This window comes from Drosophila nasuta, chromosome 2R (assembly GCF_023558535.2).
Source record: "Drosophila nasuta strain 15112-1781.00 chromosome 2R, ASM2355853v1, whole genome shotgun sequence".
In the NCBI taxonomy this organism is placed as follows: Eukaryota; Metazoa; Arthropoda; class Insecta; order Diptera; family Drosophilidae; genus Drosophila; species Drosophila nasuta.
In genome coordinates this window covers 30872124-31428314 of record NC_083456.1, presented here as the reverse complement: position 1 = coordinate 31428314, position 556191 = coordinate 30872124, and the positions used below count along the sequence as shown (strand labels likewise).

Here is a 556191-nt window from a genome sequence, read left to right as displayed (position 1 = left end):
TTTGCTTATTAGCCCGAATTGATTGCAATAACAAATAATAATGGCCGAAAACAAAAACCCGAAAAAAAAATACAGAAAAAAACTTACTCAGATTTGCAGCTCGTTTAATCCCATGTTCGATGTGTATCAATTTAAGCTGCCGCTGATTAGCATTACCGTTATGAAACCAGCTAGAAAAACCATTTGAACTCCTGAATTAGCTCAGATCGCGAGCTGCAAGCTGCAAAAAAACAAAATAGAAAGAGAAACCAAAATGACTGCATGAGAAACTATTAAATATGCACTCCCGTGTAATTTGTTGTGCAACACGAAATTCAACAAGAATGCGGTAAGCGAAAGTGCACGACTACGAAATACCCTGTACAAATTGCTCAAATATTTCAATTTATTTTTTAAACTTGCATTGTTTTTAGCCAGAACTTTCCCAATGTCGCTTGCAAAACAAGTTTAATTTGGGATTTTAGATCAACGTGATAATTCAATTTGGAAATTTTATTTTTATAATTGTACAAATGTGTAGTGAATATTTGTTTATTTTATATTTAGTTATATAGAGAGAATCAAAACAAATAAATCACTAGGATATTTATATTCATTTTGTAAATATTTTATATTTGTATTGTAATAGTTTGTTTTTGAATTTTAAATCGATAGGATAAATAAATTTGAAATCTTAAATTGACAATTAATATTTGTTTTTTTTATTTTACTTTATAGTATTTACATTGACTTGTATGTAAATCAATCGAATGATGAGTAAAACACTTAAAAAAAAGGTTTTACTTTTACTAATGTTATTGAGTAAATCACTTTGTTTTTTTACTTTAACCAATGTAACATATCACTATTTTTCACATTTCCAGTAAGTTGTTGAATTTTAAATCGAAGCGATAATTAATTTTGAAAACTTAATTGAATTGCCAGTATATTATTTATATAAAGATTTAAATCAATCGGATTATAAGTATTTATATAAAATCTTCAATCAACCGAATGATAAACTTAACTCAATTTCAAACAACTCCACTTCGTTCTCAATGCTTACAGGGTATGCAACAATTGCAAGTGAGCTGGAGATGGAATTACTCGCAAAGCGCAATTCATCAATCAATCATTGTAAATAGTTAAAAGTTCCCTTTTTAATAACTCAAGCATCGATAGTCTTTATTGCTTAATTATTCAGATATTAATGCAGTTATTATTACCATCATCAACATCATTTAGCCAATTTAAAAGGGGAAATGCTCAACGACTTTTCCGCCTTTTTGTTTTTATACGAATTTTTCATTGATTACAACAACTGCAATATCGATGGAATAATTTTTTGACGGAATTTGAAACGAAAATAATTTGCAAGCTGGTGAGAAGTTGTCTAACTTCCTCAGTTTACAGAACCAATTAGAGTGCGGATGAGTTTTCGTTTCGTTTCGATTCGTTTTTGAAATTATGTCATCGTCATGCCAGGAACCCCAAAAATAACACTCCACAAGTGGGAAGCAAATGTTAACGTAACGGACACTATTTAATATTATAACCGAGTTGTCAAGGTCGTCATCGTAGAGTCAGCGAAATCATTTCAGGTTAGCTTGCGAAATGCATCCATCCCATATCCAATCCTGCCTCCGTCTTCATCGGACATCGCTTTGCTCTTTCAGCTGTCCATCTATCTCTCTGTCTTTCTGTCTGTCCTGGTCATAACCAGTCGTGCAACTTGTTTCTTTGTTATTGCCGTTGATCAGGTTCCCAAAAAAAATTGCATGCAGATTGCGGCACAAACTTCGTTGCTACTGCAACAACAACAGCAACGACTTCTGCTGCTGCTGCTGCTGCTGCTGCTGGGCTTTTGGAGTGGATGATATGCAGTTTTAGGGTCGCGATGCAAACTCAGACTCAGCGAACTCAACTTGCTAACCTTGGCAACTGCATGCGGACTGCACAAGTCTGTCCGTCTTGAGAGAGTGTCTGTCCTGTCCTTTTTGTTATGTGTTTTTTTTCTTGGTGGCATCATTTTGATTTCTTTTTCGGTTTTTGGCCAACTGATCGACTGGCTAAGTGAACTGGCCTTGCACTTACACAAGCTCACACTTACACTCACACTTACATACGCTCAGCTGGCTTTTAATTGATTTCATTTAAATGTACTGCAATTACATGTGAGTGCCCAGACCATACAGCGATTTAGGGACTACCCGGAAAGCACAAATACAACCACGCAAGCGTCTTTTTCACACTACAACAACACATTTACATACTCGTGCACACTCACACACACACATACACATATACACCTGCTGCGACACACGTACGCGCAAACTAACCGCAGATCTTGTATACGGCGCTGCCAACTTAGCTAGTTTTCCGCTATAACTGCGGGGAAAAGTTACATTTAGCGGCTTGAGGAGTAAAACATAGCTAAAACGGTGGAGAATTACATTTTTTGCAGTGAATTTTGTCGGATATTATAAAATGATAGTAAATAACGGCATTTTTACTTTTATTATATCCGCTACCAATAGGGTAGAAGGGTATTATAACTTTTGTAAAAATATTGCAAATTACTGCACTTTTAACTTGTATAATTGATTTGTTTAGTAAATGTATTATTTACTTAAATACATAAACGTAAAAAGTTAGCAAATTAATAATTTTTAACTATATTCATATATATTTTTTAACTTTCTGTTTTTGTTTTGTTTTTTGAATTATATTGTTTTCTTTTTTTTAATTAATAAGGAAATGAAACACTACTAGAAAGAACTTGCATTAAAGTTAATAATTTATCAAAATTTAACAAAATGTATGCCCTAAACATTTACAATGTACTCGCAACATTAGAAAACGTCAACATCTTACATTAAAAATATCATTTGTTGTATCACTTTTCATTGCATTTAAAATAATTCTAATGGACAATGGCAAAACAAAATTATATGACTTGTAAAAGCTAATTTGTTATTCGCAGTAGAATTTAGAATGCCAGTATAACCCACTGTTTTTATCTATTATCATAGATAGGACAAGCACCTTTTAAATATTGGTATAAATTAAAGCTACAAATGATTTTTCTAAAATTACATGTGTTCAAAATAATAATAGCATGGAAATGTCAGGAACTTGAAAAGCACTTTAATATATTAAATAATAATATAAATCTATGGTTCCGAAGTTACAAATGGTTTGTCGAAATTGTTTGTAGCTTGATTATGGTAAATAATTTTCCAAAAATAATTCTAGCTTTTAAGCGTGCTTTTCTAGCCACAGTAGTTGGCAGCACTGGGGCTATCTTGTCTATGTCTGCGTGACTCTGTGTGTTGACGCTGAATTTCCTTTACGACGAGTATAACTTCAAGCCAATTGCCCGCTTTGAGCTCAGTCGCTGCTGAGTATTCAACTGATTCAAATCGTATTCAATTTTTTAAAAGCAGCCAACAAACAACGAAAATAACAAACTTTAAAAGTGAGTTGCACAAAATAATCGTGTTAATTATTTGAGAAAATAAATAGCTCGCCAAACGCTGAATTCTTTATTTGCGAAACGTGCGCTAATCAGGCGTTAAACACACACAACGATCCTTAAACAAAGCAGACGCATAACGTCTGATGATTATTGTGAACCAACTGCCATTGTGAACAAATAGTTGTGCCCACTGTGTGTAAGACTTGTGACCTACCTCAGCAATGCATAGAATGCATTGTTTAAACTGTAATTAACAACGGTTGGCAAAAACAAATTGAAATAGAAGCAAATAAACTTAGTGTAAAGCGTGAAAATAAAGCAGGCGCTAATCAGAGACGCTAAGCAAGTTGTCCTTATGGCTGTGACAAAAGCTGAATGCTATGAACTGCAAGTCAAGTTCAAATTCGGTCAAACAAACAATCAAAACTCTTAATCAATTGTGAACGCTGCTTGTGGCATTTAATAATTAACAAATTCGACCAACTAAAATTGAAAACAACAAAAAAATCAACAAAACTGTGCAAATGTCTCAATTTGCGTGTGTAACTCTCTGAAACTTTGTGTATTACGTGAAAATCCATTTTGCATTGTTGAACTGACCCAAACGTCGCAACGCGTGAGAAGCTTGTTGTCCATCATGCCTCAAAGGGGGATACCCGCTTCTGTTCCCCTTTCCCCTCCCTCTTTTCATGTGTACGTGTGTGCTGATTGTTTGGGGCAAAACTGTTCAGAAGGCAGCAGCTAGCACTAAAAATAATGGCAAATATTGTGCTGCAGCTGATGCAAGTCTTTTGTTTAGCAAGGAAACTGTTTGCCATTTGATATTTGATATTTAATATTTGATAATTTTGTTGGTATTCAACCTTTGCCATTTGGCATAGTATTTCATCAAAAAAAAGCAGAAAAACACGCCCACAACTTAAATATTGGCAATCATTTATCTGTCTATATAAAAAAAAAGGGGCCTGGCCCACGGGGCGTATGAATTACTCGTACGCTAGCATACAACTCGCTTGGCTTAGCTCTTGGTATTAGGCCTCTTATTTGTGTGTTTAATTATGGCCGCGATTAGTTAAATATCACAACTAAATAAATGGACACCCGGTCGTATACATAATGCACACTTACATATAATTAATAGCTTGCACTTATTGCTCTCAAAAGGGGTTTATGGCCATGTTTAATGATCATCATCACCGCAGTATGTTGCAAGTGTGTTGCACCAAGTGAGAGAGAACTTTATTACACACGATAAGACAAAAAAATAATGAATCCAACTTTCCTAAGCATAACCATATTTCCATTGAAATGTTGTCGGGGTTAAAGCGCTAACTCAAAACAAATAAAGTGCGAGTCATTTGCTCGGCGCTTGCGGCTCGAACAAAAATGGGTTAAGTTATGCACATAAACTGTGGCTGGGAAACAAAAAAAAAGTGTAAACACAGCAGCAGACTGAGCAGCCACAGCAACAACCACCGCAATCCCTTCACGCCAATTACGCCTAAAGTTGTTTTGTAAATCGCACTGACATTGAAATAGAATATTTTCGCGCCGGACTAGGTTAAGCAAACAAATTGTCACAACCAACAAGTGGGCTTGATTTGCAATAAACATTTTAGCATTATTTTTTTTTTTTACACACCTGATCTCAATTTCATTTACAGCCATGGAGCTATTGAAAAGCGACGCCGATGCCGACATCGATGCTGGCATCTCTGAAATTGCCAACTATTATGCCGGAAAAACAATACTCATCACGGGCGCCACGGGCTTCATGGGCAAAGTGCTCGTCGAGAAGCTGTTGCGCAGCTGTGCTGACCTTAACGCCATCTACCTCTTGATTCGCACCAAGAAAGGCGTCGAGCCAAGTGTCCGCAAGGAGCAGTACTTTAAATGTGTCGTAAGTTTCGTTCTCTGATTCATCACTTCAGCAATTTTAATTGATCGGAATGGATCAGTTGGAAATGCTTGAAATGCCAGCAAAATGTCACAGCTGTCATGTCTTGTGTGATACGTGAAAGTGCATATTTAACAGCTACACAGAGAGAAAAAAAGTCAGCGAAAGAGTTGCAAATCGTAAAAGAAAAGAGCTGACAAGAATCTTGATGAAACTTCATTATTCCGATTTATTAAGATATGAAACTCAAATACCATTAAAATACTAAATAGAAGAATCAGTTTGTAAAAAATACTGAGTCTAAGAATGTTGAAAAGAGCTGCCAAGAATCTTGATTAAAGTTCACTACTCCGGTTTAAGATATAAAACTGAAATACCGTTAAAATACTAATTAGAAGATTTCTCAATTTATAAAAAATACTGAGTCTAAGAATGTTGATTGGAATATTCTTTTTCTAATATTATCAAGAAAAAAGAATACTCTACTATAAGATACCCGCTACCTTTTTTGAATAAGCAAAACTGTGCGGTATTAAGCTTAAAATATACCAAATATATACCACAAAAAATGCTATAATATATGGAGAAGGGTATTTTCGGTATATTGAATAGTACTATTTTTGAAATATACCACCGCCAACTATTCTAAATAAAAGCGAAACAGTGCGGTATCAATATTAAAACATACCTTAAAAATATATCAAAGGCAATATTTGGTATATTGAATAGAACTACAATCAAAATAAATCATAGTGTACAAAATATACCAGATTGGCAGCCAAAAATACTAAGACTCGTAATTAGTAGGCGTTCCCATAGCGGTATTAATATTAAGATATACCAAATATATACCACAAAAATGCAATAATATATAGAGAAGGGTACATTCGGTATATTGAATAGTACTACTTTTTATCTATTCGAAATAAAAGTAAACAGTGCGGTATCAATATTAAAACATACCTCAAAAATACTAAATATATATCAAAGGCAATCAAAATATACCATAGTGTTCAAAATATACTAGATTGTCAGACAAAAATACTAAGACTCCTAATTAGTAAGTGTTCCCATAGCATAGCATTCAAAGCTCGGCAATAAGTCGACATAATCAGAAAATTTTCAAACAGAAATTCATTCTTTAAAATTATTTTGAAATGAATTGAAATATCGATTAATTAAATATTACATAATGAGAAAGAAATTTACTGACACCAAGAATAAGGATTAAAATTAGAAACCTTCATTTTATATTGCTTATATGTGAAACATTCAAAATATATTAAATAATATTTCAAATATTATACTTTAAATACGAATGATGTAAAATGAAGATTATCATTTTGAAGGAATGTTAATTATAATCAAGTCATTTCCGCAAGCTCTATTTTTAGCCAAACATTTTTCTCTCTGTGTATCTTAGTATACACATCTGTTACATCTCTTACCATTCATTGACTTTATCACGAATGAGTAATTTTCATTTCATTAATTTTACGAGTATTTCCCGTTTCGCTATTTCACAATGGGAATCCAAGATTGCCATTTATGTGCAGTATTAATATGGCTTAACATATAATTATAATTAGCTTGCTTAATAAATAGTAATCACAGATAAAACTTTATTCTAAGAACCATGACGAGACTTTAAGTTCCGCCCAAAAACCAACTTCAAGCACAATAAAACATAACCTCAACTTAAATGCATTTCATGTGTTTGAACTTGGGGTAAAGTGAAGACAAGTTATGAGTGCAATATTTGTAACACTTTAACCGCCGGAACTAACGCGTCAACTACCACGAAAAAAATGACCAAAAAATTAACGCAGCGTAAAATAATAATCAAATAAAGTACGCCATAAAAAAGCCCTAAAACACAGAAAACTTGCATGGAGCATTTATAAGTCAAGGTAATCATTATTGTAGTCGACGACGACGACGACGGTGAAAAAACCAAAAAATCCAAAATTACAATGACTATTTATTTTTGTCATAGCGAGACCGACATGGTCCATTAGAGGCGATTCTAAGACCCAAGTCCAACTGCAATTCTGATGTCTCACTTCGAGTGTAGTCATAATTAATCACCCAGAATTTTAACTGTTAAACATTGCAGATTTTCAGCAAATTATTGGAGAAGAACCCGGAGATACTGCAGAAGGTGCGCGTCATAAAGGGCGATGTGCTTGAGCCGAACCTTGGCCTGAACGACAATGACATCAACACACTCGCCTCCAATGTGCAGATCGTCTTCCACTGCGCCGCCAATGTGCGCTTTGATCAGCCGCTGCGTCCCATGGTTAACATGAATGTCGTTGGCACTCTCAAAGTGCTCCAGCTAGCAGAGAAGATGACCCATCTGCAGGCCTTGGTGCATGTCTCAACTTCATATTGTCAGTGCAACGAGCGTGTGCTTGAGGAACGCGCCTATCCAGCGCCACAAAATCCATTTACCATCATTGAAATGGTGGAAACAATGGACGATGCTGCTCTGGCGGAAATTACACCCAAGTAAGAGAGAAACAAGTAAAATAATAAAGGCAAAGCAGTCCGGTATTATTCCTATAATATACCAAATTAATGTATGACAAAAATACTAAAATATACCAAATGCTATATTTGACATATTGATATAGGAAAAATATACCATAGAATAGAAAATATACCAGATTGTCAGCCAAAGCAATTAAACCCCAAAATCCATTCTATAAACTTGAAACCAAAGCAAGATAATTCGAAATTGAACTGAGCTTATGTTAAATCAAGATCTAAAGTTTAGAAAAATTCTAAATTATTAGAATAAAAATGAGATACCCGCTACTTATTTTCAATAAAACTTTACTCTAATAAATTATACCAAAGGCTATATTTGGTATGTCGATATAGTACAAAGATCAAAAGTTTAGAAAAATTCTAAATTAGAATAAAAATGTAGAGATGAGATACCCGCTACTTATTTTCAATAAAACTGTACTCTATTAAAATATACTACAGGCTAAATTTGGTATATCGATATAGTACTATATTTTAAATATACCAAAAATCAAAAGTTTAGTAAAATTCTAAATTATAAGAATAAAAATGAGATACCCGCTACTTATTTTCAATAAAACTGTACTCTATTAAAATATATTACAGGCTAAATTTGGTATATCGATATAGTACTATATTTTAAATATACCAAAAATCAAAAGTTTAGTAAAATTCTAAATTATAAGAATAAAAATGAGATACCCGCTATTTATTTTCAATAAAACTTTACTCTACTAAAATATACCAAAGGCTATATTTGCTATGTCGATATAGTACTTCATTTTAAATATACCACAGAATACAAAATATATCAAATTATCAACCAAAGCAACTAAGACTCGATTATACTTTAAAAGGTCAGAGATGTCTCCTTCTGCCTGTTACATTCGTTTCCTAAAGGCACAAAGTTGTAATACTCTTCTAGTAGAATTAACATTCTCCATTTAAGAAAATAGTATTCTTAATTAGAATAATGAAAAACTTTCAAACCTCAAATCAATACCAAAATTCTAGAATTTCAAAATCTTAAAAATGCACCTAAACTTCAACTCCAATACACTTAAGAGTTTCGTTGCGATTTGCAGATTGCTTAATGGCTTGCCCAACACGTACGCTTACAGCAAGGCGCTGTCAGAAGATCTAATTTGCAGATACAACAAAAAGCTGCCAATAATCATCACAAGGCCTTCCATAGGTAAGTAGTTTAACTGGTTAAGCTACATGCAACAACATGCTAATGTCTTTATTCCTTTGGTTCTGCAGTGACGGCTGCCATCCACGAGCCGCTGCCTGGCTGGATTGAGGGCGTGAATGGACCCACTGGCCTCATGATTGGCGCTGCACGTGGCGTCATCCGTTCGATGCATTGCAACCCGGATTATGCATCCACGGTGATTCCCGTTGACAAGGCCATCAATGGCATGATACTCTGTGGCTATGAGCGGGGCAAGGCCAGCGAAAAGTTAAAGTCTTCCGAACAGAATCAGGTGGAGTTTTGCAATCTGTGCATCTCCAGCAAGGCGCTGATGTCTTGGGGCGAGAGCATTGAGACGGGTCGCAAGTTCTTCTATGAGACGCCGCTTAGCTTTGCGCTCTGGTATCCCGGGGGCTCAATTAAGCGCAATTATTATCATCATCTGTTTTGCGTCATCTTCTTTCACTATCTGCCCGCTTACTTTATTGACTTCTGGCTGCTGCTCTTCGGTCGCAAGCCCTTGTAAGTAAAACATACCATGCGTATAACAGTTCGGTATAACGGTTTACTTTGCTTTGCAGCTTGGTAAATGTGCAGCGTAAAATATCAACTGGCCTGAAATTGCTGCAGTATTACACAACAAAAGACTGGGACTTTAGGAACGAACGTTTTCAGGAGCTTAGCAGCACACTAAATGCCAAGGATGAAGAACTGTTCGACACCTCGGTTAGCCAGGTCAACTGGGATCTGTACATCAGTAATTATATACGTGGCATGCGCACCTACATTCTGGGCGAAAGCGACGATACTTTGCCCCACGCTAAAGTTGTACTGAGGCGTCTCTATATTCTGGATTGGGTCAGCAAAATTCTGTTCTACTCTCTAACGTTTTGGTTCTTGTGGACCCATTTGGATGGATTTGTGGAGAGGAGCGATGCATTCATACGCTCGTCACTACATATTATCTACCACGAGCAGAACAGCACAATACATACTTAATTTTATTTGTTAACTTACCAATAAACACTTTTTAATTCTTTATTTTTAACACACGCGCGCGTTTTTTTTCTTATTGGCTACAAATGGCGGTTATTTCTGTACAAAGTTACAAGTAGTTCAACACTGCTAAGTTATCGATAGCCCATTTGCAAGTACTTTGAAGCTATAGTGCGAGCTGGTATAAAAATACTGAAGAGTAGTAGAATAACATCGATGTTTGCTTATCGATTTTAGCATCAAAGTTTCTCCACCTCTAGTAGCGTTTATTTCGTGCGTGCATTTTTTGCAAATTGCAATAAAAAAACACCTTTTTCTTCTGCTTAAAAATGAAAATGGACGTAGATAACAAACCTGGCGATGCTGGTGTTGAGCTAACCGAAGCGGAAAACGAACTCTACGATCGACAGATTCGACTTTGGGGCCTCGAGTCACAGAAACGGTAAGTTCACAGGTTGCCGGCATTAGCAGCAAGAAGAAGAAGAAGCAGTACTCCTGCAAATACTTTTTTTCTAGACTTCGCACAGCAAACATATTAATTTCGGGGCTGAATGGACTCGGTGCCGAGATTACCAAGAACATAATTTTGTCGGGCGTTAATCTGGTGAAATTGCATGACGATCAACTGGTCAGCGAGGCAGACTTTTGCTCACAATTTCTGGCACCGCGCGAATCCTTGGGCAGCAATCGTGCCGAGGCTTCGTTGACACGAGCTCGCGCTCTCAATCCGATGGTGGATATATCTGCCGACACGGAGCCGCTGAAGGCGAAGACCGCGGACTTCTTTCGCCAGTTCGATGTGGTGGTCATCAATGGACAAAGCAACGAGGAATTGTTGCGCATCGATGGAATTTGTCGTGAATTGGGCGTTCGATTCTATGCCACCGATGTGTGGGGCATGTTTGGCTTCTACTTTGCCAGTCTGCAAAAGCATTCCTATGTGGAGTAAGTAATTGAATCCCTAGTTTAACTATTATGTTAATTGTTCAACTACTTTTTAGGGACACCTTCAAATATAAACTCATTTCGAAGCCAAACGAGAAGCAAAAGTTTGAAACTGTTGCGACGCCAGTACAACGTGAAGTCGAATATCCCGGTTACTCCTCGTGGATCGATTTTGATTTGAATGCTGCCACTTATCAGCGCAAATTGAAGAAGGATGGTCCTGGCATCATTTTGCTGCGTGTGCTGCAATCATTCCGCAGTCAGCATAACCGGGATCCCAGCTACAAGACCAGAGATGCAGACATTGAATTGCTGCAGAAGATTCGTGATGAACTGGCCCCCAACTCAGCGCTCTCCACCGATGCACTTGGTTTGCTCTTTGCACAGATTTCACCAGCTGCCGCTGTTGTTGGTGGCGTTGTGGCCCAAGAAGTGATCAAGGTAGTGACCAAAATGGAGGCGCCTCATCGTAATCTGTTCCTATTCAATCCGGAAACATGCATGGGATATGTTGAGTCAGTTGGCGTTAATTAAAATCTCGTAACCACATCAAAATAAATTAAAACTCTTCATCATTCATAACGACTGCCAGTCTTTAAATACTAAATATGCTTGGTTTTAATACAAAACGCACATTCGCAAATAGAAATTAAGAATGGGGGGAAAACTTATAATCAATTTGTGAGAATCTCCGCCGCACGATTCTCCATCAGCTTCTCCATGTTTGTGATGGCACCCATCCAAGTGTCCAGCGTGCTTGCCATGCCAGCGATTTGTGGACGATTCAGCACACGAGGTTGCACCCAGGACATGTTCACCACACCCGCCACTTGATCGATTTCGCCACGCACCAAATCGAGAGCCAACGCTTTCATGATGAGAAATTCGACTTCCTTGGCTGGCAATTTGGTCTCGCTGGCAATGTCGGCAAAGGAAATGGCACGTTCGATGACCGAGCGCTTGAATGTCATCTCCATGAGGCAGAGCAAAGATATCTTCTGGCGCAGCTTGACCTCCTGAGCAGCAAGATCGGGTATTTTGGACCAAATCTTCTTCATGTCATTGAATCTGCAAGGGGAATATCAAAGTTATTTCACAGCTCGCTTATTAGTACACAACTTTGAAGCAAAGATGTTCCTCCAGCCTGTTACAATCATTTGCTTCTTATGATTTCCTTCTACCCTCTAAAAACTGTCATAAACTGCACTCACTTGTTGATGTCACCCGTGTTGAACGCCTTCAGCAACTCCACCAGCCATTCGTTCTCTGTGTTTTGCAGCGACTCCAAAATGGGATGTGCCAACAGCTCGCCAATGTTGTAGACGCCGTCGCCCAGCAGGGCAGCAAGGCCCAAGAAGAATGCTTGCTGTGCCCACTGGTCTCTCGGATAATCATCGAGCGAACAGCCCAGGAACTGGAGTCCACAGCGATAGTATTCACTGTGCTTGCCCACACGACGATAGTACTGCGATGCCAGCATGTAGTACTTGCCATGGACAGGCGTCACATTGCCCGCCTCCTCGAGGACGTCGCGCAACTCTTCGATGATTTTCTTGGTGGCATTCAGATCGTTGAGATTGCTGAGATACAAGTTGCCCTGCATCACTTGCAGATACCAAACGGCTTCATCGCAGGTTTTCACTTTGTCCTTGAACTTTTCAAGGAAATCAATGGATTCCTTTTTGTCGCTGATGTTGTCGACGACTACCTCGAGTATTTGAATCAATCCATAGGGATTTATTCTGCAAGAATTAAACACTATTATTGTGTTTAACTATTGTGATTGCTGCGAACTTACTTTGTTTCGAAGGTGGAGATGAAATTCTGATACAACTGCAGTAAGGCTGTCTCATCCTGCAGCGATTCATGGCGCACAAAGACCACCAGCTTAATGGTCAACTCATTCCACAATCTAAAATTGAAATAAAGTTATAAAGTTGATTAAATTTAATGCGTTCTAGCTTGGTAACAAAAAGACAACAATAAAATGTTGTTGAACTATAAAATAATGTGTTTAGTTCAATTAAGAAACGGCATTTTAATAGCAGAACTGCGTATTAAGGGAAATAACTCCAAAACCAAATAAATCAGCACGGAATGTTTATCAAAACACGCGAAAAGCGTTCTTCTTACTTTTCATTGTACAGCTCTTCAATGAGTGTCCATTCGGCAGCGAGATCTTTGTTTGTGGTTTTCTTCTGTGCAGCCAGATAAGCTGTAACTGTCGCTTGGGGGTTCGACATTGTTTCTTTATTTGTAGCTTTACAATTTCCGGTTAATTTCAATTTAAAATTTGTATAAAAACACAACTTTTACGAAGACGACTCGGTGAAAAGTTGCAAATCACAATTAGAGATGGAGATTAGAGGTGTCAAAACATCGATAGGAAATCTATAGCGCCGTTAGGATATACCAGTATACAGATCAAGATCTGGTCACACTATATTTGGTACATTGGCATATTAAACCCAAATTTTGTTATGTGTATTATTGCAAATTGTAATTCAATAGATTTATTTGCGCAAATCTAGAATATTTTTGTTAACTCAATTAAATTTGGTATTTAATAACTGTTAACTTCATTCAAAATAACATGTTCAGCCAAGACACAAACCGACTGCTATACAGCAATCTGGCAGCGCTTCTCTTAACATTAATTCGTTATTTCGTCAGATTTATCTGCTATTAAATGTTTACAATCTTACAGTTGCGTTGTTATTGCATAGAAAATGCAATTTTTACAAACAGACCCTATAGTTAAAATTGAAATATATTGGAAATAGTTCATGCCTTGCTGACTTGGCTAACTGTTAATAACAGTGCTGCAAATGTTATGTCAACTGCTGTTATGCGCGATGTTAAAGGCAATCAGCTGTTTACGCGCAGCGTTTTGAGTTCAGTTCAACGAAAACAGCTGAGTGTGAAAGTCGTCGTTCACGGCACAAAATATACACGATTGGCATTTGCAACAAAATTTTTTGTATAAACGTGAACAAAAAGGATATAAACGCGTCAGATAGTTAATAAACGGCCAAACCGCAAGTTCTTCAATCGCTCCAGCTAGTGCTCAGACCGTGTAAATAGTAAATGAACAATCAGCCAAAGTGCGTGTAGCAACAAAAACCAATAAACCAAAAAAAGAAGAAAAGGAAAGAAAAGAAAGAGAGCCCGCATCGCAACACACAATAAAAAAAGTAACACTTTTGATAGTTTAAACAAAATAGAAAACGAAATCGAAAACGCGTATGCACAATGACCAGTGTGATTATTATATAAATTGTTATACATTTTGTTGGCCAATTATGTTGTGGCCAAAAAATAAACAAAACCAACAAGAATAAGCGCAAAGTTGTTGTGTGCTTCATTAAATGCAAGAATAACTTCATAACTCAAGTGAAAACAAGTTAGTTTTGTGAGTGAGTTTTGTGTGTTGCCAACGGGGAATAAATTATCACCACACTATTAACGCACGCGGCTTTATAAATTTGCATTTATTAAGTTAACAATTGACAAAAGCGACGCGACAAACGACAGCTGAAGAGATCGCAACTGTTCTCGGCGACTGTTCTTGGTGACAGTTTTTGAACATTGCAAAAGCGAGGTTAGTTCTATTTATGTTATTTTGCGGTTGCCTATTGGAGTAAAATTGATCCAATTGGAACAACATATGCTAGTTTCCCAATTGGGCAAAGTTTACATTTTTATTAAATACTCATCATTACTATTGTCATTTTAGTGGGTGTTTTGGTTAGTTATGCAATTTAATGAAAGCAATCAACTAAAATAATTGCTTGCTCGCCTCTTATCACAAAGTTCTTCTGCTCGCTGCGGGCTACGCAACATGTGCAACGCATGTTCCACAAACAACTTTCTCTCTCTCTTCTTCTTGAGTGGCCCTTCATTTTTTTTTTTACTTGTGTCTGATTTTTGCTATTGTAAATGCAGCAGAGCAGTTCAATTCCGCCTTGCATCTCGCTCTCACGCACTCGAAGCACTCGAAACGCGTCGAACATATTTTTTTTTTCATTTTCAATGGCAAGCGCATTTTCATTGTGCCGATAAACAAAAAATGAGGACACAGAAGGTGCCTGAGATTGGGTTTGGAATTGGGATTGGAAATGTGTGCCTTCGGCTTTTGCCGCCTGCGTTGTCCTGGGCACTTGTATCCTGTTGCGCTGTTAACTTTTTCCCCATTTCCTGCAACTGTCGAACATCGAACGTTGCGTCGAAAGTCGTGCCTCTCTCTTCTCTTCTCTTTCTCTCCTCTTTCACATCAATGTCAGGCCAGTTGATTTCCTTGGTGCCACTAAATGAAATGAGCGACATCTGGCACAGACAGCGTCTCGCTGCTGCACCACGTTCATTCAGCTTACAGTTATGTCTAGAGCGGCAATTTAAAAAATTCAAGAAAAACCAACTACGAGAGTTTAACATGCAGCATGCTGTGCTACAAGCATACCCTGCACTTCGGTATAATAATAATTTGGCCTGTTTTTCTGAAGTTTGTGTTTTCATTTGAAATTCCTAAATTGAATTTTACATTTGCATTGTATTCAAAGATTATTTTACTGTTACTTTTGATGCTATAATTTAAAATGATACATTTTTTCATATTCCCTATATTTTATTTCAATATTTCAACATCCTTTTAATTTACTTTTAAATGGTTGGAAAAAAGAAGTATGCATAAAAAAGATTTATTAGTTCAGAAGAGATTCAGTACTTTTGTTGGTTATTGTTTTTGACTTATTTTATAAAATAGTACTGAAAATTATTTATTTAAATGTAAATGTTAATTATTCTACAAAATAATATAATAACTAAAAGAAGGGAGTGAAAAGATTCAGGACTTTGTTAGTTATGGTTTTTGATTTATTTTACGAAATTGTACTAAAGAGATTCAGAACTTTGTTAGTTTTTGTTTACGACTTAAATTTATAGCAATCGTTTAACTTTGCTTGATTCTAAAGTTTAACAATTTGTCTTTGTGCAAAAGAGATCATAAGGATCAACAACTTAAAATGCAAAATTTCTAGTTGCATATCTCTCATATGAAACTTTTACTGCATATAATATTTGATGAAGCTACTTAAGTGTCTAGACTTAAGCTAGTTAACTTAAATGTTAAGATAATGCAATTTTTAAGCTATAACTTTCATACTTTGAACACAAAAGATTGTAAAATGAAATTATTCCCTTCTATTAACTGTTGACCTTGCTTTTTACTCTCGAAGTCACAATTGAGGGTCAAATTGCAATCACGCGCATTGCTTTCTTTTTCGATGTCGACATGCCCGACTGCGTGCAGTGCAATGCAGGGTATCTACGAGTACAACAAAAACAAAAGCATTCCCAAAATGCAACTTGCATTGCAGTCAGACGATCTGTCTTTCCGTCTCTCTGTCTCTTCTCGTTGTCTCGTTGTCCGCGTCTCACTGTCTCGCTTGCTATTAAAAGCAAAAGTGAAAAATGCCACACAGCCGCAGGCAGCATTTGTGGCATTAACTCCAGCAACAACAGCAGCAGCAACAACAACAACGAACAGCAATAGCAACACTTCATATCAAGTGCGTTGTCGCTTCCTACTCGCCGCTGGGTGCGTTATGTGGCCAACAACCAACTGTATATACACAATACTTATGCATGCCTGTTTGTCTGTGTTGCATGTGTATGTGTATGTGTATGTGTGATTCAATTAAAAGCCAATCCAGTCCAAGTTGCCGCATTGCTGAAGAGAGCTGAGCCCAGGCCTCGTTTCGCTTTCGATGCTCTCGCTTCGTAAGTTGAAAATATTGCGAAAGAGTTTTTTTTTTTTTGTAGAGTTAGCCAAAGTCAAGCTGCACGCCCCACACATACATACATACACAGAGTCTCACACTCTTCAATACACGTACAGCCTACATATTTACATTGATTCGAATTCCATTGGCGGCGATTTCATAATCGCTTGCGCTGCGCTGCGCTGCCCGCGTTTGCTGCTTCCCCCAGTTTAAGTTAATTTTTGTTGTTGTTGCTGGCGCTTCTTCTTCGACTTTTATTGCATGGCATTTCTTGTCCGTTGCCTGTTGTTGTAGTGCTTAGTTTTGATTTTTTTCGGGCTTGAGCAACAACAACCACAAAAAGTTGTTTCAATGTTGGTAAACTTTCTCTTCACCACCTGCCAACAACAACCACAACAACAGCAGCAGCAGCAACAACAACAAGCAAGCAAAGCTCTGTGTTAAACTCGCGCGCGACTTGCGCGCGTTTTTTACTCGCACGCAAGCAGAGAGTGGCTCTGCAAGTGTGAGTGCGTGTGTGTGTGTGCAGCCATTTGTCATGTTGGTGTGTTTGATATGCGCGCTATGCTAGCAACAGCTACGCTGTTGATGATTGCGCGATTAGCAAATGTCGCGTATTCAAAACGCGTGCGCGCGAATTTCAACTTGAGCTACAATTTCATAATGATAATAATCAATAACATCATCATCGCCATGACATTTTTTTGTGTTATTACTGTAAATTCCGCAGGCAGCAGTTAAGTGCTGAACACAACCAACAAAAAAAAAGCAAAAATGTGTCATCGATACAAAACTTTGCAAATAGTATTTGAAATTGATCGACAAGAGTGTGTGAAAACATCGAATTTATTGCATCACTAATAAGTTGTAGCATACATATGTGCTAATTGGCGGTCGGACAGAGGCGGCAACTCTTGTGATATCGATAGACGGATTCGATCACCTTTCGAGCTCCGATACATCCAAGGCGAAGGCCAGGCCACAATAGCAAACAAAGAAGTACTGCCTGGCTGGGTGCACACATACACACATACATACATACATACATGTGTTCACACGCTTATGGCCATAAAAATAGCGCAATTAAATTGATGTTCGATCAAATCAGCTCAATGGCAAACAACAGCACACAGGAGGGGAACACTTAAATTGACTTTGTAATGCAAATATGAATACACACACTAACACACACCTGCTACACACACACAAGCACATACACAGCTGCTGCCATAAACATATTAAAGTTTATGGTTATTAGACCCGCATCAGCAGCCACAACGACTATGTTGACTCTCTTGGCTTATGCAAATCTTTGATTAAAGATAAGCACCGGGTTCGCTTTAAAGAGGTTGCACATCCCAAAAAAAAGAAAAACCTGTCGAATGTGTTTTCATGTTCAGGGTTCATCAAGTGCCAGCCAGCCAGTTAGCCATCCAAGCTAGCCAAGTTGTCTGTTGTCTTTGACTCAAACTGCTTTATACGCCACTTGCAATTGGCACTCCAAATTGCTGTTGACCGTCATGCATGCTGATGACTTGTTAATAGGTGTAAACGCTTAGGTAAGGCTGCGACTACCAAATGGACTTAGGCACGAACGCAAAACGCAACATTCCGCGCCCAAAAATCAACAACAACAACAACAGCAACAACGAATATGAAATGCAACTGAAAACGAGCGCAATTCGATTATCGTATATATTGGTGTACAGCAAATGGCATAATCAAGTTTCCAACTCAAGTGGCCAACTCTCCCTTCCCTGCGTCTTCTCTCCTGCTCTCTCTCTCCACCTCTTCTTTTAGCTCACGTACGCACCATATGAGCAGCCATGGTTCGCTGGTCTCTGCCACGCACGCACAGCGGATGCAATTGCAACGGACCACTGAGGAGCAGCCCCACCACCCTCCTCCGCCTCTTCGGCCATTTAGTCTAGTGTCTAGTGACTGCCAAGTTGTCTATGTCACATGAGTTTGCCGCATGTTTTATTGCCCCGCTGTTGCTGCCACCGCGTCGCGTCGCGTCGTCGTTTCATGTTGTTATTTGCATGGGCCAAACAGCAGACGACAGCGCTGTCAACGTCAGCGTTGCACGGTGGTGCAATATATTGAGGCTACGAATTTAAATATGCATACAATATTCTATTGTTTTTGTTATTTTGTTTTTGATTTTGGCTTCACTTTAAATTTCCATTTGCGCAAGCTATATATAATAAATATCTTCGTTTAATGTTTTAAATATATTAATTTATGTAAATTATTTATTTTCATTAAGAACATATTTTATCTACTAGTTACACCACTGTGCTTACTGCTGCTGCTTCTTCTTTTGTTGGCATGATGCACGTGTGTTAACGCACAGAGAGAAAGACAAATATTGAACTAATACTGACAATGAGTGGAAGAAGAAGCACTAAAAGAAATGGCTGCTGCTACCGAGATTGCAGAGCGAGAGCGAGAGCACTGCTTTACTCTTACTCTTCCTATTACTCTCTCTTTCCGTCTCCTTTTCACTCGCATCTAATGCAAGGCATGCATAATTCTATTAAGCAACTACACACGTTCTTCTTTGCATGGGAATGTATGTGTATGCTAGCCATGCGTGTGTGTGTGTGTGTGTTTGATTGTTTGTCTGTCTGTTTGTTTGGCTAGCTCTCAACGAGCGGCCTTTTACCAAAAGGTCTCGCAAATATTGCACAAACGCATAATGTTTGAACTACACTCGATGTTGGGCTTAGTAGTTGTAGTTGCTGCTGTTGTTTTAATTGTTATTGTGGTTGTTGTTCATGTTGTGGTTGCTGTTGCTGCTGTTGTTGTTGTGGTTGGTCTAGAGGCGCAGACAACATCAACATGGTGTTTATAAACAAACTCGTCGTCGTCGTCGTCGTTGTTGTCGATGCATTGAGCTGACCCTCACACTGGCTTTATAATCAAACTTCAAAGCCAAACAATTATTGTTGTTGGGCCTTGCCAATATTATGGCCAATATATTGGATATATTGTGTGTGTGTGTGTTTGGTGTTGAGCCTGGCGTGCACGTGCCACAAATTATTTAGCAAATTTTATGAAATTCCCTTGACTTTGATTTCATTAATTTCCTAATGAGCAGCATTTTCCGGCAAGCGGATATTGCACACAAGCAGATAAGGCTGTTATAATATTACGTATACGTACGGATGTACAAGCCACTTGGGGGTTGCCAAAGAAGTTGAAGGAGTAAACAAGGCAACGTTATTGATATACATTGATGGGTAATATATGGCATTAGTCTAGAAATTATTAATGATTATTCGTAATCAAAAGCATTTTATTGGAGCTTATTCTTGATTATTAATAATAGATTTATATTAATGGATTTACATTTTTTATAAATATATATTTATACTAAAATAGTTTTAGATTAATGACAACACTTCTTTTCAATGAATTTAATGTGCTTTCATTACATCATTTTGTTCATTAGAAAATGTCGAATTGATGGATCTGTGTATATTCTTATTCGGAAAACCGAATTGTTGCTCGTATATATTAAAAAGTCTAGTTGATTCCTAGAAAGTTGCGCGTCGAGTAATCACTTTGCTCGATTTATAGACAACTGATGACTCATCTCATCTGCGATTCTTCGTATTGCATGCGCTGTTTTTGTTTTCATCCCATCATTATACATATATGAATGTGTATTATGTATTATAATGTTTTTCCACCTATTCGCACTCTCGAATTTGTTTATGCTCAATTGGATGGGGAGCAGCTGGCACGACATAATCCTGGCAACTTTTCAACTAACCCACACATGGAATCAATTTTGCGTTAAAAGTGGCAAAAGTGATTGCTAAGGACACGAATTGGGGCGGTAGAGGTAGCGGTAGAGGTGGGAATGGTTAGCCTTTAATCCAGACGCAACCATGCAGCCGTGTAATATGAATGTGATTGGAAATTGAAATTGCATCCGGCAAACATCAGAGACTTGATGGCGTTGTCGACAACATCAATGGGTTTTTTTTGTGGTGCCCAATACCCTGGAGTGTAGCTAGGAGAGGTATGCCAGACTGAGTGTAGGAGCTATCAATAATTAAAAAAATTAAATAAAATTGAAAATTGTTTTATAATTTCAAAAATACTACCGTGATTTAGTATTTAGTACATTTAAAATGTTAAATGGAGAATAACAGCGATAGCCTCTGTAAAGTAACAGAAGTATTTCTTTTTTATGTTAACCAACACTGTGAAGAAATGTTATCGAAAGATCGATTTAGGAAAAGGCAACGTAAGAAGACGAAGTTTGGAAAGCTCTCTCTCTCTCTCTCGCTCGTTTATATTTATGTACTTAGTATAAAAGCAAAAGAGGAGTTTGTGCATTCTTCTTGGATAGGATTCCTATAGAAAACTTTTGTTATTCCAAATATTCCTGTGCAAGCTTTCTTCACTGTATTTCATTGGTTGCCATTATTTGTACATATTAATGACCGAACGCATAAACAAATTATGTGTTTTTAGTGGCCACAAATCAATGCACAAATATATTGCACTTAATTTTTAGTTGGCAGTTTGTCTCGCTGTCTCTCAGTTGTGTGCACCCATAAAATAGCATTTTATAACCTTTGGGCACATGGGCATAATTGTAGGGTATCTGATAGTATGTTATTATTAATGGCGCCGCTTTTTGTTGCGCTTTTTAACGGGGAAATTAAAATTCAAATTTAGAGAACTGAAGCCGGAGACAGACAGGCAACGAGCCGAACACTAACTCGACCACTTTGCGATGACAACAACAACGACAGAGACAACAACAACGATGATGATGATAATGATGATTGCGATGATAGAGGGGCAATGATGATGATAATGACGTGATGTTATGATGACGCTTCATAACGATGAGTGTGTGTGTGTTTAGGGGGGTGTGTGACTAGAAGGATGTCGAAATTGTTTGCGCATTTGAGTTTTTTGGGCTGTGATGCGAAAGAGAGAGAAGGAGAGGGGGCGAGCGATGTAACCGAGCATGAAGGCAGCTTTGGCTTAAAACTTTACTCAGCGTGATTGCGAATCGCGGCACCAGAAAATGGCCCCAAAACCCGCATCGCAATGGAACGCATTGCATTGCATGCTGGCTGAAATCCCAAGGCGTGCCTTGGATCACTTGGCCACGCGTGCCAGCCAGTTAGCCAGTTAACGTGGCTTAGACCTTGGCAAAGCGCATTTCAATTATGGTTTAGTTAATTGCTATTGCTGTTTTAACAAAGACTTTGGATATTTATTTTGTTGGTATCTCTAGTATCTAGTATCTATGTGCAGTCAGTGTTAATGGCCAATTAAGCCGCATTGCCAGCCAATTAACAACAACCTGACCTGTTCAAGCACAACACACAACTAAATGAAACAAGCAAACACTCCACGGAAGCGCCACTTGAATCTCTTTATGCATATAAATGCGAGTGCTCTCCAAGTACTAAAGATGTGCTTGCCATATTTATATTTATTTATGCTACGTAGGCAACTATCTTACAACACTGCCAACCAACACTGCTAGCAATTACAATCCCCCGTTCAAAGGCATGCCAACTCGCACTTAAAGGCATGCCAACTCGCACTTATAGGCATGCCAACGCGTGCACTTTAATACTCCAATATTGGCACAATGTATCGGCGGCTTTCTTGATGCGCAATTCGATCGCAGATTAGTTGAAGTACAAGTAAATTTAAACTATGGAATGAGGTAGTTATATTTTAGCATTATTGAGATCTTCTGATTGTTCAAATATTTTTAAATTCCTTTGATTTCGATAAATTTTAAAAATACAATTTCTCATATTAAATAGAATCTTGAAATTTGAGTTACTTTCAGTTATTTAAATTAGATTCCATTTGCATTTTTTGTTTTCGATAAATTAAAAACATAATTTTTAAAATGATCATCTTAAATATTAAAATTAAATTTTAAAATTTCAGTTCTTTAAATAAGATTTCAAATACGTTTAAATTTATTTTCCCTCAGTTTAAAAAGTAAAATTGAATGATATCATCTTAAATCTTAAAGATCTTCAAATTTGAGTTTCAAATACTACTAAATTCCTTTAATAATATCATCATTAATATGATCTTCAAATTTGAGTTACTTTCGTTTATTTAAATTAGATTTTAAATACGTTTCAAATTCTTTGATTTCCCTTAATTCGAAAAGTAAAATTGAATAATATCATCTTAAATAGAATCTTCTTCTTAAATTAGTTTCAAATACTACCTAATTCCTTTAATAATATAATCTTTAATGTGATCTTCAAATTTGAATTACTTTCGCTATTTAAATTAGATTAAAATATTTTTAAGTTCCTTAGTTTTCGATAAATTTTAAAAAGGAACTTTAATAATATCATCTTAAATAGGATCTCCGAATTTGAGTTACTTTCAGTTATTTAAATTAGATTTTAAATACGTTTAAATTTCTTCATTTTCACTTAATTAGAAAATTAAAATTGAATAATATCATCTTTAATATGATCATTAAATTTGAGTTACATTTGGTTATTTAAATTAGATTAAAATACTTTAAAGTTCCTTAGTTTTCGATAAATTCTAAAAATGAACTTTAATAATATCATCTTAAATAGGATCTACACTTGATTTGAGTTACTTTTAGTTATTTAAATAAGCTTCCAATATATTTGCATTCCTTTGTTTTCGATAAATGGGAAACAAAAACTTTCCTATCACTTAATTGCGTCCTTGAAGTAAAACATAATTTTTAGAAATTTAAGTTTCATTGAACTCGCTTTCTGTTATCAAAAACAGTGCCAGAATATATTTGAATTTTGTTATTAAATTTCTTTGTTTTTGCTTAATAAAGAATCTATAATTTGCTAGCAGTTAATTCAAACATTTCATTAATAAAATGTCCGTAATTGTATATCACATCTTGACTGCGCTCATAAATAATCTCATTGAAATAATGCGACACGTGAAACTACAAAAATTAAACCAGTCTTGCAGATTGCTGAATTTTAAAATTTATAAATCTGAAATAAATTTTGGTTTGAAACGCGGCTAATTCTTTAGAAATTTGGCAACATGTTTTACCCATAAAAAAGACACAGAGAAACTGTTGAAGATGCTCGGGAATTGAATGAAACCGAAATGCTAAACGATCGATCCGCGATCGCTTCACACACACGATCACCAAAGATCGTTATTTCGATCGTTTTGTGACCCATTTTGTTGGTGTTTTTTGGCAAAAAGGGCAAAGCGTTGAGCGACACTGACGAAAAACTTTCTATTTCATTGCGATTGGTTCCGGTTTTAGTTTTTTTTTGTATTTGTTGGTTAACTTGGAAATGAAGACGATCTGAATCTGAACAAATCAAACAGAAAACATAAAAACCCAAAACTGAAAACCAAATCAATAAATGGTCAACGCTTTTGGGTCAATGTCAGAGCGATTGCTTTGGTCCACTCAACATCAAGTTGACGACAATGATGTTGTTGATGATGTTCATGATGATGATGTGATATCTTCATCGCCCATTAACACGGCCTTTACAACAATTTGAATACCCCACAACCAAACACGAGGCACACGTGGACTCAACCAGCATCATCATCTTAATTTTATTTTCGGGTGGCTCTTTTACAACTTGAATGTATTTTAATTGGAAATTTCAAGACTTGTTTAACTTCAATATCAAAAAACGACGCCTCAATCTTTTGATGTGTTGTGGGGGCTTTGATTTTGGTCTTGAGCTCTTTTTTTTTCCTTTTTTATTTTGTTTTTTGTTTTGTTTGACTTTACAGTTTTGTGTGCGGCGCTCAAAGTTTTTCCTGGCGTGCCACGCTTTGGCTTTGATTGCATACAAATTAGCGTTATTCGCATTTTTGGTAGAAAGTAAAACTGTTTTTTTTATTTTTGTATTTCTTTTTTTTCGTTATATTGAATTTATTTATTTGCCCGCTCTTGTTGGCGTTGCCGTTGTCATTTAGCGACAACTTTTACTTTTTTCAGTAACTTGTAAATTACACAGTCCCAAAAAAAATCCAAAACAAAACAAGAGCAAAAGAGATCGTCTAGCTAATACCCTAGGCAGATATTCTCAGTCACAGTTTGATCAAGATTTTAGTAGTATAGAAAGTTGAGATTGTAAAATGTATTATTTAAATCTTTAATAGTTCTCCAAAAACTTTCTTCACTCTCCAGTAAGCAAACCCTCTACACATGTCTTTTACAGGGTATTCGTAATGAGTTTCTTTCAGTTATTAAGTAGTTTTTTTGTGCTCTGCTCGTATCACGGACTCGTTTAATGTCTAGCTTAATCTTCTTTACAATCATGTTTAATGCATCCCGCACTGAACCAGTTACTGAGTGGAACCATAAATCCAATAGACTCTTTTATTTATCTAGTTAAGGGGAAAGCTGCCAACAACTGTAGAAGAAGCGACAGCAATTGGCAATTTTTGGGCTAATCTATAGCAGCGAGTACCTGTTCTCTAATTCACATTTCATCACGTATACGCAGAGTGTGGCATTGACATTGTTTATTATCTAACTCCATATGTTGTAGTTGTTCCATAGAAAAGTAGAACACAAGCTGTTGAATATAGCACAACTTTCCCACTATCGAAATATAGAATTTGATTCTCATGCACATCCAGATTGCAACATGAAATTCTCCCCCCAAATGAGACTTCCATCAATCTGCCATCAATCAGCAATGTGGCGCCAAATCGAAACCAATTATTATTGATTCTACATGCAGTTGGTCTGTATCAAAAAATAAATAAATACGTACGTCTGTCTGTTGCCTTATCAGGCGACCACACGAAATAGATATGCGACGATGTGTGTGAGGAATTATAAAAACAACATTGAAGCACACGACTTTTTCGTTTCCATGACTAATACCACGACTTCGAACCTTGTTCTAGCTGTAAAAATTATGGAAAAAACAGATGATATACTCTAATTATATTAATTTATAAAGCAAACAAATACTATATATATTCAATATAAATAAATGACGTATTAAAATCCCCTTCACTGCATTTTGTAGAAGAATACTGAAGTTATATAAAACCTTATCGATGTTAAGAATTTTGCACATAATAAAAACTATTGTTCAATGAAATTGCTTGTTTCCACGCAAAGCAAACAAATTTTGATAATTTGTATGGGAATTTACAGGCAGTGATCATTTTATTGTATTGTAAATGAGTTATTAAAATATTTGTCATAAAATATTTCCTTTCCCCTCTTACATTTTTAATTGCATTTGCTTTTTTGTTTCCCTCTCCATGTTTCAGTCTAATGCCCTTTTCACTGTTCCGTTTCCTAGTGTTTAAAATTTTTATGTTTTGCGTTCCACTTTAACTCATTTAACTGTTCCTTTTCACTGTTTCAGTCTAATGCCCTTTTCAGTTTCTTTTATATTTTTAAGTGTTTTACATTTATTTGTTTTGCGTTCCATTTTCACTGTCCCAATCGATTGCTCATTTAACTGTTTCTTCTCACTGTTTCAATATAATACATTTTCATTGTTCCGTTTGTATTTCATAGGTAAATTTATTTGTTTTGCGTTCCATTTTCACTGTCCCAGTCGGTTGCTCATTTAACTGTTCCTTCTCACTGCTTCAGTCTAATGCCCTTTTTAACTGTTCCGCTTCCTAGTGTCTTAAATTTATATATTTTGCATTCCATTTTCACTGTGTCAATTTTATGGCCATTTAACTGTTTCTTCTCACTGTTTCAATATAATGCATTTTTCATTGTTCCGTTTGTATTTCATAGAATAATTTATTTGTTTTACGTTCCTTTTTCACTGTCCCAATCGATTGCTTATTTAACTGTTCTTTCTCACTGTTTCAGTCTAATGCCCTTTTCACTGTTACGTTTAAAGTCTCTCTTTTGCGTTCCATTTTCACTGTCCCAATCGATTGCTCATTTAACTGCTCCATTTACTCTGTATCCTTCCCTTTTCTATTCAGCCTATTTCAAAGTTCATTAGCCTCTGTTTCCTCATTGTACTTAGGTAGATAGATAGACTCCTTTCCCTTTCCCATTTCGTTCCAGCATCTATTTTCCCTCCCCTCTCCGCGCTTTGTCGCTAAATACGTTAAAGGAAATTTGCATTTTTATGGAAACGCAGAAATTATGCGCATGATTGGTTCAATTAATGCGCGTACATGATGTTCGCCACGCCCACTCAATACGCCCACTTGGCGCCTCACTTTGTCCACGCCATGTTATAAATTAATTGTGCATGCTTTGGAATTAATATGTGGGGCGCGTGTTTTTTTCTTGGCACAATATTTTCTTTCCTACAAGTACAACACGAATTGTTTTAATTTTCCAGCACTTGCTTAGCGAATTTGTTTATAATGTACCATAAACAGATGGAAACAACTTTTCGGACGTCTTGAGGCAATGAATGTGCAAAAATTTCGTATCGAATCAAATCAAAACAATAACAAATCATCTCGCATGTGTTAATTGCTTGAAATTATTTGCTTTGACCTTTGGACGCTAAACTAAATATGGCCTTAAACACAAATTTTTTCGCTGACGAAAAATGAATTTTGCACGAACTGCAGGTGAACTATTTTTAAAGATTACAGATTACGTTAATCAAGTGGAAATTGCACAACGAAAAGCCAGTTTTCCTCCAAAAAATACACAAAATACGCAGTTAAACAAAAATATACAACAACAAAAAATTCTTCGTTCCGTTGCAATTAACAGTCGAATGTTAATTGTCTTAGTTGATCAAAACAGCATGAAGCCAAATAAAATTGGGGAAAATTTCGCGGAAAGCCAGAAATTATAATGAACATAAATCTCATTTGGGGAATGAGCTGTCATCAATGTTGTTGATGAGTCAGTCAGCTGAAGCTTTAGCTGTCTGTTGCCTTCCTGGTAGCATGACAATTGCAACGCTTGCCACTTGTTGGGCATATTAATGAGTAGCTGCCACAGCTACTGTTGCTGTTGCTGTTGTCAAAGGGAAAGCGTTTATTTCGCAGAATTTTAAAGAGACCAATATTCGGTTCGTTCGCTTCGTTCGTTTGTTTGTCTCCCCCATGGGAGGCAGAGCAGCCTTGTACATCTGTTAGCCCCCATTCAAGCGGCATAACAATGCCAGCAATTGGTCTTGCCTCCTGCTCTCGTTCTGTGGTCGGTTTATACCCTCGATGCATTTCAAATGGCCAACACGGGGTGTAATAGTTGTGTGGCAATGTTTGAGATGGGATCTAGGCATCTACGACACTCTAATGAACGCTAACGTTCTTTTCACTTAATGGTCACTATGTATTTAGTAGGGAAATTCACTTAGCGGCGTCCTGAACTCGCTTAAGGGTCACTAAAACAAAGAAAATAATGGGAAAGTTTAATAAATTTGCTAAAGTACTAGGCATTTACGACACTGTAATGAACACCAACGTTCTTTTCACTTAAGGGCCACTACATAAAAGTACGAAAATTCACTTAGCAGCATGCTCTAGACGCTTAACAGCCACAATAACAAATTTAAATAATGAAAAAGTTTAGAAAATGCAATAAGATGCTGTTGTTTCTGCTTCTCATCTCATGTTTTAGCGGTCCCAGTTGTGGCCGTTAAGTGAGATATGGCTGTATACATATTCAGACCCTATATTGATTTACCGTCATGCTTCAGTCTGTCGATTCAATTAATATAAATCAAAGAATGCTATTGGCATACGACATCAAACAATTAAGATAAATCAAAACAATAAAAATGTGGGAAATGCACATTTTATTATTGAATTGTACATTTTAAATTATAAACTATATAAATTGATAAAAGTAATCGAAATGTGGGAAATGCACAATTTAATTTAGAGTTCTACATTTTAAAACGAATTGATAACATACTAAAAATGTGGGAAATGCACAGTCTATTAAAGTAAATCATAAATTTTTGAAGAAGTTGCTAAAAAGATATCAATCTAATCAAGCATTCGTTGTGGGGAAAAAAATCCCACTAAAAGAAAACCCAATCACAGAGAAGACCTCAAATTTCGATTGCTCGCTTTTGAACTATAAAACTTGCATTCACAGGGTAACTCATAGTCTATCACATTCAAGTGTTTCACTGCTCTGCTTTTGGCCTGCTTGCGGCGCTTTGTTTCTGCTGCTCTTTAGTTCTTTTTTTCTTCTTCTTTTTTTTTTGACCGGCCTTTGTTTACGCCTGCTGCCATCACGGTCTCGCCTGCTGAAGTTCTCCCTGCTCGCCGCTCTTCTCTCTATCTCTCTCTTTTGCCCATTCACCCACTTGGGGGGCTGCTTGGTGGTAAGGTTGAGGTCGAGCGCAACATCCGTTTGGCGAGTACTTTTCAAATGTAAACCAGAAGCAACAAAAAACAACATGCAAAACAATGCGAAACACACACAGTTTTGATGTTCTGCTTCTTTCTTCTTCCATCTGCCATCGCTAAGTTTAAACATTTCGCCATTAAATAGTTGATGTTGTTTTCCTTTAGTTCCAGCGGCGCCTTATACTATATAAAATGTGTGTAATGCGAGCGTAAACAAAACCAAAATAAAAATTCGAAATGAAAATAGGAAAAACTATATTCGTAATTTTGTATGTTGATTTGCATTTTCCCTTTCCCTTTCTCTTTCCGCGTGCCGTCGGCAATTTGTAGCTTGTCAATGCTTTAATACTCTAAACTTGATGATCTTTTAAGAGCAACAATAATAACGAAACAGCAGAAACAACAATAGCAATCGCATTTGCAACAATAGACAGAACAGCAAGTAGCAAATGAAAATATTATTGTTGGTTTTTCCTCATGCAATTTTCCAGTATTTTGCAGCTCTTAATTATGTGCAGGAAATGGAAATTAGTAGACGCTTTTTTATTATTCTTTTTATTGAATGCGGATTGTACTTGGCATCTAGCTTAATGTTGTAATAGAAAAATGAGATCATAGGTTCAAGATACTCAATAAAAAATTTTTAGGTTTATTGATGAGTGATCATTTTGCATCAATGAATTCGCTTTCTCATTAAAAACACATTTCCAATTCAGATTTCATTTCTATCTATATTAAGCTTTCATTTCCTTTGCTCATTTAGTATTCATTGCAGTGCTTAGTGAACTCCCTTATTAAATCACTCTGATCGAATGCAATTCATTAATATTTTAGTAGAACAAATTGATGATGATGAATTGCCATGCGAAGTTTACAAAACTTTTAAGCAAATAACTTTACATGAAGTCAACTCTTTAAAATGCTGTGTGTTCAGAGACGGGAAATGAACTGATGAATGACTTTGGAATACAAAGCGTCAAAGATTCCAATCGTCAGTTGTGTGACAGTATGTAAATATTTGATCTGTGTGACGCTAAGTACATATAACATATAAGACCCAGCCAGTTTGTATAATATATGCATTGCGAATTCTCTTGAAAGTGTTTATTACTTCAACAAAAGTCCCCCAGAAATAACCAAAAAAACAAGTAAGAAAGTTACAGTCGAGTGTGCTCGACTGTGAGATACCCGCTACCCATTTTTAATAAGGGCAAAATATTGCGGTATTATTTTCCAAATATACCGAAAATACTAAAAAAAATACTAAAAATATACCGAATGGTATGTTTGGTATATCGATACTGCACACCATTCAAAATATACCATAGACGGCACAATGTACCAGATTGTCGGCCAAAGCAACTTAGAGCCCTAGTAGATAGGCGTTTTTGCCCATACAAAAGTATTTCTTTAATAACTTCCACAATTTTTATCTGATCGCAACCAAATTTTCAGGAATCATAACTACTATAATAATTATTGTATATACCAAAATTCGCAACTCTAGCTTTAAATTTACGCTTGTTATTCGATTTTTTTGATTTGCGGGGGCGGAAGTGGGCGTGGCAAAAATTTGAAACAAACTTGATCTGCGTGCAAACATAACAAATGCTGTCGAAAAAAAATTATAACTCTATCTCTTATAGTCTCTGAGATCTAGGTGTTCATACGGACAGACGGACAGACGGACAGACGGACAGACACACAGACGGACAGACGGACAGACGGACATGGCTATATCGTCTCGGCTGTTGACGCTGATCAAGAATATATATACTTTATAGGGTCGGAGATGCCTCCTTCTACCAGTTACATACATTTCCTGCCGGCACAAAGTTATAATACCCTTCTACCCTATGGGTAGCGGGTATAAAAAATCGAAGGGCAAAGTATGGAATACGAATTAGATAATCGAAGGTAATAGAATTAATGCGACCTTAACAATCTGAAAACTGAATTCATCTTGAAATTCCACACTTTATATTAAAAGTTTTGCCTATTATTACATTGTGTAATATTTTAAAGTTTGTTTAAACTTTGCCTCATCGCAATCGAAACTAATTGCAATTGTGTTTTTGTGAAAAATCGAATAGCAAGTGATCTATTACAGTCCATTCATTGGAACTCATCGGGATTCAAGTGTATTTCACACTGTTTATACTTAATTTTCTCATGTGAGTTTCATAAAATATAGTATGCCAATGTTTTTGGGATTCTTTTGTTTCGATGCAAATGGATTTCATTTTTAACAAATTATATTTCTAGCTAGGCACTTAAATATTTCAGTTTTACATTGTGTGCTCACTGACAATGGTTTGAATACAAAAAAAAATATGTATTTCCAGATTTACTTGGGATACTCCCAATATAGATTCTATGTGAACATAACTTGTTCACGTCAATATTATCGTGATCTTGATCTACTCTTTCATCCCTGGCCTTTTTCAGGGGCCCCTCGGTGTGTGCTTGACTTCGTTGCCATAATAAAAATGTGTATATTGAATCCCGAAAAGTTTCGAGCGGCAGTAACGGGGGCAATTACAATGAATTTCATTTTAGCCACAGCAAATAAAAAAAAAAAGAGCAACGTTTACAGTGTCAGTTCAAAATGGGGATCGTTGTTTATCCAGAGCACTTTTTTACGATCGATACAGACGCTCTGCTGCCCCTCGCCGCGACACCCTTCCCTCTTCCTTCCTCGTGCAACCCCAAAATTCGTAAACTCTTCTACTCTATGAAAATAATGTAGACTGGCCATGATTGTTGTGAATAGGCAAAGCAATGTGTAACGCTTGAAAAGTAAAGATTTCTGTGCTTCTTTTACTTGAATAGCCATATTTTATTCTAAGTTTAACTCCACTTTAAGTCTTAAGAGCTATTCGTTTATAGTACCTCACTTAAGGGCCTCAATTGGGACGAAAAGTATATGCCGATTAGTGAATAAAATATAAGAAATGAAATTTACCTCATTATTTCTATATTTTCTTTACTTTCACTTCAAACTTTTGTCTTAATAAGCAAAGCAATGTGGTGAGCTTGAGAAGTAAAGATTTTTATTCATCTTTTACTTTAATAGCATATTCTTTTTGTAATATTTTATTCGAAATTTAACTCCAATTTAACTTAAGAGCTATGCGTTTATAATACCTCACATAAGGGCCTCAATTGGGATGAAAAGTATATGCCGCTAAGCGAAAAAAAACTAGAGGAAACTTATGTATATCATTACTTTTGCAGTTTCTATATAACATATTCACACTTTTGTCTTAAGAAGAAAAGTTTGCTATACTTTTACATTATTAACAACCTTTGATTCTAAGTTTAACTCAATTTTAAGTCTTAAGAGCTGTGCGTTAACAATACCTCACTTAAGGGCCTCAACTGAGATGCAAAAAAATATAGAAAAGAAGCTAGATAAAGCAACCCACATTATTTTTTTCTGAAGTTTTCTATGGTTTTGCATTAAAGATTATTCCTGTATGCGACCGTTAAGACACAGTAAAGTGTGGCCGTTAAGCGACGCTGCCCTTAAGCGAGAGAAAGCGTATTCAATCTTCTGGTATCTTAAAAGATAATTACAGAGTGGCGTTGAATTTATATTTATTACATATGTGCATACGCTGGTGCATAAACAATGCTCACAGGATGGCTCGACCCCACAGCTGGCTGTTATGGCCAAAGGCTTCAGGTTACAACAGAAAGCCGAAACATGGCTCGTTGTTCCTCGAGTGCTCTGCTCTGCTTGAAGTGCAGCACCAAACATATTTATATACGTACGCATATATTTTATGAGACGGGGCGATAAGCAACGGCACTTGGAGCAGCACATAACTCAAACTCAGACAGAGCAACAGATGCCGATGTCGATGTCGATGCCGATGCCGGGGCAGATGCCACCAATTGCAATTGCAAGTCTCAGACGATGATGCAGTCAGAGTTGCAGTTGCAGTTGAAAACTCAGACACACATTTCAATATACATATTTATGGCGCCTGGCCAAAGAGAGAGAGAAGGATGGATTCGTGTATGCGGAGCACGTTGCTAGACGACGATCGTTCAGCCAGATTCCAACTGCCAAGTGCGAAGTGCCAAGCAATGGCATCGCCTGGCTTAATTAAGCCGGGGACAGCAGCAAAGCAAACTGAGAGCTTAAGGCAGGCGTAGGCATGCGGATGTACTGCGAGTAGGCGCACATCTCTCAGCCTCTGTCTCTGCCTCTGCGTTTTGGCTGGCTTATGGCCATCAATCAGTGGGCAGGGCAACAGGAAAGCCAACTGGGGAATTGGGGAAGTCAGAGGAGACGCACAATGATTGCCCAAGGACGCGATCAAATCCGCTTAGTGTAATAACAAGCAGAGCAAGTTACAGCCGTTGCCCTCCTGCTTTTGCTACCCTCGCTCAAGTGGGGTATATAGGTTCATTTGGCAAAACTGTTAACTGCGGTGTCTCGCGTGGGTAGCAACAGCTTGCACAAAGTGTCTTCGGCAGGGTATTTAAATGAATGGCAATAACAATTATATGCGTGTGCATAATGGCCAAGCTATTAACTGCCGTTGGTAACAAAGCTGCTGCTGCGTATCAACGCTTTGGAACAGCTGAACTTAATATGCAAGCTGTTTTAAAATAAATTTAATAATTTAATTTCGTATCTTGGCACGTCATTGTAATCCATTTAAATATTTCTCAGGCTTTTATCCTTAATGGCCGCACTTAATAAAAACGCATTCAATTTACACTTTCAAACAAGCTAACGACATTATAATCGATAGCAACATCAGTGTTGTAACAGGCAGCTTTAGAGCGTGAGGCTAGATCATTTGTATTTCGTTAGAACTCTATCGATTATCGATTGTCACAGCTTACAGCAGGCGCGCCATTTTGAGTCAAATGTCAAAGCTGCTGCTGTGAAAATAGAGAACAAACTACTGCAGGGTATCTAATTGTCGAACAGATACAGTTGTCAGGCATCTTCTAACCATATTCTGGGCTTTGTTTTGCGTCTTTTATATTTGCTGTTGTTGTTGTTCTTGCCATCAATCGGCTTTTGGGGTCGCTCGTTATCGTCGCCTCCCCACGTCTGAAATGTGTCAACGGCAATCGATAAACTTTGTTATTTTAGTTGTTAATTTTGCTGCTGCTGATGCTGCCTTTGAGCGGCGTTAATGCCCAACGATTATGTTAAGCGTGTGGCAAGTTGACCTGCCTCCTGTAAAGAATATATGTATATTTATTGTAATTGGAAATCAACAAAACTGACGTCGATTTTATGTTCTCTCCTCCTTTCGGTTTAGCTAGCTGCCAGCCATAGTTGCATTTGGTAAAGAGCTCTGGACGAGCAGATTGCGTGGAGCTGCGGCAGCCAAGATGATTGGACGTCTGTTTCGTGCCCATGGCGAATTCTGCGCCTCACATCCCTGGGAGGTCATTGTCGCCCTGCTCACCATCACCGCCTGCATGCTAACCGTCGACAAGACCAGCACACTGGACGCAGCGGCGGCCACCGCAACAACAACAGCAACAGTCTCAGCCACAGCAACAGCTGGGGTGCCCAATGGGCCAGCTGCGCCGCCCATTATGGCCCCGCCATCGGCCACATCGAGTCGCCATAGACCCTGCCATGGCTGGAGTCAATCCTGTGATGGTCTCGAGGCGGAATACAATGCCGCCGATGTGATCCTTATGACGATAGTGCGCTGCACGGCGGTGCTCTATTGTTACTATCAATTCTGCAGTCTGCATCGCCTGGGCTCGAAATATGTGCTAGGTAAGTTTCCCACTCGCTTTCTGGAGAGGATTACGTCATGCGTGGAGTGGAGTGGAGTACAGAGTAGAGAAGACGCGTGTGTTGATTCAATTGATTAGCTGCGTGCGATGAAGAATATGCTTTGTTTACCTGCTGGCCAGCGCAAATCCAAAACTCTATCTATGGTCAATGCTGTGTCCGCCATGTGCTCCATTGTTTGGCCAGTCGCTAGCTCGTTGGCATTTCTCACAGCCTCTCTAAACGATATGACCTCTGTTGCTAATTGGACTTGGTAGCAACAACTATCTCGACTCGCTTTCAATTATCAATTCAATCTTTATCTCTCTCTCTCTCTCTCTCTTCCTTTTTTTTTGTAGGCATTGCCGGTCTCTTTACAGTCTTCTCCAGCTTCATATTCACCACAGCTATCATCAAGTTTCTGGGCAGCGACATCTCGGATCTCAAGTGAGTTATACTGTCAAGCAGCCAACAATTCACACTTTCAGTTAATTGGCATCAGATTTTCCAATCAGCCGTCACATTTTTTTCTAAATTTATTCGCCTTTACACACCTTCAACTATTTCCAGCCCTACCTTAATGTGACTTCTGCAACAAAGCTAATTATTAAACATACAATATATATTTAGCCGGACGTTAAAACAAATATTTAACTGGAAGCCGCACATTATTCTTTACATAATTAAATTCCTTATCTCCAAGAATGTATTATTATCTTTGACAATTCTTTGACCTCGTCGACTGACTGATTATCAAAATAATCAATGGACAGGCCAAATATTAAGAGCTGCATAGTGCAATAAGAAAGGGATTCTTCAAAGTTCCTACTCTATTAAATTCGCTATGCAGAGGAAGTGCAGTTTTGTTGTAGCTCTTAGCTTTTGTGTGCACACTCAATCAAATCTTTGTAGAGTGGAATTCTATTGTAGCACTTAGCTTTTCTTTGAGCACAATTGGGCAATAATTTGAAATTTAATGGCGGAAGAGATTGTTATTATAGATAATACAGTAAAGCATCGATAAGGGGGGGGAAAATACATAAATATAAAATAATTAAATTAATGCAAATTTAAAAACATTTGTTATTTTAACCTACTTTCTTCTTTTGGCAGAGATGCGCTCTTCTTTCTGCTGCTGGTCATCGATCTGTCCAATTCTGGCCGCCTCGCTCAACTGGCGCTCTCAGGCAGCAGCCAAGCGGAGGTCACACAGAACATAGCTCGTGGCTTGGGAGCTGCTTGGACCAGCCATTTCGCTGGACACCATTGTGGAGGCGTTGCTGGTGGGCGTGGGCACATTGTCAGGTGTGCAGCGCCTTGAGGTGCTCTGCATGTTTGCCGTGCTCTCGGTGCTGGTCAATTATGTGGTCTTTATGACCTTCTATCCCGCCTGTTTGTCATTGATCTTTGATCTGTCACGCAATGGCGTCGATATGTCTGTAGTGCGTGAACGTGCCAAGGGATCGTTGCTGCTCAAATCGCTGACCGAGGAGGAGCAGAAAGCGAATCCAGTGCTGCAGCGTGTTAAGCTGATCATGACCACAGGTCTGATGATTGTGCACATCTATAGTCGGGTTGTGTTCACCAGCAGCGATTACGATGCGGTGGATAAAACTTTGTCGCCCACGCTGAATCTCAATGTGAACAACAATCGCACCGAGTCGGGCGAAATCACCGACATCATCATCAAGTAGGTTGACTATTAATGCGAAGCGACACCAAGTGGCTTTCTTTAACACTTGCTTTCTCTTCCAGATGGCTGACAATGAGCGCTGATCACATTGTCATCTCCATTGTGCTGATTGCGTTGGTGGTCAAATTCATCTGCTTCGATCAACGCGATCCGCTGCAGGATCAACTTCGTCAAGCCACCCTGGCCAAGGCCTCGCAGACCACACCGCAACCCGAGGAGGAGAAGGAACAGCCACAGCCACAACAGTTGGCCATCAAGGCGCCACCTCGCTTGCCGCTTTTCAGCATCGAGGAGCAGCAGGTGAGCAACGTGGCAACACAGACAGATGGTCAGGCGATCGTGCGACAACGCGTCGAGCTGCCCAAGCGTCCGCCACGTCCACTCCAGGAATGCCTGCAACTGCTGAATGCCACCGATGAAACGGATCATGTATTGACTGGTCCTCAGGCATTAACTGACGAGGAAATCGTGGCCATTGTCAACGCTGGCGGCACTCATTGTCCGCTGTACAAGATCGAGTCGGTGCTAGATGATCCCGAGCGTGGCATTCGCCTGCGTCGTCAGATCATTGCCTCACGTGCCAAGGTGCGTTTAGGTTCGTTGGAGTCGCTGCCTTATCAGCACTTTGACTACCGCAAGGTGATGAACGCCTGCTGCGAGAATGTCCTCGGCTATGTGCCCATTCCTGTGGGTTATGCTGGTCCGTTGCTGCTGGACGGAGTCAGCTACTATGTCCCGATGGCCACCACTGAAGGTGCGCTGGTGGCATCCACCAATCGCGGATGCAAAGCGTTGTCGGTTCGAGGTGTGCGCTCTGTTGTCGAGGATGTGGGCATGACGCGGGCGCCATGTGTGCGCTTCCCCAGCGTGGCACGCGCCTCCGAGGCCAAGCTGTGGATCGAACACGAGACAAACTACAAGCTCATCAAGGAGGAGTTTGATTCCACATCTCGTTTCGGACGCCTCAAGGATTGTCACATTGCCATGGACGGACCACAGTTGTACATTCGCTTTGTGGCACTCACTGGCGATGCCATGGGCATGAACATGGTGTCCAAGGGTGCGGAGATGGCGCTGCGATGCATCAAGCGACAGTTTCCCGACATGCAAATCATTTCGCTGAGCGGCAACTTTTGCTGCGACAAGAAACCCGCTGCCATCAATTGGATCAAGGGACGTGGCAAGCGTGTGGTCACCGAATGCACCATTCCAGCGGCCACGTTGCGCAGCGTACTCAAAACGGATGCCAAGACTCTTGTGGAGTGCAATAAACTGAAGAATATGGGCGGAAGTGCAATGGCCGGAAGCATTGGTGGAAATAATGCGCATGCTGCGAATATGGTGACAGCTGTGTTTTTGGCCACCGGACAGGATCCCGCACAGAATGTCACATCGAGCAATTGCTCGACGGCCATGGAGTGCTGGACAGAGAACAGCGAAGATTTGTACATGACCTGCACGATGCCCTCGCTGGAGGTGGGCACCGTTGGAGGCGGCACTGGGCTGCCGGGTCAAGGTGCCTGCCTCGATATGCTGGGCGTCCGAGGCGCCCATGCAAGCAATCCCGGCGACAATGCCAAGAAGCTGGCGCAAATCGTCTGCGCCACAGTCATGGCTGGCGAACTGAGCCTGATGGCTGCGCTGGTCAACAGCGATCTAGTCAAGAGTCACATGCGTCACAATCGGTGAGTGGCGATTGCTATTTAATTTGGTTATTTTCCAAGCTAATTCGTATCCTTCTTTAGGTCTTCCATTGCGGTGAGCAGCGTCAATAATCCGCTCAACGTGAGCGTCTCCAGTTGCAGCACAATCAGCTAAAACCTGTGGACGGGACAAATCACCATTCACCTCCTCTGTATATAGGCTTAGGTTGCGCTTTAAATTCTAATGTGTTCAATGCTTAATTTGTAATTGTAATAGAGAGAAGAGAGCCGAGAGTAACCAGTAACTGTAATTATTATAATTTGTAATTAATCCACTTGGCCACTTGGCAGCAGCCTTTGTAATTGTTGTTATCAACTTAGTAGTTCTTTCTCTAGCCTGGGATTTTCATTGTTGTTAGCAATTTCCACAAAATACTAGTTAAATACGTTTATAAGCAAATGATGATCGATGACGATGACGATGATGATAATGATGATGATGAGCCTATTTTTTCTACAAAAACATATTTCTAGTGCAAGCGACGAAACTTGTAAAAAGTATTCCTTAAGCGAATTAGTTATAGTGATTAAAGTATATATACTTAGTTATATATAAAATGTTTAATAGCCACAGACAATTATTTAGATTGCGGGAACACAAAGCACAAAAACTGGAAACAGAAACACGAATCGTATGTAATTTGTAATTTGTTAAATGTAATTCGAAATTGAAATTTAGATGGAAAGAAAGAAATTAATAATGTTGTCTGCGCCTGGGACTTACGAAATGGGAACTTCATTTATACATTTTACTTTAATCATAATTATTAATAAATTATTATAATTAATTTATAATAATCCACAATGCGTTTTATTTTAATTAGTAGATGCTTTACTTGTGTTTGTGTGTGTGGTTTTCTTTTTCCATATTTCAAACAAAAAATTAATAATAATATGAAAGGAAGAAACGAAACAATATCGCCCGCCATTAAAAAAAACTAATCTTAAGCACGATCCTCCTCCTCGTCCTCAATGGATGCCGAGGCATGTTGTTCCTTGGGCTGCTGTGCCTCGGCCTCGGCATTGCTATCGGCAGTTGCATCATCATCGGGAGTTGCCACCACCACAACGTCCACGCTACTGTCCGCTTGCATCAGCGCCTTTTTGGGGCTCGGCTCAATGCTGTCCGCCTCGGCAAGGGCAGCAACGTTAGTCGTGCCACCAGCAGCAGCAGCAATTGGTATTGACTCAACAATTCCATCGCCATCCTCATCGTCATCGTTGGTTGTCGACTCGGGCTGCACGCTGACCGCACACGACTCCGAGGAAATGCCGTTCTTAGTCTCCACCACGGCGCACTCTTCGGGATGCGTTAGCTTGCGCTTGGCAATGCGCTCGCTCAGTGCCTTGTGCACCTGGGCAATGTCCGCGGGGCGGCCCATGGCCAAGAAGATCTTTACCGTGCCCGTGTTGTCCATGGCCGTCAGACGCAGCGACTTCTGGCTGGCGCGCTCCGCCACCATGGCAGCCCAGACTTTCGTGTTCAGCAGCAAGCGCAGATTGCCCGAGGTGCGGAAGACAACGCGCGAGCAATCCTGCTCGTCCTTGGCATCGTTGAGACGCAGACTGCCGCGTCCGCGCTCCTCCCAGTTGCTGTTAACAAAAGCAAACAGCTTGCAGCTGACGTCGGCAATATTGAGTTCGTTTTCCTCGCCGGTGAATGTTTCGACCTCTTCGTATTTGCGTTTCTGGGCGCGACTCTCTTCGTATTCACGTGCCACATCATTGAGACTCTTGGCTTCTGAAGTCTCCTTATTGTTGTCTGTCGATTGGGCAGCCCGCTGTATGACGCTGGAGAACAGCAGCTGCGATGAGGTCGCTTCCGTTGAGTCCGAGACAGCAGCTTCGGCATTCGCCTCTGTGCTCACATTCTCCTGCAAAACAATATGCCCAGTTATTACGCCCAAATCTATTTGCCATCTTTTGCCAGCCCACTCACCCCAACAACACGTTCGTGCACATTCTGTCCAAAGATGAAACCACTTGTTTGCATTCGCGGCAAATTGGTCTTGGCTGCGGCAAATATGTTGGTGGCGCGATGCTCGATACCATTGTTGCGCAGCATTGTCAGCGGATCCGGCCGCTCATCAATCTCATCGTCCTCCTTATCGGACTTCTCTGTGGACTCCACCACAGCGGCGGACGCATCATCTTCCTCCTCCCGCTGTTCCCGCAAAAACGGATTGCCCACAATGCCACCGCCGGCGCCGGTGACTTCGTCAGTCTTCTGGCTGCTACTGCCGGCGTCAGCGGCAGCGGCTAATGTCGAGGAGCTATTGTTGTTGTTATTGTTCGTATTGATTGTAGTGTTATTGGAATTAGAATTGGAATTACTGCTTGCATTATTGCTATGCACTACTGAGCCTAATACAGACGAATCACCCAAAACGGCGGGCCGCAGCACAGCGCCGCCCAAACGTGAGGCCTTCAAGGTAAAGCCACCTCTGAAGCAGTTGGCTTCAACCGACGCTTCTGCCAAAAAAAAAAATACAAGAACAAAAATTGTATGTAAGTCGATGTGTGTATTTGGCTCGAGCTTCGATTTAACGTGTGGTGTGTGATGGGCAGTGCCCAATTACAGACATCGATTGAATGTTTCCATTAAATTGTGAACTTACCATTATTTTCCGACATGGCAATGTTAATTTATGTTGGCAATTTATTATAAGTTGGGCAAATTTTTTTTACAAGAAAAAAGCGTTCCCTTCAAGCTACGACAGTGTTGCGAAGCGATGCACTATCGTTATCGACCTTACCGTTTTGCCTCACACTTAGCAATGTGACCAGCACCTAAGTAATTTTTGGTTTAAGTAACTGCAAGTTACTAATAGCCTCTTTCCACCGCACGGTTTTCTTTGGTTTTCTTTGGTTTTTTCCCGTTCAGGCCGAATGTTACGTTCGCCCCATGTAAAAACCCATAAGAAAAAAACGTCGGTTTTTCTACGTTCGCGAGCTACGTAGAAATAGCGAACGCACTTTTTGGGTAATTATCGATATTTTGATCGATATGACAACGAAAAAGAGCTCACCACTAAGAAAACAGCTGACATTAAAGTGCGCCAAGGTATGAAAATAGAAAAATTAAAATTTTATTTTGCTTTTAAAGCAAATTTTGTATATTTTAGATGAGCCAAAAAACTCGAAAGCCGTCAATATCGTGGAGTGGCATCCACGAGGCTATGTTGTTCGAGTTATGGGAGGATATATGTAGTGCCTTTTTTGGCCAATCCACAAGGCTCCACAAGGGTGCAAACTCCTCCCTATTAATTCGAAAATTATCTTCAAAAAATGATTCGTTGTTTCCAGGAACATCGCGCTCCCAAAAACACCCATGCTGTTGCTAAAAAGTAAATGTATTTATGTAAATATTACATTGCTGCCAGCAAATCTACTTATGTACATAGCCCCAAACTGATGGCGATTTCTTTACTATTGGCAATGGCCTATACTCTATACTCCGCTAATTTTCCCTCCACTTCGTCAAAATCCTCATAAAAATCCTGCAATTTAATAAAATTTTCCATTTTAAAATGCGCGTGCTGTTTTTTGAATTGTTCGCCAACTCGTGTTTACATTTGAACAGCTGACATTTCAGAGCGGCCATATTGAGAATTTTACCGTTGCCCATATTTCTCGTTTCGTGCAGATGGAAACCCCGAAACGGGACTTTAAAAAACGTAGAAAAACTGAGTGAGGTGGAAAGAGGCTATATGAGTCTTTAAGTATTGCATTGCATCTATTTATGCTCTTGAATTTTCATTGTATATGCAATTAAAAAACCTGGGCAAACTAAAAACTGTTAATAAAAAGGTATAATAAAGTGTAACCAGCTAGTAATTGAACAAGTGCTAGGCTTGGTACATTTGTGAACGTTAACTAGTATATTTTTAAATGCAACCAGCGGTCACTCTGCTAAGCATTAGCTGGAAGAAACACGAAAAATTTACAAGTCATCGGCAAAAAAACAGAGTCAAAATAAAGCGATCCAGCTAAAAATTTATATTGATCAATAAGTTTATATCGCAAACAAAGTAAATAGAAATGGCACAAACGCTCGAGGACAAATCGATATGGGAGGATGGCGAGGAGTCGCTAGGCGAAGAAGTGCTGCGTATGTCCACGGATGAGATTGTGAGCAGGACTCGCTTGATGGATAACGAAATCAAAATAATGAAAAGCGAAGTGATGCGCATTACACACGAGATTCAGGCTCAGAATGAGAAGATCAAAGACAATACGGAAAAGATTAAGGTAACTTGCAAACTAAAGGAATACATAGAAATGTTGATAACCCATCTTCTGGTTTTAGGTTAACAAAACGTTGCCATATCTGGTGTCCAATGTCATTGAGCTGCTGGATGTGGATCCACAAGAGGAGGAGGATGATGGCTCTGTCACTGTGCTGGACAATCAACGCAAGGGCAAGTGTGCGGTGATCAAAACATCGACGCGTCAAGCGTATTTCTTGCCAGTCATTGGCCTGGTTGATGCTGAGAAACTCAAACCCGGCGATTTGGTTGGCGTGAACAAAGACTCTTATCTGATTCTGGAAACCCTGCCGGCTGAGTATGATGCCCGTGTGAAGGCCATGGAAGTGGATGAGCGTCCCACAGAGCAGTATTCCGATATTGGTGGTCTGGACAAGCAGATTCAAGAGCTGATCGAAGCTGTTGTGCTGCCCATGACACACAAGGAGAAGTTCAAGAACTTGGGCATTCATCCACCAAAGGGTATGTAGTAAAATGCATCTCATTAAATACCGATACTGAAATTTCTCTTTACTTCTAGGTGTTCTGCTCTATGGTCCCCCTGGAACAGGCAAGACGCTGCTTGCTCGCGCTTGTGCCGCACAAACCAAGTCCACTTTCCTCAAGCTGGCCGGTCCACAGCTGGTGCAGATGTTCATTGGTGACGGCGCCAAGCTGGTGCGAGATGCCTTCGCTTTGGCCAAGGAGAAGGCTCCCGCCATCATCTTCATCGATGAACTGGACGCCATTGGCACCAAGCGTTTCGATTCCGAGAAAGCCGGTGATCGTGAGGTACAGCGTACTATGTTGGAGCTGCTGAATCAATTGGATGGCTTCAGTTCGACGGCTGACATTAAAGTTATTGCTGCCACGAATCGTGTGGATATTCTGGACCCTGCTCTGTTGCGTTCGGGTCGTCTGGATCGTAAGATCGAGTTCCCACATCCCAACGAGGAGGCGCGTGCACGCATTATGCAAATTCACTCGAGAAAAATGAATGTTAGCAACGATGTGAACTTTGAGGAGTTGTCGCGATCTACTGACGATTTCAATGGAGCTCAGTGCAAGGCAGTTTGTGTGGAAGCTGGTATGATTGCTCTGCGTCGTTCGGCCACATCAGTGACACACGAGGACTTCATGGACGCCATCATGGAGGTGCAGTCCAAGAAGAAAGCTAATCTTAACTACTATGCTTAGGCCTAAACAAAAAAGGAAATTTACTTGTAAAACTGAATACACAAATACAATATTAAACAACAATCTTCGTGGTAGATTTAAAGATTACAGGCTGCATTTATGGTTAGGAATCGCACAATCTTATATATCGCATGGATGAGCAGTTATTGTTTTTTTGTTTTTATCAGTACAACACACATATATTTTGTTTTGAGTAAGATATATCTGATTTTTTAAATATCTAAAAATTCCATTCAGAAATCATAAAAAATTGATGATAAATATTTACATGGTCACTAATTAAGCTAGGGATGATTAACCAATTTTGCATTTAAGACTAATCAGTGGGATCAAGTGTATTGCTGCTGCTGCTCGTTCCTGCTGCTGCTGCCGCCGCCGAAGAGCTGCCCGTGTTGCTTGTGGATGTGGCAGCAGTTGCAGCTGCCGCGGAAGTTGAGGCAGTTGCTGTTCCTGTTGCTGCTGTCGATGCTGCATTGATGTTGGCAGCAGCTACAGATGCTATGTCATTGGCAGGAGCAGCAGCTGCAGCTGGAGCTGCCTGTGGCGCCTGCTGTTGCTGAACTGGCTGCTCGGGCTGTTGAAAGGGTCGCCTGGTGTACATGATTATGCCCAGCAGCAGAGTTAATATGGTGATCATGTATAAATCCCAATTGGCAGCAATATTCTCATCCATATAGAAGATGAAGCGATAAGGTGACTGCAAAGCAAAATATGATTATTAAATAAGAGTTTGCAATAAATACAACAACAATTTCGCACCTCCTTAATTGACTCAATCTTGGCGAGCATCTGCAGCTTGAAGAGCGCAAGAGCCACAGGCACCTTGGCATCCGAATTGGTTTCGGCAGCCAAATCGTATAATCTCTTCGCCAAATGCCAATCCTTCTTCATGCCCAAGCCTTGCTCATGCATGTAGCCCAAATTGAACATAGCCTGTGCATTATATTGCTGCTCCGAAGCTTTCCTATTAATGAATATGGATTATAAAAGACATACGAATTGATGTCATATATAAACGCACCTGTAAAGTGCCGCAGCTGTCTCGAAATCGGTCTTGGTACCCCAGCCATAGTAGTAGTAATCGCCCAGCTTGACTTGGGCAGCAGAATAACCTTGGCCTGCCGCACGTTTCCAGTAGTAGAAGGCACGTATTAAATCCTCGTGGCGATCGTTGAACACATGCACCTCCTCGCGATCGAGAAGGAACGCAGCATTGCTCTGAGCCACCTCGTAACCAGCCTCAGCCATTAGGGAATAGTGCATGAATGCCTCATCAATGCGATTATGCTTGTAGTCGCTGTAGGCGTGCATTAGACTGCTGCTCCAGCGACCACGCTCCGCCACATTCTTAAAGAACTGCAAGAGTAAAACGTGTTAAAAACACCAAATTGAATTGGATTACAAATATGAATGAACCTCAACAGCAGCTGGACAGGAACGCAGCATGCCCATGCCATAGGCATGCATAATTCCCAGATTGTAATAAGCCAAAACATGGCCAGATTGTGTTGCCAAATTGAAGTACTTCAACGCCAGTTTGTAGTCGGTCTTGACGCCATTGCCAGCTGCAATTGGTAAGGAATAATTAAAAAAAATTATAACTGGCAATTGGTTGAGAGCAACTTACTGAAATACATGGTGCCCAGCTGCAGTTGGCCATCGACCCAGCCTTGATCGGCAGCTTGTGTGAAATAGGACAGTGCCTTGATTGAATCCTTGGGCACACCCAAACCTTTTAGATACATGAGTCCCAAACCGCTCTGTCCCACCGGATCACCCATTTCGGATGCCTTCGAAAAGTACTGCAAGGAATAGCAATAAATTAATTGATGGTATTTCAATAATTCATTTTTGTGAACTCACTTTAAATGCCGTTTCGTTGTCCGCCTTGATTTGCTCACTGCCCTCCAGATAGAGCTTGCCCAAGAAGGCAAAGCCAATGGCATTGCCCGCGTTGGCAGCCAGTGTAAAGTACTCCAGCGCCTTTTGATGATCCTGTTGAGTGGCCTTGCCGCCCTGATAATACAGCTGTCCCAAACCAACCTGAGACTGCACATCGCCTTTGTCGGCAAGCAGCTGATAGTAATCAATGATTTCGGTCTCATGGCTGCCGGGATTCTCCAGCTCATCCAGCAAACGAACGCGATGCAGCATTGGCCCATTGGCAAAGGTGACTTTGGAGGCTACTTTGCGTGCCACACGTTTGTAATGCAGCAAAGCCTTCTCGCAGTTGATGGGCACATTGATGCCAAACAAATAGCGATATCCCATGGCCATCTGGGCCAGCGTATTGTCACCCAGCGCGGCCAGCGTATAATGAATCAATGCCAGCGGTTGGCTGACATTCTTGCCGCCCACGCCCACCGAATACAAAAAGCCCAGACCAGCATGTGCCTCGGGTACACCTTCCAGGGCCAGGCTCTCGAACTCGTCAGCGGCATGGTGGAAATCGAATGACATCCAGTGGCCCAGAACCATGCCCCAAGCGAGTTCAGCGCGTGCCTTAAGATGATTGAAGGCGGCGGCTTTCTTTAGCAAAGTGAGTGCCACACGTTGATCCGTACGTGGTTTGCCCAAGATCTCCATTGCATTATCGTAGAGGCTCTGGGCTGCAAAGAGCAAACAGCAATTGTTATAATGAATCTATTGTAAATGCGATTTTCTTACCTTCAATCTGCTCAGGCGTCGGCTCCGCATCGTTGGGCGCAAGTTTAGCTTCGATTGCCTCGATTTGTGCTTTGAGCTTCTCCTGCTTTAGGATGTTGTCGTTGTGCAGACGCTCAAAGAAAGCCGCTGGCATCACTTTGGTGCGTGCCTCGAACTCCGTCTCCTTAAGCTTGGCTGCCTTCCGTTCATTGCTGCCAGGCGTCGTCGCAGCCTCTACTTGAGGTGTCTTTGCCTCCTTGTCCGCTGTGGTTATCTCCTCAGCTGCCTGGGGCGCCTGGGGATTCGTCGTCGACTCGCGTTCAGCTTCAGCGGATGACGCTGTTGCTGCTGTCACGCTGGCGCTTTCAGTTGGTATTGTTGGACCCTGGAGTTCTGCACGCAGCATTGGACTTTGCTGTGCCACAAGCAGCAGCAAAATGCAGAACAAGCTTAGCAGCCTCATCGTTGGCAACTCTTGTCGCTGTGCCCGCAAAGACCAAATAGGTAAAGAAAGAAGTATGTGCTTAGTAGAGGGTATACTAACAATTTTGTTGGTCTCTTCTGAGCTCTGACGTGTTGTGTTATTTACTTTTTCTTTTGTGCACACACTGTTTTGCTTTTCAACCGATTTTGCTTCAGTGCTTTGGGACGCGCTTTATTATCGCTGGCGCATTTTATACCAGTTTGTTTGCTGGACTTTATTGAATGGTTGTCGAAGTTTTTAACTTTAATTTTCACACGTAAGATGTAAAGAACCTTTTATATTTGTTGCAACAATAATTGTAGGCCAGTGTTGCAAAGCACGCGCACATATGGGGGCAGTGATGAGCGCTTACAGGTGAACGGTCGCTGTCACTGTGACTGTTATAAGCCCAACTGTCAAATTCATATTTAAATTGACTTTACAGTAAAATACTACAATTTGTTTACTATTTTCAGCAACAAATGGGTAATTCTCTGGTAAATGTCGCGTGCGACCCATATTAAAATGATTAAAATATAAGTACATTATATATTTATGGCACTAAGCTTTTTTGTGTGCCGGTTTGCTCATCTCCAACTAATATGCCAGTGTTGTATAGCATCTAGGCAAACTAAGTTTTTACAAGTGTTTCTGTTGTTGGGCCATTTCATAATGCAAATACCTGATGATAACCGACGCAAGCAGCAGCTGAATGCGTAAAATTAAAGTGATAATTTGTGAATACACTAATTAATATACGAGGCAGCATTGTTCAACAGTGACTCATTGTTCTTTTTTCAACCAACAACAAGGCAAAAACCTTAAATACGGCATGGAAATGAGTGTAAGTTACGACTGCGAATGCAGCCAACAGCAAGCTCAACCATTTTTTTGAAACCAGTTCAAAGCCGCGCTTCAAGCGACTCAGTCCAACAGTCTTCAGTCAGTCACGCATTCAATAACGCATGCTCAGCAGCAGCTGCCCAACAAAGCTGCGGTGAAAGTTTACAGCTGTTGTTACACAGAGACAGAGACTAGGCTTCAAACTGTAGATTAAATAACATCCTACATCTATCCCTTTTCATCTCCCTATTCTCAAACTGCTCTCTGTTAAAGGCGACTATGTTAGCACGCGTCTCCTTCTATCCCACATTGCTGTACAATGTGCTTATGGAAAAAGCCACCTCAAGGAATTGGTACGATCGCATTGATGAAAATGTCATACTTGGAGCGCTGCCCTTTCGCAGCCAAGCCAATGACGTAAGTAAATCAAATTACAGTTAGAATTATTTATATTTAAAAATGGATTATCATTTATCAGTTGATTGCTAAGGAAAACATGAAAGCTGTCGTCTCAATGAACGAAGATTATGAGCTAACAGCGTTTTCCAACGACTCGCCCAAGTGGAAAGCGCTGGGCATTGAATTTCTGCAATTAGCCACCACAGACATCTTTGAGTCGCCCAATCAGGAGAAGCTTTATCGAGGCGTCGAGTTCATCAATCGCTTTCTGCCGCTGTCAAAACGCATATCGGGCCTAAAGAACACTGCACAACAACATCCTGAAAACATTGGCACGGTTTATGTGCATTGCAAAGCGGGCAGAACACGCAGTGCCACCTTGGTGGGCTGTTATCTGATGATGGTAAGTTAACAGCTAATGTAACTAGAAAGTTATTTGCATAAGTATGATGTATTTTTAGAAAAACGGTTGGACCCCAGATCAAGCTGTGGATCATATGCGTCAATGTCGGTCGCATATTTTACTGCACACCAAGCAATGGGATGCTCTCAGAATATTTTATGCTAATAACGTGGAGGCAAAGTCATGACCCGTCATCGTAGATTATAATAGCAATATTTAAATGTTTTATTACTCTACATGTGTAGTAACAAAAGGGTGCCAGTTTCTGGTTTTGCTACCGTTGCCAAAACTTATAATTAGTGCTGTTTTTTGAATACAAATACTTTTTAAAAAACCACAATCGTTTCGTTACATATATACCTTTTATTTATCTATTATTAAGCAAATCGTCCGAATCCACAATAAATAACGAAACGTGAATTTGTTGATGATCGTCATGGGCTTTTTAAGCCTTTTCGGCATCCTTGCCCTTAATGGCCCAGAAGCGTTTAATACCATTCGCCAGACCAACGTCGTTCTTGATGAAGTAAAACAGACCTCCCAACGTTGCCACCGAAATGATGATGAGAGCAATGTGCGCAACCTTTGGCAGAATGTTACCAACGACAGCGGGACGCATATAATCGACAACCATGGCCTCAACACCCCTGCAAGCAAAGAAATTTATCTAATCACAAATGTGGGATTAATTGACTTAAGAAAGCTTACCAATGGGTGTGGATCACGACGGAGATGGCCAGTAGAGCGTCCAGCACCTGCGAGGGAGCGAGGAAAGCGGCTGGAATAACAGCCAGCAGTCCAGCGGAAACAACGCGCTCAATAGTCCACAGGCTGGTGTGATTGGAGCCAGCTGAAGCCATCTTGGGAGCACTTACAGCAATGCCGCGCACAGCAATTGGCTGCAAATGAATACGGATTATCGATTAGTTAGCAGGACGAGGAATTCAATAAAATAGCCTTACTTACTGCAACTTTCTGGGTAAGAGCCAGGGGCTTGGTCAAAGCCTGGCGCTGTACATTGGCCACAATGGTGGAGTAAGCCTTCAGTGGCGTGAGGCGCGCTGTTGACTTGATCATGTTTGCAGCTGTTGCGGCGAAGATTGTTATATAATAAATAATTAAGGCGGCGCTCAGCAAATATCTCAATTCTGTGTATTTTTACTATACGTACCATTGCTGCGAGCAGCGCCGCGCAGTACGAGTGTGGACAACATTGCAATTGTAATTTTATTAAATTAAAAATTTGGGAGCAAAATTAAAAAATACACTTGTTATGTTTGGCTGTGAACTGAGACCATTCGATTTAAAGGAACTTACAACACTGAATTCATGACCGACTGCTATTAATCGAAATTTATCGCTGCAGTCAAATATCGGAGTTATCGGTTCGTTTAAGTTTATTATCGCAATTTAAATTGGTTGCATTTATTTTATGCAATATTGATATTAATTGAAACATTTTGATTTTGAAGTTGATGATGCCTCTCCATTGAAACACATATTTTATAGTTTATTTATATATTTAGCTGCATAAATCGTTTGTACAAAACATTTGAGATTCGTTTGTGGACGGAATGTAAAAGTAGTATGGAATTCATAGAGATGTAAATATTCTCTCAACTTATAAAATAAACACTTTTTTCTTATGCTTGCAAATTTGTGTAAAAATTTCGAACTAACCTGCATTCTAAAAAGGCACATAATTACTTTAGAAAGACACTATAGACGGGACAGGACGACTTAACTTAAAATACACTTAGTAAACGACTAATTGCCGAACGAGCACAAACGCCATTCCAATGGCCAGGACTGACATATTAATAGCCGATGCCAACTGCTCAGCTCCAGCTTTGTAGAAATCCCAGTCGAATACTATGTTTGAAGCATCCGAATTTTTCCATGGATTCAAACCGTCATCGAAATACATGGGACAATCGTCACGCTCACGTTCGTACTCCACAGCATCAATGGCGACTGCAGCACCTTCTGAATGATTCCACGAAGTGACGTCCTGGTTCAGCTTGCAAAAAGCTCCCACAGCTTGGGACATGAGCACTCGATTCAAGTCGGCACGTTGATAGACCCAGCAACGATATTTGGACAGCGGATCTAGATCATCGTAGGTGATCAAATACGATTTCAAATTCTCCTTCCAGAAGCCAATGCACTTCATGCGATAATCGGGATCACTGTAGATATCAACAGGACGACCCAAATGATCCACAGAGAGGCAATAGTTCTCATCGACAGCGAGTTCCTTTTGATCCGTATCGCAAACGGACAAATCAGAAATGTTTTGCTTGCAGTGAATGTCAGGACGTGGACTCAACGTGACACCGCCAAGGATCCTAAAAGAATTGGGCAATTAATAGATATTTTCTAATACAAAATTGCACGTTGTTACCTTGTTTTGAATGGATGTTCACCGCGTTGCGTAAAATTGAACTTGCCAGCGACTGGACAACGCACAGGCACAGGAGTTTTGGCTAAGAACAAATCATATTTCCATGCCTCTGCATTCGGGAATTGCACCCAAGAGCATACAGTACTAAAATCATCCTTAATGACAGCCAAACCCTTGCGGTAGCGTATGATATTATGATGACGGGGCATAAAGTCAAAGCACACATAATCCTTCTGGCAACCATCGACAGTTAGACGTGCCATCATCACACGATTGCCACGACGTTCACGGCACACATAAATGGTCTTGCGATAACGTGCCTTATCTGGATAATAGGTTTCATTGATGTGTGTTTCACTGATGGATACATCGGCATCGATGTTCGCCGTGTTGACCCAATCGCCGGAGAAGTTCTGTGGCAATGTACAGCCGGGTTCCACAAATTCAGCTTTAACTGGTGTGAGCTTTAAACGTTCTGGCGAGGCTTCTGGTGTCTTCAGAGTATTACACTCGGCAGTGATGGAAACGCCCACATAGAGATCGTCGTCACGATTCTTGAGGAAGCAACGATATTTCTCATCCTTACGTGATTCCTTAGTATTGGCCACAGCGAAATAATGGTTCTTGCCCACGAACCAATCACCAAGGCAGCTGAACTCCACGGTGCCGGTAAAGGTCCCCTCCATGCCCTCGCACTTTTGATAAGTGATGTTGAACTTTTGATTCTGTATCAGAAACTGTGTGCCCGCCGTTTGGCAAGACTTGATACGTGCATCTGGCTTGTTACACACGCCCGTGAAACGAAAACGATTCTACAAATGACATTTTGTTAATTAATTAAAGTTAATTAAGAAAAGAGCATGTTAACTTGCTTGGTAAGTGAAATGCCAAACACCTTCCAACGAGGAGCGACAGTTGATGGGCACATAGTTCTCATTGAACAGCGTAATCAACTGTTGATCGTCCTTGATGCCCTTGCACACATTCTCCACAGTCGGTTCCTTGCCAGGCGCCAAACCCACGCAAGGACCTTCAAACTTCTCGAAGATATTCAGCGTGCGTATAATTGTGCGCACACAGTGATAACAGTTGGCCGAGTGCTCCTTGAATACAAAGGAGTATTCGTCGCCGCGATGTCTCTCATAGTGGATGCAATAACCACGCCTCGACATTGAGTTGGCATCGATCACTGTTTGTGTGGGCAAGCCAACTTCCCACGAGAACCAAGATCCTTGCAATATTTTGGGTATAAGGCAGTTCTTTTGCTCAATCTGATTGTACTGCGCCAGCACTAAAATTAATATATAAATATTGCACAAATTAATCAAAGTATCATTTCCCAATGAATCACATTGTAAGCCTCGCTTTGGGTGTGGCTTGCTCCCAAAAAACCACAATGCTAACCTGCATTAAGTAGGCCTAGCAGGCAGATTATTCGCAAATGTGCGTGCATTTTATAATTCTTTTAATTGAACAACAAAATTAAAACATTCTAATTCAATACAACTATTAAACTATTTGCAATTAACACACAAATTGAGCCAATCAACACGCAATAAACAAAAATTCACTAAGCTGCTTTATTTTTAGGGTGTGCCCAGAGCAGCATTCGTCGAAAAGACATACGCTTTGGGCCAAGTTAGCGCGATATACCAAGCTACGACAACCTGAAGAATTACCGACTGGTCACACTTCAACAGTATTTCCAAGACACTTGTAAAAAGCGCGTCTTTTCAAACGACTTCTCAAGGCTGTCGTAGTTTATTAATTTTTATTATAGGTTTTAATGTTTTGCGTTTCACTGATGGGTCGTCGTTAATGATTGCCGTGTTCACCCATTCACGTAGTCGCAGGCTATCTGCAGCCCGGTTTAACAGGTGTAAGTTGCCAACGTTCTGGTGAAGTTTGGGGTGTCCTCAACACATTACACTCGGGGGTAACGGAAGCGCCCACATAGAGGTCATCATCACGATTCTTAAGGAAGCAACGATATTTCTCAGTCTTGCGCGATTCTTTGGGGTTGACCGCAGCAAAATAATGTTTTTCGCCCACAAACCAGTCGCCCAGGCAGTTAAATTCGAAAGTGTCGCTAAAGGTGCCCTCGATGCCCTCGCACTGCTGATAAGTGATGTTGAACTTTTGATTTGGCGTGCCTCCAGTTTGGCAAGAGTTGATACGCGCATCCGGTTTATCGCACACACCGGTGAAGCGAAAGCGATTCTACGAATAGAATTCGAAGAATTAAATAATGCTAATTTCTTAGAAGAGTACAAAACTTGCTTGGTGAGTGAAATGCCAGATTCCGTCCAGGGAGGAACGACAATCGGTGGGAACATAGTTCTCATTGAACAGCGTAATCAACCGTTGATCATCCTTGGTAACCTTGCACACGTTTTCCACGGTGGGTTCCTCGCCAGGCGCCAAACTCACACATTCACTTTCTAACTTCTCGAATACATTCGGTGTGCGCATAAAAGTACGCACACACTTAAAGCATTTGGCAGTTAGTTCCTTAAATACGAAGGAGTATTCATCGTCGTGATGTTGCTCAAAGTTGATGCAGTCGTCGTGATGTTGCTTAACGTTGATATAGTCGCCATGCCTCGACAACGAGGTTGCATCGATTACTGTTTGTAAGGGCAAACCAATTTCCCATGAGAACCAGGATCTTTGCAGATTCTTGGGTATAAGGCAGTTCCGTTGCTCAATCGTTGCCAGCACTAAAATTAATATTTAAAGATTGGCCCACTTAATTTATTTGTATATATTAAACTGGTTTATTTGGCAGTTATATATAGAATTATTAGCACATTCAAAGTCTCGCTTTGGGATTGGTCAGTTCCCAAGAAACACATTGCTAACCTGTGCTATAAAGGCCTAGCAGGCAGATTATTAGCAAGTTCATTTTAAATACAACCATTCTAATTCAGCACTATAGTTTAACTAAACATAGTGTAAATGATCGACACCACATTAAACAAAACATTTGCCGTTTTTTCGGGTGTGCCCAGCGCAACATTTAGCCAGTAGATATACCAAAACTGCCAACTAGGCAATTCATTACTATTTTCAAGCACTGTTCGAAGGCGCAAATTTACAACACTGCCTAGGTGTCGATTTTCAACGATCGATTAGTTTTAATATTGGCGGTTAAAATTCAAAATTAAATATCTGTGCCAATTGAAATTCCACTGCAGCGTACAGTTCTGCAGAAATATTCTTGCGATTTTAATTATGCTGTAATAAAAACTGTCTGGCTGATTACAGAATAATACCACTTGGCAACAATCACTCCAGACATTCTAATGTAAACATCGATTCAGCCAGACTGTGGCTATCAACAAAAACAATGACGAGTTAACGACCCCAAACGCCCCCGCCTTTTCATGAGTAACACTCCAAACAGATCTGATTAAAATGTACTTTAAACTTTTTCGTCACATATATTTTCGATTGTGCGACAAATTTAGAAGAGGGAATATAATCATTGTAATAAAAAATCATAAAAAAATAAATAAACCTCTTGAGACCCAATCTAAGATATTAGGTAGATTTGCGCGGCTAAATGATTCACATCAAACTAGGAGAGTCCCTCCCAGATTAATGGGTATTTGGCTGATGGAATTCTATACGAATAATTGCACTTTGGAGCTTATTCAACTTTCAGCAAATGGCATGTTGTTGATAACGTGTATAGTGTCTGCCTGCTAGGTGCACACTTTTGAGTCCGTTCCTTATCATCAAAGGTCAAGCAGTGTGCATGACGAGATCGAGACCGATCCCAATGTTCTTCCACAGCTCACAGCAATTTCGGCGTAGTCTCAATTCGAAGCCCGCTTAAAAGGGACGTGCGCGCTCTCTTCCCAGCTACAAACGTACAATTCTTTCAATCAGTTTCAATTACAATTAAACATCATACACAATGGGTTAGTTTGCTTAGTTTATGCGTTGCTCAACATTTATTAATTCCAACGCCTTTCAATGCAGCTGCAACCATTAACAGTGGGCTGCACCTGGAGGCCATCGATCGCATCACATCCATCCCGTTGGTGGAGACGAGTGTCAAGCGTGTCGAGAATATCTACGACAAAGTGAAGCACAACAATCGCTTGTTCAGCTGGTACTTTGAAACAGCCGAGGCGACCATTTCAGCTGCCTACGAAACAGTTCAGCCGGCTGTCAAGCTCTTCGAGCTGCCGCTGAAACGACTGGACAATGTGATGTGCAAGAGTCTGGACATCTTGGAGCAACGCATTCCCCTGGTTTATTTACCACCCGAAATGGTAAGTGACGAGAAAAGTTGTCAGCAAGCAAGGCGAAACATTTTTGTATGCTTAAAGATGTATTGGAATACCAAGGAATATATGTCGGATCATCTGGTGCGTCCCGTGCTGAAGCGTGCCGACTCTGTGAAGCAAATTGGCAACGCAGTGCTGGAGAATCCTCTCACCACCTATGCGGCAAGTCGCCTTGATGGCGCCTTTACGGCGGGCGACAAATTCGTGGACAAATACCTGTCCACAGATCAGGATCAGACAGATGGTGAGTGACTTGAGTTCTTGAGCTATTAATACACGCTGTCGTCAGCCCCTCCAGAGTGCTGAGGTTATCACGCAGACTCTCTTCAATTTTTTTTTTTTGCGCCTAATCATTCTCAGGGGTGATAAGAGACGTCTTTTTCTCTTTTTTTTTTCTGAATTGAGACTAATAAGTCGAAATGTATTGCAGCCCCTCATGAGGATGATAACGAGCCAACGGGCGCAACGGCGGAGGAGAAGGGCGCCATTAAAGCAATTCATCACGGTCAACGCTTCTCCCGCAAACTGAAGCGACGACTGACACAAAGAACTCTCCTCGAGGCGCGCGCTCTGAAGAAGCAAAGCAAGGAAGCCATCCATGTGCTCATCTATGCTGCTGAACTGGTACGAAAGAAAGAAGACTCATTATCCTTGTCTAGAAATTGACTATACTTACTCCTCTCATAGATTGCCACAGATCCCAAGCAAGCCATGCAGAAGGCCAAGGAGCTGTGGGGCTATCTGAGTGCAGATGAGCCCGAGAATCAGGCGCGACCTGTGACACTGGAGCAGCTGATTGTGCTCCTTACCCGCGAGTCTGCTCGTCGTGTTGTCCACCTGGTCAACTACAGCGCTAACGTGGCGTCCAACATACCCAAGTGAGTGTTTAGAAGTCTACATAACTATGTTCTCTTTTACCAATTATATTAAATATAAATCATTTTCCGTACAGAAACTTGGCCCACACTACCACCGAGGTTGTTCATCACATCGTCTACATAAATAATCGCATTATTACCATCACTCGCCTGGATAAGGTCAAGAACATATCCAAGGAGGAAGCAGAATCTCTATTCAAACGCATGATTGCCTTCTATGGTGATCTGCAAGGACTAACAAATGGTTATCTGGTAAGAAAATGTAGTTAATTCACTTGGGGTTCCTCTGATTTCCCTTTCTCTTACAGGAACGCGTTGCCAGTTTTCTTTCCGGACGCATTGAGGCGGAGAAGGTGACGGGCAGCGATGGCAGCAGCACTGTTAATCGTTCCTCGAGAAGACGACCGGAGACAAATAACTTTTCGCCCTCGCATAACAATATAAATGGCGTCTATTGAGAAATCGAGTTTTTTATTGCTTACGTATTTTTGTTTCTAATCATAGAATTTTACTTTTGCTTGCATTTACGTACTAACTAAATGTTCACATTTATCAACAACATTTACTCTATTCACTTAAATAAATGCTCCTTATAGTATTTTAATTCCTCGATGCTCTCTTTAATATCATCAAGACTACGATGCACAAGTTTCTTCTTTGGCGCCGCTTTAACCACATCGGGAGCCCAGCGATTACCCAACTCCTTTATTGTCGATACATCGATAATTCGGTAGTGCAAATATTCATCAACATTGGGGAAATATTTGCGTAAGAAAAGACGATCCATGTACACAGAATTTCCCGCCAGCGGGCATTTTCGTTCAGGTATATTTTCCTTGAGGTATTTCAGGATAACATTCTCTGCTAGATCCGGTGTAATTTCTGAATTTTTACATCTGTCCACTAAGCCAGATTCGTTATGATGTTTAATGCACCATTCGTTCATGTTTTCATAAACGTGTGCAGCATGTCTTATGGCAAAGCATGGACCCTCTGACTTAACATTAAGCTGTTTATCGGTTATAATACAAGCGACCTCCAAGATTTGATCTTTGTCTATATCCAAGCCAGTCATTTCCAGATCCACCCACACAATATCAGATGGATCGTTTTTCGAGTTGCTGCTGCACGTGCTCATTGCTTTCGTTTGTGGGGAACTGTACAACGCTGAACAACGTGAACTCTGAGCTCTAACAACACTTCTTAATAAGTAACACACACGATTTAATTCAGAAAGCATTGAAATTTTGGTTTAGAAACCACAACTTCGCGTTTATCAGTTTGCAGAACAGCTGAACCAAGGGCTCCAACGATATATACGTTAAGGGCACTATCGATATATTTGATTTTTAAACATCGATTTTTTAAATCGAATATATTGTTTTTTTGTCAGACAGCTAATATAACAATTTTCAATTATTTTTCACTGAAAATTTATACTTTCATTAGCTTTTTTTTAAATACATTTTGTTGTATGTTTGTTTAATTATTAATTATAGAACCAAAGCAAATACTAAGCAGTTTTTTGCACTAGCCAACACTAAAAGTGGCTGATTTCCCAATACTGGCAGCATTTTGTGCATTTTTAACAAAAACGAAACGAAAATTGTGGAAAAATAGTGTAAAAGTAACTGAAACAACAACAAAAAATGTCAACATCGACGTTGAGAGATCAGCCCGGCACTTCGAAAGAATCATTCGAGGATTTCTACTCCGAAGTAAGTGTACAGAGAGAGATGGATGGCAACAACACACAACGCCAATGGCAACGACGTCTGCGGCAAAGGCCATTCCACCAAAAAAAAAAAAACACAAAAAAATGCAATTTGATTATACAGAAATAAATATAACGATTTTGTGACTATTTTCGCAGGTGAAAGAAATTGAAAAACGCGATTCAGTACTAACTCCTACTCAACAAATTGATCGTTTACTTCGTCCAGGTTCCACATACTTCAATCTGAATCCCTTCGAGGTGCTCCAGATTGAGCCAGAGGTCGAGGTCGCCGACATTAAGAAACGGTATCGCACACTGTCCATACTGGTGCATCCCGACAAGAATCATGATAACCAGGAGCGTGCCCAAATGGCATTCGATATTGTGGCGCGGGCGTGGAAAATCTTGGAGAACGACCTCACACGCAAAAAGTGCCTGGAAGTCTACGAGGAGGCCAAGGGACGCACAGATCACATGGTGGTGCACGCAAATTTCAACTCTCAGGATGAAATGCTAATCTCTTTTCTTCATTTTAGATAGCGGAAAAGCGTAAAAAGCTCAAAAAGGAGGGTAGATCCTTTGAGCCCATACCCGAAGATGATCCCGTCAAATATAAGCATGCCATCTATGTGATGGTCATGAAACTGTTTGCGGACATGGAACGACGCCGGCAAAAGCTCGATCAGCGGGACCAAGAAGAGCGCAAGCGAAAGCGCGAAACAGAAATCGAGGAGGAGGAACGTGTCAAGGCGGATCGCGAATGGCAGCAGAACTTTGAGGAATCTCGTCAGAGTCGCGTGAACAGCTGGCATGACTTTCAATCGGGCGCTGGCAAATCGAAAAAGACTAAAAAACAGAAGCACATGACGGGCATGATGGTGCCGCCCAAGTTTAAGCCCGAATCGCGATGAAAACCGATGAATAATTGGCCGCCAGTCTCGTTGTTTTTACACACATACTATATATTTTTACATTTTTATAAGTATCCTTTGGATTTTTTGTAATTGACACGATGCATCATTTGTAGTTCTAAGCCGAAAAATGTGTTTCTCTTTTACAATTTCTTATTCTTTGCTGTTTACAGTTCTGTGTACAAACTGGCGGTGAAAACAATGTCACGCTTAATGGCCTCGGAGGCCTCCTCCATCTTCGATTGCAGGCCAGGATTGCCGATACGTATGGCTGCCGTTTTGACGTCGCGAAGCGTTTCATCCAGCTGCTGAATGCAACGCACAATGATGCCCTCTTGCACTTCCGTCAACTTCATGATCTCTGCAAATGGCTGTGGAATAGAATTTGAATTAAGAGCCGCAAACTACATTCAATAGTGTATAGCAATATACCTTATTCTTGGCCCACTCGTAGACCACTTCGAGCAGTCCAAAGTTGAGATTATTCTCGGCCTGGATGCCAGCTTGACAACGTTGCTCGGCGGCCAATATCGTGTCGTTGATCTGCTCAAAAGCGGCAACGCATTCCTTAAGTGCTGGCGGTATCACAGGCTGACCCTTGATCTTCGCCTGGAACACGAGGCCAGACAGAAGTGCCGCAATCTCTGCTGGTCCCAGATCGTTGAACATGTTGCAGAAGATGAGCTCGGTTATCATCAACTCATTCTGTCCCATCTCGCAAGCAACTTTGCCCTTGAGCGTCACCTCGTTCAGCTCATCGATGTAGTTCAGCGAGCGCAGCACTTGCAACTTATTACAATAGTCCGGATAGAGCGTCAAGTTCTTTGCGGAATTTTTGAAGCGCAGCTCCTCAATGTTGATCTCCAGCACTCGTCGCTCGTAGACCTTGTCAAACTCCTGCTCGAAGCCAGCGATATTCGTATGCGGCAGCACTTCGTCCACTTGCCGCTTGAGGTGATCCACATAGTTGATCATGGCCAGTTCGGTGTCTGCATTCACATTGATCTCCTTGGACAGGTTGATGTACTTGATGCACTCCGGATTCGCAATGTACGCCTCGTTCAGCTGCTGCAACTCGGTCACGGCTTTAACAACTGTGGCACCTGGTGGCGCATCCTTGAAGCGTTCCAGCTGCCGTTGCTCCCAGTTGCGAATGATGACATCGGCGTCTACTTTGATGTTGCTCTTCGTGATGCTCACTATATCGATGGCCTTGATGTCGAGCACCGCATGGCCGCCAATGCCTTCTGGATGGAAGAATTTGTTTTGCGCCGTCAGCGAGAGTATTTTATAGTAGAGTTCGCCATGATTAATCATAGCATCAGTCGCATCCTTCGTTTTGAATTGATGATCCAGCACCAACACCTTGTAGACGGTGTCCTTGCCGAGCACTGCCTTCACATTGAGCAGCAACGCCAGCTTGTTATAGTGCTTGCCATGGGTGACAACAATGATGCGACCCACCTTCAGTTCCTTCTGGATCTTGGCCTGCGTCACAATGAATTTCTGCAAGCAAGCATGTTAGATTAACATTAGGATTCTCGACTTCCTCCTGAACTACTCACCATGATTCGCTGCTTCTCTTGCCAATACTCCACAGACTTATCGTAGAAGAAGACTAGCTTGTCCAGATGCGCACCCAAGGCAGGCAACATGGCAAACTTATCCTCGGCCAGGCGGAGCAGCTTCTGCTGTGCAGGCTGCTGCAACTTCTGTTTGAATTCTTTGAAGCTAAACTGCATGATGTCCTCCACCTTGATGCTCTCAATGCGTAAGCAAGTGAGAATCACCGCATAACGCAAGATGAACTGCGACTGCAGCTTCTCGGGCAAGCCCAAGATCATGGGACGCAGCTCCATCGAAGGCGGCACGCTCGTCTTGCACATGAGGATCACAGTGCCGTTCTCATCGTGGCCACGTCGTCCAGCGCGTCCAGCCATCTGAATGTATTCACCCGGCTTTAGATTGCGCATCTCGGAGCCATCGAATTTCTTGTGCGAATCAAAGATCACAGTGCGAGCGGGCATATTGACGCCCATGGCAAAGGTTTCGGTGGCAAAGAGCAGCTTGACGAGACCATTCTGGAACAGCATCTCCACAATCTCCTTGAGAATGGGCAAAATGCCGCTGTGATGCACGCCAATGCCACGCTCCAAGGCATCTTTTAAGGCCAGCACTTGGGGAATGGTGCGATCCGGCGGCTTCAACTTCGCCAAACACTGCAGGAAGAACTTCTGCACCGCACCCTTCTCCTTAGCAGTATTTAAATCCACCGATTTCAGGGCAACCACATTCTGATCGCAACGATTGCGCGACAAAGTGAAAGCCACCACGGGCATCTTGTTGTTGCGCTTGAGGAAGTCAATCAGTCCCGTCCAGATGTATTGCTCCTGCTTGCTGTTGATGTAGTTCGAGGGTCCGCCCCCTGACTTACTGCTCATTTCCTTCTTGCGCTCCACGGCCTTTTCGTAGTTGCCCTGAAGATATCTGCCCTGTGCATCCACCAGCAGAAACATGTCATCTCTGCTCTTTCCACCCGCTCCCGTGTAGAGATAATGCATCAAAGGAACGGGACGCTTCAACGTGCTAATCACATAGACTTTGCGCTTCTTGGTGCTGCCCACCCAATCAGCCAGTTCCATGGTATTGGGCACAGTGGCGCTGAGCATAATAATGTTGACATGGTCCGGCAGCAGTATGATAATCTCCTCCCAGACATGTCCACGCTCGGGATTATTGATGTAATGCACCTCATCGAAGATCACATACTCCAGATCGCGCGTAATATCGCTGCCACAATACAGCATGGAACGCAAGATCTCTGTGGTCATGATCAAGCACGAAGCTGTCGGTTCGATCTGCAGATCACCGGTGATCAAGCCCACATCCTTGAAGGTTTTACGAAAGTCGCGATACTTTTGATTGGACAGCGCCTTAATGGGTGACGTGTAAATGGTGCGTGTGAGATCCCGTTTGGACATGGCGATGGCATACTCGGCAACGACAGTTTTGCCCGCTGAAGTATGCGCGGCCACAAAGACATATTGACGCTGTTCCAGCTTGAGAATCGCCTGCTGCTGAAACACATCGAGCTCGAATGGGAATTCTATGGCTGGACAAGGAATTTGTTGCTTGAAATCATTGATGGGCTGACTCATGTCAATCATCTCGGCCCAGTCGCTGCTAAAGCTCTTGGTGGTCGTCGATATATTGAGCACTGGCTGCAAATCCGCTTTCATTATTTCATCGTCGACGTCTTTGAATTCCGCCGGAAACTGCAAATCACGCTGAGGTACGCTGCTGGGACTCTTGGGCGTGCTTTCAGCATTGCGTGTCAGTTCCAGCCATTGCTGCACATCGGCATCTTGCTGCAGATTCTCTAGAAGATCCACATTAACCGAAGACGGCGCTGCAACTTCCTCGGGTTTCTTTTTCTGCTGTGCAAAGTCATGACCACTGGTGAAGCCCGGTGGCACTGTCAACAGCTTGTCGTCCAGCTCAAAGCTGTCTACATCCAGTTGTGCCAGCTCTGCAGTCTGCTGATCCACATCATTATTGACGGCATCAAAGCCGCCCGGCCAAAAGGGATAATTCATGTGAGAGCCGCGAGTCACTTCTTCAAGTAAACCTGGTTCGCGGTGCATGGACATCGAATTGAAGGCATTAGCGCCCACATCATCAACATCGATCTCCACAAACTCGAGTATTTCGCCGGTGACAAAATCGCGACGTGGAATTAGTTTTGTGCTTCCCGGACATTTTGGAATGTGCAACAGGCGCATTTCGTTGAATTTACGCGGCAGCACATCGGGCAGCGGGTCGTGAATGCTTATGTCGGGATTAAGAATATAATCGCGCAGCTTTTCATGATTATCCTGGCCGCGAATACTCTTCATTATAGCATCGAATATGCGGCTTCCAATTGTTTAATATTTTTATTTATACACAAATTAGAGGTGGCGAAGCATCGATGGCACGCTATCGAGAAATCGATTTACTTCGGCAATCATCGATAGCACTTATGGACTAGTATATTTACAAACGCGAGAGCATTCAAACACCATGTTATTTCCATAGTTTACAAAAAAAACGCTAACCATATATTGAACCTTACATTAAACTTTCGTTGAAACTTGCAATTTTTACCTCGAAGTAATTTTTTATCGTTTACCGTCTCATTGTGCTGGTGGTATTTTTATTCCAATGCTTTCTAAGCTATACAGTTTGAGGTATACCATGATCGAAAGAGCGGAGAGCAATAAATGTTTTGACAGTGTGCGCGCGTGTGTGAGTTTGTATCTCACATTAATACGGCAACCTGTTGCTCTCAGGCACACTGAGCATGCATGTGTCGAAAAGAGAGCGGCAATTGCCTTGTTGGTATTAGTGGATTTCGTATAAGCTCAAATAAATGGCAACAGCTGAGAGCGCCGATGAGAATATCAGGAAGAGAGCGCTGTAGATACTTTTGTGGTATTAGTGAGTTGCAATACTAATACAATATAATATATTTGGCGCTTGCAATTTGAAAAATATGCACAAAATATAATATTGCATTTATAATTCAAGTAAAATATTCGATACTTAAGCTGGACACCCTGTAAATGCTATTTTACAGTTCCCAGACTTGCCTTTGTCTACGCGTGGCCTTTCCCTCTACTCCGAACCTGCTGCGATTTCGAACTGTGCTTATCTTCACAGAGCTAATAAATACTGTTGCCTTCGTTTGCATGTATTTGTATGCTGTATAAAGCCTGTTGTTGTTGACAAGCAACTTTTGTGAGTGGAAAATTACTGACAAACTCACTAATGAACTGTTGAGGCCGTTGACTACAAAAATATCACAGACTGTACTTGATTCCGTTCAATAGTACACTTTAGATAGAATAATAAGTTCAAATTTTTTGTACTATTCAGTCTCCAAATTACTCCATCCACATTTTCCATAACTGCTCCCGGTGCCAGCTGCTAGGCGTCTGAATTTCAGTTGCCAAAGTTAAACGTAGGGAGCCGATTACATTCGTATAGCCACACATATGTGTCGCTGAGAGAGCCAATTGCAATGGTATTGAACATTTGCCTGAAACCCACAAATACATGTAGAACACACATCGCTCTCTTTCCATATGATCCGCGCTCTCGCGTGTCCGTGTGTCGCAGCTGAGCGTAGACTTCACGCACACCACGAAACGCAACGCTGCTCTCCTCAAACATTATAGTATATACAAAATGTGTGTAAGCTCACTAACACAACGACAACAGGAGTTGCTCTCTTAGCCACTCGGTTCTCTGTTTATGTTTTGTTTTTTGCGAAGCGCAGAAATGCTTTCAACAGCTGTTCATGCACTTGCAGTGTAACTTGTAACGCAGAATAAAGTGCATGGATATTTGATAACAAAGCAGCATTTTTTATTTGGCACATGCAATTCATTATTAATATAAATATGATGTACAATTACTTTCTGCGGAAGACTTCAACCTTCAGAGGATGACAGTTTTCATCGGGCACCTCAGCACCCACAGGAATGGAGACATCGCCTTGGGGACAAGCGCTGAGAGCCACCAGTAAATTCATGTCGGCAATAAATTCAATAAAATCCCCCTTGCGAGCCGGACTTGGTTTGCAGAAGTATTGCTGCGTCTCCTTGGTGAAGCCGGTGCACATGAAGATGTTCCACACATCGTGGACATCCTGCTCCGTCAAGCCTCGCTCCTCGACCACAGCTTTGACCAGCGAACTGTGACAACTGCCGACACGATCCTTACCGGTGATCAGTTTGTAAGTATAATCATCACAGCGAGTGCCGATAACATCGTGCAGAGCACCGCCATCTTCATCGATACCATACTTCGCCAAGGTATCGAACACAAAAGTGGCCATGGGGCGAAGATAGGGAAGACAGCTCCACAGTCTATCGTAGACTTTCAGATGGGCCGCATGCAATTGACGCGTTTTACCCGAATAGAAGCGCTCCTGAGTATTCTTCAGATTCCAGAAATTCACGTCGCCCACCTGCGATCCTTCGTGTACCGTTATGCGACACAGATCGCCCTCCTGCATGGTCCAGGTGCGTGCCTCTCGCTTTGGCACCACCAAAGTTTCGATAACATCGCCTGTCAGAGCATGGAAACGCTTGTCCTAGAGTACAAAAATATATTAAGAGATCACTTCGTAACGCAGTTAAGCTAGCTCACATCATAGAGTTCCTTGGAGACAAGAGCCGCAGCTGGTTTATCGTAGCAGATGATGGGTTCGTGCTTCTCAAAGACACGGGGCTTGTCGCCACGACCGCACCAGGAAGTTGGAGTTGAGTTGGCCATATCGGATACACCCTTTGTATATTTGACTTGATGTTAATTAGAAAATCTATAAGCGTAATATTTTGTTACACAAACTCGAGAAATGTTCAAATGCGTTGTATTCGCAATGAAAGTCACTCGACGACTGATCGCTGGGTGCAGCAAACACTTCGCATATCAACTCATCCAGCAACAGGTGTGTCTCCAATGAAATCGATTTCTAGTGTTATCGATATCGCTTAAGTGCTAAAGCTTTAAGCGCGCTTGCAGCATTTCAAATTCAAATTCGAGCTTTCGATATTTAAACAAATTGCAATTATACTTTATAGGGTCGGAGATGCCTCCTTCTACCTGTTACATACATTTCCTGTCGGCACAAAGTTATAATACCCTTCTACCCTATGGGTAGCGGGTATAAAAATCACACACAGTGATACTGTTCACTTCGGCAAATGCCATGTAAAAATGTACATATGTATGTATGCGTTTGCGTTACCTTCGCTTGTGAAATTCTTGATAATAATTAATATCTATTACACAGGAAAGAGTAGGAAACAAATAATAATTCAACGCTATGGATTCATCTATCCCTATAAGCACAAGCCTGAATCTACACCAATTACTAGGCCTTGTACATCAATTACCCACCTATGAAGGCCCACCTGACAATCTTGACAGATTTATAAGTAGAGTAGAACAGCTACTATTGTTAGCCGGATCAGTGGACAAAGCAACATACGGACAGTACTTGCTTGGAACTGTACGTGACAAAATTAAAGGCAGAGCAGACGAAGCACTGAGTGTCTGCGATGTACTCCTCAGTTGGGATGACATCAAATCAAACCTCAAGCGACTATACTCCAGCACATAGACAGAAGAAATGCTTGTTAGAGAGCTACATAATCTTCCGGATGGACTCAGTATGGGAAGATTATATTTCACAGCCACGAGAATAAGAAGTGAATTGATGTCACTTACCAGAGAAGCAGACCCTAGTGGACACTCCCTCGCGTCCAAACGTGACCAATATGACAGATTCTGCCTAAATACATTCCTAGTTGGATTAAAGGACCCACTTAGGTCAGCCATTAGAAACCAAAGGCCAGAGACGATCGAGAAAGCGTACGAGTACGGACAGCTTGAACTAAACTTTTTTAGAAGTCTGAGTAAATATCCTAGAAACCATAACACCGACAAACAATACATTAAGAACACAACACAAAAATTGTAAAATTCAAAATATCGTCGGAGTTCGTGGCATACACCAACAACACGTCACCGAGCCATCCTTCTCCGATCCGGCCATTTCCCCCCTATGGTTAACTGTATGGCCTTCTCTTCGGACTGAGGGGGGGAGGAGTTAACATGCCCCTCTCTCCGGCCACATGGAATAATTATTATTCATTTATGCCGATCCGGTAACTCCAAGCCTACTCTATGCAACTCCAAGCCTACTCTATGCAACTCTGACGATAATACACTCATACATAGATTCTGACATACACACATATATGTACATGCCTTTTGTAATAAATTGTCAGTCTGATTCTGCTCTTCAAATAGGACTGTCGTTTTATTTGTGAGTATTTCTAACATATTACAGAATTCTGTAATAATATTTCTGTTTTTAATATTTGTGTACAAAGAAACATTTAACTCATATATATTTTAAATGTTTTCTTCGCTTCCAGTCAGCGCATATACCGTAGTTTGAGAACGCATCAACATGGCAGGTGAGTTTTGCTAAAAGTTGTGTAATAAAATAAAAAATTTTGCAAGCTGCGCAAGTGTACCGCGATTATTATTCTATTATTAATTATTATTATTATTAATTTTGCATAGCAGAGAATAATGAGTCATCGCGTCAGGGAGAGGCAGAGCCGCTATCGCCACCGGATGCACCGGATCAAAAGTCAATATTCCTAAAAGAACTAAATCGAATTATTCAATCGCGCATTAGCCAAACGCTGGAGTACAACACTGATCAGCAGCAGCAGCCTGAAAACATATTTTTAGTCGCGCTAACTGGAAGCGAAGAAAAAATTGAAAAAGCGGTGCATGAGTTAGAAAAGACACAAATATACACAAATTTTAAACACAACTACCACACAATCCAATTGTCAGTTTAAAAATAAAAAAAAATAATAAAATAAAAAAAACATGTTTAGATTTTGTTTTGAAATTCAATTTATTTAGGGATTGCGCTTTTGATGCACATGTGCTATAACCAATCGAATCGATTTCAAATTCAAATTCGAGCTTTCGATGTTTAAACAAATTGCAATTTTATTTTTTTTGTTCAAGAATAAGATATACATATACATATTTATAAAGTTGTGTTGAGCATATAGAGAGTAAACAAATTAACAATAAATCATCTCAAAATATTTGCATGTTGTTGTCTTTGTAACAAAGCTTTTCCTTATTTTACAGTTGTTGTGGGTCTTAATTATACAATATTGTTTTTTGTTTTGTTTCGCGTTTTGTGGGAGAAGTCCTAACAGTTACACATACATGAATAAATCTAAATTAAATTCTGCCTAAGCTACACATTGTGAATTAATTATCTCCCGGTCTTCAAGGTTGTCTTACATATTTAATAATTCGTGTTTTTTTTAAATTTCTATCATCGATCGGCGGTTCGCAGAGTCCGCCCCCTCCGTGAACGGCGACTGACCCTCAATCTTGTTCATCAGCTCATCGAGCAGACTGTTCAGCTCTTTGGTGGAGTACTCCTGTGGCATTGGCAGACGTTCCAATGCCATTTTCAATACGGCACACGGCTCCAGTTCGGGACAAACAATACAGATGCCATGCACCAGGCAACTGAGGCTCTTCGATATCTCGCTCTGGCACAAACGATGCTTGGAGGTGGGGCAAGGCAAGAGGCTGATGCGGGAACAGATCTCGCTGAGCTGGGGCTTCAAGTTCTCCCAGCGAGCGTGAATATCTTCGATGCTGCTCACATTGTGGATCTGTTTAAACTTGGCGCTAATGTGGATAAAGTCGAGGAAGATCTGTCCCTGGTTTGTCCAGTTTGGCACCTTCACTTCATGCCTGTCGTCCTGCTCGAACTGGCTAAGCAGATTGTACAAATACTCCAATTTGTCTGCAAAGAAAGTTCACATTATTAAATACACGCACTCAATTTGTTTAAACTAGCAAACTCACTGTTGATTATTGCATCGGGGGCAATGTGCTGGAAGATGATTTCATGAGCCAGCACCCAGTGCTTGGCCTTGAGCAGATATTTTGCCTGCAAATGATGCAGTTGCATGGCGCCCGCCTTCAGAGCCTTGGCATAATCCACCCAGCTCTCCGGCACACCCAATTGTTCGATAATAAATTGTTCCTCTTCGTTGAGAGCAACATCTGAGGAGACGGTCACATGACGCTGCAGCGTAGACTGCACAGCACGTTCACGCTGATTGCGCTCCTTGATGTGCAGCTGCACAAAGATGGCCCATTGCCACAAGCCTTCGTTCTCCAGCTGGCTGGCAAAGTCCACATTCAACTGCGCCGTGCTCAAAGGACTGCAATGGCGGTAGCCAAGAGCTTCCAGCGTTTGCAGCAGTAGCCAGCTAAAAGGGAAGAGTTTACTTATTAATTATTCAAACAAGCATGAAAGATACAGTCGAGTGTGATCGACTTTGAGATACCCATTTTGAATAAAAGAAAAATAGCGCCGTATTAATTTTAAAATATACCAAATGATATACCACAGAAATACTAAAAATATACCCAAGACTTTATTTGATATAATGATATAGTATTAATTTTAAAATATACCAAATGAATATAGCACAAAAATACTAAAACATATCACTGTGGTATATTGGCATGGTATTAATTTTAAAATATACTGAATGAATATAACACAAAGATATTAAAAATATACCAATGGCTATATTAGGTATAGTATACACCAAAAGCTATATATTTGGTATACTGATATAGTATTAATTTTATAATATACTATATGAATATTCAGAGAATACTAAAAAATAGACCGAAGGCTATATTTGGTATATTGATTTAGTACTATATTCAAGAAGGGGTATAAAAAGAGGAATTTACCTGAGACGAAAGTCCATGGGATCTGTGGTGTGTGTAATGGGATTCAGCGTTTGTTCCAGCGAATGGACGCGTTGCGAATACAGCTGCAGCAGATGATAACGCAAATCGTAGACGGGTTGCGTTCTAGTCGTCGGTTGTTGCGTTGTCTCCTTGTAGCTGGGATGAGGTGGCTCTGCGTAGCATTCTTCCGCCTGGAAGGCTTTATCGTACTCGAGCAGGGCATCGGTAATGGACGAAGTGGGTTGTGTAAAGTACCAGAGTTGCAGGGCAAGGACGGTCAGCCAGTTGATATCTTCCAGCAGATTGATGGCACCTTGGGAGGACTGCATCATCGGCACGCCAGCGGCCAGCATGAACATCTTGAGTCGCTCCAGCGTTATGTACTTATCGGACTTGCTCTGCTGCCAGGCGAAAAGCTGTTCCTCCAACAGCATGCGCACCACAGGCCCCGAGCTGAGTTGTGACAAGATCAGCGCAAGATTCGCATCGTCATAGTTGAAGGCCAATTCGCAGGCTTCGGTAACGCGATGACAGCTAAGCAGATCGAGCATGTGTGATAGATAGCTGTTGCTGCTGACCTTCTTCGAGAGCAGATCCTTGCTGATCAGCGTGTTCTCCAGCCACTCGGAGAGCAGATTGCGACGACACATCACAGCATAGTGCGAGCTGTTGTCCTGACCATTCAGCTCCTCGTGTTCTCCCCACAGCGCAAAGAGCAGCGACCAAACGGACACCGCATAAGCTGCCACGGAGCTGCTGCTGCTCAGTTTGATGGCCTCGCTGAGATGCTTGGCAATCAGTTGAGTGCCGCCATCCGATTGCAGCAAAGGACATTCGCTGCCCTCCACTTGCTGCATATTGCAACCATGCAGCTGGACTTCGAGATGCGGCACAATGCTCTCCACGAATCCTTCGTACATGTTCACAGTGTTGAACTGCATCAACTGCAGCAGTTGAGGCGAATAATCATTGGCAGCACGTGGCTCCAAGATCAACGCAGCTGGATTAGCTTTGTCGCCAGCTGAAAACGAAAAAAGTTAATTCATTCTCTTTCCGGGAAGTTCGTTAACTTACCTTCGCGTATGCTGCGCAGATTGTTGAATGTGTTGGGCACCATTATCATATTCTGAGGACCAAAATTCAGTTTAAAGCCGCGTCCCTTGTAGAAGCCCAAATCGGCAATCCAATGATCAAAGTGACCCAAGGCGATGGAACGCTTCAGCGGCACTGCAGAGGCAAACACTTTGATGGGCGCCACACGAGGTTTGATGATGAAATTAAAGGGTTTCAGGCCACCCAAAACTTGCTTTTCAGCTGGCAAAACGCTCTCGGCTGCTATCGATGCGGCCTTGAATAAGATTAGATTTAGATTTGACTACAAATTTAAGTACTTCATAGCTTACTTCTTCGGATTGCAATTCGCGTATGATGCTGGTCACTGAGGCCGAAGAGGAGCCACCCAGGTTGGGCGACTGTCGTCCGTATTCACCGGACGTTACTGAAGCGCCCGAATCCTTCCACAACTGTGCGTCCTGGCTGAACAAGTTCGAGGGACGCGCCAAAGATGGCTGCTTGAAGTTCAGGCCACAATCTGTGCAAAGCAATTGAATTCAATAAAGAACATAAAGAACAGAAGAATTTAACACTATTTCTTTTCAAACGAAAATTTGATATCTCTATATTCTTATTATTTGTCCCGATTGATCAAATCGTAGATTAAAATATTAAAGTTGCGATATTTCTCCATAAAGTTGGAGCACAAATCATATCATACAATCTAACCAATGCTTATTGAGGACACAAATCCGTAACAGCTCGCAAAAACACTTTCATATTATTTGTTCGGTTTCTAACTAAAATTTACTGTCTATACGAATGTACAATTTTAGTTAAACAAGCAATACAATATTAGATGTTAAAAACATTTATAATGAACCACATAAAAGTCGTTTCCATATTATAAGTAATCAATAATAATAATTCATTATATATAGAACTCATTAACACATTTTCTATTTAAACGGACATATGATAAATATATATTTTTATGATTTGCTTTGACTAATTTAACTACGATCAATGCCCAGCTCAAAATATTTCAATTAGGATACAAACCATAGCATGCAATTTAACCTTTGCTTATCAAAGACACAAACCCGTAACAACTCGCTAAATTACTTTATTATTTCTTTTCTTTCTAACTGCAATTTACTGTTTATAATAACACCAATTTATTTAAGGAAGCAATACAATAAACCACAAAAAAGAAGTCAATACCAACATAAAAATATTGACCATATAAAGGTATTTTCCATTTCAATAACAATAATAATAAAAAGTCGGTCAAAGGAGCAGCCATTGCTTTGACTACTCACCCATCTCGTCGTCGCTGCCTTCATCCTCCACGAAGAGCGATGACTTCATGAGCTGCAGCTTATGCGGCTTGTTGCCTACCACTTCCTGGGCCAAAGCAGCTGTGGGACTTGTCACATTTTGTTGTGGACGCGGTGCATCAAACATGGAGAAATCGGTGCCGGAACCCATTTGAAAGAACTCTGCAAAAAAGAGCGATCAAGGAAGAAAGATTATTTGGTTTTCTAGTTACTTATCGTGCACCAACTTACGTGTCTTGTCCATTAACAGAAACTCGGAGGAGGTGTCCATGGGTCGAAAGCCGCTGGCCACTCCCAAAGCTAGAGCCTTGGCCTCCATGCTGCGTGCCATTTCCTCGGCACTTTTCTGCGGTGGACGTAGCATTTTGGCCTTCTTGGGATCGGTGGGCACTTCAGTCACTTCCAAGTCTTCTTCATCGCTGTCGTTCAAGCCATACTTGGAGAAGTGCTTGACGCGGAAGACCCAGCTGCCAGTCTCTGGGCGATACTCGATGAAGCGCGTCGAGTTCTTCTCGCAGACGCGACGCAACTTGGCCTCGAAATCAACTTCAAGCAGACGCTGCGGATCCTTGATGGCCTCGTGCTTGGTCTTGTCCACCGGCCACACCTGATCCAAGGTGACCTGCGCCTCACGATTCAAGCCCTGACCAATGGGCGGCTTGTTATCATCGTCCGGATAAATGATGATCTCCTTGTTGCGAAAGTGCACTAAAAGCATAAAAGAAAGTTGAGAGTAGAGAACATTAATAGGATAACATTAGCTGCTTACCAATCTCGTCTAGATTCAAGCCTGCTACGTCCAGCTCCTTGCCAAAGTACACATTGCCGTATCCTTCGCGGCCCACCGTGAAACTGGGCACCACACAGGAGCCATCCTCGGCCAGATACGACTTGAGATCATCCAGAGCTGGAATCACGTAGTAACCGACACGGGTAAGGACAATGCCCGTGGGATGCGGCTCAGCGTCCTCATCCGCAACTGGCGGCTCAGTGTCCGAGGTCTGACGACGATCCTCCTCCTGAGTGCGCATGGAGAGCGTGCTATCATTGCCCGGCTCCGTGATGAAGGTATCGCGACGTGCCACAATGCTGGCGGTGCTCTGATCCTCAAAAGGATTCTCTGGTATGGTGGAAACGGACAAACGAGCAGTATTGGGCGACGACTTGAACGTTTCCAGTGGCTTGCGCGGCACCAGCTCATTGAGCGTGCTGTTCAACGGCGCCTGATCCACCAGCTGTGACTGCATCATATTATGCTGACGCACCTTGGCCAGATTGTTGGGATGCAGCCACGACTCACGTCGACTGCTGTCCATACTCCCGGTGGCGGCTCCGACGACCGGAGCGCCAATAGCTGGCGAAGAGTTGGCGCTGCCACCAAGACCCGGTTCGCTGGCGATGGCGCCATTAAAGGATTCGCGTTGCGAGCGTGTGCCGGCAACCAGCAGCTGGCCAGGATTATTGCTACCGCTGTCCAGGCGACTCGGAGTGCCACTCGAATCACCCGTTGGTGTTCCAGTTAAGCCTACCGTTGTCTTAGCCTTCGGTTTGATGACCAAACGTTTGGCATTTGGCTTCAGATTGAAGCCCTCGACGCTGGCATCGAATTCCTCCAAGCCATCGAACATGGACTTGTGATTCTTGGCACTGCTGCCCAGCGCCTTGACACGCATGCCCATGGGACTCTCCTTGCTGCCGCCAACCTTGAACTGATTGCTGTTCATGTCCAGCACTGCCTGTTGTGCCGCTGGATTCGTTGCTCGCATGGCATCCACATCATCACTGCGCTTCAGATCCTTAAAGATGGGCGTGTCGCCGTACGGTGACGTCACCTTGGACAAGATCTGCTGGTGTATGGGCACTACAACCGAGCCCAGCTGTGTTGGTGCCGCTCCCAATCCTCCAACCATGCCGGACAGCGCATTGTTGCCGCCTCCAAGCGTGCCAAATCCGCCGCCGAGCGTGCTGCCAAAGGTGCCGCCTGTAGTTGTGTTGCCAAAGAGTCCGCCACCCGTTCCAGGAGCAGTGCCACCCACTTGTCCCAGCGTTGTGCCGCCACCAAACAAACTGCCGCCTGGTTTGGCGGTATTATTGAACAGCGAGTTGCCTGCATTGAAGTTCAGCGGCGCCGCTGTGCTTGTGCCAAAGCCGCCAAAGGCCGAGGTGGCGGGCTTGTTCAGATTGGAGTTGAAGAGTCCGCCGCCTGTGGCGCCGGCATTTGTGTTGCTCAGCGTAAAGCTGCCGAAGCCCGTGTTCGTTGAGGAGCTGGCACCGAAAGCAGGCGCCGCAAAGCTTGTCGCTGGCTTGGCACCAAAGATGCCGCCACCCGCTTGACTGGTGGCCGTGGCACCGAAGCCACCAAAAGCCGTGGGAGCTGCGGAGACAGCGGCGCCCAAACCAAAGGCGGGTTTATTGGGATCGGTGGCATTTGTGTTGCCAAACAGCGAAGTCTGTTGAGCAGGCGCTCCAGCAGTCGATCCAAAGCCACCAAATCCCGTGTTTGTTTGTCCGAAAGCGGGAGCTGCGCTGGTGGCTGCCGCCTGACCAAACATGCTGCCAGCTGGCTGGCCAAAGCCAACGGGTTTGGCACCGAATGGATTCGAGGCATCCGTTGTCGTGGCACCAAACGCTGTGGTTGTGGCTGCCCCAAATGGCTTCTGCATGAAGTTATTCTGCTGAGCGGGAGCACCAAAGGCTCCAGTTGCCGCCGGCTGTCCAAAGGCCGAGGTGCCAAACAGACTCTTGTTCTCGGTGGCCGCCTGGCCAAAGAGACTCGTGGTCGGCTGTTGCTGGGCTGTCGAGCCAAAGAGTCCGCCAGCTGCTGGCTGAGCTGCTGTCGCAGGGCTGCCGAAGCCAAAGGCACCTGGAGCACTGCCCGCTTGTGGTCCTTTGCGCGAGCTCAAGTAATCCTCCACGCGCAATTCCTCGAGGGATTTCAACTCGTATTCCTTCATGGCCGTGATGCAGTGTTGCTTCGTATTCACGTTGTTCGGTTGGCCACCTTTCATCAAAGTATCTGTGCCAATTGTGGGCTGATACTTGGCCAACGAAGTGCCTGCGTTAACGCCTCCAACTCCGGCGCCAACTGTCACATTCTGAGGTTGACCAAAAGCTGATGCAGCTCCGCTGCCAAATACGTTTGTTGTTGTGGGCGCCGCTTGACCAAAGCCCCCAAATCCCGTGTTGCTGGTTGCCGTCGCCTGTTGGCCAAAGAGCGAAGTTGTCGGTTGTGCTGCTGTCGATTGGGCAAAGCTGCTCATGCCCAGCGTCGTCGGCTTGGCGGCTCCAAAGGCGCTGGGCGCCGTTTGGCCAAAGAGCGAAGTGTTTGCTGTTGTCTGCGTGGCTCCAAAAATGTTCGAAGTCTGCTGCGGTTGTGAAAATGCTGCAAAGAGAGTTTATTTAGTTATTTGGAAGGAAACTGTAAACAAATATTCATATGAAAAATTTCAAAATAAGCGTTTTCTCACTTATTTCTTTTGTGGATTGCAATTTTGCAATTTTTAAAATTTAGAAATTATATTTTTTTAAAATAATTTTTCTCTCAGTTATCTCTTTTGTGGATTGCAATTTTAAAAATTATATTTTTTGAAAATAATTTTTAAATAAAAAATTAATCAAAAAAAAATTCAATTAAATTAAGTTTTCTTTTTTAAAAACTTTAAAATTTACATTTTTGTTTCGATCTTATTATGGTCATTTAGAGTTATTTAATTATATGAATAGCAACTGGAACGTATAAATTTTATATTTAACAAATTTAAAAGTAATTCGCGGATTTCGTTTGCAAGTATTTTTTTAAAGAAATAATTATCAGATTAAAATTTTTAAAATAAAACAAAGCGAACGCCCTTAGCCGGACATTTTTTTCTATGCCAGTCAGTTTTCACAATAAAGTTGCCTTTATGTTGACTGTTCGGTCAAGCGAGTTTTCACTGTAAACAGAGTTGTTCGTTTCTAACCTCCAAATGTGCTGGGCGCCGTTGTTGTGCCACCAAAGGCATTGGTTGTTGTGGCGCTGCCAAAGAGACCACCAGTTGGCTGGGCCGGCGTCGCCGTGCTGCCAAACATCGAGGGCTGCGCCGGTTGGGCCCCAAAGGCGGGCGTTCCACCGAATGCTGGCGTCGCTGGCTTTCCAAAGGCCGCCTGGCCAAATGGAGTTGCGGCTGGCGTGTTGCTGAATGTGCCGAATCCTGAGGTGGCGGCTCCTGTGCCGAATGTTGGCTTAGTACCACCAAACATTGTTGTGCCTTTGATTTGTTGTTATTGCTGTACACGAACAAAACATAAACTAATCGAAAAAAACGGTGTTCAACAAATTCCTTTGGCGTCGCAAATTTCGCAACAAAAGAGAATTTCACCAAAGCGTGCAACGAACGACACGCTAGTTGCGTACTGCGCCGTGGGCGTGGCCGGGTGAGTTATCCGTTTATCAATAATAACACTTATATCACTTGAAAATTATTTATATTGTTGTGGTCGTGTGCACGGTTCTTGCAATTTTGCATCAGCAATAAAAACGCAAGCACAGAAATGGCGCGCCGCAATTTTTTTCACGATGTCTGGCCGCAGCAAAACAGTGTGGCCGGTCAAAACGAATGTGGTTTATGGAGCCCTGGTAATGCACATGAAAACCGTACGAGGGTTTTGTAAATAATAAAAGTAGTATATTTGGTTGTATTTTTGTCAGTCGTCCGTTGTTTGTGTGCATTCCTCCGCTTGTCGCAGCTGGTCACACTCCGTTGGTACAGAAGCCGAGCAACAGTTGAAACGAATGCTTCGCTGCGCGCGCGACGTTCATTCCGCTTAATTAATTAATTGTGAACGAAAGAAACAGCGAAGTGGAAATATGCCCGCTCGAGTGTATGCGTGTGTGCGTGCGGGAGCGTAAGCAGAGATTATAATTATGATGGTGCGCGGCCAACTCCCAAAATGAGAACAAATTAACGACAGCAGCAAAGTGCAAATAACAACAACAACAAGAGAGCAATTATAAATTGTGCAATAAATTATGTTTATTAATTGCAAGTCAGAAGAGGAGAATGCAAATGTTGTCGGCAATTGAAAATTCAACTACGTGTTGCTTGAAATTCGTAAATCGTTTTTAGTATTGTTTTTGTTTTCAATTTCGCGCAACGAGTTCGTTGCGTTTTCTTTTTTATTTCTTTTCGCGCAAACGAAAGTGTATAGAAGTATATGCATGTGTGTGTGTGATTAATAGTGTGTTAGTGTTAGTGGTAAAAGTTAAAAGCAACAACAGTAACAACAACCATTCAAGATGACTGTGTGGAGCGATTGCAATGCTAAGCAGTCATTTGGCATTGGTGAGTTTCTCAATTTAGCAAAAGTTAATTTAAAATCAAAGCGAAAAGCTCAAAACAAATACAAATTCAATGATACGCTGTGGAATGCTTAGCGTGAAACTTGTAAATTATTAGTTAAACAAACATTAGACTAAAAATGTTTAAACAAAGTGCTTAAATTTACTGCCTGCTGCCTTTTCCTAGAAAATCACAACAAGTACTACACGCTGTGTGGGTGCGCTGCGTGTTTCTTTCTCACTTCCAAAAAATATCTTAACAAAAGACAGCAACCAACAACAACAACTGCTGATCTGTTGCGCTCTCTTTGCTCTCTATATTCTTACCTTGCTCTCTCGCACTTGAGACTGCTTTGCTTACATTTTGTGTGACTTTGGATCTCGGTATCTGGTTCCCCTGCTGCGTTGCTACGGTAACTTTTTGTTGTTGTTGTCGACTGCATCTTTTCTCCCTTGCACTCTCTAGCCGGCCATGTGGTCGCTATGTCAACAAACAGCTTCTTTTTTCTCTCCTTTTCCTGCACAATGAACGAGCTGTCTGCACGTTAATTTCGTTTTGCTTTCAATCTCATCCTGTTTTACACACAGCCTCTTTCTCTTTTCAACGCAGCCACAAATTATGCGATCTCACAGCCCTCGCCTGTAACCTGTTTTCTATCGTCGCCCTCGTCGTGCTCACTTACACTCGCCTACATAAGTAAATGCATATCCGAGCGAGAACATCTATTTTCCATTGCATTATTCCAGTCTATTCATATTGACAATGACCATGAAATGTTGTTCGACCGATCCCCTCCTCGCTACGTGTGAATTTTTTTATTGTCGGCACTTTTGTTTGTTGACCTTTCCACACACAACAGCAATGAATTGTCGTTAGATAGTACACCTGAAATGTGTGTAGCAGGTATGGAAATGTCAATGGGATGGGTAGTCTACTAGTGAGTATTACACCCATCACACTGTCGCAATTCCCTTCCATTCAATGGAAGTTTCATTTGCAATTGCCTTTGGTTTTCCACTCGCAATATTTGCTCTTTATATTTACACGTGTCTGCGCCCTCTCGATGGATGGATGGGGGGGCATGGTCCGCTGATTTTGGCTGTCGGCGCTGGCCATAAACTTAATCAAATTCTGCGGCTTTTTTTGTTGTACGTAATATTAAAACGATATCAAATTAGATTGCAGGCGACATTGAGTTTAGTTTCATTTGTCGCACTTGTAATGAGAAACCTCCACAGACAAAGGAGATGATACACACATAAACATGTGTGTGTGTGTGTGTGTGTGTGTGTTCAAGAGTATATAGTTGTCTCTTTTAAGTTTAAGGCTGTTTGCCCAACTGATCCTCGCTGCATTTGTTAGCCGTGAAATTCTACTTTTTGGCTTATCAACTCTAGTTTGTTGTTGTCTTATCGCTAGTTTGGTCTTCATAAATACCCTATAAGTAAAAGTTTACATATAAGAGGGTATTATAATTATTGTCTTTTATACACTTGCTGTTGAGTTTAAAGTAATTACGCTGATAGGGAGTATTTCTTAGTCGGCCACTTACAGTAGCTGCAATAGTTTCTTTGATTATATTTAATTTTGACGCCTGCCTGAGTCTTTTAGCTATTTAAACGCTAAGCAAATACATGTATGTAGATGTGTATATGTATGTGTGTACAATAACTACGACTACTACAGCAACAACAACAATGCAAACGCATTTCGAAATGCGATAAAAATGCGATTCGCTGTCCCACTTTTCGAGTAAATAATAGAAAAATTTCTTAAGCTTTTGTTTGTTTGTTGTTTTTATTTGTCACTTTTGATGCTTTGAAAGGGATCAATTTGAATGCAAAAATGGTGGGGGAAGGCAGATCGCACATTGCTTAGCATATGGCCCCTTGCAGTGCGTAGCGGGAGCACTCACACACAAGCATACACACACACCCGCGCTCGTGCTGTTTCTGTGGCTCACTCATACACTCGTTTTTCGTTTGTCTATTTTGTGAGGATGATTTGTTGTCGTCTTCGTCTAGCTGACAGGCGTTTGCCTTGCTACTCCACTGTACATTGGCTTCAGTTGAGTGTCTGCTGCTTCACCTGCAGTAGTCGACCCCCTCCTTCCCCTGCCCACTCAACTCCCTGCCCACTGTTGCTCCTGTTTACACTTGACTCACCGCTTCTGGCACTACTTTCTTTGCAGTCAGTGCAAGTGAGAGAGAGTCATAGTGAAACTGCTGGCTGTAGAAGCGGGAAAGCCAGTCATGCATTCTACTTCTAAATTTGAATAGCAACTGCAGCAACAACAACTACAACAACAAAAGCAAACGTAAAACTTAATGAGGCTGTGCATTGAAAAACACAGCCAGAGGAGTTGCCTGAAGGCGAGAGCGGAGTCGGAACGAGTTGAATTGAATTGATGAGTGGCTCTGACTCCGACGAGTTTTGTGGTTTTCTCAATTTAATTAAAATTTTCTTGCTCGTTAATTTTCGTGGTGCATGAAATGCCTCTTTATTTGCATAATTTCAAATGCTTTTCATTTCCCAACCACTACTACTACTCTTGCTCACAGTAACACACATACATACATTCGTTTTGTGTATTGCATGTATTTACAGATTTAGCACTTGACCAAATATCAAGTGACATCTTCTGTTTCTCCTGCTCTTATTCTCGTTCTTGCAGAGCAGCTGCAATTGGTACAACAGCTTTGTCTCCCTCTCCCCTGGAACTCCCCCAGGCTAAACTACTTCACAACCACTTCCATTTAGTTCAGCAGCCAACTTCCCCCCATTTGACGGAGGGCAGCTGTAACGCACTCTCAATCTCGATCCCAATCTCCGCTTTCCATTTTGCAATCCAAATTGAAATTCAATCGTTGCCGTTGTCGATTGCCAATGTCAAAAGATTGTCTCGACTTGTTGTAATCTTGGAAGGGTAAAAAGCAAAAAAGGTCGTTGCTTGAAATTGCTTCTAATTAAGCATAAATTGCGTTGTTGTTGCGCTGTGGCGAATTGAGTCTAAGTAGAAAGTAACGGAGCATCGCTTGTGGGGGCGGCCATTGTATTGGTATTGGTATCGGCATCGTAATCGACAGGGTGACTCATGCGGCGACCATGGCGGTTGGAACCGGTTTCTATTTACGGCCTCTTCTAGTATTACGTAGCCCTGGGTTAAAGGTGCTAGATGAATCAGGAGCACACGCATCCATTGACTCACTTGAACATAATATATTTCGGAATTATTTTTGGATAATTTTAAAAGTATGTTTATAGCGGTCGCTATCCTTGCTCCGCATCTATGAACATTAATTTTTTTGTGCCTCTTTCAAATAGGTCAAGTTTTGGTTTACATTCTCTACGTACTTTTTATGGTTCGCTCCATAATAACAAAAACTTTGTCGCCAACAGTTCCTTTGCTTTTTAGTTGGGTTTGGTTGTTTTGAGTTTATTTTTCGAGTAATTCTTCTAGTGGGTTTTACGAGTGCGGCGCCATTAACTGTAACTGTCAACTGGCCATAAAATCTTATCTACAAATAGGGTTCAGTCTTTTGTCTCTAGGTAAGACAGCGGCCACAAAATATTATGTTTGTTTAATAACTTTTGCAAATAAAAAGCGCGCCCCAAGAGAGTGAGATAGCGAGAGAAAGAGAGAGGGAGAGGGATACTTATAGTATGTGTATAAATAAGGCATTAGCCAGGCTGCCGAGCTGCGTCTTAACTGTTCAGCCACATTATAATTGACCCTCAAACTTAGCTCACATATGTGTCTCCACATATGCGTGTGTGTGTGTGTGTGTATGAGAGCTGTACTTATGTGTGAGTATTTTTAAGCTATAGATACAGATAGCTTAGCTCACAGCTTAGAACAAAACCGGGCGCTGTAGCAACAAAAGCGTTTTGGAGAACACGCTAACTTAATGCGCCATCGCGAGAACAACAACAACAACAAAAGAACAAACAACAACGACATAGACAACAATAGAATTAGTGATGAGAATCAGGCACAGTGAGGCTGAAAACTTGTGCTACGCTTAACAGAAATATAATTATAGAACTTGATGCAAAAATATGCTATTAATCAAGAAATTCCCAGCCATTTAAATTCATTTATAATTAAATTAGTAATAATTGTTAATTTCAGAAATTAATTTTAATGGAATTATAGTTTGTCATTTTACTATTCAACAGGTTAAATGATTCTGGATTCCTTAAATATTTATTTGCTACTTTAACCTAGTTTTGTTTCAATACCAGCTATTTCAGCACTGTTAATTTATAGAACTATTGCATAAATTCAATTGAATTTTATTTATATAGACTGATTAGTTAGTTCGATCCATTCACAATGCTGAGTGCATTCAGAACTGTTCGACTTTGAAGCAGACGTCATCATTCACACAACATTCACAGCTTGCGTGTGTCGAGCACTTACCTGCATAAGTATTCACGTGTATTCGTTTGCATTGTTGTTGTTTGTATTCATTTGTATTCGTTTGTATTCATATGCAAGCTTAGTTCGTCAAGCCGCGTGCTATTCAAACCTGAAATTCGAAATGAGACGTCGTTGCTTTCGTTCGGTTCGTCCAGTCACGATCATCTTTATATATATATATGTTTATGGATATATATGTACATATGTATATGACTGAGTGTGACAAGATGACGAAGCGTCGTAGTTTTTGCTTGTTGGCAATTTGTTGTTATTTTTATTGCATTGCATTTATTATGCTTGTTTTGTTGTGTTTTGTTTTTTCTCTTTTTTTTTGTTGTGTTATTCAAGTTGAGCCTCATTTGCACTTGCACTTGCACTTTGCTCACACACACACACACACACACACACAAGTAACTACAGAGAGAAAAATTATGATATCTAATCAAGCTGAAGCAATTATAGCTTAAGTACTTTTGGTACTCAATATTTCAAGTGCAGACTTTTTATGGAATTCTAGAAACAATAAAATTTAAAATTTACCATTTTAAGTAATATATTTCTTAAACTTATAAATGTAACTTCATTATTTGCTAAAGCCGATTTAAAAATATAAAAATACAATTTTAAATTTAGTTGAATTTTGCTTCAAAGTATTTTTATGGAATTCTTGAAACAATAAAATTGAATTTTACTTTTTTAAACCATCCTAAGTAATCTTAGGATTATAAATGTAACTTCATTTTTAGCTGATGTCGATTATTTATATTTCACTTTCGTTTTTAATACACAAAAACGATTTTACATTTTGTTGGAATTTTGCTTTAAATTTTTTTTATGGAATTCTTGAAAAAAATAAAATTAAAATTTACCATTTAAATCATATATAATTATATTGTCCGTAGTCTACTTTCATTTTTAAATAAATAAATTAGAAAAATAATTTTAAATTAGTTTGGAATTATGCTTTAAAGTTTTCTTTATTAAATTCTCAAAAAAATAAAAATTATATATCACTATAATTGACGAATATCCGATTATTATCGATTATTCATAGTCTACTTTTATTTCAAATAAAAAATTTAAAAATGTTTAAAAACTTAGCTTCAAAGTTTTTTCTCTCAGTGTAGCGCACTGTAGCCAAGCACACATTATACACGTGCTTGCTGCTCCAACTGGCGAAGAAGGTGGCAACATCCATTCAGCTGCATCCGCTGCTGCTGCCCCAACGGGAGTCGTCACCACTCCTCCGCAATTTGTCTCGTTAACTGTTGACTGTGGCCAGCCTCAGTGTGTTTGTGTGTGTTGGCCATAAAGTTGGCTTGGCTACCTGACTTACCTGTGCTCTACCCTTTCTTCGTTCTCGTTCCCGTTCCCGTTCTCGTTCTTTCCCATACCACTGAGCCGTGACTTGGCCTGCTCCCTTGCGCTTATTTATAGCCCAGGCTCTTGCATTTCATTATTCACGTTTGTTTCCGTTAGCCGACAAATTCCATTAAGGCTATTCCGATTGGAAGGTCTAGGCGAAGTTCTCCGCTTGTTGCACTATCGTAACTTGAAAAGGAAATGAGTTCAATTTAATGACCTTTTGATTGCCAAATATCCCTCAGCGCAAGGTGTGTTCTCCCCCCTCCCCTACCCTCACTCTCTCTCTCTCTGCCCCTCCCACCAATCGTTGACTGATTGGCAGCAACACAGAGTCAACAGAGTTGACATCGTCATCGCCAGCGACATGAATCATTCTCCATTTCCCAGTAATTACTTATGTATTGAAGTCTTTTTATATGTATACGTTTGCATAAGAACTTATGTATTTACTGGGCTGGCAATGCATTGCAATAAATAACTGGAAAGAGAGAACAGCAAGCAGAGAAAGTCGTCGATAAAGTAAATGTCGAGTGTCGAGACTGGAAACTCGATTGATAACGCCTCCTCTTAACTTTTCATACTTTTTTGCAATCGTGTCTCGCATCTATGCTGGGTATGAACATTAAAATATATGAAATATTTTTCATTTTATATTGATGATATTTTTCATTTTACATACAATCGTCTTTTATTTACAATATGCAATTAACAGAAATAGCAGTTTTCCAATGAGCCCTGGTAATATATATAATATCTTTTAAGTTTGTTGGATTTATATGTTTATCTTCTGACAAATTTATGGGAATATTCTTAAGCAATTCTGCTATTTCAATGATTCAAAAGTTCATACTAATTAACTTCATATAACTCATCATAAGAACTTCGAGTTGGGAGAGAAATATATTTATCTTTTGACAAATTAGTGGGTTTTTTCTTATGCAATTCTGTTATTTAAAATATACATTTATCTTTTGACAATTTCATGGGGGGTTTTTAAAGCAATTCAGTTATGAAAAAGTTTTAGAAGTTCAGATAAACTAAAAGCTTGCAAAAGTGTTTCAAACATTAAACTTTAGTTTGATTGAAAGAGAAATATATTTATCTTTTTACAATGTTATTTAAAAGAGTCAGAAGTTCATACTAATTAACTTCACATAACTCAACATAATAGCTTGCAAAAGTGTTTCAAAGTGCGTTTAATAAATTTTTTTTTATTTAAATAGCTTTGATTTCGTATTATTGGCTTACCCACAATCGTCATTAAATTCTGCAAATTTCTTTTGCGATTATTTTTGCGGTTGTCCATGGACTTTCCCTTTCCATATTAACACATAGTTATTGCACTTTTATTAGCTCTGTTTCTAGGAAGTCTATAATTAATTTGTTGTTTTGTTTCCTCTCCGCTCCACTCTCGAAGCCATCAATTTCCTCGTAGTTATAATGCATTCCATAAATGTTGCATGTCTATAGTAATCTCATTCAATGAGTTTCGATGTGCTCGAGTGCTTCGTTTTTGTGTTGTGTTTGTTATACCCGGTAGCGTCAAGTGGAAGGGGTATAAAATATTAGTGACCGCATATGAACACAAATAAATTATTTAAGAAACACTTTTATATTGCGTCAAACTGATTCATCTATTGCGTCGCTGTTGTTTACGTATTTCTAAAGTTTATTATATTTTAATTCATACATTTATTTTATAAGCAAGTACTATGATGAACAGGTTATAGATAGAGTTAAGAGTAATTGAAAACTAATCATTAACAGTAGAGGTGGAGAACTATCGATAGTCTGCGCCATCGATAGGGATTGATAGTTTCCATAAACTATCAACTATCGACGATAGCAAGGAAAATCTATCGTCGGTAGCTGGCGATAGTGCAGTAAAAGAAAGTAATTTAATTGGTTTTTTAAAATAATCCATATTTTTTTTTAGCATAAGAGTATGAAATTGGTTTTCCAATCTTTATCTAAAAATAATAAATAATTATTATTTAAATTATAGGAATTTTTATTTTTTTAGGTTTACCTTAACTGCTATTTATATATTTATTTCAACCAATAATTTTGTACGCCTATTTGAAATGATTTGTCCTGCTTTGCTGAAGACCCTCTCCGACTCTACGGAGGATGCGGGTATACAAAGAAATTTGAAACCATATCGACCACTATCGACGATAGCGATTGTCCACTATCGAGAGTGCGCGTCGCTATCGAGAGCGTGTCGATAGTGGCCAACCATCGATAGTCCCGATAGTTCCATCGATAGTTCTCCACCTCTAATTAACAGGTAGCTGATAGTCGAATTCTTTTTAGACTGAAGCTTTCTAACTCGTTGTTGTTGTTGGTTTACAATTGACCCACTCGGAGCGGACTTAACTTTCCATGCAATTGGGCAGATCCAGAAAATCTCACACAAACTGCGAGAAAAATAAATAAATAATACCTTTTGCAAATTGCTGCTACTCATTGTGTCGTTGTCGTTGCTGTTGTTGGTTGCTGTTGTTGGTTGCTGTTGTTGTTGTTGTGCTGTGGAGGTCGTTCTCGCTGGATGTTGTTATGCTTGCACATCGCACAACGGTCATTGGACCGGGACGGTGGCAAGTGACGCCGCCATCACCACAGCCACAGCAACAGCCACAACCACCCGGGGCGTGCCACGCGAAGGCAGCGGCTCCTCTTTATTATTGTCGTCGTCGTCGTTGTTGCTGTTGCGTCTGCTTTTGGCGTCGCCTGCAGCTGTGTGCCACAATTGTATATACACCAAACACACACATACACGCAGAGACAACTTATATTTACTATAGTTGTGTTTGTGGCTTTCATTATCGGGCGAGGAAGTGACGACGATGTCGCCAGCGGCTGCAACTCAAGCGTCTGTTATGTGTTCAAGCTTTGTGACAATCCTCGTCGAGAGACGCCACAAACACTATCTACTTCTCTCTGTCGCATTTCCATTTCCATTTCTCGACTTGACGCGATCGAAATGCGTCATTTACATAGCTAGAACCTTATCGGAACTGAGTCTCGCACTATAGGAAGTGAGCGGTTAGATAAATCTCACGTAGTGCACTGCAAGAAAAATGACAATCTTAGCAACTAAGAAAGCTACGGTCGAGTGTACTCGAGAACCCGCAAAACAGTTCGGTATTCATTTAAAAATATACTAAATTAATATACCACAAAGATAATAAAAATATACTGAATTTTAAATATAGTATATTGATGATAACCGCTACACATATGTATGGTAGAAGGGTATTATTATTTAGTTGGTTGCTTTGACTGACAATCTGGTATATTTTGCATATACCATAAAGCGCAAAATATACCAACCAATTTAGTTAGTTGCTTTGGCTGACAATTTGGTAGATTTTGCTCTCTATAATATATTTTGAATGTAGTAAAAATAAAGTGCCAAATATACCGGCTAACTTAGATAGTTGCTGTGGCTCACAATCAGCGCAAAATATACCATCTAAATTAGTTGACAATATTGTATATTTTGCACTCAACTAACTTAGTTGCTTTGGCTGGCAATCTGGTATATTTGGCATAATTTTAATGCAGTGAATGAAGCAAAATTTAGCATAAAGTGCAAAATATACCAACTTTGCTTTGGTTGACTATATATTTTGCATTCATGTGCATGGTATATTTTGAATATAGTGAAAATATACCGCAGAGGGCAAAATATGCCAACTATCTTAGTTTCTTTGGTTGGTATATTTTGCACTCTGTGGTATATTTTGAATGTATTAGCAGGTACAAAAAGTAAAGAGATGCCCTTTAAGAGTTTTTTAACTTAATACATTTTAAAGAACTAAATGGCAGTGATGCTTTTTTATTTATTTTCAAAAAGATCAATAATTTAATTTCAACTTTTGCGATGCTGTTTAAAGTTTTTTATTCGCATAGCATGCGCAGTATTTTATTTGCTCGTTTTTTTCACTCTGTGCCCCCAAACATCATCATTAGTCATATCTGCGCCAATGCCAAATGCTTTAATCCCCATCCGCTAGCTGCCACCAGAGAGTATCATCAGTATATGTAGACAACCCTAGTTTCCGATGTGGTTTTCGCTCACTAATTGATAACCCTCACCCCAAAAAAAAACAAAATGTTAGATGAGCTAGATTCACCTAGCTTGCGGATTTTGCACTAACTCAGCTCGGCTCAGTTTCGTTTCATTGCTGAGCCGCGGCAGGTGATGCAAATAAATCTCATTTACATTTAGATTCACTTTATTTTGATTTAATATTTAATCGAGCATTTCCTTCCTCTCTACTTTTTACAGCCAAATGCAATTTTGATCAGGACACGAAGCCACATCGCCTCAACTTGGATGTCGGCGACGCTCTCATCATACTCAAAGAGACCACACATTGGTACTACGGCTACAAACAAAAGTGAGTATACCGACCGATTAATTATGCAAATCACTTTTTAATCTCCCCATCTTATCTACGATTTTCATTTTGGCTTTCACTCGAACGTAGTCTCTCTTTTTTCCTATGAAATATTCCCACTCGAGAGAGTCATCAAAAAGAAACACTGCAAATAATTAGAAATTTAGTCAAATAATACACGATATGCAGATTAAAGACAATCACATTGACGCCCACACACCTGCGACAATCAAGTTGATTAAGCTCTCAGACAGAAAACTAATGGGACGGAAATAAATGAGAATATCTTAGAGAAGATGGACCATAAAATACTCTGGGAAATTGAAAGAAAGTATTTATGGGTAATTCTCTGTACAAAAAACATTTTTTATTTTGAATATAGCTATTGATTAGCACTTTAATAAGAACTAAGAATGATGTTGCAAATGTTTTTCTGGTTTAAGATGATTGCAAAAATGATCGAATTCGTATGAAAACTTAAAAAATGATCGAATTTATCGTAAAACAGAATAAGTTTCTAAAAGAAATCTTAGAGCTATAAGAATAGTCTTTACTTACTTTTAAAACAGTTTCAGTTTATGGTTCTTTTCTCTATAAATAGTGTCAACAGAGAATTACCCATATTTACTTTTTAATAAAGGTTTGGGAATTAACATTTTCACTTTGTTTAGAATCGTAAGCTTATAGTATTCTATTCTTCTATATTATATTCTATTCTATTCTATATATTCTAAAAATGACTATATTATACAGTTTTCTTCGGAATTTTTAGATTACTAAGTTTACTTAGTCGAAGGAAATCAGTATCTATTTTTGTAGGGTTTAAAAAGTAAACTCTTTAAGAAAGAAATTTCACTTTTGACAGTTGTAGTTATCCGCTTTGCACTCCCACTTCTACAGGGTATTTGCGTGGGCTGATAAAGATCGCATCTACTTTCCATTTCTGCACACATTCTTCCACTTCCACTTTGGCACTTTTGTATACATGATTTTTCTCAGTTGAAACTCACTTTTCAACAAGAACTGCAGACAACGGAAATGCTCTAGAATTGAGTTCAGTTGAGATGCATAAATCAGGTAACCAGCTGTTGGCCACGTTGTTATTTGTTATTGTTTACACGATCGCACAGCTTGTTAGAATCTGTGCCATGTTTCCCAATACTTAACATGCAATCTGTAGTTAACCCTTTCCCTCATTTTCATCATCTCTCTGCAGATGCGGCCATGTGGCCGGAAAATAGAAGAGAATAAATGGTATCTCGATATGGTGGCAGACTGACCCTTTTGCTTTTTGGAGAGGGGTTTACTTAAAATTTATCTATCGATGTTTGTGTCTTGAAGGCGCGCCTCTTATCTTTTTGCCCGAGCATAACAACAACGCGATTCACAGATACAGTAGCCACAATGCAGCGTAGAACGTTGAACAAACAACAATCGTATCGCGATTGGCTAACTGACCTTTTCTTCACCACTTGCTGACCCATAGAACATGTTGAAAATAAATAAATAAAAAGAAAGAGTCAAGATTAGATCAAGTTCGAGTAAGAGTTCGAGACGATTGTTTGCTGCCCATTTGCTAATGCTGGGGCACACTGTAGTTTATACATTCAACAATTTATTGCTGCTGGCGATAAAAATGTGAGTGTGATGATGAGTAGAATACTATAAAGAGTGTGTGTGTGAGAGTGTGAGGCATTTAAAAAGAAATTCAATGCGTCGTGATAACCTTTCGTATTTGCTTTTGTTTCGGCCTCCCATTTTGTTTATTTATTGAAAAGAATATCAATTTTAATTGCGCATTTTCTCACGATTTTCCAACGATAAGCAACTCCAATTCCTTGGCTTGTTTGTTCTTCATCTAATTCGATGTGATTCGAATCAATTTCGGATATTGAAGGTCAGTTGGGAGTCGCCTTCTACCTGCCCCAAGTTCATTGGAATTATTTGTCACTTTAGAGAGATTGATCTTCAGGGATGGATGGGGAGGAAAAGGAGGAGTTAACTGTCTACTGATTGATAGTTCTTGAATAATGAATGAATGCGTCTCTATGCGACAACTACTCAACTTGTGTTGGTTGATTGTTGCCTCGCAGTCAATTAATGCGGCCACCCCGCATGTCAAGTTTTGAATTGAGCCAAATTAAAGCATTCCATTTCATTTGCGAGTGTCACACTTTGCGCGCACTTCCTCAGCGCCCTCCCTCTCTGCCTCTCCCTCTGACCCCTCTTTATCTTCTTCCCTACAAGCATTGCCTCAACCCCAGTTCCAGAGCAGGCCCTGCCCCAACCACAGCACGCAGCTCCAGCGACGAGTTGAGTTGAGTCGAGGGTTGGGTTGAGTAATTCATCAGCGGCGACGATGAATTGTGTCACGCTGCAGTTATAAGCATATATCGTGCATAACTCATATATAAAACTACATAGATATGTCACCATATGTTAAGTGCGAGGGCTGCTCTTGAAGTTGTAGAGCATTAAAAAGAGATTTTAGATTTCTTTCTTTATTCTACTAGCTGAATAATGTCAGATATTTTCCTAATATTTAATATTTCAAATATTATAGTAATATAATATTTCATTAAAATAGTTATGTTTTGTGGTAATATTCCAATTTTAGCGAAATGATAAAACGTTTTCTATGAACAATTTGAGTAATTTATAATTTCTCTTTTTCTTTAATGTTTAAAGTGTAACCTTAGATATTCAAAATGTAATAGTAATATTTATTAGTAATATTCCAATTTTAATACAATAATGAAATATTTTCTATGATTAAATTGAATTTTTAATGATTAATTAGTTTAGAGGTTCTCTCTGATGATTTGTTCTTCAATGATTAAGGTGTACCCTTAGATATTCAAAGTTTAGTAGTATTATTTTGTTGTAAAATTAAAATTTTTATATAATGACAAATCATTTTCTAGCAATAAATTGAATATTTAATAATTAATAAGATTAGAGATTCTCTATGATAATTCCTTCTTCGATCATTAAATTTAAACCTCTGAAATAAAAATGAAAGATTGTGTTTATTTTTAAAAAGTAAAACTATGTTCTAAAGGTATTACTTTTGAATAATGCGGATTATCTACTTAAGAAAATAAAATATATTGTTTATTTAGAGGTTCTGTCTGATAATTCTTTCTTCAATGATAAAGTAAAACCTTTTGTACAAAGATGAAAGATTTTGTTGATATTTGAAAAGTAAAACTAGGCTATTTACGTAATACTTTTGAATAATATGGATTATCTGCTTAAAAAATAAAATAAAGTTGTAAAGAAAGATACTCTAAATGATGGCATTTGCTTAATTTATTCTTTCCTTACCCAACTTGCTTTCCTTGTCATTCCTTTAACATACTTTCCTTTGTTAAACCCTTCGAACTGCCCTCGTTTCTATATCCACAATTATCAAAGTATGTCTTTTTGTTGGTTTTGCCAGCATTTGTGCCATATGCAGGCCACATTTTAATATGCTTATGTGTGTGTTTGGTTGGATGTCTTTTTATTTATTTATTGTTGTCTCGTTGCGTTTCCGTTTTGCAGGGCGAAGGAAACACGCGGCATCTTTCCCAAGAGCTATGTGCATCTGTGTGAATACAGCATTGTGAATGGGGAGTATTGCATACAGCGAACCGATATCGTCGAGGAGATCACAAAAGTGATGCTCGAGTGGGGCGGCATTGCCAAAAATTACTTTCTGGTAAGCACACATCTTGAAACTTAAATACACAACCAAACTAATTTTATGTTTTTTGCAGAGCACAAATCCAAACTTTCAGAAGATACGACGCAAAATGAATGAGCTGAGCATCAATCGAACAGCGTTGATCTCGGGAAATCTTCCGCTCGACGAGATGCGCAAGGTGAAGCTGCAGGCGACGGCACAAATTGACACCGGCAATCGGTTGCTCGGTCTCGATATGGTTGTGAGGGACGAGAGTGGCGATATATTAGACACAAATGCCATCTGCACTACTGAGCTGTATGAGAATCACATGAATGCAGTGCAGCGCATTGAGAAGGCAAATGTAAGCGGGGAATAATCAAATTATGTTAAATTACTTTTCGATTAATCGATTTATATCTCGAACAGCGTCTTTCAAGTGATCGCGACTCGCTGCGTGGCCACAACAAATACTCGCACAACATTCTGCTGCATGTTAATGCGTTTGTGTGCAAGTTCCAGGAGGATTCGGACCTGCTCTTCACGCTCTTCGATGGCGAGACACACAAACCCATTAGCGAGAACTATGTGGTGAAATGGTCACGCACAGGAATCGCTCGTGATGTTGATCAGTTCGATAATATTCGCGTGCTGTTCACCGATCTCAGTCGCAGTGATCTGAGCATCTCGAAGATGTATCTGGTGTGCTATGCCATACGCATTGGCACCATGGAAGTGAAGGATTCAACAGACTCGAAGCGCACCAGCATGAGTATTGCCAACAGTGTGCTGACAGCTGCCAGTCGCAAGCATTCTCAGTTGTCTGTGAATTCGAATGGCTCCTCAAGCAGTACTGGAGAGTACATAATGCGACGTCCTTTTGGGGTGGCCTGCAAGGATCTGACGCCCATCATCAGCAAGCCGGAGGACTTTCGCGGCAACCTCGACTTGCCGTTCATTATGTGCGAAAAGGACACTTTGGATGGCACGTTGCGCAAGTTGATTGCCAACAAGGATATTGGCAAGATTGAATCAAAGATGGCAGTCACCTTTGAGGTGCTGCGTGGCGATATCAAACAGATCAAGGAAGACTTTCCACGGCTGGTCCACACCAATGTGCCCGTGGCACGCAAGATGGGCTTCCCCGAAGTCATCTTGCCGGGCGATGTGCGCAACGATCTCTATTTGACCATTTGCAGCGGCGAGTTTGCACGCATTGCCAAGACATCGGAGAAGAATGTCGAGGTCACAGTCTGCGTGGCCAACGAGCAGGGTCAACTGGTGCCTGGCGTGATGAGCATTGGAGCCGGACATCCGCCCATCGATGAGTACAAATCGGTGGTTTACTATCACGACGACAAGCCCAAGTGGCAGGAGACGTTCAAGATTCATGTGCCCATCGAGGAGTTCAAGCAATGCCATCTGCGCTTCACGCTCAAGCATCGCAGCAGCAACGAGCAAAAGGATCGCTCCGAGAAGCCTTTTGGTCTCGCCTATGTGCGTCTTATGCAATCGAATGGCACAACAATACCCCAGGGACAGCATGTGCTCGCTGTTTATAAGATTGATCACAAGAAATACGACAAAACCGTGGCCAATTGCTACATGGAACTGCCGGCGACAACAGCTGAGCTGCAAGGCACCAAACCATCGGTTGGTGGATTGAGCTTGCTGCCCAAGGATCAGCTGAGCATCTGCGTCAATTTGTGCAGCACAAAGCTGACACAGAGCGGTAAGCATGATCACTTAATATGCTTTGTGTATGATTTATTTATGAGGTTATCTCTTTTCTAGTGAGTCTGCTGGGTTTGCTGCATTGGTCGGCGCACAAGGAGCGGCTGGAGCAGTCTCTGAATGCCTTGTCGGATGTGCCCGGCGAGGAGGTGGTCAAATTTCTGCAGGACATACTCGATGCTCTGTTCAACATACTCGTGGAGAATGAGGAGCCCGAGAAGTACGATCAGCTGGTCTTCATGAGCATCATTCATCTGATTGAAACGGTGTCCGATCTAAAGTATCAACACTTTCTCACCGTGCTCGATGTCTACATCAACGAAAGCTTCTCCGCCACATTAGCTTACACGTAAGTTGTGCTTAAGGATTAGAAGTTGTCAACCATTGCTAATTTATGTATTATACAGCAAACTTATGGATGTGCTGATGCGAAATATACGCGATGCCATTACGCCGTGCGAAAAGTCAGCCGATGGCATTGAACTAGAGGAAAGTCCCGCTGTGCGTCGTCTCTACAAGACAACACGCTATTTGCACTACGTGATGAAGTTTGTCATCCGATCTCGAGTGTTATATGCGGCCATGAATTGCAATGCGGATTACGTGGACTTTGCTACGCGTTTGCAGGAGCTGCTCAAAATGTTCGTCGATATGATTGGATGTCCCAGCAATCTGCTAAAGTCCGAAGGTGCCTTGCTCAAGAATCTGCACACTGTGGCCACTGATTTGATGGAGGTGTTCGATGAAGTGCATCTCAGGTGCGTTTCCATTTTGATTTCTAAATTAAACTTCTATTCATAGACAATTTGTACCTTCAGCATTTCGATTGTGGAGATACTGGAAAAGTTCCCGAAACGTCGTCTGACGCAATCAAAGATGGGCTGCATCAAGGACTTTGTGGAGACGAAGCTGTTCAGCTCACCCAAATGCCGTGCCATATTGTTGCCGGTATTCTGCAAGCACATCAAGGATCATCTTCAGAGCAACGATGAGGTATGTGAAAGTTCAGTTAATTACACTTTGCTTGTGCCACTAATAATTGATTCATTGGCAATTGCATTCTGTTTATAATCTTAAATTGCATCGTTTCAATTCTGTGTTTAATGATACAAACTCGAATCAAGTCTTGTGGAATGCACCAAACAAGACAGCAAAATTAAAACATAACTCCGACACATGTTCAAGCTTAAAAGTAACTAATTCTCAATACAACACAGCGAACTCTAAAAATAAATCAAAACAAATTTTAACATTCAAAATCACCAATTATACTTACATAATTACCAAACGCTTTAAATATGAAAAGCGCTTTCCATTTTGACCATTGCGACATCAACTTGGCATGTGAAGTGTCTTAATTTTGCTCAGTTTCCAGAAGATCGAAGAGAGCCGCAAACTCATCGACAACTATCGATAGTATTTTCATAACTATCGCCTGCGTTGCTTCGATAGTTTGCAACTCTTCGATCAAGATTTATTTTATGTATTTTGTAGTTCTTGCGAGAAACTTTTAGTTAGTCTTAAGCATGCTGCGTCTGCGTATTAGAGACTTTATTTTTTTTTTGGAAAACACTGCAACTAATTGGAATGCATTTATTATTGTTTATTTGTCTTGTGTCTGTAATTTGTTGTTTTACTTTAAATTGTCAATGTCCTAGACTTAAGCACTCTGTACACCACACACACACACATAATTTATGTTATCTAGTTTAAGAGTATACAAGTACTACATAGTACGCTATATATGTATGTATATCTATGTGTTTTGTTAGACTGTTTAGTTAGCGATCGATTGATCCTCATCGTCGATAAGTGTTTATATAGTACGTCTGGGTTTGCCGTTAGTTAGTTGAGCGTGTTGATTTAGTATGTATACAAACTGTCTGTAATCAATGTTTATATCGCAATTGCATAAATTGGCAATTCATCGAAAGCACACATTCAAGCACATCAAAAAGCTCATTAAAGCTCACACTCCAATCTCAATCAATCCTCCACCCACTCACCCCAATGTATCTGACCAACTGGTGTTCTAGTTTGTCATACAAAATATGCATACATATCTCTCTCAATCAAGTAAATAAGCACTACGCACACAATCTCAAAACAACACCCACACAACAGGCACAGTATATAATGCGAATGTATATGTATGTACACCTGGAACGTCCACCTCTCTCTCTCTCTTACTCTATTTCTATCTCTCTTTCTGTCACACCTCATTTGTCTGTAATAAGTACATACTTCTTAATACGTACTGGTTGAATTCTCATGATCGAACTAAATGTTATCCCAATGTTTTTCCAACTATAAAACCCACCGTGGGGCCCACACACGCTATCATAATTGTGTTATATACTACTATATGAATAGGGCGACTCGAAAACCGATATCTGGCAGCAAGAAAAGAATCTTTCGAAAGCCGCCAAAGTGCTCGGACAAGAAAAATCCTACCTGCACACACGTGAAACAACCGCCAACAAAAAGGTAAAACAAAACAAAACGAAATCGATCTCGATCTCGATAGAACTTTTACACCAATCAATCAATCACAGATCAATCAGGCCTATGTAACGCACGTCCAAAGCGAAGCAGTTTACTTTAATTATTTATAGTTTTTATAAGCTTAAGTTATGTTTTTTTTATTTGCCATTTTGCACTTGCCGGTGATTTGTGCACTTTTAACGCTCAAAATGGCTTTTAATTTTTAAGCTTTGCTGCGTCAATTGCGATCAATTCACAGAGCTGTAGAAAGCTGACAGCTAGAGCATATAATTCCTAACTTACTGAGGAAAGCTGACTGCTACAGCTCACAAGCCACAACTTGTTGTAAGCAAGCTGTCTGCTACGTCACACAAGACGTAACTTGTTGTTAAGCTCACTGCTACGTCACACAAGACGCAGCTTGCTGTTGCTAAGCTGACTGCTATAGCCCACAAAATCCAACTTGCTGTTGGCCTACAACAAGCTGACTGCTACAGCACTCTAAACTGATCGCAATTGGCAGGCGCCAAATTTGTTAATGTTACTTGCGTAGCCTCCTTGCCATGTTCAATGTGTTTTTGCCCCGATTTGCAAACGTTTTTTGTGTTATTTCAACTAATTTAAACTTTAATTTAATCAATTTAATTATTGTTAGCTACTAGGTTGCCAGCAGACACCTGAAAGGATAATAAATTAATGCTAGCATAAATATTTTGCCCGCTCTACAATGCGAACTTCACTAATTTGCTTTCATTTTGCTGCTAGATTGCCGAGTGCATCAACATTATGAACAACATCCTCAAGCTGCTCTATCGCTCCGATGTGGGACCCACGCACAACGATGTGCGAGACATTATGATCATCCTGTTGCGGCAGGTGATGAAGGCGGCTCATGCTCTAGATCGGGATACAGGCGTCGTGGGTCAGTTTATAGCCATCATGCTGGGCATATTGCAGCGCATGGATGCCCAGCACTACAAATACTTCGTCAACGATCTGCATCAGCAGGGCGAGCTCAAGGACTTTATTATCGAAATCCTCCTGGTGTTTGAGGAGCTCGTTTCACCGCATCAGAAGGCTGTGTTTCCACGCGACTGGATGGACATGATCATGCATCAGAATACCGTTATACTGGGTGCACTGCAGCAGCTGAGCATGGTGATCACTGACTACTTCCTCTGTCCGGTGTTTGACAAGCAGATCTGGTCGAATTTCTTCCAGTGCTCGATTGCTTTCCTGGTTCAATCTCCACTGCAGTTGAACGACTTCAATGACAACAAGCGGCAGATAGTGTTTGCCCGTTATCGGGATATACGCAAGGATACCGCTAAGGAGATACGCAAGATGTGGTTCCAGCTGGGCAAGCATAAGCCCAAGTTTGTGCCACAACTGGTGGAGCCCATACTGGAGATGAGCATGATACCCGAAACGGAGTTAAGGCGTGAGACGATTCCCATCTTCTTTGACATGATGCAGTGCGAGTATTACAGCTCCCGGCTGGAGCTGGAGAGCTATGGCGACACCAAGCACAATAACGCCCATCACAAGGGCAACTTTAGCGAGTTCAAGACGGCCATGATCGAGAAGCTTGACATACTCATTGGAGCAGGTAAGTTAAGCCAGCAGTTGCTTCCTTAAAACCTTTGCTAATTTGTTGCCACTATTTTTAGGCAAAGGAGATCAGGAGTACAAGGAGTTGTTCCAGAAGATCATGCTGGAGTATTGCGCCGCTCACAACACGCTCAATGTAGATGGCACCAGCTTTGTGGCCATGGTGACGAAGCTGATGGACAAACTGCTCGAGTATCGCTGCATCATTCAGGACGAGAGCAAGGAGAATCGCATGGCTTGCACCTTCTCGCTGCTGCAGTTCTACTCCGAGGTGGATCTCAAGGAGATGTACATACGCTACGTCTACAAACTATGCGCTCTGCACATGGAATTCGAGAACTACACCGAGGCAGCATTCACGCTCAAGCTACACACAGAATTGTTGCGCTGGAATGATACGGAATTGTCACCGCAGTTGCGCAGTTATCGTCACAGCAACTGTCGCACGCATCGGGAGCTGAAGGAGGCGCTCTACTTTGAGATCATGGACTACTTTGACAAGGGCAAGCAATGGGAATGTGCCATCGATATGTGCAAGGTGCTCGCCCAGCAGTATGAAGAAGAGATCTATGACTACATTAAGCTGGCAGAGTTGTTGAAGCGCATGGCGCAATTCTTTGAAAAGATCCTCAAGGAGTTGCGACACACTTCCGAGTACTTTAGAGTCTGTTTCTATGGCTGCGGATTTCCACGCCTGCTGCAGAACAAAGTCTACATTTTCCGTGGCAAGGAATACGAGCGTCTCAGCGACTTTTGCTCCCGCATGCTGGTGCAGCATCCGCAGGCGGAGCTCATGCAAACGCTGGAGGCACCAGGCGAGGATATAACGCATGGCGATGGACAGTTCATACAGGTCAACAAGGTGGAGCCCATCATGGATGCCGCGTTCTCCAAGTTCAACGAGAAGATCATCTCGAACGAGATCGTCAAGTATTTCACTTCGAACAATGTGCAAAAGTTTCAATTCTCGCGTCCATTCCGCGACAGCACTGGCGGCGGTGGCATGGATGATGTGAGAAATCTCTGGCTGGAGCGCACGGAGCTCATCACACAGTTCCCACTGCCGGGCATCTTACGCTGGTTCCCCGTTGTGGATGCGCACACTTTCAAGATATCGCCACTGGAGCATGCTGTGGAGATCATGAAGGAGACCAACAAGGACATTCGACAGCTGGTCATATTGCATCAAAGCGACGAGAGTCTGACCATTAATCAGCTGACCATGAAACTTAATGGCATTGTCGATCCCGCTGTTATGGGCGGCTTTGCGAAGTATGAGGAAGCTTTTCTCACCGAGGAGTATGTAGAGCAGCATCCCGATGACAAGGAACTAGTTGAGGAGCTCAAGGAATTGATTGCTTTGCAAATACCACTGCTCAAAATTGGTAAGTTCTAGTTTTAAAATAAATTTCGCACAATCTCCTAATTCTATTTCTTGTCGTCATCTTTAGCAATTCGCCTGCATCGACAGAAAGCGCCTGATAGCTTGAAGGCACTGCACGATCATCTGGAAGGCTGCTTTGCGGACATGCAACAGCACGTGGAGTCACGCTACGGTCGCAAGACTTGCGACTTGAAGATTGAACGAGATTCGGTGATCATGCGACGCACAAACTCCTTTTTTGCCGGCGCTCTTCGACAGCGGCAATAATCGATTGTCGGAGACCAGCATGGGATCCTCCGAGTAAGCTACGATTTGGTTTACTTTATGTACTCTATTTACTAACTCTTTTTTGCCATTGCAGCAGCGGTCTGTCGAAGTCCACGTTTCTACCGCGACCGCCTACAAACTCCATCAAGTCCACGCTGGCGAGCTTAAGCTTTAATACCAAGTGAGTTGGCATTTACTTTTGATTCTTCCTTTCGTCTTCAAGTAACAAAACTCTCTTCCTTTTTGCTACTTGCTCTTTTTTTAGTTTAAGATTTTAATTTGTTAATCGATTATTATTTCTTATGGTTTATTTTTTTACTTTATTTTTAATTTATTGCTTTATTTACTTTTGCTCTTGCGCAGCACCAAAGGCACCAAGCACAAGGACAAAACTCCCGCTAAGCGACGTTCCATGAAGCAGGTAAAACCAATAGCTAACTCTTCAATTGATCTTCAGCTAAATTATATTTGATATTTTCAGCCTCGCGATGCCTTGAGTTTGCCTGTGACTAACAGCCAATGGTACACGCCGCCTTTGACCACCATCACCTCGACTCCAGAGAAGGAAATTAATACCTCCATCAATTCGCTGGCCAGTGCTTCGAACACCTCATTGAGTGGACCTAAAACACCAGATCCGCGTGTGCTAACCGAGGAGGTAGGATTGATATATCAAACGTTGCTGAGCTTCCTTTAATACTCAAATTTTACAGCTGACACCCAAGCGGCCGCTGCGTTCGGAAAAGGAAAAAGAACGCCGCTTATCGAGGCCAGCAAGCATTGCCACGCCCACGGCCAGCATCAAGACATTTGCGGACACACGCTCCCTCTCCGAGAGCAGCAATCGCAACTCAGTTGGTAAGTGGAAAGGGGAGTAAGCTTTTATATTCACTTATTAATACAAATATTTCGTCACTCTAGAAACCACCGATTCTACTTCAGAGGAGGACATTCGACCACCGCCTTTGCCTGCTAAGACACGCGACTCGACGGACTTTAGCAGCCTATCGCATAGTTTGGACTGGAATCCAAGTAACTACACAATGTTGAATGTGCTGAGCAGCAATACGAGCACGACCAGCAGCAGCATCAGCACCACAACGCTGACAAAGACCAGTATTACAAACACCACGTACGAGTATTTGGAGGCCACGAACTTTAGCGTGCAGACACCAGATGCCAACAAACCGCGTCCGCCAACGCCGCCGCCGAAGCCATCGCGGCACAGCAAACACATTCCATGAGCGAAGGACGAAAAGGAACAGCAGGAGCAGCTGCTGCTGCCATATAAATGAAACAGAAACGAAACAAAACTTAATTGTTGTCGAGTGCCAAATATTCCCTGTTACTACATATATAGCACTAATCAAAGTGAGATATCATGCACAACAAACACAATCAAACAAAACACACACACACACAACATTTGCCTCACATGACCGACTACCAAATAGATAAACGGCATCAGTGTCTTAACAAATCAAAAAACGATCGCAATAGATGTGTAAGCGCTAACGAAAAGAAAAGCTGACAAAATCTAAGTAAATCTTAAATGTTTATTCAAATTGTGTTACAATGTTTAAATAAGTTGAAATGATATTATGTTGAACATGTCGTCATTTTCGTTTTAGTTCGTAAACAATAATAATAATAATAATTATAATACTAATTCTATATACATTTATTATATGTAAATCAATTCGATATACTCTTATACGCACTCTTATACGTCTTGTCTTCCGCAAGTCTCTTTGTATTATGCAATTTATTAACTATTAAGTACGTTTCTTATGCAAACAAGTGCCACAATTTACAACAAAACAAAAAAACAAGAAATGTTTAAGCACAAATTCGAAAGTCAATTACAATACGCAACAAAAACAATCTTAAAAATTAGCCAAATTTTTAATGAAATGATCGAGAAAAACTATATTTACACACACACAAATTTTTGTACTAACATTTACGACAATTAGCCATAAAAGTTTAGCATTAATTGAAAGTACATTTAAACGTTGAACAAATAATCTTTTACATTTTGTTATACATTTGTATGTGCATATACATAAATCGTATGTATATTTTGTCTAAGCAACCTTTATGTAATTACGTAATTTGCGATCTGTGTATCGGCCAAAGATTAAGCAATAATAAAGTACAATTAAGCCCAATAAATATATGAGTTAATCCTTTAATAGTTGGAGAATCCTTTGGAAAGTTTGCGACACACTCAAATAAATATTTTGAACCGATTTTTCATGTCCAAGAAATTCAAAATTAGTCTTCAAAATTTGCAGTCTCTGGCACAAGAAAATTTGTAAAAAAACACAAAATCCTTGATAACTTGGAAACTAACAGCGCGATTTTAATGTCCTTTGGCAATAAGATAGACATTGTCTAACAGAGTTATTGGCCACTAGATTCGTCAGGATACGACAGGATATAGCCGAGATATAGCACATTTTTCAAAAACAAAAAAGTCCTTGTAACTTCGTTACTGAAAGGATATGAGTCCTTTTGGTTGTAGATTCTGATAAAGGGTTATAAAAAGTAACTGTATGCAAAAGGACATCCTGATATTTCTTCAATCTTGCGAGTTACACCGTTTTTTGTGATTTTGATCAAATTTTCCATTTTACCCTGCAATTTTTTTACCCAAAATTTTTATAAAATTCTGAAAATCTTTAAATGAGAATTGATTGAAATAATGATTTCAATAACTGAATTTCATTCCTTTTTGTCATTCTGTCAAAGAATAACCATAAATTTATAAAAAAATAACACACCTTTGGTTTATTTGGTTATATAATTTTTATTGCATTTGCTTTCGTTGGGATTTGATTGCGAAAGAAGCCTAATAAATTAGTAAATGAACACATTGATTAATAATTATTCATAGTAAACATCGAAGCAGTAGTAAATATTATACCAAAAGAGAATTTCTTTCAGTTTCTAAGGCACACACAAAATGCACAAATATTACGTAGAAATATATAAAAGTGGGGCGTGGATGGCGGCGGAACGTATAAATAAATAATACATATACTAGTTAGTATAATTAAGTGTAAATAGTGATGTGAAATGCATGGAATGCTGTCGTTGTAGATTTGAGACCAAAGTAGAAGAAGAGACAAAGAGCAGAGAGATCGCATTTTGTAGACTAACGCGTTGTGTTTAGATCAACGCATATCTTGGAGTTGCGATTCTGCTTCTGGCTAATCTCCAACACCTGGAACATCTCCTTGAGAGCCTCGCTCGTGTTCGTCCTGCGTCGATTGCGACGCAACGTAACGCGTCCCGATTTGAACTCTCGCACTATAGCGTCAAGACCTGCAAAGGGAGAGAAAGTGAATTAAAATCGAAGTTTGAGATATAAATAAGAGAACTAAAGAGCGCACTAAACTAACACAGCATGCGGTTAGTCTGGTAGAGAGAACCTTGGCCCAACAACATAAGCGGAAGGAAGTGAGGAAGATGAGGCGAGACGTACCTGGCTTTAAAAGCTGCCTGCTGACTTAATCAAGTAAGCTGAAAGGATTTAAAATTGTGCCGAATGTTTTTGTGTTTCTGGGCGGGGAATGTGACAAATGTATATAAATCACAGAACAGCAAAGGAATGAGGGGGATAGGAAAGGGGAAGGGGGTGGGTGGGTGCTAAGCCCACGCATTGAACAACTGTCAGCGGCAACAAATGAAGTTTGCTGACGTTGCGTATACGACGTGTTGTTGCTAAAGTCAATGGAAATGTACGGTTTCTGGGCTGTGTATAAGAAAAGTGGCGCAATAAAACACGGAAATATAAAACGCACAAATAATAATAATAAGCCATAGCACAACGACAACAATGTGGCCTGGAATGCGGCACAAGAGCTGATGCTCGGGTTTTGTTGTTGTTTTTTGTTGTGCTCAGTGCTCTCGCTACTCGTAAAAATAATAAATGGCATCTTGCTCTGCTTGCCTTCATCGAATTTGATACGAAGCTGGAGTCGGAGTGGGAAGTTGTTGCTGTAGCTGGAGTTGGGTAACCTAAGCTGTGCCCAGAGTAAGCTGTGAGTGAAACATGTAAACGCCAAACGCCTGTCGCTCTTCTCAGTCTCAGCCTTGAGAGCTTGCGCCTGTTTAAAGCCGAAGCTGTCGCAGCATAGCTGTTGCTGCTGCTTCTGTTGCCAAGGCGCTGGCCTCGGCCCAGGAAGCCAACTAATAGCCAGCTCTGAGCTAGCTCTAACTTAAATCAATTCAAGTTTTTCGAGCACAAAACACAACACACAACAAAACACACACGTGTGTGTTTCGAGTACAGTCATGCATGCTTATTGTGGCACCACCGGAAATGCCGTGCGGAAATGCTGTGCCTTTTTCAAAGTCAATTAATTTACACTGACGGAAATTGCTCTAAATGCGACAGGTCTAGCATTAAGCGAGATAAGAGGCAGAGAGAGAGAGAGAGAGAGAGAGAGAGAGAGAGAGAGAGAGTGAAAAGCAGATGCTGTGTGGTCAGAACAAAAGACAAGTGGCTAACGCTGAGCACCAGCAGTAAAATCGCCATGGCAATTATGCCTGTACAGTATACACGCACACAACTACAGGTTGGCTTCACCAGCCTGCGACAACAATATTTTGCCAGACAAGTGAGAAAGCTTTAAGCAAAAGTTCTCGACTGTTAAGACACCTGCTAGACACTTTGAAAGAAACTACGTATATAAAAAATTAACTAATGAAACCCTATCTAGAATTCACAAAGAGTGACTGAATATTAATATTAAGAAACTAATAAATGGGATTAACAAATATGTGGAGTGGCTACATAATTATATTAATATTGTGAACCTAATAAATAACATAAACAAAAATTAAGAGTAACTGCAGTACCTTTAAAAAAATAAGTATATGTCTTGGTAAACTATTTTAACTATTGTTTTAAAAAAAGTTTTCGCATTTCCCTTTTCTTGTTTTGAGCTTTTATTAAAGAACACAATCAATATGAAGTGTGATTATTTAGCTTGAAGGCTTTAATCGCTCTGACTCAGCAATAAGGAATTGTATTGGTAATTTTAATAAAATAATAATAATAAATGTGAATAAAATAACTTAAAAAAAATAATTGTTAATTTTTGAAAGCCATTTTACTACAGTGAATGTAAGTTCCACTTAAGTCTCTTATTTTAACTTTAAAAGCAAAATCGGCTGCCTAGAAACATTTTAAAATAAAATTGAGATGCGTTGCACTTACAAAAGTGTGCTCACAAAGTTTAAGGACTATAGCATACTTAGTCGCCGATATTCAGACGTTTATATGCATGGACAGACAGACAGACGGATGAACAAATAAGTTCAAAACACAAGTTCACAAGCCAGTAGCAAAAGGCCACAATTTGAAAACCTTATACTGACCAAACTAAGAGAAGTATTCAAATTATTTAAACGCAAGCTTTTGGTTCAATATTTGTATGTAGACTGACATTAATATGGAATATAAATATATATATGACATCTAGTCGCATATACCCTTTACTACCTGTAACCTGCACACACAAAAGACATCAATTTATAATACCCTTCTACCTTTTTAATCAAGGGTATACAAATTTATACGGTTGAGGCTCGCTTCATTTGTTTTTGGGCCGAATACGACGACGCCACACTCACACAGACACACGCGCACACACACACAAACAGTTTGACGAGTGCCAGGACACGAGTGGCAGAGCAACGGCTGCTGCTGCTGCTGTTGTGGCTGCTGTTAGCTGTAAAGTTGCTGCTCACTTGGCTGCCAAGCTCAAACGCTTCAAGAGCTTCAAGTGAGACGCGCGCGCGTTTTGTCCACCGTGCAGTGGCAATCGGCAATCGGCTCGCAATTTACGTAAATGAAATATACGAAAATATATATATATAGATAGATACGATATATAGTTATATATCAAGAGTTAATAGCTCGTGTTGTGATGGGCACACAATAAGCGCCTTGATTGATTTCAATGTACGCTCGTTACGCATACGCCGCGTTGTCTGTCAGCGCGCCAAAAAGTAGACAACAGTGAAAGCGGAAACGGATGTGCTTAGTGAGAGCCGTCGAGAGAGCCTCGCTATAATTGAGTGAATCGTGTGTGTGTGTGTGTGAGAGCTGTCGCTCGTTATTGTTGTGCACTGTGTGTGTGTGTGTGTGTCAATGCCATGTGAGCATTGTTGTTATTGTTCAGCAAATGTCTTATTAAAGTCATCAGTCAACTTTAACTCTTGGATTGTGTCTGCTGCTCGGCAATAAATAAGTATGTATGCTTTGACTACAAGTAAAATTTAATCATTTATTACGGGTCGATAGCTGATATTTATAAATACATATTTGCTAAAAGTATTTTCAATATATGCTGCAAAGCATAGCTATATTCTTGCACACACACACACACACTCACACACACATGCATTTGCGTTGCCTGCATTTGCACATTTCTGTCAACACAGATGCGACAGCTACAACAAGCTGGCATTATGTCTGCTGTGCGTGTGTGTGTGTGTTTGTGTTGAGTGTGCTTGTCTGTGTTTGTATGCTACAACCAGTTGATTTCATTTCCATGCAGGTGAGTGTGTGTGCGTGTATGTTTATGTTGTCGTTGTGGCAACGCAGTCACACACACACAAGCAGCACTCGCTGCCAGTTGCCACAGCCACAGTAAACAGTGGCTAAGGCAGACCAAAGCAGGTCAAATATTGGCCGAAGTCAAGGCACATAATGTATGCTCTCTCTTGATTGTTTTAATTGCAAAATTAGCTAATTATTAACGTAGTTAATGGCTATTGCCATGTGAATAATATATCGGTATATACGATAGATCGCTAGCGGATGGGATATCGATGACGTGAACACGGGAGTTGTGGAGAATTCACGAAAGTGAACAGACGTGCATGAAGCACTGAAATGTTGAATTGAATTTTTTACAAGTTTAAAATAAAGACACTCGGAATTGAACCTCAAACTAGTAAATTGCAGTTTGCAGTGTTAGGTAGACAACGCTTGCTGCTTATTAATGCATTGAAAATCAATTTATATAATTTGCACATTTATTGAGCTTTGCTCTAATTTTGGTATATACTAAATGATATACATATGTAATGTTGGTTAAATAGATAAGCTATGATTATTTAATATACAGATATTTGATAATAATATACTGCTTCCTTCTGACGAATGTTTTCGTTGCAATTGACGACAACTTCTGCTTCTGTTCAACTTCTTCCAACTGATGCTCTACTTCCAAGTTGGAAGTTCCAACAACTAACGACTGCTGATTTCGATAGCCCAGTGTCAATCGACTTGCTGATGCTAACCGATGCCGATAGATAGATATATCGACTAACCACCACTTTTGTAACATGCATTCTATTATGCTTTAATTCTGCACAACTCACTCTGCACTTATGCTCTCACTTTAATTATTAAATTTGTGTTTTTACCAACTTAAATAGCTGCCTTAATTCATTTTAAGTTTTGATCAACTAAAGTTAACACTGTTAACTTGACAGCCAAGTTTTGTATGCTGCTTGACTTCGACTCAAGTTGGCATTGATGGGATTCTTTCTTCACTCACACTCAGCACCAGCCAATCAACGTGCTGAACTCTCAAATCCAAATCAATATCCCGGACAATTGTTTTAAGCGGAAATTAAACGCCAGCGATGTCCCACAAGTGCAGCTGGCAATAACAATAAAAACAACAACACACCCACTTAGTCACCTACACACACACACACACACACACACAGAGTCACCTACATAATAAATTATGGCGGTTTCACATTGATTGCAGCATCTATTAAAGCAAAAAGAAATTCAGCTTTCACGCTCCTTTCCTCTTCTACTCGCTGTTGCTGCTGCTCTCAGGCGTAAAGCCGACGCTAATTAGATTTTTACTGGCAGACTCCCAACTCACACATACATATACACTTTACAAGAATGAATGTGTACGTGTGTGTGTTTACCTGGTTACAGCAGTCGCAGGTAGTTGAAGCGTGCCGTTCAAAAAGCTCGTCGCAAACTTAATTAAGAAGTTGCCGCTGTTGCAACAATGCCACCCACTTTTGCCACACCAAGTGGCATGGTCAACATGCAACACACACACACACACATACAGACACGGCAACAACAATCAGAGCAGCTGCATAAAATCAATTATAATCAGGAGAGCAGAGCAGAGCACTTGAGTTGGGTTTGGGTTGCGATGTTGCGTTGACATCAACGTGGCCAATTGCCAATTGCCAGCTGCCAATTGACAGCAACAAGTTGTAGCAGGAGTTGGCAAAAGGGGCAGGAGAGCAGGAGAAGCACCTCAACTTGACACATTGGCAACCACACGCAGCTGCGTCGACGCTTGTCAATGGGATTTGTAAGGATCTAGTTGATGCATAACGCTCACAATTGGCAACGCGAATTGATGCCTTTGATATTGTCTCACGTTTGCTTTCTAAACTGTGTCTAAATGAGTGAGGAGTTGTGCTGCTTTAATACGCTTTTAATGTGCCTCTCTTAGCGGCCTCAATGTGTAGCAGGAAAAATAGGTCACTAAGCGAAACAACTTTAAGTGAAGTTTGTTGTATTTGCTATGCTTTTTCTTTGGTGCTTAATTTTTGGGTGTGACTGTGAAGCAAAGAATAGATGCTGTTAAGTGCAAGTTTAAACTACAATCAGTGTGACCGTTAAATTGAAGTGAGTGGCCGTTAAACGAGATGTTGACATTTATGGAATTTCGGTTGAGTAATTACAGAACTTGATGAGCCTTTTTTGTTTGCTGCATGAGTATATACATATATAAACAGGTTTCGAAAGTGAAGTTTTATTAAGTACTTGATACTATGTATATTAAAATTGTTGAAGCTATTCAAGGAATACTTTTGTATGGGATGAAAGTCCTACTAACTACGCTTCTTAGTTGCTTTGGCTGACAATTTGGTATATTTGGTATATTGTAGTATATGCTATGGTATATTTTGAATGTAGTACTATAAAGTGAGTGGCCGCTAAACGAGATATTGTTTGATGAATGCGTATGTTCATATTTAAACAGATTTCGAAAGTAAAGTTCTATATAAGATTAAGTACTTGATACTTTATAGATATAAATTGCTGAAGCTATTCAAGAAATACTTTTGTATGGGATAAAAGTCCTACTAACTACGCCTCTTAGTTGCTTTAGCTGACAATCTGGTATATTTTAGAATTCTATGATATATTTTGAATGTAGTATTATATCAATATACCAAAGACTATAGTTTAGTATTTTGTGGTATATTAATTTGGTATATTTTAAGAATAATACCGTACCGTAGTGGTTTCGTTAAAAATGGGTAGCTTTCTTACTTGTTTTATGTTGTTTGTTTTTTTAGTTACATTATTCATCCAACTAAAAACTATGCAGCAGTTAAACTTAAATTGTATGGTGAAATATTCAGGGAATGTGCGCTGTTCAATATGTGCACAATAAAACTGAGCTAGCTGCCATTGAGAGGCCCTAATAGAGCCCAGCTCGATGTTGGACTTCATCAAGCGCAGCAGCTGGATGAACACAAGTTGTGTGATGTTCATCCTGCATGTGGCATAGTTTAAATACAGCCAAAGAGCATCTATGCTTTATTTTTATGGCATTCACTGTGCAGCTGTGCAACATAGTTCAAGGATCAAAAAGGAAGGTCTCTCATAGTTCAGCGAGAGTTCGTTGGCCAAGTTTTTGCTGGGAGAAACTTGAAATATGCAGTGCAACTTGATGAAATTGCAGTCTTGTTACATAGCTGAAATTGCCAATATAAGGCAGTCAATACACACACACACATACACACAGATAGAGGGAGATTGCGCATACGATACGTAAAATGCTTGCGAAGGCAAAAAGTAGTGAAAGTGCTTGGAACACATTGCGTGTCCATTTTGTAGCTGACATTGAGGGGAATTTGACAGCTGTCGAAAGAACTTGGAACTGGGCCATTGGAGCTTAGCTTAATGACATACCTGTTGCTGCCTCCGCTTGTACCTGTTGCTTCACGTTATCAATAATCTTATCGCCGCCTCTATGCAAACTATGCCCCGCAATGTGCTGGCTAAAGCTGCCAGCCGCACCGCAATCCTCTCCAGCCACAGCCACAGCCTTTGCTACGTACAGCACTTTGTTGGGCATTGGTGGCGGCGGAGGAGGAGGCGGTGGCGGGGGTGCTGGAGCGGGGGCTTTGATTGTGCTCTCCACTTGCTGGTAGCGCGCCAATTGCTCCTCGGCGAGATCGGCGCGGGCGAGCGCCTGCTGCAGCTGCTCCTCGAGTATCTCCAACTTAAGTTGTAATTGTTTTAGTTCATCGTTAGTAGATTTTGCAATAGCCGCATCCATAAGACTTTGCTACGAGAGTGGGAAGGCAACGGGATATTTTTTTGAGGGGGGACAAGAGCGAGGGTAACGAAAATTAGTAGAACAATCATTAAAAGCAACATAGTGAGAGAAAGAGAAAGCAATTAAGAGAGAGACAGAGAAGGGAAGCAAGCAAGCAAGCGAGCGAGCGACTGAAGCGAGTTTCGCTTACGTTTTTAGAGTTGAGTTTTGTTTTTTGAGTAGTTTTTTTTGGAAACAGGAATCGGACCCATTCCATGCATTACATTATTATGGTAGACTAAAGAGTAAAGTAAAGTGTGTGTTGTTGTGTGTGCCCCGCTTCGCTTTGACATTCAAACTCAATTGCTTTTGAATATGCTCGAGAACGGTTTGAAAATGTTAAACACGCTGCGTGTTTGCTTTTAAGTGTGGGTAAATAGATAAAGATAGTTGTAGTTGATAAAGTTTAAAAGTATTTCACCAACACCAAGACAACCGAATGTCAGACTCTGATGTCTTACCATTTCCACAATGCGTTCGTTGTGCTCTCGCGCCTGTTGTTGCACCTGTTCCTTGATCTCCTCGAAGTCCGCCTCCGTTTGCAGCGTGGTGGGCGAAGGAGTCGCTATCTGGCTGTCCGGAGGCTGTCCATCGGGCAGATCCTTGGCCTTGGCAGTGAGCTCATCGTTGCGCTGCTTCAGCTTGATCAAAGCGGCTTCCATTCTGTAAAATATGAAAGCATTTTAATAAGTATCTCTAAATACAGCTGTGCACATTGAAATAGCAGTGCGACATAAACAAAAGTACATATATAGAGTTGAATTACTTAAAAATAAGTACATTAAGACTTTATAACTAAATTTAGTCTCACAAGTTTTAAGCACATAGGTCGTAAGCACTGCTATTTCAAAGATCACTTCTTTAAATGTATAGCACTCACTTCTGACTGGTCTCCACGCTCTCCTTCATGTTCTCAGTGAGCAGCTTGGCCACCTTTGTTAGATTGCCATTTTCCGTGCGCAGCGTTTCGTTCTCCTCTTCGACAAGATGTTGCTATCATAAAGAAATAAAAGTTTAACTAAAGTTTCTGGCAATTTAAGTTCTCTGCTTACATGCTCCACTAATTCAGCTATCTTCTCGTTGGCTTCATAGAGCTGCAAATCAACGCCATTCGTGGCCTGCTTCAAAGCCAGAAACTCTGCCACAAGACGTTCGACTAAGGTATTGGTAATATGCACACCTGGACTGCTGTCCACATCTATCAGGCTGTCCAGATCATCGCCAAGTGTCACTTCGCCGCTGTCAGCGCTGCCATGCTGCAGAATCTTGAGCAGATTGCGACGCAGCTCCACAGAGCCAAGCAGCGTGTTGTTGCCCGCTGAGTTATCCTGCTGCTTCTCACGCATGTGCTCCAGCTCGCTGGTGAGACTAAAAGTAGGAAATTGATTTAAATACTGTTATTTTTAATCTTCAAATGCTACGCTCACTTGTGTATTTGATCCGCCTTCATTTTGTGCAGCTTGTCGAGCGCATTCCTTTCATTGAGTGTCTTGTTGAACTTGATCGTCAACTCCTTCATCTCTGATTCGAATTTGAGCTGTTGCTGCTGCAACAATTCAAGCTGAGTGCAAAGCTTCTCGTGCTGCGCTTGCTGCTCTTCTTGAGTGGTTTTGTCTGTTAAGAAAGTAAGGAAGTGTTAAGAACAAGTAAGAAACCTTTAATGTGCTCGCAAAAATACAAAAATAGACCAATGGATATATTTGGCATATTGATAAAGTACATTTTAAATATACCATAGACCCATTTTGTAATGGGAACAAAACAGTACGGTATTATACTGAAATAACATACCGTAAAAACAATAACGCTATATCAAATGCTATATTTGTTATATTGGTACAGTACTGCAATCAAAATACTGGATTGTCATCCAAAACAACAAAGACCCTTTGTAACTAAGCGTTTTCACCCATACAAAAGGATTTCATTAATAACTTCTAAAATTTCTATCAGATCGCAATCAAATTTTCAGGAATCATAGAGACTATACTTATTATTGTATACGAGTATATCATAACCTCTAGATTAAAAATTACGCTTGTTAATCGATTTTAAATGATTTGCGAAGGCAAAAATTTGAAACAAACTTGTTCTACATCTACACATAACAAGTGCTGTCGAAGAAAAAATTATATCTCTATCTTTTATAGTCTCTGAGATCTAGGTATTCATGCAGACAGACGGACAGACAGACATACGGATACGGCTATATAGTATAGGCTGTTGATGCTGATCACGAGTACATATACTTTATGGGTTCGGGACCGTCTTCTTCTATCTGTTGCATAAATTTCCTGGAGGCACGCAGGTTTAATAGCCTTCTACCCTATGGGTAGGGGGTATAAAAATCATTTAGTTAAACTGACTCTACTTACGCGATTCAATCTCCAGCTTGAGCGCCTTGTTTTCCTCCTTTAGAGCAATGTTGTCCTCGAGCAGCGTGAACATATCGTGCTCTGGATCCTGCTCATTATAGTCCGGTTCACGCACTCGACTTCGACTGCGTGTCTTCGCTTCTTGAGTGCGAAACTTGGCCACCGGAATGCGTCCACGTCGTTCCATCTTAGCTCAAGTTTGTGCTCTAGATTGGGGGAGAAAAGACTTGAAATTAATCTTGTTTCTTTGTTAACTTAAACGTGCTTACGGTTGGTGTGAAAAAACCTTCTTAAGCTACGGAGAATTTAAAATGCTGCCATCACCATGAGAGAGAGTTGCTTGTGATTGATTTGTGAGTGTGAATATGAATATGCTGTGAGTGTGAATGAATGAATTGTTCGAGTTGTAAGCATGCGCTCCTTTGGCCGTCCCCACATTGAAACGCCTTGGGAATTTATTTGTTTTTGTTTGGTTTTTTTTTTGTTTTTTGTTTTTTTTTGCTTCTTTTGTTTTCCACTTTATTTTGTATTTAATTTTAATTTAATTGTTTGCTGTTTATAATTCTTTGTGTATTGAAGTTTTATTAACGCTTTTAATTTATTATTACTTTTAATTTATATTTTTTCCTCCTTGTTTTGCTGCTTTTGCTTCCTTGCTAAAAATGCTCACAGTTCAATTAATTTTTTTTTTTTGGGTTTTTTATACGTTTTTTTTTTTGTTGCAAAAATGTATCCGAGAATTTGGCTAAACATTTGAAATGCTTGCAAAGAATTCGAATCAGAATCAGAGCTCAGCTTGGCTTTAGACTATTCGCTTTTTGTTTTTTTTTTTTTTTTAGTGCCAGAAGCGCTTTCACAATTTCTTAACTAATATTTTTCTTTTTTGTTTACAAACTTTATATATTTTACTTGTTTTTTAATTGCATTATAATGTAATCTTATTTTTTTTTTGCTATTTGCCGCAAACTCTTTTGTATTCATATAATTTGTTTTTCACTTTTAGTGTTTAAATAAAAAAATAACTAAACAAAAAAAATAATTTTTTTATATAGAGCTGTGAAAATCTTTTACTATTTAAATATTAATTTTTGAAATTAATTTGTTTTCTTTTCATTTTCATTTTTTGTATTTCTTTTTTGTTTTTGTAATAATTCTTATAAAAATAACTAATTCAAGGCGGCTTAGAGCTCTTGGTTTTTGCTTTTCATGTTTATTTTTGTTGTTGTTATGATTTTCGTTTTTTTTTGTTTGTTTGTTTGTTTTTGTTTGCTGTGAATACATAAATATAGTTTTCGATTTGGTTTAAATGTCTAAATTAAAGTTGTTGTATTTTTTCCTTTCTTTTTACAGCTAGATTTTAAATGGTATCTTTGGATTATTTGTATTTATGTCATGCAATTGTATACTAAATAGATATATATGTCTTTTCTCGCTATAATTTACATTGTTTATACGAATATAAACTATCATTATTATTGTTTATGTTATTATATTATTATTAATATTATACTGGTTTACATTTATTATATGCTGCTTGTTTGATTTCATTCATTCAAACTGAGTCTAAGCCTCGAAATGTTCAAATAGCAATCGATTCTTTTCTATTCTTTTTACTTTTGTCTAAGGAAATAAGTTTTGTTTTTAGCTTTGGGTTTTTTGAGCCTTTTGCATAGAAATCACAAATGAAATTTCATAATAATTAATTAGTTAGTTATAATCATAAGAGTAAGATTAACAAAAAGTAAATGTGAAACAAAAATCAAATTATTCTTTGTACTGAAAGGTAAAAAAAAGCGAAACGAAAACAAAATAATAAAAACAGATTCGTCTAAAGGAAACACATTGTGAAATTGTGAAATACTGTAGTTTTCCGATCAAATAAAGTAAAGTTAATAGATCCTATATAATAATGCTATATATATATTATATATACCCTGCCTTAAAGTTAAACTTTTGTTATCGAGATTCTGTTTTTTTTTTTGTCGATTTTCCTTTTAAATATTTGTGTTTTTTTTTTGCCTGGCAATTGTTGCCTTTATAATTGTTTTATTGCAGATTCATTATAATGGATGTTGCTGTTTTCTGCCGAGTTTGGAGTAGCGTTTGTTTCTGTGTGTATGTGATTGAGGGGGAGTGATTGTGATGTGTTTGCTACTCCGTTGTGTGTGTATACGACCGCGCGTGGTCTGAGAATGGATCAAAATGTCGAACAGGTATACATGTATATATACATCCTATATAGATCGACGACGACATACACACACATATATATACACATATATACGTGTGTTGAGATTGAGCTTGAGATTTTTGCTTCGTTGTTGAGATGTTGTTTCTGTTTCTTTGCTGTTTGCCTGTAACTGTTGTGGGTGTTGCTTTTTTTTCCATTTTCCTTTTTTTCTTGATGATGCTGTTGATGCCTCTTCCATGAAATTTTTGTTGTGGGAGGCGGCTTTTTTACATTTCCTCGATTAACGCGCGCAGTTTGGTCATCAGCGGTCGACTCCAGTTCGCTGGCTTCTCGATCTCCCGCTTGATCCACTTGTCGAACGAGTCCCTTGAGATCACCTCACAGTCATAGAGAACGCCAAGTGCACTGCAGATGGCCTCGCCAGCGGCCAGCTCGTCCTCGATCTCGACCAGATGATGCTCTCGCAGCGACTCGACCGTCTCATCGATGCAGGCCACTTCGTGTGCCTCCTGGGCATCGATGCACAGCCTGAGCAGGGGCGTGCACTGCATCCGGAATGTCTCCACATTCAGTTGCAATTGCGGCGTCACGCCACCTTTGTTGTTATTATTGTTATTGTTGTTAGTTAAAGCGAAATCACAGCAGAGGAATTTGGTAAGTTGTCGCACAAAATTGGCATTAATATGCACATTCGTGTTAATGTAATCGATGGCCGTGTCACTGGACAAGCTCAGCAGATAGCTAATCCTTTCCACATGCTCGCCCGGAGTGCGCGTCACCTTCGAGCGTTGCTGCAGTCCCGCAGCTGTTCCCGTGCCATTTGGCTCGAGGAACTGAAAGCTATTCGCCTGCAAGAAGTCCCGGAATTTGCGTGCATCGCTCCAAAACATCTGGCCACGATCCAGCTGGTTATCCACATGCCAGAGCTTGTGTGCGTAGCCGGCACCAAACTCTTGCACAAAGTAGCTGACAAAGGAGCGCACAAAGAACAGCGTGCACTTTGAATCGTCCAGCCAGCGACGCTGCCACACATCCTTCAGCTCCAAGTGACCGTCGTGCATGATGGGACCGAGAAACTCAAAGACATACGTCCAGCCATTGGGCACATCAACGAGCAGATCAGGAAAGCCTTCCCCGAAGCGATTGTAGGCTTGGTTAAAGGTGGCCATATCGAGTGCCTGCTGATCCATCAAATAGCCAAAGGCATTGGCGCAAGCGAGACGCTGCTGTCGCTTCACTGTTCCCCGGTGCACATAGTCCATCAGCACATAGAGTATGACAGCCTCGGCTTCGGGTTGCTTGGCCACCAAACTGCGCCAAATGCTTAGCACTTCATTCTGCCAACCGCGAGTGCTGACCACTTCATCGACCAGCTTGGTAATCACCTCCTGACACTGCTTATCATCAAAGCTCACTTCACTGGGACTATTCTCGGCATTGTTGTTGTTTGTGCTGCTGTTTGACCGACTGAGAATGGGCGTGGCAACAGCTGGCGGTGTTTGTGACTGCTGCTGATACGGCGGATACGAGAAAGTGTTTGTCGAGCTTGCCGATGGCATGCGCTTCAGCAGACTGGGCTGCGTTGTGACTGCTGCTGCACTCACCGGACGATTGCCAACGTTACGCCATTGGTAATGGGAGGAGTTGCCCAGCTTGGCGGTGACATCATCGTTGTTGCTGCTGCTGAAGCGCAGTTTGGTTGGATCAATACTCAGCGATTGATTCTCCTGCTGATGTGACTTGTTCAGCTTCTGCAGGAAATAGTTCCCACCGCCATCGTGGCCGTGATGATGATGCTGCTGCTTCTGTTGCTGCTGTTGGTACTGATAGCCGCCCTGTTGCTGCTGATGTCCGCCACGTTGCTGCTGCTGCTGTTGTGCCTTTGGCTCGTCGAGCTGTTTGTGTCGCTGTTGCTGCTGCTGACGACTGCCGCCAGTTGTGTGTGTGGCGCCTGCAGGCTGATCCCAGTTGCGTGCACGCAAGTCCAACACATCTTGCATCATGAAACGTACGCGACTGCTGATCTTGATGTTCTGCTGATGCTGGCGATACGAGCTGTTGTTGCCCCGCGAACGCTGAACAATGTCCTGGATGCGACGAAAGATCTTCTCGATGCGTCCACCCGATTGATACTGCTCCGATGAGCCAGCTTCCAGCAGATGTCCCACTGTGGTCAGCAGCTTGCACATGTACTCCAACTTCTCCTCACAGCCATGTTCGAGCAGCGATTCAACGCAGTGTAATACTCGATCGCTGGTCAGCGATTGTAGCTTAAACAGTTCGCCAATGAAACGCACTGTGCCCCAGGCACGACGTCGAAACTGATACTCCAAGTCCTCCATTTCAGCACGCAGCTCTGCCTTCTTGGTGGCATCAGAGCAGGCATTAATGCGATCCTGTGTCGGTTGCAACTTCTTTGCCTTGGCATTGGCATCATTCACATTCGACTCGAACTCGTGCTGAATGCGTGTAATCAACGAGCTGGTGAAGAGCGACTTGTTCTCCGCCTTGATTTCGTGGAACAGCACTTTGCAGAAGCGCGCATATGTGGGCGCAAAGTTGGGTTCGCTGATTGTTTTCTCGAAGATCAGCAGCATTACCTAGTAAAGAAATAGTTAGCATAATACAAAGGGAAGTATTAAATAGTTATCTTACATTTGTCATCTTGCTTTGCGTGTCCATCTTGATGCTGGACATCTCCTTGAGCAGCACCTCAAAGTTGTCGGGCGTCAGTTTGTTAAGAATGCCGCGCACTTTCTTCAGCACCGCCTCCAATTCGTTCTCCTTGTCCGCTTCTGTGGCAGCAGCAGCTGTTGGTGCACTGAACATCGACATGCGACGCAACGTCTCCGGTTGCCAGGCATTCTCGCACTCGGACAACTTAATTTCCTCCTTGAGCGACAACTGCACACGAATTATGTCCATGTAGCGTTGATTCGACTGTCCTCCCATGCCTCCGCCGCCACTGGCGCTGTTGCCACTCGCGTTGCCGCCGCCCATCGACTGATAGTTATCGTGATGCTTCTTGTTCAATCCATGGCCACCATGACCGCGTCCTCGCTTGCCCGACATGTAATCCATGGCATCGTGTGTGTGCTGTTGATACTGCTGTCCATGCTGATTGTGGCCATGATGATGCTGTTGCTGCTGCTGCGATTGGCGCGACACAAACAGCTGCGCAATGCAGTCGCCCTTTTGGCAGGGCACCAACGGCGGCTTGCGGGAATCGCTGAGCTTGGACAGCTCACGCAGCTGCTCAATGTTGTAGCGTATAAACTTGGGCGTGGCAGCAGTTGCGCTCTTGGCTGCCACTTTGCTGACCTTCGGTTGAGTGACCTTTTCCTGCTTCTCTGCCTGATGCACTGGCGAACTCTTCTTCGAGCTAATGTTGCTGTTGGGCAACTCTGTCACCGAATGCCGCTTGGGTGCACAGTCCACATTATCCACAGACTTGGGCGCTTCGGCTGGGGGCTGCGAACTGGACCAAGTCGAGCTGCAGATGAAGCTCGAGTGATGCGTGGGCACCTCTTCGCTAAAGTCGCCAAACTTGAGCTCATCCACATTGTGTTCTTCGGTCTGACTTGACTCTTTCTCTATGCACTTTTCACTGGTGTTTGAGGAATCCTCCTCGCAGACGGAACTGCTGCTGTTGAGGAATTCCAGCTGAGGTTCCACTAGACTGGGTTGTTCATCGTCGCAGCTCTTTAGCAAAAACTTGGCCACAATCTCCTCGTTAGCCAGATGCTTTTTCTCTTCCTTGCTATCAACTGCAAAAGATATGAAATGTTTAATTTATAGCTACAAGTATGATTCGTTATTCTCACTTACAATTTAGCTCTGTATCGTGTGGCTGCTGCTGTTCCTTGGGTTGTTGCTTGTCTCTTAGGCTAAAACTTAAGCTAGAGTTATTACTAGTTGCACTAAGCTTATCAGTCGTCGTGGGCATCGCAATTGCGACGCCACTTGTCGTTTTAGTTGTTGTCACAAATATGAGACTGGTCTCGGCGCCACTTGTTGCAGCTGCTCCTGTTGTTGCAGTGTTGCTGCTGCCCTTGGCATTCGTTTTGGCATTCATGTTGCTGCTGCTGCTGGCTGTCAAAGTGCTGCTGCTGCTCCCACTAGCTGTGGACATTGAAGACGCTGTTGTTGTCGGCGGTCCAGTTGTTTTTTGCTTCTTTTTCTCCAGCTCCTTGCGTTTCTGCGCCTTGCGCTGATTCTTCTTGCTCAATGTGTTGGTCGCCCCTGCAGCCATATCTGTTGCTGCAACTGCTGATGGCGTGGCAGCTGCTCCAGCCTTAATGCCCCCAATTGTTGCTCTCATTTGAGGCTGCAGCCTGGGCTGATGTGTGGGCGTCGATGCTGTCGACGAAGAAGAAGTCGAAGGCTGCTGTGAGTGTGATTGCAGCTGATGTTGCTGCTGTTGTTGTTGTTGCTGCTGTGTCTGCTTCTGAACAATTGGCTTCTGCTGCTGTTGCTGCTTTTGTCCCTTTGAGGGACTCACTGGACACAGCTCTGCTGTGCTCGATTTCGCAGACTGTTGCTGCTGCTGGTGATGCATTGTTGCTCTTTGAATGTCGCCCAATATTCCGACGCCAGCGACTGCCTCAGCAACAGCCGTTGCTATCGACGTTGGCGTTGCGGTGCCTGCAAAGAGTTTAAGCCGATTAAAATCCCATTGTTCTTCGGCATGCTAATTACTTACTTTGCTTGTTGGCCGACTTGGGACGCTGTTGCATTTTGCTCTTCTGAGACTCCTGGAAATGCGCTGCTGGCTTCATCGAGTTGCCTGCTGCATTCTCATTGTAATAATTGTCCATGCTGCCGCCTCCCGACGACTCTGGAGTGTGCTCCGATGTATTATCCACTGCAATGCAATTGAAAATTGGTAAATTGACATTGTTAGAAACGATACGAGTGCTCTTCAAAACTAAGCTGATTTATTAGATTTTAATTAAACGTTTGATTTGCATATGCTTCAAAGTGCAGCTTATTCCTCTCTTCCTTAAGCACTACTTTAAATACACAATATGGTTTGATTGCCTTAATGAAAGAACTTTGGTTTTTGAACTAGCTTTAATTTACAATTTTACCATTTGGGTGTTTTGATAAACCCGATCTTATTGCACTATCAAATGTCGTAAAGTATATCTTGGAGAACTACAGACTTTTAGCAAATTACTTAATATTTATAATATAATATATTTTCGACTTTAATTAAACTTGTCAACTACATTTAAAATACATTTCTTTGAAAATTCAGATTTTTCCTCTCTTCGTTAAGCACTACTTAAATATATGTTTTGGTTTGAGTCTACCATTACCATTTGGTAGTTTTGATAAACCCTGATCCTATTGCACTATGAAATATCGTAAGCTTGCCTGCTACGTTGAATTGCATTTGTTTAAAAGTGCAGCTAATGCTTTGGTTTGAATCTAAGCTTAATGAAATAAAAGATTGGTTTTTGATATAAGCTATGATTTGAGGATTAGCTTAATGAAATTGGGATTTGAACTAGCTTTAATTTAAAATTTTATCATTTGGGAGTGTTGATAAATCCTATCTTATTGCACTATCAAATGCAATATATGCTATGATTTAAATCTAAACTTAATGAAATAAAAGTTTGGTGTTTGAAACCGTTCTTATAGCATTATCAAATGTCGTAAATTATATCTTGGAGATTTACAGACCTCTAACTCTTACCAGCAAATAATTTAGTACATATAAATTATTATTAACTTAATATATATCATCACCTAATTCAATAACCTATTATAATCCTTCAACTATGCTCTCAATTCATTCGAATTCCAATTCCTTCTTTCTTTTCAACTTATTGATCCCTACTGCTTCATAGAGAAAGACTTAAAACATTCAAGACTACTTGAACATTAAAACATTCTTGGACCCACTTAGACTCTATTTCACTCTTGTCTAAAACTAAGGCAAACTCACCGTCATTGAACTGCAGAAAGCTGAGGTGCTCATCGGGATTGCCAGAGTTGGCGAGTATGTCCTTGACTATAACGCTGACCTTGTCCTCGTCCGTCAAAGGCAGCGTCGTAGAAGCCGCCGCTTGACCGCTGAACACGATCGCAGACTTGCTGGCCACCTCGGTTTGCATTTGATGGTCCACCTTGATGGCAACCTCCTGGCTTGATTTGTGACCGATGCTGGCATCACTGCCAGTGCTGGATGAGGTGAGCGTGCAGTTGGAATCCTTTTTGTTAAACACCGATGATTTGGGATCCATGATATCCTCCTGCGTCACCGGATGTATGATCGGTATGGCATGACGACGCTCCTTCACCTTATCAGCAACGCCGCCGCCGCCGCCAGCCAACAGCTGCTGGCCCGTGTTCAGCGAGGTGGACGAAAAGCTGCTCGTCACACCCGGCACGGCACCCACGCCCACTCCAACGCCCACAGCGGTGGCGCTGCTGCTCTGCAAATGCGGTGCATACGTGTGCAATCCTGTTGGTCCGCCCCCGGTTGGCGCTGCCATCAACTGAGGAGCCGCAGTTAGATTCGGCGGCGGTCCAAGCGGACAATAAGCGGGCGGCAGATGGAATGCAGCTCCGCCATTGATGGCATTATTCCGGGTATTCAAGATGGGCGTCACCGCAGCCGCCGCCGCATTGTTGACCAGCTGGGGACGCGGCGGGGGCGCTGCTGCGCCATAGGGAGCAAAGTAACTGGGCTGCTGTGGCGGCGTCGAGCGTTGTCCGCCCCGCATGCTGCCGCGCTGTGAACCGCTGTTGGGATTGCTGCCGCTGACGTTGGCATTGCCATTGTTGGCACTGAGCTGTGCTGCTGTTGGCGGCAACGTTCCGTGATAGTAGGTTATAGTGGGCTGTGCCCCGCCTCCTGGCTGCTGCCCGGCGGCCAGCTGTTGCTTTTGCGGTGGCGGCGCTGCCGCATAGAAGCCCGCTGCTGGGGCAGCTGCAGCGCCGTTGGCGGGAAAGCCCATTGAGGGGGCGCCAATCAATTGGCCGGGATGATTAAAGGGCAGAAATGCGGCCGTCATGAACGTGGTGCTCCCCTGGCCGCCATTCGCCCCAGCTCCGGGTGCAATCAGTCCAGCTGATGGCGTAAAGTGCGGCGGCAACGTCGAGTTGCTGAGCGCGCGCACCAAATTCGTGTTGCTCGTGGCGGGCGTAAGCACCCCGTTGGCATGTGCATGGGCATGTGGTCCATGGGGACCGTGGGGAGGCGGCGCAGCATGATGGTGATGGGCATGGGCGTGGCCATGGGGTCCAGCGTGTCCCAGCGTTGCGTTGCTGGCGGCGCCACTCAATTGAAGAGCGGCGCCGCCGTTGCTGCCATTGCTGCTGCTCGACGATGAATGCTGCTGCTGCTGTTGCTGCTGGGCGTGGCTAGCGTAGGCGGCCGGCAATTGCGGTGGCGGCTGAGTCGCGTAGAAGATGATCGGTTGTTGCTGCAGATGATGTTGCTGCTGCAACTGCTGTTGTTGCTGCTGCTGTTGCTGTTGTGCTTGCTGCTGCTGTGTCGAGTGGTGATGGTGATGGATACCAGCGAGAGTGTTAAGAGCCGAAACCGAGCTCGGCTGCGGCACAATCACAGCCTGCGGCTGCTGCTGCTGATCCTGTTGCTGCTGCTGTAGCAGCGAGATGCGCGACTGTTGCTGCTGCTGCTGGGGGGATTGCACCTGCGACTGTTGCTGCTGTTGAGGGTTCTGCTGCTGCTGCTGTTGGTGATGGTGGTGGGGTGGATGCGAGTGCTGGTGCTGGGTCTGGTGGTTGTTCTGCTGCTGGTGTGTTGACTGTGGCCTGTTTCCCTTCCCACCCCCTCCCGTTGGCATGAACATAGGAGGACCTTCGTTGGATCTAAGCACACGCCACCCACACACACACACACGTACACATTAAATAACAAACACACACACACACATAGACAGAGTGTGTGTGTGAGCGAGACAAAAGGGCAGGAAAGGAATAACGGGAAAAGGAAGAGGAGGAGAGGGGAACGTGGAGAGCGGCCAAGCGGTGTCGGCGGAGAACAGAACGAAATGTACAAAAATATTGTATTTGTTAGTAAGATGAAAATGGAAAATGAAACGCATTAAGATATTCAAAGCCAATGGCGCCCATGGAAGAATGCGGTGAATGATCGTGCAAAAATAACCAAAACGAAAAATAAAATAAAAAATCAATAAATAAAAGAGGCATGCAAATTAACTTTGAAGATAACTACTGGTAAAGCAACTAAAAAATAATTAATACTTAAGGCTTGCGCAAATTCCAAGTTGTAAAAAAAGTGCATGCCAATGAATTCCAATCAGAGTCGCAAGAGAGAGTGCCGAAGAGAGGGAGAGCAAATGACTCTTGGTCAGCTGTTGTTGTTAATTGAGTTCATAAATTGGCATGATGTCACGTATGGGGCGTGTGAAACAGCACACACACACACATGCAAGGGCAACTGTTGAGGAAGCTCACTTATCGCTCACTTTTATCATTGGTGAATGAGTGAAACAGAAGATGGAAATAGAGCGCTGTGCAGTCAGTTGATGACACACAACAACAGGTGGCGCTCTTAGTCAGCCATAGTCACAAAGCAAACAATGTTGTTTGTGTGGGAGAAGCTGCTGCTGCTGCCTTTGGTTGGGATCTGGCATCTTCTTTATGAGATGTGGGCAAAGAGTAACTGGCACAAGTGGCCATTGAGATGTAAAACCTGTTCTGCAGTTGAAACTACAGTTAGTGCAACAATTTCACTGGTTGCGTGTCTACAAGAAAAGAAAACCGAAACTTAGCAACTCGCTTAAAAAAAAGGGGAATTTTCGCACTTGCGGTTGTTTGTAAACAAAAACCAGTTGGCAGCGCCGTCGTCACCGTTCTGTATGGGTGAAACGGCGACTCAATGGAGATTCTGATTGGAATCGACGAAGAAGAATCGAGTGTGGGAAAGCGAAAGGAGCAATAAATAATAAGCAATGTATAAATTATAAACAATATTCTATGGCATTAATAATGCTGAGTAAGGTCCATTGGCTCCACTTACCGCTTCCTGCGCTTTTCCAGTTCCCTTCGCACACGCCCACAAGCTAGCGTTGTTTATTTTGACGCTGCGCTGCTTCCTCTTACTCTTGATGCCGTTTCTGCTCTCTCGCTCTCCCTCGCTAAATCTCCAGTTGGCGCACCGTTGTTGTAGTTGTTCTTTTTTCTGCTTTAACTTTTGCACCGACGCCCCACGAAGAGGGCACAAAACAAAGCGACGCGCGTTTGTTTTTCTTGCGTGTTTCTTCTTCTTCTTGGAAGAGACTTTGAGAATGAATTCTTTCTTTCTTTGCCCCTTTTTTTAGTCAGACTTGGAATTTGTTTGTCGCCCGCGAATGCAAACTCGAATGATAATTTATCTTTTTGCTTGGTTAATGTTCTTTTGTTCAATTATTTTAAAAATTTATGCGCTTTTTTTCGTGTCACAGCGCTTTTTAGTTGATTGAATTATAAATTTGTCGCATTATTAATTAACGAATATTGCCGAGACTTCGACATTTACGTAGACGAAAGAAGACGAACACACGTACACACATACACATACGCTCAAAAATATTATTGGAAATGTAAGTACTGCTAAAATTTCACGGTAATTTTCTCTACAATTAAAAGAAAAAGATAAACGTTTTTGTTTTAATTTTGCATGTACAATTTGGTTGGTCAATTCAAGGAATTGCTAAGCACAGCTTGCTATTGTTCCTGCCCGTTTTTTCTATTTTCAATTTGTTTTATTTGATTTTTTTTTGTCGCCGAGGCGTTGCTTGTTGTTTTTGTTGTCGTTGCCGTTGTGTCGCCTGTCTTTGTCTGTCTGCCTGTCTGTCGTCTGGCGGTGGTCGCTCGGTCTCTTTTACTTACACTCTTCTTCTTCTCGCCGCCCAAAAGCTGCGCTGCACTGCTCACACACAAGCACAACAAGCACACATATTACAAAATTAAGAAACGAAAAATGGAGTTCCACGTGGGGAACACGCTTTTTAATTAACTCGCGTTCACTTTTACATTAGTTCATGTTTTTGTCTTTGTTTTGCCGTTGTTTCTACAATCTCTAGATTTATCTATTACAAATAATTTTGTAAATTAAAAAAGTCACAGAAAAAGGAAAACACGTCCGCTCTCGTTGAGTTTTGTTTGCTCTTTCCGAAAGCTGTTTTAGTTGCCGAGTGTGGCTGTGTTACCGTTTGCCAAAATTTCGCTTTATGGCCGTGGTATATCCCAGTCAGGCAGGAAACCTGAAAACCACCAACTGGGCACACTCCAAATGCATTGCGCAGTATATGTTAATTGCGTGTAAAAGGCGCGTGAATTCAAACAGTTACACAAAGTTCGTGTAGCCACGTGTATTTGGTAAGAAAGCAGTACGAAGCTCGCAAAATACCGAAATCTACTATTTGTGTATTTCAGTGCTTTAATACTAAAATTCCGTTTATAATAAATGATTACAGTCGGCGTGTGTTAGCACTGCCAGCAGACTGTTATGTTTGAGAGTTTTACAGAACTGGGCATGATATGAAATAAAAAGCTGATCGTTATGTCACTCAGTTTGATTATTGTTCACTTACAACCGATAGATGTCGTTTATTACAGTTTGAAATTCACTTGTAGTGCCAATAATTACAGATACAGATCAATTTATTTATAACTTTAATAAATATGCAGTCACAATACTGAAAAGGTCAATCTTTTCAAGTTGCATTCTTTCTTCGCTTGATATGCATATGCCGGCATGTAAAAGTCGACCTCCTACATAGTAAATGGTGTTGCATTTGTGTTTGTATTTCCTGCTAGTGCATGCGCAATAGCAACACCCACTTCCATTACTGGCACCCTGTATGGCCATGGTGGCGCTGGAAAGGTGCTTGCAGCATTTACGCGCCCAATTCTCGGGGTCGTAGTAAAATTTGTTTTCTCCTTATTTTGCCGGATATGCTGTCAGAGACGCCATTGCTGCGGCTCGGCCCCCATTTTGTATGTGCTATGTATGTGTGTGTGTGTATGTGTGTGTTTTCCTCCGGTCTCTGCTGTCACAAGGCTCTTGTTGTTGTTGTTGCTGTGGCTGCGCATTTGTAGCTCTTGCTTGTTGAAGGTTTTTATCAGTTGAATTACATTGCTGGTCGACTTTGCCGACTTTGCTCCGCTGTTATCGGTTGCCCAGAAGTTCCTGCGCTCTATTACTGGACTGCTTTTCATTTATTTTAAATGAGTTTGCTTCTTACCAAAGAAACTGACACAGTCAATTTCATGCAGGTCTCAGTCTAAAAGGATTTATTTGTGGCCAAGTAAAAAGCTGTGACCACAAATGCAAATGTTTAAAGTTGAGAAGGTAACCCACAGGAACACTAACCACACACAAGCATAAGCACACATGATTAGCCAGGCAGGAGAATTTATTTTGTTGTGTTTTTGTTTTATGGCTGTCCTTGTCATTTAAATTCAACGGTCGCAACGTGGCGCCATCTATTAACAATGATAGCCAGTTGGTATTTAGTGTGTGACCAAATGCTACTGTTATATTTAACTGTTGCAATTGTAACTGATTTTCGCTTTATTTTCAGAATATAATCAATGAAATTGGCTACGTTTGATACTGAGCTAAGCAAATTGAAGCAGAAATGAAACAGCAGCTCATAACAATTCGAATGAACGCTGCAGTTTGGATACGCGCCAAGTAAATACCATGCCCAGGAAACACCTCAAAAAATACCGCACTTGGAGGTAAACATACCACCGCATCGACGTTTCCTATTGGAATTTTGCGCGCTCAGTTCAGTCTGAGGCCGAAGCTTGTTCCTGACGCGCGTATCGCGAGCCTCGCTGGCGTTCGTTGACGACGCATTTTTCATTCGTTTCATTTTTCCACATAATTTTGGCGTTGAAAAAAATCTGCAAATACAAGTGTACAACAACAGCGATAACAACAAAAATTCAAATTTAGTTACAATTTTACATTAAAAAACTTACGTTGATTTATTAAAAGTGTAATTTAAAGTGTGCAAGGATAATAATAATCAAATAAGTGCGAGCGTTTTAAACGAATATTTGAAATGGGCATAGCCCAAAAACTTTTTGTTTTCATTTTTATATAATTTACATACATAACTAAAAGTAAATACCATACAAATCAAACCGAATCAAACGACAATAAAGTGAAATTGTGCAATAATTAGAAGATTTCTGTAAGAAATTAGTAAGCGTATACAACAAGAAAACCAAAATCAATTAAAATCCATGTAGATAGTAAATAAATTAACAACAAATAATAAACTTATACAACCGACGAGAAAAAAAAACGGTAAAACTCTACGCCATTTTGTAGAGTAACTTGCAAACATAGCTACAACTACAACTACAACAAAATCGGAGTACACACACCTACACACATTCATTCGCATTTACACAGACGGGCAGCACCAATACCAATAAAGCGCGTAAATGTGTATGTGTGTATTACATATATAGAGAGGGGCAGCCCATTACGATGTGAGAAGACCTTGAATTAGAAAGGAAAACAATCAAATCATTTGCCGCCAAATTGTGGAGAGCAGCTCAACTAGAAGAAGCAGAGAGAAGACAGAAGACACCCACCAAGAAAGCACTTCACAAAATTTGAATCAAATACAGCATCCCACCTGAAATTCGTCCCCTGCTCCCCCTTCTCGGCACCTGTCAAACAACAAGAACACCCACACATACATACATACATATGCGAGTGTTTAGGTCAGCGAAAACAACAACAACAACATCAACGACAAAGAAAGCGCCAATTTTTGGCATGGAAACGCCTTCGGTGTGGAGAAAAACGCGTCGTCAGGAACAAAAAGAAGCTACAACAACAATAACAACAGCAACGACAACAACAACAACTGCAGCCATGAGGATGACAACAACAACAACGGCACCAGGATTAATCATTACATGGTCACAATATGTTGTTGTTGTTGCTGTTGCAGCGCTACTAAATAGCCTCGTCTGTCAAGGTGAGTAGCAAACGACTGGAGAGTGTCATGTTAGTATATTTGTATGTGTGTGTGCGTGTATGTGTGTGTATCAATGAAAGGGCAGATGAACTAAAAAGCTGCGTGTAGAGATAAGATCAACTGTGTAGACAAGTCACTGTAACCTTCCAGGCGCTGCTTCTGCTTTCGTTCTCTTTCTCTTTCTCACTTTCGTCATCATTTAACCGTTTCATTCGAACAACATGAGTGGGAAGCAATTAAATTCTCTTAGTTCCTTTTCTCTTTTCCTTTTTGCTATTTGTGAAATTAATAAGCATTTCAGTTGGAATTGGAATGAAATTGGAACGAAAATGTAATAGTAAGGAAATTATAAGTTTGAATTTTTTGGAAGAGAAGTATTCTGAAGAAATAACCTTAATATTTTTTAAATAATAATTGACGATGAAAAATAAGAATTATCTTAATATGAGGGATTTTATTTTGTAAATAATATTAATCTTTCATTTTTAAACTTTAGAACTCTAAACACTTTCTGGCTATAAAAAATCAATAGAATTATCATTATATTTAGCAATTAATTGCTTTTGTTAGACGCAGAACAAAATTTGCTTAATTCATTTATCATTTTGACAATCAGAGCTTATACTTGAGTAATTCCCAATAATTTAGATATGTCTGCGAATGATGTGAAGTAAGACGCAATATTCAAAAAAACAATTATCAATAGCTCCCACTTAACCGATTGAAGTTGCTTTTTGGCAAGGTCTTAGCCACTTCAATGTTGCCAACTTCGCTCAATTGAAGCCTGCCCACAACGAGCTCTATAATGTGATGAGCATCAAATGTCGATTTTGTAGTCTTAATAAATGCCTCCTTCACAAAAGTGATGCGTCACTTATTTTTATAGTTTTTGAAATATGAATAACACCTTCTCATAAGGGTGCTTAGAGCTGCACTATTAATATATCGCAACTCATCCGACAACTCAAAATAGATATGATAAACAGCGAAGGTATTCCTTCATCAGATGTCGAATGTTTTAAACGAAACTTGTTTTAAGCAAACGACAAATTTTAATAATTGATTGTCATTAGAATTTGTGTATTTTTAACGATTTAATTGCGAGTTTTGCAACAATGTCAGCTTAACGTTACCAAATGACAGATCACAACTTTAATTTGTTAGTTTCATTTCACTTATTTTAAGCATCTAATTATCACAATTCATTTAGAAAGTCGAATCTCAAATGAATTCTTGATTATTTCAATGCATGACGAGCAGATAAATATCTATTTTTTATAGTTTATAGCTTATAGTTATTTCGCCTTCTCTTCAGTGCAAATAGATTATTTTAATTATGGCGAACATAAAGCTGTTGATGTTAGTGCGCAAAAAAAAGACGCCGCTAATTGTTTAAACAATTCACATGCTGAGCGCGGTAAAAGCTATTTACAATTGCTTGTAATTTACTTTAATGCGAGGAGCTCATGAAGCAGATCTATGACATATTGCATGCTCAGTGATTTGAGCCTCATAATTGCCGTTAAGTGGTACGACAATCATCAGAATTTTACCAACTAATATACGTGTATTGAGGTCTCTCGGCTTTGATTTCCATTTTATGAGCGTCTATGTGAAATTTCGTATCAAAGAATAGCTATTGTTTTGCATAATCATATAATACATGCATAAATCTGGCCTCTGGTGTTGCTGCTTAATTACCATAATTAGAGTTGGCCAACAAACCAGCCGGACAATGAAAACTTATGTTTTGGTTCAATGAACCTTTTCCACCGACGCGTTAGTCACGCAATTGGTCAGCAGCACAAAAAAAAAACAACAAAGGGGAAAGACAAAACAAATTACAATAAAAAAACTAAGATATTCACACGGGCTTTTGAATTTTATTAGTTCATTAGTTTTTTTTTAGCCGCTTATAATGGAAAAAGTAAACACGCTGTTCTGGTTTACACTTTCGTCTCCGTTCAGTTAAAAGTGTGAACGGCATAAATATTGGAACGAATATTCGTGTTCTATTATTGATTGTTTTGGAGTTGAAGTTGCAATAAAGTTGTGAATTCAACTGCAATAAAGTAAAGAATTCAATTTTAAAGTAACATTCATATTAGTTCATTATTTATGAAGCCGCTTATTATGAAAGAAGTAAACAATCTATTTACATGTTCATCTCAATTCAGAAAAAGTGTGCAGGGCTATATAATAATGAATTCTTTTATCAATTGTTTAGATGTTGAATTGGTAAAACAGTTATGAGAAGAATTCCATTTTAAAGCTTGCTTCATATTAGTTCATTAGTTTTGTAGCCGTTTACACTTTGGTTTGTCTGGTTTACACTTTCGTCTCAATTCAGGTAAAGTGTGCACGGCATAAATATGTGAAGAACGAATTTATAATATTCGTGTTCTATTATTAATTGTTTAGAAGTTGAAGTTGCAATAAAGTTGTGAGAAGAATTAAATTTTAAAGCTATATTCATATTAGTTCATTATTTTTGTTCATTATTTTCTTATAAAGAAAGAAGTTAACAATCTATTTACATTTTACAGAAAAAAGTGTGCAGGGCTATAAAATAACGAATTGATTATATTCGAATTATATTATCAATTGTTTATATGTTTAATTGGTAAAACAGATATGAGAAGAATTCCATTTTAAAGCTTGCTTCATATTAGTTCATTAGTTTTGTAGCCGTTTACACTTTGGTTTGTCTAGTTTACACTTTCGTCTCACTTTAGCTAAGGTGTGCACGGCATAAATATGTGAAGAATGAGTTTATAATATTCGTGTTATATTATTAATTGTTTAGATGTTGAAATAGCAATAAAGTTGTTAGAAGAATTTTAAAGCTACCATCATATTAGTCTATTAGTTTTCTTTAAAGTCTCTTATAAAGAAAGAAGTAAACTTTCGTCTCAAATCAACCAAAAGCGTGCACGGCATAAATATTGGAGAACGAATTTATAATATCCGTGTTCTATTATTAATTGTTTAGATGTTGAAAAAGCAATAAAGTCGTGCGAAGAATTCTATTTTAAAGCTACCTTTACTTCAAGCATTTTGTAATATTTTTAAAAGGTTTTGCTTAATGAGGCGCATTTAAAGCATCAGAATATTAAGTTGATGTGCCTCTTGATTGCCATTCTTTCGGCAATATATCAAAACTTGCGTTTGGAGGCTGTCGCAAATATTTATGTGCATGAATTACTCATCGCATTATGCAAAACACTGCGATAAGACATTAGAGAGGCCAATGAACCGCAAACAAAACTAAATCATTCATATCGCAAAAAGCACTTTTCGACTTTGCTTGGAACTGAAATACAGAAGAAGAAAAAGAAATAAGAAAAAAAAGTGCGAGTACTGCCAAAAAAGCGAATGGTGTAATGTGGAAACCGGTTGACAAGACTCTGGCTATGTTTCTTGTCTCTTGTCATACTTGGCTTACAGTTCCCACATACTCGCAGAGTCTCGACTCTCGGCTGTCGACTTGGCCCAAAAGTTACACATCAAGAGGTGGCTGAAACTGCGGCTGGTTTGCTTGGCTTGTGTTGAGCGGAGCAAACAGAAGTGACTCGGCAGCTGGGTCACTCGGCCTCGGCCCACACCGCCAGTTACGTAACATGAGAAAAGCAAAAGCAAAAGCAAAATATACAAAAGTACTAAAAAAATTCAAATGAAAATGCACAAGCGCAGTCGCTGTCGCTGTCGTTGAACTCAATTGCAAACGCCAAACACCAAACGTTAAACGCCAAATGCCAGGCAGTCTCCTCTCGCGTCTTGGCGGCTAATTAACATGGCCCAAATATGAGCAACGACGTCAGTTGTGGAAAGTGTCTATGTGGTTAAGCACAAAAGTGTGCGTTACGTATGCTGAATGCGGTGGCCCAGCTTAGTACATCACCGCAATCAACAATCCGCAGCTGTCCACATAACCAGCATACATATAACCACAGAATGCGTGCCGTGAATATTGAATATGGAAACGCACTAAACAAGTTTGCCACTTGGCCAGTCACTTTTTCCGTCTGTCCGTCTGTTTTTGTGATGTGTTATGTGGCTATAGACACATTATGAGTGCAAATCATTTGACTTTAAGATACAATATTAATGTTGCAACAGCATGATATTGCTGCATTTTCTGATGGGAATGTTCATAGACAGAAAAGTTGCAGCTCGATTAGAGAGGCCAAAATAAGCTATTTTAGTAGGTGCAGTAGCAAAGGAAATATTACAGGGGAAATCATATCCAATAATATACAACAAAAAACTAAAAGATACAGAAAACTACTATTATATTCAAAATATACCATAGAGTTCAATATACGTGACTATGATAATATGCATAATAATTTTCTAAGAATTGCGTTATCTCTTAACAATCAACACTTTTGTTTCTAAAAGATGGAAAAGCGAAAAAAAAAAGTAAAAATATACCAAAACACATTTATACATTCAAAATATACCATAAAGTTGAAAGTGTGTGATTTTATTAATTGTTTTCGAAGTATTTTATCTCTTAACAATTAACACTTTTGATTCTTAAAGATAGAAAAGAAAATATCAGAAGGAAACAATTTTTATTAAATGTAAAAATATACCAAAGATACTAAAATGTACCGAAAACTATATTTGGTATACATTGATGATATACAATAAAGATTAAAATAGGGAATAATGAAAATAATACCAAAATATACCGAAAACTGGTATATGCCAAATATTCTATAAAGTTAAAAATATGCGATTATAATAATATGCATTTTAATAATAATTTTCAAGGAATTGTCTTATCTCTTAAAGCTTTTAATAGACTGCATACATTTAGGCTGGGCGTTAAAAACGACTTGAAATAGAATAAACAAACATAAAAAAAGTCGTCGCAACGCTAAAATGATTTGCAAACTTTTTGCTATTCAAAGAATTGACGTATTCTTTGAATAGCCAAAAGTAAATAATAAGTTTACTTCACTTATTAGTACTGCAAGGTGAAGATTATTACATTTAACTTTACAATTGTCAGTTTAATAATAGCTAAAGTCTGCATTTATAAAAGCCAAGCTGATCGGCTTAAAATGACTTGAAATTTGTTTTGTTAAATGCTAAATGAAGTGGAATCGAAATGAGCTGCTTTAATGTGCGTGTTGAAATGGAAGCCATTTTGAGGTCATATCCATAATGATGTCCTTGGGCATCAAGACAAAACCTAATCCCAAATTGAATGTCAATTAGCTGTGTAGTCTAGATTGAAGCCAATTAAGTTACGACTCTTGGTTTTATGAACTGAATTGTCTGCAGTTGTGGCTTGTCTTTATCCCCTCTTGAATTGTCATTTGACAATCGCATTGATTGTGATTTGGCGATCGTGTGTAACTGAATAACTGAATAATTGAATAGCTGACAAGTTGATAAGTTGGCGAAGCTGAAAAGCTGACAAGCTTATCGCTGAGCTGCAGCTCGAAGAGCGTGTTAACAAACGATGCCCATAAAAACTAAACGAATAAAACTTCAATTTTCGTGAGTTTCCGGCAACTGTAATCTAATTCGCACCAGCATTTTGGAGAGGGGGAAAGAGGAGAGGGAAGGGGAGATATCACTTTTCACGTGTGTAGTTCTAATGCCGCGCAGATTGTCGAGCAATTTGCAGAGATTAAATTAGCTGAAGCGTGCGCTGCCAAGCCAAGAAGCATTCCCAGTCGTTTTAGTCCTCATCCTCTTCATTTGTTGTTGTTGTTGTAGTTGTTACAATTGTTATTCCTGTTGTTGTTGTTAGCCGTTAAGGCTCCATGCCAGTGGCTGTGGTTGCATATGAAACCACCACCAGCAACAGCAACAGCAAAAGCGAGGCCGAGTCGAGGCCATGTGCGAGTGTGAGAGAGAAAGCAATGTCTGCGCGACTTTTGTGTGGGTGTTAATGCGCCACGCCCCTGCCCTCATCTCCCCAGAGCCACGGCTCAGCTGCGTCTCCCCTTCCCCTCCTCAACTTGCGGCAAATGTTTCGTTCTCTCTCGCTCTCTCTGATGATGCCGCGCAAAATTTCTAATCTCTACGAATTGTACAGCTTTCCCAGAATCCCCAGCTGCTACTGCAGCGGCTTCACTTCTCACTCGACTCCTCACTTCGCTTCCTTCTTCCCTCCCCCTCTAGCCCATCGCAGCACATTGAAACTTTGTGTACATATTTGAGTTTCATTTCGTTTGTGGTTTGGTTTTCGGCAACATGAAGTCATAAAATTGAAATAAATATATAAATGCGAGTTGCGAGATGTGAGAAATGGAAGCTGCGAGCTCCCTGCCTGCTCCCTGCTCCTTGCTGCCTGCTGTGTCCTGAGCTTCCTGCTGAGCGGTAACGCCCTCGTCTTTGGCACAAAGGGGGGCGGGCAAAGCGAAGCGTGTCGCTTACAAATCTCGCACGAGTGTTGCCTTTATCCTGCACAAGATACGCAACAATCCTCAACCTGTCAATTCAATAATCCCACTAATTATGTGTAGCAGCTTGAGCTGAATCAAAATGGCGAAGAAATGATTAGAAAAAGTTTGAAAAACAAAATTCTAGATCATTGTTTCTTTTCATCATATCAAAGTGTTAAACCATAGATTAGAAAAAGGTGAATAAACAGAGCGAAGTTTCTAGAGCATCATTTGCATTGTTTCTTTTCATCATATCACAGAGTTAATGTACAAGTAACATTCTAATACTCTCATAAAAATGATCCTCTGATCCTATCTCCCCTTTTTCCCTACTTTTGCCTTTTTAATTCTTCGACGAACATGTAAATGAAATCGTTCATATCGGTAACTTTTACTTGGGTTAAACTCAGGTAGAACAATTTGTGTACTTAAAACAATGTTGCCTAATCTAAGGAGCCCATTTTTCAATCAATTCTCAATGTAATTCTCAAGCAGTTATAGACGTTCGAGATTGTAAACCCTGATGCTGAGCTGAGGAAAGCATACTTACCTGGCGTAGAGGTTAACCGTGATCACGAAGGCGGTTCCTCCGGAGTGAGGCTTGGCCATTGCACCTCGGCTGAGTTGACCTCTGCGATTATTCCTAATGTGAATAACTCGTGCGTGTAATTTTTGGTAGCCGGGAATGGCGTTCGCGCCGTCCCGACCTAATTAATCAATTACAAGAAATTATCAAAGAAATATTACTGTATATCACAAGGGTATATATTATTTCACCTTATTTCTCTATGAAATATTTGAAAATGTATACAGCATCCGTATTCTCTCTAGTTTAGTAAAAAATAAGGTGGAATTGGAAGAAGCCAAGCCTTCACCTGAATTGCATTCCTTTCCCAAACAAGTTGCATACAACTCGGTTAAATCAGTTTTCTTTGGGTGTTGTAAATTCATTACTGAGATTGGTTTAGCGCCTGAGGCAACAACTGATCGATCTTACTAATTGAAGAATAACATTATTATAAAGAGGTATTATTTTGCCTAAAAGTTTGATTACTCCACTGTATTAGACCTTTGACTTTTCCGCTTTGTATTTATAAATTTAGGATTAAATAATTTAATAGTTAATGTTCTATATTCAATATATGTATATTTCATGTATGTATTAAAAATGCTGTAGTATAACAATTATTGGACTATTTTGCAGTTTTAGATCCTTAATACGTTAGTATCGTGTTATTCTGCTGCATCTAAAGACTTCCCTCAAAAAAGACAACGTAACAATTTAATTCAAGAATTTTCACAAGTTACTTCTGGGAAAAGTTGTGTCGCAACTAAAAAGAAATCGAACAGCGGACAAGGACTGTAAATTATTGTTGCTTGCAGCGCAGGAAATAGTAATTTAAATAAATGTTTGAATGGGGCGGGAAGAGGAAGAAGGAAGAGTACGAGTATTTCTCAATAGGCTTCCCTTAGATAAGAGTCTGAGTAGGAGGAGCATTTAAGCCATCGATCATTGACACCGTAAGGATGGGAGTCTCAATCCCAGCGAACTGAACGAATATCCAATCCATTCCATTTGGCGCCATTCATTAGCCGCATTTTCTTTTGGCTTGTTGCTCTGCTGTTCGTTTGCTCGGGAACAACCTACTTTTCCGCGTTTTCTTATTTATTTATCATCATTTATTAGAAGAGAAAACGGGACAAGTCTTAAAGTCCCCCTGTGCTGAGTTGAGAAAAGAAAAGGCGTCCGAAAATTGTCGCTGTCAGATTACGGTGCAATATTGCTTCCAGTTGCCATATCCTGCTGCCTTTCCGCCTAAATTCACGCCGTTCTCGACCCGCGCGCCAGGGCAAAGAGGCGGACAAAGCAGAGGTGGGGAGGTGGGAGGTGGGAGAAGTGAGTCTCACCCCCTTGTTGGCTTTGACACAAGCAACAATTTACTCGGTTTCAGGTTAAAGTCATATCGTTAGCATTAACGCTTTTTGATTTTTATTGAGTCAGCTAAATTTTATTCGATTTGCCATCCATACACATACACACAGCAATAGAAGGACACCAGCAACATCCCCGCCAACAAGAGCACAAAGGGGGAGGACAGGAGATATAGAGACAACAACATTCCTGGGGGAGGAATATTTTCAGGCTCTTTAATGATGCTCGCCTGGCTGGCTGGCTGGGCGACCAACCAATGAACCCGCCAGGCTTGTCAGGCATTTGGGCTGCGGCCAAGGTTCCACGAGGGTTGCTAAACATTGGGTGGCAACAGGGGGGAAGGGAGGGCAACCTGCTTTCCGGGAGTCTATTTGGGAAGTAAATGAAAATTTGATTTGGAATTTCGTGCGTTGTACATGCGGAACGACGACGACGATGAGGATGTTGATGACGACGTCAAAGTCGAAGATGGGCATGTGATAAAATAAATTACGGCCAGATTAGTGCGAATTTAATTATCATTTGTTCCTTTGATGTAGCGCTGGGGCAAATAAATAGAATAAATATGGAGATTATAAGACTGTCGTGCAGCACGACATTTATAACATCGTTATTCCTGCTCCCTGTCTAACTAATTGCAATTGCTACCTGAATGAGAATTGGAGGAAAGTGTAGCCTACTTTCTAGGGTTTTTATCTAGCTTCGTCATACAATTCTCAATCAGTTTTAGCACTAGGAATATGGAAACCCTGAGGCTGAGCTGAGGAAAGCATACTTACCTGGCGTAGAGGTTAACCGTGATCACGAAGGCGGTTCCTCCGGAGTGAGGCTTGGCCATTGCACCTCGGCTGAGTTGACCTCTGCGATTATTCCTAATGTGAATAACTCGTGCGTGTAATTTTTGGTAGCCGGGAATGGCGTTCGCGCCGTCCCGACATAATCTAATACATCTTAAAACTGATATCTATAGGATTGGGAGTCCTGCAATCTGGACAATTGCTTCATCCCTAAACTGCTGACATTGTGGCTCCCCAAGACGAAACTGCAAATCCGCTTAGGTTTTTTTTTTGGGGGGAAGTCCACGCAGCGTGTGTTGCCTGTGGTTACGGCTTTTCAGAAGAGGTTGCTTTGGTTACGCTTGTCTCGCATTCTGCCTTCAATTTTGTTGATGCGTTTTGCAACTGAGGGAGGAGGATGAGCGGGGGCAACCCTTTCCTATTCGGCTAAAAACTGATGATGCGCTGCGACAAACAACCCCTTTGATAGCCATGGTTACCAGTTAATTTATAGAGCTTATGTTGTCTGCAAATGGTCCAGGATCTGTCTGCATCCTCGCGACTTAAATGTGATTAGTCTAGAGAGTTTTTATAGTCTCCCCTTAAAGTTGCTCGTCTACCTTTTAAATTCCAATTGAAATGTGGGTCACATTTCTTCGCTCTCTCAATCAATTTCTTTTTTCCTTCAACTGTCAGCGCACCTTATCGGTTTTTTTTTTATAGAAATCTTATCACTTTCAATGGCAAACTCAGTCGGAGAGCACTCCCATTCAGTCATTCAGTCAGCCAGAAAGATACACATGGCCAATGGACTATTATTTGCTGCTCTTCACAGCACTGTCAATGCCCATCTCCGCTGCGCGAACATTATTAACAACAACACAACGACGACGACGACAACGTTGACAGCCTTAGGCTCGGACTGAGGCACACTTCAATCTAGCCTAGGATTGGGTATCACAAGGGGTTCTTAGCTCTTCTTCTCTCTGGTCGTCTCTCTCGGTAACGTGCTCGTCATCACATTGTATAAATATCCTCGAGCACGTATATTTGATGGAGACACGTGCTGCATATTTGCGGGGCCGGTCCAAATCTTTAGAGATTAATGCACGCATTAGTAGATTTAATGCATATTACGTTGAGCGCACGTCCTTCTCGTCCTTGTTGCTCTGCACATCACCATTCTCGCTGTTGTCGTTGTCGCTGTTGTTGTTGTCCTGTTGCCATTGCTGTTTGTATTGGTTGCTATTGCCTTGGCTGCCAACATCATCATCATCATCATCATTGTCATCAACCATTGTCGTCGTCGATACAATTGAGACATTCTGGGGAATACCCTGGCATCATTTGTTCAGTCATCGCTCTCCCTTTCCCTTGAACGCCTTCATCACTTTCGAGTAGCATTGAATGCGACACAGCACGTTGAAACTACATTCAACTAACAACTGAGCAAGTGTAAAGAAAACGAATAAGGGTTACTCTATGTTTTAATTTTATTTTAAATTCTATACTTTGGGAATTACTTAAATCAATTTTTGATTAATACTTTTATTTATATGATAAAGCACTTTTGGGTGTGGTATATTGAGAAGGTTGCAATAGAAAAAAAGTATTAAACTATGCGGTGTTATTCTTAAAATATACCAAGAAAATATACCGAAAATAACTAAAATATACCAAAAGCTATTTTTGGTGTATTGATAAACTTAAATATATTAAATTCTATATTAGTATATCAATATACTACCTCATTCAAAATATACCATAGACAGCAAAATATACCAAATTGTCTACTAAACATGTCGCTTTGGATGTCAATGCTGAAATAGAATAAAAGTATAAAACTGTGCGGTATTATTCTTAAAATATACTAAGTAAATATACCGACAATAACTAAAATATACCAAAAGCTATATTTCGTATATCGACAAACTCAAATACTATATATTAAATGCTATATTAGTATACCTTATTCAAAATATACCATAGACAACAAAATATACCAAATTGTCTACTAAACATGTCGCCTTAGATGTCAATGCTGATGAAGAATATACTTTATATGGTCGAATTTGTATGACTTTAGATATATGATAACAAATTTTTGAAGTTTAGCTTGAGCAAAATATAATCAATTTCCACAGCTGAGGTTAAATTTTATAAAGAAAAACTTGGCATCCACAAATCAAGTGCTACATTTCACAATCAATCCTTTACCTTAGTTTATTTTCACCATTTTCTTCACTGTATAATCGGTGGGCAGCTTAGATTATAGCTTTGGGCTTTTGGGTACAATCAGAAAATAAAGCGATACATGCAATTTCAGTATTTACAATGGGAATGTTTAAACATTTTGGCATGCAACTCAACTCCAATGCTCACTCTGATATATTCATGTGTACAATTTCGCTCCCTTGAAGCTGGCGTAGCATTGAATTTCAATAAATTTCATGGTTTTCAATCAATTTCATGGCAACGTGGCACAGCGGGGTGGCAGCAACATAAACTCCCCAAGGAGTTGTCAAGAGTATTGCAAACAGAGCCGCGTCCATCAACATCATCTTCATCATCAACATGAATCCCATTCCCCAGTCGAGAGGAGAGTCTCATCGCTATGCCACAGAATGCGAGTATGATAACCATTCGAGTTAAGAAGAACTACTTCTTTATTGCAGAGCATAGAGAAAGGACGAAGAGGAGCAACTGTTGTGTGTAAGAAACTTTTTTGCAACTTGCAACGTGCAGCGTGCTACGTGCACTTTTTGTAAGTGTGTGTGTGTGTGGCAAGGCAAAGTAAAGTTTTTGGGAAAAGCGGATTAATTTGTAAAGCAGCTGACGCCCCTTTGTTTTTAGAGATTGCCAGCCAGAGTCTTAGGATTATGAATGCGATGCAGTCCTTTGACTGCAACTGAGTGGAATCTCCATCTGTATCTGTATCTCTATCTTTAGCTGAAAATGTAGCTCTGTCTGTAGTTGTAGCTAAAGAATAGATACGGCTACAGCATCTAGCTACATTTCAATCTGTATCTCCATCTTCATTTTCATCAGTAGCTTACAAAGTTGCCTGGCAAAGTTTTACTCCCACTTTTTCCTCATTCAAACTAATCATACTAATTCAAGCTCTTCTCTCTCTTTATTCTCTTGTCACTTCACAGCTGCTGGACGAGCTCCACCGGAGCCCTACTATGGCCGCTACATTGGACAGTTTACGAACTTTGCGCATGGCATTAAGGTAAGGCAATTGCAAGGATTCTCAACTATTCAACGTTCAACGTTCATTCACACATTTAAATTCACAGGGCTCCATCTATGCGGTCGATGAGTCCACGCTGTTTGTGAAATCCTTTGCCTACGATGGCACAGCACCGGATGCCTATTTCTGGGTGGGCAAAACGCCGCGGCCATCGCCCGAGGGTTACATTATACCCTATCCGGAGGAATACAACGGACCGTGAGTACCACAAATCACAAAGTATTATTAATGTATTGCGAATTTCAATACCCGATAGCTAAGGAAGAGAAGGGTATTATAATTTGCTGCTAATATGTATCAGAAAGCATTTTAGACTACATAAAGTATTCATATTCTTAAACAACTTGAACAAATAAGAAGTTAAAGGCAAGTCTGTCCGACTATGAGAATTAGTATCTCAGGTATTTCTGCTATCGGTATGGCATCTTAATCTAGCTTTATATTTGGACAAGAAAGATGTAAAAAGACATAAAAGTCTTTAATAATTCGATTCGATGCAAGCACAAACAATCAAGTTAATCGATAAACCATTTCTTATATCGAATATCTGCTTCCTAATTTAAGTGTACAGCCTGAAACTTATCAGCCTTCTCTTTTTTGACACAATTTTTTAGGAGGTTGTTCTCAAAACAATACTTTAAAGTAAAATATCGTTTCGTTACAATAAGATTTCATAAGCATTTAGTTATAAGAGTCTGTCAAACACTTTTTCCACTCACTTTATCCTCTAAAATATATACCGGGTATTTCACAGTCGATGACACTTTCGTTAGCAGCTTTCTTACTTGTTGAAATTCTGTTTCGGCTGCGTTTTGGGTTTCGGTTTTTGGTTTTTCGGCGCTTCGGTTTTTGCCGGCTGCTCAAGCGCAACGGAGCCATTTCCTAACACTCACTTTGTGTCTGTGTGTGTGTGTGTAAGCGAGTGTGTGCGGGAGTCTGTGTGTGTGTGTGTGTGTGTGCGTGCCACATGTATCCTTGCAGATTTTACGTTACGCACGGTTGACAATGAAACCACTTTTAAAAATTAAAAAACATTTTTCATCTTGGGCTGCCATTTGCGAGGCGTCGCCTTCGTTCCGTTTAATGCTGTATTGTTGTTGTTGTTGTTGTGGTTACTGCTGTTGTTGTTGTTGCTGTTGTTGGTGTTGTCGCTTCGTTGGCTGCTAATGCGAAAAACTCATTTATTTCTTTACGTTAGATCTGCGGTCATATGTGTCTGTATACTTATGTCTGTATGTTTTGCAGCAAGCCCACAACAACAGGAAACAATGAAAGCCACAAGCATAAGGCACAACCACAACTGCATGCCACAGAGGCAACACACACACACATACATACATATATGTGTATTTACTTGAAGTCCTCGCACAAGGTTAAGCCACAATACTGTGTATAATAGTATTTTATTTACTCCTACCTTCTTTTTGCTCCTGTTCGCTGTTCACATTTCCCGCTTTTTGCCCGCTATTTTCTTCGTGCTTTTCTTCGGCCACTTGAACACACACTAAGCCGCAGCTAAGCTGCATTTGCCGCTCAATGTTGCACGTTGCACGTTGCACCTAACACACACAATTTGACGTCATTTGGCTGCTTAGACAGCTCGCATTCTTTCTTTCATTCCTCTTCCCTCAACAATTTAGCATTGCGTATTCCGCATTAGGCATTAGCCATTGCATTGCATATTTCATTATCATTTTCATTTAAGTGCGTTAAGCTCGTGGCAAGGTTAAGGTAAAGTGCCTTCTCGCCTCTTCAGCTCAGCTCAGCTTGCCACTTGTCATTGGCATTTAGTCATGCCCCTGAAAAAATAAGAAAAACATCGCATGCTCACATCGCATCGCATCGCATTTATTTAAAATAGCCAAGATTTTGTGGCAACACACACACACACACACACACACACATATGTGAGCACACTCGACGTTTTCTCTTTTTTTCAATACAAAAATGTCACGTTTTTCGAGCAGAGCATAAAAAAAAGCGCAAAACAAACAACAAATCGACGTGTGCTCGCAATTTGCATATGGAAATCCTATGGAAATCTTTTCTGTCCTTTCTCCCTTTCGTTTTCGATAAGCAATAACATCTTGTATGTGACTTATCTGATGGCAAAGCATCACATGGCACTCAATTTTAACTTTCTTTGGAATAAAACTTTCTTTTTATAGAATACCTGGCATCTATGTGATGTTCATGTTCTACATATTCAATATTTATTTTATAACATTTTTGGCAAATTAACTTTATTCTTTGGAATAAAACTTTTTATAGAATACCTGGAATCAATAAGATATTCAGGTACTACATGTTCTATATTTATTTTTAACAAATTTTCACAAATTTACAGTCAATTTTTGTATTCTTTGGAATGAAACTTTTTATAGACTACCTGGAATTTATGAGATATTGATGTTCTACATATTCAATATTTATTTCATACAATTTTTGCGAAATTTACTTAGGCAATTTTTGTAGTCAATTATGTTACAAAAACATAAAATCAAACACATCATCAAAACTTTCTGAAAGAGAATAGAATAGAAGAGAAGGAGTATTAATTCTTAGATCACAAATTGTTCTTGCTATTAAATATATATTTTTACAGTTTAGGAATAAGTATAAGAAGTAAGGAAGGATTAAGGAATTAGAATATTCTTTAAAGAATTAGAATCTTGTTTATCCTACTGAGAACTGTAAACAAATATTTAATAGCAAGAAATTAAATTACTATATATTCCTTATTTTAGAATGCAAAAGTTTCATATTGGAAACACAAACGAAATTATTGATTTCAGATTGTTTCCAAAAATAACTCAACAAATCTTGTTTGTACTATGCAATTTTTCTTCCTTTCAATGTACTTTAAATTACCAACTCAGATTATCTAAGCATTGCCTCAATAAGGTGCTGAGTATAAATTCTTGAATCAAAACTTAAAATTGAGAACAATTTTAGAAATTCGATAAACAAAAATCTCATTCTACTATGAAAGAGTTTCCCATTTAAACTGAGGCACAAAATCTGAAATCTTATACGAAATTCTGATATTTAGATAATCATTTCTTTATTTGTTTTAAATAGAAGAGTTTAAATAGAAGAGAAGAGTTCAAGATAATCATTTCTTTATTTGTTTTAAATAGAAGAGTTTAGATTTCGTGTTAAAAAGGTTCAAATATTGAGTTCTTAATTTTAATTTTTAATTATTTAATTATTTATTTATTGTGTAGCTAAAAACTTAGCATCATAGCTTTATCTCTAACAAGGGATTAATGTTCGTACCTCATTATTTCTGTTCTCACATCATAAAGGCATATATTATTGAAAAAATATTGATATGTGAAAATTTGCTTTCAGCAAAACTTTGTAGCAACAGCTTTTGAAAATGTTTTCTCCCCTTTTGGCTTTGGTTTTGTTTCGCGTTCATTGCGTGGTTACTCGCTTGAAAAGTCGTGTTATTGTTGTTGTTGTTGTTGTTGTTGCTGCTATATGACGTGTATATGCCCATCAAGGCAACTCAAAAGAAAACTCCCTCGCTTCCCTTCTCTGTCTTCCAGTTTGCCTTTCGCTTACCCGGAACCATACTCAGATCCAACTTCATATTGTAATCGACTTTAATGCGTTTCATTGTTGATGCCACGTGCCGAGCTTTATTAGTTCAATGTATAACACTGGCATGCCTCATCCTTGTATCCTCTCCTCTCTGTGGATGTGTGTGTGTGTGTGAGTGGGGTAGAAGCCGGAACGAACAGCGTCGCGGTAGCGATTGCACGCTTTTACGCTTTCAGACACACACATTACCCCTGCCCCAGTCTGCCGTTACATGCCACATGCACCTTCTTCACAATGTGGCAGGGGCAGGTGCGTTGTCTGGGTGGAACGCAAATGATTGCTGTATTATATGAGAGTGTGTGTGTGTGTGGCGCCTATGCTAAGTGCCCAACTATAGCATACATTTGGGCGCATTTATTGTGCCTAATGATTTCGATAGTAATATTTATTTTTGTTTTATGCTGGATTATAGATTATCGAAGCCAGCTCTGTCTGTGACTTTAGTATATAGTTGAGTTAGATAAATGCAGGTGATTGTGACTAATGATTTCGATAGAAATATTTATATTTTCCGTCTGTCCGTCTGTCCGTCCGTCCGTATGAAGCACTGGATCTCGAGACTATACGAGATAGAGCTATAATTTTTTTTCGACAGCATTTGTTATGTTTGCACGCATATCAAGTTTGTTTCAAATTTTTGCCACGCCCACTTCCGCCCCCGCAAATCAAAAAAATCGAATAACAAGCGTAATTTTAAAGCTAGAGTTGCTGGATTATAGATTATCGAAGCCAGCTCTGTCTGCAAGTTTAGTATATAGTTGAGTTAGATAAATGCAGGTGATTGTGCCTAATAATTGCGATAGAAATATTTATTTGTATACCCGCTACCCATAGGGTAGAAGGGTATTATAACTTTGTGCCGGCAGCAAATGTATGTAACAGGTAGAAGGAGGCATCTCCGACCCTATAAAGTATATATATTCTTGATCAGCGTCAAAAGCCGAGACGATCTAGCCATGTCCGTCTGTCCGTCCGTCCGTATGAAACCCTGGATCTCAGAGACTATAAGAGATAGAGCTATAATTTTTTTTCGACAACATTTGTTATGTTTGCACGCAGATCAAGTTTGTTTCAAATTTTTGCCACGCCCACTTCCGCCCCCGTAAATCAAAAGAATCGAATGACAAGCGTAATTTTAAAGCTAGAGTTGCTGGATTATAGATTATCGAAGCCAGCTCTGTCTGGGAATTTAGTATATAGTTGTGTTAGATAAATGCAGGTGATTGTCGCTTGATGTTGCACTCTTGCTTTGGCTTTTGCCTAATGGCAGCTGACAGCGTTGACTTCATCATCACTGGGGCTTCGACGTTGTCTTGGTCTTGAGCGGCTGCCAATCAGCTTTAATTATATAACCCAAGCTGCTGCTGCTGCTCACTTCTTTTTATGTTCACGCTCGCTTTGTTCCACTGTCAGTGTGTGATGGTGTGTGTGTTTGTATGTGTCACAATGGATGCATCGAGCATAAGTAATTAAATTAGAATTTTTTGTGTCGTTGTTGTTGTTGTGTTGAGCGGGAAGCCGGGACGCTGTGCTGATTAACGCCCCGTTGCCATGACGAGGACGAAGATGGGGGAGGGAGGATGGGGGACACTCGCCCGTTGGCTGTTGCTCATTTGCATTTCCAACAAAACTTGCACAATGAATGCAGCACACTCCTTGCCTCCCCCCTCTGTACTTCTTTTGACAGTAACCCCCTCTTTGGTTCACCCCCTTGGCTGATACTGATTTATGCTGATCTCATTAAAATGTGTTGCATGCAAAGTGGCAAAACGAAGTTTTTAGTTTTGTGCCCATTGTCAAGTTGTAAACGAGGCGAGAGGCAAGAGTCGAGTCGAGTCTAGAGTTGAGTTGAGCCTGCCACCCATTGGTGCCCCAGTCATGCCCCATCATTCATTGTGTTAATGTTAATCAACGTTGACAACGCAGCCGCAACACGCAAAAATGCTTTTTGCCGTTTGCCAACTCTCTGCCTGCCTGATGAGCGACTTTAATGCCTTTAACTTAATTAAGCCGCACAAAAAAGTTGTTCAGCAAAACGGCGCAAAAGGGGACACAAGAGAGAGACACACAGCTACACAGATGCCTCAAGTAGTTGCGCCTGTTGCTGTCACTTTTTCGGTATCTACCACTTACTCAAACTCAAACTCAAACTCAAACTGTGAATCTCACTTTGGTTCGCAGCCTGCAACCGAAATAAAAAGCCATACAACTGCTTGCTGCAATGAGCTTCGCGCTGCCTCGCATAAAAGATGAATCCCATTGATGATTAAAGTTTATATAACAATAGTGCTTAAATATGCTCGAAAGATTTTTGTATGAAATTTCTTGTTGTTAGCAAAAGCTTTTCTGCATTTTTTAGTTATACTCGTATAACTTCAAAGAAAGTGTCTAACTCTTTCTCTTCGAACACTAATTTTAATAAATTGCTAAATATTATTTTCTTATATAAAAGCCTGAAATTTGATGGTTATTATAAATAATCTAGAATATTATAATTATGATTATATTAACTGATTCTTTGATTATTGAACTTATTTTTGAAATGCACTTCAAAGGAGTTGTTAATACCTTCTTTTTAGTGTTGCATTCACAAAGTTGATGCTCCTATGAAATAAGGCAGAACAATATATTTGAATAGTAGGTTGTAATTTCGGGTTCTTTTATTAAATAATATAAGTAGTCCAAGTTAATACTTGGCTTTACAATCCGAAATTCTGTACCAACATTATGTAAATTGTGATATATGTACTTATGGTATATTTTCAAAGTAGTACTAAATCAATATGCCAAATACAGTATTGGGTATTTTTTTGCGGTTTAATTTAAAATTAATGCCGCACTGTTAAAATATATCTATGGTATATTTTGAATGCCGCACTATATAAATATACCAAACTTAACTTTTGGTATATTTTCAGTATTATTGAGGTTTATTAATTTGATACATATATTTAAAAATAAAGTCTTTTGTGTATTTTTAGTATTTTTGTGGTATGTGTATTCAGTATATTTTAAAATGAATACCGCACTGTTTTTTCTTTTATTCACAATAGGTAGCAGGTCTTTTGTCACTTGTTTGCGTATAAGAAAGGAATCATACAATAAGAAAACTTCTATATAGAAAGTTACTTGCTAGAATTTTGTCTGTTTTGTAATTTAAATTGTGGAGTTACGGTTTTAGAGCTTTCCTCTATTTTAAATTTATTTAAGTTGTTTAGCAATCAAGTATATTTTGTATATTATGGTATATTTTCTTTAATGTAATGGTATATATTATTCTGGTTTATTAATTTGGTATATTTAAGGAGTAATACTGTACTGTTAATTGTGGTCTGCAGTCTCTTCTATGCATTAAGAATATACCTTTTATTGTCAGCTCTCCATCTCTTCAATTTTTAAGGGTATTTTGTAGTCAAGCTTTAGTCATAGTCGCTCATCTCCTGAGTTATGCCTCAAACATTAGCAGCTATGCGCCCCCCTTTGAAATGACATATTTTATATTTTCATATAAATTTAATTGAGTGGTCGTTGCCCGGGACTCAGCTGGCGCTTGTTGTTGCTGCTGCTGCTGTGTCTGGTTGCTGCTTGTGACGTAGATGGCCAGAGCATTAAACATTCATAATAAATTTAGAAAATTTGTTGTGAATGAGTGCTGAGTACTCGTACAGTCATTCAGCAAAGTCGGAAGTTCGCTTAATTCATATTTCGGGGGTGATTGAGCTTTGCTTTTGCTGCTGACTCGCTCATCGCTGTTTGCTGTTTGCTGTTGACTGTTTGTCTACTGACTTGGCTCCGTTTTTATTGCCAGTCGCAATTGTTGTGCGTTTTTCGTTTTATGCAAAGCTGGCAAAAAAATGCCAAGTTGCGAAATGCCAGAGAGAGAGAGAGAGAGATGAGTTGATGCAACAAGTTGTTGATGCTTTTTGTCAGATATTTTGCGGAAATTGCGGATGGCTGGCAGCCCAAGTCAATAACTGATTGACACACTGAACTGTCGGCTGCTGGTTTTTGTGGCCAATAGACAAAATAAACAAGGCAGGACACTCCCCACTTTGGCCAGCAAAACTCTCGCAAAAGTAAAGCAAAGATGAAACTGAAGTGGGGAGGTGGAAAAATCGATAAATGCTTATGGATTTGTTTGCTGAGTGCATCAATGAATCTGAATCTCTGAATTGTAACAGTATCTGAATCTATGTATCTGTATCTGTATCTCGTGCCCGCACATCGAGGGCGGCTCAGCAAATCAAATAAAGCACAATACATACACACATATTTGCGTTGGCAAAACACAAGACACAAGGCTGAGCGTAAACATCAGTAGCAAGGACTTCAATCTGAAGATGTCCTCCTGACAGCCAGACGAAATGAGAATGAATGTGAATGTGTATCTGAGGGATACGCACTTGCTTTGCGCTGTTGACACAGCACCATTCAATTTGTTTTGGGCTCATTAAAGGTCAGAGCTGAACCTCCTGACAACCTCGGACAACGCGCTCAACAACGCTGTCAACGTCATCTCGAGGGTGTAAATTAAGTGCTTAGCCGTGTCTAATGTCTGCAGTCGCCTCGACACTTGTTACACCACAAACTCGACCAACTGACAACCCTACTAACTGACTAACTGACTGAGTGACTGGCACACATGCTTAACCCCCAAACAAGGAAGAGACTGATTACTTCTATACTCGAGACTTCATCATAATTTTCATCATCATGCCACGAACCCCTTGAGATTTCCCTTAACTCTACTCTCCTCGCTTTTATTATGATTATTGCCAATATTCTGATGAAGCTTTTTGCCTTGCTCTAACTTTAAGGTATTCCAACGTGGAATGCAAATTAAGACTGTGATACGCTTTTGTGCTGGAAAAACAGCAGCTGCAGTAAATGCAACAAAGTTAAGTAATTGAAATTGGATAGAATTGGCAAGGAAAAACTCACATAATTGAAAATAATATTCTCACATTTTGTCAGGCTTTTGAGTTAGTCTTAGTTTTCTCTTGAACCAACACAAAAAATAGATATTTAAAGCACTTTGCTTTGAAGCGATATTAATCACATTTTGTAGTCCAGATTTGAGCATTAAAGGTAAAGTTGAAAATTGAAATATGTCGAACAAGACTTATAGCTTTGATTTATATAACAATACTCATATTTGAGTGAAGGTTTTAGAGCTTTACTTTTTTGTAGATAAAGAAAATGATTTAACATGTTTGATAATCTAGTATATTTTAAATGCAATGGTGTAACATATCCATATAGCATACACAGCCTTGGTATATTTCAGAATTGTTCTGTTATATTAATTATATAGATATATTATATAAGATATATTAAATATCTATGAAGTAATACTTTATTCATAAAGACTAAAATATGTGAAACTTTAATGTAGCTTTAATTTTCTATAAAAATAATAATACTTGAGCCAAGGTTTTAGAATTGTTCTTTTTTTGTAGGTAAAGAAATGCACTTCCATGTTTGACAATCTAGTATATTTTGTCCTCAATAGTATATTTTGAATGTAATGGTATATCGGCATACTACATTTCTTAGAGCTTTACTTTTTTTTAAGGTAAAGAAGTTTGTTTGACTTCAGACAATCTAGCATATTTTGTATATTTGGAATACCATATATACCCTTGGTATATTTCAGTATTTCTTTGGTATATCTATTAAGTAATACTCTATTGATAAAGACTGAAATATGTGGATGAAGAGTGTAGCTTTAATTTTCTATAAAAATAATATAATAATATTTGAACCAAGGTTTTAGAGTTGATATTTTTTGGTAGGAAAAGGAATTTATTTAATTGTTTGACAATCTAGTATATTTTGTACTCTATGGTAATTATTGAATGTACTAGTATATCGGTATACTATATTTCAGTGAAGGTTTTAGAGCTTTACTTTTTTTTTGACTACAGACAATCTAGTATATTTTGCACTCTATGGTATATAGATATACCATATATAGCCTTGGTATATTTCAGTATTGTTCTGGTATATTCATTTGGTATATTTATGGAGTAATACTGTACTGTTTTGATTTGATTGACGCAACTGCAGCTTTCTTTCCTATTTAAACAAACATAAAATTGGGTGGAAGACAATAATGAATAATAATAATTTGCATTGAGGGAACAATTTTTAAAATCGAATGTTAGTAAATTCGTGTATAGTAACTAGTTATTGTTTCCCTTTGAATTTCCAAAATAATCACAATAGTTAATGAATATTTACTTATGTCCTGCATATGAAATATTTTTGGCTTCACCGAAATTAATTAATTATATCAACGTTGCACACAGCTATGCAGTTGGTGATAATATGCTTTTGATGCCTTTGCAAAGGACGAAGCATAATTAATTTTAATAATTGTATTCAGTGGCTTTCACAGGGCAAAAACCCACAAGTATGTTAGCTTACACACACTAGAAATACTCTGAGATACATCAGCACAAACATTAGACGTTGCACATCTGAATGTGTGGCATGCCACGTCATAAATCTTCATCAGTTTTTTGCTTAGAAAAAGTGCCAAAATGTGGATGTGTTGCAAGTGTTAATTGGCTCCGAGGATTCAGTTCAGTTCAGTTCAGTTCATGGACAGCCTTGGAGTTAATGGATGCGACAAGAATGGAGGAAGGCAAGGAAGTAAGCAGAGAGGGATTGAGGAAGAAGAAGATTGAGGATTGAGGCAACAAAGTGCATTATCCAGTTGTTGACATTGTTGCATTTTCTGCTTGGTTTCGCTTTAATTTTAATGACACTCTGCAACTACAAGCACTCGTCAATATTGACTGTGCAAATTGGAGGCGTGCCCTGTGCCCTAGTGTCATCTGTGTCCTCTTTGTCCACAGTGTCCTCAGTGTCCAGTGCCCTGCTGACCAGTGTATGGTTGAAAGTCGAGCCTTGGGGCCAAAAGGACTGCATTTTATCACAATCGAGCGGAGCGACAGAGAGAGAGAGACACACAAAGGCAGCGAGGCTTTTAATAAGCGCACATTACACTCAATAGACATAGATACATGTGACTAGCAGAGATTGAACTACAGTGGTAATTGACTAAGTTGAAAAGAGCAACTGAAGAGTTTAATGAAAGTAATTTAAATTTATTTCGGATACTTTCAAAATTCATTACTACTACTACACAAACTTTTCAATTTCCTGTAATGGATATAGAATAATGATAATATATTTACATATAAGGATGGCATAATAGTGACAATATAAATAATTTACGATTTAAAGGGGTAAATTTAGAAAAGAAACAACAATTAAAGATATAAAGAAATCTTCCTTAGTCTTATGAAAAATTTAGATATATTGGAGATCAAATTATAATATTTGACTGTTTTAGTATATTTAGTAGAACAAATAAATATTATTTAAAATAGTTTGTTCTAGATTTTAAAAATATATATATGTTATTCAATTGAAAAGATTGAATTTTCACCAGCCATTACAAGGTTTTAAAGAAGAAGGAAGTAAAGGGTAAAAATAAATCCCGTTCAACGCGTCGCATTTAGGGAAATATTATTTTGAGTAGTAGTATATTTGGTAGATCAAAAAAGTATATTTGTTAACATTTAATTTGCTAAAAAAAGTACAAAGTAAACAAACAATAGTCTTTCCAAAGCCTTCAATTTATTGAGTTTTGGGAAATATTATATTGACTTCTTCGATTTACCGATATAGAAATCCGCCTTTGGTCTAGTTTATAGTTATAGTATATTCGGTAGAACAAATAAGTATTTTTTTTTACATTTAATTTGCTAAAAGGGTAAACATACAATAGTATTTCCAAATGCATGTATTTCAATGCATTGATTTTAGGAATATATTATATTGACTTTATCGATTAACCGAAACAGAAATGCTCATTTGGTCTACTTTATGGTAATACTAAATTATCAACTCTTTTAGTATATTCGGTAGAACAAATAAGTATTTTTGTTAACATTTAACATGCTTACATTATAATTGAACTAAAAGAAGTAAAGAGTAGATGACGAATTGTAAGAAGATTGCAACATTCAAGCGTTTCAAAAAATTCTTTTGTGGCCAGTTTAAGATGCTGCACTGTATTTACTTGGTTGTCAGAGTTTCAAGGCTTTCATTACAATGGACGCAGTGAAAGGCACAAACACACAGAGTTTACTCTCCACCCAATTCAAGCCAACTCATCTTATTGTATCTTATCTGAACGAACGAAAGAACGCATCTTATCGTTGTCTGTTTCTTCTAGTTACTCTTCTCACAGTTCTTTATCTTTTTTCTCTGTTTCTTTTTTTTTGCACGCCTCCCGCAGCGATCCGCCCATATTGCAGGCACACAACAATACGGACATCATACTGCGTTTACCCATGGGCAAAAGGATTAAGGACATTCGATGGCTGTCCGTGTGGTGCAGACGCTTTACGGTAAGTCGTTTTTCCTGCTTTTTCTTTCTCTTCTCCCCTGAAACAGTTTTTCCTTTTAACGGCACGCGCCATTCAAACAGATTTGTGTGTGAAGACCCCAAAAAGCGTTTTGTAATTACATTTTTGTAATTTAAATGCAGCCAAAAGTTGCAAGCATTGATTTTACTTTTTTCGCCCCCTCTTCTCCCCTCTCTTAGATGTGGGTCATTTTAGCAAAGTTTGTTTTCATTAGAAGCTTTCCTACTATTTTTTCTATTTTTGAGAGAGAAGGAGAGAGAGAGATTTAATTACATTTCTGCATAGCGACTGAAGAATGAAAACCGAAAAAAAATACACTCAGACTCAGCCTGACCGCACCCCATTTCAGGGGCACTCCCTACCCCCCCTCTCCCCCTTGAGCGGTGGGGATACATACACAAATTATGCTCGCTTGCAACTCCGAAGTTGCGGCTGAGAATATTACTTTTGTTTAACTTCGGCAAATAAAAATGCATTTAAAATGAAATGAAATAAAAAGCAAAGAAAATAAATGCAAATTTTATCAAAACTCCTTGATGAAGCATGAGAGGGCGGAGAGAGGGGGACACAAAGAGGGAGGTGCGTTGTGCCAGAAAGGGGAGCTAAAGATGGCCGCCATAGTAAAATAAATTACAGCAGACATTTTTGATTAACTCAAGTGGTTGCATATACACACACAAACACACATACACAGGCACACCTACACATGCAAATACATAAACACAAACACACACCTACACAGCCAAAGGATACAGGGTGTCGAGCTGTTACATTTGTAAAATACACGCAAACTCTGAGCTACATTTGTATGAGTGTGTGTGTGAGTGTGTCTGTGAGTGTGTGTGTGTGTGTTACGCTCGCTCTCTGTTTCTCCGCTTCCATTGACTGACAGCCAAAAAAGTTCTTGGGGGCTGACACACACACAGACACACACACACTAACACACTGACTACGTTTGGGGGTATGTTTATATGTATGTGTATGTGTGTGTATGTGTATGTGTGTTTGTTGTTTTGTGGAGTTCTGCGCGCGCATGCCCATTTTTTGGGGGAGCTCCACAAACCCATAAACATGCATGCATGTACATAACGTATACGTATACTACTATGTGTGTGTGTGTGTGTGTGTGTGTGTGCTTTACTTGTAGTGGTAGCCAACGCTATGTACCCAAATCTTTTAGTATACAACAACAAAATTGTTGGTTTATTGTCGAGCAAATATATGTGCATACATGTCTCAAATATAAATGCGATTTCCATGCGACAAACACACAAATTGTTAATAACAATTTGCATACCAAGAAAGTAATTCATTTGCTTAGAATGCTGCTCTTTTAACACCAAATCCCTTAGATCTGTACGGATTTACATTTACTAATTCGCTATTAAAGAGCAAAGATGTAGATTATAGAGCCCTTAAGTATATTAACAGAAAATGCATATTCAGAAATAAGTAACTACTTTTTTCGGGTCTGCGAATCTTCTTATATGATACTTTGAATCTAAAACATTAAATAGTAATAAATTTAATAAATGTGAAATATAAATATACTATACTATATAGTATATAGTATATACTATATCTAAGTATATTTATTTGCATTCTATGCATTCTTTTAAATAAGTATCTACTATTTTTAGGTCTGCGAATCTTTTTATATGAGCTTTGAATCTCAAGTATACCATAGCATAGTAATTAACTAAATGCCTTTGTTCCTTTGATGAAAATGTGAAATGCAATTAAATTTTTGTCTGTCGAAAATCAAATATAGAAAAAAATATTAGCAAAGCTTCTAATGAAAGAAAACTTTGCTAAAATGACACACATTTTTGTTACTTATAATTCAATACTCTTAATTGTAATAAAGAGTAATTCTATGTTTCACATTTTAGGTTGATTTTGGCGAAGTTTTCATTCCACCTAACTTAGATGTGCCCAAGCCTAGAGTATTGCCAGAATTCAGACGTCTGGCTCATGGATTGCGCTCTAGCAATATCAGCGTATTGGATGCTAAAACATTCTACATGTAAGCTTACAATATAGATAATAAAAGCAATGCAGATTAATGTAATATTAACTTAATTTTCTTACAGACCAAATCTGCACTATGATGGCGCTGGACCTGATGCTTACTTTTGGGTTGGCAATGGCAGCGAACCCAATATTATGGGTATAAAGGTGAGTAAAAGAAATTTAAATGTTGTGAAACATAACTAGTATAAAAATATAAGACTTATTTTGAGTCTCCATTCCATTCGGTTTATTGTTAAGAAATATCGTGTCTAAGCTTACACTTCTAAAATGTAAATTATAGGCATTAAAATACTATTATTTACAAGTATATTTAATTTGATACTCAATTAGAATTTTCGCCTTAAACTAATCAATTTTCCCTCTCATTTCTAGGTGCCGAATGAGATTGGTTCGCTGGAGCCGCTGCGTGGCTATCAGGGCGAAGATATTGAGATACAATTGCCCGGCGCTTTGACAGTTTACGATATTGATTGGCTGGCTGTTTGGTGTGTGGAATATAGACACAACTTTGGACACGTTTTCATACCCAAGGACTTGGATGTGCCGCCAGCATTGGGTCAGACCAAAATAACGGTGAGTCGAGACACAAGTCTTCAATCAACATACTATTCGTAACACATACATGACACACACACACACACACCTGTATTTAACCATAACTCATGATTCCCGCATAACAACTCTCATTATTGTATATCTCTTTAACTAACTTATGCGCGCCGCATTAGCCTTCATGGTGGTATACACCCGTAAGTACTAGCCCTAGTTTCATGCATGCTGCCACAACATTCTCTCACAATCCTCACTCTTATACTCGCTTCTTTTTGCATTTCAGACAACAACTACACCGCGTCCTGTTTATTCCAATTGCCGCGAGATTCTGCCCAACAAGCTGCAAGTCAAATGGGAGCTTCAAGGCGAATATTTGCAGATCGAACTCTTTGGTCGCATCAACGAGGATCAGTACATGGCCTTTGGTCTCTCTGGCGCCAATGGACGACCCCAAATGGCGCAGTCCGACGTTGTGGTCGCCTTCTACGATACAACTGCCCGCGTCTTCCGGGCGGAAGATTACTTCATCTCGGATTTGTCGCAATGCGATGGACAGCGCGGAGTTTGTCCCGATGATCGAATTGGAGCACGCAATGATGTGATTGTGGGTACGTATCTAGCAAATGTTTTACTACTCTTCGACGAGTCTTATACTACTCGTATACAAGTCGTATACTACTCTTATACCATAGATAATACAGGTTTACACTTGTAAACAATTTCTATATATACTTTATAGCCCTTCCTTCCGCCTCTCTCTTATACTACTCTTATACAAGTCTTATACCACTCTTATACAAATCTTATACCACTCCTATACAAGGCTTATACTACTCTTATACCGTAGATAATACAGTTTTATATTTGTCGTATACTCTTATACTTATCTTATACTCCTCTTTTTTACTTACAGTGAGCGGCGATCGTAAAAAACGGCGTCACCAGCATCCGCTACAAGCGTCTGCTGCAAACCAACGAAGCCATCTACGATATGCCCATTCCCATCGATCGTGAAGTCTCCATTATCGCCGCTGTGGGACCACTCAATGCCCGCAAAGAGGCCAACGCACACTCGCACACAGCCAGCGATCACAATCCCGACGACATTCGCATCAACTTCTCAAAGCGCGTAAGTTGAAAATGAATGATTATTTCTTCAGAGTCGATTAAACTAATCTGATTTATTTTACAGAACGATCACAGCTGCAAGAATTCGTTATACGATGTAAAGGACGAGAGCGGACCAAAGGCTTGGCCAACGCGTACACTTGTGGGAGAGCGCAAGTTCCGTGCTAGCATTGGACCCACGGGTGGCAAGCGAGGCTACACGGCCATCACAGGAGTGCCCTCATGGGGCATTGCCTGGTACATCAACGATCTGCTGATACCTGAGATCACAGTGGAGCGTGGACTGACCTATGAGTTTTTCATCGAAGGCGGCAACGATCCCGCACAGCCAGCGAGGTAAGTTACTACTAAGAAATAAAAGAGAGGTTATAGAATCAAGAATATAAACTTGAAGCTCAAATTGTGAAATCACAATATAATGAATGTGTCTTTTAGATATCATCCCTTGTACATCACGGACTCTCCGGAGGGAGGCTTGGGTCAAAAGACAGGCCTAGAGGCGCGTAAGCAAACAGCATTTGCGGGAGTGGAATACGATGAGGATGGAAATGCCATACCCACAGGTGGTAAGTACTTCCCTCTGAAGCCCAGAAAGAACTTTGAATTGAGACAACTCTCTCTTCCTTCTCAGTGGGACGCTATTGCGAATGGGAGCATCGCACTGTGGATCGTTCAGCGGAGATCGCCACGTTCGAGGAGTACAAGGGCACATTGGTCTTCAAGTGCGAGGATGGAGAGCCGGGCTACATGAACTGGACGGTGCCAAATGATGCGCCCGATGTGCTGTATTATCAGGTAAGTCAAAGCATTTATACCGAAGAAAACTTTTCACTTATGCCGAAAACACTCTCGCAGTGCTTCACTCACAACAATCTGGGATGGAAGATCAATGTTGTGGACGCGGGCGCAAGTGGTGCAACCAATACTCTACAGTTAAGCCACAATTCGCTGCTGTTCTGCATAGTTTCGACAGTTGTTAGCCTGGTTGTAAGAAGCCCTCGACTTGCCTGATAGTCTGTTGGCCGTTAAATTGCCGTTTAGACGTGTTCCAAGATCTCCCAGCGACACTAGACACTAGACACGACTCGACACATATCCTAACTCCCCAAGAAACCCATATTGCAAATCTTTTTTAACGAATTTATAATAATTTCACTGGCATCTGCGACGCCTGGGAGATCTTTGGTCAGCACTAGAATACATATTAAACACTACAACCAGGCTAATATCATCTGAAAGACATATCTTCATAATAATTTGTAAGGTGTAAAACTGTTGAAACTATGGCGTGGATAGGAAATTGGTCTTTGTATATTTACGTAAAGGGAATTCTACTTTTTTACATACGAAAAAACAGAAAAAGAAAAGGCGAAAGTAAAAACGGAAAACAGAAAACTTACTTATACATTTACATCTACATTTACACAGTAAACTTGTAATTTTTCTAGAGACAACTACTACTTACATATATGTTATATATATATATCCATATAACGATATGTGTATATATATATATAGTGAGATGAACGGTTCTATGTAAAGTGAAAGCCGACAATAAATAAAACGCGACACAATGACAATAATTGAAAAGTGCGCAAGAATTTTTGCTTGTAAGATAAGAATGAAAATAAATAAGCTAAGCGAATGCCACAAAAATGACAATAAAAGGCAAACGAAAAGATGAAGCGAAAGTTAAGAAATTAATTGAATGGAAAACCAATACAATAATTTTACACATTTTAAATGTACTACAAAACTAAAAACAAAAGAAAAAAGTATAAAAAACATATAGAAGTTATTTATTGCTACTGACTACTGTGGTGCTTCTTGAGAATGTTACAGAGACGATAATAATAATAATAATAATAATGACAATACTTAATACTTGTAACAATAATAATATTTAATGCTAAAAAGAAGGCCAAACCTTTTGAATATGCATATGGAATAAGGAGGCGACGATTTATTGTGAGGAATGATTCCACTTTTTGTTATCAAATGTTTTTTCTTGTAACTTTTGAAATCTATTTGCATGATTGGTGTGTTTTTTTATAAATAAATGTATACATCTATTTTGTTCTTTAAACGTTTATAATAACACAAACAAGAATAAGAACAACAACATGAACAATACAACTTTGCGACAGAGAAATGAGAAATGTATCCAAGAGATGCAACTATTAACTAGATTGATATTGAACGATAAGATATGTATGTACTCTATACTTATATACCTTTTGGTAGTTTGGTAATTTGGGCAAGGGTTTGATACATCAACAAATACATATAAAATATTAATATTAATATTATTACTTACCTACTTATAAATACATGTACATAATGCTAAATCTAAACGAGAGACAATACATTTCAAAGCATAATTAATTTTTCTAGTTCTTGAAGAATAACAAATAACACAACAACACAATAATTACTTAAGCCTATACATTATAGAACGTCATCGATTTGTTGTTAAGTTTCTGTTACATCAATACTACATACAATCTTATAAAACTAGAATTTATTTAAAACAATTTGCACGCAGAGCAGAACAGACAAATGGACAAATGTCAGGCGATGTAGCGCCAAGTTGAGAGTTCTTAGACAATTTTGATAATAACATTTGACATACAAGTATAGATATATATATACAGAGGTATAGGCTTACGACCTGGAACTCCAACGAGTTGGCAAGGACTAATGACAGATACATATACATTACATATTTCTATATACATAGATATCAGATGGGAAAAGATTTTGCAGCTAAGCGCACAAGAGTCCAACACAACAACCAACCAAACAAACAAACAAACAAAATGAGGCAAAACTCAAAAATCGAATAACAAATTTAATATATTTCAATTAATCAACATGAATAATAATCTAACATACACACACACCTACACAAATTGATATATATATCTTTATATATACGAAATTTTCATGTCGATTATCACATAATGTACTTAAGTAAAATTAGATAGCAAACATTTTTCTGCAAACATAAAACAAATGATCGAATAACAAAAATGAACAAAGAACGAACTTTCATTATCTCCAATTAATAACAAATAATACAATTTAAGTATATTGCATGAAGAGAACTAATCCATTTTAATAAAAAGTTAATATGCCTCAGACGTATTATATCGTATGTAAATCCAGATCAAGATCGAGACAAGACAACTTGCTTCAGATACTCGTAAGTGGTACTCGTAGAAACATTGATGTCAATACAAAACAAAAAAAAAAAAAATCAAAAAAAAAAAAAAATCAGCAGCTTCAACAAAGTCGAAAAAGAGCAACAAATATTCTAGAAATAAACTCGAAAACAACAACAAACAACAAATGATGCATTGATTAACAGACCCCGGACTTGCCTTACCTTGCATTGTTATTGGGTGTTTTAATTTAGATTTGAATATCAATTGAAATTTTTGGGGCCGTTGACAACCGCAGACAAGTGATAAGTGATAAGGGAACAAACGCATCGCTGCAACAGAGCAACAGATGTTCAAATGATGAAAGCACCTGAGATACGCTCAGGTCTCAGGTGACATTGAGGGTCAACCTTAATACCTCAGCTATCAGACAGATTTGGGTTAACGTCAGCGCACATCGAAACGCCATTTCTTTTTGGGGTGGTATATAAGCAGGTGTCTGGCATCCGAAAAAGCAACAGTCTTTAGGCATTGGATTCCAGTTGAGCATCCAATCCGGAGCAGTTGTAGTAGCAGGAGTTGTCATCGCAGTTGTAGTTGCAGCATCTTCAACATGAAACTCGCCATCGTTTTGTTGGCCTGTGTGAGCCTGGTCGCCGCGGCCAATTTCCACAAGGCGCACGAGGTCAAGATCGCCGATAAGGACTTTTTGTACAAGCAAAAGTTCCTGTTCGAGATTGTGTACAGAGTTGAGGATCCCCTGATGTTCGAGGAGCACATTGCCGAGGGCAAGACATTCCACTTCGAAGAGTCCTACTACACCGTAAGTATATTCAAATTAACTTGAAGGATTGCTTCAAGCTCTCCTCTCTCTCTTTGCAGCACTATGACATCTACATGAAGAAGTTCTTCGAGGCTTACAAGATGCACTCGCTGCTGCCCAAGGGTGAATTCTTTGGTCAGCTGGTCAAGTCGCATGCCAAGCAGGCTCGCGGTCTCTTCAACTTCTTCTACTACGCCAAGGACTTCGAGACCTTCAAGCACAACGTTGCCTGGGCTCGCATGCACGTCAACGAGGGCATGTTCGTCTATGCTCTGACTCTGGCTGTCATCCACCGCGAGGACTTCCACGGCCTGATGCTGCCCGCCATCTACGAAATCTTCCCACAGTTCTTCTTCAACAGCAAGTTTGTCTATGAGGCCGAGAAATTCGACTACGAGATGTGGACCAAGATGAACATGTACGAGAAGGAGTACATGGATGTCTTCTTCAAGGGACACCACTACGACAACATGTACCACAGCGATGACTACATGTACATGAAGGACTGGAAGATGTGGCAGTGGTGGAAACTTATGGGTCTCGGCGAGCACTGGTACGGCGAGCACAAGTTCATTCTGCGCGAGAACATCTACGAATTCAACCAGGACACCAAATGGCACCAGATCATGAAGGACCTTAAGGTTTGGTGGATGCCCGTCGACTACACTCGTGACCTCGATATCTACAACGAGGAGTCCAAACTGTCCTACTTCACCGAGGATTTGGGCTGGAACGCATACTGGTACTACCTGAACATGGACTACGCCTTTTTCCTGGATGGCAACACCTTCGGCCTGAAGAACGATCGTCGCGGCGAACTCTGGTTGTACACTGTTCACCAGCTGCTCTCTCGCTACTACATGGAGCGTCTGTCGCACGGCTATGGCATGATTCCTGAGTTCAGCTGGTACCACCAGATCGAGATGGGCTACGATCCTCAGTTGATCTACTACAACGGCATTGGCTACAGCTACCGCAAGAACTACTACGAACTGGAGACCTACGGCAACTTCGAGATGCTCCACAAGATCACCGGCTTCATGAAGCGCATCCACAACATTGTCGACATGGGCTACTACAAGACCGCCGATGGTCACATGATCGATCTCCGCAAACCCGAGTCCGTTGAGTTCATTGGCAACATGATGCAGGGTAACATTGATGCCATGGACAAGATGTTCTACCAATTCTGGTACATGTTCGCTCACATGTACTTCGCCGACGCCGACTTCCACCAGATGGAAGTGTACCCCAACGTGATGCTCAACTTCGAGACTATGATGCGCGATCCTATGTACTACATGTTCTACAAGTCGATCGTCCAGGTCTACTTCAAGTTCATGCACTACCTGCCCAAGTACACCAAGGAGGAACTGATGATGCCCGGCGTTGCCCTCAAGCATGTGGAAGTCAGCGACTTGGTCACCTACTTCGATCTGGTTGACTTTGATGCCACCAATCTGCTCAACGACAAGATGGTCTTCCACGAGGGCAAATTCGTCTGGGACAAGTCTCTGTACGCTCGCCAGATGCGCCTCAACCACAAGCCATTCTCTTACACCTACACCGTGGAATCCGACAAGGCCGAGAAGGTTGTTGTGCGCGCCTTCATTGGACCCAAGTTCGATGAGTTCGGTCGCGTCATGTCTCTGCACGAGAACCGCATGAACTTCATGGAAGTGGATGAGTTCTACTTCGAATTGAAGGCCGGCAGCAATGTGTTCACCCGCAAATCCAACGACTTCTACTGGACCGTCAAGGATCGCACCAGCTACAGCGAACTGTACTACTACGTCATGATGGCCTTCGATGGCAAATACGATTTCCCTCTGGACATGAGCGAGGCCCACTGCGGCTTCCCCGATCGCCTAGTCTTGCCCATGGGCTGGAAGAAGGGTATGCCCATGCAGATGTTCTTCATGGTGATGCCATATGTTGCTCCTGCCACTCACGAGCAGTTCTCCACCTTTGACTATACCTACTCTTGCGGCATTGGCTCCGGCGCCCGCTACATCGATGATATGCCATTCGGCTATCCCTTCGACCGCGAGATCGATGAGTACGAATTCTACGTGCCCAACATGTACTTCAAGGATGTTGAGATCTACCACATTGACACCATGGAGCCCTACTACAACTACAAGGGATACTCCAACTACGGCCACTTTGACTACACCTTCTTCCATGATTACTACACCAAGTACTTCAAGATGTAAGGCGGCCATGCGAACTCCATTGATGATGTGAACGTGTTATAGTTAGCTTATAAGTTGAGCAAAAAGTGAAATAAACTTTCGAAAAGCATAATAGAATCTCGTTTTTAATTAATTATTTTTATATAATTGACTATTTATATATAATTAAACATTAGCAAGGAACACGTAAATCTACCAGCAAAAAAACGTTGAGCAGTTACAATTTAAATTGAATTTATGCCAGACAAGCAAAACCAAAGAAATCGTTGCATACTTTCGGGCTCACGAGTAACTGCGAAGAAAATATTTTTTTGTTGCATACATCTAACATCATATTTTTAGTTTCAACGCTTACAATTCTCAAATGGTTCTAGCTACCAACAAATGGAAACCCAGCTGCTGAGCTGGGAAAAGCATACTTACCTGGCGTAGAGGTTAACCGTGATCACGAAGGCGGTTCCTCCGGAGTGAGGCTTGGCCATTGCACCTCGGCTGAGTTGACCTCTGCGATTATTCCTAATGTGAATAACTCGTGCGTGTAATTTTTGGTAGCCGGGAATGGCGTTCGCGCCGTCCCGACCTTAATCAATAAATTTGAAAACAAGTAAAAATAGTATTTACTGAGTATACCAATGTTAACATTGTAGCTAGCTGTTAAGTTTATCAGAGCAGTCAGTTAACATACCAGCGTCTCGATATTTTTGTTATCGATATCAAGCAATCCACGTTTTGCAACACTATAAGCACAGCTGTTTTATCGAAAGCGTTAAGCATTGGCGCGGGAATTTAAATAATTTTCCAAATCTATGATTATTGTGGAATTATGAGTCCATTCCGCATCCAATCCGTCCTAAAATTGTAAAAGGAAAGATTTCCATATAGCCCCTCAATCTAAAATGTTTGAATCTCCCGAAATAAGTGCAAATGGAGTAGAATTGATGGCGGTTTTTATGCAATGCGCGCTTTTAATCAAAATATACTCGCGTGTATGTATATTCGTATGTGTATCGCTAAAGAATTTTATTTTACAATTTATAGTTTATTTACTTTTGTTTTTGCAATGTTTGTAATTGTTAACATCATATCGCGTCGCAACATTTTTATGAACACATAGTGTGTGTTTTCTTTTTTCTCGCATACAAAATAATAATACAAATAAAGTTATGATTTAATGTAATAATAGTAATTAACATAATAATAATAATAATAATGCATAATGCGTACAGGCAGAAATTGAATCCATACAAATCGTATGCTCTAAAGGCTGAGACAATTAGTAGTGGCAAATATCCACATATTACTTTATAATTTTGTATAAATGCTTTTTAGCGCATTCACATATTATTATTTATTCAAATCTCCACAATGTTTTAAACTGTACATAATATTGTTAAGAACTCTTGTTTGTTTTTGTTTTGCTTTTTTTCAATTTATGTGGAATTTGAAATGTATAAATTTAAATACGATGTTGTTTTTGTTATTATTATGTAAGCTCTAGATTTGGTGAGAAATACATTAATGTTGGTTGTTGTATGTTTGTTTATTTGAAAACATAATTGATCTTGGTGTTGCAGAAACGGGTTGTTAATATTAAAATTAGGTTTCAATCTTATATTTTTACAGAATTACATATACACGGTTTTATTTTTTTTTTTTTGAGGGCAATGAATGCCTTTTCAATCGGATTGTTCGTCGATTCATCGAAATTGTTATGCAATCTTAGTGTTTGCTTCGTTTTGTATTTTCTTTTGCTCGTTGGAAATAATTTATACAACAGACAAATATAGGAAACAAAATAACATCAAATAATGTATGTATGTTGTGGGGAGGGGGGGTTCAACATGCAATTTAGATGTATGTTGGTTTAATTGTTGCACGTCATCGATATTGTAAATGATTGCGTTTAAATAATTATTATTAAACATTTGTAATGTGTAGCAATTACAATTACAGCAATTAACTTTTACAAAATACATATGTTTGTATACAGTACTTGTGTATTGTAATTCACTTTAATTATAAATAATAATATATGTATGTTGGTTGTTGTGTTTCCATTGCGAACACACAGACAATACATGGTGTATAATAATTAATTAATTATAATAAATAAAGCCTAGTTTTAATGCCCGCTTCAAACTTCGGACATTGTTCAATTACTACAAATACATATCTACTAGAAAGATGTGCACACACATCTGCACATGCACATACACATACACATGTTACATATACAATAGTACTTTAATCTAAATTATCCTGGAAAATTAATTTAATGTAGCCAGTCGCGCCATCCAGAGGCGTCGCACAGAATGGACAAACGGCCTGAAAGCCATTGGTTCCGTGCGGTATTTCCACATTTGCCCAGTACCTGCAAATTATTTCAGAGAATGGATATTAGCATGGAATGGATTCGAAATGGTTATTAAAAGTGCTGTGTTGCTTACTTGACAGTTTTCTCAGTCGCCATGTGACCACATGGATTGAATGCAAACGTGGGTGCGCCCACATCCACATAGAAGGCCGGTTCCAGGCCCATGCACAAGGTAACAACGGGCCCCAGTTCTAGGCACATGGGACAACGGCGTGCACCTGTGTTCTCATCCTGACCCCAGTCATGATGTCCTGCGTATTAAAGTGTTTAATTTGTTTAGACAACTTTAACAATTGAATTGTTGAACTCACCTTGCACATGGCCGCAGTTTAAGTACACATAAGGCTGATTCACCTGATCACTGATGTTCACTTTGCGTGGTATAACCAATGTATTGAGACCCACCGGGCACTGTGGACGACCAGCGTTAATGGCATCGATAAGCTTCTCCAAATCGTGTTTGGTCTGCAAAGACAATGAAGTTAATATTATTATTAAGGAATAGATTACGAATAAATGTATAACCTAGTATAAATTTTTAAGACTGACTTGAGTTAGTGATAAAAGTATATCATTTTTAAGAGCTATCAACTTATATGTTCAAGGTCCGTTGGTAAATTATTGTTATTTAAATGTTTCTATTAGCTTGTTTGAAGAAATCAAGAATGCTCGACATGATGGAGTAGGATTTAGAGTAAAGATTGATTTCAAAAGAAGAAAGTTAAAGATGGATAGTCTAATAGTATATGGATTTGATATGTGTCTAATATTATATGTTGGAGGATTATTGGGGTGTTGTTTTGACGGATTGGAGGATGTGTGTTGTCAGACTAAGTCCGAGTCTAAGCCTTAAGTATTTAATTTGATGACTTCTTGGGATATCGGAATGATCAGTTGTTGGCACTTGGTTTTCTGCTTTCTATATTCTTATCTCCGTGTCTAATTCTTAAGTATTTAATTTTATGACTTCTTGGGATTTCGGTATGGTCTATACTCTTTACACAGTTGTTGGGACTTGGTGTTACAAAGTAGTTTGTTGAGTCAGCTTTTGATATTCTTATCTCCACTGCTTACCGGTGAATGTTGCAGCCCCTCAGCTGAGCGCCAGAGCAGTGTGGCGCCACAGAGATCAATGAGTGTGCCGTCCTGCAAGATGTTGCATTCATCATAGATCTGTAAAGCATCAAAACAGTTTAGTCACATTCTCATTTACAAATTCCTCCTCTGATACTTACGGGTTGCCCCTTTTGTTGTGCCGAACGCGATTCACGCAAGCTGAAAACGTCGCCGCCAACGGAGCATTCACGCCAGAGTCCGCACTTGGCATTGCCGCCACAGAATGAACCTTTGGGATGCATGATTAACACACCGTTTGTGGTTAGACCATCAATTTCCACATTGTCCTGCCATTTGGTGGCCTTTTCCTGCAATCCCACAATACAAATACCAAAATTAGTTGAATGGAAACATTATCAAGCATTGTTACTTTTTTTTTTAGCACTTACACCCAAGAATATGTTTCTGCTTGAATCGAAGCCAGCGGCAAAGATTTTCGCCTTGGCGGGTTCACATCTGTTAACCAAAATGCGGCAGGCGAAGCGTGAAATCGTGCTCTGCATCACCTTGGCATCCTTCTTATCACCGGGCAGCGTGTCCATTACAACAAAATCTATTGGCGATTCTGACGAGCGTCCCACCTGTGTAAAAATACACGATAATTATGTGATTAGTTGTGGAGTCCTCATCAATTGACCTAGAAATCTTTCTATATATATGGTATATGCGAGCAATCCATCATTCTTGTTCGACTATTGAACTAAATGGCAAATCATGTTGTTGTTATTGTTGTATTGGCTATTGGTATTTCCACTTCAGTCCAATGAGGAAGTGCAAATGGCATTCTGAAGTGTTGCCAGGCCTAGCAGAAGCGGTAATCAATATAAATAATGAATGTCAATAGCTTCGCCTTGTGGGCCAATGTCAAAGAGGATAACAAAGTATCTGAAAATCGTCGATGAGTAACACGCATTCGACCTTTTGGCCAAGAAAAAAGGGTATTATGCCCAACTGGGATGTGGCAAATGAGGCTAACAAATCAATCGAGCTCAGTCTGCGATACAGACACAAAAAACCAACAGATGACTTAATCACACGAAGGCCGAAAAACAGCAGCAGTGAATCTGATTGAAATATAAATTACATGACAGATATTTATACTTTGATATCACATATTTACGGGCAGAATAAATAGTATTGCTTGCTATAAAGGAGACATTTATTAAATTATTTATGTCTGATAAAGCTAATCGGTCATATATTATAAAGCAAATTCGGAAGCATGTTGCCAAGCAAGTGAACTGTCATTTAAGTATGTATAACAGTTATATTACAGATATCTGCTGCATATCAAATATATACTGCCATAAAAAACCTAAACTCTTAATTGTAAGTAGAGCATGCTTAACAGCTATATTACATATGATATTAACGCCCCTTTTAGCTGAGTTTATAACAGATATTTACAACCACAAAATATAGTATTGTTGATATAATTTATTTAATTGTTAATTGCTAATATTACTAATCAGAGATTCGTAAATTGGCTTGGGCTTAAGTGTTGTAAAGCAAATGTAGTCTAACTATTACTTAAGTTAACTATTAGTTAAGCATGTTATATTACAGATATCACAGCTTATTTCAAGTGATATGATTTAAAAAATTTACAGTCATAATAAATATTGTAGTATTTATTTATTGCTGAATATTTGTATAATAGAAAATTATGTATTGTAAAGCAAATCTAGTCTAACTATCACTTAAGTTAACTTTCAGTTAGGTATGTATAACAGATATATTACAGATATCAGCGTCTATTTCAGCTGAACAAGTCTATATCAGATATTTACTGTCATAATAAAAATATAATTTTTGCTCTAGAAGACACAATTACTATTCAATATATATTTTGATATTGCTAATAGAATGTATAACTTAACAAATCTGGTCTATCTATCATCTCTCAAATGTAGAGCATTTATAAAAACAATATTTGCTGCCTGAATAAATTTTATATTATGTACGCAATTCATGTATTTTTAGATATAGCAAATATAATAATTGTATAATACAGAGATTAATGTATTGTGAAGCGAGTTTAGTCAAACTATTACTGAAGTTAACTGCCAGTTAATCATTTATATCAGTTATATTACAGATATCAACTAAATGTATATCATATATTTACTAAAAATAGTATTGTTGCTGTAGAAGACACACTTAGTATTTAATTTATGGCTGATTTTGGTAATTGAATATAAGGCAAATCTGGTCTAACTATCACTTAAAAGTGAAGCAAAAAACAATATTCCAGATATTTTCTGTAAGAATAAATATTAAAGGGTATACATAATCTATATACATTTCTGATATAGCAAATCTAATAATTCTTGTATAATGCAGAAATTTATGAATCGTAACGCGATTCGAATATACCTATCACTTAAGTTAACTATCAGTTAACCATATAAGCATGCCTATTTCACATATTTACCACCATAATAAATAGTATTATTTAATGAAGGAATTAATTGCATATTTCAGATTGATGTATTATAAACATGATTGTTAACTGATCGTTTAATAACTGTTTTTAGAAAACTTTTCGACTCTTTCTTATCTATATTTCACTCATACGAATATACTTCAGATTTATGCCTTATAAACATGATTATTTACTGATCGTTTAATAACTGTTTTTAGAAATCTCTTCGACTGTTTCTTCTCTATATTTCGATCGTCACTCATACGAATATACTTCAGATTTATGCATTATAAACATGATTGTTTACTGATCGCATAATAACAGTATTTAGAAATCTCTTCGACTATTTCTCCCCTGCATATATTTCGAACTTCACTCACCTGAAACATATCCGTTTCCGTGTCCTCTTTGTACTCGACAATGACGGCCTGATTGCGTGAGAGCGTATACGATATCGAGTGCTGGTTGGCATCCAGTATGGCCTTGGATGTCTGTGGTGATTGTACGATGTAATGTTTGGAGCGCTTTACGCCGCTCGGCTCTGTTCGCTTGTGGAGCACAAATTTGGAGCGTCGACGACCGCGATCGCCCTGGGGCAAGTAGCCATTGTAGCTGCAACATGGAAACACACACACACAAATTGTACTTTATGAGTTGAACGTTCTACGGTTGATTTATGATAACCCAGCAACAACAACAAATTGGGGGCAAACATCATACACATATTACACAACAAACTCCAGAGCAACAGTCATGACTGTACGTCGTTGTTTTTTGGTTTTGTTCGAAATTTATTTCATACTCTTATATGGGTCAAGTTCTGTGTACAACTGCAATTAACAATGCCACGCCCACAGCCCACCACAGCCCATAACCCAACTCGTCTCGAAGAGAACGAGATAATTAGTTACAATAACTTAAAAGCATTTGCGCATCTCATTTCTGTTTTTTTTTTCGGGCATATTGTCGAGTCAATACGTTAATTGCCCGCAGATAGCATCTTTCATCCAGAGTCGAGTCAAAGCCATATGTCGACTCATTAATGCGAATATACTCGTATGTGTTCGTGAATACCCTGTATATTTATCTTGTCAAATGGATTGCTATAAAAGATCGCTTAATAACATGCGCAGCTGTCGATCCCGTGGGTCTATCTCTGCGATTAGGGAAACGACACGCACAACACTAATCAAAGGGTTTGCAGACACAACGCGGGTGGCTCGAAAAGTTGCCAAGGGAGATGCGTTGATTGATTAAAGGGCTTTTTATTCATTATGAAATTAAGAACAATTTATAGACATAAGTGCAGGAATTAGTTGAGTTATTACCGCAGCTTGTAATAAATTCATTCTTGACATTTTAATTGAATTCTGGTAAAGTGAAATTAAGAGTAAATATATTGGAATTTAATGCCTTCCATTTGTTCTTTTCTTCTATAGTTTAGCATATATTTCAGTTAAGGATTTCGTCTATGTTTATTTAAAAAAAAAGAAATTAAAGATTTATTTTTAATATTTTCTTGTACTATTTGCAATTCTAAGACTTTTCTTTTATATCCATCTCTATCTTAAATTTTTATTCAAGATTTCGTTGTCGTTTGTATTAAAAAGTAAATGAAGTATCTGTTTAGAAATATTTTGAATTTTGAATGAATTTATTTTATATTTGTATCTTGAGCAAGTAAATGTATCGATTTTAGCTAGACATATAATTTAATTCAACATTCGATATCGATATATATCGAATTTTAAGTCTACTCCTTTTCTTTTTTAGTTCAATCATATTTCTAAAACTTTCCTCTTATATTATTATCCTCAACATGTAAATATTTCTATTTCAGTTAAACACATATTTGAATTCAAGTTTTCAATACCGTTTGGTGTAAAAAGTGATGTAAATAAAGAATAAAGTATATTATTTCCTTTTATATATTTATTTTAAATTTCAAAGCTTCTGCTTTTATATTACTATCTAAAACATGTAAATGTTTCAGTTTCATTTATTTAAATTATGAATTCGTCTGTTGTTAGCTTTAAAAATAATAAAATTAAATGACATTTTATTATTCATGCTACATCAACTTTATGAACAGCCCATCAAATACATATCAATGTGTTAAGGGACACAACAGAGCTTTGTTTCTACCTAAGATTTGACAATTTAATGGGCCAGCCAGCCCACACATAAAATATCAATAATAATGTGTACAATTTTACGAACTGGCATCTCCCAAATGTTCTTATGAATCCAACACACACAGACACACATATATATCATAACATAAACACACATAGATACTTTTGTAAGTACCAGTTGAGATACAATAAAAACATCTATTGAAACAATTTCATTGGAATAGATGGTTTTCGCTTCCAAAGGGAATAAATAAACAAATGCTGTCATAATATTAACTTCTGGGAAAACCAAAATGAAACAAAAGTAACAAAATGTGTGTCGATAAAAGACAGAAAAAAATAGAAATAGAAGCTAAACACGAATTGTTTGTGTGGTGGACATTTTCGGTCTGTAATTATTGTGACTTTAATGCTTTTGATATATTAATGAGCGCATTTAAGAAGTTGTAAATGATATTTAACGCATTAGCAAAGAGCTGAACACAAAAAAACACACAAACAATAAAAGGAATTGTTGTTAATTTCACGACGAGCACAATTAAGATTTCGTGGCGGCAACAATACAGGTTTTCGTATCCATCAGATACAAATGCAAACAAAAGATACAATGTGCAGCCAAATAAGCCATTAAAGTGGGCGGCAAAAACTCTGGTTGTGGCCTGTTGATTGTCCAAATCTTTTTCTCTCTCCACGCAGTTGAAAAATTGATTTGCTGACACATTTGAAGCATTTTGCCAGCAATTAAAAAGTGTTAAGAGATAACAACAACATTTACAGAACGCTTCAGCTAATGAGAAAATGACTCAAACTCACTCAGCCCACCAACTCATAACCGAAGTTAGAGCTAGAACTGGGTTTGGGGCACTTGAGGCACGCCACATGAGTCACAGACCGGCGCGCCGTGGTAATCAGCGCAATGTCAAGCGTTTTGGCCAGACGCAGACAGAGAGCCAGAGATAGATAGACCGCCATCAAGATTTACAGCTGCCGGCCAAAATCATCAATCTTGGGCTCACTCGCTGGCTCGCTCTTTGGCTACAGCGTGAATCTAATTTATGTGGCAGACTCCAATTCCGAACTCGAACTCAACTGACCGACTGAAGTTGCAACACGCAACATGAGGCAGCGGCTGTTTAGTGTTTTAAACCTTTTGTTGTCTAGCTCTCTCGAGCATATTCTTAGGTTACACAGGTCAGGTAACAGCTTGACGTCACGCCATCTCGGCACCGTGGTGCGAGCTTAGTCGAAAATCTCAGCTAGTCATCTATAAATCTTTGTAGCTGAGTCAGCTCTGACAAAGATTTTCGAAGCTTCGTTAACTGCAAACAAAGTGCAAACTATTTTTAATCAGACAGCTTCTTGGCCTTGACTTAAATAAACTTTTGTTGAAAACACATTTTTTCGTTTCAGATATTTTAAGCTTAGATATAGAAAGTTAATTGAACTTTTCTTGTTTTAAGTTCTGATTTGAAATTTTAAATGTGAATGAAAGAATTGAACTGATTACTAAAAGTTTGGTCAGATGAAAATTGTAGAAGTTATTAAATAATTAATTCAGTTCTGATTTAAAAGCTTTCACTTGAATTAGTAAAATGTAAACTGAAAATTTACTGAACTGATACCTCAGATAAAAATTGTAAAATTTTTTTAAGAAATAATGTTCTTAGTTGCTTTGTTTGACAATATGCTACTGTACTCTACCATATACTATATCGATTATACCAAATATAGTATGCGGTATTTTCTAAAATAGTTTCTTGGTATATTTATTAGGTATATTTTTGCAATTTTCAGAATTTAAATATGCAAATATACCAATCATTAGTATTCAGAATTTTTAGCATTTTCTAGGTATGTTAATTTTGTATAATTTCAGCATTTTTTTTAAAAAGATTTAAGTATATGAATATACCAATTAAAGTCTTTGGGATATATTTTAGTATTTTTTGGTATATTAATTTGGTGTATTTTTACCATTTATTGAAAGACTTATTATTTCTTCAATTTCTAATTAACAATTTTCTTTTTATTTAGCTATTAATTTAAAAACCTATCAAATGCAAATTAATGCAGCATCCTTATAACTTTTAAGTAAACTATTCTAAATTTAAATTTTAATTTCGAAAAAATTCTTTCCTATTTTCGAAATCGATTTTCCTATTCATTATCCTTCTAACTTTTAAGTAAACTATTCTAAATTTAAATTTTAGTTTCGAAAAAATTCTTTCCTATTTTCGAAATCGATTTCCCTATTCATTTGGTCCCACTGTGCGTTGCCCTTGTGTATGGATCAACGAGTAAATGAATTGAATGGCTGTTGGTTTCGGGTGTGGCAGGGGCAACAACGTTATGTGTCTGCTTGCATTCAGGTTGCAACTGTGTGTGGTGTTTTTTCGATTTTGTTTTTGTGTTTTACAGTTCGACATTCGACCATAAAATGGGAATTATGAAATGGGAATGTGCTTGAACTTGAAAGGGAAGTAGATAGGGAATGAAAAGTCCCTTTTGTGACTTACCCAAGTATAACCAATTCTCCATATCGCAAACGGGGTTTATCGTGGCCATCGCCACCGTCTTCAGCCAGTATGGGGGATTCTGTGCCGTCGGTGCTGCAAAAAGCAAAAACAAAGAGAAAGAAATTGTTAAATTTAAATAAACTGCAAGTTTCAACTGTTATGCAATGGAAAATGTGCTTAGCGGTTATCTTCAGGCATTTATGACGCAATTCGCGCAACAGAAAAATAATACAATAAACTCAACTTCTTTACGTACATATATTTTTACTGCTATTCTTTCGTTTTGCATTTTGCATTTGCCAACAAACAGTGAATGAAAATGCCAAAGAAATTGCTCATTTTCAGGCATTTTTCCTTCCTTTTGCTTGTTTGTTTCGCCTTTTTTTTCTCTTTCTCTGTGTGGTGGGCGCACATTCTAGAATTTCAAATGAGGAAATGCAAAAGGCAAAGTCAGTCGACTCCTAGTTGTCTGGCAATGTGCAAACTGCATTACAATTCCAGTTTTCAGTTCTCGGTTCTCAGCTTTTGCTTTTGCCATGTAAATTCGACACTGACTTTCTGCCTGAGATGAACTCATAGAAATGCATTCACTGTGGAGTCGAGTCGAGTCGAGTTGAGTTGCATTAACCAAACTAAACTAGGCAATGGCCTTGTAATGCGCAATCGATCGATGAACGGACTAAGGATAACATTTCTGTGCTGTGTGGCATCTCATTACACTTTGCATCTAAAAAGTTCCTTCGCTCGTTTGCTTCGAGTTAGTTTTCTGCTTTTTTTTTTGGGGCACGTCATAAACTTATTTACAGCAATCTAATAAAACAGCACGGCGCCGGTTGACGCCCACACATAAACAGTGGGGCCAAAACCTCCGCTTCCCCCTCCGCGCTGCATTCGCTTGGCCAGCGGGTAAATGGATTTTATAATATACTCTCAGAGGGGACTGACTCGACTCGACTGTTTGTGTGTGGCACGAGCTGCTTTGGGGTTGCATTGATTTTTGCTCGTTGCATTTAAACTTGCTCCCCTTTTCAGACAGCCAAAGCGAGAGAGAGAGAGAGAGAGAGAGCGTGCTAGCAAAAGAGTGAGAGAGAAGCACTTGAAATTGTGCAGCGCAGACAGAAATGCCGTGCGCACCAAAGGGGGAGGAGTGGGGCACAGTCTGGTGGCGCGTGCAAGGTAAATACTCGTTGGAATGTTGCATGCAACGCCGTCTGTCGCGCTGTCGCTAGGCATCAAATTAGCGCTGCAGCCTTGTTTAGGATACAGATACAGCCACAGAGACACAGACAAGCCCATCTCCATCCATCCAACCAAAACCAACCATCCATCCATCTCTGTCTGCGGATCAACTGGGGCTGAAGACTCAGTCAGTTGACAACACGTTGCAGGCCATAAATCAAATGGAAAATGTCATCAACAACGCTTTACAGCGCGATGTTAAATTACTGTTAGTTAACAGTTGTTACTTTGCATGAAATTGAAATTAGCGCCTTGCTTAGGAAACATACAGAGACATAGAAAAGCCCATCTCCATCCATCTCAGTCAGTTGACAACACGTTGCAGGCCATAAATCAAATGTCATCAACGTCGCTTAACATCGCACTGTTAAGTTTCTGTTAGTCAACAGCTGTTGCTTTGCCCGAAATGCAATTGGGCACACGATTTGCATCTGATTGTCTTACATGGCGGCACATGCAACAATGCCGCAAGAGTGTCGTCAGCTTAAGCATTACACAATCACGACAAGCCCTAAGACGTCTTTATTTCCGCCCTTTAAGCAATAGAGTTAAATGGATGTATTCACATCACACATCGAAGCATGTGAGTGACAGCATATGAAGCTATTCAACTTATTGTTCTATGCACTTGAATAAGCTCGCAACTATTGCATGTTCATCTCTTTTTTTGTAAGCCAAACAATAGAGACAGAGACAATAACCAAGGTAACTACTATAAAAGCAACTTTTCAGCTCGAAACAAATTAGATAAATAAATATTAAAAGAATTATTAGCCATCAATTGGCTGGCGCAGCAATTCTTTTATACTCATTTTTTATACAATTGCCACTCACATATGAGCTGCTGTTTATTTATTTGTTTTGCCGTTCTATTAGGACATCAGTTACAATAATGGGGCCAAGCCCGGCCCTGGAAACCTTGAGGCCGTTGGCTCTTGGCTGTTGCTGTTGCCCGCAGCGCTTAATTAAAAAGCAAGTTATAAACAATGCAGCTAGAAGTAAAGTAGGTTAAATTGATTAAGCTTGCATTATTTCTAATTGTGCGGCCGCATTCTGAAGAGAGCTGCGAGAGAGATGTTTGCTATCTTGTTGTCGTAGATACACTTAATTAAATTAAAATACAGAAATCTCATCTCGCAAGGCAACAAAAGAACAAGTAAATATTTGGACAACAGTAGAGAATAGAAAAAATAAACCCACATTGTGTCGAAGCGATATAAATCTCAATTATTTCAACTTAAAATAAATTCGAGAAAAAAGGGCAGCCATTCATTTGCGTTCCTCATGCAATCATTCAGTCAGTCAGTCAGTCAGCTGTGCTTATCGATTTTCAAAGCCAGCCAAAGAACTAAATACACACACAGAACTATACCGAAGGGGGGAGCAAGAGAAAATCTATGCATGTGTGTGTGTGTGTGTATCTGTGTGTTTGTTTAGTGTAAGCATTTGCATACAGTTCGATTTCGAAACTAAGCCAACAATATTGCGATATCGTGTTGCCAGCCACTGACTAAAAGTAAACTAAAGTTATAGATAGTCCGACAGTCGACGAATGTATCCATGAGATACGACGCCGGCTCACTGTTAGATAGCAGCGACGCGTCGCCTTCACCTATACCCGAACACACACACACACACACTCACTCGATAGACAAATGTGTGTATCTGTATTTTTCGCTGTATCTGTATCTTGTAGTTGTATCTGTGGCTGCTTAGCTGCCAGCGTCATTTAGGGGAAATCAATTTTTAACCACGTCTGTTTGTATCTGTGTGTCTCCCTCTCTGTGTGTGTGTGTGTGTAGTTGTGTGTGAAAGGCGTAAACATGTATATTATACATTACCTTAACACACTGCTGCGAACCCATTGCCTGACAACCTGCTCTCCACATCGATTTTTTCCTTTTGTTTGCCGCATTTTCATGCATGCAACTCGCTCGCCGACAATCGCATTACAATAAATTCTTGGCTGGCAAAAAAGGCTTTGACCATTGCATGTTTCTGTTTCTCTTAGCTGTTGGCAGGCAAGTGCAGTAGGGCGCAGCGTAAATGTCAGGAACAGGGCGTGACATATAAAAATCAGGCCAGATTGCATTATAACTCGACTCGCGATCTCCCTTTGTGTTTTATGCAAATTGATTTGATTATTAGCCTCCTCAAATAGCGAGCGAGGAAGGTAAATGTATTAGTTGACTGTAATTGCCTGACGAAACGCATTTAGCTAATTTTATGCAGTTTGTCGAGTCCGCAACTTAAAGGTCAGTTTAAAAGACGCAAGAAAGATTTATACAATACCAACTCATCAGAGCATTTTACACTCACACAATAGCCAACAAACATTTGTCAGTATTAGTGAGCTTTGAAAAGCTCTGACAACATCTTACGATTAAAGCTCTGGCATTTCCTCAAACTTATTGTTCCATTTTGTAATAGATGAATGTTGATTATTTATATTTTGTTAAGCCAGCTATAAAATACAATTTATTTAATATTTCTCTTGCAGCAATTCAGAGCTTAAGTAGTTAAAAACATTTTCCATTTTTCTCTTTATGTATAATGAGAAGTATTATAATGTTGTGACTGGTATGTTTTGATTGTAGTATTATATCGATATACCAAATATACCATTAACCATATTTAGTATTTTGTAATAAATTTATTTGGTATATTTTAACTATAATTCCGCACTGTATTATATCGACATACCAAATATACCATTTCACTACATTTCCTTGGTATATTTTAAGAATCATTTCAGACTGCACAATACCGATATACCAAATATAGTATTCGGTATATTTCAGTATATTTGTTTGGTATATTTTAAGAATAATTCCGCATTCTATTATATCGGTATATCAAATATAACATTCAATATCTTCAAGTATGTTTAGTATATTTATTTGGTATATTAAAGAACAATTCCGCAGTGTATAATATCGATATACCAAAATACCATTCGGTATATGATTGTATTTTGTTCAGTATATTCCCTTAGATTCCGGACTGCACTAAATCAATATATTAAATATAGCATTCGGTATATTTCAATATATTTTTTTGGTATATTTTAAGAATAATTTCGCATTGTATTAATTTGGTATACCAAATATAACATTCAATACCTTTAAGTATTTTTAGTATTTTGATATATTTCAAAAAACAATTCCACACTGTATAAGATCAATATACCAAAAATACCATTCAAAATGGAATGTTAGTCTTTTTCACTCGTATTCTAAGAATTTTTCCGCTTTTGTTTTGCTTCTATTTAAAAATTGGTAGCGCTTATCTCACATGCGAATATTCTCCACTGTAGTTTTCTTACTTGTTTTAAGTTCAATTGATTACCAAACCATTGCAAGAAGTGTCGCTTGCTTCAAGGCAGACACCAAAGTTAATGAACTATTTAAGCGAGTTATAGCTATGGCCAGGTATCCATATCTATATATATGTAGGTATTAGTTCAGCGTGTGCATACATGCATTAAGCGTGTTTGCTTAGGTAGCTGAAACTCGAGCTGATTGCGATTGTGTCTGCTGAATAACTGAAATATGCAACCTGCAAGTTGTTCGCCTGTCAACGGCAATGGGCAACGAAAACAACAACAACAGCAACAGCAAAAGTGCAAATGAAAGATTAAAAAATAAACAAGGGGGAAACAATAGCTGAGAGACTGAGGACAACACTGGAGACAGACTGGAGGACAGACGACACTTTTTGCGCAGGTGATGCACTGCCATCATCATTGTCTGTTCCTATGTTTTATATCTCTATCCCTCTCTCTCTTTCACTTTACTTCCATCTCATTCTTGGCAGGTGTTTCGTTACCATATTTTATGGCCAAATTTGTGGCTATGCTGGATGGCACTTCAGAGTCTTTCGCTTCATTCATATGCCAAAGCTGTAGCAGCTGTATCTCTGCATTTGTATCTGTATCTGTATCTGTGTGTATCTGTATCTATGTATTTGCATGTGTATCTGTATCTACAAGTTTGACTGAGTTTTATGTGGCGGCTTTTTGCCACAGCTGTTTGCATTTCAAGAATGAAATTCTCAACTGAAAGACGAACGTCGAAACTCGTTTTGCCAGCGAAATTCGAGCATAAAGCATGGAGCGTAAACAACAAATTGCAGAGCATAAAGTATGCGCAGCTGAAAGCTGACAAACTGAATATAAAGCCGAATGTCTAGAACAGATTTCAGATACCAAGATACAGTCTGAAGCTGAGTTAGTTTGTCAGTCAGTCAGTCAGCTGTTGTTCGCACGCCCCTTTGGCAGCTGCCACGCCCCTTTGCCCTTAGCTGGCAGCTTGTTAGCAGCGTCTCACTAATTATGCAAATCTGCCGCATGTCAATTTCTAAACAACTTTTCTTCCACAATATTTGTTTTATAGTAAGTTCAACTTTATTTCTGTTTTTTTTTTTGTTTTCGTTACATAAGCCGCAACTTTGCCTTCAACTTTTTTTTCTCAGTGTTTCTTCTTGTTGTTTTTTTTTCTTTTCATATTTTGCATAACATTTGTTTATCTTAAACAAGCAACAAGCAATAACAACAACAACAGCAATGACAATGACTAGCGACTGTGTTTTTTAGCCGGGTTTGCTGCTTATTCAGAAGTTGTTTGGTTTCGAGTTTGGTTTTCGTTTTTGGTTCCGTTTGCATTACATTGTTTTCTTTTGGGCCATGCAGCAGCACGTTTTGAACTATTTTCTCCCGTTTTTTGGGCAAACAAATTTGCAAGCAACACTCCCTCGCACTCTCTGCTCGAGGTGACAACAGCAGCAACAACATTTAAGCCCGGCTAAAACTATAACAATGGCAACAAGAGCAGCCAGCCAGCCACCCGAGCATGACTAGCTCAAGCTGAACTCAGCTGAACTCAGCTGAACAGAGCTGAGCTGAGGGCTGCTCTTGTGCACGCCTTGGCAACAGCTTCAATGGGGAATACCCTAACAGCTGGAGCAGCATTTTAGAAACACCAACAACGCATCCAACTTTCCAACTTAAAAGTTTCCACTCGCTGCTAAGAAAATACGAAATTGCGTACTTGCAAAATTAGTTTTCTTTGTTTGTTTTACTATCTCTTCCTCAGCATTTGCCATAACAAACGCAACTACTATCTTTATCATGTATCTTTAAATCAATATATGTTTCTAACATTAAGATATGTATCTTTATCGATTTCTCTATGATTAATAAATAACTTTCATTATATATTTTAATTTCTATTTCAATCAGCAGTGAATCTTGAAACCCTTTCTTAAGATTTGTCTTACTAAACTTAATTCTTATTTTGGAATGTATGTATCTTTAAATCAATATCTGTATCTAACATTAAGATATACTTGATATATTGATCTCTATTTCTAACTACATTCACTCTTAAATATTTCCTGAATAGATCTTAAACTAAACTTCATTATTATGTTGCATTGCATCTTTAAATTATTGACATCTTTTTACTTTTTTGTATTAATAAATAAATAAATTTTATTTTATATGATAATCTCTATTTCAATCTGCACTTATTCTTGAATATCTTTATCTATTTGTGTCATTATCATTTTAACATAACATTTAAGATATGTGTCTATTCTTTTTTCTTTAATAAACTACTTTTTTATATTATAATCTCTCTTTCTGTACAGTTGTCATACTAATCTGATCTTGGCGGGTATCTTTAAATCAGTACTTGTATTTATACATTTCTGGCATGTATCTTTATTGACATCTCCATCCTTTTTCATATATATATAAATTTCTTTTATTTTATATAACAATCTCTATATAAGTCTGCATTTAGTCTTGAAACTCCTCTTCAACATTTGTCATACTAAACTTCATTAATATTTTAACATGCATCTTTAAATCAGTATCTGTATCTGTACTCATCAAATACGTAACTTTAAATCATTATCAATATCTCTACATCTAAGCTAAATCGATCGACAAACTATTCTCATTTCTCTCCTACATTTATTAATCTCTATCAACTTTCATTACCAGACTACTCACATTTTAATTTGAATCTCAATTTCAGTCAGCATTTACTCTTGTATCTTCATCTCTGTCGTTGGCACTTCAAATATATATCTCTATTGATATGCCATCAATACGTTTTGTAGCATTATTTCTTAATCTGTGTGTATCGCAATTAATCTTCATTATCTTCAAACTTCCATTTCCTGCTCATTTCACACTCGTGAATTGTTTCTTTTATTTCACTTTAGACAACCAGTTTTAGGTTTCAAGAGTATCTCATCTTCTACTTTTCGTTTTGCCATTTATTTTTATTTTTGTTTTCCTTGTGCTTACCTAGATTTCTGCGCTACACTTTGTTTTGTGTCTGTCCTTGTGTTGTGTGCTGTGTTGTGCCTGACAATTTTCCCCCATTTTGGGGCATCTAAAAATAAAGCCACAAAGCGCCAATCGAATGGAGCCGAGAGCGAAAAAAGAAAAACACAGCGCACATTTACAGTGCTTATGCTTTTGGTAGTTTAGTTTCGCTTTTCATTTTCATTTTGCTGTTTTGTGGAGTACACGTATTGCCATTTTCATTGCACAGTTTTCCTCCCCCCTCTTCAATTGTGTCTCGACGACTGACTCGACGCTTATTTGGGCCAATGACTGTAACAATTTTCTTTTGCCTTAATCCGGAAGAGAGAATCGAACTTTAAATGCTCGAAACAAACGAACGCGACTGCAGTTTATCAGCCATGAAATCATGAATATGCTAATTTCATATTTTATGACCAAACGTCGCAGTTTTAATAAACAAAGGCCAAGTCGAGGTCTGGAACTGGAACCGGGATGTGGATGGAGATGGGGTTCATGTTCGGGTTGAGCGATAGAACAATATACTCGAGCGATGCGATTCGCTGCGTGATTACGAAATTAATGACGAGCTTAGGCAATGGCTTCTAATTGCAAAAAATGTGAATGACAATGTTATGCTCGGTACTTGTAGAAACTACAATTAATTTGCAAAAAAAAAGGTGATTAACTTGCAAAGGGCGTGATATAAAAAAGAGGCTTGGTTGAAGTTTCATGACTTTCATGGAATGCGTTAAAGACGCTCTTCTCTCTCTCTCTTTCAATTGCAATAATTGCTGTGCCTTTGAATCGAAGCGTTTATTTCATTAATTAACATATGCTGTCATCTAATGGACATGAGCCACGATATAATACTATGAAAATCGATGGCATTTTAATTAACGCACACACAGCACAGATAAGACACTCGAACATAAACACAACCCCATACAGAAATATCTCGTACTCTAGTCTGACATTTGCTTTTGGCCGCTGTTTAACGTCATACTTAATACAAAGTTCATAGAAGATAAAAATATATATATAAAGTTGTCGACAAGCACATTTTTTAATTTTTGGTATTTCTCATTGAATAAAACATGTAACAATTCATTATTTCACTTGGCTGCGATTTCGAATTATTTAAACAGTATTAAGAAATCGATTAGTTAACAATGTGTTAAAACAAAAAAAAGAAGGAGGTCGTTTTGCTTCGTTTGCTGAATGAATGAATGAGTGGGGCAAAACGAGTGCGTTTGGCATTTCATTAAATATATTGTATGGTATATTTATTACGTGATGACATAGCTAAGAGAATTGTAAAATACTATATATGCAAACTTGTTTAAGACGTATCTTTTATAATTGCATAACAAATTATAGACATTTCAATTGATTTAATATACTGCAAAGTAAGAAGCAACGTGAAATGAGGGAGAAGATTCATAAGTGCGATTGTAATTTAATAAAATATACATATATTATATATAAAATATATGCAAGTCATTCTTCAGACTGTTTGTAAATAAACCTAGTAAGATAAAACTATAAATATACCAAATGGAGATATCAAAATATACTAGTTTTCGGTATATTTTTGTATTTTTCAGTATCTTATTATTATTATTATTATAAAAGTATATTCTAAAAATATACCAAATTAAGATACCAAAATATTCTAGTTTTCGGTATATTTTTGTATTTTGCAGTATCTTGTTTTAGTATATTTTTAGACTATAGTTTTATCTTGCTGGATTTCTTTTTATATGGGTATCTCGACATTTTATAACATTAAAGATATACCAAAAATACAAAATATACCAAATACCAAATATACCAAGCAACTTAGACCCGATTGCAGTAGACGTAAGATACATAAGTGCACTAGTATTTAGCAAGCCATAGGAATTTTTTTAGAGAAAGTTATTTTCAAATATTTCTATACTTTTTGTTTTAAAATGTTTATTTAATCTTTTCTATATCTTAATCGGTTGACTACACAGCAAAGAAATATTAAATAGATAAATGAAGGAGCAAACTCATAATAGCCGTTAAGGGCTTTGGCACTTGAAAGCAAATCAGTTTCTTTAACGATTGTTAAGTCACAGCCCGCAGCAATGTTAATACATAATAAAGTATTATTTCAATAGGGCATTTTCAGTTGAAATATTGTTAAATAAATGGTAGCAGGTTGTTAAACTCATTATTCTCCCATCACAGTGCCCAAAATAGCAACGAAACAAACCTCACACAACAAAAAAAAAAACACATAAAAGAAACAAAGCAAACAAAGTGTAGTAAAAAACAAGCGAGAGAGAAAAACAAAATAAAATGGAAACCACTTTGCGCTCTGTTTGGACTCGTGGGTCATTTGGGAATTATTTCATGTGGGTGTCACTGGGAGTACCCTCAACACACTTCTTCTTCTTCGTTGCCACATTTTGTGGGTGTCGCCAGTTACCATCGGCAAAGGCACTTAATTATTTACCCTTGTTCCCCTGTTTAATGAGTGAACGGAAATTGAAACTTTTAGTTTTTTTCCATACTTGTTTTTAAATAAACATTTAAGCAAAGAAGATGACATAATTATAAGAGACAACAGCAATTATTGTGTGCAGCATGCTGCAAAGTTGCAAGTTGTAGAAAATTGTCATGTCAGACGCGTGACTAAAATGATTATGATATAATGGCGAAGAAGAAAGCAAAAGCAGAAACGAATGTTATAACAATAAATGTTGGACAGGTTTGATGATAAGTTTGCGGAACCCGCAGCTCAGGCGGAGTATGACAAGAATCCAGATAGTAATCGCAATTAATTTATGAATTCAAAATATATACTATACAAATGTTTATAAACTTTTGTGGTCGAAAGTGCGTGTGTACTTTATCAAAGCGCGTTTGACATTATCAACTGTGGCAGCCAGCTTGACGATCAACGATCGACGAGGCGTAAAAAGTTCTCCCCCCCCGAAATTTGACCTACTTAGGACTTTAAAGAAAGTGAGGGAGAAATGTATATTGCCTCGCCTCGCCTTGCCTTGTCTCATAGATCAATCAGAAGACCTTTTTACTTTTATCGATTGTCTTTGAGTTCACGCTTCTATTTTTGGGGACTGCACTTTTGTAGAATGCGCTCTCTCTCTATTTTTGGCTATGCTGGAAGATTTATTATAGCTTGCATGCCACAGTCAGTCAGTCATTCAGTCAATCTCACAGTCCGACAGTCAGCCATGTTTACACACTTTAATTGCTCGACGTGGAGGCAAAAGCCACGGCAACAACATGGCACGACAGGAAATGCTCTGGCGAGCACAAAATTGGTTATTTTCGTGAGTGTATGAGTGTGTTTCAGTGTGTGTGTGAGAGAGCACACGCCCACCCGCCTTGGCTGCTTGACTGCTGGTCGCTGTTGCTGTGCTGTGTAGCTGTTGGCCATGGCCATAATCAAGCCAATTTAATAATATGTTACGCTGCACACAATTTCACCTGCAAACCCCAAAAGCAAGACAACTCGACTTCGAGTTGAAGTCCAAACCGAAGTCGAAGCCGGAGTTGAGCCTGCCAGCGATGAATATTCCTGCCTGCCTCCTCAAAAGCTCCTCAAAAGGAGCAGCCACTGAACTCCAGCGGGAACAACGCAGAGCTCAGACCGTTGATCTGGCTGGCCAAAATTGCGATTTGATTAAAAATTATGCTCGTATGTATGCGCAGCGCATGCGTGCCAATAAACCCAAGAGAACGAGAGAGAGAATTCTAGAAAGAGAGGGCAAGCCGAGCTGGGGGACAATAACATTTGGCACAAAGCTAAATAAAATCAAGTAAGAAACCTACAGTGGAGTGAGCTCGACTACGAGATACCCGCTACCCATTTCGAATAAAAGTAGTAGTATTCATTTAAAAATATACAAAATTAATATATTACAAAAATACTAGAATATACCAAAGACTATAGTTACATTACATTATTATACATTGATACATTAATATGTTCAAAATATACCACATTGTCAGCCAAATCTACTCAGGCCTGTGGTATATAGATATAGTAATATATTGAAAATATACCATATAGTATAAAATATACCATATTGTCAGCCAAATCAACTCAGACCTGTGGTATATAGGTGTTTCTTCCCATACAAAACATTTTCTTAAACAACTTCTACAATTTTTATTTGAACAGAACTAAATTCTCGGGAATCATAAATACTGTAGTTATTATTGTAGGTTCCAAAATTCAAAGCTCTACCTTTAAAACAGTGCTTGTTATTCGAATTTTGTGCATTTCCATGGGCGGACGTGGGCGTGGCAAAAATTTTAAACAAACTTGAGATGCGTGTAAACATAAGAAGTGTTGTTAAAAACTATTATTTCCCTATCTCTTATAGTCTCTGAGATCTAGGAGTTCAAACAGATGGACGAACAGACAGACAGACATGTCTATATCGTCTCGACTGTTGACGCTGATCTAGAATATAAATACTTTATAGCGTTGGAGATACATTTCCTGCCGGCACAAAGTTATAATACCCTTCTAACCTATAGGTAGCGGGTATAAATACGCTCGACTTGGCGTACGTGACATTCGAGGGGGCTGGCTGGACATCAACTGGAAAGACAGCTTTCAGAATATGCGCATTAGATGATGGTGGCGAGGAAGCCTTTTGAATTCGCAACAACTTGACAGCAACACAACTCGCCATGCGCCATGAAAGGGCAACGAAATAACAAACAACTTCTTAGTGAATTCTCTTTAATAAATAATGCTGCCACATTTAGTTTACTGAAAAAGCAATTATCAATTGATTGTGAGAACAGCAAACGTAGTTTTCAGATTTGGACTTACAGTGAGAATACTTTAAAGCGGCTTAAGTAACCATTAAGCAAGAGCTTGGGAAAATTCGAGTTTTAGAGATTTAGCTTCAAAATTAATCTGAACTACTTTTTGATCATAAATCATTTAAAGAATGAACCACGCATCTTAAGTTAGTAATATATTCTATATGTAGCATCCAACTCTAATAAATTTTGTGATCGTTTAGACAATTTAAACTGGTTTCTTTTGTCAGGGAAATATCTTTTATATTGCACAGCATAATTTGTGCAAAAATTAAATTTATGCAGCAGCAATTCTTTAGTAATTTATGCATTTATTTATTTACATTTTATTGAACCAAATTTAGTTAACAATCAACAGTCAAAATCTTTTCTGCTACTGATAATTAGTTTGATAAATATATCACTTTTCAGCTGAATAGCGCTTCATTTAAATAGAAAGCAGTTAAGGGCAACTTTTTCAGCATTTGAAGTTATCTATATCTATTTTGATTGCTTCAAACTCATAAAATGCCTTTCTAAGAATATTTTAAAATATGCTTTTTCCCCATTTTTCTGTGTTATTTTTCATCATTTGCAGCGTTGTTGGCAAATTTGAAAGCTCGAGCTGATGCAGCTGAGTTTTGCAGTCGAGGCACACTTGACTGCAACATTTCAACTCTTTATTGTTGTTGTTGTCGATGATGATGATGTTGTTGTTGTTGGTGCTTTCGTTAGCGTAGCAATTTTGCACGTAATTCGTCACGTAGCAAAATGTTGTTGTTGCTGATTATGCATTGAAAATTGCAGCCGGCAATCTGCATAGCCAGAAAGACAGAGAGTAGAGGAGGACACAAGGAGGCAGCCGGCTAGCTAGTCAGCCAACCAGCTAAAAGTCGAAGCCAAAGCCGAAGCGTTCCTCACTCAAGCATGCCTCTCCAAGCCGCAGTTCCTCCGACTGAACCTGAACCCAAAAGCGATGCCAGCTGCTTTGATGGCTCTCTAGCTGTGGCTTTGGCTCCAGCTGTTGCTGTTGCTGTGTTGCTGTGTTGCTGATGCTGATTACGCCCGCGGGCGAGCGAAAGCCATAAATATGCATAAAGGAAAACAAAAACAACAACAAAATATGAAATACATTTCAGCAACAAAACAACAAACAACGAGACAGCCAGCAACAACATTCGTGCGCCAATTAATGCCAAATTGAAATAAAGCCATAAAACATGGACATGCCTCGCCGCCACTCTCCACTCACCACTCTCCAAAGTCTCCATTCTCCATTCACCACACTCTCCACACCCAAACCCAACCCATTGCGATCCCTTGGAGACCCGCATTTCATACTAAATCTTTCTCTGGTTCATTGACATTTAATACGAGTGTAACTGTGACATTTACCCAAAAATCACAGTTACCAACCAATGCTCGTACTTGTGTTCGCATTGTAATTGCAGATTGATTCCAACATGTCAATCAAAATTTCAGTTGCAGCCAGGCATACAAATACCAAAGTTCAGCTGCCAAGGGTCAGTCATGCTCTGACCCACAATCTTTTTAATAGGCCGCAGCAAAAGTGGCCGAGTCGAATGGGAAGTCAAGAGATTGCCTGACAATTTCAGTGTATTTAAGATCCCAAGATATGTGAAATTATACTGAACTACATTTAAGAGAGAAGTATTATAATCAGAATAACTTATTAGAATAGGAAAATAAAATTGTTAAATAAATGTGTTTTACAAACACACAATTTGAATGGGAGCCAAGGCGGTATTTGGTATATAAATATACCGAAATTTTGTGTGTATAATAGAATATATAAATTTCAATAGGAGCAAAGGCGATAAAGATATACCAAATAAATATATAGAAAAACATGATTATACCGAATGTTGTATTTGGTACATAAATATACCAAATGTATGTATTCGGTATACAAATATACCAAATGTTTGTATTTGGTGTATAAATATACCAAATGTTTGTGTTTGGTATATAAATATACCGAAAGTGATATTATCGTTGAGAAATACCAAATAAATATATATAAAACATAAATATACCGTATCTTGTATCTAGCGAAAGCGGTCTTGTCGTTAAAATATCAAATAAATATTCAGAAAATAGATAAATATACTAAATAATACATTTGGTAGTACATAAATATACCACAAACTGTAAAAATACTATATAGTTTACCGAGTAGACCAGCAAAGAACTTAAGAACCGCATATTAAAGATGTTGTAGACAAAAAAGCATTGCTCAAAAATTCAATTTTATATTACAGCCTCAATTTCTAATTAAAAGCAGCCTAATTTACAAATGGCAGTAAATTATTTGTGGGTATGCAATAAAGTCATTTGATTAAGTTCATTTCGCATTAAACATTAAGCCAAAAGCAATAACGCTTTTAAGAACTGTAGCAACCAATGGCTCCAAAGGAATTTTCCTAGGCCAACAGCAACAACAACTTAGCAGTCGTTGCCAGGCCAACTGTGCCGATTATGTCACTGAGCTGCACGGGTTACAACAAACCCGTCTCCAAGCACACACAGTCCATAAAACCCTGTCCGCCTCTCCTTTATCCCTCTCTCTGCTGCATATTATTATCATTACGTGTTTTGTGGCATTTGTGTTGCCCCCTCTTAGCACTCTCCCTCTCTCTCTTTCATTCCCTCTGCAAAGCTTTTTGACTGACATGGGTTGAGTTTTTGGGGCCAGGTTGGAGGAGGTCGTCGATGGGCAGCCAGAAGAAGTGTGGAGCGGTGCGGTGGGTCGCAATTTGCTAAAGCATTTCCCAGTCAAGTCAAGGAAAAAGAAGAACGCGACAAGTGACATGTGAGAAATTATTTGTAAAACTGTCAAAGTGACGTTCCTAAATCCGTAAAGTGTCCCAAAAATAGTAATCCCTCCGCCCCCTCGTTTACCCCTCAAAATGCAAATGTCAAAAGTTGGGGCAGGCTCATAAATTTAATTGTTGCGAAATGCTATGGATACTTTGAAGTGGCGCCCCCTAGCGACCTCCACATTGTTGTTTGTATTGTTTGTTTCAATTTTGCTAATGCAAGAAATGTTTTTACATTTTGAAAGCGCTTCAGTTCCGTTCTAGTTTCTTCATCCATCCCTTTTGGCTGACGAAATGCCAAGAAATTGTCGATGCGATTACGTTGAGTGAGTGAGCCAAAGGTTATCGCCAAGTGTGTTGTAAGTTGTGTTGTTGTATTTAGGGTGGGTCCGAATGTGGGGCTTAGTTAACGGCACCGTTAAAAACCCATCAGTACAAAATTTACCATGCGCACTTTCAATTTCATTTCGAGTTTCAGTCGAATTTGGAACGGATATTGACGCAAAAAACCAAAACAAACTCATGGAAGTACTAAAAACGTGTACTTGGAGTACTTGAAAATACATAAAAAACTTTTCTTTAGATTTCCGCCAACGAAATATTGCATTATAAAGCGTGTTTCCGTTCCTCAAAACATTCTTATCGTTTGGGAATTGCCAAAAAGAAATTCCGATAAGAATCGTCAACTTCCTCAGGCAATAAATATGGCAACTATTTGAGCATTACAATAATGAAATGGATTTATCCATAAGCAGCTTATGATTATCATCAATAATGCATAATTAGTGAGCTTGAATGACAGCTTGTTATTAAACCTGCGGCGAATATAAGGCTACAGGTAACATTATCTGATGGCAATGAATCACAAATAGTAAATAGTTATGAATAAAGATACTCTAGTTGTGAATAAAGATACTTTGAGTAAAGATTTTCTACTCTAACAGAATTATGAGGCAATAATATATTTTATTCTGAAATTAGAACTTTAATTAGTTAAACATTCTTTAGTTAAGTTTCGAGTAGTTCTAAGTTTAGAATCTCAACTGCATCGACACAACGATTTCCCTTTATTTTATAGAAGCCCCATAAAATTATATGGGAACTCATCAACACGAAAGCAACGATAGCTTATTCTACGAACTGCAAGTCATAAATACGCGCTATCGAATCGAATCGGAATTCTTCGACACAAAAAAACAATGAGTAAGTTATGTTTATTTTCGTAGGTTACACTCCTCGAAGCACTTATCAAATCAAAAGTCAATAGCACAAATCAAATTAACTGTCGATGACAACACACACAGTTGAAGAGATACAGATACAGATACAAATGTATCTCTGGCAACAACTACTACTACTAATCATAATCGTTGCCTGCGCCCGTATCTCGGATATTTGTTCAATGAATTTCTCAAATCGCCAAAGCGTGCAGATAATTCATATTTAATTGCGGTAGAGCGCCGCCTCTTGAAAAGCGATCCACACACATGGGGTCTCTGTAATGGAAATGCAAATGTAAAAGCTGCGAGGCTCCCCATATGGTCAGGCGACGGCATCCATGACAAGTAGCCAAGTATCCAAGTGTAGTTGGCAACGTAACCGCAAACCAAGTTGACAAGTGCAGTGCACACAGCAAGCAGAGAAAGAGACTCAAACTCAAACTGAGACTGCGACTGAGCAGCCACCTTGATGTAGACATGGATTTATGGATACGAGCTGCACAGCTTGGAGCTTCGAGCTGCTTGATGCCCATGTCAACAACACTCTGGCGACGCAGTTGTTGACGTCGTCAATAATCAGACGCTGAACTCATAGATGCAGACAACAGTCGCAGTGCAGTCTCAAGGCGACAGCGACAACAACAGCAACAACAACAACAATAAACAGAGCGACAAGTTGCATTTTCTTTTCATTACTTTTGTATACCCGGTAGGCAAAGTTGGAAAAGAGTATGACAACTTAATGGCAAGCTCCATCTCAGAGAACAGCAAATATTATGAAAATAACTTTATACTATACTTTATTTTGTTCTCAACTGACAAGTGACATATATCTGACTGTAAAGAATTGTATCTCAAAGATAGTAGCAAGCATAATAATAAGAATTCTTAGTTAGTTGAATATACATAACTGACTGTAAAGAATTGTATCTCAAAGATACAAATATTACATTATAATAACATTATACATTATAATAACAATCGTTAGATAGTTGTATTTATAACTGACTGTAAAGAATTGTATCTCAAAGATAGTATCAAACTTTATAATAACAATCGTTGGTTAGTTGTTTATATACAAACATTAAAATAGCAGTGTTCATACCACACTCCACTCCACTGATTTCTTAGTTGCTTCATATTTGGCTTTTGTAATGAATTGTATGAATGAATCTCACAGATAGTAGCAAACATTAAAATAGCAGTCTTCATACCACACTTAACTTTGTTCCCTAATAAGTATCTCACAGTCTAACATACTCCACTTTACTGTCATGATTGACTTTTGCCTATTGTATCTCACAGATTAAAAATTAAACAGATTAAACATTAAAATAGCAGTCTTCATACAGCACTTTACTTTGTTCCCAACTCACTTCTCAGCTAATAAGTATCTCACAGTCTAGCACACTCCATTTTACTGCTTTCTTAGTTGCTTCATGTTTGGCTTTTGCCTATTGTATCTCACAGATAGTCGCAAACATTAAAATAGCAGTCTTCATACCATACTTCACTTTGTTAACTTCTCAGCTAACAAGTATCTCACAGTCTAGCATTCTCCACTCCACTGCTTTCTTAGTTGCTTCATGTTTGACTTTTGCCTATTGCGTTGAGCTTTTCATTTTCGCATTGTTTGCAGTTTGCGCTGTGTGGCGGCAATTGCCATAATCAGTGCAAAAGCCAAAGACAAAGGCCAAGCGACGATTACGGCGGCGTCACTTTCAACCAAACAGCGCATGCAACTATGTATCTGTATCTGTGTGTGTGTGTGTGTGTGTGTATCTATGTGTGTGCGAGCTTGTATCTCAGTGTGAGAGTGGGAGCTTGGCACACCTGAAAGCTGGTCAGCGACATTGCCTCATCGAGAAACCAGTTTCTTTTACACCTATGACGCATATGAACTGCTCTGAAGTTGAAGTTGAATCTAAAGCTGAAGCTGGACTTCACGCTGGCCTTATAGTTTTTCTTTCCTCTCTCTCTTTGTGCTTTTCCTTTTTGCTTTTCTTTTTACTATGATTTAATCGCGCTACACACAAAAGACCAATAAAAAATTTACTGCTCTGCTGATGCTGATCTTGTGTTCGAGACGCTGCTTTAATCATTGCTACTTAAGAAGAGGCTTCAACTCGACTCGAATCATGTCGAATCGAGAGTGTTTTTAGCTTCTTTTTCTTTCACTGAACTTCATGTTTTTAATGCAGAAGTTGAAGGGCACATTTTACTATACTATAATAATATAATACCTTATTTTATTTACTTAATTTGTAATGTTTATTTCCTTTTAAGCAGAAGAGCACATTTTCTTTCACAGATCTATTCTCCCAATAATATTATAATACCTTTCTTATTCACTTAATTTGTCATATATATTTCCTATATTATACCTTCCTATACTAGATAACAGTTCAAGCAGCCTTCATAGGTATTTAGACTAAGTAAACACTCAGATAATGCATTCTTTGAATAATATTTGCATCTCTTATCGAGCTATTTGCATTTGCATTCTTCTAGACTTTGCCTACGGATTCGGATGCAAGTGTTAAGGTCTGCAATTATAAATAAAACTGGAAAAATAAACACTAGATAAATAATTGTCAGAGGAAGGAAGAAATTAACATGCCTCAACAGTTGAATAACTGGAAGAGAGTTTGCAATCTATTTGATTATTTGATTCATCATACAACGACAATTGTGATGACTGTACAGTGAACACATGAGCAATGTTTGCAATGTTTATTATCCACTGTCTGCACAATTTTTTATAATCATTTTTATGGGTGCAGTGTATTAAAATTAATGACGTTCACTTTGCGATCGGCTTGTGCAAACTGCTTTTTTCCTTTTTCGTTTTTTTATAATTTGTTAAATACATATGAGCAACTTTTACCCATACAAATTGTTGCTATTGTTGTTGATTATTAATTGGAATAATTAGGTTTCGGAGCAAACACTTTTTGTTTCATTGTTTCGCTTTACATAAAAAGCTTTTTCATGTTTTCATCGCTGATCTGCCTCAACAATTTGTTAGTTAATTGCCGTAATTTGATGGTGTGTTTGCATTAAATCGACAATGCATCATAATCGTTATCCAACGGCACGATGAAAATGCTAAAAAGCAATTCGCACATGCGTCACCACCACAGCGAAGGCCAAAGCACAAAAATACACAGGTGCACTTAATCGATAGACACAAGTGCACATCTCTAATAAGTAGAGACGAGGCGAGGTCACTTAGTCAGCGCAATTAATCGATAAACGCAAGTGCACATCTCTAGTTAGTTCAAGGTTAGTTAGTCAGTGCAATTAATCGATAGACATAAGTGCACATTTCTAAAAAGAAGTACAGTTGAGGTAGTGAAATTAATAGATAAATGCAAATGCTCATCTCTAAAAAGTACAGTCTAGACGAGGTCAGTTAATCAGTGCCATTAATCGATAAGTACATCTCCAACAAGTTGTGATGAAGTGAGTTAATCAATTAATCGATAGACGATTAATCTCTAACAAGTACACAAGAGGACACTTAGTCAGTTGAATTAATCGATTAACGTTAATGCACTTCTACAGTTAATACAAGGTTAGTTAAATATTAAACGATAGACCGCACATCTCTGGCAAGAAGTACAGTTGTGGCGAGATCACTTAGTCAGTGCAGTTTATCGATAAAAGCACGTGTACATCTTTAAAAAGTTCAGTTGAGGAGATCGATAGACGCACGTGCACATCTCTAAGAAAAAGTACAGTTTGCGGCGAGGTCACTTCTATTAATCGATAGATCTAACAAGTTGAAGCGTAATTAATCGATAGACGCAAGTGCAGATCTCTATTAAAAAGTACAGTTTCGGCGAGGTTAGCTACAACTCGCTAAACAATCGCATTTATCATCTAGCCTGCGCATTGTTTTCCATTCTGCTAATCCGTTGATCCGAAATATGCTCAACCCAGATTAAGATAATACTCCAAAAGAGAGAGAGAAAGGGAGATAATGAGAAGAAAGACATCTTTGTTTTGAGTGTACGACGGGTTCAAAGTCACGACAGCACATAGTTTTCGCCCATTCGCTTTATCAGCTTCGAAATATTATTGCTTCTCCGCTCTGTTCATATAGATTACAATTGCAGTGACAATTTGCAGCTATATCAAATAAAGTACACAAAGATATCTTTTATTTACCATGCTCAACACTGAGTAATCAATAGTTGGGATTGAAATGAATTATTTGAAAACTTTACAACTTTTTCTGCAGTTTCGATCGCTTTCTGGTTTGTCTGTCGACTGCAGCAAACAGTGCAACGCATTCCGGCAGCAAAGCGGCGCCCTTAAAGATTAACATTCCAATGGAAATGGTGTCATATCTAAATACCATCGATAGGCAAGAGTGAAAATGATGAAAGTACGAGTATGAACACATGGACACAAAGTGTAACTCTGCTAACATTTACATGCCAGCAGAAATTTAATGTTGATAAGGTATTCCATTTGGAATATTACTTTTGGCATTAATAATAAAAAGAGAAGCGAAAGAGAGAGAGAGGGAGAGATTCTATTTCTATATCATTCTTCGTACGTTCCCCACAGCAATCTACTATTTGCATGCAACTACAATAAATAATAGCAACAGACTCGCATATACAATATATCTTTATGTGTGCTCTCCAGCTCTTTACAAAATCTGGCTCCCTTTTGGGATGATGAGTTGAGTATGGGAGTGGAGCAAGAGGGGGGAAAGGGGGAGCCAACCAAAGCTGCACAAACTGCGCAACATATTGGCAAAAATGTGGGTCAACAGCAAAACCACAACAATAACGCTCAATGAACGCCACAACAATAGTTATCAAGTACAAGTGTGTGTGTGTGGTTATACATATATATGTGTGTGTGTGTGTACCTACGAGTTTGTGTCTGGCTCTGGCTGCAGTTACAAATCAAACCCCCGAAGCGCAGAGACAGAGCGACAGAGAGATAGAAGCAGAAGCAGACTAAAAACCCACCCAAAATACCAAAGGCGCGCCTTTGTTGTTCATCGTCGTCGTCAACTTTGTTTGCAATTCGAAAATTGCGCGAAAAGTAACGCGCACAACTCTCACACACACACACATAGTAAACTCACACTCACACACACACACAAATGCAATTACGCACTAACTAACGTGGAAATTATGCAAGTAAACAGATTAATTGGGTCACTAAATGGGCGCACACACTGAAGCGAGCATGAGCAGACAGGCAAAATACATGTCAAATATGTACATGCCCGTATTTAGTATTAAATATGTATATATATAGTATGTAGAAAGATATACCAGGCTAAGCTAAGGGATGGCTAAAGCTAACACTGTTAGAAACTCATCAACGAACCAAACCAAAAACACAACTTTGCTGGCTTTCCGTGGGTGGATGGCAAAACATCCGGCTTTATATTCATACATATTTTTATGCTAATTAAACTACACACGCTTTGGCATGTTTTGGTATTTAAATGAAATACTAAATCCCCAACTGCAAGCAACATAATGAATGGGCTCTAGATAAGCGAAAACAAACGAACTACATTAGTTGTTGTGCTTTAGAACTCTCGGCTTTCTAATCAAAGCACTTAACTACAAATAAATGAATGAAGTTTAAATATAAAGTGCTCGACTGTTAGATACCTTGTGAGTGTCAAAATTAAATACTGAATTTCAAATTTAAGAATATCTATCTTTTTTAAAAATGTATGATATATATGGAAATTGAGTTCTAAATTTCAAAATTTAGAATATTTGCCCTATAAAGTGAAATAGTGAATGACATGAATGGAAATTTAATTTTTACATCATTTTAGTATAATTTATATATTTTCAGGTATTTGTAAATAGTTTTTTTTTTGAATACTGAATTTCAAAATAGAATATTTATCTTTCTTAAAAATGCATGATAAGTAGAAATTTAATTCTTAATATGAAAAATTTCGAATATTTGTCCTATCTAAAAATGAATTTTATAAATCGAAATTTAATTCCAAATTTGAAAATTTCGAATATTTGATCTATATAAAAGGTTAGGTTGTATAATTCTTATATTATTTTAGTCAAATATATTCATTTTCACGTGTTTGTAAATAGTTTTTTTCTCTCAAAGTCGTAAATTTATGCTCCTTACATTCTTTTGTTGTGTTTAATGTTCTTTTTAGTTTATAAACCATCATTATACTTTTTTTTAAGAGTCGTTTATTTGTATTCCTCACATTGTTTTCCTTAGTTTATTTTGTTTAAGTAAAAAAGAATAAAGTGACCTTTGTAATATTTTCTTGTTTAAATCATGTTTATGTTGTAAAATCTTCTTTATATTATATATTATTGAAGTAAATGATTCTAATTCAAGGTATTCAAAGAAAACTGTCTAAATTTAGATTACATTTTACCTACACTTTAAGAAAAGTTGTATTAGTTAAGAAATAGTTGAATCTTCCACTAAAAGAACTGAAAAGTTTTACCTTCCACTTAAAAAAAAGCCGGTTGATCAATCTTGACAGAACACTTAATTGTTGTACTAAAATAAAAGTGCTAATGCTTCCGTAATTTGCATAAATGATGTGCAATTTATTAACCCCACAATAATTCTCATTCTGTCTGCGCAACAGCTAAAAGCTTTTTGAAGATTTCACATGGCAAAATAGTTGCTTGCTGTTGGCAGCATAAATTGGGCCAGTTAACTGTACAAAAAAAAAAAAACCAAAAAGCCGGCTAACAGCAAAGTGTACAAGGCCAATTTGAGTGATGTGTGCGAGGTGTTCCAAGTGCTGCTTTTTTTACCCCACACATTGTCGGTACAAAGTGCAAACTTCCAACCAGCCCACAATGTTGCCAAAAATGAAAACGTATTTAACATATGTATGAACAATAACTATGTAAGCAGCGAGTGTCGCTCTATTGTGGGCTAGGAATTTCCACACATTTTGGTGCTTTGTCATCTCATTGTGTGGGAAATTAATTGTTTAAAATAAGACATTGAGCGAATGCCATATAATTATTTCAAGTGAGTACACAAAAAAAAAAATAATAGCAAAGACAAACCCAAGAGTCCAAAAGCATCTTCATTGTGTGGGTTGTGGCGGAACTTACCTGCAAAAAAAATAAAAGAGAAGAGAAATGGAATGGTTAGCAAAACTTATATAGTATATATTGAATCTTTTATGGCAATAACAAGTTAAGTGCAACGACCCAAGAGCACAGACAGACAGACAGACAGACAGCGACAGACATCCTGCAACTTGAGCTCTTTAACTTTCCTGCGGGCGCTTTTCTGTTTTTCTCTTTTTATACCCGGAACCCATAGGGTAGAAGGGTATTTTAACTTTGTGCCGACAGGAAATGTATGTAACAAGTAGAAGGAGGCATCTCCGACCCTATAAAGTATATACATTATTGATCAGCGTCAACAGCCGAGACGATCTAGCCATGTCCGTCTGTGTGTCTGTATGTCTGTCTGTCTGTCCGTCCGTCCGTATGAACACCTAGATCTCAGAGACTATAAGAGATAGAGCTATATTTTTCTTCGACAGCATTTGTTATGTTTGCACGCAGATCAAGTTTGTTTCAAATTTTTTGCCACGCCCACTTCCGCCCCCGCAAATCAATAAAATCGAATAACAAGCGTAATTTTAAAGCTAGAGTTACGAATTTTAGTATATACAATAATAACTATAGTAGTTATGATTCCTGAAAATTTGGTTGCGATTAAAATTGTGGAAGTTATTAAAAAAATTGTTTTGTATGGGCAAAAACGCCTACTTACTAGGGGTCTTAGTTGATTTGGCCGACAATCTGGTATATTTTAGTATTCTATAGTATATTTTGAATGTAGTACTATTTCGATATAACAAATACACCATTTGGTATATTTTTAGTATATTTGTATTTTTGGTTTATTTTGATAAAATACCGCAATATTTTACTTTTATTCAAAATGGGTAGCGAGTATCTCACAGTCGAGTACACTCGACTGTAGCTTTCTTACTTGTTTTCTCTTTTCTTATTCTTGTTGTTGCCCGCATCGAAGATGCCAGCACAAAGGATCTTTGGAGCTGGCAGGTTTGTTGCCTTGCACAAGTGGCCACAAGACGCTTGGACTCTCTGTCTTTCTCTGTCTCTTGTAATGTAACCGGAAACGCTGGCAACAAAAGTTCAAAGTTCTTAAAGGACACGAAGCGCAGCTGTGTTCTCTTCTGTTGTGCATTTAAAGAGCAAACGCACCACGCGAATTAAGGTCAAATCATGCACAAAGACTGAGAGCAAAGACCAGCTCTAAGCATTCCTGCTCCCCACTTTCCTCCTCTCTTCACCCTCCTCTAAAGCTCAGACTGACGCGTCGGCTGGTTTTTGTTGCCAGTAGTTCGTCAAGCTCTGAGGATGAGATGTGTGCTAGATGTGTGAGGTTTGAGGGGTTCCGCATATTAATGACAACGACATGACATAAAACTTTTTGTTGCCTTTCTTTTTCGTGTTGTTGTTGTTGGCACTTCTTTTTTTTTTTTTTGTTGCAGTTTTCTGCTGCACAGGATGTGTGCAAGTTTTTCATTGCAGCTGCAACTCAGCGACGCTCATATCCTGCACACAGTCTGTATCCTGCATCAAGTTTTTTGCTGCTGCTTTTTTTATTTTGTATTTTTTATTTTTGCGCGTTCTCTTTCCTAAGGGAATACACTCGCATTTACAAGTTAGTACATGGGAATGCGGCAGCAGCAAGTGTGTATCTATGTGGCAGCTTTCAACAAACCAGAATCAAGCGTCACACTATTTTGGTTCTTAGGAATCTCAACTTAATGCGAGAGCAATCAACGATGAAGCTTAGCAAACATAACATTTGTAGTTTTGATAACATAAATAGCAATTGCAGCTGTAGTAAACGTAATTTTTAACAGCAGTTTGAACAATAACAGTAACAGTAAAAGGAAATGAAACAGCATTCCATTCAAAGTGAGATCACATTCTGTTTAGTTAACAATGAGAATTCATTTACGAAGCTAAACAGCAAGCATAACATTAGAAGTCTAAACAACATGAACTATAGTTTACAGTAACAGTAACATTTGTATTAACAGTAGCTAGAACAATAACAGTAACAGTAACAGCAATAGAATATAATTAATAACAACAACGTGGGCTGTTCAGTTTCTTATGAGAGGATTTAAAGATACAAAAGTAAGCTTTAAAGCTCATATAAGATTATTAATCTGAATAACATGAACTGTAGTTACATTAACAGTAACAGTTGCTTTAACATTAACAGTTAAAATAAAATTAACTGAAACAGCATTTCATTAATTCCAAGATCACAAACTATTTAGTTCGCAATGAGAGAGAATTCATATAGCCAAGCTTAACAGAAGTCTGAATAACATAGGCTGTAGTTATATTACAAGCATTACATCAAGCATTACAATAACAGTAACAGTAACTTTAACTGTAACTGAATATCATTAAACATAACATCACGAACATTTCAGCTACTAAAGAGGAAGCTTAGCAGACAAAGTAACATGATCTAAACTTTCATAAACATTAAATGTTATTGTTATTTTTATGTTATTCAACATTAACAGTAACATTAACATTAACAGTAACATTAACATTAAATTTAACTGTATAAGATTAACATTAATATGTATAACGATCTTCCAGTTGATAATATGAGAGGATTGAACATGAGATTAAAGGACTGAAAGACCTGATCTGTAGTTACAGGAGTAGAAAATATACTTTTTAATGTTACGTTGAGATTAACATTACCTTCAATAACATTAACAGTAATATGAACATTAATCACATTAACAACATGATCTGCTAAGTAACTAAGAACTGTTTGTTAATCACATTCATTAATTGATATGGAAAATAGAATTTACTTTCCGTACAATCAAAATCAATCAGCCAAAAGCGTCTTTCTCTTCTCATTTAAACGTAAGCTTAGCAAAAGGTTGACAAACTTTGGCAACTAAAGTGGCAAACTAATCAATTGCTTTGCAGCAAAATGACGAATAAAAATTCTCTATGTGTAATCCCAATCATCTCTCGTTTGCTATCTTTTATTTCTCTAGCACTCAAAGTGAATTTATTGCTTAAGCTTAAATCAAGTTAGTGCAAGTTGAAACTAGAATTGGATTCGAACTCAAGTAAGTGTCTGATTTTCACATACATTTTTAATGCGCTCATCATGATGTTGCTTGGGTGGAGATAAGAGACTTAAAGCTTTGATTTTAACAAGCCAATCGGTCTGCAATCGTTAAATGAATTTTTCATTCACTTTTTCACTTTCGTTTTTCACACATTCCCCTTTACGAGTCCAATGCAAATTTGTCGTAAATTGTTGTAAATTGCTGTAAAATGGCTTAACCAAAAAATAATACAAAGAGCTGACCAGAAAACTTTCACTTTACAACTCGAAGAAAAGGCACAACAATCAGCTCCTTAAGTGGGTCAAAATGCTGCAGCTTGAAAATCTTTTTTTTGGCTTATCGCAAAACGCTTGATGAGGTTGATTCGTTTTTTTTTTTCCTTTTGCATTTGAGTTTGAGTTTGAATTTTTGGGTCTGCGCTCGAGTTCGAGTTCAAATGGCAATGCACGCAAAGGCGAAATTGCTTTTCAACTGCCACAAAGAGGAAGAGAGAGAGAGAGAGGAAGGGAAAAGAGGAGACTGCGGTTGAGATGTGCGCTGGCTGATAAAAGATGCGCTGCGTGAACTTTGAACCCATCGCCAGCTCGGTCAGCAGCAAATATTACAGTTACACGCACACAGGCCAATTTGACAATGAACTTTGACATCAAAGTTTGCATCGCCAATAGCCGAGAGAGAGGGAAAGAGAGAGAGACTCTTTTAATCTCCAGACGAGTGAAATGTTGTTGACTTATTTCGACTGTTGACGCTTCTATAAACACACAGAGAGAGCTCTTATCACAGACACACACACACACACAATCACACACGACGTGTGTAATTAGGGTCCGCGTGCAAAGCAGCCTCAAAACCAGGTCACGTGTACATGTTTTAACTTGAATGATTCTATTCACATTTTTGTATTTTAGTTGCATTTGTTTTTTTCCCTACTGCTGCTGCTGCTCTTATCAGCTTTTGAGGCTCATTCTGTCTGCCACGCAAAAAAAAGTTAAAATGTTAAAGGCAACAACATGAAGCTCTGCTGCCTGTCAGCTTTTCTCTCAAAACAAATGCGAAATGTTAAGGCTGCGACGAACTAAGCTAGAGCTAAGCACTTCAGATAGTGGCGAAGAGGGAAGCAACAAGAGCAGAGAGAGAGAGAGAGAGCAAGATACAGGGCTTAACTTGAATGCAAAAGCCTATTCAATAAGGTGAGCAACTGTCAAGCTACAGTCAAACATGGCTAAGTGCAACTATTACTGAGATATGAATGCACAAATATTAGAAAAATGAGAGACATAAAAAAGTGTCATATAAAATATATGAGTAAATTTAAAAATTGATTCTAGAAATTCGATTTTAGTAAAAGAAAATAATAATACATACTATTTATTTTATACATTTACATTTATTGAAACTATCTTTATCTATTAATGTATTGACATTCTAAATTTATATATATAAGAACTAGAATTCATAAAATTTTAATAAATTCGAAAGGCATTTCCTTTCCAGTTAACCTTTTAAAGCAATGACGCCTTTCCACCACATTTTATGTCACCTACATCGAATTTATGCAAATACACAGATACAACATTTTTACACGCATAGATACATTTGTATCTACAAGTTGGCATGTAGTTGTGAGTTTGTTTTGCTCCCACGCTTTGACAACAGCAACAACTGACGGAGACAAAACAACTTCATGAATCATGAACATGAATAATAACGGTTAATTATGCGCACTTGTATGTGTGAGTGTGAGTGTAAGTGTGTGTGTTCGTGTGTAGAGGCTTTTCATAAATAAATTTGCACTTAACAAATGGACAGAATGTTGCTAAGCGCAACAGGCTAACAACATGCAATGATGACTGGAGAGATGGGGAGATTGAGAGAGAGAGACAGAGATAGAGATAGAGAGAGGGAGAGATGTTGTGGAGATTGGCTGCCAGGCAACAAGGAAGTCATAAAACAAAGCAATGCTCAATGAAAGAGAGGCGGAGACAGAGCAACAGCCACAGCAGCAGCAGCAGTCAGACAACAACGGAATTAAATTTTAATTTTAATCGCCAAACTGAACGAAAAGAACAAACAGCAGCAGCAGAGAGCGAGCGAGAGAGCAATAGCCTATCCATTGACTACGCAGACACTAACCAACACAAGTGCACAAGGAAGACATGCATATGCATGCATACATACATATGTATGTATGTACATAATGGATAATGGCGTGCAGACAAATAAATTTTTGAAGCAGCCAACTGCATGCACACACACACACACACACACACACACATACACAGTCTGCATGTGTATTGAAAAATTTAATAAACACAAAATAACGCAAGCAGGCAGCAAGATCTGCAGCAGCAGCAACAACAACGCCAGAAACAATGCGGGCATATGCAAGCAAGCACACACATGCACACCAATACATAGGCAGACATGCAAGGCTGGAGATTTGTAAGGCCATGGGAGGCGATCGTACAGCAGCACTAACAGCAACCAGAACAACAACCAGGCGAACAGGTCGGCATCAGGTAAACAGCAACAACAACAGGAAGTGAGATCAACCGAGAGAAAGAGTGAGAGAGAGAGCGAGCAAGAACCGCAACGATAAGACAGCGCCTGATAAATATCGATAAATAAGCAGCAGGCAGGAAACTCAAAACTAAAAAACAAAAGGCGAACAAACCAGGTAAAAGAAAGAATCGATGCCGATGTGAGTAGTTGATGCTGCCTGTGTGGTGGTTTTTTTTTTTTTTTAGGGCTGAGTGGGGGCGCGACAACCGAAAAATGCAACAACAACAACTCTAACAAGAAGAACCTGCCGAGAACAACGCGACAAAAAGTAATGGATGAAAAAATATTGTTAGAGAGCGCCGCTAACCGTCTAAAATTACAACAAGCATGATGAGTCCATGTTAGACAAAGACCAGAGCATCTACATACATATGTGTGTATGAATGCATGCATGTGTATTTGTGCATAAGGGTACAAAGAAAGCAAGGGAGAGAGAGAAAGAGCGAGAGTGCAATGCATGCAGTTGCCTAGCGTGCTCATTCTCATTCCCCACGCTGTTCTTGTTGTTGTTGTTGCTGCTGTTATTTTGGAGTGTTCAGAACACAGATGAAAAAGCATAAAATCGTGTTGAAAATCAAATTGCAGACAAAAACAGACATGGAGTTCGCGTTGTTGTTGTCGTTGTTGTTGTGACGTCAAGGCGCATGCGTTGAGCTGTTGCCGCGTTGGCTTTTCTTCGTTTTGTTGTTGTTGTGTTTTTACATTTTGATTTTTCGGAAAAACGCACACAACAAAATTTATGCGACGCTGCTTGTCGCCAGCATTCCTCTTGTGGTTGTTGTTGTTGTTGCTTCTGTGTCTGTTGGATCTCTGTTTGTTCTGCTTGTTGGTGGTGGCTGCAAGCGAGAGGGGTGTGTTTTGGTCTTGTTGCTGTTGCTTTTGCCGTTGCTTTGCTGTTGGGGGTTGTTGTTGGTGGAGCTCTAAATATGCCTGCAAAGTCATTCTGACAAAAGTGAAATACAGACTGCGATTGCGACGTAGTTAAAAAAAAATAAACGAAAAACAAGAAACAAGAAAAAAACAACCCCACCATGCTCCCCTGCCAACAACAATTAACAATAATAAATTGCGCTATAACTCTGTTTATTTGATGCTTTCTCTTTTCCATATCAGTCAGCCACAGTCAAGAGGAAGAGGTTCAATAGCCCTCCAAATAAATTCTAAAAATAATCGCATACGAGTCGTCGTATAAAATATATGTCTACGACGGATATGCGCATGGTCGCTAATTTCTTGGCAATACAAATGGGTTAATGAACTGCACTCAGCCAGCGTTGCTTGCTTGATAAGGAAATGCATTCTGCTTATCAATATCATTGTTTTAATTCTGTTTTGTAATTGTGATTTTCCCCATCATATGATATTATATTATTCAATATTGTGATCCTTTTGAAATTATAATGAAATCTTGAGAACTTACCGTTTGACCATTTTGTTGGTTACCCCAGAGTTGTTTTCCTGCTGCGTTCCAATATCAACGGATTTATTATAATCCAGTTTTGAGGTAAAGATTTTGATCCGACGGAAATCAATTTTGGCGATGTTTGCTTTAACCTTTTGTTTTAAAATTTTGATTTAAATTAGTATAAATTTATTTGTATTTTTAATATTATTTGATTTATGGTAGTTGTTGTCGTTGTTGTTGTTTTGAAATGCAACTATAATTCATTAATAAAAATCTTTTTTTATTATTGTAATAGCAATTACTTTGCGATAGTGATTGACGATAGTCGATGCGATAGTTGCATTCCAATTTGAAATTGAAATTCTTTTTCAGGGGCTGCCACAGCGGGAGTCCAATTGGAAAAGAAGACAACAAAGTAAGAACGCAAAAACAAAGCCCAAAGGCAAAGAGAAAAAAACAAGACGAGATAGGAGCACCCTAAAATTTATAACAATACAAAATGTACTTGTAAACAATAAAAAGAAAAAAATAGAAAGAACCAAAACACTTTTGCACATGTGAGCGTATTTTTATTGTTTATATTTTGCGTTTTATATGAGTTAATCATGCAGTTTCGGCCACTTCAAACAACAATAACAATAACAACGTCGTTTTCGTTTTGCGTTTTCGGCACTCGACCTAAGTATCTATGCATGTGTGTGTGTGTGTGTTTTTATTGCTTGCATGTATTTGTAGCTATTTTTCTGCAACACTTCAAGGGCTTTGCAACAACAACAACAACTACGGTAACAGCAACTTGGCCACTTTATTGATTCACTGTTATTCGCTTCGGTCAAGAAATCAACACACACAAATTTAACACGCGCCGTTTCAAGATGAATGCACTTTTTTTTTTTGTATTCGTATTTGTATTTGACGCGTTTCGTTTGCCTTTTCCTTTTTCCGTTTTCTTCTCTCTTTGCGCTCAGTCAGACCAACCAACCAACTAATAATTCCACACACAAACACCTACATACACACATGCACACACAAACAACTTGCATGTATGTAAATGAAATATATGTATGTATGCGTGTGTGTATGCGGATACACCTACAAGCCAAGAGCAAGTGGATTTTTTACTTCATGATCACACTGCGTATTTTTACCTTTTGGAAAACAATTTATTTGTTGTATTTTCTTTTAGCAACTTTGATTGCAACTCTTTGAGATATTTTCATATGGTTTCTACACCCTTTTTCACTTGTCGCCGCAGTTAAGCATTTGCTGCATCTCGCGAGTGTGCACTTAATATGCATTCGTATTCGCGCCTGACTCCGCTACGATTTCTTTTATTAGCACGTACAAATTCAATTTAATAACAACACACAATAATCAAAACTCTGCGATTCGACCGACCGATTCAATTAAAGCAAACTTGCCGTTTCAAAAAATATCTAGAACTGCTCCAAGCCGCGGTCCCCGTGCGAACGCGACGCACTGTTCAGCGTGACTGCCAGTCTGATTTTACAATGTACTATTTAACGTCAGAAAATATACCAATTCCACAATCACTCGCTCGATTGCATATTAGTAGAAATTGCGGAAGATATTCAGAAATTCCTCGAAAATGTCAAGATCTTTTGAATTAAGGTTTGTGTGATTACGTCTTCTACTAAACTTTAAAGTTATTTTTTTTAATATTTCCAAAATTTTCAACCAAATAACATAACATAAGGAATAATATTTATAATGGTCTCGCCTTTGACTTCTCTCAATTAATAAGAGCTTAATATCTTTAATATACGTCACTTTAATAAATATTAACTTTTCTTTTATATTTATTTATTTGTAAATTATGAAGTATTTATTCTTATCGATTTACAACATAATGTATATCGATTTTGTATGTTAAATTAACAAAGACTATCGATTACTTATCGATAATAATTAAACAGCTGTATAAACAACAACCATTTATCTTTTAAATTTTATTTTTAGCAGTTTTGATTCAATCAATGTATTCAGACAAAATGTATAGAAAAATACAATTTTAAAAATACCTCTAAAACGGTAGTATTCTTGTCGGGTTGGAAATATGCCCCCAGTTGAGCCCTGTTTTACAATATTTGCAGTGTTCCCAGTTACTTCTTTTAAGTTGAGGCCTCTATTTACCTTGATTACTAGCTGATAAATCTGTAATCCAACTATAATTTACAAAATTAAAGCCATTTTTGATTTAACAGTTTAGTGCTTCAATATGCTGTTCATTTTTAATTAATATCAGCCGAATTAAACCTTATCAACTACAAACTTAAAAAGTAGAATGTGTTGCAATGTTGTTGCTTGTTGGTGGTTTCTCCATTTGTCAGTTAAAATCGCCGCTTTTGCCATCACACGCCACAATCTTAACCTTGTCTACTTTGACAAACTCGTGAACTTCTCTAAACTCCACATCGTTTAACATCAGGGTCCAGACATTGTCGCAGAATCGATAGGTATTCAATCTGGATGCTTTAAATGTAACTCGGGCCTTGACACGTTGATTTAGAGCGTTGTTAATACTCTTATCGAACTGCAGCAGAACCTTGAATGCCAATGCGGGCGTAATTTGTCCATACTGTAAATGTATAATTAAAGTTACAAGTCGAAATGAATGATGAAATATGTTAAGTGGTAAAAACGGAAATGCACGCAACATAACGATCAAAAGAAATTGACTTTGCAACTAAATGAAATGCACTGCATTTAACAAATATTTACTGTGCACACACACATTTACTAAATTATTGTCAGATGTGCAACAATTAAATTCAGAGTTGAGTGTGACTTGAATTCTTTGCAACGCAGCTGCATTTGTGTTCTTCCTTTGCAAACTCACCTGAATCAGCTCGTCGAGACTTTCCTGCAGCGTGTTGCCCAGTGTGGTATTGCGATATAGTTGATAGGACATCTTATTTACTTACTGCGATTGCTTATACAAAGAATAACTACAAAATATGTTATTTATTTCTTGTGCTGCCAAAAATAATGTAGAGCTCAAGCAGAGTGACCGCACATTTTGCTTCTTCAAATACCAGGAATTAGAGGTGAGCAATTGCACTATCGATTAATCGAGTGTTTTTGAAATCGTGAAGCAAACATTATTGTCGCTAAATATTAAATTATTATTGAGAAGATTTATACTTTTAGATGAGTTTGGATCTTTATTTCTTCAAGATAGATCATTATTTGTGTTGTAGCACAAGCAAAAACTTACTACCCTGTATGCATATGATTTTGAGTGGTGTAGCATTCAGCTTGCTGGAGAAAAGCAGTTGACGAGCAAAAGTTGGCTGCTATATCGTCATAATATGGGGCGGTGCTTATCCTGTTTGCTACCCTTAACGGACATTAAAAAGCGGAAATGGACCAAGGGGATGAAAATGACGCAGCCAATGAACGCAACGCTGGTTTTTTGAGTAGTTGCGGCGCCTCACACTTTTTTATTACTCACAATTTTAAGCGCCTTGTTGAATTTAATGTGCCACAAAATTCTTAAAAATCCTTGCTTGGTCAAGGCACGCAGCTGGTCAGCTTCGGCGTCGGAAGTAAATGCCAAGTTCAGTCGCTCAACGATTATTGAAGTGATTAGTTCAAAACGCTTATCATACACTTAACGGATATTAATTGAAATGCTGCAACAAAATCCATCACCGCCACATCATGTGGACGATGTTAACAACAAATCTCCAACTCCAACACAAACTGTAATCGTGACTCCACAACGTCCTTCGTCTCCACGTCAATTCTTCGAACGCCTTTACGGTCATCTCGAGACGCGGACGCACAAGAGTGAAAACGGTGACATCGATGTGGGCACTCACATCGAAACGCCTTATCAGAGCGACGGAGGCAGTGCATCCTCGCCGGATATATCGATCAGTGACGAACGTGTCTCCATAATCAATTGTCCGACTTACGACTTGCATGGTCCTCCGCCGGATTATAGCACATATAGAGCCATATCCAGTGGACCTTCGCCGCCGGCTCTACAATTTCCGGCTTTTCCCGCTGATCCCCACATCACAGCTGGCTTCTCGGCATTTTGTGAGTATTTTTATTTAAATAAATCGGAGATATGTTTAATTTTTTATTAAAAACTAAACTCAGTTAAATATATTTACATACATAAAGTTTTACAACTTTTTTAAAAGTTTCTTAATTAAAACCTACGAACATTTTCAAAATTTATTGTTACAATTAATAAGTAATTACAATCAACAAGATTGACTTTAAAATATACAAACAAAATTTGTACATAAATTTCTGAAAATACAATAACAAACTAAGCTAAAGTTTTAGAAATTCTCTTTTAATGAAATTCATTAAGTAAAACAGTTTAAAAAATGAGTCAAAATTCAAAACCCGAATCCTAATGAGGTTTAGAAAAGTTCCTCTCAATTTAATTACATAAATTTAATAGAATAGGTCAAGATACTCAATTAAATGTTTAGATAGATGAAACATAATTTAAATTCCAATTTTTGGATCATTAATTTCAATTTAAGACCTGAGTTCCATAATAACTGGGAATTTTGAGCTTTAGTTCAAACTATTTAGGTGTTTCCTTGGGTTGTTCTTTGGCAGCAGTTGCTTTTTGTTCCCGAAGCCGTTTCATGTTCTGCAGTTCCACCATTAGAAACATTTTCAAGTTGGGATCTTGGATCTTAGACAGAACAATTTCACGTGCACGCTCATCATTATCGCCCAATAATTTCGACAGAGTTTCAGCGTATTCGATCCAAACGCAATTGGCACAGCCCGACATACAACATGTCGTGGGTTCGGGAGGAATCTAAGTAAGGGAAATTCCTGAAATTGTAGTCAGCAAAGCTATATATAAACTTACCACTATATCTGAACCCTTGTCTGCCAGCTGTCTGAGCGGAAAAACTGATCCAAGGCGACCCAAAAGAAGGCATCGCGCCGATCTGAAGCACAGAGGAGCAGGCATTGGGCTTAGATCTGAAATTATAAGCAATCAATAAGCAATTAACTAAAGTGCAGAGGAAGTGTCAACAGTTTCACACGTCGTCGTGCAGGTGCAAAAGATTGTAGAGCTAATAAATTAAGGAAAAAAAAAAAAAATATAGTTCCGCAGGAACTCGAAAAAAGCGCTGCCCAAAAAAAAAAGATTGTATTGAATATCATTGCAGAAAAAAAAGAGAATGAAAAACTTAAGCGAAGCAAAAGAAAAAGAAAAAAAAGATTGAAAGCCAGCGAAAGTAGAGGGAGTTGAGAAAAAATAAGAAATTAAAAAAATATTAAAATGCATTGAGCTGTAAAAACTCGCATTTACCTTGCGGTATTCTCGCTTAAAGGTCGTCAAGGGTTCGGTTTGGTTCGGTTCGGGAAATGCACAGTGTGTAAAAAGCGAGTGAGAGAGAGAGAGCTGCACAGTGGTAATGAAAAAAATGAGAACATTGTAATTGAGCTGGCACAGGAAACCTAAAAAAACACTTGCATCCAGTCTCAGTCCAGAGTTCCAAAAGGACACTTGTCATATCGAGTTTCACACGTGATTTAAAAAAACCAAAGCAGCAAAAAAATGTTGTACTTGTGCTTGTATGTGTGTGTGTAAGCCAAAGCGGAGCTTAGGGAAGTTGTGAGTTAGTCAGGCAAAGGGTAATCAGGCGCAAACCAGAGATTAGCCCGCCTCTCGCACCCACAACAAAGATTTGTCCGACTGCAAAACTTTACACAGTTCCAAGGGATTGTCGTTGGTGGTGAGGGGAGAGAGGGAGACCGGAGAAAAACAACAATTAGGCGGTAATCAGCGTAAGGGAAACAGACAATGAGTGGGCGTGGCTGAAGCATAATGTTCGCTTCGCTGACAATTGACGTCACAATCAAATCCAAACAACATAAAAAACAACAATACAATAAAACGGTACAACGACTTATGAATACACTAATAGAAAAGAAGCAAAGAAATAGTCAAAGGTTATAGAATATTTAGATATAATAGATAATTTTTTTCGATTAATTCTTTTAATTGCATTCTATCTAAAGATAATAAGTATATGCTATAATTCAATAGATAGTAGACTACGAATTTTAAAATTAGGAATTAAAGCATATTTTTTTTTACTTGAAAGTTTTCCTCCCTTTAAAGTAAATCAATCCCATTGGTCGGGTGGTAACTTAAAACACAAAAAAAAAAGTAAATCAATTGTATAATTTAACCAATCTAAATACAGTAGAATCCGGTTATAGGGACTTTCAAGGGACCGTCGTTATATCCGGAATACCCACAAACCAAAAGTTGAAAAATAAAATTTTGTTTATTTATGGTTTTTTTTTTATTATTATTACTATTTAAATTTATTGCAATTTTAGAAGAGTATTGATAGGTAAACAAGTTTGTGCTTAACTATTAACTGTCCTATATTATCAATAATCTGTTCTTAATTTACTTTATAAAACCTATCTAAGTTTAACTTATTATTATGTAATTTTTTTTGTTTTTAGTTATACCTCAATTAAAGCAAAAACATTAGATTATTATTATTTTAAAGTTATATTAAAGCTAATTTCCTATTTTATTTAACTATCCACATTCCTACAACTCCAATTGATTCTTCCTAATAAAACATTCATGTTGTAAAACCTTTTTAAGTTTAACTTATTAATTTGTAATTTTCTTTTCTTTTGAGTTATCGCTAGTTATAGAAACATCTTTTGTTTATCAGATTTTAAAGTTATATTAAATTTAATTTTCTCTTTTATTTAACTATCCACCTTCCTACAACTTCAATAGATTGTTTCTAATAAAACATTCTTGTTGTAAACCCAATTTAATCAGTTGCTAGCATTACCAAGCATCATTAAGGATTTGGCAAATGATGTTGAAAATAGTAAAATGGAATATAAGCTCTATTCAAGTTTAATGGCAAAAGCAGCGGACTCCGCTAACAGTGTATAATTATGATGACTGTTGTGAGCACAACAATAACAATGGGAGGATAGCAGACAGCTGTTGGCATTGTCGAAAGTTTCCCGGCTCAGATTGAGCTGTGAAACGGGAACGAGAAGGATGCGAGAGCATGTGCGATGGAGAGATAGATACAAGGAAGGGGGAAGGGAGAGGAAGGTGCTGAGCCGGATGCTAATGGACAGTCGAAGAACACGTGTAAAATGCAGTTTAATGTGCGCTACAAACGCGATCAGAATAAACGCTTAGAAGGGAGAGAGAGGAAAATGTGAGGGGGTGTTAGCCTGGTTAATTATTTGTTTAACTTGCGCACACGCAACGTTATAACAATATTTGTAGAGCAGGGGTTGTGTCTCAATTTGATGGTTTGTTAATGCAAGATTAATTTCGCTTCAACATCTCTTTTGTCAAGGATTAATCTCTATTTTTTGAGAAATGTAATCATTACAAGTTCCGGTTTACAAATTATGTAGGACGTTTATATTTTCATTTATCATATGATTGTTTAAGTAGAAAAACATAATTAAAAATAAATGATTTTTTGTGATAGATAGATAGATAGAAAAAAGTGATTTCTTATTGAATGTTTTCATGATTAATAATGACTCATTTTAAGTAATGGAATTATATATACAATAATTATATGCGAAAAATTTGAACTAAAATTATTATTTATGATAAAGTTATATGTTTCTCAAATATTGTTACATGAGAAAAAAAGTTCTGTGTTTGCAAGAATCTTAATCTTAAAAATGTTTACTTTGTGATCTTTTATAAAAGAATCTCAATCTCCAGAATCTTTGCTTTCTGATCTTTTTTACAAGAATCTTAATCTTAAGAATCTTAGCTTTCTGATCCTTTTTACAAGAATCTTAATCTTAAGAATCTTTGTTTTATGATGTTTTTGTTACAGGAATCTTAATCTTAAGAATCGTTGCTTTCTGATCTTTTCTTATAATAATCTAAAATATTTTCGAATGGTAAAAATAATTATTATTATGTTTCTTTGATTTTTTTTATGGAACACAAATAATAATTGTCTAAAGTTTCCCAAATTATTTGAAATCAATAATTCTAGCTGAAGAAAACTTATAAAACGATAACTAAGGAATATTATTAATTTTAGTGTAATTAATTCCGTTCCAAATGTATTCTATTCTATCTTCGATTATTCCCTTTTCTAGTGGCTCGTCGCAGACGCAAGGAAGGACGTCAGCGAAGACAGCGCACCACGTTCAGCACGGAGCAAACGTTGCGTCTGGAGGTGGAGTTCCATCGGAACGAATATATTTCGCGCAGTCGTCGCTTTGAGCTGGCGGAGACGCTGCGTTTGACGGAGACGCAAATCAAAATCTGGTTTCAAAATCGTCGGGCCAAGGATAAACGCATTGAGAAAGCGCAAATTGATCAACACTACAGGTGAGTGAACAAAGAGAGAGAGAGAGAGAGAGAGAGTAGCGAGTAGCGGGGAGTAAATAAAACAACCCCTCTGATCCCATTCTGTTGTCTGCCACGGAAGTAATTCAAAGGAATGTCACAAATTTAATTGATGTACTCACATAAAATTAACACGAAATTAATTTTACGACATTTACGCGCACACAAACCCAATTAGCTAGTAGTCTAGCTAGCTCCTGGCCAAGGGGTGGACAGACAACGGGAATGGGAATTGGGATTGGGGAGCGATCAAAAACTTGGGTCATTTAATGTATTGCACGATTACAATCAATTTGCAGGAACTTTGTCGTGGCCAATGGTTTTATGAGCACTATAATGGGCCAAACAGCAACCCCAGCTCCTGGCGGGGGGAGTGGGCGTGGCCTACTATGGAACGCCAACGGGTTTGCTACCCGCACCGCTCATAAATAATGTTCGCCATGCGGATGTTAATTACGCTGACATTGAAGAGCAGCAACGCCACCTCAACCATAACAACAACAGCCACCAACTGCATCCCGAGCAGCAGCAGCAGCAACATCAACAACAACAGCAAGAGGAAGAGGAGCAGCAGCGACGCCGCCGCTTTGTGCCACCGCCAACGCTCGTCAACAGTTGCTAGCAGCGTTCCCGCATTTCACATGCACTTTTAATAGAGCTTTAAATTATTTATCAAACTAAGTTGCTATATTAAGCGCATATCTTACAAATAAAACAACTTTAATGCAATTGTCCAACATTCATTCGACTTACCAAAGTGCACGGCATGCAAAGAAACACCTTTATTGAACTAAATAAAAGTTTAAACGAAATTAGTTTTAAGAACACAACATAGTTTGCGCAACAATAACAGCCGGTTAGTGTGACCGCAGCTCGTAATTTCAAATATACTAAATACTAAACTGTTTGAGATAGGCCAACTATCGATAAACTGGAGTCGGTATATATATTTAGGGGTGTACGCTCTGGTCACACTGTTCGCTAAATTTTTCTTCGCGTGCGTGTCTCGAAAAGTTGCAGTTTTGCATTTTTTGTACATTTTTAGTTGAACGTGCGCCAAATATGGCAAACTCCACACAGGTTATCAAGCTGGAGGACTCCAACGAGGAGAACCAGCCAGAAATATTTGAAATAAAAGATGAAGATGTAAGTTCTAAAACACAAATTCAGCGAGAACCCTTGCGCACCATCCCATACACATACACAACCAACTACATGAATAAAACTGCATGCATGTGTATGTGTGCTTGTCACCTACAGGATATTTGTGAGCTGGAGCATTTGCGTAAGCTGTTCATTGGCGGCCTGGCACCCTACACCACTGAAGAGGGCCTCAAAGTCTTCTACTCGCAATGGGGCAAAGTGGTCGATGTTGTTGTGATGCGAGACGCCGCCACCAAACGTTCGCGTGGCTTCGGCTTTATAACCTACACAAAGTCCGCTATGGTTGATACTGCGCAAGAGAATCGTCCGCATATCATCGACGGCAAGTATGTGTGACAAAGTTTTTTTTTGTCTTGTTTTTATTGCAATTGAGTCATGTTTATCTTTATCTCTATGTGTAGAACTGTGGAGGCCAAAAGAGCGTTGCCACGCCCGGAGCGCGAAACACGCGAAACAAATATCTCGGTGAAAAAGTTATTTGTCGGCGGACTGAAGGACAATCACGATGAGGACTGTTTGCGTGAATACTTTCTGCAATTTGGCAATGTGGTGTCTGTTAAATTACTAACTGACAAGACCACAGGCAAGCGACGAGGCTTCGCATTCATTGAGTTCGATGATTACGATGCCGTGGACAAAGCAATACGTAAATTTCGAATACGATTTTGTTGATTTTGTATAAATTAATACTTTTTCCATTGCAGTTCAGCGACAACATTCAATTAAATACGTGCTCGTCGATGTCAAGAAGTCCATCTACAATCTGGAAAAGAAAGACCGTTTGCCCCAAGGCCCCGCGGCCAATGGGAACAAGCTGCAACAGCAGCAGCATCAGCAACAACAACAGCAACAGCCGCCCAAGGCAAATATGCCGCCAAACGGTGGCTACCGTCCCCCAGTGCCTCCACCGCAGCAAATGCCGCCGTATCAGCATCAACCGCCGCCGCCGCCAATGTCGGCGCCGCCACCAAACTACAACTATTGGGGACCCCCGCCCCCCATGCAACCGTATTATCAGCAACCGCCGCCACCGCAAATGAACGCTTGGAATGCCTATCCTCCTGCCCAGAACGGGTGGAATGCACCGCCGCCGCCACCTCCCGGCGCACAGCAATGGCATGCCCAGCAATGGGGCGGACCACCAGCGGTCCAGCCACCCACACCTGGTGTGCCGCCGGTGAATCATCATCGCAGTGGTCCGCCACCGCCTGCAGTGGGTAATTGGAATATGCCAGCAGCAGCAGCACCTCCAGTGCCCGGTTCCATGCCACTGACGCAGGGTCCGCCGCCGCATCAACAGCCACCACCGCCACAGCAGCAGCAGGCGGCGCCACCCAACTTTGGCAGCGGCTATCAGCAGAACTATGGCGGTGGACCGACCAAGCATAACAACATGAATGGCAACCGCATGAATCCGTATACCGCAGCACCGCCCAGCAACTATCGTAAGTGCTGAGATATCTATCAAGATAATACAACTAACATTCTCTCTTTAATCCTGTAGATAATGCACAGCCTCCAGCGCCTGGCTATGCGCCATACAATGCAGCTGCTCCGCCACCAAGTGGCAATGGTCCGACTTCGGGTCCAGTGCCTAAGAACGTGTCCAACGGTTCGGTGGCAACAGGCGCGAGCGCCAATAGCAAATATCGTCGTTAGATTATTGGGTTTTGTTTCATTTTGGGTAAGTAAAGCCAAGAGGCTGATCAACTGATCCTGATTTTCTCCCGCCTGATTTCGCCATACGTCATTGTTGTGGTACGTTTCATGTGTAGTACAATTAAAGCAATGCTTAAGGTACCAGATACTGACTCTTATGGTTCCTCTATCTATCTATCTATTACTATACACACAAATATCTATGTCAATAAGTATTGCGAAAGTACTAATCTTTTATAATTCTCTTTAATTTAGATGCCTTTTTGTGTGTGCCTTAAGTGCAGCACAAAAGCTCAGAAACAGATACATGATACAAGATACAAATTACAAGATACAAGATACAGTTACTGTTACTAAAACAAAAAAACAAAAACAAAATAGGCTTGCTATAAGCTAGGACACACACTCGCTTAGTAACTTAAACTTAAACTAAACAATTACGAAAAGAAAACAATACAAAAAAAGGATCTATCTATATATTAACAGCGTTGTCTCTCTATCTATTTATCTAACTGAGACTAGGACAACTAACTACAGTTTTTAAACACTTTTTTAAGCTCTCATGTTATTTATTAAATGATTGATACCCAATCTATGCATATATATGTATGAATTATAATTATAAGACACCAAATATTTGATAACAAAAGAAAGTATTTATAAGATCTACAATTATCTATTACTTTATTTTTTGCCCGAGACTACAACTGCAAGTTGTAGCCGTGAATTGCGTTACACACACACAAACATTTAATTTAGAGATTAACTTGCCATGCCTTTCTTTTTTTTTTGAAACACCATTTGGCTTTATTTCAATACAATACAATTACATATAAGCTATTACTACTATTGTAAACTTATGCAAATTAGTGCTCTCTCTCTATTCCTCTCCACCTTACTCTCTTTTCATTATATTATGTATTATAATGTTTAAGTATGCCTCTAAAATGTAACTCAGTCTATAAATTGAAATCAAAGCAAATCAAATGAAGCAAAACCCGATCCAAACAGTGCGAGGCTCATCAACAAAATGCCACTCGTATTTTTGTAAACAAATTAACAAAAAAAACAAAGCTAAAATGAAAGCAATACAAAAAAAATTAGCATTAGCAGCTAAAAGACACGTTTCACACTCAGCTTTAGCCAGAGCTTATTCTATAGTATTTTAGTTATTAGAAGCCTTAAAATAAACTCGAATCGGGATCAACTTCGAGCAAAACAAAAACAAAAAAGAAAAACAAGTAAAGATACGTCCAGTAATATAACATGATCAAATCAAACGGAAAACTTGGTGAGCCACGCACTCTTTGTGGATCCACAAATATTTACATATATGTATAACTAAAATAAGGAGTTGATATCAAAATTAATGTCAATTTTTTTACAAAACCATAAACTGTATATATACGCATATGTATATGACTGTCTGATGATGATAATATATATATAGAATACACTCTACTCCTCCTTCCCCCGAACATTATGTTAAGCTCTGAACGGTTTCCTCACACTGAAACTCATTTTGCAAAGAAACGCAACTTCGATTAATATTAACAAATAAACAGAAAAAGAAGAAAAAAATGATATAAAACACAAATGAAATGAATTAACTAAGATGTGCGACAATTGATGAAATTATTTAATGTACGAGTATTTATTATTGTGTTATATGAAATGAATGAACCACGACATTGAACTCTAAGTTTAGAATTAATTTCGATAATCATAGAACTACTGAAGTATAGATGTTTGCTTTATCTATCTCTCTTATATATACACATATGTATCGTCTTAATCTCTCGATATTATTGATATGCTTAAGTTTTGTAGCGCACGCCAAAGGCTTTTTCAAAATGAGTTCTACAACGTAAATTACACAATATGCATATGTATTTAACCGATTTCGATCTATTAATTATGTATGGGGTAACTAAGAGAGCGTAGTCCCTATTTTCGCAGCTTAATTTAGCACTAATAATAATGATAATGATTCAACTATATAATATAAATTTATGAAGCAAAAAAATACAAAAAAACATATGAATATATATATATTTATTTTTAAATAAATAAATAAATTAAAACCCACACTATGTATCAATATTTATTTGAGCTGTCCAATAAAATAGCTGACTATTTAAGTAAGTCTACTACTACTACTACTACTACTACTTAACTTAACAGTTAGTTAAAACAGTTTAGTTAATCGTATCGTATGCATATCCCAGATCTAGATTCAACCGCAAGCAAATTATACTTTTCCATAGTTTTAACTTCTCGTATGTATAGAAAGGTAAGTAATTCGGTTTTTCACTTCTCTTGGCTTATCCCAACAAATTTACCCAATGCTTAAGTAACGCTATCAATTATAATAATATTAGTCTTACAAATATCCATCTAATTCTATTACTGTTTTTCGTTTCCAACATTCAAATCCTTGAGCACCTCGGGACGAATACTCAACCCAAATCACAGAGTCCTCTTTAAAACCTATTCTCGACGTTTAGGTAAGTTTATTTCCAACTACCTCATGCCTGTATTTGATTGATATAAATGGATGCAATAAAATCAAATCGTATTTGAGCAAGAAAATCTGTGTATTATTATGGATGTTGTTGCTATTGCAACGAACATGTTGGGAGCCAACAAGTTGGATTCCGATCTCAATCCGAATCGACCCCCAACTATAATCGCTGGCGAACGCTGTGGCTAAAGAATAGTCTTTCGTCGGCTGTCGTCGCGATTGGATCGAAATTCAGGAATACAAAAAGAAAGATTATTTTGTAAGTATTTTAATGAACAATTTATGGACTACCTGTTCCGCTCTATAGCAAATGCTGAAGGAAATACGAGAGAGTGAAATATTTGCGTATTCGACAAAATATATATTCTGATATTTGATATTTAAGTTCAATAATCCGCGAAATGAAAGTTAATTGAACTCAATTCTCCAGTTGGTATCGCCAATTAATTTGCACAATTTGTGAACATTTCAAATTCTTTGATTTTGCAAACTGACAACAAGAGTGTCATATTCTTTGACAAGGTTATGGATAGGAGAACCAGAAGTGTCATCATCATCATCAAAGTGCAGTTCCGTGAATTAAATGTTACACTTTACAAAAGTTCAGCTAGAAATAGTATCGCATAAAAGTAGACGGAAGTTATAGAAAAAGTATAAAACACTTTAGTTTTTAAAGTGCCTGAAGATTTGTGATTAAATTCGGAATTCAACAATCTGTTTTTAAAAATCCCGAACTTAAAAGACATCGGAAGTTTTTAAAAATGAATAGAAGTCAAGTTCCTGAACATTTCTGATTAAATTCGAAACTTAACTATCTGTTTTTAAAGTTTCTAACTTCAAAGTAGACGACAGTTTTTAAAAATAAATAAATCATATTCAGTTCTTAAGTTCCTGAAGATTTCTGCTTAAACTCTGAACTTAACTCTTTAACTTTCTGTTTTCAAAGTTTCCTAAAAGGTTGATTCAATATTTATTTTTGCCTAGACTTTTTGGCGCTGTGTAGTTTTCGATTACAATGAAAATGTAGGTTTGCTCTCGCCAATGCAAACATAACACATATGTATCTGTATCTAAGGCTATATGCGATGCATCACGTCATTCTTTGTCGGCAGCTCGATATAATTAAACTGCAAGAGCGAGTGAGATGAGAGAATTCTTCCATAAACATACAGCATCAACTGCAACAGAGAAATATTCCAGGAACTTGTTGCAATGTACTCAGCGAACTGAATTCATACTTTTATATATATATATAATGTGGTATAGGAACTGATGTGCCAGTTTCAGATTTGAGAGTACATAAAATGTGGCGATTAAGCAAACCTCGACATCGTCGTCTTGCGAAGAGTCCCCAAAACGGAAACTCAGGCGACAGATAAGCTCTGGACTGACCGACCGAGCGATCCATGCTTTGGCGATAGCTACACATTTAGTTCGAGTTCGTTGTGCAATGAACTATGAGCACGTATGTAGTATATAGATTCTATATACTATTGGTGACAACTTGTGCTGATTAAAATGAGGCTGAATATTAGCCCATATTTTTAGTTTTTACCCCAGCATTAAGGTCAAGCTTAATCAGTCCGACATAAATGTGTGAGTTCTATACTATTCACCTAAATATGTAGCACATGTTTATACTTATATATACAGTTCTGACTTCAGTCATCTTTCATATTCTCTATCTTTGATTCACAAACCAAATTTCATATTATTTACTCGTAAACTAGAGAACATGTGTTCGACATGCCTCAAACTGAAAAAAAGATAGAAATCTCTGCTTGGTGTGGACCAAAATCAACGCAAATATTTCTTTAGATCAGCATTTTGAAATGAAATATGAATTAGCAATTCAATTGCTTAAAATGTTCCCTTAAAATTTAATGAAATTTGCTAATTAGAAAGGTTATTGACCCTCAGTTATTTTGAGAGCGAGTAATGATGACAATAAGAATTCGATTTTATAAAATTCGAAAATTCCCGAGCAAAAGTCAAGGAAATTTCTTTAGAACGGAAATTTGAAATGAAATATGAATTAGTAATCCAATTGCTTAAGATTTTTTCTTTAAATGCAATATAATTGGCGAATTAGAAAGGTCAATAACCCTTAGTTATAAAAGGATATCATACAATTCGAAAATTCCAGATCAAACATTAAGGAAATTTGGTTAGTGTTTGAAAAATTTCCATTTATGTAGAAAATATTAAGAATGCATTCAAAATTGGTCCTTTACTTATGTTTTTAATTATACTCCTTGAGAAAATTCTTATTATTTCTGTAACTCCATATACATATGTTCGTATAACTTTACGTAATGTCAGTAAAACTATTGACATTACTTCGTATTTTCGAATAGACGTTTTGACAACTAGCAAGAGTTTACAAAAATGAATTCCAATGTATACAGTAAGCATTCGCTTTAGTCAATTATGACTGTACATGTTTAGCATTTGAAATATTACTTCATATTTTTCAATATATGTTTTCAAGACTTTTGCCTGTTTCCCACAAGAAATTCCAATGGAATCGCTTTAGTCAACTATGACTGTACATATTTAGCCTCAAAGTCAAAAACCCATTTCTTTGGGGTGTGTTTTTACGATCTTAAGATCTCTCAGTGCATTGCTATCTAATGTAGCATTTGGTTCATCCCAATCTTCACTGCGGCAGCTTCTGCTTTGCCTATGCCAACAATAAGTGAGCATTGTTTACTTCGGATTTCGCCACTTCCTGTGAAGTGACCTTTTGAACTCGATAACACACTGCACTCACACTCTCTTGCATTTGAGGTGTACCACCCTGTAAAGGGGGTTGCTTTACAGTTACAGCCTGAGAGAGACGTTAATCCTTGTACAGTTCCGTCCCGTAAAAGCAAAGAAGCTTGGCAAGAAATTTGAAAATTGAGCGCGCAAAAGAAATTGAAGGCCGCACTTAATCGCTGCCCCAAGTTGACCCCCAAAATACATATTTGAAGATTAGCAAATGTGGAATTTTAGACTGAATACAAAACTTGACTCTGTTTCAGTTGTGAGTTAAATACAAAGCAAGATGCGTTCCATTTGGCTGCTGCTCTGTTTGGGGCTGCTGGCGATAGCATCGCAAGTGCGCGCTGAGGAGGATTTGGATATCCTGTCGGACATTGATTTGGAAAACATTGAGGAGTTCGACGACAATGACGAGGCATTCCTGCAGTTGCTCGAACAGAAGGCTAAGGTATGTGAATATCATCAGGGAATGAAAAAACTAACATGGCAGTGGATTATGTTTAGAATTTTATCATCTTTCTCAGCGATAATGTTTAATGCTTAGTAGTTTCCTAAAATTTGTTTGGATTTTTCCTCAACGATAATTTTTAATTCTTAATAGTTCCCAAAACTTCAAAGATAATGCTTAATTTTTAATAGTTTCCCAAAATTTGATATTGCAATGTTTGAATTGGGATTTTTCCTCAACGATAATGTTTAATTATTAGTAGTTCCCCAAACTTCAGAGATAATCTTTACTTCTTAATACTTTCCTAAGATTTGGATCATTTTAAATTAAAAATGAAACCAACTATAATGGTTAACTAAATTTTCTAATTTCTATAATAAATAAGGATATTAAATGAAAAACAAATACAAATTTAAAAGAGAACAAGCTTTAAATAATTTTCGATAAGGGAAGCTTTTAAGATCGAAATCCTAAAGAAAACGATATTAGTCAAATTCAATTTGCTCTGAAAAATGATCAAAAATATCAATATTTCCTAAGAATTCTACACTTTTACCACTCAAAACATTAAATGAAAATAAAAATCAAAAAATTAAAAGGCTTTTAATATTATGAAATAACAGGAAATAAAGCATTCTCGTTAAAAAGAGCTTTGAATATCGTAACCAAAGTTTAAAATATTAAAGCCTATTTCATTTTTCTACAAAAAAATTATCATTATTTCCTAGCTATTCTCATTCTACATTCTACGGCTTAGAACATTTAAAAAAATTAAATGAAAAAGTATTACAAATCTTAAAATGAAAAGTCTCTAAATATTATTAAATTACATGAAATAAATTATCGTTGAGGAAAGCTGTTAAGATCGTAATCAAAGTTTATGAAAATTTTCCTATAAAATATAAACCAAATTATTATATTATCCTATTCAATCGCTTAGAACCAAGATCTGGAGCGCGAGAACGAACTGGCCCAGAAGCTGGCTGATGTGCAGCACAACATCTTGAACCCGGTGGTCGAGATCGATCCCTGCGAGACGATGCACTGCGGAGCTGGTCGCATCTGCCAGATGAACAAGGACAAACCCGAGTGCATCTGCATTCCCGAGTGCCCCGAGGAGCAGGATGAACGTCGTCTCGTTTGCACCAACAAGAACGAGACCTGGCCCTCCGATTGTGCCGTCTATCAGCAGCGTTGCTGGTGCGACATCAAGGCACCAGGTTGCCTCAACCCGGAGAATGCGCATTTGCACATCGATTACTACGGCAGCTGCCACGAGTCGCGTGTTTGCGATGGCGAGGATCTCAAGGACTTCCCCCGTCGCATGCGCGATTGGCTCTTCAACGTGATGCGTGATCTGGCCGAGCGTGATGAGCTCACCGATCACTACATGCAAATGGAGCTGGAGGCGGAGACAAACAACACACGTCGTTGGTCCAATGCTGCCGTCTGGAAGTGGTGTGATCTTGATGGCGACACCGATCGCTCAGTGTCCACTCACGAACTGTTTCCCATTCGTGCTCCCCTCGTCAGCCTGGAGCACTGCATTGCTCCCTTCCTGAAGTCGTGTGACTCGAACAACGATCATCGCATCACGTTGATCGAGTGGGGCGCTTGCTTGGAACTCGATGCCGATGATCTTTACGAACGTTGCGACGATGTCCAGAAGGCTGTGCCGCATCTTTTGGGTTAAGATCGGATCGGATCGGAGATGATCTTCCTTGAATGTTTTCAATAATACTTATGCATATTGTCGTGTAATTTTACTATTTTTTGCGCACAAAGTTTATTTCAACAATTTTGTCTAATAAATTGTCCAATAACAATTTGGGGCATTCGTTTTCTTTTCGTTTTGTGTTCTTTTCTTTTTATTTAAAGATTTTTTTTTTTATTAAATGTATTTGTGTAATTTACTTTGCTCTAAATTAAGTTTCGCTTTCATTTTTTAGGCTTATTCTCTTTTGTTTTGTTTGTTTGTTGGTTTTTTTTTCTTCTTTTAACATTGCATTTTACGAGACAATTAAGTTTACAATTGTGTATGTTGTTGTAGTTGTGTGTGAGTGAGTGTTGAGTTGAGTGTTTGTCTGCATGTCGACAGCTAGGAGGGAGGGGAGAGAGGAGAGGGAAAAGCCATCGAAGTCGGCCCTTTTGGTTTTCTTTTTATATTTACTGAAGTATTCTTGTAATTGTAAGCTTACAAGGCGTCGTGGTTGGTTTTGTTGAAATATATATTTTTAAACATAGATGAAAAACTGTAATTCCGAAATGATTAGAAAAGTAGAAGAGAAGGTGGAAATTAGTTTAATAAGCCTGCGACAGAATGACGTTGCCCTTTCGCTGGGGATCCTGCACGGATTCCTCTTTCTTGCCAATAAGCGACTTGTGTATGTGCGGAATGACACCGCCTCCAGCAATGGTTGCCTTGATCAAACTGTCCAGTTCCTCGTCTCCGCGAATGGCGAGCTGCAAATGACGCGGCGTGATACGTTTCACTTTCAGATCTTTCGATGCGTTGCCTGCCAACTCCAACACCTGCAATAACAAAGAAAGTATTGTGTGAGTAACAATATATTAAAGTGAAGTCAATAAGGTAAAGATGAAGTTTTTCAATAAAGATCGATATAGTTTATGTAAACTATATAACAAATACTTTCTTAAAGCCAATCTTTCAAATTTAAATCGACTATTTTGATAAGGCAACCACGAAAAATAAATGTAGACCTAAATTTTAATTATATAACTGATATATTTTTAAATTTGTAGACTATTGTTCTTCTAAATATAAAAAAAGTTAGCATCGGTTATCATTAAATTTGAAAATGTTTTTAAAATTCAATTAATAAATTAATATAGAGATTGTATACTATAATTATGTTTGGCATCAGGAAAAATAATCCTCAATTTTATACAAGTCAATTATTAAGTCTAAGTAATATTTCAAATCATATTTTGCTGAAGATTTTAATAGAATCTTTTAATTCGTAATAAAATAACTCAAAAAGTTAAAACAACGCAAGAAATTGAAATTGTAACCGACGGTTTCCAATTGGAAACGTAATGGCTTTCCAATAGGCTGCTGGAACGGCTTGTAAACAATAAGCCGTTACGCGGCGCATAACGTTAAATGTGGCGGGAAAAGAGATTTGCTTCTATTGCTTACCTCGGCAGTCAAGTATTCCAAGATGGCTGCAGAGTAAACGGCAGCGGTGGCACCAACACGTCCATGCGACGTGGTGCGGCTTTTTAGATGGCGATGGATACGGCCAACGGGAAACTGCACATGAATCAAAATAAAAATCGCATTAGATAAAAATTTCATCATGTCTTGTTTATGTTTTGCTACCCCCAACTTAACATCAACACCAATACCAACACACACACACACACACAATGAGCGGGCACAATTTATTTCCCAACTTGCTCTCTTCTCACACACAAACACACCCTGTTTACAATGTGTACTGTATGTGTGTGTGTGCTGGGTAAAAAAGGCGCCAAAAATGTATTTGGTACAGACAACAACAAATAACTCACCTGAAGACCCGCGCGCGCCGAACGTGAAACTGCCTTCGCCTTGGCTTTACCAGAATCTTTGCCTGCTTTGCCACCAGCCTGCACAGAGAATGAGTAAAAATTGACAATTAGAATTACTAAACACAACAAAACATCACACACACTCTAAAAACGACGAAATGAATCGACAAAATGGTGGCGGCAAAATTCACTTTGGACACTGCACAGAGCTTTGAGGTTAAGCCTGAACAATTTTTGCCGCTGCTACTTTAGATTTTTCCTTATTTGAAAAAGCAGTGTTCGCGGCGCTACGTCCTCCATGCATGGACGACACAGGCATTAATATTTTAGGTCGCAACCAATGCGAGCGAGGCACGCGCAATAAAACTACATACAATCAACATACAGTATGTCAGTCAAAGCAGCTTGCGTTGCGCCGCAGTCGCGAACAACACTTTTTCTTTTTTTGTTGTAATTACCATTTTGATATTTAATCGATTTTTTCCTTAGTAGATAATTGCGTGTAGAAAAATGCACAAGGCACGGTCGTTGTTTTTTGTGTTATATGTGCGTGGAATGATTGTAATAACTAAATCGAAACTTGGTGGCCCTTTTGGGATATTAAAAAACGCGTCTGCACTGTAGTATAATTTTTACACGAATAATGAGACGCCGTCAGAGCTGCGTGACCGTTAGCTGTATGTAGAAAATGTACTATTTTACGAAATAAAATATACCAGATTCGCAGTATGTATGGGCGCCAGCATTTGAACAGTACTTTTATTCGGTTTTTTTCTTATAAATTTAATGATTATCTCTGTGATTTAACTATGCACGATATATTATATTTCTTTAACAATTTTTTGAAAGGGTTTATGACACAGAACTCAGAGTTTAACATAAAATAAATTCTATATATTTTGCATACCAAAAAGTATATACTGCATGTTCAGATCCATTCACCTGTAAACGTTTTAGGACATCTGTCTATTTTGGTTATCGGAAATTATCGATAGCAGCAATTTCCTTCGATTCTGCATCCCTAGCAGCCAAAACAAGCAGATTGATTAATTTATTGTTAACAAAGTGCCGAAAAAAGCATTACAATGAGTTCGGGCGCTATACGCACTCCCGTTTCGCAAATCATACATAACAAGGATGACCAAGATGCCGAGGAAGAGCCCAAAAAGAAGTCACGTGAGGACTGGCGCAAAGCCAAGGAGTTGGAAGAGGCACGAAAGGCAGGAACTGCGCCTGCCGCTGTCGACGAGGAGGGTCGCGACATCAATCCGCACATTCCCCAATACATATCGAATGCACCGTGGTACTACGGCTCCCAGGGACCCACACTGAAGCATCAGCGTCCACAGCACGAGGATGAACGCGGCCAGCTAGACAATAGAGCGCCCAAGGGCTTAGACACCACGCGGCTGGTTACCAAGTTTCGCAAAGGAGCCTGCGAAAATTGTGGCGCAATGACACACAAGCGCAAGGATTGCTTGGAGCGCCCACGCAAAGTGCAGGCCAAGTATGCGGAGTCCATTGTGGTGCACGACGAGCACATTGTGTCGGATGCCTCTATAAACTACGATGAGAAACGCGATCGCTGGAGTTCCTACGATCCGGCGAATCATCGAGAGATTATTGAGGAATATGAAAAAGTGGAGGAGGCCAAGCGACAGCTGAAGGCGGAGAAACTCAAGAATGGTAAGTGAAACGTTATTGAAAAAGGCAAACAAAATATTTAATGTGTTAACCTTGCAGATCCCGATGCGGAGATTTCGGATGAGGAAGGCAACGAGGACAAGTATGTGGACGAGGTTGACATGCCGGGCACCAAAGTGGACTCCAAACAGCGTATTACGGTACGAAACTTGCGCATACGTGAGGACACAGCGAAATATCTGCGAAACTTGGATCCTAACTCGGCGTACTATGATCCCAAGACGCGCTCTATGAGAGACAATCCCAATCCTGCAGTTCCAGCTGAAGAGTAAGTGCAATCGCTTTAATCAAATGCACTATTTACATTTCTAATTCAATTTCTAGAGCCGAATTTGCTGGCGAGAACTTTGTACGCTTTTCTGGAGACACCACAGCACAGGCAACCGCACAATTATTTGCTTGGGAGGCACATGGCAAAGGCGTCGATGTGCATCTTTTGGCCGAACCTACCAAACTGGAGCTGCTGCAGAAGGAGTATGAGCAGAAGAAGGAACAGTTCAAGTCAAGCGTAAGTAGAATAGTTTACTTATTTCACAATATATTTAATAATCTCCATTTTGCAGACCAAGACAGACATTGTGGAAAAGTATGGCGGCGAGGAGCATCTGCAGGTGCCTTCGAAGTCACTGCTGCTCGCCCAGACCGAGGAGTATGTGGAGTATTCGCGCAGCGGTAAAGTCATCAAGGGCATTGAGAAGCCCAAGGCACGCAGCATCTACGAAGAGGATGTGTACATCAATAACCATACGACCATTTGGGGCAGCTACTGGAATGCTGGTCGCTGGGGCTACAAATGTTGCAAGAGCTTCATCAAGAACTCCTACTGCGTGGGCATGCAGGAACCCGAGGGCTACTCAGAAGGTACAATGAATCCACCTGTTGCTGTCGCCAATCCTGATGCATTGGCAAGAGTGCAAGCGGAAGAGCAGCAGACGGAGAAGGCAACCGTTGAATCTGAAGTTGACTCGGCGCCCAGCTCAGAATCTTCAGAGGAGGAAGAGGAAGTCGTGCAGGAGACCAAAAAGTCCAAGAAAAAGTCAAAGAAGCGTGAGAAGAAAAAGAAGGCCAAGGAGCAGCGAAAGAACAAAAAGAAGCACAAAGAGGCTAAAGAAAAGGAAAAAGAGGTGGCGAAATCAAGTCGTTCCTCTAAGACCGTGCCTGAGGAGTTGGACGACAGGAAGCGACCATACAACAGCATGTACGATGTCAAAGCGCCCACCGAGGATGAGATCGAGGAGTGGAAAAAGAAACGAACGCGCACCGAAGATCCCATGCTGCAATTTCTTTAGGCTAATCCTATAATGTAGCTCAATATCAGAGTTACATAGCATTGAATAAGTTTATAATTCAGTTTATTTAATTTTATATGAATCGCTTTGTTTAATTCATTTAATTATTTCACTAATATATTTGTAATAAATCATATAATAGTACTTATATTATTGTACATAGATTTATATAGTGGAAAATATATATACATATATTTAGAAACCGATACCATACGCGATATTTCTTTAAAATTGCTAGGCAGATTTTAGATTTATTCATAAAGTCCAAAAAGTGCCCATTTAATTTGTCAAATCGAGCAGAAATTACAAATACCTAAAAGTATGCAATATAAATTTCACGTGCACTGCAAGCCAAAAGCACTCAAGTCGAGAAACTCACTCACTCGAAAGAGAACTTCACTCAAAACGAATTCTGCTTTAATGCAATTTTGCAGCCTGCTGAAATTTCTGTTCGCCTGGTATTTCAACTGGCAACTAGGGGTCTTTTCGGCCGTTGCAGCGACTGCCAACCGAGTGGGTGGTTGGGTGAATGTTGTCTGTATGTGTGTGTGTGTGTGTATGTATGTATGTGTGAGGTATGTATGTGTGTGTGTGTGATGCATGTAAGGTTTGTATGAATATGTGCGGCTTGCGAAGCTCGAATTTCGTATGGATTTCTTGCTAAAATACCAGGCAAACAGAAATGAGCAGCAAGCAGCTGCTTTAGTTGTACATTTAATTTGAAATTCGGCCGTTGTAGCCTTTGACTTTTTAAGCGTTCGTTAAATTCAAATAATTAAAGACTTTTTAAATAAAAATACCATTTAAGTTGGTTTGTAATTTGTGTATTTCTTAGACAATTGCATATTGCTCGTAAAGTAGTTCGCGAATCTTGTAGTAATCCTCGGAAATGCAGCCCTCCATGGCCACCTTGCCAGCATCGACGCGCCGCAGCGCCAACGTGCCATTGCAGCACCAGAGAACGCCGCCGGAGAACTCCGAGTTGATGTTGTTGCGCATGAGAACCTGCTTAAAGTCGGACAATTTGAGTTCATTGATCAGCACAGAGTTGTGGACTGGAATCTCGTCCACCTCGAGTGTCTCCAGCGTCAGCGTTTTGCCCTCTTGTACAGCGACATCCTGCTCAACGGTGACCTCGGATTGATTGGGCGCATCGATGGCTTGAAGGCGCATGCCAAGGCGACCATCGATCCAGGCCACCTCGGCATCTTTGCCCTTCTGGAACTGCAGCTGCGAGACGAGGCCTTCGGTCAGGCGCACCTGGTAAATGTGTATTTCGGTGGTCACATCGATGATCTCGCCCTTTTGGGGCGCAAAGACACGAGCACCCACATTCTGCTCACAGTGCTTGGCTACCACTTGAGTGCCTTCGGCGGTGCCATGCACCACGATAACGCGACGCGGCCGCAGCTGTGATAGAATCTTGAGCATCGATTCGCCATCGGAACGTCCCTCGAAATCGATGCGTTGAATTTGTGCATTGACCTCGATGGTTTTGCGTTGACTTATCAGCTTGGTGGGCTTCTCCAGCAACTGCACATCGTTGTCCACGTTGCCATTCGTTTGCTGCTCCACATGTGGTTCCTCCTTCTTGACATTCTCTTTGTTTTGCTCGTCGGCATTCGCATAATCGTAGCCAGCGTCCACAATGCGATAGTCATCCAGATTGATCACCTCACCATAGTCATCATACTTGATCTTCTCCTCGTGATAGGGAAACATTACATGATGCCTTTTATTGGACTTGAAGAAGCCAGAATGATGGCGACCCTCGGCACGCACTACAATGTCATGTTTGCCCGTGATGACGCTCATTTCAATGTCATCCTCGGATTCTGAGCTGCTTTCTTCCTCCACTTCAGGCTTGACAATGAGTGGATTCAGTTTCTCTCCCTGAGTGCGCAGATATTCGTCCAGCTCATTGCCCTCCAGCTCAACACGTCGCCGTACATCCAATTCCAATTGTCTGCCAGGCGTGTAGTTCTCCACCAGCTCCATAGCCAGCGAACCCGGCCCTGTTCTTGTAGTGAATATAATGCTATTGTTGGGATTTCCAGCCCACTGAATGAAGAGATCCCTAGTGAAGCCGCTCTCCAAGTCAGGAGTGCTGGCTAGGACCACCTTTGGTCCCGCTGGCAGTTTATAGATGTCCGCTAGAGTGTGGCAGAGACTAATGTGCTTAAACTGGAAAGGATTGTTGCGTGCGCCTTCGAAGGCTTTGGTCAGCTTGTCGCTCATCCACTCGATCTGCGACTTGGCAAACTCAATCACATTGTAGCTGACATTGTTGAGCAGCGCCAAGGAGTAAGCCATCAGTCCCGACTCCTTGTTTTTCCACAGTTGATCCAGCATATGCGCCAGCTCCAGGACACGACCAGCCGTATCCACCGCAATAAGTACGTTGCCATTGTTGCGCACCGTCTGCAGGATGTTGGTCATTAGTTTCTCGTCGCGTGCTCGACGACGCGCCTGCTGATATTGTGCATTGTAGGCATCGGTGATGAGCAGCGATGGACGCTGCAGTCGATCCAGTTCGCAGCAGCTGAGATGTCTCTCCTTCTTGTGATTGAAGTCAATGGCATAGACAATATCCTCCTCGCCGACCTTAACAATCTTCCAGATAGTGCCGCCAATCATGTGACCAGCATTTAGCGGAGTTATAGAGATGCCGTATCCTTTGCCCTTGAGTGAAACCGTTTGATTGTACTTGAGCTGTGTAATCTTCTCGAACGCGGTGTCCACATCATCCAGCGAAAACAAGTCAAACTCATACATGTTAAAGTGTGACATGTATAGATCGTACATGAACATTTGGCCCATCTTGAACACCGGTATCGTGGCATAGATGGGACAATTGAGTCCCAGTTTACCAACGAGATACGGCAAAGCACCCAGATGATAGGCATCCGGATGGGAGAGTAGAACGGCATCGAGAGTGTGCACTTGTCTGCCAAAGAGTATGTTAAGGCATTTGCTTTATTGTCATAGCAGCACTTACCTTTTCAATTCTTTAATAAAGTTCGGATCGAATTTCTCGTCCCAGCCGCAATCCAACAATATTCGCACGTCGTCGATTTGTAGAATATAGCAGGGCGGCGACTCGTCCATTGCACCCGAGATGGTGTGCAACTTAATAATAGATGTCATTTTGAAGGTATTTTGAGAGAAATTGCAGGAAAAGTGCAATACATTTGCTTATTTCGTTAATAAACAAATGAAATGAGCTGCGTGCATCAGCCGGTAATCCACGATGAATCGAAGTACGCGATATTCATAGAGGTGTAACAAATACGATTAATCGAGTAATGGCCCAATCGCGCATCACTTCTAACTAATCGATTGAAAATTTAATAATGAGCGATGTATCGATTGCTCAACTATTCATATTGCACTAATCGATCAGCTAAATTGTTCCCGCTACTAACAAGTGACTAATTCAAAAGATCTAAATCTTTGTACGTAAATAATATATTTTTGGTAGTTTACAGTCTTGGAGCTCTTCTTAAGTATTTGGCCATTATGATAGATCAGCGATACCATTGCGAAAAGTCATGTCAATATCGTCAAATTCTTCCAGTCGTCGGTGGTTTTTGCGCCGCACTTGAATACGATGATAAACCGCCTGGGTGCGTTTTATAGGTCGCATAACAACCAGGCAGTAAACTATCACGGTGACTACAATGACACCAAATAATACTAAGACAATAGCAACAGCTAGATCTGCCTTCCTTGCAGGCGGGCGATTGTAAACAACTGTTTTATTCGCCGCTCCCTTCGCACAATAGTCCGCTTCTGTGGTATCGAAGCCACCTGGTCGCCATTCGGGATTCTGATGATATCCTTGCCAGCAGACACATTGCAAATGGGCGTTTACTCTTGTGCAAATGGCGTTATCCGGGCACTCCATGAGAACGGTGCAGTTTTTGACTGTGAAGAGATACAAAGTAGTTTAATTACAATTGCATCGGATGCTCTACTTTTACTAACAGTTTAAACTGTCATCTTCCTGGGCGTTTAATCCAAATATATAACCACTGCATAGAGCTATGTAAGCAATATAAATGAATACCTTGCACATTTCGCTTGATCAAATACAAATATCAGTGGCATATGTAGGTGCAAACAGTTTAACGTCCAACGAGTGACTGTCGCGATCTGAGCTAAGCGTTCTATCTTATCGATAATTGTATGTGTATTATCTTGTCAAATACATATGTATATTTGCTACTTTACATATGATGCAGTGCTAATAGTATTTATGGTTATATACATATTTGATTTGCATACAAGAATTCCATTTACATTTGTATGTATATTTAGCTTTCGATTGTTGCAGTCAATTAGTATACAAGTGTTGGGGCAATTAACATTGTTGTGTGCAAAAACTTTTCCCCAGTCTTATCAATCAATCAGCTTATAATGACTTTTGTGGTATCTTATCGCATTGTATATTGGTGTATTTATAATAGAAAATAAAATAATCAATAGGTTTGTCGTAGCCAAATATTGCTTAGTCTGGTCTGGGACTTCGAAGTAGAAACAGTTCTCCCTTTTTGAATTAACAATGTAAGTTATTGTACGTATCTGAATATATTATTATTGTATTGACAATTGTACAACACAATGTTTACTAAAGATAATGTGAATGAGTTTTGAAGCTGCTTATCGATATGGTAGCAAACCACATTTGCATAATATCGATAGCTGGATATCGGACAACACAGCAGTTCGCTCGATAAGAACGCGAACCAAACCGTGCTTGTTGGGTTGGCTGTGCAAAAGAATTTCCACATATAATATTTACTTAATTGTCAATAGCAATGAGGCATCGCGTTTCAATTGCTTTAATTACATATATAATCGTGAATAATGTTAATTAGGCTGTGCCAACATAACTTTCACATATTCGACCTGCTTGTTTTCAGCGCTGCCATAACGCTTATAGTCTACATTTCGCTACCTCAACGATTTGCACTACGCTATGACTACATTCCCCAGGAGCACTTCGAGGAGTCGCTGCTGGCGGCGACCACACCCAACATCTCCGCCTCGCAACTGGCACCCGACTGCAGCTACAAGGAGGTGATTGCCGACAGCCGCTTTGTCTACGATGCTTTCCATCGCGAGAAGATTCATCGTGGCGAGGAAATCCGACTGGGTGGCGAATACCAACCGGAGGATTGCCGTCCACGTTTCAGCACAGCCATCATAGTGCCGTATCGGGATCGACAGGAGCAGCTAGCGGCGTTTCTCAGCTACATGCACAACTATCTGCGAATGCAGTTCATCCATTATCGAATCTTTGTGGTGGAGCAAAGCGATCGAAAGCCCTTCAACAGAGCCATGCTCTTCAACATTGGCGCTAAGGTGGCAGCTAGCTATGACTATCCTTGCTTAATACTGCATGATGTGGACTTGATGCCACTGAATTCCGGCCAGATCTATGCGTGCTCCAAGCTGCCGCGTCACATGAGCTCCGCACTCGACAGTTGGCGCTTCCATTTGCCATATCGAACGCTCTTTGGTGGCGTCGTGGCCATGAGTATGTCACAGTACAACATGGTTAATGGCATGTCCAATTTATATCACGGCTGGGGCGGCGAGGATGATGATCTGTATGAGCGCCTGAAAGTGCTTGGCGTGGATATTTGTCGCTTCGATCCGGCGTACAGTGAATACACAATGCTGAAGCACAAACAGGAGACTCCCAATGAGAATCGCTTGGCACTGCTGCGAGCTGCTTCGCTGCGCATGCACTCCGATGGTCTCAACTCACTTGTTTACAAGGAAGTTGAGCGCAGGATGCACAGCCTCTTTACGCACATTCTGGTGGAGACTTAGGAAAAGGAGTACAAGACACACACACACACTCAAAGATACAACTTGCCTTCAGCTTTGCGACACTGGAACAATTTGTTAATTAGCTTTTAGTGACAACTTAATACTTAAAGAAATATATATCTCGTAAACATATAGAATGAAATGAATGTCAACCAAAAGAAAAAAAAGATAAGATACAAACAGCACTGTTATAGCATAATGCATATTTTAAATTTGTTGTAGGTTTTTTTGATTATGCTTAATTGTAATAGCAGATGATAATGAATTATTATTGAATAAACGATGTATAACAACAAATGGCTTTAAATGTTTTCGATTATAGGTATTGTAGTATATATATTTGTTTTAACTAGTTTGTGTGTACTTGTAATACACTAAGGAGCAAATTGCACATACATTAGTTAGTATATATATATATGTATATGTATAAAGATATATATATATGTGTATAATAGTAATAATAATAGTAGGTTGGTTGACTGTTTGGCCTATTTGCTAACAATAAATTACATTAAAATACACGCACACTTTCGCATTACAAAATTGTTGATATTTGTTGAACGTTGCAACGAACGAGCAAAACTTTTGCTAACTAACACAGACACACATTCAGGACATTCACTCACACACAAACTTGTACAATAATTTAAACATATTACGGAATAGTTGGTTAAAAACATTGGCTATTTGACCGGGTCTGGGGGAATGTTTTTTGTCTCTAGTTTAAGAAATTAAGTATGTCCTGCTGCGACAGCGTATTTAGATTCTTGCTGTCCGTCGTCGTTTGCGGCATCAACGTGGCCGTCGGTGTGGGCGTGGCACCCAAATTCATCGGCCTGCTCTGCTGCATACTGTTCATGCTGTTGTTGACTGCATTGTAGCCCGTTGGATAGATGTAGTTGACTGTCGGCTGCTGCAGCGTGTACATGTTGGCACCGTTAGCATTGTTCGGTTTGGCAGCCTGATTGGCTGCATTGGAGGCTGCAGATCCGAAGGGATCCAAGTCGTCCAGCGAGGAGAAATTGTTGTTGCTGCTAGCTGCCTGTGGTGAGGCCAATTGATGATTCATTACCAGCGGATTTGCGCTATGCCAGTGAGGAGGAGCGGCTATGGCTGGAACTGCACTCGCTGCTGCTGCTGCTGTTGTGCCTTGGTTAATGGACAAGCCACTGAGGTTGCTCTGCATCAGCGAGGAGAACATGTCTGGCTTCGATGCCATATCATTAGCTGCATTGTGCGATATTCTGCAAATAAGAAAAACTTGCTTAGTTGCCAAGCTTTGCAGCTACTTCTTGATTATGTACTTGAGTTGCTCCTTTGTCTTGACAGGCGCCAGTGTTGTGGCAATTGGCTTTGGAGCAGCAGTTGGCGATGGTTGTCCCACGCTGAAGCCAGAGAACATGTCGTCGTCGCTCTTGTTGCCATTGCTGCCGCCGCCATAGCTTGCATTGTTCTCCAGCTCATTGGCCAAGATTTCGGAAGCATCTTTGGGTCTGTGGATGGTATATTACGTAATGAATATTTACAATTTTCTATTTCAATCATTTCCATACTTGTTGTCTCGTTGTATGGTCGACAATTGCTGCAGCTTCTCGCGCTGTTCTTGCTCTACGCGGCCCAGCATCTCTTTGATCAACGCTATGATTGTGTTGAATTGAGCAATGGTGAGACCATTCTCAACACTCAGTGGCACCAGGAATGGAATGCATTTGTGCGCCATCACATCCTTAGTGATGCCCAGCTTCGTGTTTGTCATGGCAATTTTGTAAATGCCTAAAATATATTATAAGCTAAGATTGCTTTCCATGAAAGGTAATCTATAAAAACTCACCTATGATGGCCATGACAATCGCCGGCTCACGACTTTGTATGTGCTGCAGGAAGGGCAGAATCTCGTCGAGCACCAGCCACTTGTCCAGATTCTCTAGCAGCTTGCCAATCGAGATCAAACAGTTCACCTTAACCGACACATTGTTGCTGTTGAGACACAGCTTCTTGATGCGTGGAATCACCGCATTCTTCATGGCATTGTAATCGATGAGCGTGGAGAATGTGGGCAACACGCCCAGGCACAGCTCTTGAATCTGTGGCATGTCGCACTCCAGTGAACGATACAACAATGGCAGCACACTCTGCTTCACTTCCTCCGCTGGCGTCAGCTTCAGTAGCAAGTCCATTTTTTGCATGAATATCAAGAGAATCTGTATGGGATCCGTGAGCTTGAAAATGGGCTTCAGATGCGGTAGAATGTGATCACAGTATTCTCGCTGGCTGCTCATCTCTGCAATCAGCAGCACATTGGGCAGCACAAATGGAATCATGGGCGAGTTGACAAACTCCTTGATCAAATACGGCAATATGGAGTGGAGATTAACGCGATGTGGCAGCGTGGGAATGATCTGCGGTAAACCCTTGTAGAATTTCGACTTCTGCAAATTGTCCCATTGATATAGCGAGTCCAGATAACTAAGAGTCTTGACGCCCACATCCTGGAAGTAAGCGATCTGTTTGAGCTCATGCAATTTCGGTCGCAAGCTAGCGCTGGGATGCAGCAAAGCCTTCAGACTCTCGGTGAGCTCGCTGGGTATGGTGTTCATGGGTGGATACTTTCGTTGATTCAATTCGTTGGCGTAGCGTCGAAAGCCGCTATAATCACTGCCAAACATTTTCAGAGGCTTGCCGGAGTAAATGGTAAAGATGAGCACACCTGGAAGCACGAAAATCTTTAGTTAGGCATTGAGAAGTATTTCATGTGCTTACCCAATGAGAAGAGATCACTGTCTGGCGTGTTGATACTGTTTAGTGCCAATTCTGGAGCCGTATACTCCAAGCTTGGCTGGGCGAGCACATGCAGCGAGGTGCTGTGCTCTCGGCAAGGCCAATGAGGCGTGCCATTCGTTGAGGGCTGATTGGCTATGCAAAAGTCGAAGCCAAACAGTTTCCAGCTGCGATTCTTGTTAATCACAATCGTTTCTGCGCTGATATTGCGATGCACGATCTTGGCATCGTTGTGCAGAAACTGCAGACCATCGAAGAGCTGCAGCAGACCATGACGTATCTCCACATCGTAGAGTTTCTTATCGGATCTTACAGCATCGCCCACAACATTGGCCAGGGAGGCGAACACAGGCTCGGTGGCAAAGGCCAAGGAGTCGCGACTCTCCTCAAGCGGATGCTGCACCGTGAGCACATGTGGATGACGTATCTTGGTCAATTGCTGGACACCGCGTCGCAGGGTTTCGAGCATCGTTTCGCGATCATCTTTGGACCAGCGCTCCAGCACTTTTTTCTCAAACACAAACACAGATACCTCTTGCTTGGTGCTCTTCTTGTGGCCATTGTAGACCTTCCACATCAGACCTGTACAAGGAATTCATTTTATTCAGTTGCAATATGCCAGCGCATTAAATTGTTTATACAACTTGTTTTACTCACCCACACCTGCTGTGCAAACCTGTTCCAGTACTTCGTATTCTCGTGTCACATTATTTCCTGGCAGCACGCCAGAAAGCTGCGACACTGTCTGCACGGCTGACGAATAGAATTTGTTAATCACATCCATGATGATTGCTAGTAAGCTAGTAATATGTTAAGCAGCCTTGCAGCAATCGCCCCAGTGTTTTTGCCAAATTCTTTTTGTTTTAGTAATCAATAGTAGAGGTGGAGAAACATCGATGCCATCAGAATCGATGTATCGATGTTTTTGCAAGTTCTTTAAAATATCGATGTCGATGGGCAATTATTAAAAAATTCTAAGAAGGTAAGTAAGGTGAGTAAATAAGCGCGGCCTTAATAAACATTTTTTCTGTGTTGTGAAGAACCATTTTGGCTTTCGTTTCAACAGAAAATCGATACCTAGGGTGTAGCTCTAAGTTCCGAACTAGTTCGCACTGTCTGCTCGATATGTTCTTGCATTGCCAGCATATCGAAGTTGCGTTTTATCGAGTTCTTGGTATCGTTTTTATTTCATTTACCCGATTTATTTAAATAGGAAGTATACGCAGTTGTTAATTTAGTTCAAATAGTTCAAGTACCTGTAAAAACATTTACGTAGATTATTTTTAAAATAACGTTTATAATTTGATACTTCATTTAGGCCTTGCTCGCTTCAAAAGTCCTCAACAAATGTAAAGTACACATTTGTTTCGAACTGAAGTTTATTGTAAAACTTCCAAAACATTAATAAAAGATAGTCTCCAGTGGGCATCGGAACACTTAATCTATCCGCCTTCGGATAAAAACCAAGTATACCATTTGTACCCTATAAATAAGATAAGTTGGGAATGCATGAGTCGCTGAAGGTATCCTTTACTTACCACATAAGGACAAGTATGGTTGAGAGATGAAAAGTCTTTAAAGAGATCGAATATGACCTTAACGGCTTTGTTGGACTTGTCTTTTATAAACTTGCATGCATCGAACGTAACGTCGAAGATCCAAGGCTTATAACCATTGGCCTTCTTCAAGATTTGAACTCGCATCGATACAGAATTCGTAGGATGCAAAAAGTTGACCATTACATTGAGAATAGTCTTATTGCGTTGCAATGCATGCAGTCGACAAGTTTCGATTATCATTCAATTTCGATTATTCAAGACTTGTTGTGTGACTTGCAAACAGCATTCGTCACTTTAAAGACAACTCCATTCTGAAAATATACAAAATACTAAACCAATATATTGAATACTTGTTTTTATCCTTACGGTAAAGCTTATAACCAACAGAAGAGACAGCAAAAAAACAAATACTGAGGCGTAGCTTGTCATTGCGTTGTAATCAAAGAAAAGTTTAAATTGCGAATAACAAATATAAATATATTAAATTTTCATTTTAAATTTCGCAAATTGAAAAAAAAATGGATTTGGATTATTACTTCTAACGATAAGCAATTAATTTTGCAAATCTCCTTTTAATGCGTTTCTACAAAGCATGCATTTAAAATGATGTTATATCTTTCACGCTTAAGTAATTATATTTGCCCTATTTAGCAATGTGTCATATTAATTATTAGTGATAAAAACGCCTTTACATTTCATTTGTCGATTTGCTATTTAATAATCCTCCACAAATGTAAAGTAAACATTTGTCACGAATTGAAGTTTATTATAAAATTTCCACGATATTAAAATGAGGTAATCGCCAGTTGGCAGCGGAAGTCGAAGTTTATCGACTGCTGGATAAAAGCCCATTAGACCATTTCTACCCTAAAGAAAGAATAGTAAATTTGATATAAGTGACGCTTTAAGTGATCTGTGACTTACCACATAAGGACACGAGTGGTTGACAGTTGAAAAGTCCTTGAAGAGATCGAATATAACTTTAGCGGCTTTGTTTGATTTGTCTTTCATAAATTTGCAAGCATCAAATGTTATGTCAAAGATCCAAGGCTTATATCCATTTGCCTTTTTCATGACTTGCATTCGCGACGAAACAGAATCGGTGGGATGTAAAAGATTTACCATTAGATTGAGAACAGTTTTATTCCTTTGCAATGCGTGCAATCGACAAGTTTCGACAATCACCCAAGATTTGTTGTGTGACTCACAAACAGCGTTCGTCATTTTAAAGACAACTCCATTCTGAAAGTATATAAATTAATTTAAAAACATAAATTCTACTTTCTGGATCTTCTTACGACAAACAGAAGCGGCAGCAAAAATACAAAAACAGAGATTATGTATTTCATTGCGTCTATCCAAAGCAAAGTTTCGATTGGGAATGATTTACTCAAATCTATTAAATTCTCATTTTAAACTAAAATTATTGAAAAAATGTAATTTCAATCGGTAATTAATTCTGCAAATTCTAGTGTAATGTGCTTTTAATGTTTATTTACGATTTTATAACTTTTACGCTTAAGTATTTATAGTTTTGCTTTTTCATATGTAATAACTTTAATGATTCTTCATAAAACTCCATTGATATCCTCCACAAATATAATTTGTTTCTAATTGAATTCTATTGTAGAACTTCCAGGTCATCAAGAGAAGATATTCGACAGTTGGCAGCGGAAGTCTGAACTTATTGATGGCCGGATAGAAACCTCTTAGATATTATATTAAACGTCATATTAATAAACGATTCATCACTTACCACATAGGGAGATGGATAGTCAATACTCGTATATTCTTTAATAAGATCGAATAAAACTTCAACTGCTTTGTTCGATCTATCCTTCATAAACTTGCAAGAATCGAATGTGAAATCAACAATCCAAGGCTTTTATCTATAAAGCTTATAATCAACAGAAGAGACAGCAAAAAAACAATTACTGAGGCGTAGCTTGTCATTGCGTTGTATTCCAAGAAAAGTTTAAATTGCGAATAACAAAAATATAAATGTGTTAAATTTTCATTTTAAAGTTCGCAAATTGAAAAAAATTGATTTGAATTCTAATGATGAGCAATAAATTTTGCAAATCTCCTTTTAATTTGTATTTATAAAGCATTCATTTTAAATGATTTTATACCTTTCACGCTTAAGTAGTTGTATTTGCCCTAATTAGCAATGTGGTGACATATTATTAGTGATAAAAACGCCTTTATATTTCATTCGTCGATTTGCAATTTAATAATCCTCTACAAAGGTAAAGTAAACATTTGTCACGAATTGAAGTCTATTATAAAATTTCCACGATATTAATATGAGGTAATCGCCAGTTGGCATCGTAACTTTAAGCTTATCGGGTGCTGGATAAAAACCCACTAGACCATTTCTGTCCTAAAGAGAGTAAAGAAATTTGAAATAAATGAAGGTCTAAGTGATCCATGACTTACCACACAAGGACACGAGTGGTTTATAGCTGAAAAGTCCTTGAAGAGATCGAATACAACTTCGATTTATTCTTCATGAATTTGCAAGCATCAAATGTTATGTCAAAGATCCAAGGCTTATATCCATTTGCCTTTTTCATGACTTGCATTCGCATTGAAGTAGAATTTGTGGGATATAAAATATTGACCATTCGAATCAGAATAGTTTTATTCCTTTGCAATGCGTGCAATCGAGAAGTTTCGACAATCACCCAAGATTTGTTCTGCGATTCACAAACAGCGTTCGTCATTTTAAAGACAACTCCATTCTTAAAGTATATAAATTAATTTGCAAAATATTATATAAAATCTATTTTCTGAATCTTCTTCTTACGACAAACAAAAGCGGCAGCAAAAATACAAAAACAGCGTCTGTCCAAAGCAAAGCTTCGATTGGGAATGATTTACTCAAATCTATTAAATTCCCATTCGAAACTAAAGTAATTGCGAAGCTGTGATTTTAATCAGTAAATAATTTTGCGAACTCTGGAGTCATCTGCGTTTAATGCGAATTTATGATGTTTAAACGTTTACGCTAAAGTAGTTATATTTTTGCTATATTTAGCATGTTTAGACACTTTAATGATTCGTCATAAAACTCCATTTAAAAATCCTCTACAAATGTAAAGTAAACATTGGTTTCTAATTGAATTCTATTGTAGAATTTCCAGGTCATTAATAGCAGATAATCGCCAGTTGGCAGCGGAAGCCTAAGCTTATCGATAGCTGGGTAGAATCCTCTAAGATATTGTTGTCCCTATAAAATAAAATGTATTAAACGACATATTAATAAACGATTCTTCACTTACCACATAGGGACATGGATGGTCAAGACTCGAATATTCTTTTATAAGATCGAATATAACTTTAACTGCTTTGTTTGATTTGTCCTTCATAAACTTGCAAGCATCGAATGTGGTATCAAAAATCCAAGGCTTATATCCGTTGAACTTTTTCTGGATTTGCAATCGTATTGAAACAGAATTCGTAGGATGCAAAACATTTAAATAGAGATTGAGTATCGTCTTATTGCGTTGCAAAGCGCGAAGTCGACAAGTTTCGATTATCACCCAGGATTTGTTGTGTGACTCACAAACAGCGTTTGTCATTTTAAAGACAAGTCCAGTCTGGAAATATATAAATTATAATACAAAATATAATAATCTTTGACTCCTTACGCTATGACTTAGACCTATCAGAAGCGACAGCAAAGGTATAAAAGCTATGACTTTAATTCCCATTGCTTCAATTGTGAATGACAAATTGAAATCTATGAAATTTGCAAATCTATAAATTACAATAATTGATTTAAAATTGAACATATATTTTAATTCCTAATGACAAATGATGTGCAATTAATTCTTTAAATTGTGCATGGCAAAATAATAGATAATCGGTTATAAAAAATTCTTAAATATATATTATTAAACAAGTAAGAAAGCTACAGTCGAGTGTACTCGACTGTGAGATACCCGCTACCTATTTTGAATAAAAGCAATATATTTTGCGGTATTATTCTCAAAATATACCAAATGTACTGCAAAATACTAAAAATATACCAAATGGTATATTTGGTATATCGATATTGTACCGCATTCAAAATATACCATAGACGGCACAATATACCAGATTGTCACCCAAAGCAACTAAGACCCTTAGTAAATAGACGTTTTTGCCCATACAAAAGTATTTCTTTAATAACTTCCACAATTTTGATCTGATCGTAACCACATTTTTAGGAATCATAACTGCTATAGCAATTATAGTATATACCAAAATTCGCAGCTCTAGCTTTAAATTTACGCTTGTTATTCGATTTTTTTGATTTGCGGGGGCGGAAGTGGGCGTGGCAAAAATTTGAAAAAAAATTTGATATGCGTGCAAACATAACAAATGCTGTCGAAAAATAATTATAGGTCTATCTCTTATAGTCTCTGAGATCCAGTGTTTCATACGGACAGACGGACAGACACACAGATGGACAGACGGACATGGCTATATCGTCTCGGCTGTTGACGCTGATCAAGAATATATATACTTTATAGGGTCGGAGATGCCTCCTTCTACCTGTTACATACATTTCCTGCCGGCACAAAGATATAATACCCTTCTACCCTATGGGTAGCGGGTATAATTAGTGATAAAACGCTTTTACATTTCATTCGTTGATATGCAATTTAATAATCCTCTACAAATGTAAAGTAAACATTTGTCACTAGTTGAAGCCTATTATAAAATTTCCATGATATTAAAATGAGGTAATCGCCAGTTGGCAGCGGAAGTCGAAGCTTATCGGCTGCTGGATAAAAGCCCCATAGACCATTTCTACCCTAAAGAAAGAATAGTAAATTTGATATAAGTGACGCACTAAGTGATCCATGACTTACCACATAAGGACACGAGTGGTTGACAGTTGAAAAGTCCTTGAAGAGATCGAATACAACTTTAGCGGCTTTGTTTGATTTGTCTTTCATAAATTTGCAAGCATCAAATGTTATGTCAAAGATCCAAGGCTTATATCCATTTGCCTTTTTCATGACTTGCATTCGCATTGAAATATAATTTGTGGGATGTAAAAAATTGACCATTAGATTGAGAACAGTTTTATTCCTTTGCAATGCGTGCAATCGACAAGTTTCGACAATCACCCAAGATTTGTTGCGGGACTCACAAACAGCGTTTGTCATTTTAAAGACAAGTCCAGTCTGGAAATATATAAATTATAATACAAAATATATAATCTTTGGACTTCCTTACGCTATGACTTAGACCTATCAGAAGCGAAAGCAAAGGTATAAAAGCTATGACTTTGATTCCCATTGCTTCAATTGTGAATGACAAATTGAAATCTATGAAATTTGCAAATCTATAAATCCCAATAATTGATTTAAAATTGTACATGTATTTTAATTCTTAATGACAAATGATGTGCAATTAATTCTTTAAATTGTGCATGGCAAAATATATGAATTGTCAAAATATATTATAAAAGAGTAGATTGTATCAAGAGAGTAGTTTGAATTTTAGTTGAATTTAACAATACTTTAAAGCCAGTTTTTGTTATGTACATTAATATCTTTATTTTCTTAGAGATCTTCCACGAACATGAAATAAAAATTAGTTGCAGCTATTGGCTTCTTGTTGATTATCCAAGTCAGTTGGACCAAATATTCACCTGTGGGTATTGGAGTGGGAAGCTTCTCACTTCTGAGGTAAAAATCTTTTATCAATTGCTGTCCCTATTATGTGACAACGTCAAACAAATGAACAATTAGTTATGCAATTAAGTATGCTCTCTATGTGTCTGTGTGTGTGTTGAGCACACAAAGTACTTACCACATAGGGACAGGTGTGGTTGAGGGTTGAATATTCCTTAAAGAGATCCCAGACGAGTTTAATGAGCGGATTGTTTCGACGACGAATAAACTGACAACCATTAAAGGATACACTGTAGAGCCAGGGCTTATAGCCATTCTCTTTCTTCATCAGCTGCCCCTTAATGTGTATATCATTAATTGGCTGATGCAGAGTGACATTTAGATTGAGGTAGACCTTGTGGCGGCTCACAGCTCTAAGGCGACACAGCTCGAACTCCACCCACGATTTGTTGAACGACTCGCACACGGCATTTGTCAATTTAAAGACAGTCGTACTCTGCAAATAAACCAAAACCGAAAATTGTTATTTAAGTTGTCTTCGATTTGCGACTCGTTTCATACACATTGCAACTGCAACTGTAGCAAGAGTAAAATTGAAATTGTCAGGCGAGCTGTCATCTTTCCATCTCCAGGAGCTGCGCTCGATTGAGCTTAGAGTTGTTTGTGGTTTGCATTTGGTCAACACAATTCGATTAACTTCATGTGTTTACGGTAATTATTTTTCAATTAACTTATTAGCAATTAAATTGGTTAAAAGCCATTAGCTAGATGTTTATATAATGTTTTTATAATCACCACAGACAGCTTCTAATTAAATTGACAAACATAAACACAAAGTAAATGTAGATTACATCTTCGACATCGACATGAGTTGTAAGGCAAGCGAATTAGCACCTAAAAGTATGCTTTAGTTTTTTAAGTAATTACAATTGCAAGCCCACCGCAATATCTTTGCACCTAAAAGTATGCTTTAATTTTGTTAATTTTGTTAGACCAGCGAATTATCGTTGCATCTAAAAGTATGCTATACTTTTTCAATCACATTGCCCGTCTCAGCAATTGCCAAAAGTATTTTCACAACTCATAATTCATAATTAAGCTAAATTCAAAGTGCTGTTAAAACAATTTGCATTCAAGCATAACGTAAGCCAGTTCTATTTTCAACTTGAAAGCGTTATTTTAATGGTTTTGAGGAAGCATCTTTTAACTGCACTAACTAGTTGACCTTTTGTTTGAGCAATACACTTAAAAGAACAATAATAATAATAATAATATTTTAATGAGCCGCGGTCACAAAGCGTTAAAACATCAATTATTCATTGACACACACGAGATGATTTCTTGTCTCGGCACAGAATAGAATTTCCTTTGAAAATGGCTAAGCAAATACTTACTCTATAAGGTAGCAATTAGTAGTATGCACATCCTGCTCACAACTCAAATAAATACAAGTAAGAGAACTGCACACTTCAGTTGCGATTCAAGGGCATTTAAAGAGGTTTTTCTCTTTACACAATCAAGTACGAACACGCTGTTTGCACAGCTTGCTTGATGTGTTTTTACCTTTTTTTTTATATTATATTAGGGAATATGAAAGTAAACATATTTTACACGCTTTTCTAATATTTATTTGCAAGTGGAAAGGTCAAACTTGTTACCCAACTACCGAGAGACGTATTTCCGATGCGATGCGAAATTAAGTATTCCATACTTGCATCCAGGAAATTCCCCTAAAACTAAGACATATATTGTGCTCGTAATTTATGTGTGCTTCAGCCTCACGGCATACAAATGTGATTATGCGACGATGACTCCGGAGAGTTTCTAGAGTGGAAAATGTTCGCTTTGGAACTTAAGTTTTGAATTAAATTCCATGTTAAGTTGTTTTGGGTAATCAACTTGTGGCCGCTTAATTGCACTTGAAATACATTTGTTTACTTGCGAAAATGAATAGTTATCGCGATATTTACGTCCTACACTCAAACACACACACGCAAGCAGTTCAATAAATAAAACACTCGAATGCATTTAGAAAAATCGCATTTGGGACTTTATTGGTTCGCTGCTTGTGTTCCGCTCCCTTTTGGCCAGGAAGGCATATCGACTAAGCTTAGCTCCGGGTCTCTCTCTCTCTGAGCCCCTAGTGAAAGATGGCAACGCGATGCGATGCGATTCAATGCGATGCGATGCGATGCGAAATGTAGTCGAGTTGTTTGCGCGCGATTTGTAGCTGTGGCCAATGCTGAACTCTCGCTCTGAATTTCAATGGATTTTTCGGTATGTACACACACACAGCTGTAGAATGTGGCCAAGTGTTGGTAATTTTTGCCATTCTATCATGACAGGTATTTTTATATGGAGGGAATTAAAGTCGTACGCCATACGGCTCATGTGTTGAGTCATAAAATAAATCAGCCAGCTTGACACAGGCGTCGATGTTAAATCACGCCAATGCGTTCTACGCTGTATTGACCCCTCATCCTCATCCTCATTCTCATCCTCTGGCATCGTTAAGAGCCGGTGATAATTATGCAGTGACAAGCAGACTACACACACACACTCCATCGTAGCTAAATGTATCTCACTATCTGTATCTATATTCGTATCTTGCATCTGTATCCGTGTATTCTGTCTAGTGTCTCTGTCTCTTTGCGTATTTGCGTACAAAATCCGCAATGGCAATTACGAGAACTTCAACTACGACGACGTCGAGTAACTCACCGAAATGTTGCTAATTCAGACTTTGACTTTTTATATGTTACTCTGTCTGCTTGTCTATCTTTCTGTCTGATTTCTATCTCCGTCTGTCTGCCTCTTAGCTCGTTTGTTTGTTTATTTACTTTTGCGCCGAACTTGGTATTCCAAAGGCATGATGACTTGTCGAAACCAATACTTAACATTATTCATCATAATTGCTGATAATAGTCGCCCCGTCTACGTCTATCAACATCTTGGCAATTTGGGTGGCACTGTGCGTCAAAAATGAAGCTAGTTATATGCAAGAGGGACAACGTTGCTCCACTTCAGAATGCGTATTATCGATCTCAGGTATTTCCTAATTGTGTTTTGATTTTAATTTATCACTGTCAGGCAGGGAATATAACAGTTTCTTGATGAAAGATGTATACTTAATTGAATTCAAATAACAGAGGCGCTTCCGCTTAACTAATTTAATAAAGCAATAAGTATAAATCTTGATTTGTTATTACTATTCCTTTTAACTAATTTAATAAAGCAATAAGTATAAATCTTTATTTGTTCTTTTTTAAAATGTTCTAGATTGAAGATGTAAACATAATTCTCTCATTCTTCATTCCCATTCATCTCTCTGCCTCTCTCTCTTCCCTCCTTTTCGTCCCTCACAAAGCTGACGTCTTCGATCTTAAGTTGATGCGTAAAACAATGGCAATTAGTTACGCATCACTTGAGGTTCAAGTCTCCAGCTAGCGACCACATGACGTATGAGTAATGTGTTACAATTTAATGTTACAACCAATTGTGAAATGCGAGTGTGTGTGTGCCTGTTTGTGTGTGTGTGGCAAGTAGCTAAGCAGTTCAATGTGGTACTGCACGTGGCACATGCAGAATTGATATAAGCGAATAATTCGATATAAAGGCATCATTAAAATACAACAACAATGACCGGAGACATTGACAACAACAAGAATATATACAAAATTTAATTAATGCGTCTTTTGTTTGTCATTTATTTCAGAGAGCGTCTCATACATACGAGTACAATACATGTGTATCTCAGTTAATAGATTTGTGCGCTTTTGTTGTGTGTGAAAAGATACAATGACAAGATACAGATGCAAACGGCGTAACAAACACGCTGGCAATTACGTGATTGATTGCAGCGACGCGATTAAGGCTTTAAGAGTGAGTGTACTCAGAATCAATGTCTGTTGTAGAACCCCCCCCTGGAGAATATTCGTGTCTCTCTAGCAACACACAGACATACACAAAAAAAAAAGCGATTCGCAACGCATCGCATCGCAATCGCAGTGGAAAGAAAATAAAGGAAAATTACACACAACACAACCAAACAGCAAAAAAAGTAGCGAAACAACAAGAAACCTGCTAAATTTATGAGCGAACAACGCCAAACGACGACGTTTCGGTTTCGCACAATGCAAGGCATACAAAGTAGCATCCAGTTTGCTGACGGATGTGTGGCCATATTCTCTGGACGGCAACTCGAACTCGACATCGAACTGATGATTCAATTGCAATCGAACTCGCTGAGGCTGTCTGCAATTACTTTTAATCTGTAATTGACTTAAAGACTGTGAAGCAACAAGCGAGACAACGCAACTTTAAGTAACTCGTTAAACATTTTTATAGTCCAACCTTACAATGTTAAAATCGATTTACTAAGGTGTTAATGGCCACAGTTAAATTGTAAAACAAACATAATCTAAGTTGTACTTAGTAAGAACATTGACAGCAAAATTGGCAGCTCTAACTGTTTTCACTTCGGAGATAAGCGTGTCTAAACGAAGGGACAGACAGACGGACGGACTGACGGAATTGATTACGTTGTATATAATAGCTATATATATTACTTATATTTATTACTGGCAGATCACGCTTAAATTTTGTTGTGCTAGTCACAATTGATTTTACAATTTTCTCTTATATGGACTTTATAGATGTAATGTATTTATTTATTATTCAAAGTATTTTTACTGCCAGCAATTAATATAAATCTAAAAATAGATTCCATGGCAGGGGTTTTTTTTATTCTTTTTCTTAGTTTGCGCTATATTTTTTAAAGAGTTGCTTAATTATACATCTAAACATAGATTTAATTGCTAGAGTTGCTTTATTTGAGTTGCCTTTATACTAAATAGTTGCTAAATTTAATTTTTTCTCAATGTTGAAGTTAAAGAAGTTCTAAGCAATTACTTTCATTTTATTTAGATAACACCAAAATAAATATAAATAACTATACTTTTGATGATTCCTTACTTATTACTGGTCTTATTAGCTTTGGCTGACAATCTGGTATATTTTACACTATATGGTAAATTGTGAGTGTAGTACTATATCAATATACCAAATATATTTGACTGATACTATGGTATATTTTTACTCTCTATGGTATATTTTAAATGTATTTATTGTATATCAATGTATCAAATATGGTGTATTTTTACTCTGTATGGTATATTTTAAAAGTAGTTATATATATATGGTATATTTTTGCTCTCTATGGTATATTTTAAATGTAGTAATATATCAATATATCAAATATGGTATATTTTTACTCTCTCTATATATATATTTTAAATGTAGTAATATATCAATATACCAAATATATTTGACTGACAATCTGGTATATTTTCACTTTATGGTATATTTTGAATACAATACTATATCGATATATAAAATATAGCCTTTTGTATATTTTTAGTATTTTGTGGTATATTCATTTGGTATATTTTAAAATAAATACCGCACAGTTTTTCTTTTATTATGGTTGAAAGTATTTTAAGATTTATAAACTTCTTGAATTTTAATTCTAAACATATATTACTTAAGTTGAGCCTATATATTTTTATAAAGCCCTGCTAAAATGAGTGCTTTCTTTAAAATCAACTTCTTTAGCATTTCAACTTGAAATTTGTATTGTTAAAGTTGAAAAAGTGTTGAACAAAATCTTTGTTTATTTTCTTTTCTACCTTTCTGCTATTTGTCCTTTATTTTGACTTGACTTTTGATGACTTTTTTACACTTTGGTCAGCGGCTATCAAGCGCTGGTCAAGTGCCGTATAACAGTCGCACTTTAGCTGAGGTAATTAATTAACAGTTTCGTTTGCTGCCGCTGCCGCTGCTGTTGCTGTTGCTTATTGACAACGCCACTCAATTTGGCTGCTTGTCGTTGTTGTTGTAACAGCAACGCCTGGCGTTGACAGCTCAGCTGACGTCAGCAGCGACGCCAACTGCGACCGCTTTATAAGCTTGGCTTATGCCGCCTACGTCGCCTATTTCATAGACAAGCGCAGCGACCGCAGCAGCGACGTCAACTGAGGCAGCGACTGCGACGGACTTCAGAGCCGCAGCAGCAGCGTCGACGGCGACGGCAGCTGCTGAGCCGCGGTCAGGCCGCTTTGGGCCGCTGTCAGGTGTTGTCGTTTTTGCAAGCCGCACTCGAGCTGAGTCTGTTTTCGTCTGCCAGGCAACGCGGTTCTGGAACGCGTACACACACGATACACTACACTATATATAATAATTAGCTGCAAACACACTTGGTACCCCATAAATATATTAATTACCCAAAAGCCCGGTTCGTTCGGTTTGGCGCGAAAAAAACATTCCAAGTTGCTTTTGGCTTTTACCAATTTTTCCGATTTGTAGTAAGTTTCGCAGCTGATTGTTGTGCAACACACGGACAACACTCGAAGCGCGCGCTGCGTGAAAAACGTGGAAAAACTTTCGAAAGTGCGCAGCCAATTGCAGCGAATACTATTTGGGATACATGAGCAGTGCACTTCAGCTCCAACTCCAACTTCAGCTCCAACTCCCGATTCAAACGCGGCTAATCGACAGCACTTGATCGGCAAAAAATTTTGTAAACAATATAATTAAATTGGCCAGATCAAAACCTACTGTGCAACCGACAGCCGACAACGAGCTACAGTTTTTGTTATACGTGAGTAAGCCAAGCTTGTGTGTTTTACCCAGCTTACATTTCCAATACCTTTATGATTCATAAAAAAAGAAAGATAAAACAACATAAATAGCGCTGATGTGAGAGATTTCTTTGAAATTTCAAGTGTGTTTCTTTGAGCATTAGATAAAATGAAGAAGTACAATTGTAAAGATCGATAATTAATGTTAATCAAAGATGCTTATTTGCTTGGGTTCTAACTCTGTAAAACACTGCAATCCTTTTGCGATTGGGATGTCAAAAGCTTAGGTAAAAACAAGAAAGAAAACTACAGTCGAGTGTGCTCGACTGTAAGATATTTGCTACTCATTTTGAATAAAAGCAAAACAGTGCGGTGTTAATATTAAAATATGTCAATTTATATACCACAAATATACTACAAATATATTAAAAAATACTTTTGTTTTATAGTAGAATCAAAATAAACAATATATCACGAAATAAAACAGATTGTCAGACAAATATATTTGGTATATTGATACATTAAAAATATACCATACAGTGAAAAATCTACCAAATTATCAGCCAAAGCAACAAAGTGTAGGAATAAATCTGAATTGATAAAAACTATAGTTATAGTGCGGTATTAATGTAAAAATATACCAAAATAATATACCACAAAAATACTAAAAATATACCAAAGACTTTATTTGGTAAATTGATATAGGACTACATTCAAAATATACCATAGAGTTCAAAATATACCAGACTGTTAGTCAAATATATTTGGTATATTGATATACGATATATATTCAAAATATACCATAGAGTGCAAAATATGCCGAATTGTCAGCCAAGGCAACCAAAAGTCAGGAATGATAAAAACTATAGTTATAGTGCGGTATTAATGTAAAAATATACCAAAATAATATACCACAAAATACTAAAAATATACCAAACATTATATATGGTGTATTTACATAGTACTACAATCAAAATATACCATAGAGTGCAAAATATATCAGATTATCAGCCAAATCAACAAAGACCTGTATTAAAGACACAAAGTTATAATACCCTTCTACCCTATGGGTGAGGGTATAAAAACATAACTAGCATTGTTGTGAGAAATTTCATTGGAATCTCAAATGTGTTTTAGAAAAACTGAAGAAGTACAATTGTAAATATCGATAATTAACGTTAATCAAAGCTGCTTATTCTAGCTCTGTAAAGCTCCATCCTTTTACACTCGGGTTGTCAAAAGCTTAGGCAGAAAAAAAATACAAGAAATATAACAATGTTTACATTCAATCAGCATACGAAAAATATAATAATGAAAGGTGTGTCAAGTTGAGAGTATAAATGGCTTAAAGCCAAGTGCTTTAAGCACGTGCCAGTTTCAGTTTCAGTTGAGAGACACTTAACGCTTTATTAATAAAATGCGAGAAAGAGAGAGAGATATATAGAGAGAGAGAGTAGCGATGTTCATTACAGATTGTAAGTTTCGCAAAGCCAAAACTTATATCAATGCAAGACATCAACAGAAATTAATTTTTACCCCGAAAGTTTTGCAACAAACTTTTAAACGAGTGAACAGCCAAAAAAAAAGCAAATAAGTGTAGGCATTGTTTTTGGCTTGACAGGCAAGTTAATCATACGCCATGTTGTGCAACTGCACTGCTATAGAATTTGCGCACTAATGACCGATATATTTAAATAGATTAAAAAAAAAGCAATAAACTGCATTCTTTTTAAAAATTTATGCTACCATTGCCTTGAGCTCTGTATTGAGAAATATATATTTCTCATATTTTTTCGCTGTCACGCTGATAGTTTGTGTTGCTCTTGCTTCAAGTGGCGGCGATAGATTTTTTGAAGCCAAGTACGAAAACTTGAAAAACTTAATCGATGCAAATATTGAATCAAAGTCAAACAGCATTAAACTTGCCGAACTTTGCACAGTGTCTGAAAAGTTTGTTTTTCCTTGCGAAAAGGCGTAAAAACTGCAAGAGAGCGAGTGAGAGATATTGATGGGAGGAGATGGAGGAGGTTGAGGTTGAAGCCAAGGCTTTTGGGCTAAGGTTTTATGAATGAGCGCAGCGTAGCGCAAATATTTGACAAATCCCGCGAATGCGCTGCTTACTTATGCTGTCGTCACGTCAAGATACGGACTACTCCAAAACTCCATCTCCATCTCTGTCTCCTTCTGCGATGGAGTTCACGTCCAGCGATGTCAGCTTCTAAGAGGAGGAGGATTGCAGGAAGCTGCGGCTGACAGTGAAATTCGCTAAGCACATACTATATATAAAGATATATACGTATATATATGTGAATGCATGTAAAGAGTTGGCATTGGCATTGTCGCATGTTGAGCTGCATTTGCATTTGCGCTTTTATCGAGGTGTAATTTATATTTCGCACCTTGCGCACAGTTTTCATTTCGTTTGCTTCGTTGTTTATGCAATTTGCAAGCGGCGTCCAAAAGGAAACCAAATGGCGAGAGTCTCCCAGTCTCGAGTCTGGAGATACGGATATATAGCAAAATAGCTACAGATACGGATACGGATTGAGAAGGTATGCAAGGCAAGCAGACAGCCGAGCAGGCAGCCAGGCAAGTCGCTAACGAGTGCAGGCGTGTTTCTGTATCTTACGGATAGCGCAGGTAACAAATATACACAGACACACATACACGTGCAATGAAATGCGCCAATTTGTATGCAAGTGGCGTTAATCGTGTAATCCGGCAGCAATGCGTTGCACACAGTTGGCAAGCACCTCCACCCTCTCTCTACCCTTCACTCTCCACTCTCTGCTTTGCTCTGAGACGGGCAAGCACGACCCCAAAATGCTTGTGCGCTGTGGCAACAAAACTCAAGTCGAGGTCGCTACGTGAGATGCGCAATTGTATGAAATTGATTTGTAATCGATAAATGTACGAATATTGCGCTAACGTTTAAATCAACAGCAACAGCACACAACACAAAAGCATTTGGTTTTTTGGTTTGGCGATTTGCCGATTTGCACACGACCTACAAGATACATTTGTATCTTGCTTGCTCTTACACTCTACACACTCTCTTGGCACTTTAATTATATAGCTGAATTGCAGCCTGACTGCTGTTGTGTGTTGTGTGGACCAGCTTTTCTGTTCGCAAAAATTGAAAAATCAAACACAAGGAAAACCACTTGAACCACAACAACGGCAACAACGGTGGCAAGTAGCTGCAGTTGAAGCAGTTGCAACTATTGACAAGGTCAGCGCATGGCTTTTATTTGGGGTCTCTGCCGATGCTTGCTGCTGGTCGCCATTGAAATTCTAAGCGATTTGTCGAACACACACACACACACATTCGAAACTAGCTTCTATTCAGCTGGCTTCTTTTCAGATGTTGCTGCTTGTGGCCAACAGCATTTGGCATTAACAAGTGTTTAATTGCAATAAATGCACCTGAATACCTTGAGACTGTGCCTCATGCATCATGCACTTGAATGAGCTGAAGAAAAGAGCAATTGAATCTCAGAGACTGAGAGAGAGAAGTGCGACATTGGCAGCCACAAATTTGCCAGCTATCATTGTGGCCACTTGTTGGCCAATTTAATTATTTATGCCTCAAAAGGTTAAATGCGTTAAATTTCATTTTCATTTCGGTTTCGGTTTCTGTTTTCCCTTCAACTCAATTGTGTCGCACACACATTTATCTGGCCGAAAACTATGAGCACTTAATCTGGCTCTATAACGGCTTCTTAATTATGCATCTGCCCATAAACATTTTGGCCAGCATAAGCAATTAGGTCATTACCACATGCCCGACGACTAAGATGCCACTGAAACCTTGACTAAAACGTGAACATAAAACCGAGATTTACAGGTCATCAAACGTTAGATAACGCGTTGTACTTACCCCTCAAAAAGGTTATGTGCTTTAAGATGCGTGTACTCATCCATCCATCGACATGGCAGTTAAGGAGTCTTTTCAGCCATTAAAAGATGTCTGAGACTTGAGTCTCAAGGTGAGCCAAAGAATTGATTTCATCTTCTGCAAGATCAAAACAGTTTTCGTTTGTTTATGTTGTAAGTGTGCCCAGATTACCGACATAATTAAACGTGACCGTATTTAGCATTAAAAATCCTTCACTTTGTTGTATGGTCACACTTAATCTGAACTTCATTTGACTAAACATTCAAGAAGTATTGAATATAAAAGTTATATTGAAAACTAATTCGATGTTGTGTATTTCTTTTAGAAAGGGGTAGTGACAATCATATAGTTTATTTTGTGGAAATTAAATATGCCTTTTAAGGTATCTAAACAGCAAATTAAAGCTTAACTAATCGCATCTTATTTACATCACAAAACAATGCACAATGATAGCAACAGTTTACACCTAATTGAGAGATTCATTTCATTTCGCTTCAAGGTAATGCGATATGCAAGTAGTTGGCTAAATAATTTCGAATCCGCTGATTGTGGGTCGCGGCTTCTGCTTTAGCTTGTAAACTGGCTTCTCTACAAATTTCCACAGTTCCTGCTTGCCTTTCTCTCAGCTGTCCAAATGTCAATTTCAGGGTGTTATTTGTGTCGCTTGGCTGGCAAAGTTTTCAAACGATTGCCGGTTTTGCTTAGTTTTATTTACTTTTACTTTGTCTCTTTAATTGTAGTATTTATATTGTCTCCTTGTATTTTAACATGAATTGGTTTACTTAGAGTTCAAATAATGATTTGAGAGGAAAAATTGTATCTAATTTGATTTTTAGCAAATAACAATCAATAATCCAAATTATGATTTGTAAGGAGACACTGTCTCTATATGATTATAGAAAATAATTTAAATACAGATTTCAAAAGAAACATAATAAATAATCCAAATAATCCAAATAAAAAAGAATTATTGTTTATTAATATCAGATACTTCTAATAATTGATTTTTAGTGAGCTCTATTTACAGTGTAACGTTGTCTCAAATTATCTTAACTTATTTTTGTAAAGTTTTACTTCCCTGTTTTTTCCTGTACTTTAAGAGCACTAAATGAATACTAATTATAATTAGAATAAAGCGCTATGCTCTATTATAGATTAAGGTCTGTCGAACATTTAATTAGGCCTAATATTAAATAAAGTTGACGAGCTTTACTTCCTATTTCTGTATTCTTAAAGGTACAACTCAAATCTGTATAGAGACTATTATTTAATCTGCATGATTTTAGCGTAATTATACTGAAAATATACCAATTAATATACCGCATACATACTAAAGTCTACCGAAGGCATTTTTTGGTATATTGATACAAAATATACCAGATTGTCAGCCGACGCAAGTAGATGTTTTTAGGCACATTGTTTTACTTCCCTTCCTTATCTATTTTAATAGTGTTTAGCGAATACTAATTAGTATTAGGAATATTGAGCTATGCTCTATTGTAGATTAAGGTCTGCCGAGCATTCAATTAACCCTAATATTAAATAAAGTTAACGAGCTTTACTTCCTATTTCTACAACTCAAATTTGTATAAAGACTAGTATTTTTTCTAAAAGTAAAACAATACGAAAATATACCAAATAATATACTACACGAATACTAAAATATACAAAATATACCATATTTTCAAGCAAAGCAAGTAGATGTCTTTAACCACATTGTTTTACTTCCCTTCCTTATCTATTTTAATAGCGTTTAGCGAATACTAATTAGTATTAGGAATATTGAGCTATACTCTATTGTAGATTAAGGTCAGTCGAGCATTAGATTCTGCCTAATAAAAAAATAATACGAGCATTACTTCCTATTCTCATTTCCTAAAAAGGTACAACAATTATTTTTATTTTGCTAGCTTAAGTTTTCCATTTAATTTCCACGTTTCCTAGTTTTATAAATTGTTTTTTCTTTTTCCTCTTGTGAATCACTTTGAAATTGATAAATCCAATGAACCATTTTAAAGTATGCTAAACTGTGATTCATCATTTCAGTTTAAGGTCAAATGGTTAAACACTAAAACGTTGTAGATACAATTTTTGTATGTAGCCCTTAGGTAGCTAATTAAAGACATGCTTTTGTGTTCATCAGATACAAAATGCGATGAGATTGCAGTTGGAGTATGAGTAATAGGGAAACCGAATCGAGTAATGTTGTTACCTTTAATTAAATTAATAATTATGTACCTTAATGAATGCATAATTGAATAATAAACTACATGAACACGCCCCCTTCTATCTATATATTGTTTTTTTGTCGTTTTTTGTTGTTGTTGTTGTTGTGCTATAAATGTAGGCTGATAGAGTAGTTGTTGTTGTTGATGTTGCGTGCTTAATTTGTTAACCTTTTAACTTTTGTGCACTTTAGTTGAGAACCGCGCTGAACCATCGCGTAATAAACACGAGCTGGGTCTCATTAAGTAATCACACGGAATATTTCCGCAGCCAATTAAACCTGAAAGCCGCAACGTCGCTTTGCATCCCAACGTGTATCATGAAGTGAAGTTGAGTTGAGCGGAGTATGCAAAACACCAGACATGTCTGACAGATGGATGGACAACTCGTCTGATACAGTTACAGATATTGTATATATATATGTATATATAGATTACAGATACGGATGCAGTTGCAGAGAGACTTCCACACAGACTTCCACATATGGACATACCAAATACAATTAAATTCGATTCAGGAAGCATTTATGCAGTTTGCATATCTGTTTTTTGTCACACGCTTTTATTTTTTTTCCTTCGTTTTGTATCGATACATGAAATCTTTTAAATAATGGAAATTTAATACAAGTATATTGTATAAACTGTAACAGAGTGTTTTTTTGCACAGCCGGTTTTTCGGGTAAACTTCCGGAAAACAGAAAAAAGAAAATAGCAAAAAAAAACCGTCTTCCTATTTCGGATTTGTTACGAACGCAGCAAAACTGGCAATGTGATTGCATATAATAAGAGCAAGGAGAGGAGGGTAAACATGACTTCACCTGCTGCTGTTGCTGGTTAGATCATGTTGGTTGCACCACAATAAATACCGCGAGACCAAACAAAAATTTTACGCCATGGCAATTTTTAGAGTTTCAAATCAATTGCAGCAGCGGGCAGCGGCAACAACAACACGTACTTTGAAACTGGTTTGACATAATATTTGTATGTGGCCAAAAGCCGACAAGCCAACTGACTGATAGACAGACAGGCAGACGGACAGACAAACGGGCAGACGGACAGACAGACAGGCAGACGAACAGACAGACGGGCAGACGGACAGACGAACAGACGGACAGATTGGCAGGCTGGTCACTTAAGTGGCAGGCGACAGGTTCCACAGCCTGCTTCTGCTGCTGCTGCTGATGAGACGCATCTAGCAAGCGTTCACTCACTTCGGTCGCAGCTTATTTGTATCTCATGGATACCCAAAAGCAAGTACCTTGTAGCACATTTAACATTCGTGTTTAGCCCACAACCATTTCGGTCAATTCGGCTCGCTTTGTTTGCACAATTTATGCGCAACAGTCGCTGCTCCCCCTTCGCTTCCCCCCCTTCTACGACTGTCCAAAAAAAGTACACACAACTTTGTTTCTTTTCCCCAAATTTCTAAGCCACAAGGCGTGCGTGCCTGTGTGTGCGCATATTAGCCACAGTGACCACACTCAAAACTACAACAACAACAACTACGAGTACGAATGTGTGTTGGGAGCCTCTCTATGCATATATATATTTGGTGGCAGCACTGATACTAACTAAAAGCCAACACCATGGTGGCTTCCAACTTTCAGCTCGTAAATAAATCAAAGCAATGCCACCAGTCACAGTGGGTCAAAGCCAACAAAATAGTCAACATTATTTGGCCAGCTAATTGACGGGTTTAACAAGTTTACCACGCCATTTTAGCGGGTTTATTGTCAATTCCAATTCATTAGCTATTAAAAGTCTATAATCAATGAAATAGGCTTTTTTTCTGGAATAAGATTTATCGATTTTGCTATCGAACATTTGTCACTCGATTGACAGTTTTCATTTAACTCTTTAGTCTCGATTTATTTATTAGGAAATTATTTTTTGCACAACTTGATTTGTTTGTTTTTTAATTCGTTATTTAGTAGGAAATTGCTTGTCTTTTTGTTACCGCTTTATTAACTTTTCATTTCATTGTTTATTTATTAATAAATTACTTTCATTTTCTACAGCTTCCCTTTTCTGAACTTGTTTATTCAAAAATAACTTCGCTGTTTTTAAAAACTTGATTTGCTTCTATTAGAATATTACTTTTCTTTGCCGCTTTAGTGGCTTCTTTTTCTAGTTTCTTCTTGCTTCTTTCTTTCTAGTTTGAATAAATTTAATCATATTTGGAGTCTATAATTATATAAAACTGCTTTCTTCAGTACTTCTCTTTTTCTTGAGCCACATTTGTGCGGCTCTTCTTGCATTATTTCTTCTTTCCTTTTGTGTATGGTTTTGCTTGCTTCTCTTTTATTGATAGTTTTATTAAATTGTATTATAGTTGTACACAAATATTTCCTTATCAAATTAGGCCTAGACAAGAAACTAAAATAACATTCTTAGCTTCTCGTTTCACATTTGAACTGAGGCTATTTAAGGCTCTTCTTGAATTCTTCTCTCTTATCGCTTTTTGCATTCTTTCTTTTTCTTTTCAGTTGTATTCAAATTTTTAATTCTTGTACACAAATATTTCCACATTAAATTCATCCTAGAAATAGTTGAAACTGCTTTCCTAGCTACTCGTTTCAGTTATTTTCTAAATGTACTTCACATTTGTGATCTTTCTATTTATGACTCTTCTTGCATTCTCTTTATACCCGTTACCCAAATGTATGTAACAGCTAGAAGGAGGTATCTCCGACCCTATAAAGTATATATATTCTTGATCAGGGTCAACAGCCGAGTCGATCTAGCCATGTCCGTCTGTCCGTCTGTGTGTCTGTGTGTCTGACGTCTGTCTGTCTGTCCGTGTGAAACACTGGATCTCAGAGACTATAAGAGATAGAGCTATAATTTTCAACAGCATTTGTTATGTTTACACGCAGATCAAGTTTGTTTAAAATTTTTGCCACGCCCACTTCCGCCCCCCGCAAATCAATAAAATCGAATAACAAGCATATTTTTCAAGCTACAGCTTTCTTGTTTGTTTGTTTTTTTTTGCTTACAACGTTCTTTGATCGCTTTTCGTTTCTTTTTAGTCTTATTAAAATACCTGTACAGAAATATTTCCTGAAGTGCTTTCTTTGCTTCTTGCTTCAATTCACTTTTAGTCGTACTTCTTTTTCTTCTGCAATTGCTGTTTACTTTTGTCGCTTCTCTATTTATAGCTCTTCTTGCATTCTCTTTCTCACTTTTCGACTCTTTATTCAACCATTCGCCTCTCGCATTCTTTGCTGCATTCCTTTTGCAGATCGTTAAGCATTTTCATAACATTTTTCGCTTCACTTCTCGCTCTATTTTAATAATTGCCTCTGTATTTCATTTACAACTAACTTTGATTGTCTACTATCGTTGGTTTACTGACAGCACCCACTGTGCGTTGCTTGGACAACTGTCAGTTTTTATTCAGTCAGTTTTATTTTGTCGGTTTTTACCTCCTTTTGCTTCTCCACATTTGCGTGCTTCTTTTGCGCTTTGGTAATTTGTTTTAAATATTTGTTTAAAATATCAAAACGCACGACAACACACGTACACATTTGTACGTGGCATCTAACAGATACATGTGAAAATAAAAGTTGTTTGCACTCACTGTGTGTGTTTGTGTGTTGGTTGTTGCTTGTTGTTAGTAGTTGGTTTCAGAGTGAGGTTCTCATAAAACTCTCATAGCAAAAACTTGCCACTAAAATCTAAGGCCCTTCTACATACGTTTTTTGAGACTTTCCAAACATAAAGTGCTGCTTCTTCTTCGATATACGGTACCTAGGTCATTCTTAACGGTTCCGCAACGCAAACGTGCTCTGATCGAGGGGCTTTCCATATATAACATAACGTATTTATTCGATACTTTATTGTTATGCATTACGCAGCATTTGGTTGATGTTGAGACGTGTGTGCGAGTTTTCTTCCTGTGCTTTGATTACCAATCGCGACCCAGTCTCAGTCCCAGATTTCGAAATCTCCCAAATTCAAATTTTTTCGTCACCAAACGTGATAACATTTCAAAGCTTGTCGGTTGCCAACGGCTGTCGTCTAAAAATAATTACAAATAATTAATTCTATATTTCAAATTTGCACTATTATTTAGCTAATAAAGGGTCTGACAGCTTAATTATATGTTTGTGTTTGATCAGCAGCAGCAACAACAACAACAACAACAAGCATATCAAATGAAATTTATTACGGGTGCATTCAGAGCTCTCTCTCTCATGGACTGTGCAGATAAAGTCAATCGAATGCTATGAGTGTAACCAGAAGCCGCTGGCCAAAATGCACCGAATCAAAAGAAGCCACAAAAAACAATAAGCTTGACTATTGACTGACTGAATAATAACGATGGTAAAATACTCTTTTAATAATGTGTTCTAATAAAATTAAAGTGAAATCTTTAAGACCGTTTTAAATGTATAGGAAATGCCATAATTTTTATGACTGAAATTGAACTTTGCAAAATATACTTTTAATAATAAGTTGTCATTAAATTGAAATGAAATCTTGAGGACATATTTTGCCATCATTTTGATGACTGAAATTGAACTCTTCTAATAATAAGCAGTCATTAAATTAAAGTGAAATGCCTAAGACCTATTTATAGAAAATGCCATAATTTTGACACTGAAATTGAACTTTGCAAATTACACTTCTAATAATATTTTGTAATACAATTAAAGTGAAATCTTTAAGACCTGAAATTGAACTTTGCAAAATACTCTTCTAATAATAAGTTGCCATCAAATTAAAATGAAATCTTTAACACTCATTTAAATGTATAGAAAATGCCATAATTTTAAAGACTAAAATTGAACATCGCAAAATACTCTTCTAATAATAAGTTGTCATTAAATTAAAGTGTAATCTTCAAAACCAAATTTGCCATAATTTTGATGACTGAAATTGAACTCTTCTAATAATATGTTGCCATCCAATTAAAATGAAATCTTCAAGATTCATTTGAATGTATAGAAAATGCCATTATTTTGATGATAATTTTTATGACTGAAATTGAACTTAGAAATACATTTTATTATAATATTAATCCATCAAATTAAAATGAAATCCTTAAGACATATTTAAATGTATAGAATAATAATTTTGATGACTGAAATTGAACTTTTCAAAATACTATTCTTATAATGTGTTGTCATCAAATTAAAGTGAAATCTTTAAGACCTATTTTGCCATAATTTTGATGACTGAAATTGAACTTTGCAGTGCGAAACTTTAGCTGTAATTTTATCTGCGACCTTGTCGAAGAGACGTGAGACGTGGAGATTCGCAAAGCGTTGCAAGCTGAACAATGGTCGTAAAATATGCATTTTATAGTAGGGTATGAAAATGGAAACCGCGAAAGCGGATAACATGCTGATCATATCGCAATGCAAAGTGCTCTGGGCTGGAATTTATACACACACACATATATATATATATATTTTGTATGAGAAAGAGTGAGAGAGCAAAAATAAATGTACAATAATAATAAACGAAATAAAGCAGAAATCAATTCGAATTTCGCCCGATGCTAAATCATAAAATCAAAGAGTGTCGGTGCGGTATTCCGAAAGAGGGAAGTAGAGAGAGGGGAAGGGAGGAGTGTCCAGAGTATTATATCGGAATACAGTTGGGCGGACGGAGGTTAAGTTTATTATAACCACACATGGCAAGCGGATGGAATATAGCCACTGGCCACTGGCCACGTGAGAGCAGAGACGGAACTCAGCTATGAGTTCGTTTGTGTGTGTGGCTTTAAGAGTTATATAAATAGAACAGCAACTAAACGAACGTACTTGAATTCCAGGTATGATTTGTGCTAACAGTTCTCTGTCAACAAGATTAATGCTAATTGATGTGCTTCACAACTTGATGCTTAATCAACGAAAGTTTCCGTTTGAGCTACAGCCTTAGCGGAAGTTAGTTGTGCGGGTGCCAAAAAGCCAACAACCAAAACGAGCAGAGAAGAGGATGAGCAGATGAGAAGGGAAGCCAAGCCCATGAATATTCACCATGAAATATCACATAAAAAAAGACTGTCACAAAAACTGAACTGAAACTGAAACTGGTCAGCTTCTGACTGGACTGCTGCTGCACTTTGAATTCCCATTCATTCATTCGAATTGCGAGCAATTCATTCAGTTATGTTCTCGCTCGAATATTGCGTATACGTTACGTTACGCTACGTATACGTATTTATTTTGTGCACAAAGTGTTTTGTATGTAAGTAATACAAACATTTATGTTTGCATTAATAAATATGCGTATCCATGCAGTCTCCCTTCCCTCCTTTCCCCCTCTCCTTTGCCCCTCCATCGCGCATAAAGCGAGCTGTTACTTTTATGGTATCTTGCGCCTTTCTATATTCTGTGTGCACTCGTAAATTGCATTGATAGGGTAGCAAAAGTCTGCACGTTTGTTAACAACATTAATTAAGTATTGAAATGGGAAATATTTGTAGATTAAGCTGTCTAAATTTCTTGAGAATTATGTGAAAATGTCATAGAATAATTTGTAGCTTAAGTTGATAATGAATATCATAGAATAATTTGTCCTTTAAGCTGCCAGAAATTTCTTGAGAACTAAGTGAAAATATCATAGAATAATTTGTCCCTTAAGCTGCCCAAATTTCTTGAGAACTAAGTGAAAATATCATAGAAAAATTTGTAGCTAAAGTTGGGAAGAAAGTGAAAATATCATAGAATAATTTGTACTTCAAGCTGCCTCAAATTTCTTGAGAACTAAGGGAAAATATCAGAGAATAATTTGTCCCTTAAGCTGCCTTAAATTTCTTGAGAATTAAGTGAAAATATCATAGAAAAATTTGTAGCTTAAGTTGAGAATGAATATCATAGAATAATTTGGCCCTTAAGCTGCCTCAAATTTCTTGAGAACTAAGTGAAAATAAGAAAGAATAATTTGCTTAAGTTGAGAATGAAGTGAAAATATCATAGAACAAATTTGTACTTTAAGCTGCCTCAAATTTCTTGAGAATTAACAGCGAATAATTTGCAACTTAAGTTGAGAATGAATATCGTAGAATAATTTGTCCCTTAAGCTGCCTAAAATTCTTGAGAACTATGTGAAAATATCATAGAATATTTTTTAACTTAAGTTGAGAATGAAGTGAAAATATCATGGAATAATTTTTCAAATTTCATGAGAATTAAGTAAAAATATTATAGAATAGTTCATGCTCTTGCTCTCAAATTTTCCCTTTGCTGTGCAGAGTATTAAATCTTCGACATGCAAAAGATAAAAAGTGTCTTCTCGATATATTGTTTCAATGTTTGGGTTTTATTTTGTTTGTGTGTGTGTAAAAAGCGAGCAAGTGCAATCGATAAACGTGCGTGGGCGTTGCCTATCTTTGGGCGTATTGCACTCAAAGAGGCAGCCAACCAATAGCTACACACACACACATACAAAGAGAAAACACATGCACATGTATCTATGGGATTACAAGCAAGACGAGCGGGTGAAGCGAGCGAGACAGAGAGAGAGAGAGAGAGAGAGAGAGGGGGAGGCATCCGGCAAATACGCTCGCATGAAATCGATTTAATCATAATCCAGCTTTTACTATTTATTGTTTTGAGCTATAGTATAAATATGAGGATGCATTAATACAAGCACAAAATATTATTCACATGCTTTTGTTGCTCCCACTGCTTCGACCAACAGCAGCAGCAGCAGCAGCATCGCAGTTGGAGCATATTTATGGTTATAGTATGCATAACTGGAGGCAACCATAAAGTAATAATATGAAAGGCACCAAGGCACCACAAGCCAGCCACCCCGTCAGCTTCCGTTCTTTCCTCCTCCTCTTTCTACTCGTCCGTCCAATGTTTCAATATAAGTCTGGCCAGAGGCAAGCGGAGGAGGCGGCAGCGGGGGGCGTGGCATTTGTAGTTCTCTCAAGTATTGCTCAAGCAATCATTGATTTCGGTTCAACTTAGTTTTCTTATGCAAATACGCAAAGCATTTTCCATTTTTACTTGCTTCCCCCCCTCAAACGGGGTGTGTGAGTGCGTGTGTGTGTGTGTATGTGTGTGTGGGTGAGTTTTATTTGAGTTAAAGCCACTGACTCGTACATGAGAATACTCGGATTTTACTTAAGCATTTATTAAAAATCAAAAGATAACAAGAGAAAAACAATAAGACTTGGAAAACTGCCAGCTGGATGTGTAATTCTAACCTATGACTTTCAATTGTTGCTCTTGGTTTTTCGAATACCCTAAGGCTAAAGAAACAACCAAAAGGGTATGCTACCTTTGAAGATTATAAATCACTTTGATATATAAAAAAGATTTGGCTACATCTTTGTGGAGTATAAAGTTAAGATTAAGCAGACCAATCGATTGCAATAAATGTTTTTTCAATCTTAGGATGAATTTAAGTAACATTTAAAAAGGGTCTATTAAGCTTGTTAAATTTGTATATTTACGCATTTACTTGAAATCGAGAAATTTAGAAATATTTTGAGATATATCTTAAATGATAATAAAGATGTTTATGTAATAGAACTAATATTAGACATCACCACAGACGGAATTAATTTATAATTTAAAGAAAGGGTTTATTACGCTTCTTTTTTCTAAATCTTATAATTTGATTATGAAAAGAAATTTGAGAATATGTCTAAAAATATCGCTAATAGGAATAAGGAACATAATGTCATTAATCTGGGTTGTAATCTTAGGATTAAAAAGGGTCCATAATGATTGTTCTACTTTATATTTCGTGGTATTATTAATATTAAAAACGTTGAGAATAAATCTAGAAATATGCATTGTACTAAGAAAGATACTAAGGGGATAGAAATAGTTATCATCGAAGAATGCATTTATTCACAATGTAAAAAGGGTCTATTAAGTTTTTACTACTTTATATTTCCTTATTGAGAAAGTTGGGAAATAATCGAGAAAACCGCATTTTAGTATTGAAGAAGTAAAACATGCATAATAAATCTTAAAATACCATCACCAAAGTAAATCACTTCAAAAGAATTTGAAAACTGCTAAACAAACTTTTATAGGATATCATATAGTCGACCTAAGACTATTTGACACATTCTTTACAGTTGTTACATGCGTTGTTGCCATAACAAATTGATATTCGATTACTCTAGCAGTCAAATAAACTCATTTGTATGCATTCACGTAGCTGGCCTTGCAGAGTTACAAACGCGTAGTTGAAAACTCAGCCAAGTACCTTCCCAATAGACGATGAGATAGATATCGAGATATGCATATTGGCCAAATGAATGCTTTTAATAAGTATTAAAAAAACAACGAGCTGTAAAATGGAAACCCGAATTGAAACTCTTTTGAATTGATAACGTAAAATAATTATCAAGAAGAAAGATATTCGGCAAAAGTAAATTTAATTGAATTAAATGTAATTGAATTGAAGCGTGGCATCATCAGCATCATGTTTGAATATAAATTCGAATGTGAATGTGATTGTGAATGTGTACGTGCATAATTGAATCAGTTGCAAAACATTTTGGGGCTAAACATTCTAATTTATTTAATATGCAGCATACTTTAAAATCCATAAACAAATACGAGAAAGAGAGAAGTTGAGAGTCAAGCGTCGAGAGTCAAGAGCGTGTAATGAAATCTGTAAAATGAAATCAAAAGGCCACAAACAGATTTATTTGCATTTGAAAATAAATGAAGTAATAACTTTTATGCCGCATTAAATATACTTTTTTGTTTGTGTGTGGCTCTCTCTTGTTTATGCCCTGGGCAAACATTGTGCCAAACATTTGATTTTATGGAAATTTTTGATTTGCAACAAGCGAAATAAATTGTATGCAATTTGTGGGTCGCATAAAAATGAGCTAAATAAATTTAACTGTCCAGCTGTCGCTCTCTCGCTCTTGTTCGTTCGCTTGTTCGCTGTTTCAAGTGTATCCATATCCACAATTGCATAATTATATGTTTTTGGGTTGAAAAACGCTTAAGGAAGGCAAAGGGTGGAAGGGAAGGGAAATTGCTGGTGGCCACAACAACAAAAAAAAGTTGTAACTACAAGCATAACTAGAGCTCTGCTGTTGCTGTAGTTATGATTGCTGTTTGTGGCTGCGTTCAGCATTCGGCGATGTTCTGCTCTGCTCCATTTGCAGTTCGTTTTGGCTTTGAGGGTGCAACAGCAACGCAATCATAGGAATTAACAATGGAAAAATCAGCGAAAGAGCTATAAAAATACAATAGATGAGCAGAGGGAAGTAGTCCAACCATACAGAGCAACAAAACAAGTGGGAAAGCTACAGTCGAGTGTGTTCGACTGTGAGATACTCGATACCTATTTTCAATAAAACCATATTTTAAAAATATACTAAAAAATACAAAAAATATACCGGAACGTATATTTGAAATATAGAATATGCCATACTTATATACCAAACTAATAGAATATACCAAAAATATATACCGAAATATACTAAAATATACTGAATGGTATTTTTGGAATATCGATATAGTACTATATTCAAAATATTCTATATTACAAAATATACCAAAAATACTAAAATATACCGCAGTTTATATATTTGAAATACCGATATAGTACTATATTAAAAACATACCGAATTATAAGCAACGTTACCAAATAAATATACCGAAAAAATACTAAAATATACCGTAGTTTGTATATTTCGAATATCGATATAGTATATATTCAAAATATACCGTACGGTACAAAATATAGTCAGTAAGTGTACCAAATAAATATACCGAAAAAATACTAAAATATACCGGAGACTATATATGGTTTATCGATACATGCATACATTGATAATTGACAGATAAAGCAACACCAAAGAGAAAACGAAAAAATACAAAAATATACCGAAGGCTGTATTTGGTATATATCAAATTTTCACCTGAAGCAACTAGAACCCGATTGCTTGTTACATTCATTTCCTGCAGGCACAAAATTATAATACCCTTCTATCCTATATGGTTAACGGGTATAAAAAGAAGAAAAATCAGTCGAAAAAGGGGCAACAATTTACTTTGGGGCTAAGGGCCAATGTCTGTTATATGGGTTTCTGTTTGTAGCGGGGGAGACTGAGGTTGATGTGGAGACGTACAAGTGATAAAAAGTAATGAGCAAATTGTAGCAACAACAGTCGGGTAGTAAAACATCTTTGTGCTACTTTGTCTGGGTCACTCGGTTGCTTATTTGGTTTGGTTTGGTCTTGTCGATGGGGTTGTTCCCAGCAGAGATTGGTTTCGGTTGTTGACGAGCCAGCAGCAGCAGCAGCAGCAGTAGTTGAGCCTCAGGGCAATGGCAGCTTGCCAACTGGGGCGGGGACAGTCAATGAATTGGGCGTCAACAACAACAACAACAACAACAAGTAGACAAACATAACTAGTGCGGGCCGCAAAAGCAACAAATTGTCGTTTAAGCGAGAGCATAGCAAATGAATTTCTATGAAATTTGAACCCACAACACACAACACAAAACAGCCGAGATAAACAATTGACAAGCACAGAAGATACAGAGAGTAGAGATGCGTTCCATGCACAGACAGTGGCCAAAAGAAAAGTAGAAGAAGATGGCACAGCGAACACTAAATAACATGCACAATGGCAAGATAAACTGCCAGATGAGCAACAACACGAACAGCAACAACAACAGCAACACTTAGGCCAAACAAAAGCCTTTGTACGTGTCAAGCACTCATTGCTGTCAAACATGCCGCACAGTTGACGATGACGATGACGAAAAGCGATGCGACGACGACGATGGCGACGTGTGGGAAAACAAACTGTAACACTTGTGCCTGATGATGTTTTGGCCAGGGCCAAAGTCAAGCCGGCCCAAGCTGGCCTGCTCTGACTTTGTGACTCTGCAGAGGTAGCTTAACCGAGAGCCTCCCACTGCCCCCACTTGGCCACGCCCTCAACGCCCTTTATATCCGTGTGACGCGACCGACACTTGAGCCGGCAATCAGGCTCAATCGATGTGTAGGCAGAGGCAACACTTCCCATCTCCATCTCCATCCTCATCCCAATTCTGCCTGCAATCTGGCTTTCGCACTCAAGCATTCGCACGTACACACACACGAACACTATACTACGCAGTCTGTGTGTGTGTGTGTGTGTGTTGCTTTGAAATCTGAGCGCTACAACAATAACAATAGCAACAACGAATATAAATCGTTAACAATAAATAATCGTCTATAAGCGAGCGACATTCGTTGTTGTAGGCGCTGCTGCTGCTGCTGCTTTATGCATTTGTAGTCGTATTTGTAATACAATTGTTTATGCTTTTGTGGCTTGTTGTCGTCGTCGTTGTTTTTATGGCACACACACACACATACACACACCTCTCCTCTTCCTCTGCTCCGTAGCAGCAAAGTGTGACATAGTTTATTGTTATTTTATTGGGACCTCTTTTGGGCTTTCGCCTGCTTTGTAAATAATTCGTGCCCGCCACGTTTATGACGTGATTTCTTCAGCCAGCCAGCCCCCCAACTACCTGCCTTCCTTGTCTCCCCCTCCCCCTTCCCCTCCACCTTCCCCCACTCCACCTCCACCTCATCGTCTCGCATTTCGCATTGCAAAAGAACTTGAAACCTGAGAGGCACATGCGACTCATTCAACGCGTCTGCGGCTGCAGTTTATGATTTGATGACGGGGATTTTGGAAAATACCGGAAAATGCTAATACCGTCAAGCCACCATATACAATATATAGTATATACATAAAGCTGACTTAGTGATTATATTGAAGTAATCGCACATTATGCGCCATTATTTGTGCACTTGTAAGTGCATAAATAATAGCAATCGGCCTGCTTTCTTGTTGTTGTTGTTGCTCTCTTGGATTTAAGCAAGTTTATTATTTGTTTACTCGCATTGAATTTAATAAAAAACAAGGAAGAAAGCAAGAGGTGGATGTGCACGACTATGAGATACCTGCTAACAATTTAGAATAATATGTAAAACTGTGCAGTGTTGTGTTTAAAATATACCAAATTAATATACCAAAAAAAATACTGAAATATGCAAAAGTGTAAATTTGGTATATGGATGGAAAATGTCAAAAATAATGTATTGGAAAATATTGAAATATACCGACATGTATATTTGGTATATTTATATACTACTACATTCAAAATGTAGAATGGGAAGCATAATATACTAAGAAAAATACTGAAATATACTGAACTGTATAGTTGGTATATGGATAAAATATGACAAAAATAATATACCAAAAAATAGTGTAAATTTGGTATATATGTGTATGAAATATGCCAAAAATCATACGCGAGAAAATATTGAAATTTACCGAAGTGTATATTTGGTATATTTATATACTACTACATTCGAAATGAAGAATGAGAAGCATAATATACTAAACATACTGAAATATACCGAGGTGTATATTTGGTATATGGATAAAATATGACACAAATATTATACCGAAAAAAATACTGAAATATACCAATGTGTATATGTGGTATATGGATAAAATATGACAAACCGATAAAACACGCCTCCTTCTGCCTGTTACATAATAATAATATTCCTCTTTTACCCTCTAAATAGCGGTTATAAAAATACCATAGTCACTAAGTGCAATTTTATGGCCATGCGAAACCGGAATAAGCCAGTTTGTTACATGCCAAAATATCGTTTCCCTAAAGCAAGTACAACTTTATTCAATTAGCATTAATTTCATTATTATTCCGATGCAATTTAATTCATTAAAAAAAGTGCTTGGAAGTATGACTGAAGTTTTGACGTTAATAAATTGTACAATTTATTAATTGTATACATTACATGAAAAAAGTATTGATTGATTTTGTGAATGAAGTAAATACTTATTGATTACAAATTTATGCAATTCAAATACATTTGATCTGAAATTTAAGAGAAATATTATTGCAATTGATGTTTTTATTTAAATGACATTTAATTCGGGTCAGTGGAGAAAGTAATAAATAAATGCAATAAAAGTTGACTTTTAAATTACATAATTTATAAATTAAATGCATCAATTTATAACAATTAAATAATGTTTTGCAAGCTAGTTAAATATATTGCAAAAACTGTGTTAATAAAGTTTTCAGCAAGAATGGGAAATAAGTTTGGCCAACAAAAGAGAGAGGAAAATATTTAAAATTAAATGCGCTCAGCGTGCCACCAAATTGCCTTTCCAATTAGAAAGATTATTAAACGTTTATAAGAAATACCTTAAAGCAATAAATTACATTTTTGTGTAAATAAGAGGAAAATAGTTAACTGTAGTTGTGGCTACACAAATCAGCGCATTGCTCTTCAACATAAATTAAATGCAACACAGAAAAAAGGCAGCAAAAAAGTCAGTCATGCAACACTTAGCAATGTTATTAAATTATGTACACATAAATATTAACAAAACAAACAACGAGCGAGCACAAAACAAAAATGAAAACAATAATACAAAAATGTGAAAAACATTGCAATTCAAATGGGACTTCAAGCTGCAAACGCTCGAAAAATGCATTAATTTATTAGCGCATAAATTTATTTAATTTTGCATACCCTAGAAACCGAAGTGAAGGGCAGTTTAGAGACTGCGACTCAAGTTGCTATTCAAAATATTTAGAGAGTATTTAAAAGTCTAATATATTTTACTTTGGTTTTTTTTTTAGGAAATTTATTGGCAAACAGAGCCGTCAATTGTTGAAGCTTTGATTTTAGGCCTCGGGCAATCGAAGCGATTTGGCGCGTGGGTCGAGCAAAAAACCGATTAATTAATATAAATTACGAGTATAACGGGTTGATATTGTTGTGTTTATTTATACATATACATATGTATATATTGTTGCTTTGCAATTATTGCTGTTATACATCGATTTTGTAAGGTTTCTCTCTGTGTGTGTTTGTTTTATTTCGCTGTCATTGATAATGCGCGAATTATGTAATTACAATTTCAGTCGACGACTTTTGCGGCCATTTGGATTTACAATTGGAGTTTTTGCTTTTTATTTGGAAATACTAGCCATAAATTAATTGAAGTTATAAAATCGCAATGCGCACGCGGTTGAAATTGATTTAGAAAATGCTTGGCGCCAAATGAAATGCGAAATTTAATAAGCGCGCGATATTAAATTACATTAATTACATGGCTTGGCTTTTGTAATCATAATCGTAGAAAAAAAGCGAAGCAAATCAGTTTAATTAATAATAATTAATGCTAATTAAATGTGCTGCACTGAATTGCCACTGCAACACGTTGCGAATACTTAATGTGGCAGTGGGACGACATTAGCAAATCTGTGGCATTAAGAAGCTTTGCTTTAATCGTAGATAAGCAGTTAATAAAGAGAGAGCGAAAGCATGAAATTGATTCAAAGCATTGTGCAACGCTGCGTATGCTTAATATGCGGTTGCATTAGCTTTCACTTGCAATGCGAAATGTGTTGTAATCTATCTATCTATCAGTCGGACTGCAGATATATCTTTGGCTGTGTTTAATGCTTTGTTTCAATTGCTTTGAGCTGAAAATGGAAATGCTTTTGTCTAACCCAGCTCATAATTAGCAATTACAATTGGAACGTGTCGAATTTTGGCTCGCACAATTGCCAAACAGCTTAAACTTTAAACTTGCAGAGTAAATGAGCATTTTGGCTTATTTGATTTGATGTGATTGTTATTGGGTATGTGGTAATGTGAGAGCGAGTGTGAGTGTGAGGGAGAGAGTGCAAGTGTGAGTGGGAGACCGAATGCGAGGCAATGCCTATTAATATTTGCCTAACTCATACATAAATGTTATGGCCAGGCCCATTATCAACAATGGCAACCAGCAACAACAATTTGGTTACACTCAGGTGCGCACAATGTGTTCAAGTGTGCGTGAGTGTGCCAGTGTGTGTGTGTGCAGACAGCAGGGCGTGGCAGGCAGAGGCAATGGAGAACCACAATGGCATCAATGAGGCATATCAACAATGTGATGTCGACGCTGACGCTGAAGCTGAAGCTGTAGCTAATGCTCATTAGCTGACCTCATTCCACTCTCCTCCACTTCTTCGCTCTTCTCTACGCATGCGCAACACACCAAAGATGCAACAAACTGATAACAGCTTCGAAATGTGTGTTGGCATTGGAAAAACGCCGAGAGTCGAGAGTATCCATCCAGCACGTAGCACTTGTAATTGTGCAAATGTTTGTCATTCTGCATGAAATTCCTAATTAGATAATAGAAACGCACGCACACATACACACACCGAAATATATTCACACGTGCCATAATGAGCATCTAGAGAAGCGAAGCGAAGTGAAGAGTTAAAGTTTAGCGACACAACTTGATTAGCATTTTATTCACATGCTAAGCACTTTTATATCGCACTTCGACTGCAAACAGCATCAATAAGTACTCACTTACTTACTTAGTTAGTTAGGCAACTGCGAAAAGATCTCACAGCAGCTGTAATAACCCTGACCTCTGACCATTGCCATTTCGCATCCACCTGCTAAACGCAATGTCAAACAAACACTTGCTTGTTTACGAAGAAGAAAATGCTTTGATGCGCTGCTACAGTGCACTTCCTCTCTTCGCAAACGATCAATAATTACACTCTAATTGCAGTCAGTGTGCATATTACGCATACGTCGTGTTGACATACGGCGTGTGAATGCAATATTTATTATTTCATTTAATACTGTTTAACTTTGTTAACTGCTTTGATCTGCGTTAGCGATTTAAATGAGAAGCTTTGAAAATTATTGCGTATACGTAATGTCAAACATTTGTTTGTGTTTATTTCTTTGCTCAATTTTAGTAGAATATTGTCGGGCAGTGAATAGTTGCATTTGTCTATTGACTGTTCTCTTCTGCTTTCACATATTTTGTTCTAAATATATTAAAATTGGAAGTCTGTGCATATTACGCATACGTCATGTTGACATACTTTGTGTTATTTAATATTGTCTAACTTTGTTGGAAGCTTTCATCTGCGTTAGCACTTTAAATAAGAAGCTTCGCAAATTATTACGTATACGTCACAATGTCTAGCCATTGTGAGTGTTTATTTCTTTGTCAGACAATTAATAGTTGCATTTGTCTATTGACTGCTTTCGATTATTTTATTCTAAATATATTAATAATGGAAGTCTGTGCATATTACGCATACGTCATGTTGACACTCGGCGTGTAAATGTAATATTTATTATTTCATTTAATATTGTTTGTTAGCACTTTAAATAAGAAGCTTCGTAAATTATTACGTATACGCAATGTCAAGCATTTGTGTGAACTCCTGATCTTATTTCTTTGCTCAATTGTTATCTAATATTGTCAGACGACAAACAGTTGAGTTTGCCTATTGAATGCGCTTTTCTGCATTTAAATATTTGAATTTAAAAATTTTAATAATGGAAGCCTGTGAAGCTTTCAATGTTGTCTGAATTCTAATGATGAGTTGATTATTATTTCTTTTATCGTATATCCTTTTGATTGGTAAACTTTTATTTAATGTTTTCAATCTACAAATAGGTAACTTTACCCTATCATTAAATTTCTTTTCCGCTTTCGAATATTTTGTTCTGATTAAAGTGCTTCAAGTGCAAGCCTTAAATGTTGCCTTAAGTCTCTTGATGCGCTGTTTTCTATTTATAATTTGCTGCTGTCATCAAAGTTAAGGGATTTTCCAGCACTTATTTTATTTGATGATCGTTATCGTTAAGAGCTTTTCTCTCAATCAACTGGCAAATATTTGATTCGCTATTCAAGTGATGTGTAAAACAATTACGTATACGCAAAGTTGTGCTGTTAATTGCATATAAATTGTGTTGTTTTTGCGCCATATTTCGCGCCCAATTCACTCTAATTGCAAATATCTACATGAGAGGAGGAGGGAACTGCAAATAATTACGCAGCGAGTGAGCATTGGGTCATATTAATTAAGTCGAAAGAGACTCCCAGAGACTCCCAGACGACGACGATGCCACACACATTAGAGTAGCTAATAATAATTGGAGTTTCCTTCATGAATATCTTATTCGCTTGGTCCATTATCGCTTGGGCGATGTGCCATAAACAAGTCGATGGCTGTCACAAACCACTCAATTTCAATACCATTGCGGCTCATAAAATGACGCATCAATATAATCAAAATTATCATTAAGCAGAGAGAGCAGAGAGAGACGATAGCGCAGTAGCCGCATAAAAACTATAATCAATATCCATATCCATTAGCGTTATCGTATCATTGAACTCGAATAATAACAATGTACATATGTATGTGTGTGGTTGTGTGTCTACAGCAACCATTCTCATCTCTCTCTCTCTCGGTTGTTTGCTGCTGTCTCCGTCTCCGTCTCTGTTTGCCCCTGCCACCGTTCATTTGTCTTCACGTAATTATCTTTTAATAGATTTAACGAACATTTTTCGCACTGAATTCGCTTGGTGTCCTCACTCTGTGGGCGAGAATGTGGCTAGCTGTCTGGCTGTCTGGCTGGCTGGCAATATCATTCCCAGCTCTCAATCCCTATTGCCAGTGAGACAACAACAAACAATACGGTTGTAGCAGGCCACTGAGCTCTCTCCCTCCTCTTCGTTCTCGGTCAGCCAGTCGGAAGTCGGAAGTTGTATGACCATGGCCATGGCACATGCGGTGGGGCAGGACTTCTGATGGCAACAAGAAGCGGCAATAGCAACGAACGAACGAACGAACGAGCAACAACAACCATTTTCGCTTTATGGACTTTCAAACTGTTGCTGTTAATTATTTCTTCTTCTTTTAATGTGGCTGCTGTTGCCGTAGTTCTTACTCTTGTTTTCCCTCCGTTGCCGTTGATGATGATGTTGTTGATATTATGCAATGGGGCTTCCTCCGTTCGCGTTCGTTCGTTCGTTCGCTCGAACAGCTCTTGTTTGCACTTTTTCACCATTTTACACTTTATTACAAAAGCATTAAATAAAATTCAAAGCGAACGAGCCTCGGCGACTGCGGCTGACGCTTCGATTCGCATTTGGCTTCAATGAAATATGCGAAGCAGCAGCAACAGCAACAACAACGACAACGACGGCGACGACGTTGGCGAATGTTGCAAATGTTTGTTGCATTGCTTTCATTTTCAGGCGCGATTGTTGTTGCGGCTCAGACTTTTGTGTGTCGTTTCCATTGTTTTCGAGTTCTGCAGCAGCAGCAGCAGCAACAGCAGCGGCAAACAAGCGCCAAAGTCCAAGAAGTAGCAAGTATCAAAAGTGCCAGCAGCAGCATTATGCTGAGGATACCGAGATGAGAAGCATGCCGCACAGTGACACCATTCAAATGAAAACTGCCAAATTTTAGTAGCATGAATTAGCTTCAAACTTGACACCAACAACTTTACTTAATTCTATATATAGTATTGCAGTTGTTTAACTCATTCATTTATTTAATTTCTATTATTATTAGATTCGAGCTTGACATCAACAACTTATTTGAATTCTAGCTAGTATTGCAGTTGTTTATTTCATTCATTTGCTTAACTTCTATTAGCCGCACAGTGACACCATTCTAATGAAAACTGCCAAATTTTGTAGCATGAATTAGCTTCGAACTTGACTCCAAGAACTTTACTTAATTCTAGATAGCATTGCAGTTGTTTATTTCATTCATTTATTTAACTTCTACTAGCCGCACAGTGACACCATTCTAATGAAACTGACACCAACAACTTTACTGAATTCTACATATAGTATTGCAGTTGTTTATTTCATTCATTTGCTTAACTTCCATTAGCATAACTCGTTTTGCAAAACTACGTCATTACCGATAATGCATATTTCATGCAAGTGAATTTGCAAATTGCAATTGCAATCGCATTGCTATCGAACTCATATTTAAATTGCCCACAAAGCTAATTATAATTTTTCTGTTACCATCACTAATGCAATTACTATCGATAACCGGACTAATTAATGCATTAATTGTGACATCGCTTAATTGTTAAGAGTTGTTTTTTATGCTATGTTATAATGAGCAATTGTTGCAGCACATTTAACAAGTAAGAGAGTTAAAGTCGAGTGTGCTCGACGGTGAGATACCCGCTAGTCATTTTCAAGGAAAGCAAAACCAACTTGAAAAAATACTAAAATATACCCAAGGCAATATTTGGTATATTGATATACTACTACTTTCAAAATATACCATAGAATACCAAATGCAGCTAATGTTGAGTGTGATAGACTGTGAGATAACCGTTAGACATTTTCATGAAAAGCAAAACAAGTTAAAAAAAATACTAAAATATACCAAAGACAATATTTGGTATATTGATATACTACTACTTTCAAAATATACCATAGAATACGACATACAGCTAATGTTGAGTGTGATAGACTGTGAGATAACCGTTAGACATTTTCATGAAAAGCAAAACAAGTTAAAAAAAATACTAAAATATACCCAAGGCAATATTTGGTATATTGATATACTACTACTTTCAAAATATACCATAGAATACTAAATGCAGCTAATGTTGGGTGTGATAGACTGTGCGATACCCGTTAGCCATTATCACGAAAAGCTAAACAAGTTTGGAAAAAATACTAAAATATACCTAAGGCAATATTTGGTATATAAATATACTATTATTTTCAAAATATACCATAGAATACCAAATACAAATAATGTGGAGTGTGATAGACTGTGAGATACCCGTTAGCAATTATCACGAAAAGCAAAACAAGTTTGAAAAAATACTAAAATATACCTAAGGCAATATTTGGTATATTAATATACTATTACTTTCAAAATATACCATAGAATACCAAATACAAATAATGTGGAGTGTGATAGACTGTGAGATACCCGTTAGCAATTATCACGAAAAACAAAACAAGTTTGAAAAAATACTAAAATATACCTAAGACAATATTTGGTATATTAATATACTATTACTTTCAAAATATACCATAGAATACCAAATACAAATAATGTGGAGTGTGATAGACTGTGAGATACCAGTTAGCAATTATCACGAAAAGCAAAACAAGTTTGAAAAAATACTAAAATACCGCTACATTCAAAATGTATAGCAAAATAAATAAAAATAGATGCAATTTGTCTGTTTTTGCCATATGAAATTGTTTCTTAATTAAATTCAAACATTTTATAAGAGTTATGGCACCGGGTATAAAAATGCCTCTGGTCATTAATAAGATTGTATTTCCCTATGAAATAATTATAGGCTGTTTAAACATTCTATATCTATAACTCAACTCGATTTTCAGAAATATTTGCATATATTAATGGTAATAATGATGCTAATACAAATTAATAACTAGTTTATAATTAAGATGTGGCTTAATCAAAATCAGCCAAGCTTAAATTAAATGAGACATCTCGATCGTTCTATAATCAGTAATTATTCTAAATAACTACAGACAAATATCTTCTAATAATTGCCTGCTTTAATTATCAAACCAGTTTTCACTTTTATTTATAAACATTTCTGGCGTCAATTAATAGGTTTTGTGCCACTGTACAGAATGTTTCAATTAGCTGCGCTTCGATGTGCATCGCCGATGGAACTTGGTGTCGACAACAGGCAACAGACAACAGACAAAGAGGCAACAATAGTCACAGCAAAAGCAACAACAGGGATCTAGAGAGGGGGGAGGAGAAGGGGGAGGAGAACAGAAGCAGCGCCTGCAGGCGATTGCTGTTGCTGTTGCTGTGGAGATACTGCTGTGGCCTATACTCTCATACTCCTAGTTAAACAATGTATAAATTCGAATGCAAAATCGACCTCACCTCAAAATACAAAATACTCCCCTCCCCTTTCCCCTGCCCCGCTCATCGCTTTGAAAAGTGTATCATATTGCTGAAGTAGCCGGCAAATTCGTGCAGAGTGCGTTCTGTTGAGTTGAGTTGAGTTGAGTTCGGTTCAGTTTGTGATGTCGTTGTTGGCGGTGGCGTCGACGTTGTGGTCGCCGGTGTGGTGCAATCAGTTGCTGTGGTTGCTTTTTGGCCGACATTGCCAGCACAGTTCAGTCAGTCAGTCACTGAGTCAGTTAGTCATTGAGTCAGTCAGTCAGTCAGTCAGCAGCTTGGCAAGCTGCCCATGCACAGTCGACCATACAACATTTACCTGCTCCCTCCTTGCCACCCGCTGGCTTTCGTCATTCATACGATTGAGTGCGCGCCAAGCCAAGCGCGGGCAGCACAGCGTGAGGGGGAGGAGGGGGGGAAAGGGAAAATCCCCCCAATTGGTGTGAAATGCAACATGCTACTGACTGACTCGACTCGTTTCCATTGCAAGTCTGCAAATATGGGTTAATTGTGCGAGACTTCGACACTCAAATTATTTAATGTTCAGTTGCATTTCTTTTACTTTTCTCTTTTCTTTTGGTTTACCAAGCTGCCGCCTCCATCTACTTTTGTTTGCTGCTATTATTGTTGTTGTGCACAGCATGAATTCGCTTCACATCTTGTGCTTTACAATTATTGAATGAGTCCTGAACGCCAATGGCTTTATATTCCCTCCCTCGCTCTGTGCCATTTACATAAGTAGATTTTCATTGAACTTGCCTCGATGATAATCAAGTAATTAATTCATTTAGTTGTCGCCCGAGCTTGCAATTATCATCATTATCATCATTATCATCATTATTAGTAATTACGTTGTTCTCTGGTTTTGGGCTTCGCACACAATTAAAATTCCACAACGTCATCGCAGCAGCTACTGCACAAAATGCAACTCAACTCAACTGCTATTCAAAAACTGACCCGAGCTGAACATTACAATACTTTTTTGTCCACTTTAGAGTCTCTAATTATTCACTACGTTTGGTGGTTTGGTCAATTGAATCATAATATGTCTACTTTTATGGCAAACTGAATGTCATTCTCGCACTTAAATACCGCGCACTTTGTTTACACTTTATCTTTGATCAACTCTGTGTCTGCTGTCTGCAGTTGGTTTGCGCTCTTAATTTGCTCATTGAATTTGAGTTTAATTAAAATGAATATGATAGCATTCATAATTTTAAGCGCATTTGTATAATTCCTATTCATTGTGAAGCTATGTATTTAATCGAACTTGACTTTATACTCGTAAAGCAGCTGCTTTATTTTATTAAAATAATTTGTCTGGCATAAACATTTTTTTTAATTGTAGTAATGATTTCTTTTTATAGCCAAAGGTGCAGCAAGTCTTTAAAATAATATTCATCATTATTTTATGTCAACTTGAATGTTTTTAAATATGCAACTAAATTACTCTTTTAATATTTTTCGACACTATCTTAAAGAATGTTCACTTGTTAAATATGAAATTCTTAATATTTTTCATCAGCTTTTCTTCAAGAACTGACTGTGAGATATCTGTTCCGCTTTTTTAATGAAACTAGAGCGATATTATGCCTAAAATATACCAAATTAAAATACCAAACAAATACTTACACGTGTATTTGGTATTTTTAATATACTACTTCATTCAAAATATACTAAAATGATATATCAAACAAGTACTTAAGAATACAAACACGTACTTAAGAATATTTTTGGTATATTAATATACTACTACCACTTAAAACATATCACTAATGATATATAAAATAATTTAGAACATTCGAACATTATTACACTTAAAATATACCAAATGAATATACCAAAAAAAAAAATGCCTAAGAATGTACTGGGTAGATTAATATACTACTACATTCAAATTATACCATAATGAGCATACCAAATAATTTAGAAGTTTAAAATGAATACACAGAAAAAATACTTATAATGTAGAATAATATACTAGTAAACTCAAAATATACTATAAAGAACATATAAAATAAATTTGGAAGTCATAAATAAACAAGAAAATTACTCTTTTAACATTCTGACATAGTCTCTTAGAGCATGTTCACTTATTAAATACTGCTACATTAAAAATATACTAAAATAATAAAACAAACAAGTACTTCAGAATATATTCGGTATATTAATATACTACTACACTTAAAACATAACATATTATATCAAACAATATCCAGATCCGTATTATACTTAACATGTAGCGCATAGATATACCAAATAAATACTTAATAATGTACTTGGTATATTAATATACTACTTCTTTCAAAATATACTATAAAGAACATATAAAATAAATTTCGGAAGTCATAAATAAACAAGAAAATTACTCTTTTAACATTCTGACATAGTCTCTAAGAGCATGTTCACTTATTAAATATGAAATCCCTATTATTTTCCGCCAGCTTTCCTTCAAGCAAAGTTTTTGTCTAAAAAATATACTTAGTGAATATGAAAAGCTTAAAGGGTATTTCAGCACTCAAAATATAAATTTATGCTATCAAAAATGTAGCTTCAAAATTGTAGTATAAAAACAAATTTTGATTCTTTATGAAATTAATATGAACTGAAGAATACATTAACTAAAAGTATTTCCCAAAACTATCAAATATAATAAGAACCTTCGACCTTAATTTGATGTAAAGAGTATTCCATTAGTTGCAAAATGCTGTTTACCTGAGCATGAGTTTGCTTCTTTTCAATTTGTCGAGCACTTGATATATGAATATGTATTTTTAAACTTTTACACGGTGTCTGTGTGTGTATGTGTGTGTGTGTGTGCTGCTCATATATAGGTTGGTCGCATGCATATTTAAAGCGTTCGATAGCTTCTTTGACACGAACGATGTAGTTTATTTGCTCTCCTGTTGTTGTTGTTGTTTTTATTATTTGTGCCGTGTTTTGTGGCAAATATGGGACAGGGAATTTGTGCATTAATTAAAAGCGGCATCGACACTTTGGGTTTCGCTTTAAACTTCAGTCTCCATAACATAAATTTTATTAAAATTGTATGAGTTTCATTTTCAATTTGCACTCTCTTTCCCGCTCTCTCTCTTTCTCTCTGGGTTTGTCAACAGGTGTGCCTGGCACTTCATTAGAAATTGTTAGTGCCTTGTACACTTTTGTTGGCATTTGCCAGTGGGTTGGTTTGGTTTGGTTTTCGTTGTATTATGACGGCACACAAAGCAATACCAAAGTTTTAATTAAAATTTCACAAAACGAAATTCACTTATATTTGATTTTTAGTCGCCACGAAACAGTCGCATGGAGACCGCCGCCGGTCTTGTAATTGCCTAAACCATTTCAATTGAAACAATTCCTAATTAGTCAGGACTCGAATCGAGTCGACAACAAAATAATACAACAACCTGATCGATTCCATCGACACCAACAAGTGTAAAAAGCATTACACTTTCCTCTTCTATTTGCAAACATGGCACAACAACAAATTATTCAACTGCAGCGATATGACAGGCCCGACTTTATATCGCTTAAAAATCGTATGTACAAAAATTGTTAAATTACAATTCACTTTTATTGATTATTGTGGAAGTAATGTTCTTTTGGTCTAAAGCTCAAGGTTTACTAATCATATAATATTTGAAGCCATTGATAGTTATTTTATAGTAGAGTGTAAATATAGTGGCAGCAAGCTATAATTTTCGTCAGTTAAAAATTATATATCGAGGTAATCAAATCCACATCTGGCAATTAGAAATCTTTATGGAGGTGGGCAGCTCAGAAGTCAACGAAAGTTGTATAATAGTTAAGCAGTTATTTAAGCAACATTTTAACCCTTTAAGATGTAAACTACGTAATTACAACGCATATCAATTAAATGTTGCTGTTGGGAAATTTCAATTAGCTTAAATGTAAATTGGTAATTGGGAATTATTTGCCAGTTAGAAATATAATAAGTAGCCAACATTTAAGGAAAATTTTCTTTACTCAATAAAGTAAACAAATCCATTGCAACTTAATTGCTTTGAAGCTGTTTCAACTTGGTGTATATGAACTTTTGGAACTTAATAGAATGGAAAATAATTTGAATAAGTGCATTATTTCCTTAACTCTAATGACATCAATATTTGTATTTTAAGTTCTGAGAATTTCAAAACAATCGCCAAACAAACAGAAAAGTTTTACTTATTTTAATTCTACATATCTCCTCTGTATGTATATTTAGGCTGTTGACAACTAGTTTGTAATAGAATTGTAGAATTGAAAATATATCGAATGTATAGAATTGAAAATATATCGAGGTATAAGTTCATTATTTATTTAAATAAACATAAACGTTCTGCCTATTGAACTTTTATCTCTTCTGTATGTATTTTCATGGTTGGCACCAAAGTTGTAATCTTAGTAGAATTAAAAATAATTTGAATAAGTGAAGTATTTCTCTTTACGAGTACATTTGTATTTTAAGTTATAAACATTTCAACACAATCGCATGATGAACAGTTAAGTTTTCCTTATTAAAATTTTAGTGATTTCCTCTGTAAGTATTTTTAGGCTGTTGACAAAACTTAGTAGAATTGAAAATAATTTGAATAAGTGAAGAATTTTTTCAACCCTAATGACATCAATATTTGTATTTTAAGTTCTGAACATTTCAACAACATTTTTCAATACTTTTGACAAATAGAAAAGTTTTGCTTATTGCAATTCTATATTTCTCCTCTGTTTTTTTAGGCTCTTGACAATAACTATAATCGAATCTTAGTAGAATCGAAAAAAATTTGAATAAGTGCATCAATACTTCAACAGTTGAGACTTTAATATTTGTTTTTTAAGTTCTGAGAATTTCATCTCAATATCTAAACAATTTAAAAAGTTCTGCCTACTAAAATTTTACTTAACCTCTCTGTATGGAATTTCAGTCTAACGTCAGCAAATTTGTAAATTTAGTTGACTATTCGTGAAGAGTGTTTTGTGTGTTTATTGTAATTTTAAAAATTATTGCGCATTTGTCTTTACTTTTATTACAAATTACCTTTTATTCTAATATACTGCGCAGTTATTTTTACTTTTATTTTAATTTACTGATTATTCCAATATATTGGCCATTTTTTATTCTCTTATTATAATTTTTCAGTTATTCTAATATATTGCGCATGTGTTTTTACTTTTATTTGAATTTTCCTGTATATATATTGCTCTTTTATTTTTGCTTTTATTATACTTTACAGATTACAGTATTCGTTTTAGTCTAATATATTTAGTTTCTCTTTTATTATAATTTACTGATTGTTCTAATATATTGCGCATTTGTTTTTACTTTTATTACAAATTTTCTTTTGTCTAATATATTTTACTTATATTATAATTTACTGATTATTCAAATATATTGGGCTTTTATTTTTCTCCTTTTATAAATTTCCTTTTGTTCTAATATATTGCGCATTTAATTTACTCTTACTGCAACTTTGTTTTTAGTCTAATATATTGCGAATTTACTTGTATTATAATTTACTGATTATTCTAATCTATATCGCATTTATTTTTCTCTTATTACAAATTTCCTTTTAGTCTAATATATTGCGCCTTTGCTTGTATTATAATTTACTGATTATTCTAATATATTGCGCGTTTTTATTTACTTGCAGCGCCGCAAAGGAAGCAACTGGTCAGCATGGAGGAGGCTAAACTGCTAAGCCTTCGTAATGGATATGCGAAAGCGATGGATGATCATTGTCAGCTTATCACTGGGACACAGGGTGAGTGACCACGACTCGACTACGACACACAAACACAGGGTGACCCAAGGCTAAGGCCAGGGTCAAAAGCCTTCAGGCGTGAGCGAGCGAGAGAGCAGCAAGTTCAGGTTCAGAGACAAAAGGCGACAAAGAGCAGCAAATTGGGGAACCAGTTCCGTCAACAAAAAAAAGTAAAGAAAAGAGAAGAGAAGAAGAGAGGAGAAGGAGAGAAGCAGAGAAGAAAAGAAGCAAAACAATAAGCATTCATGAAGAATTACATTTGTCTTGTCGAGGGTGGGCTAAGAAAATTGTTGAAATTGACAAATTATGTGACAGACTTTTGTCTGCGCGAGACAAGGCAGCAAAGGAGGGAAGCGAGGGAGACGAAGACGAAGGCGGCTCGCAAATCCAAAGAGCCAACACAATTGTTGACAATTCACTCAAAGTGCCGCCGCTTGTTGTCGTTGTTGTTGTTGTTATTTTTGCTGGCTGCTTGTCGCTGAACAAATGCCCCAAAGCGCTCGAAAAGCTTTAAATGCGCACGCCGCAGTCGCAGTCGCAGTCGTAGTCAGCAGTCAGCAGCACTCCAAGCGGCGGGTGGCGGCAGCTCAATTGCGAAGCGCTCATAAACAATGGTGTCAGAGAGAGCCCAGCAGAGTGAGGAGCAGAGGGGAAGGGAGGCACAGTGGGCTCAGTTTCGGCTTGGCGCGATGAGAAGTGCGCTTGAGTTGCATTTAAGCCAATTAGCATAGGTAAACAAAACATTTGAGTGAGCGGCAAGCGCGTCAAGTGCTTTTGGTTTGAGTGCGACTCCATGCTGTGTATGTATATGTATGTGTGTGAGTGTTGTCGCGTCTAGGTGTCAGGCAATGTATTTGTATGAATATGAATGCGAGGAGTGTGTGAGTTTGTTGTGTTTGACGCGTCGTTGGATGGATGTTGATGCTGCTTCTCTGCTCTGCTGCTATCCTTAACAATGTTGCATTTATTATGCAATTATCGAGTGGCCAAGCATGAGACTCTCTATGTGTGTGTGTGTAAACCATATTCAGTGACAGTGATTTACGTCGTCGATTGGCAATTAGGCCACAGACAGAGACGGACTTCAAGACAACGCCAGGCAAGGAATGTGAGTGTGTGTGTGCGTTGCCATTGTATGTTAGATGAATGGCTCGACGAGCTGCTAACTTGCAAATATTTATGAGTGGCCCACAAGTGGCAGGCAGCAAACTGAGGCAGCAACTGAGCGACAACAATGTCAGCATTGGCGTTAACTTCGAGTGTTGCCTGCTGCTCTCATTCTTGTTGTTGCCATTTTGACATATGGCCAAAATGCAGCCACATGCCAAACGCTCTTTACGTGCGACTCCCAGCCTGACTATGTGTGTGTGTGTGTGTGTGTGTATGTAAGTGTGTGTGTTGGCGTGAATTATGCGCAATTGAAGTGGCTTTTGGGGGGCGCGCATTTAAATTCGTGACGCGCTTCAAGTGGGTGGCAAACAAGCGTGAACGTAACGCTTGTGGCACGAACTCACAGTCACAGAGGGGAGCGGGGGGCATGTGGCAAGCAACCAGGCAGGCAGTCAGGCACAATGATGCGCATCAAATTGGCTAATTGTTTAATGGCTGTTTGCATTGATCTTTGCAGATGAGTCGCCCATGCAAATGTTTTACAAGGATAAAGGCGTCTTCCTCACTGGCGGCACCGGATTCTTTGGCAAAAGTAAGTTGAATACTCCCCTTCCCCTTCCCCCTTTCACCTCTCTCGCAGCAAATACGTGACATGAATAATGGAAGCGAATTGAATACGCACAGCGTGAGAGAACGAGAAAGACACTCACAAATTGATTTGTTACCATTTTCCCCCCCATTATTCTCCCCTTTCCCCTCCAGTTATCATCGAGAAACTGTTGCGCGTCACGGAGGTGGGACAAATATATTTGCTCATACGCCCCAAGAAGGGCAAGGATGCCCACGCCCGCATCGAGGATCTCTTCAATGATCCAGTAAGTATCAATCAATTAGATACGCAGGGAATAAAAAAGTTATAGATTTAAGAATGATGAAATTATACAAGAAAGCTAAGAAGAAGCGTTTTTGACTGTTAGATATCCGCTCAATTTTCAATAAAACCAGATTCTATAAATATACCAAAAATATACAGCAAATCTTAAGTGAAGATCAAAATTGTACAAGTAAGAAAGCTAAAGTAAGGTGTATTCGACTGTGAGCAAATATACCAAAAATGTATATAAATATACCGAAGGTTATATTTGGTATATCGGTATATACTACATTCTTCATATATGTCAAAATAATACCATAAAAATACTAAAATATGCCGAATGCTATATTTGGTATATTGATATAGTACTAAAACTAGATTCTATAAAATATACCACAAAAATACTAAAATATACCGAAGACTATATTTGGTATATCTACTATATCCAGATTTGACAAATATGCCCAAAATATACCACAAAATACTAAAATACACCGAAGGAATTCTACACATATACCCAAATTATACCACAAAAATACTAAAATATACTAAATACTGTATTTCGTATATCGATATAGTACTTTAGCTTTATTCTACAAATAAACAATAAATATACCACAAAAATACTAAAATATACCAAATGCTATATTTGGTCTATCGATATAACATAGTATTACATTTTAAATATATAGGGGAGTATAAAATATTGTATAACAGCCTTCTAACCTATGGGTAGCGGGTATAATAAAAATTCTTGAAATTTAGTATTATCAACTCAAGAATATATTCTAAATTGAAATAAGGTTAAAGTCAAAATTTAACATTTCAATTTAATATAAATTTAGAAGAAGAATTATAACATTTCTTTTGCATAGATTTCAAAATCTTGATTTAAGATTATTTTATTTTTAATTTTATAATCTACAATTAGAAAAACAAAAAAAAAAATTGAAGCCTTTCCCTAAATTTAACCATATAATGTTACTTTTTCTCTTTCTAATTGTATTTCTTCTTCTCTTTACTTATCTTTTCTATAATATTCCTTCCTCTCCCCGTCAGGTCTTTGCCAAAATGAAACAGATCAATCCAAAGTATCGCTGCCAGATCACAATCATCAGCGGCGACTGTTCGCTGCCTGGATTGGGCATCTCGCAGCATGAGAGGGAGACGATCAAGGAGAATGTGAACATTGTCCTGCACAGCGCTGCCACAGTGCGTTTCGATGAGAAACTCAAAATGGCGATTGCCATCAATGTGCACGGCACCAAGGAGATCATCAAGCTGGCCAACGAGATTCTCAACCTCAAGGTGAGTGATAAGTTGGAGTATTAAACTTGATTTTAATGAAGCTCGCAGTCTGGCAAATTACTATAGAATTAAATTATAAGATACAAGGGATAAGTATTAATTAGAATAGCTGATGTTATGCTCAAGTTACGAGAAATAGGTAATAAAAGCCGATGCTATGTCACTTATTTAAAAATCAAAGTGTTTGCTGTAATCAAGCAAAATAATGAGTGACAGAGAGCACGACCTGCAGAGCACTTTGATGATTGATTTGATTGGATGACGTCTATAAATTCATTTATCAGAGTGAATAGCAATTAATGATTAATAATTTCAATATTGAGTAATGCTTTTGCTTTTACACAGTAGCTCTTAAGTTTCGATAAGATGAAATGCTTAAAATAAATGTATCTTTTAAGAGAGTTAATACTCTACGACTAAAACACATATTAGATTATTAAACATGATTTGAAATCAAATCGAATGTGCTTAATTGAATAGGATTAATAGAATTATATTCTACAAAGTGTTTTATTAGTTTTGAAATAAGGAATGAAACATTGCATGAATGTATAGCAAATATAAAAGTAGTTATTATAAATTTGAACATTCCACAATTCTCACACCTTATAAAAGTAAAGATTAAATTTAAAGGCAATAAAGGAATAAGTGTAAAGAAATTCCTATTACTTTAAGAATTGACTTTGCCTGATTTTATAATTACAACATTCGACATTATAAGGCCCTTTACTTTATCTAGCATTTACTCCAAAGTTAGGCAAATATTTGAATATCTAATTGTTGTTTTTTTTTAAGGTGAATTTGCCAAACATTTTAATAATTCACAAAGGTTGCTTAAATTGAAAAATGAATAAGTGTGTGTATATATTATTAACTTCTTTATTAAAGGTTAAATAAAATTGTGATAAAAGAAAGTAATGTGATCATTATTGTCTATATAATTCTACAATAACAGTTCGTATTCTATAGATAGTATTCTCTCCGCATCTGTATTTATATAATACATAACATTTTATAGAAACTAATGTGAGATAAGTGGACTGTTATCATAATTTGGAATACCCAATGGAAAGAGTTTAAAATTTTGTGTTTTAATATTCAAAATAAGTTTTTTTAAGGTCTAAACCTGAACAGTCTATATTCTATAGATACTATTCTCTTCGCATCTGTATCTATATAAGTATTATATAAATCAAGTATTATCATAAATTTTATATATACTAATGTGAGATAAGTGGACTGTTATCACAATTTTATTTAACGTTTCGAATACCCAACGGAAAGAGTTTCAAATTTTGTATTTTAATATTCAAAAGAAGGTTTTTTAAGGTCTATAACTGAACAGTCTAGGCTTAAAGCAATACTTTTTGGCGTGTACAATACGAGTATATCTCAGCTACAACAAGATTACTAAATTCTACATTTCTCCCCCCATTTTGTTGGCAGGCTCTGGTGCACGTTTCGACCGCATTTGCGCATTGCAACATGCGGTACATTCAGGAGAAGTTCTACAGCTGTGCGATGACGGGTGACAATGCATTCAAATTAACGGAATGCCTCGACGAGCAGACGCTGAATACGCTGACGCCGACGTTAATCAAGGGATATCCGAATACATATACCTACACCAAAGTGCTGGCCGAGGATGTGATTCAGCAGCATGCACAGAAATTGCCAGTGACCATATTTCGACCGGGCATTGGTAACATTTTTAAACTCCAAAGCATATTCCCAACACTACAATCTCTACTTCTATGTATTTACAGTGATCACTAGCTATAGGGAACCAGTGACAGGCTGGATTGACAACATGTATGGACCCTGTGGCGTCATCGTGGGCATTGGCTCCGGAGTGCTGCGCGTTTTCACCGGCAACATGGACAACAAGGCGCACATTGTGCCCGTAGACATGTGCGTGAATGCGCTGCTGGCCAGCGCATGGGATGTGGCACGCAATAAGTAGGTTTCACTGTATTGTAAACAATCATTTAATTTACTGAATACGTAGATCACTAAAGTAGTTCATTCATTTGTTATTATCATCATCATCATTACTGAATAGCATAAGTTTGTTCGTTTATTTTTTAACAGTGAACTAGTTCGTTAACTTTTGATCATTGACGTAGTTTGTTCCCTTCTAATTATAGATGCGAGTTTGATCATTGAACTTTTTAAGATCTTTTCATTCGTTCATAACAAAATGCTAACAATAATTGACATACTTGTATTGATATGGAGATTATTTATCCTTCTCGTATACATCAAAAATAGTAAACGGAAATTAGCTAAAAACACTAGAAGGACAAATTAAATGAACAAGTTTGAACTAAAGATACAAAATGTGAATAACTGAACAAAATTACGATCTAAAGAACTATGGAATTAAGCAACTGTTCAAAACAAAACGAAGAAGCATTAAAGAATCGTTCAATTTAAGAATCGTTCAATTTACTGAATCATTGAACTAGTTTGTAAACTTTTGATTAGTGAACTAGTTCGTTCACTTTTAATCAGTGCACTAGTTGGCTCTTTTCATGCGTTCTATTATGTTATACATATATAATAATAGTTGACATATTATTATGAAGATTTTTCCTTCTTTCCAAAATACATCGAAAATATTATAGTAAACAGAAGTTAGCTAAAAGCAATAGAGGAACAAAGGCAATGAAAAGAAACGAACTTAAGATTCAAAGTGAATACCTTGACAAAAACAAAAAACGAAGTAAAGACCTATAAAACTAATAATCGAAGCAAGTAAATTGTCAACGAATCGTTAAATTTACTGAATACATTAATTTTTGATCAGTGAACAACTTCGTTTTTACAATTTGCAAAAGAAGTTCACTCATTTGCTTTCGTTCATTAAACTATGTTAGTTTGTTTGTTTTGTGCGTTCTAATTTGTTTCTTATAATAATAATTAAGAATAGTTATCATTTTATTATTAAGATTATCCCTTCTTCCATTATACATCGAAAACTACTGATCCAAAGTGAACAACTGAAAAATGAACGAACCAAACAACTTTAGAATTTAGCAACTAGACAAAACAGAACATTGAAGCAAAACTTCTTCAGTTCGCTCACTTTAATGAATAGCTCATTTTTGTGCGTTCCTTCTGAACCAGCTCAACACTCGTTGCCAGTGAAACACTTTTCCCATTGGCACTAACTCACACATTTTCTGTGCGCTTTTCTCTCTGCAGATATGAGACGCCACCCATCTACAACTATGTGCCGGATGCGGATAATATGGTGACCTGGCGCAACTATATGCAGACGGGCTTTAAGCATGTCAACGACATCCCGATGCGCAAGTCCATCTGGTATCCATGCTTCACCATCGTGCCACACATGTGGCAGTATCACATACTCTGCTTCTTATACCACACATTGCCCGCCATGTTCATGGACTTGATTATGGTGCTGATGGGCAAGAAACCCAGGTGAGTTAACTGTCTCTCAGGACGGGGGGAAAATAGAAGGCGCTGCGATAAAAAATGATGCGTTTCTTGAAGATTTTTATACCCGATAACAAGAGAGTGGAAGGGTATTATAACTTTATGCAATATGGCATATATATTCTTGATCTTGTTTATCTGTCTATGTGTCTGTCCGCAGGAGCAATTAGATTTCAAAGACTATAAGATATAACGAGATATAACGCCATACTTTTTTATACAGTACTTGTTATCTCAATATACCATATATAAATTTCAGTATATTTCGGTATTTTTAGTATATTAGTTCGGTATATTTACCACTCGTATTAATAAACCAGATATACATCTCGGTATATTTCAGTATATTATCCGGTATATTTTCAGTATATTCCACTATTTTAGTATACTAGTTTGGTAAATTTACTACTTTTATCAATAAACCAGATATACATATCAGAATAGTTCAGTATTTTTTCAGTATATTAATTTGGTATATCTAGTATACCAAATCATTTAAATCATTTAAATAACTATATAACAAACTAGATATACACACCTTTCGGTATATTTCAATATTTTTTCAGTATATTTATCCGGTATATTTTCAGTATTTTAGTATATTGGTTTGGTAAATTCACCACTTTTATCAATAAACCAGATTTACATATCAGAATAGTTCAGTATTTTTCAGTATATTAATTTTGTATATCTATCATTTAAATCAATAAACCAGATATATGCACATTTCGGTATAATTCAGTCTTTTTTAGTTTTTTTTTCTGGTATATTTACCACTTGTATCAATAAACCAGATATACATCTCGGTCTATTTCATTATTTTTTCAGTATATTAATTTTGTATATCTATCATTAAAATCAATAATCCAGATATACGCACATTTCGGTATATTTCAGCATTTTTACAGTATATTTAGCCGGTATATTTACCATTTTCATTAATAAACTTGATATAAAACTCGGTATATTTCAGTATTTTTAGTATATTAATTTAGTATACAATAATACCGCATTTTTTTCTAATAGTGAAAAAAGTTGTTTTTTGTGATTTTTGAAGTTTATATGAAAATACTATCAATACTATAGAGAATATAACATGAACTATTTTGATGTGTTGCCTTCTTTACTCATTCGGGACTTGCATATTTCTTTTAACTTCCACTAAATGAATTTCTTAACTTTTATGCTTTCCTCAGAATGATGAAAATCTATCGCAAAATACACAAGTTCAGCAATGTGCTCAAGTTCTTCAGTTCAAACGAGTTTCGCTTCGACAACGAAAACGTGCGACGTTTGGTCGATAAATTGGATGATCGGGATAAGCGACTCTTTGCCTTTGATATGCGTGATCTTGACTGGCCAAATCTCTTCAGGGTCAGTCTCTACGGTCTGCGTCTCTATGTGGTCAAGGATGATCCCAACAATCTGCCCGAGTCGATAAAGCGCATTAAGCGGTAAGTTTTTCAATCCCTTAAAGTTTTCTACATTATTTGATTATTCTTCTTTAATTTTTAGCATGATGGTTCTGCATTATTGCACTCTTGGTATTGTCTATTCGTTAACACTATGGGCGCTCTACGGACTGGTCAAGCTAATATTCTTTTAATCTAAATCTAAAAATATCGAAAGTATACCATGCATATTCTTTTCTCATTATAAAAATCGATACTGTGTCTCTCTATCATTTTCGCAAATAGTTTGTAGTTGTAGTCTTTAGTCTCTACTCATGATTGTGTATAGTCTTATGGTCGGTTACAGCGCTCTATCCAAAATCCTGTATAGTTTAGTTTGTAAAAATGATCATGTAACACACACTGTGTATATACTTACTTGTATTTATGTATTGAAGCTAATCGAATCACAATAAAAGCCGCTTCATATGTTTGGGACATGCTAAACACGTGTTTTTTGTTCTGCCAGGAAAATAAAACAATTTAAAGTGGAAAGAACAATAGCTAACTATTTAATGAGTAAGGAAAACAAATTTCAATGCTCTAGCTTTTAAAGTTTGCTTTTGATAAGTGTTTAAGCTGGCGGACGGACAGACAGACGGACAGACAGAAAGTCGCCAAAACAATTTAAAGTGGAAACATTATGTTGAGTATTTAGTTAACTATTTAATAAGACAAGAAAACAAATTTCAATGCTCTAGCTTTTAAAGTTTGCTTTTGATAAGTGTTTAAGCTGGCGGACAGACAGACGGACAGACGAACGGACAGACAGAAAGTCGCCTCTGCTGTTGACACACACATAACATTGCAGTTATTAAACTTGTCTCAACTCATATTTCAACAATAGCAAAATCGTTTATCCTTTCAGCTTTGACTCTGCTCTCTGCTCTTTTAATCGCAAAGTTCACACAACAATTTAAAAATGAAAAAAAAATGTTATGAAATGCACAGAGACAGAAATCATAAAATAAGCCAAAGCAAAGGCTTTAAATTATGTGTCAAGCTAAAGCTTTTCTTAGTCCCAATGCAATTAATTGAAAGAGTCCAGCCAGAAATGGCCAATGTCAAAAGTAAATAGTTGGAAATGTTTTGTTATACCCGCTACCCATAGGGTAGAAGGGTATTATAACTTTGTGCAGGCAGGAAATGTATGTAACAGGTAGAAGGAGGCATCATCGACCCTATAAAGTATATATATTCTTGATCAGCGTCAACAGCCGAGACGATCTAGCCATGTCCGTCTGTCTGTCCGTCCGTCTGTATGAACACCTATATCTCAGAGATTATAAGAGATAGAGCTATAATTTTTTTTCGACAGCATTTGTTATGTTTGCACGCAGATCGAGTTTGTTTCAAATTTTTGCCACGCCCACTTCCGCCCCCGCAAATAAAAAAAAATCGAATAACAAGCGTAATTTTAAAGCTAGAGTTATGAATTTTGGTATATACAATAATAACTATAGTAGTTATGATTCCTGATTTTGGTAGCAATCAGATAAAAATTGTCAAAGTTATTAAAGAAATACTTGCGTACTTTGGCAAAAACGCCTACTTACTAGGGGTCTTAGTTGCTTTGGCTGACAATCTGGTATATTGTGCCGTCTATGGTATATTTTGAATGTGGTATACCAAACATACAATTTGGTATAATTTTAGTATTTTTTTAGTATTTTCAGTATATTTTGAGAATAATACCGCAATATATTGCTTTTATTCAAAATGGGTAGCTGGTATCTCACAGTCGAGTACACTCGACTGTAGCTTTCTTACTTGTTCTTAATTGAAAAGCTGTTCAAAATTCAAAAACTCTTCGTTTGTTAAATATTTGCAGTAATTGATTTAAAGGTCTGATATAATTAGTCTGTAGTCTGAACATTTATTAGCATAATATTGGCTTACACAATGCACAAACACAGCAAAGCGATGCTCAACCTAAAGCCTAAAGCTATTTTCCAAATGCAAAAACAAACTCTCGAGTTGCAACACAATGCTATCAACGTATTATTGTGTTTTTGCTCTTGTTTCGTTATCCATTTCGCCGATTTGAAGAGAAATGCAAAATAATCAAATGATAGACTGAGAAGGCAGAGAAGAAAAAAAAAGAAACGAAGAAGAGGAGTAAAAATGTAAAACAATAAGATTCACTGATTTACACATTGGCTTAGCATTGATATTTTTATTGCATACTTTCAGGCGAGTGGCATGTCAAAAAAACGAAATGTCGTAAAAATAATGCCAGAGAGCTTATCAAATTGCAAACAGAAGCGGCCTTGCCTTCCAGCCATCATCCAAATCCTGTAAGGCGCTTTATCGCATAACGGCCACACACACACATAGAGAGTGTGTGAGAGAGAGAGAGAGAGAGAGAGAGAATACGTATATTCGATAGCAATACAAATACAGTTACAGCTAGATATATATGCACACGTACGTACATAAATAAATAAATCCGCATGTATCACTTTGCAGTTGCTGCTTTTACTTCTCTTGCTGTTGCTGCTTGCTGCACTTGTATGATTTCAAAATTAAAATCAGAGCATAACCCAATCACCCAACCCCCCTCCCACTCCACCTCCATCTTATTGAAGCTGTTAGCTTGCTTCGGCCTGAACAGCTCATTCCCAATACAGCCATAAAACTCTCGCACACTCATCAAACATATAGGGCGTCTCTGATGGGGTGTATGTTACATCTGTGTGTGTGTGTGTGTGTGTTTCAGGCATTGTGGCAGGATGACGACGCTTGCTGGCTTCACACACACACATACAGAGACACACACAGCCAGTGAAAAATGTTTGTCAAACCGCAGTGAGCGCTGCGCGCAATGATTGAAGCCATTGCGATGCGATGCGTCGCATCGTTATCGTTGAGATGCGGATGTGACGGATGCGGATGCCGAGACGGATGTACAGTGTACAACATATACATACATATATATATAGTAGTAGTTGGGGGGCATCCAAGTGTATGTAGATTTCTCCAAAAATTACGACAGCGTAACGCCCGCGCGTCCAATTAAAGTAAGCGGCGAACGGGGCAAACACAACGACAGGCGACAGAGACTCTGAGTAATAACTCCCCAATATGTTTCAACTGTGCAACTGTGTGTGTATACACATAAATATAAGAATGGTACTCGTTGTTGTTGTTGCTGCTGCTGTATGGCTGAGCTAAAATTGCAAGCGTCGCAACACGAACGAACGAGCGGGCAGAACATTGAAAGACCAAACAATCTCAATCTCTCAAATTAGATTTTCAGAAAAATGCACCTCTGGGAAATGCACAATGAAAAAGCATTGCACACACACTCGCACACATACAAGCACGCACTCGCATATCACACACACACACACATATTCATACGTTTGCCCTTCGAGCCGAACCGAAACGCAACGAAGCAACTTTGTTGTTCGGCTCTCACTTCGTTTACACTTCGGCTTTAAGCTTTCGCTCTCTGAGCTTACGCTCTTTGGTGTTCTCTCTTTCTTTTGCCCTCCGTTGCATTTGTGCTCTCTTGCATTTTCGCTCTTGCTCACGTAGCAAAGCCATAATAACGACACATGAAGTGCATGGTTATTCAAGGGTTGTTCATTCGTGAAATTAATATTGCGCTAGCTACGTTTCGGCAGAGAAGCACGCGCGCCACAATGTTTATGTTTGACGTCTCGATGCTGTTGTTGTTGCTGATGCTGTGTTGTGGCGACGCTGACGCTGCAGCTGCATATTGTAAGGGTTTTTTATGTGCCCCTCGTCGCAGCTGCCCTCGCCCCACACTTGATTTTGTTGTGTTCCATTGCCAATTCGTTCCACACACAGCAGCAGCAGCTGACTGACTGGCGACGCTCTCTTCGCTGCCTCGCTGCCTTGCTGTTGTTATCGGCTCTTTAACGCTCTTTGCATTTTTTTGTGCCATTTGTTTTGCCGTCTGTCCGTGTCGCTCGCTCTCTGTCTCTGCTTGTGTGTGCGTGTGTGTGTGCCGGCATTTGCGCTCCATTGCCAGCGGTGGACCATTATCAGATTTTGTAATAGCTTTACGTTTATTACTTTTTTCAATTTCGTCGACTTCGGTATTTTTGGCATTTGGCGCACTGTCTGCCATGTCCAACCCTGCTTCATGTGTGCGTCTCTCTGTGTCTGTGTGTGTGTGTGTGACTGTGATTATATGTGTGTGCAGTCACTGCTTGTTGATTTGTTGTTGCTGCTGCTTTTGCTTGCGCTTGTTGTTCTTACTATTCTAGTGCATGTCGACGTTAACTTGCTCGCGTTTTGCACGTCAATTAAAAAAGCTTGACTGAGGGTATTTTGTTTTTCGCATGTACGTATGAGTGTGTGTGTGTGTATTGCTATCCCCATCTGCTGCTGTTTCCCCCTCTACCCCTCTTCCTCACTCTCTGTCTCTCTCTGTTTTGCTGTCTGTCTTCTTGTAATTCCATACTCGGGCTTGTTTGTTTGCTTGTTTGGCTGTTTGTCTGGCGCTTCGTGTGCAGTTCGCGTGGGTTATAATTATTTAGCCCTGCCTTGTCACTGCTTCCACTACGAAGTAGTTCTTCCCCCTCTCTCCCCCCTCACCCCTTCTCACGTTGTGGCTGCTGCGTGTCCGTGTCTACCGCTATCTCGCTCTCTCTCTCTCTCGCTCTCGTTGCTACTCCTTTTGCTTGTTTCCTTGCCTTAGTTTAGCGCTCGCGCGCGCTTGTAATAATATTTTAAATTAATTACAACAAACATGAGTTTGCGTCTGTGTCTGTGTGTGCGGCGCGTGCTTTTGTGCCGCCGTCGCCGATGCCCCGCTCTCCCTCTCCTCCCCTTCGCTTCACTTGTCTGCTGCTGTTTTGTATGAAAAGTGAATTAAAGCGAATTTAGCGCGCGTCGTCCACGTCCAAAGTGCATTTGTATGTCCTGCGCTGCTGCTGCTGCTGCTGCTGTCGTCGTCGCTAACTTTATCCTTGGCTACACACACACACACCAACACCCACACACACACACACATAGACAACCAGACACTTTCGCTGGCGCAGTGTGTTAGTGTGTTTATGTGCCTTTCAATTGCAGCGCATATGCACATTGTACAGCAGCTTCCTCTCCCCTCTCCTCTCCTCTCTTCCTTCTTCCTTCGCCGCTTCCTCATCATTTCCAACTCGCCCCGCGCTCCACTTGGCTTTGCCATTGTCTATTAGTATCTCGTTTGCGCTTCTGTTTTCTGTTCTAGTGCTTCTTTTGAAGTTTTCGCTTGCATTCGCATTTTAATTTGAAGTGCAGCATCTCAGTTGCCGTTGCATTGCCAACTCTTACTCTCTCTCTCTTGCTTCGACTGCGGCCACAAACAAACCAACACACACACACACACACACACACACACACACACACACGCATACGTACACAGGACAAACAAACAAAACCGGAGAGACAGACTCACACACACACAAACACACACACACACACACTCTTGCACACACACAAACAAACAAAAAAGTGCTTATGCTCATTCATTCATTTCATTTCCCATTACATTTGCCTCAACCTCCGACCAATGCTCAGCCTCCTCTCTTCCCGCTCTCTCTCCCTCACTCTTCTCTCAACTACCGCATTCATTGCCAGCAAAGTCGGGCTGCGTTTTCACCTGCGATCCGCTTGTGCGCCTAAAGGGAAAACGCAAAGACCAAACAAAATGGTTAAAAAGCAAACCGAAGCACCAACAACTACTACGAACAGAACGATGCAAGAGGAGGGAGCAGAGAAGAGAAGAGAGTACAACCCGGCCGCCACTTGCTACTACTTTATGCCACTTCAACGCAACTCAATTGCTTTCTTTGCCTTTAACAAAGTGTGTGTGTCTGTGTGTGTGTATGTGCGTGTGTATGGCTTGTGGTTTTATTAAAAGTCTCCTCCTCCTCCTCCTCCTCCCCTTCATCTTTACCCCTAGTCACTATTCTCTTCAGCTCCTTCTTTCTTGTCTGCCTTGCCTCGCTTCGTTTCGCCTGTTTCTTCGTCGCAAATAATACAAACGAAAAAATGAAAGAAAAAAAAAACAACAACAAACATGAAAACGAAGCAAAGGAAAATAATGAAAAGTGCCGGCAAATAAAATTTGCACAAATTATTATATTTTTTTGCGCGCATTTTATTTCTTTATTTGCACAAAATGCATTGAGAAAATAAATAAAATTATAAATGAAAGCAACGCGTGCAGCGTTTCGTTGTACCCTATAAATCAACTCGTTGCTTCGAGGGGTATATCGAAGCAAAGTTCTTGCAAAGCAAAGAAGGAGAAAGCTTAGGCTTGACTTCAAAGAATTTTAGAAAAAATCGTTGCATACTTTTAGGATGCGTCTACGAATTTAATTACGAAATATACTTGGATGAATATATTTAATTCAAAAATAATCTAATACATAAATATAGATATATATATTTATATTTTAATATGATAATCTCAATAATTATCAATAAGTACATAAATGCAATAATATTTAACATCGACCGGAGAACTTTCTAGCTTAGGCTTGGCTTAAAGCGTTTTAAAAAAAGTGTTGCATACCTTTAGGCTGCCTCCGAAATTCAAGCTAATATATTCATTTCACCTAGCAAAATATTACTACTAAATACAGGGATATACATTGATGGATATATTTAATTAAAAAATAATCTTATACATAAATATACATATATGTGTGTATATTTTAATATACTAATCTCAAAAATTACCCATAAATACATAAGTGTACAAATATTTAACATCGACCGGAGAACTTTCAAGCTTAGGCTTGGCTTGAAGCATTTCAAAAAAAAGTGTTGCATACTTTTAGGATGCAGCTTCAAATTTAATAACGAAATATACAAATGCATATATGAATGGATATGTTTAATTAAAAAATAATCTTGTACATAAATATACATCTATGTCAACATATTTTAATATATGTACTTATATTAATAATTACCCAAAAATACGTAAGTATAAATATAATTATTCTTTCAAGCTTAGGCTTGGCATTTAAAAAAGTGTTGCATACTTCTAGGCCGCCAATGAAATTCAAGCGAATATATTCATTTCACCTAGCAAAATAGTACTACGATAACAAAGAAGATATACCCCAATTGCATTGCCATTCATTTTATTTTGAAAAGTCCTTTCACTACCACAGATACTGTAATTTTTTTTCCGATACCATTAATTCTCGCATATTCCCCAATTTCGTTTGTAATTATCAGTTAACCGAATTGCTTTCACACACAGCCAGAACGAATTGTTTTTTAGCTCAGCTCAGCTCAGCTATCGAAAAGTAATGCTGACATTTGCACCTCGTTTCGCACAGCACAGAAAAGTGTTAAACAACTCTAATAATTGTTTTACAAAAAATGACAGTATTTGTACTCTTTTTTATGCGGGGCGGGGGTGAAGCCAAAATGCACACGGTGGAAAAAAATTGTAATATATTGACAGAGGCTGACAAAATGGAATATGCAGATCAAATTTGCAGATGCAAAGTCAAGCGACATTTTGTCGCCCCTGATTACAGGGTATTTTTTGCATGTTGCAGTCTATCACAGACTGTTTGCTCACAATCTTTCAACTCTTTTGCCTTTCTTCACACAATTTAACCTCTATTTGCATTTCAGCTTTCACTTTGCTACCCACAACAACAACAACAACAACATAAACTCTGTCAAAAGTATCTTTGCTCATTGATTATGCAAGCAGCAAGCTGGAGGGAAAAAAAATATGAATACAGTGTGCAGGATATCCGCAAGTCGACCTGGCGAGTTGAGTTTTTATTTTTAGTTTTTCTCTGTTTGTAGTATATACAATTCTATAAGCTTGTTTTTTTATGCCTTGTGCTTTTTATTTGATAATTTCATACATTTTGGGTGCAACTGTTTTTGTTTTCATCGTTACAAGCCAGAAAACAATAAAATAGGTGACGCACAGCCAACAACAACAGCAACAGTAACAACAACAATAATAACAAGAACAACAAATGGCAACACTTGTGCGTGTGTCTCCGACTCCAAGTCCAACTGTGGCAAGGGAATGAACTGAGGGAGGTGGTGAGGGGGGGGGTGGTTACAAATAGTGAAATAGCCCAACGTACATCGTAAATATTTCAACTGCAACAACTAGGGAACAACACAGCAGCAGCAGCAACGCAACACGGACAGCAGCAATAACGAGCAGCAGCAACTGAGAAGCTGAGCAAGGAGCAAGGAGCAAGAAGGAGGTTGCGGGCAGTGAGTGAATCGATAGATTGCACCTGGTACGAAATGTCCCAACAGAAGTAGAACCTCGGCTACAACCTACGACACCAACCAAAACCAGCAAACAACAACGAAAACAACATTCAACAAAAACAATAAAGGACCAAAGGACGAATGACGATGGGTTTGAGGCTGGGTTTTTTGGTGTTAGCTTCAAGCTTCCACAGCTTCTGGTTTCGTTGCAGTTACGCCGGCTTTTTCTTTCTTCTACTTCTACGGTTCCACGCTTCGAGGCACCTAAAACTCTTACTCCTCCCCCTCCCGCTCCTCCTTCTTCTCCTCGGTCACCAAACAAGCGTCGACTGCTTGCTACTTGCCACATCTCTCTCTGTGACTTGCCCTCAACTCGGTTGAGCGTCGCGTTGTGCTCAGCAGTTTTCCCTCTGTGTATGTGTGTGTGTGTGTGTGTGTGTGTGTGTGTGTGTGTGCCACGCTGCGTTCCCCTGACTCGCAACCCATGCGAAAATTTGAAGCGATTTATTTACTTTTTGCCATTGCCATTTGCCGTTTTGCCATCGCCGCCTCTCCCTCTCCTTTTCCCTCTTCCTCTCCCTCTTCCTCGCCATCTCTCTCCGCAACTCCTTCGTCATCGCAATGCTCAACCGATGTTGCCGCTGTCGTTGTATTTCCCTTTTTTTATGCTGCCAAATGCTCTGCAGCAACAAATAATGGCATATGGACATTATGGGCATTAAATGTCGCTCAAATCATGTCTTCACTTCAGCTACAGCGATCAATGTATATTTTATGATCAGCTTGAAAACTGTGAGTTTCCTTCTCTAAATTCGACTTATTTATGTTTAATTCAAAAATATAGAGTATATAATTCTGCTTAGATCATAGAAATTACAAATTATATATAACCCAAATTAAAAGTTTCTAATTCATTTAATACTTTTTTGGTTCCTAGCACTCCCTTCTTTTAGTTATTATATTATTTTGTATAATAATAAACATGTAAATAAATAATAAATAATACATTTTTGTTCAATATATAAAAATGTCGGAAAAACATAATTCAAAAATTGAAAGCTAAGAAGTTGCATTAATTATTGATAACATTTTTTGTTTAGTCTTTAAGCCAAATTGATACTTCTTCTATTTTTTTGTATTAAAGGTCAAAATAATATAAAAATTATTATTATTATATTCCTAGTTCCGAATTAGTTAGCTAAGAAGTTGCCAATATTATTGTCATCTTTATTTTTTTATTTCAAACTTTGAGGCAAACTATTAATTCGTCTTTTTTTGTATATATTAGATTATTTATTTAATTTTTATTGAGTCTTTCATTTTCATTTTTCATTTAAACGATATACAACAACTTTTAGAGTACTATAAAGTTCTGAATATACCAGATTAAGAACCGACAACTTATCGGTAAGATATACCATATAAATATACCAAAAACATTTTTATGTTAGTTTTTTATACACCAATCAAAATAATAATCTTTAATTTTCATTTTCCATTTAATCGATATACTACAACTTTTAAAATATACTATAAAGTTTTGAATATACTAGATTAAGAAGCGAAAGTTTACCGGTAAGATATACCTAATAAATATACCAAAAAAATGTTTATGTTAGTTTTTTATACACCAATCAAAATAATAATCTTTAATTTTCATTTTCCATTTAATCGATATACTACAACTTTTAAAATATACTATAAAGTTTTGAATATACTAGATTAAGAAGCGAAAGTTTACCGGTAAGATATACCAAATAAATATAAAAAATAAAAATGTTTTTGTAGATTTTTATACACCAATCAAAATAATAATCTTTCATTTTCATTTTGCATTTAATCGATATACTACAACTTTTAGAATATACTATAAAGTTCTGAATATACCAGATTTAGAACCGACAGCTTACCAGTAAGATATACCAAAAAAAGTTTCCTGTTAGTTTAAATGCTCAAAATGATGTCACAATATTTCATTTCTATATTTAACACCAATCAAAATAATAATTTTGATAAATTTAAAAACGAGTAAAAATCAGAGCATCCAACTAAATATTTTATTTTAATTTTAAACACTTTTCTTAATAAAATAAGTCTGTTAAAATCGAACTAAAATAAAAATAAGAAATTCGAATAAAACCACTCACTTTTAAGTAACAATCAGTGTACTCAAGAATGCATTTTAATTCCGCCCACATAAATGGCTCATAAAATATGAACTTAAATATTTCCAACATATACTTAAAGTGTATAATTTATTGCTTGACAGCGAAAGCGAAGTCGAAAGCTACAAGAATTGTTAAAATTTTTACGATAAAACGCTTAAGGATAAAGCGGGCAAAAAGGAAACGAAACGAAAGGCAGCTTAAGTAGGGCAACGATTCAGTTGGCGATACCCTTATGGATTTTCATGGCATGCTCTCTTTCATCGTCATCGTCATCGTCATCGTAGTTGCTTTTGTTGTTTTCTATTTTATTGCACAAATGAAAATGGTCTTGTTTTTCATTTTTAAAAATTTCTTCATTCTTTTTTCCTAGAGTAGTAGAAGCTGTCGCTGCCTCGTTGCTGATGGTGACGTCGTGTTGCCATTTGCCGGCATCGTCCTTTTTTTTTTGTTCTTCATTTTCATTTTATTTGGACGCATTTGCAGCGTTATGACAAACAAGTGTCCATTTATTTGCCAAATTTAATGTTTCACCATTTTCTCTCTGGTGACAAATTATCCCGCTTCGATTTCTCGAGACCCATCAAATCAAGAGATGAGAAAAAAAAGAAAACGCAAAATAAAAATACAAAATGAAAATAGACAAACTAAGCGAACAACTGTGCTTGAATTTAATAAAAACGAAAAAAACGAAAGCAAAAAAAACAAGTAAGAAAGTTACAGTCGAGTGTACTCGACTGTGAGATACCCGCTACCCATTTTGAATAAAAGAAATATATTTTGCGGTATTTTTTCTCAAAATATACCGAATATACTGCAAAAATACTAAAATATACCAAATGATATATTTGGTATATCGTAATCATAACTACTGTTGTAATTCGCAGCTCTAGCTTTAAAATTACGCTTGTTATTGTTTTTGATTTTTTTGATTTGAGGGGGCGCAAGTAGGCGTGGCAAAAAATTTGAAACAAACTTGTTCTGCGTGCAAACATAACAAATGCAGTCGAAGAAAAATTATAGCTCTATATCTTATAGTCTCGGAGATCTAGTGTTACATACGGACGGACGGACAGACGGACAGACATACAGACGGACATGGCTAGATCGTCTCGACTGTTGACGCTGATCAAGAATATATATACTTTATAGGGTCGGAGATGCCTCGTTCTACCTGTTACATACATTTCCTGCCGGCACAAACTCATAATACCCTTCTACCCAATGGGTAGCGGGTATAAAAATCAGCTAATGGGTCACATTCTGTGTTAGGCGACACGCCCAGCGGCGACCAACACAGCACAACACACGCCCATCCCAATGGTATACTTGGACATCTTTGAGACAGCCTTGGGCAGAGGAAAGGAGCACGGGGCGTATACTTATCTTTCAAATATTTAACAGCGCTCAGCTGAGCTGAGCCGCGATGAGCGTTTAGCATCTCTCGAGCTAAGTAATACATAATTTATACAAAAATTTGTCATTGCCATTAAGAAAAGCTGAGCGGTGTGGTCGCCGCGCTTTTCACTAATTGGGCAGGTGGCAGCAAAAGGAAAAGCGACGCCACAAACAAATGAAAAAAAATTGTTCGTTAATTAGCTGCCATGTCGTGTTCTATTTGTATCTGTTTCCGCTTTTTGTTCGCCCGTCGTCGTCTCCCACTGCTTTTCAGTTCAGTTTGTTGTTGTTGTTGTTGTCGAGTCCGCGATCCTATCTAAATTTCATGTAAAACAAAGGTCCAAACATTTTACATTTTGTTCAAGATTTTCTGACATGTCAGCCGCCACTTGCTGCGAACTGTGAGCGGGAGAGAAGGGGAGGTCCGAAAAATTAATGAATAGATTATGATTAATGAGCGGCGACATCATTAAAATGTATTTATATATTCAAATTGCGGTTGCTGACCATCCCCAACCAAACCGAACCGAACCCAACCCAAAACCAAAGCAAGCCATGAAAGGACTCGCAAGTTGAGCCTGGTGAAAGGACGAGGACACTCACACACACACACACATAGAAGTATGAATGAATCGTAGCTGAGCAAAGCTGAGCATCATGATGATGATGAAATGTCATAGCACAAACACAAAGGCCAACAAACACAAAACTGCAAAAATTTTTAATCATTAGTTTGAATTGCCACAAAAAGTTTTTGGGTAGAAATGTTGCCAGCGAAAGCTATTTACAACATATGAAAAACTGCACATAGCTAAACGTAATACAACAACAGTATAAAAAATATCAACAACAACAACAAACAAAAGTGATAGTCATTTGATAAGTTTTGCTCAAGCGAAGTTTAAATACTCTTGCTAATTATTTTGTTGTTAATGATATATTCATTTTGAGATTTACAAAAGAAATCTTAGAGATACGTAGTAAATATACCGAAAAATACTTAAATATACCAAGTTCTATATTTAGTACATACTACATTTTAAATATACTATAAAGTTGAAAATATATCAGATTAAAGACAGCTGTCAGAAGAAACCTTAGAGATACGTACTAAATGTACCGAAAAATACTTAAATATACCAAGTTCTATATTTAGTATATAGATCTACTGAATTTTAAATATATTATAAGGTTTAAAATATATCAGATTAAAGACAGCTGCATATTTAACAAATGCTGTATTTGGTATATTGATATACTACTGCATTTAAAATATACCGTTGAACCAAAAATATACCGGATTAATACAGAATAGCTGCAGCCATCGAGTGGGAAAGTTTTAAGGTAAGTCAAATTAAAATACCGAATTATACCTAATATACTAAATGCTGTATTTAATATGCGAATATACTACTACATTCAAAATATACTATAGAGTTTGAAATATACCAGATTACAGGCAATTGTAGCTTTAGAGTACTGTATTGTTAATGAAATATACCAAATAAATATATCAAAAAACTTAAATGCTGTATTAGTAGATTAACATACTATTACATTTAAAATATACCATATAGTTAAAAATATACCAAACTAAGAGTCGACAGCTGAAATCTTCGAGGGCAAAAGATATGCCAAATCAATTTATCGAAAAAATACTTTAATATATAAAATGCAATAATTAGTATATTAATATACTAGTACATTCAAATTATCCCATACGAGTTCAAATTGTACCAGATTATAGGCTTAGATTACAGACTAAATGCGAAAACTGAATTATCGTTAAGATATATTGAAAGAATACATTATATATACTAAATGCTGTATTTGGTATGTAGATATATTATTACTTTTAATATGGTATACATATATGAGTACAAAATATACTAGATTAAGACACAAAAGCTGCAGCTGTTCTTGCAATATAATATTTTGTATATTGTGTACTTATTACTTGTTGAATTGAATTCAAAATATAATTGATTTCCACTTCAAACTTGTGTATTAATTCAATACGTAAACCAGTGTCAATGCAATAGATTCAAATCGAAAAAAAGTACTTTACAGATTTTCAAGTCTCACTTGCTCAATCTAATATATGCAATACTTCAAGGACCAGCTTCTCGCCTGCTGCCCTTCTGCCCTTCTTCCCTTCATCTTCGCTGACTAGCGTGTGTCCCGCATGACGCTTGACAAGTGCACAAGACCCATGGCGAGGAGTGTATGAAAAAGATAGCATGGCAATGGCAATGGCAAAAGGCAAAGCAAGTTGCGAAGATAAAAGCGCACGCATCCTTGAAATTTTATTTATTTATATCTCGCTCGCTCGCTGGCCGAGCTTGTCCCCGACTCGACTCGGAGTCGGAGTCGCAATGTGTCCTCCTCCTACCTCTGCTCTCCCCTTCCCCATCCGCAACGCCTTGAATGCTGCAGATCCAGCGAACGAGATGCCGTTGCTTCCGTTTCGTTACGCTACGTTCCGTTCTATTCCTTCATTTTGTTATGCTTGTTTGTTTGTTAGCTACGAGTCCAACCGCAAAATCTGCCCCCTACCCTCTCCACCTACCAACCCATCATCCAATCCTCGAGTCTGGCATTTTGCATATTGCCCATACGCAGCGTTGCCGCTGGCCAAAAGTTTGCACAGCGGCGTTTGCTTTATTAAAAACTAGGAAAAACGCAAAGTTTGCTACGAATTATTTCAATTCTAATTTATTTTGTTTGCGCAGAAAGGGAAAATATTCTGGTATTTTTTTGATCGTTGTCGCAGTTAGATAGTTGAATGATAATGACGATGGACACACAGCACAGCACAGACTTCAAGTCCAACTTCTGTCTGTTGCTGCTGGACAGCGTCTGTTGTTGCTATTTGTGTGTTGGCAGCAACAGAAGCAATGGCAAATGAGTTTTATGCGAGTGTAGTTACACAATGACATGCACATAATTCAAGTTTGTAACAGCAACAAATGCACACAGTTCTATCTGAATGACTGAAATTAACTATCAACAGAGGAGCTCACTTCTCAGTCTCCTCTTCTGAGCGACTGGGGGCCAACTACTAGAGACTAGTCCCACTTGACTGGGAGACTGCGAATGCGATTGCGACTGCTTTAGATTGACAGCTAAACAAAACGGAAGCACTAACAACGGCAACAACTAGAAAATACAAACTGCAACAATATGAGAGCATCAGAGGATTCTCTTTTCTGTCTGTCTTCTTCTCGTGTCGGGGGCTTAGCAATATCATTCTTTATTCGTATAGTGCATTAGGGTTTTAGCAAAGTTTTTAAAGTTCTTTTTGATTATGTGTCTCTCCAAGTGGATTTATCACTAAACTTCTTGTGGGCAAAAGTCAGCGTCAAATGTGATTCTTTCATTTCCCACCCTCCCACATTTGCATTTAGATTGTTACAAATTTCTGCTAGAAGATAAGTCCGTGAGCTTACCAAAAGATTAGTCTGATGCGATAATTGAACTGAGCAACTTGCTGCTGAAAAATACTCAAAATGCTTGAATGTCTCTCTTCTAAATACTGGATGAGTCACTAATGGCCCGCCTATTGTGAAGAACGATTACGGAAAGTCGACTTTGCAAAGCGAAAATATATATTTCAAAGGCTGAATGAAAAGTTTAACTATAATAGTTACTAAATGAGAAACTAATACTGTCTGGCTTTTTATTTCAACTATAATAGTCACTAAATGAGAAACTAATGCTGACTGTTTATCTCTCAACTCATTGCCAAAGTCAACTCTAATTTTCGGTTGCAATGAATTCAAATGAAAAGTTGTTTAAATATTATATGAGTTTAATGCTTTTAATAAGACCTCAGCTAGTTAGTGTTAAATTTGTTTATAATTTTAGGGAATTCACTTACCTTAAGAACTCTTTTAAATTGCAGTTGATATTGTTTTGACTTCGCATTAGGAACAAAGTGTTTTTTCTTCACTTTTTGTGAGAAGGTGTTTTAGAATTATTGTTCGAACTATAAGAAAGTCAGAATGTAAAATAATATTAATATTATTTATAGATTTATATATTATTAAGTAAATTAAAACAAGTAAGATTCTCAGCTGAAAGATTCCTGCTAACCATTGAGTAGAAGCTAAATAAAAATATAAAATATACCAAAATTATACTACAAAAATACTAAAATATACCACCTTATTTGGTATATCGTTAAAGTATATATATAAAGTATATATTATTAAGTATATTAAAACAAGTAAGATTACAAGCTAGAAGATTCCTGCTAACCATTTTTAATAGAAGCTAAGCAAAAATAAAAAATATACCAAAATTATACTGTAAAAAATACTAAAATATACCATATTTGGTATATCGTTAATGTACCACATTCGATATATACATATGTACATATTTTTCAAAAATACTAAAATATACCGAAGGCCATATTTGGTATATTGTTGAAGTACTACATTCAAAATATACCATAGAGGTCAAAATATTATATATCAAATTGTTAGTCAAAGCAACTATATCCAGATTGCAGTATTGGAAAATTGAACAAAAAATATTTATTCTGAAATCAAGATTTGCAAATATATTTTTAATCTAGAATAAAACTCTCTTAAATCAAGATTTTAATCTTACAAGAATATGTTTTTAATCTTAAATGCCAATTTTAACATAAAAATCTTTATTCAAGATTTTTTCAAAATAAAAACCTTTTTTTACGATGTTGTTTTTAAGATCGAAAGTCTGGATGTTTTTCTATCTTTGTATATATTATTTACTTAAAGAATTCTTATCTTAATTTCTTTGCAAGCGTATTTCTTATTCGTCTGAGGTTTTGTAAACTCGCTTATTTCTTTATTTTCAAATCTTCAAGGTAAAATTAAGGATACTGTGAATAAAAACAGGATGCCATAGATAAAAGTTGATTTATTTTGAAGACACTCTACTAATAAATATTGAATTAATCAAAATAATTAAATTCTTACTTTCTTTCAAAGCGTATTTCTTATTCGTCTTAGAGTTTTATAGCCCTGCTTATTTATATAAATTTGTATTAAAACTATGAAAGGCGCTTTCAATTCTGTGGAGAGGTGCTCGAGCTTATGCTGAACGCAGCATTTGTAGGGCTCTTCTAGGAGTCGTTTATGTCTGCCTACTCGAGGGGACAACAGGACTCGAGCAGCAGGCGAAACAAATAATACTCATCGTGTAGATTGTAGAGTGAGGGAGTCGTAAATGAATAAAGCAAAGCGCAAGTGGAATGTGGAATGTGTTTTATGTTTTATGCTTTTTTATTATGAAATGTAATCCAAGTTTTTTTCTTCTTTTCTACAATTCTACATTTTTTTTTTTGCAAGATTGTGAAGCACCTCAATGGCTCTAATTTGACTTGACAGTTGCACACACAGAAACACAGAAAGAGAAGCAGCTTAACTAATAGAACAATGCTGCATAGGACTTGGATGAAAGTATGCGACGCTGAGGCGTCTCTTAAGTCTCTTTGCCTCGTTGCAACAACCGCATCGTATTCATGTTGCACGCACATTTCCGTTGCTGTGATAACATTTACAGTTGTTGCATTTTATAATCAAACTTGTTACTTGTGCTACTTTCAGCTTAACGTTGCTTCTCCTTCCCTTTTCCACTCTCTCTCTCTGGTTGCTCATCAAAGTTTACCCCAACAGACAGCGCACAAGCCGCAGCAAAATGAATGAGTGCCCCAACTCCTGACGTTGTCCTTTGCCTCCCCTCGCCTTGCCCCTTGGTGCTTAGCCGTTAAACCGACTTCAGAATTAATCAAATCCAAGTCAGATGTTGCGAGAGAGCGCGCGCTGCCAAAAAACTTGAGCACAACAAACACCGACAGCAATTTGTTGTTATTCTTGGCAGTCAGTGCTTAACAATCTCAGCGACTCTTCCCTTCCCCCTTCCCCCTATCCATGGAAGGGGAGTCCACTTGGCATTCACCAAAGAGTTGTGCGCCGTCCTTTTCATTGCCATAACGCACATTTACAAAATTATATTTGTAAACTTCTCGCCTCCTTCCTTCCCTTTGATTGCTGCCTGCTGCTGCTGTTGCTTTATCCTTCTGGCTGGCTTTAATGTACAATAAAATTGGCCAAAAGTTGGCGCCGTACATCACAAATATTAGCGCATAAAGATGATGACTTGATGACGATAATGAGACTGTGCTCCCTGAATGAGGGGGGCAAGAGGTTGCAAGTTAATGACGTTGTGCTGTGTTTCGTTGTCGATTTTACTGCCCGCAACCAATATGCCAAAATTCATTCGACTCGCCCGCTAATGAACACTCAATTACAATGATGTACTGCTGCCGACTCTCAACACTGACTCTGACTCCGACTCTTGACCATATCTCTGTGTCGAATGGAGTCGATTCCGATTCCGAGCTGAGAGTCTGTGCCGTGATGTTGTTCATTAACATTTTGCCAAGGCCCCCCCCTCGAAAAAAAAAACAAGTAAGAAAGAGTGTACTCGACTGTGAGATGACCGCTACCCATTTTGAATCAAAGCAAAATATTCCGGTATTATTTTCAAAATATACAGAAAACACTAAAAAATATACCAAACGGTATATTTGGTTTATCTGTATAGTACCACATTCAAAATATACCATAGACGACATAATATACCAGATTGTCGGCCAAAGTATCTAAGACCTCTAGTAAGTAGGCGCTGTTGCCCATACAAAAGTATTTCTTTAATAACTTCGACAATTTTTATCTGTTCGCAACAAAATTTTCAGGAATCATAACTACTATAGTTATTATTGTACATACCAGAATTCGCTGCCCTAGCTATAAAGTTACGCTTGTTATTCGAATTTTTTAATTTTCGAGGGCGGAAGTGGGCGTGGCAAAATTTTTGAAACGAACTTTATCTGCGTGCAAACATAACAAATGCTGTCGAAAAAGAATTATAGCTTTACCTCTTATAGTCTCTGAGATACAGTGTTTCATACGGACAGACGGACAGACGGACATGGCTATATCGTCTCGGCTGTTGACGCTGATCAAGAACATACATACTTTATAGGGTCGGAGATGCCTCCTTCTACCTGTTACATACATTTCTTGCCGGCACAAAGTTATAATACCCTTCTACCCTATGGGTAGCGGGTATAAAAAACGAAAAACCAACACAGCAACGCAGAGTCAAGGAAAAGTTCCAGGGCAAAACAACAAGACACACACACAGAGAGAGAGAGAGAGAGAATACGTGGCGTGTTCAGTGCGTTGGCCATCAGTTAATGAATCTCCTCTATCCTGGTCCCCTCACTGACCCCCCCATCTCTCACTTCTCTGACTTGTTTACGTCGCGACTTCGTCCTCATTCTCATCGTCGTCGTCGTCCTTCTTCTGTGTGTGGCGTATGCCAAAATATTTACGGCAACTTATTCAAAGATAATTTGACTTAATTCAACTGACATTTGATCCAGTCACGACCATATCAGCAACAGCAACAGCAACAGCCGAAGTCAGAGTGAAAGTCAAAGTCAGAGCATCCAAGTATCAACGTCAACTTTCAAGTGTCGTAAGCTTCCGCATTCAATTTCAATTTACACCAATCCATCGAGAGTCTCTTTGCCTTAATTAAGCTGATCTAGTTTGTCTATAACTTGTTCTAGTTTATTGCCAGTTAATCACATACATTTTATGTACTCCAAATGAACAACTGTGATTTATCTTTATCTTATTTTTCACTTAATTTGGCAACACATGAAACATAATTTATTTATTGTATGATATCAGTTTAAGAGTCGAACGCTTAACGTATTTTACCGAAATGATATTCATAAATAATTTGTATGCACTCGGAAATGAATGCAACGAGATTTCGCACAGATTCCTATAAAATCGAACTTATTACTCGAATAACAGATGCTGCTGACTGAATTTATAAATTGAAAGGCATCGGAAAATATTATAAATTTTGTTCGGTTTAAAAGAATTGCGTTAAACAGAAAAAAATAAAAAAGTTGTATTGTAAAGTTGGAGTTGGAAATAATTCCCAAAGATTAAGAATATAAATATATTATATTCAAAAAATAAAAATAAATAAATACAAATCTTAAAAAGGTCAGAAAATATTATAACTTTGAAGCAATCAAAAAGAATTGCGTAATGTTCCGAAATTGAAGTTATATTAAAAAGTTTGAGTTGAAAATAGTTAAAAAAAGAATAGGATTATATGGAAAAAAGAAATAATAAAGAAGAAGCAGAAGAAGAAATAATAAAGAAGAAGAATAAAGAAAGGATCACAATATTGTAATTTTTATTTAAATAAAAATAATAATAATAATAATAATAATAATAATAATAATAATAATAATAATAATAATAATAATAATAATAATAATAATAATAATAATAATAATAATAATAATAATAATAATAATAATAATAATAATAATAATAATAATAATAATAATAATAATAATAATAATAATAATAATAATAATAATAATAATAATAATAATAATAATAATAATAATAATAATAAGAGGTAAGAAGAGAAGAAGATGGAGAGTAGCAGAAGAAGAAGAAGCAAAAGAAGACAAAGGCGAAGAAGAAGAAAAGACAAAACTATTATATTATATTAAAAAGTAAATAAAAATCTAATCTTATAAATGAAATATTTCTTATATTAAATCATTATCATTATTCATATCAATATTTTAAATCATTTCCAGTCTTAATATAATATACCCTTTGCATCATCCAAAAGACCACAGAGTATTTAAATAAATCTTATAAATACCCAACTATATATTGCAATAAAGTTCTTTAAAGTTTACCCTCGCATTCTATGGAATTGATACGCGCAGTTCATGTGAGCCTTTGAAAAATAAAAATATCAGAGACAAACAAAAAATCTCTACAATTTATTCAAGGCTACACAAACGAACTGCAAATGCACTCAATTCAATAAAGTTACTTATATAAGGGAATAATAAGAGTTTTTTCATTAAAACGAGTTGGGAATTATATCAAATATGGTAAATTATGGGACCTAATTCAAAATTAAGTTATGGGCTTCAAATCTCATGAACTTAATTTAAAATTTAAAAACATTTTTCTATTAAATATATTCTTTGATCAACCTAATATAATTTAGAATAATTTCACTGCAGAAATATTGTGTCATTTAAATATTTATTTAGATAGAGCATTGCTTAGTCGACTTGTTGTTGACAATTTTTCTCTTTAGATTCGGTTTGTGCGCTGAATGCTTGGTAAACGAATTGTTTTTGCAAATTGACGTTTAATTCGCGTAATTAGTGCGCCGACATTTTTCGGCTTGTTTTCCATGCTGTGTGCTTTTCCCATTCTCTTTCATTTTTTTGTTGTTTTTTATTTTTCCCATCTTTGTAGCTGTTGTGTGTTTTCCTCCAGCCGCTTTTCGCATTTTGCCTTCTTTCCTACATTTTTTGTGTGTGTGTGTGTGCTGTTGTTGTTGTTGTTTTGTGCGTTTAATTAAATTCATTGCCATATTTATGAAACTTTTTTCATTAAATTTAGCGTTTTTCTTGTGCGCAATTTCGAACCCTTGGCAAAAATATTTTGTGCGCTGGTCGAGACCTTCTTCTCGCCTCTTTCAATCTCTTACCTCTCGCCTTTAACCCACTGCTGGCCACTTTTCCGAGAAGGAGAAGGAGAAAAGGGAAGAGGAGAGGGACCTTTAAATATTTTTTTTGTGGGTTTTACGCATCGCATTTGGTTTGCCCTTTCGGCTTGGCCCCTTTTTAGAAGGCGGCCATCGTCTTGGCCAGAGCAAAAATGTTATAAAAATAAGAAAATAAAAATTCTGTCACCTAAATTGCTGTGACATATTTGATTTATGAGGCCACCTATTTGCCCCAAAAGTGCGCAACAACAACCAAAGCACAGCGAACGACAACGACGAACGCAAAAAAAAAACAAGGACGAGCGAATAAAAAAGGACCAAAAGGAAGCTGGCGACACATAAAAAACACGAAAGGAAGTGCCACTAAAACAATTACAAAATAAAAACGATTACACGCCACTTCCGGCGACATAAAAATGGCGCAGAGCACTGACCAACTCTTCGTTGAAGAGGGCGTGGCACAAAGGAGGCTGAAGATGCAAAGGGTTACCCCACACACACACACATTTAATAAAAGAGGCCACTAAAAGCACAAGCAAGCAATACAGAGCACACAGCACCATAATCTTGGGTTAAAGACCATTAAGAATTTTTATTTTCAATTAAACCCGATTTGCCTTAATGCCCCACAAGGCCGAAAACGACGACGACGACGACGACGCAGGCGATGGGCAATGGGCGATGGCTTTCGCCGATGTCGCCGGGCATCAACAACAGCGACAACAACAACAACAGCAACAATGGGGAGCTGTAAGCGCAACAATAACACCATCAACATCGTGTGGGCTGCCCGCCAGCAAAAATTTATATGCGCTGCAGATTCTAAAAGGGTCGACCGACCGTTGACTTAACGTGCCTCTGTCCCCCGCCTCCCCACTCTCCAAAAGTGGCGCGTTCAGGCCGAACCATCCTTCTTCTTCCTTTCCTCCTTTCCTGCTTTCCTTGGGGAGCAGTGGACGCGACGGCATACGCATTGGGAGAAGAGAGAAGAGAAGGGAAAGTACATTCAAATGCGATTTTTATGCCATTTTCAATACGCCTCGACGAAGCTGACGCGGCTGGGACACTTTTGCCTGGGCGCCCCCCATAAACAGTTCACCGAAAAAAACACAAGTAAAAAAGTGGGCTCAACTGTGAGATACTCGATACACATTTTGAATAAAAGCAATAAATTGCGGTATTATTTTCTAAATATATTAAAATAATATACCACAAAAATGCTAAAAATATACCAAATCGTAGATTTGGTATATTGGTATACTACTACATTAAAAATATACCATAGTGTGTAAAATATACCAAATTGTCAGCCAAAGAAACTAAAATTAATATATCACAAAAAAACTAAAAATATTCAGAATGATATATTTGGTATATTTACATACTACTACATTCAAAATATACCATGGAGTACACATTATACCAAATCGTCAATCAAAGCAACTAAAATTAATATATCACAAAAATACTGAAAATATGCCAAATTGGTATATTTGGTATATTGATAAAGTACTACATTCAAAATATACCGTATAGTGCAAAATATACCAGATTGTCAGCCAAAATAACTAAGATCCCAATAAAGTTGGCGGTTTTGACCAAACAAAAGTATTTCTTTAATAACTTCGACAATCGCTACCAAATTTTAAGGAATCACAAAGACTTTAGTTATTATACCAAATATTCGTGATAATAGCTTTAGCATTACGCTTGTTATTCGAGTTTTGTCAATTTTTAGGGGCGGAAGTAGGCGTGGCAAAAATTTTACACAAATTTGATCTGCCTGCAAACATAACAAATGCTGTCGAAAAAGAATTATATATCTATGTCTTATAGTCTCTGAGATCTAAGTGTTCATACAGACGGACGGACAGACAGACGGACGGACATGGCTATATCGTCTCGACTGTTGATGCTGATCAAGAGTATATTCACTTTACAGGGTCGGAGATGTCTCCTTCTGCCTTTTACATACCTTTCCTGCTGGCACAAAGTTATAATACCCTTCTACCTTCTGGGTAGCGGGTATAGAAAAGAAGAAAGAAACTGGTATGAAGTAGGAAGCGAGTCATTGGTCCAAGGTAGCTGCATAGAAATCTCTAGATCAAGCGAAGGCAAACACGGCGACAGAGAGCGAGATATTTATACATATATATTCTATACTATATAGAGAGTATATGTATGGAAAGAGGCAGAGATTAAGTGCGAGGAGCAGGACGGTTGGGGGGGGTGGGGGGGAAAACAAACTGAAAACTGCAAAAGAAAAACACAAACAACTCGCAGAGCAACAAAAGTTTGCCGATATAAAAAGTGCGGACTCCTCGAGTGGGCCGACTCTCGCAGCAGCAGAGACATGGAATAAAATAGAACAGAGAACCGAACCGAACTGAACTGAACGAAACGAAACCAAACCGAACAGAACAGAGAATAGCATAGAATAGAATGGAATAGCTTAGCCAAGCTAAGGAGGCGAGAAGAAGGGGGTACAAGGATGCCCCTTGGCTGCTGCTGGTCTCGCTTCGCTCTAGTATTTTTTTTTTCTGTTTTTGCTATTTGCTTCTTTTTTTTTTGGGTGTGGGCACAAAGTATATTTAAGTGCTTAAAGTAAAATGATGTCGTACGAACTCGAAACTAAAAACAAGTTAGTATGGTAACTTTTGGCCTAAGGCAGACACACACACAAACACACACACTCCCCCATTTTAGGGGGGTTGTGCTCTTGCAATCCGCACAAAAAATCGCTGTAGCGTATCTTTGAGCTCGCATCTTTGAGATAGTTTAGCGTGAAAATAAAGTAAAGTACGGTAAAATTGTTGGCAGTTGATTATTGAATCGCTTTAGGTCAAAGCTCAACGGCAGACACACAGAGGCAGAGACAGACAGACGGACGGACAGACAGCCACTCCCGACAGTCAGCCAACCAGCAACAACAACAACAACAACAACACAAGTCAGCAACAGCAACAACTACAGAAGCAGCAGCAACAGCAGCAGCAGCAACATGGCAGGCAAGCAGAGATTAAAGCGTTTATTGATGCGCAGATTGCGCGCATTTTAGCCAGGAGGAATACACTGGAGAGTGAGAGAGGGGGAAACACACAGGACACAGACGCAAGTGTGTGTGTGTGGGCCGCATCTGGAACTGAAATTGTCGGTTGGCTGTTGTCGTTGTCGTTGCTGTTGTTGCTCCTCTTGCTGTTGTTGTCGCTGTTGCTGCTTACGCTCAAATTGAAATAATTAAATTGATAAAATGTGGCAAAGATTAAGCGCCGCACTTTATTTGGCTTAAAGGCATACCGAAAAAAACCTGACTAAGCCAACTGTGGAGTGTTGATTAAATAAATAAGCCGACAACGCCAAAGGCCCAGCTCAAAGTGTGTGTATGTGTGTGTGTACTTGTGTTTGTGTGTGTGGTTGTGCGTGTGTAACAGGTAATGTTATTTGTCTTTGGCATTATTTTCAAATCGCTTTTGAACTGCCATTTGTTTGACTGCATTCCACAATGCCCTTTGGCATCGCCATCTCTCTCTCACTCCTTTCTCTTCTTCCCCTTTGGCAAACTTTGAACTGTTCATTTTGGGCATTGTTTGCAAGGCAATGCCGACGACCTCTAACCTTTTTGCAGACCTCCTCCTCCTCCCCACAAGGCAAACGACAGAGCGTGGCTAATAACTAAAGTCGCTGGAGCTATTTCAATAATGTGCTTGAGCATTCGATTCACGCAAAATACTTTTTGGCCCCCGCTTTAATCCTTTATTAAATCGCTTTATTTGCAGGCTCAACAATTTCTATTGAATGCGGCGCCAAATTGTTTTTTGATTGATTGCAGAAGGCAGCAACAATTGATTGCTGCTTATTAGCCAATATTTGCATAGTCATAGTCACATAAGCTTAGAATCTCGCAAAATACTTTAGGCAACATTTGAATTTGGATTTGGATTAACGCGCCAAACTAAAGTGAACAATTTGCATTGTTCGCATATTTTTCAATAATTCACGGCAATAATTGAGTGCTTATTAGCAAATATTGCCATAGCTAAGCAAATAATTTGTGTTTAATACACTTCGAGGCCATTTAATTGCCTAGTGACAATATTTGCAAGTCATAGAGAATTTTGCTAACCGCTTTCGAAAATAATTTTCAGCTACGAAATGCACAGTAGCATAATATTATACAAAATATAGCATTCGGAATATTTTAGTATTTTTTTTTTTGTATATTTCTTTAGTATAATAGTAAACTATTATTCAAAACAGCTTACTGGTATCTAATAGTCGAGAACAATCGGCTGCAGCTTTCTTACTTGTTCCAATCTATACTTTTATTTTTAAAAGATTTCTTTTTAAATAATTTAAGATATTAATTAAGTGTAAACTGAAGCATATTCAACTCTACCACTTAGAAAAATAAATTTATTTTATAAAGCCCATAAAAAATGATGCAATAAAGTTCAATATGAGTAAGTTTAATTAATTGCTTTGGTTGACTATCTGGTATATTTTGTTCTCGATGGTATATTTTTCCAGCAGCAGTACATCAATATACTAAATATGACTTTCTATATGTATTAGTTTTTTTTAAATATACTATAGGTATACCAAATATAGCTTTCAGTATATTTTAATATTTTGTAAATATGCCATTTATAGCTTTTGATATATTTTAGTATTTTGTCAATATACCAAATATAATCTTCAGTATATTTTAGTATTTTTGTTAATATACCAAATATAGCACAAATATATATTTTGGTATTTTGATAATATACCAAATATAGCCTTCGGTATATTTTAGTATTTTGTAAATATGTTAATTATAGCTTTTGATATATTTTAGTTTTTTTAACAATATACCAAATATAACCCTCAGTATATTTTAGTATTTTGTGAATATACCAAATATAGCCTTCGGTATCTTTTAGTATTTTGTTAATATACCAAATATATAATTGTTAATATACCAAATGTATATTTCAGTATTTTTTGGTATATATAGTATATAGTAGTTATTAAGAATAATACCGCACATTTTAAAATAATTAAGTAAGTTCGAACGCACCCGAGTTTGAAATACCCATTGTCAATAGAAGGGTACTTCACAGTCGGTTGTTCTCGAACATTCTTAATTGTAATCTATATTTTCAGTCAAACAATTTTGATTTGCTACACTTCTAGTTTGGTTTGATTGCTGCCATCTACTCAAAGTATTTGAATAGAATACTTAATTCAAAAGGAAATATTGAATCAATTACGAATTGGGCTAATAAAATGCAACAAATTCAATTGAATTTATCAATTATATCAGGAACAGCAATTGCAACTAATTGGCACAAGCTAATGCAATCTGCAGTTATTGATTTTAACTCACTTTACGTTCAGATTAAAATAAGCATACTCAATAGAAATTTGCTAAATTTGACATTATGAATAGTTTGCACTAAAGATCTAACTTCGTTTTAGCCCAAAACACATGAATAAGTTAGCATTTACATGCAAGTTCAATTTGTGCCTTTTGAATAGTTTAAGCCAAGCAATTAAGGCATAATAGCCCCGGTTTTTGAATGCACTCGAATGCAGCTGCATTCATAAGTTAAGTTCGAATGAATACAATATGAATAAAGTTTGTTGAATTTAGTGCAACTTTTAAGCCAAGATGACGGCGGTAATTAGCCAATATTATTTCTGAATTCAATTTCGCAAAATTGTGAAACACATCAGCAGCAGCAGCAGAATGTGTGTGCAAAGACACTTGATTTAATTGTGCAGCATTGCGTCGTTTTGTTGATCTGAATAAGTGAGTGTGTGGCAGCATCTGTGTGAGTGTGTGTGCGTGTGTTTGTGTTGGGATATATGCAACAAATTTGATTTGCGCATTTGCATGCATTATGCGGCTGCATGTGGCGTTATTATATGTTGCATGTTTCGATTCGAAATCAACCAGATGCCCAGCACAATGTTGTGTGTGTACATATTACGTATACGCCCCGTATTGCTTGTGGTAAGCTAGCACAAGTTGCCGCAATTTAGTTTTACAGCTTCGTCAAGTGAGCACATTACGTATACGACGCATAGTCAGGTAAGTGTGTGTGTGTGTGTGTGTGGATGAAAGTGAAAGCTAACAAAAACAATGCAAATGACTCGAATCCATCACGTAATCAGTAAGCATTGCCTACTTTTTGGGGCTAGCGCGCGCTTTCACAAGTAAAATAGTTAATCAATGCCAGCGAAAAACCCGAAGCGTTAAATTTGTTCCGCCGGCTTATCAAAATGCCCAAATCGTCATGTGCACTAGCAACGGCATCAACATCAAGCATTTGCCCCATTGCCATTGGCATTCACATAAGCCATTCGATGATGCCAGAGCACTCAACTCTCAACTCTCTAGTCCTAGCTGTTGGCCTTAAAAACCTCAACCAAAAGCGAGAGTCAGCGAGAGAGTGAGAGCGAGATGGATGGAGAGAGAGTGAATGCGCCTCCCCTGTGGAAAGCCTAATGGCTTCAACCATTTCCGGAGCGGCCCCGAAAAACGTTACCCGCAAATTAGTTTTGGGGCGCGCCGTTTGCTACCGTGCGAACAATTGAAAAAGCCAAAATCGAATCTTTTCAAAGCCGGACGCACATCCTTCAACGGCGCCGACGTCGCCGCTGACGCTGACGTCGCAGTCGCCATCGCTGCGTTGGCATCACTTTAGAATTCATTAAACGGCCGCCTCTTAATGGAAATGGCCGATAACGTTTGTGCCACGCTTCGATAAGCGACGCGTCGCTGTAGAAATCCAAATGCATGAAGCGTAATGGCTGGATGGCTGGCTGGCTGGCTGGCTGGCGCATTGTTTGGCCAGAGAAATCTTCGGGGTGCCGCAATATCAAAAACGCTCCATAATTCAAAAACAAGAACAAAGCAACAACGGTTGTGTGTGGTTGTAAATGTTGCTGTTGCTGTTGCCGCCGCCGTTGCTGACAATAACTTCAAAGACCGCAAGTAAATTAATGTTAATTTTATGCTAAAATCGACAACGGGCAAAATGTAACCAAGAAAATGCCACCTCACACACATACATACAATCTCAACCAATACCAATCAACACAGCAGTTTCAACAGCAACACGAATATCATCATCATCATCATCATCGTCATCTTCGTCTTCGTTTCTCGATTGGCATTTTGACACGGCGTTGTGGACAGCAGCAGCAGGCTCTCGTCAGTCGCCTTGAGCTGGTCTGGATTAGCAGCATCAGCAGCCAAAAATTTAAATTTATGCCGACTGCGGTACATAATTTAAAAATATCAATCAACTCGATAACGCAGATTGTGTGCGAGGACAGCGAAGGAGATGGAAGAAAGGAGGCAGGCAAACAAACAAACCCGAGATTCGAGTCCAAGGCGTTGCAAGGCAAAGGAAGAAAAACTTGGTAAACAACACAGCAACGGCAACAAAAGTTCGGCCATGGAGCCATAGAGGCAACAGTAGCCAGAGCCAGAGAGCCAAAGTGCTGGAGCAAAAGTCGATGCAGCTCAGTACAATCCGTATTTATCCTTTTTGCGCCTCGCCTGGCCTTTGCCTCAAAAACTGTGGATGAGGATGTGGTCTGCTCTCCTCTGCTCTGCTCTGCTCGAAGGATGTGGCTAAGAGCGCGCTCTGCTCTCACTCGCTCGCTTGCTCTGTTCCAAACTAAGCCCAGCTGCTAAGCTCGCTAGTGAAACTTTGCCAGGGATGCGGCGGCGTTCTCTGCCCGCTGGCTCTGAGTGAGCCCTAAGAAGTTTAAATGTATTACACTCACACACTCACACTCCTCTCTGTATGTGTGTGCATTATGACCATAATGCTGAAAATGGTCTCGGATATGCAACAACAAACAATAACACCAACTATAGCTAAAGCAAAGCCAGAGGCGGCCAGCAATAGAAACTGGTAAACAAGTTTTCATCTTTTGTTTTTACTTTCTACTTTTTTCCACTACTACTACTACTATTTTTTATACCCGCTACCCATAGGGTAGAAGGGTATTATAACCGCCTGGATATGTTTGTAACAGGTAGAAGGAGGCATCTCCGACCCTATAAAGTATATATATTCATGATCAGCATCAACAGCCGAGACGATCTAGCCATGTCCGTCTGTCCGTCTGTGTGTCTGTCCGTCTGTCCGTCCGTCCGTATGAACACTTAGATCTCAGAGACTATAAGAGATAGAGCTATAATTTTTTTTCGACAGGATTTGTTATGTTTCTACGCAGATCAAGGTTGTTTCAAATTTTTGCCACGCCCCCTTTTGCCCCCGCAAATTAAAAAAAATCGAATACCAAGCGTAAATTTAAAGCTAGAGCTGCGAATGTATGTACAATAAAAACTATAGTAGTTGTGACTCCTGAAAATTTGATTGCGATCAGATAAAAATTGTGGGAGGTATTAAAGAAATACTTTTGTATAGGCAAACACGTGTACTTACTAGGAGACTTAGTTGCTTTGGCCGACAATCTGGTATATTGTGCCGTCTATGGTATATTTTGAATGCAGTATTATATCGATATACCAAATATGGCATTTGGTGTATTTTTAGTATTTTTTGTAGTATTTTCGGTATATTTTGAATCTGGTCTATTGTACCGTCTATGGTATATTTTGAATGCAGTATTATATCGATATACCACATATGTTATTTGGTATATTTCCAGTATTTTTGTAGTATTTTCGGTATATTTTTAAAATAATACCGCAATATTTTGCTTTTATTCAAAATGGGCAGCGGGTATCTCACAGTCGAGCACACTCGACTGTAGTTTTCTAACTTGTTTTCTACTACTACTATTTTTTCTCTCTCTCTCCCTTTCCCTCTTTCTCTGTTTTTTTCTGCTCTACAGCAACTACAACTATGCTAGTTGTGGCAGTCAAAGCGCCTCGGCTCAAAGGATGCCGACAACGCGCAGCGCAATGACGAATGCATCCAGCGTGAACAACAAACACAGGACACAAACAACTCGAAACATTTCTCAGCTGCTTTTTTACCTTTGGCTTGCCTTCAATTATTGCGACCTCAGCCTCATTCAAGTATTGCTCCTTGTCAAAGGACAAACAAACAAACACATTGAAAGCTATCGTCGCGATCTCAATTGAAATCATCATTAGAAATGCAAAAAAACATTGTCACAACACATGTCTCCTTAACATATTTACTCCAACGTTATATTAATTAAATCGCTTTAAGGCTGACCTTTGGCTTTGCTATTTTTATGCCGCACTATCGACATGTCCTTTCATCTGGCTCGCAGCAACATTAATCTACATGTCATTCGCGGTCACATGCGAGCACCAAAGTTCATTACTTTGCGCTGGCTTCTCTTCTCTCTTTCTCTCTTTTTTGCTTTTTGGTCATTACAGCCTTACGTTGAAATATCTACCCTGTAATGGGTTTGTTAAATGGGGTGTTTGCGACTTGCAGGGAAATTCCAAATTTGAAAAGCAACAGTAAAGATACTTTAAATATGGGTTGTCATAATAAGAAATGTCTAAAAGAAATATATAATATTAAAAAATACCACAAAAATATTTTTCAAGATATTCTAAAGATACATATTATATGTTGTCATAATAAGAAATATCATAAAAAAAAATTTAAATAAAATACTACAAAAATACCGAAAATATTATAAATATTTTATAGGGTTATTTTTATATAATATCCATATGTTTGTTATTCTAAAAAAGTTTTTCTACTCTATTCTAAATAAATAAATTCGAATAATATTGTAAATATGTTATAGGGTACTTTCCATATTGAGTCATATTTTTTTCTGTTCTTTGCAAATATGGATTGTCAGAATAATCAATTTTTAAAAATCTAAAAATAATATAATAAAATAATAAAAATAAAATAAATATCATATTATATTCATATGTTATTCTAGAATTTGTTATGAATATACATTTTTGTTAGTTGAAGCTCCTGTAGATTATATTTTAGATAGAGTTTTCATAAAGATTGGAAATAAAATACAACACAAACTAAACATTTTTAACGTATTTGATAGGGTATTCTTCAGTTGTAATTTAGAAAAGTCTGATATAAAGATGAATAAAAGAAAAAAATACAACAAAAACATTTTTATAAATACTTTGTAGGATATTTTTGCGTTGAAGGTACAGTATTTTAGAAAATATTGCCCTTCGGATGTTTTAATGAACAAAAAACAACCAATATAAAACATTTGTATTCATTTGCATGGTAATTTGTTTTTTAGAAAAGTTTGTCATTAAGATGAATTAATGAAAAAATACAACAAAATTTAAGCGTTTTTATAAATACTTTGATTGTTATTTTTAGCTAAAGGTATTTAATTTTCTTTTGTTTTTTTTTTAAGTTTGACATTAAGAGAAATTCATAAAAATAAAATACAACAAAGCTTGAACATTTTTTTGAGTATTTTGTAGGGTATTTTCAACTAAAGGTTCTCTATAATCTAATTCAAAGCAATTTTTTATGAAATTAAAGAAAAAAGTAAAATGTGTTTAGAGTATTTATATGATTGTTTTGTATATTACACTTTCACTACTGAATTATGTGCAAATTTATAAATTATAAATACTTGGTCTACTAAAAATATACTGTACAATTTTTATACTTTTTCTATTAAAAATTTACCGTAAAATTTTAATAATTTCATCAGTTATATATAATGTCAGGTCTAACATGAATAAATTGAAAAGTAAAATGTTCTCTTAAAGCAGCAACAATTGCAGGGCAACTTCACGTCGATCAATCTCTTTAACAACGATTTATTTTTGCACGTCATCTTTGCATTTAAAAGCTTTCGACAGAAACGAATCTGAAACTCAAGCTCCTCGAGCACAATATTAAATTGTCAAACAAAATCTTAAACGCACTTTGCTTAAGCTCAAATAAAATACCAAATACAATCGCAAATTTGGCAAAAGTATTTGTGAAATTGAGGTTAAAAAATAGACAGAATTAAATGCTTTCCCTCTTTCTCTCTCTGTCTCTCTAAATTGACAAATGAAATGGAAATTATTAAATGAAATATGCCAGTTATTAAAGTGTCAAGAAGTTGCAATTGTCTCAAGTAAAATTGCTCATGAATTATACGATTTAAACGTACAGTAAATACTAAATTGAGGTTGGTCAGATAAATGCTTTAAATACTTAAAGAATGCTGTCAATTGTAGTGAGGTGAAATTGCTGCAATTTTCATTGAAATAATTTCCAAATATTTTGCCAAATATTTTCTGTGTGTGTTAAGCGTGGGTAAAGCTGCAAATATTCAATTAATTTTGCATTGCGAGATTTATATTTTGCGATGGCATTTTGTCAATTATGACAAAAAAAAAAACAATATTTTAGTTAGTTAGTTGCTTGCTAATTGAAATGGCTTCTATAAAATTATTTTGCAAGGTGTTAAATATGCAAATTAAAATAAGAAATTGAAGCAATCCGATCTCAGAGTTTTCATATCATTTAATTTAGAAATTACATGCGCAAATAAGAGAACGGAAATTTGGTAATTCTTAAAATTTGTCATAGTAAATATTAGCTACACACTCAACCGAGTGTGTGTGTGTGTGTGCTGTCTGTGTTTTTGTAGCCATAACACTTAATTACTTTATTGAGTAGCCTATATAATTCGGAAATGTTGCCCATTGAAAGATGCCAATTGGAATTCTGTGAGGAAAATAAATGTGCTTGCAACACCTCCAGCATCCATTTTGACCAAATTCGATCGCCTGCTTGAGTCCAGGACTCTGGCAGGTCCTGCTACACGTCCTGGCCATTGAAACGGACAATTTTAAATCGAAAAATCAAAACCCAAAACAAATTCAATGTCCTGTTTGTTTGTTGCCTGTGTCCGTGTCGATGTCTGTGGCTGGACTCGAGAGTCTCTCTGTATGTGTGTTTATAGGGGTGTGTGTGTGTGTTGCTTTGGTTCATTCTAGGAGACATCCGATAGTGCACGATGGGCAAAAACTGCAATGTGCGGTTGCAAAAAACCGGAAGTATTCTCGATTGAAGAGAGCTTCTATATACTTTTGAATAATAAAACAGACTGACAGGAGCAGAGGAAGAAGAAGCAGAGGTAGAAGAAGAAAAAGAAGCAGTACAGGCAGCACCTTCATCTAAAGCCGCATCTTAAAGGCAACTTTGAAATTGCCAGCACGGAAGCTGATTATGAGCTGCTGGAAATGAAGTCGAGCCACACAAATAAAATATAAACGAGAAACTAAGCTGCCAACAGCAGCAGCAACTAAAATTCACCTGTTCATTGACAAAAGGTAAAAAATAGTAAAGTGTAATTAAATCAATCAACATATTGAGAATTGGATTTGATCCAGTTGATTTCCATTAGCTTAAAAGCCCCCTCGTATCGCTTTTGGCAATCATTTATCCATTGTAAGATCGTTCGCTGTTGTCAGCAGAATCGCAAAAAAAAAGTAAAGAAAAGAATGGGCAAGGAGAGGAGAGAAACAACAACAGAGCAGAAGGACAGCAACCCACAGCCAATTAATGACAGCGAACAACTGCAATAGCTGTCCCCATTGCCAAAGGGCAGTCAATGAAAATCAACTAAGCAATTGCCAATTCCTCCGTAATACAGCTGTACTGCTCACACACACACCAGACCCCGTTTACTCCCTTCTCTTACAATCACTGCACACATATATGTTTAGCCGGAGCAGCAAGTGAAGAGTCTGGCAAGTGTTTCTAATTAGTTGCTCGTGTCTGTCTCTCTGTGTGCAATTGCAAAAACTAACAGAAAACTAAAAGCAAAAAAAAAAGAATGAAGCAAAACAAAAACAAAATAAAATTACAGAGAGAATGACAGTATGTGTGGGACAGAGAGGGCAAATGAGCAGAGAGCGGAGAGTGTGTAATGGAAATTGTAAACTGAAATATGGCACGACGACAGAGGGCGTCTAACGAGTCACAAACATAAGCACACACACAGACAGACAGACAGGTTGTCTGCTGTTGGGACAGCATAAATGTAATGCCATTATTAGTTATCGATATATATACACACACACATACAAGCACACACGGACAAGCACACACCTGGCTTATATCTACATCTGTATCCGTGTATCGGCGTGCTGAAGACACCGTTAGTATCCGGCGCAAAAAGATTTGCTAAACATCCGTTAGAAAATTTGCTCCAAGTGTGTGTTATGTGTGTGTGTGCCACATTTGCTCTAGCTGCTCTTCATCTTCTACTGCTGCTGCTTGTTGTTGTTGTTGCGTCTGTTGCAAAGATTGCTGGCAATGCGATTGCAGCAAATCAGAAAATACTCGCACAAGTGCGAATGTGAATATTGATGCTGTTCGCCCATAACCTCACTCCCTTACTCCCTTCCCCCCTCTCTTCGTCTACTCTCCTTCACCCTCGCTAACCAAAAGTATGTACGAGTAGTTGGCAAGAGCCAAAATAGTCGCCGCGTGCGTTGCCTACGATTGCCACTCGACTGTAGGCACTTCGCGTTACTTCGCCTACTGATGCTGCTGCTTGCAGCTAGTGTTCCCCACTACCCTCCCTCCTCCCCCTTCTACCAGTTGTTCGTTTCGGTCGTTCGCTCGCTCGCTTACTTGCTACTTCCGCTTCCGAATCCGTTTTGTGTGCTGTCGCCGCAGAAATTTAACGAAGTCACACGTTAGTCGCTGCCTCTGTCGTTCCCCTCTTTGTTGTTGTTGCTGTTGTTGTCGTTCTTCTTGTTATTATTATTGCAGCCAGCCTCTCTGAGCAGCCTCCCAACAAAGCAGTCAGCTTTTGTTTGCCACTCTCTCACTTACTCACTCTCTCTCTCTCTTCAGTGTGACTCTCTTATTGCCTGCCTGCATCAACAACAGCATCAGCTTCGGCTTCGTCAACACTCGGCTTCGGCTTCGTGCTTTTGACAGCTTCGGGTTTTGGCGATGCGGTCGCTTCGTTGACATCGCAATCTGGCTTTTGTTGTTCACAGCATCCTTTTTGGGGTTTCAGTTTCAGAGCGCTCGTCGTTGCAGTCGGTCGCATTAAACGGAAGCTGAACGCCAAAAAAGTTGCCGTCGTCTCTTCATTATTCTACTGCTGAGTGTCGCGCGTGTGTTTTGCCGAGAGACGCGACGCGAGTTTTGTGTGTCGCGAGATTTCCGCGCGCGACTTTTTTAGTGCAACTTGCGGCCAGGCGAAAGGCAAAGCTAAAAGGCAACCCCAAGCTGCGACTGACTCACACTCGAACACACACACAGACAAATGTGTGTGCGTGCAAATTTGCCGGCATTTCAGCATTGCTGTTGTTGTTGCCGTTGCCTATTGTAGTGACAGTCTCAGTCGCAGTCACAGTCACAGTCAAAGTCCTCGACGCGCGGTCGTGGCATGCTGAATACTTGACATTTTCGCCGCCAAATTGTGTGCGATTTCTTCAGGCTGTGGCTGTGTGGCTTTCGCTCTGACATTGGCATGAACGTGGCGCCACAACAGCTGCCCCTGCCTCCTCCCAGTTGCCTGCTTCTTCTTCTTCTGCAACGATTGACTGGCAAACAAATTTTGCAATTCAATTTCTATTGTGCATTGTGTGTGTGTGTGCTTGCTGTGTGTGCGTGTGTGTGCGCATCGTTTGCTGTCAATTGAAAGTAATTCGCATAAAAATTGAAAATTGCATGCAAATTAAATAAATAGACAACGCGACAAATATTCGAGAAAAAGTACAATAAAAACATCATAACAGAAAAGCATAAAAAAAAGCAAGAAAGAAAGAAAGAAATAGGATATTCAAATGACAGTTTTGAGTTGAGTTCGCAATCAAAGCAAATGTCATTAGCACGCGCCACGTCAACAACATCGAGAAGGAACAACAACAACAAGGATAAGAAGAAGCATCGCACTTGCAACGGTAGCAGCATCATTGACTGGAATCTGGATTTGGTGGCAGAACATTTGCATAACTTGGCTGCAAGTTCAACGTGCAACACACACACAGGTAAAAGCCTTGCCAAAGTCGATTTCCGCCCTCTCGCAATGAAACGCCTTTTACTTTACTGATAAAGCTTGACTCCCCCTCTCTTCCCCCCTCTCTCTACCTTTACTCCTTCCATTTGGAGTCTAGAACTTAGTGAGTCTGCTGCTTGCAGCTATCATTTGTATTTTGCTATTTTCTTCTTTGCTTTTGCGCCAGTATCAACTTTACTGCCGCTCCATCATGCCACACACACACACACACACCGAGACACACACACATACACATACACACGTTAGTCCAACTTTTAGTTATGGCTTTCGCTTTTCGCATAATGTCAGTTTTATTTGGTTTTGGTTTTCACTGGCGGCAGTTGGTGCCCCAAAAGAGCGGGGGCAACATTGAGGAGGGCCATTCGGCACCCTTGTAAGATTTATTGTGCCACACACTCACACACACACATACCTTGTGCTGCACCTCGCAGAGCGCCTTGTTCTTATTCATCTGCAGCTAGAGAAGCTGAAGCTGAAGTCCCATAATCTCTACTATTTGCATCGCAGACTTTGCTTTGGATTTGGCTATGGCAATGGATTTAGTTATGGTTTTTCTTCCGTTTCTCTTTTCTGGTTGCGCTTTTTATACAAACTCCTTGCCTTCGCCCTTCGTCTTTCGCCTTTCTCCATTCGCTTGCCACACTCGCACAACTTGTACATTTGTTTCATCTTGCCACACATTCACACTGTGCAAAAACTATGCCACATTTACATTTGCCCAGTTATAGCCGTTACTCTTCTTCTTCTGCTGCTTCTGCTTCTTCTTCCTCTTCTTTTGCTTTGCGCCAAAAACTTCAGTTAGCCACAAGACAAGCACTTTGTTGATGGCCCCATAAGCTGCAAATGCTGCTAATGAATGGCCCTCATAATCCGACCTAAAAGCTGTCACATAATCTTGAAAAAGGTAAGAACTCCAGCTCTCTTCTCTTCTCTCTCTCTCTCTCTCTCTCTCTCTCTCTCTCTTTCTCAATCTCTTCTCTATCTTTCAACAAGAACATTTAAAATCTGCTTCTTATGATCGTCTTTTGTTTTGATTCTACTTAAATGCTAATTCCCATAAATCTTTTGCCTCAAGACATTAATTCATAAGTAGACAATCGAAAAACTCCACAAAGTATATCCTTAGTAATGCAATTTTAAATGACTATTATAAAGTATTTCAAATTTGTCACTGGGTTGACTAGTTTTTGAATGCCAAGAAACATTATTTCTCTTTTTCATTATAAAGTAAAATTTTCCATTCCTAAATTATTATTAAATTTAAAAATAAATTCCAAGATTTGGTTTTTCATTTTATTATTATTATTATTTTTATGAGTTTAAACTTTTAATGCAATTTATAACTTTTTCTCTTTCTTTTTTGATCTGTCGAAAGACGTTTTGCCGATTTTTTACATTATTTTTAATTTCTAAAATTTTGCCGATTTTTACAATTTTTTCAATTTCTAAAATTTGCCGATTTTTAAATTTTTTTCAATTTCCAAAATTCAATTAAAAAGTTATAACCCTGGGGTGTAGTTTAATTTAAAGAAACTTTTTAGAGTTTCCAAAATTTTGGATAGTAAAGAATTAAAACTTTTGAATAAATATCTCACTTTTTCTATATCTTTATCTGATTTGTCAAAAGGCGTTCAATTTAAATCTTTTAACTGGCCTCAAATGCGAAATCTCACATTTTGGTATATTTTTGTTAAAAAAATACCAAATTATCAGTAGAAATTTAAATACTAAAATTGCGAAATCTCACATGTTGGTATATTTTCGTTAAAAATACCAAATCATCACTAGAAATTTAAATACTAAAAATGTAAAATCTCACGTTTTGGTATATTTTAGTTCAAAAATACCAATTTTAAATACTAAAAATGTGAAATCTCACATCTTGGTATATTTTTGTTTAAAAAATACCAAATCATCCGTATAAATTTAAATACTAAAATGCAATATCTCACATGTTGGTATATTTTTGTTCGAAAAAATACCAAACTATCAGTAGAAATTTAAATACTAAAAATGCGAAATCTCACAGTTCAAAAATACCAAATCAGCAGTAGAAATTTAAATACTAAAAATGTAAAATCTCACATTTTGGTATATTTTTGTTAAAAATACCAAATTATCAGTAGAAATTTAAATACTAAAAATGTAGTCTAAAAAACTTTTGACATTTTAGACACATGATAAAGAGGTAAAAGTCAAATACATATCAGGAGTAGTTTAAGTTACTAAAATCTTTGTAAAGAATCTTTTAAGAGATCAGATTTTCTAAGAGTTAAAGCCTTGTCAGCTGTACCCTCGATATAGTTTTGAGTAATCTGTAACTGAATTTTTGAGCAGCCATCATTCGTCTCAAGCTTATTTATTAAGGTTCAACAACAATAGATGGCAGCGAACAGTAATAATAAAAAAAAAGGAAAAAATGAAAAGAAAAGTTTAGGTTTATCTGCATGCAGTCGCTGCTATGTATTGAAGGTGTTTCACATGCCAATCCATAAAAGCCATCTCCTCTCCAAAAAACCCGTTGCTGACGATGTTCCCACATCCATTTGCTTATCCGCATTCCAAAAGTGCCATAACGGAAAAACTTTTGGGTACCGCACACTTTTTTCGCCACGGTGTATCCAACTCGTTCAGCACACCTTGAAGAAGCCACACATGAGTAGAAGAGAGGGGAGAGAGGCAGGAGGGAAGGGGGTTGGCTGTTAGACGGATATGCGGACACGGACTACTGAGAGGATTTCACATAAAACGGAAATGGCATTATCCTCGCACATATTGTTGTGCGGATTTTAGTTTTTATTACGGCCGGAACGCGGCTGATGCCCATAAGAAAAGAGAGAGGGAGACAGAGAGAGAGAGAGAGAGAGAGAGAGAGAGAGCGCAGCACTGTCTTGAATCCCAAGCTCGAAACTGAGCAGCATAAATACATTTTGTGTCTTGTTTGTGTGATACATCACAAGGCGACGATGTGGAGGTGGAAATGGAAATGGAGATGAAGATGGCAGGCAGTTCTGTATGTGTGTGTGTGGTGTGTGTGGCAACTACCATTGCTCACCTGGCGGTTGCAATTTATGTGCGTGCCCCTTAAAAATTCACGACGCCAAGGTGAAGACGAAGCCTTCTTCGCTAATAGTTTCGGGCATTGCAGGCGACGCTACATTGTCTTTGGCGCCATCTAGCGGCGGCGGAGGCTTTTGTTTGGCAAGACAAGATTTATGTTGCCGCTGGCCAGCAACAACAACAACCAGGCAAGCAAATGGCCAAGGACTGTTTTTCCCATCCCATTTTCATTCACCTTCCCATTCCCATTCCCCATATTGTAAGGCATTCTCTCATCTCATCCTCAGAAACGTCCTTCGGCTCGACCGACTTTTAGCAGCCTAAACAAACACTTGAGGTGTGTAAAGTTAGCCTTGTCCATTCTATCCATTGACTTGGCTGCGTTTTTCGGTTTGTTTTGGTTTCACATTTTCAGCGCGTTCAAATTGTGGTTAGATTTCGGTTTTTAGGTTTAGGTTAAGCAAAGCCCGGTCCATCATCTCACACTCCCCAAAAACCTACTATTTATCTGTCTGTCTGCCAGTCTCTGTGGCAGACAAGGTCTTGGGCTATTGTGCTTAATCACAGCACGCACATTTACATATTGGTTACCGAAAACTTGAGCAATCCTTTAAGACGCTGGATACCGGGAGAAAACCCTTTTTTTTGCTGGCCCCTTTCGCTGCTTTATCTGCAGGCCTGCCATTGTGTTGAGTTGTGTGTGTGGTTAAAACGCAATGCGAAGGCGTTGCTAGGGGGCGGTCCAAGGCTTACGCTTAAGTAAACACACACACAGAGTCCAGAGTCTCTGTCGAGTGTGTTCCTCTCCCCAAGCGTCCTCATCCAACAACCATTTGTGAGTTGGACGTTTCAGCATTGTTTTCACTTTTTTTTTTGAGCCCCTGTCCGACTGTCTGTTGTCCTGACTGACTGACTGACTGTAGAGTTGTTGTTGTGTGGAGTGAGGCCTTGACGGGCGGTCTCCTCCCTCTTTTCCTGTGCTCCTGGCTCCTACATAAAACATACAGCAAAATCTGAAATTGATGATGGGCAGTGATTGTGAAAGTTGGCAGTCAGTTAAATTGAGTTCTGAGTCGGCAGAGCAGCATCGGGCAACGCTCTCGGGCTAAATCTCCAACTCCCACTACAGTTCTCTCTTCCTCTCTCTCTCTTCGTCTCTTTGGGGTCTCATCCTGTTTTGGGGCGTCGCTTCCTTCGGGGCGCGTTAATTGCTTTGTGAATGGTGTCCGCCTCGGCCGGAAAGTTAACATTTAACTTTAGTCTATTTTGGACTTTAATCTATTTATAATTGAGGAATGCATAAAGCATGTTAAATAGGAACTTACACAAATTCTGCTTTGTTATGCGACCTAATCGGACCTGGGGATTGCTTTGGATTGAGTTGCCATCTCTCCTCCGACTCCGACTCCGACTCCTGCTCTTGATCCACACAACTTGGCCTCAGACGAGTTGAGTTGAGTTCAGTTAAGTTTTTGGCCACATTTCAGGGAGTGTGAGAGGAGTGAGGAGGGGGGAGCGCAGTCAGTCAGCTAGCTAGATGAACTGAGCCGGGGCCACCATTGTTTTAAATACGGATTTCAAAACTTGGCATCCTTAAATTTTTGTTGTTGTCGCCGTTGCTTGTTGTTGTTGCTGTTGCTGTTGCTTTTGTAGTTGGCGGTTGACTGCTGCTGCTGTTGTTGCTGCTGCTGCCTCCGTTGAGGTAGAGGCGACTCACATAATTTGCATAACTAATTTGTGGAAACTTTGGGCATAGGAAGTTGTTGAAAGTTCTTCAAGGAGCTGCTGCAGGATCTCGTCCTCGTCCAGGAGCCAGCAGCGATACCAGTAGCTGTTGCAGCCAACGACAGCAGCGACTGCGGTAATTTCTTAACAGCTGCGCTCCACAAAAGTGCTTAATTCTTTCAAAATGAATGAGGACCAAGGGGCAAGGGGAGCAGCAAGGGGAACAGAAGCAGGAGCAGGAGACCATTCGAAATCTGTCCTAATTGAATACATGAGAGCATAAGTTAGCAGTGTGGTACTTTGATATCAACTTTGATTACTTTATGGCTTTATGGCACTTGAGCGTACAATTTGGCTTAGTTTGCTCAGTAATAAGCAGGTTGTTCTCAGTGTCCAACTCCTTTACATCCTCATCCTTGTTGCTGCTGTTGTCCTTCGTCCGGCTTCGGCTTCGGCTTCAGCTTTGGGGACTTGCATTTGAATTTGAGCTGGTTGCATGGCCATAAATGATGATGTTGCTGATTAATTGTCGTCTTTTTCGGCTTAACAAGCTCGTTTAATTATGCCACTCTGTGGAGCTTGCCTTGTCTTGTCTCCATTATACCAATTAGTTTATTCGTTAATTTCTCGTTTTTGTCCGTTTTTGTGGCACAAAATTTCCACTTCCATTTCGATTTTCATTTCCCCAAAAACATCATCACAGTTTGATTGCCTTCATCGATGCGTTTTGTTAACCTTTTGCCCGACTTCTTGTTTCTCTGTTCTCATTTCTCATTGCTCGTTTCTCGTTTACCACAAAAGTTGCTAATTTAGTTTGGTGTTATGAATGAATAATTAAATGCAAGTTCGTCGCAAACTTTGTGCAAATTGTTTACCCAAGTGCTGAATTGTTTGTGTTTTAGTTTATGCAACGTACCAAGTTTTCACCTCTCCTTTAAATAGTTTCTAATATTCAATAAAGCTTATTAAAGGCAGGTGATCGACTTGGCAGTTATTATTATTGCACTTCTTCTACTTGAATACATCGCAAGTCAAATAAATATTTGATGCAAAATATAGACTTCCAGATAGGTTCAACAACACACATGATTGATGGCCAAAGATAAAAGATATTTAGAGCCATTCAATGGGGAGCATTCATCACTGATATGTGGGTGTAAATGTGTTGACAATCGAGACATGCAATTGTGATTGCAAGTGAAAGGATACACAGCAAAACACAGGGAGAAGAAAGTAAAGCGAACGAATGAATGAATGCGCATGAAATTGGGGAAAAAAAATGAAAGAGATTGTTTCAAGTAACGAGCACAAGAAAATGGAATTGAAATTGAAAATAGGCCTAAAGCATACACCTCTTTGCTTTTTTTATTGTTCTCCCAGTATTGCCAATTTGTACAACATTCAGACGTGTACGAGTGCGTATACGTAATGTAGATTGTGCTTAGAAAAGTGTTTGCCAACAAAAATTAAAGAAATTTATTGAATTTTATTTTGATAAATGTATTTAAAACTTTCTCAATTCAAATTAAATTGAGGTTAAGCCTTTTATTTGAAATTTCTTTAAAATACGTATACGTAATATAATTGTTTGTTCAGATATTTATAAAATACTTAGATTTAACTTCAGAATAGCTTCAATTAAACTTTAGTTAAACCAAATAGTCAATTATAAAATGGAATTCATTTAACGTTCTTCATTCGAACTGAATTTAAAATGAAGGCAGATTTAGCATGTTGCGTATACGCAATGTAAGTTGTGGATTATTACTAATAAAATAAAATAAAAATATTAATTCAAAAATACATTTAAATTTATTGTTTTATGAAAATTAAATTTTAGAAATATAAATCTAGTTTTAGCATTTATACTCATTTGTGGCTAAGCTCGTTGCGTATACGCAATGTATGTTGTACTTTATTTCGTGTAGAAAACAAAATATAAATTCAATAATAAATAAGAAAATATGGGGAAATTACATTTAAAGATACTATTAAATATACTTCTGTTTGCAACATAATTTCAAATTATACGTATACGTAATGTTTGTTATTTTGGTAAAGATATATGTATATACAAATTCAAAAATACATTTAAATTTATTGTTTTATGAAAATTCAAATTTAAAAATATATTTTAAATATATTTTTGCTTTCAACATTTATATTCATTTGTTGCTAAGCTCGTTGCGTATACGTAATGTTGTGGGCAATTAAGTCTACTATTAATAGTTATTGAATACTAAAATGCAATGTTAAATTTTCATTTGTATCAAAAAGTCAAACACAATTTCAAATTGTCCAGAATGAATCTCGTTCAGAAAAAGGAAACACAAATTAGATGTAAATGTTCCAATTAGTACTCTGCTTTACCTGAACGAATTGTGTTATTGAATCGGGTCAGAGCAAGTTAATATCTCGATAACAAGCAGAGAGAGTGAGAGAAAAAGAAGTAGAGCATCTTTCAACTGTGGCTGATTTAGGGCTGCAACTGCAGTGAGGTAACAGAAACAGAAAGAAAAACAACATGGCATTGAAAATCAGAATTGAAATGGAAATCGAAACGAAGCGAATTGCAGCAGTCGAGAAAGATAAATGTGCCGATTTGTGCAGTTGGCAATTGCCGAAATCCAATTTGCAACTTTCATATATATGCTGGTGTGTACGTTTGGACTATGGACAACGTTGGACGACGTTGGACGATGGGCCGATTTGGTCATTGTAAGGAGCAGATTACACTTTCAAGCTGCTGTCGCCCAATTAATGCGTGTTAAGCGCTGGCTTTACAATTTGCCAAAGTCCTGTACACATTGGCAAACCAATTAGCATGGGAATGTCCAAAAGGTCGCACTTACCCCCAAATCTCAATCCCAAACTCAATCTCAATCTGTCTGTCTGTCCGTCTGTCCGTCTGAAAGGTCATGTCGAGCGTGTGCCTTAGTATTGATGGGCCTGTTAACGAAATTTACCGCAACTAAGAAGTAAGAGCAACAACAACATCGCATCGAAGAATTGAAAGCAGTAACAATAGCCTGGCTAGTTGGGTACACAAGCTGACGCAAATGGCCAACTGCTGGCAACATTTTTATGGTCGAAAATGACCCAAGCTGGAAGCGTGCATGGGGCAGCATTTTAACAAAGTGTTAAACTGAGAATTTTATCTGCAATTCGGTAATTCAAACGCAGCTCCCAAAACAAAACCCCGAAAGAAAACCAAAAGTAGCCAACGAACGAACGAACGGAAAAAAAAGTGTTAATTTGTGAGTGAGCGCTGTGCGCTTAGTTGGCATTATGTACGATGGGAGCAGCAAAGTAGGGAAGTTGGCTGGCTGCGCACTGACCTCAGCAATTACTCCACGCCTTTATTTTAATTACACGGAAACAAGCGCAATGAAAAGTAAAAAATGGCCAAAACGAGCAGACAGTGAGAGAAGAGGAGACTGCGAAAATGAAAGGAAGCGGAGGCGCCACAAATGAAGAGGCCAAAACGCACAGTGCCAAAATTAGGTTATAATCCCGAGGGCATAGTTTTAATTCCCAATACAAATATCACTACACGGAATGTACAACGTGCATAAATTTCAATGACGTTGGCTGGCCAAGATGCCGGTTGCTGGCTCAGCGCTCCTACAATTACACGCACAGTCAGAGTCGCATGGGAAGCGGCAGACAGAGAGAGAGAGACTGATAACAACGCTCATTTAGTTGTACGCTGTTCAGTCAGACAGACAGAGAGACAGACACGGAGTCAGCGAGTCAGTCAATTGAAGATGCTGGCTTGGCTTGGCTTGGCTGGCTGCCCACCACAGAGACACCGACACACACACCCACACACATAAGCATAGATATATAAAGTCAAAGGGGAGGGGGGAAGTGAAGTGGCTGCCACTCGGTGGTTGGGATGGTTGCTCATTTAAATAAATAAAGAAATCTGTAGTAACTTCTTGAAATTCCAACACATTCCATATCATTACTGAAGCAACCCACAAAAATTTACTCAATCCTTGAATGCGACATGCTTCTGCACCCACACACACACACACACATACACACACACACATACTTAGAGCCATAGAGCAACCACAAAGCATCTCAGTGGCTGCCGCCAAAAGCATCAACATCAACGTCAGCAGCAGCAGCAGCAGCGCCCAGACGGAGTCGAGAGTCGTAAAAAATTGTAACGGATGTTGCGGCCATGTATGTGTGTGTGAGTGCTGAAACAAGTGGAAACGAAGCACAGAGCAAGAGAGAGGGAAAGAGATAAAGAGCGAACGACAGCGACAACGAAAAAAAGAAGAGTAAAAGCTTTTACGCTCTCTTGCAAAATGAAACTGCATTGTGTCTGCGAGCGAGAGAGAGAGATAGTGAAGAAGTGGAGGGAAGGCAGAGGGAGAGGGAAAGGAACGCAACGGGGCACCAATTGAGTATGGCTTCGGGTTTGGGCTTTTGGGTTGAATGTAATGCGGCATCATTGTCTGTTGCTGCTGCAAGTAGTGTTGCTGCCGCTGTTGCCATCGTTGCTGCTGCTGTTGCGGTTATGGTTGGTTCCTTCTTCTTGCCGGCGGCAACAACGACATTAGCAGCAGTTGCCGATGAGTTGAGTAGAGTTCTTGTTCTGCTGCTGATTCTTCTTCTTCTTAGATACCCCCTTCTCCCCTTCCCCCATCTGTTCACCTAGCAGCTACGTTGTAACTCGGGCCGGGGCTATTTTATTAGAAAGTTTGCAAAGTTAGTTTTGCAGAGTGTAACAGCAACCAGAGTTGCGGGTGAAATTGTGAAATGCTGCAAGCCTAATGATGCCTCCTCCTTTGCCTCCTTCTCCTCCTCCCTCTTCGCTGTGTGTCTGACAACAGAAATTGCGCAAGTTATATTGCGCGGCGGCAATGATTGATTGATATGGATGAGTGTCTATTATCGCGATATACTACTATATATGCAACTACACCTACACGACTTCTCTCTGTACTCGTAGTAGTAACTACAAGTCAGATGTTTACGCATTCACTTTACCCATTCTTTTGTAAACTTTTATAAATCTTTTTATGCGCAAGTTATAAAAATTCTTTCGCTTCTTTACTATTGTCCGACTGCAGTTTGATCAGTTTTATGCCACACTTTGATAGTCATTTTGCAGCGCTTTTCAATTGTTGTTTCATAGTTGTTGCCTCACGCTATTCAGATGTCCTTTAAGATGCACTTTCGAGCCAATGGCGAGAACTTGATTTGTTTTTTTTTAAGGGAATGACACTTTATCAAGCGGTTTTATTGTTCTAAGCTTGGCTTTAATGGCAAATTTATGAAGGTTGTTTTTACATTGTATTGCAGATATTGACACCTCAACTAAATAAAACATCTTACAAACTCTCTAAAAGTATTTCTCCTATATTTCAGCAGCTATAGCTATTTGGTATATTTTATACGCTATGGTATATTTTTAGTGTAATAGTATATAAATTTAACAGATATAGCATTCAATATATTTAAGTGCTTAGTACATCAATACACAAAATATATCATTCAGTATATCTTAGTACTTTTCGGTATATTAATTTGGTATATATTGCATTTTATGGTATATTTTAAACGTCCTGGTATATAAATACTCCAAAAATATAATAAAACATATATTGTGTATAGTATATAAATACGTTTAATATATTATTTGGTATATTTTAGCATTTGTGGTATATACATTTGGTATATTTTTAAAACAAGACCTCATTGTAACTCTCTTCCTTGTCAATACACAAAATATATCATTCAGTATATTTTAGTACTTTTCGGTATATTGATTTGGTATATTTTGTACTTTCTGGTATATTTTGAACGTTCTGGTATACAAATACTCCAAAATAGAATAAAGCATATTTTGTGTATAGTATATAAATACGTTTAATATATTATTTGGTATATTTTAGCATTTTTGGCATATTAATTTGGTATATTTTTAAAATAGTACCACATTGTAACTCTCTTCCTTGTTAATTTATCTAGTTAAGTCACATTAAATATTTAATAGTGACAATTAAATCAATTTACAAAAGTGTTGTCCTTTAATGTGGAACTCCACAACTATGCCTTGACTTGATCGATTTATTTTGAAACTCAACAGCTACTCTATCTAATTGACATATTTATGCAACTTTAAAAAATCTGCAAACTCGACAGCAGTCGAAACTTAATCACTTGGAGAATCCAGTGAGCTCTATCAATTATCTGCCCACGTTCATTTTCAGTTGACATGCTAAACTCGGTCTCGCATCTTTCAACGCAGGAAATAACCTTTAGCCTTCTTTTGTTTTTCTCCTCGCCCCGCTCCTTCAACAAAAACTGGCAATGAAAAAAGCCGATGCTGAGCACTTTATAAAGTAAACAAAAAAAGGAAACGCCTTAGAATTGTGTTACGGCCCACTCATCGAAAATACAAAGTGATGGCTTGTTGAATGCCCCACAGCCAGAGCAAGTCAGGCCAGGATAAGATTAGAATGTTGAGCTGGAGGTTTAAGTTTCTTTCTTTTTTGGAAATGCTGTCGGCCAAACTCTCTAAGATTGAGAAGAGGCCTGAAAGTTGTGGTCAGCTCTCTCTCTCTCTCACCTGGACAATTGTAATAATTTCCATTTGAGCTGACTTTCAAATTATTGACGCACTTTTCATAATAATAACAGTAACGCTTACGATTATAATAATAATAATAATAATGCTAGGCAGTAATAATATTAAGGCACCCCAATTTTCTATTTGGTCATAAAAAAAAAACGAAGAAAAGCTGGAAAATCCAAAAGAAAATCCAACTTATGCCGCTGGCAAATACCTCGATTAGCCAAACTAACCAATTTCGAGTGGCATTGTGAAGTGGCATAGAGGGGAGACCAAGACCAAGACCAAGACCAAGACCGAGACGAAGACCGAAGCACACATTCCTATATGGAAATAAGCAGCTTCATATCCACATCAACATACAGCATATATAGAGATATTTGCAAGATTCTCTCCATCTCCCACTCCAGAGCCGTAAAGTGGGCAGAGGCGCCGCCACAAAGAAGAAAAATGAAATCAAAAACAATAACTTGTCTCCAGACAGCATTCCACAAGCGCCACGCACGTTCTACCAAACGGCTTTAGTTTCGGCTTCGCTTCGCCCCCCAGTCCAAGTCTCTATCAATGCTGCTGCTCCTGCTCAGTCCTGTCCTGGACCTGGCTTCGGCTTTGGTTACGCTTGACGTCTTCGTCTTCATCTGTGCCCGAGTCCTTCTTTATTTTATGCCCTACTCGAGGGTAGCAATGTGACACAATCCGTCTGGCCGGCTGTCCATCTGCTAGATTGTTAACTATTGACTCAATTTTAAAGTTAGTTTAATGAAACTTTGCACAGAGTTGTATTTTAGTTGTAGCTAACATATTTGTTTAGATCAGCTTAGTATATTGTCTATTTTTTATTTTAATTAAAGTTTTTTAAATAGGCTTCTTGCTACCAGTATGTCATATTAATCTAATCTTTATAGTTAGACAAAATTAATTACATTATGGTATATTTTGACTTAGTATATTTAAGTATTTTTGGTATTTTAATTTGGTATATTTTCAGCAAAAGACTATTGTTTTAATATAATCATTTTGAATATAGTAGTATTTTTGAAGTATATAACTTTATTTAAAATATACCACATATTAACTAATTTTTTCTTACTATAAAGATTAGAATAATATGACGGTGCTTTTTTAAAATATGTGAAATTAATATGGTATATTTTGAATATAGTTGTATATCAATACACGAAATATAACTTGAGGCATCTTTTAGTAATTTTTTGGTATATTATTTATCATATTTTCAGAATAAGATCATCATATTAATGTAAACTTTATAGTCAGTCAAAATTCATTACTCTATGGTATATTTTGAATGTTGTAGTATATCACTATACGAAATACAGCCTTAAGTATATTTTAGTATTTGTTCGGTATATTAATTTCATTACAAAATTCTCATATTAATCTCATCTTTATATAGTCCAGCAACAGTTATTAATCTATGGTATATTTTGTATTTTGTAGTATATCATTTTAGTGTTTTTTGGTATATTGATTTAAGCACAAAATACTCATATTAATCTTAAATTTATAGACCGACAACATTTATTAGTCTATGATATATTTTCAATGTAATCTTATACTAATCTGATGCGTATACTAATCTTTATAATCAGTCAAAACTACATTTTATATTATCAAAGCGATCACTTCAAAATAAACTTTCTGCAGCGCATTCAATATTCGGTTTGTCGCTTTCGCGCTTCACTTGCCTGTCTTCGTATTTTTTGTTGTTGCTGCTTTCTTTAGAAAAATGTTATTACGTGCCGCTTTCGCTGGAGCTTGGCGCTGGCAAGTTATGCAGTGCCCGCCTATGCCCAGACACGCTTCCGCTCCTGCTCCACACTCGTTGCCTCAGTCTCAGTCTCTACCTCAGCCTCAGCCTTAGCCTCAGTCTCGTTGGGCGCGCGCTTGCCTCGCTTGATTGTGTTGTTATTCTGCTTTTGTGTCCTTGTCGACGTCGTTGCCTCTGCTTCTGCTTACAGTTTTTTGTTGTCGCTGTATATATGTGTGTGTGTGTGTGTGGCACTACACATTTTTTCGATACTTCTTCTTAATGTTATCGTCGTGCCCGATGCAGCTCCTTTAGCTGCTGCTGCTTCAGCTTCCAGCTCCTTGCCTGAGTTGTCGGGTCTGTGTTGTTGTTGTTGTTGTTGTTGTTGTTGCTGTAGCCTTTGTCGCAACAATTTTATTTGAAGCTGCCACTTTTTTTTGCTGCTTCATTTTTATACACAATTCCAGTTTTTTATGGGGCAAACCCTGGAGTTGGGGCAGCGTCTGTGCAACAGCGGCAACGTCTTGGCTCTCTTGGTCTCAATGGCATTAGGGGCTAATATTTGTAGACTTTTTCAGAGTTGATTGAGTGGCACGCACTGCCACACATCACACACACACACATATGAGTGTTTGTATGTGTGTGTGTGTGTGTGGGGGGTGGCAAAGTGTCGAGCTCTACGTGCGCATTGCTGACATGCCTGTGGCCATACGCTGCCATGTCCCAACGACGACGACGACGACAACAACGAGCAAAAGGACGACGACGACGATGGTGATGATGATGATGATGGGAGAGAGGGAGGAAGGGAGGGAGGGGAAGAACGCCAACATGACGACGTTGTTTTCACAGCATTTGCTGTTTTTAGTTTTGCTGGATTTTTGAATTGATTACGATATCAATTATGTTTGCTTTGGCCATCGATGCCGCCGAAGGACGCACAGCAGCAGCAACAGCAGCAAAGCTCTTGGTTCCACTTGTTTGCTTTTGTGCGTATAATTTCGTATGCTGCCTGTCGCTATAATTTCTGTGAGTGTGTGTGTGAGTGTGCGTGGATGTGCACTAATAGAATAGCCGCAGTTCCGAGCTAGCTCACAGTTGTTGGCTGACTCGCTTCGTTGTTGCGTCTGTTATTTGCGCCCGAAAGTATGCTTTGTCTTCTGCACACACACTAACACACATACATATGTCAGACAGTATGTGTGTGTGTGTGTTGGTGGGCATTGTGTGTGCGCGTAACTCCGTTGATTTGAATTTGGTCGCCGTATTGTTGCTGCAGCTGCCGGAAACCGCTGCGCATCGCGTGTACACGACGAGCGCCCAGCGGAAGGATTCGCGCGGCTGTTGGACGTTTGCGGCCCGCTGCTGTTGCCTATTGAAGGGCGGAAGGGAAAGTGAGGTAGAGCAGAAAGGGAGGCGCAGGGCTGAAGGGGAGGCGCAGGACAGCAGTTGGGTCGCGGGCAATTACGCAGCGCAGTCTGGCGATATTAAAGTTGTTGTTGCCGCTGTTGTTAATACCCGGAAAACATCTGCTGCTGCAATGGATGCACTGAGCTTGCAAACTAACAGATATTAAATAACTATCTGCTGCTTAGTTCAACTGAAGAGTTGTCAGACTGCCTGTTTACTTATAGGAACACATACTCCTTTCTTTAAATTATATTGTTATGCTTTGCAACCAAGTATTCATAAAACGAATGAATAAGTTGTTGAAACTATCTCAATAATTTAAGTGTATTGTAAGATTCCTAAAGTATCTAAATAAAATATATAAACTTTTATGAAATTTGCAGTATTTTCAACAAAAAATTCTTGTCATGAATATTTAAGAAATTTATATTTTACACTATTGTTATTTTCAAATGTAATCATTTTTAAATAGGAATGCTATTTTTTCTTTTTTTTTATATAAAACAGTGCGGCATTATTCTTAAATTATACCAAATAATATACTGCACAAATACTAAAATATACCGAATGTCATATTTAACAGTACATCAGCACATTAAATATAACATTCGGTATATTTTAGTATTTTTGCGGTATATTATTTGGTATAATTTCAGAATAAAAATACATATTCTATATTTGGAGTGTATACATATCACTACATTCACAATATACCACAAATTACAGAATATACCAAATTGATATACCGAAAAATACTAAAATATACCGTATGCTATATTTCATATATTGATATACTACACACTATAATACACCTAATTCAATTTTTGGAGTATTTTTATACCACTACATTCACAATATACCATAAATTACAGAATATACCAAATTAATATACCGAAAAATACTAAAATATACCGTATGCTATATTTCATATATTGATATATACACTAAAATATACCTAATTCAATTTTTAGACTATTTATATATATAGAGGTTAAAATATACCAGATTTTCAGCAAAAGATGCTAAAAGTTTTTCTTTAATAAGAAGGTCTATTTAATGTGGCAGCAGTATATCATGAGCAGTATATCATGAGGCAGCAGTATATCATGAAAACAATACATCTTGGTATATAAGCTAAATTGAACAATGACGTTATAGTTTCCATCTTAAAAATCAACATCTAACCATTAGAGCAATGAACTCCAAATTTAATGACTATGCTCCCGAATCATGTAGTTCGCTAAAGTTAGTTTTAGAATCTAACTACACTCACTTAATATACCCGAAAATATAAAAAAGTACCTGTTGGGAGCGCATTAATAAACTTTGTTCAACCACGTGCTAAAAAGCAACTAAAAATTTAATTACGAACGCGGAATCAACTTGAAGAGATTAACAATTTAATATGCTGAAAATGCAAAGCGGTTTAGCGGGTATCTCAGAGTTGAGCACACTCAACTAAGTTGTTGTTGTTGTTGTTGTTGTTGTTAGTGATGCTGCAACCGCAGCTATATGGAAAGCAGTAGTCAGTGCCTCGGCTATGGCAAATGGCACTGCAGACTGCACAGTGCACTGTGAAATTTCAACTTTATTTTGAGCTATCTGCTGTCTGCAGTTATGCAAATATGAGAAATTGCATTTCACGCAGCCAAAGCACGCAAATGCAGGACAATAGAGGCAAAGAAACAAAAGTATATTGAAAGCTGCCGCTGTCGTTGCCTCTGTTGCTGCTCTGCTCTGGTTACTAGTTCCATTCCAGCTGCTCCTCCTCCTCCGCCTCCTTTACCTCCTCCTACATAGGCGAAAAGTTTTCGCATTATTTGAAAATACAGCGCGCAAATTTCACAGCAAATTGTAGAACACTTTGCATCGTGTGTTTGTGCATTGACTTTGCTGCAAGCGTTTGCCTTTTGTACCAGTTTCTCTCCTTCTTTCTTCCTTTTTTTTATTGTATTTCACAGTCGTATTCGCTTTCGGTATTCGTTTGAGTTTCGCTCATTGTTCGGCTATCATCATCATCTTGTAATGTGTCTGTCTGTCTGACTGTCTGTGTGCTGCATTCGCACATATTTTTCACAATTTAAAATAAACGAGAAGTAATTTAACTGCTTGCCACTTCTGGCCAACGCCAACGACATGCTACGGATTCCCAAAAAAAGTGCCACAGGCGAGTTTCCCACCCTTTCTTCTTCTTCTTTTTCTCTCTTTTCCTCGCTCAAATTAACAAAAAAGCAAACTGTGAGACGATAGCCAATTAGCCATTCCAGCAGAAGAACCAATTGGCCAGAAATGCCGATGCGATGTGCAATGCAATGTACAAAAGCAAAAGCAAAAGCAGTAGAGAGAAAAACTTTGCACGAAAGATTTCCTCTTATTTATCGCCTGCATATTAATTATCATATAGCACACGATAAATATATATATTTCAATTAAAATGTGTCTGCCATAACTGGCATGAGTTTTTTAATGCCATAAATAACGATATGTTGTGATCATTTCGGCATTCTTGCGGTTTCCTTTCCGTCTGTCGTTAACGAATTGATATTGATGGATGAGTGTGCATAAGTGTTGCATTCAGACAACTTAATAAAAGTAAAGGTAAGAATGAGTTCGTGCAGCTCGAGTTCGAGTTTCATATGGAATTACTTTATATAAATCGAATTGAGCATAAAAATGGAATTGAAGAAATAAGTTCTTCAATACATTAAAAATAATATTGCTAATGGAATGTAAAGAAATTGTATATGTATGTATATTCAGGACGTCTTTTTACTTTAAGTTTCATGAACCTTATGCAAAAAGGGAATATAATTAATGAGCTCTAATCACAATAACTATGTTTTATATAAATAATATGTAGAATAAAATTGGAATTAAAAACAATTTCTTACAGCATATTCTTCAACACATTAATGACAACATAGAAAGTTACCAATAATATACCACAAAAATTACTAAAAATATACCAAAGGTGATATTTGGTACATTGATATAGTAGTTCATTAAAAATATACCATAAAATGCAAAATATACCAGATTGTCATCCAAAGCAATTTATTTATACCGAATTAATATACCATAAATATACTAAAATGTACAAACGGTTTTCAAAATATACCAAAACATACCAGATTGTCAGTCAAAAGAACTAAATTATACCGAATTGATATACCGCAAATATACTAAAGTGTACCAAAGGATTCAAAATATGCCATAGAATTCAAAATATACCATAAAGCGCAAAATATACCAGATTGTCAGTCAAATTATACCGAATTGATATACCACAAATATATTAAAATGTACCAAAGACTTCAAAATATAACAGAGTGCAAAATATACCAGATTGTCAGTCAATGCTATTAAATTATACCAACATAATGTACCACAAATATACTGAAATGTACCATAGATGGAAAATATAACATAGATTGCAAAATATACCAAGTTGTTAGTCAAAGCAACTTAAACCCTTAGTAATTATTATGATTTTTTAAATAACTTTTACAATATCGCAAAAAATTCTTCAGGAATCATAAATACTACAGTTATTATTGTATTTTATGTAATCGCGACTCAAGTTTAAAATATCCTTTGTTATTCGAGTTTTTAATTTGAAACAAACTAGAGCTATCAAATCAGATATATTCCCAATTCTGTGACCACTTATTAAAAAGCCAAGCGATTAAACCCTTTCAAAAATGTTAACTACGATTAAGATATTGATAGTTAAAATATTTACAAAGGTTAAATCGATTACTTGCAAAATAAATAGTTGCAACTCGATAGCTGCAAAAGAGAAATCTCCGTCAATTTACAAATACTTTCGCATAGTGCAGCTGAGCAGCCTGAGGGATCAATTTGGTAAGCGAGCAAAGAGTGTGGAGGAGAGCAGAAGAGAGGAAAGGAGGAGGGAGGAGGAATGAGTGTAAGATATCGATTAGGTATTAAGCCTGCAGTTAGTCCTGAAGCTCGCTCTCTCTCTCTCTGTCAATCTGCAGTTTAGCATTTCGATTGGTCATTGGGCTTAATCAACTAAAAAGCTGGCCACAGCAATGAGCAGAACTTAATTTCTAATTACGCGTGCTATTTGTCAGCGTTTTTGTGTGTTAGGGAATGAGTGGCTGTTTTTTTTGTGTTTTTCGATTCGGTCTCTTGTTGAGTGGCGGAAGTGGAAGTGGAAATCTTTTGCGCATCAAATAGTCGAAGCATGCCTCATTTCCAATTAACAATAAATCCGTTGCAGTCTCGAGTGCTGCTGCTGACCAACTGAGCGAATGAGTAATTTAATTTTGTTGCAGCTTTTGGCCTTTGCCAGACAGAGCACAGACAACAGAATCAGAATCAGAATGAAGGAGAATGCACCAGAGAAACAAGAGAGAGACAGAGAGAAAGAGAAGCGCTTGCACATTTTACGCAATTAAAATTGTTGCCAGCGATTTCTTTTTTCTCTGTCGTTTGCTGCAGCTAAAAGGCATTTAAGTGTGTCTGTTCATGTCTTTGGCTGCCGTTGCTTCTGCTGCCGTCGTTGCCACTGTTTCCTGCGCCAGGATGCGGATGCGGCCTTGTCGACAACGTCTACTACTTTTGCTTCGGCTTCTTGTCGTTGCAGACGACGTCGACGATGTCTTGGCAGCCCTTTTACTTTTCATTTGCAGGTAACTTTCGTTATAATTAAAAAATAGCAAAGCGCATTAGGCAACAAAAGCTGCCACTGGCAGGCAGCATTCGAGCTGGCCATTGGGCAACTGAGCAACTTAGGGAGGCGTGGCACCCAGCCTTCTAAGTAAAAGGAGCCACATAAAATGCTTTGGCTAATAGCCATTTTTACTTACTTGAGAGAACACACAGACAGAGAGAACTCACCTGAAATGCGAGGACGAAGCGAGGCCAAAAAGCCAAGTAAGTGTCTGGGCAAAAAAGTTACGCTTGTCCACTTTGTGGCAGGCAACAGCAAGGAGTGAGGCAAGGAGGCAGCAGTCAGGTGGCAGCTTGGCGTCCGATTCGTGCCGTGCGTGCAATTAAATGCGCCGTTACATTAACTTTTACAGAGTGTCTGCCCCAATGTCTCTATATACTATGTGCTACGTTTGTATTTGTGTGTGTGTGCTGCTCTGTTGATTGTTGACTTGATTTGTTTTGCTGCCTTTGACGCCGCAGCGTGCTCATGCCACTTGCCACCCCACTCAAAACAAATTGCCGCACTGTTCACTCGAAGCAGAAGTAGAAGTAGAAGTACAAGTTGCTGCCACAGACGCACAGACGTAGTAGAAAAAGTCGAAGAAAAACAACAACAGCAAGCAGCAGCAGCATCAGGCAAATTGTTTTGCTTGCTTTGTTGCTGTGCCAAGTTGCTCATTTGCTGCCCGTTCCTTTATGCGTTTCTTTGGCCAACTTTGGCCAATAAATGACTGAAGCTCCCCACTCCCCACTCTGACCAAGTTTGTGCCCCCTTTGAGGCGGCCACGTAAACAAATGTTAACTTTCTCGTTTGCTTCGTTGTGTTCTCTGTGTTTTTCCCGAAATTTTTTGATTTAGTGACTTTAATTTACGCTCTTCTCAGGTGCACCAACTGTTGCCCCCAACTCTCTCTGCCTCCTTCTCCATCTCAGGCCAAGCAGCTGTGACCAGCAGCAACCACCTCAATGCTCAGTGGCAATTCCCCGCTCCAATCGAAGTCGAAGCTAGCTCAACAACAGCCTAGCCCCATATATACAATATATACACACTTCAGTCGATAGGAAGCGCGTCAGCTTCAGCTTCAATTCGTTTTTCGTTTTCATTTTTAGTGGTGCGGAAAATTGATTTATTACTTGGAAAATAAAATGTGCTACGTGTCGCAGACACACACACACACATAGGCACATGCCTTCACACAGAGAGTGCGTGGGCGGAAGGTGGAAGCGAATTACGCGCATACATAAACGGCGACAGGCAGTCACAGGTCGCTGCTTGTCCCCCCTCCGCTTCCTTCCCCCGCTCGCACTGTCTGGCGCTGCCCTTAGCCCGCGTCTTTGCTGTCTTTGCTGTCAGTTTGTCTGTCAAATCACAAAGGCGACGCTGTCGTTGTCGTTGTCGCAGATACAGATACGCGCCGAGGGATGCCACAGACACACACAATCACACAGATTCCTATATACATCTGTGTGTCTGTTTGTGTATATATTTTTGATAGATCAATCAATCAATTCGCATTTCTCGCTTTCGTTTTTATACCCGCTACCCATAAGGTTGAAGGGTATTATAACTTTGTGCCGGCAGGAAATGTATGTAACAAGTAGAAGGAAGCATCTCCGACCCTATAAAGTATATGTAGCCATGTCTTTCTTTCCGTCCGTCTGTCTGTCCGTCCGTCCGTATGAACACCTATATCTCGGAGACTATAAGAGATAGAGCTATAATTTTTTGTCGACAGTATTTTTTATGTTTGCACGCAGATCAAGTTTGTTTAAAATTTTTGCCACGCCCACTTCCGCCCCCGCAAATCAAACAAAATCGAATAACAAGCATAATTTTGAAGCTAGAGTTACGAAATTTGGTATATACAATAATTACTATAGTAGTTGTGATTTCTGATTTCTGAAATTTGGTTACGATCAGATAAAAATAGTAGAAGTTATTAAAGAAATACTTTTGTATAGGCAAAAACGCCCACTTATGAGGGGTCTTAGTTGCTTTGGCTGACAATCTGGTATATTGTGCCGTCTATGGTATATTTTGAATGGTGTACTATATAGATATAACAAACATACCATTTTTTAGTATTTTTTGTGTTTTTGGTATATTTTGAAAATAATACCGCAATACTTTGCCTTGATTAAAAATGGGTAGCGGGTATCTCACAGTCGAGTACACTCGACTGTAACTTTCTTACTTGTTTTTTTGTTTTGTTGGTTGCTTCCCTCTTCCTCTGTATTTTTATTATTTCGCTTTTTTTTATAATCTTAATTTGTCTTTCACTCGCGCGACTGGCGACGACTGAACCGCGATTGCCATTCATTTTGTTTTGTCGTTTTCATTTTCATTTTCATTCGCACTCTTCTTCGTCTCCTGAATTTGTCTTTGTGCCCTACGAAGCGAATCGCGAGTCGATTGGAATTTGTCACTCAGCTGGTGCATCTTTCTTTCTCTCTGCTCTGATAAATCGTTGCCTACTTTTGCGACATCGATATTTGTCGTTGTAGCAGCAAAAAATTTGTCAGCGCTCAGCTTTAAGTGGCAAATCCCTTTTTGACACATGTGCACAATATTTTTGTGCGCTAATTAATTAATGAAACTCATATGATTTTCACAATTTTACACGCGTTCACTGTACACATATAAGATCGCATTAGTTTCGTCCTGCGACCGACTGTCGAAACAATGCCCCAAAATGTCGAGAGTGAAAAAGCCCACACAAAATCCTATTGTAAAGTGTAAACAAAGCCACCGCAACCGAAATGTGCCACCGAATGCTGGCATTCTGACAGTATTTCTACCTTCTCTGCCCCCTTCCCTTCCCTTTTGACTCCTCTCATTCCCTGTCCACACGCAGCAGGAGCCAGAGAGAGGGAGGAGCAACCCATACATTCGTATAGGCTGTTGTGTGTTATTGTTATTGGAAGTGGCGTTGACTTTGGTTTGTTTTTGCGTTATAATATATTTGATTTGTTGTTGGAATTTGCTGTTTTTGTATACGTTTTTTTGTGCTCTACACTCGACAAAGGTAGCTTGACTTTGTGTTGAAGTTGGCATTGATTTAGAAGAGATGAATTAGTAAAGTGCAGAATGAAGAAAGTCTTCGATATTGAAGCATTGTAATGGGATTGATTATAGGTCACAGATATATTAGTTATGTTTTTATTAAAAACTATTCGTTTTATACAAATATCTCAACTCTGTATAACTTCATTTAATTTGAAGAATAAAAAAAGGCAAATGCTGTTTTGGGGCATTGAAATTGTATAGAATAAAAATGTCCATAATGATGAATGTCGACGTTTTTATAACTATCCAACGGATTAGAAAACGTGTCACAGAAAGATAAAGATACTTGAGAAGCCTTTGGATTTAACCTAATGTATTCAGGAAATATTTATAGATGGGGGTAAAAATAATAACGATTGGAAATGTAAAATATCCTCGTACTCAACTTGTTCTCATATTTGTTTCGGAAAATAAATAAAGTGCGAATATTTATGTATGTAGAAAAAAATACCGATACCATTTTATAGTATTTCATGAATTAGAATAAACTATCTAGAATTTAATATGTAAATATTAAAAGTGCGAATATATACCAGGTTTGAAAATGAGATAGTATAAAATGGTATTTTTGGTATTAAAATATACCAATACCAAATGTTTTGCACTTATTTTAATTAAACTTAACTATCTAGAATTCAAATAAACTACATAACTAAACTAAAATTATAGTTGTTAAGGATTATGTAAAAGAAAATATGAAAAGCTCGAATATATACGTACTTAGTTTAAATATTATCCAAATTTAATGGTATAAAAATATACTTATACCAATTTTAGTATTTCTTGAATTAAAATTAAACATTCTGTATATGAAAAATTCGAATACATACTTAGTTTAAATAATATACAAATTTGCGGTATTTAAATATACTTATACCAATTTTAGTATTTCTTGAATTAAAATTAATCATTTTAGAATGGAAATTGTTTTTCTATCTATAATTATAAATATGAAAAGTCCGACCATATACTTAAATTAAAATTAAAATAGTATCAAATGAAATTTGCGGTATTAAAATAGTCAAATATAAATTTTTAGTATTTTTTGAACTCAAATAAACTATCTAGCATTGCAATTATTCTCATATCTATATTAGTAAATAAGAAATTCTCGAATAAGTATGTAGTTTAAAAATAAAATAATATTACATTAAATTTGAGGTATTATAAATATACTTCTAAATGAATTTGTAATATATCTTGAATGAAATGGCTGTCAATAAACAGTTGTCAATTTCAAAATCAATATTAAATTGACGCATGCAAAGTTGTTTGAATGTTAAAACTATACCAAACAAATTCCTCTAGTATTTATGTTCTAAATGAAAGTAGATAAAAGCCGTGAGAGCATTTGAGATTCATGCGTTTTAAGTGTCCCACACATTCCTCAACATTATTCTCGTTTTTTTTTTTTTTGGCTCTTTGGGCAGGCCTATTTATTCGGCTTGACTTTTTGTGGGTTATGTTTCGATCAGTGTGTGTGGTGGGCAGCGCCTCTTTCGTGGCAGCCACGCCCACTCACATGCGTATGTATTTGGAGGATGTTATTGTAATTGGCAACGCGGCTTGCGACTGTTTTTTTTGCTGTTTTCTGTATTTGTTGCTGGGCTTTCATTGTTGTTGTTGCCGATTGTTGTTGCTGCTGCTGTTATTTGGATGTATTTTGGGGGCTGTGTTTTTGCCAATAGCCATGCTTGTTTTTTGGCTTTGGCTTTATGTTTTGGCATTTTTGCAATTATTTCTCGCACAAAATGTGGTTTTAGCAGTTTAATTGCTTTTGGCAAGTGTATGTCTGTAGTTATTTTGGCAAATTTTCACAACATCAGCATCGATTTATATGCAACGCACAAGCTACGTCCCTCCCCCTTCCTTTTAGCCACCCAAATGCCATATAACAAGCGTGTGTAGCAGCTGCTGCTGGTTGGCAACACGCACTAATTGTTGCTGTTGTTGTTTGTGGCTCAGCAATAAAACCTGAGCTATGTGCGCCCGCTTTTCCTGTAACATATCGCAGCATAAGAGCGGAAGAAGAACAGAGAGTAGGAGAGAGAAAGAGCGAGAGAGCGGAAGAACGCGAGTGTTTCGCGCGTATACGCGGCGTATGCGTGACATTAATTTAATTGCAATTTCACATCTCGTGTGTGCTTAGAGTGTGTTTGTGTGTGTGTTGGCAAAGTTATAAAAACCAGATTTACAAAATGTTAACTTTGATTTCATTTCTTATTTACGAGTATGTGTGGGTTACGCTTGGTTAGCTTTCGCACTCTGCTCTCTTTGCCTCAGATTTTTGCTATTAGCAGCTGTTGCTGCTGCTTCTTCTTTGAGTCTTCCCCACTCTCTCACGCTCAATCTCTGTCTCGGATTACGTGTGCGCTTTGATGGCTGCTTGCCTTCTGTCAGCAATGCCACATCCTGCGGCTGACGTTTCACTTTAATGAGTTAATTATAACCGAAAGGCGTCGATTATGCTCAGTTATGCGAACACGAACTGTTGCCACCGCCATCGCTGCCATCATCATCATATCGCGTGCTTCACTCAACCAGAATGGCTATAGGTATTACGTATGCGAGTGTGTGTGTGTGTGCAGCATCGTCATCGATGTCGACTTTAGCTTCAACCACACACTCAACTCAACTCTACTCTAGACACTCCTTCGGCATCTTTTGTGTCGCATTATGATAATGGCTTGTTTGTTTGTATATAGTCACAATCACAGAGGGCAATTGCTGTTGCTGTTGCTGCTGCTGTGACAGGTGCTGCGACAACAACAACAAAGATGAGCTTTAAGTTTCCGTTTATTGAGTGTGCGGTTGCCTCGCCTCGACTTTTCGCTCGTTTTGTGTTTGTTTTCGATTATGTTGTAATTGCCGCGCAGCTCGAGATTCGAGACGATCCCGAGCCCAAGCAGCGCACACTTTTTAATTGGCAATTCGATTTGTTTTGCTCGCCTGCTTGAGCGTACGTGTCGTATGCGTAATGTGCGGGCTTAGTACGCAGGGCCGTTTGTCGATTAGGATTAACGCTGAGAGCGTATTTTGGTGGTATACTATATATACTTGTGTATTGTATATGCAATGTCATTTGCGTTTGCGGCATGATTAATTGATGCTCATCAATGCGATTAAACTCCATTAAGCGGCAACACTCGCGCCTCGCCAGCTGTCCAAAAGTTTTCCCACAGATCCCAGCGACAAGCAGACGACGCCAAAGCTAACGTTGATGCCACAGCAGCAGCAGCATCAGCATCCGTGGTCGATGTTGCTGCCACAACGTCGATGTTGCTGCCGTCGCGGCTGTTGCTTCGAACGTAAATTGTGCAAATTTTAATTAATTTTGTATAATCCTTTTGTAATATTCACAAATGAATACAAATTGATATTAATTCTCAAGTGCCAGGGCATTGACGGAAATCCGCTTGTGCAACGTGCTCCAAGGCGACAGACAGACAGACAGACAGACAGTCAAACACTCTTTTGTCAGAAGGGAGCGGGAGTAAGTGAAAAGGATTTGTTTGCCACCGAAAATACTTTCGAAACCGAGACAACACAACAAAACCACCATTAATGGAGCACATGAATTATGCAAATAACTTATTCACTCATCCTCGTATTCATAATTATTATTATTATTATTATCGCAAGCACTTTCGCTCACCTGTGCGTCTCACACTTCGACTTAAACGAGAAAAAATCAAGAAAATAACGAGCTGAGATAGTCGTCGTTGTCGTTTTATTTATGCACAAATCGATAGATCATAAATCTTGATAAGCACTTCAAAAACTAATAAATTATTACTTGGGCGCTTCCTTTTTGTGCACATTGCAGCAGCCTCCCTTTGTTTTGCGACTGCTTAAATTACATGAATAAATTCCATGGGCATGATGATGAGTACTCAAAACATGTGTGTTGACCTTTTTGCATGGATATACAGAGTTTGCTTAATGTGAAAAGATTTAACAGAAGTTGCAAAGGAATCTAAGTGAAAATTTGTCAGGAAAGTGTACGACTGAGATTGCTAGAGAAAGTGAAACTGATTGAAGCTTAGATTTTAGCTGGCGGTATTTCTTGTGAAATATACCAAATTGATATACCGAAAAGAAAACAAAAATATAATATATCAAAGGATATAATTGTTCCTTAGAAGCATGTAAAAGAAGGGAACAAGAAAGCTACAGACAAGTGTGAGATACCCGCAGTATTTCTTATTAAATATACCAAATAAAAATACAGAACAATCATGAAAGCTGAAGTCCAGTGCTCTCAAAGCAATATACGCTCATTTTCAATAAAAGCAAAAGTGTGAGGTATTTGTAAATAAATATACCATATTTATATACCAATAAATGCTAAAATATACTGAAGAATATACTTCTTACTACATCTTTTATATACATTTACAAGTTACATTCAATTACTAAAAACACAAAGTTATCATTCATTTCCACAGCAAAACAGAGCGGTATATTTGATTAAATATACCAAATTAATATACCAAAAAGCAAAAAAGCTAAAATCGAGTGTTCTCCAGGCAATACACGTTTCCCATTTTTAATAAAAGCAAAAATGTGGGGTATTTTTAAATAAATATACCATATATACTTATGTATATATACCAATAAATACTAAAATATACTGAAGTATATAGATATACTAGATTTCTTATATGCATTACAGTTACATACAATTACTCAAAGGTCATATTTCATCAAAACAGAGCGGTATATTTGATTAAAAAATACTGAGTTAATATACCAAAAAAGAATAAAATATACCAAACCAAAGGAGTTTTTATCATTTAATATACTGAACATACCAATATACACCGAAGCAAAAGAGTGAGGTTATTATGTTGAATGTACCAAACTAATATACCAAAACCACAAAAATATACTGAAGCGTTTACTTATTACTCGATTTTGTATTTGCATGCATGTAACAACATTTGCTGAAGGCAAGAAGTTAAAATCCCCTCCCATCCTATGGTATATTATTTTCAATTTGTCAAACATCAATTACTCTCATTCCTTATGTTAAAATAAAACCACTTCAAAAAGGCGTCAGTAATAGATTCCCCATAAATATATAAATAGAAACCGTTTTAACAGCAACAATGTAAAGCTCTCTTAGGCACGTTTTTGCTACCCACGAAATAATGCTGACTTATGCCAAAACATGCTAAATTATGATAAAGAGCAAACTACTTAAAGAAATCAAAATCAAAATCAAAATACATATTGCAAAGACCAAAAGCTAGACACAACAAAATTACGAAATGCATTTAGAATATCAATATGAGAATGAATATTTATTTAAATGAATCAACGTAAATATGTACGAATCGAATTCCAGAATATGCTTAAGTAATGCCTCGCTCTCTCTCTCTTGAATGTTGTTTGTGGCAAGTAAACACACACACACACACAGCATTTTGATAAATTAATTTAATTTAGTGCTTGCGAAAATGTGCTACAAATGAACTCAACTATAGATAACTGAAGAAGGGAAAGGGAAGAGAACAAGTTAAGTTGACATTTTGCGAGTAATGAATATTACAAGAAGAACGTTGCATGCAAATTTGGGAATGCGCATTAACCGAAAATGAAATCAACTAATGAAAGTCAACCGAAAAGATACGAGATGCTATGTAAATTTAATAACCCATTTTCGGCCAGTCTCTGACTCTGTCTCTGTCTCTGTCTCTGGCTAATTCAATCGGTCCAGACGGACAACGAAGCACAGGCCAACCATTTTGCTATTAAATTGCAATTTGTATGAACTGTGTGCCACATGTGTATGTGTTGCATGTGCAACACGATAATTGTCAGCAATTTTGTTAACATGCATTGCTATCTGCAATTGCTGCAGTTGCTGCAGTGAGGCAAGTTTATTGTTGCTGCTGCTGTGGCTGCTGCAAAAGATTATGAAATGCATTAAATATGCAAATTTCAGAAACAAAATTTAAGAGCTGCCCTCGGAACATTATCAATGACAAATTTGATGAAATAATAATGATATATGCGTATTTGTCAAATGTGTGCTCAAGTGTGTGCATTTGAGCAAAGAAACGTTCTGCAACATTTATGTCATTTATTCGAGGTTGTTCTTGTTATTGTTGTTACATGTTGTAATTGCTGTTTGACATGACATTAATATTTGAGCTGCCACCGCTGTGTGTGTGCTGTGGCTCATTACTAAAACAGTACATGATTTATTTAATTGTTGCATTTGCAATTCTCGTGCGCTCAAAACAATTTTTAGCTGCATCTCTACGGCATACGAATATGAAAAATGCATGGAAAACATTTTGCAGCATTTGACAACAAGCAAAGTTAGGAGCTTCATTCATTTTTCATTTTGGCATTTTTGATTCTTGTTAATGAAGTCATTAGAGCGTGCAAAAGTTCATTAAACAATTGCAATGGATAATGCAAAAGCTTTTACGTGGCGTGGACAGACAGAGAGCGATATAGAAGGGTGGCCCAGGGGCTTAAGAACTTTAATTGGCTGCGGCACACGCTGCGTATGTGCGATATGTAAACGATAACTGGCAGATGGGCAGAGAGAGCGAGAGCAGAGAGGTGGAAGGACAGAGACAGCTTGCCACATTTGCTACACTGTGGCACCCGATGGCTCGTCGTGACAAAGCCAACCAAAAGTGCCGCTAATGCGCTTAACTACTTGAAATATTTGCCATATGCCACGAGCAAGGGGCGTGGCAATAAATGCTAGCTGGTTGACTGGCATGCCACACACACTCACACACACACAGTTGAGTTGCCACTTGCCATTCAAATTAAATATTTTAATATTTTACAGCGAGTGTGAGTTGGCAGAGCAGCTGCTCTAGGGCGCATCCTATGGTGCGTATGAGTGACATTTATCTCTTTATTTGACTGCTAATAAATGCGGTGCTTATTAATATCTCCCCACACACACTAGCACACACTCTATACTGTGTGTGTGTCAAACTTTTGTCACTTGTTTCAACTGTGCGCGTGGCGTACGTGGCGTATACGCAATGCGGCCAAGCCTGAAATAATAAACTCTTGTCGCCCGTGTTTATTATCGCGAAAATGCACAATTAGTTGATGTTTTTGCGGTGCTAATGCCTTAATGCCACACACATACACACACACACACACACACACACACACACATAGCTGGCTGCACATGCAGCGATAAGTGCTATACTAGAGATACAGCTAGATTCATTCTATATCTCTGTATCACTTCCTCACACACACTCTCTCTCTATCTCTCTCTCTCTTTCTCGCCTTACTATCTCTTTCGCTCTATCGCGTCGAGTTCATTTTTGTCGCTGGCCGTTGTGCGGTCAACGAATGGGTGATAATTATGTAGTGTATTTATTATTTTAACCGCTAATTACATAAAATGCATATTAGCGTGCAAATTATTTATAAATATGTTTTCCAAATGACACTATTGCCATCTCTCTCCCCCCACATATGCATTTCCCTGCCACACTTTAGCTTTACATGCCACAAGCCTTTCTCTGTGTTTTTGCACAAACATTGCGACATTGTATTTTTCGTGCTTTATATAATAATTCGTAATTTATTGCCTGCCTTTTCATTATCGATTTTCACTTCGGCGAAAATATCATGCAAATTTCCCCTAATGAATGTTTTGCGTTTGATTTAGATGTTACATTCATTACAACAATTTTTGTTGTTGTTGCAATTGTTGATGTTGTTTTTGCTTATGTTGTTTTTGTTGCTGTTTCTGTTATAGTTTTTGCCTAATGCCTATCTCTAGTGGTATGTTTGTTATTTCAGAATGACAACGCGCTTAGTTTGCATACCCTGTAATCAGTAAAATTGATGAATGGGGTATGCTGAAAGTAAGTTAAAAGACAGAAGAGTTGCATTAGTTGCAAAGAGACAATCAGAAAACAACAGTTAAGAAACAAACAAGTAAGAAAGCCACACTCGAGTATGCTCGACTGAGAGATACACAACAATGCGGTTTAATTTAAAAAATACCACATTAATATACCAAAAATACTAAAATATACCACTACCGATTTCCATTAAAGTCACAACAATGCGGTTTAATTAAAAAAATACCACATTAATATACTAAAAATACTAAAAGTATACCAAATATTATATTTGGTATACTATTACCGTTTTAATTAAAATTACAACAATGCGGTTTAATTTTAAAAAATACCACATTAATATACATACTAAAAATACTAAAATGTCCCAAATGACATATTTGGTATATTTGTATACTATTACATTCAAAATATCCCATAGGCCACAAGATATACAATACTACAATATACCAAATGCTATATTACTATTATATCCTAAATATCGCAAAAACTACCAACTATATTATACTAAAATGTACTGAAGGTTATATTTAGTATATCGAAATACTATTATATTCAAAATATCTCATAAATTAGAAACTATACAATAATAAAATATACCGAAGGTTATAATTGGTATATCCACATACCATTACATTTAAAATATTTCATATCGATATATTATTATATCCCAAATATCTCATAGATAAGAAATTAAACAATAATAAAATCAACCGAAGGTTATATTTGGTAAATCGATTATTAGAAACTATATAAGAATAAAAGATACCGAAAGTTAGATTTGGTAGATCGATATACTATTACATTCGAAATATGCCATATCGATATACTATTACATTCAAAATATCCCATAGACTATGTTAAAACTCGACTGCAGCAGCCAGGAATATAATAATGTTCATCAGAAGCATGTGTCCTATGTCTAACACAAATTAAATTGTTGACTCGGACCAAAATACAGAATTGACATGTCACATAAAATTATTGTATTGCAAACAGTTATTATTTTAATGTTCAGCTCTCTCAATTATGGCGCATTTTAAAGTCAAAACACCTCTTAAATATATTCCTAAAATTCCACCACAAAACATAAATTGATGAACAATTAATAAATAACATGCCTCACACACACTTTGAATCTGCTTCACGTTCATCACTCTCCATACTTTCTCCTCAACCCAACAACACGTGGTATGTATTTGGCCTTTGTTTATTATTATTCAATTCATATGTAAATCGACAATTTAATTGTTTTTTGAGTCATTTGTGAATAATATGCGCATTTTGATTGCGTATTTTCAAGCGTTCGTCGCTCGCTAACAATTTGAAATGAAGATTTAATTTGATTGCAGTTGTTTTTTTTTCGTTCGTTCATTTTTGGCTCGATTCTATTTGGGTCATTGCGATTTGTTTAACTTATGGGTATTATTATGTTAGAAAAGAAATCAAAATCAAGAGGAATTGTGGCGATGGCGAATGGCCAAAAGGGAAGAAACTTCTTTAGTGCGAGAAGCTTTTGTTTTTTTTTGGGGCAGCAGCAGCAGCTGGACTGAGGCTATATTTGAGTTTTGAGCAACTTTTGTACAAGCAAAGAAATCTCATAAAGAACGCTGCAAACGAAAGGCAAAAAAAGAAAGAAAGGAAAACATAAGCAGCTAGTTTTTCTTCACAGTTTATTATGAGCTTAACTTTCCATTTAAAAATATAAATCCCCATGAAGCGAAATGCACGCAGAAGAAAGAAATGCCAAATGTTGTGCCGAGCCATTTGCCTTGTAGTTTTTTAACGGCCAAGCGAGCAACCAAAACCAAAAACACACACACACAAACAGCAAAAAAAGGCCAAAGACAATGTGCGAAAAGGCAGAGAGAAAGAGAGAGAGAAAAGTAAGAAGAGGAATGGCAAATGTGTATAAATTTCAACAAAATATCTTCAACTTAATAAAAGTTTTCTTCTGGGGAGGAGGATTTTTTGGTTTTGCGTTTGTTGTTTTTAGTTTTTGGTTGCAGAATTTCGAATACCTTTCAACTTTTGGCTAAATAATCTGCAAATACACACGCCAATTCACACACACACACACGAGTATTGGAGATGGTCTGTATATGGTTATGCAAATAGCAGCATCGTATCAGCAGCAGTTGCCCCCTTGCCCCCTGCTCTCCCCATCTCCTTCTCCAACCACATATGAACATGTGTACATTATCAATTCATGGCAAAAGAAAAACTTCATTTTTGCCAACCGAAAACCCCCGCAAATAACCCCAACAACAACAACAATGATGATGACGCCTCACACACACACACACACATATATACACAAATGGGCCACAGGACACTGCAAAGGACGACACTGACAACTCCCCAGATGGAAGCTTCTTCTACTTCTCTTCCACTTCTCTTGTTCTCTGTGGCTGTGGCTGTTGATGCCTGACATCCGAACCGAACTTGCGTTGATGCCTCAAGTTAAAAGTTTATTTAAACTTGGCTGACGCTTTGTTTTTCGCCGCATGCAAGTGTAAGTGTGTGTGTGTCAGTGTGTGTGTCAGAAGGATAATAAAAAGCGTTGCATTAAATATGCAACGTAACAGCAAATGAGCTCTGGCAGCCTGGCAACTTAGGGAAGCTCAAGCTCAAATAATCAACTCAGTTCAGCTCAGCTGATCAAAATTTGTTTAATCAAATTGAATTACAACAAACAAGCCCAGGGACAGGCAGCAATAACAACAACAACAACAACACACACACAACATCAACACACACACATGTGGAACACTGCGGGTTGCTGGTTTAATGCAAACACTTTTGCTTTGTTTGCTCTTTTTTTTTTTTGGTTGAGCGTTGTTTATTTATTTTTTTTCGCCTTGCTTTGTGCTAAGCCGAAAGTCGACTAAAACATTTTAAATTCCAATTGCGAAATGCGTATTTGATAATTAAAATTTCATGGCATTATTAACTGAAAACGTCTCGCGGCTTTCACGCTTTGCTGCGCGTTCAATTAAACTGGATTTGGGTCAAACAGAATAAACATCAATGTTTGCTATACACACACATGTGCATAGGTGTAAGTATGTGTGTGTGTGTGTGTGTGCTTGTTAATTTAAGTAACAAAAGTTGCAAACAAACAACGAAAAATCACACACACACACACTGAGAAGATGTGATGATGCCTCCCCAATTTTTTTTTTTTTTGCCTCAGTTCTCCTCTTACATTTTGCCATCGCCCATCGTCTGGGCCAGCCATAAAAATATGAGCATTATTAAAAGCCATGCATGGAGGCAAGCAAGTTTGGGGCGTGGACGTGTGGGCGGACATCTGAGAGTGGCAGCGTCCGCTCCCTTGGGAAACGGCACGTAAATCGTAAAAAAGGTTTTCCAACAGCGCTCAGTCCACCAGCTAAGTCCCAGCTTCGGCTTCAGCTTCAGCTTTCCATCCCTGTTCCACCAGCAGCCCTGGGACTCGACTACGTGACAACTTCTGTTGTTTTTCGACCAACAACAACAGCACAAATAACACAAAAAAAAAACAAAAAAGAAGACAGTGGCCAAAAAATGTTTTCGCCAAATGTCCAAATGACCATCCGAAGTCGTCATCATCAACGCCTTGTCGATAACAGCATTATGATAATGGCCGACATTTTGATATATATTAAAGGCAATTTCAATTCACCAACAGCAGCACAAATTTCAAAATGGTTTTTTGTGTATAATTTCATTTCTTCTAATAGTTATACGAGCATGGAAAAAATGTGTCCACACATTGAATTTATGGCTGCATTTGCAATTTATTGAAATTTAGAATACTCTTCGAAGAGCTTAGATTCGATATGTGAAATGGATGTTAAAGCTTAATATCTTAAAGAGTGTTTTGGCATTTTTAATATTTTACGACTTAATGCAATGTCTTTAATAGTAATTCGTATTTATTAAAAAATCTTTTTGGTGGCATTCTTTAGTTGTCTTACTAAATGGAAACCAGAGTTTTTCGACAATAATTCTTCATTTATTCTTAATTCATTTGACCATCAAATAACAATATATCTGACACCTCTTCTTTCTAATTTGTGGCATATATATAAATGACAATTTTTTCGAAAGCCATAAGCAAAGCAAAACAAAATTCAACATTACCATTAAGTATTTGACTGAAAATTTTAGCTAAGCACTTAATTTTTGCAATTTAGAATATTATTTTAGGAATATGTGAAATGGATTTTGTAGCTTAATGCAATGTCCTAAATTGTATTGAAATTTTACTATAAACAAAACCTTTCTTGTGACTTTCTCACTAAATGCAAATCTGAATTTTGTGACAAATCTGAATATTCACTTATTCTTGCATCGAATCTTCGTTTAAATTTGTCCACGTCACAACTTCATTGGAATTTTTGGCCAATACATTAAAGTTTATTTTCTCAGCCCCAAAAAGTATGCTCCACATTTTGTGCGTATCAAAAGTCAGCACAAAATTCATCATTAATTCCAAGTTTTTGAGTGAGAACACTAGCCAAGCACTTCACTTTTAAAATTTCGAATAAAAAATATATTTTGCAACTCAATGCAATGTCCCAAATAGTATTTGGTATTTATTTAAAAAATCATTTGAGCCAATTTTGTATTTTTGTTTTCAAATGCAACAGTGAATGTTGTGACAAAAATTTAGTAAATATATAGTAAATTTCTCCTCACATAGAATTCTAGTTCAATTAAGTTGTTGATTGGAATTTTTAGCAAAAACAGAAAAGTGTATTTTCTCAGCCCCAAAAAGTATGCTACAAATTTTATGCGTATCAAAAATCAGAATGAATTTCAGCATTACTTTAAAGTTTTTGAGTGAAAATACTAACCAAGCAAGTATCCTCGATAATTTCGACTCCAACCCACTGTAAATCAATACGTTAGTCTGACAATAAACTAGATTCGTTGACTGCGCTGTAAAAAGCACATTTCCCCGGCAACTTTGCAGCTTTAACGGCAACTGTGACGACTGTAGATAGCTTGCAACATGCAACTTGCAGTTTATAAATCTAATGTACAATTTAATGCGCTCTGAACATAAATTGTGTTGCGCTCAAATTAAATGCGATTCAAGTGTTTAAAGGTCGTGCTTTGGCTTTGGCTTTCGCTTGCCCTCCTCGAACGATGTAAGTCGCTCTTAACCTGTTGTTGACCCTGTTCATGGCCTCTGTTTTTGATTGATAACAATCCGCTTTGCCAAAGGCCTGTCGCAATTGCAACTGAGCCGCATTCAACTGAATCACAACTATATGTAGATGACTCTCCGACTGACTGACTGACTGACTGACTTAGTCCAACTGTCTGACTGGCAATCCTGTGTGATACGACATCTTGCTGGCAATTATGAGCGCTCTTTTTAGGTTGATAGTTCAAGCAAAATGTTTGCAGTTGAACGTATTTTTTGGACAGCGGCTTATGCACATAAGTCGATTATGGTGACCCTTTTGCTTAACCAGTATTAGCTCTGTGTGTGTTTTCGTCTGTTGTATTTGCTGATATGACCATAAATTCGTTACGTTGCCACACACACACAGAGATGGAAAGAGGAAGTCTGTCAGTTGCGGAAGAAGAAGTTTTGCAAACAAAATGAAAGAAAAGAAAAGTCGCAATAACTGTGACCAGTAATCAAAGTGGAGACGGGCAGCCAAGGCGATGAATGAATGCCTCTTGGCCCAAGCCAGGCCAAGTAGCACACAAAAGTATCAAGTGTTGTTTTTGACGGCTGCATATTGACTTAACTGTAAAAATAACAACAACAACAGCGACAGGAATGACAATGACAAGTCAGAGGCAAGGGCAAGAGAGAGGGACAGAAGACAGATACATGCTGCAGTTGAGTGAAAGCTAAAAGATGAGTCGAATGCCCAGCTGTGGGAGTTGGTGAATTGTCCGGCGAACAACTTTAGTAGAGCCTGGAGAAAGGCAGAGACAGGAGAGAGAGAAAAAGAGAGAGAGAGAGATAGATGAAGAAGGAAAACTGTTTCGTTCATGTCCATGTCCATGGCGCGTGCTGCAAGTGTTTGGATTGAGTTGTTAGGCAACTGATTTGATTTACTGAATAATAAAAAACGAAAACATGTCGACACACACACACACACGTAGACACACACACACACTGACAGAGAGACAGACTGACTGACGGGCCATAAACAGTCATAGACACTTGGACATGGTCCTCGCTTCCTCAGTCTACTCTAGATTGGGGCACGAAACGGGAAGTTTATCAACTACAATAAGAAAATGTGACAGACAAAATAAACTTTTTGCAAGACAAATTTGTTGTCGTTGTCGTTTCCATTGCCATCATTGTTGTTGCTGTTGTTGTTGTTATTATTTCTGTTGCCATTGCAAGCGTATAAGAACTACATAAAAAATGCAAAAATACTATATACTTTATATAGTATTTTTTATATGGAGTAGCAGAAAGGAACAAAACAAGCAAATCATAAACTAACTGCGGATGTCGGCAATTGAATACTCTTGCAGCTAAACGATATAACTCTAGCTATTTTATTTATTAACCACAAAATACCTTTACAAAAATACACGGTTTCAGGCAATATACCAGATGATTATTCATAAAACATACAATATTGATATACTGAAAAAAAAACAATTTGTTTGGAAGTCTATATATGGCATATCAATATATTATAACATTTAAAATATACCATTCCAGATTATTATTCTTAAAACATACCAAATTCATATACTGAAAAAATACTAAAATACTTTGAAGTATATTTCTGGTATATCAATATACTATAATATTTAAAATATACAATAAAACAGAGAATATACTAAATTGTTATACTTAAAACATACCAAATTTATATACTAAAAAATACCGAAATATTAAGAAATCAAGGCTATATTTGGCATATCAATAACCTTTTAAAATATACCATGGAGTAGAGAATATACCATAATATTCTTAAAATATACCATATTTATATACTGAAATAATACCAAAAATATTTGAAAGCTTATATCAGACATATCAATATACTATATCATTGAAAATACGCCATACAAGATTGTTATTCATAAAATATACCGAATTTATATACTGAAAAAAACACCAAAAATATTTTAAATTATATATCTGGCATATAAATATACCATAACATTTAAAATAAACCATAAAGTAATGAATATACCAGAATGTTATTTTTAAAACATACTAAATTTACATGCTGAAAAAATACTAAAATATTCCGAAGGCTATATTTGGCATATGTGGTACTCTATACAAAACTTTTAAAATATAACATAGAGTAGAAAATTTCATAAATTATTCAAAAATACTATACACTTTGTATAGTATTTTTTATATAGAGTAACAGAAGGAACAAAACAAGCAAAATCATGAACTAACTGCGGATATCGGCAATTGAATACTCTTGCAGCTAGACGTTATAACTCTAGCCATTTTATTTATTCAATTGCAGTCTGAGTGAGGTAGCAACGAAAAAAATGCCGTTGCAAAAATACACGTTTTCAGGCAATAAATCATTTTTTTAACCAATCGCTTTCGACGGTAGTCGTGTTTCATAGTTGCACTGCGCAGTTGATTAAACTTGGCTTGGGCTATGCTAAGTTTTTGTCAGGGCAAACAAGTTTTTGAAATATTAACAAAATAAAATACAAGAAATTTGCATTTTGACACAAATATATTTATTATAAGAGATAGATAGAGAGAGATACCTCTAATATGTCACATCTAACATGATGAATGCGACATGCCCGCGGTAAACCAAACGTAGTAGTGTGTACATAGAAAAAGCAGCAGAGCCAAAATTGCGAAAGGCAAAATGAAAGCAATTGAACAAACAAAATGATAAAAAATTTCGCATTGAAAAGAAAAATTACATTTTATTTATTTTTGTTTTTGGCGACTAGAGCGAAAGTGCAAAATTGTATGTGCATGCGCGAGGAGAGAATCCTGAAAAGGATGGAGGATGAAGAATGAAGAATGGAGAGAAGCAAATATACCCTATAGAATCGTGGCGATTGTGGATTGACAGATGCTGTAGAGATATGCAAAAGTGTCGCAGTGTCACAGAATCTTTTGACAAATGTCAAACAGTCAATACAAAGATATTCAATTTATTATGAATGCCCTCCAAGATAAAGCGAAAACATTTTAAGTCGAATGAAAGACAGGTGAAGTTTTCTTTTTTTTTTTTTTGGGAAATTTAAACAGAATGTGTAATTATGAATGCTTGAGGGAAAACTTTTGGCACTACACTAAGATAAAGTGTGTGAAATTAAAAAGAATAATTATGAGCAAAAGTGAGAGTGACAAATACGAGAAATTATTCATATAAATGCAGAGAGTAACTTGAACAGAAGAGACGCAGCAACAACGACAACAATGAGAACAACAAATTAAATGCATTTTCCATGTCTGAGCGAACGATGTGGAATTTTTCTTTCAAAAGTGCTGTGACACATTTAATTTATAAAGGAAAAACTGAAAACACGCATAAATATAACGAAAAATATTTTACATTTGTGGTGCACCACTCTGATTGTAAGTACAACACACACACACACAGTCGCACACATGGTGCACACATGGTGCACACAGCATATAGAGAGTAATGCATGCTGCGTACATATAAAAATATAAAATATGGGCAAACATGACGTATGCGTAACATAAACCAAAGACAAATGAACAATTGGATATAAATAAGCGACGATGCACGACCAGACACACACACACACTTGAACACACACACATACAGAGACAGAGAGCAGAGCACGCACTCAGCTAGAGATGCAAAGTGACTCGAATGAGACCAAAATGAAACGCATCGCTGCAAAATGCTCGCACAAAAAAATGCAACAGAAGCGTCCGAAAAATTAACAGCAACAGCACGAAAAACAACAACAACAACAACAGGCAGAATAATACCAGAAATGGTGACAGAATGGGCCAAAAAAAAAAAAACGAAAAGAAAAACAAGAGGAAAAAATAGGGAAAGGCAGCGAAGTAAAGCGGGCTCAGTGAAAGAGAGAAGGATGCAGAGTGTCATGTAAAAAGCCTTTCAATGCATGCTGCATACTTTTAGGCAGCGCGTGTTATATGTATGTGCATGTGTGTTGGTGTGTGTGTGTGTGTGTGGGTGAGACGCGTAGAAAACGCGATAAAAGCAATGCATAAAAGCGAAAAGAAATGCAAAAAGGCAACACGTCCAAACAGTTGCAAGTGAAGGAAGGGGAACGAAAGAGAGCTACACAAAAAGAAACACACACACAGTTGCATAAAAAATGCATGAGTGTGCGAGTGTGTGTGTGTGTGTGCCTAGCCTAGCCAGCGTGCATATGCTTGAATGCGCGTGTTCGCACTTGCACACAAAAAGCAGCAGCGGCAGCAACAACAGTCAGTGAAATGCAACTACACAAAATGCACAGCAGCCACATTCAAAAACCCCAAACACACACACACACACACTCGTACACACACACATACTCATATGAAACGAGTGCAAGTGGGTAAAAATAAAACATTTTTGCAATTAATTGCGCTCAATTTAAAATGTTGCAAAATTAATTCAAGAGTCATGCCAAATACACAGGCGCAGTCATTTATGCAAACAGAGACAGCAGAGAAGAGGAGAGAAGTGGAGAGGAGAGGAGAGGAGAGAAGGATGACTGAAGAGGTGGGTGTAGATGGCATCATACAGCTGAATTGCTGTTCAAGCGAGCAGGCAAATGCCACAGTTGAAATGCTTGTGGACACACAGACAGCGCAAGAAAGGGAAAGAATAAGTAAAAAAAGCTAAGAGAGCTAACTCGACTGCGAGATACGTGACACTCATTTTCAATAAAAAAAAAATCTACTGAAAAAATACTAAAATATTCCTTTGGCTATATTTGGCATATCGATGTACTTTTACATTTAAAATATACCATATAGTAGAGAATAAACTAGATATACTATTCATAAAACATACCAAATTTTTTTCACTTAAATACTAAAATATACCGGAGGCAATATATGGTATATCAATATACTACTGCACTTAAAATATACCATTGAATAGTAGATAAAGTTCCAGAATATTATTATTAAAACATACCAAATTCATATACTGGAAAAATACTGAAATATACCGAAACCTATGTTTTTATATCGATATTTAAAATATATCATATTGAAGCATATTAAATTCATATACTGGAAAAATACTGAAATATACTGAAACCTCCCTTTTTGTTTCGATATTTAAAAAATATCATAGAGTTGAGAACCACATTATTATTTTTGAAATATGCACAATTTATATACTGAAAAAATATTAAAATATAATTTTTGGTATATGGTATATTAATATACTATTACACTTTAAATATATCATATAGTAGAGAATATACCAGATTATCATAATTAACACATACCGAATTTACATACTGAAAAAATACTAAAATATTCCGAGGACTATATTTAGCATATTGACATTCTATTACATTTCAAATATACCATAGAGTAGAAAATATACCATACTATTATGCTGAAAACCTACCAAATGTATATACTGAAAAATACTAAAAAAATACAATTACATTTAAAATATTCCATAGAGTAGAGAAAGTAGTTATAATCCGATCCGAAAAGTTATAATACCGTTTTATACTATGGATAGCGAGTATAAAAAAATGCAGAGGAAAAGAATGGGTAGAAAGTAGATGGAAGCACACACACACACACACGGACACTCGTAGTGCACGCAAATGTGGCGTTGATGAGCGTTGAATGTCGATGCAGCTCGGAGCTGGAGCTGGGAGCACACAAAAGGCAGGACCCGCAGCTTAAAGCCATAGAGCCGCAGTCGCAGTCGCAGTCGAAGGCAAAGTCGAAGTCATCGTCAGGCACAGACGGAGGCGGAGTCCAAACAGCAGTCGACAATAAAAATAACAAAAGCAGCCGCAGCGGGAGGCAAAAGGCAGGCAAAGAGACGTTGAGTCCATAGTCCGAGTCAAGTCAAGGCAAGGCAAGAAGGAGCTAAAGCAGGCAGCAGTTGCAGTTGGCGAAGAAAGCCAACCAAATGAGCAACACAAATACACACACAAACACACACTCACACATGGCAAGATTGTAAGTCAAATGGGTTTTCTTGTTGTCGTCGTCGTTGCTGTCGTTGTCGTTGTTGTCGTACTCTTTGGGGCTTGTCTGAGGCTCAGGCTCAAGCTGAGACTACAGTTGAGACTGTACACAAGCAAAAGGAGTTGAAGTTGCCGGTCCGGAAGTCGGCAGTTGAAATTAAGCCAACAGCAATTATGGTAACGAATGCAGCAAGCAGCGGCAATTACAGTTCAACAATTGTTCAACATTCTTAAAGCACTAAAAGCCACAAACAGTCTACCAGAGACTCCGAGTCTGATACCAACAACAACAACATTCAGAACAGCACGCAAAAAAAAACTTTATGTTTCTTTGCGAAACAGAGCGTGTAAAAGGGAACGCGATATGTGTTTGTGTGTGAACAAACTCAAAAGAAAGAGAAGCTGCATATTTTTATATCAACAGTCGCAGTTTTTTTTTCTTTCTTTCTTTGAGTGCGGGGCTAATTATTCAGTCTGTACTTAAATCATGTCTAGTGTGCAGACCTCTTTTTCGGGTTTGCGGTGCACTTTTTAGGGCAGTTCTAGAAAGATTTCTCTATGCTTCAGACTTGACTGCGCTTAGCATTTCTAATTTATTGGGGAGTTTATGTGCGTTGCAGGCATAAATTACTTAAATAGAAATTTAAGCAAATTACAAATAAAGTAAATTTGGTTGTGCTGTAATTCTTTCATTGTTATAACCCGCTACATACAATCCTATCAACAATATTCATGGTTCCTGATTGTGATCTATACAAATTTTAGAAGTTATTAAAAAAACATAGTATATCAATATACCAAATATACCATACAGTATATTTTAGCATTATTTCAGTATATTAATTTGTTATTATTGAGTATACAATTGTAGAAATTAAGAATTTAAGAAGTTATTTAAAAAATATAGTATATTAATATACCAAATATAGCCTTCGGTTTATTTAGCATTATTTTATATGTTTGAGTATACAATTATAGAAGTTTAGAATTTAAGAAGTTAATTCAAAAATATAGTATATCAATATACTAAATATAGGCTTCGGTATATATATATTTTTTTTTTTTAAATATATTAACTCGATTTTTAAAGTATAATATTTTAAATGTTAAAAGTTAAGGAAGTTTGTTTAAAAAAAATATAGTATATCGATATACTAAATATAGTATTTGGTATAATTTAGTATTTTTTCAGTATATTATTCTGATTATTTTAAGTATAAAATTAAAGAAGTTAAAAGTGGCAGAAATTAATTAAAAAATATACTATATCGAAATACCAAAAATAGCTTTCGATATATTTTAGCTTAATTTTAGTATATTAATTGGATTATCTTAAGTTTAAAGTTGTATAGTTCTAAAATTAAAAAAGTTATTTTAAAATATAGTATATCGATATACCAAATGTAGCCTTCGGTATATTTTAATACTTTTTCGATATATTAATTTGATACATTTTAAGAATAATACGAATATGAATCGAATTCAAACTGATTATTCTTGCACAACAATTTAAACAAATATAATATTTAAGCACTTAACATAACTGCATTATTGTAGTATATTGCTTATGCTCAAACATTTTCCTTTTTAGCATCAGCTTTAAGACTTCTCAATTAGTTAAATTTATCTGCAATATTTTGGCTGATTATCTCCACTTAATTTCTATTAATTGCAACTCTTGCTCTTGAACAATTATTTCGTCTGTGATTTAATAAAAAAACATTATTTCTAAAATCTGTTTTTCCACAATGTTATGTTTTGTCCACTTAAATGCACAATTTATCTTACTTAAAACCGAATTAAATTATAATAATCTGTGGTCGCCAACTATTAAGCTAAACAACACACATTTTATTCAAATTTATGGCATGTTTTGAATTAAATTAAAATTATTATATTGTTTGGCATCCGTTTTAGTTTTTAATGCTTTACGGAAGTGAAGAGGTTAGTCTAAAGCTACTCAAACCACAAGCCCAATGAATATTATATGCGATACAATATCGATGGCATAAAGTGTGTTTCCCATCAGATCAGATTCTGTTTCTGTTTCTGTTGCTGATTCGCATCCTTTGCTGGCTCTGGCTTTCAATTATAATGAAATTTGCGCAATGATTGTGCAATCAGAGGACTATTAGATAGCACATGTCAAACAAATAGAGCCCTCTATGAAGCCATATGTGTTATCTTATCGCCACTCTTTCCCTGCTCTTATCGACGAAATATAAAAACAACAGACAGCAGGAGGAGAAAAGGGGTGGAGGGGAGGAGGCGGGGGAACACGCGTGCCCAGTTCAATGGAGTTATCGCTGAAAGCGTTCAGCACAATGCGTTTTACAAACTCCCTAAAGCTATTTCGAAACCAACTTTTTTCTCTTTTTTTTTTGCAACCGAGCAACAACAGTAAAAACAGCAAAAAAAGGAAAAAACAGCAAACGAAGTTTTTTGCTTGTTCGTTGTCGTTTGTGGGGCGTAGAGGCGGGAAGCGGGGGCGGGGGAGTGGCACACAGTGGCATGTCTCGGTGTGGGCAAATAAATGCCAAGTGCTACGCAAAACCAAATAAAGTCGAGCACATGCACACACACACTCACACTCCCATTCACATCCTCATCCACATCCACATATCCACACTCACACTCACATCCACACTCTCACCCTCGCACTCACACAGATACTTACACGCACGCACATTTAACAGTAACAGACGTTGGCAATGAACATGAATGCACAGCACTTCGCACAGTGGGTCACGGGTTGAGAAAACTGCATTAAAAATATAATTTATTAATAGCTAATGGGTTCGCTTTGTTTGCTTCCAGTTCTTCAAGTTTCTAAGGCTTTCACAACTTATTGATACTGTTATAAATCGATTAGGAAAGGTTTATGAATTAAATGTAATATAACCTACTGATGAAGAAAAAATTAATTAGAAAATGAATAAAGAATACCCAACAAATGCATTTGTATTCTTCACTGACAAAATTTGATTATATTCCAAAGCATATTTATATTTCAAATGCATAAAGTGGACAAAAAATGTAATTTATTAATAGACAAACCCCATATTTTGTCATAATTCTTTATAGGAATTGCCTCTTATGAAAACAGCTAAAGATCTTATTATAATATTGGAGTTATAAATCGATCATTAAAGTTCCAAATTTTCGATTTTATATAACCTGCCGAAAGTTAAAATTTATAAAGAGAACGCCCAAAATGCCAGTGAATTGTTTTTTCATCTTGTCATAAAATCTATTTAATTTTGTAAATAAAAAAATCTAATTTGTGGTTTTTATCCATTTTCAAATTGCATATCATTAAAATGTTTTTCTATAATAAAAATATATTTTATTCACTCACCAGAACTGCAAAGCAAAGTGCCATTTTGTTGCTGTAAAAAGATGAAAAAGTAAAAAGTATTTCGTTATTATTATTTTGACAACAAAATCAAATTAAAACTAATCAATTGCATAATAACAGAAACAAGGAAAATTGCCATTTGGTACTAGGAATATATGAAAAGAAGAGTGAATTTTGTTATTAGTTAGATTACTAAATCATCTTAGTTTAGGTAGTTTATTAAAACATCTTCTTGACTAGTCTAAATATCTATAATTAATGAAATTACTTTTTTCAAACTAGTCTAAATTATTACTATTCCTTTTTTCCAATAACCATTTCTTAATTACACTATTATTTATTATTTATTTATTTACATGCTAATTATTATCCAAAATAATATAATAACTAAAAGAAGGGAGTGCTAGCAACTAAGTCCATCGACTCGAAATTTACATTAAATTTGTACAATTAATTAAATTAATCATTTCGCTGAATGTTGTCATAGTATTTAACCAGTGTGCATTGCTGGCAAGTAGGCAACTGGCAGCAGAGTCTTTTAGTCCTTTAGTTGCTCAATTTCAGTTTCACACTTCCGTCGCCACAGACGCTCACACACACACACACACAGAGACACATACACATAAGGATAGGAAAACATGTATGTACATATGCAGATGGGTGTCCTTTGGCTGCAGGCGTAAAAACGTGAGGCGTACAATTTACGCCAGAAAAATAAGAACAACAACAAGAAGCAGTGGAGTAACAGCTAGAAGCACAACGATGATGAGGAGGACACAACGATGACGACGACGACGATGTCGAGGAGTGCGCGCAAAAGGACATGCAACAACAATTAAAGTTTGAAAGAAGCAACGCCGGCGACGACGCCGCTCAACACGGAAAAAGTAAACCGAGCAAAAGTTGTTAACGGCGCATAAAAAAGTAGAAAAGAAAAACTGCACGAGACCAGAACAGAGAACAGCGAGCCAACAAGCAACCAAACGGTGGCAAAGTGATGCAAAGACGACAAACGTGGGGCAAGCAAAAGGAGCAAAAGGGAGCACAAGGGGCAGCTGAACTGCCAAGTGGCAGTCGTGCAGTAAAAGGCACGCGCATGAAGCCGGAGGACAGCGAATGGACAGACAGCGGACAGCAGGGGACAGCGGGGGGAGAACAGAGAGCAGGGGGCAAAGTTTTTCGGGGCGAACAGACAGCGGCAAATTCGCATGCAAATTGTGCGCGAAAAAAGTTGAGAAAGCGCCAAAATGAAAGAAAATTTCTGCAGTTAGCAAGGCCAAGGGGGGAAGGCAAAGGCACACAGAGAGGGGGACAGAGAGTGGGGACGTAAGGAATATGATAGGAAGCGCAAGGCGTATGTGCGCAAGAAAGTTTTGCCACATAGATGAGGCGCACACATGGTGCAAAGGCATAAAAGCGCACACACATCTGTCTGTCTTCGTGTGTGTGTGTGCAGAACATAAATGTAAACAATGAAATTGTTGAATAAACAGTAGGATGCGGGGCAGGGGGTAATGGGGCATGGGGCACGAGAGGGGGAGAGGGAGAGAGTGGCAGCAGGCAAACAGCCGCCGGAAGAGCTTTTGCTTGTCATCATTTCACGACCCGCTGCCGGCAAAAAGGTGTGAGACAACGGCAATTATCACAATTGTACTCGGTCTTCCCCTCTCTCACTCTTCATCCCCCCCTTTCGTGCCACTCGCTGCACAAAAACTGAACCTACAATCATTGCCATTTGCTATTCATTCATTCATTCCTGTAGCAGCCCGCGTCACTTGCCACTTGCCACTTCCACAACAACATTTTCCCTACTCCTGCTGCCTGCTGCCTGCTTTCTCCATTTCAACATTCATTCAGCTCTACGCATTGTTCGTGCTCGACGCCTTCGCCGGCCTTTTGTTGCCTGTTCCCGTTGCTGTTGCCGTTGCTGTGTTTACATTTACACTTTGCAAGCATCATTTCCATGCCTCGCCTAATGCTCAAGGCTTTGTGGCAGGCAGCAAGCAGTCAGCAGAGTCTCAGTGAGGCAGCCAGCTCAGCAGTCAGTTCGCAGTTCTAAAAGCGTTGCCTACTTTGCGGCGCATTTAGTTAAATTGTTTATTTGCTTCACTCGCTCTCGCTCTCTGTTTCTCCTTCTCTCTTTCAGTTTGCTCACAATCAATTAAAAGTGAGCTGCCAATGTTTAATTAAGCTAAAATGCAGTCGTCGCATTTTTACTGTTGGCTTCTACTGTCAGCGCGATTTTAATTAGTGCCTAACTCTTTTACTTTTTTTTGGATTTGGGTAGCGGCCTGAAATTGAGTTATTAGTCGCTCATTATTGGAACTTTTTAATGCAGTCAGTCAAATAGTTGCTCGCTGCTGACATCCTCCTATATAGATTCCAAGTCGTCGCCTTCTGTCGCCTTCAGTTCGGCTTTTGCTCGTTCCTTCGAGCGTAAAAAGTCGCCAATAATTGGCTACTAATGGTGCCACATCAAAAACTTTCAACGATTGCAATAAAAAATCTCAACGAGCAACTTTTTCCTTTCCACAACGAATCACAAAAAAAAAACAGCACGAAAGTGAGCAGCAGCATAACAATAAAAGTGAAAAGCAGCTGGGCAGAAGTAGAGTGTGCTCGACTTAGAGATACGCTAAAGAGTATTCAAAAAATACAAATTTAATGTATTTGTAATGCTAATTTACTAATATACTATTTCTAGTATTTGGTATGCAGATTCTTGAACTAACAGAACATTTAAAAAAGGCCAGAAATATAAACAGCGAATATAATGTCTATAAACAAATATTTTAATTTATATATATTAGACTTTAGGTTATTACTAAGACAAGTTTTTATATCTCAAACAGGTATATTTTGTGCTCTATGGTATATTTTTAATGTAGTACAATATTGATATACCAATTAGAAGTTTCGGGTTGTTTGGTAAAGATTTCTGTGGTATATTTTTGGTATATTTTGAATGTAGTACAATATCAGTATACCAAATATAAGTTTCGGTATATTTTTGTGGTATATTTTTTGTATATTTTAAATCGATATCGATATACCAAAAGAAAATGTAAAGATTTCTGTGGTATGTTTTTGGTATATTCTGAATGTAGTATAATATCGGTATGCCAAATATAGGTTTCGGTATATTTAAGTATATTGTGGTATATTTTCGGTATAATTTAAATGCCGTACACTATCAATATACCGAATAGAAATTTTAGTATTTTTCTACTATGTTTTTGGTATATTTTGAATGTAATACAATATCGGTATACCAAATATAAATTTCGGTATACTTTAGTATTTTTGTGGCACATTTTCGGCATATTTTAAATGTAGTACAATGTCAATATACCGAATATAAATGTAGATATATTATAGTATTTTTGTGGTATGTTTTCGGTATATTTTGAATGGGGTATAATATCGATATACCAAATATAAATGTCGATATATTTTAGTACTTTTGTGGTAAGTTTTTGGTATATTTTGAATGGGGTATAATATCGATATAACAAATATACGCTTCAATATATTTTAGAATTTTTGTGGTATATTTTTGGTATATTTTTAGAAAATGGGGTGCTTGAAAATGGGCAACCAATACTTGATATTTATTGAATAATGGTTTAGCTATTAAATTTCCTGTCTTCTTCCACTTTTGTTTGCCTTTTTATCATTGCCAAGCTACCCATTTTATACCGTATCATACAGGGTACAACAAAATAAAAAGTGAGACAAACAATTAACATTTTCATTTTGTGATTTTGTGCTTTAACTTTGCAAGCGCTATTTATTGCACTTGTCAGTGTTTGCGATTGTCGTCGTCGACGTCGACGTTGTTGTTGTCGATGATGTTGTTGTAGTTGTTGTTGTTGCAGCTGTTGTTGCAATGAAAATCATTAATGCCAGCGGCAGGCAGCTAACAGAGCAAGTGAGTTGAAATGTGGGCTGTGGAGAGTGGGGGAAAAGGGAGCGGAGACAACGCGTTGTTGCACCTGCAGCATGCTGTTGTCAGCTCATTGCAAGTTCTATGTGTTAATGGGCGTGGATGAAGCAGTGAGAAGCGGAAGGGAAATGGAGAGTAGTCTACTCACTTGGCACGCGCATTATTGCAAACAATTTGCCCCTGTTTGTGTAGTGGACAAATGACAGGCAGGAAGGCAGCAGGCAGCGAGGCAAAAGGACAAAGGACAATGGCGGCAGCTAAAGCCGTCGTTGGCAATCGGAAATGTTGCCAAAGTTCTATGGCAGTCAGACAGCGCACACACACACAACACACACACACACTCAGCAGCTGCCTTGCAGGCATACACACATACGCACACACACACACATGCTCGCTTCATGTGTGTTCGCTGTGTTTGTAGCCTTGCAACTCTCAGTCTCAGTCGTGACTTTCTGCTGGCTTCCACGCCACGCCCCCTTGCCACCACTGTGCCCCGCCCAACGCTTGCACACAGAGCTCGCTCGCTTTGCCCTTTTTGGCCCTGCAGTGTTTGTTTTAATTTAAATAAATGAGCTTAAGCTTGATCCTTTAAGGCCTCCAACTCCGACTCCAACTCCAACTCTGACTGCAGCTGAGTTGTTGTCGTTCGTCGCCAGAGGGCGTTGCGTGCCGTTGTTTAGCCGACACGCCCACGCAGACGATGGGCAGCAACGATGTCGACGACGTCATCATTCAGGAATATGCAAGTGCTCAGCACATTTTTAAGTCAAATTGCTTTGTCGCTTAGCAGCCGGTCATTTGTCTCCCCCGTCCGCCCCTTCCCTCGGGACGCAACCTGACCCTGCTGCTGTCCATCTCCCTCCCTCCCTTCCTCTCCCTCTCTGTCCAGTTCGTTTCTCGTTCAGGCGTTAAAGTGAATGCGCCTTGACAGCGCGTCGCGTTGGCCGCCAGTTGAGAGATTGACGTTGGCGTTGGCACTTGCAGCTGACTCCGGTTCATAGCTCAAGTGTTGCTGCCTCTGCTGCGTGGCATGTTGCACTTGCTGTTGTCGCCCATGTTGTTGTTGCTGTTGTTGTTGTTATTCTGGGCGCACTTCAAACGGCTTTTGTCGCTGCTCCTTTCGCTGTCGCCGCTGGCTGAGCTGCCACTTTGCCTCATTGCATCATGACATTCCTTCTCCTTCTCCTTCTCCTTCTCTCTCTCTCTCTCTCTCTCTCTCTCTCTTTCTCTCGCTCTCTCTCTCTCTCTCACTTTCTGGGCCAGCTGTTGGTTTACCTTGCAGCAAACTGCGCTGATTTGCAGTTTCTTCTTTTCATTTGTTTGGCGCAGTCTTGTTTTTTTTTTCGTTTGCAGCTTGTTTTTTGTTTACATGGCAAATTTATTTATGTTCGCGCGCTGTGGCACATTTTTCGGTATCCTTCTTAAATATTCCCTTTTCTTAAGTGCTGATGCAAATTTGTTTTCACTGACAGCGCGCACAGCGAAAAACTAGCGCGAAAACAAGAAAGCACCGAGCACAAAAAAAAATGGTCGAGAGATAGAGAAATGTTTTCCCAATGAGTTGAAGTTTAAACAGAGCAAAATTTAGCACAAGATTTTCATTACATTTCATTTCGCAATGAATGCTGCAACTTTTTTCAAGAACAATGCGGCAGGTATCCAAAAGTTGTTCGCTCTCGTATCCATCATCGTGTTTAACTGCTGTAAGGTATAATTACAGTTAAGCACTTTTTCCGTTATGCTTCTTTATTTCTCTCTCTCTCTCTTCTCGCTAAGCCGCTTATCATTGGCTTTTTATGGCCAATGAAATGTTTAAAAAATAAATACAAGTAGAACAACAATAATAACGCTAGCTAAAAGTTGCAACGAATGAAGGTAAATTGTATCTATAATATTTGTCGCTGAGCTGCTGAGCTTGTTATTTTTTTTGAAGGCAGATAATCGGATCTAATGAATATCACGTGGAAATCGCATCGGTATCAGCTTCCCCGTGTTTGATAATGGAATTGCAAGGTTTTCTTTTTTTCTACTGTACTTTAAGCAGTTCAAAGTGTGTGGAAATGGCCAAGCTATTGAATGAAAATGAATGAAAATTGGGTTGGGAAAAAAGCTAAAAGCAATCGCAGCTTATTTTCAAAAGCACAAGTGTTTCAATTCACAATTGTTAGAGACACATTTTCCTGCAAATGTGTTGCGGGCAATCAGCTAAAAAGAAGCTTTCTACGAGTAAATAGATATACTAAATTGTAAATACACTTCAGGTAAATAGTCTACACTATTTATTAGATTGGCTTTAGAGTTTACTAAAAATCCAGAGCGATTATCTAATATAAATAAAGTAGAGTACCTATCTTTAATCTTTATATTTTCTATACTTAAATATCTAAGAAAGATACACTCAAGTGTACTCTTTATCTGTTCTCTATAAAAGTAAGACAGACCGGTAACATCTTTAAAATTTACCAAATTAGTATGCGGACAAATATACAAAAAGGTATATTTGGTATATTCACATAAATACTACAAAATATTGAAATGTATATTTGGTATATTCATATATATTCCGAAAATACCGAAATGTATATTTGGTATATTCATATACATATATACTGAAAAACACAGATGTGAATTTGATATATTGATAACATATATATGTATACTGAAAAATACCTGACAAACCTGTATTATCTTTAAAATATACCAAATTAGTATGCTGACAAATATACCTAAAAATACCAAAAAGTGTATTTGGTATATTCACATAAATACTACAAAATATTGAAATGAATATTTGGTATATTCATATATATACCGAAAATACCGAAATGTATATTTGGTGTATTCATATATATACCGAAAATTCTGAAATGTATGTTTGGTATATTCATATACATACTGAAAAACACTGATGTGTATGTGATATATTGATAACATATAATATATGTCATATATACAGTAGAATCCGGTTATAACGAGGCCGCTTATAGTGTTTGTGTACATATGTATATTGAAAAATACCAAAGTGTATATTCGGTATATTGATATAACAAGTTCTGTCAAATACAATTATAGCAATTATATCTCTTATAGTCTCTGAGATCAAAGAAATTATTATTAGTATTAAAACATAGTTTTAAAATATATCAAATGAATATACCGTAATGTTCATTTGACATAAACTTAAACGTATATTTGGTATATACTGGAACGAATATTTGCCATATACTGAAACGTATATTTGATATTTACTGAAACGTATATTTGGTATATACTGAGTTGGTACATACCGAAAAGTATATTTGGTATATACTTATTTGGTATATTACGAAATGTATATTTGGTATTTCCTGATTTGGTACATACTGATGCGGTATATTATGCAAAGTTTATTTGGTATATACAGAAATGTAAATTTGGTATATTCTGATTTGATATATACCCAAAAGTATGTTTGGTATATACAAAAATGTATATTTGGTATATTTTGCCGTCAAATTTTAAATACATCATCGTCTCAGCTGTTGATACTGATAAAAAATATGTACTTGATGGCTTCGCAGGAAAGAAAAACATGAAGCTACTTTTCTATCTTAAATCCCTATACTTTGTATACCTAAGAAAGCCCTTTTTGTGTGCCATACTCATCTTACGGTCAGAATCATTCTGTTATTTAAATGCATTGTGAATAATTGCTGCCTTTCTGCTCTTTTCATTCATCCCCACCAAAGCAGAACTTAACATTGTTTAACTAAGAATAGACCGCAGTTAAGAGTCTTAAATGGAACTCGAGCAATTCAATTGTGTGCAGTTCAAATCAAGATAGTTGAGAGTTCTTTACCCCAACCATCAGCATTTGAATAAGTGAACACAATATAATAAATCAATTGTGGTTTTCGCTGATAGAAAGAGAAGAGAACAGCGGCAGCTGATGCGATTGAGAGAAGAAGTCAACAACTCCAACTTCTCAGTTCTCAGTTCGCTGGCTCAGCTGTCGCTTATGCTCTCTATGTGCAAATGCAGTTGAAGCTGAAAGCTGACGCTGAAGCTAATTCAATAAGCAAATCGCATTTCCTTCTCGCAGCTGAAAGTTGCCTTTTTCGCTTAAGCGAATTGGAGATGGGGGAATTCGTCGCGTATTTCAAGCCCAGAGGCAAACGCATTGACACCTCGTCAAAAGTTTGCTTCCCCCTTCTCCCTTCCATCTTTCTTCCCCACTCTCTCCCTTAAGGAGTGCACACGCGAAGAGAGAGAGAGAGCTTACTAACTGCTTTAGTGCAAATTTAGTATTAGCCGAGTGCTCAATTTCACACAGAAATTAAATTACAGACGCGTCAAACTGCAGCGCGGCTTTTACGTGGGCGTGGCACACACACACACACAGTGGGAGAAGGCGAAGGTAAAGCAAATGAGCGAACACCTCGTTAGTTTTCTGCGTCTTGAAACTTTTTTAATATTTACATTCATATTTTGCACCTTTTGGCTTTGCTGACGCGGAAAACTCGCCGCTTTCTTCTTTTTTTTCTTCTTCTCTTAAACACACACACAAACATACATATATAAACGAGTATTTTCCTGCTTTTCCGGCATGCCAGCAGGATGCAAAAGGTGGCCATAAATTCGTGTTTGTGTTGCAAAATTGCATTTGCCTTTACTTTGAGCTGCGGATGAAGAAACTGCGCGAGATAGCGAGCCAACACTTGCCTTTCCTTTCGCCTCGCATTTGCCAACGCGGGTCGACAACGAAGAGGTCGAGGTCGGGTTGGGGTTGAGGAATGCAGGGTTGGAGGGTTCGAGGTCGGGAGCGATGCCTGAAGGGAGCCATATTGGCCGCGCCTAAAAGCAGGCAGCGTAAAATTGTAAAACTGCGCCGCGCCGCATATAATCAAGTTAGCCAGCAAACGTTGCTCCTCTCTCGCTCTTTCTCTCTCCCCTCTCTCTTTCGCCCCTCTTACTTATACCCTGCACTCATTTAAAAGATGTTAAAGCGGGTATGACAGATTTGTGAGAGAGAATGGAAATGAAGGAATAAGATTAAGTAATCTACACTTTTAAATTGAATAAGTTAAAATTATATCAAGCTAAAGTTTTTAGTACATTTAAATGAAAATTATATACTTTTGTTTTTAAATTTCAAACAATTCAATTTATTTTAGAATGAAACTGTAAGATTTCAGAAAAAATATTGATATACCATAAATGTTAGTATTTAAAAATTTAGTATTTAAATGTGAGTATTAAAAAATTTAGTACTTAAAAACTAACTAACTAACTAATCTGTGTTAGTATTTAAATACTGAATATACCATTATTTAAATACTAAATATGCATTTAAATACCAACATTTTTAGTATATTCCGTACCATAATTTAAATATTAAATATGCATTTAAATACTAACATTTTTAGTATATTCCGTACTAAAATACTAAGATTTATAGTTTATCTCTATTTTTTAAATCTTACATTTCCATACCAACTTTGTAGTTTTATTTTGGTATGAAATAATTTATGTACCAAGAGTTGTGATTAGCAATCTGATATCCAAAAGTTTTAATTTCGTTACTAATACTTTTTTGATTGCTTTAACAAGAGAAAAATGTCTATAATAAGTAACGATTACAAAAATATCAATAGAATTAAAAGTATTTTCAGATGTGATTCAAAGATTCAAAAGTTTGTAATTTCTTTATTATCAACTCGTAATTTAGTGGGATTTATTTATTTAAAAGCTATATGGAATTTTCATATTTTTAAACGTCAATGAGAATCATAATTTATCCATTTTTAAATCCCTTTTTACTAGAATATTAATCTACCCAAAATAAAAAAAAATGGTTGAATTATTCAAAAATAAGTACATTAAGCTGTTATAATTAAATTTTGTGTCGAAGTTGCGTTTATAATAAAACATTAATATTTTTTGATGTTAAACGCGTATGCCATAAGCACTGCTATTTTAATGTTCACAGCTGTACATTACATAAGAAATATGAAAAACATTAAGAGTAATTTTAATCTATATTTCTGCATACATTACTTTAAATACTTTAATGCAGTTTATAGCATATCCGATAAGTCTATCACAAGAGTCTTTCTACCCTTTAGCACCCTCTTGTTTATTTCTATTGTTGCAACGCGTTGCAGCTGCAGCACTTAAACTGAACACCATTTGGTGTTGCTGTCCATGTGAAAGAGTGCATATGTGTGGCAAGTGTATGGGTGTGTGTGTGTGATGTGTGCGAGTGCGTGAAATGCTGTAAAATAAATTTGTTTAGCAGCAAATTTTTGATGTTTTTCACAGGCGGCTCTCTAAAAACATTTTTTGTTGGTCTATTTGTGTTTGCTTGCAGATGTCAACAGCACTTGGGATTGATGCAGCTGCAGTAAAATCAAAGCAATTGGCACAAACAACGCACAGCAACAGCAACAACCACAACAATAACAACAAAGTGGCAAATAGAAATAGCAATCGAAATACAAAAAGAAATCGAAATCGAAATAGAAAATCGAAAATTCAAATGCAAATAGAAATTGCGGCGGTCGCAACACAAAAAAATAGCCATAAAATAGCAACGACAACAAGCGGCGGCAACAGCTGCAGCAAATAACAAACGTCAGCTGCAAATCGGCAAAAAACAAGCCACAGTAGCAACAACAACAGCAACAACAATTGAAACAACGACAACAATCAGCAGTAGCAACAGCAATAGCAACAAAATGGAGTGGCATTTAGGCCCTCTCTTTATCATTTTGATAATGGCCGCCAAATGTGGCAGCGGCAATGGCATGCCACAGAGTCAGCAACATCATGGTAAGTGTGCATAATATGGCCAATTTGCCCCACTGTACGTGTATGCTAATTCAATCTAATGGCCACGTGCGGCGCCGCACAGAGTCAAATTCACAGCTGGATCCGGATCCGGAGTTTATTGGCTTCATCAACAATGTCACGTATCCGGCTGGTCGTGAGGCCGTTCTCGCCTGCTCGGTGCGCAATCTGGGCAAGAATAAAGTAGGTCATCTCCACCACCTTTCCCCTCTATCTCTTGGTCATCTTTCTCCTATTTCTCTAATTCCCAATTGCCACTTCGATCTCTTAACAGGTGGGTTGGCTGCGTGCCTCAGATCAAACGGTCCTCGCCTTGCAAGGACGCGTCGTGACGCACAACGCCAGGATCAGTGTCATGCACCAGGACATGCACACGTGAGTACAGTGAAACCTAAATAGGAGTGCAGAGGAAGTGAATAACTAAAGACGAAGAGAAGTCCTTCAAAAGATTGATATTAACAATATAAACATTTTTTAGATGAACTTAGAACACCTAGAAATTTGAAGTGTAGAGAAAGTGAATGACTAGAGAGGAAGAAACCTCAATAGGAGTGTAGAGGAAGTGAATAACTACAGACGGAAGACTTGGGAAGACTTCTACCCAAATCAAAGTTTAAAATTTGCAATATAAACATCTTTAAGTTGAATACCTAGAAATGATAGTTGTAGAGAAATGAACACAGAGAAAGAGAAAAGTCTTCCAATATTCAACAATGTAATCCTCAACCTAAATATTTTAAAGAACATTAAATATAAACATTATTTAAAGAATATTAAATATAAATTCTAAAATAAATTATAGTTGTAGAGGAAGTGAATGATTATAGAGAAATAGAAAAACTTTACAAAATCAAGAATATAACAATCTTCCATACAGTTTAAAATTGAACCAAGAAAATGGAGGTTCTTCAATAAAAATTCTGAAAAAAATTACAGATCTTTTCATTTTAAAGTTGAACCAAGAACATGAATGTTCTGCAATCCAAATTCTAAAAGAAATTTTAGATTGGTAATTTCTGAAATAGGATTGTTTTAAGTAATCATCAAATCTACACTATTCTTAATATGAGAAAACTTTAAATATAGGTTTAAATTTCAGAAGACAATATTAACAAAAGTTCTATTGAAGTTTGAATTTCTTAAGAAAGATAGTCTTAAATTTGTTCCTAGGCAAGAAAGTTTCTATTCATATTTTATAAGATAAATCTAATGTTATGATTTATGCTAATATTCTTTCTTAACTTTTTTATCAATTGTATTAAAGTTCTTAAATACTGTTGTTTAGATAGTTTTAGTTTCTCTGTACACTACAAAAATACCAAGTTCTCAGATCAAAATCATTCGTCTTAAAAATTGTATTCTTGAAAAATGACTACTTTAAGATCAAATTCTGAAAAGTAAGAACATTAGTCTAAAAAAATACAAATTTTCTAAATAAGTTAAAAAAAGTTCAAGATATAGGTTACAAAATTCTGTAATCCATCGAGATTTCTTTAAAGGTTATATATAGACTTGAGTGCTTTCGTTTATAGCTTAATTAGTCGAGCTGTCGTGAACAATTCTCAATTGCAGTCTTAAGAGAGGAAGTCCTGCATTTTGTGTTTCAGTAATGTGACTTTTATTGTTGAGAAGTAAAGCTTTTCAATTTGTCAGGTTCAGAAATAGTTGCAATTAATTAGTCTACTGCTTCTTCCACATAAGGATTTATACTTAATCACTGCAATCGTAATGAGCAATATTTTAATAATAGCCTGAAGGCCATTGTCGCTTTGGCTCAACTCAAAGCAATAAGGATTCGTTATTTCAATAAAATAATAATAATAATAATAAAAATATTATTATAATAATAAATAGGAAACTTTCAAATGAAATTTAAATCATATATATATAAGCTAAAGTTTCAATACTTATACTCAATTTTAAATATCAATATCTAACATAAATAAGACACATTTATCTTCATCAACTTCTCTTCCCCTCAGCTGGAAACTAAAGATCAGCAAGCTGCGTGAAAGCGATCGAGGGTGCTACATGTGCCAGATCAACACGAGTCCCATGAAGAAGCAGGTCGGCTGCATCGATGTCCAAGGTATGTGTTGAGTTGTTGCATAATGAATGAAATCAAGCTAGGCGCGAGAGTGAATAAGGAGATTAACTGGGGAATATTTGTGTGTGCTCTGTGCGTGTGTGTGTGCGTTTTGCAGTGCCGCCGGACATCATTAACGAGGAGTCGTCGGCGGATTTGGCGGTGCAGGAGGGCGAGGATGCGACACTCACATGTAAGGCCACCGGCAATCCGCAGCCGCGTGTCATTTGGCGACGCGAGGATGGCGAAATGATTCTCATACGTAAACCCGGCAGTCGCGAGCTCATGAAAGGTGAGTTTCCCTTCCCTCTCTACCCCTCTCTACACCACCACCACACACAAAGTAAACTCTATCTTTCTGCATTCACAGTGGAGACATACAATGGCTCATCGCTGCGGCTGCTGCGACTCGAACGTCGTCAGATGGGCGCCTATCTCTGCATTGCCTCCAACGATGTGCCGCCGGCCGTCAGCAAGCGCGTCTCACTCAGTGTGCAATGTAAGTGTTGCTTCTGCAGTGGCAACCACAACTCAACGTTTGCTAACCGCCACTTTTTATACCCGCTACCCATAGAGTAAAAGAGTATTATAACTTTGTGCTGGCAGGAAATGTTTGCAACAGGCAGAAGGAGACATCTCCGACTCTATAAAGTATATAGCCATGTCTTTCTTTGCGTCCGTCTGTCTGTCCGTCCGTCTGTATGAACAGCTAGATCTCAGAGACTATAAGAGATAGAGGTATAATTTTTTTCGACCGGATTTGTTATGTTTCAACGCAGATCAAGTTAGTTTCAAATTTTTGCCACGCCCACTTCCGCCCCCGAAAATCAACAAAAATCGAATAACAAGCGTCATTTTAAAGCTAGAGTCATGAATTTTGGTATATACAATATATACACTATAGTAGTTGTGATTCCTAAAAATTTGGTTGCAATCAGATAAAAACTGTGGAAGGTATTAAAGAAATACTTTTGTATGGGGAAAAACGCCTACTTACTAGGGGTCTTAGTTGCTTTGGCCGACAATCTGGTATATTGTGCCGTCTATGGTATATTTTGAATGTGGTACTATATCGATCTACCAAATATACCATTTGGTATATTTTTAGTATTTTTAGGTATATTTTGAGAATATTAACGCAATATTTTGCTTTTACTCAAACTGGGTAGCGGGTATCTCACAGTCGAGCACACTCGAGTCTAGCTTTCTTACTTGTTTTTTCTGTGTTTTGCAGTTGCGCCCATGGTGCGTGCACCCAGCCAGCTGTTGGGCACACCGCTGGGCTCCGATGTGCAGCTAGAGTGCCAAGTGGAGGCTTCCCCCTCGCCCGTCTCCTACTGGCTGAAAGGCGCACGCACCTCGAATGGCTTTGCCAGCGTCTCAACAGCGAGCCTCGAGTCTGGCTCGCCGGGTCCCGAAATGTTGCTCGATGGGTAAGTCAGACATTGTGCTCTTCCACTTTTCTCTTCTTTTTCGTCATTATTCTTTACTGTTTATAATTTGGGTTGGTTTCGCATGTTCAAGTTAAGGCGATAGTTATCGCTCGGTTAAATTTATCGCCCAGATGAAAACGTTTCAGCTTCATCAATGTATCAAACTTAACAACACGATAAACTATAGCTTTTTTATGTTGAGTTATAAAGCAACTCTGCGCATCAGGTTTTTATGTTTTGGTTTACATTACCAAGACCTGAAAATCAAATAACAAGCACAATTTTGAGGCTAGACTCAGAATTTTTGGCCTTAGTGTTTATGATTTCTTAAAAAATTGATTGCGATCAGATAAAAATTTTGAAAGGTATATGAGTAATAGTTATATATAATTGAAAATTTGGTATTTTCAATGTAATAGTATATTGATATACCAAATATAAGAATATAATGAATTAGTATATTCATTTATCAAATATTGCTTTTGGTATATTTTAGTATATTAATTCGGTATATATTATCGCTCTATGTTGATATCGGGTATCTCATATTTAAATCTTTTATGATATACTTTCAATGTAATAGTATATTCATATACCAAAATACTTTTGTACGGGCAAAAACGCCTAAGTACTACAGGTCTTTGTTTCATTAGCTGACAATCTGGTATTTTGTACACTCTATGGTATATTTTGAATGTAGTACTATATTAATATACCAAATATAGCGATCGGCATATTTTAGAAGTTTTCAGTATATTAATGCGGAATATAATGAAATAGTAATTCATATACCAACTATAACGTTTGGTATATTTTTAGTATTGTGTGGTAAATTAATAATTTAGTATATTTTAAAATTAATACCGCACTGTTTTGCACTGTATTTGACAGTGTGATAGTACATAAATATACTAAAATACCTAATGACTACAGGCCTTTGTTTCATTAGCTGACAATCTGGTATTTTTTGCACTCTATGGTGTATTTTGAATGTATTACTATATCAATATACCAAATAAAGCGATTGGTATATTTAAGTATTTTTTAATTAATAGGAATATAATGCAATAATATATTTATATACGAAATGTAGTCTTCGGTATATTTTTTGTATTTTTGTGGTATATTTTAAAATGAATACCGCATTGTTTTCGTTCACAATGAGTAGCAGGTATTTGACAGTCGAGTTCACTCAACAGCAACTTTCTTAATTGCTTTTTATTTTAGTTTTATTTTAGTGTTAACTTGAGATTGAGAAACCGACCCTGAACTAATATATAAATATTACTTCAAAATTCGGTTATTTATGCAATATTTACTGTCCTTAGACTGGCATTTAAAAGTTGAATAAATAAAATAAACATTTGTTGGCTTTCGGCAGGCCCAAATATGGGATAACGGAGAAGCGCGATGGCTATCGCGGCGTCATGTTGCTTGTGGTGCGTTCCTTTTCAGCCTCCGATGTGGGCACCTATCACTGCGTCAGCACAAATTCGCTGGGTCGTGCCGAGGGCACACTGCGGCTATACGGTGCGTATGCGTAATCGCAGCAGCGAGTCAAGCCACAACAACAACAACAATTCCCTTTCGGTATCTCTGTTTTTTTTTGTGTTGCAGAAATCAAGCTACATCCGGGCGCTTCGTCGAGCAACGATGAGCATCTAAATTACATAGGCGGTAAGTGGCGAGAAATCTCGCGAGAATGCGAGACAGAGACAGAGAATGAGAGAAATTTTGTATTGCAGGTCTCGAGGAAGCGACGCGCAATCTGGCCGCCAGCAGGGAAGCGACCACGTGGCAGCTTTCGCTGCTGTTGTCGATGCTGCTGTTGCTGCCACTTCGGTTGCCACCGTGGGACGCGTGATATCAAAACTGAGCGAGAGCCGGCAATCAAGTATTCCTACAGGTGTTATCCCTCAGTCTCCCTTGAAAAAACACACACAAAACAAAAAATATATAATAACAATTCTCTCCAGCTTAAGCTCCCGCTCAAGTTTTCCCTTTTTCCCTAAAAAAAAACTTTTGTTGAACCATATCGATGCAAGGTGAATGCCAAAAGAAAAAAACAAAAATATATATATAGTACATACAATACATATATCATTTACATACGTATCACGATCAATGTTGTTTCCCCTCCGTCGAACGTCGAAAAGATATCAAAAAACAAAAACACAAATCGAATGCCAAACTGCCCCCAAAAAATAAACAAAAAACAAAAAATATGTCGCATAATGTTAAATTGCATATAATTAAACACGAAATACTATAAAATAGTGCATAAATATAATTAACGAAAAATTATTGAATAAATTATCGCAAAAAAAACCAAAAAAAAAGTGTTTTTCCTTTCCTCACTTTTTATTTAGATGTCGAACCACTGTGCAGGCATTGCAAAAAAGAAGGTAATTAAATTGCTTATATGCCGATAGATGCTCTGTTGCATCATGTGCCCAGCAGCACCGGACAAGCGGCATGCAACATGCGTTTATCACAAGCTCAGTCTGCTCTTGCCCCATTGTGGCAGATGAACTCAGAAAGGATGTCAGTTCGCCCAGCTGCACATCGGTTGACTATATATATCGGGGAATATATACAGAGGCACACTGTGCATTAAACGAGAGCGGAAGCCAGAAGCGAAGCTATCAACTTACGTTGAACAACAATGTGGCAAGGCGATTGTTTGCCTATTAAGTGTTGGATTTAAACCGAAGTTAATGTGAGAAGATTAAGTAGTAAGTAAGTATGACTGAACTACGATTGAATAGAGTTAAAGAGTAGACTAGCTCTATTTTTAAAGTTTTCTAACCACTATCTATCTATAATTGCTTAAAAATTTCAAAAGCAAAGAAATGAATGAAGATTTATGGTTTGTATTTTTCTTTAAAGTTGTTATATTAGCTTGAACTAGAATAAAACAAGTAAGAAAGCTACAGTCGAGAGTGCTTCATTATGAGATAACCGCTGCCCACTGTGAATAAAAGCTAAACTTTAAAATATACCAAATTAATATACCGACAAATGCTACAAAATATACCAAATAAAAGCTAAACAGCGCGGTATTAACTTTAAAATATACCGAATTAATATACCGACAAATACTGCAAAATATACCAAATAAAAGATAAACAGCGCGGTATTAACTTTGAAATATACCAAATTAATATACCACCAAATTCTACAAAATATACCAAGTAAAAGCTAAACTGTGCAGTATTAACTTTAAAATATACCAAATTAATATACCGACAAATACTACAAAATATACCAAATAAAAGCTACACCGTGTGGTATATTCTTAATTAATATACCGACAAATACTGCAAAATATACCAAATAAAAGCTAAACAGCGCGGAATTGACTTTAAAATATACCAAATTAGTATACCGACAAATACTGCAAAAAATACCAAAAGCTATTTTTGGTATATTGATATAGTGACTCAAAATATACCACAAATTAAAAAATATATCAGATTGTCGGCCAAAAGCAGCGAAAACTCGATTGCTGTAAAAGTAATTTGGCATACAGTATTATTTTGAGAATATACCGAATAATATACTGCAAAAATACTACAATATAACAATTTTAAGGAATCCCAAATACTATACGACGGACATGACAATATCGTGTCGGAGTTGACGATGATCAAGAATACATATATATACTTTATAGGGTCGGAGATGCCTTCTTCTATAATACCCTTCCACACTATGGGAAGCGGGTATAAAAATCCGATATACAGCTACGTATTAAAGATATTTGACTTCTTTCTAGATATTTGAGAGTTTCATATAAAATTTTGTTTCAAAAAACAAATCTAAAAGATGAAAATAAAGATAAACACCAACTAAAACCGCAAAAAAACATGCTTTGTTTAATAACATGGAATATGAAAGGAAAAATAGAATAGAAATGTGAAGATTTAAACATAATGACATACACTTCATTCTTGTAAATAATTATGTTTAAATCTTCACAATTCTATTATTAATTTACACTTTATTCTTAACAATCATTATGTTAAATCTTTACATTTATATTATATATGCCAATGGGACACATGGGAAAAGTGTACTAGAAAAAAAGATTACAAAACAAAGGAATTAAGAAATTATATATTATATGGCATGACTTTTTTAAAGCTCCTCCAATCGAGCCCGTGGCAGCTGCAGCTGATTCCTTTCCTTTAAAATGGAACTGCGGTTCAAAGCAAACTGTTGCAAGACGATTTCGGGTGTCTCATTGAACTGTTCCAATGCCAGTTCCATCCACTTGGTGGCCAGCTGTTGCTCCCCTTTTTTACTAAGAAGTCTGCCCAAGTACATGCAATCCTGTGTATTCAACTTGGCCCTGGAAAGCGTAAACAGAATGTTAGCCAAGGTCGAGACGTTTTACAGTTCAAGACATAACTTGTATTTCTCGTTTTGTAGCAATCCTTTGGCCATGTCCCGTTCATCCAGTTCATGGATTCGCTGAATGCGAAGCAATTCTTCGGCAGCATGCTTCACATCACCTGCAGCGATAATCTCCAATCTATAATCCGCTATCTGCTGCAGATCTTCGCCCTCCTCGCGTTTTAGATAATTGTAAAGGGCAGGCACATCCTTGTGCATCCTTCGCACCATCGGGAAACTGTTCAAAGGATTCGATACGAAGCCAAGAGGATCAAGCAGAGCTTCCTGCTCCCGCTGCATGGCATCTTTCAGTACTCTGTTGGCATTTGTCATCAATTTATTCCTGATTTTTATTCCATTTTTCTTGAACTTACATGCGAATGTTTTTTAATTTCTGCTCTACAGCATCTATGTACATGCGCAAATCGTTGAGCAGATGATCCTCGCCTTCCAACACACGCTGCATATCATGTGTCGAGGTGGCAACCAATTGGCAACTTGCAACACATAGTAGTGAAAATATCAACGTACAGAGGAAAAGCATTCTTAACAGTAACTGCTTAGAATTATGACTAAACTTCAACTTAATATAAAGCTACAACCAGCTGGCTTTGCCTTGAAATTAGCATAACTAATTGATTAGCTACGTTGCATTATAATCAGCATTGCAGAGTTGGAGAAGAATCTTTGCGAGAAGAATCTAGAGAGAAATGTTCCTTATTTCGGTAAATATTGTAAAATATAACTGATGTTCAAAGAATGCTAGTATGTTTTTAGCACAATGATCATTCACTAATAAAATTATTAAATACAGTTAAAATGAATATAGAAATTATGCAATGCTTCACAATACTTTATACAACCTATTGTCAGAAAGGGAACATTTTGAAAATTCAAAACAACCGCCAAAAGATTTTGTTTACAGAATACGACGCCAGAGGTCGCCACAACATTCCGGTACTGTTATCAACTATGCCATTTTGAGTACAACAGCATTTTGTTCCACAATTCATGTTAAGTGATCTAAATAATTCGAATGTTAAAAATACTGATTCAAATCAAATTAAACACAAATATATATTATAATTGCTATCTTCTTCACTCATGTTTTACCAAAATCAACTAAATTTTCTTCATAAACATATCGAACTCACGATACTATCGATATAAGGGGAATGTGCCAGGGTCGAGTTGTTATTATCGATAAGCGATAACATCTTGCGACAGCGAGCGTTGCGAAGCTGCTCAAGAAATTTCGTGAAAAAACGGGAAAAATGTCGTAAATAATTGATAAATTATTGTGCAAAGTGTTAATAAGTGATCTGTGCAGTGCTGAGATATGAAATTTGCACGGCTAAATACCTAAAAATGTAAAATGAAATGCTGCAAACCTGATTTCTGAAGACTCGGGCTTTTTTTCATCGTCGTAAAATACATACAGACATACTCTCCGCACTCACACATACACATACGTATGTCGATATATATATAACGCGCGGGCGCGAGAGTGTACAAGAGCGAGAGAGCGAGTGTCATTTGTGAGCGTGATTGTGTGCGTGTGTGTATGTTGTTTTGTATGTTGTCTTCTTTCGGTGAGCGAGAGTGAGAGAAAGAGAGCACAACAAGCGCGCGCCAAGCAGGCGAATGCGAGAGCAAAGCAAAAACCAACAAATAAGTGAACGAAAATAAAAACGAAAAATACCGAATATACATATTGAACAAATCGTGTTTTCGTGTCTTGCGTGTGTTGTAATTGTTGCCAAAATATGTTAAACACATGAAATTGTCAACGTCCCTTCACCTGTTCGGCCCCCAACAAGTTGGATATACTACGTATTGCAAATAGTCATCGAAAAAGGTAATTAAAATAAATAATGTAGGTACCTACACACACAAACAATTCAATTCAATAAACAAGGCGTCGACGACTCAATCGGCTGAATTTTTATATTATTTTTTGGCAGATGAGTCAGTCGATTCACCATCACATAAAACATACATACAAACATATTTCGCATCGTTCATTTTAACAACTAACAAAACAAATTGCATTTTTGACACACTAAAACTAACACTTCATTTATTTGTATTGTTTTGCAAAAAAAAGGTAGTTTTGTGTAGTTGTTGCAGTAGTGCATTGATTAGTTGTTGCCCCAGTGTGCAAACACACACACACACACTAGCACATACACATATAATTCAATACTATAGAAAGCAAAGTGGGAAAAATCAACAACAACATCAACACACACACACAGCATCAATAAATAACATTTAATGTGTGTATTGAGTATCTACAGTTAATTGTTTTTGTTTCTGTCGTCGTTGTTATTGTTGCTGCTGTTGTTGTTGTTGTTGTTGTTGTTGTTGCTGTCTCGCGCGACTCACTTCAAATCAAATACGTTCGCTCTCTTCTACTCTATTAACTAGTGCTGGCCTGCTCACACACACGCACCCACCCAAGTGCTTGTATTTATAACTAAAATTGCGCTGATCATTTGCGTTGCTTTTTTAAACTTTTAATAAATTATGTACATACGACTGTCTGTCTGTATGTATATGTAGGTGTACAACTGTGTGTGTGTGTGTGTGTCGACAATAAAATGAAAAACTGCCAAGCAGCTAAATCGATTGGCCCGAGTTGAATTGCTGTGCTTACGACAGCGCAACGTTTTGTCGTCGTCGTTGTTATTGTGATTATTATTGTTATTGCTGTTGTTGTTATTGCTCTCTCTGCAGCTGCTGTTGTTGTTGTTGTTGTTATTGCCGTGGCCGGCCGCGTTGTTAGCTTTGGCTGCTGCGTTGATAATTTTGATGAATAATTACGAAATATTTGTACATTTGTGTATTAGCTACATTTGTCTGTTTGAATATGCATATCTACCAATGTGTGTGTGTCTCCCTCTCACTCTCTGGCGCTCTTGACGCCATCTTTGCTTTTGGCATTTTTGTCGATCAAATCTAAAGTGTGTCGATGAGCGTGAGAAACTACGCGCCAAATTTGCGAGTAATTGCTCATAAGCAAATGTAAAAACTTACTCACACACACTCACAAATTTTTTGCATACGCCTTAAATATTGCCGTCTGTTTTGACGCTTCGCTGCACAGACGCAATTGTTTCTCGGCCATAATTTATGGCACACACCTCGCAAATTGTGCCAAAAAAAAAGAGAAGAAGAAGAAAAGGAATTTGCGTTCATTGTTATTTTTGGTGTATGAAGGGGCGGCAAAGCGAATTATCAGTTTACATGGCTAATGCATACGTTGAATTTAGTCGAGTGACAGCTGCGTCCCAGCTGAAGAACGAACGAACGAACCCACCACCACAACCATTAACAACAACAACAACAATAATCTTCGACAACTGCCGCCAACAAGCAAACAACAACAACAATAACAAATCTTAAGCAAATCAAACAAATAAGAAGAACAAGCAGAGCAACAGCTACTCTTGCTGTTGTTTGTTGTTGCTACTTTCGTGTTCGTGGCAATTGGGCTTCAAACTGCGTTTCACGCTCAGCTTTTCGTTGCTCATTCACACTCTCACAAACACACACACACATACACTCATTATAATACCGCTCTGCTCCCACATATTGGCGCGCACATTTTCTTTTACCTTTGTTGCGTGTGTTTTGATTTGAACGTCTTTTGGGCACCTCATTCACCTTCGCTCGCTCATTCTCTCACTTACACACACACACACACCCACGCTAATGCGCTCTCTTATATTGAACAGTTGGCCCCCCAACTCATTAGCCGCTCTCAATCTCTATCTCTCTCTTTTGGGTGCTCTCACATACTGTGTAAGGTGGTGGGAGGGGGAGACACATTTGTTGCTTGTTGTCTTTTCGCTGTTTAATTCAAATTCTTCAGCTGCTGCCTCGCTTGGCCTCCGTTTTCGGCTTTCTCTTGTTCGGCTCCATTTGCTCGTGTTGTGGCGCTCTCTCGTTCGATTCGATTCGTTTGGTTCGTTCGCCGCTCTCCCGTTCTCATTTGCTCTCATTTCGGTGTGCACATGTATTTTTGGGAATTTTTTGCATAATTTCATGCAAATTTCCATACTTATCTATGCATGTGTGGCTGCCTGCCTATATGTGTATGTGTGTGTGTGTGCTTTTGCATGTGTATTTAGTTGCTGGTCAACTTGTCAATCGTGTTTATATGTAGCTGTCGTATTTAGTAGTGTTGTTGTTGTCGTTGTGATTGTTATGCTCACGTCTTTAATCGTTCGTTCGTCAGTTGATTCGGCTTTCAATCGACATCTTGGCATCGTCATTACCTGCCTCACCCCACTGTAGCATACTCACCCCACTTCACGTCACCACACTCTGCTCTGCCTCGCTGTCTGTCTGCCAGCCTGTCTTTGTGAGTATGCGAGTGTGTGTCTTGTCTGCTCCCTCTGACACTGTCGCTGCTTGACTTTAATCTGCTCAATTACTCGCAATTTGCAAGTTGTGTCTCCGTCTCTGTCTTTGTCTCGTTGCCTACCTGTCTGAACACGTCGCCCGTCTGTGTGCGCTTGCCTGTAGATGTGTGTGTGCGTATGTACTCTGTATCTATGTTTGTATGCGTTTCGTTTCGTTTTGCTTCTCATTCGCCTTATTCATGTTTTTGTACGTTTTGCGCTTGTTTTGATTTCTTAATCTTTTTACCATAATTGATGGCAATTAAATTAAAGGTGTGTGTGCGGCCTCGCGCCTCGCCGTTGTTGTCGTTTTTACACGATTCCTCCTCGGCTTCGTGCTCGGTTCGGTATTCGGCTTTGCATTGACTCGTTTTTGATTCGCACACAGTTCGTTCGACCGCTCAAGTATGTGCGTATAAGTATCTATGTGTCTGTGTGTGTGTGTGTTGTCAGTCACCTCCATCTCCGGCTCAAGCGAACCCCCCTCCTTTCCACCCCCGCAAACGTTTTTTTACCCCTTCTACGCACCTCGCGTGACTCTTATTTATTTGTAGCATTCAAATTATTCACATCAATTGCTTTATTTTTAGTATTTGATGTCTCTTGTGTGTCTCTTCTCGCCTCTCTGCTTTGTGCACACATTTCTCAGCTCTCGCATTTTGTCATCTTTAGCGAGATTTTATTGATTAGTTCAATAATATTCCATGTGGCAGCTACATAAGCTTGCGCTTGTCTCTCTTTCTCTGTCTGTGTTGTTTATAATTATAGCGATTTACTTAATTGATGTCAGCGCATACACACACACTCATATACAGGGACACACAACGCTGTTATTAATACTAGTTTTATGTGTCACTCTCTGTGTTCAATTTGCAATTTAAAAGCGTAGTTTGTGCGCCGCACCGAAACGAGGCAAGTTGAGTATTAAATTGTTGACAATTGTTTTGAGCTTGAGCGAATTAACCTTTAGTTTTGTTATGTCATCTGCCATCTGTCTCCACACGCTGAACAGTTTTCCACATTAGCCACATTACGACGCTAATAACTATTCCAAGTTTTGAACCCCAATTTGAAGTCTCAACTCATTAATCATCATCACCTTTCAATCATCGAACCCAAGCAATTCATCTTTCATCCCCTCAATACACAATTTATTTGTAGAACTAAGCTATAGATTGAAAACATAATTATAAGCTCTATCAAATACCGTATCATTACACAATTGAACATCATAATTATCATTTAACTATCAATCACTTTTCATATCAATAGCTTCACTAAATTTGAAACATTACTTTAAGCTCAAATTAAACATTGTAATCGCGATATCACAAAATTTTTAGAATAGTAAACATTTGGAAAAATATATAAACAAAATTTGTAAAATTTCAAAATTGTTAAATTCAAATTTTTAGAATCGTAAATTTGGAAAAATAAAGAAACGAATTTTGTAAAATTTCGAAATTCAAATTTTTAGAATCGTAAATTTGGAAAAATTAATAAACGAATTTTGTAAAATTTCAAAATTGTTAAATTCAAATTTTTATAATCTTAAATTTGGAAAAATAAAAAAACAAATTTTTGTAATATTTCAAAATTGTTAAATTCAAATTATGTGTAAGCTAAAATAAAATGTATAAATTCATAAATGAAGTGTTAATTCATAATGAAGTGTTAATCGGACATCATCAAATCGTGTGCATTTCCATCAAATTATCATTCATCAATCACACTCAATCGCAGCGTCATTGACGTCATTCATTCATTCATTCAGATTCAGCATTTGCGGTCGCAAAACATAAAAGGCAACGGTTAAGCGACGCTTTGAGCCGCAAATGCAATTACAAAATGTAAAACGTTAACACAATTCCAACGCTCTCTCATGATTATTGTCTGGGCCAACTAACTAGAAAACTAGCAACTAGTAAAAGCAGCAACAGAAAAAATCAACCACAACAATAACAACAACAACAAACACTTTGGTGCAGTACAGTTGACATGATTGACTAGCTGCATAACTAACTAACAAACTAAACTAGCCGCCAACCGACTGACCAGAGACTAGCAAATAGCATATAGTAGTTGTTGTTGTTGTAGTTGGCGACTTGTAACTAGTAACTTGTAACTGGCAACTGATTGTGTCGGGTCGTGTGCCCCTAGGCAAATACGAACACCTCTCTCAAAAAAAAAAAATAGGTAACAAGAAAGCGACAGTCGAGTATTGACTGCAAGAGACCTGTTCACGTTTTATATACAAAGTAAATTTTACAATCGTAAAGTATCAAAGTTAGGATAAAAGTATGAAAGTTAAGATAATAATCTTAATCTATTGTCATATTTAAACTGTTGATTGCAAGAGACCTGTTCACCTTTTATTGACAATGCATAAATTTCAATAAAGTATACAAAATTAGATAAAACCTAATTCATAATTGTGATATAGTCATATTATAGTCATATATTAAACTGTTGACTCCTAGAGACCTGTTCATATTTAGTTTAGAAAGTTAGTTACAATCTTAAAGTAAAAAAGATATTTAAACTGCAAGAGATTTGTTCATATTTACAGAGTAAATGTTAAAATCTTAAAGTATGAAAGTTGATATAAAACCTAATTCATAATCTCGATATAGTCAGGTTGACTGCAAGAGACCTTTTAATATTTCATTTACAATGCTAATTTTACAATTTTAAAGTATGAAAGTTGAGGTTAAACCCAATTTATAATCTTGAAATAGTCATATTTAAACTTATGACTGTTAGAGACCTGTTCAGATTTCATTTAAATTTTACGATTTTAAAGTATGAGACTTAAAATAGAACCTAATTCATAATTGTGATATAGTCATATTTAAAGATCTTTTCACATTTCATTTACAAAGTAAATTTTACAACAATAAATATGAAAGTTATGATAAAACCTAATTCACAATCTTGATTTAATCATAGTTAACCGTTCGTTTACTTTTAATGCAATGCATTAACATAAATTTCTTATTAACTTTGATACGTCATTGAAAAGATATACTTAAGACCTGAAACAAAAGTGTGGAGAATACCATAAAATATTAGGTATCTGTCTCTTAAAGTTGCTAATATGAAAGTTAGATATAAAATAGATAGATTATCTTGAGTGCTGATAGGCAAGTAGTTTAAATTATATACTTTGTGGCAACGAGGATATCTTCTTTTGCCTGGCTGACATAATAGACCTTTCTTAAAAAATGAACAGGTCTAAAAACAATCACATATTAAATTAAATTCCCCATTACCTTGGTTTCGTCATTAAAATTATATATTAAACCTTTTAAATAAAATATATAGCTTAGTGGCTGATATGAAAGTATATACAAAATAGATTTAGAATATATTATATACTTTATGAGATCGAGTATGTCTACTTTTGCCTGACAGACTTAATAGATCTTTCTTCAAAAGTGAACAGGTCTAAAAATGTGATTGTTTTTTAGACCTGTCCACTTTTGTAATATAAATTGCTCATTTAATTGGTTTCGTCATTAAAAGGATGTGTTAAACTATTTAAATAAAATATTATATGGTGACTCTATCTCTTATATCTTCTGATATGAAATATAGATACAAAATAGACAAATTGTCTGTTGATGTTTATTTAGTACATATTATATTCTATAAATAATCGAGGATGTCTTCTATTGCCTCAGGGACTTACTAGACCTTTCCTCAAAAGTGAACAGGTCTGAAAAACAATCACCTATGCACGAAACTGAGTCATGCATGCAGCAAACACTGAACTAAACTCAAAACAAAAGGAAAAAGCCATAGCAAGTCACCGCTCAAAAGTGGGGGAAATGTGAACGAGTTAGAGAGACACACAAAGAAAGAGAGAGAGAGAGAGGGGGAGGAGTTGTGTGTGTTGTGGGGTGGGCAGAACGAAACGTTTTTCACCTCATTCTCAGTCTCATTCTCATACTCATGCCATCAGCCATTAAGTATTTCACAAACATGGTTAACCAGCGTCACATGCAGCTCCTGTTGCCACAAAATACACAAACACACAAATACAAATACTTACTCGTACTCATACTCATGCACATGCACATATTCACACCCACTCATCACACACACACATAGAAAGACACACACACTCAACTTGTTTGCCAACTGCGACGAAGCGAACTAATAAATTTCTACTTTGTTTTCCCCCTTATCCTCCTCAACCGTTCTTCCTCTTCCTCCCACCGCTCGCTGCTCCCCTTTTTCAATCATTTTTCCAGATTCAAGAAAATCAAGCCAAGACAAAATTCGCCACAACAACAACAACAACAACAAGACTACTGTTAAAAGCCGATGCGCAAAAAGTGTGCTAGGAAATTGTTGTTGTGAGTGTGTGTGTGTACGAATAGTATTTAATGATGATGATGATGATGATGTAGTTGATGCGGCACATCATCATCGTAATAATGATAACGATGATAATGATGAACATACAAATGATGTTGCTGTTGATGAGGCAGCCACAACAACAACTACAACAACAGCAGCAAACAGTGCCACTACAACAACAACCATAGTTGAGCAACGTGCCGCGAAAGTACAGCAATGTGGAAAATTGTAAATACGACGAGCAAAAACTCAAAACGCAGAAAAACTAAACGCGCAAAAAGAAGAATTTTCATTCTCGACTTGCCATAAAAAAAAAACAACAACAAACGCAAAAACGCAAAAACAAAAACCGACGAAACACACACAAAATACAAACGCTGCTGTCGTAAACTGGGCAGAGTCATAAAGGAAAACCCACCACTTAGCTACATGCCAAGGGTAGTGTGGGCCATAACAGCACCAACAACAACAACTACAACAAAAACGTAAGAATTTTAATTTCTAGCAGCGTCAACTACAACAACAACAACAACAACACCGAGAGCAGGAGTGAAAAAAAAATAACAAGAAAATCCTCCGAAGTAGAAAAAGTTCAAGTCTGAAGTAGAAAAACCACTTAAAACGTCGATGAAACGTTGACGGGAGCGTAACAGCGGCCAGAGCGAGATAGTGTGAATGTGAGTGAGTGAATGAGAGAGGCGAAAGAAGAGAGAGCACACACAAGGAGTCTGCATACATGTATATGCAGTGCAAAGACAAAAACGAGCGCGTGCTAAGGAGCAGAGGCAGCGACATAGCGTCAGTTGTGACGTTTTTACATTTATTTCTCCTTTTTTGTGTTGTTGTTGTACTTTTAACTATATATATTTAGTGGTAGGCAGCGTGAAAAAAAAGGTGGTGGTGGTGTGTGATGGTGGTCACGCAAGACATGGCAGCAGGAGCTGTGAAGCAGCAGCGGCAGCACTAGAACTGAACCAATAACAACGACCAGACAAAGGCAGCTGCAATTGCACCTTTCGAGTGTCAGGAGCTCGAGAGAGCGCAATTCCACACACAGAGAGAGCGCGCGTATGAATGTGTGAGAGAGCGGGGAGAGAGAGAGTGGCGCGAGAGAGCGCTAGAGCAATTGCAAAAGGTAAAGGCGGCTGCCGCGTTCCGACGTCACATTCGGGCTTAGTAGTTGTAATTCGCAAAGCAAGGAGCGAGGAACGCGCGCGAAAACGAGCTAAACGAAAAACCCGAGGAATGAACAACGCGAAGCGAAACGAAACGAAACTGCACACGAACAGCGAACCGAATCGCAAACACAACGAAACGAAACGAGTGGCGTCGCATCGGCTTTTGTCGTGTACTCAGTGTGTGAGTGTGTGTATGTGTGTGCTATTGAGTGGGGAGTCGAGTGGAATCAGTTACCAGAGTAACAACAACAACAACTACAACGAGTTGTGAGAGAGTAAGCAAAAGGGGGAAAATTGACGCATTCCAAACGTCGTGTGTTGTTGTCGTTGTCGCTGGCTATAATACCGGTCTTTTTTGGCCTCACGTGAACATTGTTGTTATTTATACAAGTACAAAAAAAGTGGTGTTTAATTTTTTTGATTTTCTGCAGCAGCAGTAGCAGCAGCAACATCAAACAGCAAGCAAGGAAACTTAGTGGCAAACGCAACGAATTGCAAATGCAAATGCGAATAAAAAGTGTGGCAGCAAGTGCGTGTTTATTATGGGCCGCTCCAAGTTCCCCGGGAAACCATCCAAGTCGATTAATCGCAAGCGGATAAGTGTGCTGCAACTTGAGGATGATTCTGCGGTGGGCGGCGGTGCAACGGCAGCCACAGCAGCCGCTGCAACAGAGCAACAACAGCAACAACAACAGCAGCAGCAGCAAAGTGAACAGAGCGCTGGCTCTGGTTCAACGCGGGAGAAGAGCAACAATTGTGATAACGATGATGATGATAATGCGCCAACTGGCGGTACACTTGCCACAAGTGGCAACAATAGTGCAACAGCCGCCAGCAGCAGCAATGTGGGCGATTCTAACAACAGCAGCAACACCGGCAATGGCAGCACAACAAATGGTGGCAGTGTAAACGGTGGCAGCAATGACAAAGGCAGCAGCAGCAGCCATCAACACAGCAGGAGTACAGCGGCAGGGGGTGGCACAGAGGTCAAGGAATGCAAAAATCAAGGCAACAACACAAGCCACAATATCGAAGTGAATGCCGCGGGACATGCTGCGTCTGCTTCAGCCTCAACTTCAACTTCTACTTCTGCTGTTGATGTCGCCGAGGACACAAACAACGATGACGACGATGACAGCAGCAATGACAAGAAGCCAGCAGCAGCAACATCAACGTCGTCGTCGTCGACGGCGGCAGCAGTTGCCGCCTTTGCCTCGTTGCAACGTGCACGCAAAGGAGGCAATAAAAAATTCAAAAACTTGAATCTGGCCAGAGCTGAGGTGATGTTGCCCTCAACGTCGAAACTCAAGCAGCAGCAACAGCAACAACAACAATTGCAACTTAATTGCCCTTCATCATCAACTTCTCCTACGTCAACAACAACAACAACAACAACTGAAGCAGCAACACCAACAACAGCGACTGCGATTCAAACAGGGAATGGGATTGGGACGCCTGCGTCGTCGTCGTCGTCGTCGCCAATAGTGACGGCTGCGAGTGCAGCAGGAGGGGGCGGGGGAGGTGCAGCTGCAAACCCCTTTGCCACAGTTGAAGCAAAAGTGGTCGATGCAGCCGCAGCAACGGTTGCTGCTGCTGTTGCAGCAAAGGGCGACGAAGACGTTGCAATGGTAAGTTGATTGTTTTCTTGCTTCACTTTATTTTTTTTTGCTTTGCTGGTTCGCGAAACGCTTTTTATAAATATACACACATGTGCTTACAGACAAATACACACAATTATATGTAAACTATATATATATATATGTATATACAAAACACATTTATTATATATACACACGATACGATAAGTTTAAGCCGATTTTCCTCAGTGATTTTGAGTGTCTCGCGTGTTATTTGCTTTTGAGGCAAATGTAAATACAACACACTAAATTATGCGCCCCAGAGTTGCACTTACTTACACTTGCACCTTCCTTTAAGCTCTCCCCCCCTCCTACATATAACTTCCCCCCATCTCTGCTTGACTGTCTTGCTTACCTGCTTAATTGGCTCTTATGACGTTTTCGCGCTTGGCCCCTGCCTTGGATGACTGGCTGGCTGGCTGGCTTACCTTGCCAGGTTAGCCTGTACCTGGCTGCACATAACTTGTTTTCCCCCAAAACTTGCACTTGCTCCTGCACTTCTTGCTATCCCTTCTGTTGTGGCCCTGCTTTTGTTTTTACTCTTGTTGCATGCTTCTTAGCTTGTGGTGGTTGGTTGCTTTAGTTTTTACGAGCATGCATGTAGTTTAGTTGCATGAATTATTGATTACCTGGTGGGAGCAGAGAGAGAGAGAGGGAGACTAACTTGTCGTTTACTTTTTCGCAGTTGATGGCTTCCAACGAACAAATGACCAATGAGGCGGCAACGGAAGCCCTCACCACAAACACCAGCAGCAACAACAGCGTTAACAACAAATCGAGCGAATGCACTTCAAATGGCACTGGGGCTTCCACAAGTGCCGCAGGGGCGCCATCAGCGTCCAATGCGGCAACTGCGTCATCAACTTCATCAGCAGCAACAACAACAGCAGGAGGAGCTGCGACGTCTTCAACATCGACACAGAAGCAAAAGAAAACGGTCACCTTCAAGAACATACTCGAGACGAGCGATGACAAGTCGGTGGTGAAGCGTTTCTACAATCCCGACAACCGTGTGCCCCTCGTCTCCATCATGAAGAAGGACAGCCTGAATCGTCCGCTGGCTTATTGCCGCGGCAGCGAGTTCATTGTGCGTCCCTCGATTCTATCCAAGATACTCAACAAGAACTCCAACATCGATAAGCTCAATTCGCTCAAGTTTCGCTCGGTGCCACACAGCAGGAACAGTGCCACAAACGATCCAGCATCAAACTCTTCCTCATCCTCATCCTCCTCCTCGTCGAACCTCTTCAACTCGGGTTTGTCGCGCGCTTTTGGCGCCCCATTGGAGGATGAAGATGCCGTCTCTGGTGGTGTCACATTTCGCAAAGCCAACGAGGACAACGATGATGATGGGTAAGTTAGTCTACTGCTGATTCAATTACAATTTTCATTCAGCGACAGCGACAGCCGTGAAGTATGCAGCAAAGTTGTTGAAAGCCTAGCTTATCTCGTCCCAATTAACAATTATAGAAATTAATTGGGCATTTAATTGGAAAGTCAATGAAGTAATTATATTTTAAGGGCAGCGGAAAATCAGATAGAAACTCGTTATGAAACATAATTGTGAGCAATTAAAAAATAATCAAAATAATTAATAGCTAAATTTGAATAGTTTTCTGCATACTCTCGAGACTGTCAGCTCTTCAATTAATTGATCAAATTGTGCTAATACTAATTTCTAATATTAAACAGCTCCGCTAGCAGCGATGACATGGATGAGGACGATGATGACGATGATTTGGATGACAATGAGGAAGCTGTTTCCGAGAAGAGCACAGAGACTGGCCCCAGCATCGATGACAGGGACAACGATGATCGGCAATTGGTGATGGACAAGCATTTTGTGCTCCCCAAGCGTAGCACACGCTCCTCCCGCATCATCAAACCGAACAAGCGACTCCTCGACTCTGGGGGCATTAGCAGCACCAGCAAGAAGAACATACCGGAAACTGTGTCAAGTGCCAAGACGAAGCCCAAGAACTATTTTGGCCTCGGTGACTTTGCAGCCGATACAGCGGCATCCACATCAAAGCTGGGCAAGGAAACGACGACGACGACGACGTTTTCCAGCTTTGCGGGTATGAAGCTGAACAATAGTTTTGTGCTGCGACAGCCGCGTTTGCAGTTCCAGGACAAAGGCGGACTGTTTGCTGGGGCAGCTGCCAAGTCGGGATTGCTGCTGTCCACCACATCCTCAAGTGCCATTTCAACAGCAAACACAATATCCTTTGGCTCACACAACAGTGCCAATTCAGGTGAGTTCATTGAAAGGATTTCCCTAAAAGGATTTTCATTAACTTCATTCTGTTTTGCAGTTGCCCCAATGACTTGTGCCGTGTGCACGACTCCGGTGAACAACAAGGATGCCCCGCTGGAGCGTAAATATGGTGTGATTGCCTGCGAGTATTGCTGCAAGTTCATCTCGCGTATGACCAAGATCTGCAAGCTCTACACACCTGGGATGCCCAGCCAGTTGCTGAGGTGCAAGGATGGCGGCGGTTGCAACATTCACTCGAAGAACTTCTCCGCAGCTTCAGCTGGGAGTTCCAATCTCTTCAAGAAGCTTTTCAAGGCACGCTGCACAGCGTGTTGGTTGCGCAAGTGTCTCGCTGCCTTCCAGCTGCCCACGGGTCACAGAAGTCGCATGAGTGCCATGCTGCCAGTCAGCATGCGAGAGGAGACAACGTCTAAGGATGACAAATCCCTCGAGCTGCTCTCGCCTACAGCAAGTCTACGCTTTGCAGCACCTGCGAGTTCCACATCCTCAGTGGGCGCCACATCGAGCACAACGATCAAATGGAAGACCACCGCGGAGACGACAGTGAACTCCATCAAATCGAATCCGTTGGCGGAGAACAATGTCACCTTTGGCAGCACTCCGCTGCTGCGTCCGGCTATACTCGAAAAACCGTTGTTCCTGAAGATCGGGAACGTGGCCAGCGGTGATCAGAAGCCGGCCAAGGAACCGCTTGGACTCAGTCCCGTTGCCAGCACCAGCACAAGTACCAGTGAAGCAGCTGTTCCCGCGAAGGTTACACGCAAGCAGGCGAAGCAGGAGAAGCTCGATAAGGAGAAGGAACGCGAGCGGGAACGGGAGCGGGAGAAAGAGAAGGCGAGAGAAATGGAGAGCGAGAAGCCGCTTAGTCCTGTGACCAAAAAGGTAGCAGAGACATCAACGACAGCGCAGGAAACGCAAAAGGAGGAACCACAAGCAACAACAACAGCTGCTTCCTCGTCGAGTGCAACGCAGTCCGCAACCAGCTCAACTCCAAGTCAGTCTGAGACTGTGGACGTGCCTGCAGCAGCTCCGGATAGCCTGAAGCGACAGCGCATCGATCTGAAGGGACCAAGGGTGAAGCATGTTTGCCGCAGTGCATCGATTGTACTAGGTCAACCCTTGGCCACCTTTGGCGATGAGGAGGACGATGAACTGGCCACCTCAGAGGCGACACCCGCAGCACCTGCAGCTGTTGAACCAACACCCGAGGTGGTCAAGAAGCCAACACCCAAGTCACCGGTGCCTGTGCAAATGATCATCGATGAGAACGACAATTGTGCCACATGCAAGACGCCGCCAGAGGAGCAGACAGCTGTTGCAAAGCCAGCGGAGACCAAGGCCAGCAAATCACATATCCAAACAGAGGCTAAGAAGCTGGCCAGCAACTCCACTTCCACTTCTACGTCCTCCTCCTCGTCCTCGACATCGACCAAGGGTAAGGTCACAACCCGGAATGCGGCAGCAGCCACCGTGACATCGTCAAGCAGCAGTTTGGTGGCCCACAAGAAGCAACGCAACCTGGAACATATCACGAGCACGAGCAGCACAAACGACAAGCCGACGCGTCGTGCTCTAGCCAAGGAAGTGAGTCGCCTCAAGACGCTCATCTCGATCGACTTCTGGGAGAATTACGATCCCGCCGAGGTCTGTCAAACGGGTTTCGGTCTGATTGTCACCGAGACTGTGGCACAGCGTGCTTTGTGTTTTCTCTGCGGCTCAACGGGACTCGATCCGCTCATCTTCTGTGCCTGCTGCTGCGAGCCGTATCATCAGTATTGTGTGCAGGACGAGTATAATCTGAAGCACAGCTCCTTTGAGGATACGCTGATGAACAGTCTGCTCGAGACGTCGAGCAATGCCTGCGCCATCTCAGCGGCCACGAACACGGCGTTGAATCAACTGACGCAACGCCTTAACTGGCTGTGTCCGCGTTGCACGGTCTGCTACACGTGCAACATGTCGTCGGGATCGAAAGTGAAATGCCAAAAGTGCCAGAGGAACTATCACAGCACCTGCTTGGGTACCAGCAAACGTTTGCTCGGCGCCGATCGTCCGCTGATCTGTGTGAATTGCCTCAAGTGCAAATCCTGCGCCACCACAAAGGTGTCCAAGTTTGTGGGCAATCTGCCGATGTGCACCGCCTGCTTCAAGCTGCGCAAGAAGGGCAACTTCTGCCCCATTTGCCAAAAGTGCTATGACGACAACGACTTTGATCTGAAGATGATGGAATGCGGCGATTGCAATCAATGGGTGCACTCCAAGTGCGAAGGTCTCAGTGATGAGCAATACAATCTGTTAAGCACTCTCCCCGAGTCCATTGAGTTCATCTGCAAGAAGTGTGCTAGGCGATGTGAAGTCTCACGCAACAAGGCCGAGGAATGGCGTCAAGCTGTGATGGAGGAGTTCAAATCGAGTCTCTACAGTGTGCTCAAACTGCTCAGCAAATCCCGTCAAGCCTGCGCTCTGCTCAAGCTCAGTCCGCGCAAGAAACTTCGCTGCACATGCGCCGCATCGGTCACAAACAATGCTCATGGGAAGACGCACAGTCAGGGAAGACTGCAACCGAAGGCGCTGCAGTTCAACTACAACGGATTGGGAAGCGATGGCGAGTCGCAGAACAGCGACGATGTCTACGAGTTCAAGGAACAACACAGCAATGCTCACAACGTGCACAACCCGAAGCCTGCGACGCCAGTTCCCTGCAGCTGTCTGCAACCGCTGGCGCAACCGCAATCCTTCAGCCTTGTGGACATCAAGCAAAAGATTGCGGGCAATGCTTATGTGTCGCTGGCCGAGTTCAACTACGACATGAGTCAGGTGATACAGCAGAGCAACTGCGATGAACTGGACATTGCCTACAAGGAGCTGCTCAGCGAACAGTTTCCCTGGTTCCAGAATGAGACGAAAGCCTGCACTGACGCCTTGGAGGAAGACATGTTCGAGTCGTGTGGCTACGAGGAGCTTGAGGATTCTCCCTCGACCTACACCGAGCATCACACAACGTCTCAGGCGCCTCGCTCTGGAGTGCTCGACATTCCCCTCGATGAGGTGGATGATCTGGGTGCTTGTGGCCTGAAGACGCGACTCGATTCGCGCGTCTGCCTCTTTTGCCGCAAGAGTGGCGAAGGATTGTCCGGCGAGGAAGCGCGTTTGCTCTACTGCGGTCACGACTGTTGGGTGCACACCAATTGTGCCATGTGGTCCGCTGAGGTGTTCGAGGAGATCGATGGATCGCTGCAGAATGTGCATAGCGCAGTGTCGCGAGGACGCATGATCAAGTGCACGGTGTGTGGCAATCGAGGCGCCACCGTTGGCTGCAACGTCAAGGCCTGTGGCGAGCATTATCATTATCCCTGTGCGCGCAGCATCGATTGCGCCTTTCTCACCGACAAGTCCATGTATTGTCCCGCACATGCTCGGAACGCCTTGAAATCGAACGGTTCTCCCAGTGTCACCTACGAGTCGAACTTTGAGGTGTCGCGTCCGGTTTACGTGGAACTCGATCGCAAGCGGAAGAAGCTCATTGAACCGGCGAAGGTGCAGTTCCACATTGGTTCGCTGGAGGTTCGACAACTGGGTTCGATTGTGCCGCGTTTCTCCGACTCCTTTGAGGCAATTGTGCCCATCAATTTCCTGTGCAGTCGCCTCTACTGGTCCTCTAAGGAACCCTGGAAGATTGTCGAGTACACGGTGCGCACCACGATCCAGAACAGTTACTCCACGACGCTGACACTCGATGCGGGTCGCAATTTCACCGTGGATCACAGCAATGCGAATGGTTCGTTGGTGCAATTGGGTCTAGCGCAGATTGCGAGGTGGCACAGCAGCCTGGCACGCAGCGATGTCTTGGATGGCAACGACTGGGCCGAGTTCCCCAACTCGTATGTGCCGCAAGATGAGAACACGGAGGAGGAACCGCAGCAGAATGCGGATCTGTTGCCACCCGAGATCAAGGATGCCATATTTGAGGATTTGCCACACGAACTGCTCGACGGCATCTCCATGCTGGACATTTTCATGTACGAGGATCTCGGTGACAAGACGGAACTCTTTGCCATGAGCGAACAGTCCAAGGATGGCACCACAGCCATCCCATCGCAGTGGGCGCCGCTGGCGTCAGTTCGGTGAGCATCTGCGATGAGGATACGCGCAACTCGAATAGCCTAAGCAAGCAGCTGGAGCTAAGCAATGGCTGGCCAGCCAGCAACCCAGTCGAGGATGCCATGTTATCAGCAGCTCGCAGTTCCAGCCAGGCCAAAACAGCGCTCAAGAAGACAGCCACAGCTCAGACACGTTCCTGGGCCAAGCTCGATGGCAGCAGCGTGGCAGCGTTTAAGCGTCGCAAGCTCTCTAAGAACCTGGCCGAGGGGAGTGCTGCTCAGTCTGAATCAGCGCAGCAAGAAGGAAATGGCCACCGTGGCAGGAATCACGCGTCGCAGCAGCGAAACCTCAACGGATGGAGCAACGGCAGCGACTGCGATGCGCAGCAAGAGCTTCACGTGGAGCGCAGCAAAGCGTTACTTCGAGAAGAGCGAGGGACGCGAGGAGACAACGTCCGCCAAGCTAAAGATTATGCAAATGGATGGCGTCGACGATTCCATCACCGAATTCCGTATCATTGGCGGCGATGGCAATCTGTCGACTGCTCAGTTTACGGGTCAAGTGAAGTGCGAACGTTGTCAGTGCACTTATCGCAACTACGATTCGTTCCAGCGGCATTTGCCCAGCTGTGAGCCGATGTCCACCAGTGAATCCGAATCGGACACCGCTTCAAGTGCTGCAGCTGCTGCCCAGCTGAGTGCCGAGAGCTTGAACGAACTGCAGAAACAAGCGTTGGCTGCTGCGACTTTGAGCAATGCCGGAGGTCTCAACTATTTGCAGACATCGTTTCCTCAGGTGCAAAACCTGGCCACATTGGGACAATTTGGAGTGCAGGGACTTCAGGGATTGCAGCCACTCCAGTTGCAGCCTCAATCGCTGGGCAATGGCTTCTTCCTGTCACAGCCAAATACAGCACCGACTACGAGCAATGCCAACGATGAGCTGCAGTTGTATGCCAACTCTTTGCAGAGCTTGGCTGCCAATCTCGGCGGTGGCTTCGCGCTGACGCAGCCCACAATGAGTGCCACACCACAACCTCAGCTGATAGCGCTCTCCACGAATCCCGATGGCACGCAGCAGTTCATTCAGTTGCCTCAAAGCAACGGCGCTACCACGCAGCTGTTGCAGGCAACGGCGCCAACAGTGCCCCAAGCAACAACCTATCAAACGCTGCAGGCGACCAACAGCGACAAAAAAGATTGTATTGCCACTGCGTGGCACTGGGAAACCTCTGAAAACAGTGGCCACCAAAGCAGCGCAACAGGCCACAGCGGCAGCTAAGCAAAAAACAATTGAAATCCGGACATGGAGTGAAGCCGATTCAAGCAAAGTTGCAGCCACATCAGCAGCAGCAGCCACAACAACAGCAGCCACAGTTGAACCATCAGCAGCAACAACCGATCACAGTGGCAACGAATGGTGCCACACAGCTGCTGGGGCAGAATCTGTTGCAGCCACAGCTGCTCTTCCAGAGCAACGCGCAGCCGCAGACGCCGCAACTGTTGTTGCCACAAACGCAGACGCCGAACATCATTTCGTTTGTCACAGGCGACGGCAGTCAGAATCAACCTCTGCAATACATTTCGATACCCACAACGAACGACTTTAAGCCACAGCAGCCAACGGCCACGCCCACTTTCCTGACAACCACCGCCCCAGGAGCAGGCGCCACTTTCCTGCAAACGGATGCCAGTGGCAACTTGATGTTGACCACGGCGCCAACCAATTCGGGACTGCAAATGCTAACAGGTCCACTGCAAACGCAGCCTCAAGTCATTGGCACTCTCATTCAGCCGCAGACGTTGCAGCTGACAACCGGAGCGGATGGCACACAGAATGCTGCCGCTCAGCAGCCGCTGATCTTGGGCGGAGCCACAGGAGCAGGAGCAACTGGCTTGGGAGTTTGCCACAGCCACGCCTCAAGTGATTCTTGCCACACAACCGATGTACTACGGTCTCGAGACCATTGTGCAGAACACAGTGATGTCATCGCAACAGTTTGTGTCCACTGCGATGCCAGGTGTGCTCAGTCAGAATGCCAGCTTCTCGGCGACAACAACTCAAGTGTTTCAGGCGAGCAAAATCGAACCGATTGTCGATCTGCCCGCTGGTTATGTGGTGCTCAACAATGCAGTGGATGCCAATGGCAGTGCAGGCAGCTTTTTTGAATGCCACCAGCGTGTTGCAACAGAGTCAAACGCAGGCCACGGAGGATGCCACCACACAACTGCTGCAGAATGCCAGCTTCCAGTTCCAAACAACACCGAACACAACATCCACAGCCCAGGCAACCATGTCGGATTATGGAGCTCCTTTGGTGGTCACTGCCAAGATTCCGCCTGTGACGCAAGTGAAGAGGCAAGTGAGTGCACAGAAGGCGCCTATTTCGGTGCTGAGCAAGGTGCAGCCACAGCCACAGCAATCGCAAGTGATCAACAAGGTGCTGCCAACCACAACAACGCATCCGCAGCAGCAAGCGACGCCGTCGAAGGCAATGTCCAATGCCAATCAACTGAAGCTGGCGGCGCAATTCCAGCGTCAGCAGCAGGCAGCCGAAATGAAGCAGAAGGTGGCCACAACGGGACAAACGGGCAGCAACTGCGGTGCACCTCCGAGCATTGCCTCGAAGCCGCTGCAGAAGAAGACCAATTTAATAAGGCCGATACACAAAGTGGAAGTGAAGCCCAAGTTGATGAAGCCAGCGCCAAAGTTGCCTGCAACAGCAGCGAACTTGCAGCAACAGCAACTGCAGCAGCATCAACAGCAATTGCAGCAGCAGCAACAACAATTGCAACAGCAGCAACAGTTGCAACAGCAACAAGCAGCCGCAGCTTTGGTTAGTCAACTGCCCAAGGTAACAATGTTGCCGCAACGGTTGCCGGCTCAACTGCAACCACAGCAGCAGCAGCAACATCTGCAGCCACAGCAACAGCAGCAACATCTGCAGCTGCAGCACCAGCAACAACAGCAGCTGACAACAGCACAACTGCAGCCAGCCCAACAGCCGATCATCAGCATTGTGAACACCGCAGAGCCACAGGCAACGACACAGTTTGTCATGACGCCCGCTCCACAAACACAGGCCACCGTGCAACTGTTGCAGGAGCAACCCAACCAGCAGCAGCAACCGCTGGAGCAGCAACTGTTGCTCAATGGCAACGCGAATGCGAATCGATTGCAGCATTATGCGAGCAACTCGCTGCCCACGAATGTCGTCAATCCGCTGCAGCAGCAACCACTGGCGGCAAGTGCCACCACAACGGTGGCGCCCCAAAGCAGCATCACCATCAACAGTCGGCCCACGAATCGAGTGCTGCCGATGCAACAGCGTCAAGAGCCGGCGCCACTCGACACCGATGTTGTGGTTCAATCTCCAACGCCACCAAAACCCATCGAGGAGCCTTTGGCCACCGTCAGCGCCTCAAGTCAAAAGGCTGTGGTCAAATGCTTTGCCCAACTGGAGCAAAAGTCACCCAACTACGAGCTGGAGCTGAAGAACAATGCATTGATTACTCAAGCGAATGCCATCACCATGCAAGTGCAACAGCAACAACACGAAGCCAACATCTACACGGAGCCCATCTATGAGAAGGAATCCGAGTCACAGCTGCAGCTGGAGAAGCCCAAATCCAACGATCTCATGCTCATGGAAGCCACAAGCTGCCAACAGCAACAACAACAACTGGAGCTGGCGGCGAATGGTTTTCAGTTGACCAGCAACGAGAGCTCGCTGCTGGAGAAGCATGGCTTCCATGTGGAGGCCGTACCCATGGACACCGAGGATCACTATGCGAGTCTCAAGAATGGCAACGAAGTGCCTGAAGAGATCGACGAAGATGAGGAAGACGACGATGACTTCAGTCTGAAGATGGCCACATCAGCGTGCAATGATCACGAAATGTCTGACAGCGAAGAGCCCGCGGTTAAGGAGAAGATTAGCAAGATACTCGACAATCTGACGAACGATGATTGCGCCGACTCCATTGCAACGGCGACGACAGTCGAAGCAAGCGCTGGATATCAGCAAATGGTCGAAGATGTACTTGCCACAACTGGCCACGTGGCAGCCACAGATGATGAGGCATTCACAGCCACAGCCGAGGAAACAGCCGCCGTTGAAGCAGCTGCCAGTTACATCCACGAAATGGCTGAAGCCCATGAATTGCAGTTGAAACAGTTGCAGGCTGGCGTTGAGCTGGAGGATCTGAAGAAACCCAAGCTGGATGTGACTCAGCAACAACAGCAGCAACAAACTGAGAGTGTGTCTGAAAATGTGGTGCCCACAGCAGCAGCTCCTCAACAACCTCCGCCCATACGTGATCCCAAGAAGATCAGTGGACCTCACTTGCTGTACGAGATTCAGAGCGAGGATGGCTTCACCTACAAGTCCAGCTCGATAGCGGAGATCTGGGAGAAGGTCTTCGAGGCGGTGCAAGTGGCGAGACGTGCTCACGGCCTGACTCCATTGCCCGAGGGTCCTTTGGCCGACATGAGTGGCGTGCAAATGATTGGCCTGAAGACCAATGCACTCAAGTATCTCATCGAACAGCTGCCGGGCGTGGAGAAGTGTGCCAAGTATACGCCGAAGTATCATAAGCGCAATGGCAACGTGTCCACAGCAGCCGGAGTTGGACAATTGGGCAATGGAGCTGGTGGCAATGCAGCTGCTTTGGCTGCGGGTGCAGATGGACAGACGCTGATGGATTATGGCTCGGATCAGGAGGATTTGCAAGAGAATGCCTACGAGTGTGCTCGCTGTGAACCTTACAGCAATCGCTCCGAGTACGATATGTTCAGCTGGCTGGCATCGAGGCATCGCAAACAGCCGATTCAGGTGTTTGTGCAGCCTTCAGACAACGAGCTGGTGCCAAGGTAAGTCAAGGATTAAGTTCAATGTTTGTGGGACATTTGAGTAACCAAGGGAATCTTTTTTTTTTGCAGACGCGGCACTGGCAGCAATCTGCCCATGGCCATGAAGTACCGAACGCTGAAGGAGACCTACAAGGATTACGTTGGCGTCTTCCGTTCGCACATCCATGGACGCGGTCTCTACTGCACCAAGGACATTGAAGCAGGTAAGCTAATGATGCTCTATTTCTGTTTTAAACTGAGATTAAATTGTGTTTTACATAATAGGTGAAATGGTCATCGAATACGCCGGAGAACTCATACGCTCAACGCTGACGGACAAGCGAGAGCGTTATTACGATGGTCGCGGCATAGGCTGTTACATGTTCAAGATCGACGACAACCTCGTGGTGGATGCCACAATGCGTGGCAATGCGGCACGCTTCATCAATCACTCCTGTGAGGTGAGTAAAAGACAATTGTGTATATTACTAAGAACGTATCTAAGAAAGAGTCCAAGTTGGAAGTCTGTCTGTTCACTTAAAAGAACCTAAATATCATAGAATCGAATTTTAATAACAAATATTTGTATTTGTATAAACTTTTATATTAAAAACCAAAAAGCTCAGAAAGAGATACCGGCTACTCATTCCGAATTATAGTAAAACAGTGTGGTATTAATTTTTAAATATACCAAAACAATTTACTAAAAATACTGAAATATATCGAATACTGTATTTGGTATATTGATGTACTATCTTATTAGAAATATACCATAGATATATTATACCGAAAAAATGAAACACGCCTAATGCTAGTTTTGTATATTCATATACAAAATATACCAGATTTTCATCGTTCGGACTGTTTCACACAATTCCTCCAGGCATAAATTTATAATAACCTTCTACCCTATGAGAGTATAAAAACAAGAATAAACATACAATTCTAAACTCTTCTAAATCCCTCCCTTGAGCAGTAATTTAATCACGTATTTCTCCTTTACAGCCGAATTGCTACTCAAAGGTCGTCGACATATTAGGCCACAAGCACATCATAATCTTTGCGCTGCGCCGCATTGTGCAGGGTGAGGAACTGACCTACGATTATAAGTTCCCCTTCGAGGACGAGAAGATTCCCTGTTCATGCGGCTCAAAGCGCTGTCGCAAGTACTTAAACTAGACTAAAACAAACAACAGTAATAAAACGCATACTCAGCTGTTGGAAAGCAGCTAAAAGAGAGACGAAGATAAACAGAGAGAACGAGAGAATGGAAAAGTGAAAGCGGAACATGTGTAGTTAACGGTTATTTCGATCTAAGTTTTGGTCAATCGTGATACATTTTCATTATAGAGCATACAAATAATTAAGTAGAAGTTGTAAATGTAAGAGTTAAAACGTTGATATTATATACCACACACATACATATAATATATATATCAAGATATATATTACCCGATTGATATAACCCCCTAACTGCATATAGTTAAGCACACCAACACATCAACACACAAAAACACAAAACACACTCGATGATTTCAGTATTCAGCGGAGAAATATGTATCTATGATATAATACCAGATATATATACCATATATCAGTATATCTTTGTATGAAATTCAGTATGTTAAGGCTTGACAGATTCTATATTATATTAACATTAATTACGATCAAGATCAACAATATATATATATACATAGAGTTATATATAAACCACATAGCATTAGCATTATTAGATACGGTTCGAAATCAAGATTCGATTTGATTGCGGATGGATAAACAATTTAATGATTATTTACAGGGGCTTGTGTTAGTTTGTAAATACTTAGGAAACGCTTCACACAATAAAACAAAAGCATTAGGTAATTAATTAATTAACAATATAAGTGGCAACAAATCTCTAAACAGCAAACAATACAACAACAACAAACAAGCAGATGAAACTATTTTATGGTAGAATTATGAGAATTATGCACACGCAAAAAACAAAACAAAAAAACATTGCAAATTGAAATTGAGTATTTATGTTTGTTGCAATTGATCCACAACTAAACTATTACGAACTAAAGTTAAAACATAATTAAACGAATAACGGATTAATTAATTAATATTCACTGGGCCTAATCTAATTAATATAAAAAACAAAAACCAAAAACACGCAACTAAGCATCACCATTTGAAATTATTTTGTGAACAGACAACAACACCAACATTTTTTATTGTTATTGTAAAGAAAAAACAAAACCAACAAAAGCGAAAAGCGATGAAGCAAATGCATATTTATTATTCTAATTATTATTAATGATTAACATTTAATTCATTTGAAAAGTGTCCATGTAAATTGTAATCGCATTAAGCTTGTGTTCTAAATTTTTAACTTGTAATTTTTATTTAAATTTACACTTACAATTTAGATTTTTAGATTGTGTACAATTGTGTTTCGTTTCGTAATTTGCGTAATGTCAGCCAACAATTGCCGGCTTTTAAAAGTAATCCTTATTTATTAAGCAGCTCCCCCACTCCCCCCAAACGCTCCCCCTTGTATTCTATTAGTTTGTTTAAGCTCGTTTTGTATTCACAGCAAGAACAACAACAACAACAATATCAGCCTGAACCCATTATCTATGTAAACTATTCTAACTATTCATGTATCTACCCATATATTACTTTATACACTCTTACTTATTTACATTGTTCGGTTCGGAATATCATATATCAGAGAGAATAGAAAGAGAGAGAGAGCAAAAAGCTAAGCAAACGCATATACGAATGTACAGGCAAAGAGTTCCACAGCATTTTTGGCAGCCATTCAGACGGGGGCACTTTTTGTCCCGACCGTCAAGGAATTTTATATTTTTATTCCCTAAAGAAAAAAGTTTAATAAACTACAGAATAAATTATTTTAACAAAATACGATCCTTTTTTATTGTTTTATAAGGCGGGTTTAAAAATATTGTGATGATGTTTTGGGAGAGAAAACTACTGGATGAATTGGTAAAGGAGAAATGATTTTTATGCTCTCAAACGAATCGAAACGATCGAGGATCAAGTAAGAAAGCAACAGTCAAGTGTGCTGGACTTTAAGATACCCGCTATCCATTTTGAATAAGAGTAAAATAGTGCGGTATCAATTTAAAAATATACCAAATCAATATACCGCAAAAATACTAAGAGAAAATATGCCAAGGTTACATTTGGTATATTGATATAGTACTACATTCAAAATATACCATTGAATGCAAAATATACCAAAGGAAACATTTGGTATGATGATACTACATTCAAAATATACTACAGAGTGCAAAATATACCGTATCGTTAGCCAACGCAACTAAAACACACAAAATTAATAGAGCAGATAAATGCAAAATATGTATATACCAAAAGCTACATTTGGTATGATGATATGGTACTACATTCAAAATATACTACAGAGTGCAAAATATACCGGATCGTTAGCCAACGCAACTAAAACATACAAAATTAATAGAGCAGATAAATGCTAAATATGTATATACCAAAAGCTACATTTGGTATATTGATATTGTACTATATTCAAAATATACCATTGGGTGCAAAATATACCAAGGGCTACATTTGGTATTCAACATTCAAAATATACTACAGAGTGCAAAATATACCGGATCGTTAGGCAACGCAACAAAACATACAAAATATATACCAAAGGTTACATTTGGTATATCTATATAGTACTACATTCAAAATATGCCATAGAGAGCTAAATATACCAAAGGCTGCATTTGGTATTCAACATTTAAAATATACTAAAGAGTGCAAAATATACCGGATCGGTAGGCAACGCAACTAAAACATACAAAATTAATATACCATAAAAATACAAAATTAATACCAAAAGCTACATTTGGTATATTACTTAGTACTACATATAAAACATACCACGATATCTAAATATACCAGATTGTCAACCAAAGCTGTAGTAAGGATGAGTTTTTATCCATAGAAAAGTATTTCTTAATTTCTTCTACAATTTTGATCTGATCACAACAAAATTTTCAGGAAGCCCAAAGTTGTAATATCCTTCAACCTCATAACTGTGAAGATCCAACGAAATTTCATAGTTAAATGTAAACGAATTTATTACAAAATATATAAATATAAATATTTATTAGCACTCTCCAATGTTTAGTTCACGGTGTTTGTATGCTGGATCCTTTGCTTCGCCTCATTGGCAGCGCACAATGCTCTGTAAGCCGCCTTCTTGGTCTTTGCATAATCGCCTCGAGCTTCGCTCAGTTGACGCAACAACAGACCAACTCTCTTCTGGGCGGTATCCATGAGCGTTGTCTTCTCAGCCATGGACTGTTGACAGGCAGCCGACACATGCTCGGCACTGCAAAAGTTCTCCCTGGCTAGCTTGAGACCAGTTTGCAGCAGCTTGAGCTCGTCCTGAGCTTGCTGATGGGCTTTCAAAGCGAGTTGGCTGTTGGCTTCAGCTGAGCTCAGTTCTAGTGTTTCTTCCTGAACAACAATCTCTGCTTCACGAACTTCCATCTCGAGTTGTTCCAATACTTGAAACTTTCCTGAGAGCACAGCTTCGGCTGCTTTGGCTGCTGAAGCTGCTTTTTCTGCATACTCGAGCTTAATCCGATCCGATGCCTGCTTCACTGCATTGGCCATGTCATCGTTGGCCTGCTTTGCTTCCTGAGCTGCCTTCACTGCAATTCCCGTACCGCGTGACTTCGAGTTGATAGCTTTACTCGGCTTGTGGTGACTTCTAGGAACCTCTCTTTGATCGCTAGAGTCGCAATCATAAGGCATCAATCGCTTCTGTCTTCTCTGCAGTGAATAGCTCGCTGTTAATATTTGTTGTGTTACAGATGATAAAATGATGACGATCCACATGACTTGAAATGCTAGCTTCATTTTCTGAATATGAATTTGGAGATTGTCAAGCTTTTCCTTTCAGCAACAACAACGGAAAATCGTTACATATTTGACAATGAATTCGAAAAGGTCAGCACAATGCTCTATCTATCTATACATATTTCTGCTCCTCAACATTGCCTGCGTATCCCAAGGTCATATCAGGAGACCACGCGACAAGGTCAGTAAAATGTTTTTCCATCTTTATTTCCCTTTCCCGCTAAAAACAAACTTGTCAGATCTACAGCAAACGCAATCTTTATCCAGATCTCGTCAGATTAGATGAGGAATGTGGCGAGAAAACAGCAACTGGAGGCGAAGGCGACAACTGCAGCAAAAAGACCAGCCCCAATAAGGTTGGCTCATCAGATCCCAAAGCCAAGGCATCGAACATTGCACAAAAGGCAGCGCAGGAAGCAAAGGCAGCGAATGATGCACAAATGGCCGCAGCTGATGCTGCAGCAGCTCAAGTCAAGTCCGAACTGGCTGACAAAGCGCTTCAATCCGCTCGAGCTGCTGAAGCAGCTTTGGCGGGCAAACAACAGATTGTGGAGCAATTGCAGTCGGAGCACACTGAAGCTCAGGCTGTGGTCCAAGAGGTGACCAACTCTCTGCAGAATACACAAACAAATGCAGCTGCTGCAAGTGATGCAGCCATCGAGGCCAAGAACCAAGTCAACTATCTGAAGCGTTTGGTGCAAGCGGCAATCACGAATCTGGGCAACATTGAGAATGTGTCGAATGGAGCTCAACAGGAACTGGCTGAGAAAACACAACTCCTTGAAGCAGCCAAGCATCGAGTGGAGACCCTGGGACTTCAACTAGAGGCAGCTAAACAGGACTTTGAGAAGACCAAAAAGGCGGCTTATAAAGCAGCTTGTGCAGCTGTTGAAGCCAAGCAAAAGGCTCAAGCGAGTCAATGAAATGTAATTTAAAGTTGTGCTTATAAATTTATATTTTCTACATTTAAATAAAACTTTCTTTTAATTCGAAACTTAAACGGAGTACTCAAAGTTTTAGTTATCAGTTTTGAATTTAATGATAATGAATTTAGTTAGCTCAGCACAATGCGATATATTTACATAATTCTGCTGCTCAACATTGGCTGTTTATCCGAGAGTTATATCATCAGATCCCGCGATAAGGTTTGAAGCTGAAACATGCTAGATTCCCCCTTGATTATTTCCCCCTCTCAGGTCCACAACAAACGACATCTGAATGTCTATCCCGATCTGGTCAGGTTGGAAGAAGGCGGCTCTAAGAAAGAAGGTGGCGAAGGACATGAATGCTCCAACACCAACAAGAATTGCGGCAGCTCGCTGGGCAAAACAGATCCCAAGGCGAAAGCATCCAACATTGCACAGAAAGCAGCGCAGGAAGCCAAAGCAGCGAATGATGCACAAATGGCTGCAGCCGAAGCAGCTGCTGCCCAAGTAAAATCGGAGCTTGCAGATCGAGCGTTGCAATCGGCTCGAGCTGCTGAGGCAGCTTTGGCTGGCAAACAACAGATCATGGAGCAACTGGAGACGGAGCATCGGGAAGCCGAGGCTGTTGTCCAGGATGTAACCAACTCGCTGCAGAATACGCAAACAAATGCAGCTGCTGCTGGCGATGCTGCAGCCGAGGCAAAAACACAGCTCGAGAAACTAAAGCAATTGGTTCAAGCTGCCATGACGAATCTGAGCAACATTGAGAATGTCTCGACAGGAGCGCAGCAGGAGTTGGCCGAGAAGACGCAGCTGCTGGAGGCGGCCAAGAATCGAGTGGAGAACTTGGGGCATCAGCTACAAGCTGCCAAGCAGGACTTTGAGAAGACCAAGAAGGCGGCATACAAAGCTGCCTGCGCAGCTGTCGAGGCTAAGCAGAAGGCTCAAAGGACTCGCCGCATGACGCACAGAAGAGTGCATTAATTGTGGGAATTGTTAGTTGAGTTGCGATTATATTTTATAGATATTATTAAAGGTGGAATTTGTATCAATCATTTAGCAAGTGAAAAATTACCTATTTGAGGCTGATTGTCGGTAGAGCCTAAAACTTTTATATCCGTTTACTATAAAAGAGTTTTAATTTATGGTGATAAATAAGCTTTTAACAGAGGTGTAACTGACCATACGAGATCTCTGTTAACTGAACAGTATGTTAGAAAATGTTAGAAATGTTAATAACAGAGAAGTTATTAATAATTTTAGATGCTTGAGATGTTAGGCGTACAAATTCCCTAACTTATGTATTGAAAACACCAAAAATGAATAACGTCTATGTAACTTTCGAACAATTTAGTATTGAAGCTGTCTGTTAACTTCACAGTATGTTAGATAAATGTTACTCTGCTTTGTTATTAATCGCTTTAGATGTTCTTAAGCTGTTAAGTGCACAAAATCGTTAATTTTTGTATTGATAACATAAAAAATGGGTAACGAGTCGAGCAACCTCAATCGACACATGGCGCACAGAAGAGTGCATTAACTATGAGAATTATTAACTGAGTTACAATTATATTTTATAGATATTATTAAAGGTAGGATTTGTATCAATCATTTAGCAAGTGAATACTTATTTGAGGCTGATTATCAGTAGAGAACGGCAAGAAATGTTTGTAGGGGAATATAAGCAAAAGGTGGTGCAGAAATGAGGAACATTTACGATGAATGATAAAAAATGTGATGAAAGTTCAAGTAGAAGCATCATTACGCTGTTTTAGACAGTTTATAAAGACTTTTGTGATATGTGGGTTTAATAAAAGAGTCAAAAGTAAAACAAAAACGCAGCTTTTAAAGACTTTTATGATATGTGGGTGCAATAAAAGAGTAAAAAGTAAAACAGATATACAGATATACAACTTATAAAGTATTTTGTGATATGTGGTTGTAATAGAAGAGCAAAAAGTAAAACATAACATATGTATATACACTCACCTTTAACAGTTGATCACACTGCTTCGATGTGAAGAGTATAGTAATCATAGTTGCTTTTGCTTGACGTGTCGACTTCGTTGAACTACTTAAAATATGTTTTATCGTACAGTTTTGCTGCTTTTTATCATTCTGCTGCAGACTATCTCAAGCTTGGACAGCTACAGTTGTGGAGAATTAAGCGGAGGCGACATTGCCAAGCAGCACATATCCAGCTTGTATTATCGCGATGGCAATGAAAGCCCCGAGGAAGGAGGAGGAGGCTGTGCCTCGGTCAAAAATCCAATTGCCAATGGAGATCCCAAAACGAAGGCCTCAAACATTGCCCAAAAGGCAGCGCAGGAAGCGAGAGCTGCCAGTGATGCGCAAATGGCCGCAGCCGAAGCAGCCGCAATGCAGGTCAAAGCCGAGTTGGCGGAACGAGCAGCGCAGTCGGCACGGGCTGCGGAGGCGGCGTTGGCGGGCAAGCAGCAGATTGTGGAGCAACTGCAGCAGGAGTTGTGCGAAGCGGATGCCGTAGTTAGCGAGATTACAGCATCGCTGCAGAATTCACAGGCCAATGCGCACATGGCCACTGAGGCAGCGCAGGAGGCGCAAAATCAGCTGAATCAGTTGAAACGTTTTGTGGCAGCGGCCACTGCTAATTTGGTCAATATTGAGAATGTTGCAAGTGGTGCACAACAGGAGCTGGCGGAGAAGACGCAACTCCTTGAGGCGGCCAAGAATCGTTTGGATGGTCTGAATCGGCAGATTAACGATGCCAAGCAGGACTTTGAAAAGACCAAGAATGCTGCTTATAAAGCGGCGTGTGCTGCGGTTGAAGCGAAGCAGAAGGCTCAAAGGAATCGTCGATTGGCGCTATTTATTCACCAATTGAAGCAGCCCAAAACGCGCGACCATAATTTGAAAACATAATTATTACACACTTCACTTATTTATTTATTCAATTTTGCACTTTCACTTCATTATTCTCATTTTATTAAACACTACTGATTGATCACAACAAAAAAATTTGAAAAAATAACGATTGCGAACATTATAGCAATGAGCTTTCTATGAGAAACAATAACTCATAACAGATAGCTTTTCGCGATTTACACAATGAAGCACTTTTCAACACTTTCCGGACTTTGCGAATTTTGTAACACTTTTTTTCACGCGCGCCGCCATTGATCAGAAACCGTTACTTCTTATACGTAAATGAAAAAATGAATTTAGTACAATTTACCGGCACCCGCATAAAATTTAAGCATTTATAATGCTTTTTGCGGCATTGACGCACAATTTACTTTTATCTTTATCAGCACGCTAACGCCCGAAACTTCGATTTTTGGATATGACGCTTTTTAAGTACCGTTTGCCCTGAGGAGCCCCGACAGCAACGACGCGACGTTATTATATTTAATAGACGCACTTCACTTCACATTTCATATGCTTTTACGCATTATTAACACACTTGGCCATTTGGCATAACTTTTTTCGTATAAATTTACACTTTTCACACAATTTCACTCACAATAAAAAAATTCGTTAAAGCCGCGCGCGTTTTAGCTACGTTAATCGCGCGATCTCTTGAAGAACTAAAAGCTGGTTAGCGTGACCAATTGCTAAATAATTAAAATGAGATATACCAAACTGGAGAAACCTGAATAAATGTCGACTGGCCACATTTCTAATGACTTAGAATGTGTTTACAAAACGTATGTAAAAAAGCGCGCGATTTTAAACGTGCCACATTTTAGTATTTTTATACCAAAGTGAATAGATTATATCACTATGCATGATGTCTTTCGCTAAACATATATATAATATTTAAATATATGATTACCATATGAATATTTTACAAACAAAATATTGATACATAGCTGCCGCAAATTGGAGTGAGCAAAAGCTGCTGCTCCTCATTTAAAAGAAGACAAGTACACCCTGTTCCGCAACAGCTGTTCAGTGTAGCTATGGGCAGCACTGTTCAACAGCTGTGTTAAGAGTTTGCCGGCAATTGTTATTTATTTATTAAAAGCATTTATAAGCTAAACTTGTTATGTTAATAATGTTAATTAGTAAAATTAGGTATATACACGCGTTGGGTGTGCGTTGTAGCAGTTCCCACTACGTAACAACGCCAATATTCTACGTAAATGCAGGTGAGCAAGTGACCTCCAATTGGAAACTGTTGAATAACAATTTAAAACTTGAATGAAAACTTATGTTTTAAGCCCCACACATTGGACATTTGTATTCAGCCGTCATAGCGGATGCACACTGTCGTTACCAGCGACTGCGTTATCCCGATAGAAACGTGCGTCTTTGCACGGGAACCGATGAACACGGCACAAAGATTCAACAGGCGGCAGCGGGACACAAAATTCCCGTGGCGCAATATTGCGACGAGATCTCGGCACGCTATAGAGATGTCTTCAAGGCGGCGGGCATAGCCAACGATGACTTTATACGCACCACGGAGAAACGACACAAAGAGGCAGTTGCCCACTTCTGGGTGAGTTTTCCCCTTGGGATTGATATTTAGATGTCTTCTCTTAATGTGGATTCCTTTGTTCTTATGTCCAGCAAACGCTTCAGTCACGTGGCCACATCTACTCCGCCGCCTACAGTGGCTGGTACTGCGTCTCGGATGAAACCTTTTTAACGGACTCCCAGCTGCGTCTGGATGAGGAAAGTGGCACTCGCTTCTCCTTGGAGTCGGGTCATCCTGTGGAGTGGACCGAGGAGACCAACTACATGTTCCGCCTGTCGCAATTCCAAGACGATGTGCGTCATTGGGTCAAGCAGGAGGCGCGCATTCGTCCGGCAAAGTTCGAGAAGATTCTTCTGGACACGCTTAGCGAACCGCTGCCCGATGTCTCCGTCTCCAGACCCTCGAATCGCGTTCACTGGGCCATCCCGGTGCCCAATGATGACAGCCAGACTGTCTACGTGTGGCTCGATGCGTTGATCAACTACCTCAGTTCAGTTGGGTATCCCAATGAGAAGGTGCGTTCTGAATCCTTTAGAGAAATCCTAAGTATTTATAGTATAGAATATTTATAGTCATGAAAGAGATATATTATACATATATCTATGAAAGGATATAATCATGTCGGTCAGTCTGTATAAACATCTTTATCTCTGAGACTCAAAGGTAGAGCTACCAAAATCCTGTATTAACTTGCTGTAGAAGAGTTTTATAACTAGGTGATAACATAGCTTTAAACAGCGCTGTTTCTCTGTTAACTGAACAGTATGTTAGGGAAATGTTACATTCTCTGTTATTAATAATTTTAGATGCTTCAGATGTTAGGCGCACAAATTCCCTAATTTCTGTATTGAAAACACCGAAAATGAATAGCGACCATGTAACTTTCGAACAATCTCAGCTGTAATTTAGCATTGACGCTATCTGTTAACTTCACAGTATGTTACGTAAATGTTACTCTGCTCTGTTATTAATCGTTTTAGTTGTTTTCAAGCTGTTAAGTGCACAAAATCGGGAATTTTTTTATTGATAACATAAAAGATGTGTTGCGAGTATCTCAAAGTTAAACAATCTCAGCTGTAACTTGTTCTGTCCTCTACTTTTGCAGTACTTGAAGCTGCCTAAGGAAGAAATAACATAAAATAAAAGTAATTGATATAAGTAGAATCTATTTATATTCTAAATCATTATTATTATTATTATTGTTATTATATTATTTATTTTTATCAGTATGAGCAAATAATATGTTTTACGAAGTATCGCGCGAGTATCTCAAAGTCGAACAATCTCAGTTTTAACTTTCAACACTTCTGTTTTGTAGCATTCCAAATTTCTGTTAACTTCACAGTATGTTACGTAAATGTTACTCTGCTCTGTTATTAATCGGTTTAGTTGTTTTCAAGCTGTTAAGTGCACAAAATCGCTAATTTTTGTATTGATAACATACAAAATGGGTAGCGAGTATCTCAAAGTCGAACAATCTCAGCTGTAACTTGATCTTTTCTCGACTTTTGCAGTACTTAAAGCAATGGCCACCCGCACAGCAAGTGATTGGCAAGGATATACTCAAGTTCCATGGCATTTACTGGCCAGCTTTCCTGCTGGCCGCTGGATTGGAGCCACCTCAGCAGCTCTATGTGCATTCACACTGGACTGTGGATGGCCAGAAGATGTCGAAGAGCAAGCACAACGTCGTGGATCCCGTTCAGGCTGCAGAGCAATATACGATGGAGGGATTGCGTTACTTTTTGCTGAGAGAAGGCGTGGCGCACAGTGATGGCAGTAAGTAGAAGACCCTATTGATGGACAGACAGACAGACAGAAAGGACAAAGATGGACAGACAGACAAAAGGAGGGACAGAAGGACGGACAGACAGACAGACGGACGGACAGACAAACGGACGGACAGACAGACAGACGGACATATGTTTGTATGCAAATGTGTTATGTCGTCACTTGGCTGATTTCGTTAGTTTCTCTCGTACCTTTGTTGCCAATTTGCATATCAATTTTATGCCAAACAACAATCGTCGTCGTCGTTGTTGCTGCTTCTTCTTCTTCTGTTTGTTGTTATCGTTGTTGTTGCAAAGTTTCTGCTCTGTCAGGAGAAGCTGTGCCCGACTTTTGTTTATTTGCTGGCAAAGTTTTGACACCCGGCCAGCTCAGAAACAAAAGCGTAGGTTAGCTTCGCTTTGGAGGTAAAAAAGACTAGGAAAATAAGTGTTTTAGATTACACTCTGTAATACTAATGTCAAAAATGTCATTTATATATAATAAGAGATTGAATGATCCAATCCTCAAGTTAAAGTTAAATGTCCTATCAAATATACATGCCGGTAGATTTCAGTATATTTTTGATATTATAGTGAGGTATGTTTTTACGATAATAACAATATACCAAATATCAATGTCAGTATATTTCAGTATATTATTATGGTATATTCTTACGATATTAATAGTATATTAAAATACCAAATATATATTACAACAAACATTTAGTATATTTCAGTATATTTTTGATATTATAGTGAGGCATATTTTTACGATAATAATATACCAAATATCAATGCCAGTATATTTCAGTATATTATGGTATAATCTTACGACAATATCATAATAATATCATATTAATATAACAAAATATATTTTGCACCCAACATTTTAGTATATTTTCAACATATTGATATAGTTTTTTGATATAGTATTTTTACGATCATAATAATGTCGTAGTAAATCAATATATCAAATATACATTTTGGCATATTTCAGTATATAATTCATATAACGTAGTATATTTTTACGAAAATACCGTACTGTTTTGTATATACTAAATATGTATACCATTTGTATATATGAAATATATGCTTCAGTATAATTCAGCATATTTTCGATACATTTTGTATATACCAAATTTACATTTTGGTATTTTCAAGCCTATTTTCGATATATTAATGTTATAAGTCAATATACAAAATATACATTTCGGTATATTTAAGTATATTTTTACGAGAATATCGCACAGTTTTGCATTTATTGAAATTGGCAGGAATCCGTGGAATATTATTATTAATAATAATCTTTTTTTTACCCTTTTTTATTAAATTAACTTTCTTGTTGATAAATTTTAAAATATTGTCCATAAAGAATCGTATCAACAAGAAGGTTAACTTATTTAAAAAGGATAAAAAAAGGTTACAAGAAGCTGTGGTTGTAGCTTTTCCATTTTCCTATAGACTTCCGCGTATTGCGCCGTCGAGCATACCCAGCAAACTGATTTGAACCCTCTTGTTGTTGCTTGAACTTGGTTTAAGATTTGCGTATTTGCATAAGAGCAAAAGCAACAGCAACATCGCTGCGGGGGCAAAGTTTTTAAAGCTTATGCAAGTTGCTGGCAGATATGATTAGTTTGTTGTTTCTTCTTGCCGTTCCCCTTCCTTAGATAACTGAGAATTGAACGCTCCCCCCGGACTTCAACAGCTTTTGGCAGCTACTTCAACTTTTGGCCAGCAGATTTTGATCTCGACTGATTTGTTTTTTTGCTCTACTTTGCTTTGTTGCCTAATCCATTATCGGTCAGTGGACAAACTCATGCATGATGAGGTCTCTTTCTCTCTCTCTGCCACGCCCACATAATTTGGGGCAAAAAGCAATTAACACGCCTCGACGCACTGCCAGAAGTCATCAAGTTTAACCATGTTGATGGCATTGTTGTTGCTCTTGTTTGATTGTCACGCCCACATTTCATAGAATTTGATTGATTCCTTAACCTTTTGCCATTCAATTTGCATAAATGAATGGACGACGGCTCTCTCTCCATCTCTCTTTCTCTTTAGTGCTGTCTCGCTTTATTCAATTCTCGAGTTCTGTGCTTAATAGCTTGACTTGACGTCTGCTTTTGTTTTTGCCAGCAATTTAAATTTAAATTTAATTTTCCATTTTCAATTATTATTACCGACTTCCCCTGACAACGCATAACTCCGACCCGCCACGCCCCTCTTTTCACGCCCCTCCCTTTACCTTTATTCAATTTGCTTTCTGCAGTTTTTTTGGCTGTCTGGCTTCCTCGCTTGGTATTTTCCTTTTTTTTATGGCCTGTTGCCTTGCGGCTAATTTAATTGCATCTTTCTCAAGCTCTCGCTAACGGTATTACACAATGCATAATATGAGAAATAAATAATATACAACATTTCTTGTCAGTCTGCACATTTTATACTTTATTACAATCATGAAAGATTGCTCTTTTCATTTTCTATGGGTATACAAATCTGAGTTGAAAATTATTTCAAACAAACAGCTAAAATTAGGTAATTATTTTCTGCTCTTTTTATTTTCTATGGTTATAAAAATCTCATTTTTTGATTGTCTTAACTAATAAAATCAATTTGATAAATTTTAATTAGGAATTTTACTAACTACACAAAAAAAAATATTAGTTGCTTTATTTTATTTAAAATGAATTGTGATTACTCGACAATTGACATTTTTCTCTCTAAGCATACAAAATTGGCTCAATTTTAGAACTTGTTCTTAAGAATAGTGCTCAAATTATATATATTTTGATATTTCGATGCAGCTATATAATATTATCTGAAAAGTCTGTCCATTTTATTTTAATTAAAAATCATTTGCAAAATTGGACAACCAAATTTTCGTTTGCTAAAATTAAAAATCAATAAATTATTCATGTAGTGAACATATTTAATTTTTTCATTCAAGCATTATGCTTCATTTGCTGTTTTGAATTTAAATAAAATAACTTATTTTAAATAAGTAATAATATAGATAAATATGAATATATAAAACTGTCAAACTATCTATTCACTTATTATTATTATTTATTTTATTTATGTATGAAATTGCGATCTCAGTCTACTCACTTTTATATTATTATCAATTCACATGATAGATGAGACTTTGGTGTTGCTAAATTTATAAAATAACATAGAAAGATTGTCCCAAATAAAAAACTCTTTAATATGAATATTTCTCGATTTATGAGAGTATTGTTATGCATAATTATAATTAGTTATTTTGAATAAACTTATCTGTGCGTCAATTATATTACTTATTTATCGTTGAGGTTTATTTCAAATATTGAATATGGAAGCTATAGCTTCAACTATCAACTAAAATGTAATTGAGGAATTGTTTATCTTTTCAATTTTTGTGGATAAATTTATGTTAACAAAATAAATCTATATTTTTTCTAGTTACCTTATACCTCTTTTTATAAAGCTATCTTGAAGTAGAAGCATTCATTTTTATATCGAATTAAAGTAAAAGAGTATTTAGAATTAATGTTAAACTAAAAATGGAATTTAAGTAAGAGAATATTTAGAATTGAAGTTCAATTAAAAATGAAATTTAAGTAAAAGGATATTTAGAATTGAAGTTAAATTAAAAATGGAAAGAGTATTAAAACTTCTTCAGACTGCAACTTATTTTTTCGCCATCACATTTTTTATTGCATTTGTCGAGGACACGAGCTTCTGCGTTAATATTGTGCATATTAAAAATTGAAAAAAAAAGAAAAAGAAATGTGCGAAAAACGCGGGCAGCTGTTGGCAGCAGAGGGAAGATTATTAAATTAAGCAAACTTTTGAGTGGAAATACTTGTGACAGGCACTGTGAGGCCGAAGCACAGTGTCTGGCCAAACAATTCTATCACATTTCAATAAGTTTTTTGCATTCGCATTCGATTGTTCCCCACGGCGCTGATTGGTGACATCCGTTTGCCACGTCTAACAGCATTTTTATCTTTTTTTTTTTATGAGTGTCAACAACACAATGGGGAACAACAACAGAAATGCAATCATCGGCATTAGAGAGCGAGAGAGATAGAGCGGGAGAGAGGAATGAGGCATCATTAAGTGCGCAACTTTTCATTACCAACAATTTAATTTTGAAATGTTGCCACGACGCGAACGCGACGCGACGCGACACCCGGAGGCGCCACTTCCGCCCAGTTGCAACACTAAAACTGCATTTGGACAAAAGCCACCGACGGTTGTGGGAATTTGTCGCAAACTCGGACAAAGTTTCCTAGCGCAAATGATGCGCGATTGCATTGCTGCATGTTGCATGCCCCAAAGGCAACAGTCGATTTAAGTGGCAAAGCGTTCGTTCTTTCTTTCGTTGGCTTGCCACCATTTAATTCTCTTGGTTGGAGACTGCTTCCAAGTTTATCTTATCTATGGCCAAAAGCCTTTTCCCATTTCCCATTTTCTTGCCTTTTCCTTGCAACTCATATGCCACTTACACAATTCTTTGGCCTATTTCTAATCTTTGTCTTGCTTTTTAAGCGGACAAAGTTCAAGTTTTACGAGCTCATAAAGCGCAGATTAAACTTGCTGGAAATATTAAATGTATTCAACTAAGAGATACGCTCTAAAAATATCATCATTTATGTAGATTGCTTTCGACTTTCTTGGAATTTCTTTAGTCTAGCATACCCCACTTTTTAATTGTGCCTCATGCAGGGTGAGTGTTGACTTATTTGTTCAACAACAATGAGCTCATAAATAAAAACTTTTAAATAGTCTTTATCTTGCTGGCATTTTATTCATTCATACCCTAATCCTGCATATAGAGGTTATATTGACATACTACAAATTAGTCATTGAAATTTTTTCGATAGTTTTTTCGTTGTATACAAAAAAGTGGTTATTAGGTGCAACCCAAAATTCACATTATATAATTAAGATGACTTTTTCAATTCTTAACAAATTTACCTCAATTTATTTATTGGGACTTTTCGACAATATTTTTTCGAAAACAGAATCAAAAACTATCTTTTGACCAATTTATCAAATTGAAGTTTGTATTCAGTATGTTATATTTAAAATACAGAATTCAGTATTTTTTCGGTATAATAATTAGGAATATAATATAAAAATAATACTGCACCGTTTTGCGCAGCTTTTAGTATATGTCAGTATTTTTGGTATATGAATTCGGTATATGTAAAGAATAATATTGCACAGCTTTCAGTATATTTCAGTCCTAAACATAAATCGGTTTATTTTAAGAATAATACCGTATTACTTTGCACAGCTTTCGGAATATTTCAATACTTTCAGTATATTTATTCGGTATATATAATAATACTGTATAGTTTTCAGTATATTTAAGTTTTAGTAAATAATACTGCATTGATTTGTACCTCTTTCAGTATATTTCAGTATTTTTATTATATTTATTCGGTATATTTAAAGAATAATATTTTACATATTTCGGTATATTTAAGTATTACAAATAATTCGGTATATTTTAAGAACAATACCGTACTACTTTTCACATCTTTCGGAATATTTCAGTATTTTTGGTATATTTATTCGGCATATTTTAAGAATAATACTGTATAGTTTTCAGTACGTTTTGGTATATTTTTAGTATATTTTAAGAATAATATTGTACAGTTTTCAGTTTATTTCAGTTTTAGTAAATAATACTGCATTGCTTTTTTACAGCTTTCAGTATATTTTGGTATATTAATAAGGTATATTTTATAGCTTTCATGTTTGTTTAGCTTTATCAAGTTATATTTAATATTACATTTCATATTAAAAAAAAACTTTTCTAGATTTTACTAGCCCTTGGACTCCATTGACTTTTGTAGCTATTTATGCATAGTGCATCATACCCGCTTTGTGTGCTTTGAAAAGTAGAGGGTATGCTTAAAGCCAGCACCGCTGACTACGTCTGTGGGCGACGACTTTGCACTTTGGTTCGGTGTAAAAGTGCTTAAATATTTGACGTCGACACTTGTCAGGCTGCCAGTGGCACACAGTGCCACGCCTTTGCAGTGCCAACGCGTTGCATGAATCAAGTGCTAGAGATAGAGAAAGGGAGAGAGAGAAAGAGAGGGAGAGAGTGCGAAAGAGTTGCTGTTGCAGTGAACTTTGTGCTGCGATATTATTTGCAACAACGCTAAAGGCAAAAAAAATGTGCGACAAGTGCGACAAGACATTTAAGCAATTTAAGGTGCGACCTGGAGCATGCATGGCGGGGCATGCAACACACAAAAAATATTATTTATGCTATGCCAAATAAGTGGAGCAGCAAACGCAGCGATGGACGTTGCCACCACGTTGCAGTGGTGGCGGCAGTCACGTGCAACTTGTGCGAGCACCTGTGCAACATGTGCAAAACTTTCAACAAATTGCAGTTGCTGTTGCACATGCCACAACATGTGTGTGCCCCCAGGACTTAAGCCAGAGTCAGAGTCAGAGAGCCGCTTTTACAATTTCGATTCTTACACACACACGCAAGCACATTTAAACTTGGCCAAGAGCAACAAGAGTCTTGGACGCATTTCGATTTCAAGTCGCAGCACGTGGCAATAACATTAAAAACTAACGCGTTGCAGCATAATTGTTGCCCAAAAATGGCACTCGAAACGAGGTCAAGATAACTTTCTTTTGTCGCAATCGCAATTGCGATTGCAATTGATTTAAGCCAAATTCAACTTGCAACAGCCTTTTGCCTTCGTCTTTGGCTTTGTCTGCGCTGTCGAAGCGTCAGCGTCATCAAAATGTAATGCATTGAAAATCAAATTTCACTCAGCTGGAAATGAAATTCAAGACTTTGTTCTACTACACTGCATAAATGAGAAATATGGCATGTAATATAGGAGAGGAGTATGACAGACTATTTAAAATAATATATTCAAAATAAATTATAAAAGGCATTTCGAATTATTTCTCTAGAAAAGAGAAATGAAAAAGGAATAGAACTTATAAATATCAAATGTATAGCAAAATGTTAAATAATTATATTAAATACTTATATTACTTATATAAATAGTAATATAAAAACGAAATATATTTATTTTTTGAGTAGTAAAAGCAGCTACATCAAAAGAGTTCAGAAACAACCAAAATTAGAGAGTGAACAGTGTGTTAACAGAGCTCTAACAGAAGTGGTTTATGTAAAGCAGCTGCTGTTAATATAAATTTTATTTATTTACAGTGCGTTAACAGAGCTCTAACAGAAGTGGTTTATGTTAGGCCACTGCTGTTAATATAAATGTAATTTATTTTAACAGCGCTGTAAACATAGCAAGCAGAATAGAACTTACGAATTGAGTGTTAAGTTTAAATCAATGAAAGAACAAAAAAATTAAAGGCATTTCTTAAAAAGAAAATATTAATAAATAAAAAAATATATATATGGGTAATTCCAAAACGGAATTTGTCCGTGCGAGACTCTCTACATTGAAAATAACATAAACTGAATATATTCTTATTTAGTAGTATTCATCTCTTATATAAAACAGCGAAATTCAAAATAGCACAAATTTCAATGATGATTAATATAAACAGAAAAAGTTTTCTATATAATTTAGTTGACATACCAAAATAACTTTTAATATGTATTTGATTATTTTAACAAATGTATTAATTTATTAATGTATTATTTATCCGTAAACATTTTTATGCCAGCCCCACTTTCAGTTTTTCTAGAGTATCTTCTGATTTTATCATTGCTTATGTTGCTTGCCTTTTCGCTAGATTTGCATGTGCAATATAAACACACATATGCATAAGTATGTAGAGTAGATTGCGAGTGCACGGCATTCAAATGCAGGTTTTGTTCGGCAACTTGACTTTTGCTGTTGCTGCAGTGCCTGCAAAAAGTTATGCGCCAGCAGCGACAACACAATTGCATTAATGATGTGGAGTGCGCAGAGAAGTAGGCAACACTTTTGCTGCTTTGCCAAAACCTCAGATCGCATGTATGCGAGTGTGTGTGTGTGTGTATTTCTCATGCATATGCATTTGTTTTTTCGGTTGTGGAGGAGGAGAGGAGGGAAGAGGCAGGAACTCAACTCACAGCAGCTGCTCGAGAATCACTTGGCATGGAAATGCAATTGCCAGAACTGCAATTGCGAAAACCCGCATAAAGTTCTATGCAAAACTATTTGAATAATGCCACTGCACGATGTTGTTGTTGTTGTTGCAGCTTCGATGTGGCATGAATGCATTTTGTGGATTTCCGTCAATAAATCGATGGCCCGAAACTAATTAGTGCACATTTTCAAACACTCTATAATCCAAATTGAATAGGTGTCAAAATTACGCAAAAGGTGTAAGAATCAGTTGACAATATGTAGTTCAACATTCAACAACATTCGACTGTCAGCAATTTGTGGCAATTGCAGCAACATTTTTAATTACCAATAACAATCGGATTGTCGGTTGACCAACTTTGATTATCGTGCCAGCTCCTCTCCCCTCCCCCTCTTTTGTCTCTTTGTTCGCTGCAGTTGAAAATCAAAATCAAATTTCATACTACGATATTTTAATTAACGTTGCACGCCGCAGTGCACATATCGATTATCGAAATTATTATCTCTGCCTTTTTCGCTTGCAAAATAGTTTAAATGAGGTCTCGCTGCAATTTGGCTGTATTTTCAACGCTCAGATTATCGCTGGCCAGTCGATAATCATGACCCATGTGCTAATTGGCAATGATCCGTTACTAATGCTTTTCTCCACTCCCTCTATCCGGTGTCCGTTTTCCTATTTCCTCTCTCTTCCACTCTCTCTCTCTCTCTCTCTCTCTCTCTCTCTCTCTCTCCTGTTTGTCGACTGTCGTGTGGTGTTCGCATTTATTAAAGGTAAATAGCATGGTCGCCACACACTGCTAATTGCTCGACATTTATTTATTTTATAATGCGCTTTGGCTGCCTTTAAAACTCATTTCACTCAACCAAAGCGTAATTACTGCGAGCTCTTTCGAATACTAGATACACTTTAGATGCTGAAAAACTGAAACTGAAAGTTTGATAATTGATTTGATTTAGTCTCGTTCCAAAATGTTAACTTACTTTATAAAAAGTATAAAATATTTAAACAAACATTCTTCAGTTTTCTTCTGCTCTTTAAATTTTTGCTCAGCATCATTTTTAGGTATGAAACTCTTTTAGAATTTAATAATAAATTTAATATAAATTATCCTAAATCAATTATACTCTTTTAATTATTGATTTTTACTTCGAAAATTTCAAAATACTTGTTTTCAATACTACAAATATTTAATAGGATGTTTAATACATCATTTCAAATAATGCTTAATTTTATTTTGTTTTTATGAATAAATTATCTAAGAAAATATTCTAAAATTGTCATCAGAGACATTTTTTCATAATTTGTATAAATTATACGAAATTGAGGAGAACAATTTTATTTATATTTTTATTATTTCATGCTAACTTTTCATGTTGAGCAATGATCTGGAATTTAATCATAGTTATCTATTTTGTTTGTTAAAAATCAAAAGACTTTCTTTTTTTTTTGAAAAAGCATTTAAAGATTAACTTAACATTTGCTTTTTTTTTGTTTATGCCCGACACTATTCTGAAATTTAAGCATAAAGAGGCGATAATAACTTGACTAGCTTTTTTTTCTAATCATTTAAAAATACACTATAAAAATATTAAGATACATTAAACGATTATTTATTCTTTTCACTCCAAAGCTTATCTCGAATTTAATCATAGTAATAATGCACTCTCAAATCTTGTGATAAATTTAAGAGCAGCTGCTGCAAAATGCAAACATCATCGTTAGCATTTTTACAGCATGATTCCAAAAACTTTGTGCGATTAAAAATATGGCTCATAACTCATCAAGAATCTCAGCTGAGTCTGACACGCAAGATCGAAAGCAGAAAATGATTACTTAAAGTTGAACAAATCTCGCAAAAAGTTTTTCTCTCTCAGACACAACAACTTTGCGCTCTTGCTGCGCTTTGTCCATTCATGTTTTTGTCTGTAATCCTCTACAGCTGGACATCTGCTCTTTATCTATTTGTTCTTAGTGGGGAACAAAATGGCAGCGAGCAAACAGTTAACGCTATTTAAATCCTTTTGCCATGCCAAGCGACTTAAAATATTTGTCGTAGATTTTTATACCCGCTATACAAAAAGTAGAATGGTATTATCATTCTCTGCTGATAGGAAACAGATAGACCAAAAAATCGTATAGCATTTTTGGAAAATAACATTATTGAAGTTGTTTAAGAAAAGTGAAGAACAAGAAATAGTATATTAATATACCAAATGTATCCTTTGGTATATTTTGGTATTTTTTCCGTATATAAATTTGTAGTTTTGTAGAAATTATTTAAGATAAGTATATAAAGAATAATAATATATCAAGATAAAAATATAGTTTTTGGTATATTCTAGCATTTTTTCGGTTTATTACATTGTAGAATTCTAAAAGTTTTTTAAGAAAACGTGAAAATATATCGATATACTAAGTATAGACTTTGATATATAATATTATAGTATTTTTTCGGTATATTTAATTATAGAATTGTAAGAGCTATTTAAGAAAAGTGCAGAAAAAGTAAAAATACATATATCGATATAACAAATATAGCCTTTGGTATATTTTGGTATTTTTTTGCTTATATGATTTTGTAGTTTTGTAGAAGTTATTTAAGATAAGTATATATATACAAAATATATTTGTTGGTATATTCTAGTATTTTTTTCTGTATATTACATTGTAGAATTCTAGAAGTTATTTAAGTATATTGCCTTTGGTATATTATATTATTTTTTCGGTATATTGCATTATAGAATTGTAAAAGCTATTTAAGAAAAGTACAGAAAAAGTAAAAATACATATATCGATATACCAAATATAGCCTTTGGTATATTTTTGTAAGTAGAAGTAATCTAAGAAAAGTACAGAAAAAGTAAAAATATATTGACATATATATTTGGTATATTGTAGTATTTTTTTCGTATCGGGTATTTCACAGTCGAACACACTCGACTGTAGTTTTCCTGATTGTTTATTTAGTAATTTAGATGCAGATTAAGTTTTAGTTGCTTTAAGAATTTTTAGTATTTGGATTTTGATGCTGATGCACTTAATGACAATCAACGTGCATCACTCAACAGTTGAGCTGGGAGTAAGTTTTCTTCGTTTTCGTTCTCACTCTTTACTCTTTACAGATTTCAGTCACGTGAAAGCGCTGCGCATATTAAACTCGGAGCTGGCGGACACTTTGGGCAATCTGTTATCACGCGCTTGTGCCAAGTCGCTGAATCCGCAGCAAATATATCCAGCGCCGCATGCGGAGGAGAGTTCTGCCCTCTTGAAGGAACTCGATGCGGCCAAGCGAATGCAGGAGTCGCTGCTGCAGATGGCGGGTAAGTCGACAAGTTTGTCATTTTAATATTTAAGCAAGCCGAAGCTAGTGGCTCAAGTCGCTCTCTCGCACTCTTTGGCACATTTCCGGCCAATAACTATGCGACAAGTGCACTTGCGAATGCGGCCAGCCAGAAAGCTGAAAGCCAGCTAAAAAGTAATGCTCATTCATTGCCATTACTACTTATATCCCCCCATTTCCATTTCACATCCTTACATCTTTTTTTTCGCAGCTCGCTGCGAGCAACACTATGAGTGCAATCACTTCCACTTGGTGGCGGACACGGTCATTGCAACGCTGCATGCAACCAACAATTTCTTTGAGTGTGCCAAGCCCTGGGAGCTAAAGGCCGGCGCCAGTGCAGCGAATGCGCCACGCCTCGAGACAATAATCGCAATGACAATGGATGCGTTGCGGCTTTGTGGCATTGTGTTGCAGCCGATGATGCCACAGCTGGCCGGTCGACTGCTCGATAAGCTGCGCGTACCCGGCGAGCAGCGTCAATGGAAGTATTTGGCCAGCCACGTAGCGTCCAACAGTCGTCCCTTGGATGCACAAAGCGCGCTCTTATTCCAACGCATAGTGGAGCAGCAGGATAACAAGCCAGCTCCCGAGAAGGAGAAGGAGAAGACGGAGTCGAAGCGCAGCAAAGCCAAGAAGCAGAAGGAACTGAAGAAGAATAAACAGGCATCTTCTTCAAGCACGTAGCTGTAATAAACTGAAGCTTCAAGTCAACTCGACGCTCGACTCGTTTCATTTGCCTTGTGACATTTATGAATTGCGTTTTGTGCCACGCTGCGTATGCTTAATCTAAATAGCCAGCCCAAGTGGCCACAAATCAAAATCCAGCAAACTCGCTTTGTCGTCGCTTTGGGGCTCGACGCTCATTAAAAACCACTTAATTATGTGAAGTACGCAACGGAATTGCGTATCCTCACGTAAACGAGTATCTCGCTGTCCTGTGTTCATATCGGCCTCGCATATTTTGTTATTTATTACACATAATTGAGATACTTTCCGTTCACGAGACAGCAGGTGATATAATTGCTACGACATTCGAATTCAATAGAGAAAACTCTTCCACTTTAATTAGTCCCACAGCTTAGAAGACTCCGTGAAGCATCTGCCCCAAAGTGCTTTCTTTCTTAGTGTGCTTTAATTTCTCAGACTTCGAAGTTGCTTTGCCAAATGAGAATAAATGGCTAATGTTGACTTCAATTTAAGTAGAAATGCATGTTCAGGCTGAGTTTGTAGACTGGGCTGCAGTCAGCGTAAATGGATAGTAAATAGTTTAAGAGATGCGCAGCTGACCATCAGCAAAGCAAAAGCAGCAGCAATAACAAGTTGTCAGACTCGTTTATCGTGTGTGTGGAGTGCGTGGCGTATACTTGATGTCTTTAAGGTGGCGTAAACACATTAAATGTATACGCTGCGTACTTAACAAGCGAATGTGTGTTGTGCTTTGTTGTTATTCTTGCATGGAATACACTAAACATACGCTGCGTATACTTAACAAACGAATATGGGAACATTACAGGGTATTTAGTAGTTGTTTTTTATGCTTTAGTGTTTTAGTTTCTATATGGAGTACATTCAGCAAACGCTGCGTATACTTAATATATTGCACAGACACTCGCATAAACATTACGTGGTGTTGTTCCGTGGACTACATACGTTGCGTATACGTAACATCATGCAGTGCACGAAATCTTTTAACATTACAGGGTATTCAATAAAAGTTTTATCTGCTTTATTGTTTTACTTAAGCGTCCGCTGCGTTTAGTTAATACATTTCGTTACGCACATTCAAGAGTTTTTAATAATAATTGAACAGTGTACATTAAACAAACGTTGCGTATGCTTGATATATCCCATGTAGCACAGGCGTAAGTACGATTTACTTAACATTATCTATATCTATTAATTATCTTATGTGCTTGGTTATTATTATCGCTACTTAGAGTGCATTAGGCATACACTGCGTATACTTAATATACACCATATAGCACAGGCGTAGGAATGAATATTACAGGGTATTTATTAGTGATTTATTTAAATTACACATTAAATAGAGATCTTCAAATATACACTGCGTATACTTAATATATCCCATACGCTTGAACTATCATTATAGGGTATTTTGTGGTTGATATACCAGCTTATTTGTTTCATTTACTACGTCAAGTGCATTGGCTAATCGCTGGATATACTTGACATCATCCATATCTATTAATTATCTTATGTGCTTCGTTATTATTATCGCTTCTTAGAGTGCACTTAGCATACATTGCGTATACTTCATATATACCAATTTGCACTTTACAGGGTATATTCTTATGTGCCTTGTTTATTATGCTACATAAGGTTTACCCATAGACTGTTTATTGTCTTAACTGCATGGCTAGAAGTGTGTTTTAAATACGCTGCGAATACTTTATATAGCCCATACGCATGCATGACCGTTACAGGGTATTTAATGGTTGTTTTATTTATATAATCGCAGTGTTTACTTACTATCATCCATATTTATAAGTTCTGATATGTGCTTTGAGAGTAATAAATATATGCTGCGTATACTTAATTTCTCCCATATTACACATTACAGGGTATTATCGCTTCTGCCTTGTTTATTATGCTTTATTACGTGTATGCATAGCCTGCTTGTTGTTTTTTTTTGTTTAAGAAGTGTGTCGTGAATACGCAGCGTATACTTAATATATACCATACGCATGCATTTCGATGAAGCGGTATTTAATAGTTGTTTTATTTATAAAATCGCTACTAATACTTACGATCATCCATATTTTATGCTTATCTTATGTGCTTTGCTCGAGTGCATTAAACATACGCCGCGTATACTTAATATCTCAAATCTTCCACATTCCAGGGTATTTGCTAGTACTCTTAAGTGCTTTGTTGTTAAACACATAAGTTTATTATGCTACTGCTTGTTGTTTTAGCTGCATGCCTCGAAGTGTGTTGTGAATACGCTGCGTATACTTGTTAGCTTTTCTATCCAAAGGTAAGTTGCGTATACGCAGTGTAAGCTTGTTGTTTCACATGTTGCAGCGCGTTTAATGGCTTGTTGCACTTCATTGCGGGCAGCGATAATTTAAGTTGAAGCCGGAAAAAAAAAGAAGTGAACATCCCCGAAGAGAGGCGAAATCCTTGGCGTGCCATAAACAGTGTCTGCCAATTAGCAGCGCCTGCTGCACAATTTCGGCCGTGGCCATTTGGCGTGTGGCATGCAGCCGATTGTGCACGCTAAATGCAGCTGCAGAAGCTAGCGTGCCGCCCGGATTGCGTAAACACGTCTGGTCTGAAGGGAGTCTAATTAGCGAAATAGATAGCAAAGAGGGGCGAAAAAGCGAACAGCGAACAGATTGATAGAGCGTTGGGAAATGGGGAAATGGGAAATGGTCATGCTTGTGATTTGTGTGTGCAACAGTTGCGAGGTGAAATTGGAGTGCACACTTAAAGTGCAGTTCGTATTAAAAATGCGTTAAAAGCGTCAGATCGTAAATAAAATGAAAGCGAAAAGGAAGCCAAACGAAGCAACGCTTAAAGTGCTCGCCAGGACAACAACTTGCGCTTCACTTGTTACCTTTTTGCATAATAAATTTAATTATGCAGCCAGGCAATAAGGATGGCAAACAGGTTGCGCGGTAATATGGTTAATGTTGCTGCTTAAATGCTGCTTAAGCGCCAAGTGCAGAGAAGAGAGAGAGAGAGAAGGGAAGCTCGCCATGGCTAGCAATATGATTAATTGCATATCTATGGCAAGCGTCCTTTGGCCAATTGATTGCAGTGCATAATTTAATTGCCATTGCGCATACACACGGGGCGTATGTGCAATATATATTATAAATGAATTAGTTGCAGCAATTGCATTTGGCTTTGCCTTTGCCCGCAGCTGCAACAGCGAACAACAACTTGAATCGCAGCTAGACATGAGCTCGAGTGTAACATCAAAGCACAAATTGATTTCCTTTTGGCTCACTCAAGTGGTATTGGCATCCTTGAGCCACTTACTCACTCTCTCTCTGTGTGTGTGCTTGCAAATGCCAAAAATTGCACGTGCAACACTTGAATGATGTGCAATCTCAGAGAAGCTCCAGCTGCATCAACAACAAGAGCTTCTCCTTGAGCTGCGCTCGGCGTTGATTGCTTTGATTTAAGTTGTCCGTTTCCTGCCGCGTTGTCTGCTTTAATATTCAAAAGTACCACGTATATTGTGTGCTGATTAAAATTCCAGCATCTGTAGTTCTCTTTCTCTTTAATTTCGCCGCCAGCAATTTCGAGCACAACAACATTGTTGATGATGATGTGGCTGCTTCACTCTTGTGGCACTCGTTGGTTCGCTTAGTGAGTGATGCGGCAAGTTGCGCCGTTGGCGCTGCAGTTGCATGTGCATGTGGCAAGTCACGGCTTAACGCTGCCAGCAGCCAAGTGAGTTATGAACTTGCTTTAATTTAAAAATAAAATGCTTCGAGGCAAACACAATCAAAAATGAGAGCTGAATATTTGGAATGATTTATTGATTTTATGTGTTATATACTTAATATTTTTTAACCACAAATTCTGCTATGGAAATCTTCAAGTAAAACTTATTCTCAGAATTAAAATGCACTTGCTTTTAATTGGAAAGAAATAATCAAGTTTTGAAGAAAACTTTATCAAAAATATGAACTGAATATTTAGAATGATTTATTGATTTTAATTGTTTTATATTTTTAAAAGGAAAAAAATTAAATTTTGAGGCAAACTTTATAAAAAATTGTGAGCTGAATATTTGGAATGATTTATTGATTTCATGTGTTTAATATGTTCTCTTTTTTAACCTCAAATTCTGTATTGAAAATCTTCAAGTTAAGGACTTTGTTAGATATAAATTTCACTTGTGTTTATAAAAATATAAGCTGCATATTTTGAAACAATGAAACCATAAACTCAACTCTCAAGATCTGCACATATAAAATTTACATTCAAAATGAAATTCTCACTTTATCCTTGAATAAAAATTGTATTAAAGAATATCTGTACTCAGTTATCGGAGAAATGTTTAAGTATATGTTCATTGATTTCTTTCTTTGTCTTTAACTCTAATTTAATTTAATTTAATGTAAGCTGTATATGTTGAAACAGCGAAGCAAGATTTAATGATTTTATCTCTTTTATTTAAACCATAAACTCTAATTTACCAAATTTCCGACTCACTTTTTACTTGAAGATAAATTGTATGAAAGAAAAGCTTTATCTTTACTCAGTCATCGGAGAAATGTTCTATGTATGTATATTTTGATTTATTTTTTCTTTGTCCTTGTAAAATGTAAGCTGAATATTTTGAATTTTCAAAGCATGATTTAATGATTTTATCTATTTTATTTAAACCCTAAACTCAACTTTACCAAATTTCTGGCTCACTTTTTACTTGAAAATAAATTGTATTAAAAAAAAACTATTGCAGCCAGTCAGCGAAAAAAACTTGAAGTATATTTTGAATACTTTTTCTTTACTTTACTTTACTTTCCAAATTTTCATGTTAACCGCTTTGTCAAAAACCAAATTCACATTTCTGTCTCACTTTTTACTTGCACATAAATTGCATTGAATAAAAGCTATTGCTGTACTCAGTCAGCGAAGAAAGGTTTATGGATGAAAAACAAGATTTATTACGTATACGCAATAAAAAAGCCACCTGATGCTAAGACACCTGCTGCTAAAAAAGAGCACTGTATTTGGCAGTTGGATTAATGTTTTTGCGCTACAACGATTTCATGAACTATCTCCAATTGTCACAAAAAGTGACAAGCGTAGCAAAAAAATAGATTTTTTCACTGATTGAAAAAAAGAGAAGAGAACTAAATCTAAAATGTGTAGTAAATTCTAAACATTATAAACTTACCAGCATTATAAACTTATTTTCCATTTCAGTAATTCTAATCGTTGCTATTTGTGCAGCTATGACAACAATGGAAAAACAATAAGCATAATTAGTTGCAGCCAAATGCACAAAACACTATCGATTGCATAGCTAATTGCTGTTTAAATAATTCAACCAAAACAAACACGTTCGAGTGCAATAATGTTTACTTTTTTTTTGTTGTTGGAACTCGAATGGTTCGTAATTTATACATTAAGTAATTAAATATGTAAATGAAATAAAGCATATTTGGCTTTTAATTAGTAAAGCTCGTTAATTAGCGCTCAGATTCGTGTGAACAATGCGACCGAAATGTTGGCCATTTCAAGTGTGTCACAATGTCATTCTAAGCTGCCAGACGACGACCAGAAAAAAAAGGAAAAGAAAAGCGGCTGTCAGACAGATAAGCAGACGACGTTGTTGTTTGGTCGACATAAAGCTGAATGGACCAATGTTTAACTGCTTTGCCGCTTCACATAATTTGTAATTAAATTTCACTAAAAAATGCTACCGAAATCCTTAATCCTTTAACACACGCACGCACACACACACACACACACACATGGATGAGCAGCGTTAGAGGCGGCAACGACCGCAACAAACTATGAGAGTCGTTATCCCTTTTAATGAATTTTTTCTGCTTGCCCGGCTTTTGCTTTTCATTTTGCTGAGCAGCAGCAGCGGCAACCCGGGTGGCAACCCTAAAAAAGAGGAAGCCTCTCCCTTTTCGTCCGCCCACTTGTCGTTGCAGCCGTTGCCAAAGTAAATATTTTACTATGCCACTATTTGAAGCATACTGTCAGGCTGTTGCCGCAGCTGGAGAGGCAACAGCAACAACAGCAGCAACAACAACAACACGATAGCAACAGCAACAGTCTGCTGCTGCCACATTTTATATTTTATAATATTTTTCAGGTCAAAATGTCGTAGAACTTTTATTAACCTCACGCTGCTGCTGCTGCTGCTGCTGCTTCTGTTGCTTTCGCTTGGTGTCTGTTTGCGTTTTTGTTGGCGTCCTAAACATTAAATGTGGCTTAGTGTCAGCGAGTTACAACTCTTACACTCGGATGTTGCATGTTGCATGTGGCATAAGTGCTATTAGCTTATTACTTATTTACGCATTTAATTCACAGTTTACGGCGCTGACATTATGAAAATATCCACTATTCACGACTTGAGTAGAGAGAACTTAAGTACAGCCAACAAAACTCAGAAACTCTTAAGGTGCTTTGACAGCTCAAGTTTTGCTTTCATTTTGAATGCAGTTCAGACTGAAGAATACTCTTTAAATGCTGTGATCCTTTCAGCATCTTTTCTGACAGTTCAGATTGAAAAACACTCTTTAAATGCAGCAATCCATTCAGATAAGTTTTCTTTCTACAAAATATTTGCTAAATCATCTCTTAAAGCATTTTAAATGGATGACATTGGAAATGCTGCTGCCTTGATTAAGTAGGTACAAATTAATATTCTCTTCTTGCAGGTTTGCATGACAATGCAATAAATATGAAGAGCACAGGAAATGCGAAAAATGTTATGCAAAATTTGTAATTTGAAGCGTGGACAAACAGAGAGAAAGAGCTCAAGCCAAAGCTCAAGGCTTGGCACTGACAAGGACAAAAGCGTCGACAACGACGTACAAATGAGCACAAGCAAATTAATTTCAACTGCAAAATGCTGTCTGCAGCTGTGCAGCACTTTCTATAGAGTGTGAGTTGTTGTCTTAAGGCAGCTTCAAGGCGCTTTACGAGCAAACCTTTCGCTGCAATTTGTTTGGCTCGACTGCGCTAAAAAGTATGCTACACTAAATGCTGTCAATGCTGTGAAGGTTTCAAGTGCTAAGATCTCAACATCAACCCGATGAATGAAGTGACGCCTTGCTGCATTCCATAGAATACGCATACGCACCGTTAGCTGACATTGAAAAAGGAGCCGAACAAATGCCTTGCTATAAAAAGCAGCCTTTGACTCTGTGCACTTAGCTGGACAGAGAGCTTTGGACATTTTACATATGATGATGACGACGACGACGTCGTGGACTGTTGCCATGACTAAGAATATGAAATGAATCAGTTGTCAGTGTGTTTCAGCCAATGATGATGATGATGTGAGAGAGAGGTTGCAGCTAGACGACTAATTAATGCCACTCAACTGGCTCGAGTTTCATTTCAAAGCGCACACACCGAAAACGTAGCCAATTAAAAATGACAATGACAATGGCGAATGACTTAAAGATAAAGCTTAAATTCCTTCAGTGACAGTAAATCCACTTGATTTCCTCTTATAACAATATATATACACTGAGAAGAGACGCCACTCAACGGCACGAAAAAGGAATAAAGGAATTGTCCCTGAGCCGCTTTAAATGTTTTTGTTTGCTTTTGCACCGCTTTATTCTCTGTGTGTGTGTCTGTGTTGGGCTCAGCTCTGTGAAAGGGACGACGAAAAGAATAAAAAAAAAAATGTATAAATAAAATGAAATGAAATGAAATAAAATACAATTCTAAGCGTGCGTTGCGAACATAAATCTCATCAATCAAATGGAGTTGTGCGCATAAAGTTATCGGCTCAACTTAAAGCAGATAACTCAACTCATCTCAACACAACTCGAAGCTTGCTCCAAGGCATTTCGCATTCACTTTATTGTTTCAATCTGTTCAAGCAACCCCAGGGCAGGAATACATACCTCTACATCGTTTACGTTTATAACCCAATTGCCCATTCAACATGTTTTGCTTTCTACCCATAGTTTGGATTTGGCTCACAACCTGGTATATTTTGCATAGCGTGTATTTTGAATGTAGTAATACTTATATCAAATATGGCCTTTGATATATTTCAGTATTTTTGGTATATTATGTATTTTAAAATGAATACCGCACTCTTTTGTTTTTATTTAAAATGTGCAGCGGGTATCTCACATTTGGTATATTTTTAGTATTTTGAAGTATATTTTAAAATGAATACCTAATTGTTTTCCTTTTGCTTTTATTTAAAACGTGTAGCTGCTATCTCATATTCGGTATTTTTTTTGGTATTTTAAGTATATTATTTGGTATATTTTTAAATTAATACCTTATTGGTTTCCTTTTGTTCAAAATGAATAGTGGGTATTTCAAATTCGGCACATTTCAGTATTTTTTCGGTATATTATTTGGTATATTTTTAAATTAATACCATAATTAATAATACTGCTTTGCTCTTATTTAAAATGGGTAGCAGGTAACTCACTATATATATTTATATATATATATATATATATTTAGTATTTTGAAGTATATTATTTGGTATATTTTAAAATTAATACCTCATTGTTTTCCTTTGGTTCAAAATGAATAGTGGATATCTCAAATTCTGTACATTTCAGTATTTTTTCGGTATATTATTGGGAATATTTTAAAATTAATACCGCACTCTTTGGTTTTATTCAAAATGGGTAGCGTGTATATCACATTTGATATATATTTAGTATTTATGCGGTATATTATTTGGTATATTTTAAATTTAATATCTCACTGTTTTCCTTTTATTCACAGTAGTTGGTATCTCTCAGTCGAGTATATTCGACTTCTCAATTGTTTTTTACTCCGCACTTTATGGATGCGTGTTTTCGGCTCTGGTTTTAACTTTCACCTACACAAAGGGGTGTAAAGAATGTAGTCAATATCAAGTTTAAGCAATTCTTTTATAATTATTGGGTATGATTTTTATTTATTTAACAATTTTGCTGTCCTACAGTAATGCGTGCGGCATTCGATATTTTGCAATCTGTAAGTAAATATTTTATAAGTGTCAGTTTTCAGTTTGAACAAAAATTTGTGTAATTCATGGATATGTTTTGTGATTGATACCCTATATTAAATTAATTTTATAAGAAAAACATTTTAATTAAAGCATGACAATAAAAAGGCTAAAGAAGAAAACTAAATATAAATCTTAAGCTAAGAAAAGAATATATGAATCTCATCACACAGTATCTAGCCATCTAGAATACTTTCTATTCAGTTTGAAATAGAATATTCTGAGGTGCTTCTTTAACGTCTCTATAAAAGGGCAACAATGTGCATCCAAAGTCAGTTGACAGCGAAAAGTGTTAACAGATTGTTACATGAGAAAGTCTAATCTGTTTAATTTGACTTAAATTTAAGGCTGCAAAATGTTTCGAAAATACGTGCAAGAATCTTCTACTCCAGGAGAGCTGCTAGATTCACGTGATGCATTCAAGTTTATGAGTTATGGACACACTTTAATTGGCTGGAGATCACCCACAAAGAAGGGTTTCAAGAATGTGCTATATAAAATATTTTCATTCGTCGTAATTGCCATAAATACGTATCTACCAATTTCAATGATGATAAATTATGTTACGTAAGGGAATTCAAAAACATGACACCAGGAGAACTTATCACATTGGTTCAGTTGATGTTCAATTTACCCAACTGCTATATTAAGGCTGCGATTCTCTACTTTAATCTGTGGAGGCTGGAAAAAGCTAAAGAAATGTTGGATGAGATGGACAAGAGTTGCACTAGACAAGAAGAGAAGTTGCAAGTACATCGATCTGTTATACGCTGCAACACAATTTACCTCGCTTTCATGTCCGTTTATAATTTCTATCCTCTATCAACGTTTGCTACTGCAAAGCCTTTATATCCCATTCTTAAACTGGCGTGATGGAACCCAGCAACTCTGCCTAGCGTCGATTATTGAATACATCTTAGTAATTTTTCCAGTCTATTATAATAATGCAACTGACATCTATCCTGTGATTTATGGACAAACTATCCGCTTGCAGTTCGATCTATTAATAAAACGCATTCAAAGATTAAGATGCGACGGTGATAAAAGTGAGGATAAGAACTACGAGGAACTGACTGGATGTATCAAGGATCACAAGCGCATACTAGAGTAAAGTTGTTTCACACTAAATAACTATATAATCTTCAAATACTTTCATTACTTTCAGATACTGCAACATCTTGAGGCCCCTCATTTCAAGTACGATCTTTTTTCAGTTTCTAGTTGTGGGCGTTGTATTGGGACTTTCCTTTACCAATCTCATTTATTTTAGCGACTTGTTGTCGGGTATTGTAAATCTTGCCTATATTTTTGGCTGTTGTTGCCAGACATTTCCCTTTTGTTATACCTGCAATCTCCTGGAGGAAGATGTTGATCGACTTACTTTATCAATTTTTCAGTCAAATTGGTTGAGTGCTTCACGACGTTATAAAGTATCTCTAGTTTACTTCTTGCACAAAGCTCAACAACCTCTTAAATTTACTGCTGGCAGTATTTTTGAAATCTCTTTGCGGACTAACATAAGCGTAAGTATGTCAAGATATAGTTCTGTATTATGAAACAATTTTCAATGATTGAACTAATTGCAGCTCGCGAAGTTGGCCTTTTCGGTTGTAACATTTGTTCAAAAATTCAATTTGGCTGCAAAAATGGAACGGGAATAAGTTTGGAGAAATGTTCATAAACATTAACGTTTTCATTTATATAAATAACACAATTTTTAATACAAATTATGTAGATTAAAAAATATATGTAGAAATTCTTTAAACAATATATTAATTTCAAATATACATTTAATATGATGATGTATGTGAGAAAATGTCACTGACATATTATTGTTTTCCTTTTGCCCATAGAAGTAATATTTCCTAACTGGTTGCTGAAAATTTGAGCATTATCACAGTATATTTATACTACGCAATTTATGAATTTATTTGTATAAATTAGTTCATGGAAACTATTGTATAAAGGTTTGTAGAACTGAATTCTGAATTAAATAAAATATGAAATAAAGTATCGAAGCATTCGAAACAATGATATGATTTTAATTGGGCAAACTTAGAATTGAATTGAATTGAATTCAAAATTCTTAATAATTGAATGTCTAATGTAAACAAAGGCTTACCTTTCGTTTTGTCATTTGGACATTAAATATTTGATATGCGTCACTTTGCAGTTGCTTTTCAATTGCCTAGCGACAAGTGCGTAAATACGAAATTATTGTTGTAGGCCTAACAGTGAACATTGCCAATAAAACTATAAATATTTGATGTGTGCCAACTTGCAGTTGTTACAAATGCCAAAAGTGCCAAAGGATTTCCTAGAAGGTTATTGAATTCTCTATCGAAATGTGAACGATTGGTTCAAGGCTGTCTTTAGTTGAAATGAGAATGCAAATTAAATATTCTGACCCGCTCATGTTACGCACTTATAAAAGCACAACAATGGTCATGAAAATTCAGTTGAAAAGCCTTATCCTGCTTGACTATAGCAACATGTTTAAAAAATACTTGAGAGAATCTTCTGATTCAAAAGAGTTGCTGGTCTCTCGAGAAGCATTCAAATTCGTGAGTTATGGACACACATTGATTGGCTGGAGATCGCCAACGAAGAAGAGATTATACCATGGGATGTATCAAGTGTTTTCTGGGATCATCATCTCATTTAATATATATCTGCCGATTGCCTTGATGATAAGTTATGTGAGAGAATTCGCAAACTTTACACCAGGAGAACTCATTACGTCGGCTCAGTTGATGTTCAATTTACCTAGTTGCTATGCTAAGGCTGCTTTTCTTTATTTCAACTTGTGGAGATTGGAAAAGGCCAAAGAAATATTGGATGAAATGGACAAGAGTTGCACCAAGAATGCAGAGAAGTTGCAAATACATCGATCTGTCGTACTCTGCAACAGTATTTTCTTCATCATCTTTGTCATTTACAATATGTACAGTGTATCAACTTTATCGACAGCCTTAATTAATGGAGTTGCGCCTTGGAATGTTTATAATCCCATATTAAATTGGCGTGATGGAACTTGGGAATTGTTGCTTTCTTCTCTTATTGAATTTATTTTAGTATATTTTCCTGCTGTTTACAACAATGCAGCTGATATCTACCCTGTAATCTATGGATTAACGATTCGTCTGCACATTAATCTGCTAATCAAACGCATTGAACTATTAAGATGCGATGATAACAGAAGCGAGGAAGAACACTACGAGGAGTTGACTGGATGCATCAAGGATCACAAGCGTCTTTTAGAGTAAATTCTATAGCACATATATCAGATATTTAAATTACCCGATCTCTTTTCAGATACTTCAACATCTTAAGGCCGCTCATTTCATGCACGATCTTCATTCAGTTTTTATTTGTGGGCGTTGTATTGGGACTTTGCCTGACAAATCTTTTCTTTTTCTGCGACTTATGGTCGGGTATTGCCACACTCGTTTACATTATAGCTGTCTTTTGCCAGACTTTTCCCTTTTCGTACATTTGCAACACGCTGGAGGAGGATAATGATCGACTTACACTAACTATATTTCAGTCCAATTGGTTGAGTGCATCCCAAAGATACAAATCTGCGCTCATTTACTTCATTCACAAGGCTCAACAGCCAGTGCAGTTCACTGCTGGAAGCATTTTTAAAATCTCTTTACATACCAATATAAGTGTAAGAATTTCTACTTTTAGTTTAATTATATTTGATAATTTAAACTGACTTCATTCAAGATTGCAAAGTTGGCTTTCTCTGTTGTAACAATTATTCAACAATTCAATTTGGCTGAAAAACTGGAACGCAAATGAATCTGGGAATATTATATATAATCAAATGCACTTTATATTTATAATCTACTTAGTTTCGAACAAAAAAAATCTTGCACGATGTTACTTACGGCTTCAAAACAAAATTATTAAAATATTATAAAATTAAAATGGCAATAAATGTTTAGCAATTTTTAATCATGATTATTTTGTCTGACGTAAAATGTGAAAACTGAGGTGTCTCTAGGAACTAGTTAATAAGAAATTGCATAACAGAGATGTCTGCGGTTTCCTTCCTGCAATTGTTTGAAAAGCTATTGATCTAATCTTCAAAACAGTTTTAGTCATGTGATGTATATTACCTTATTTTTGATGTAAAGGATGAAAGCATTCGAAGATGACTATTCCATGCAAAATCTTTACTGAAAAGTTTTAGCATAATCACTTCAATTCATTGTAATAAAGTGGAATATACAGAATATAACATATGTTTTCTTAAATTAATTTATGGAATGAAATATCATAACTGAATAAAGTAGCTAAAAATTAGAAACAATGATATGGCTTTAATTGCGAAATGTTTGAATGGTATCAATTTGTTGTAGTTTTCTCTGAAGTAGCAGAATTTTTTAATATTTCATTGTCTGATGTAAGCAAAGGCTCACATTTGGCATTTGTCAATTGGCCAGTAAATATTTGATATGTGTCACTTTTCAGTTGTTTTTCATTTGGCAAGCGACAGGTGCGTAAATATAAAATTATGGTTGCAGACACAACAGTGAGCATTGCCAATAAATCTGTGAATATTTTATGTGTGCCAACTTGCAGTTGTTATGAATTTAATTGATTGTTTATTGAATTGCCTGCTGATATTCCCTATATATAGTACAATCACTTATTGTTGACGCAATGTCAATTTCGAAAGCCAAATAAAATACATTTTCCATTTGCAGATCAAATATTCAGTGGTGCTTATATAAAAAGGGCAACAATGAGAAGGCTGCACCAGTTGAATTTGGGATACGAAAGGGATTCGTAAGTGAAATAGTTCAATAATGGCAATATTCGAAATGATGTTCTTTACTTTAATTAAATAGAGAAATATGTTTCGGAAATACTTGCAAGAATCTTCGATCTCAACCGAATTACTGCCATCTCGAGATGCTTTCGTTTTTGCCAGTTATTGGCATACTTTGGTAGGCTGGAGATCTCCAGCTACAAATCGCTTAACTCGTTTGATCTACATATTGTATTCTTTGATCGTAACTGTGCTGGTTAATTATCTGCCAGTTGGCTTGATCATCAGCTATGTGCGGGAGTTTAATAACTTTACGCCAAGTGAACTAATTGTTTCGGCTCAATTGATCTTTAATATTCCAACTGGATTAGTTAAAGGCGCAATATTTTGTCTCTCTTTGTGGCGATTGGAAAAATCGAAGGACTTACTCGATCAGTTGGATCAGAGTTGTGTTAACCTCGAGGAGAAATTGCAAGTGCATCGATCAACCATACGCTCCAATTGTATTTCCTTTGTCTACATTATGATCTATGTTTTTTATCCATTAACATCGATTTGCACTGCGATCATCAATGGAGTTGCACCGTGGAATGTGTTTAATCCTTTTCTCAACTGGCGTGATGGCACATGGCAGCTCGGGTTAACAGCAATAATTGAATATTTTGTTGTCTCAATCATTACCTATTATCATCTGGCGATTGACATGTGTCCGACTATATTTGGCATCAAAATACGACTTCACTTGGATCTACTAAAACAGCGCATTGAGAAGCTGCGCATGGATGATGCGATAACCGAAGATGAGAGCTACGCAAAGCTCGTTGGCTGCATCAAAGATCACAAGATTATAATGGAGTGAGTGCATTTAATTTGTAATCTTATTTTTATCCGTGCTGCTTATAAGGTATATAACATTCAGATGGAGGCAACTTTAACCCTATAAAGTATATATTATATATTCGTTAGTAGTCGAGTTGTAAGTAGTCCGTCTGTCTGTCTGTCCGTCCGTCCGTCCGTTTGAACATCTAGATTTCAGAGACCATAAGATATACAGATATCATTTTTTTTCACAGTCCTTGATATATTTCCACGCAGATTAAGTTGGTTTCAAAATTTTGCCACACCCACTTTTGTGGAAGGAAAATCGCCAACTTCAAACGGATCCCACGCTGACAATGTATATGTTGTATATTTTGTACTCTATGGTATGTTTTGAATATAGTACTCCATCAATAAACCAAATATAGTCATCGGAATATTTTTACTTTTTTCGCGGTATATACATTAGGTATATTTTATTTGCTCCGTTCGATATTCTGGTATATTTTGAACGCTATGACACATTTTAAATGTAGTACTATCAAATATACTAAATATGGCTTTTGGTATATTTTTAGTATTGTTGTGGTATATCATTATTTTATTGTTGTGGTATATTATTTGGGATATTTTAAGAATATTATTTGGTATATTTTTGGTATATTTTTAATATTGGTATATTTTTAGTATTGTTGTGGTATATTATTTGGGATATTTTAAGAATAATACCGCTTTATTTTCCTTTTATTCAAAATGGTTAGCGGGTATCTCACAGTCGAGCAAACTCGACTGTAGCTTTCTTACTTGCTTTTCTATACTTTTAGATACTGCAACATTTTGAGACCTTTAATCTCTCGCATTATCTTTGTGCAGTTTATTATGGTCGGCATCATATTTGGTCTCTGTATGACAAATTTATTCTTTTTCGCCGACATGTGGACTTGCATTTCTACTATGTCGTATATTTTTGGTTGCATCTTTCAAACATTTCCCTTCTGCTACATCTGCAACATGATGGAGGATGCTGTAAGCGATCTTACTTTGAGCATATTTCAATCAAATTGGCTTGGTGCACCTCGTCGTTATAAGTCCTCACTTCTCTACTTCATGCATCAATCTCAACAACCGATTAAGTTTACAGCTGGCAGCATTTTTGAAATCTCTTTGGCCACTAACATAAATGTAAGTATTGAAAATATATTATTTACTTATGTTTAATGATTTTATCTGCCTTTATTTTAGCTGGCTAAGTTTGCCTTCACGGTGGTTACAATTGTGCAACAATTCAACTTGGCTGAGAAGCTGGATCGTAAATGAAGCAAGAAATGTTCAAAATTTGCCATTTTAGAAGTATAGAATTTAGCAAAGCACTTTGACACTTTATTTAAAAATATATTTACAAATATTAGTTTGCCTTAAATCAATCAAAAATTAGAAATGTATTTGGATATATTAAATTGCCTTAAGACATCTTAAAAAAAATAAAAATATATTTACAATTTGTCTTAAAAAATCATTCAAAGCACTTTGACACTTTATTTAAAAATATAATTACAAATATTAGTTTGCCGTAAATCAATCAAGAATTAGAAATTTGGAAATATTAGTTTGCCTTAAAAAATCCTAACGAAACTACAAATATATTTAGAAATATTAGTTTGCCTTAAATTAATCAAAAATTAGAAATGTATTTGCATATATTAGTTTCCCTTAAAAAATCATTAAAAAATTAAAAATATATTTACAATTTGCCTTAAAAAATCATTCAAAAACACTTTGACACTTTATTTAAAAATATATTTACAAATATTACTTTACCTTAAATTAATCAAAAATTAGAAATGTATTTGGAAATATTAGTTTGCCTTTAAAAATCATTAAAAAACTACAAATATATTTACAAATAATAGTTTAATTTAATCAATCAAAAATTAGAAATGTATTTTGAAATATTAGGTTGCCTTAAAAAATCACTTCAAAGTTAAAAAAAAATTTACAAACATTAGTTTGACTTAAAAAATTATTCAAACATAAACTTTACATTTAAAAACATTTGTTGCTTTAAGTTCCATTCCAAACTTATTAATTAGAGTCACTTTAAATTTGGCAACAAATCCGATTTAAATTTCTCCGTGAGACTTTTGCTCTGCTTCTCGTATATTATTATTTATCTTGGCTGTTTGTGTTGCGTGCGGTTTGTTGTAAACCAAAGTTTCGCCGCATCAACAGATTTTTAGGGCTTTGTAAATATTGGGAAATGCTTAAAGCGCAAAACTTTCATACCAAAAAAAACTCGGTTGAATTTTGAGATGCTTGTTGAGTGAACTTTTGGCTAACACGCGCAATGCGCCTAATTAAGTCGACAAATAATTTATGAAAAGTTACCTTGGGAGTACGAACTCGAACTCGAAGGCGAACGCGAATTTGGACACGTATTTGGCTGGCAGCTGCCAAAATGCTTGCCACCATATTGATTAGGTGCGTAAATATGCACGCTCGGGGACATTTTGCGTCAATTATGGTATATGCCATTGAGTAGGGCTTGACTTGGTTGGACGCTAATAGATTGTGATTATGGGTTGCCAGCTGGTTGCTATTTGCTGGCACTGGAAAATGTTGCCAAAAATTTGTTGTTTGCGACGACTCACGTCAAGTGCAGTTCAGTTTTCATTTGCCTCGGGTCTTGGGGGTAATAAAACGTTTAACGCTATTGAGTTGTGGAAAACTTTTGCTCACTGGCTGGCTGTCGATATTTGAAAAGTTGTTGCTAATTTTTGGGGGCTAAAGCACTTGAAGAACTCGAAGATTTAGGTAATTAACTGAAGCATTCGCTGACGGCGTAGTATTTTAATAAACCTTAAAATTTTGGGTTTGAATTATGCAGAAAGTTGATGCAAAAGTTTTGCAAAACTAATCGATAAGCGTTAAGAGAGCGAGAGTTAAGTATAGGCCAGAAGGCAAGGCAATTGCCATATCAAGCATACGCACCGTTGGCTTTGGTATGTGAGAAAGAGTAAGAGAGTGAAACAAAGCATGACTAATGATAACTGTGGGCAGCTGAGTACGTATACGTAATATACGTATATATCATTTCGGTTAGCAAACAACAAACATCAGTAGTATCAGTGAAAGCAGAAAGTAGAGGAGCAGGGAGAGGAGACAGAAAGAGAGAAATAAAGATAAATAGCGTTTGAAATGCTGCTGTTGCTTTTCAACTGAAACGAAATTTGTTACACACTCGAGCGAAGCGCAGCATGCAGACATGTTAGGACATGTATGCTCCGACTCTTCGTTCTCCGTTCTCTGTTCTCTGTTCTCTGTTTTCTCCCCCTCGTATTTTAGATAGCACTCGCCCTGTCTCGCTATATAAATAAAATGGTAGAGCAGCAAGAGAAATAAGCAACCGCAGCGACAACGAGCACATTTGCAACATTTATTGAGTCGTTGAACGAGTTGAATGAGTTTGGATTTTATTTTTAAACGTTCACTCTGACTCAACTCGAACGCAGCAAGGACTAAACGAGCGAACACTGGTTAAATATTGATTTCCGAGCACACACGCATCTCCCTCACACACACACACACACACACAAACGGCGACAAATTGAGAACAGGCGAAAAAATATAGACAACTGAAATTTGTTTTTAAATATTTGAAAGGCGTGAAATGTTGACAGGCAAAAAAAAATGAATTTTTTTCTCGTTGTTGTTGTATTAATAAATACATGACATGCAATCAATAAAAAATAATTGCTGAACTAAATGAATAGAAGCCCGTCAACAAATGAAGTGAACTGCAAAGTTAATTCAATTTCTGCATCGAATCAAGCCACACAAAACCCGTCACGAACTCAACTCCAGTTGCAGATGCTCGACTGTTTGTGCAACCATCTCAGCTTGAGGCTACTTGGGCAGCAAACCGAAGCTAAAGCCAAAGCCAAAGCCAAATACAAACAGACGATAATGAGGCTCATTGAGGCAGCATGCCGATGGCATTAAGTTCAAATGCTCCCTTGGCAACTGCAGTTAACTTGAGTGCAAGTCAAAAGCAATTGGAATGTTACTTTAAGACATCATCGAAGGGTTAACGTTACCCAGCGCGTAATTGATACTCAAGAGTTGCTGCGCTCGAAATCGATAAAACTAAAGCCGCCAAGTGCCTGAAAGTATGCAACAGAAGTTGTTAGTTGAAATTAGTTTCGCAAAGCCAAAGCATGCGTGAAAATTGTTGCACAAGTTACTTTGCGACATGTTGCACACACTTGGCAATTAAACGTCTAAATCCGCAAATTCATTTGACTTAACTGCGCCAAATCTGTCTGCGTCAGGATATTAACCTTGAAGCACCTTTTGTTTGGCAAATTGGTTCGTTTTACCTTGAACTTGCAGCAGTAGCAGCAAACTATTCCCAAAACCATCTCCATGCATATCCACATCACATCCACATCTCGAGCTGCATTCACTTTGAGTAGATGCTTTTCACGTGTGGCTGCTTGAGTTGAATGCATTTCACATACTCGAGCTAAAGCCGAACTATTTTTATGCTCGGGCAAACAAACATCAAATATTTACCTTTGAATATTGCACAAATTTCGAGTGCCACAGTCGAGCCACAGTTGAAGAGTTTTCTCTTTTTCTGCTGCTGCTGCTCGATCAATACTCTGTGTAGCAGTTGCTGCCAACTATAAGTGAGCTTAAAAAAATACGACTTGAATACTCAAAGGGCATAAAAATGATTAGTTTATTAGGCATTTGCTCTGCTCTAATCCTCTTGAAACTGAAACTCTAATCTCTTTTAGTCGTCATCAATAAATACTGAATGCTCCTCCAAAGAACTTTGACACAAGTTGCCTTTCGACTAAGCTGCACAATCGAAGGCCAAATGTAAGCTCTCATATGAGTGAAAACGTGGGAGAAGCTTAGAATGATTTCTAAATTATTGAAGCCTTCTAATATAGTTGGAAAGTGGATAACTAAGTTAAACTTATTGAATATTTTTTAGGCTATGAAAGTGATTGGCAATTTTAAAGCAGTGGCTTTAACTTATTTGAAATTAATTTAATACAATTTGAGGTATCAAATTCATAGCAAATTTTTAATGACAATAAACTGCAATTTTAATATTATTGTAATGTGAGAAGAGAAATCACTGTGATTTCAACGTAGGTGTTGCTAAAACTATATTGAACTCATTGAATAATGTTTAGGCAATGAAAGTCATTAGCAATTTTTGTCAGTGGCTTCCAATAATCTGAAATTAATTGAATCCAATTTGGGGTTTTAAAATTCATGCCACATTTTTAATGCTGAGGTTGTACTTCTGATAATATTGCAAAGTATGAAGCTTAATGACTTTAAACTTAATATAAAAAAAAAAACTAATATAAAAATTTGTTGGCTTTGAATGCGATTAATAATTTTTTAATTAAATGTTATTTCGCAAATCAGATTTAAAACTTATTGCAATGCTAATAGACAATGAACTCCAATTTTTAAAATGAACAACTTTCCATATTTTTTTGGTAATGAAAGTCATAAGCAAATTTAAGTGATAGTTTAAAACAATCTGGAAGGACAAATCGTTTAAAATAGGCGTACAAAATTGTTGGTTGAAATAAATATATAAATAGCAGTTAAGGTAAACCTAAAAAAATCATATTGTTAGAATAATAATTATTTATTATTTTCAGATAAAGATTGGAAAACCAATTTCATACTCATATTTTTTTAATACATATGGATTATTTCAAAAACTAATTAAATTATTTTCTTTTACTGCACTATCGACAACTATCGACGATAGATTTTCCTTGCTATCGTCGATAGTCGATAGTTTATGGAAACTATCAATCACTATCGATGGCGCAGACTATCGATAGTTATCCACCTCTATTCCAAATAATCTGCTTTTAATTGCATTTATTTTGAGTTAACAAAAATATGCAAAAATTCTTTTGCTAATTGACCAAGAACTGCAGTTTTAATATGCACTGAAACAAGTTCTCTTATATTACACACATGTCCAGCACAGTTCATTTGAATTTATCTCATTCCTCAGGGCCAAGCAAGAACATTGCACTTGACTCCTTTTGATGATTGATGTACGCGTCGAGCACATCAATCAAACGACTTCCGCTTGAACGATAATTTGATTGATTTCCAAGAGTTTTCAGCGTTGAATCAGTCTCTGACTCTGAGCAGCATTTGGTTTTGCATTGGCAAGTCGTTGCGACCGAAAATCGTCCTTTTGATAGCGTATGCAAAGGGGCAACGTGGCGGAAAATGGCGACCGGGCGAGGGATCAAAGTGCATAATATTGTGGCTGTGACTGCAACATAAATGCTGCCACGACTTCGTTTGCAGTGGTTACTTTATTTTTTGCTTTTTTTTTTTTTTTTTTTTTGGATGTTCTCAATGGCATAACTGAATAAACTTTCTCGTTGACGTGCAAGGCCAACCAACCAACCAACCAACCAGCTAGCCAGCCAGCCAGCCCTTGGGCTTCCCTGGGTTTTGCGTTGCGCGAGATGTTCTTAAATTTTGACAGAGTCTTTTCATATTTTTGCTTTTTTTCTTAGTTGTTTTTCTTCTTTTGATGTTTTTTGCTCGCTGGTCGTCGCCTCAGCTTAAAGCTATTTTAAAATGATTGGCTTTTATGTCAATATGGATCTTACTTGTCTTTGCTTTTTGTTTGCTTGCTGCTTGCTGCTGTGTTGTTTTGCCATCTGTTTTTATTTTCCCCCCCATCTCTCTTCGCTAATACTTTGGATGCTTCTTGAGTGCCCCAATAAAGCGCAATAAATACAGAAATAAATTTTATACATTCTTTTCGGGTCTGACATTTCATTGCCGGCGGGCGAATGTCGCGAAATTCTTGTCGCAATTTTAATAGCTCACAGAAATGTTGTTCCAAGCAATTTGACATTTTTTACCTACAACTTTAAGTGTGGTCAGCACACAAGTTTATCTCTCGCTCTCTCGCAAAGTATTTCCAATGAAATTCATTTCGATTTCGAGAGCAGCCGGCACTTTGGGTTGTTGCTAAACGGTTCGCCATAAATCTTGCATTGCACATGTCGAAACCAAAACCCAAAACAGAATTAAATTAAAACGCCAGCTTCTGCTTCTCCTGCTTTTGCCTTTGCCTTTGCCTTGAGGCACAAATCAAATTTTCGCACCGTCGCGCCGCAAAAGAAGAAAAAAGAGGAAAAGCTGTTGCCGCAGTCGAGTTGCGTGCGTACGAAAATCACATTTGCAATAAGTTGTTGAAAACTGAAGCGTAAAATAAGCATTCGTCACTAAATTTTATTCCGAACATTTCTGCTGCGGCGGCGAACTTGAAATAATTGTGCGCCCATAAATTTACCGAACCCTCAAAAAAACAAAAACGAACAAACAAGAAAAAAACAAAGAAGAAAAACACATGGCAAAAAAAAATGAAATGAAAGTAAGAGTTTTTTTTTGGGTTTGATTTTGAATTCGATTTGTGGGCAGCAGGTGGGCGGGGCATATGGGCGTGTCAGTTAGTCAGTGAGGCGCGTTAAAAGTAGCACGCACAATTGATTTGGCCCAAAATTTATTGCACACACGCGGCGTATACGCAATGTCTGTTAGAGCGTACGCCCCGCGGCATGCAACACATGCGACACAATGCCAATGCCCTTTGTTGTGCGTTTGTAATAAATACATGTATTTATACATCTATCACGCCTTCAACGCGGCATAATTAAAGGCAACGATATCAAAAACGTTTTGCATTCGAATTGAATTAAATGAAATTTAGCTGGAAATTCTTGTGAAAATTCAGGTGAATAATTGGCACAAAAAACTGTGTGATATGAAGCATAAATTTGGTTGATATTTATAGCACAATTTACAATTATTTTTAAAATGGTTTCTTCTTGAGTCTCAACAACAGGTCTTCAAAAATGGAAGCCAGTAAGAAAGCTTCAGTAAAGTGAGCTCGACTGTGAAATAAAAGCAAAACAGTACGGTATTACGGTATTAACTGTAAAATATACTAAATTAATGTACCACAAATGACTAAAAATATACCGAGCGCTATATTTGGTATATTTATGTAGCAATACACTCAAAATATGCAAGTGTGTTAGTCAAAATAACTAAATTATACCACAAAAATATACCAAAAACATACCAAATTATACCAAAGGTAATATTTGGTATATTGATATAGTATTACATTCAAAATGTTCCATAGAGTACAAAATATACCAGATTTACAGTCAAATCAGCTAAATGATACCAAATTAATATACCACAAAAATACTAAAAATATACCAAAGGCTATATTTTGTATATTTATGTAGTACTAAATTAAAAAAATATACCATAGAAACAACTTCTTCAATTTTTATCCGGTCTAAAGAAAAGTAAATCTTTTTTTTTAGATCCTTCAATTTCTAGGATATTACGTCTCAAAAAACTATAAGAAAAATATTCATTCTTTATAGCACAATTTAAAAGTATATTTTTATGGGTTTCTATAAAGTCTGTTCACCATATTTCTTGTAGGGTCTGCGCTCTTTAAAATATAATAACATTCCTTATTCACAATGAGTGATTTTAACTTAAAAGTGCCTCTTTTTAATAAACTTCCACTTCCTAGAGTATTTTGTCTTCCAGCAACTGTAAGTAACTTATTCACTTTTGTTTGTCTTTATATTAAAGTAAATTGCATGTTACATATCCATCGGCCATCATGTCTGGAATGTCTCTCCCACTCTCCCTCTCTCTCTCTATCTCTCTCTCTGCTGTGTTTAGGGCAATAAAATCAAAGTCATAAAAGCTAATGAGCCCAGGCCGAAAAAAAGCGAAATAAATACAAACAAAAGTCGCTATGCTATATAGGTAAGGGGAAGGCGCGGCCACGCCCACTGCGTGCCGCATGCCATGCCACATAATGAAAATCGTGGACATATTGCAGTGCTAACATTGCTTCATAAAATCAAGCACAGCTCAGACGCAGAGCTCATAAAATGGCGGCGATCGGCGACTACCTACGACGGAAATGGCATAAAATTTACGCAAATTGCACTTGTTGTCGCTTTCTGCTGTTCTTGTTGTTGTTGCTGCTGTGAGTGTGCATAAATTTGGTAGAAATATAAACAAATGTCCAGAGAGAAAGAGAACGAGCAGCATGCGAGTCAGCAGCTGATTTATGCGCTGATAATAAAATGAAATTGTTGCGCATACGCCTCGTTGCCCCCGCTCAAACGATAAATACTCACAACTTAAGAATGAAATGCCTTTCATGTCAGTTAGAGAGAATACGAGAAGCACTTGTTGTCATTCGTATTATAGAAAATTGAAAGTACACTCGACATGGACGCCGATGCTAATCCCGTGGATAGTGATTTCTTTGATACTCTGTGGCCACTGATACTTAACGAGAATAAGTGTGAGTTGGTGAGTGAATCGAAAGAGTATTTTATGCCTTGTAAGCCATTCGATCAGATACATTGGCATGGGATGTTGAGTAAGGTGGGCTATCCAGGCTATGCGACGCCGGATGATTTGCACTGTTGCGGCGCTGCCAAGCGAAAGGAAGAACAGAATTTGGAGGCTGTCAAGGAAGTCGATGCAGCTGCCGAGCAACCAACTGCCGCTGCTCTTATGGATTACGAGAACTGCGGTTCACTGGGCATCAAGCCGGTGTACAAGCAGGTGAAGCAGCTGCGGAAGCAACGCGAACGTCGTCAGAAGTTGGCCTACAACTTTGCCAATCGCAAATATCCGTGGACCATGCAGACGCCTTCGCATGAGACTGGATTTATGCTCACAGCTGAACTTAAACGCAATTTCCAATGCCAGCGGGAGATGCAAATGCTGGAGGCCATCTATCGGTATAACTGCAAGTTGATGTTGATTGATTGCAGCTCGGAGATCTGTGTGGAAGATGTGAAGCGTTGGATCAAATTTCGTCCCTATGTGCAAATGCTGGTGATGGTTCGCTGTCCACGTGTCGAGCGGCACATTCAGCTGCTGAATGTCTTTCACACACTGTTGGTAGAGGAGAGTGCTCTCAATACTTGGCACCAGGAGTTACAGTGCTCACTGCGTGCTGGCCTCAAGGAGGCGCGTCAGCGAGAGCTCTTCAAGAACTGTGCCGAGGCGTTTGTTTTTGTCTTTTCACGTTATCGCGGTATCTGCACTTGCGATACCTACAAAATTTTGCGCAGCATGTAAAGTTCAAGTTCAATAAAGTCGACTCACTTGAGTTGTGCGATTGGCAGCCAATTGAGGTTTCCATTCGACTGCCTAATGCTGCCAATTAATGTCGGCTCTGCAGCTGTTGCTGCTGCCATTCAAATGCAATTTCATTGAACATGCACTTCCTGCCTGCAGGCAGGAAGCAATTGCACCTTGTGCTGCCGTCAAATTGGTCGGATGTGTATGTCTCAATGGACGTGTCGAGAAGTGTTTGAGGCCATTAAACTTGGCCAACAAAGGTTGCGAGGGGAGGCGAACGTATTTCATTCTCAGTTATTTGGCAAAACGAATGAAATTTACGCGAAATCCCCAACAAATTACCACAAAAGCTTAACAAACTTGCCAACTGATTATAAAAGTTGCTGTGCGAAAAAAGGAAACCCTCGAAAAGTCAGCATAACAATGGCAACAGCACAAGTCCTGTGCGTCCTCTGGTTGGCTGTGTTGCTCCTTCAGCTAAAAATCGAGTTTGTGTGCGTTTATTGTTGTTAAAAGTTTTTGCTACTTAAACAAGTACGCACACACACACACAAGTACACACATATACACGAAGTTGTGTACCATAATTCACAATATATTTTTGCTTTAGCATATTAAAAGTTGCGTTGTTGGTGTCTCGTGTGATAGCATCTTTAAGTTTGCCTTCTAATAAGCGAATTGCAAAGTTCTCTCTCTGTCTCTCTTTTTAATCAATGGCAGCGAGAGATAAGAGCTGCGGCTGCTGTCGATGATGATGAGTAAGGTGAGAACTGTGGAAGACGAGGGGAATACCCCTGACGTACTTACTATAAATATGCGGCATAAACAATTCGCGGTTTTTTGCGCTCAACTCGTTGCGAGCGAATCGCAGCTAGTTAATAAACCAGTTTCATGAGTGAGAGAGAGAGAGGCAACAAATATCAAAACATAAACAAATAGCGCCGTAAGCTGATTAGAGTGAAAGCACGTTTCATTCAAGTAATTTTTGCTTTGCGTATACTATATAGAACAGATGTGAGACATCCAACTATTTATATAGATTCATGTGACCCATGAACCGGCAACATCGTCGCTTGCTCAATTTCTGGATGAGAGGGGAATCTTGACTTGGGCAAAGCCCGAGCAAAACCTGTCCGCAGCGAATAGAAGAGAACGCAGTAGAGATTAAAGCTGAGAGAGCGAGCGACTGACAGAGATCAATCGGTTATGATGCGATGCCAGCAATTGATTGGCAAGCTGCGTAGCTCAGTTCTCGACTGAACGTTACGCTATCAGCAACAGTTGTTCTCAGATGGCAAACGGAGCTGCGCTACAACAGCTGCTGACCCTCACCTTGTTTGGTCTTTGTCTACGCTTTGCGGAGCCCCAGGGTGCACCTCCGAATCCCTGCAACAGCATCTTTACCTATGCACGCAGGGATGGACGCTTGATTGGACATCTCAATCCCGGCTCAGATGGCGTCTACGATGTCAACATGCGAATGGTGTTTAGCTCGAGGGGTTCAGAGGTAAGTATTGAACATTTTCCACGTGCTTATCAGTTTGTCTAACTCAAGCATTTCGCTCTCTTTTGCAGTCGGGCAGTGTGAGTTCTATGGCCCCGTATCCGGATAAGGAGACAGCTTTTGATCGCATGCGTGCTGGCTACAGTGCACAGGCTTTTGTGTACTTCGATGACTATCGGGAGGAGCTGCCGAAGCTAATCCAGGTGCAGGTCAATGGACATATCATTTGCACAGCGAATAAATGTGAGTAATTGTTTTAATATTGACAAATGGTGTTTAGAAATCCCAAATGAGGCTTTGATTGATTGCAGCCACTTGCAAATATTAATGAAGAACATAAAAAAAAGCGTTAGGGAGTCAGCTTCCAGTGAAAAAAGGCCCTAGGCCAAAGCAGTCACTGAGATTAACAGTTGTTGTCAATAATTGTTTAGTGCTGAACTTTGTTTTTGGTGACTTTTTATTCCACGTACTTTTCTTCTTTGAATATGAAATTTGCTAGCAAAAAAGTTCGTTAATTCTCAATAATTTAGCAGCAGTAATTAGAAAATTCTTTAATCATAACATAATATTTAACAAGACATAAATCTACCAAGTAAAAGTGTCTGATCAGCTTCTGTTCTTTTTGTGCAGTAGAAATATAAATTTTCTATTCATAATTCATTTGTTTGAATGTCTTGACTGAACTTATGACTTGGGTAATTTAATTACTGGTTTCACATATCCGTTTCAATACCTAACAATTAATGATTTGCTTTGCAATTGCTGCGAGAGTCAATGACAAAGCTGTTGGGGTATTACGGACGCATCACATCACAACAGTTACAAAATTGTTTATGAACTGAGTATGTTAATTATTAATTGATTGTAAAGTGCGCAAGCCACACAAGAAGCTGAAATGAAATGAGAAACTCTTGAAATGTAGATGATAAAAGGGATTTACATTCTTAGAGTAATTCTGATTAGATTTAGTTAAATTATCAAGCAACATTTTGCAAATATCGTATGTTAGGTTGGAAGTAAAGTAATTCACATTATTAATGTAATAACCAACTAAATTAGTTAGAATATTGTTCTATGTACATATAGTGGTAAACTCTTGGAAATAATTATTATACTCGTTACTAGTAGGATCGCTGGTGAGATAAAATTTGTAGAATGCATTTAAAAAATAATAAAAAAAAGGCTACCGCAGTCGGGTGTTATTTATTTTGATGGAATATTTTAAATGAGATAGTAAATTGATATTGTTTAGTATTTTTACAGTATATTTGTTTAGTATATTATAAATGTAATAGTAAATCGATGTATGTAGGTAATTATTCAGTATATTTATTGGGTATATTTTGAACGTAATACGAGTATCATATAAATATGTTACACTTTTTCAGTATATTTATGTATATGGCATCCTTTAATGTAAATAGCTTATCGATACATTTTAGTATTTTAAGTATATTTATTTGGTATATATTAATATAAATAGTATATCGCTATGTTGTAGTATTTTTTCAGTATATTTATTTGGTATATTACACTTTTTTTTAGTATATTTATGTATATGGCATCCTCTAATGTAAATAGCATATCGACACATTTTAGTATTTTAAGTATATTTATTTTGTATATTACACTTTTTTTAATATATTTATGTATATGTCATCCTTTAATGTAAATTGCATATCGACACATTTTAGTATTTTAAGTATATTTATTTGGTTTTTATTAATAGTAATAGTATATCGCTATGTTGTAGTATTTTTTCAGTATATTTATTTGGCATATTTCAAAAATATTACCACACCGTTTTGTTTTGTAGCTTTCTCAATTGTTTTTAATTTTATTTAATATTTGCTTTAACTACTCTATTAAAACTATTCTTATAAATGTCTTATATTTTATTTCCATCAGATGGCCCTCCATCGTCGACATCCACTCGAGATCTGCACATGGCTGTGTCTGGCAATTTGGCTGTGCGTCCCACAACGGCAACAGTGCAACGTCCCACAACCGAACTTCTTTCTCCAATGCCCCAAAAACAGCCTCAATCCAGTCTGTTTTCCACTGGCAATCCGTTCTTGTTCAAAATAACAACGAGGAAACCTGTGGTAATTGTCGAGACACGCAAAGACCCCACACCGAGTGAAACAGAGTGCGGAGTGGAGGGATTCATTGGGCTGCAGATTGGCGGCGAGAATGTGCCACGTGGACGGTTCCCGTGGCTGGCCGCACTCTATCATGACACCAACATGGATCCCACCAAGATTGAGCTGGTGTACAAGTGTGTGACGACATTGATATCGGGACGCACGGTAATTACGGCGGCACATTGCATTTACGGCATGACGCCGGCTCAGTTGCGCGTGTATGTGGGACGCCACGATGTCACTTTGCATCCGGAACGAGATGCCACACTGATGGCCGTGGAGAGTGTGCGTACACATCCGGATTTTGTGGGCAATCTGGTGCCCGATTCGGATGTGGGTCTCTTGGTGCTTACTGAACATGTGGTCTACAACTCGTATGTGCGTCCCATCTGCCTGTGGACGAGCAGCACAACGCTGGGCATCGATGAGAGCGAACAGACGGCCGTCGCCGGTTGGGGCATCGATAGCTCGCTGAAGCCAACACGTTTCCCCACCACAGTCAATGTGCGACCCGTCTCCCGGGAGGAATGTCTACGCGAAATGGTCACGGCCAAGGACTTCTTAACGCCACGCACGCTCTGCGCCGGCAACAGTCAGGGGCATGGACCGTGTCTTGGGGATTCGGGCGGTGGGTTGATGGTGCTGCGCAACAATCGGTGGATGGTGCGAGGCATCGTCTCGTTGGCTCAGCGTGCCGGCAATAGTTGCGATTTATCGCGCTACGTCATCTACTGCGATGTGGCGAGGCATCTCAGCTGGATTGAGCAGAATGTGGTCAGATAGAAAGACAGTTACAAATAAGTTATGACAATAAACAAAAGCGCTGCCTGTTTAACTAGTAACGTTTATCTAGCGGAACAATGAGCGGGAGAGCTTGGGAGCATACACAGGGAGAAATTAGCAAGACAAATGTGCTGAAATTCCCAGCAAATCATACAGATTTTATATGCTAGAGTTAAGATTGTAAATTCTTGCATTTAAAGTGAAGCAGTCTAGATATAAATTTTAAATTATATTAAGAAAAAGTTGCAAAACAATCAAGAAATATTAGTTGAAGAGAACTGAGCAATAAACAATTCCAGAAATTTTGCAGATTAATCAAACTAACATTTACTAAAATATTCTTTTTTTTTTTTTTATAATACATCATTTAGCTATTTAAATTATATTTGCTTATTCAACATAATAGTTTTATTATTTAAATAATCTCAAGTAGTATTTTCTTGCTTGCATATTAGATGCATTTATTCGCTCTCTCATTTCACTTTAAAGTTGAAGCGGTATTTCCAGTTTGCATTTTACATACTGACTCAACTGAGCCGGAAAACTTATCGAGATACTCAGACCGTGTTTAGCAAGCGTCTAGTTAGTTGTATTCAGCGGTTGGCGCTTGTCGCGTGTGCACTGATCAATTAGTGTTAAAAGTGCAAATTGGAGTACGTCATAATTTGTTTTTTGGCTAAAAGCTCGCGATGAGCTCGTTGCTGCTCCTCTATCTTCATTTGCTGCAAGTGTCGCTGCGGCTGACACTTTCCGTTGGCCAACGAATACCGGAAAATCCGTGTATTTTCGTCTTCCAATATGTGCAATCCGGATTTAACAGTTTTAGCGGTGAAGTGACGATTCAGCTGCGACAAGGACTCAATCGCGTCGAAGTGAGCTTTACACAGCGCGACGATGATAGAGTATGAGTTTATATTTTGATATAATATGTTACATGACGTTATCAGTGACATTGCCATTCCATTTCCAGCCAAATGCTGTGGGTTCATTGCTGCCATATCCGGATAGTGAGACCGTGCAGACCAGCTCTCGGCTTGGAAAATTTCGTTTAAGTCTTTCGCCAAATGACAGCGGCTTGTTGCCTAAAGTGACGGGCGTCAGGCTGAACAATGCAACGTTCTGCAAAGCCGACGATTGTGAGTAATCTCCTAACAGCTGAGTCGCCACTCAAAGTGTAAAATGGTATTATAATATTGTGCATACAGTTAATGTACTTATGGACATATGTAAGAAGCAGATGAAGGCATCTGCAACCACATTAAGTATATACATAGATTGTAAATCAGCGTCAAGAGCCGAGACAATATAGTCATCTTGATATCCATATGAACGCATAACATACTATAGACTTCACAGACTACAACAGATAGAGCTATAATAGTTGTCTGTCTGGTATATTTTGAATTCTTCGATAAATTTTAGTATTTCAATATACCAAGTAGTCTTTGACATATTTTAGTATTTAAATATACCGAATATTATCTTCGGTATATTTTGTATATTTCGTTTTTTCCAGTATATTGATTCGGTAGAGTTTAACAATAATAATAATTTGGTATATTTTAATAAGAATACCGCACTGTTTTGATTTAATCAATATTATTCTTTATTATTATAATTATTATTATTTTATACAGCCTTCGGTATAGTTTAGTATATCAATATACCTGATATAGACAGTATATTTTAGTACTTCAATATACGAAATATTGCCTTTGAATTATTTCAGTATTCTAATTTACGAAGTCTTCGTTATATTTTAGTATTTTTTCAGTATATTAATTTGGTATACTTTAAGAATAATACCACATTGTTGCTTTTATTATTTTTGCTATTTTATATAGCTTATAGTATATTTTAGTATACCAGTATACCAAATATAGACTTTGGTATTTTTAGTGTTCAGTATTTTTAGTATTTAGTATTCGCTTTTATTTAAAAGACTAGACTTTACTACTTGTTATAATTATATAGTTATTCTCGTGCTTTAGATCCGCCACCCTCCTCTTTTGCCAATCGCTTTTATGTGATTTTTTACGATGTTGGAGATGCTCAAACGAAGTCACCTCCCTGGCTCAATAGCGTGAGAGGAGACACATCCTTTGTGGAGAATAAGAATACGGCAGAGCATCTATCTGGAGAGAGAGTTCCTCAATACCAGAGCGCCTGGCTCGAACCGGCACCCCCTTTTGTCTCTTCTTCCTCGACCGGAGTACAAGTAATTACACCGCCACCACCTCGAGATTCATCAGATGTAATGCATAAAGCTTTAGATAAGCCATTCGTCAGCTGGGTAGATGGGCCCGTAGTCTCCCGAGAAATTTCCTGGCCAACTTCGACTTCCACACAAAAAACAACTACAGTTACAGCCATTACACCTGCTCCTCCAGTGATATCGACAGCGTCGCGTTTTAATCAGCGAACGTCATTCTTTTCTTGCGGCGAGGAAGGCTCAACCACACCTTTTATACAGCGCGGCAGAGCATTTCCCAGGGGTCAGTATCCCTGGCTTGCGGCTGTTTTCCACAAGGAACACTTTGCCTTGGCCTTCAAATGCGGAGGATCACTCATCTCGGCCACAATGGTCATCACAGCGGGTCATTGCGTCTACAAGATAAAGGAGGATCGCGTCGTGGTTTCCATAGGTCGATATGATCTTGATAATTACCACGAGGATGGCGAACAGGGACGTGATGTTGTGCGCATTCTAACGCATCCGGATTATTCATCTCTACCGCAAACGCAGCCCGATGCAGACTTGGCGTTGGTCACTCTAGATCGCCCTATCATGTAAGCTGATTAATTATACCTATAGAGTAGAAAGGTAAGGCAGGAAATGCATGTAACAGGTAGAAGGAGGCATCTCCGACCTTATAAAGTATATATATTCTTGATCAGCGTCAACAGCCGAGACGATCTAGCCATGTCCGTCTGTGAGTCTGTCCGTCTGTCCGTATGAAACACTGGATCTCAGAGACTATAAGAGATAGAGCTATAATTTTTTTCGACAGAATTTGTTATGTTTGCACGCAGATCAAGTTTGTTTCAAATTTTTGCCACGCCCACTTCCGCCACTGCAAATCAAAAAAATCGAATAACAAGCGTAACTTTAGAGCTAGAGCTGCTAATGTACAATAATATTTATAGTAGTTGTGATTCCTTAAAATTTGGTTGCGATCAGATAAAAATTGTGGAAGTTATTAAAGAAATACTTTTGCATGGGCAAAAACGCATACTTACTAGGGATTTTATGTAGTTGCTTTGGCTGACAATCTGGTATTTTGTGCCGTCTATCGTATATTTTGAATGTGGTACTATATCGGTATAACAAAAATACCATTTGGTATATTTTTAGTATTTTTGTACTTTTGGTATATTTAAAAAAGTACCACAATATTTTGCTTTTATTCAAAATGGGTAGCGGGTATCTTACAGTCGAGCACACTTTCTTACTAGTTTTTACATTACCTGTAACCTAAATGAACTATTTGTAGTTTCAACGACATCATACGTCCGATTTGCCTCTGGGAAAAAGCAACGGAGAGCGAAGTTACCACTGAAATTGGAACTGTTGCCGGCTGGGGAAGAGATGAGATGGGCAACTCGCTGACCCGCTTTCCACGTGTCGTCGAGGCCAATATTGCCAACGAAACGGAATGTGCTCGCAAGTGGAAGGTGCCGCGGGTCATGGAACGCATCATGTGTGCTGGCAACTTGGACGGATCTGGTCCTTGTCTTGGCGATTCTGGCGGAGGTTTGATGATGAAGCGCAACAATCGTTGGCTACTTCGGGGAATTGTGTCTCAGGGGGAGCGGAGTTCAATTGGTCATTGCAATCTCAATCAATATGTGCTATATTGCGACTTATCTAAGCATGATGCTTGGATACGCGAGAACTTGAATTAATGTAAATAAATAATAAAAGTGGCATATTAATTAATGTAAATAAATAATTAAATAAATAAAAGCAACATCTATTAAATACTTACGATTGATGTAACTCAATTTGAGGGCGTTGGATAATTTCTAGTTGATAAGACAACACGTGCTGAGGCAGATGCATTTGTTGGGGAAATCAATAATAACATTATAACGTCGTCATACAGACAAATTATAATGTTAACTACGTATTATGACAGCATTTAAATGCAAACACTAAACGCAGGGAATTTAATATTTATAAGATCAATAACAAGCAAGTTCCCAGCGAATTCTAACGACTAGCAAATGCGCTTCCTCAAATAATTAAATTACTGCTTTATCAAAATAAAACAAATAAAATATTCCATACTCAATTTGAGGGAATTCCTTACTTCAAAAAAACAAAACATTCTATTCTCAATTTTAGGAAATTCCTTACTTAAGAAGACTCACTTTTTATTATATTTTTCAAACAGCTACTTTAAAAGCTAACCAATTGCGAATTTTGTATTCGATCTTTTAGTTTTATTATTTATATTCTAAAATTAGCTTGCAACTTAATGAAGTGATAAATGCCCATAAAATTGTTGATAGTTACAAGTGGCACAGCTCACAAATTGAATTGATTGAATGAGATGCGAATGCGAATGCTTGGGAACTATCCGGTTTCAGTTGGGAAGAGCTCAGAGCTCTCTGATCGATCGCTGAGATTGTCTTTAAATGGCCAGAAGTAAACGCAATTCATTCGCAGCTCGATTCTCAGAGCGTGAGGTTCGACAACAAATTGTGCTCCACTTAGACGCTCGATTGAGATTAGCTTGTTGTGATTATCAGTGCAAATATACGTACTTTTTTTCAATGGAGACGCAACTATTATTGCTGTTATTGTTTTGCATGGTATCGCTAAATGCAGCTCAACAATTGCCGTCGATACCGTGTCCGCAATATTTTAACTATCTCTCATTCAATGGACAGTTTATTGGACGCCTTAAGCTATATCACGATCCACTGTACGAAGTTAATAATGTAGTTGTTGACTTCTCACAGCGCGGAGCTTACCAATTTGTAAGTAAATAGAATATTTTCTAGTTGCAATTAGTTGCATAGTTGCGAATCGGCTTATCAATGACCCCGCACTTAGTCAACATATTAAATGTTTTATTTACTGTATCAATGCGACAGAATTCAGCTCAGTTATTGTGTTAAGAGTGTGTCTCCCTTTTTATGTAGGTATTTCTCTTTGTGCCCAGCAACCAGTTTGAGGTAACGCTTTTATTTGGTTTTACCAAGCGTATTGTAAATCCCCTGAAGTTGTGCTCGAACTGCAGCGACGCATAAATACACTTTAAAAGAAATGAATAACTTTGCTCTACTTTATCTAATTTCTATATTTCTTCTGTCTTTTTAGAGTTATGTGGGCAGCTTATCGCTTTGGGATGATCAGGAAACCACCAAAGCAAACATACGCAGAGGTGAACCCATCAACTATCGCGTCGACTTTCCCATACCCGACGATCCACCGAAACTAACACAGATTAAGCTCAACAATCTGGTGCTCTGCAGTGGTTCCCAGTGTGAGTAATCGCGCTTGTTTTCAGTTTAAACCAATTAACACAATTCGAATTTGCAGATGGACGTCCTCGCACTGCGATCTCTTTGACCCACTCGCTGCGTTCTTCGCTGACTCCACTTTCATTTAGGCCACAAACAAGACCGCAGTGGCAATTGCAGCCTGCTCAGCAGGACTTCTTCAACAGCACAGATTTCTTTTTAGGAACAGAGCCACAAACAACAACTCAACGTAGTTTTCTACAATTCGCAACACGTCCAACGATACAAGTGCAACCTCAACCTCAATTTCAACCTCAACCTTTGCCCGAGATTAGCAATAGTGTGGAGACGAAGATCGCAATGCCTGTGAGTGAAATTTGTGGCAAGGAAAGAGCTGTCTCAACACCGCTCATCTTTCGTGGCCAAACGCTGGAACGTGGTCAACTTCCTTGGTTGGTGGGTCTCTTCGAACGCAATGAGGAACATGCTCTGCAGTTCTTCTGCGGCGGCACTTTACTCTCCTCCTCAACTGTGATCTCGGCAGCGCATTGCTTCCGTAGTCCTGGACGCGATTTGCAAGCCAGAAACACTGTCGTCTCACTGGGACGGAATACCATCGATGTAATCTCCGACGGTGAACTCAAAGATGTGTCTCAATTGCTCATTCACGATCAGTATCAAATTGCGGACTTTACTAAAGCCGATCTGGTGCTCATACGCATGTCAACAGCTGTGACGTAAGTTGGTCAAAATGTCATCTTTAGAACTCTATTTCATATTTCTTTTCCCTGCTTAGTTTCAGTGATTACATTGTGCCCATTTGCCTGTGGAGTGAGAGCTTTCCGCTGCAGCTGGCGTCGGGCCACAAAGCCTATGTTGCCGGCTGGGGAGCGGATGAGAATGGGAATGTGAACACTCAGTTGTCCAAGCTAACAGATGTGGACATTGTCACCGAACCAAACTGTCTGCGTGAGCTGCCAGGTCGCCTAGTGCAATCGAATACGTTGTGTGCCAAGAAATCAGGTACAGGACCTTGTGCCAGCGATGGAGGCGGCGGTTTAATGCTGCGTGAGAATGATGTCTGGCTGTTGAGAGCTGTCATTTCCTCTGGAGTGCGTAAGGAGAACACTTGCGACTTGAGCAGGCCGACTGTCTACACCGATGTGGCCAAGCATATTGCCTGGGTGCGTCAGAATATGTGGCAATAATCCAGCCCAGTTCTCACTTCCCCACAAAGCAATGCCAAATGAGAATTAAATTCTTCATGTAGTTTGTAGATAAATCAAATAAGCAACTGTTTAATAGAGTGGCGGCAGATCCACGCGGCGTATACGTCATTAGCGTATACTTAATATGCAAATAGTCAAGTCTGAAAACAGGCTCATTGACAATAATAAAAAACATATGCAATAATATAGTATACGATTAATCTCGCTAACAAAAAAGAAATGAAGCCTTCTCATTGTGTACAAATATGAGCAACAATAACAAAGGGAGAGCGAGAGCTCTAACGAAGAGAGGGAAAGAGAGAGAGAGAGAGACTTGGAAGTCTGATCGCTGATCAATTCACATCGATCGAACAGTCATCGCTTTGTGCTCTTTGAATGTGGTCGGCATTGTGTTCGCGTCGGAAATTGAGTGTTATTTTTATAGACTAATAAATATGAAACAGCTACTAAGACTGAACGCCATTCTGGGGACTTTTTTGCTAACGTTTTTGTTAACAGTTTCCAAGACAAATGCACAACAGGTGCCGCCTATTGCTTGTCCACAGTACTTTGAGTATTTGTCCTACAATCGGGAGTTCGTGGGTCGTATTACAATGCAACACGATCCACGCTTTCAGGATAATGTGCTGCAAGTGGAGTTCTCCCAACGCGGTCACCTGGGATCGGTGAGTAATTCGATTGGGAAAAACTGCATTCTAGGGATTTAGTTGAATTACATCAGCAATGTATTTGCAGCTCTTATCACTCATTGACCTCAAACGTAGATTGCATTGCTGATTTGTTGAATTTCCCCAGAAGAGCAAAACAATAGTTGCTCTTGACTTAATTAATCAAACACTTCATTAAATATAGATGAATGCTAAATAAAATAAAAAGTGCGCATAAATTAGCATAACTCATGATTATTTTCCTTTCTTTGTTAACAATATTCCTCAAACATTTCACAGAGTATTCAAGCTTCGTCTCTGCTTGATTTGAGTTCAGTTATTTATTTTCCGATGCTAATGTCAGTGTTGTAGCTGTGAATTTAGTCAAGTCCACGCGTTGTTTGCATTTGTTTAGATTGAATAATATGAATTCTAATAGATGATATTACGCAGATTTCTTCCTCTCTCTGCCTCTATCTTTCCCTTTCCCATTCTTTCTCTCTCTCTTTCTCGCGCTGTCTAGCTTTAGTTCTCAAAGTTGTGCGACCGGTTTGTTGTCATTTGTTTGGGTTATTAAGTTTACACTGCTGCTATAAATCTGGCTCGTGTTGTTGTTGTTGTGCTAATAATAAAACCGCAGAGGTGTTTGGTTTTACCAGTTTGATTTATAGATGGATATCGTCGTCGCTGACCATATAAATTCTTTTCATTTAATGTCACTCGTTGAATAATTTCTAAAGTGACAAATCGGGAATTACAAACATACATAAGTCGGGGAATCTAATTAATCCCTGTCAGTAATTGAATTCCTCTCAATTTTGCAGAACTACGTTGGCAGCCTGTCACTTTGGGATGACGAGGAGACAGTCAAGTTTAATCTGCGGAATGGACGTCCTATACTTTATCGCGTGGACTTTCCCACACCCGGAGTGTTGCCCAAGCTGACGCAACTGACGATCAACGACGTCGTCGTATGCAGAGCCACGCCTTGTGAGTGAATTGGGAATTAATAGTCTCTTAAACATTCTTAAATCCTTCTTTGTTACAGATCCTCCAAGCAGTGTAACTTTATCGCTGTCGCATTCGCTGCGCTCGAACACAATTCCTTTGTTCAGCGTGCAACCGCAGTTGCCGCCACAATTCTCAAGACCTCAACCTCAAGCTCAAGCTCAACCTCGACCCGTTTGGCAGCAAGAACAAATACCGGAAATTCGTCAGCCAGTGCCACAACCTGCCCCGCCTCCACCGCCAAGACCTGCCCCAACAGCTGCTCCCAGACCCGCTCCAACTCTGCCACCTGCTCCTCGTCCTCGACCTGCGACTGGTGGCCAAAGTCTTTCGCAACTGAATGATATTTGTGGCCGGGAGAAGGCGATCACCTCGCCACTGATCTTCCATGGCGCTCAAGTCGCACGTGGTCAGTTGCCCTGGATGGTGGCACTCTTTGAGCGTGTGGAGAATGGCATCTCTTTCTTCTGCGGTGGCACTCTCATCTCTGCCTCGACGGTGCTCACAGCAGCGCATTGCTTCCGCTTTGGCAGCCGCGATCTGCCAGCAAGTCGAGCTGCTGTCTCTCTGGGTCGCAACACACTTGATCTGGTGTCGGAAGGGGAACTGCGACAGGTCTCTACTCTGATTATCCACCAGGAGTACACGCCGGACAACTTCACGGATGCAGACATTGCGCTGTTGCGCATGTCATCTCCAGTGAGGTGAGTTTGCAAGATATTCAATATGCAGTTCAAAATAGTTGAAATACGAGAGAAGGAGTGAATATTTAACTTAATGCCAATCGTAAATTAGTTATCAAATGTGTCAGAAGGTATTATGAACGGACGTACTCTTTATTTAACCTGTGAACATAGACTGCCTGATTCTTATTTTAGGATTGTATTACATGTATCTTAACAGTACTTAAATCTACTTTTGTTTTAGCTATGTTAATGTTATCGATAGCCTTGTATCTAGTACTGTCAGCCTTTTACAGTATTTTCAACACAAACTTCTAAGCTTATCCATCTGTTGGTCTTCTGTTCATCGGTTTCCCTTTCTCCTATTTTTACTCTTATTGAATACTTAGATTTCAGAGAATATATAAGCTAATGTAAATAAATTATAACTCAATACAGAGTTTGTGTGTAGACAGTTAATATGTGTGCTACAATTAAGGTCATGAATACATAGATTCACAAGATTTGTTAAAAATGTATAGACTCGATATATATTCAATATTAAAGAAAATTTGATAATGCTGAAATATGTATCAAATGGAGATAAGATGATTTAAAAATACATTTCTAATTGATTTAAGAACTGAATTTAGAGATTCATTACAAAATTGACAGACTTAAGAGAACTGAATAATAATTAGCAATTTTGGAATGGTTTTGAAAATGTGTTAACGATCAGATAATTAAATTGGTATGTTAGATACATTTTTACTTGGTAAATGGAAAGGTTTTTGAATGGTTTTATGAACTTATTAAACGTGTTTTGTGCTTCCTATGTTAATTTGCTAATTCACAAGTTGCACATCATGTACATGATTCACATAAAAACAATTTGTAGAATTACGTTCAAAATGAAAGAGCAGAAATGATATTATGATTATGATTATATATGAAATGATATTTATTAAGCAGAGATAGAAATTGATTACCCAAAAGTGTAAACAATATTTAAGCACCCCACACATTTGAATTAACACAATGATTTGTTATTTACCTTTTGCAGCTTTGGCGACTTTATCAAACCGATTTGTCTGTGGAACGAGAATTATCGGTTGCAGCTGGAATCGGGACACGTCTCCTACGTAGCTGGCTGGGGTGCCGATGAATTGGGCAACGCGAACACACGCATTGCCAAGATGACGGACACGGATATTGTCACCGAATCGGAATGCATACGAGGTCTCAAATCACCTGAGAGCACGAGTCGGGTGACAGACCGAACGATTTGTGCCAGCAACAAGCAGGGAGCGGGTCCCTGTTCAGGCGACTCAGGAGGCGGACTCATGTTGCAGGAGCACGATGTGTGGCAGCTGCGTGGCGTCATCTCCGCTGGACAGAGGCTGGCGAATCGTTGTGATCTGACGCAGCCTGTGATCTACACTGATCTGGCCAGGCACATCACTTGGCTACGCCAGAATATCTGGTTCTAAGTATAGTAGAAGATTATGTGCTTAAGTTGTGATAGAGAAGAGAATGAGAGTCAAAGTGCTTTCGTATTGTGTGCCAAAATAAATGCTAGCCTTAGCCTTAGACGAAAAATTGGAAATTGAAAAATTGCTGTGCAAGTGCAATTTGTCAGCGTCTGGCAATTTACTTTCATTACATGCACTTCTGTCTGTCACACTTGGGCGCGGTACGAGGCGGTAATGAGGCTAAATTGCGAGCGACTCACTCGACAAAAAACGCGCGCAAAACGCGCACAAAACGCGCCAATGGCACAACAGGTGCTTGAAGCGCTCTCTCAACTCAACTCTCCCTCTCTCTCTCTCGGTGTGTGGTAAAGCTCTCTCTCTCTTTTAGACATGCGCTGCGCAGTTAGCACGCTTGGAGTACGAACTAAATCGCACATCCTGTTGAATCGCGTCGTTGGTCTTCGAAATTAGTCGCGTATGAAATCGCTACAAAATTTGTTGCATACCGTACGGCGCTGGCAAATGAACGCACGGCATTCCTTGGCTACCCGCTCGGCACGCTCGAGAGAGTTCGCTTCGTGCGTGCCTCTTAACGGACAGTCAACGTTCAGCCTTCAATTCGCACAGTTCACAGTTCGGCGCGGCAACAGCAGCAACAGCAGCAGCTTCCAATAGTTCCCAACACAAGCAGCAACAATAGAGGCAACGTGTGTGTGTGTGTGCCTGCCTGCGTGAGTGTGTGTATGTGTGCGAGTGAGTGTGCGTGCGTGTGTCGATCAATCGTTATCGCTGTTATCGCGCGGGAAAAGCAAAAGTAAACTCAAAACATCATAAATCGATTCATATCACGTTTCTCGACTTTTTCTCTGTTTGTCCAATTTGTGTGCCCAATTTGATAATTGGCGTGATTGCTCCGCAAGGCGTGTCCAGACTCAGTACAACAGCAACAAAAAACAAAAAAAGCAAAAACATAGTCACGTCTTGGCCTAATAACAAATGACTGTGCATTCGGGTAAAGCTGTTGAAAATATGCAATTTCCGCTTGTGCAAAATGTGGCATGACGTTGTTGACTAGGCGACGATTTGCGTTTTGCATGGCAAATGGAAAATGCATGTGCTGCATGAAGCAGCAGCAGCAGCAGCTTCTTCTTCTGTGTTTGCTTGGACCGCCTACAGTGAAAAGTGCATTAAATGCTTATCGATGGCACATTTGCTGAAATACAAATAATACAAACTAGGAATGCCATGCCACAGTTGCCTGGTGAATTGTTGTCGACGAGATTGAAAAGCGCACCGACTCAACCACAACCAGCAACAGCAGCAACAGCAACAGCAGCAACTGCAACCGCGACAATAGCATAGGCACTGGGACTTTGGTCAAGTGATTGTGTGCTCGAAATTCCCATTTCATTTAACTTTCCCCTCGAGGCAACCATCAAACCAAAAAGCATTCACAGCATGACAAATGCCGTGAGCGCCGCAACGGCCATTGCAGCACTTGCCGCAGCTGCAGCGGCAGCAACAGCAGCAGCCAGCAGTCAAGGCAGCAGCATCAGCATCGGCAGCAGCAGCGGTGGCATTGGCGGTGGCATCATCAAAGCCACCAACCATAGCTTGCAACTATCCAGTGAGGATGCTGGCAATGGCAGCAACCGTCGCAACCACAGCACACTGCTATTGGCCGCCGATCACCTGCCGCTTCAGCTGACAACTGCGAAAGTGGATCAGGATTTTGAAATCGACATTCAACTGCTGACAAATGGCTATGACGGCACCACGGTGAGTAAAACAGCAACACAGTATACAAGAGAGGGAGAGGAAGGAAATTGGGTCTCTGTCACTGTGAATTTATGTGCTCTCCTTGGGCATCGATTGTGCATTCGGTTATTGGTTTCTGGATTCAAGCTTTATGTCCATAGGAGCGAGCTCGTAAAAATTATCCTTTAGCGTGCACAAAAAAAAACAAACAAGTAAGAAAGCTACAGTCGAGTGTGCTTGACTTTAGGATACCTGTTATCCATTGTGAATGAAAGCAAAACAGAGCAGTGTTCACTTTAAAATATACCAAATTAATATACTACAAAAATACTAAAACAAGAAAGAAAGCTACAATCAAGTGTGCTCGACCGTTCTCCAATTTAAATTAAGCAATTTAAAAATGTACTAAATTAATATACCGAAAATACTAAAAATATACCAAAGTCTATACTTGGTATATAAATAGAGTACTACATACTGAAATATTTAGAATGTAGTACTATGTCAGTATATAAAATATAGTATTAAGTATATTTTTTATTATTTTTGTGGTATATTATTTCGAATAAAGAGTAAAATATACCACATTGTTAGTCAAATACCAGTAGTAAATAGGCGTTTCCATAAAAATATTTGCCTGCAAACATTAGAAGTGTTGACGAAAAAAATTTATCACTAGCTCTTATAGTCTCTGAGATCTAGGTGTTCATACGGACGGACAGACAGACAAACGGACAGACAGAATATGTATATATTCTTTATGGGTTCAGAGATGTCTCCTTCTGCCTGTTTCATACATTTCTTGCTGTCACAAAGTCAAAGTTATAATACCTTTCTACCTCATGGGTAGCGGGTATAAAAAAAGATTCACCTTTACAGACAGGAATTGCAAAGGTTTGTCCTCGTTGTTGTGTGCTAGCTTCGGATGCTCTTGTAATTTACTGTTTGATCGGTTTGCGACTGCGAGTGTGCCAGAAGCCATCAGTTAAGCGCCATCACCCGTTAACCGTCAGCAAAGAAGCTTTTATGAACTTTATTTTTATTACACACGCGCTCATATCCTTCAACATTGTTGCTCGATTGCATGTGGTTTATGGTGCGTATGTGTAATAAATATCAGACACTAGCATTCCCTTCCACCTACCATTGATGTTCTAATAAGTTGTCAAAACCGGAGTCAAACAAAAGGAAACTTCTATCTATTTTTGATGTCATTAATTTCTGCCTTTAAATATGATTAATTCATGTTCGATGCGTGTTAATCGCTTACAGAGTTTAACTGGCAAATTATTGGTCAATCTCGGCTTTCAATGGAATTAAAAATGTTTCAATAATATGTCAAACGTGTAAGCTTTAATAATAATTAAATAATGCCGTGTTAAGCTTATAATTTGTCTGCTGATTTTTTTCTCATTCTACTTTTGCACTTTAATCAAGTTATGTGTGCAGTTAATCATTATTAATTTTTGTACGTATAAGTTTGCGTGTGAGCTTAAATCAACCAACTCAATCTTCATAAAGTATTTGCGCAACCTGAAGCGTTGCGCTAATGCCATTTGTGCAGACAATTAGCACTCACATCAAAACCCATTTGAAATGTATTTAATAGAAGTAATTATGAAAAACGGTTGAATAGAGCAGGAGAAACTTTTCATTCCTTACTATTTATCTTATTATATATTTCTCAGTTGGCAGCTGCTAAATGAAAATGAATGCCAGGCTCATTAGCAGACGCCACGCACATGTGAAACTTTTCCCACAGACACACTCGTTAGATACGTATGTGTGTGTATGTAATATATATATAGCTATATATTGATGCATAATCCACTTTTGAAAAGGGTGCACTAAATCAGGGAGAAGGGAAGCCAGGTGTGAGAGAGAAACAAGTTGATGTGGCGCACAGGTATGCCAAAAACTTTATCCTTTATTTTCGGGCAAACGAAACGAAAAATTTACGTGCTCTGTTAGGGAACTCACAGAATGTTGAATAAATATATATATTTATATTACTATATAGCCGCCATATCAGTTACCAATAGTCGAGAGACTGACGATAAAGTTTTGCACTATGCTCAGCTGTTCGCACGTTTAACTTTCCAATCGAATGTAAATAATAAAATAGCACGTAAGTTGGCGTGCAGCGCATAGCAAAGGCGCTTGCAACTCACACACACACACACACACACGAACGTGCAACATACTAAACAGCAAAATGGGGGAAAAGATATCGTTTAACATTTTTCCGCATAAATAGATTTTTAACTAATTTATAAACATTTGCAGTAATATGCGGAAATTTTGTTGATGTTGATAACTCAATTGGGTTAACTACTTTTCCCTCTCTCTCTTTCTGTCTCCCTCTTTCTTCCTCCTCTTCAGCCATTATTTAGTCAACATAGTGCTGATTTTAATGGGGTTTTTCGTGTGCATTGCCATTGCCAGTGCCAATTGTTGAGATAAGCACATAACGCATACGACGTGTTGTGCCATCTAATTGAATTATTAATCCACTTGACCGACATTTACAGTTGCCTTGCACAAATACACACGCACACATGCATGACATTGTTGTTGTCGTCGTATGTTTGGATTTAATTCCGTATTTTCTATTGCCCGGAAGCAAGTTTGCATGAAAAGTTTTCGTTTGCCATTGTTCAGGGGCCTTTGCATAGTCGAGTAATAATAATAAAATATTAATAGCATTAAGTATTGTTGCTTTTGGCATGCCAACGCACTGATTGCTCCCATTCAACATCTCTCTCGACTCTCCCTCTCTCTCTCCCCCTCTTTCTCTACAATCACCATAGCTATTCTCTGCTGATTCTATTGACCAACAGCCATTGTTAGGCACACACTCACACATTTACACACACTCTCACACACATGGTTGGACAATTGAAATGTGCAAACATTTCCGCCAATAATTTGTCGACATTTTCGATTAGGATTACATCATGGGCGATGGCAAAAGTGGGCGTGTCGCTGCCTGGGTGTGAAACGGAATTTGTTCAAAATGTTCGCTTAACTTGTAATTGTTCACATCGCAATTTATTGCCACGATTTGTTCATAATATGTACAAGTTTCAATTTACATTAGTATGTGTTCGAATTAACTAAATTCCATTATTGTAATTAATCTCTGTTGTCTCGTGCAATAATTGCTCATTTTCTGCATGAGTTTCCCTTTGACTAGATTATGAAAATTCGCATTAAAATAGCACTGAGACTTCTCACTGGAACAGCTTCTCTTTGAATACCCTTGAAAGTGATTTTGAGAGGAAATAAATAGAGAGTTGTTTATTAAAAAATGTCATATTACAGCAATCATTTTTTCGATGATTAAGTAAATTAAATTTAGTAATTTCAACTGTTCGCTTTAATGAAAATAAATATGTGTTTCTTATGTAGTTTTTTGTTACACATAAATACAAAAATTATATGCAACAGGCTTCACTTATTCGTTGATTAAGTAAATTCAATTTAGGAAATGAATCAAATGAAATTTTATGGAAATAAGTACATATGTATTTAATATGAAGATGTTTAAGTCTTCCCAGCTTTAATTTATTCTTAAATAAAGTATTTTAATTATTTCAAAATTATGAAAACAAACATGAAAACTAAATACGAAATTGTTCATTCATATATTAAGCTTATATTTTACAGTTCCATATGATAAAATATAAATAATTATTTAATATTTTATGTAAAGATTCTGCTGTCTTTTGCGAGTGTATATAAAATTGCTCAGTACTGAAATTATATTTTACAGTCTTAAGTTTTTCACTGATTAATTTCTTAAATGTGGCACTTCAATTTGATAAAAAATATATGTGTTTAATACAAAGTTATTCTTAGCTGAAATAAATACAGATTTATTTATTAAGAAATATTTATTCCACACTTTATTTTACATCTGATTAAGTAATTCTCTAAATCTGCCACCTAAAATTGCCATTGGTCTAATTGTTAATTTATAAACTTATATCTGAAAGTTTGCAATGATTCTTTAGTTTGATAACAACGATTAAGTGTTTAATAATTTATATCATAAATGAGTTGCATTTTTGATGTGATATTTCTGCTGCCTTTTGCGAGTGTATTCGAAAGTGAAAAATATGTATTTCAATAAAATCAAACATTAATTCGCACTTGACAAAAAGTCAAAGCTCAGCAATTGAATTTAATTAGCTGGAATTAAATACGACCAGCAGCAATTTGGCCAGTATCCGAGTGGAGTCTGAGTGTGAGTGAAGTTGGCAGTTGGCAGTTGGCTGGCAGCCTTATTATGGGAACAGCCGCAAAATAAATGAGCGTCTCGCTTTGGGAGCAGACTGACCATAAATTGGGTCACAAATATAAACCGCAAAAGGGAATGCAAACACACTCGCACACAGTTGCTCAAATAAGTTGTTGGCCAGCTGCAGTAATGTGTGTGTTTGCTCAGTCTCTGTTGCTTTCGCACCTCAGATTTCTCATTATGCTGAACCACAGTAGCCGCAATATGTTTGTATACGTGTTGGCATATAATTGCACACTACATGATATCTGTCTATTCACTAGAGTATGAATGTGTGTGTGAGTCAGTCTGGCAAATGAAAATGGCAGGTAATTTCTGATTTTTATGTTGTCTGCATTTCCGTTCTGGCTGGAGTCAGAGGGCAGCTAAAGATTTTTCAATGCACAGCACAGTCCAAGGGTTTCAATAAACCCAAAAAGGCTCCCGTTTTATTGGCCATAAAATGTGCGCCGTCTTTTCAGTTCTTTTTTTCTGCCTTTCTTCTTTGTTATTCTACGTTTTCTACTTTCATTACATTTTTTTATGGTCGTGTTGTTGGATTTGTTGTTGTTGGCATTGCTCTATTCGTCGTAAGGCGTGCGGCAGTTGCAAGTTAAAGCTGTGTGTTGTGTGTTGCAAGTTGAGCATGTAATTGCGCTGCGCAACAATGAGCGATTACATGCGACTAGCGGCAGGCTAAAGGCTTAACTCAACCGTGTGATGGGCTTACGAGTATGTTATAAAAAAAAATAAGAAAGCTGATAAGAAGACTATCTAAGCATGCGGAGATTTATCACCAGCAATTTAACTGACCTAAAAGAGACATTATTTTTTAAAAAGAGAATAAAAAGAACTCTCTATTTTAGACAAGATTTTTATAAACCTATTGAAGCAAAGCTTGAAAAGAATTTGGCAGCAGATTTAGAATTCATTCCAAGCAAGACAGAAACAAACTCTGACCTTTCTCTATCTCTCTCTTTTGAAATAGTGCGAGTTAGCTGAGTGTTTGCCAAGCATACAATGAGCTAAAGCGTAGTCAGCCAGCACGTTTGGCGCTCGTTTCACAAGTTTTCCACTCAAATTGGTTTGCATGACAAGTGAGAAGAAAAAAGAGGAGAAGAAAGCGATAGATAGAGAGTTGGCGACACAAAATCGATGGCAGAGCGCAGTAAGGCAGCAGATGCACTTCGAATACGGCAGTTGACAGACATTCGGATTGTCGGACAGACAGATAGATTGCCAGTCAGCCAGTCAGTCAGTCTGTCAGTCTGACTAGTTGCATTTCGCAATCAGCTTAAGTCAACTACTGCTGCTCTCATAGAAGTGGCAATCAATGGACAAGCCACAGCTCCAACTCGAGCTAATTATCCTCTGTCCAACCTCCAACCGTCACCCACAGAGTCAAGCAGCTAAGTAGACAACCACAGCCAGACGAGCCAATAGATCCTTCTGAGCTACCTCAAAATTAGCATAGTACAAGCATTGCTCCTCCACAAAGTTGTTATTGTTGTCAAGTGCCCCACACACACACATACAGTTTTATATATCTATGTGTGAGTTAGTTTGTATGCAACGAGCACGTTTCTCAATTATCAATATAAAGACAATTATCAGGGAAGACTAAGGCCAGCATGCAATCGTCAATTTAATTCATATTCCGATTGCATATATATATTCACTTGTAACCAGCTCGTTAAAGACAGATTGTGAAATTGGGTCACAATCCACCCACTGAGGCAGCTGGCCAAGTTCACATGCTCGAAATGGGCAGTGAGGCATGCAAAATTTTAATAACTTTTATGCATTAACTAGAATCCAAGGCAGAAACTCTGAGCGGAGGCTTGGCTGCTGCTGTTGACTGATTACTTTGTCAATACCCTGCACCAAAAAGGGGATGTTAGAAAGAGAGGGATGAAATGACAGAGATTTGTAATTGCTATCCTTCTTTTAATTTAATTTCCTCTTATTTAACATACTCAAAATGTCGACAAGGTATTTTAAAACAAGCAAAAAAGAGATTCGCGTTACTCAAAGTTAAACAGTGTGTTATTATTGTTAAAAAGTACTAAATTGATATACCAAAAAATACTAAAATATATCGAATTACAGGTATATGACTATTCTATTACATGCAAAATATACAAATACTGAAATTAACCGATTGCTATATTTCTGGTATATTAATATACTATTACATTCAAAATATACCAATTACAAAATATACCGAAGGAGTTATTTCTGGCTTATTAGTATACTATTACGTTCAAATTATACCAATACCAAAATATACTGAATGTTCAATTTTCTGGTATATTAATATACTATTACATTCAAAATATACTAATTACAAAATATACCGAAGGAGTTATTTCTGGCTTATTAGTATACTATTACGCGTAAAATATACCAATACCAAAATATACTGAATGTTCAATTTTCTGGTATATTAATACACTATTACATTGAAAATATACCAAAGATTTCACTTTTGACTTCTTGTTATCTATTACATTCCAAATATACCATTCTTAAAATATACCGAAGCCTCCAATCTGGTATATTAATATATTGACACATCCAAAATATACTAAAATAACTAAAAACTCGTCACAAGCTACTTCCCAAAGGCAATCTGCAAGTCGAGAACTTTAACCTGTTAATTATTTATCTAGTGCAAAATTTGATATGTTGGCCATCACCAAAGAAGCCAAAAAACCGCATCCGAAGTGCGGTAGAGTGTGTGTATGTGTGTGTGCCAGAGTGTGAAGGTTGTGTGTGCGGCGCAACCTGTGGGGCAAGACCTGACACAAGTGTGAATCTTATCCCAGGGGCATTAAATGTTCGTTTTTGAAGTGCTTAAGTTTTGGCATGGCTTAAATATAATTAATGCTTTAATAATTGAAAATGCCATCAAGTGGGCCAACACCAAGGTAGGTTCGGGTTTAACTGCACAAAAAGAGAGAAAAGCGAAGAAAAAAGAAGCAATATCAATTTATATAAACATTAAATGCTCATTTGCATTTAAGCCGTGGCTCGTTAAATATTTTTTGAAAATTTCCAAGACGCGTCTTTTTCGCCTCAATTATGACGATTTGCTAAATTTGGCAGGATGTGCGAGACTGAGATTCTGGGCGTGCCCAAGTGTCGAGTGCCAAAGTGTCGCTGCGTCTATTTGTGTAATTACAATTGCTACAACATAGTGACTCTTTCTGTCTGTCTGTCTGAGGCCATGTTGACATGACTTTCAGCTGCGTTTAATTATGCCAAATGCTAACAATGAACACAAACAAGAGGCACAGCGACACATAGAGAGACAGATAGAGCGACAGACACAGTGGCAGACAAACATATGTGCACACACACATAGAGAACTTGTCGTAGACAAATGTAAACAGGGACAACTCAACTCTCGCTTCATCTCTGAAAGGATGGCACAAGCCTGCCAACTTGCCAACTTTATGCAATTGTCAATTGTTCGCACAGGCATTGACAGCTTCTAACAATGCACAGTGCTGCGCAGTATAGATGTGAAGACAGAGAGAACACTTTGACAATTGTTATTACAGTTTACATCTGCTGCAAATGAATGGGCGAGGCAAAGACTAGGCAAAGACTGACACGTTTCTTCTCAGTCTTTAAACCCGTTTAGCAGGTGCCAAAAGGGAAATTAAGTTAAAGAAACAGAGAGCTTAGCAAATAAGCAGATTGCAGATAGCCATGATTGTCTTTTTTAAATTAAATGTTTCGCTTTTGTTGAACATCTTTAAGCAGAATTGCCTTGGTAAATAAATTATTAAATACAGTATTGTTTAAGATGGAAGAAAGAACATTTTTATAATGCGTATGTTAAAACCTTTAGATTATTCCTTCGCTTAATTTTTAACTATTAATTGTTTAGCATTCACTTCACATCTTTTAAGCAAAATTTTCTCGATTATGATTTAGTAAATTTAGTATTATATATATTTGATGAATGACAAATATAATGTTGAGTATTTCATCTGTTAACTTTAACTTGCTGTTTCGCATAATTTAAGGCCGTTAAAATTTTAGTTTAATTTGTTTTTGGTAATAAAGGATTTACCAACTATAGTATTTTACAAGTTGGAATAAAGAGAATTTTATTATCGAGTATTACTTTCCTGTAATTCTGCTTCTCTTTCTCAAAATTCTTAAGCATTAAATGTTAAGCTTTTGTTCAACTTATTTCAGCAGAACTTTCTTGACAAATTAATTATTAAAAATAGTATGGTTTAAGTTGGAAAAAATAAAAGATTTTTTTGTGGTGTATTTGTTCTATTAACTTTAGTTTACTCTTATTGCTTAATTCTTAACAAATAAATGCTTATCTTTTGTTCAACTTATTTAAGTAGAAGTTTTGTGACAAATGATATACAAAAAAGTGCAGTTAATGCTGAAGTAAATACAGTTTTTATGCTGACTTCATTCTACTTCAAGGATTTGTATTTTAAAGTTAGTTCTCTCAACTTTAACTTACTTTTAACCATGTTGTCTAAGTTACAATAAATACAATTTTAATGTTTGGTATTCAACTTTGTGCTGTTTGCCACAATGTGTACTTCAAAGATTATTTTGTTAACTTCAAAGTAGTTCTACCTCTTTTTTTATGTTTAGCATTTAACTATCTGCATTTATTTCTCAACTTAAGCTAACTCCTTTCCAACTCCTTCCCACAACTTTTAACCATAGTTGTTCTCGATTCTAAATGCAGTTCAATCGGTTAGTTAATTTTTCAAGCATTAAAGTTGTGTGGGGAAACTTCTTAAAGTCTGTTTTTGGCTGGTTAAGGCTGAGCAAATATTTGCGCAGCGCATAAATCAGCATGTTAGCACTGTTATTATCATGGCTATGAGCAAGTCGAGCTAAAGCAGTCCACAGACCACAACGAGGCGAGGAAGCAGAGGGAAGAGTAGGACAGGATGGGCAAGCATTTCCTTCTGCCCAATTTCCTTGACTTGGCAAACTAAATATGCACATGGCATAAGTTTGAGACTGAGTCTGAGCATATATACATGCATATATGTATTGTTAATAGCGCTGAGTTGGCGTTGGCGAAACGCCTACGAAATTTTCTTGTTTATTATGCGAATTTAAATTTATGCTAATCATTGTTGTGGCTTATGCGATCGCCGAGTTTAAGATAACAATTCCCGCAGTGCAAAACGCTGTCAAAACATGTGCCCGACTTTAAGCATGAATGTTTAATGAATACTTTCTGGCTACTCATATTATCGCCCTTTACTCGACTGCATTCGAGTTGCAAGTCGAAGTTTGAACATTTTTATTAGCTGACTTCAGCCAAGTGAACAGATTGCTTCTGCTCCGATAGAAATGTCTCCATAAAGTGAAGTCAAAGCCATAGTCGAAGTCCAAGCAAATAAAATTGACGACTCAAAGCAGTCAATTTAATAAGTTTTGCTAAGCTGCTGCGGGAATGGAATCAAATGAAAATTGCGAATGTCTTGAGATATTGAATATTGGTCTGGTCCAATCGAATCGAATGAGGTCGGAATTGCATAAAATTTATCGTCATATTCTTCGATTCACAAGCTGTGCAATTTCCTGCAACTTCAAATTGTGTTTGGGGTGAAATTTTCGCTTTAAATCGATTTATGGAGGTAGTCAGGAGAAAGTTTAATCTATGGATTTATTATGTTCACGCAAAGCAAAGAAAACATGAATTAGAACAAAAGATATATCTTTGGAATTTATAGGTAACAAAATGAATAGGAAAAGAGTATTGGATATTAAGTGGTTCAATTCAATATTAAATTGAACAACATAAAGAATTGCTTATTGGAAAATAAGTTGCCAACTCATTTCTTTTACGTATTGCAATTCCATATTTAATATTTCTGTTTGCCAACAATCTTCTTAGAAAGCATTTGACAAACAATTTTGTGCAGCTCTGCAAAGTTGTTTCGTAATAGCAAAACAAACGTAATCTTATCAATTCAACTGCAAGGGTATTTCATCGTCAGTAGTTACAAGCACAAGATAATTGTTTTTCATCCTCTTTTGTTGTCATTGCATTGTCATGTTGGTCTCGCCGTTAAAGCAGCTCTCTCTCTCTTCTCTGTGTTAAATGCTTGTGTTTGTGTTCTATTGAAATATAAGAGGCTCTGCGTTGAGGGAAAGCGCAAGCAACTAGTTTCCTTCACCTCTGTTGTTGTTTATCCTGACAATGAAATAACAACAGTTCAAGTGGCGCAACTGCTGAAATGACACTCTAAAGTGAGTAGAATAAACAGCCAGCCAGGCAAAAATATTGCACACAAGTGAGAGAGGAGCTGTTCCTGGTGTTGGTTTTGCTGTTGGTCTTGCTCATTATGCGCGCGTTGTGTCGTTTCATTGCTTGTAAATCACACTACTTCCGGCAGGCGGCCATATTTACACTTGCACACTTACCTGCAAAAGTCTACGCACATGCAGACACAGACACAGAGACAGACAAAGTGGAAGAGGAAGGCGCAATGCCAATGGCAACAGTTTTGCTTGTTTGTGAACAGGTTTTGTGCCTTGCCTTCTACGCAATATTATTGTAGTCTCCACTTTGTGTGTTGCTCGCTTGGACGCCGTTGGCTAGCAATTTGTGCGTGTGTGTCCAACTCTGTGTTGTCCCCACTTTGGGTGTATGTATGTGTATTTTTGACGTTTAATCAACGCATTGTGCCATTTAACTTTACAAACAGAGCCTAAGCACCTACACAAAGTCCTGCGGCCTCTGTGCTCCTTTTTTTTTGTTGGTCTCTCTCGTTTCCCTTTGCTCATTCTGGTATCTGCCCCATCTGGAGCAGTTTAATAACAATCCGTATACATATTATTACTCGGAATTGCTATTTAAATATGTATGACAATTCCTGTTTGGGGCACAAACATTTAGAGAGCAAAAGACACACAACATGAAATTGGTTAACATTTTATGGCAGCAGATTTCCCTCTTGCCTGCGAAGGCTTTAAAAATAGAGATTTGCATTGCACTCGGGGAGAAATCTCATATGCATTTAGTTTAATGATTTAGTTTCTTTTTTACAATAAATTTAATTAAATTAGTATTTATTTATTTAGTTCTCTGATATATATTTAGTTTAATGAATTTGTTCGTTGTTGTTTAGTTAGTACTCTAATATGTTAGTTTAGTTTAATGACTTAGTTTCTTCTTTACAATAAATTTAAATAGTATTTATTTAGTACTCTGATATGTATTTAGTTTAATGAATTTGTTTGTTGACAATGCTTTTAAAAATAAATTTAAATAAATTAGTATTTATTTAGTAGTTTGACATGTTAGTTTAGTTTAATGATTTAGTTTCTTCTTTACAATAAATTTAAATAAATTAATTTATTTATTTAGTACTCTGATATGTATTTAGTTTTATAAATTAGTTTGTTGACAATGTTTTTAACAATAAATTATAATGAATTGGTACTTATTTATTTAGTACTCTGATACGTTAGTTTAGTTTAATGATTTAGTTTCTTAACAATGCTCTATGCAATAAATCTTAATGGTTTTTTTTTTGTATGTATATGGTAATTATAAGAGTAATTTAATGTATTATATGATAAGCAGATTTATTAGAATTTATATTGCAAAAAATTTTAATGAAAATATGTCAAGTGTCTTGGTGATATATATTTTTAGTTAAAGTTTCTTTGTAGCTCTCTTTACAATAAATCTAAATTGTTTATTTTATGGGTTTACATACATAGATGATAATTCTGAGAAGGAATTAATGCTTTAAATGATATTTAAATATATTTGTGGGAAGAGTGCAAAATTTTTATGAAAATATGTCGTTTGCTTGTTGATTTATATTTTTATAGTGTTGAGAAATTGTATGCTCTTTGGAGAAGACAAACTTTTTAAGTAAAACTACATTCTGAAAGTTTTTTTCAATATTTGGCATATTGGTTCAATAAAATCACAATAATGAAAGATTTTTTATTTGAATATGAATTCCTTAATTTTTGCACTTTCACATTAATAAAAGCTTCTTTCATTACTTTAAATATTCAGATAACTTAAATCAAATCACATTAATGAAAGCTGCTCTCAATACTTTCTTGTAATATGTGACTTATAATTAGCTTGGCACATAATTAGCTTTGACTTTGCTGACCTAACAAACTCATTGAGCGCCTCTCGCCACTGGCCTTTGACGTTCGCTCTGCACTTTTATTGCCAATTAAATGCAGCAGCTGCTCTACCTCTTACTCAATCTCGTAACTTACTTTTGTAATTTCATTACACACACACAGAGAGAAAGAGAGAGAGAAAGATACAAAGGCAGATATACTATATATATATTCACATATCTGTCATCAAGTTGTGCTAATTGTGGAAATTGGTTAAACGCTTGCCTAAAATATTCGGCAAATGTCATGCGTGGAATGCGTTGGAGTGTGTTTGGGAATGGGATTGGGATAAAGATGGTGGCTATTATGGCCACTTTAGTTGTTTGATTGTTAACGGCATTTTAATGATGTCAAACAAGGACAACAACAACAGCAGACAGCAAACACTGACACTGACAACGGCGAATAAATGATGTTGTAATGTTTGACAGCTGTTGAATGAATTTAATGAATATGTTACGAGCACAAAAACCACGCCCACTACTTACGCTCACTCCCACCGAACATGCAAAAGCATTTAATGTGTTTTTTTGTGTTCTTGTTTTATAATCTCAAGTGTCTTTTATTGTACATGATGCCGGACAATGTGCTGAATAGAGGGGGAAGCACTTTACGTCAATTAAGTTTGCTTATTGTGATTACATTTAATCCTTGACAAGCATTTGCTGCCAGCAATTTTGATTTCTCTGTTGACTGACAATCAATAATAATAATGTTTTGACCAAGCTCTAAGTTAATAAATTAGTATATAGCTGACATTCATGCCTCCGAGCTCTGAGCTCTGAGCTGGTCAATTACTCACTTAAGTCAAATTACTCAAATTATGCATTCTATCAAAAGTGAATGTTGACTCAAGCTAATATTGAATTGCAAATTAATGCCCATCAACTATTCACAAAATTTTGCGAAAATCATATTTAACGATACAATTTCGCAAAATGTAATTTCAATTTGAGCTGAAGCTGAAATTTTGCCTTTGCATATCTTTTGTCGCTTTATCTGTCATTATGGCGCTTTGTTATTTATGGCACTTAATTAGCTCGCATTACGTGTGCGGCAGCGGTGAGAGGATTCACATCACAACTACAACAGCACTTCAATTGCCTTTATAGTCGTGCATTGACAGCCGTTCGTTTCATGCCATACTCTGCGTATACGTAATTAAAGTTTTGCTTTGCAAACAATTAGCAACTTTTAAGCCGCTTATAAAATGTATCAACAGCAACAACAACAACTCAAAAGGCAGGCTTGCAAATTAATTTAATAAAATGAAAATGTGAATACAAAAATTGACAGTATGTCGGTGCAGGCGATAAACTCACAACCAACTTTACAGCCTCAAAAAAAACGATGAAAAAAACGTGGAAATTCTTTTGCAGCGGCGGCATTTTTATGTATAAATTAATTAATTGCATGTGTCAGCGGTTTCGGGGTCTGCTTTTTAGCGTTCTCATTTACATTTTGTTGCTTCTGCTTCGCGTTTACATTTCTGCGGTAAATTAATGTTACACATACGCCACGTGGCCCACGTGCAAAAAAAGTTACAGCCAGACTTGAATTGTAGGCCTCAACCACATTTAGCTTAAATACCCTTTTAAATACTCGAAATATTAAAACATTTCGGATTTAAATAAAGCTTAAAACAGATTATTTATACTCAAATTAAAGTGGCAACTATTGAAAAGGGGATTAAAATGGATTTATTTAGCTAGTTGATTGCTAAAGTAAATATTTACTGAAATATGTTGAAGTGTTCGTTTGAAATTGTGCCTTAAAATATTGCTTTTATGCTTAAGATTATTTCATTGGCATATTGGAAATGAAATTTGCGTTGAAATAGAAATTTGAATTCCTTTTTTTATGCTTAAGATTATTTCATTTTTGGAAATGAAAACTGTGTTGAAATAGGAATTTGAAATTCTTTTTTCTACGTAAAACTATATCATTATTGAAATTAAAAATAGGAATTTAAAGTTTCTTTTTTTTATACTTAAAATGGTTTCATTATTGTGATTGAAAGCTGTATTGAAATTGGAATTTATATTCTTTTTTTGTTACAAATCCTTTGCCAAAAGAGAAGTGTACTTCAGTGTGAAAAATGGCATAAAGCAGATAGTTTTCTTTTTTCAATATTAAAGTATTCATGTGCAACTGAACGAGCAAGTTCTATTTACCATATATATAATATTTTTACAATTATTTTCCACTTTAAGTGAATCGTAGCATCAATTAATGAATGCACACGCGCATAACAATTCATAACACAACAACAAGTAGTCGAGAGAGCATTACAGAGCAAATACTGTGTTGTGGTTTTTGAATCGAATTAAACTCAGTCGGGCATATCTTTGGTCAGCTTTCGGGGCCAAAAGCAAAGATGGGCCAACCACTGAAATGCCAACATCTACATACCAAACACATACATTCACATATAACCGAGATGCCAAGCACACACATGACTACACCAAGACACCAAGACACTTTGAGACTGACTGAGAAAACCGCACAGCAAATTTGGATTGGCAGCCAGCTGGCGGCAGCTAATGGAAGGGAAGGGAAGGTGAAGGGAAAGTGAAGGGGTTTCTCCTAGTAGTTTTACAAATTAATTATATTATGGCAAGGAATGAAATTCATTTCATTGTTTCTTCTTCTTCTTCTTCTTCTTCTTCTTCTTCTGGCTGGGCACAGTTTTGTCGATTTTAATTATGAATAATGCGGCGGCATTTTGCTGTTGCCTTTTCAGACCTGGCCAAACCGCAGATGCCAAGTGATTGATAGTCAAGGAAGAGAATAGAACAAGTAAATGAATGCGACACACGTCGCAATACGACGAAGTGAGCAGTCAAAGCGCTCGTCGTTTAATTAGTGTAAAATGTTGCTTCCGTTGGCAGTTGGTGTCATACACAGACACCACACACACACACATATTTTATATATTTAATTAGTTTAAGGCAAGGAACGTCAATGCCTTTGATGTTAATTAAAACGCATACCTTATGTTTTCAATGTGGCAACTTAAATGCCAAGTAATTAACAGCAATTTCATCGACAGACAGCAGAAGCTTCTTCTTTGAGGTTTTTAAGAGTGAGAGAGTAAAGTGAAGTGCAAAAGTTGAAACACTCATAATTGTATACTTTATTTTTGCGACTCGTTGCAGCTGACATCGTACTACAATGAGACGAGCTGGACAAATGCCTCTGAAATGGATACAATAGTTGGTGAGGAACCGGAACAGCTCTCACTTGTGTCAATTGTAGTTGTTGGTAAAGTAAATGTCGTTGAATGTCTAACAAGCGAAACAGCAGACACTCGCCCAACCACCAACCACCAAGCATCAACCACCAAGCAACATCAGCACAACAATTATTTGCTGTTCACACAATCGCATGCGGCTCACAAACAGTTACACACAAACTTGTACAGTCGCACACACAATAATCAAACACACTCTGTATACGTATACGTAATATTTTTGCTCATTGGTTTCGACCCCCATAAGTATGCTATGTTTATTAATGTTTCACATTTACTTGTGCCAATTGTCACATGTGTCTAATCCTCTGTATCCTCCTTTGCCAATTTTTTGTGCCACCCCCGCCCGCAGGCATCTTTTTATCGGTGCTGATATTCCTTTCGGTTGCCGGCAACATCCTCGTCTGTCTGGCCATCTACACGGAGCGCAGCCTGCGACGCATTGGCAATCTGTTTCTGGCCTCATTAGCGATTGCGGATCTCTTTGTGGCCTCACTGGTGATGACATTCGCGGGCGTCAACGATTTGCTCGGTAAGTATCACGTATCATACTTAACGCTTTCTTTCCCCTTTTCCCTCCCCCCTTCTCTGTTTCATCGCTCAGTCAATATTATGGAAATTTGCAATTGAAATTGTCGCGCATACAATGTATGTAAAATGCTGCAGGCTGTCGCGCAAACAAACGACTCGACAACATGCAAAAAACGACAACGACATCGAACAAAAAAATAAAAAGAATGGAGCTCTACTGGCTAATGGAATCAGTTTCAGTAAAGGGAGAAGTTGAGAAGTGGTTGGGTTTGGGTTTGGGTTTGGTTGTGTGAGCCCATTTCAAATGACTGGCAGCGCTTAAAGCGGGGATCTTGTGTGGCTTTGTACAATGCCTTTTAAAGTGTCAGCTGCACTGCCTTTCTGCCTGAGTGCTCAGCCTCAGCTACAGCAGCTTCACTAGCATTGTCGTCCTTGCATGTCCTCGTTACTCGATGTCTGTGTGGTAGGTGCAAGTGCAGCAAGGAATTTCCATTTTATGCGATGTCTGAGCCGCAGTTGTTGCTGCTTTTAGCTAATATACAGTACAACAGGCAAAACCTCAGCTGCCACTCGAGTGGCAATCCTTTGCATCGTCTCTCAGTTGACGTTGACAAAGTTATGCCAAAGCAATTTAGGGCTTCGATTCGATGATTAAAAGAAGAGTGAGCGAGTGAGAGAGCGAAATTAAAGCAAAGTCGTAAGTAAATAAATGACAAATTAGGCGAAGACACGCTTCGCAGACTTGTGCTTATGCTGAGCACATGTTATTGGCGCTGAGAAGCATGCAGCTGACATGAATGCGTGTTCAGCGAGTGCTCAATGAGAGGGCAAAACACAAACACAAATACTGAGAAATGGTAGAGGAAGTCGAAGAGAGAGAGAGAGAGAGAGAGTGAGTACTGATGCGTTACCTCAGCAACAGAACATCAGAGATACATGTAGCTGTAGCTGTATGTCTGCCGTGTTTTGTGCGTGAAAATAATAAACGACTTTGCCACTTCAAGATGGAACCAGAACCAAACGTTGCAAATAAAGCAAAAAATGAGGAAGACTGACTTCGACACTGGCTCTGTTGCCTCGTAAGCGGAAAGTGTGAAAAAATAAATAAAAATGCTTCGCTGGCGTTGGGGAGTGTGGGGAGTGTGTGGAAGACAAACAAGCTGCCGAGTGCCAGCTGAGGCGCCTCCGGGCCATACATACTCGTATGTGAATTGAGAGCTGCTTCAGCCAAATTATTTTCGACAAAGTGCCAGAAACCTGGCTGCTTGGCTGCTTATGTGTAGGTGGCAGTAAAACAACATTTGGCACGCTTCAAGGCAACCAAATCAGCAAATAAATATACAAACTCCAGCATATTTATACAAAATTCAGATGAGACATGACGATGGGCAGTTGTGTGAAGCTGTTGGAGTTGCCAACAGCTGTGCCATCTCACTAAATACACATGGAATATGGCTATAAGCCATGCGTATTTATGCTCATAAGCATGTCTCTCTCTTAGACTTGCATTGCGAATTATTTAGCATATTTGTTTGTGCCTGAGAAGCCCACTCGACTTGACTGGCTGCCAATCCAAGTACCTACTCAGGTGCTGCCTATCTCATCTCTAAGCCATACACAAATCACACTAAAAGCAATCCATTGTCATCTTCTCGCACTAGCTCAAAAGGTATTTTCAATGCCAACTGCTTTGTTGCAAAATTCAAAAAATATATCCCCAACAACGTGTAAATGTGTCTGTGGGAGTCGAGCATTCGAATTTCAGTACTTCGAGTGTTTCAAATTGACTTACAAAACATTTGCAGTGCGAAAATCATTTGTGGCAACATTGTGTTTATTGTTTAGTCAGCTTCAATATCTACAGACTCCACTGGGTGTATTTACAACGAATTTTCTAGCACGTCATAATGATGCAAAACAATTTGAACTGGCAATTTAAATCAATTACTTTTTGACAGATTCCGAATATTGGCAAAACTTTTACAGGGAGAATGTCTGCAGATTTCTTTGCTTGGTGCATATCATTTTACGTTTGATGTTCAAATTAAAGGCAACGTTTTTCACAGTTCGATGAGAAAAAATCACTGATAAATCGACAAGCAGAGAGACTGATGTCTTTTGTCGGCTATCTGTTGAAGGACATTGTGAAACCTTTTTGCTGATGATGCGCCACATCCTGTGCACTAAAGAGCTATATCCTGTGACACGCCTCGGCTGACAGGCTTAAAAGCCCGAAATAAGCATGATATATGCGTGCCATCAAATAGCACGAAATCAGCTGTGGCAACACACAAAATGCTTTGTATGAGATCTGATATGAAATTTATCATTTCACCACATTTATGCATACATATTTCCGTGCGTTGGCGATTTCTTTCCCGAGTATTCAGAGTTCAGACCCATTACCGGATGTCCGGCTTGGTCCAGCTGGGACTCTGGGCTCTTTCGATGGCATGTGCTTCGCATGCTTCCTTTTTACCATAATTGCAATGCACTTATAAAATTGCCATAAAAAAAGGGATCGTTTAATTCTTGGCGAAACGCAAATCAAATGTAAATAAATAACAGATGAACCGTAGTACTTCTGACTGCAAAATGGAAACCTTCCAGCAAAAGTGTGGACAGTAACTGAAGAGAGAGAGAGAGAGAGAGAGAGAGAGAGAGAGAGGGTAATGTGGAGACACAGAGGAAACGGAAATTAATTTATGAAATCATTTAAACTCAATTTGCAATATGAATAAGTAAAAACACATCAGACTGTTGACGTGCACATTAAATCAACGACTAGGAGATACTATAAGAAAAAGATTATGTACTCAAATTGTATTTATTGAGTGAGTGAAGTAGTATGTCGGTTAAATATTTAAATGAAATCACTAAGAAAGTTGCAGTCAAGTGTACTGAGCTGTGAGATATCCTCTACACATTTTCAATAAGCAGGGCGGTATTATTTTAAAAATATACTAAATTAATATACTGAAAAAATAATAAATGGCACCGACAGCTACATTTGGTATATCAATATACTATTACATCTACAATTTTCAATAACAGGAAAACAATGCGGTATTATTCTTAAAATATACCACATTAATATACCGAAAAAATACTAAATAGTATATTCGGTATATTTTATACTATTATAACAGTCATTATTAATAATAGCAACACAATGTGGTATTATTCTTAAAATATACCACATTAATATACCGAAAAATACTAAATAGTATATTTTATACTATTGTAACTAGCATTATTAATAATACCAACACAGTGTGATTTTGTTCTTAAAATATACGAAATTAATATACTGTAAAAATACTGAAATATACCTAAGGCTATATTAGGTATATCGATATACTAATGCACTTAAAATATACCATAAAGCATAAAATATTTCAGATTGTCAACCAAGTTAATCATTTAAAATATACCATACCATACGGAATATACCATATTGTCAACTACATCAGCAGCCATTTTTTTCCACAAAAAAGTCTTCCAACATGTTTTCTCTTTACTACTAAAGAAAGAGTCACAAGAGTTCAGCATACCCTTTGAATAATGTATTGACTAAGTGGTATTAAAACTCACATTCGCAAATTGCTTGCCTCTGTTGCTGTCGCTGCTCCAGTTGTTGTTGTCGTTGTTGTTGTTGATGTGAATGTTGCTGCTGTTACAGTTACAGTCATCGTTGAGAAAATTAAGAATTTCACTCTGGCCCTCGTCGGCCGCAACATGGCAATTTCCGCAGCAACTCGTGCTCGCAAGCACTTACATACATGGGACACACACACACACACAACAAATACAAAAGCAAAAGCAAACTTATGCGAACGAAGTTATTTAACAATTTTAACAAGCAATCAGTCAGACAGTTAGTCAATCATTTGGTCAATAAATCCAGCAATCAATCGAATCAATCAATAGTTGCTGTTACTTACTTACTTACTTACTTACGTACTCCTCATTCAATTTTCGCAGGTTATTGGATCTTTGGTGCAGAGTTTTGTGATACTTGGGTGGCCTTTGATGTCATGTGCTCGACGGCATCTATTTTGAATCTGTGCGCCATATCAATGGACCGTTACATACACATCAAGGATCCGCTCAGGTGAGTGCCACATAAACAAAATGATGATGATAATGATGATGATGATGTAGATGACACTGTCACATGCATGAATTATACAATTTATCAATATGCACGCCAGCAGCTGCCTGTCATCACAGCGTCTCTCATATATGAATTTATAGATATTAATTGTGCATCGACTTCTCCTCCTCCTCTTGCTAGTTGCCCGCCTGCTGCGCTGTATTGATTTTAGCAAACTCCTAACTACAATCTATAGAGGAGATGCCCTCATCTACCTCTCCATCTCTCTCTCTTTCAAAACAGCTCTCATTGCTTATCTGTCAGCAAGTGAGTGGAAATATTATTGATGCGACATTGACGGGGCCAATGAAAGCTCCGATTAAATATCGATTTATTAAAAACAGACTTCTCTCATGCATATCCACCCAGGCGACGCGTTGTCATGCCCGTCACGTTTCTCATTGCCTCCAAGTTTCCAGCATCAACATCAGCTTCTACTTCAGCTTCGGCTTGTTTATGGCGCCGTTTCTCATTAATCGCTGCACATAATTGTTTCATTAGTAACAGATTTATTGGGCATTAACGACTTTTTCTTCGCCTTTTTTCACCTTTTCCACCGCGTTCTTTATCGACTCAACTCAACTCAACTTGACTTGACTTCATTTTTGCTGTATTAAAGTTTGCTAAGCACTTTTGCTGCATCACCAGGCGGTCCACCAACAAATATAGCAAAAGTGTGGTTCACTTTTTCTCGGTATTTTCCATCAACTAAAGTATATTCAGCCAGTCATCGCAGCTGACAAACGTTGCTAGTTTCACATAAAGTTTTATTGCTTATGAATGGTTAGATCTATTGTGCTATGAGTACTCACACTTTGCTTTCAACTGATTGAAATGTTACTCGGTGCTGCAATAAAGAGCAGTTGGTAAAAAAGACGTGATATATAAAGGAAGAAAATCTTGCTTTATACATTTCAATGTCGTATGTTCAATGAACTCAGATAGTGAGCAGTAGAAGTAGTTGAAAAGGAAATAAATTTAGTTATTTACTTAGTAGGAATATATCAACTAAATAGGTTTTATAAATATTTGAGTACTCCTTAGGATTACGGAATATAACATATTATGCTTAGATTTTCTTTTGCAACTTTTTATCCTTTCTCGATTTTATACAAAAAATAAATACAGATAATTGTGGTAGTCTTCGTTTTGCCTCGTTTTTCTCTGCTTATTTCTGGCATTCTTTTTCCTAGTTTCTACGCCATTTCACACACTTCCATTTTCTTTTTTTTTTCTCTCGCTTTATCACTTGACATAATATTGCCGCCTCTAAGTTTAAACGAATGCCAGTTGCTTTCGGCTTAAACAGTTTAAACTAAAACGTTCAACAAGCAGGTGTTTATGTGTGTGTATGTGTTTGGCAAACACAATGAATCTACACCCTGCTGTTGCTGGTGGTCATCTGACTGCTCCATGTATCTGTCTGGCTATGACACAATATCTGGTTTTCTGACTGCTGCCTGATGCCTGCATTTAGCCAGTGTTTGCTTGCTTTGTGGCAGGCAAAAGGCCTTTCTTCGTCCTCTGCTGCCAAGCACTTGGCACAATGTCTGTCTGAACTAGTGTCTTTATAGCTGTCTGTACGAAATTGATTGTCAAAGTAAGTGAAATGTCCAAGGGAAGATATCATAAAGTAGATACAACTTTATCAGCGTTTTGTTTATGCCTCACTGTGGCACACACATACACACACACACACACAAACACACTCGTGCAGTAAACAATTGTGTGTTAATTAAATTTTTCGACAATACCGCAAAAACCGCAAAACGAGAAACCAACGAAAATTCGGCAGAAGCAAACAAACAAACAAACAAGCCGAAATATCACGTATACGCCGCTTGGGCGAAAGTCAAACGAAAATTTATGACATTTCAGCGACAACAGCGGCGGACCGAAAAAATACACAAAAAGCCAAACAGAAGAGGGGCGTAAGTGTGTTTGTGTGTTGCTTGGCACTGTTAAAAATGACGCTGGCCAAGTTGCTGACAGCCAAAGACAAAGTCTGTAACAAAGTCTGCACCACAAACGAAATTAATGTGGCCCAACGACTGACACAGGCAGCGGGTCAAAAGGGGGCGACAGAGTAGTGTTGGGGAGGGGGGATGAGGGAGGTAGATGAACAAAAGGGCTGCTGTCAACATATGGCAACGAGACACTTATGGCCGCGACCTTCCCCGCTGGCCGTCAATCTCATCCAAAGAGCCATAATAAATCCTTTGATGCTATTTTCAGCATAAGCCAAAAGTAGAAAAATATTTTCTCTTTGCGTTCTCTCTCCCACACACACATATCTTTCGCTTTCTCTTTCCCCATCACTCTCTGCCTCTCGGTTGCGCTATCAGTCAGCGCCATTTGCTGCTCCACCTGCAGCTGCTGCTGGCCCTTGGCAAAAGCTTATTCGTTTATGAAAAATGTAACACGACATTTGTATTGAAGTGGCATTCTGACTAAGGCTATTGAGAGTCTGAGTGCGAGTTCGAGACTTAGTGTGAGTGTTTATATACCATAAATCAGTCTGTTGTGTTTTATTTATTTTTAACACTTTGTGCAGGTGTTAAATTCAAAGAATGAGAAAACTTTTGCTGACAGCTTCAAATGCTCTGACACTGTGTGGCCACTTTTAATGAAGCCATCAAAAGTTTATTACATTAACCGAGCAGTTTTTGGCAGGTAAACGAAATTAACTCATTAAGCCATAATCAGACAGTTGAATGTAAGTATTTCTTTTTGGTGGTCGCTTGTCGGTAATGTTAATGGAAAGCGAAAGCGAAGCAAAGCATTTGCCTACATTTTGGCGTAAAATTTGCATTTGACCTTGCGGGTCAATTTGCCGCACATTCAAATTGAATTTGGCCACTGTGCTGGCTGCCGGCTGCCGGTGGCACCTGTGGCCACTGCCGAAGACAGCCGACTCCTCGAGTCCATTACAGCGCGGCTTGAGTGTGTCTGCGGCAACTACTTCAAACGTCGCCTTACCACACTCCACTTTGATTACGCTCTTTTTATACCCGCTACACATTGAAGGGTCTTATAATTGCTTGGTATATTTTGCAGTGTATGGTATATTTTGAACGTGGTACTATATCAATATACCTATGATAGGATTTAGTATATTTCTAGCAAAATATATCATTCGGTATATTTTTAGTATTTTTTTTGGTATTTTGATTTTTTCTGCATATCGAATATAGTACTATATTAATATACCAACGAATGCATTCAATATATTTTTTAGTATTTTTGTGGTATATTCATTTCGTTTGTATATAGTATTTTTAATGCAGTACTACATTAATATACCAAAGATAACATTCAGTATATTTACAGTATATTTTGGTATATTAATTTGGTATATTTCAATGGGTAGCGGGTATTTCACAGTTGATCACACTCACATCGTCTGTATATCGCATTATGAATGTAGCATTATATAAATATACCAAAGATAACATTCAGTATATTTTTATTAATTTTGTGTGTATGCCGTATTTTTAATGCAGTACTGCTTACATTAATATACTAAAGATAACATTCAGTATATTTTAGTATGTTTCTGGTATATTAATTTGGTATATTTTAATTCTAATAGGTAGCGGGTATTTCAAGGTTGATCACACTCGACTGTAACTTTTATACTTGTTTCTCTCGCTCGCCTGTGAAATTGGGTCGAGGTCTGGGTCTGGCATTTGGTCTGGGACTGGGATTGAATCCGTCTCGCGCTCAGCAGTAGCTTAAGAAGAAGGAGGCGGTGGCGACGCTGCTCTTTATGCAAATCTGATTTATTTGCATGTCAAAGTGGAGAGCGGCAGGCAACTGGCAGTTTTTCTAGCCGCTGCCCCCAATGTGTCAAAGTTCACGCGCGCCTTCCTTGTCTCATTAGTATATGCCACCTTCTTCCACTCTCTCTTTCTATTTCTCTCTGTCTATCTCCCACTTTCAATCTCTTTCTTGCTCTGAGCTCGACTCGGCTCGGCAGCTGTGACATTTTTGTGTATTTTCTTTAGCGTCTTAGAATAATTGCAAGCATTTAATTTAATTGCGCTTGGCAAGATTTGCGCGCCGTCGACAAAAATTGAAAGCAAAAATGAAAATAGAAATAAAATTTGAAATGAAAAGCGCGTGAAAATCTAATTAGAAACAGGCGCTGACAAAGTTAAAATGATGACGGTATTAACAAAAAATTGTTTAACGCGATAAAGTTAAAGCCAGCTCCAGCCTGGAGCCAGTTCTCCCCCCTCTCCACCTTCTCCACCGCCTCTGCATTGTTCCTATCATCAGCATCATCATCATCAGAGTCATCGTAACTGTCAGGATCAGAGCATATGAGTGCATACTCCTGCCTCGTATCATGCATAAAATTCACTTTAAACTGCAATAAAAAAAGTGATGCAAACTTTTATGACAAACAACAGAGCTAGAGTGTGAGAGAGAGAGAGAGAGCGACAGCACACTTAAGCAGCAAACAACAAAGAGAATGGGTCATAGGGGAATGTTTTGTAATTGTGTTGCTTTTGCGTTTCTCGTTTCATCGTTGTGTCATCTGCCTGCAACACACTTGACAATAACAACAATAACAACAACAATGGCGGCATGTGTTTGCAACATTTGAGCGCAGGGCAAAATGCTCATAAAAACTCATAAAACTTCAGATGCCACAAGGCAAACAACAACAAGAAAAACAAAATAAACGCAAACTATGCAGATGTCCTCACACACAGAGCTGCGTGTCATACTGTAATTTCTTGAGTGCGTGTAGCAACAACACACACACACACACACATACAGACACACCTTGATGGGGAACATTAAATGCAAATGTGTTCGGGCAGTGTTTGACTTGGCTGCTCTAGCAAAAGACGCCCACAATTTCAATTAGCTATTTTGGAGGAGGCATGATTGGTTGCCTGGCTGCCAAGTATCGACGACGACACTTGCCAATTGATACGATGATACAGTGGGCGACGACCACTTGAGACGTAGGTGCCAAAAACTAAGTAAATGTTGAGCGCTGCTTTGCTGCTTTGCTTTTGCTGCAGCTGGGAAATCAATTTGCGTTGCCACATGAAATTGAATTTGTTTGTGAATACAATTACCTAAACTTCCTTTTTCCGTTTGTTTCGCTTTGTTGTTGTTGTTGTCGTTGTTGCTCTTGTCAACTGTATATTTTTGGGTCCACACAGAGATTGACTATGAGTGCGCTGTGGAGTCTTTGTATTGAAATTGAATTATTCTGTTTGATTTCCTGCCCCAAATGTCTGGCCCAGCGGCTGCGGCAGCTTCAACATTTGCACAAGCCAAAATGCTGCGGCATATGGCACACCAACATTCCCCTCCCCCCTCTACCGCTTCCTTTCATTTACTTCTCAGCAATACATGTATGAAATGCCAACAGCCTTAGGTTTGTGCTCTGCTCATTTCCGCCAGTGTAAAAGCAAATTGTGCGTCATGGGCGCACTTTGCTTGCTCCCCCCGCTTCCACTATTCACTCTGTTTCTCCTGCGTCAATCAACATCGAATCGAAGAGTGCCCCGCAAAAAGCATTGAACATGCTATTTGCATACGTTGCGTATGCGTAATGTGTTGGTTTATATGTGCAGCTGTGGTCGGGTTTCGGTTTAGGTCGATTTGCTGCACAGCTTGTTCAGCATGTTCACGAGTGTTTTGGGGTAATTAATGACATGCAGCCTGCAACAGGGATACAGATGCACACCTTTTGCCATCGTTGCCATCGCTGCCATCAACAACACTTGTCTCTGCGCGTAACCCCGCCAAAAATTTGTGTGTTGAACCCCAAAATGCTGGCAGCTTTTGCCCAGCCTGCGGCTGACTCCAACATGCAAAGCCGCAATCACAACATGGCCCATTTTCTTGTTGCTCTCTCTCTGTCTGTCTCTGTTGCCAGTTGTCAGTTGCTGTTGCCATTACCCAACTTGTGTTTTTGCGCTGAGCCTTTGCCTGTCGCTAACCGCAGGGAATAACACACAAACACACACAGCAGCTCCTTTGCCTTCGAATTGATGTGATCCTTACTCTCTCTCTCTGTCTGTTCTCTGTCTATTTGCAGATATGGCCGCTGGGTGACACGACGCGTTGCTGTCATTACTATTGCAGCCATTTGGCTGCTGGCGGCATTTGTCTCCTTTGTGCCCATCTCGCTGGGCATTCATCGACCCGACCAGCCGCTCATTTTCGAGGATAATGGCAAAAAGTATCCCACTTGTGCGCTGGATCTAACGCCCACATATGCCGTCGTCTCCAGTTGCATCAGCTTCTACTTTCCCTGCGTCGTCATGATTGGCATCTACTGTCGGTGAGTATGGAATTTCCAATTTGCAAATCCAAATGCATTCACATAAATAAATAACAACGAAAAACAAGCAACAGCAGCAGAAGGAGCACAAAAAACAAATGCCAGAAAAACAAAAGAAATTCTCTGGCTAAAGTCCAGCAATGCCAAAAGTTTTCACAATTAAAATGCCATGGTCTCGTTTTTTTATAGAGCAGCAATAATTTTGGTAGCACATAAATAAATAAATTCTTCGGCATGGCATAACTTTTCTCTATTTCATTCCAAGACAACTTCAAGCCAAACAAAATGAGCTAGCAATTGAAGTAAAAAAGTAAAAGTCGTGAGTTTAGCAAATATTTTAAATAGATTTAAACAAATTTAAAATGAAATTGCATTTCCTGCCATCGAAGTTGAGGCATCTGGCAAAACGATAATGAGATTACATAGCACTTGGCAAACTAAACCTTTTAGAGTAATGATAAAATCTACCTCGATGTGAACTGCGCTTGGATTGACAGTCAACCAGAATTTAATTTACTACTAATCCGATAACATCAAAGAGCGTTTTACACATCGTGTGTTCACCTTCTTCTTCTTTTGGGTTGTTCAATCGATCTGAATTATGCATGAATTGCCAGTCGAAGAAAATGCGATTAAAGCTGATCAGATAAGTTTCCACTTTACGTATACGTAATTTCCATAGGTTGCGGGCTGTTTATGAATTGCCTGCCACTCGAAAGAGTTTTGTTTGCACAGCAGAAACGAAAACGAGGTCAAAGTCGGATAAAAATATATATCAACAATTTCAATACTTTTATGCGCTCTGCCGGTGTAATAAAATGTAAATAGTAAAACGAAGTAAACACTGACGAAACGAAATGAATGAATGCCTCAAGGACTTTTGTCGCTGATGGCTCGCAGGCACGAGAGCGTTGCCAATGGGATAACTGCCTGAAGAAGAGTGGGAAGAGGAGGAGAGGGGGAGAGGGGGGCATGCAGCTTGGCTATCAAATAAGTAGGCAAACAAATAAGCGCACGCATTAGTGTCCAGCTAAGTAATCCCTTAGCACAGCCAAAGGCAGATGGACTGGGCGTGTGTGTGCGGGAGAGAAAAAAAAAGGGCTAGACAATACGACCAAGGCTAACATTAACGGCCAAGGCAACAGGATGCCAACAGCAACATCATCAGCAACAGCAGCAGCAGCAGAAGCAACAGCAACAAGAAGGCAAACGGCGATATGGTTTGCTCATCAACATTATAGCCAACGGGCGAGTGGCACGTTGCCATTTTAGCTTAACGAGATTTGCGGCCAATGGGCGAACGCAACAAATGGACACAGGCTGTCGGAGTCAACCACCTTTCCCCTTTTCCCCTTTTGCTCCTTTGCTTACTATATTACACATGGCTCAGTGTCCAGAGCACAGCTCGTGTGTCTGCTTGCTGTCATTGGAATGTTATATCAAATTTCGGTTAAATTGCAGAATAAATAGACTTTTATCGTCATAATTTGTGCGCTCGGCCTTGTTATCCTTTTCATGCGGGGCTAAGCTTCAGTTACGAGTACAAGTATATATATATATATTGTTGTCCTGCCAGCGAGTAAACTAGAACGTGAGTTGTCTAATATTAAGCATACGCACTGTGTTCGTACAAGCAGAGAGCAGACATAGTCGGAGATACAGCTGCTTTTCCCTTGGGCAGTCTGTTTAATTGGCATGTCAAGACAAGTAAATAATTATCATATCAGTTACACGACAAGCAGACAGCAGACACACAGACTGAAACAATCAGTTTGCCCCACAATTAGAGGAATAGCAAAACCAATGCTTACAGTAGAGGCTGGCATATTAAGCATGGCTAAGAAACTTGAATGTTTATTGCTTAAAGAGGTTGAAGGTAGCAGACCAATAAAATGTGTATTGTGAGAAATGCAAGTAAGAAAACTACAGTTAAGGTTACTCGACTGTGAGATACCCGCTTTAATGAGAGCAAAAGAGTGCGGTATAAATTTTCAAATATACCAAATTAATATACCGCACAAATACCAAAAATGTACCTAAGGCAATATTTGGTATATTAATTCTACATTTCAAATATACTATAGGGTACAAATTATACCAGCAACTCAAATATACCGCAAAATACTAAAAATGTGACAAATGGCTATATTTGTATATTGGTATAATAATATATACATTCGAAATATACTAGAAAGTACAAAAATATACCAGATTGTCAACTAAAACTACTAAAATATACCGTATCGACATACCAGAAGAATACTAAAATTGTGAGAACGGCTATATTTGGTATATTAATATAATTCTACATTCGAAGTATACTATAAAATGCAAAGTATACCAGATTCTCAACCAAAACAACTAAAATATACTATATTAATATACCGCTAAAATACTAAAATTACACCAGCAGGTATATTTGGTATATTGATATAGTAATACATTCAAAATATACCATAAATACAAAAATACTGAAAATATACCGAAGTCTACATTCACAATATACCATAAATACAAAAATACTGAAAATATACCGAAGTCTAACTTGGTATATTTATACAGTATTACATTTAAAATATACCAGATTCATACTCTATATCATCCATGGGTAGAAGGGCATATAAAAGGAACAGAAAATGTATTACATCTTAAATTACATTACTTTAGTAAATGTCACTCTGTTTTTTTCATTTACTCTACTTGCAGACTCTATTGTTATGCCCAGAAGCACGTCAAGTCCATCAAGGCGGTGACACGACCGGGCGAGGTGGCCGAAAAGCAACGCTACAAGAGCATACGACGACCCAAGAATCAGCCAAAGAAGTTCAAAGTGCGCAACCTGCATCACAGCTCGCCGTATCATGTGTCAGATCACAAGGCAGCGGTCACAGTGGGCGTCATCATGGGCGTCTTTCTCATATGCTGGGTGCCGTTCTTCTGCGTGAACATTACGGCTGCCTTCTGCAAGACGTGCATCGGTGGTCAGACATTTAAGATACTCACCTGGCTGGGTTACTCGAACTCCGCCTTCAATCCGATCATCTACTCGATTTTCAACAAGGAATTCCGCGATGCATTCAAGCGTATACTGACCATGCGTAATCCGTGGTGTTGTGCCCAGGATGTGGGCAACATACATCCGCGCAATAGTGATCGCTTCATCACGGATTATGCCGCCAAGAATGTGGTTGTGATGAACTCGGGCCGCTCCAGCGCCGAGCTCGAGCAGGTGTCTGCGATTTGACCAAAACGCTGCAGCAATGCCAGCGGTTGGCTGCTCTGTGGCTGCTGTTGTCCTGGCAGCGGTCTCAATGTGGATGATGATGACGATGGCGCACTGACCACCCGATATGTTCCATGAGATTCGGTCGCCGCGGCCACAACGACCATCGTGGAGACCATGGAGGCCGCGCAAATGGAAACCGAGCTGGTCTAAAGTCGACGATCAACAGCAACAACAACACAAACATTGGGTTCCTAAACGCAACTGCGAAGCAATCCCAAAGCTTATTCGAGATCCTAATGAAACTGAAACCAAAACAAAAAGAACAAAATGAAAACCTGTAAGTATTATCAGAAGAGCGCATACTAGACAACTAAGCAATCTACTAACTAATGTGTGTATACTTAATACCTAATCATAGCAATAAGTCGAAAACTAAACTAAACTAAAGTAAAGTAAAGTAAAGTAAAGAAGGAAAGGAAAACCAAGTCGTGATTAGGTCTAAGATCCCCCTCACTGAAGAGCTTCTAAATAGTTAAACTGTTACCACTTATTGTTTCCTTATATGTGTACGACTACCACTACTATTATCTATGGTCAGGTCAGAGACCGTGCTATCAATTACCGTTAACAAACGGTTGCTCCAAATGGCGACCGAAAAAGAGCTAACGAATTTCTTTGACTTTTCCGCCAAGGAGCAGCTGTTATGATGTTATTATTATTGCAAAGCCAATGACATAATTCACAATTGGACAACAAATACCCAACACACAAATACACACACACACACACACTGCACACATACACGAGCTCGCTTCGTTTTATTCGCAACAGTAAAAAAAAATGTAGCATACAACGCGGCGAATTGCGAGAAATGCCAGACAAAAGCATTAGATTTGAATTATTAATGGGAATTTATGGCCATCGAACAAAGTGCTGCACTCTCCACTTCACTCCACTCCACTCCACTCCACACTCGTTAAGCCATTGAGCATACCGACATTGCAGAGTCATAAATCATTCAAATTAATAACCATTTACGGGGCATAACAAGTAAATGTTTTCATTTTAAAGCCACGGATCAAACGACAAACGCATTGCAGATACAGATGCCATGTAACTGAACTGAACTGAGATTTTCGCTGTCTGGTTGGAACAAAAGGTATTTCGAGCGGCTGACGCTGGCTGTCAGACCGCATCGACGTCGGCTTAAAATGTTAATTAGGCCTCAACTGTGATTGACAGATGCGCGTGAGATTTCGAGTTCGAGCTGAAAGCCAAGCTTCTTACTCTGTTGGGCCACAGGAAAGGTTAACCATTAGCCTTGCCTTTGCCTCCGATTACCGAATGATTTAATGAGGCGCACCTGAAGCGAAGCAAAGCGGATTCAACACCTGCATAAGCAACCAGCACTCAACCCACTCATCGACTGTCTCTGTCTGTGCCAAGATAATGAACATGTGGCTCCCCTTCTCCCTTCCATCGCCTGCGGCTAGCTTTCCTTGCTCAGCTGAAGTAAAACAAATGTAAACAGTTTGCTTTTCACGCCAAAACAAGTACGACTCTCGCACTCGCTGCGTTCCTTTCTTATCGTCTAATGAAAAATTATGCTGTTAAGCTCGACATTTTGTTTTTGTTTCGCACCGCGGATTCATTTCCATTTCCAAAGGGTTGTCGAGTCTCATTTTCTTTGCCTTTGCTCTGTTTGTTATTTTTGTGTGTCTCTGACAATCCTCTCAAAATATTCGCAATCAAGCTTAGGTTTATTTTTTTTCCTTCCGTCTTTTGTATTTAATTTTCTTCACTTTTTTTCTGTTGCTGTTTGTTTGTTTGTTTGCTTGCGCTGGCTTTGTTTTGGCAGTTTATTAAAAGCAGCTGCTGTCGTCATTTTAATTACAATATACTTATTCATACTTGCTCAGTACAACTGGCAAAATGGAATTCAACATTTAGCCACGCCCAGTTCATGCGTTGGCATCGCTTCTTGCCTCTTGCCTCTTGGCTCATTTCCTCCTTTCACATCTGGCACGCAATCAATTCCACTTTTGTTTTTCCCTCAGCATGTTGATCGCACGTGCCAACTTTTACCCAAAGTGGGCGAAGAAGTCACCACTGTGTAAAAGGCTTGAATAGCAGCACATTTGCCATTGCCTGCGGTGTGTGCTCAGCACGCACCAAAGAGTCTAGAGAATGGGAGAGAATGGGGGAGGAGGCAAGTCGATGGCATTGTCATTGCCGTATTGGCACTGCGATTGCCATTGACTTTGCTTGGTATTTGCAGTCCGCCCAAATGGCAAATGCCATGATAAATATGCCAAGAAAACGCCACGCGCCTACAAAAATATATATGTGGCATCTATATATAGAATTCGCATTGCTGTCGTTCTGTCTCTGTCTCTGACTCTGACTCGATTCAGCATTCAATACAAGGTTGCATTGCGATTCCCTCTGCAGCCATAACATACGAATCCGCGTCCTTTTGTTTCAGTCTGTTGCCATGCCCAAAAAAACAGGACGAAAACGCCTTTAAGCCATGGGTAAAATCCCACGATTTTTTTTGTTGGCTGTGCCAAATTCCAATCTCCACAATTTGTCTGTTGCTGGTTTTTTGCTCGAGAACTCTTCGCGTTACGGGTTGATAGACATTGACCTTTTGTGATTTTTAATTGAAACATTTGTCGTTGTAGCTTCAGTGCTTGTTGTCGGAGAGTCACATAGCCAGGAAGTTGGGCAATTTTTATTCGCCTACTCTTCTAATTATATTAGAAGCAGATCCATGCTATATATTTAGCAGTCTACGTGCTGTGAATGATGATGATAGCACTGCTCAACAGATTTGGCGTTCCCGAAAATCAGCGCAACACTGCGTAAAGCAAACCCAGAAGAAGATGCCCTTTCATTAGCATAATCGTTGAGCAGAGGAATTGCTCGTGCTTTAAGGGACTATTTGAAGTTGAACTTGCTGCATTACTCATACGCACCATTGCACGCCGAGCTTAAATAAACAGATTTCTTGTAATTGCTTTCGCAATTCAATTATTTGCCACAAAAGACTCAAAGAAAACGCACAGTTTGAATAAAAAAAAAGTTGCGACCGCTGAAGGGAAAGCAAAATACTGACACACACAAACATCATCAGTGTCAACAACAACAGCAAACAATTAAAATTTCAATGCAAACAAGCAAAAAACGTTGACGAACCAAATGCAAATAGCATTCAGTTTGATGCGCGTGTTGAATTTAAAAATAACACAATCGAACTGTGTACAAACATTTACCTGCTCTTTAAAAACACCGCGGGACATGCAATTAGAACGAATTGCGTATAAATTCTAATTGATGAAACCCTGCCGCAAAAATATATTTGACCTTAATCCTCGGCAATTGCTGAGCAGGATTTGCCACTTTGCTTTCTCGTAATCAGAGTCAAATCCTTGGCAAAATATATGCAAATACACAAATGCCAAATCCTTTGAGCCCTTTTTAAATGTTTGTATACAAATTTATTTACATTTTCACTTGCTGCCGAAAAAAACCAGAGAGAAGAACTTAAAAGCAAACATGTAATAAGAAGAGTTCAAAAAGTCAAGCGATAAATGTCAACATTTCGCATAAATTGCATGTCGATTGCCTAGAGGCAAAACGGACTCAGCCCCGGTGTCAAGCTTAGGCGCGCAAAGCACATTGATTGATTGATGGCTGGCTGAATGGAAGGCTGAATGGTTGGTCTGGGTTTGGTTTGGTCTGGGTTTGGTCTGAGAGAGTGACTGCGTGACTGCGTGAGTTTTTAAGTGGTTGCCATGCGGCAAAGATTGACATTTCATTTGCCAGCGCAATAGCTCATGCAGCTGCTGCCTTCGAAAGGAAAAACCAAAAAAAGGGAAGCAAAAATATAGTATGTACTTGTAGCAGAAGAACATTGGCAAACAGAGCAACAGTTGTCCGACAACGTTTGGCCAATAACTCAAAGCGAAATGTCGCAGTGCGTTTCTAGTTCAGTTTTAGTGAAACTTTAGTGGCACGCAAGCCCACGCAAAACTCACACACACACTATCCTCTTTTCATAATCCCCAACGTCCTTCTTCACTCTCTCGTCTGCTTGTCCCTCGAATTTATTTCGGGTGTTTTTATGACTTTGCGCCTTAAAGTGTTTATTTTGCTTTACGACTTTCTACAAATTCGCCTGGCGCGTGTCATTTGCTAGCCTACTTTCACCCAAAAAAAAGAAAAGATGCGAACACGACGGTGCGTATACGTAACGCAACGCCAAAACGTTTTATTGCCAGCTCCTTGTTGTTGTTGGGGCGTGCTAATTTATACGTTAGCTTCGGGTCTCGTTTAATGCCCCCAGTCACGACCCAATGCTTCATAAAAACACACTTTTAATCACAATTTTTGCTGACGCTCATGGTGCGAAGAGCTAAACATCGTTGACGGATGTTCAGAATTTTGCATACATGCAAGAATTAGATAAAGATTCCTCACCCCAAACACATGTGTGTGTGTGTGTGTGTGTGTTTATGTGAACTACAAACACCTTAAGCTGAGAAGCGCAGCTGCTCTGGTTGGTTGACCGGTTGACCTAGCTGTGGATGCAGTGACTTTGACTTTTGACAAGGGCAACGCTGCGTATGCGCAATCTCTGACATTTGGGCCAACACAAAACTTAAAGCGCTTTAAGCTACTCCCGTCGACTTTTCTATTTGCCGCAAAAACTTTCCCTTCGCTGCAGCGCCAAAAACTTTTCTGCCAGTTGCAACAATAACAATGGAGCACAAAAGTTTTAACAACGACAGCAGCAAAACCCTTCCCCTTCCTCTTCCTCTACTCTGGTTTATGCAGCAACGTTCCCGATTTACCTATTGTCTGGCAAATGAATTGCTCATAACATCTCCTAAGGCGGTGCGCTGCAAAAACTTTTCGACGCTGATGCACATTTTCATAATGCACATTTGCCGCTCGATTCGAGATGCCCAAAAAACTCCGCTCTATTTGCCTTTTGCGCTTTCAATTAAGGGCAATTTAATTGAAGAACAAAATTCAATTCCCAGGCCGACTTTTTGGTCCAATTCAATGCAAGCAAAAGTAAAGAAAAACTTTTTCGTTGAGCCAGGCAAGAAAAACGGCATTGAAGTGCGCTGAAGCCAAGTGGACTTTACTTTTCCGCCCACTTTGTGCACTTGCTTTATTTGCACAAAATAACAATGATTAATTAATCTCCTTCATTTGTGTGCCACTCCTTGAGCTCCACTCCAATGCTTGGCCACTCGGCCACTCGCTGCTTACTTAACTTAAACTGCACTCTCAATCGATTTACATGCAATACACTCTCCCATGTCATGCATTTTAATTAAAAAGCCGTGACAAGAGCCATGCACAACATATCCTTGAGGGGGCGAGGAGCATCCATCCTGAGGATAACTGTCCAGGCTGCAAGCTGCTTACGGCCCTTGCTCACTTCCTTGCCATCTTCTCTGCGCTCTTCCTTCCACACTCCCTCTGAGTACATGCTATATTTATATACTTGTATGTATTCATATATGTCTCTCCCATCCTCTGACACTCCCATCCGCACTTTTGACAGGACAACGCGACGCCTTAACATGCTGCGCCGCACACAGTTTGCAATTTTAAACCCAAATTGAATTACCGCGTCATCGTCGCCTCGTCTCTCCCCTCCCCAAGGGCAAACTTGCATGCAACGGAGTCAGTTCTCTTCCTTCTTCGTTTCCTCCTTCCCACTTGTTGTTGTTGCTTCTCTGCCTCTGGTGGTTTTGCCATGTCGCATAAAAGTTGCCGCTCAGCATATTTTATGCTGCCTTATTCACTTGCAGTTTTAGTCTGAGGCCTTGAAACTGTCTGCATAATTCAGTGGTGTTTTAATTTTACAAATTATAAATATTTATTAAAAGCAAGTCACTGTTCATCGAACTACCTAAGACTTTAGATTACGTTTTAAAGTTTCTGTAAAAGAGAGATTTCATTCAGCATTTGGTAAATGGATAAATTACAAATTGAGTTACAAATATTGTGAGAAATTATGAAATGTAATTCGTATTTTAAAATTATAAGAAATGGGAAATGTGAAATGTATTCTTATTACAAATTGAGTTAACCTCACTTGCCAGAATCATTTGCTCTATTTTGAATGATTAGTTTACTTTAATTCATTGTCATATCCTAAATCCATACTTCAGTCACTGTTCATCGAACTACCCAAGACTTTAGATTACTTTTTAAAGTTTCTGTATTCTGATTGACTACAAATTGAGTATTGTGAGAAATTATGAAATTTAATTCGTATTTCAAAATTATTATAAATGCGAAATAAATTCTTATTACAAATTGAGTTAAACTCACTTGCCAGAATCATTTGATTTATTTTGAATGATTCGTTTAATTTAATTCATTGTCGTATACAAAATCCATATTTCAGTCACTGTTCATCAAACTATCTAAGATTTTAGATTACTTTTTAAAGTTTCTGTAAAAGAGATTCAGCATTTGGTAAATTGGATAAATTGCAAATTAAGTTCAACTCATTTTAAAATATTATGAGAAAGAACGAAGTAGTAATAAAATTTAATTGATCTTCCAAATGTTTAATAAATGGAAAGAATATTCTTATTAAAAATTCATCTAAATTCGCTTCATTTAACTACCGAACGCTTTATAATATTTTTAATTTAATTGAACTCATAATTCATAATTATTATAAATGGGAAATAAATTCATATTACAAATTAAGTTAAATGCACTTGCCAAAATCTTTGATTTGTTTTAAATGATTAATATTGAAATTGAATAACTTGTTAAAGTTTCTGTAAAAGAGATTAAATTCAGCATTTAGTTAATTTGACAATTACAAATTCAGTTAAATTCTCGTACAATTCTTTTGAGAAGGAAAAAAATCAACAATGACATTTTATACATCATTTAAAATTATTATAAAAGGGGAAAAATTCGAATCAAAAAACAGAAATGAGAAATTTACCTATTATAAATTGAGTTAATTTCAATAATCCAAAATCGTTTGATTTATTTTGAATGAGAAATGAAATTGAATTCGCTCTTATTAAAAATTGAAATAAAAGTACATTGTCATATTGAAAATCCACATTTCATATTCAACAGCCAAAAACCTATCAAATGACTTTTGTTATGCGCTAAATAAATAATGTGTAAATAGCTGCATTATTTGCGTGTTCGTGTAAATTCCATTTAATTTCATAATTTTACAAACAATTTTCAGCAATTAATTTATTTGCATTTTATTTGAACGGCGCGTGCCGAATTGTGCGTAAATTAGATTTGACAGCATTTTGGGGAAATTTGTTTTTCCGATTCCTTTGAGCCCTGCTCTCACTCAGAGCTTTCACATTTTCCATATTGTTTTTATTAATTGACAAATATTTTTATTGGCAGCTGCAAACCGCACTTGGCGAGTGTTGGGACACAAATTAAACAATAACAATTTGTCAGCTGCGCTAACCGCAATGCAAAATACAACATAAAATTATGTATTTAAAATACTCTACTACAATTTTTGCACATAGCAAACATATTTCGTATATTATGTGAATTGCAAATAAATGCCATGAAAAGCCAACTGAAGCCGCAGGCAAACCACAGTCCAACACCATAGAGAGAGCTAGAATGCTGTTGACAGCTGGCTAGAAGGGACTGCGGAGGGTCGACGGAGGCGTGAACATAAATTTCAGGCTTGAATGAACCCCAGAGCTCAACTTCTGGCTTCGCAATTCCGGTTGCATGCCGTTGGGGGCTTTGTAATGGCTAAAAGTGCCAAAGTTTATTATTAAATTATGTTGACGAATAAAACTGGAGAGGACAGCAAAAAAAAAAAATCAATTTCCAACAGCTCTGAATGGATTGTATGTGTGTATGTGTGTGTGTGTGTCGTGCGAATGAACCCAACTAATCAAATTAAGTTTATTTTTAAAAAAACACACATCCAAAAATTCCAATCTCTCCTCAATGCTATTCGGCCTGGTTGCCGAGCTACGCAAATTACCGAATATTCGATGCTGGTAATCGAATATGTTTTCTATGGTAAATCATTCCCTGGGCTGAGCTCTCGCTTAGCTCGCTGGTCGAGCCGAGTCGAGCTGTAAATATAGCCCGAAGTGTAACCCTAACCCTCTGAAAATCGATCGAAGCTTTGCATTCTCTCTATATATTTTTGAAATATTTGCAACCAAAATAGCGTGTGCTGTTTGCAGCAGCAGCCACGGCGACAACAACAACCACAGCGTGGAAAACTAAACAAACTCAGCTCGAGTGGGACAGAGATAGCTTTCCTTATATAGAATTACTTCTGGCGCAATAAGTTTTCCAGGCGAACGAGCCGCTGATGGAGTCGCTGCTCGGTCCGTCCACACAGTGTCTGGCATTGTTGTTGTTTTCCTACAGCTTCAACCCTCCTGCTGGCCATGCGTCATTCTGAATGGATATCCATTCATTGATTTACCTTTTGCCATGGCCAACTAGCGAAACGTTCCCTCTTCCCTCCGCTTTCACCATTTGCTCAGCTATTAAAAGCGCTGCAGATGTTGTTGTTACTGCTGTTGTTATTCAGTTGTTGCTGTCATTGTTGCCACTGTTGTTGCTCCTCTGCTAAGTTGCTAAGTGGCCGTGTGATTGACCACTCGAGAGCCGTGTGCCATGGCACAACGACAAAAGGTGCGGCTGGACCGCATGTTGCGTCTTGTGCAACGATGTCGACATCGATGCTGATGCTGATGCTGTTGATGTTGATGTTGATGTCTTGACCATGGCACAGCTAATAAATTACAAGTAAGAGCTCGCTCTACTCCCTCACTCTTAATATCTCGGTCATCGCTGGCGGATGATTAATTACGCTTAATTGTAATTTATACGCCCCGAAGCCAGAGCGTGCTTGCTCTACATTTCCATTGAAGTTTTATTGAAATATAAACTGCGCTTAATTTTCCTTTTATTTCAGCCTTAATTGCTAAGATTTTCTCGCTTTTTGCATTTTTCTTTTAATTATTCTAGCAAATATTTCTATCAAACGTGACGCGTCAATTTGCTTGCTGCTGGTCAGCAAAGTAAAATGGCCTCTGTCAGTTTTGTGTATTTCCTGGTGTGTGTGTGTGTGTGTGTGTGAGGGAAATAAATCATGAATGAAACTGTTGTTCGTTGTGTCTCCAGACTTTGTTTTGGCAGTGCCATTTCTTTCCTGTTGCTTCGAGGCAAAAGAGAGAACCGGCATCATTAATCAACTTGGCTAATAGCAGCGATGCCTCAAGTTGACCTTTTTCTTGGCCAAGCTTCGAGCATTAACTTTAAGCCTATTTGCTCAATTCATTGCCCATTAGCCAGAGCAAAACAGAGCTGCTGTAATGTAAATGCAATGTAATTTGATTCAGCTGTTGCAAATGTTCTGTAAATAATTGTCATTGTCTGCTCCAGCTCTAGATAGCATATTACTTTGTCTGTGGCAAATTAATAACTTCGAACTGAAATTGAACGACAAAACAAATCAATTGAAATCGCATTTAATAACTATCTAATTGTTTGCAAATTGTTCAAAGGCATTTGCTGGCTTTCATTACTGACGAAGCGGAAAACTTCATGAGAAGTTAGTTTTATTGGCTTGGGCTGAGCTGGGTCAGCAATAAAGCAATCAATAAGCATCATTAAAAAGTTTAGCCAACCAGAATTTTCCAATCGAAATTAAATAAATTAGTTCCTCACACAGCACTCAATGGGACAACACAAGTGCTGCACATAAAACAATTATCTACTGACCGAAGCTTAGATACGCTGGCGTAAAAGTTGTTAACTGGATTGATGACCAGAACTCTAGATGTTACAAATTTCAGATTTAATTGGATTTCGAATGATTTTGTAACTTTTTTAAATGATACATTTAAATGAATTAATTTAAAATTCATGTTATATTTTGAATGATTTTGTAACTTCTTTAAGTGGTTAATTTAAATGGATTTATTTTCATTTCATGTTATACAACTGCTTAAAAATGTTAAGCACACTTTAATAATGAATTTCGTTTATTAAAACCAACTGTTAATCTCAGCATAATGCGAAATGCACTTCCGCATTTCAATTAAAAGTATCTTGATCTTAACGTCTTTTATCTCTGCTTTAATAATTAAAGCGCTGTGCAAAACTTAAATGCAAGCTTGGCGAAATGCAGTGCTGATTTCTGTAACCATTTGAAATGAACTTGGTCGACGGCTGCGAATAAAAATTAAACGAGTAAGAAAGCTATAGTGGAGTGTGCTCGACTGTGGGATACTTGCTAGCCATTTTGAATAAAATCAAAAAGTGCGATAATCATTTTAAATATATTAAATTAGTATATCGCAAACATACTACAAATATACCAAAGGGTATTTAAAATATACCATATAATACAAAAAATAACAGATTGTCAGCCAAAGCGAATATATTCGGTATATTCATGTAGTACCACATTCAAAATATACCATAGAGTGGAAAATATACTGGTTTGTCAACCAAATCAACTAAAATATACCGAATAATATGCCACAAAAATACTAAAAATATGCTAAAGAGTATATTTGGTATATTAATATAGTGATATATTGAAACTATGCTATAGAGTGCAATATACTGTCATTCAAAGCGATTAAAATATACCGAATTAATATAGCGCAAGAGTACTAAAAACTATACCAGAGGCTGTATTTGGTATATTGGTACCTCAAAATATACCATAGATGGTAAAATATACCAGAGGCTGTATTTGGTATATTGGTACCTCAAGATATACCATAGATAGTAAAATATACCAGATTGTCAGAGAAATTAATTATATTTGGTATATAGATATAATACCACATTCAAAATATACCATAGAGTGGGACATATGCCGGATTATCAACCAAAGCGACTAAAATATACCGCATTAATATACCGCAAAAATACTAAAATGTATTAAATGTCATATTTGATATATTGATGTGGTACTACATTCAAAATATACCAGAGAGGGCAAAATATACCAGATATACCAGATTGTTCGACAAAGTTATAATACCCTTATACCTATAGGTAGCGTCTATAACGAGTTTGGCTTCAATTTTCTACTCGTAATGCTGGCTACTCCCGGTGTGGCCTGGCTTTATGACCTGGGAGCCGGCAGCTAGCTGCTGACATAGATTTGGCTTAAATATTTCGCACTACTTTTCATTTAACGATGGCATGCAATGCACAAAAAAAAAAGTATTCCTGCAATGTTTGCTTACTCGCCCGCCAGCCTTGTGGAGCCTTTCCTTGCGTTACTTTTCCTTGCTGCAGCGTTGTATGTTTTTCGATTTTTCTCGCATTTTCTTTTGTTTGTTTAATATGCGCGTCGCTCATTTTTTGTGTGCGATTTTTTGCAGCTCTGTTATTGCTATTGTTGTTGCTGTTGCAATTGTTGCAGCTTAAATGAAAGCGGGGCAGTGTAAACAATGCTTTGAGAGAGATTTCTCTGCTGCAGTCGACCAACCAGGCAACCAGGCAACCAACCAACCACTTGCAACACTTTTTCCCTTACATAAATTAACAAATGTGTGCTTCATTTTTTGTTCTTCTTTCTACTGGCAACCACAACAAGCAAATGGTTTTAAAATTGGTCTGCAGCCAAACGCTTGAGTATAATGTATACTAATGTATACAGACGATACGTATACGTAATATCATCCGCTTGCTTGCACTACGGAAATGCTAAATTGAAAATGTTGATAAATGTTATTAAAACAACTTTCGCCTTCTCGAAAGTTTAGAAAACTTATTTAAATAGCAAAGCGAAATCGTTCTTCATCGTCTTTTCTAGCATCGCATTGATTGAAAGAGAAAGAAAACTTAAGACATTAAAATTCTGTACGCAAAGTGCAAAACTACAAATTAAATAGTTAATGACTATGCTTTTAATGAATTTTTATGCATTTTTGTGCAATTTCGTCTTTGACCACGCAAATGGCAAGCAGTCAAGTTTAATGGAATTTTTATTGCGGCCAATGTCGAAATTGCCAATTCAGCAGCTCGAAGCCATAAAAAAAAGAGAGAAAACCATTGGCAAAACATCGCTTGGCACGTTTTTGCATTTCGTTTTCAGTTGCAGTTTCACATTCTTTTTTTGTAGAACAGGATGCAGCTGCACTCGAAGATAACATGAAATTGTCAAATGTCAAAAATAGTCTGAAATGCTGCTCGACATGTCGAATGTTAAATCAACACTTGGAGCTGCTGATGTGACAGCCGAAGGGGTCTGAGACCAGAGTCTGACTGATGTCAGTGGCGGGAATGTTGCATCTGAAGCGCAATAGTTTAATGGCCATACAATTGACACGAAAGTTGACACATTCAGACGCAGAGTTTGCATTTTTCCTTTTGCGGCAAAGTTTTTAGAGGATATCCCCTAGAGTAGGGCTTCGTTTTGCGAAATATATTTGCATTATTCGCAAGGCAGACAAACACTCAAACGAACTCAGCTGAACTCAGCTGACTGTCAGATATGCAAGCAGGCAAACAGACAGAGACACAGACACAGGCAGACAGAGCCGGAGGAATGAATAGATGATGCAATGTTGCATTTTTCTATGAAACAAGAGCGAGAGAACGAACTGTCTGTCAGTTGCTCTCTAGGCAGCTAGAGATCTGCGCCATTAGTGCAAATGTCAATAGGAATGCCGGATACGGGCGGAATAATGTCGGCTCACGTTTGTCAACTGAACGTGCACGGGCTAAACGGGGCGTATACTCAACGAGCTTGTATGTATGTATGTGTGCACAAGAAAACATATCAGAAAACTTTTCAATTTTAATTTGGAAACGTACCAAACATATCCACACTAACACACACACACACATATTCGATGTACCTTTCGTTACTATTTTGTACCTAATATGAAAAGCAGCAGAAACATGTAAATACTTGAGAAGTTTGTTTAAACCAAAAAGTGAATAGTGAAATTAAAGAAATTTAAGCAAATACCAGAAAAATACTACTATTAACTATTAAAATATGATATTAATGCATAAAACTATTACCAAAAAAGCATGTGTATGATTAAGCTTAAATAAATAAATAAATATATGTAAACTAAACTAAAGCTCTTTTGTACCTCTTGCTCCCCACTTTCGAATTTACTGATGACAAGCCCCCATGAAAAGCGCTAAGTATAACTTAAATAATTTACAAACAAGATTAACTATACGATTAAAATAGTAAATAATGCAAAACGTCTGAGTACAGCAAAGAATTTTAATGCTTAAACAAGAGAAAAGACGATGCACATGTTAATGTTAAGCTACAATTATGCTAAAAGCATTTAATAAATTAACTACAAATTAAGCAAACAAACACAATATGCATTAAAGAAAAGAAAAATACTCGTATTGAAATATAGTTGAAAATTGTACTCGTAGTTCATTGTTAATGTCTACTCGTACTCATAACTACTATTATGAAATATGTACATCAATGTAAATGTGTGTGAGTTCTGTCTGTCATTATGTATGTGTACCAACATAATTATAATCGCAAATACTTAGACTTAGTAGCGTTTAGCTGTAAATCAATGTGTACTATATGTCTAGAGTATATGCGGCAATTGGACATCCTTAAACTAAACTCTTTATCCCATCCTCTTCCCAATCTCCCAATGGTTTAATGCTAAACATCAATTGTAAATTTCAAGCTAATTATTAAGTTGAAAAGAAAAAGAAGAACACATACTGAGAATTACTTAAATAAATACTGAACATATTAATAAGCAAATTCAGTTGTATTTTCTGTGATTCACTTTTAAGGTAAGTAAAATAGATTCATCAACTTTTGTGGCTAAGTTCAATACTTTGATGATTTGATACCTTTGCAAAATTTATTGTCAGCATTTGAATGAAATAATTTTCAACCCTTCCGAAATTTTACTTCATTAAAAAAACATGTATCAATATTGAATATCGCAGCACAATGTGAGTAACTCACAAGTTGAATGTGAATATGAGGAACAACAATGAATGGTTGCCAAGGGGACAACAACAAAAAGTTGAGGAGTACACTTAGAAAAAAAAACGTAGAATATTTGATTTAATTTTTATAATAATTGCAATATATAAATTGGTATATTTTGCATTCTTTGGTATATTTTGAATGTGATACTATATGCCAAAGATAGTCTTTGACTTGTTTAGTATTTTAAGTATATTTATTTGATATTTTTAACAATTTTGGTATATTGATTCGGTATTTTCAGCATTTTTGGTATATTAGTTTGGTATATTTTAAAATAAATACCACACTATTTTGATTTTATTCACAATGGGTAGCGGGTATCGCATAGTCGAGCATACTCAACGTTAGCTTTCTTCTTTTCTTTCTTCTTTATGTTAATATTTTATTTATTTTTTTGTAGTAATTGTTGACAGCTATTGTTAGTAGCAAACAAATAATATATTCTTTTAATCGTTGATAGTTCATATATGGCTCACAACTTCATGTGTTTATTTCTCTCAGTGTACACACACTCATGCTGCGCTTTGAAGGGCAAAAGTTTTAATTTCCGCTCTGTGGTCGCCATCGTAAAGTCGAAAGCAACGAAATTACACTCATTTTACAAATATTTTCCCTACTCCATCTCCTTCTACTGCCTCTTCTTATAGTCTTCCCTTCTGCTTATTGAATATTGTCCTTTTTTGTGAGCATTTGTGCAATGCGGACGCAATTTTGTCTGGGCTTGGCTTTTATGCAGATCGCATTGTCAACAGGTAAAACGCCAACAAAAGGAACCCCATCTGCCCCATAATGAACCCAAGAAAAATCCAATAAATATTCAATTTATAGAATTTGGGCGCCTTAAAGCAAAGCCCAATGCATAGATAAGTCAGTCAGTCAGTCAGTCAGTCAACCCCTCAGTCAATCAGTCTTTCAGTCTTCAGTGGTCTGGTTGGCTTTTTGTGCATAAATTCCAAAAACGAGAAGCGCACAAAAGCCAAAGCAAATTTTTATAACCATAATGGACTGAATCTGCGAGTGTACATATGAATACACTCGTTCTTAAAGTAGACTCGCACTCCAAAGAGGCATATGGCAAAAAGGCAAATAAAAAATAGATGAACTTATTTCGTTTTATGTGCCATATGTGGTGCTGTTGTTGCACATCCCACGGATGCCGCCATCTGAGGTTTTGCCTCTTATTGTGCGCTCTCTTATTCCAGTTTTCAGCGTTGGCGGCATCAAAATAATACGCACAAATAGCCTCCAGGCAAAAGTCGAGCGCGCAGCACATTAAAATGAGCAAAAAGCAGCAAGAGAAAAAAGGAAGAAATTTTTTAATAAAAAATATTATTCACATGAGCCAAAAAGCCAAAGTCAACAGTTGCCGCCCCGCGTTGAAAGAAGCGCACCTGAGGGCAGACTCTAATGGAAGCGAGATGATAAGAGATAAAAACGCGTAATCGAAGTGTATTTTAGTGAAATTTAAAACCAGTTTTCCAACAAGCTGCTATTATAGTGTAGTAAATGCTTAGCTCCCCCTCTGGCAATAGATTTTCTTTGTTGATAGTTTAAACTCAATTTATTCTACCCTCGCAAGAGATTACACGATTGCAGGGTATTAATCGAGCTCACACGTGGCGGTTGAAATCAAAAAATCACCGTTAGTTACCTTCACTGACAGCGACAGCTGCACATATCGTTCAGGCATGTCGAAACACGAATGAAAGTGCTACACGAAAAATACGAAAAAATGTATTGGCAACGTGAGAAATTGGCGCAACGAACGGCCTGGTTATTGCCCAAAAGAAGTCAAATGTACATAGCTGGCTGAATGCTTCCAACAATTTTTATATATTTACAGTTGGTATGCAATTTTTTCTGCCAAAGTCACAGACATCATGATTGGCACAGAGAAAGTGGCAAAGCGTATGAAGAATAATTGAAAACTTTTATTTCGAAAATATTTTTTATTGAACACTTCAACTATACCAAATTTATGTTATCCTTGCACTTGATACCTTTGCATACTTTTAAGTATAATGTGTCCATAATATAGCAAATTTATCTCTCAATAAATCTAAAATACTTAAATTGATTGTTGTCATTTGATAGAAAACTGATTTGCTCAACCAATCATCCAGCAAATCATAAAGACAAGCATTAGAACAACTTTTACACAATGTAAATAGATACAGTAAAAAATACGAATACCACATTTGTAGAGAGAAGGTCAGCATGGAAAAAATATTTGCAAAGTTGCGCTTCGCTGGAGTCGAAAACTGAAACCCGATTTGGGTTTAGCTGGTAACGAATTTCATTTAGTTGACAGCCTTAAGCCACGTCAGTTTCAGCATTTTCAGATTTATTGGAAAATCAAGCGGCAAGCGCTGTGACAGCCACTGGCAGATGGCAAGGAGGTAAGTCTGTGGTTGCTGTAAATGATTTGCCAGCATATTTCAAACGTATTTAATGGCATTGCTCATTTGTCTACCAGTAGCATCAGCATCAGCATCAACATCAACATCAGCAGAAACTGTTTTGCGGTTTGCCAAAAACTCACACAGCCACAAGCTTGCACTTTGCCAGAGGACTCTATCGAGAGTATCGAGTGCAGAGCAAGACACTTTAACAGAGTTTGGGGCAAACATGACCAAGCATTCCATCCTTTCATCCTTCCATCCAGCTGCCTTGTAGTTGTGGTGTGAACTTACATAGCACGTGCATTTTTCACAAATACTTTAAACTAAAGTATTGGACTTGCTCCGCATTTTCCCCCCGCTTTTGCAGAGTACGTGTTACTTTTATAGTTACCAAAGCTTCTGTGTGATGATTGAAGTTGAGTTGTAATGCTCACTGGAAATAAATCTTCAACTAGTTTTGCTTGTTATGCTGTCTGTGTGCAAACAATTTACTAAGCTCTTGCTACACTCTGTAATTTAAAACAAGAAAGGGAAATTCGCCAGAGAAATGCGCAAATTTCCAGAGGGTATCTTCTAGTTAAGCACCAAACAACAAGTTAGAGTTGTTATTCATAAGCTGTACACATGTATTTGCTATACACATAGCTTTATTTTATTGCTTGCCTTTCGGCCATTTGGCAAACTCTCTTGGTCGAGCTTGCTTGGCTTTTACAATTTAAAAGGGGCAGACATTAATTTGGCAAAGCAATTAAATTTAGTAACGTAAGTAAATATGCTGGAAAATAGTAATAAATTTGTCAGAATGTTCTTTAAATCCCAGTTTAACATTTAAAAGTCACGTGGCTCTGTCGCAGTCAGCTTACGTTTGGATTATGTGGGCGACGCAGTGTTGGCAGAAGGGTTAAATAATCTAATCTCTGTCTGGTCACTCTCGCAATTAATGCAATTATTTTGCTAAGCTGGCAATGAAATGCGACATTGACGCCCTGCTGAATGTGATGTCTGCAAGCTAAATACAAATACTCCAAGAAATAAATTATTAATTGCTTTAATTTGAACCATCTGCTGTATGCACAAGCATATTGCGTATACGTCATGTGGTCGGAAGGCCAGAATTTGCAAATCTAGGAAAGTTAATTACAATTGCTTTATTGTAGAAAGGTTATTTCGCCTACATACGTAGCATCATTATTTCTGGAAGCTGATTGATCTTCAACTTTTTAATAGGAAAATTACGTATACGTAATGGAAATTCTTATTAAATGCAGTTATCCAACTGTTTCTGTTTTAAAGTTAATCTATTAATCACTTGTTACTTCAATTTCGATTGAGAAACACCGTCGACAACCTTGGCTTTTGTTCTATAGGCTGGAAGAATCCACTTAAAACGCAATTTATGCGCAATGACGTCCAGTTGACCAACAAATCAGTTTAAAATCCGCAACATTGCAGCCAAAAGCAACAATTTCGAAATTGCAAAACAATATAAACGAATTCTGCGAAAAGGAATCACATCGTTATTTACCCTCTGTAACATGAAACTATTTTCAATTGTGTAATGAGTATTTTATAAAATCAAATGTGATTGTAACAAGTAAGAAAGCTACAGTCGAGTGTACTCGACTGTGAGATACCCGCTACCCATTTTAAATAAAAGCAATATATTTTGCGGTATTATTCTCAAAATAAACCAAATATACTGCAAAAATACTAAAAATATACCAAATGGTATATGTGGTATATCGGTGTAATACCGCATTCAAAATATACCGCATTCAAAATATAGCACAATATACCAGATTGTCAGCCAAAGCAACTAAGACCCCTAGTAAGTAGGCGTTTTTGCCCATACATTATTTCTTTAATAACTTCCAAAATTTTTATCTGATGGCAACCAAATTCTCAGGAATCATATAGTTATTATTGTATATACCAAAATTCAACTATAGCTTTTAAATTACGCTTGTTATTCGATTTTTATACCCGCTACCCATAGGGTAGAAGGGTATTATAACTTTGTGTCGGCAGGAAATGTATGTAACAGGTAGAAGGAGGCATCTCCGACCCTATAAAGTATATATATTCTTGATCAACGTCAACAGCCGAGACGATATAGCCATGTCCGTCTGTCCGTCTGTCCGTCTGTGTGTCTGTCCGTCTGTCCGTCCGTCCGTATAAAACACTGGATCTCAGAGATTTTTTTTGACAGCATTTGTTATGTTTGCACGCAGATAAGTTTGTTTCAAATTTTTGCCACGCCCACTTCCGCCCCCGCAAATCAAAAAAATCGAAAGCTAGAGTTACAAATTTTGGTATATACAGTAGTTATGATTTATTAATTTATTTTATCAAGTACCAACAATTCACGCATATATAATACAGTCAATGGATAATAGTAGTAGTAAAGCGCTTCAATCAACATTTAAAATTTTAACCAACATAACGTGTTCCTAAAAAATTAGCAACGGTAAGCAGCGAATTTAGAATGATTCAAAAATGAAATGAATGATTCCAAACTACCTGGCCTGCGGTCACTGGCCCAAACAACTATTTCCAAACTTGAGAATGGAAACATGACTAACAAAAACCCGATGAAACAAATGTCCCGTTAGGTGGCGTGCCTGGCGATGGAGGAGTCGCGGCGGGAGCGGCCAGATGCCGCGCAGGATGCATGCCCGATGCATAATCTTCATTAGTAAGACAGTTGCTTTTGCATTATACAGAAATGTACACATCTTAGGATCGCAATCTTTTCCCAGTTCCAAGACTATGTGGGCAAGGCTCTGGCCGAGCTACCTGGCGTCAGACCACTGACGCAGACCACAATATCGAAATTGGAGAACGTAGAGCTGATCAAACTGAGGCCCATTCTGCTGACGTGGCTGGAGATGGAGGAGGCACTGCGGGCGCAGGTGGATGTCCAAATTTAAAATATTTGTAATGGATTTTGAAGTATTTTCTAAAATTTGAAATAATGTACTTGTTAAACTGTTCTTGTTATATTAATTTGAAATAATTACATGTTTTTTGGTCTATATTTTGAACGTCTTTTTTAGTTTTAGTAGTGACCCCACAGAAATCCACAGTTGTATACCTGTATATATTGTAAAATTTTCCAAATTTGTTGTTAATTATATTTTTTTATTTATTATGTGTACGTCATTTTCATGTTAAAATAGATTTTTAAATATGTTGCCCCCGAGTGTTATCTTTGTATTTGTCACAAGGTAATAAGAACGTTAAATGCTGCTGATACTTGCAGATTTGTGTGTAATCATTAATAAACTAACTTACTGTTATCAAATTTAAATTTGCGACGCAACCTGCAGCTTCTCCTTTGCTTTTGTGATGTTTAACATATTCTTTTTTCGCTAATTTAAATAATTATATAGCATATCTTGGATGCTAATATGAAATTTTAGCACTGTAACTCAGGTCAGGTTGAAGTGAGCAAGTGTTATCTGTGTATTTGTCACAAGGTAATAAAAACGTTAAATGTAGCTGCTGATACTTGCAGATTTGTGTGTAATCATTAATAAACTAACTTACTGTTATCAAATTTAAATTTGCGGCGCAACCTGCAGCTTCTCCTTTGCTTTTGTGATGTTTCTTTTGTGTTTGTGGCCAGGGCCTTGCCGTGAGTTCTGCAAGCGGCGAAGTCGAATGTCAAATGGGCTATCCTTGGCGATTCAATGCGAATCGACATGGAACTGGGAAAGATTGCAATCTTAAGATGTGTACATTTCTGTATAATGCAAAAGCAACTGTCTTACTAATGAAGATTATGCATCGAGATCCTCCTGCGCGGCATCCGGCCGCTCCCGCCGCGACTCCTCCATCGCCAGGCACGCCACCAAACGGGACATTTGTTTCATCATGTTTTTGTGCGATATCTTTCCATTCTCAAGTTTGGAAATAGTTGTTTGGGACAGTGATCGCAGGCCAGGTAGTTTGGAAACTTGTATTGGAAGTAATATATTTGGTTATTTTGTAGTGTAAAGGCAGCCAGTCCGGATTAGTAAGCTTCCTAATTTGAATAATTATATTTACTCCCATATTCCCTAAATCAAAATGATTTGTAAAGACTTCAATGTAATGTACGTTTTAAATGTCAAAAGTGTCATCGGTGCTATAAAAATTCTGTGCGAATTGACTACAACATAACTTAGAAGCAAAGAAAAACATTGTTTTTTTTTATTTTGTGCTTCATTTTGTGGGTTAACGTTCACTTTCAAACATCCCGCATCGTCACCTTCGATATCGTCCTCTTTATCTTTTATCCGACAGACAGACGGACATGGCTATATCGCCTCGGCAGTTGTCGCTGATCAAGAATATATGTATAAACTTTATAGCGTCATCTACACTATATAGTCAATGAATCATTCTAAATTCGCAGCTTACCGTAGCTAATTTTTTAGGAACACGTTATGTTGGTTAAAATTTTAAATGTTGATTGAAGCGCTTTACTACTACTATTATCCATTGACTGTATTATATATGCGTGAATTGTTGGTACTTACTTGATAAAATAAATTAATAAAAGAAAAAGCCCGTTAAAAGTGCAAAGGTAACGAATTGTACAAAATTGTAATGTTAAAATTATTCTAGCGATGTAATCGGCACAAAATATTGTTTTCGAATGAATGTGGAAAGTTAGCTTCAGCTTACTGAAAGGAGTCTCATATTTGACACTAAATTCAAACGTAAAATGATAGGAAGTTGAAGCTGAAATTTGTGATGGAGTAAACTGAAATTAAACTCAAGTCACTCTGATACTCATTCATCTCTTACTCGTTGCATATTTCTCTCATGTTCGATAATGTAACAGCGCCTAGAAATGCGACAATGACCCCCTGCTGAATGTGATGCCTGCAGGCTAAATACAAATACTCCAAGAAATAAATTATTAATTGCTTTAATTTGAACCATCTGCTGTATGCACAAGCATATTGTGTATACGTCAAGTGGTCGGACGGCCAGAATTTGCAATTCTAGGAAAGTTAATTACAATGGCTTTATTGTAGAAAGGTTATTTCGTCTACATACGTAGCATCATTATTTCTGGAAGCTGATTGAACTTTAACTTTTTAATAAGAAAATTACGTATACGTAATGGAAATTCTTATTAAATGCAGTTATCCAACCGTTTCTGTTTTAAAGTTAATCTATTAATCACTTGTTATATCAATTTCGATTGAGAAATACCGTCGACAAACTTGGCTTTTGTTCTATAGGCTGGAGAAATCCACTTAAAACGCAATTTATGCGCAATGACGTCCAGTTGACCAACAAATCAGTTTAAAATCCGCAACATTGCAGCCAAAAGCAACAATTCCGAAATTGCAAAACAATATAAACGAATTGTGCGAAAAGGAATCACATCGTTATTTACACTCTGTAACATGAAACTATTTTCAATTGTGTAATGAGTATTTTATAAAATCAAATGTGATTGTAAAAATCGATTTTCTAACATCAAAAAAAAAAGTGCATCATATCTTTATGCTTTTGTAAATTGATATGTTCGACACTTGAGCAGCATAGTGCTATTATTATTATACATAGTTGCTGTTAGTGTGAGCTGACAACAGATTGTATTTTGGGCCAGGGCCACAAGCTGTGTGCCTATAACGCGCAAAATTTGAAACCAATTAAATCGGCTTAGTTTTTCCCATTTTCCCCAGTGTTTATTTTTTTGTGCAGTAAACTGATTGACGATAGCACATCGCCTGGAGTACTTCAACAGCTGCGACGGCTGCTGTCCTGGCAACTTTCATTAGGTTAGTTGCTTTGGCATTTGATGGCGATGACGATGGCGTTGGCGTTGGCGCCAGCGTCGATAAGCGACGAATTAATGCGCGAAATTTAATTAAAATTGAACTTAATTTAGATAAGTGCATGAGGTGAAATAATGTGCCATACTTAGAGGTTAAAGAGCTTTGTGGTATGCAGCACGTGGCACGTGGCTAAGCCGCTTACTACACGCAACTGATATCAAATATTCAACGTGTTTAAATTGTTTCGGAGGGGGTTAAGCCGTGGGATTCGCCTAGCCACCAAGTGCATTGGCCCCAAGCAGTCAGTCAGACAAGTCGGTGCCAACTAATGAGCAGGACAATGAACAATGTCAGCTAACCACTGCAATTAAAAGGTTTCTCGGCATCAGACGCTGACCGAAAATCCTCATGGGCATTGACGGCTCGCCTGGCACTGAACCCTGCAATGATCCATTGTGGCAATTTTATGAAGCGAAACTTTGCAGCAGCGAGAAAAAACTAAGCAAAAAGTCAAGTTTAATTAGAGGCATTTTTCTATACATAGTAAGCTGACATTAACGAAAAGTTCTCCCATCACTTTTCATAATAATTTTTTATGAGCAGAGCAAAATTTAGCATTTCTATTAAATTCTTTTAAAATACTACTACTTTTTTTTAATTTTTTATCGATTTGACGAAAAGAAAATTGCAATTAACGTACCACATCACAATGTCGGAATTTCAAGCCCCCACAGAACGTGTGAACTTCTTGTTCGACATCATTGTAACACGGCTTCAGTTCTTTAAGGACGATATTGCCGATCCCAAGGATCTACTCGTGAATGCCAAGTTCAATCGAGTGGCCATCAATATCACACAAAGTCGCATCAATGTGTCAGAGTTTAAAGCTGGAAGACGCACCGAAATCACAGAAACTCCCGATGGTCTGCGTAAAACTCTCGAGGCAACGGGCATGCCCATTGTGGCACGTTACAGAGGTGCAACATTGGGAACGACAGTGTTTACATTTCCACAGCACTTTATTGATCGCATAGAGATTGGCATGAGCGACTTGATGCATGCGGACACTTGCTCTCTGATTCGACGGGAACAGGAAATTGGCATTGTGGAGCTGCTCTGCGTGTTGACCATCAAATGTGAAGAGCCTCAGTTGGATGTGTTGTAAGTAAATACGAAATTCTCATCTCAGAAGCATCTCATAATTGACTTAACACAGTGATGAGAAGAGCAAATGCCGCAACCTGGGAAAAATTATCAATCCAGCGGATGTCATGTTCTTATTCGGTGAACCGCAGCCTTGTGCCAAGCCAGAAGGACCCTGCTACGACGAACTGGAGCCAGAAGAGGGCGATGAGCGCCTTCGACTGGATCTAGAGCGTTACAGGGAACTCAACCATCGAGTCTATGCACCACCAGAGGATATTTGTGGCGTGGATGCGTGCTGTGATCTCAAGAATATGACCGAACAATATGGACATGTCATCGACTCGCTCATCAGACAAATGAACACGTTAAACTCACCGATGCCCAACGATCAGTGTCTCTTCACCGACTGGAGCGGAAAGGCGGCGGGTTTCAAGCCCATGAACGTGAATCGCACAATTCCCATTCCCGTTGGCGACTGGCCAGATAAGAGCATAAAGCCCATACGCTTTTGTCCCGTCTGCCTGACGGCAATGTCCTGGCTACCCAAATACGCGCCATGTCCAAAGTGCTGCACAAAACCGATGCCACAGTTCGACGAGAAACCCGAGGAGCCACCGACTGCCGATCAAATAGTCCAAGAGTATCTGAAGTTGCCACCTAAGCGAGTAGATCCTTGCTTAGATCCCTGTCGAATGGATGACGATAATGAGCAGGAAGTTGTGAATGCAAATGAAACAGATGTAAGAAAACGTTCTGTTGTAAAACTCGAAAAGGAACTAAACAAAAATGGAGCCGCAGATTATTGTAGAAACCGTTGCCGCTGCACCTGCAAAGCGGGCAAAATGTGTGTTCATTGTCGGATTCGAAAACTGTGTGCCGACATCTTCAAGCAGAAGGACGCCGAGTATAAAGATTGTCGGGTGCTCGAGCCCAATTCCAACGAAGACTTCTGCGTTGTTGTTGAGGAGGATGAGATACAATGTCGTCCGTATTTGGAGCGTGTGTTCGCCGAGCTGCGTGATTTGTACCACAAAAGAGATGCTGCACAACAAAAGTTAGATTCACGTTGCACGCAATCTCTTTTTGGACGCAAGCGTAGCGAATACATGACTTCAGCCGCACACAAATTCTCATCATCAGGCACTACCTTAAAGGCAGTTGGTAGTCCCACATTTCTACATCGCGCTCCGCAGCCAAAGATCGGACACAAAAGCTGCCTCAAGGAACCCGGCAAAATCTCACGACGTCACGGCTGGTCATGGCCATCCAGCAAACAGGCTCGCAAACACGGCTGGAGACCTGGAGCCATTTGCCGCTATGCCGGCGCCATTATGAAGTTCTTTCTGCAATATTCGCCTGATCAGAATGCGTTCAATACTTGTCGACGTGCTGAGGAACAGCAGCAGGAGAAGGAACGTCGGAAGCCCATTCTAAACATCTGCAAACGAAATGGTGCCATCTTCATCACATTGCGAGCAGCGAACTCTGCCAACATTGATATGAAGCCTATTATCTTTAAGATAGTCAAAAGCGATTTGGCCCGAGCAATGCGCATGCTCAAGCGCAAGCTTAAGGCCAAAGGCTACCGCAAGTGCACCTGCCATCGACCTCTGATGATGTGCGTCTGCCGCAAGAATATCGAAAAGAAACAACTCGAGTGTGAACTGCGAAAAGAGTGCAAACGTCTTGGCATGGAGAGCTGCGTCGATAAAATAACCCTCTCAGATACCAGCGACAGCGAGATGGAGTACAACTTGGATGTCTCTCCGCCCGTAGCTCTTGCCAAGCCAAACCTGTTGGCAATCAAGCCGAAGACATTGAATATTAGCACCCAGACGGCAGCTGGTGATCAGCAGGTGACGCCAAAGTATCCCGCCAAACTGGATCCTTACTGGCGTTCCTACGACTGTGCTGCCGGAGATCGATACACTGGCACAGCGTTTGGTTCTCCTGGTGAGCATGTCTTTGAGGATGGCGTATTTGGCTTCCGAGGTGGCGGTCCTCATGGGCAACCAGCTGCTCCAGGCGGCAGACTCAAGCCAAAGACTGTCTGGGGCTCAAAGCCTGGCGGCCCAATGCGAGGTGGTGGACGAGATGGCACAGGCGGTGGTGGAGGAGGTGGAGGAGGTGGTGGAGGAGGTGGAGGTAGAGGTGGCGGTGGAAAGGGAGCCCACGGTGGCGGTCCTGGCGCAGGTCCTGGCAGTGGCTTCGGAGGCTTTGGTGGCAAATCATTCCCAGGTGCCAAAAAGCAGCCAGCAGGCAAAAGTCCTCCTATTCCGGTGCGTATGACAGATCGCCACAACAAAGCGGTGGCAGCAGTTATCAAAGGCGAAAAGGATGCGGTTAAGGCAGCGATTGCAACCAAGAAAAAGGGCATCAATCTCATCAAGTATCTGGAGAAAAAGGGCGCTGTTAAAAAGCCCTGGAATCCCAACGAACCCGAACCTGAAGTAAAGACAACAACAAAGACAACTGGTCCAGTTCTGGGCAAAGACGGACTCACAGATGCCCAACGTGCTCGTCGAGCTTTGCTCCAAGTTTCCATTCCACCATTTGATCATTTGCCACGCTTGGGAAAGGGTTTTGATCCATGTGCAGCGTGTTACAGTCCATTCTCCTACAGTTGTAACTATCCCTGTTACAACTATTGCTGAAAGACTGATTGACGTTTGGAATATGCAAAATTTTATTTATTGACATGAACTAAACTCTTAAGCTTGAAGAGGGAAGCGCACAAATTTTAAATATGCAAAATATTTGTAAACTACTAAATATATCAATATTAATAAATTTTATTTTATACTTAAACTTATGGCTTTTATAATTACGTTATTCATTTTCTGTATTTCACTTTTAAACATTTCCCGGCTACATTGAAGCCATCTAAATCATCTTAGTAGCCTTTGCTTTTAACTAGCTAATGTTCATTTTAAATTAGCTAAACTTATAATACTCTTAAACCTTTTTTTGTGTAAGCTAGTGTAGGTTATTTGGAAATATTGCACTAGAATTTAAATTTAAAGTAATCAATTATATTTCTTCGTTTTGCAAACAAAATTTTTATGTAACTTTTAAAGAGATTAAAACTTGACGAAGCCAATTTCAAGCCAACATCAAAATGGCGAATAATCAGTTTGTCTTTGATGTTGTTGTGTCGCACTTTGAGGCACCCGGCATTGCTATTAAAGATCCCAAAAGATTGGAGGTGGTTACTCAATTCAATAATAAAGCCATCTCCATAACTTCCAGTCGCATTAATGTTAGTGAATTCAGAAGCACAGCGGGCCTTGAGTTCGCAGCTGTAGCGAAGAAGCTGCGAAAAACCCTCGAGGAATGCGGCATGCCCATCACAGTCAAGTATAATGATCGAGTTGTGGGCACGGGGCAAATAAGCTTTCCCCAGATGATTATTGAACGCATCGACGATGGCATGTCCGATGTGATGCACGTGGATTCCTGTAATATTGAGAAAGACGGTGAAGTTTTGGGCACCATGGAGATACTTTGCCGCCTAATCATCAAATGTGAAGAGCAACCAATGTAAGTAACAACATAAAGGCATAAAGTTGTATTGTTGAAATTCGCGCTGCATTTTAGGGAGGAAAGCATTTGCAAGCGCAATATGGACAAGAGCATTGGGCAGCAGGATATTATGTTTGTAATGGCTGAATCTCAGCGTTGTCCCAGTCCCTGTGATCCTTGCCTGGATGCACTAGAAGCAGAGGAAGGCGATGAAAATCTCAAACTAGACTTGCAACGCTATCGCAGTCTCACGCATGGCCTCAAATCCGACAAGGTGTTCACACACACTCCAGCTGGCAATGCTGCCTGTTGTGAGATCAAGGTGAGTGTGGGCCAATTCAACTTATCGCTGATTTACTAACTTCATTTATTTGCTTAGAAAATGGCTCAAGAGTGCGAGGACATTGTGGATTCCATTACTAAGGCAGCAGGTCATCCCAAGCCGTTGAAGGCGCCTTGTCGCAAACCTGATGACCTCAGCAGTCCCTGCCTCATTACCGATCATATTCCCATTGAAGAAAATCCTCTAACTTCACCCAACTATCCTTGTTTTTCCTATCTGCCTGCTCGCATTGGCGACAGTCCGGACTTCTGCAATGCAAACTTGATACCCGTTCCCATTAGTGACTTGGAGAAGCCAATGGTCAAGCCTTCGCGTTTCTGTCCCATTTGCTTGACCAACATGTCGTGGCTGCCCAAATTCGCAGCCTGTCCCAAGTGTGGTGTGAAACCCATGCCAGTGGTTGAAGATCGCCACAAGGAGAAAGCGCTATCAGTCGATCAAATCCTCAACGAGTTTCTGGGCAAGCCCAAGGGCGCCGGCGAGGATTACTGTGTGGATCCGTGTAATAAACAGGAAGAAGAAAAGGGAGCGGAGGAGGAAACCGAGTGTCGATGCACCTGCAAGTTGGGAAAAGTCTGTGCACATTGTCGCATCCGTAAGCTCGTTGCGGACATCTTTCAGGCCAGCAAAAATGAGCCAGTGTGTCCGAAAGTGAAACCCAGATCCTCCGAGGACTTTTGTGTTTTGGAGAACGATTCGACCGAGTGTCGGCCGTTTTTGTCACGCGTCTTCTCCGAGCTGCGAGATTTATATGACATCAAAGATGCAAAGCCACAAGATGAGTCTGAAAAACCTGCCAGTCGATTGCCTGAGGAAAAGAAGAAGCGACAGGAAAAAGCAAAAACAGCTCCAGTCCAAGCGGTTCATGAACACAAGAAACTAGTACCAAGAACACATAAAGCCGTCGAGCGCAAGCGCAAGCCCTTCGAAACCGGACACAAATTCTGTGTGAACTCGCCTGGACACGTAACCCATCGACAAGGCTGGGCTTGGCACCTGGGAGCCGAGGCAATCAAACATGGTTGGAAACCAGGATCCGTGCGCAAATCGGTGAAAAAGCTGATGGTTTTCTTCTTGCACCATACTAAGGATAAAACACCACTTAAAATGTGCGAGAAAGAGCAAGAGGCAGAGCGTGAAAGAGAAAGACAGCTGCCTACGTTGAATATGTGCAAAAAAGATGGCGAAATCTTTGTCACACTGCGCGCCATCAACGATCAGAATATACAGATGAAGCCCATTATATTCAAGATCGTGAAAAGTCCACTGGCTGTAGCTATGAGTAAGATCAAGAAGACGCTTAAGGAGAAGGGATATCCCAAGTGCTGCTGCCACCAGCCATTGATGATGTGTGTCTGCCGCCGCCAGGACGAAAAGAAGCAACTCGAACAGGCTGTGGCCAAGGAATCTAAACGCTTGGGCTTCGAGAACTGCGTCGATACATTGACTTTCACCGATACCAGCGATAGCGAAATGGAGTTCGACTTTGATGTATCACCGCCAGCGGCCTCAGCTTCGCCCAGAAAGTGTGGCGGAAAAGATCTGCTGCGAACACGCAGCACACAGACATTAGGCAAGAAGGATCTTAAGGTAGTGCCCAAGTATCCGCGTCCAACAAATCCTTATACGCGCACCTATGATTGTGCTGCCGGAGATCGATACACGGGCACAGCTTTGGGAGCGCCAGGGGAGACGCCGTTTGAGGATGGCGTCTTTGGATTCCGAGGGGGCGGCCCGCATGGTGTTTCAGCTGCACCTGGAGGCAAGGCCAAGGTGCCAGGAATTTGGGGTGCAAGTCCAGGTGGACCGATGGTGGGTGGCGGACGTGTTGGCTCTGGTGGCGGCAGAGGAGGAGGAGCAGGTGGCCGAGGTGGTCATGGAGGTGGTGCTGGCGGTGGTGTTGGAGGCGGTCCAGGAGGCGGTGGCTTTGCTGGTTTTGGTGGCAAGTCATTCCCAGGAGCCAAAAAGGAGCCAGGCAGCAAAGTGAAGAGTCCGCCTATTCCAGTGCGCATGACCGATCGTCATAACAAAAAAGTGGCTGCAGACAAAAAGGCCGAAAAGGATAAAGTCAAGGCAGAAGTTGCAAAGAAGAAAAAGGGAACAAATCTCATCAAGTATTTGGAGGAAAAGGGCTCCGTTCCCAAGCCCTGGGATCCCAATAATCCGAAACCCAAAGAGCCACCAAAACCGGAACCAGAAAAAAGGCCCAGATGGTCTGACCGATGGCGAACGCAAACGTCGTCAACTGTGCATGAATGCGATACCACCTCTCGACTCAATGCCACGACTGGGCAAATGTCCTGGAAGTTGCTACAATCCCTGCCATGGTGAATGCTGCTATCCGTGCACCTATTTTTGCTAGTCAAGTAGAGAATGCACGTTTTGAAATACTATATTTGTTTCTTTTATGACACCAATAAATTGTGTATAGTGTGACATTAGTGATTTATTTTAATGCAATGGGAATGGTTTTAAAGTTTATGAGCTAAAGAGTTTGTTAACTTACATATCATACTTATGAAAACCAGTTTGTGGATCTTAGATATCTTAGACCCAAGCGCTAATATTGTAGGACAGACAAAAGACGTATCCTTATGACAGTTTTATATTTATTTTCACAAAACTATAAAAAGACTCGTTAAATATTATTCAGACTAGTTTTTCAAGGGTACTATAAATTTGTGCAGGCATGAAATGTATGTAACAGGTAGAACGAGGCATAAAGCCAAGACAATCTAGCCATGTCCGTCTGTGGATCTCAGAGACTATAAGAGATAGAGCTATAATTTTTTTTTCGACAGCATTTGTTATATTTGCACGCAGATCAAGTTTGTTTCAAATTTTTGCCACGCCCACTTCCGCCCCCGCAAATCAAAAAAATCGAATAGCAAGCGTAATTTTGAAGCTAGAGCTTTGCGAATTTTGGTATATACAATAATTACTACAGTAGTTATGATTCCTGAAAATTCGAGTACACTCGAATGTAGCTTTCTTACTTGTTTCTAATACTATGAGCTCTTAGTAGTTTTTGCTTTAGAAAATCAATTTCAGATACATTACACAACTCACAGGTTTCGTTGTACTTTACTAACAAAATTGTGTTACAATTTTGTATTGCATTCATTTAACATTTCGCGGTGCAAAAAACACTTATTTTCTCACACTTTAAGTACAACTGAAAAGTCGCATTTTCATTTAGTTAGAGGATTATAGAAGACGAAGAATGGCAAACCTTAATTTTGTATTGGGATGTTTTTGTAAAGAGCTTTGACTCGCCTAAATTAAAAGCTAACGATGCCAAACATTTAAAATTTGATGCAACAATGGTTAATCAGAAAATAGAAATAACCACAAGTCGCATCAATGTCACGGAATATAATCCCAATTCAAGCATTGAATTCCTAGCTACGGCAAAAAAATTGCGGCAAAGCATCGAAAATAATGGAATAACGTTTAAAGCTATGGCAAAAAGTAGCACAATCGGCGAAGGTAAAATGATGTTTCCCGATAAGTTCTTGGAAGGGATAAAAGAAGGCATGGGAGACTTGGAGTACGAAGGTTCTTGCAGTATAGAAAAGAACGACGAGGAAGTGGGAAAAGTGATATTCAAATGCCGACTAATCATCAAATGTGAAAAGGAAGAGTAAGTAAAGAAAGTTATTTTCCCAACTTAGATATAATTGATTCTTTTTCTGCAGTCGAGATGAAAGTGAGTGTCGTAGAAATATGGACATTAATCAAACTGACATTATGTTTGTTATGGCCGCACCACAAGAATGTCCTCAACCTCATCCCTGTGACACTTGTAAGGATGCAATGCAGCCAGAAGAGGGCGATGAGCGACTTCAACTAGATCTGGATCGTTATGAACCAATTAAACAGCCTGTACATGCATCGCCAGAGGAGAATGGCGACATGGATGCCAGTTGTGAGCTGAAGCATATGACGAAACAGTTTGGACATGTTATTGACTCGCTTGTTACGCAAATGAACAAGTTAAACCCACCGACTGAGTGCCTCTTCACAGACTGGAGTGGCAAGCCCTCTAATATCAAGTCCAACGAAGTTGACCGCCCAATGCCTGTTCCCCTCGAAGATTGGCAAGAAAACGGCATAAGTCCCATACGCTATTGTCCTGTGTGCCTGACGCCAATGTCTTGGCTGCCCAAATACTCTCCCTGTCCTAAGTGCAGCAACAAACCGAAGCCAGAAAAGAAAGAAGAAAAGAAAAATAAGCCCACAGCCGAACAGATAATCCAAGAGTATGTGAAAGTGCCACCAACGGGAAAGGATGCCTGCCAGGAACCTTGCGATGTGGATATAGAAAATCCTGAAAAGGCAATTGAGGATCAAAATCGTTGTGGCTGCATTTGCAAAGCAGGCAAAATGTGTCTTCATTGTCGCATGCGTCTGATCAGCGCTGATATCTTCGAGAAGAAAATGTCAGACTCTGAAGAGTGTCCTGAGGTGAAACCAACTTCCAAGGAAGACTTTTGCGTCGTTGTCGAAAAAAAGGAGGAAAAGTGTTGCACGCAACTCGAGAACGTTTTCGCTGAGCTTTTAGAGCTCTATAACAAAAAAGATGCAGCAGAAGAAGCTGCACAAATGGGCTCCCAAATGTCATCTAGCAAAAAGTTGTCTTCATTAACGTCCAAAAGAGAGTCAGGTGGACAAACCACAGGCGCCTCTCCTGCAAGTAACGCCGAAAAGAAACGCGTTAAGAAACGCAACAATGTTCCACGACGTCACGGCTGGGACTGGAAATGTACCGATGAGGCTCGTAAGCACGGCTGGAAACCTGGAGCTATCAGTCGCTATGTGTTCAACATTATGAAGTTCTTCACGCAGTGCTCTGATGATCCGAATGCAACTAATATTAGCAAGGAGGTTGATGAACAGGAGAAACAAAAACAATCGAATAAGCCATTCCTTAACATCTGCAAGCAAAACGGCGCCATTTGCATCACGTTCCAATCTTCTGATCCGTCGGAAAATCCCATTATGTTCAAAATTGTCAAGAGCGATGAGGCTCTAATACTTAGCGAACTGAAACGCAAGCTCAAGGCTAAGGGCTTTCCCAAGTGCAGCTGTCACAAGCCGTTAATGTTATGTGTTTGCCGCGAAATCAAAGAAAAGCAGCAACTTGCAGCTGAGCTGGAAAGCGAGTGTCAGCTGCTTGGCATGGAAAGTTGTGTGGAGGAACTCATTCTCACTGACACAAGCGAAAGCGAAATGGAATACAACCTGGATGTGTCTCCGCCAGAAGCTCCTGCTCAGTCGACACGACAACCAATAAAACGAAAGTCCTTAAACAACAGCACACAAACAGAGAATGCTGATGATCTTGAGGTGAAGTCCAAGTATCCCACTGAATTTAATCCCTACTATCGCACCTACGACTGTGCCGTGGGAGATCGTTATACAGGCACAGCGTTTGGTGCACTGGGCGAAGAAGTCTTTGAAGATGGTGTCTTTGGCAATCAGGGTGGCGGTGCACACGGTCCTCTAGCTGATCCAGGCGGCAAATCGAGGCCACAGACTATCTGGGGCTCAAAGCCTGGGGAGGCAATACGCGGACGTGATGGCGCTGGAGGTGGTACCCGAAGAGGTCCAGGAGGTGCCGTTGGCGGTGGCTTTGGCGGTGGCGCTGGCGGCAAATCAATTCCGGGTGCTAAAAAGGAACCAACTGGCAAAAGTGCTCCCATACCTGTGCGTATGCCAGCGCGGTATTACAAAGCCGAAGCTGAAGCTGTAGAAAAGGAAAAGAAGGCAGCTGAAGCAGCGATTGCCGAGAAGAAAAAGGGCATCAATATCATTGAATATCTGGAAAAGAAAGGTACAGTGTCGAAACCCTGGAATCCCAATGAACCTAAAGAAGACAAGAACAAGAAGACTGCAACTGAACTCGTTGTGGGCAAAGATGGACTCACAGATGCCCAACGCACTCGTCGCGCTCTTCTTCAAGCTCCAATTCCTCCACTTGATACTTTGCCACGGCTAGGCAAGGGATATCCACAGTGTGACTTATGTTCATGCTATCCAAATCCGTATTCATACCAATGTAACTATTGCTGCGATCCTTGCTACTATTGTTGCTGAAAGACTGACTGCATGGAATCGGTAAAGAACTTTAATGCTGGACAAATTGTGAGCTCTCGAGCTCCTTGGCAGGAGCTTGAAATGTTGAAACGCACATATGTATAATTATGGAAGTTTGATTTCACAAATGAATAAATGACATAAACGATATAAAAACAGAATGTCTCTTTGAATAATCAAATATATTAGCTCTCTCTAGAGTTATTATCACGATTTCAGTGAAGCTGCAAAATTCGATTGTTTTCGTAATTTTTGATTTCGTTGTTTCGAAATTGTCTTTAATTGAATTCTACTTATTAGGAAATTTCTTGATCATCACAACAGCTTTTCTTTTGAAACTACTTAAGCAATATTTCAATTCAACCAGTTTCATTCTAGTTTTTAGAATTTTAATGTTCAATAAAACAGAAGTTGACTTGTAATATTTGTTCAAAATTGTATTTATCAATTTTAAATTTCCGTGTGCTAAATTCGCAGATATCAAATCTGCAGAAGAAAAGTAATCTCAACCCTAAACATGGATCGAAGAAAGACTTCAGTTAAAAAAAGTATAAAAAAGAGTATTTTGCGGCCATCGTTAGTTATCAAATGTAATTTCGTCTTTGACATTATCGTTACAAATTTCTATACTCCGCAATTGAAAACGGATGATAAGTACAAGTTAAGCATTGGTGTACAGTTTAATCGAAAGCCAATAGAAATAACCGGAAATCGAATCAATGTTAACGATTTCGTAAACGGAACTGGCACCGAATTCCAAATAAATCCATATAAACTTCGTCAGACTATCGAAGAATGTGGCATGCCAGTGTCAGTTAAGTATAATGGCATTTTAATCGGCTCTGGTCAGCTGCTCTTTCCCGAGAGCTTCACCGAGAATATTGCCGAGGATATGACAGATTTAATGCACTCAGATACATGTAATTTTCAGAAAAATGGTGAAGTGGTGGGCAGCATAGAGTTTCTGCTACGTTTGCTAATCAAATGCGAGGAGAACAAGTAAGTAAACTAATTTTCAATTGTTTACTTATAAAATACACTTTTCCTTTACAGAGGACCAAGTGAATGTCGTCAGTTCATGGGCAGTTGCATCAGTCCCCATGATATTCTGTTTCTCGTCAGCGAATCTCAGAAATGTCCGCATCCCTGTGATCCTTGCTTAGATGCCTGGGAGCAGGAAGAGGGTGATGAGCGCATCAACTTGGATCTGCTGCGCTATCAGACTGTCAAGCCTCCGCCAAGTACAGCTGAAACCCTTCTATATAATCCTGGTCTCGATGCCATCAGCTGTGAGCTTAAAGTGAGTGCACTTCTCTAAGACCTCTTACTTCTTACTATTTGCTTTTCTCTCAGAAAATGACCACGGATTGTGTCAGCACTATAGACACCATACTCAAGGGCACAAAGCGTCCGACGCCGCCTTGCCGCACCGCAGACAGCCTGCGAGGTCCTTGCGATGGGCCTTGCTCCCAAGTGGAAGAGCAAGCTGCCGCTCCAGCTGTACTCAATTTCTCTGCTCCCAAAATGGAGGTTTCTGTTGGCGACAGCAAAAAAAACGACATAAAGCCCTCTCGCTTCTGTCCCGGCTGCCTGGCCAACATGTCCTGGCTGCCCTTGTTCGCTGCTTGCCCCAAATGTGGCTTAAAGCCCTCGCCTGTGGCAGGCGAAGAGAAGCCGCTGAAAGCGGATAACATAATTCTCGAGTATCTGGGCAAGCAAAAGCAAACAGTGGACGATTACTGTAAGTTGCCTTGCGACAAACCGGAAGAGAAAAAGAAACCCGAGCACGTTTGTCGTTGCACCTGCAAATATGGCAAGATCTGTGCTTATTGTCGCATTCGAGAGCAGTGCGCAGACTTTATAAATCTGCAGCAGCCAGCTACGTCACCCAAAGTGGAATCAGAAGAGGAGCAAGTCGATTACTGCGCGATGGAAGAGAAGTTAGAGGAAAAGTCCTCGCGACCATTTCTATCACGAGTCTTTTCCGAGTTGCGCGACATGTACGACATCAAGGATGCTGTGCGACCCGAGGATTTCGAGAAGATCACCGAACAAACTAGGCGAAAATCAACTAAACCTCCGCTACCATTTTCGGCAAAGGCCAGGAAAAGTTCGATTACAAAAAAACCAAAGGCTAAGAAGGTGAAAAAGGTGGCCAAAGAGCCCAACAGACTTATTAGCTCCTTGCATAAGTCGTGCGCCAAGAAAAGTCGTGGCGTCTCTCAGCGGCATGGCTGGGACTGGTCTTCCACCAGGGAGGCAAGGAAACATGGCTGGCGCCCCGGTGCCGTGCTCAAACCGATTAAAAAGGTAATGAAATACTTTCTGGAATACACGCCCGATCAAGCACCCTTGGCCATCTGCAAGAAGATGATGCAGCAAGCCGAGGAGCAAGAACGTCAGCTGCCCACGCTCAATATGTGCAAGAAGAATGGCGAAATCTTTGTCACACTGCGAGCCATCAACACGGACAACGTGAAGATGAAACCGATTGTGTTCAAGATAGTGAAAAGCGATCTGGCCGTGACTTTGCAACAGATAAAACGCAAGCTCAAAGACTTGGGCTTCTCCAAATGCACTTGCCATCAATCGCTGATGCTGTGCGTCTGCCGTGCTCCAGTGGAGAAGAAAGCTCTTGAGGCAGCGCTGCAAATGGAGTGCCATCGTCGTGGTATGGAGAGCTGTGTGGAGCATCTAGTGCTCACAGACACAAGTGAGAGTGACATGGAGTTTGACTTCGATGTCACGCCTCCAGCAGCTGTGGCAAGACAGCTGGCTGAGGTGAAGCCAAGAATGAATCACAGCACTCAGACTCTAGGCAAGCAGGATCTAAAGGTTAAGCCACTGTATCCCATACAGAACGATTCCTTCTACAATCGCACCTATGACTGTGCTCTGGGGGATCGCTACACGGGCACAGCGTACGGCAAACTAGGTGAGCAGGTGTTTGAGGATGGTCTTTTTGGCTATAAGCAGGGCGGACCACACGGCGAGCCTGCTAATCCCGGTGGACGTCTCAGATCGAATGTGATTTGGGGCTCCAAGCCAGGTGGACCGATGCAGGGTGGCGGTCGCTTTGGGCCGCAGAGGAATGTTGGTGGCAAGACATTCCCTGGTGCACCGAAGAAGAAGCAAGGCCAGAGCAAACCGATTCCGGTGAGAATGCCACAGAAATTCTACAAGGCAGCTGCTGCAGCAGCCGAAGCTAAGAAGGCCGAAGCAGAGAAATCGAAGCAGAAAAAACCCACAGACATGATGGAGTATATGATGAAGAAGGGAGCTGTGTCCAGACCGTGGAATCCAGCGGCAAATGCGTATTAAGCTGCAGAAGAAGTGTATTTGAATCATTTGATTTTATATATACAATATTTTATTTTTGTCATCAAAGTACGATTTGCATTTGTATACTTTTCGTAATTTTACAATTTACAGTTTTCAGTGTATTCCAAATGAATAAATGATTATTTTTTGCACACAAATTAATCAAGTGAACAAAATCTAATGAATCTACCTGCACGATGCAACTTTGTCTTCGACATAGTTGTCACTCGCTATGATCTGCCCAAGTTCAAGGTGTACGATGCCACGAAATTGACAATTGAGGCAAAATTCAACTTCGACACCATTAAGATCACATCGAGTCGTCACAATGTCACCGAATTCAACCCAAAGGCATCCACTGAGTTCACCCAAACGGCCAAGAAACTGCGCCAAAATCTCCAGGAAGGAGGCATGCCGATTGTCGTGAAGTACAAGGATAGCGTTATAGGCAGTGGCCAAATCAACTTTCCCGGCACGTTTATCGATCAGATACAAGATGGCATGACTGATCTACTGCATTCGGACAGCTGCAAAATTGACTTGAATGTCGGAACTAAAGGCACCATCGAGATTCTCTGTCGCCTCATCATCAAATGCTTTGATACCAAAAAGTAAGTATACCTTTAGCTCGCTCCTATATAAACATCTGTTGTTTTAGAGAGGAGGAGCCAGAGTGTGGACAGAACATTAATAAAAGCATCAATCCGCGTGACATCATGTTCATAATGGGCGAAAATCAACGCTGCACCAAACCCTGTGATGTCTGTCCTGATGTCATGCCGCCGTCAGACGATGATGATGAAGGTAATAACGATCGTCTACGCCTCGACTTGGAACGCTATAAAAGCATGAATAATCAATGGCATGCGCAGAAGGATATCATCGATCAACCAACCAGAAAATCCATTTGCTGTGAACTCAAGGTAGTTACTTAATTTCGCACTAAAATTTATTCTTCACTCGATATTTCCATGTGCAGCAAATGACTCAAGAGTGTGGACAGATTGTCGACTCGGTCACGGCTCAAACGAAGGCTCGCAGCTGCACAAGTCCAGTTTCTTATGATCCCGTGGATGATTTCATGATAAAGCCATCGGTTCATAGCTGCTTTGCCTTCTTGCCAACACAACGCCAGGGCGACACCGAACCCCGTTCGATTTCAATGCCAATCAGCGATATTGGCAAGCCCATCATTAAGCCCACACGCTTTTGTCCTGTTTGCCTTACGAATATGTCCTGGCTACCGAAATTCGCCGCCTGTCCCAAGTGCGGCATTAAACCAATGCCAATGCTAGAGGAACGACATAAGGATAAGCTGACTGCGGAGCAAATACTCTTGGATTATCTGGGTAAACCACTCGATTTGCTAATCGATGATCCCTGTCAAACGCCTTGCAAGGAAGAAGCGCAGAAGAAGGAGAAGAAGGAGTCGAAGGCCGAATGTCGTTGCACTTGCCAGTTTGGCAAGATGTGTGCCCATTGTCGCATACGAAGATTGTGTGGAGATATCTTTCAGTCCGATAAGACGACAAATTGTAACGTCCAATCGCCAAAATCATCCGAGGACTATTGCGCAATCATCGAAAATAAGGAGCAATGTCGACCTTATCTATCGCGTGTCTTTTCAGAGTTGAAGGATCTCTACGATATTAAAGAAATGAAACTGCAAGCGCCGCAGGACAAAATATGCGAAAAAGCCAAATCAATTAGGTCCTCAAAATCATCCAGTCGTGGATCATCCAAAAGTCTGATCGAGCCAAAGAAAATCCAAGTGAAAATCGGTTCAGCGAAAGCAAAAACAAAGCCCGTTGTAGTTGTAAAAGCACTTGAGAGAAAAAGTCGCGACTTGGGCACAAACATTGTGTCAATCAGCAAACGGCGGTGTCCAAGAATCACGGCTGGGACTGGAAATCGAGTACGGAGTCTCGCAAGCACGGCTGGCGACCTGGCTACATACTGAAGCCCATCAAGCGGCTGATGAATTTCTTTTTGCACTACAAGCCGCAGGAAAGTGCTGAGAAAATATGCCAACGCATCAAGGGGGAGGAGCTGGAAAAACGTAAGAGTCAGCAGCCCACGCTAAATATGTGCAAGAAGAATGGCGAAATCTACATAACACTTCGAGCTGTGAATGATCCCAACGTCGAGATGAATCCAATCACCTTCAAGATAGTCAAAAGCGCTCAGGCGGTGGCACTCAGAGAGATCAAGCAGAAGCTGAAACAACGCGGCTTTCGCAAATGCACCTGCCACAAACCGCTGATGTTGTGTGTGTGTCGCAACCACATGGAAAAGCGGCAGCTGGGCTGTGCTCTGCGACATGAGTGTCATCGTCGTGGTATGGAGAACTGTGTGAATCAGCTGGTGCTCACAGATACCAGCGACAGTGAGATGGAATACGACATCGATGTGAGTCCGCCGGCAGCTGCAGCCAAAGCGCGACAGCTGCCAAAGCGAGGACATTGCAACAACAGCACGCAGACACCCAAAAAAGAAGGAGAAAGCGGATACCGTGACACCCAAGTATCCAGTGCCACATCCTGGTCCCTATTGGCGCACCTACGATTGTGCGGCAGCTGATCGCTACAGATGCACGGCCTTTGGCAACCCAGGTGAAGTTGTCTTCGAGGATGGCGTCTTTGGTTACAGAGGAGGCGGAGCTCACGGTGCTACGCCAGGTGGCAAGCCGAGAAGCAAAACAATCTGGGGTGAGTCTAATGGACATCTGATCTGTGGTGGTCGTGATGGACGTGGTGCTGGACACGGTGGACCTGGAGGTGCTGCTTCCTTTGCCAAGTCCCACGTGCCCGGTGCCAAAGGCCACGCGGCTGGTAAAAGTAAATTGATTCCGGTGCGAATGCCAAAGCGTTTGCAAAAATCAGCTCTAGAGGCTGAAAGAGCTAGAAGGGAAGCTGCTGAAAAAGCGGAGAAACTACGAAAGAATGGCATCAATATGATAAAGTACCTGAATAGCCACAAGAAAAAACCCGTCATAGGCCCAGACGGACTCACGGATGCTCAACGTCGACGTCTCGCATTGCGCCAAGTGCCTGCGCCTTCCATTGAGAATGTGACACATCGTGGCCATGGCTTCGATCCGTGTGAGGTCCAGTGCAGCGACTGGTGCAATCCCTTTGGTTACGAGTACTAGAAATCAAACTTCAGGCTAGCGTGAAAACAAACAGCAGAGCCAAAGCAGCGACTGTTCCAAAATCAACAGCAACCAGAAACTAAAACACCAAGAAAAAGTCGAGTACAGAATGAGTGAGAGAACTAGGTCAAAGTTAAAGGAGTTTCTTGCGGATTTTAAAATCTATACGACTGGGGTTATAATTTAAAATGAGTAATTGCAAATGCAAAAGTTGTCAATTATTTATTTTAAATTATTATTGCCAGTCATTAAAATAATGTATCTCAACCTAAAAAATTGATGTAAATTTGAATTAAATATAAAGTGTTTAACGTAAATTCCAATTCTAACAATTTCTATTCATTTTAATTAGCATTTTTGTTTATTAGAATTCAACGTGTTCATCTTCCAATCACCGGATGATAACTTCAATCATTAGATTTACCTGCACATCTCAATTTCAATTTCATACTTTATAAGTTGTTTAATATGCAACAGTGTCAATAAATTAATTTCACATATCTTATTTATGTTATGGAAGCACTTATCTTTATTTCAAGCAAATCGATTTCTCGTTATTAGCTGCTTCCCATTTTTGGGGTTTCTTAAGACTTATGCAATTTGAGTGCTGTATATAAATACAAATATGCACTCATATACCAAACATAAGCATTAGATATGACATCTAAAATTAGTTTTTAGAGCCACGCCCACACAAACATACGCCTTATAAGCTAGTTTCTACTAGCTACTCTTACGGAATAGGATTAAACTGTAAGCAGAGAGAGAACAGCTTGTGTGCGAAATTATAATAGCTTTGGAGAATTATGCGAGGGTATATCGAAGAGTGGGAGAAGATGAACTTATGAAGAAACAGTTAAGAAAGCTATGAGTGTATTAAAGCTAGACAGTGCAGTATTATATTTAAAATATACCAACATTTTTATACCGCAAAATACTAAATTATACCAAATTTATATACCACAAAATATCAAAATATACCAAAATGTATATACCACGAAACATTAAAGTATTCCGCAAAATACTAAATTATACCAAATTTATATACCGCAAAATATCAAAATATTCCAAAATGTATATACCACACAACTTTAAAGTATACTAAACTTATATTCTGCAAAATACTAGAATATACCAAACATATACTGCAGAAAGCTGAAATATACCACATAGATATAACACAAAATACCAAAATATGCTGAATTTATGTACCGAAAAATACTGAAATATACTAAATTTATATACCACAAAATATCAAAATATACCAAAATGTATATACCACAACACATTAAACTATACCGAACTTATATTCTGCAAAATACTAGAATATACCAAACATATACAGCAGAAACCTGAAATATACCGCATAGATATAGCACAAAATACCAAAATATGCTGAATTTTTGTACCGAAAAATACTGAAATATATCAAAACCTAAGAATACACATAGAGTTTGCTGATAAGAATTATCAAAAATAGAACAAAATACCTTAAATACCTTAAACGACACATTTCATACTATTTATTGAGCACTTCTCGCATTTTCGTAGAGGCGTAGTTATTGAAAATGTTATGCAGTGTGCAGTTAATTAAATTGTAGGCACGCACAGTCTTAGAGCGTTTGTCGAAACAGTTCATGAGGAAGGGAGACAAGCGGGGGTCAAAGCCAGGCACTTATAGCACTCCATGACAATAAGAGGAATATATGTATGTATGTATGTGTATGTTGCATACTCACACTCAAACCGAGGTCTTATCAATAAATCAAAGATAGTTATGCGGGTTGCTTAAGCAACCCCAAACTTGATGACTCACAATCAGACCCTCGATGCATCATCCCATTGATGAAGGTACCACAAGCATAACTAATTTGAGCCAACTATATCTATTTGTGTTAATTAGGCAACGCAATATTACAGTTCTCTCGGCCGCTCTTCAGATCTATAATACAGTTAGTCCGTTGGGGTACTTGAAGAAATTAAGAGCTAAGCCCAAAGGTACTTCAGAGCTCAGACTCACCTGGGAGAGAAGCAAGGCCTAATGAGCTGCAATTTAATACGTCGAAAAGAACTTTAAAGCAAACGTAAAAAAAGGGTATCAAAGTTATACAAACGCAAAATTTTAATTAAACAAATTACGCAAATTAAGCAAAAGGCAAAAAGGGAACGAATTACCGAGAATAAAAGTGAACAATATTTATTTACGCGGCGAGCAGTCTGGCAAATTATTCAAATGACAAAGGAAAATGCAAGCGTAATTATTTATGGCAAGAATTTTAAATATGAACAAAAACAAAAAAGTTGGAAGTATGGGAAACAACACGTTGAACATGCGCTTTAAAAGTATGACTTTCAGAGTTAAAGTGAAGAGGCTTGTTAACAACGGCAAATAACATTTGCCATTAGGCCACCTTTTATTATGTGCTATTAAAAATGGCGGCAGGAAATGGCATTGAGGTCTGTTCTGGTCTGGTCAGCACTGATTGTAGCCAGAAGTGGGTATTTAGCATAACTTAAAGCGAGAGATTTCGGCACGTGGTCCATAAAATATGAATCGAAAATAACATGACACACTCGACTCGACTCGACTTCAATTTAATATTAGGGAACATGCTCGCACTCTCGCTTAGCTTTGATTGAAGAGTGTGAGCCGCATTGCGTTTGCATAATATATGTGACATAGGTCCCTCAATAGCAATATCAATCTACACTCCAAAAGGTCAGACGATGCGCAAATTTCATTGAATTTTTCATGTTAAAGACTGTTTAATTTATGTTTAAAACAACGCTGGCCAAAACACTTTTTGGCAAATTCATAAATCAACGGCAAAATGAGAAGAGATTCGGCTACAACAAAGACGAAGGAAAGATGCACTATAAAGAAGGTGAAATATATGTATTTGCACTTTAGTATTCATAAAAAAAGCGAACCGGAAATGCGTCAATTGTGTGTTAACAGAATATAAAATATCTTGTTATTATTTAGTGTCCATTTTAAAGGGATAATCTCGTAGGCTGATCAAGTTTATATACGTACGTATGTGTGTATATATAGTATTTTGAGTTATTCCCCTCGGCTCGACAATGAAGTGAGCCTGCACGTAATGCCACTCTGGGGCGCATTTTATGCCAGCGTCATGTCAGTGTCCATTCGCTCTGGCAGTTAACATCCGTTTCCGTCGGCACAAACAAAGCTTTTATCAGATTTTCATGTAAAATGCGGTAGAACGCGGACAACGAGTATACGCGATGTGCGCCGACAGCAACAACAACTATTGTGGACACGACTCTTTGCACCGACAAGCGAGCCGTCAAGGCGCGTTACAAAATTGTTGTGAAGTGAAAGTAAAGTAAAGTCGTTTGGCTGGCTGGCCAAGACACTTTATCATCATTTGTCAATTAGTTTTGCCAGCCCGAGAGTGCCAAAAATCCAGACGGGGAATGCGTGTGTGTGTGTGTGTAAGTGGGTGTGGCCTAGGGGCGGGTCCATTAGTGGCAGAGTTATTGTTTCATAATTCATAATAATTATGGCAGTAGATTTGTAAATGCCCCCGAAAAACCTTACGCGCTCTGTCCAATCATTTTGAAGTTTCCCCACAAGTTGCCAACGGCTATCAGCTTTACTTTGCTTTGCTATCCCCTCTTCTCTTTAATTTTCGGATTGTCTAACTCATTTGCACAAAACTTTTGTTCAGCGCTCGTGGCAGTTTTTGCAATTTGAACGCATCTGCGCGTGTCTCAGTTGCTGCCTGTTGCCCCATTTGCCGTTTGCCAGTTGCCAGCTGCCAACTGCCAGTTTGCCCAGTTGACAGGGCGCAGATTTCAGTTTTGGCTTTGTCAGTTCGCTTGACTTTAATGCAATACGATAACTGCAACAAAGGCAATGCGAGATGTTCAGCTGAAGAAGCATCTCGCGAAACTTTGCCACACCTGCTAGCACAAAAAAAATAAATGGCAACGGATGCAGTTCACTTTTCTGTATTGCGTCAAAGTTTTATTCTGGCAAATGGCAAACAACATTTTGGGCCAAAAATGTTCGCTTCGTTTCCTTTTGCGTTTTGCGGTTGCGAAATTTTGCCTGGTCTTAATTGAAAATTCGATTGGAGATTTTAATAGGCAGGCAAAAGCAGGCAAGTCAGGCCAGGCCATGCAGCAAATGAAATGCCAAAGCCTCGCATGTGGCATGCAACCTCAGCAGCGGCAGCCTAATTAATGCAAAAATTGCGCGTGGCGACAACGCTGCGTATGAGCAATGGCAACAGCAACAGCGATGGCGACGGCGTCGACAATGCTAACAGGATGTAACCAAAGAATTTCCTCTTTATATGTTGTGCTGAGTGTGTGTGTGGTCGAGTGTGTGCAAGTGTGTGTGTGTGTGGGTAAAACTATTATGTGGCTGCAAAAAGAAAATAAGCAACATTTTGTTACCTAAAGCTTTACGATTGCGTTAAAAGCAAAGAGCGAAAGGCGAGCATGAAAATAGCTGAAACTAGTTAAAGAAAAGAAGTCAAGAAGTGAGCGACTTTAAGATACTCATTAATAGAATTAAGAAAATATATTTTAAGTAATATTATTGTATTTAATTTAAGAATATTAAATGAGTCTTAATATCAGAATTATAATCATAAGAATTATATTTATTAAGCTGCAAAATCAAATATGAAATAAGTACATAATAGATGTGTTAGTCAGAAGTAGAGGTGGAGAACTATCGATAGTGGTAACCATTAATAAAGCTTGAGCCATCGATTGTATCGATAGTGCCATTGATAGTTGCCGATAATATGTCCTGATATACAAATTTTGACGTATTGCCGCTTGTTTTATATTTCTTTCTAGAGTCAAGACTTTTCGAAGGAATAGTTTCAGACATGTGAAATTTTACTCTTTTCTGTAGTACTCTGTCTAGTGGCAGTGATAGTGGTTGGGCCACTATCGAAAATGTCTTCTGCTATCGATTGTGGCTCCATAGTACCCAACCATCGATACTGCCATCGATTGCCCTCCATCTCTAGTCAGAAGCGCCTTCTTTTGTAGCAAATCCCAGGGTATAGACAAACTTGCACTATGCTGCAAAAAAAGGTAAAAATAATGGATTTAGGCATTAAAGTGCACAGTTTTAGCCATTTGCACGTTAGTTTTTGCGAATGACTTTGTTAGCGGCGTTCTTTCGGTGTGCTTTCTGTGTGGTTTCTGGTTGCCCTTAATTAAATGCCAGCAGCTAAGGAGCAGCTAGTTAATTTGATAGTTGCTTTTTTGGGTCTCCGAAAATCCAGTTGCAGCAGTTGCTGAGAGATACAGAGAAAGAGAGAAAGAGAGAGAATCAAATTAAATGAACAAAGCTGCAGCAGAGCAGCTCCAAGAGGTGCTCTCGACACAACAGGAAAAAGCGCGTGTTACTTGTGTTATGATGCGAATGGCAATGCGAATGGGACTGGTAAATGCAAATGTGTGTGGGTGTATGTGAATACGATGTGTATGGATGAGTGTTTGAATACGAGTCTGAGTACAGGCTTGCCATTTGTGGAAGACCTCTTCTATGAGCTACGCATGGACGTATAAAAAGTGCTGCGAATAAAACTTTTTAATTATGCGTTGCGAATGCAAAGGCATTCCCACAGCGAGTGGTCTGAAGTCGTCCCCACTCTCCACCCCTCTCCACTCCACTCTCCTCTGACTCATCTCGCCAGCGAGGTCGTTTGACAATCCGCGCCCGGCAAGTATGCAATAAAATATGCATGCAAACGTTCGCGTGAATTGCTGTATAAGAACTTTTCGTTTCTCTTTTTATTATTATACATATTTACATAAAATAGAATCAACCCAAAAAAATATAAAAAAAAACACTCGAATTCCCTTTTTCCCATTTGGACAAATCGCAACAGTTTTCTATTTTTTTTTTGCGAGCTGCGGATTATTGATGGAAACATGCAGACATACGAGTGGCAACTGTTCCATATTCCTTTTTGAAATCTGTTCCACAAAAGAGCGAAATAACTATAGTTATTTGTGCAGAATTAAAGCATAATTGGATTTCAGAACCAACCTTTCAACATTACCTAAAAAGGAGATATAAATACCCCATTGAAATTGAGCGCAGACAAAAAACTAATTATAAAAAGAAAATACAACTTTTTTGTGCAGTCTTTTATTATAAATTGCATTTAAACTAAATAAATAGTAGTTGATTTGGGTATTATAAAGCCAAATTCATCAACATTTATCTCACATATTTATATTGCGAGCTTACAATAGTTTTCATATCAAAACAAAGCGGTTGCAAATGTTATTTTGTAAACGAAAAACATTTATGGCATACCAATTAAAATATTATTTATTTGAATTGCTAAACGATTATTAAAGCGATTTAAGTTGATGTTGCTTTTGTGCTTTAAAGTCAGACTCAATATTTTGAGAAAGTCGAAAGAACCACAAGACAATTTCAATTAATTTCGAAAACGCCTTTGCTGTTGTTTTCTGTTTTTTTTGTTTGTTTACGTTTTTTCTGACCTTTTTTTTTGCGTTTACCACAAATACACCAAATGGGAAACATAAAAGTGTCCGCAAAAGGACACACACAAGTGGGTCATGCAACGACAGAGACAACCCAAAGAGAGAGAGAGAGAGATGGAGAGAGAGAGAGCAAAAGATATTTACATGGTTGAGCAGCACATGAAATTCAATTAAACAAAGTTTACTCTTTGCACATCTGAATTTTCATGGAAATGCTATAGACACGGTCGAACGGAAGACAATAAATTTCGGTGTCGAATATTGAATCTGTGCTTTCAATGACAGTCTTTACAAAGTAGTACATAAGTAGAGTTTAAAATATAGCTGAACATTTTTATAAATTTAAAGGAAAAGTCATTGACTGATTGCAAGAGAATTTTGTGTCAATGGCCAAGAACTTTATGGACAGCAAGTGGTCAACGTTGTCTTCCCTCTCATTCTCTCTCTCACTCTTGTGGTTATCTCAGCATTCTGACAAATGTTTTTACTTGCTTGAAAAATATTTGCACTACAGCAACAGTCTCGAACGTTGCTTTGAAATTTGAAATGCATACTGACTCTGGGCCATGCTCATGTCTGACCCTCTGAGCAGAATGCAGCAGCAAATTATCAACAGACTGTCTATAAACGTTTGCATACTTCGAGGCAATGAACCGAAAGGGCATTAAGTTTACGATTTGCACACAAATTGAGTTGGCCAATGTGTTTCTCGAGCAACATGCAACACAAAAGCACAGCTAATATTGCTTAGAATATAATCAGCAAGCTAGAGTATATATTTAAAATAAGTTAAGTAGCTTAAAATCGAACCAGAAATGTACTTCATCAATATAGAATTGCATGAAAGATGACGAAGCCATTTTGCTATTAAGAAATAAGAGACTCGCTCGTTAAGCGAGACCTAATTACCTCAGTCATAAATATCATAATCTCAGCAGTAATAATATGTATTTTAATGGCAGTGGGAAAGTGCATTTAACTAGAGCAAAAACATTTAATGAGCGCGCCAAACAACAATAGTTCAAGCCAAAATGACTGAAAAACTTGTGGTACACTGGCTGCTGAATGTGTTGTTATTGAACTTTCTGCTCCGCGTTTCGTTGTAAATTTTAATAACTTTAGCCCGAAGAACAGCAGCAGCTGGAACAGGAATCGAAGTTGAGAGCTAAAGCTGATGCTGTCTGTACTTGACTGCCTACGAAAACAACAATGAACACGGCCAAAATCAACAAGCGGGACGAAAAGCTGAGGAAGAATGAAGCCAAGACGCCTATAAGACGAACAATAAGAGCGCATAAAATATGTATGCCATGATAAAACATAACAATAAAAGGGAAAAGTTCACGTTGGCACGCCGAACATTAAACACACTTGGAGGAGGTAATAACCAAAAGACAAACTCTCAAAACAACAGATGTGACCTTTGGCTAAATTACTATGAGTATGCATATATGATGAATTGCTTCATTTTTTTTGTTAGATAAGCAATCTGATGATTAGGTTCTCTACATCGATGTATCTTTTATGAGCTGTCGACATGAAAAATAACTTATTGAATTTAAACTTAGATAATAAAGAACAACTTTAAAGAATATTTTAGTTAAAGCAAATTATAAATTCTCAATTGAATTTTAGAAATTCGGAAATTTGTCAATATATTAAAGATATATAGATATACTGATGACACGATAGATCGATAGCGCATGGGTTATCGATGTCGTGAAGAGGAGAATTCCGTAGAAACCACGATGAAGAAACGATAATGAAGACTTGAATTGAAGTTGAAGTTGAAGACACTTGGAATAGAATTCTAGGAGCTTACGTATTCAAGTATGAATTATTAATATTTAATGAAGAATTATTTTTAATCTTTGTTAATATCAGCAACGTCTTAAATAACCTATGAACTGCTAAGATGACTTATTCAACTTCTCAAGAAATACATTCCCGAAAGTGTAAAAAAATACTTACTCTTTACTTTTTGCAATTGTCATCGTTAATTTGTTTTCGTCGTAATTTTGTAATATACTCTGAGAGGGCATAAAATTGTGGGCGTGGCAGTCCAACACACTTGTGCCCACTTGTCAACAAATTTACAATTTACACACCGAGTGCGCACCGAGTCAACTGTCAACATTTTGCTTGGCACTTTCCTCCGCGCTATTCTCCATGGTTATAGTTGTTGTTGTTGTTACTGTTGTTGTTGTTGTTGTTGTAGTTGTTGTTGAACGGCTGCATCGCACTTTTATTAAGTTGAAATCCACAAAATGAGTTTTTGCTCTGGATTTGCATAGATTAAACTGCAATGGATTTTTGTTTTTGGTCAACCATAATGATGTGGCCATTGTTGCTGTTGTTCTTGGCTCCCAAGTTGTGGTTGTTGTTGATTTTTGGATGATGTTGCTGCTGTTCGCTCGTTGGTTGTTGCTCGTTGGTTGGTTGTTGCTTGTCGATG

The 556191-nt window shown here is 38.5% G+C and overlaps 58 protein-coding genes and 3 non-coding genes across 71 annotated transcripts; 38 read left to right on the top strand and 23 right to left on the bottom strand.

Annotated features, from left to right (window-relative positions):
* The first annotated feature begins 3374 nt into the window (after positions 1–3374).
* On the top strand, positions 3375–10124 carry LOC132785246 (putative fatty acyl-CoA reductase CG5065). Its single transcript, XM_060791239.1, has 6 exons — positions 3375–3457; positions 5122–5357; positions 7471–7865; positions 8972–9081; positions 9150–9603; positions 9663–10124. The coding sequence occupies exons 2-6, from the start codon at positions 5124–5126 to the stop codon at positions 10078–10080; spliced, it is 1611 nt and encodes a 536-aa protein (XP_060647222.1). The 5' UTR covers positions 3375–3457; positions 5122–5123; the 3' UTR covers positions 10081–10124.
* Positions 10125–10309: 185 nt separating this feature from the next.
* Positions 10310–11566, top strand: LOC132785248 (SUMO-activating enzyme subunit 1). Its single transcript, XM_060791241.1, has 3 exons — positions 10310–10519; positions 10594–11022; positions 11079–11566. The coding sequence occupies exons 1-3, from the start codon at positions 10407–10409 to the stop codon at positions 11554–11556; spliced, it is 1020 nt and encodes a 339-aa protein (XP_060647224.1). The 5' UTR covers positions 10310–10406; the 3' UTR covers positions 11557–11566.
* A 28-nt stretch (positions 11567–11594) lies between these two features.
* On the bottom strand, positions 11595–13376 carry LOC132785247 (26S proteasome non-ATPase regulatory subunit 13). Its single transcript, XM_060791240.1, has 4 exons — positions 13156–13376; positions 12821–12934; positions 12234–12764; positions 11595–12090 (listed from the first exon to the last, which is right to left on the bottom strand). The coding sequence occupies exons 1-4, from the start codon at positions 13263–13265 to the stop codon at positions 11697–11699; spliced, it is 1149 nt and encodes a 382-aa protein (XP_060647223.1). The 5' UTR covers positions 13266–13376; the 3' UTR covers positions 11595–11696.
* A 556-nt stretch (positions 13377–13932) lies between these two features.
* On the top strand, positions 13933–38816 carry LOC132784566 (3-hydroxy-3-methylglutaryl-coenzyme A reductase). The gene is given in 7 exon segments (XM_060790251.1): positions 13933–14623; positions 34406–34878; positions 35235–35322; positions 35989–36106; positions 36108–36565; positions 36631–38253; positions 38314–38816. Coding segments are annotated over 6 exon segments (2760 nt in total). The 5' UTR covers positions 13933–14623; positions 34406–34478; the 3' UTR covers positions 38387–38816.
* A 90-nt stretch (positions 38817–38906) lies between these two features.
* On the bottom strand, positions 38907–41046 carry LOC132784567 (ran-binding protein 3). Its single transcript, XM_060790252.1, has 3 exons — positions 40890–41046; positions 40211–40743; positions 38907–40145 (listed from the first exon to the last, which is right to left on the bottom strand). The coding sequence occupies exons 1-3, from the start codon at positions 40903–40905 to the stop codon at positions 39216–39218; spliced, it is 1479 nt and encodes a 492-aa protein (XP_060646235.1). The 5' UTR covers positions 40906–41046; the 3' UTR covers positions 38907–39215.
* A 1129-nt stretch (positions 41047–42175) lies between these two features.
* LOC132787299 (26S proteasome regulatory subunit 6A-B) lies at positions 42176–43786 on the top strand. Its single transcript, XM_060794247.1, has 3 exons — positions 42176–42522; positions 42581–43001; positions 43060–43786. The coding sequence occupies exons 1-3, from the start codon at positions 42313–42315 to the stop codon at positions 43713–43715; spliced, it is 1287 nt and encodes a 428-aa protein (XP_060650230.1). The 5' UTR covers positions 42176–42312; the 3' UTR covers positions 43716–43786.
* Position 43787: 1 nt separating this feature from the next.
* On the bottom strand, positions 43788–47167 carry LOC132787297 (protein sel-1 homolog 1). 3 transcript variants are annotated; one of them, XM_060794245.1, is made up of 8 exons: positions 46906–47167; positions 46383–46842; positions 45579–46324; positions 45343–45517; positions 45132–45280; positions 44737–45071; positions 44475–44679; positions 43788–44412 (listed from the first exon to the last, which is right to left on the bottom strand). In XM_060794245.1, the coding sequence occupies exons 2-8, from the start codon at positions 46822–46824 to the stop codon at positions 44032–44034; spliced, it is 2433 nt and encodes an 810-aa protein (XP_060650228.1). In that variant the 5' UTR covers positions 46825–46842; positions 46906–47167; the 3' UTR covers positions 43788–44031. The 3 variants fall into 3 exon arrangements, with proteins under 3 accessions (XP_060650228.1, XP_060650227.1, XP_060650226.1); XM_060794244.1 differs by having other exon boundaries at positions 46951–47167; XM_060794243.1 differs by having other exon boundaries at positions 46383–47167.
* A 301-nt stretch (positions 47168–47468) lies between these two features.
* On the top strand, positions 47469–48987 carry LOC132787305 (phosphatidylglycerophosphatase and protein-tyrosine phosphatase 1). The gene is made up of 4 exons (XM_060794256.1): positions 47469–47668; positions 47941–48084; positions 48146–48469; positions 48528–48987. The coding sequence occupies exons 1-4, from the start codon at positions 47657–47659 to the stop codon at positions 48654–48656; spliced, it is 609 nt and encodes a 202-aa protein (XP_060650239.1). The 5' UTR covers positions 47469–47656; the 3' UTR covers positions 48657–48987.
* Positions 48813–49782, bottom strand: LOC132787306 (succinate dehydrogenase [ubiquinone] cytochrome b small subunit, mitochondrial). Its single transcript, XM_060794257.1, has 4 exons — positions 49641–49782; positions 49436–49554; positions 49178–49368; positions 48813–49116 (listed from the first exon to the last, which is right to left on the bottom strand). The coding sequence occupies exons 1-4, from the start codon at positions 49681–49683 to the stop codon at positions 48915–48917; spliced, it is 555 nt and encodes a 184-aa protein (XP_060650240.1). The 5' UTR covers positions 49684–49782; the 3' UTR covers positions 48813–48914.
* Positions 49783–49959: 177 nt separating this feature from the next.
* On the bottom strand, positions 49960–52444 carry LOC132787298 (uncharacterized). Its single transcript, XM_060794246.1, has 4 exons — positions 52278–52444; positions 51746–52164; positions 50874–51685; positions 49960–50817 (listed from the first exon to the last, which is right to left on the bottom strand). The coding sequence occupies exons 1-4, from the start codon at positions 52324–52326 to the stop codon at positions 50226–50228; spliced, it is 1872 nt and encodes a 623-aa protein (XP_060650229.1). The 5' UTR covers positions 52327–52444; the 3' UTR covers positions 49960–50225.
* Positions 52445–52555: 111 nt separating this feature from the next.
* On the bottom strand, positions 52556–53929 carry LOC132787301 (uncharacterized). The gene is made up of 3 exons (XM_060794251.1): positions 53736–53929; positions 53154–53593; positions 52556–53093 (listed from the first exon to the last, which is right to left on the bottom strand). Exons 1-3 carry the CDS (start codon positions 53791–53793, stop codon positions 52728–52730), a joined length of 864 nt encoding a protein of 287 aa, XP_060650234.1. The 5' UTR covers positions 53794–53929; the 3' UTR covers positions 52556–52727.
* Positions 53930–54668: 739 nt separating this feature from the next.
* On the top strand, positions 54669–56653 carry LOC132787300 (lipid storage droplets surface-binding protein 1). 2 transcript variants are annotated; one of them, XM_060794249.1, is made up of 7 exons: positions 54669–54799; positions 54861–55156; positions 55232–55415; positions 55602–55795; positions 55859–56049; positions 56124–56301; positions 56358–56653. In XM_060794249.1, the coding sequence occupies exons 1-7, from the start codon at positions 54796–54798 to the stop codon at positions 56505–56507; spliced, it is 1197 nt and encodes a 398-aa protein (XP_060650232.1). In that variant the 5' UTR covers positions 54669–54795; the 3' UTR covers positions 56508–56653. The 2 variants fall into 2 exon arrangements, with proteins under 2 accessions (XP_060650232.1, XP_060650231.1); XM_060794248.1 differs by having other exon boundaries at positions 55214–55415.
* LOC132787304 (probable oligoribonuclease) lies at positions 56483–57455 on the bottom strand. Its single transcript, XM_060794255.1, has one exon. It carries the CDS (start codon positions 57287–57289, stop codon positions 56621–56623), a length of 669 nt encoding a protein of 222 aa, XP_060650238.1. The 5' UTR covers positions 57290–57455; the 3' UTR covers positions 56483–56620.
* An 82-nt stretch (positions 57456–57537) lies between these two features.
* Positions 57538–58807, top strand: LOC132787303 (dnaJ homolog subfamily C member 8). 2 transcript variants are annotated; one of them, XM_060794253.1, is made up of 3 exons: positions 57538–57767; positions 57923–58243; positions 58303–58677. In XM_060794253.1, exons 1-3 carry the CDS (start codon positions 57699–57701, stop codon positions 58675–58677), a joined length of 765 nt encoding a protein of 254 aa, XP_060650236.1. In that variant the 5' UTR covers positions 57538–57698. The 2 variants fall into 2 exon arrangements, with proteins under 2 accessions (XP_060650236.1, XP_060650237.1); XM_060794254.1 differs by having other exon boundaries at positions 57683–57767; positions 57993–58243; positions 58303–58807.
* Positions 58728–62717, bottom strand: LOC132787296 (superkiller complex protein 2). Its single transcript, XM_060794242.1, has 3 exons — positions 60243–62717; positions 59110–60183; positions 58728–59048 (listed from the first exon to the last, which is right to left on the bottom strand). Exons 1-3 carry the CDS (start codon positions 62571–62573, stop codon positions 58845–58847), a joined length of 3609 nt encoding a protein of 1202 aa, XP_060650225.1. The 5' UTR covers positions 62574–62717; the 3' UTR covers positions 58728–58844.
* A 1347-nt stretch (positions 62718–64064) lies between these two features.
* LOC132787302 (uncharacterized) lies at positions 64065–65141 on the bottom strand. Its single transcript, XM_060794252.1, has 2 exons — positions 64873–65141; positions 64065–64816 (listed from the first exon to the last, which is right to left on the bottom strand). The coding sequence occupies exons 1-2, from the start codon at positions 64996–64998 to the stop codon at positions 64133–64135; spliced, it is 810 nt and encodes a 269-aa protein (XP_060650235.1). The 5' UTR covers positions 64999–65141; the 3' UTR covers positions 64065–64132.
* Positions 65142–67253: 2112 nt separating this feature from the next.
* On the bottom strand, positions 67254–76027 carry LOC132787295 (nuclear pore complex protein Nup98-Nup96). 2 transcript variants are annotated; one of them, XM_060794239.1, is made up of 9 exons: positions 75407–76027; positions 72217–74829; positions 71679–72155; positions 71430–71609; positions 70458–70645; positions 70129–70402; positions 69055–70075; positions 68149–68558; positions 67254–68086 (listed from the first exon to the last, which is right to left on the bottom strand). In XM_060794239.1, the coding sequence occupies exons 1-9, from the start codon at positions 75684–75686 to the stop codon at positions 67593–67595; spliced, it is 5937 nt and encodes a 1978-aa protein (XP_060650222.1). In that variant the 5' UTR covers positions 75687–76027; the 3' UTR covers positions 67254–67592. The 2 variants fall into 2 exon arrangements, with proteins under 2 accessions (XP_060650222.1, XP_060650223.1); XM_060794240.1 differs by lacking the exon at positions 75407–76027 and adding an exon at positions 75117–75259.
* A 169-nt stretch (positions 76028–76196) lies between these two features.
* LOC132787294 (dedicator of cytokinesis protein 1) lies at positions 76197–100347 on the top strand. The gene is given in 18 exon segments (XM_060794238.1): positions 76197–76768; positions 86851–86962; positions 90509–90665; positions 90724–90993; positions 91059–92361; positions 92424–92712; positions 92771–93121; positions 93182–93356; positions 94737–94850; positions 95613–96456; positions 96518–97843; positions 97910–98076; positions 98078–98142; positions 98204–98290; positions 98473–98530; positions 98591–98767; positions 98823–98967; positions 99031–100347. Coding segments are annotated over 18 exon segments (6009 nt in total). The 5' UTR covers positions 76197–76722; the 3' UTR covers positions 99354–100347.
* Positions 100348–100897: 550 nt separating this feature from the next.
* LOC132786611 (shootin-1) lies at positions 100898–122236 on the bottom strand. 4 transcript variants are annotated; one of them, XM_060793176.1, is made up of 8 exons: positions 122101–122236; positions 110888–111093; positions 109940–110126; positions 109565–109880; positions 109393–109505; positions 108974–109175; positions 108104–108482; positions 100898–101439 (listed from the first exon to the last, which is right to left on the bottom strand). In XM_060793176.1, exons 2-8 carry the CDS (start codon positions 111072–111074, stop codon positions 101270–101272), a joined length of 1554 nt encoding a protein of 517 aa, XP_060649159.1. In that variant the 5' UTR covers positions 111075–111093; positions 122101–122236; the 3' UTR covers positions 100898–101269. The 4 variants fall into 4 exon arrangements, 3 of the variants coding, with proteins under 3 accessions (XP_060649159.1, XP_060649161.1, XP_060649162.1); XM_060793178.1 differs by lacking the exon at positions 122101–122236 and adding an exon at positions 111157–111946; XR_009632462.1 differs by lacking the exon at positions 108104–108482 and adding an exon at positions 108664–108871 and having other exon boundaries at positions 101348–101439.
* On the bottom strand, positions 112853–122243 carry LOC132786610 (AF4/FMR2 family member lilli). Its single transcript, XM_060793175.1, has 6 exons — positions 122101–122243; positions 119035–120926; positions 117781–117942; positions 116907–117722; positions 115734–116845; positions 112853–115678 (listed from the first exon to the last, which is right to left on the bottom strand). Exons 2-6 carry the CDS (start codon positions 120905–120907, stop codon positions 113345–113347), a joined length of 6297 nt encoding a protein of 2098 aa, XP_060649158.1. The 5' UTR covers positions 120908–120926; positions 122101–122243; the 3' UTR covers positions 112853–113344.
* Positions 122244–124858: 2615 nt separating this feature from the next.
* LOC132784606 (protein Skeletor, isoforms B/C) lies at positions 124859–157786 on the top strand. Its single transcript, XM_060790318.1, is given in 15 exon segments — positions 124859–126070; positions 138342–138418; positions 138486–138637; positions 150363–150474; positions 152385–152518; positions 152586–152670; positions 152899–153099; positions 153255–153275; positions 153362–153686; positions 153992–154005; positions 154007–154207; positions 154271–154542; positions 154642–154772; positions 154838–155001; positions 155062–157786. Coding segments are annotated over 15 exon segments (2319 nt in total). The 5' UTR covers positions 124859–125796; the 3' UTR covers positions 155218–157786.
* LOC132787908 (U1 spliceosomal RNA) lies at positions 133020–133184 on the top strand. The gene has a single exon (XR_009632605.1). It is a non-coding gene; the product is annotated as a U1 spliceosomal RNA (small nuclear RNA).
* LOC132787904 (U1 spliceosomal RNA) lies at positions 135182–135346 on the top strand. Its single transcript, XR_009632601.1, has one exon. It is a non-coding gene; the product is annotated as a U1 spliceosomal RNA (small nuclear RNA).
* Positions 157787–157884: 98 nt separating the features above from the next.
* Positions 157885–160505, top strand: LOC132784605 (larval serum protein 1 beta chain). Its single transcript, XM_060790317.1, has 2 exons — positions 157885–158193; positions 158253–160505. The coding sequence occupies exons 1-2, from the start codon at positions 157984–157986 to the stop codon at positions 160407–160409; spliced, it is 2367 nt and encodes a 788-aa protein (XP_060646300.1). The 5' UTR covers positions 157885–157983; the 3' UTR covers positions 160410–160505.
* A 298-nt stretch (positions 160506–160803) lies between these two features.
* LOC132787891 (U1 spliceosomal RNA) lies at positions 160804–160968 on the top strand. The gene has a single exon (XR_009632590.1). It is a non-coding gene; the product is annotated as a U1 spliceosomal RNA (small nuclear RNA).
* A 411-nt stretch (positions 160969–161379) lies between these two features.
* LOC132786612 (protein pellino) lies at positions 161380–202986 on the bottom strand. The gene is made up of 10 exons (XM_060793180.1): positions 202656–202986; positions 201523–201656; positions 170955–171047; positions 166684–166915; positions 164268–164459; positions 163998–164186; positions 163837–163935; positions 163074–163227; positions 162836–163013; positions 161380–162759 (listed from the first exon to the last, which is right to left on the bottom strand). The coding sequence occupies exons 2-10, from the start codon at positions 201531–201533 to the stop codon at positions 162633–162635; spliced, it is 1275 nt and encodes a 424-aa protein (XP_060649163.1). The 5' UTR covers positions 201534–201656; positions 202656–202986; the 3' UTR covers positions 161380–162632.
* A 727-nt stretch (positions 202987–203713) lies between these two features.
* Positions 203714–204552, bottom strand: LOC132785266 (transcription initiation factor IIA subunit 2). The gene is made up of 2 exons (XM_060791274.1): positions 204368–204552; positions 203714–204106 (listed from the first exon to the last, which is right to left on the bottom strand). The coding sequence occupies exons 1-2, from the start codon at positions 204437–204439 to the stop codon at positions 203855–203857; spliced, it is 324 nt and encodes a 107-aa protein (XP_060647257.1). The 5' UTR covers positions 204440–204552; the 3' UTR covers positions 203714–203854.
* Positions 204553–204816: 264 nt separating this feature from the next.
* LOC132783952 (homeobox protein rough) lies at positions 204817–210697 on the top strand. Its single transcript, XM_060789285.1, is given in 4 exon segments — positions 204817–205575; positions 209647–209881; positions 210199–210267; positions 210269–210697. Coding segments are annotated over 4 exon segments (972 nt in total). The 5' UTR covers positions 204817–205160; the 3' UTR covers positions 210522–210697.
* LOC132783955 (oxidoreductase-like domain-containing protein 1) lies at positions 205825–210767 on the bottom strand. Its single transcript, XM_060789288.1, has 3 exons — positions 210653–210767; positions 206378–206493; positions 205825–206323 (listed from the first exon to the last, which is right to left on the bottom strand). The coding sequence occupies exons 2-3, from the start codon at positions 206480–206482 to the stop codon at positions 206081–206083; spliced, it is 348 nt and encodes a 115-aa protein (XP_060645271.1). The 5' UTR covers positions 206483–206493; positions 210653–210767; the 3' UTR covers positions 205825–206080.
* Positions 210768–210879: 112 nt separating this feature from the next.
* On the top strand, positions 210880–215315 carry LOC132783951 (ribonucleoprotein RB97D). 2 transcript variants are annotated; one of them, XM_060789284.1, is made up of 6 exons: positions 210880–211045; positions 211160–211389; positions 211465–211709; positions 211768–212508; positions 212568–212747; positions 212978–215314. In XM_060789284.1, exons 1-5 carry the CDS (start codon positions 210962–210964, stop codon positions 212720–212722), a joined length of 1455 nt encoding a protein of 484 aa, XP_060645267.1. In that variant the 5' UTR covers positions 210880–210961; the 3' UTR covers positions 212723–212747; positions 212978–215314. The 2 variants fall into 2 exon arrangements, with proteins under 2 accessions (XP_060645267.1, XP_060645266.1); XM_060789283.1 differs by having other exon boundaries at positions 212568–215315.
* Positions 215316–215403: 88 nt separating this feature from the next.
* LOC132783953 (SPARC) lies at positions 215404–220308 on the top strand. Its single transcript, XM_060789286.1, has 3 exons — positions 215404–215505; positions 218273–218460; positions 219401–220308. Exons 2-3 carry the CDS (start codon positions 218296–218298, stop codon positions 220151–220153), a joined length of 918 nt encoding a protein of 305 aa, XP_060645269.1. The 5' UTR covers positions 215404–215505; positions 218273–218295; the 3' UTR covers positions 220154–220308.
* An 82-nt stretch (positions 220309–220390) lies between these two features.
* On the bottom strand, positions 220391–222649 carry LOC132783954 (histone H2A.v). Its single transcript, XM_060789287.1, has 4 exons — positions 222453–222649; positions 221995–222072; positions 221621–221734; positions 220391–220992 (listed from the first exon to the last, which is right to left on the bottom strand). The coding sequence occupies exons 1-4, from the start codon at positions 222453–222455 to the stop codon at positions 220762–220764; spliced, it is 426 nt and encodes a 141-aa protein (XP_060645270.1). The 5' UTR covers positions 222456–222649; the 3' UTR covers positions 220391–220761.
* A 332-nt stretch (positions 222650–222981) lies between these two features.
* LOC132783950 (pre-mRNA-splicing factor Slu7) lies at positions 222982–225100 on the top strand. The gene is made up of 4 exons (XM_060789281.1): positions 222982–223680; positions 223738–223966; positions 224023–224206; positions 224262–225100. Exons 1-4 carry the CDS (start codon positions 223080–223082, stop codon positions 224985–224987), a joined length of 1740 nt encoding a protein of 579 aa, XP_060645264.1. The 5' UTR covers positions 222982–223079; the 3' UTR covers positions 224988–225100.
* A 701-nt stretch (positions 225101–225801) lies between these two features.
* LOC132784483 (probable cleavage and polyadenylation specificity factor subunit 2) lies at positions 225802–228255 on the bottom strand. Its single transcript, XM_060790122.1, has 2 exons — positions 227986–228255; positions 225802–227934 (listed from the first exon to the last, which is right to left on the bottom strand). Exons 1-2 carry the CDS (start codon positions 228132–228134, stop codon positions 225819–225821), a joined length of 2265 nt encoding a protein of 754 aa, XP_060646105.1. The 5' UTR covers positions 228135–228255; the 3' UTR covers positions 225802–225818.
* A 178-nt stretch (positions 228256–228433) lies between these two features.
* On the bottom strand, positions 228434–229497 carry LOC132784485 (uncharacterized). The gene is made up of 2 exons (XM_060790124.1): positions 228975–229497; positions 228434–228914 (listed from the first exon to the last, which is right to left on the bottom strand). Exons 1-2 carry the CDS (start codon positions 229063–229065, stop codon positions 228505–228507), a joined length of 501 nt encoding a protein of 166 aa, XP_060646107.1. The 5' UTR covers positions 229066–229497; the 3' UTR covers positions 228434–228504.
* Positions 229498–229714: 217 nt separating this feature from the next.
* On the top strand, positions 229715–231103 carry LOC132784484 (beta-1,4-galactosyltransferase 1). Its single transcript, XM_060790123.1, has one exon. The coding sequence runs from the start codon at positions 229857–229859 to the stop codon at positions 230826–230828; it is 972 nt and encodes a 323-aa protein (XP_060646106.1). The 5' UTR covers positions 229715–229856; the 3' UTR covers positions 230829–231103.
* A 76-nt stretch (positions 231104–231179) lies between these two features.
* LOC132784482 (SCY1-like protein 2) lies at positions 231180–234490 on the bottom strand. Its single transcript, XM_060790121.1, has 6 exons — positions 234264–234490; positions 233589–234188; positions 232660–233535; positions 232382–232601; positions 232133–232321; positions 231180–232072 (listed from the first exon to the last, which is right to left on the bottom strand). Exons 1-6 carry the CDS (start codon positions 234388–234390, stop codon positions 231547–231549), a joined length of 2538 nt encoding a protein of 845 aa, XP_060646104.1. The 5' UTR covers positions 234391–234490; the 3' UTR covers positions 231180–231546.
* Positions 234491–235879: 1389 nt separating this feature from the next.
* Positions 235880–236246, bottom strand: LOC132785213 (uncharacterized). Its single transcript, XM_060791206.1, has 2 exons — positions 236090–236246; positions 235880–236032 (listed from the first exon to the last, which is right to left on the bottom strand). The coding sequence occupies exons 1-2, from the start codon at positions 236237–236239 to the stop codon at positions 235880–235882; spliced, it is 303 nt and encodes a 100-aa protein (XP_060647189.1). The 5' UTR covers positions 236240–236246.
* A 1719-nt stretch (positions 236247–237965) lies between these two features.
* Positions 237966–370374, bottom strand: LOC132787184 (uncharacterized). Its single transcript, XM_060794103.1, has 5 exons — positions 370326–370374; positions 240977–241294; positions 240028–240345; positions 238450–238767; positions 237966–238397 (listed from the first exon to the last, which is right to left on the bottom strand). The coding sequence occupies exons 1-5, from the start codon at positions 370347–370349 to the stop codon at positions 238245–238247; spliced, it is 1131 nt and encodes a 376-aa protein (XP_060650086.1). The 5' UTR covers positions 370350–370374; the 3' UTR covers positions 237966–238244.
* Positions 246963–289705, top strand: LOC132787182 (fatty acyl-CoA reductase wat). Its single transcript, XM_060794101.1, has 10 exons — positions 246963–247456; positions 280943–281053; positions 282681–282755; positions 282926–283038; positions 284097–284345; positions 285792–286047; positions 286112–286304; positions 287553–287792; positions 289004–289261; positions 289323–289705. The coding sequence occupies exons 2-10, from the start codon at positions 280969–280971 to the stop codon at positions 289411–289413; spliced, it is 1560 nt and encodes a 519-aa protein (XP_060650084.1). The 5' UTR covers positions 246963–247456; positions 280943–280968; the 3' UTR covers positions 289414–289705.
* LOC132787183 (lachesin) lies at positions 324680–386938 on the top strand. The gene is made up of 11 exons (XM_060794102.1): positions 324680–325642; positions 380621–381081; positions 381164–381282; positions 381374–381474; positions 383082–383188; positions 383304–383477; positions 383556–383684; positions 384420–384618; positions 386000–386148; positions 386236–386295; positions 386364–386938. The coding sequence occupies exons 2-11, from the start codon at positions 380988–380990 to the stop codon at positions 386480–386482; spliced, it is 1251 nt and encodes a 416-aa protein (XP_060650085.1). The 5' UTR covers positions 324680–325642; positions 380621–380987; the 3' UTR covers positions 386483–386938.
* Positions 386939–388653: 1715 nt separating this feature from the next.
* LOC132785730 (prolyl 4-hydroxylase subunit alpha-1) lies at positions 388654–389577 on the bottom strand. The gene is made up of 3 exons (XM_060791956.1): positions 389391–389577; positions 389033–389332; positions 388654–388972 (listed from the first exon to the last, which is right to left on the bottom strand). The coding sequence occupies exons 1-3, from the start codon at positions 389558–389560 to the stop codon at positions 388759–388761; spliced, it is 684 nt and encodes a 227-aa protein (XP_060647939.1). The 5' UTR covers positions 389561–389577; the 3' UTR covers positions 388654–388758.
* Positions 389578–390223: 646 nt separating this feature from the next.
* LOC132787181 (histone-lysine N-methyltransferase trithorax) lies at positions 390224–414127 on the top strand. The gene is given in 15 exon segments (XM_060794100.1): positions 390224–390874; positions 397682–398275; positions 399403–400596; positions 401291–401958; positions 402298–402860; positions 402921–406982; positions 406985–407252; positions 407254–408175; positions 408177–408269; positions 408271–408882; positions 408884–409144; positions 409146–411856; positions 411926–412059; positions 412121–412296; positions 412841–414127. Coding segments are annotated over 13 exon segments (11730 nt in total). The 5' UTR covers positions 390224–390874; positions 397682–398275; positions 399403–399510; the 3' UTR covers positions 413015–414127.
* A 1835-nt stretch (positions 414128–415962) lies between these two features.
* Positions 415963–416737, bottom strand: LOC132786558 (uncharacterized). The gene has a single exon (XM_060793106.1). The coding sequence runs from the start codon at positions 416735–416737 to the stop codon at positions 415997–415999; it is 741 nt and encodes a 246-aa protein (XP_060649089.1). The 3' UTR covers positions 415963–415996.
* Positions 416738–416744: 7 nt separating this feature from the next.
* On the top strand, positions 416745–417675 carry LOC132786557 (uncharacterized). Its single transcript, XM_060793105.1, has 2 exons — positions 416745–416918; positions 416977–417675. The coding sequence occupies exons 1-2, from the start codon at positions 416814–416816 to the stop codon at positions 417658–417660; spliced, it is 789 nt and encodes a 262-aa protein (XP_060649088.1). The 5' UTR covers positions 416745–416813; the 3' UTR covers positions 417661–417675.
* Positions 417676–417733: 58 nt separating this feature from the next.
* On the top strand, positions 417734–418718 carry LOC132786556 (uncharacterized). Its single transcript, XM_060793104.1, has 2 exons — positions 417734–417882; positions 417934–418718. The coding sequence occupies exons 1-2, from the start codon at positions 417805–417807 to the stop codon at positions 418645–418647; spliced, it is 792 nt and encodes a 263-aa protein (XP_060649087.1). The 5' UTR covers positions 417734–417804; the 3' UTR covers positions 418648–418718.
* A 996-nt stretch (positions 418719–419714) lies between these two features.
* On the top strand, positions 419715–420654 carry LOC132785778 (uncharacterized). The gene has a single exon (XM_060792053.1). The coding sequence runs from the start codon at positions 419746–419748 to the stop codon at positions 420562–420564; it is 819 nt and encodes a 272-aa protein (XP_060648036.1). The 5' UTR covers positions 419715–419745; the 3' UTR covers positions 420565–420654.
* Positions 420655–421592: 938 nt separating this feature from the next.
* LOC132786845 (methionine--tRNA ligase, mitochondrial) lies at positions 421593–436041 on the top strand. Its single transcript, XM_060793545.1, has 6 exons — positions 421593–421793; positions 421866–422146; positions 422218–422640; positions 423640–423904; positions 435096–435293; positions 435525–436041. The coding sequence occupies exons 1-6, from the start codon at positions 421691–421693 to the stop codon at positions 435998–436000; spliced, it is 1746 nt and encodes a 581-aa protein (XP_060649528.1). The 5' UTR covers positions 421593–421690; the 3' UTR covers positions 436001–436041.
* Positions 436042–445601: 9560 nt separating this feature from the next.
* LOC132785212 (odorant receptor 42b-like) lies at positions 445602–446677 on the top strand. The gene is made up of 4 exons (XM_060791205.1): positions 445602–445766; positions 446011–446123; positions 446182–446539; positions 446603–446677. The coding sequence occupies exons 1-4, from the start codon at positions 445602–445604 to the stop codon at positions 446675–446677; spliced, it is 711 nt and encodes a 236-aa protein (XP_060647188.1).
* A 1132-nt stretch (positions 446678–447809) lies between these two features.
* On the top strand, positions 447810–451935 carry LOC132786261 (odorant receptor 42b-like). Its single transcript, XM_060792751.1, has 3 exons — positions 447810–448278; positions 451443–451800; positions 451861–451935. Exons 1-3 carry the CDS (start codon positions 447860–447862, stop codon positions 451933–451935), a joined length of 852 nt encoding a protein of 283 aa, XP_060648734.1. The 5' UTR covers positions 447810–447859.
* Positions 451936–459888: 7953 nt separating this feature from the next.
* On the top strand, positions 459889–460873 carry LOC132785287 (uncharacterized). Its single transcript, XM_060791303.1, has one exon. It carries the CDS (start codon positions 459964–459966, stop codon positions 460825–460827), a length of 864 nt encoding a protein of 287 aa, XP_060647286.1. The 5' UTR covers positions 459889–459963; the 3' UTR covers positions 460828–460873.
* Positions 460874–462079: 1206 nt separating this feature from the next.
* Positions 462080–465585, top strand: LOC132786800 (CLIP domain-containing serine protease B15). Its single transcript, XM_060793456.1, has 3 exons — positions 462080–462337; positions 462406–462577; positions 464243–465585. Exons 1-3 carry the CDS (start codon positions 462122–462124, stop codon positions 465259–465261), a joined length of 1407 nt encoding a protein of 468 aa, XP_060649439.1. The 5' UTR covers positions 462080–462121; the 3' UTR covers positions 465262–465585.
* A 254-nt stretch (positions 465586–465839) lies between these two features.
* LOC132785008 (proclotting enzyme) lies at positions 465840–469255 on the top strand. Its single transcript, XM_060790960.1, has 4 exons — positions 465840–466163; positions 466232–466397; positions 467253–468051; positions 468756–469255. The coding sequence occupies exons 1-4, from the start codon at positions 465951–465953 to the stop codon at positions 469165–469167; spliced, it is 1590 nt and encodes a 529-aa protein (XP_060646943.1). The 5' UTR covers positions 465840–465950; the 3' UTR covers positions 469168–469255.
* A 669-nt stretch (positions 469256–469924) lies between these two features.
* LOC132785253 (serine protease gd-like) lies at positions 469925–472157 on the top strand. Its single transcript, XM_060791246.1, has 4 exons — positions 469925–470247; positions 470591–470756; positions 470813–471470; positions 471530–472157. The coding sequence occupies exons 1-4, from the start codon at positions 470041–470043 to the stop codon at positions 471939–471941; spliced, it is 1443 nt and encodes a 480-aa protein (XP_060647229.1). The 5' UTR covers positions 469925–470040; the 3' UTR covers positions 471942–472157.
* A 154-nt stretch (positions 472158–472311) lies between these two features.
* LOC132785252 (clotting factor B) lies at positions 472312–475884 on the top strand. Its single transcript, XM_060791245.1, has 4 exons — positions 472312–472627; positions 473434–473599; positions 473658–474321; positions 475343–475884. The coding sequence occupies exons 1-4, from the start codon at positions 472397–472399 to the stop codon at positions 475767–475769; spliced, it is 1488 nt and encodes a 495-aa protein (XP_060647228.1). The 5' UTR covers positions 472312–472396; the 3' UTR covers positions 475770–475884.
* Positions 475885–475986: 102 nt separating this feature from the next.
* LOC132785251 (dopamine receptor 1) lies at positions 475987–508894 on the top strand. 2 transcript variants are annotated; one of them, XM_060791243.1, is made up of 6 exons: positions 475987–477530; positions 493110–493170; positions 493557–493736; positions 497720–497849; positions 503959–504204; positions 506911–508894. In XM_060791243.1, exons 1-6 carry the CDS (start codon positions 477210–477212, stop codon positions 507446–507448), a joined length of 1476 nt encoding a protein of 491 aa, XP_060647226.1. In that variant the 5' UTR covers positions 475987–477209; the 3' UTR covers positions 507449–508894. The 2 variants fall into 2 exon arrangements, with proteins under 2 accessions (XP_060647226.1, XP_060647225.1); XM_060791242.1 differs by having other exon boundaries at positions 493110–493215.
* A 21315-nt stretch (positions 508895–530209) lies between these two features.
* LOC132785937 (uncharacterized) lies at positions 530210–533595 on the top strand. The gene is made up of 2 exons (XM_060792269.1): positions 530210–530802; positions 530858–533595. The coding sequence occupies exons 1-2, from the start codon at positions 530351–530353 to the stop codon at positions 533439–533441; spliced, it is 3036 nt and encodes a 1011-aa protein (XP_060648252.1). The 5' UTR covers positions 530210–530350; the 3' UTR covers positions 533442–533595.
* Positions 533596–533743: 148 nt separating this feature from the next.
* LOC132785884 (uncharacterized) lies at positions 533744–537088 on the top strand. Its single transcript, XM_060792184.1, has 3 exons — positions 533744–534327; positions 534385–534631; positions 534689–537088. Exons 1-3 carry the CDS (start codon positions 533906–533908, stop codon positions 536981–536983), a joined length of 2964 nt encoding a protein of 987 aa, XP_060648167.1. The 5' UTR covers positions 533744–533905; the 3' UTR covers positions 536984–537088.
* Positions 537089–537690: 602 nt separating this feature from the next.
* LOC132786303 (uncharacterized) lies at positions 537691–540905 on the top strand. Its single transcript, XM_060792798.1, has 2 exons — positions 537691–538295; positions 538351–540905. Exons 1-2 carry the CDS (start codon positions 537976–537978, stop codon positions 540749–540751), a joined length of 2721 nt encoding a protein of 906 aa, XP_060648781.1. The 5' UTR covers positions 537691–537975; the 3' UTR covers positions 540752–540905.
* A 201-nt stretch (positions 540906–541106) lies between these two features.
* On the top strand, positions 541107–544136 carry LOC132785483 (uncharacterized). The gene is made up of 3 exons (XM_060791603.1): positions 541107–541750; positions 541805–542051; positions 542105–544136. The coding sequence occupies exons 1-3, from the start codon at positions 541269–541271 to the stop codon at positions 544070–544072; spliced, it is 2697 nt and encodes an 898-aa protein (XP_060647586.1). The 5' UTR covers positions 541107–541268; the 3' UTR covers positions 544073–544136.
* A 99-nt stretch (positions 544137–544235) lies between these two features.
* Positions 544236–546178, top strand: LOC132785485 (uncharacterized). Its single transcript, XM_060791604.1, has 3 exons — positions 544236–544683; positions 544731–544995; positions 545052–546178. Exons 1-3 carry the CDS (start codon positions 544253–544255, stop codon positions 546030–546032), a joined length of 1677 nt encoding a protein of 558 aa, XP_060647587.1. The 5' UTR covers positions 544236–544252; the 3' UTR covers positions 546033–546178.
* The last annotated feature ends 10013 nt before the right edge of the window (positions 546179–556191 follow it).

What these genes read in the sequence shown, in the direction of transcription:
- LOC132783950 (XM_060789281.1), top strand. Translation starts at nt 223,080, where the DNA reads ATGAGTTCGGGCGCTATACGCACTCCCGTTTCGCAAATCATACATAAC. An exon ending in CCTGCAGTTCCAGCTGAAGA is followed by an intron (nt 223,967 to 224,022) that starts GTAAGTGCAATC and finishes TTCAATTTCTAG; the next exon opens with AGCCGAATTTGCTGGCGAGA. An exon ending in AGGAACAGTTCAAGTCAAGC is followed by an intron (nt 224,207 to 224,261) that starts GTAAGTAGAATA and finishes TCCATTTTGCAG; the next exon opens with ACCAAGACAGACATTGTGGA.
- LOC132787298 (XM_060794246.1), bottom strand. Translation starts at nt 52,326, where the DNA reads ATGCACGCACATTTGCGAATAATCTGCCTGCTAGGCCTACTTAATGCA. An exon ending in GCTAGGCCTACTTAATGCAG is followed by an intron (nt 52,165 to 52,277) that starts GTTAGCATTGTG and finishes TATTAATTTTAG; the next exon opens with TGCTGGCGCAGTACAATCAG. An exon ending in GAACATCCATTCAAAACAAG is followed by an intron (nt 50,818 to 50,873) that starts GTAACAACGTGC and finishes CAATTCTTTTAG; the next exon opens with GATCCTTGGCGGTGTCACGT.
- LOC132787182 (XM_060794101.1), top strand. Translation starts at nt 280,969, where the DNA reads ATGGAGGAGGCTAAACTGCTAAGCCTTCGTAATGGATATGCGAAAGCG. An exon ending in CACCGGATTCTTTGGCAAAA is followed by an intron (nt 282,756 to 282,925) that starts GTAAGTTGAATA and finishes TTTCCCCTCCAG; the next exon opens with TTATCATCGAGAAACTGTTG. An exon ending in CTGATGGGCAAGAAACCCAG is followed by an intron (nt 287,793 to 289,003) that starts GTGAGTTAACTG and finishes TGCTTTCCTCAG; the next exon opens with AATGATGAAAATCTATCGCA.
- LOC132785008 (XM_060790960.1), top strand. Translation starts at nt 465,951, where the DNA reads ATGAGCTCGTTGCTGCTCCTCTATCTTCATTTGCTGCAAGTGTCGCTG. An exon ending in CACAGCGCGACGATGATAGA is followed by an intron (nt 466,164 to 466,231) that starts GTATGAGTTTAT and finishes TTCCATTTCCAG; the next exon opens with CCAAATGCTGTGGGTTCATT. An exon ending in ACTCTAGATCGCCCTATCAT is followed by an intron (nt 468,052 to 468,755) that starts GTAAGCTGATTA and finishes AACTATTTGTAG; the next exon opens with TTTCAACGACATCATACGTC.
- LOC132786800 (XM_060793456.1), top strand. Translation starts at nt 462,122, where the DNA reads ATGGCAAACGGAGCTGCGCTACAACAGCTGCTGACCCTCACCTTGTTT. An exon ending in TTAGCTCGAGGGGTTCAGAG is followed by an intron (nt 462,338 to 462,405) that starts GTAAGTATTGAA and finishes TCTCTTTTGCAG; the next exon opens with TCGGGCAGTGTGAGTTCTAT. An exon ending in CATTTGCACAGCGAATAAAT is followed by an intron (nt 462,578 to 464,242) that starts GTGAGTAATTGT and finishes TATTTCCATCAG; the next exon opens with ATGGCCCTCCATCGTCGACA.
- LOC132787301 (XM_060794251.1), bottom strand. Translation starts at nt 53,793, where the DNA reads ATGGTTGTATTTAAAATGAACTTGCTAATAATCTGCCTGCTAGGCCTT. An exon ending in GCTAGGCCTTTATAGCACAG is followed by an intron (nt 53,594 to 53,735) that starts GTTAGCAATGTG and finishes TATTAATTTTAG; the next exon opens with TGCTGGCAACGATTGAGCAA. An exon ending in TCTGGCATTTCACTCACCAA is followed by an intron (nt 53,094 to 53,153) that starts GCAAGTTTTGTA and finishes TTCTATTCGTAG; the next exon opens with AATCGCTTTCGCTTCACCGG.
- LOC132785266 (XM_060791274.1), bottom strand. Translation starts at nt 204,439, where the DNA reads ATGTCCTATCAACTATATCGCAATACCACACTGGGCAACACGCTGCAG. An exon ending in GTCTCGACGAGCTGATTCAG is followed by an intron (nt 204,107 to 204,367) that starts GTGAGTTTGCAA and finishes ATACATTTACAG; the next exon opens with TATGGACAAATTACGCCCGC.
- LOC132786558 (XM_060793106.1), bottom strand. Translation starts at nt 416,737, where the DNA reads ATGAAGCTAGCATTTCAAGTCATGTGGATCGTCATCATTTTATCATCT.
- LOC132786557 (XM_060793105.1), top strand. Translation starts at nt 416,814, where the DNA reads ATGAATTCGAAAAGGTCAGCACAATGCTCTATCTATCTATACATATTT. An exon ending in TCAGGAGACCACGCGACAAG is followed by an intron (nt 416,919 to 416,976) that starts GTCAGTAAAATG and finishes CAAACTTGTCAG; the next exon opens with ATCTACAGCAAACGCAATCT.
- LOC132783955 (XM_060789288.1), bottom strand. Translation starts at nt 206,482, where the DNA reads ATGCCTGCTCCTCTGTGCTTCAGATCGGCGCGATGCCTTCTTTTGGGT. An exon ending in ACAAGGGTTCAGATATAGTG is followed by an intron (nt 206,324 to 206,377) that starts GTAAGTTTATAT and finishes TCCCTTACTTAG; the next exon opens with ATTCCTCCCGAACCCACGAC.
- LOC132783953 (XM_060789286.1), top strand. Translation starts at nt 218,296, where the DNA reads ATGCGTTCCATTTGGCTGCTGCTCTGTTTGGGGCTGCTGGCGATAGCA. An exon ending in TGCTCGAACAGAAGGCTAAG is followed by an intron (nt 218,461 to 219,400) that starts GTATGTGAATAT and finishes TCAATCGCTTAG; the next exon opens with AACCAAGATCTGGAGCGCGA.
- LOC132785248 (XM_060791241.1), top strand. Translation starts at nt 10,407, where the DNA reads ATGAAAATGGACGTAGATAACAAACCTGGCGATGCTGGTGTTGAGCTA. An exon ending in GGCCTCGAGTCACAGAAACG is followed by an intron (nt 10,520 to 10,593) that starts GTAAGTTCACAG and finishes CTTTTTTTCTAG; the next exon opens with ACTTCGCACAGCAAACATAT. An exon ending in CAAAAGCATTCCTATGTGGA is followed by an intron (nt 11,023 to 11,078) that starts GTAAGTAATTGA and finishes ACTACTTTTTAG; the next exon opens with GGACACCTTCAAATATAAAC.
- LOC132787302 (XM_060794252.1), bottom strand. Translation starts at nt 64,998, where the DNA reads ATGGCCAACTCAACTCCAACTTCCTGGTGCGGTCGTGGCGACAAGCCC. An exon ending in TCTCCAAGGAACTCTATGAT is followed by an intron (nt 64,817 to 64,872) that starts GTGAGCTAGCTT and finishes TTTGTACTCTAG; the next exon opens with GACAAGCGTTTCCATGCTCT.
- LOC132785213 (XM_060791206.1), bottom strand. Translation starts at nt 236,239, where the DNA reads ATGAAAAAGGCAAATGGATATAAGCCTTGGATCTTTGACATAACATTT. An exon ending in ACCACTCGTGTCCTTATGTG is followed by an intron (nt 236,033 to 236,089) that starts GTAAGTCACAGA and finishes TTCTTTCTTTAG; the next exon opens with GGTAGAAATGGTCTAATGGG.
- LOC132787303 (XM_060794253.1), top strand. Translation starts at nt 57,699, where the DNA reads ATGTCAACATCGACGTTGAGAGATCAGCCCGGCACTTCGAAAGAATCA. An exon ending in TCGAGGATTTCTACTCCGAA is followed by an intron (nt 57,768 to 57,922) that starts GTAAGTGTACAG and finishes CTATTTTCGCAG; the next exon opens with GTGAAAGAAATTGAAAAACG. An exon ending in AGGGACGCACAGATCACATG is followed by an intron (nt 58,244 to 58,302) that starts GTGGTGCACGCA and finishes TCTTCATTTTAG; the next exon opens with ATAGCGGAAAAGCGTAAAAA.
- LOC132787300 (XM_060794248.1), top strand. An exon ending in TCATCTATGCTGCTGAACTG is followed by an intron (nt 55,796 to 55,858) that starts GTACGAAAGAAA and finishes CTCCTCTCATAG; the next exon opens with ATTGCCACAGATCCCAAGCA. An exon ending in GACTAACAAATGGTTATCTG is followed by an intron (nt 56,302 to 56,357) that starts GTAAGAAAATGT and finishes TTTCTCTTACAG; the next exon opens with GAACGCGTTGCCAGTTTTCT.
- LOC132785778 (XM_060792053.1), top strand. Translation starts at nt 419,746, where the DNA reads ATGTTTTATCGTACAGTTTTGCTGCTTTTTATCATTCTGCTGCAGACT.
- LOC132785252 (XM_060791245.1), top strand. Translation starts at nt 472,397, where the DNA reads ATGAAACAGCTACTAAGACTGAACGCCATTCTGGGGACTTTTTTGCTA. An exon ending in AACGCGGTCACCTGGGATCG is followed by an intron (nt 472,628 to 473,433) that starts GTGAGTAATTCG and finishes TCAATTTTGCAG; the next exon opens with AACTACGTTGGCAGCCTGTC. An exon ending in CGTATGCAGAGCCACGCCTT is followed by an intron (nt 473,600 to 473,657) that starts GTGAGTGAATTG and finishes TCTTTGTTACAG; the next exon opens with ATCCTCCAAGCAGTGTAACT.
- LOC132787297 (XM_060794243.1), bottom strand. Translation starts at nt 46,824, where the DNA reads ATGAGGCTGCTAAGCTTGTTCTGCATTTTGCTGCTGCTTGTGGCACAG. An exon ending in ACAACGAAACGGCATTTAAA is followed by an intron (nt 45,518 to 45,578) that starts GTGAGTTCACAA and finishes TATTCCTTGCAG; the next exon opens with TACTTTTCGAAGGCATCCGA. An exon ending in AGATTGAGTCAATTAAGGAG is followed by an intron (nt 44,413 to 44,474) that starts GTGCGAAATTGT and finishes TTTGCTTTGCAG; the next exon opens with TCACCTTATCGCTTCATCTT.
- LOC132785212 (XM_060791205.1), top strand. Translation starts at nt 445,602, where the DNA reads ATGACACCAGGAGAACTTATCACATTGGTTCAGTTGATGTTCAATTTA. An exon ending in GACAAGAAGAGAAGTTGCAA is followed by an intron (nt 445,767 to 446,010) that starts GTACATCGATCT and finishes ATCCGCTTGCAG; the next exon opens with TTCGATCTATTAATAAAACG. An exon ending in CTTTGCGGACTAACATAAGC is followed by an intron (nt 446,540 to 446,602) that starts GTAAGTATGTCA and finishes AACTAATTGCAG; the next exon opens with CTCGCGAAGTTGGCCTTTTC.
- LOC132786303 (XM_060792798.1), top strand. Translation starts at nt 537,976, where the DNA reads ATGGTTAATCAGAAAATAGAAATAACCACAAGTCGCATCAATGTCACG. An exon ending in ATCAAATGTGAAAAGGAAGA is followed by an intron (nt 538,296 to 538,350) that starts GTAAGTAAAGAA and finishes CTTTTTCTGCAG; the next exon opens with TCGAGATGAAAGTGAGTGTC.
- LOC132786261 (XM_060792751.1), top strand. Translation starts at nt 447,860, where the DNA reads ATGGACAAGAGTTGCACCAAGAATGCAGAGAAGTTGCAAATACATCGA. An exon ending in GATCACAAGCGTCTTTTAGA is followed by an intron (nt 448,279 to 451,442) that starts GTAAATTCTATA and finishes CTATACTTTTAG; the next exon opens with ATACTGCAACATTTTGAGAC. An exon ending in CTTTGGCCACTAACATAAAT is followed by an intron (nt 451,801 to 451,860) that starts GTAAGTATTGAA and finishes CCTTTATTTTAG; the next exon opens with CTGGCTAAGTTTGCCTTCAC.
- LOC132785485 (XM_060791604.1), top strand. Translation starts at nt 544,253, where the DNA reads ATGAATCTACCTGCACGATGCAACTTTGTCTTCGACATAGTTGTCACT. An exon ending in AAATGCTTTGATACCAAAAA is followed by an intron (nt 544,684 to 544,730) that starts GTAAGTATACCT and finishes CTGTTGTTTTAG; the next exon opens with AGAGGAGGAGCCAGAGTGTG. An exon ending in CCATTTGCTGTGAACTCAAG is followed by an intron (nt 544,996 to 545,051) that starts GTAGTTACTTAA and finishes TTCCATGTGCAG; the next exon opens with CAAATGACTCAAGAGTGTGG.
- LOC132787305 (XM_060794256.1), top strand. An exon ending in TTCGCAGCCAAGCCAATGAC is followed by an intron (nt 48,085 to 48,145) that starts GTAAGTAAATCA and finishes ATCATTTATCAG; the next exon opens with TTGATTGCTAAGGAAAACAT. An exon ending in TGGGCTGTTATCTGATGATG is followed by an intron (nt 48,470 to 48,527) that starts GTAAGTTAACAG and finishes ATGTATTTTTAG; the next exon opens with AAAAACGGTTGGACCCCAGA.
- LOC132785287 (XM_060791303.1), top strand. Translation starts at nt 459,964, where the DNA reads ATGGACGCCGATGCTAATCCCGTGGATAGTGATTTCTTTGATACTCTG.
- LOC132787295 (XM_060794239.1), bottom strand. Translation starts at nt 75,686, where the DNA reads ATGTTTGGTGGTACTAAGCCAACATTCGGCACAGGAGCCGCCACCTCA. An exon ending in CTTGAATCTAGACGAGATTG is followed by an intron (nt 72,156 to 72,216) that starts GTAAGCAGCTAA and finishes TTATGCTTTTAG; the next exon opens with TGCACTTTCGCAACAAGGAG. An exon ending in CCCCGATGCAATAATCAACA is followed by an intron (nt 68,087 to 68,148) that starts GTGAGTTTGCTA and finishes CTTTCTTTGCAG; the next exon opens with ACAAATTGGAGTATTTGTAC.
- LOC132786611 (XM_060793176.1), bottom strand. Translation starts at nt 111,074, where the DNA reads ATGGAACGACGTGGACGCATTCCGGTGGCCAAGTTTCGCACTCAAGAA. An exon ending in CAAGCTGGAGATTGAATCGC is followed by an intron (nt 110,127 to 110,887) that starts GTAAGTAGAGTC and finishes CTTTCTTAACAG; the next exon opens with ACAAAACCACTCAAGAAGAG. An exon ending in TAGCTGAATTAGTGGAGCAT is followed by an intron (nt 109,506 to 109,564) that starts GTAAGCAGAGAA and finishes TCTTTATGATAG; the next exon opens with CAACATCTTGTCGAAGAGGA.
- LOC132785251 (XM_060791242.1), top strand. Translation starts at nt 477,210, where the DNA reads ATGACAAATGCCGTGAGCGCCGCAACGGCCATTGCAGCACTTGCCGCA. An exon ending in TGTGTCAATTGTAGTTGTTG is followed by an intron (nt 493,216 to 493,556) that starts GTAAAGTAAATG and finishes CCCCGCCCGCAG; the next exon opens with GCATCTTTTTATCGGTGCTG. An exon ending in GGGCGTCAACGATTTGCTCG is followed by an intron (nt 493,737 to 497,719) that starts GTAAGTATCACG and finishes CAATTTTCGCAG; the next exon opens with GTTATTGGATCTTTGGTGCA.
- LOC132783954 (XM_060789287.1), bottom strand. An exon ending in CGGCGCGCGCGGGTCTTCAG is followed by an intron (nt 221,735 to 221,994) that starts GTGAGTTATTTG and finishes ATTCATGTGCAG; the next exon opens with TTTCCCGTTGGCCGTATCCA. An exon ending in TGGAATACTTGACTGCCGAG is followed by an intron (nt 220,993 to 221,620) that starts GTAAGCAATAGA and finishes TTGTTATTGCAG; the next exon opens with GTGTTGGAGTTGGCAGGCAA.
- LOC132787299 (XM_060794247.1), top strand. Translation starts at nt 42,313, where the DNA reads ATGGCACAAACGCTCGAGGACAAATCGATATGGGAGGATGGCGAGGAG. An exon ending in ACAATACGGAAAAGATTAAG is followed by an intron (nt 42,523 to 42,580) that starts GTAACTTGCAAA and finishes TTCTGGTTTTAG; the next exon opens with GTTAACAAAACGTTGCCATA. An exon ending in GGGCATTCATCCACCAAAGG is followed by an intron (nt 43,002 to 43,059) that starts GTATGTAGTAAA and finishes CTTTACTTCTAG; the next exon opens with GTGTTCTGCTCTATGGTCCC.
- LOC132787306 (XM_060794257.1), bottom strand. Translation starts at nt 49,683, where the DNA reads ATGTTGTCCACACTCGTACTGCGCGGCGCTGCTCGCAGCAATG. An exon ending in CGGCGCTGCTCGCAGCAATG is followed by an intron (nt 49,555 to 49,640) that starts GTACGTATAGTA and finishes TCGCCGCAACAG; the next exon opens with CTGCAAACATGATCAAGTCA. An exon ending in GTCGTGATCCACACCCATTG is followed by an intron (nt 49,117 to 49,177) that starts GTAAGCTTTCTT and finishes CTTTGCTTGCAG; the next exon opens with GGGTGTTGAGGCCATGGTTG.
- LOC132786556 (XM_060793104.1), top strand. Translation starts at nt 417,805, where the DNA reads ATGCGATATATTTACATAATTCTGCTGCTCAACATTGGCTGTTTATCC. An exon ending in TCATCAGATCCCGCGATAAG is followed by an intron (nt 417,883 to 417,933) that starts GTTTGAAGCTGA and finishes TCCCCCTCTCAG; the next exon opens with GTCCACAACAAACGACATCT.
- LOC132786845 (XM_060793545.1), top strand. Translation starts at nt 421,691, where the DNA reads ATGTTAATAATGTTAATTAGTAAAATTAGGTATATACACGCGTTGGGT. An exon ending in AATATTCTACGTAAATGCAG is followed by an intron (nt 421,794 to 421,865) that starts GTGAGCAAGTGA and finishes TTATGTTTTAAG; the next exon opens with CCCCACACATTGGACATTTG. An exon ending in AGGCAGTTGCCCACTTCTGG is followed by an intron (nt 422,147 to 422,217) that starts GTGAGTTTTCCC and finishes TCTTATGTCCAG; the next exon opens with CAAACGCTTCAGTCACGTGG.
- LOC132785247 (XM_060791240.1), bottom strand. Translation starts at nt 13,265, where the DNA reads ATGTCGAACCCCCAAGCGACAGTTACAGCTTATCTGGCTGCACAGAAG. An exon ending in GAAGAGCTGTACAATGAAAA is followed by an intron (nt 12,935 to 13,155) that starts GTAAGAAGAACG and finishes TTTCAATTTTAG; the next exon opens with ATTGTGGAATGAGTTGACCA. An exon ending in AACACGGGTGACATCAACAA is followed by an intron (nt 12,091 to 12,233) that starts GTGAGTGCAGTT and finishes TTCCCCTTGCAG; the next exon opens with ATTCAATGACATGAAGAAGA.
- LOC132785937 (XM_060792269.1), top strand. Translation starts at nt 530,351, where the DNA reads ATGTCGGAATTTCAAGCCCCCACAGAACGTGTGAACTTCTTGTTCGAC. An exon ending in GAGCCTCAGTTGGATGTGTT is followed by an intron (nt 530,803 to 530,857) that starts GTAAGTAAATAC and finishes GACTTAACACAG; the next exon opens with TGATGAGAAGAGCAAATGCC.
- LOC132784605 (XM_060790317.1), top strand. Translation starts at nt 157,984, where the DNA reads ATGAAACTCGCCATCGTTTTGTTGGCCTGTGTGAGCCTGGTCGCCGCG. An exon ending in TCGAAGAGTCCTACTACACC is followed by an intron (nt 158,194 to 158,252) that starts GTAAGTATATTC and finishes CTCTCTTTGCAG; the next exon opens with CACTATGACATCTACATGAA.
- LOC132785483 (XM_060791603.1), top strand. Translation starts at nt 541,269, where the DNA reads ATGGATCGAAGAAAGACTTCAGTTAAAAAAAGTATAAAAAAGAGTATT. An exon ending in ATCAAATGCGAGGAGAACAA is followed by an intron (nt 541,751 to 541,804) that starts GTAAGTAAACTA and finishes TTTCCTTTACAG; the next exon opens with AGGACCAAGTGAATGTCGTC. An exon ending in CCATCAGCTGTGAGCTTAAA is followed by an intron (nt 542,052 to 542,104) that starts GTGAGTGCACTT and finishes CTTTTCTCTCAG; the next exon opens with AAAATGACCACGGATTGTGT.
- LOC132784483 (XM_060790122.1), bottom strand. Translation starts at nt 228,134, where the DNA reads ATGACATCTATTATTAAGTTGCACACCATCTCGGGTGCAATGGACGAG. An exon ending in TTTATTAAAGAATTGAAAAG is followed by an intron (nt 227,935 to 227,985) that starts GTAAGTGCTGCT and finishes ACTCTTTGGCAG; the next exon opens with ACAAGTGCACACTCTCGATG.
- LOC132784567 (XM_060790252.1), bottom strand. An exon ending in TGCACGAACGTGTTGTTGGG is followed by an intron (nt 40,146 to 40,210) that starts GTGAGTGGGCTG and finishes ATTGTTTTGCAG; the next exon opens with GAGAATGTGAGCACAGAGGC.
- LOC132787184 (XM_060794103.1), bottom strand. Translation starts at nt 370,349, where the DNA reads ATGGCACTTTGCTTTGCAGTTCTG. An exon ending in ACCACTCGTGTCCTTATGTG is followed by an intron (nt 238,768 to 240,027) that starts GTAAGTCATGGA and finishes ATATATTTCCAG; the next exon opens with ACTGGACTTGTCTTTAAAAT. An exon ending in ACCATCCATGTCCCTATGTG is followed by an intron (nt 238,398 to 238,449) that starts GTAAGTGAAGAA and finishes TTTATTTTATAG; the next exon opens with GGACAACAATATCTTAGAGG.
- LOC132786610 (XM_060793175.1), bottom strand. Translation starts at nt 120,907, where the DNA reads ATGTTCATGCCAACGGGAGGGGGTGGGAAGGGAAACAGGCCACAGTCA. An exon ending in CTTTCTGCAGTTCAATGACG is followed by an intron (nt 117,943 to 119,034) that starts GTGAGTTTGCCT and finishes ATTGCATTGCAG; the next exon opens with TGGATAATACATCGGAGCAC. An exon ending in CAAGTCGGCCAACAAGCAAA is followed by an intron (nt 117,723 to 117,780) that starts GTAAGTAATTAG and finishes AACTCTTTGCAG; the next exon opens with GCACCGCAACGCCAACGTCG.
- LOC132784485 (XM_060790124.1), bottom strand. Translation starts at nt 229,065, where the DNA reads ATGTGCAAGGTATTCATTTATATTGCTTACATAGCTCTATGCAGTGGT. An exon ending in GGAAGATGACAGTTTAAACT is followed by an intron (nt 228,915 to 228,974) that starts GTTAGTAAAAGT and finishes ATCTCTTCACAG; the next exon opens with TCAAAAACTGCACCGTTCTC.
- LOC132784484 (XM_060790123.1), top strand. Translation starts at nt 229,857, where the DNA reads ATGTTAATTAGGCTGTGCCAACATAACTTTCACATATTCGACCTGCTT.
- LOC132785246 (XM_060791239.1), top strand. Translation starts at nt 5,124, where the DNA reads ATGGAGCTATTGAAAAGCGACGCCGATGCCGACATCGATGCTGGCATC. An exon ending in AGCAGTACTTTAAATGTGTC is followed by an intron (nt 5,358 to 7,470) that starts GTAAGTTTCGTT and finishes TAAACATTGCAG; the next exon opens with ATTTTCAGCAAATTATTGGA. An exon ending in CTCTTCGGTCGCAAGCCCTT is followed by an intron (nt 9,604 to 9,662) that starts GTAAGTAAAACA and finishes TTTGCTTTGCAG; the next exon opens with CTTGGTAAATGTGCAGCGTA.
- LOC132786612 (XM_060793180.1), bottom strand. An exon ending in GGAGAATTGGTTATACTTGG is followed by an intron (nt 166,916 to 170,954) that starts GTAAGTCACAAA and finishes TCCATGTTGCAG; the next exon opens with CTACAATGGCTACTTGCCCC. An exon ending in CGGAAACGGATATGTTTCAG is followed by an intron (nt 164,460 to 166,683) that starts GTGAGTGAAGTT and finishes ATTTTTACACAG; the next exon opens with GTGGGACGCTCGTCAGAATC.
- LOC132787304 (XM_060794255.1), bottom strand. Translation starts at nt 57,289, where the DNA reads ATGCTTTCTGAATTAAATCGTGTGTGTTACTTATTAAGAAGTGTTGTT.
- LOC132787183 (XM_060794102.1), top strand. Translation starts at nt 380,988, where the DNA reads ATGGAGTGGCATTTAGGCCCTCTCTTTATCATTTTGATAATGGCCGCC. An exon ending in CGGCTGCATCGATGTCCAAG is followed by an intron (nt 383,189 to 383,303) that starts GTATGTGTTGAG and finishes TGCGTTTTGCAG; the next exon opens with TGCCGCCGGACATCATTAAC. An exon ending in CGTCTCACTCAGTGTGCAAT is followed by an intron (nt 383,685 to 384,419) that starts GTAAGTGTTGCT and finishes TGTGTTTTGCAG; the next exon opens with TTGCGCCCATGGTGCGTGCA.
- LOC132787296 (XM_060794242.1), bottom strand. Translation starts at nt 62,573, where the DNA reads ATGAAGAGTATTCGCGGCCAGGATAATCATGAAAAGCTGCGCGATTAT. An exon ending in AAGAGAAGCAGCGAATCATG is followed by an intron (nt 60,184 to 60,242) that starts GTGAGTAGTTCA and finishes GCTTGCTTGCAG; the next exon opens with AAATTCATTGTGACGCAGGC. An exon ending in ACGAGTGGGCCAAGAATAAG is followed by an intron (nt 59,049 to 59,109) that starts GTATATTGCTAT and finishes TCTATTCCACAG; the next exon opens with CCATTTGCAGAGATCATGAA.
- LOC132785884 (XM_060792184.1), top strand. Translation starts at nt 533,906, where the DNA reads ATGGCGAATAATCAGTTTGTCTTTGATGTTGTTGTGTCGCACTTTGAG. An exon ending in AAATGTGAAGAGCAACCAAT is followed by an intron (nt 534,328 to 534,384) that starts GTAAGTAACAAC and finishes GCTGCATTTTAG; the next exon opens with GGAGGAAAGCATTTGCAAGC. An exon ending in CTGCCTGTTGTGAGATCAAG is followed by an intron (nt 534,632 to 534,688) that starts GTGAGTGTGGGC and finishes TTATTTGCTTAG; the next exon opens with AAAATGGCTCAAGAGTGCGA.
- LOC132783951 (XM_060789283.1), top strand. Translation starts at nt 210,962, where the DNA reads ATGGCAAACTCCACACAGGTTATCAAGCTGGAGGACTCCAACGAGGAG. An exon ending in CCGCATATCATCGACGGCAA is followed by an intron (nt 211,390 to 211,464) that starts GTATGTGTGACA and finishes CTCTATGTGTAG; the next exon opens with AACTGTGGAGGCCAAAAGAG. An exon ending in TGCCGTGGACAAAGCAATAC is followed by an intron (nt 211,710 to 211,767) that starts GTAAATTTCGAA and finishes TTTCCATTGCAG; the next exon opens with TTCAGCGACAACATTCAATT.
- LOC132784482 (XM_060790121.1), bottom strand. Translation starts at nt 234,390, where the DNA reads ATGGATGTGATTAACAAATTCTATTCGTCAGCCGTGCAGACAGTGTCG. An exon ending in GGTTTGCACAGCAGGTGTGG is followed by an intron (nt 234,189 to 234,263) that starts GTGAGTAAAACA and finishes TTCCTTGTACAG; the next exon opens with GTCTGATGTGGAAGGTCTAC. An exon ending in GATTGTCATGGCCATCATAG is followed by an intron (nt 232,602 to 232,659) that starts GTGAGTTTTTAT and finishes AATATATTTTAG; the next exon opens with GCATTTACAAAATTGCCATG.
- LOC132785253 (XM_060791246.1), top strand. Translation starts at nt 470,041, where the DNA reads ATGGAGACGCAACTATTATTGCTGTTATTGTTTTGCATGGTATCGCTA. An exon ending in GCTCTGCAGTGGTTCCCAGT is followed by an intron (nt 470,757 to 470,812) that starts GTGAGTAATCGC and finishes TCGAATTTGCAG; the next exon opens with ATGGACGTCCTCGCACTGCG. An exon ending in CGCATGTCAACAGCTGTGAC is followed by an intron (nt 471,471 to 471,529) that starts GTAAGTTGGTCA and finishes TTCCCTGCTTAG; the next exon opens with TTTCAGTGATTACATTGTGC.
- LOC132785730 (XM_060791956.1), bottom strand. Translation starts at nt 389,560, where the DNA reads ATGCTTTTCCTCTGTACGTTGATATTTTCACTACTATGTGTTGCAAGT. An exon ending in AAATTAAAAAACATTCGCAT is followed by an intron (nt 389,333 to 389,390) that starts GTAAGTTCAAGA and finishes AAATGCCAACAG; the next exon opens with AGTACTGAAAGATGCCATGC. An exon ending in CTACAAAACGAGAAATACAA is followed by an intron (nt 388,973 to 389,032) that starts GTTATGTCTTGA and finishes TACGCTTTCCAG; the next exon opens with GGCCAAGTTGAATACACAGG.